The sequence below is a fragment of the Microchirus variegatus genome, assembly GCF_963457635.1.
Source record: "Microchirus variegatus genome assembly, chromosome: 19".
Taxonomy (NCBI): domain Eukaryota; kingdom Metazoa; phylum Chordata; class Actinopteri; order Pleuronectiformes; family Soleidae; genus Microchirus; species Microchirus variegatus.
Window position 1 is genome coordinate 16,604,911 of NC_139820.1, and position 576,716 is coordinate 17,181,626.

Consider the following 576,716-nt stretch of genomic DNA (forward strand, 5'->3'; position numbering starts at 1 on the left):
AGAATTTGTGGTTCAGTTTTGGAGAGTTTGGCATTTCTGACTACTGCAATGGCACAATGGTCACTCAGATCGTTCCCAAAAACACCAACATCAGTATATTTGTGGGGGCATTTGTTATTATTAGATCAAGGAGCGACGATCTAGAGGGGCATTTAACGTTAGGCTGAGTTGGGCTATCTATTAATTGACTTAGATTTATTGAGTCACATATAGATTTCAGGCTGAGGGGGGTCTATAACAGCCTATGACTGTAGGGGACTTGTCCTTGTTTAAATTGAAGTTTTAATGCCAGAAATTCAAACTGTTTGCTAATAGATAAAGAGCATAGGGGAGTAGCATGAAACTTGTTTTTGATATAAATGGCTACACCTCCACCTTTCCTGGGACAATCACAGCAAAAAACATTGTAACCATTAACAGAAATATCCTGATCTGAGACTGATTTACCCAACCAGGTTTGAGACAACACAAGAATATCAGTTGTCTGTACCCAAATCCTAACTGTATCCATTTTAGGGAGCAAACTCTGGACATTCAGATGTAAGATGCTAAGGCCTGATCTGGCTCTAAAAACATTAGGAGTGCCAATATTTTTCTGAAAGGGGCCAGGGTTAGGCTGAACATTGCCTGATAATAAAAAAAGAAGAAGGATGAAACATTTTACGTATACATTAGAATTTGACACCTTGTCATCAATATTGGGGTCTACCAGGTCAATAAGTGAAATTTCTGTGTGTATGAAACTGCCCTGTAAGACAGATAAACACATCAAATGAGAAAAAATGTACATGAATTTGTCCTGGCGTATAGTAGGACAGCAACGGATGCAGGGCCAGTTTATCAACAGCTGATGACCAGGTGCATGTTGCTGACCTGGAAAGACCCCAAGGTCGACAGGGGGGCGTGTCTGCGCACCCCACCACCACAGCTCGACAACACAGACCCACGGGAAACAAACGAAAACACAACAAACAGTGCGAAAATGAGCTTCATCGTTACTGACTCCAGATATATTGATAAGAGAATGGGGGGGGAAACAAAGCAACAAAAACAATAAGACGTCTTGGAATGCGACGAACGGCTTTGTTTCGGTGGCAAATAGGCTCTGGCAGTTAGCTTATGTTCTACCACCAATTCTACTTTTATTTATTTTCGGAATAACCAGTAGACCTGAGTTCAGGGAGCGCAGTGGTCTATTCGGTTGATATAAAGTGATTAAGTCACAAATATAAGAAGGTGCCTGATTATTCAGGGCCTTGTATGTAAGTAGAAGTATTTTAAAATCTATTCTACTTTTCACTGGGAGCCAGTGAAGAGAAGCCAAGACAGGAGTTATATGATCACGTCTTCTGGTTCCAGTCAGTATCCGTGCTGCTGCATTCTGGACAAGTTGAAGGCTTCTCAGGGACTTACTATGACATCCTGACAGTAAGGAGTTACAGTAATCCAGCCTAGCGGTTACAAAGGCGTGGATTAGTTTCACAGAGTCTTGTCGCGATATAATATTTCTAATTTTCTTAATGCTGCGAAGGTGGTAGAAGGCTGTTCGACATATATGCTTAATGTGTTCATCCAGTGATAAATCCTGGTCAAACAGGACTCCTAGGTTCCTTACTGTAGTGCAAGGGACTGGAGTGTTACTTTCTAGGTTTAGAGCTCCACTTGAAAGTGGTGCTCTTATATATTTTGGCCCGAGGACCATGACCTCAGTTTCTTCTGTGTTAAGCATCAGAAAGTTCCGAGTCATCCACGTCTGTATGTCTATGAGACAATCCTGGAGTTTAATTGAGGGGTTTGGGTCGTCTGGCCGTACAGATGCATATAGCTGGTTGTCGTCTGCATAACAATGGAAATGTATGTTGTGTTTCCTGATAATGTTGCCTAATGGCAGCATGTACAGGGTAAAAAGAATTGGGCCGAGCACGGAACCCTGAGGAACTCCGTGGAGTGACAGTTTTTTGTTTTCGTGTCTGTGGTGACATTGCTGTATTGCACACAGTGATGCATTTTACATCAAGACAGGTGAGGTAAAAGAAGCACACAGTGTGAGTAAAGTAGAACATGCTTTCTATCGTAGCAGTACTATGGCTGAAACCACAAAAATGGCCCTCAATTTTTTCACTTCTGAAAATAAACCTGGATGTTCACCATGAATGTCTTTTTTTCATGATCATAAGTTTAGCTTTTCACAAACGTGACCATCCAATGTTGAAAATACATGACCTTGGGGACCAAAACCTGGTTCTAATATCTAAGGAACTGGTTTACTTTAGGGATAAATGTTGAATTTTGGTTAAGTTTAAGGTTCGAGTGAAGCATTGGCTGGTTATGGATAAGGTTAGGCTGTCCTAATGTATGGAAATCAATGAGAGTCCTTAAAAGAATAGCTGTGCAAACATGTGCAAGTGTGCGTTCACAGAAAACAACAGAGAGCAAATGACTTTGGGGCAAGGAGGAGCTTTATAAGACAACAATAGTGAAAAAACACTATGTTGGGGATCTTGTGGGGAAGTGAAAATATATATTTGCCTCATTATGAAACTGTGGTGGTACAAATTAGACAACACAGCAACAGTTATGGTAATGGGAAACAGAGAATGTGTCGAGAGACTTGTTTCTTCGGTAAAACAATGGGAAAACACCATCACATTTACACAGAAATAAACTACTGTAGTTTGCCCGAGAGCGAGCTGTGCTGTTTATAATGGCCAAATAAGCAGCAGGTATATATTGCCATCATTAATTATCACCAATAGAAGTTTATTTTAGCAGACACTTGGACTTGAGATGCACATAATGGAAAATATGGTAGTGCTGGGCGGTAAACCGGTTCACACCGAATACCGGTTTATATTTTAAAATGGAGAATTTTCATAAATATGCACAGTAAAAGTTCTGTATTTTGACTGTAATTGTCTTTGCATTCTGATTCCTCACTTCATTAGAATCATGAGTAACTTTTCTTTGTAAACAGCATCATTTTCTGGGGCCATGCGAACCTGTACTAGTGTGGAGTTATTCTACAGTATTCATGACAGTAAAATAGACCATCCAAAGTTAATCTACTGCAGTAATTATGTTCTCTACCAGTAGAAAATGAACAGCTGATTATGCATGAAAAAAAAAATACCGTCATATACGTTGAAACTGTTAGAATTTTGAAAAATACTGTGATATATACTTTTGGTCATACCACCCAGCACTAAAATATGGTAACAGGAAATAACTAGCATAGATTGCCAGGGCTGTGTGGCAATGACATGTAATGTGTGTGTGTGTGTGTTTTGTGTGATATGTGATTTGAGCTTTTAGACTGATTCAGAGATCTGAAATTATGTAGGTGGGACACACTGCAAACTTTTGAAAGAAAGAAAATGCCCAAACACTACAAATTGGAGCATTTAAAATATCTGGCTTTGCTGAAAGGGAAAACTCTATTTCAAAGGTTCACTCACTTCTTGCGTAGGTGTTATGCATGTGTACACCAAAAATACAAGACACAATCTGATTGTGTTTGATCAATGTGATTTCACATGGCTTGCTCAGCAACTGTGTCCCCAAAGCCTCTGCAGCCTTTGTCTTCATGGCCTGTGGTCCAATCTAATTTGGTGGCAGGATTTTGATTCTAAGCATTTGAAAAACAAAACAAGCAGTTTTTTAAAACCACACCAGAACAGTGTTTCGGATCAATATTAATGATTTTTTCTCAGTGATTCTCGTTGCTGTAAGCCTTAGAAAGCATTTTGTTGTTTTACTTTTTGCAACAGATTGGCCCACACGTAACAAGATTTGGTGCTACACTATTCCCTTTTCATCTGTAGCTTGTGAAGTCTGATATACAAATAGAAATTTCGACAAACATTTACAATAATCAAATAACAAAAAGAACATCCCATAGTTGTATTCATGTTTCAGTATGGTGCAGTGGGAGAATACAATAAACCGTTTTCCCTCTAATTGAAACCACCCTCTTACCCTTTAACCTCTTTTTCAACAGTAATGCTGGTAAATAATGCATTTGTATTATAAGTGTTGCGGAGATTTGATTATTTAGTGAGTTGACCAAGGATGTGGCGTTTCCTGGAGTCAGAGATGACTTTAGTTGAAAAAGCTTTTTTTTAAATATGAACAGACTGGTGCCAGTGCTACACCAAGGCCGCTGTGATTAGATAGTTGCGGCAGGCACCATCCTGAATTGTATGGGCTTGTGCTTGGGAATTGGAGCTGATAACTTTAGAGAAGGCCAAATAATGTTTACCCTTACAATGCCCCTTTTTTATTGATTTTTACAATCAATAAACTATCTAGAAAGCACAGAGCCTCAATAATCTAATCAATTACATCTAACCATTTAATCACTAAAATGCATGTATAAAATACCCTTAAAGCTATACTTACCTTTCTTACATTTTTACACTTTTCTTTTGTAATCTTAAATTGCTCCTAATAAGCGTATGGCACTCTAAAACATAAGATAAACCCACCAGGTTTTGAAACTCATCATCTTTTAATTATCATATTATTATGATGAAAGTATGACCAATTAAAACATTTGGACCGAATAAAATAAGTCTGTCTTCTGTCGTGCGCCTCTCGATATCGAGATATGAACATTCAAGATATTAATATCGAAAAAGCGACGATATAAACGATATAGATTTTCCCCCGGCGCTCGCCCTGCATGTACAGCTCCGGCAGTCGAAATAAACAACATTTTTTACGATTGCCCTTGAATGCACCACTACGGCCAGCCAATCACAAACCTTATTTCATGCTTGCTGTGGATCGACAGCTGAAGCAAACCAATGACAAACATAGGAGGGCGGGAGGGAGACGGGGACTGAGACGCACATTCACACACACGACATACAGTGGGAAAATCAAAAAAAAAGAAAGAAAAGTGACATGAGTGCGGAAGATAATGAGGCCGGTGGCGATTTTGTGCCAAAACATAAATCATCGATCATTTCGCCACAACCACGGACCTGTGGTCAAGCCGGACAACCGAACCTTACATCAGTTTAACGATCCATTTTATTACAACAAACTCCGAACTCAAGAGCCGCTGTCTGCAGACGTCCTTCTTCCCCGGGAGCATACAGGTGATAATGTAGCGCAGGATGAGAGGTGCGTTAGCTGCTAACGGTTAGCTGCTAACGGTTAGCAGACTGGGACTTTGGTTTGCGCGATGACTGATAACGCATCGAACATTAAAGCGGAGCTGCAGTAAAACATGTGATGATGATGAAAAATTATTTTTTTATTTATTCTTTGGTAACTTTATGTTAATGTTGATGACTGGCAGCGAGTTCTCATCCATAAAACTGCACTTTCCATGTGGAAAGTTTCCACAGTCTTTTGTATAATGTTTTTATTTTTCTGAAAAATGCTTGGTTTTTCACCGAACCCGTAGTCGTATCGTATCGTATCGATATCGAGATATCTGGCATGAATATCGAGATATGAAATTTTGTCCATATCGTTCAGCCCTAGCATTCAGATGATTTTACAGCCCTTTCTCATTTTGAGCCTCATATAGGCCTGTCGCGATATTCAATAAATCAATTAATCGCACGATAATTAAAATTAGCTTTCTGGCCGCGATAAATGCCATTTGCATGCTTTTTTGTTTTCCCCGTCTCTCTCTCTCTCTCCCTCTCTCGGGTCCTAAAGTGTGTGAAATTTGATGTAGTATGCATGCCAGGTGGCTAGGTGGCGCTGTGAAGCACTGCCAAACAACAACACCAGGAGCACGCGCATGCGCTGAAACTTCCTTCTACTTCTTTCTAGTAGCGCTGAGTCGCCCACAGTCGAAAACCAAAACATTGACTCGGCGTAATTGCTGAAATGACTCCTGGATCGGTATCACCCACCCTCCAGAGTGGAAATCTTAAAAACGCTCCGCTGTCAACCCTTTAGACGGGAACGCGACAGCGCTGCTCACGCTGACACGACGCTGAAGTTGGCACCAGAACCTGGGGCGAATGTGGCGCAGCAGCGCTGTCGCGTTCCCGTCTAAAGGGTTGACAGCGGATCGTTTTTAAGATTTCCACTCTGGAGGGTGGGTTAATTTTTTTGCGTTTTTAAGCCCCAAAAACGCCGTCGACGTCTAAACGAAAGGCACATCTGATAAAATATGTTGTCGGTTTCACCCGGGAGCGTTGCCGTGTAAAGCCAGAGTAACGATGAGTGAACCCTCATGTCAGTCACTTGTCAGTCACTTGTCAGTCGCATGGTGTGTGTGGAGGCGGGACTCCTGGCGTAGCCTACCACAGCAGAGTGCAGCTAACCCATTTTATTTATTGCTTTTGCTTGTTTGTTAATTTAATGTGTTCTAGTGTTAAATATTCCTTAAAAATAAAAGTTTATTTCTCTTTGAAAAGGTGTACCTGCATTATTATACCATTATCATTGTATTAGATGAAAATCATCTCAGAACAACAATATTATCGATTATCGCAATAATTTCTGAGACAATTTATCGTCCAGCAAAATTTGTTATCGTGACAGGCCTACCCTAAACTCAATCTCTGACTTTATTTTACCTCTTCTCTGCTCTGAACGTCCAAATGTGCCACCAGTGGGTTTACATTGTCAACTGACATTCAGACATGGAAGGATACCTTAAGGCGACGCTTTGACAGAGCGTGGTTGTATATGATGCTTGCTCCCCACACTCAGCTCTTAGCCAACTCCTTGGCAATTGTTGCTAAGGAGGAGTTGAGGAGTTGAGGAGTTGTTATCAGAATAGGGGGTGCAGTTAAGTGATTTTCAATTGTCACTATGACAAACTGATCACACTGAGCCTTGGTAGATATTAATGTCCTCTGATTGCTTTCTCCAGTTGTTTTGTGTTATTGCTTGTTGACACATTTTTTTTTTTTAATTCCACCAACATCTGTCCTGTTTTCTCAAGGTGCCAATGGAGAAAAGAGAGATGAAGACTGTACCCCTCTTCTTCCTCCTCTTCCAACTCGCTCCAGGAGCCTGTGACGATGTCAAGTACATCTCCAAGAGAAACTCAGGTAGGATGAACAAGCCTCACTGTTTGTTGCCTCCACTTCTAGCCGTGCCAGTTTGCTGGAAACAAACCCCTCTCTTCTCAAAAGTTGCCCTGTGTTTTTTTTTCTATTTTCATTTGCAAACTCCTCATTCTTCTTTTGATAGTACCACCTCTTGTCTTTCCTCAAACTACTCCTCCTCACTTTTGTGTGCTCTCTTCACACTCTTCTGCTCTTTTTCTTTCTGTTTCTTTTAACTTGAAGCCGTGGATATGTGTACATATATTTCACTCCAGACATTTCTTTCTTCCACCACCTCTGTTTTTATCAGTCAACACTCCTCTCCAAACTCTATCTCGCAGCTCAGATAGCTGTCTGTAAGTTTCCATGCCTCTTTTATTTTCTGCTGAGTGTGCGTAATGATCAGCCTTGTCTGACTGCTGCTGTCATTGTTGCTGCTCTTGTGCTCATTTGTGTATCAGCCACCAGCTGGTGACAGATCTGCTGATGGTCTTTTATTCCTGATCGATTTGTTTTGTCTTGCTGATCAACAGGGCAGACACAGTTTGACTGGTTTATCAATGTTTGTCATGCTGTCTCAATAATGCTTTATACGTTTCTGTATGGATAAGTGTCTCTGACAGAGGTGAGCTATACACTCTGTTTACATAAAGACACTTTTATTAGATGTTTCTCCCTCTATGAGTTTGATTTACTGTTATGCCTGATCTGCATTTTTATGAGTAGACGTTATGGAATTACAAATATTGTGTTTTTATAGTGATAAAAACAGACAATTACTTACCGATTTTTAGCAAACTCGGGTCATCTGATTATAACAATCCAGTTAGAACCGATTCTACTGGAATCTAATCCTGTCTCACAATTTTGCTTGCTTGTAAGTGAGAGTGGAGGCCGTGGGAGTTTAATCAGGGGAATTTGGGCAACCATAACAGTCCTTTAGAGGATCCTCTGTAATTGCATAAACATACTCATCATCACGCATCAAAAAAGGCACATGTTGCATAGTTGAGATTTAAAATATCCGTTCACAGTGTTATTCTTCTCACAGTGAATAATACAAAAGTAGAGTAGCTTTGGTCACATTTTGAGATTCCAGAAACATATTGATAAGTGAAGCTCATTTGGAAAAACATGATGCCCAGTTTAGTTCAATTGATTGCCAGACTCAAGGTCCAAAAGGCTAAGAAGGGAATCGGGGGCTTGTAACAGAGGGGTCAAATCTCACAAAAGGTCAAGGGTTGGGGTGCCCCTGAGAAAGGTATCCAACCCTATATTGCTCCCTCTGCCTGGGTTGTATCACCCTGCTCCCACATATCTAAGGATTTAATTTGAATTACTAAATTAGGATTACATTTATAAATTGTTACTTAAAAAAAAAAAATGAAAACCATGACAGTTAATTAATTCGGGATCACTATTGTCCAAGCAAGTCCACTGATTAACATTCAAAGGTACATAAAGATGAGTTTGGGTGTAGAACTGCCACAGAGGAGAAAAAAAAAACTGTCTTGTAACAACAACATGTACAGTTTCTCGTATAACAAGAAAAGGCTCTCTCTGTAGCAGATTTTTTAAAGCTTTGGTTTGATATTGATGATGTTCATCACATTTACTCACTTTGTCTACTGGATCCCTTTCACACTTCCTCTACATTGTTTCTGACTGTGTGGGTGAGCTGGTGGGAGTTTTTGTTTGGTAGTTGCTGTGTGTGTCTGTGTGTGTGTGTGTATTCTCACCGGCATACCAGCATGGGCAAAAAGTTTGTCATGCTGTACCGAGCAGGGACTGGCTGTGTGTGTGGGTGCTGTATATATCCAGGTTCTATATCCAGGTATGAGTGTATGTGTCTTTGTGTGAACTCCCTGAGTGTGCTTCAGTGCATTTTCTCTGGATCTACACTCGTCTTCTGTGTGTGTGTGTGTGTGTCTGTGTGTGTGCGTGCGTGTGTGTGGGGGAGAGGTGTGCACAGAGCAATTATGTGATCAGAGTAGAGCCAAGCGGACATTTATGTGGGTGGCTGCTACAGTTGGCAAAAGATAAACTGTTAGATCTTTTCTATCTCTCTCACTCTCTGTGTATGTGTGTGTGTGTGTGTGTGTGTAAGAGGACACCATATGGATAGGATTTCCTCATGTCAGTCTCCTTGCTGCGCTTCGATTGCAGCACCCACTGCAACAAAAAGGGGACAAATTACCGTGGGGCACAGCAGAACGCAGGGTGATGATCAGTGGGGACATATAGTAATTTTTACAGACCAACAAATAACAATAGAAACGTGTAATTTTAAAGGGAAAAAAAAAACAGTGCTAAATGTCGATCCTCTCCTCTCTTATCAAAGGTCATCCCTGAGAGTGAACAGGATCGATGCCTTCTGTTCGGACAGAGGCACTTGCTGACATACAGTAAAAAAAAAAAAAGTAATATGAGAGAAATCAAATGGACATTTTAGATGCACTGACTTCTTTAAAAAAAATATACAAACGTGTAATAAAAACAGCTACTGCATTGAGCAGCTTATATAGGATACAGTGTAAAGCAATATTTACTTGCAGTTACAAATAAGAAAATGGGTAAGTGACATCTTCTGGTGTTTTCTCAAACATTTCAAACAACCAGTGTACTGATTATCTGATGACGACAAGTTTGTAAAGCATTTAAACACATTATTCTTTGTTGAGAGATAGAAGGATGAAAAGGCTCTTTCACTTGATGAAGTAAAACTAAAATGGCGTACTTAGAAAAATGTTAACCAACTGAGAGTTCAACTGTTTCTTCTTTCATTTATTTACTCCACTCTCTTTATCGCTCTCATTACCGTAGTCTTCTCTTTTTTCCCATTTCTCTGGATTAGAGAGGAAAATGAACTGGCAACTCGTTTCTTACTAAGAAGGGGTAGTAAATTAGTTGATAGTAGTGATATGTCAAGCAGACTGTTGCCTTAAAGTTGTATCCGTTTTCTTCAGTGTTCTAATTGGTCATTATATTGGAGAAACATGCTCATTGAGCAGTTTGGTGTAATTTTGTGCACCACGCTGAACATGGGCAAGAGGAAAAGGAGCTGTCCCAAGAGAGAAGAGATCAACCGACTGATAAGTATCAGCACAGTAAAGGCTAAAACAAACTTTCCACACAGCTTTTCATATTATTAGGAAGATTTAGGTCTAGAGACCACAGGAGGAAAATTTACTCCAGATTAAACAGGGTCATAATTTGAACGTTGGGAAAGAAACTCGAGAAAAAATACCAAGCGAACCAAAGATGCTGACGTCCAAGTTGACCTCCAAGGTCAAAACTGGCTCCATGAAAAATATTGGGCTGCCACACTTTTTTTGAAAAAGAGAGAGGGATAAAAGGAGAAAGAGCAAAGCCTGACTGGAGTTCACTTAAATGCGAGCTGACAAGCTACGCGTCTGGGAAAATGTCCTTTGGACAGATGGAACACAATTAGAGCCTTGTGGTCAGGCACATCGGTTCTTAGCTGGCCGGCTGTGAGTCCTGATCCTAATACAAGTGAACATCAATGGGAAGAGCTGATAGTTGAGATTTGAGTTGAGATAAGGTGCTTATGAAACCTGGGAAGTGGAGCAGTTTGCTCAGGAAGAGCGTGACAAACTGTAATGTAGAGCTGTCATGAAGATCTACAGAGCTTCAGTGAATTGATGTGTTATTGCTCCCAATATTCTGTGATCTTTGGTCTGAACAAAGCTTTGAGCATTTAAACCTCATGGAGTACGTCGAAGATGCCTTTAATTTATTTCTACCTTTCTGCATCTTGCTCTTCATCCCACTTCTTTCCTGATACCCGATGTCTTCATGTCTTTTTTGAGCTCCAAGGTCATATTAAAGATTCATACAATCTCTGGTTCTGCAGTCAAATATTGATAAAGGCTGATGCTGTTTTGACTCTTTTCACCTAAGGGTTTAATTCTACACGCACACACCCACCTATAGTACTTACAGATACCAATATGACTGTACTAATACAAGCATACACATCTTCCATCCAAAACATCTTCAGATGCACAACAATTTGCCAACAAAACCACTAAATAATAAAACTGCCATCTAGTAAGCATGGATGTAAATGAGATTGAAAATATTTAGAAAATAGCAAAATATCATTGCAGACACTTTGCACCCTTTCCTGTATGTCAGCAGTGTTGCCAAGTGCATTTACTGTATCTCACACTTGATGGATGTCCTCTAATGTCAAAAAACCTGTATCGTGCCTCCTTAAATGTTTCGATGCAGAGAAAGTAATTTTGTCTGCGTGGCTGTGATTATAGAGTTTGACATGTGCAGGAACAAGCACAAATCTGAGTTATGATTGTGTGTGCAAATTACATGGGCCTGATGGTGAAGCTCCACACACACACACAATGAAGAGACTCTTCTGTGCAGATTAAGATGGTTGGTGTTCATAGGTCACACTTATCACATTTGCATATTCATTCATCCTGGGATTTGAGATTTGAAGATTCACTTTTTGACAGGCCTGGTTGGGGGTTTATTAAACATAATCATTCCAAAGGCAAACTGTTACTATGTGTTTTTATGTGTATCTGAAGGGATACACTTTTGTTGTCACAATATAAAGCTTTCTGTTTTGCATGTGTGCACATGTTATGAGAGTCTTTCTAATAAAGCAGGATCAAGCAGATGTGAGGGCATATTTGTCCACTTGCATATATGTGTGTCTCATATGCTACCTCTGAGGATGAATTTCTGGAAGTAGCGACTAAGGTTCAACTGTGTAAGTCTCCGAAGGTGACCAATGACGCTATATGTGTATTTGACTGTTATGCATTTGGACAGCAGACCCTGGGGAAATAGAGAAAATGTGGACCTCTATTAATTACCTCTTTAACACACACACACTCATACACCCAGAATGTTCAGAAAGACAGGTGTGAAATAATCAGATAAGGGTATATAACAAACACACATTTATAATTCCTGGCTTCTAAAGTGTTTTGCCCTTCTGAAAATGGATTTCCCCATTTCCCTTTTTGGGCTTTAATGATATATTAAGTTCAGATCAATTGCTTACATTCTGTTTAAGACACAGACACACATTCACACACTTCTCCCTCCGTCAGTCCCCTAGTTTTTTCTACATCTTTAACACAATCTCTCTTTGCAGTGGAAGGGATGCATTCATTATAGCATGATACATTATATAAAACACAGCCTTGTAGCAGGACTCACAGCCGTCATACACATACACATGCACATGCAGATATGTACATTCACCCCACCCCCCAACACACACACACAGGCACATTTGCAGTGGCAGTACAAATAAATAAAACACAGAATGCAGTGCACAAATAGGCCTGTAAAGCAATTCATGTTGGAACACCTGCCTTATTCAGAGAAGAAACCACACATAGTGTAAGCTAAATAACCCCAGGCTCAGTATCTGAAAGCACATACTTAAAAATACCCATATACCCCAAACATACTACATGAAAGGTATGGTGGGATCTGCAGTTCATTTGAGTATACTGAATCACTTGAATCAGTTCATTAAAATGTTTCCTTCAAAAGATTTGTTCACCAATTCGTTCAGTGTTAAGCAGGAGCTTATATTGTGTATATATATTGTTCTGTGTTGCAGTGTAGCTCACAACAATAGTATCTGTGCCCATACAGAGCAGGGTGTGGTTTCACTGACAGCTTAGACCAGGAGGGGGTTGTGCGATGTAAATGTGATGATTCTGTCTCTGGGCTCTCAGAAGGTGTAAATCTTTGAGGCTAAAATTCTCCCTAAAGCAGTTTGAGGAGTGCCTACATTCAAATGGCCACATCTTCTTCAAAAATGATCAGATGGACATTGTCGGAAAGCTTAGAAATCACACTTTCGGAATCTGTAAATAACTCCAAATGTCCCGAAGTAGACTTGTGAACGCTTTTGCCATGGCTGGACACATATGGTCTCCCTCAGTTCAGTTGATGAACTAAACATAACTGCACTTTTTTCCCTTAGCTTTCATAGACTTGCAGTGTGGTTGCTAAATACACCAGACTCCTCTGTTAAATTTCCTTGCTAAATGTTGGAGGCATGTCTTCGGAATTTTAAGTCTTAAAAAGTCTTAAAATTCCGAAGTGATCTACAGTTTCCGAAGTGATCTACAGTTTCGTTTGATTTTTGTGTTGGACGTTGCGCTCATGACTCTTCCAGTGATGACACTCTGCCAATCACTGGCTAACAGTCTGTTGACATCACATAATAGTTTCGGCTCAGCTCGCTTGGAACCTCACCAGAGCAGGTACTAAAAAAAAGTATCAGGTACTATCGTTAATGGAAAAGCAAAAAAACAAACAAAAGCTGCAGAGTTGTGCCATGCCGAGTTGAGCCGTAACTGTGTAATGGAAAAGCACCATTTCAATCTCAATGACTCAACTGCATCTCAAGCAAACTGTGGACTTGACGGAATATGATTCTAAATCTTTCAGAGTTTGGCCCAAATCTGTCTCCATCTATTTCCATTTTGTGTGAAAAGGACTGATTCAAGATTGATTCAGAAAAAGGTGTACGTATTTAGACAATGATATGTCCAGAGGTGAAGATGCATGTGTCAAAGAGTTTTGGGGAAAACAATGTCCAATGAAATCCTAGTGGAGGCTTGTACCTATTTTACTCACAAAGAGACTTATGATGAGTTTATTTAGACCCCAGATCTCCAGAGTCAGCTGCTGATGGAGACTGATGGAGTAAATGCTTCAGTCACCACAGATTCAGAGGTCTCTGTGTAAAACAATGTAATTTTCAATAAGACAGGCATTAGTGGAACTAAATACTTACTGTGTCTGTACGGAGAGCCACTGACTAGTCAGAGACACGGTTAGTGACACTCAATTATGTCACTTTAGACTGCCGTTCTGTACCAGATCAACATGGTAGAGCACAGCAGGAGAATCTGTTCCTGAGAGGCTACAAATTCCTCAGCTCACTGGAAGGGGCAGGAGTTTTTGTTTTTCACATGCTGAAACTGTTTGTACAAAAATTTACCCAAACACACAACTTATATCATATCAACACACAAAGTTGACGTGTTGGCGAGGCTTATTGGTTCAATGGTAAGATGAACACCGTATAGTAAATAGGTTCTGAGCCAGTTTGTCTATAGTCCAAACTGATGGAAAAAAAGAGGACATATCTTTTTCGAGAATTGAGATTTGACAAATACATATAAAATATGCTTTGGCTTCCTCCAGCAGTCCAAAAACTTATCAGGGATTAGATTAATTGGACACTCTTAATTGCCTGTTGGTGTGAATGCGAGAGTGAATGCTCAGATGTCTGTATGTTGGCCCTGCAATGGACCCTGGGTGACCTGCCCAGGGTGTACACTGTCTTCTGCCTATGTCAAATGGGATTGGCACCAGCAGTCCTGCAACCCTCATGTGGAGGATAAAGCAATAGACAATGGATGGATAGATGGATGAATGGAGGTTTGACAAATATATTTTTGAAAATGCTCTGGCCTTCTCCCACAATCAAAAAACATGTAGATCAGGGATTAGGTTACTTTAGGACACTCTATTTTGACCACAGCATTGAATTGTTGTTTGTCTTTGTATGTTGGCCCCGTGATGAACTGGAGACCTGCCCTATCACTCGATGTCAGCTGGAACAGACTACATGCAGACGCATGTGAGCATTTTGTGACCATGCAGACTGTACGTGCCTACTGTGTGTGCTTCATATATCACAACACTTTCTCATCCAGTTGGTCGCACACTCATGTTTTGGTGAAAGCACACCAACAAAGAAGATTCTATAGGGCGCTTGCTTCATAGAGGTTATGCAAGGAGGTCAGCTGGTACTCGCAATCAAACAATATACAAGAACATACACACTGGAGTGAGCTCCTGGTGAGAAAATGCTAGTACTGGAATGGGAAATGAGATTGAGTATACATGCATGCGTGCATGGGTTTTTTCTGGGTTCTCCGGCTTCCTCCAACAATCCAAAAACATGCAATATGGGGATTAGGTAAATTGGACACTGTGACTGGATAGCCGATGGAGTCAGGGAAGATGCAAGTTTCAAAAAAAGTCTTCTGTTTATTTTTTTTATTTTTCATGTATATATTTTTTAATAGGTGCAAATATTTAGAGTGGCAAGATAAGTCAAAAATGCAAAACAAAAACTGTTCAAAATGAAAAATAAATAGGCATCAAGTTGCCAGGCTATGTCTCTCCAAAAGAAAAATCCTGCCCATTTTACCCTTTGACAGTTCTCTGTCTCAGTGCTCTCTCTCTCTGCACAGTCTCTTTGCACCAACCCCTCCAACTGATAAACAAATAAACAAACAGCAAAATATACAAAGGCCATCAAAAGGTTTCCCCCCACCCAAAACCACATATGTACACATAAAAAATCCTATATTAGTGATAAACACAGAAACACCCCTGCAACTATAGTTCCCCCCACCAATCACCCGCGAAAGCCCTCTATTTCCACCTAGTGGAACATTCCCTCTGTTTCCCCACGCAAACCCGGAAGAAATAAAATAAGAAGTTTGACAGCCTGTATGGACATTTTCATTACTTGGTACCAGAAGTTGTGAATACAGGTGGGAGATGAAAATGAAAATAGTTTGCGTAACATAGGAACGGAATCACGCACAAACATTTGCTACTTAAGAATGCCGGTAGGCCTTTCCCTGCACCCTAATCAGCAATGCACGCTAGCTGGCATCTATGGCAAACGGTGGTAAATTGTGAATATTGAACCAGGAATAAAACAGAGAAAACGGTGACAGTAATATGACACAGAGAACAGCGGCAGGACAGCTTGAATGTTAGCGCCGGCGTTTGGCTGGCTCACGGCTCAGTCCATGTGAGGTATGTGAGAGTCGATGGTTGTTTGTTAGTTGAGCTTCAAGTGGTTTTAATGCGGAGGCTGCTACGGGAATGTGAAAATCACGTAAGATGAACGAGACAGCACATTCTAATAATGTTCTATTATTTGACGACATTTTAGAGGAAGCTGAGCTTCCTTTTGAAAAAAACAAACAATGAATTAACATGTATAAATATGCTTTTTATATAGTAGTACATAACCTGAAGGAATAGATAGGGTGGTGGACCAAGTCCTTTGGGTAGAAATGTTTTCAAGGCAGACAATACTGTCTGCTGATTGTAAGTCGCTTTGGACTAAAGCATCTGCTAAATGCCCTAAATGTAAATGTAAATGTCTTAGCCTATGGTCTCTACTTATCATACTAAAAGAAAAACATGCAAACCCCCACTTACATCCACAACCCACATTCAGGAACATTTACACCTTTCCCAGAACTGAATTGTCTGTTGATATCCTCTTTGTGGACAAAGACATTTAGCTCAGTCTGATCAAATTAACTATATCTTTTTTTTAGAGATAAAACTTTTAAATCAGTCAAATTTGACCAGAACACAACACAAGGGTATAATGTATGTAATGTATACTGTTTATGTATAAAGAAAATACTCTGTTTAAGGCAGTGATGTTGTGGAGGGAATACAACCTGTTTGTGTCCACTGTAACAAGCCTGCTATTTTTGCTACCACCAAGACCCAGTGTTGTAAAATTACAACAAATATGTAACAAGCTCTAAATGAAATTTGATGCATCTATTCCACAATAACTAAATATGTACATGCTCTACACATTGTAATAACAACCAAAAAAATATATAAAAGACATTTTACTTACTTGAATCTGATGAATCCAGTTCAATGAAACTAAGAGATTTTGTTCGGAGTAAATCTTGAAAAGTTGTGTGCGTTCATGGCCATAAAGCGGGACTTATAAACAAATGTAACATCCACTAACATTGTTAGACTGAACAATAAGACCCAATGACTATGTACATCTGGTAAAGCAAGACTGAGACAACAAGGGTATGAAAGATGAGTGATAGAAAAACGTATGAAAGTGTGAGTGAATGGGTGTTAATGGGTGAATGGGAACTGTAGTGTAAAGCAGCTTTGAGTGGTCATCAAGACTGGAAAAGCGCTATATAAATACAAAACCATTTAATGTATGTGATGGAACATTAAAAGTAGGGAAGTGTGGAAATTAGCTTTAATACAGTCTTCCATATTTACTGTACATTGCACTAGTTGCTGACCAACACAGTCAGTCCACCTGCAAACATGAAGCCCAACCTAGACATCCCATCGGCACATTGAAACAACATGGAGCAGAGTGTCTTAACCAGCCATTAATAACTGGAGTAAAGACAAAGAGAAAGTGATGAAATATAAAGGAGGCAAGAGGGGGGTGGGAAACATTAGAAAAGAGAGAGGAAGAAGACATAAAGAGAAAATCTAACATGAAGTCTTTGCTGTCAGCCAGTGTGTAATTAAGTTCTGCACTCTGTCACCATCGCTCTGTACAACTGGTAATTTAACTGGGTCTGAGCCAGGAGAACAGATCAGAGGAGGGGGAGCAGGGATGGGAGGATTGTGGAGAGAGAGGGAAAGGGGGGACAGAAGCAGTCAAGAAGTTTGGAGAAGTTATTGGGAGAGAGAAAAAATTAAACATTTAAGAAAAGAGGAGAGGGGATAGCAGAATGGAGAGAGAAGAAGCAAATACTTCAGAAAAAAGTATGGGCGATGCAGACAAGGGAAAATGGAAATTAAAAATAAGTTGCTAGTGTGACAGCAGGAAGAGAAAAAAGAGAGGATAGTGGGGAGAAGAGGAGAGAGTACAAAGCAGCAGATAATTGAATAGAAAACTAGATTTTCCAGCAGGCTTGGAGGGAGTCTGTGAAATGTTAGTTTTGCTGTTCACATTCATATAATACCCAGACTTTATTTAGGGAGTGTCAGGTCAGTCTGTAGAGACTGTGAAATTAACAGATTTAATAATTTAAGTGGGGTGATGTGCAAAAAAATTGTCAACTAACACTTTCACTCTTCTGCGAAAATCTGCCTACCCTAAGATTGACAATCCTATACTACCGTGTAGCACCAACACGACATTAATTCAACAACATGAGGAATGAACGTTTCAAACACCAAATCGAGGTCAAATCAAAGAGATTCAAATGTAATTCATAAAATGTAGATGAAATGCTTCATGGTGCCTCCTAACCCAGTCTGAGACACTTAATACTGAAGTATATAGTCAAGTATGCAGAGCAAGTGGCGTTTCATTCTCACATCTCTGGGGACGAGACAGAGTAAACGAAGGCGAGTGACGGCTGTTAAAAAAAAGAGCATGTGAGATGTGACACTGATGAATCTGCCGCTGAGTTTATGACCTTGTGTGAGAGTGTGGCTATGTGCATGCATGTGTGTTTGTGTGCATAAAACGAACAGTAGGGGCTGGTGATAGGGTGGCAGATTTTCTCCATGGGGAGTCTGATTGGACAAATGCACAAGTGGGCTCTCTCGCTCTCGCTCTCTCTCTCTCTCTCTGTGTGTATGTGTACATGTTGTGTGTGTAAGGGAAAATAAGTGCTAAGGCATTTGACTGAACAGCAATTAAAGGATAGTGTGTGTTTGTGTGTCTGTGTTCAAACAATGGCCATGTGAAGCTGCACTGCAGTGTAGCTTTGTATTGACATTGTAATTACCAGTGAATAATGTAGGGCCATGTGTGTGTGCGTGAGTGCATGTGTGTGTGTGTGTGTGTGTGTGTGTGTGTGTGTGTGTGTGTGTGTGTGTGTGTAGGTATTGTGGCTCAGGGAGACGTGCTATTGGCATTCTAATTAGACTCAATGATAAACTCTCCCTATTAAAACCCAGAGGTAGCAGCTGGCCCCATACTGTCGCCCTGCTACATGGTTGCTTTTAAAGAAGTGATAGGGGATTTACCACTTTCCACAGCCTAGAGTATCAATGTGCTACCTGCAGAAGTGCTTGAATCAAGTTGCAGTCCAATTTGTCCATTAAATAGTAAAGAAACCATTTGGCTTTTTGGAAAAGCTTCTTTACTTAATTGCTGAGCGTTTCAGCATTAGATCAATGAAGCTCTTATGTCTGTGTTAAGTAAAGCTCCATGCAGTAACTCTCACGTCTTTTTATTATGCTAACTGAGCTACCATAAATCAAACACTCCCCAGTGGTTTCAGTCTTCTCACTTAACTTGGCAAGAATGCAAATATGTATATTTAAAATATTTCTACACTGAATTGTTCTGTCAGGGGACATTATTATTTTGAGAAACTAACTGCCATTCTTAATCTGTTAGTCTCTACGGAGCCCTGCTAGGGTCAGTTGTGGTTGAAGAGAGAGGGAGAGAGGTGCGCAGACAACATTGACAGTGTAGTACAGTGCAGACAGAACATACTTCACAGAACATAAACAACACTGAACAATTAAGGTTATACAAAACAGACAGAACATACTTCACAGAACATAAGCAACACTAAACAATTAAGGTGATACAAAACAGAACATACTTCACAGAACAAAGCATAAACAACACTAAACAATTAAGGTACTACAAAATAGACAGAACATGCTTCACAAGACAGAACATAAACAACAACAAATTAATGCGGCCCACCACCGGCGGGGGTAAAGCCCCCCCAGGCCGCCAACTGGGAAAGCGGGACAGAGCCCGCCACAACCACCCCCGCCACCCACCAGAGACCGACCTAACGACCCCCAGGTAGAGGCCCACACAGACCCTGTTGTCTATGGTGCGATAAAATTAGGGGGGAGAGTGGCAGATTGTCAGGGGCCGTGGAGAGTGGTCCCTCCATGTGGTGGTTCCAACTTCCCTCAGCCCCGCCATCCCAGTGCCCTTAATGTATGTGGGGAGGTGTATGCATCCTGGAGGGATATTGAGGTGGGCAAGAGCAACCCTCCCGCAGGGTGCCAGCTTCCTGACTGGCAGAGCCATGTGCCCGCGCCGACCCCGCCCAGGGGGCTTAACCCGCGAGATTGAGGGTTAAGCAAGGAATTGTAATTCACCCTTATTGTCCTGATAATCAAATCAAGAATGTGCTCTAACAGCTAATCTTACTTTTCCACTCAAAGATGCAACACTGTGATCCTGAAAAAGAAAGGTCATGTTTCTCTGCAGGCAATAAACAGATATTGATCAGCAAGCACAAACCATAAACCATGTGGAATAGTGATTCTGCAGTTTGTAGCTTAGTAAAGTGGAAAAAGTACTGAATGGTAAAGGAACATGCTAGAATAAGACATTCTGTATCTTCACACTGTATCTGTATTAAGAAATTCAATGCAACAGTGTAGCAATGTGTAGTCTGCTTGGTTGCAAAAGTAAACTCTGCCCTGTGACTTTGTTGGGAGCTTTAGGTACAGATGGTACCAAAACAGAAATCTGAATTTGTCCCTCAAACAGCTTTTATAGTGGAAATTTAATAGAAAAATTATATAACATGACATAAGAACTGGAAATGTAATATGACCATAAATACAGGCAAGTTGTCTCAAGTCCAAAAGACCTATAAGCTTTGTTTCCATGGTGGTACAGAATGGTATGGTTTGGAATGGTAAAGCCCTTGGTCAGACTTGCATTTCGACTGAGAACAATATCTTTACTTGGCGGGGTGTGCACTGTGCTCGATGCCCATGTCAGCAAGATAAGTGACATTGTACTGGTGCCACAACATTGAACAATGTCATTGAACGTAACAACAGGAAACGTAAATTTCCTGTTAAAATTTGGCAAAAATCAAATTAAAAATAATTATACAAAAAAATGTGCCCAGCCACGAGTAAACAAGCAACAATTCTGGGAATACCATGGATTGTATAGTAGAGGCAAAATATTAGGGGTGGGAATCTCTTTGCACCTCACGATTTGATTCGATTACGATTCAGAGGTCAACGATTTGATTCTAAACCGATTATCGATGCATCTAGATGCAACAATTTTTTACTTTAATACTTTGCTACTCATTTAAAAGTAAGACAACATAAATATACAAGTGGTAGTGCCCCCTCATCTGGTGCAGACAAACGGCCCTTTTATTTCTGTTCTCTTCTCCCTCTGCTGCGCCGTTCGTCGCTGCTCTGCATCTCCAAGCGCTGATTTCATATCTAAAGCAGACTGGATTATTTCTCTGCGTGTTTTATCCCCACAGAAAAATAATGATCTTTATGACGATGATGGAGTACAGTCGCGATGAAGTGCAGGTGATCTGAGTGAAACGTGGTGACAGACTCTGAAGAGCAGAGCGCACTTTTCATCGTTTTCACTCCGTGGTCTTAATCATTGTGAAAGAACACGCTTTAACGCTGCAATTACGGGAATAACAGATGCATCAGATGAGCTGATGTCTTTAGTTAACTGCTCAAAGAGAGAGAATGTTCTCTGATGAGAAGTGAATGTCACGGGGAGTTCATAATCTTTGCCGCACGCAGCCAAGTTTCACTTTTGCGCCGAGACTTTCCAGCGTCACCTTTATTGACAAGAACAATGTAATTGTAATAATGACGCACTTGATAGTGTGAGTTGGGTTTCAATCAGCACCTGGACAAGCGTGCACTGCGTGGATTACATGGGGGAACGTGCGATCTTGTTCCCCGGTATAGAAAAAGCCGATGTGTATAAAAAATCTATTTTAAATTAATAAACAAGCAACGCAAAGCCTGGCGGGGGGGGCAAGTAAAGCCTGGCGGCCCGCTAGGCTTATAATACACTGGGGGAAACCCTGGCTCTGCAGCGAGCGAAGCTAACAGAATGTTGCAGCAGGCGAAGTAATTACATTTTTTAAAATTCCGATTATTAACTTATCTGCATCGATTCGGAATCGTTCTAAAGAGAATCACGATGCATCGAAGAATCTATTATTTTTCCCACCCCTACAAAATATGGTATCATAACATATGATAATTGCCAATATGCTCTCTGTGGAGGTGATTTTAATGACCTTGTTTCATTTTTAGAAAATGTATATTCATATTTAATTTTATTGTTCTGTGGGAACCCCCTGGGACCTCTTCATAGAACCCTCTGGGTCCTTAGACCTGTTATTGATAACTATTGTTAAAATTGCGACAATAGTTTCTGTCCTGTGGGCTAACAGATATCAGATGTAACTGACAGCTAGACCATTTGGGCGTTGGGCAATGTAAATGTGACAATACTGTCTCTTGGCTACCAGAAGGTGTATATCTTTGAGGCTAAAATTCTGCCTAAAGCAGTCTGAGGAATGCCTACATTCAAATGACCACATCTTAATTTTTTTGTGTTTTGTGTTAGACATTGTTGGAATGCTTAGAAATGTAGAATCTGTCAATAACTCAAAATACCCCTCAGCCTACTGGTTCCTGTTTTTTTTGGCTGGGGACAAATAATACAATAAAATGTGTTATTTGTGATTTCTGAAAGCACATAATCTGTGCTTGAGTGTTGGTTTAATCCTTATCCACAAGTTATAAAACCTTTAAAAAAATAGTGTTGTGCACTGTAAAACATTGCAGTGACTTTGGGTGAAAGGGTTTAAGGGGAGGAATTCTTCCTTGAAACTCAAGTAATGCTCTTTTTAAATATCTTAGTTTCAAGTGAATAGTTCTGCTCCATCTGTGGGATGCTGTTTGGCTGTTTTTAAAATAATTTTTGTCCAAAATAAGAGGTGTAGTATGACCATGGGAAGGTTAACTTTGACTGAGGTGAGTTTGCTACTGTGCAGTAGCAAAGTAATTGAAAATTATTTCACATAAAAAATCACCAAATTTGCAAAAGGGCATATTTTGGGCAGGACGTGCAAGAGCGAGACAGACAGGTGGAAGAGATAAATGCGCCGAAGAAGACACTAGTGCGAAGAGCAACTTTTGCTCGAGTCTGCCAGTCTATCCTGACAGTGTGGGGAAGTGTGAAAAAAATCCAAGATCACCAGCAGGTTTGGAAAGGCTTGGACTGTTACGTGATGAAGAGAACGGCATGTGCACAAATAACAGTGAGAGTGACAACAAAAGAGAGACTGTGTCTGACTAAGTCTTTCTGAGGCTGTTCAAGTCTGACACTGAAGAAGACAACTTCAGTGGTTTTAGTGTGCAGGAGGAAGGTAAAGATAGATGAAGATTCGAGGAAGAAAGTACTTATATTACGTTAAAACATACGTACAGTATGTCGACTATTTTTTCCTTTCTAATTTACTCTAAAGAGTAAATCTATTCATTGTCATTTCATTTTTGGTACATTGCTTAACAAGCATAATTAAATTTTGCTTAGTTGTGGCCTGTTGAGGTGCAATAAGTAAGTTCAAAAGTTCCAAAACATATATTGTGTTATTTTTATCAATCCACTATATAAGCATAGTAATTATAATATCTACAATACTACTAGTCCATTTCATTTTAGTATTTCCATTTATCATAAATATTTGAACACGCACACAAGTTCCATCAAAGAGGGGTGGAGATGGGGACCAAATTATTTGACACATACAAGTAATTTAAAAATTACTTGAAAGTAACGCAATAGTTACTTTTAGAATTCGTAACTAGGTAACTACTTTAGTTACTTTATGGGAGAAGTAACTAGTACTGTAGCTAGTTACTTTTTAGAGTAACTTGCCCAACACTGGTAATGGGACACAAAAATGAAAAAATAACAAAACAAAAATAAATAAATAAATATAATAAATAAATATAATATTTAGAATAATATTTCACCCAAAAAATACGTTTTAAGACAAAGTGCTTATTAAAATGTCAATCAATCAATCAATCAATCTTTATTTGTATAGCCCACAGTTTACAAAACATAGTTTGTCTCACTGGACTTCACAGGGTTGGTAACATCCTCTGTCCTTAGACCTTTGACCAGGGTAAGGAAAAACTACCAGGGAAAAAACCCTTATAACAGGGAAAAAGGGTAGAAACCTTAGGGAGAACCACAGGTGAGGGATCCGCTCCCTGGACGGACAGACGTGCAGTAGATGTTACCCAAAACATACAATACACCAATGACAAAGAATAAAAAGTAAAAATCTTTAAAGGTGAAGTAAGTAGTTTATAGTGCCATCTAGAGGAGAGGCTGAAATTTACAACAAAGAACTTCCCTGAGCGCTACGGTATCCGCAGCTGGTCAAATGTCGTCCTCGTCGTCTTTCTCCGTGTCAGCAGATGAGGTCCGTGAGGCGAGGGAGAGGGCGAGCTACCGCGGCCGTAGCAGACGAAGCGGAGAGAGAGGAGGCGGGACTTCCGCTACTAGTAAAGAGACGCTTGATCTGTTCTCTCACGTTTGTCCTTACAGGCTCCGGTAGAAACATGGCGTCTCGCTGCTAACAGTGGCTATGCAACCGCGGCCCGCGACCGCCATGTTATTTTACATGACTTTTTGAAACACTATGAAAATGAAACAAAAACTATTATACAGCGACTAGATAATGCAGGAGCACATAATATGTATAAAAAAGTGGATTTTGGGTTATATAAACCCATAAATACTACACATTGTCCCTTTAAATGCCAGGATGCATCTGGATCACTGGGATTGTCACAGCCCGTAGCGAAGGCTGTTGTGGTCAGAGACTTGGGGATGACTGAGTCCTCTTTCCTGTCCTGACCTCATGTCGTTCACCTGTGTCAGCAGAATTGTAAGAGATTAAAAATCAGTTAGAGATGTGCTACGTCTCATGGGGGGACATCGGGTAAGTGGTGAAGGATGAGAAATCGAGGACGGGGTAGAGAAAGTGCGGCTCGTGCAAAGTCTGTGTGCTCATTCTAAGTGCATGATGGGAAATTCCCCCAGCAGTCTAAGCCTATGGCAGCATGAGATAGACTATTCTAATCAGGACATACCTGATCTAGCTTCGACTATATAGGTTATGTTAAAAAGGTAGGTTTTCAGTCTCACCTTAAAGGCGGAGACGGAGTCAGACTGTCTGACTGAAAGTGGGAGTAGGTTCCACAGGAGAGGAGCCTGGTAGCTAAATGTTCTACCACCGATTCTACTTCTAGTTATTTTCGGAATAAACAGAAGACCGGAGTTCAGGGAGCGCAGCGGTCTATTCGGTTGATATAAAGTGATTAAGTCACAAATATAAGAAGGTGCCTGATTATTCAGGGCCTTGTATGTAAGTAGAAGTATTTTAAAATCTATTCTACTTTTCACTGGGAGCCAGTGAAGACAAGCCAAGACAGGAGTTACATGATCACGTCTTCTGTGTATTCTAAATGTATTCTGTTAGCTACTGAAGTCCGGTACTAATATTTAAAAGTGTGTTCCTGGGTAGGTTTTGTTTTGCTTGCTCCCATGTTTTTCTCCTTTTCGAAACATTTGTTTCCCATGCAATGAATCCTGGGATAGTGATGGATTTTCGAAAGGATCCACCCACTGGATCCTTCATTGCTCAAGGTAGGCAGGACACATTTGTCTGCTGCTTTTAAAAGATCAGGTGGGTTGCAGTACTGTGATATAATCAGCCCTTGCAGTCTCTGATGTAGGCAGCTCCTAAATTAAGAAGCAACTCAAGTTTTCAGTCAAACTACTATGTAATTCCAAGTTTGGTCTTTTCCGTCAGTCACCACCTTGGTGCAGAAAGAAATGCATCAACAACTACAGGACTGTCATGGTCCACAACAGATGATTTTTTTTTTTTTTTTCAATTTCCCCCTTGATCTATGATACATTCTCTATCCAACTTTAAGCAAGCAACTTTAGCATGTATCCCTGACCTGAGCCCCCTATGAGACATACATGTGTATGACAGGTCGGGTCAGTATCAGGTTCAAAAAAGTGATACAATAAGTAGAAACTGAAACTGAATTGACCTAGTGTTTCTGTTTAGAACCATAATTTGCTATTTACGACAGGACAGTGAATGCAACACACAGTCTATTGAAGTCATTCGTGGTGGATGTGATCAATTTCCTCCACAACAACTTAAATAAAATAAATCACTATGGTTGGATTGAAAAAGGTTCAACAAGTTTATAAAGAAGAATTGAATTGTTGTCAATGGTGCGTCTAAAATATTATTATACTCATAAGTGCTGGTGATGACACACACACGATGAGTGCATGTTTGTGTGTGTTCATCATGGGGATAGTAGTTGCTTCCTCCTAATGTAACGATAACTTTTGTCATTTGTCATTGTGATGGAGGGACTCATGCCACTGACCGCAGACAATGCGCGCGCACAGACACACACTCCAATAGAGCGCACTGATGCACAGACAGGCAAGATACAACCAACTGTGTGAATGTGAGAGTATAGCTTCGTCTTACTCTAACTGTGTCTGACTTATCAGATGGGTTCGGTCAATATTCTTTGGTCCCAGTCGGGTTTGGACAGAACAATTTGGCCCAAGCTGCGCTGCATTAACTCAAGTAGCAATCAGAATAATTATTCCAATCTGTTGCTAATGGTTTAACTTATATGTGCATATGTGTGTTACTATCAAAGAATAAAAGACAGTTTCCATGGGGTGGATTTAAGTTGATTTTGAGATCTGGTCATCGTAAGGAAAGTCATTATTTGGTTTGGTTGGGGGTGACTCTCAAGGGAATTTACTCCACAGTGTGTAAGATTGAATATCTAATGTAAGGCCTTCATATACTATAAATGATGCAATCTCTCATTCACAACCCTTCTTCTCCTCCTTCTTCTTCTTCCAGGGTTTGCATTGAAAGATAAAATCACAAATCCACAGAAACAGACACAGTGTAATAACTCAATCACAAGTAGGTGGTTGCAGAGCTGTTAATTAAAATAATCCTTGTCCAGGCTAATTTTGAACAAGAGCTGCTTTAGGCAGCTGTCTCTCCCCCTCTCTGTGTTAAGGCCTGGATGTTGTCAACCAGAAAGATGTGAAGTGGGATGTAAAATGACATTTCATAAAAACTTGCGGTCTAGATAAGGAAAACAAAGTTGCACCGTGCGGCTGCATTGGATTACACCACTAGAGTGGAGCACTGTGTGATTATGTGTGCTAATGTTAACATCTGAAATCGTTTATCTATAATAATAATCATTTTATTTGTGTTTTAATGATAATAATAATAATGATCATAATAATAAAATACAAAGGTATTTAAGATTCACAGTTTAATTGTGTTTTCTTACTTTAAGACTAGTTGACTATTCAGATTGACAAGGCAATTTGTGTCTTGGAAAGCCCCTAAGTGTATCCCTTAAATTCTATTATAAACAGTAAATACAGTTGTATGCAAAAGTTTGGGCACCCCTGTAAATCTTCATGATTTTCCTTTATAAATCATTGGTTGTTTGGATAAGAAATGTTCAGTTAAATATATCATATAGGAGACAAACACAGTGATATTTGAAAAGTAAAGTTTATATAATTTACAGAAAGTGTGCAAGAATTATTTAAACAAAATTAGGCATGCGCCGAAATCAAAATTGGTTTAGTAACCTCAGTGACCCTTGACCTCCATACACAGGTGAGTCGAATCATGAGATTAAGGAGGCCGATTGTAAGTCTTTCTCCACCTTGCATTTTCTCTGTAGAGTGGCAACATGGGAGCCTCAAAACAACTCTCAAATGACCGGAAAACAATGATTGTTCAACATCATGGTTTAGGGGAATGATACAGAAAGCTTTCTCAGAGATTTAAGCTCTCAGTTCAACTGTGAGGAGCATTGTGAGGAATTGGAAGATCACAGACACAGTTCTAGTTGAGGCCCGAAGTGGCAGACCAAGAAATATCTCAGATAAGCGAAGGATGGTGAGAGGATTACTCACAAAGACTAACCAACAACAACAGTACAGCCAAAATATTTGCATTAAAAAATATATTTTGCAGACTGCAGACTCATGTCTTCCCTGAGGAGGTCGATCAGTTCACCGTCCCTGTCCCTCTTCCTCCTCTAAGGTTCTGGTCTGTTTGGGTCCTCCACATCATCATCATCATCCTCCTCCACCCCATCGTCCTCCTCTTCACCCACTGCTGCAGCGTTGCCTTGGTCGGTCTGTCCTCATGGATGAGGTGCTGGGACAGAAGCACTCCATCGCCTCCATCCCTGAGGACATCCCAGGGCAAAGTTGCAGCAGTGGACTTCCCCATTCTGACACTTGCAATCCTGAAACAGGGGATTCATCAAGTCAACAAAAACAACAATGAAAGAACATCTTAAAAGTCTATTATTAATGCCCATGATAAACCAAATATAATGTAAAACCCTGAACCCTGAAACTATATACATACTACATACCGTATCCTTACTTAATATTTCTTTGTTTAAGTTTTTTTTTGGCCTGCAAGGGAGTTACATTTTCCTGCAGGTCCATTCTTTGAAAAATACTACTATCGAGAGACAAAAGACAACAAGGGAAGATGTAGTTTTAGCACGGGGGTTTAAATGACATGTTTCTGCCCCCTTTTACAGTTAAAATTATCATGATAGGCATAATAACATCACACTTATCTTTTAGGACTGACAAAAGCAATATTTATGTCTTTGCCAGAGTGAATAGGTGAGCTCATCTCTGAGGAGACTACAGTGTTATAAATATTACATAAACCCACCATATATATGTTAATTAAAGTTTAACTTAAAACAAAAGTTTGAAAGTTATGCCATGACTTATGGTACGACTCTTAAAACAGAAGAAACGTTTTATTTTGTTTTGTTTCATTGATTTTTAATACTTACGTATGAAAAAAACGAACTTGCTTCTCCCAGCCACAACATGTCCGCCATGTTGGCTGCGAAGGATACCCCAGACCTATCCTTTAAAAAAAAGCTAACATCGGCCGCATATCTCAGCCGCATACGGAGCAGTCGAGGTGGACCGGAACCCGGGTGATGAACCATTCATTTCAGGTGTGTTGGAGCAAGGAAACACCTAAACCATGCAGGGCAGTGTGTCCAGGATCATGGCATCATGGAACTAGACAGGTCTTGGGATTTCTGTTTTTCTTCTCTCTTTCATGATTCTGCAGGTGGTAATACTCCTTACTTGCATACTTGAGACTCTGTGGGATGGTCCCATGACTTAATTAACTTGAAATAATCTGACGATTTTCTGTCCAGGTGACTGATAAACTAGACAGTAGAAAAAAAAGTACTTTCTTTCTCGATCTATCTCCACATTGCTCTCTGTCTTTCTCTGTAATGAGGTTCTCCTTAATTACATTTTAATTGGCTGGGAACAGCTGCTACCGGTTTATGGCTGCACCACCCCCCCCCCCCCCCCAATCTCACCCTCATCCCTTTGTTTAGCTGCTCTGCACCATTCTACCTTTTCCCGTAGGCACAGCTAATGATCAAATCATCTTTAAAAGGATGAATGTTAAAGGTGCATTATGTAATAAATCTAAAGAAACTGGCCATAAAACCCTCCTAATATGTCACAGAGACTCAGGAATAATATCCATATAACAAACTGAACTCACCAACAACAACAAAATTACAGCCGAAATATTTGCATAAAAAAAAAAATATTTTGCAGACTGCAAATCATGCTTATGTTTTGAAATCATGTTTCGGCATGTGGCGCCACCTACCGCCGTCTACCAATCATTGCAGTCAGTAGAGTCTCAGCTGCCGAGCAACCAAGGGTTGCAAGTTACGTCAGAAAACGAAACCTAAAAGACCTCTGTATTTTGAATTTGAATGTAGTAACCGTTTTTGGCCACATTCTTACATATGGCGCCTTGTTTTATAATGTATTATTCTTTTTAAATACAGAACTTATCCTGGATCTCTGAATGGGTAGACTTTTAATAAAAATACTTATCAGCATTTAACTACGTGATCCTAAGAAAAACACACATTTCTATTTGAAATGTACTTATTTGTTAAGCAGATTTGTCATCAACATCGACAGTGTATAGTTACGCAACATTAAAGAATTAAAGTGATATAAAAGGGACAGGACATAGATTACAACATAGAGATTTATTTTTTTTTAATTTCCTTCTGGACATTGTTAAGAGAGAAAAATTCATGCAACTTTTCTAAAACAGATTACAATTTAAAGGACATATTGGATTCACAGGGTCACATAGAGACAAACAAACATTTGTCGCCACACACAGTAATTGAACTAAACTTGTGAGTGGTTGATTATTCCTTTGTTGTAACAATGGTTCTTGAAATAATTGACCAAACATTACATGTCCTTACTTTTTGTGCTAAGCTCATTTTGTCTCCGTTTCTCCCTCGCCACCAGCCCTTTTTTCAGTGCATACAGATACAATTATTCACTTTTAATCTTTTCTCTTTTTAATAGATCCTGATCAATAATGCTTTATAGTGTGCGTGTGTGACCGTTCATCCATACAAAGGCCTCACAGACAAAGCTATAATCCATCACCAGAGATTTGATAACCTTTAATTGGCACTTTAAATTGACTAATCTCAAACTAAGATGCCAATCTTAAAACCTTGCCTGATAAACCAATATTAGGATTAACACTTCATGGCAATTCATTTGGAGGCCCAGGTCAAAGTGAACTGATAATGATGGTGTGTGTGTGTGTGTGTGTGAGTGAGAGACTGGTGTTTTAGACAAGGTCAGTGTGAGCGCATGTGAATAGGTCAATCTTCCACTTTCTGTCCACCTATTTGTACCAGCATGTGTGCTGTGTGGGTGTGTGAGTGTGCCAAGGTGACTGTCTGGGGGTTAAGAACTAGTGGCCCATGGAGAGAACCAGTATGGGGTTTCTTAAAACATGCACACATACTCGGGTTCCTTGTTTTTGTTCAGACCAAACCATTGATATCGATATGTCCACAGAACATTTAGGTTAAATCAATAATCAAACTAATCTCTACATTTTAAAGTCTGTGTGAAGTATAAATATTTTCTGACATTGTCGCCCCACAGGAACCTTTGTGGGGGGGCGACAATGCCAAATTTGAAGGATTAAAAAATGTAAAAAAATTAAGTTTTGAATCATATAACATTCTGCAACATGCTGTCATTAGTAATGCTGAGGGTGTTTCCACTGGAAGAGCTGAGTATATAGTTGAGCAGGCAGTGACACACTGGAGTCTATACTGGTTATCTGGTTAATCTTAGATGGATGACTTCAAGTTTGTTTATAGGCAAGTTATAAAATTATTTATTTTTGACCTTTCTCAGTGCTGTTGGCTTGACCTAAGAACAGTGTTTGCTAGCTTTTCTCGCTGTTTCTACTCTTTAAAATGTGCCATGTTTAAAATAATTGAACACTGCTCTCTCCCAGTAGTAAAGATGCAGACATACAGTAGGCGGTATTGATCGTTTTCTCCCTGAAATCAAATAAGTGTATCTCCCAAAATTTGGAACGACTCCTTCCTCATTGTCTGGTTTTTGTTGGTACTCATACTTGGTCTGGATTTTAGTCCAGAATATATACTGTATATCCCCTAAAGCAGGGGTCAGCAACTTTTACTATCAAAATGGACTCAATATTTTTGGCCCCTCTGCCCTAAATAAAATTCATCTGGAGCCGCAAAACCTATTTGACCCTTAAAATTAAGATAACACAGTGTATAGTTGTATGCTATATTCAGAGGGATTTGAATCTATCCAAAAGCTTATTCTAGTATGTTTGACAGAAGTTTTTAATGCAAAAGGTCATCCAAGTTTTTTTTGTCATCCACTGTAAACGAACTATAGTTTGTTGCATTTATGAAATTATAGAGCAACAAAAAGAAAACTGTTGACATTTTATTGCTGTTTTTACCTGTTATAACCAGTACTGCGGGAAGTAAGGGCCCTGCTGATGACCCCAAAATGTAAATTGTCGTGGAGACCTCTTCGGCGACTCGCTCCCTGTAACCATCAGAGAGAACATTTCCACTCTGCTCCGCATGGAGACATGGTTACGCACATCTTCAGAGGCTCGGAGACAGTGTGGTCTTGGTATTGCATGTTGGAGCCTTACACAGGAAAGGGCAGGGACATCACTTTTTTACTTCACTTGAGTTGGCAAAAACATAACAAGCCAAGAAAACAGGCCTGGTTGGTAGAGTCAGAAGAGAGCTTCTGCTGCAAAAAATTGAGGCAATCAATTGAGTTGTTTAACTTTTCCAGAACTTAAAGGTTTGGATAATTTGCTACTTACCTTTTGATAACAGTGTAATTAAAGTTCTCATTGAGCTCAACTCAAATATTCGCAGTTAATATGACTTAAATAAAAAAAAAATACAGGTTTTCAATTATCTCAATTATTTCTAGTAATTCTGACTTAAATTTTCTAGTTTTCAAACCACTGGAATTAGTTCACAGAACTTAAAATAACAAGTATGCAACCACATATTTTATGTTATCCAAACTCATGTTTATTAGTTTTTGTTGCCATTGCCAGGTATACGTTATTCAACTATGTTGTGTTTGTTTTTTAAGATGCGATTCGAAGCGTAACATTTTTCAGGCAACCGATTGCCGTTAATGTACTTAATATATCTGTAAGTCATGAACATCTGCTATTGAACAGTATTAGCTTGCACTCTCCCTTTAAGCACACTGCAATGTTAAAAAAAAAAATAATAATTTGAAAATATACTTTAATTTAGTAAATAAAAATAAACAATTGAGAAAGCAAAATTTTCACGGACCGCCCCCCTAACGCTCTCTGGTCGCTATGGTAACGCTTAAACGTGCCTTCAAAATAAGAGCCAACAGCTAATAACAGCTGTTAACGTCATACTTGGAACAAGAGTCGGGACCTTAAATTGCTTGCACAAAACTATTGATCCGCTCTTAGCATTTGTTTGTTCAAAATCAATGGTCTGCCAGCCTGACCAGCCTAAGCTGGGATGGTTTGCTGGTTTAGAGGGGTTATGGACACTTTAGCTGGTTTAGCTGGTTAAGCTGGTCACAATGGTCCAGCTTAGGCTGGTTAGGCTGGCAGACCAGGCGGGCCAGCACAGCCGCTGAGGATGCGCGGACGCACGTTTGAGCGAAAACAGAATCACATATAGGCTGCTATAGTAACTTGACAACAGCTGAGACGCTGTGATATAGATGTGTGTGTGTGTCTGTGTGTGTGTGTTTGTGTGTGCGTGCGTGTGTGTAACTGCTGTTTTGAATCAGCAGCTGCTACAGTCTGCAGCTTTTTTTCTCTCCCTCTTGCGCCACTCTTCCTCATCGCCACTGCAGGCCGCACTTACATTAAATTTTGATATCGTCCCGCAGGCCGCGAGACTACTGGTTTAAGTGATGTGTGTGCATGCGTGTTGCTTGTGTGTGGGCACTGTCATGGAGATCGATTTGAGTGACGTAGCTGGAGGAGGAGGGAAATGGAAATGGAAATGGAGATGGATATGGAGACGCCGGAGAACAGGCTTTTAGCCAGCAGGGTCTCCGGGCGCCCTGTACTGAAAATAATAAGAAATTAGACGCCCTAATTTTAGGCAGGACGTCCTAAAGACGCCCTATTTTTTCCTCCCATTTCCCCCGTTTACCACCGAAACGATGTTGTGATGACACACGCAAAAAAGTGCAGCCAGCACGTGCCTGTCTATACCAGCTTAGAGTCTGTCCAAGATCAGTTTGGAACACCAATAAAACGATTCCAACAAGATAAGAGTACACTGTGGAACAGCACCTATTAAATGCTGGAAAGTTTCTTTGTGCAAAAGGGAAACTTGGCTGCATACAGCGCAGATTATGAACTCCACGCGACAGAACTCTCTTCATTCCCCCTTTGAGCAATTAAAAGATGAGCTCATCTGATGCATCTATTCCCTTGATTACAGCGCTAAAGGTCTTCTACACAAAGATTGAAACCACGGAGTGAAAACATTGAAAAGTGCACTCTTGAGAATCCGTCAACACGGTTTACTAAGATCTACTCGGATCCCCTGTATTTCATCGCGACTGTACTCGATTCTTGTCATAAAAGTCATTATGTATGTGTCATATATGGATGTGGGGACATAACTGCGCATAGAGAAAATTATTCAGTCTGCATTGGATCATATGGTTTTACATGCCAGTATGTATACATTATACAATAAACACTATGTGGGCAGGCTAAGTGATGTTTGTCCATCCATCTACACGCTAAATTAAGAAACGGGAAAGTAAAGTAATAAGTAGTGAAGTTACTTTTCAAATCCAGTAAGTAGTAAAGTAATCTCATTACAATTTACAGAAGTAACTAGTAATTACTTTTTTTCTGCATCAGCACTGATGGGTGTTGTCAGATGTTCTTCTTTTCTTCCTCTTTAGAAAATATATGTTTTATAATCGTATAATTTTATAATCTGCCTTATAATATTAAATGTCGTATTATTTTTGAATTTAGAAATTTGAAGTGTAGAACAAAGTTTACCGAATGGACCATTTTTCTAAGCTGCATGAGGAGAAATATAAGGTGAACAAAATGTGTTGAATGTGTGTGTGGGAGCAGTGCTGTGTACCATTAAAAGCATACATGCACACAATACACTAACATAGTAATTAGTTTCTTGCCTCAGAGCAGGCTTTTTCGTCTGGGACCTCAGAGTCCATTTAACACTGGAAATAGCTGCAGGTTAGGAAGCTTAAATACTGGTGTGTGTGTGTGTGTGTGTCAATGTGTTTGTGAGCCAGTGCCACTGCGCACATCAGTGTGTGAGAGTAGTAGGTTTTGCCCCCCAGTCTAATTGAGTTTTCAAGGAGTTCTTATCCTTTAAGAGAACAGTGCAGTGGGTACATGTGGAAGGGCAGGAGGTTGACATGCAACTATATGCCTTTATAGTTTCTTTGTATCTGTACTTAGAAATAATGTGATTTTCTTTACGTCTTCTCCAAATACTAATTATACTGCACGGTAACAGCAACATTTAACAAAGTGCAATACATAAAACTGTCTATTAAAGATAAGTCACCATTACCAAATAGTCAAATCTCTGAAGATTCTGTGAAATGTGCCTTTATTGCATTTTCACAAATAGAATACAGGTTTCACAAATCAGAGGGTGTGTTTTTATGAATCTTCAGGATCTGTAGGATAATCTAGTCCACATTTGAGAAGTCTAGGTATAGTGGTTTTGGACCAGGACCTGGTCCAAAGTGGTATATATGCTGAAAAAACTGTGAAATGTGCCTTTATTGCATTTTCACAAATAGAATAAAGGTTTCACAAATCAGAGACTGTGTTTATATGAATCTTCAGAGTCTGTAGGATAATCTAGTCCACATTTGAGAAGTCTAGGTACAGTCGTTTTGGATCCAGACCTGTGATAATGAGGTCTGGGTATAAATCAAAAACGGGGAAATCGCCCCTTTAGCATTTTCACAAGAAAAGTTTCACAAACACAGCAGTGGATGACATGCAAGGTTAATGTTTTACCTAACATGTCTGAAATGTTTTCACATCAAGAAGTGTCACAAAAAACAGACAACCAGTGTACAAACAGTCACACTGCACATCAAGTTTATCTCCCCTTAAGTTTCCCCTTAAGTGCCGAATCGGAGGCTAACTTCAGCGTTGTGGCGCTGATCCAGTAGCTCCGAACGTGTTGTCGTTTTTAGTGTTTTTTAAAATTAAATTTTTTTTAACTACACTTGCTGTGTAGAAATGTATATATCCTATGGATACAATATCTTCTTACCGGGAACACAGCAGTGGACAACTTGTTTATTCAAGGGAGAAGCTGCTTGCACTCCAAACAATGGGACGAACCGGCATTTTTCACCACATACCTGAGGAGCTGAGGAGGAGGCGAGGTGGCATTTTTTGCGAACAAGGATCGCTGACTCAGACGAATGTCAGAGGAGCTGCATCTCCGTCAAACTCTGGTCTGCCTCATTCATGCTCTGAAGTAGAGCTAATGCCTCTTCGACATTCATTTTTCTTCTTGATGACATCATTATGTGTTGTATGTATGCTACTTTACAATCCTGGAGACGTCTTCAAGGGGCCGGGTAGGTATCCAAAAATAGACATGGTACATGATTTATAACACAGACAGCTATGATAATTAAAGGTGGACATTGTTGTTTAAATAATCTAACATTGTTAAAACAATAAATACACATAATTAGGAAAAGTCAGGGACTCATGGTCTCATATGTTTAAAGGGCCCATATTGTGCAAAATCAACTTTTTAATCATTTTAGTACTGATATTTGGGACTCAGGGGGCCATACCAGTCCCCAAAATGTGAAAAAACAAGACTCAGTCATGTTTTAGTGGTTCCACTTAGTGTAAGTATAGGCGATAAAACATGTGATGTTTAAACCTCTCTCAGAATGACGACATAGCAAGCATTTCACCGTGAATGTTGGCACCCCTCCAGGCAGAGTACTTCACAGCTCCACCGTAGCTTCCCCTTGTCACTGTGAAATACGAGAGTGCAGGCGAGGGAGGAAGAGTGGCTGCACAGCGGAGCACAGTGTTTTACACAAACTTCCAGCCTCAGAGGATTTTTGTGTCCAGTGGATATATTTTATTTATGAAAAAAATGTTTACATGCTTCACAAGCCCTTTGTTGTTGATCGTGTATTTAAATTCCTATGCTAGAAAAACACCTTGAACGCACCAGTTACGTGCCTGCAGTTAGCGAGTGACGTGTGGATCAATAATATGAAGAGCACGCGTTTGAAAGCACTGCAGAAAGATGTAGATGTTGTCCTACATTTCTTCTCAACCAAAGGCTGCCTTTCTGTCGTGTTTCCACGTTCTCTCCTCATATTATTGATCCACACACGTCACTTGCAGCCGTAGTAACACTGTTGCATTCAAGGTGTATTTCTAGCATAGGAATTTACATACACGCCGCACATTAATCGCTTTTCTTCGATTTTAATGTTTTTATGATCGCGAGAAGCCAAAATCGTGGCCACTCTATGCATTACGGTGAAACGCAGTAACAACGTGTAAACAGACATTACTATGGGGTATATGGAGCGGGGGTTGTGACGACGGTGCATGACAATAGGTGATAAGTAGTGACAGTATGGCTGTGGATAGTAAGTTAGATCGACACTCCCCTGGAAGCAGTGGGTGTGTGTTTACCTGGGTCTCATTCACATGTAAATGACCAGGCACAAAACCGAGCATTCTGAAAAGGGCTGTTTTGGCAGGGTTATTGAACTGCTATTGTGCTTCATCCTTATGATATTTTGACTAAAGCATGACACAGACATGTTCATTAGGGCATCAGGAACTAGTTTAACTTGGGGTAATAGGGTACAATATGGGCTCTTTAATTTCAACAATGTTATCACCCTACAAAAAAACGGTCGTTTGACAATAAATGGCTTCAGCCAACCACTAACCATGAGTGAAAGAAAAGATTTTGCGTTATCATTCATATTCTCTGAAAAATGGTTAAGAAATCATTAATTCTGCCAAATGTAAACTTATGAGCACAAATGCAACTACTCCGCCACTTACTGCAGATTAGAAGCAGGTTTCAAAATTTTTCCAGAAATGTTCTGGTCGTCATTGTTGTTTTCATAAGTATCTCCTTCAAGAACTTGCCATCAACTGCAGGCTGATGTCATGCAATTTTGCAAAGATATTCAGTATTAGGTATAAAACATTAATCATTTGGTATTAATATATGTCGGCAAAGAGGTCTTTGGCAGATTAACTATATTGTTTTTTGACACCAAACACTAAAACTATATAATTAGTAGTGACAATGACACAATGATATGTAACAATACTTAATGGAGTACCTCTCGAATGCTTATTAGGTGATAAATCATTTTGTGTGTGATGATAGTGAAGATATGCCTCTTTGTCATCTTACACCTTTTATACTTTACACCAGAATTAGTTAGTACTGACATTTTCCAGTGTGATTCATTTCCATCATTTCACTGTGTACCATTGTGTAATTTTATTTTGTTTGTTTTGTAAAAATATTTGCTAATATCTTATTTCAAACTTTTGCTCAAAGTAAAACAAACACACAAGCACACATTGTTGCTTGATGTGAACCAGTAAATAACCATTGTCTACACTCAATTAAAATGTGATTAATTAGGCTGCCATGGCAACACAGGGGGACAGTCAACAATTCATCTATATAAACACATATGCATGTAATTGACTATTAAGACTATTAGATACTGCTCAGTATGCAAATATCACACACTCACATGCACACATGATATTGAAACTGCCTGCTCTGCTAATAAAATGCAAATCAATCTCTAACCCACTGCCTGACTACGTGACTGCATGTGCCAGTTATAGCTGCTGCTGTTCCTGCACCTCACGGCTCCATGTTTCCTGGATGCAGTCGGGAAGAGGAACATTATGTTGGAAGATATAAAACTTACCTGAGTACGAGACACAAAAATGTAATATCTTGCTCATGAAGAGAAGCTGGTAATGTTTTGGTAATTGCTCATAATCCGTCAGGGGAACGGTGAAAGTTTTTGTACTGAATCTTTAGAGTCATTAAGTTATAGTATGTACAGGGGCATTTTCAAATAAAAAAAAAGTTTGCTACAATAACTGTATCACTTGGTTCGAAGTTTATCTCACTTGTATGTACAAGTGACACTGTACTAAAGTCACGAACAAGCAAAAGATAGCACTGTATGGAGGTTTGTGCAGCCAGGTGAAAGCAGTGGGAGAAGGAAGAGTCAGAATGTTGTGACGGAAGCAGCGGGCCCCACAGAGCACGCCAAGCGCAATATTTAAGATGCCCTCACTACATTGTTGTGTTTATTTGATAATGTGATGTTGAATCACATCAGGGACTACACTGTTGCAGAGGTGAAACAAAGCCATGGAGGACAGCTCATGGGACATGACAGTCACTGAGCTCAAAGCTTTCATAGATTTAGTCTATGTCCGTGGTCTGCTATGTGGAAAAAGCATGGAGTTGGCAAGCTTTTGGTCAGCTGACTGGGGCTGCACATTTTTCAAAGAGACCATGCCCTGCAACAGATTTCAGGAAATTATGCGGTTTCTGAGCTTTGACAAAAAGAGAGAGTACAATAACTTTGTTCTGGTGTCTGACATTTGGGCATGGACATAGCCTAACTTGTAGGTCTTTTGAGCAATCTTCGTCTCATAGTAAGCACGACCACATTCATGAAAATAGCGCGTCTCCTCTGCCTGAAATGACGCGCTATACGTCTCCAGCGCATCAGCTGATTGTTCTCCAGACGCAGCCGCGACTCATTCTCAAATTGGATATTTTGCCAAAAATGGCCAATACAGAGAATGTAATAAACGAAGATCAGAGCAAGTAGCAATGTGCAAACGTGTTGCTCCATAGTGAGTCAAAATTGGCGCTTTTCTACCGGAAGATATAAACACATTAATGAAACGTCAATCGGGCCAATTTTATTGCCTGGTGTGGATCAAATAATCGAACTAGTGGTGTGAAAGCGCCCTTAGTTATGGTCAATTATTTGTTAATGAGATCAGGATTATTAATTGTATGATGATTTAAAAAAAAAAAAAAGAAGCTGTGGTGTGTTCTAGCACATGTGCACATTCACTGTTTTCTTGTCTGTCCTTTTGTTCTTTAAAAGTCATCTCTTAAATAATTTTTCACACTATCAAATAGTGATGGGATCGGCAGTTCATTTGAGTATACTGAATCACTTGAATCAGTTCATTAAAATGATTCGTTCAAAAGATTTGTTCACCGAATGGTTCAGTGCTAAGCAGGAGCCCAGTGCCCTGCTACGTGACTCACCTCCTCCCTGAGTGCAGTACGTTCGCGCCGCGGGTCATAGGGTGAGTGAAACGAGATTCATGTCCTCAGCCACAGTTCTCCAGCTCTCTCTGAGTGTCAGTTCGTTCCTCAGCCACAATACACCAGCTCTCTGTGTGTCAGTTCGTTCCTCAGCCACAGTACACCAGCTCTCTGTGTGTCAGTTCGTTCCTCAGCCACAATACACCAGCTCTCTGTGTCAGTTCGTTCCTCAGCCACAGTACACCAGCTCTCTGTGTGTCAGTTCGTTCGCGAGATTCACGTCTACAGCCACAGTTCACCAGCTCTCAGTTCGTTCGCGAGATTCACGTCTACAGCCACAGTTCACCAGCTCTCAGTTCGTTCGCGAGATTCACGTCCACAGCCACAGAACACCAGCTCTCTGTGTGTCAGTTCGTTCCTCAGCCACAGTACACCAGCTCTCTGTGTGTCAGATCGTTCGCGAGATACACGTCTACAGCCACAGTTCACCAGCTCTCAGTTCGTTCGCGAGATTCACGTCCACAGCCACAGTACACCAGCTCTCTGTGTCAGTTCGTTTGCGAATCATGACTGAGTCAGTGTACTGACAGCGCGAACGAATCACAGCAGCACGGCAGACACAGTTCTTCTTACTAGTCACTCCCTTCCCCGCTCGGCGCACGTTGGCTGGCGTCGTTTGCCGAAGATTCACGAGTGAGTGACGGCGTCGGCGAAAGACTTCACGAGTGATTCACAGAACGCGGCAGTTCCACTCCCGGCAGTCATGATCGCTGCTGAGCTCAACTGAATTAAGAAAGGAACGAATCAGTTTGTGAAGTGATCCCAGTCAGTTTGTTCACTCAAATGATTTGTACTTTCGAACGAATCACTCCTGACCGACACAACACTACTATCAAACCACTTTTTTTTTTTTTTTTTTTTTTACAGTTTCCAATTTCACTCTCTGTGGCTCTCTACATTACTGTAACATCAATGCACAGTTTGTGCAGGGGAAACAAAAGAAAGAAAAGAGAATAGCAGTGATGTACAGGTACACCTTTAATGGATTTTGAAAGCCTTTTTTTTACCCTTTATGATTTCATTTTCAAGCCACAGAGGTAGCGGAGCGCAGCAAGATTTCTTGTTGCTGTAAAATGAAATGTCATACTGCGACATCAAAAGCGACTTTGGACATTGAAACCATCTACACAACTTCAGGAAGGTTCAGAAAACTGAGTGAAATACAGTGAGCTGTGTGACAGAGTCACGACTCAGGTATCAGAAGTCATTAAAAATAGTAATCTTGTTCCATGTCGAAAAACAAAGATTTTAAAACAAAAGAATGAAGACGAGATCATGTGTGTGAAACATGGAAAACAAAACAGTACACACATTTAAAACCCCAAACAAACACAAACTAATTTTATAACATGTCTCACATGTGCGTGCACCTACTGTTGGTTTCGCTTTCATTTGGCCTTTGTTGGCAATATGATTGAGTCAAATGACTCTGAAGTAGACACAGTTATTTATTGTCTCCCACTCTTGGCAGTAGTAGTTTCATGTAAATATGACACTCAATAAATGGTAAACGTGCTAATTTTATCTTTTACTACTTTTTGACAGTCTCGTCATGGAGTTTGAAACCTTTATAGGGTTGGGGGCCGGCTCACATGCAGTGCCTGCAAATGCATGAAAAATGCGTCTGAGAAGCTAGAGGTGTTTGAGGGTCACGCTCCTTCCCACATTCATCGTTACTAAGCAACCACGACCTGCTGAGATCACAAGCCTCACTGAATAAAACCACTAATAAAACTGAGAAAAATGGGCAATGGGAAAGGACTTTCTGCTTGTTACACCTGAGCAAAGTACCCAAACCCCATTGCTCATTGTTAATTGGACACTCTAAAATGGCCCCACCCACCAGGGAAGCTACATCCAGTGTACTCCTAAGGCCTGATATACTAAAGCTGTGCACGTGCAAAAACATGCGCAAACGGGATTGCACACGCAAATTTGCGTTGATGCTGATCTACTAACAGGGCGCAACGAGGAGTGCGTCCCTCAGACGGGCAAAATAGCACTCGCAACCCATTTAGCGTTCTTGCCTTAATGCATATGGGGCGTTTACACGCAATGTTGCGTGTGATGGGAGGAGACGATGTAAATATGTTACTTTAGCACGCGCAAAGTGATTTATCAAACCTGAAACTGATTGCGGTGCCTATTTTTGCATCTATATTTAGCACGTTCGAAAGGCAGGTCTTTACTGGCACAGCGGTGCGCGCACATGTCTGCGGTTACGCACATAATCATATGAGAAATACATAAACAAAAATACTATTTGTAAATCAGGAAATTACGCTTTTACCAGAGTATGTTCAACGCGTTCACAGATGACGCACATTCATTTCTTATTTGGTATATCTGAATAAATTAAATATAGATATCCAGAGGAGAAATGCGTGTTTGTACTGGTATGGGCTTACCTTGATCTGCAGTTTGTGGTTCAAGGAGGGGTCGTACCTATGTTCCCTGGTTAAGATCGGAGGAACGGGGAACCCCGCTTTACCTTAACGGGTCCAGCTCTAACCTGGTCTACTCTCGGTGCTCGTCGAAGCGCAGGCGGCACAGTGCGCAAAAGTCACCAAAACCTCACAGGCAGGTTTCCACAGTTCCAGGCACATTTAAATGCAATAAATAATCACAACAATCAGTATTTAATGTAACTATCTGAATCATCTATATCGATTGTCCCGTCGCCTCTGATGTCAGATCAAAGGCTGTTGGCACGCGTAATGGAAACTTGGCCTTTAATTAACACAGATGAAACCAACAGCAGAGCGCTCCCTGGCAGCTGTCAGTGAGCTGCAGGTGAGTCAGGAGGAGAGCGCAGCACCTTCTTTTTTTTACGGCAACATCCATAGTCCATAGTTTTCTTTGTTTGATACGTCAGGTAATGATGGAGCTGTCCAAAATATATAAATATAATAATAATAATAGCCAGACCAGTTTGACCAACTTCTTCGGCTCCATTATCAAAAGATACATTGTCAAATGATGCCCTATCAAAGGACACGTTCCAAATATCCGATATTTTCATCCCAGTTTGATGAAGACACACCCAGAAAACAAAGGGCACTGAAACGGATGCTACTGTGTTTGTCCACGTATCTGGCACGCAGCACCATAGGAAATGATGTATTGGTGGGCGCAAAACTGCAAAACTTGATTGATTGATTAAAATTTAAGTGTGACTACTTAAATTTTAATGGGGTTAAGAAAAAAAAGGAAAAAAAAAGAAAACTGCATATACCAGGTATAAAGGAGAACAAGACACACAGGTGATGGAACATGGCAGTGTTTTGAAATGCAGCCTCCAGCGATGACAGACATCACAAAAACTGTGAATTGATCTTCTCCAACAACAACAACAAAAGTCAGAGACCCGTGACTATTTCTCTTGCTGAGACATAGAGATGGAAGTTTGAGATGAGTAAATGGAAAGCAGGGGAGGATCAGAGACAGAGTGGCAGGGAAGGGGAGAGTGAAAGGTGTGAAAGCACTGATTGAGGGGAAACAAAAGGAAAGAAAGTGTGTGTGTGAGAGAGAGAGAGAGAAAGTGAAGGAGCCTTTGGTGCAAAGCTGTGCAATGAACACAAACACACACTCGTCCATTTAACAGTGCCTTTTCCTGCAAAACCTGAGGTCATTTTGACACCTGGTGAGGTGTGATTGTGGCATATGAATTTTGGGCAGAGAAAAAGAGATGGAAATATTAAGGTCACATTTATCTCTCCCTCGGGGGTTGCAGAGATACAGAGAGATGTGAGATAAGGACAGAGAGAGAGATCAGGGGAGACAAACCGTGTACGTCAGAAGAACATAACATGTTTCCTTGTCGTAATTCAAATTCTGTGTCAGATGTTCTTTGGTGACTGGTTGTGTGTTGCTCTGTGCTCCCTGTGTAAGCAAGCTGCTGTGGTTGTTTTGGCAGCGATAAAGCCCAATTTATACTCCTGTGTAAAGTGCTCTGCGTAAGGCTACGCAGAGTCCTCTGCGTCGACGCAGAACCTGTCGAAGAGCCTCTGCGTCGTCTCCGGGTGCACGGAATATTTTCTAAGTGTCCGTCACTCCGTCGAGGGACAACGGAGACGGCAAGAGCTGCGATTGGTCCTCAGGAACAGGCCGAGCGAAGCTGCTCTGTGCCGGCTCACAGTGAGCAGCGAGCGACCACAGAGGGCTGGGCTGAACACCGCCGACTTCGTCGCTGCCGAACTATAAATACGTCATATCTTAACACACACAGCACATGTTTAGACTCTGAATGGCCAATTTCTCGCCTCAAATTATCTTAAAACTGCGTTCCGGGACACAGAAAAGTGACAAACGGCCGCTGTTTCGACAACAACAGTCTTTCTCCCTCGGACGCCATTGCTCACTGTAGCCAAAAGCACAACAACCTTGCGCAGCGACCCCTACTGATCGGGCGGGAAATTGCAGCGCCTATCCGTCGCTGACGCAGACGGATAACGCATTACGCAGTCGGAGAAGTATAATGTGGTCTTTAGTGTCATCTCTCTCTGCTTATGGTTTGTGCTACTAGGCTTGGTGGCTAATGCGAGCGTGGTCACTGGTAAATGCTGGCGGCCTTTTTCCGTTCCTCCTCTCGTGAGTGTGAGTGTCAGTTGCTACTAAAAAGTTATGTAGGTATATTGTAAATTATTTTTTATTTTAGTGTACTATGCTGCTGCTAATGTTTTTCTTGATTAGGTGTTACTGTAACCACCTCATTGGGCCGCCGCTGCTTTGTCTTTGTTGAACCTAGATTTTTCTTGTGTTTCCATTTTGTTAATCCAGTTAATTCATTATATATATATAAAAAAAAAGTGTGATGACATGGAGAAACTTCATCGTGCGCCTCACAACTGAACTGCGCTGTGCACATGAGCGCAGTCTGAAACGTCATGGTGCGCGAGCCCCACCAGGAGTTGGCAAGAGATGGGGAAAGAGAAAGCAGTGCTTTTATATAAATAATTATTTTCTACTGAGCTATAAATGAAAAATAATGAAATAAAAGGGGCTTTTATCTGTTTTTTTTTTTTGTTTTTTTTTCAAAGCTCCAGTGAGCCACTGCAGAATGGCTTAAGAGCCGCGGGTTGCCAGCCCCCGCTCTTGAGTATAAAATCACAAGAGAATGTTATTCTGATTCCCTGCCATCTTCAAGAAAAACGTAGCAGTATGCAGATGCAAGCATCTCGCTAATGAACAGGTTAGTTAATTATTTTGCCCAAAGTAAATTATCCATCATGACCAGCTAGCAAAGCTCACATAGCAACATTTATGTATTTATTTGTATTTTTTTACCAAGCTCACTCCCTGGTCCGTAATTCCAAGAAATTGATTTTTTTCTTATTCGCATTGTCATTACAATGAGAAACATTCAAAAAGGCAGCCTCACCACCCACTACATCAGTTCGGCTTGTGTATCCCCCGAGGCTAAATGAAACTGTCAAACTGGAAGCAGATTGTGGCCACATATTGTTGGAGTTAAGAGGCCAACAGACATGGATGACGAGGGAGGTGGTGCGTGACAACAAGTGAGGAGGAGAAATCACAGGCAAAGGGGCTGAAAAAGCAATATTTCAATGTAGACAGATTCATTTCATAGAAAAAAAAATTAGGTGTACACCATAATGTAGACCAGTTGTTTTTTTTTAATCAGACTGACAACACCTTCCTTATGAACAGTGCTATTTCATGTCAGTTGTTACCACATTTTAATCTATATCATCCTCAGTTCTATTATATTATACTTTATTGAATGCTTTTAGTCATAATAAAGGTTTCCTTTCAGATTTCAGCTCATGTCATAAATAACCTCAACATACTTAACATAAACTTAATGTACTCATCGCACATGCTCAGTTTTAGTATTTAAAGTATTATCTTTCAGTTTTGCACTGAATACATTTGCACTGGTTCTTGTCACATTTTAATCATGTCACTGCATGTACAATTATCTGTGTAAAGATAATATATTATGTATTATCTGCTTTAAATAACAATAAGTGTGGGTGGCGAAGCACATGACATTGCTTTGTAAGAAATGTGCTCCATGTCACTTTTGATTGATTGATCGATCTTGTATCAGTGGCAGCTACTTATCACTCCAGGAATAGGCATGCTGTCACTAATAGCTAATTATATAATTTTAGCTGATACATTTGAGGAAAGATGTATGAGAGGAAATTGAACAGATATTTTTTTATTTTTTTGCAGCCATATCAAATGCAATGTTTCCTATTATGTGAAGGTGGAACATGCCTGTTCGATGTCATGTCATGTACATAAAGCATTAAAGCATCATGGAGGTATTAAGTTCTTTATTAATTAGCTAGGAAACAAGCATAAGTTTTTTTTAAAGTTACAAAACCAGATTTTTAGTTTTCGTAACTGTTCTGCCCTGAATATGTTGAATATGTTTAATATGTTTAAAAGACACTCAAAATGACATTGAAATGTTAGTTTACTTTTTCTATCGTTATATGTATTTGCAGCGCTTTTATTTTGAAAATCTCCCGAACCGGAAGTAGGAAGTAAAATGTAAACAGAAGGAAACACGTGTGTGTGCATCGTCTCACGGCCGCATCAACGCAGTTAATCGCTCAGAAAGCAATGGTCGTAAGTGTTACACATTGTTTATAGGTTTGATAAGGTGTGTTAATATCTTTTAAGGGTATTTTGTGTATAAAATTAAACAGTATGTCGTGACTTGTGTGACAGCAGTGTCAATACTTACCTGCTAATGTGCCTTGTTTTTCTAGCCTGCTGTGTTTACGCCTGTTGAGTTAATGTTAAGCAGTTAATACACTGATACTGATATTTACTGTTTATTAAGACGTTTTGTGTATCTTTCTTTTCTAGTTTTACACCGAATTCAGTGCAGTCAGAAATGCTGACTTATGTGTAAGAGGATATTAAAGGAGCAAGCCGCTCACTTCCTGGCTCTTGAATAAGGAGTTTGGCTGGCTGTTTAATCTGTGTTCACGCAAGAGCAAAACACATAGAGAGAACAGTACAGTAACACTAAAATAATGTTAATTTTCTTGGTTCATTTAGCCCTGAAAGAGAATGTGGCGCCTGAATGAGAAACACTGGCTTTCTGTCTCTTCTTATCAATATTTGTAGTGACCAAAGCCAGACTGGCAGACACATAGTTAAAAATGGAATCTGTTTACACCAGCGTGGTCACAGAAGGACACTGTGTGCATTTGTGTTATCTGTGCTATCAGTGTGAAGTGCTCTCTTAGTGCTCTCCACCCCTACAGCTCCATTAGAGCAATATGGAGCAATTTAATCTCTCTTACATACAGTAGGCTATGTAGTCAGTATTAAGAGCGTAACTAAATATACACTCATATGGGTCCATGCCAGATACATACACACACAACTTGTTTTTATACCTTCGTAAGGACACCTCATAGACCTAGCCCCTTACCCTAACTTTAACCATCACAACTAAGTGCCTTATCCTAACCCTTACAATAAAAACAGGTTTTAACCCTGAAAACAGCACCTTTAAAGTTGTGAGGCCCAGAAAAATGTGTAAATTTAAGTTGGACTAACTGCAATAACTATTATCAGTAACACCTATAAACTTTTGATATCAAAACAATGGAGTGTCACTCCAGGACTAGTTTATTGAGGCAGAATCCTCTGGCAAGGACACTGTTTTAACACTGAGTTGAGTTTGGAAATATTTTGCATAATCTATCATGTTTACATTTATTGCATTGAAACAAAAATGTGACACTTACTGCTCCAATGCAAGCCAATATTTGGATTTTGCTAGACCACAACATAGTCATTGAAACGTGTGGTCAAAGGGCACACATCCAATTTAAATCCCTACTTTATTTCACTTAGGGAAGCAAAATGTGGAGGTAGAACTCAATTCAACATACATATTCAACAACAGATTCAACCTACTTGTTCCAAGCATGCACACACACACACAAATGCAGGTCTTTGATGAATAGGCTGCACATGAATTTACAAGAGAGACAATATGTCTTTGTTCCGCAGTTTTTTTGGCACGGCTAGCACACTAACACAGACACACAAACACAATAATATGAAAGTATTAATGCCTGCCAACACACGCACATACAGAATGATTTGTCAACTGCCAGATTCACACTGAATGTTAATTTGTTACAGGAGGAATTGTGATCTTTCAAATTTTAGAACGGTGCATGTGGCTGTTAGTGTGTCCGATAATCGTATACCTGTGGTGTCACACAAACAAATCACACAAACTGACGACGGTGTTTTTAAGGAAACTACCTTAGAGATTGCGCTTTACACACACACAGCCCATTGTATGTATGCAACAGGCCTGATTGCAAATGCATTTGCATCAGCCTCTCATGCTGGGAAAGTTAGACGTCAAATGATATTTCCATATTAGTCAGACATGTCAGTATGACAATGTTATTTTATACTCTTTAGTAATTCCATGGAGAAGCAGGAAGATATGTATATGATTTATATGTTTATGGAAAGAAAGATAATCATCCAGACAGAGGATGTGCAACAGGAATAAGTGAGAAAGAAATGAATCTGCATGCTACAACCGAGCCACAATGCTAATCTCTTCTAATGACTGGAGCTACTTCTTCTTTTATGGATGTTCATGCAAACAGAAACACACACACACACATACTCTTACTGTAGGTAGAGAAAAACTTTTGATATGTACCCTAAGGTTGTGAGAAACACATTTATGCAGCAAATTGTTATTAACATGTACAATATATTGATTTGCCCCAAAGGCAGAATAGTAAATAATACAACCACTGTGGTGGGAGCGATGCACTTAGAGTGCCCTGCAGTCTGGGCTCTATATTCAAAGTGTACTGGAATTTAACAGCAGGATACTTTGGTAAAGGACTTTATTTCACATGCATTCTGCAAACTTATCTGCAAAAGCACTGTATGCTTCTTTTATCACAGTTCTTCAGTATCAAACGACCAAGAGCTTACCAAAAAATTGCCTTTTCTCAACTTTACACAGGTGCCAAGTAGGCTCAGGTGAATGGTTCAAACCAGTTTTTTTTTTCTTTTGAAAAGTAACTAATATCTGAAACAAGTGCTTTAAAGGTCAATGTTTGTTTCAACGCTAGTGTAATAAAACTCGCAAATGTGAAAACAACAATTTCTTCCGAGCTTTTTATGCCAAGGAGGTGCAGAATTTGCTGAAGCAAACAATGGCAGCCGAAGGCACTGTCGACGTTCTGTGTGTTTTCAGCTGCCAACTTTTGCTGTGAAAGCCTACAGAAGTACACTTTTGAATCCATGCACATCTGTTTGTGTGTGTTTGAATACTTGTTTGAAGCCTTTTGTGGCTGCATACCTGAGACGAATATGATTTCTGCCAATTCTGGTGTGCGTGTGTTCATAGTAGAAAAAGGAAAATTCTGATGAGGTGTATATAGATATGTATGCATGTGTGTATGTATGTACAGTATGTGTGTTTGATTTCTTGCCTGGTGTGAAATACAATGCTTGGCCTGCAGCCTAGCAGATTTTAGCCCTGGATCCAGATCACACTTGCACCGGAGTGAGAACAATTCTGTGAACACACACCCACACAAACACAAATGCAATACATGCATGCACACAAGCACATGTATCAGTGTGGGAGGAGAACTTTTTCCTTATCTCAACCTTTTCTACTCTGGTTGTACAACTAAACTAATACATTGTAAGGGATTCTTACATGACTCTCTTCACCGATGACATCACTGTTCGTTCAATAATGATGAGATTTACTCTTCTTCTTCTTTGACTTCTTCTTCCAAGTGGTTATGGCAGGCTGTATGTACAATGCTGCCCTCCACAGTTCAATGTCCCCCATCACATTTTGAAGTCCGCAATTACAGTTCGAACTTCTTTAACACAGATCAGATTTGTCCTTCTTGTTCGGAATGCTACATATTTTTTTCTGTTTCCATTGGAATAGTACCAAAATAACCAGATCCAACTGTTCCATTTCACAGTTCCCTTTCCTTGGGGTAGTAGAGTAATATGGGTGGAGTAGACCCACGACAGAGAGCTGACTGGGTGACAGAAAAGCTGGGGGGTGACAGACTCCTCTGTGATGGCTCTGACAGGGCGTCACACTGCACTCGACTGAACATCGGAGCTAAGCTATTAACTTAAAACGTTTATTTTTGAATACGAATGGCAAGAATTGGCTCTTGTTTGAACGCAGTGGCAGCGTTAAGCCTTGTTTATACTCGCACACAATACTGTGGCGCGAAGTGCATACAGAGGCGTTTATGCTCAGCGCGTTCAGCACCTTGTTCGTTGCAGTATTTGTCGGAACAGCAGGGGGCGTACAGCCAAAATATTAAACTTGTGCTGGCGGATAAATGTCTGCTGCCTAGCAAAAGGCCATTTGACTGTTTCGGTGCTCTCGGAGAGAAGAGTCATACAAATGCGTGTACAAGCGGACCTGCTTGGCCAGTCTTCTATTGAAAATGAAGAGTTGGCGCGCCCTAGCGCCAGGATACCTTTTTGGAGCGGCATATGATATGACATCATTTTTAGCATGCCATATTAGCCACATTGTCACATACAAGACACTATCTTTTCTTCTGGAATTTCAAAGGCATCAGTAACTTAAAGGGGAAGTAAGTAGTTTATAGTGCCATCTAGAGGAGAGGCTGAAATTTACAACAAAGACCTGCTGCTCTGTTCACCCCCTCCCTTCCCTGAGAGCTACGGTATCCGCAGCTGGTCAAATGTCGTCCTTGTCGTCTTTCTCCGTGTCAGCAGATGAGGTTCCTGAGGCGAGGGAGAGGGCGAGCTACCGCGGCTGTAGCAGACGAAGCGAGAGAGTGGAGGCGGGACTTCCGCTACAAGAAAATAGACGCTTGATTTGTTCTCTCGCGTTTGTCCTTCCAGGCTCCGGTAGAAACATGGCGTCTCGCTGCTAACAGTGGCTACGCGACCGCGGCCCACGACCATGTTATTTTAAAGCGGAACTAGACCGGAAGTTCCTATTATCGCTGTTTTTTTTGGTGTGTATCTGCGTCATTACCTTGTTTATGAAGCCTGACGGTTCGAAACAAACAGTTCAGCCATTGCTGAGAACGTTGTGTTTTATTGTAATCTCGGGGCTCAACGAGATCACTGAAAATCCCGTACTAGTTACGTAAGCAGCGGTTCTCCTGAACAACCGATCGTCCTGCTCCGGGCGGTAGTCCGGGCACATCCGGTTGCGTACATTGAACCGCAGAAGAAGAATAACGTCCGTTGTGGAGGTGTTTCACGAGCAACAGTGTCTTCTGACTCTGGGTCTGACTCCGGTTTAAAGTCATAAAGGGACTGCGGCGGGGAGTCGTGAAGAAGCTATTTTTAAACACTGTTAAAACAATGTTTTGATAATGAGTAGCAATGCATCCACCGCTCCAGAGAGGGAGCTGCGCTTCTGAGAGCTGACGTGATAGATTACGTCACTTCCAGATACCTGGCCAATCACAACACAGGTGGGAAGGCTCTACGCTGGCTGGCCAATCACAACACACTCTGTCTTCTCGGGCGAGATTTATGGCTAAAAATAGCGCGACTGACAAGTGCTTCGAAAAGGACAGATTTCAATCGGCTCGTTTACATCAACTAGGAGGATTTTGACCATAAAAACAACTTAATATATGTAAGTAGACCTCCATAACTCACATATATGTGCAACAGGACCACTCTATGTGACCTTTAAACGAGCGGCATTTATTCATAAACAAACTGTCAAATCTCTGAGCCAAAGAGAACCAAGTCACCAACCCAGTGCCATTCCTTGCAAATGTTAACTGCACAGCAGCTTTAAGTCATTGCCACTGTAGTCAAACAATTTCGGTTCCTGATTGTGTTTTAGTGCATTAGCCATATGCACTGAACAATTCTATTGTACACACCCCAAGAATACAATGTGTTACAGTGTGCCCTCACTCCTGCCTTCTGCTGGTGTCGACAAAGCTTTTACTGCACATTGTTCTTCAAAGACCTCCTTGTAATTTTCACATCAAAGAAAGAAGAATGAAACGATTCCAGTCGACTTCATACAATATCATTTCATAGCCTGTAAACCATTCAACCTTCCTGCTTCATGTTTTGTGAAGCAATGTATTATCAATTATTGAACACTTATCTTTTTTTTATTTGAATCTACGTTTTTATTTGAGGGAATTTAGAGAGGAGGAACATACAAAAAAACAACACATATATTGAAGTGTTTGAAGCAAAAGTTCAAGGACTGAGCCATTTTCACTGATGCTTCCTGAATGCAGTAATTTAAGACACATAGTTACCATCAAACACTAATATTGCTGGATTAGACAGACCACTTAATTAGGAGAAAACTCCCAGTGTCACCATATTAAATGAAACTCTAACAAAGTATTGAACAGTTCTTGACATTTGCAGACAAAAAACTGTTTTGAAAACTAAATTTGGCCTTCGGCTGTCACATTTGGCTGCCAAAGCCCAGAACTATTCAATAAATGTGCTGTGGGCACTCTCTTTCCATTTCCATTTCCATTCTCTCTCTCTCTCTCTCTCTCGCTCTCTGTTCCTCCCTCACACACGCACAGTGACATGTGTATAGAACCAGTGACATTTTTGCATGTACACTAAAAATGTAACACACAGTGACGCAAGAGTATGTGTGTGTGTCGAGCTGTCTTTTCCCTTGCCGACAGGTGCACCAATTACCTCTCTATTTCTTTTTCTATTTCTTTGCCTGTCTCACTCTACCTTTTCCCGCCTGCTAATTATCTCTTTCTGTGTGTGTGTGTGTGTGTGTGTGTGTGTGTGTGTGTGTGTGTGTGTGTGTGTGTGTGTGTGTGTGTGTGTGTGTGTGTGTGTGTGTGTGTGTGTGTGTGTGTGTGTGTGTGTGTGTGTGTGTGTGTGTGTGTGTGTGTGTGTGTGTGTGTGTGTGTGTGTGTGTGAGACATCCTGTCTCCAACAGTGAAGTGACCTTACTGGGTCCAGTAGCACACACACACACACACACACACACACACACACACACACACACACACACACACACACACACACACACACACACACACACACAAGACATTCCTCTGGTGTCACTGCAGGATCAATCCTAGATGCTAATTAGGAAAAGCTATTTTCACAACCACCAGTAGCTTGAAACTCACTACTGCAGGCTGCTGAATGCAACATGACACACTCACACATCAGCCCTATTCAAAATCTATCTATCTATCTATCTATCTATCTATCTATCTATCTATCTATCTATCTATCTATCTATCTATCTATCTATCTATCTATCTATCTATCTATCTATCTATCTATCTATCTATCTATCTATCTATCTATCTATCTATGTCGTTTTAAAATGAAATCAACAAAACAAACACAGCATGAAACCTCAAACCATCCCGTGTTTCAACTACAGCTGTAAATACTCACTTTCCAATAAGGATTTTGTGCCTTTATTACATCGTCACCCAACTCCACCTCCTTTGTTGTCGTCATAATTACTATATCCACAACAAAGCTTGTGTCACTCGTGCACAAACATTTTGTTCTGACGTCTAAGACGACTAAAATGACTGTGACCATAGGGGATTGGTTAATTGGTGATACATTCTGCAGCTGCCAGTGTTGATATTCTCCCACTTGTTAGGCTCGATTTCTATGTGAATCAGGTTAGATAGTCTATGAGATGAGTCTTTTTTTGACTTTCACTGGCTGCCTTCATGTCAACAACTACCAGGTCTAGGTAACAACACATCATTTCTGAATCACAAGCTCTCAGTTTGAGTTTGATTCAGTTCGCTAAAATATTTTACTGTCTCTTGGAATTATCCATTATCTCTTCAATCATCCATTATGTATTATGCATTACTATGTTTACTTTAGTAAAGGAAGCAGTCAGCCATATTGCACCACTGCAACATGATTGTCATTTGATCTGGCGAAAATATTCATCTGCAGGTTTGTGAGTAAACTAGTCCCATCCATCCATCCATCCATTATCTACCGCTTTTCCTCCACCAGAGGGTCACGGGGGGTGCTGTGCCTATCTCAGCAGACATTGGGCGATAGGCGGGGTACACCCTGGACAGTTCGCCAGTCCATCACAGGGCCACATAGAGACAAACAACCATTCACTCACACTCTCACACCTACGGTCGATTTAGAGTGACCAATTCACCTAATCCCCATATCGCATGTTTTTGGACTGTTGGAGGAAGCCGGAGAACCCGGAGAAAACCCACGCACACACAGGGAGAACATGCAAACTCCTTGCAGAAAGGCCCTTGTTCCGAAGTTGTCCAAACGGGGCTCGAACCCAGGAACCCGGGTCTTCTTGCTGCAGAAGACCCGGGTATAAGAGTGCTAACCACTACACCAACCGTGGGCCCTAAACTAGTCCCATTAGTCAAATATAACAAGATTGGTCTCTGAAGAAGCTGCAACAACGAAGAAGAGGTTAATCACAGAAGGACAGTCTGTGTTTGGCAGCTAAATGTCAGTGAGTGGGAAAATACTTAAACACTCGCTTACACACACACACAAGACTGAAATCATTCCATCTCCTCTCACCCTCTTAATCTTTTCCCTCCATCTCAAAGCTGCCACGTTGTCCTACTCAGTAGATCATCTCTCTCTTTTTCTCCCTTTAAAGGTCATAGTGAATAAGTGGTGGGTAAATATGCGCAGCATTAACCGATGTAGTGTATATATTTACTGCCAAAAGAACGTCTGAGGGAAGGATAGAGGCAGAGAGACAGATGGGTTTGGAGAGAGCAGAAGGAAAGTGAAAAAAGAATAAGAAATTGGCATTTTTATTTTCTCATAAACATACGTAAGAAAGAAAGGCACTGTTGTGGATGATCACCACATTTAACACGCATGCACAAGCTCAGTCACAAAGAGATATGGCATATAGCAGCCATTGTGTTTTATAAGTAGAATAAATCTAATTCATGGACCAGAGGGTGATGGCTTGCAAAGTTAGTTTGTCATCCAAATGTCAGCTGTTGTAATGTAACATGCAAATGGCAGAGATTGAGAAGGTGGACAGACAGACACACACTCTCTTTCAAAGTAAGTTGAATGGCTCTATATTGCAGGAACAAGTCATTCTTGACCCACAGCAGAGAATAAAAATGGAGATGCTTGGTTACTGCAGGACACTGAGGCACGGGTCTATGTCTGACCCCTCTCAACATGGTGTGGAGCAGTCGGGCCGGAGTACGCCACAAATCAAACGCGTAACAGTAGCGAGAGGGAGACGGGGGCACTCACAAATCAAACTCTATTGCAGGGAAAGAGGGTCAGTGCACGTTACAAATCAAGCCAGCCTCGGCAGCAGCATGGTGGGTGAAACAAATCACAGGGACCCCATCTCATCTGCCGCTTGTCTGAGTACAGAAGGGAAAAAAAAAGACTCATGGTTGATGCTGACATTAAAAAGACAGAATGAGAGAGAATGCATGACAATGAGGAATGAGTGTAGCATGACTGTTGACACTTACAGAGAGGCGGAGAATAGAATATGATGAGCTCTCACACATCTGCCATAAGTGTGTGTAGGAGTCTATACTGTGCACACACGTACATGTCATCTGCTCTTCATTAGGGCCACTGCAGATGTGCTTGTCATGCCGCGTATGAGTATGTGTATACCTGTGTAACTGCTTCTGTGCTTGTGTGTAGTCGGACTGTAATTTATTCCTATTGTTAAGCAACCATGCAGAAGTGGTGGATATCCGCATGGAGATTCTCAACTCAGCATGCCATGGATAACTGTGAGAAAAAGAAGGAAAGAGAGTGACTGGAATTGTTTCTACCCGGCTCACTTTCGCTCCCTCAACCTCCACAACCTCCTTGAACCACTGGCTGTGTATTCATCTCTGAAATGTCTAGCATTTATCCAACAGCATGCTTGACAAGTCTTAGTGATAAGTGAAGGCCATGGCTGCTGACCCTGTCCACCCACCCAAACCTGAACTTTACATGTGGCCTACAAAATCATTCAATCAAACAAAGTAGTATGGGGTCAAAAAGTAGAAATAAAACATGAAAGGCACACTTAGACCAAGTTATAATTTTTACCTGTACCCAGTGACATGCGGTCAGGGTAGGCAGTGCCCTGACCGCATGGTATAAGTTTTGGTAAAGGAGTGGTATAAGAAAAAGGACAGAGCAACTGTAAACTCTGTAGACTCTGTAAACTGAAGGCCAAGTCAGCAGACTTTAATAACTCTGTCATCGACAACTTTGTGAAGAAGGTACGGCGCATGATCTTCAAATGAGTGCAGTCCAAGTGCACTCCCTCTCTTTAACACGCAACACACACACACACAGTTTAAGTTTCTGTTATAGTACAATACTACAATCTTGATATTCTCAGATTGCATGGTGCAATTTATGAAATACTAATTTAGTGTGTGTACGTCTTGGGTCTGTGACTGCCTGCCTATCCTACCCTAGAGCTCACCACACGCCACTGCCTGTACCCCTTGCCCTTTGGCAAAAATCCATCCATCCATCGTCAACTGCTTACCCAAGGTTACTGGACTAGCAGCTCTACCAAACCTCCCTTTCCCTGGCCACATTGTCCAACTCTGACTGGTGCCCAGGTGCTCCCAGCTTAGCAAGGAGATATAATCTCTCCACGTAGTCCTTGGTCTAGCTTGATGTCTCCTCCTAGTGGAACATGCCAGACACCAGAGATACTGGTCCTCATCCCTGGTGAGCATTGATGGCATCATGACCACATCATCTGCAAAAAGCAGTGATGTGCCTCAAAATCAAGGTTTTGGTGGTGATCTTGATACAAATTCAAACAACTGTCTAAGGGAGTTTATTTTTTGTGTAGTTTTAGTACATTGAGCAGAGAACATGCAAACTCCATGTCTGTGAACCCGGGTCACTACACCAACCGTGTGGCCCATAATTAGAATTGGTTTTACCTAATTCACACTTTTTAATATACAAGTTCACTGCAAATCATCCAGTGTTGAACACAAGTGTGGACTTGTATACTTGCACTTAGGGATGGGGCTGATCCGATCCAGTATCGGTATCGGGTTCCGATACAGACGTAATTGACAGATCGGAAATATCGGATGCAAATGCCGAGATGTCCGATCCGATAAGTCTCCTTTAATGTTCCATTCCACAGTTTATAGCCAGCTAGCAGGTGAGCATTATTGACCAGGAGTTCGCCTGCAGGTCCTCTGCAGCCGACATAATCCCAGCCATTACCGTTTTAAAACGCCTGCTCGCTGAAGAGAACAATACTGACAGGGGCATGAAAACAACGCAAATCACAGTCCTCCAAGCCAGGGTTTACGTGAGCCATAATATGCCGGTTTTGGCTAAATAAATGTCACCAGACATTGCCAAATAATTAAATCAATGATTAAGGGGCCGTCCACGCGGAGACGGTGCATTAGGACCTGAAACTGTATTTTTTGTTGTGGTTTGGAGACTGAAAATCCACAGCTTGTCTGTAATGTTTATGTGTGTGTGTGTGTGTCTGTGACTCTCCGCCCGCAGTAAATAAAGTTAGATGGATCTCACTCCATTTATTTAGGTTATGACATAACGTCGCTAGATTTGTCACTGTTAAAAAAAAAAAAAAAAAAAAAATCTGTAAGCAATCTGTAAAGTCGTACACATCATACTTGCCTGTATAAGGGAGCTTATTTATTATTAAAGCCTTATATAAAATCAACAATAATGATTCTAATAATATTAAAGCAAACAGAGCATCCATATCGGAATTGTATAGGTATCAGCAGATATCCAAATTCAGGTATCGGATCGGAAGTGAAAAAAAGTGGATCGGTGCGTCCCATGCAGCTGAGGTTTACGTTGAACATATTTTTTTCCGATCAGCAGCTAATCTACTGTAAACTGCAGCAATGATGCCACTGCAATTGACTCAGTTTTATCATCTTTTAGGTTTTACTTATTGATTTTGGCTAAAATCCATCTTATTAGCATATAAACTCACAAACAGTGTAAATATTGTTGAGTTTGCTGTTCTGCCAGATTACTTACACATTCACTTCATTTTGTTAATTTCCCAGCAGAGCAGGTGCAGATGTTAAACAGAATCTAATGAATGTATCAAATCCTTAGCTGGAGACAAACATTATAACAATATATCCTTGTAGCAGTGCATCCACCGTTCCCAGACGGGGAGCTGCGCTTCTGAGAGCTGACTTCCAGGTATCTGGCCAATCACAAGACAATTTGGAAAGCTCTCGTCGGCTGGCCAATCACAACACAAGTCGGTCTTCTGGGGGTGAGATTTTGATCTGAAACAGCACGGCTGACAAGAGCTTCAGTGAGGAGGGATTTGGATTGGCTGGTTTGCAGCAACTAAGAGGTTTTTCACCATAAAAACAAGTAATGTATGTAAGTAGACCTCCATAACTCACATACAGCGTGTGCCATAGGACCACTCTATGGAAGCTTTAAGACGTTGCAGACTTGAGCAGGCGTAGGTTTTATAAAGTGAACCTTTTGTGAAGTGGCATGAATATTTTCCCTGTCCTTGCGCAGTCATGTTATCAATGAGAGTGAGTGTTTGTGTGCCCATGGTAGAGTCAGTGTTCATAATCAGTCAACAACTCATATAGCCACTCTTCAGAAATCCTGAAATACCCCTTTAAATTGTCTTAACTGAAAAAAATAAAACTGGCAGTATATGATTCAGGCATCAACAAGCAGTTCTACTTTATTTTTTTTCTGAATGACTCTTACATTTTATGTGTCAATAAAACCCACCAAAAATTATAAATAATGGATGAATATTAATGGAGATATTCACATCCTGTAATTTTTATCTCTAGGTTTCTTTGTTGAGGTGTTCTTGGCTTTAAAACCCTTTTACTCAGCCAAACCTTTAAGGAAGCAGTTAGTGCTCAGTTCAGAAGATATATACTGTATCAGGATGTTCACCCATGCACGGCCAAATGCAGCAAAATGAGGACAGAGGGTAAGAGGTTACATAAGATGAAAGTATTTTAAAGGGATACTTCACTGATTTGCATGTGGCTTTGTGTTGCTAGAATAGGGGTAGTATATATAAAATGTGCTTCCCTCCCGCAATTTTTCACCGAGCTGTAAAAAAATCCGTTCTCCCTTTTTCCAAGAGGACCCCTACACACGTGACAAACCGCGTCATTTCCGCCATCTTTGCTAAAAAAGTTACTACCAGCTCTCGCTCTCTTTAATTTGGCCTTGTAAACTGAGAAGATAATCACAGAATGTAGTTTTCAAACTGATATGGCTGCGAGGGGAAAATGCCTGCTTTTTGACGGTGCCCGCGGCCGTAAACCGGGTACCTGGAGAACTTTTTGTGCCGCCGCGGGCTCTGGCTAGCAACTCTGGCCGAGTGTAGCCAGAGCCAGGCCACAGCGGAGCCGAGCTGCACGCACTTCGGCCAACACAGTCGGAGAAGTATAATGTGGCCTTAAGGCTTTTCCCCTCGGGGATTTGTGTCCGTGTGTCACGCTGTGTGCTAATGGACGCGTCTGTGTCTCTCTGGAGCAACAATGGCGGTGTGTGAAATCTCGCTGCAAGTGAGCGCTGTGCATTCTGGGAGTTGTTGTCTTTCGTGTACATGAGCGATAAATACATTTTTCTGCCTTTCTCAGCCAAGAAGGCACTTGTTTCAAATATTATTTCACATTTATACTACATAGATGACCTAGTTTTAATAGATATCCATCTTCTCAACTGTGAAATATCCCTTTAATTCATAATGTATCGAAAATGGACAATAATGACAACAAGTAGATCAGAGGCTATTTTTCTGTACACACTTGTATATACAAGATTAAAAAGCTCTGACATAAATACTGTATTATATTACTCAAGTCCCAGTGATTTCTGACTTGTGCTACATGAATGAATAAATGTACACGCATGTGTACAAAGTGTCATATTCCATTTCCTTAGTGGCGATTCATCGCCCTCCTTGTATTCTTTAAGTGCAGAGTTGTAGATTTAAGGACCCGTTTACTTCCTTGCAGGCAAGTTTTTCATGCACCATCTTCTTCATTGTCCCGTTTGACTAAAATAAGCGCATGTCACCAATTAGACTGGAAGTTTTTATGCTAGAGGGAGCATACGTTTGGACAGTGATGTCCCCACATACTGAGTCTCGGGAGCGTATGCTTTTGTCTGCATATAAGATCTGCACAGGTCAAAATGTGCAGATGCTGAAATTTACATCCAAGCTCTGTGGACACTTAAACATACAGAGACCACACCACATCTGCTAATACCAGTACCATCTCCAAATGATGGTCGTGGGGCTGTAGGTGCCAATCCCAGCTGACACGAGTCGAATGATGGGGTGCACCTTGAACACGTCACAAGTCCATTGAAGGGGCAACATTTTGAATTTAGAATGTGGTACTCTGTCACAGAGCCCAGTTACATGTGGATAAAAAAATCCAAAGCTTACAGATCAGTAGTCTCTGTTATGCATAAAACATAATGTATAACACTCTGGATCATACTCAAGCTAATACCTTGACTTGACTTAGTAGCTGTTGTAAGTTAATCCAGTTAGTTTTCTCTAAAGGATTTGACACATCTTCTTTAACATGTTGATTACTTTGCACAAAGTGAGCAGTTTAAGCTCAGACAATATTTAGCTTTATATAACCATGTCCTATAAAAATTGTCTTCGAAGAAACAAGTCAATGTCATCCATTCTTAACGGTCAGGGTCACAGCGGTAAAGCAGCTCAGACATTCAGCCTATCAGCATCCTCTAGCTCATGGAGGTGTGCAGACGGACATGAGAGAAACAGCATCCAGCCTTCCATAGGTTTGGCCGAGGGTCTGCTCATTGATGTCAAACACAACAGCAGCAACGTCTCAGATTTCAGAAGCTGCCACAGGCAAATGTTTGCCTTGATGCTTCAATAAATGACACAAATTATTGATTTACCTTTCTCCGATGCGGAAATAATGGATATTATTTGTATAATTGATTTGGTTCCTCCATCGTGAACCAATTGGGACCGGAATATCGATAAAGCGTACATTTTATTTTCAGAGTTGATGTTGATGGATCAAGCGCATGTAGCAACAGTGCAAGGTAGATGTATTGGCCGCAATACACATTCAGCAGAATCCTGGGGTTAGATTTTGCCTTTTGTGAACTTCAGTCCTGCAATAGCTGGTTTCATTTCAATTAAGGTATCCTCCTCTTGAAGTGTCAGTCTTTAGCCTATTTTAATAAAAGCATACGCCATCTCTTTCATTTAACCAGATAACCACATTTTGAATTAACATAATTTCCTCCTACTTCCTGTTTTTGAGAACCCATTCACAGCGACCGCTCAACTTCAAAAGTATTAGGTGTTGCGTTCTTTGCTGAGTCTGCCTCATACTCTCCGTCAAAGCTCCTCTATGAAAAAATGCCGTCAGAGTTGCGAGGTTGAGGTTAAGGTTGAGTGTTTGTAACACGGACTAATGAAAGGTGCAGCACTGTACATTTTGCATTGGGAGCATCTCACTTTTCTTCACTTCAAGCATACGCACTTCAAGCCTGAGATATATTCTGCCAGTTTGCAGTTCGCTTGAAACCGCTGCTTCACCATGTTACAGTCATCTGAGGAGTCTGAGGAATAGCATGACACTGACGTGTTTGTTTTATAGTCCTTTTTCAGGTTTTTCCTCCCTGAACAAATTGTACTGCATGTATTACAGTTACAATTCTAGTATGTCTGTGTGCAGGTGAGAGATGATCCTGTATTCGTCACTTGATGATTGGATATGTGTGCAGGAATTTATTGCATCATATTGCTAGATTTAATTATTCAATACCTAAAAATCCTGCAGTGATATTCAAGCCCTAATAATGAATGTGCTGTACTTGTTTGTGTAAAATGACTAGCACAAAATAAATGTGGTCATTATTCCTCAAGACAAAGATGTGATAGTTGAATTAGAATGCTCATTTCTTTTCTGCGCATGTGCTCCATCTTCCACGTTTCTGTCCCTGTCTGTCTTTGTCCCACTCTACCTTCATCTGTTCCAATCTTCCTCAAGCCCCTCCCCTCTCTTTCGCTCGGCCATGCTCTCTCCCCCTCCCTGCTGCTTGGTAAAGATGACTGAGTGTGAATATATGATGGAATATTTCCTGTCATCGTTATGAATTAGTCTCTGCATGGACCCTCACGCACACACTGCTACACACACACACAGACACACACACATGCATACGCACACAGAGAGGCTCATGCATCATTCCAAGGTCTCTGGAGTCAGTCTATCAGTGATGTCATTGATCTCAGTTGTCTATCAATGGGTGCACTGCCACACACTGCAACAGTGCACATAGGCAGGACATTTCATGAGAGGAGGTGGTAGGTGTTACTATGTGGAAAAGAGACAACAGGAGGTGGAACTAAATGCTCATGATGCAATTGTATTTATGTTTAAAAAGAGGGTAATTGGGTCGGTTCCTCCGAGTCCATCATTAACAAAAACATACAATGAATCAATACACTCGAAGGTTTAACTGATGTAAAAGAAGCAATACAAACATTTGTGTGCATACATAATTAAATCCACCACCAAAAACAGTTTCTATCGCAGAACTCTGATCCCATGGCTGCATTTTGGCTGCAACTATCGATAACCTGATGGTCAAAAAGAGTGTAAAAACAACAGTAATTTGTTTAACAGTAATTTTTCCCTCCTTGGTTAATAGATTGCTTGAAACATAGGTGCAACTAGATTGTATTTGTTAGATGACAGCACCACCACTGTTAAAGCTTGGCGGTAAACGTCACAGCATAACATCTCATTCACTGCATGGTCAGTCAGCAACATTAATGTTATGCATTGAGCCATTTTGGACACAGCTAAACAGAACATCGGAGAGAAAACTTTTCCAGTCTTTACTCCATAATTCTTTACTTTGCAGTTGGAACTTTCTTTCACGTGTTATCGGCTACTATATTCCAACATATAATGTGTGAAGAAAGCAAATATCAAGTGTCTGTCACTGTGGACACCGATGGACAAACATTGTAATGGGAAAAAAATGTCAAATCTTTGAAGATGTTGAAACCAATCCATGCATCCATCTACCACTTTATCCCAGCTGACATATAGGGCAAAAGTCAGGGAGCACCCAGGTCACCAGCTCATCACAGGACCACATACATACAACCATCCACTCTCACACTCACACCTACGGACAACTCAGAGTGTCGAATTTACCTAATCCCCAAATCTGCATGTTTTGGACTGTGAGAGGAAACTGGAAAATCCACACACACACATGGGGGGGAACATGCAACCTGTTTACCCAGTTATGTTCACTCATCACAACTTTATTCCCTTCAAAATCACAAAGTTAAATCTAACTGTCTGTTATAATTGACTTAGAGAGTGAAAATATACCAACTTTCAGCTGTTGTAAGAAAAAGAAACCTGTGGCCATTCCCTTGCCGTAGGCTGTTCAATCATAACACATGCCATGACAATGAAAACTAGCAGTGGTTATGAGTTGTCCCACAAAAACCACAGAACCTGCAAAAAGTGTTCCATCATTTCCTTGCTGCTGCTAAGCGTGCTATTTTCAGAATGACCTGGCAACTGTCTTTCTTCACACCCACACGTGTCGTGCGTCACTCCAGCTGAGTTTTATGGTGTCAAATTTCCTCGCAGGATTTACTTGAGAAGGTTCCCTGACTCATGCACAGACTATTTGTCCATAGCCAGAAGGTCTGTCGGAGTTTCTGACTCTGTGGCATGCATTTCAGCAGTCACTGGCAAGTTTAGAAAACACACATAGCAGATAAACTGTGCTGACCAGCAGTTTCTCTTTTATAGACCACTGAAGCAAAAACTACTGTCTATGCACACATTCCTTAATAAATTATAGGTCTCTTAATCCATTTTCTTCCTGCATTGTTTGATGATGTCTGTCAGTTGACTGCTGATGAAATATTAATGACCACACTGTGTATTGCAAGCTTCATGTAAAACTGGCAACTTTCAAACAACATTTTTTTAAGCAGAACTCTGCAAAAGCGTGAGTTCACTTCATTATTATTTCACTCTCAGTAGATGATTAACCTCTGTGTGTGAAATGAAAATACAATGGCAACCAACATAAGATCAGATATATCAAGTTCTGCTCACTGCGTCTTGCAGTATTGGCTGGCTGTGATTAAAACACACTTTTCTCCACATATTGGATGCCCTTTGGGTCCAGTGCAATACCTTGCATTCATTAGTGGAATAAATTGTTATATTTTCCTGGGTCTGAAAATGTTATTTCTTTTGTTGAAAGGGGGACAGATGAGTCTCATCTGAATCTTGGAACATAACAAAAAGCATCACAACAGTCTTCCACATTTCCACTTGTTTTGCTTCACACTTAAAAGTCAGAAACGATTGGTGCTGATGTTTTTTTAGAGAAAGAGGAGACCCAGATCAGAAAATAGAAACACACCAGAGGTACAAAACTCTCAGGGTCAGTGGTTGTGTTAATGTCAGTTGTCAGAACAGATACACCACAGATACACCTGTTTGATAAACAGTGTGGTTGATGGAGGGTCAGTGATTTATGTGCCTCAACAGCAGAAATGAGGCGAACACCAAATCGGAAAATCAGAGCCGCCACAGATGTGTATCATATATTTAGAGGGAAGTTTAGAGAAAAACAAAAGGTTTAAAATATATGCTGCAGGTGGACAAACTGGAAAATGATAGATTCAATTCATAGAAATAAATTCTTGAGTAAAGACAAATGGAAATGTCGACAAGTGCCAAATTGCCACTTCTCTGTCTTAATCCATTGACGCCGGGAAAGCATTGCAGCATTTCTACCGGCTGCGCGTTTTATTCTACCATAGACGCCGGTAAAGCGGATACGTCGATTTTTGGGGGGGGGTATAAGGATTCCTCGCGACATTGTTTTGAAATGACTTCGAGCAAACATGGAGGACTTTGACAGCGGAGAGATTTCTGAAGGCAGTGGTTTTGAGGAGTTTCGTCTTCGATGACGTCGTCGCCGATAACGTCGAACGCATTGAACAAATCGACCGGGATTTATGGTAAAGACATAATTATGTTTGAAGACGGCGAGGTCGGCGATAATGACGATAAGTACCACCGTAATCGACGGAGTGTTTACAACCGCGCACCTGGGGTGACAGTGGATTTAAATTTGGCCCGCGGGCCAGAGTTTGACACCCATGGGTTAAAAGATCCTGTTTCAAAACTTTGGCTGAACAATTATGCTCCTCCAATGCTGACATTCTATAGTTGATTTCGAAAACAATAACATTTAATTGCAAATTCTATTAGATTTTGTATAATCAGGTGTTCCTTCATCTGCATAAGGGCCTCTCCATTCCTTACCTTTTTTGTGTCCACACAGTGACTAGGTGTTTGTGCCTACATATTCCATGCAACCCAAATTAAGTGTCTGTGTCAATCTACCTTTCCATGCATCTCATCTAGGGCGGTCACAATTTCAATTGTAAATTGAATATTTATCGAAATGACGTCACGATCTTTACCTTCGACCACGCCCCCCAGTAGGGATACCCAGAAGTGTTCTTGCTCCGCCCGTTTTACGTATGCTCCGCCCCCGTTTTATGTATTTGAAGTATGCATCGGGTGGTGACTTGAGCTGCAGATCACACTGTCCCTGGGTTTGCTGTGCTTTCCTTGACTGTGATCGGCACAGGAACAGGAGGTAAGGAGTTAAAAGCTGACACAATGAATGATTCAACAAAGGAAAAAAAGGGTTCAAGCTGAGAATATTTAATGTGTACTGGAAACAAATATTACTTGCCGTACATTTCCGTGTGGTGGCTAGGTCATGGTGGGTAATTCTAAATGTTTCTGTCAATGTCCATTTAAAGTGCCGTTACCTTTGCAGCAACAAACACTTGGGATCACGACCCGGTTGGAACAAAGGATGTATGGAGTTTGTATGTTCTCCCTGTGTGTGCGTGGGTTTTCCCCAGATAAAATAAAATAATGTAGAGGTTAATTGGACAATTAACCGTAGGTGTGAATGTTAGAGTGAGTGGTTGTTCGTCTCTCTGTGTGTTAGCGATGGACTGGCGTCCTGTCCAGGTGCAATGCCGCCTTTCACCCTGTGTCATCGGGGATTGTGCTCCAGTGACACGTTACCCTCATGTGGAGGATAAAGTGGTATACAATGGATGGATGGATGGATGTATCACCTTTACTGACCTCATCCCATGCCCAGTCACTGGATCACTGACTGTGAGTCAGGCCTGATCAGACATCAGTAGTTAATGTTACTACAGCTCTTGGGGTTTAATGGCAAAGATGTTCAAACATCTGGAGGAGAGCTCTTTTCTTAAAAGAGCAGACACTGTTAAAGACAGCAGCTTAATGACCATCACCAATTACACATGGTGTCCCACTGTTTTCTTTAGCTCAATTAGTGTGGCAGTTTCTACTGCAGCAGTTTGTAGGGATTCACAGTGTATTAACAGTGTCTTGTCAGGTGGAGCTCTCCAGGAGAAAAGTCAGTATCACCATTGGTGGTGTAAATTGTTAGCTGAATGAGAAGGTTTGGAAACTACTGAATGAAAAACACCCTTTAAAGGAAGGCTAGAAGCCCATTGCACTGGTCCATTTTGACACATGAAGTGAGCTTCTCACAAAAGGCCAACCAGCACAAATCGATAGCAAGACATTTCACCTTTTCATATGTCAAGCACATGGTGGCTCTGAGTGTCCATGGTAACAATCATGACAAAGGCATGGTATAAAGAAAACTCTGCAGAGGTTTAAAGGGACAATGTGTAGTATTTATGGGTTTATATAACCCAAAGTCCACTTTTTTATACATGCTCCTGCATTGTCTTGTCACTGTATTATAGTTTTTGTTTCACTTTCGTAGTGTTTCAAAAAGTCATGTAAAATAACATGGTCGCGGGCCGCGGTCGCATAGCCACTGTTAGCAGCGAGACACCATGTTTCTACCGAAGCCTGTAAGGACAAACGCGAGAGAACAAATCAAGCGTCTCTTTACTTGTAGCGGAAGTCCCGCCTCCTCTCTCTCCGCTTCGTCTGCTACGGCCGCGGTAGCTCGCCCTCTCCCTCGCCTCACGAACCTCATCTGCTGACACGGAGAAAGACGACGAGGACGACATTTGACCAGCTGCGGATACCGTAGCGCTCAGGGAAGGGAGGGGGTGAGCAGAGCAGCAGTTCTTTGTTGTAAATTTCAGCCTCTCCTCTAGATGGCACTATAAACTACTTACTTCACCTTTAAGCATAGTTTACCCAGGTTTGTCCATCCATGTTGCTGTAGAAACATGGCAGCACAAAATGCAGCCGCTAAAAACAATACATTTGCCTCAAGTGGGTCTACATAGATGAGGCTTAAAACTTTATATAAATAATACATTTATTTTTATTTTAAATTGATCATACAAACATATGGGTAGTATATATTAAAGGGTCCATATTATGCTAAATCAACTTTTTAATCATTTTAATAGTTATATTTGGGACTCTGGAGGCCATACCAGTCCCCAAAATGTGAAAAACTAAGACTCAGTCATGTTTTAGTGGTTCCCCCTAGTGTAAGTATAGGAGATAAAACACGCAATGTTTAAACCTCCCGCCTCGTGACGACACGAGTGCGCATTTCACCGCGAATGTTGCCACCCCACCAGGGAGTGTACTTCGAGAGCTCCACCGTAGCTCCTACTTGCCCCTATGAAATACGAGAGTGCAGGGGAGGGAGGAAGAGTGGATTCATGTCAAAGCTTAGTGGCTGCACAGCGGAGCACAGTGTTTTGCACAAACTTCCAGCCTCAGTGGATTTGTGTGTCCAGTGGATAAAGTCAATGTGTTTCCAGTTAGCTGATATTGTCCTACATTTCTTCTCAACCAAAGGGCTGCCTTTCTGCCGTGTTTTCACGTTTCGCTCCTCATATTATTGATCCACACACGTCACACACTTGCTGCGGCTGCAGGTAACACAGGTGCATTCAAAGTGTTTTTCTAGCATGGGAATTTACATACACGCCGCCCCGTGCGGCACATTAATAGTTTTTCTTTTGATTATAATGTTTTTATGATCGTGAGAAGCCAAAATCTAAATCATAACGAAAATTCTATTAATCGTCCAGCCATACTATCCGTGTTTTCATTTTCAATTAGGCAGGGTCAAATGAAAAAGCGGGACAGACGCTCAATTTGCGTGACGCGGGACAAAGGGTAAAATTGCTGTACAGTACAACGTAAAGCGGGACAGGGGTCTCTCTATGCATAACGGACATTACTATGGGGTATACGGAGCGGGGTTGGGGTGACGCTGCATGACAATGGGTGATAAGTGGCTACAGTATGGCTCTGGATAGTAACCAACATAACAATGATGCAACGTTATTACGGAGGAGCTGAGAATATAAAAAAGGGTGCTATTACATTCCCGCTGCTGTGGAGAACAGGGGAGTAGCGTGCTCGTTACTGAAACAAATCTAGAGTTTTATTAGCAGTGAGTTACACAAACAGCGGCCAGCGGTCGCAGTATTTAGTCCTGGACCGTTTTTAACTGACGTACAAACACAAAACTTCTTCCGTAGCTTCCTCTTCTTCAGGGTTGGACTCTTCAGCCATGTTGCTCCCACGGTTCGCGTTAAACTGTCGTCATGGTAGCATGAGCATGCCGGCATGAGTGTGCCGGTGTCGACACTCCCCCTGGAAGCAGTGGGTGTGTGTTTACATGTGTCTCATTTGCATGTGAAGGGACCCAGACACAAAACCGAGCGTTCTGAAAAGGGCTGTTTTGGCAGGGTTATTGAACTGCTATGGTGCTTCATCCTTATGGTATTTTGACTAAAGCATGTCACAGACATGTTCATTAGGGCATCAGGAACTAGTTTAATATAATATGTTATAATATGGGCACTTTAATGTAGAAAATAAAATGTTAATGTTAATGTCTCCTAAATGTTACACACAGGACTTTCAGTAAAGCAATCATGAGGAATACACTGTACTGTCCTGGGTTATAATTTTAGTCTTTTCATCAGGTTTTAAACATGTGTTCACCTGTAATGTCCTTTATTTGTCTGTTTGGCTGGTGGAGAAAGTTCATGAAAATACAGACTCCCTAGAGTGAAACTCTAAATAAAGGGACACAGGGAATGTTGATGTTTTCTCTGAGTTGCAGTTGACCTAAACCGAACTGGAGCTGTTGGATTTTAAAATTGGAGCAGGGAGAGGATGACATCTGGACTTTAAGCTAACATTTTGCTTGGTCTTGGACAACAGTATACCTTCTATAACTATGTACCTCCATAACTTTTTGAGGCACTGGATGCTCACCTTGGAAATTATTCATGGTGAGTCAGACGAGGCATGAGCGTCAAATCTTTACTGCAGAAATAGACTAACTGAAGCCTACGTCAATCTGCCCTGTCTTCAGTATGTCCCTGTGCTGTGTCACAATGGAGAGCTAATTTCAAATGTTTCAACCAAAATCTTTGTTTATTTCTGTCACTCAAGACTTTTATATTAAATTTATATATGTATATATTAGATTTATATTAAAGTCGCACTGGATGGACACTATACATACAGTGGTATACAAAAGTTTGAGCACCCCTGTAAATTGTCGTGATTTTCCTTTATAAATCATTGGTTGTTTGAATACAACATTTCAAAACCGTGATGCATACCGAACCGTGGGAAAACTGTACCGTTGCATCCCTAGTTCTCACCATCAACTTTGCGACTCTGCTTATCGGAGATGTTTCTTGGGCTGCCACTTGGTCTGCCTTAACTAGAACTGTGCCTGTGGTCTTCCAATTCCTCACAATGTTCCTCACAGTTAAAACTGAGAGCTTAAAGCCCAATTTGTACTGCTGCGTGAAGTGCTCTATGTCGGTTACAGAGACCCCTCTACGTGGCCGGAGAGCCTCTCCCTGGTCTCCAGCTGCACAAAATTTGGGTGTCCGTCACTCTGTCAAGGAGCAACAGAGACGGCATGGGCTGCGATTGCTCCTCAGGACAGGCGGAGATAATGCTGCTCTGTTTCCCGGCCACTGTGCGCACCAAGCATCCTGCCAGACTATAAATACGTCATATCTTAATACACAAACCACATGTTTAGACTCTAAATGGCTCTAATTTCTCACCTCAAATGATCTTAAAACTGCGTTCCCGGGACACAGAAAAGTGAGAAACGGCCACCGTTTCAATGTTATTCAGCTGCAACAATAACAACAAGTCTTTCTCTCTCGGACGCCATTGCTCACTGTAGCCAGAAGCACAACAACCTTCGTAACAATCCCTACTGATCGGGCGGAAAATTGCAGTGCGTATCCGGCACCACGACGGAGAACTATGAAGGCTCCAACAATCATTGTTTTTCATTGTTTTTCATTCAATCATTGTTTTGAGGTCATTTGAGACTTATTTTGAGGCTCCCATGTTGCCACTCTTCAGAGAATATGCAAAGAGGAGAAACACTTACAATTGGCCTCCTTAAATACCCTTTCTCATGATTGGATTCACCTGTGTATGGAGGTCAAGGGTCACTAAGGCTACAAAATCAATTTTTAGTTCCAATAAAATAGTGCTAAAGGTATTGAAATCTATAAAATAACAAGGGTGCCTAAATTTGTTTCAATAATTATTGCCCACTTTCTGTACATCACCACTCCGTTTGTCTCCTATATCATATATTTAAGTGAAATGTCTTATCCAAACAACCAATGATTTATAAAAGGAAAATCATGAAAATTTACAGGGGTGCCCAAACTTTTGCATACCACTGTATATAGTAAAAAAAAGGAAACACGAAGGTTTTCACGTTTTCAAATCAATTACTGTGTCAACACAAAATTTAGTTCTTGAAGAATACATAAAACATGGGGTAACAATGTCACTGATGTACCATGGGGAGAGAGAACATTGTGATTCGGTCTCATTTGCTGCCTCTCGGCTGTTAGACATAACGTTTTAGAACTTTGTGGCGCTTTTCCACTATACAGTTCCAGCACGGCTCGCTTCGGCTCGGAACGACTCAACCATACATGATTTGGTATGATTTTCCTATAGTACCTCCTCAACGTGGGTGGAGTCATCTTAGCACAGCTGCATGGAACTTCGTTTTATATCACGACACACAAACTAGTGACTTGTAAAGAAATTGTTTTCAGTGTACCAAATCATTAGACTCAGATAATGAAATTTGTTCACAGATCTACAGTTTGGCATTGCTTTTGGCATTGCTTCTGTCAGATGTTGCGGTCATGACTCTTCCAGTGACGACACCGATGTCACACAAATCCTCAGCTCAGCTTGCTTGAAACCTCGCAGAGCACGAGATGTGTTGGAACTGTGTAGTGGAAAAGTGCCATTAGAATGTTAGGGTGTCAGTTGAACCTCAGTAGAAGTTTTGTGATGCAGCAGGACAAGACCCCAGACATGAATGTAGATGTAATACACTGTTGCTTCAAACAAAAGAAACCCATTTTGTGAAGTGGCCCAGCCTTGAACCCAATATAGATGATGTGAAAAAGGCTGGGAGAAATACTCCTAAAAGGCATCATGAGAATATGACTGAGCTGAGGCAATTCTGTTGGAAGAAGGGCCATATATTACTCCTGAACTTTATGCAGGTCTGATGTATCAACTCTCCCACATTATGGCCTGGTTGATATTGTGTCTCATAAACAGGTGTTCTGTTGGCTGTGGTTTAATGGCTGGAGTCCAGAGGGTTTTCTGGGCTTTGAGTCTTATAGCATCGTGTCTCTTTCTCCAAATTGCACTTATGTCTTTTACCACATATGCAAATCTACAAAAAATACAGTATGTTGGTACAACTAGATGCATAACTTTATGAAATGTTAACAAAAAGTTATGTCAAAGTGCTTAGTTCCATGGTTTCTTTATTTTAGTTCCAAAAAATATTGAGTGATTGATAGAAACATAGACTGATTGAAACATAGACAGATTCCTCACATTACATCACATACATTTTTTTTTATCAACGCTTTGCTTGTGGAACAAACCTCTAACGAACCTCTCTCCTGAGTGATGACTTGTGTCAAAGTCTCATCCGCGCTGTCAGTTATGACGATGACTAGCTCTGACTGCTGTGTGTCTGTGGGTGACTCTTGTCCAGACTCATGATGTCCTCACTAATGGATCTCGATCAGCACATTGTGGCTTTGCATACAAACTTTTCCTCTCTCTCTCTTCGGAAAAAAGTTTGGCTCCATAAAGGACAAATACAGCCAAACACTTCATACTAGACATAATGTGCAATGCCAGTACAGTCACAACACTTTTTCACAATCTATGTTGTTCGTGATGCAGAATTTGATCAGAACCTGTAACCTTTTCATACATAATGGAAAGTTAATATAAGTTATAGCATAATGTATTATGACACATTCAAAACAGCAGTAAGAGTGATGCTTGAGAATACAATTCAAGTATGAAGTCAGTCTTTTTTTGTAGTGTGAAGTTAATGATTACACAGCTGTGCAGGGCCATGGGACTAGCTGAGGGAGGATCTGCAGAGGGACAACTCAATGGCATAATGGTTCAGAAGATAACAATGATGTCACCATCATACATTAACACATGAGAAACCAATCCTATATGGGCATAATCAGCCACATTTCTATCTAATAACATAAATTACACAAGAATGGGTTTAGGAGAATCTGCTAAAAAAACATTGTTTCAACTTTTTTATCCTCACAGAACAGGCATTTGGGGAGCACCAAAATGCTTTTATTTGGAAAAACATGTCCCAGAATCTCAAAATCGTAAAGTGTCACCCTTGTGTTTCCTTGTATACAATCAACGTTCAATATGCAACTTTGAGAAAGTGACGATGTCATAATCCCACCTCTCTGTTGCTCTTGCATTTGCTGGTGCTTTCTTTGCCGTCATCTTCTCCCTCTTTATGGAGGCAAATGTGTGCCATTATCCAAATTAAAATGCATTAACAGAAATGCTTTTTTCATTACAAAAATAAAATTAATACTCAATATTCGCGAGCGGCCAGTGAGGTCACTCTCCTGCGCCCCTTCGTATTGCGAACTCATTTTGAATTATGAAACACTTTTTGCGCTGCGAACATGAAAACAAAAAAGCATTTCTCTGTTTGCTTTGTCTTTTACTAAAGGCACAGAATAAGCAGTCTAGAAGTTGAAAATGAAAATATAGTTTGGAATATTGATTATAAATTTTATTTATGAGTCAAAAAATGCAGCTACATTTTGAAAATGAAAAAGCATTTCTGTTAATGCATTTTAATTTGGATAATGGCACACATTTGCTTCCATACCTTTTGTGTTTGGAGTTTGTTTACTAATAATATTAATAGTAATAACAATGCATGCCTTTACATTGGAAAAACAAACTAAACTCAAAGTGCTACATGGTAAGAACAATAAAAACGCAAAAGTACTTACACAAAAAAATAGATTATACAGATAAAAAGACTAGAAGCACATAATGACACACTTATAAAAGGACATAACTAATCCGTACATAAGGTATTTAGGCTTTATGCACATGCTGCACATCTTTCAGGTTAACTAAAATTAGTTAACCTGAAAGCATGTATGCATAGTTTAAATGCACCATTTTTTCGTTTTCATGGTCTACAAATAAATATCCAATACTATTTTGCAGTATAATCATTTTGACAGTCAAAGCATTTTACACTACATTTCTGCCATTCACCTATTCCTACTAGATAGTACATTTTCAATAACACATCATTTACACCCATTCACCCACTGAAGTGTGTCATCCAGACGGTGCAATTTACAACACATATTTTCATATATAAAATATAAGTGAAGGGTAAAAAGATGTGTAAAACAATGTTGTTGTTTTTTATACACGAACCAATTACACATCAAGCTGTGACCAGGAACGAAGCAGGAAGGAAAATGTTAGGAAAGGGAAGTGAGAGGAAGAATGGGATTGAGGGAGAGATTGAAGAAAGTAGACAGATGGCGAAACGGGTGAGGTATGAGAAAGATAAAGATGGATAGAGAAGGTGACACGCTGGAAAGATGGGGTGAGTCAATTAGTGACAGGGAATGATAAATGAAAAGAGGAATGTAAGAAGAATGGATGGAACAATAGGGGGTAGTGTAGGCAAAGGGGAAGTAAGGGAAGTAAGGGAAGTATGTAGTATCATATTCATTTTTGAATGATTGTGTTGAGACTTGAAAGACAGGCTCTCTGCGATAGCTTTCTATGAACCAACACACACTCACACATAGTGTGAGCGTTGTTGTTGGTGGGGGTGGGTGTGGGGGTCTGTGGGTCTGTGTGGGTATGACCCCAGAGGATGTGCTGGAGCAGAAAGAACGGGTCCCGCCTGTAGGTCAAACTGATCTCCATTGAGTGAATAAAACAGTGTCCTGTGTCAGCATTCATACAACACTGCACACACACATACATATATAAATATATAGAGAGAGACATGCAGAAAGAGGGGGAAGAGTTTTTATTGGTTGGTTTGACCTGCGCCAGCTACATCTTCCTAACTACACCCACTTCTCCCTTGTGCTGTGCTGCTACAACGAAGGGCTGTGATCGAAACATTTAGTGTTGCATGGTACTCTCGGTGCCAAAACGTCACGGTTCCTACACAACATTACTACCGTGGATTACTAAACTACCGCTGGCTCTAGCTCCCGGCGGCAGTCCGCGACACAGTGTTTCTGTATGCTTTTTCGCACGTAATTTTCGCCATAAAATGGCAAAGAAAAAGATGGTTTACATGTTGTGCCGTTTCTGTGTGGATGTAGCCTAAGTAATGTTCATAGCAACTTCACTGTGGTTGGTCTTGATTATTTACTGTGATATTCATGCAGAATGCATACTAATGCATCAAGATGAACATGCATATGATCTCATCATGAGGTAAAATACGACTTATGCTCCTATTATCCATGAAAACATGACTCAGCATTTGTTTTACAATAGAAATATTTGGTCAGAGCCAGTATCTCCTTAGTGTATTTCTTTTCTGTCAGTCTAAATCTTCAGGGAAGGTAGTGTCTGACTCCAAGATTGATAAAATCTGTTGTCCAAGTATACAGTATCTGTCTCTCCTCCATGTCAGTTTGGCTTTCTCCTAACACATACATTGGGATACACACAAACATATATATACATATATATATATATATATATATATATATATATATATATATATATATATATATATCCTCAACAAACCTCAAGGTTTTGGCAGTTTTGGCACTTGCCACGGACATGCAAGGGTTAGAAAGAGACATGCATTCACACTGAAACACAATTTTTGGTTGTCTCTGACACACAAAAAACAAACAGAGACACACAAGCACACGCACGGAGGTCTATTGGGAGGTTGGTTGACTGGTAGAGACTGTGTCAAGGCTGTCTTTGTCAATCAGGATCAAACTCCGCCTCCAAACCTCTGACCTCATCATTGTCTTGACAACCAAAGGCTGTCAGAGAAGTCTGCTGAGACGGCAACTTCACTGAAGAGCAGTGTGTGTTTGGGGGGGAGAATTTTTTTTTTTTTTTTTTTTTTTTTTATGAATGTGTGTGTGTGTGTGCGCGCGCTTGGTACATGATACTCACTTTGGCTACTTTGGTCCTGTGTAAAAGAGCAGTTCAAATTCAAATTAACTAACATTCATAGCAGCAGTGGCCCCATCAGCCCCCTCTGTCCTGTTATATAATACAATTTTGTTTTGCTTTTGTGTCCCTTGCTCATTCTGTGTGGTCATTGATGTAAAGATGCTGATGTAAAGGACAGAGGTACTTTTTACATGACATTTTTAGGGATTATTTTTCAATGAAAACCCACCCTGGTGGCAAAGAGGATGAACAAACATAACAGAGGAAAAAAAGTAACAATTGGATAGCTCTGTTATTATATTATCTCTGGCATGCTTTTGGTTTTTCAGGCACCGTTTTGGATTTGAAGTGCTTCTTACCACCACCATCCCACTGCTCTCTGCACTGATTAAAATACATGGTGCCACCATGCTAGATCACACTGTTCTCTCATCTCTGTTTGCAGTGAACACCCCAAGGCCGTGTTTAAACAAGCATCTGACCTATTTATAGCACTATCATGTTTTGAAATATGAATTGCTAATGGTTGGTATGCTGATCTATGTTCCTTGTTTGCCTTTTGGTGACTTAGCATACTAGCATGCTATCTATTTTCTGTTTGTATGGTGGGAGGCAAGCATGTATTTTTAATTTATTAATTGGCACGAAGCAAACACACTGGTGTTCTGTTCACCTTCTCCAGGCAACACTCTGACTCAGAGCTTCGTTTGTGCCTTTCTCCATGCATCAACGCCACGATTATCTGACAAAACCCTGCTCAGCCAGACACATTTGAATGAAAAAAAGAAAGGTAATTTATGTGGAGCTTGTATGCAGCTTTCATTAGCATTTTGTCTTACAGGTTAAATGAGAAACCTCATTTCGTAAACTGATACTCCAAAGGCCAATCTATGATCGACTAACTCGAGCAAGTGTTCTGAAAGCATCACAGCCCCTACAGGCCTTGTTATACTGGCAGTTTTATCATGCTGCAATGAAACTGCTCAGCTGCCACAAGCAGAAAAGTATGGTCTCTGCTGGTGCTATGATTAGCTAATATTAGACGACTAGCTGGTAGGTGTTTTAGCAGGGTGCCATGATTGTGATGTGTACACTTTATTGCTTGCAGTTGGAAGAGAGACAAATCAAGTTTGGATAACTTGGGTAATTATGAGATATATCAGTCATTGTTATTCATCAGGTGTTGTGTCACTCCAACTGTATTGGATGACGTTGACAATTCTTTGGATATAAACAAAGGTTTGGATTTAAAATCCGAAACATTTGATTAGCGCTGTTGCCTTTGCAGCAAAAAAGACCAGGGGACTCATGTATAAAAGAGTGCGCAGCTTTCTTACTGAAAGAGGGCGTACTCACAAAATTCAAAAAAGTACGTACGCAAAGAAATTCTCCGATTTATAAAACCGGGCATACGCCCGAGTCCTGCGCACCTTTTCTTTATACATCCCATCAAACGGGAAACTGAGCGGAGGTGAATGAGTAACACACCACGCCCCCGTTCCACCCACAAATGAATATACAAATGACTCTAAAACGCCCTCTCTGACGCCTCCTTCATGAAGGACAATGACAAATGCGGCAGCAAAGGAGGAAAATAAAATAAAAAGATGGAAAGTGTGCGATCGACGCGTCGATTTATGATGTATAAATTTGAAAAAGGTATATTCATATTTTTTGTTTGTTTGATCATTTGGAATTAGATATAAACACAAAGGAACTAAATGTGAGGGTCACCGCGGCTGGAGGATCTGCTGTTCAGGAGAACTGCTGTTTACGTAACCGGACCGGGTTTTTTCAGAGATCTCGCTGAGCCCGAGATTACAATAAAACACATCGTTCTCATGTGATGGACTGGCGACCTGTACAGCGTGTACCCCGCCTTTCCCCCTTTGTTAGCTGGGATTGGCACCAGTGGCCATGCGAGTGGCCATGATGAATGAACAGATGAATGAATTAATGACATTTGTTGAAGTCAGTGATGTCTATTGTAGTCAGTGATGAAGTTTATGATGCCGGAATATTATTGCATTATGCATTATATGAATGTCCTCTTGGCATTGCAGTCACAGCAGTTACACCCCACTGGAACTGAACTCTCACCAAATTAAGGCAACCTTTTACAGTTAGTTTTGTTTGTTTTGGTGAAGCTTATTGAACTACTGTTTCATTTAGTGAAAACTCAATACTACATTAAAAGTAAGACTACAAACTGAGCAGAGCCTACAGGAAAAAAGCTTATTGTGGGGTTAAATCAAATCACACACTGTAAACTTGAGAAAAGCAGTATTCCAACTCAGTGCTTCTGAATGGTTCTTGGGACTGTAGGCAACATCTAATAAAATGGCCTGTGTAGTCTGCTATTTGCGTGGGTACTTGAAGGTGAAAGGGTACCTGCACAATTTACAGGGAGTGGGAAAACTATGGGTTCGATCCGAGTCAGCTCTTTCCTGCCTCAAAGTGGCCTGCTGGGTTAATCTGTACATATGGTAGAAGATCTGGGCTGATGGATGCAGACTCTCCCAGAGCAGAAGGCCATACAGCATTGTGACCACACACTCATTACATGATTAGCTTCCATAGTGTGTAAGCAAGTAATCTAATTTTCATCATAATATTAAAATCAATATATATATCTTAAGATATTACATTCCCACTATTCATCTTAATATTCACTAAATGTAATGAAAGTGATGTGTGTGGTCCTGCATGTAATTAGGGTCAAGGATTTTTAAAGCAAATCTTGATGAAATATTTTTATCCCCACCATTGTTATCATTGACTTACAGTAGGGACGTAATCCGACGGATGCAGAATCCACCCACACATACAGACCCCGACACAGTTAGGGGCTGTATGAACCACACTGAACTGCTGATCTGATCTGAGTTTTATTATACATCACCTGTGATGATGGAGGTTCAAGGGCCTTTTCAATTTTTATAACATCCTTTGAGAGGCATAATGACTTAGTGTGCATAGTGACACCGGGCGCTGCTACTTGTTGGCAATGCACCTGAAATTAAAATTGTAGTGATGATACCAGAAACAGCTGTTTTTCCAGATGTGGCTCTTTCAGGCTTGAGTTGAACTTTGTAGTGTGGTTTTTGTACAAGTCAGAGTTATGTGGCTACCCTCCAGTTACACCACCGACAAAAGGCACATCCTCCGGACTGGTCGACAAAGTTGACACTTTTCACGTCAGCTATGTAATTGTGCCAGAGTGGAGCACTGGAGCCCATTTGCAAACTTGTCATACAGGTACGATGTCACGCTTATGTATCTTGCTTGCACACAGCCCACACCCTGCCTACAGTTCTCAGTCAAAATGCAAGCCTGACTCAGAACTTTACCATTCCAAACTGTAGCATACTCTACCAAACTGAACTGTACCGTAATGGAAACACAGAAATAGGGCCAATTCCAAATCCTATCTTAACCCTCAAGCTCAACCCTTAATCTTAACTGGCCCTCAAAACCAAGTGTTGAGGTTATTTTGTCACTTAGAAATGGGAAATGGGACACCCCGTTAAATGCAGATATGTCTTCAGAAAGCTGCGCCCAGTCTGTCAACTCCAAAAAAGAAGAAGAAGAACACATTTACATCACGATTATTTATTACAATCCATTTGTCAGTCAAGTTATTAGGTTGTCAGGTGGTTATAGTGCCATCTAGAGGAGAGGCTGAAATTTACAACAAAGAACTGCTCCTCTGCTCACCCCCTCCCTTCCCTGAGTGCTACGGTATCCTCAGCTGGTCAAATGTCGTCCTCGTCGTCTTTCTCCGTGTCAGCAGATGAGGTTCGTGAGGCGAGGGAGAGGGCGAGCTACCGTGGCCGTAGCAGACGAAGCGGAGAGAGTGGAGGCGGGACTTCCGCTACAAGTAAAGAGACGCTTGATTTGTTCTCTCGTGTTTGTCTATACAGGCTCCCGTAGAAACATGGCGTCGTGGCAATGCAGTAGCGGCCCGCGACCATGTTATTTAACGTGACTTTTTGAAACACTACGAAAATGAAACAAAGAATATTATACAGTGACTAGACAATGCAGGAGCACATAATATGTATACAAAAGAGGATTTCGGGTCATATAAACCCATAAATACTACACAGTGTCCCTTTAAGCAAGGAATTGGAGTTCACCCTTAGACTCAACCTTGATGACTTGCACTTGGACTTGGACTTGCAACATTGGGGACTTGGTGCGAGAACTGACTCTGGATTTTCTCTGGTGATTTTGACACACATTGAATCATTGGGGACTCGATAACATCACTGGCTACACTGATGCCACAGAAAGTGCCTTGTTTGTGTTTTTATAGGCTTCTGACCATCTTGATTTAACAGTTAAAGTGCTGTTGTGTATCTGTAAGTGCTTTTGAAAGTAATGTGATAATCATTGACCTTTCTCTCCACAATGAATTATACTTTAAAAAAAAACTTTAAAACCTCTGCTGTGTTCAAGTTCAGGTCATGTCAGCGTGTCCCCCCACTGTCTGTGAGAAAAATGCGTGACACTAACATGCGACTCCCCAGTGGCCAGCGGGCATATTACACGCTTTGGCATGATACTGGGTTGGTTGTATGGAGCAATGAGCTCTGTGTAATTCTGCATCCTACACACAGACATATACTGTACATATACACACAATTATGCGTGAAGCCTTGTCCACACTTCATCCCAATGTGTGTCTCCACAAAAGGCAGAGTCTAGTGGAACTGTCAAATCCCAGATACACACTGGTGTTCTGGGCTGGATGGTGAAGAACTCCAGGGACACAAACGCACACACACACACACACACACACACACACACACACACACACACACACACACACACACACAGACTCCCACGCACCAGCAGAGAGTGCAGAGGTAAGCGGCTATTTGACAGCAGACCTTCAGGGAGATAGAGGAGCTTTTACTGTCCAGAGAGAGCGAGGGATGGAGAGGGAGGATGGAATGGGGGTAAAGTAAATGACAGAGGAACATTACGTATAGCTTGGGGAAGGAGGGTTTGGACTGAGAGCCATTGTGATACACGTAATCAATATTAGTTTTTTTTCAAAAAAATACAGCTTTTTAATGCTTGGAGGCAGAAATGTGTTACATCATGGTGATTTTTTTTCTGTTCATACCAGAAATATGACCTACTCTCATATAAACACTGACCTCATGGAGACTCCATGAGTACTAGTTTTTTGTAAGGTTAGGATTAGGGTTAGGCACTAATGGGTTATAGTTATTGCCTGGTTCCAGTGTCTGACATATCTGTGTTGAATTAAATGACTAATAGACTTCAGGCAGAGGTAGGCAACATGTTTTAATGTTATTGATCACATTTCAGCATAAGAGCCACAGTGATGTGCCTGAACGTGTTCATTGAACGAAAGTTCATTAACTCGTTCATATTTCGGGCGAACGTGAACTGAACAAACGGTATCACTGTCTGATGAACGTTACTGTAAACTCGTTAATTCTGGTGTCTGTGAACGGCACGCTCAGATTAGTTCAATTTATTTCAATAGGTTGCCAGATTTTAACAGAGTCTTCCAGGCGAAAAAACCCGGCTAAAACACACAAACGGGCATAATATGTAGCGGAAAAAACACCCAATCTGGCAACACCAGCCATGTTAGTTTTACTTTACTTGGGTGAAAGCAAGCGCACCACTGTTTCTCCGCGGCCGCGGGAAACACTTTCTGTCTGGGATACTTACATTGGCACCTGTCAACTGCATCATCAAAACAAAAAGCAGCATGGAAGCAGCAAAGCAGCATGATGGCGTCCTATTAAAAGTTAAGCGAATTTTATGACAAGGTCGAGGAGAATGGAAACAACTTGACGTTTGTTTGCAAACTTTGCCCGCCGGATTAAAAAAAAAAAAAATCCAGACTTCAATTACGTCCACAGCAAACCTGAAACGGCACATCGAACTGAAACACCCGGCTAGCCTTTCAAGGTATGTGCTACTAAACAACAAAAAATCAAAAGACAGTCATGACCAATTCTCAACCCAAATGCCATTAACGCCGTACAGTAGCGGCTCGGCTGTCATCTCCCAGCCGCAGCTGGACAACCTGGTGGTGCAGTATATTGTCGGAGACCTGCAGCCTTTAAGTAAAGTTGAACACCCAGCTTTCATAAACTTAATTAATGGGTTGCAGCCATCCCAAAATGTGCCATCAAGAAAAAACAGGGTTCTGGTAAGCACTGTTGCCTAATGCTGTGTACACACCTGACATGGCGAAAATTTGTCGCGCGACAACTTTACATACAAAGTCAATACATAGAGGCGATATTCTTGTGGGCTGGACCAAGCTGCAGGATAGACATGATTGGTTGGCAGCAACATTGTGCCCATTGCAGCTATCACACAAATTGCATCTGTTTTCAACTTTTGTGAAGTATTGCAACGACGGGAGGACTCGATTGCCAATCAGCGTTGAGATTCTCCGAATGACGTCACGTATTTGCTAGACTACGCTCAGGGAAACATATTTTTTTGTGTGTGCGGAAAATCGGAGCTGTAGGACACGTTATCTCTCGTGGAAACGTCTGCTTGTGGAGACTGTGGTTTTATGTGGTTTCCCAACAGCAAGCGGAGCCTGACACAATGTGGCGAAGTTCACCGTTAAATTAGGGAGCTCTGTATGGATGAGAGCCACTTTCAGCAATACTTTAGAATGAATACTTTTTATCCGGCTCTGTATGGTGTTGTGAAACCACAAAGGACAACAGTTTCTTCGATTTGCGGCCAGCCCTCCCATTGTGTCCAACGTGTCACAAAATGTACAAAATGATCCTGTGGTGCGAGTGTTCGGTGTGAACACAGCATTAGAGCAAAAAGCCCAAGAGAGTTTGCATGTGTGTGCACATGGGTCTTCTCCAGGTTCTCTGGTCGGCCCAGCGCAAAAACAAGTAAGACATGAAAAAAAATTTTTTTTTCAAAATGTGGGATTTTCGTTTTTTTCAAAATTGTTCAACTTGAAGTTTGTAAGAATCCACTACATGCTCTTAAAACCATTAACTTTGTATTTGAATTAAGGTTGTTTGATCGCCAATCAGCTCACGATCACGGAGAATACACATTAATATGCACGTGAGGCAGCTGCTAGAGGGAGAGAGGGTATGGAACTTTCCAGCAGTTATTGAGCGTGTGCAGTATGTGTTTTTTAGAGTGACCACCTGTCCCGCTTTACGTTGTACTGTACAGCAATTTTACCCTTTGTCCTGCGTCACGCAAATTGAGCGTTTGTCCTGCTTTTTCATTCGACCCTGCCTACACGGATAGTACGGCTGTGTTTGTCTCCTATATGATATATTTAACTGAAAAACCCCTCTTTTTCAAACAACCAATGATTCTGTCTCTTGGCTCACAGAAGGTGTAAATCTTTGAGACTGAAATTCTCCCTAAAGCAGTTTGAGGAGTGCCTACATTCAAATGGCCATATCTTCTTCAAATATTATATGATTTGCATGTTGTGTTGGAAAGCTTAGAAATCACACTTTCAGAATCTGTAAATGTCCCTCGGTAGACTTGTGACCGGTTTTTGCCATGGCTGGACACAAATGCTTATGCTGCAAAATTAGCTTGAAAAAAGGACAAAATAGTTGGAAATATGAACTGGGCGCGCCAGCGGCGTGGAACATCAGCGCCACGGTTTTGCACTGTCCTCTACCCAGCGTCAATCCCCACGGGGCATGTTATTCAGCGAGCAGCTCCGGTGATCGCGGTGCTTATGTTACACGATGGTGACGTGCCCGGTGGAAATCGGGGGTTCGTCCAGTTTCGGTGCCGAATCCGATGGTCTTTGCGGTCTATTTTGGTTCGTTTAGAACTATGCATATGTGAAAGCAAACCGTACCCACGTCTGTTTTCTACATTGTAACTCTCACCTGCGTGACGTCCTGCGCATTAAAACCACTGTTTTTGAGCCAGAACTGGACTACGTACTGCAGTCAAGATCTCAGTATCACCCTTCACATTAGTGCAGACATGATTTGATTTTCATATAGTCTCCTGGCCATAATGGGAAAAAGGCAATGAAATTACAATTTAAAAAAGACGAAAAGAAAAGTAAAAGAGAAAGAAAAGAAAAAGCACACAATACATGCACAATATAATACAAAATACATATGCAAACACTTTTTATAAAATACAATACATAAAAAATACAATCACAACATAATAGTTTATCATAACATCAAAACATCACAACAGGCTTATCTTTTAGTGTTGGCAGCTGTAGGTGTTGATAAGCCACATTTAAATTTTTTTGTGAAGGAACAAATATGTTTTATGTATATTTATATGTTGTGAGCAGTTTAACCTCCTCAGGTACTGAGTTCCACACACTTGCACTCCTTACTGACCAGTCCGACTTACTGAAAGTGCTCCTGCGCAGAGGAATATAACAGTCACCTCTGACAGCCTTGAGTGACACGCTCAAGGCTGTTTCTTTGGCTGATGAACTCTGCCAGAGGATCTGGAGCCAATTTATGCAGTACTTTACAGGTCAGTTTTAAGTCTTTTTTGTTTTTTTTAACTCTGACCAGCCTGGGACCAGCTGGTTAGGCCGGGAATGCATCATTTAAAAACCAGGAAGCGTATCTTCGTTAAGCAGTCAGCTGCCCACCACCGCACCTTCAGGGAACTGTGTTGTGATGGACTGCAGCAATGCCCCCGGCCCCCCCCCAGGCCAAGTGAAGGCACCCAACTCGGCCGAGGAGTGAGCAGGGGTCTAACCTGGGAGAGTACTCACGGCCACCCCCAGCCCCTGCCTGCCAGGTGATGACTTGGTGGTGTGTGTGTATTTGTGTGTGATATGAGATGTATGTATTAGATATGAGGTATGTTGGAATCTAGTGAGTAATTAAAATGGAGGGGACGTCGACGTGCCTCCTCACCCACCAGACCCTGCTGTCAATGATGTGATAAAATTAGCGGGAGAGTGGCAGAAAGTCTGGGGCTGTAGAGAGTGATGAGCCCATACCCAGGCCACCACGGCATTGCCCATGACAGTGATCCTCAGACCCCGACCTCACCCGTCACCCAGGGGCAGTCCAGGCCCATGCTCCACCCCATCCCCACCCTCAAGGTCCCCCAGAGCAAGGCAGCCCCCCGCACGTCTGCCACCACGCCCCCCAGAGATAGAGGACGCACAAGCTTGCCCCCACAAGCTTGCCCCCGGGTGCAGCAGGGGTACCGCAGCGCACACTGCCCCGCCCCCCTGCTGCACAGACCCCGAGGGGAAACCACCAACTGCCAGGGTCCAACCCAATCCCCAGGACCCCCGGGCCCCAGCATGCAGCGACCCAGAGCCCCCCACCTGCAGCGGGAAAGGCAGCCTGGCCCAAGCCCACAGCCCAGGGTGGCCCACAGGCCCTCCACGCCAAGGCGGCAACCATCCCACAGACCCCCCCAATCCCCACAGGGCAGACCCACTGCCACAGAGGGGTAGCAGACACAGGGCACCCAAACCGCACATACCCACACACTTTGAACACATGCATTCATTCAAAAACAACACTGAGAAAAATCCAAGCTGAAAAGTACTTTGCAGTGAGCGGAAACACATTAAAATGACACTCAATGGAGTAGATGGACAAGCTTACATAAGGAGTGGATGGATGGATGAAGGGGCTTTTAACCTAAGTACAACAGGAACAAATACGGACACACACTCACGGAGAGAGAGAGAAAACCTTCATCCTTTCTGTCTTTGCCCTTTCCTCTTTTTTTCCTCTTTTTCTTTCCATTTGCTGTAAAACTCATAGGGCCTGATTTACTAAGATTCCCAAATAGAGAGCGCTAAATTGCTTGCGCAAGCAGAAAGACTGCGCCTGTTACTGGATTACGTTTTGCGGGTGAACTACTAAGATTGCAGCCGCAATTGACTACAGGCGCAGAAGTGGTTAAGACCGCCCTATTTAAATGTGGATTTTGCGTTAGTCAAGAGTTGTCCACAAGGAGAAAGAGCAGACTCAACAGGAGCGCAGAATTAAATTTGAAGCCACTGAACAGAAAGTGATGTTCTGCGATGAGCAGATAACTGGGATCGAGGCATATATGACATCTTTGTTCCCCGGGTCCATAGGACCTTTTTATATTATTATTATTTTAATCATGCGTCGGGATGTTGGACAGCTCCATCATTACCTGACGTATCAAACAAAGAAAACTATGGACTATGGATGTTGCTGTTAAAAAAAGAAAAAAAAGAAGGTGCTGCGCTCTCCTCCTGACTCACCTGCAGCTCACTGACAGCTGCCAGGGAGTGAGTTCTGCTGTTTCTATCAAGATTACACATAGGTCTAATTTCAATGGATGTGTGACTTTTTTGTCAATAAGTAAATAAGTAAATAAATAAAGCGGATCATCACAACGGCTTTTTAGTCCCAGTCCGTCCCTGGTTTCATCTGTGTTCATTAAAGGCGGAGTTTCCATTACGCGTGCCAACACGCCTTTGATCTGGCGTCAGAGGCGACGGGACAATCGATATAGATGACATATCTATCGCTGATTCAGATAGTTACATTAAATAGTGATTGTTGGAAGGGTTATATACCAAATAAGAAATAGATGTGCGTCATCTGTGAACATGCTCTGGAAAAGCGTAATTTCCTGATTTACAAATATAATATAACTATAAATAAACGCAGCCATGTGTGCGCCGCGCACCGCTCTGCCAGTTAAGACCTGCCTTTCAAACGTGCTAAATATAGACGCAAAAATAAGCACCGCAATCAGTTTCAGGTTTGATAAATCACTTTGCGCGTGCTAAAATAACATATTTACATTTTCTCCTCCCATCACACGCAAAATAGCGTGTAGATGCCCCACATTGCATATGCATTACGGCAAAAACGCTAAATTGGTTCCGAGTGCTATTTTGCCCGTCTGAGGGACGCACTCCTCGTTGCGCCCTGTTAGTAGATCAGCATCAACGCTAATCTGCGTGTGCAATCCAGTTTGCACACGTTTTTGCACGCACAAAGCTTTAGTAAATCAGGCCCAGTGTGTTGTGCGACTTTTATCCCTGAAGAAATTATAGGTTTATAAACTTTGTCCCACCACACCAAACCCACATCCACACACATCACAAACACGCACAGACACAGGTCTGGGCCACAAATCTCTCCGTCTTTATGGAGCTATCTATCGCTCTGTCCAATTCTCAGACTCCCTGCCATTCATCCCTGTGAGGAACAGAGGAGAAGTTAACTCTCAGTGGGTGGAGGTGTGAGAGAGGTCAGTCTACATGCCACGGTGTTATGATTCTCTGCTTCAACAAGCGTAACTCGCGGTGCTGGCCCTACGACTGTTTCCTTTAACATCTCTATACATCTCTGCACAGCTAAAACTTGCTGTTTATGTGCGACGATTGAAAAAGTGACATTTACTGTGAGCTGTTCGCACAACTGCCATATTTGCTGTCCTCTAAATGCCACATCTACCATTCATCATATAATAGAACGTACTTAGCTTGCAGTTCTTAAAACCTGCAATGGAGAGATTACATTTTTGTTCAAGTGTGACCTCCAGTCATTGTCAGTATCAGCCAAACCGCTATTAATGGCGGTGTACATCTATGACACTGCACCACTCCAGAATATATGGCATATAATAGGGATGCAACGGCACAGTTCTCCCACAGTTCGGTATGCATCACGGTTTTGGGGCCACGGTAAGGGTACGGATTAGATATCTTAATATAAAATATATACTACTATATAAATATAAACTACTCAGACTAGAAAAGGCAATATTGCATTGTAAAAATAATTAAAAGCGCATATATAATCAAACCACAAACTTTATTTAAACAATAGTGCACTATCAGATCAAATGAAACAGCAAACATAAAACCACACAAATTAAAAATAAATAAAGTTTAGTGCAATCCAATAAAAAATAAACTAGATTTTAACCCACTCACAGAAACTACCACTACAAATACACCATGCTGCTCCAAGTGAAAGAGACGGGTGCAGTGGCGGCTCCTGAAGAAAATTTCAGGGGGGGGCATTTTTTCTGATAATGATTTAGGTGACCCATTTAATAGGTGCATAAAGCAAGACAGTATTAATTTGATGTTAGGTGATTAACAGTCCTCCTTGTGTCCACTAGATGGCAACTTGGTAAACAAATATTATTTACATGAATCTAATGTATGATGTAAAATAGCTACACAGGACACAAGATGTGTCCACCAACCACATAAAGATAGGGGCAGCATATTAAGTCAAGTATTTATTAACATGTGTGACATGTGACAAAATGTGACAAGATAGTGCAGTCAAATTATTCATTAAGTGTAAAGGAAAGTGCAGAATTGGATCTTTAGACGTGTTGATAAATGCATCTTACAATACTCTCTTACACAAAACAGTCCGATTGTCTGATTTGCGTGAAGTTCAACCTGCAGTTAAACCCTGAGCGATACAAACATCAACAATGTTAGCAAACAAACGAACGTAGCTTCAAATGACTGAAAACGCGTATGAAAGTGTGAACTCCGTGGCACTGGTCAAACTACGTGTACTTATCAGTTAGTGCTGGGACCGATTAAACGAGCACAATCCTCCGTGTATTTTTAAAACGGTGAGCTTCGCTTCGCTCAGTGTGCCGCCACTCGAGGCGAACAACTTATCGAGAGAAGTGAAGTGAAGAGAAGTTATCCCCTCCTCTCTTCGGTCAATTTACATATGATGCAAGCACGTTAGTGCATGCACATAAATCCTCATTAAAAATGCATTGGTAGGTATGTTTTTCGGAAAAAAACATTTTTAACATGACAGTCAATGGGAGAATTTTCGGGCGATTCTCCACGTCAGTCAAATTGCCCCAGAAGAGGCGGAACCATAAAACGTGACTTGAATCTGACGATTCTGATTGGACAATGACAGATAATGGCCGCGTTTCCCAGATTCGATCTTTCTTAAGGACTTAAGAAGGCTCTTAAGAAGTAATGGCTAAGAAGGAGCGCTAAGATACGGGTGTTTCCCAGACACGTTCTTAACTGCCTTCTTAGGAGAACCGTAAGATCAAGCCAAAGAAGCTTCTTAAGAAGCTCTTAACGAGAGCTGTTCACCACGGTGGTGCTGAAACTGAATCAATCGATGCCAGGCAAATCGATCAGCAACGTAACCCATCCGCCACCTTGCTGAATTCATGCGCGCATCGCGTGCTCCCACTCCTGAGGATACAAATCCTGTCGGGGATAACTAACTTGGCACGACACTTGCAATGTCTGGCTTTGGAAAATATCTTTGTAACTCATTCCCAGCCTAAAATAAAACTCACACTATCTCTGTCCATCACAACGCTTCAGTTCTCACTTAACTTGTTCAGCTCTCCAGATAAATCATTAGAATGTTATTAATATAATTAATTTTGTGTGCATATTTTACCTAATTTTTAGCCAGAGTTTTTTTTTTTCCCATGTCATATCTGGGGCTCTGTGATGTAATACTTAAATGTTATTTACTTTAATCTACTTTAATAAAGAGTGGCAGCCCCACATTGCAACAAATAAAAAAATACTTCTTTTCAGAATGCACTGTGCCTTCAGAATCATCTATTATTAACATTTTCCTCAGTAGAGTGAGACTTTGGTGTTTTTTACCTCCATGGCAGTATAACGGGGGGGTAGTGGAATAGAAGATTTTCAACTTTTTTCTTTTGGAAAATTCTCATAGTCACCAATGTTTAATGAGATTGCCCGCATCTTTTTTTATGTTTTGTTTTGATAAAACAGAACAAAAATGTGCAGCGTTACGATAGCACAGACAGTAAATAAGATAAGCAATAAAAAGTCAAGTTGTATCAAAAATGTAAACAAATAAAAAGTAGTAAATATTTGAAATGTGTAAACAGTTTTTAACCCAAATTCATATAATATATGTTCTGTACATATAATCCCTTTTATTTTGTACTTTGAGTGACTGTATCCACTGTGAGGCGGTTACACTTTTATAGTCACAGGGCGCCGGATTTATCACATTTTGCCACATACAGTCATTTCTTTCATAGCAGTAATATTTTCAGCAGCACATGAGATGCGTGGTCAGTAAGTTGTCTCGTCCAGAGAGTATGTTTGTGCTGTGTGTGTTTTGTGTCAGCCATTAAACTACTCCAAAACCAGAGGAAGAACAAGCCCAAGGCTCTCTGGGTCTCTTTGTTTATCTTCTCTCTCTCTCTCTCTCTCTCTCTCTAACTCTCTGTCTTCTGTGTTTTATTTGCTTGTCCTGTCTCTTCCTATCTTTCTCCATATCTCATTCATTCATTCATCCATCCACTCTTTATCTGCCCACAGCCCCCACCCTTCAAGCTATTTCCAAGAGAATGACACAAGACAAAAGTGTTTCAATGACTTCATGGATTTTTAGTACACACACACACACACACACTATCATTTTGAGGACTTTCTACATCATTTAAAAAAAAAAAAAAAAAGAAAAGCTGAATGCGATATAGAATTCATCATAACTTTAACTCAAGAACACATATGAAGACATACAAATGCATTTTGTAAAGCCTGAAGATGTGACCTATAGACACACACCTCAGGATATCCATATAAGGAGTTGTTTATTATTCTTATTTTTATTTTTTTATTTTATTTGTATAGCCCACAGTTTACAAAACATAGGGTAAGGAAAAACTACCAGGGAAAAAACCCTTATAACAGGGAAAAAAAAGTAGAAACCTTAGGGAGAACCACAGGTGAGGGATCCACTCCCTGGACGGACAGACGTGCAGTAGATGTTACCCAAAAAACATACAATACACAATTACAAAGAATAGAAAGCAAAAAGTCTTTAAATGCCAGGATCCATCTGGATCACTTGGTTTATCGCAGTCTGTAGTGAAGGTTGTTGTGGTCAGCGACTTGGGTATGACTGAGTCCTCTTTTAGGTGTGGGGGGACCTCCCGGGTACCTGTGTCCCGCCCGCCTCCCGGCTGGGCTGGGGTCCGCGGTTTGGGCTGTGGGGCGGCTGTGGAGCTCCGGGGCGCTGGCGGCTGAGGGGGGTGGTTGGGTCGGCTGTCGGTAAGCCTATGTTTCTTGCGCCAGTGGTCCACAGCTATTAACGCATTTCAACATTGAACATTGTTTTATTATTTCAAAAAGTGGAGGATATAAATTTCCCTGATTTTCCCTGCGGCTTGATCACTAGCCTAGAAATATAGACGCCCCTAGCGGCAGGCTAATGATCACTGAACATTTGATCGCTAAGAAGGCTGTTAAGAGTGGGTCAGCTCGATCTTACGTTTCCTTCTTAGTGAAAGATCTTTTAAGCTCAGAGCAACTCTGGGAAACACGTTCTTCTTTCACAGCATTCTTAAGAGCGCTCCAAAGAAGATCTTAGCGTTAAGAGCTTCTTAACGAATCTGGGAAACGCTGGAGGGCAGACGGGTGCTTGTTCATTGAATTTTTCAACTGAACTGTCAGATAAACAGCGACTGTAATAATGCTGTTGTTTAGGGTCAGTAGCATTACTGATTATAACTTCAAATGAGATCAGACAGTGGTCTGATATCAAGGGATTCTCATTAATTACTACCAAGTTATGTATGTCAATACCATCTGTTAAAATAAGGTCAAGTGTGTGTCAATGACGGTGTGTTGGTTTGTTAACCTGCCGCTTGAAGCCAATTGAGTCAAGCAGAGCTTTAAAGGATGAGCCAAGACTGTCATTGGCTAGATCTACCTGAATATTAAAATCACCTACTATGATGATTTTGTCTGAACGGAGTACTAAATCTGATAAAAAATCTGCAAATTCACTTAGGAATTCAGGGTAGGGGTTGGGTGTCGCCCTATGTTAAAAGGAGGACAGATCGCCAGCCCATCACAGGGCCACATACTGTATAGAGACAAACAACCTAAATGATGATTTGTATAAGAATGTTCTGTCACATTTTAATAGTTGTAGCTGTTGGTTTGTTTCAACAGATAAAACAGATGCATACCTGTACATACACACATGCCATTTTGCAACTTCAAACCAAAGTCCATCACATTAAGCAGCAGTGTCACTGGTGGTTGCGACCCTTCAGGTGGGATCACGTCATGAGGCTTCTCAAATTATGTTTTATTAATTAGTGGTGTCTTTAGCTGTCAAGGAAACACAGACACACACCATACCTATACCACAACCTGCATTACCCTTTTTAAGTAATAAGCACAAAAAATCCTGAATGATTGACTGCACATCGCACATGTGTATACTGAGTAAGTAGAAGTTACTTCCAAAACTTGAAAGTTGACAAACCTTACGCCATAATAACACTCATATCCTGCATATGCATATTTTGATCTGGATAAAACAGAGGTATGGAGACGATGTAAACTAATTAGCCTTTGCATTACGAGGGGGAGTGAGTTTATATAGATGTTCTCGCTGTTCCCATGTTCTGTTGATGATTTCAAAACATCATCTCGGTGACAGAAAGCAGGTTTTGCTTCACACACATGCATGTTGTCAGACGCAGCAATTATAAACATGAACCCTGTGAAGAGGGTCTTGCACAGTACAGTCAACATCCTTAGCATGATAATGTAGATGACAGAGATAAAGAAACGTTTCAAGTCGCAGTGTTGAGCTCATTAGTCAAAGTATGAGAGAAAAAAAAGCAGGATGAGACTGTTGAGCTGCTGTAACATTACACTGTTAAGCTGTTGAGCTAATACACCGTGGCAAACAAGTCAGAGCCTATTTGTGTCTTTACTATATATAAACTTGCCACACGAAGTAAAGACATTTGTGTTTCGTCAATTTGTTGTAACAATGTTTCTTAGCAATACATTAATCCATTGGAAAACCCTGTTTATTTCCTCATTAAGTGTTGACACATTTGATGCACCCTGCCTCACCCAGACTCTATCTCATGTGGCCCCTAGGCAAATTGAGTTCGAGACCCCTGAGCTGATATGAGGGTTTCACTCATGACAAACCTGTGTTTCCTCCCACAGTCCAAAAACATGTAGAAGTTAACTAGAGGCTCTAAATGGACATTCGGTGTAAATGCGAGTAAACTCGCAACACTTGAGTGAACGTGGCCTCCTTCACTGCCACTCCGCACCTGAATCTCTGTCCTTGGAATATCCAACTTAACTATCTTAATTGTAAGTCTGTTGCATCATAGTCAGTGACTCAGAATCTGCCAGAATCAGGCCTTGTAAATTCAAGTGTAAGAGCTGTATTGTTTTGTCCAGCAAACTTTACAATGTTTCCTTTTAACGAAGTGGGATCAGCCTAAAAGTCTGAGTAGCAAACAATATACCGTAAGTAAAAATTCAGACGTTCACTTACACTTTTATATCCTCTTGTCTGACTATGATTGTATGAGATCTGACCCATGTCCCTCCCTATGCACAAGCCTGCCATGTGAAGGCCAAACGTTTCTGGCTGTCGGGGCCGTCAGGTCGTATTATATAGTGAGGCTTCGCACCTGATGTTTTATTCACTAAAGGTGTGTTTGGCTGTCAGGGAGAAACAGCCATAGAGTAGGGTCCACACTGCTGCAAGCCTTCACTTAAAACCACAAAGTTAGACAGGATGTTCTTACCCTTTTCAAATTATCAGTGCGCATGCAAGCTGCTCTTTCACTTTAAAATAATTTAAAATGCAAGCAGAGAGTGGACCTCTCATACATCCATCCATTTTCTATCGCTTTATGCTCCACATGAGAGGTGCAGGGGAGCTGGAGTCAATATGGCAGAACCTAATTTCTGAGGGTGCTGGTTAATTAAGAGCTAAGATTTGATTTGTGGTTAGGTTAAGCTTCCCAATCGCGTGTGCGTGCGTGTGTGTGTGTTTCTGTCTTTGACGCTTCTGGACATTATTGACAAATGCAACTTGCTGCATGTATTAAAATGTGGCCATGGGGATTGAGCTCAACGTGATTGAAAGCACATTATACTGTACTGTATATAGGTAGTATGAGCTCTGAGCAACACAAAGAGGACACAATGTATACATGTGGAATATGTGCATATGCACAGAATAATATGCAAGTGTAGACTTTCTTTGAGTTGAGTCAAGGTCAAACACACACACACGCAAACTTTTGCACAGCATTTGTAGTGAGGATACTCATAGACATAATGCATTCCCTAGCCCCTTATACCCTAACCCTAAAACCAACTCTTAACCCTCATAAAGACCTTAAATGTTTAAAGGACCAGACAAAATGCCCTCGCTTTCCCAAAATGTCCTGATGCTCTCTGTTTTTTTTGGTCCTCACAAAGATACCCATACAAGAAAACACACACACACACACACACACACACACACACACACAAAGCCTTGCAGCCCTTCGTGGAGTGTTTGAACTTGCAGAGCATTATGGGAAGCTGGTCTTTGCTGCTTTGCTTGGATTGGCAGCCTGGAGCCTTGCTTAAAGGCATTCCTGTGAACCAGTGTGAAACAGAGAAAATAGCATGTTGAGTGTGATGAGTGTGTGTGTATGTTTGTGTGTGCATGTGTGTGTGTGTGTGAGTGTGTGAGAGAGAGCACGGCTGCCATATTTCAGTTGAGCCACACATTTATGCCAGCCCGTTTATTTTGGAGCATCAAGGCTTATTTTTAGATAATTGGAGTGGCGTGCAGACCTCAGTGACAATTATTAGCATTGCAAATCTCTGAGCTTGTTTAGGAACACCAGCTCACTTTGCTGTTTTTAATTTAATGAGTTTTGCTTCCTGTTCCCTCTCTCTCCTCCTCTTCTCTTTGACTCGGTGTCCCAACTCAAATCATTTGGTTTGTTTAGATAATCGGATCATTTAGCTGTTTTAATTTCAAACCTCAAACTGAATTAACCCACTCATCTCTCTTTTCTTTTCTTCATGGCCCACTCTCCTCTTTCCAGTTCAATTCCCTACTCTCCTTCTCTCAAATGTACGTGTTTATTTATATACAATTAAATCCGATAGCAGGTTCTTTTTTTAGCATCTTTTGGAGACAGTTTGCCATGTTTCTCCTTTATACATGTTTCCTGTGTCTCATTCATGACTCAGTCTTGCTTTTTGTCATTTTTTTATTCTCTATTTCAGTCTACTTTGCTCTCTTTGCAGTGCTTCTCCTTTTTTGGCTCTATTTTCTCTGTTGTGTTGATGTACATATTTTAGACTGTGTGTTTAGCCTCAATCGAGGATTACATACGTTGATGTGAAACTCATCTCTGATTTCTCTCTTCAGATGTCAGATATGTTTTTGCAGCATCTGATATCTATATTTCATTTATTCATATATACCAAATAAGAAATGAATGTGCGTCATCTGTGAACGCGTAGTTGAACATGCTCTGGAAAAGCATAATTTCCTGATTTACAAATAGTATTTTTGTGTATGGATTTCTCAGAGGATATATGCGTAACCGCAGGCATGTGAGCGCACCGCTTAAGACCTGCCTTTCAAACGTGCTAAATATAGACGCAAAAATAAGCACCGCAATCAGTTTCAGGTTTGATAAATCACTTTGCACGTGCTAAAATAACATATTTACATTGTCTCCTCCAATCACACGCACACATTGCATATGCATTAAGGCAAGAACGCTAAATGGGTTGCGAGTGCTATTTTGCCCGTCTGAGGGACGCACTCCTCGTTGAGCCCTGTTAGTAGATCAGCATCAATGCAAATCTGCATGTGCAATCCAGTTTTCACACGTTTTTGCATGCGCAAAGCTTTAGTAAATCAGGCCCATAGTGCGGATGAAAAATATTGATAAACTAAACTATATAGAGTTTAACTGCCTTTCAAAACAAGTGTTTCTATTCTTTTTGTCTTCCCTCTTTTCTATCTTTCCCTGCATTGTTTCACTCCATGGGCTTATGCTTATGTCATAGAGACAATCCATCACTATTTTCTAGTCCAGTCAACACACCAGACCAGAAATGTAAAAGTGTGGAAGTTGATGGTAAACTCACAACCTGATATTACCTTTTAGGTTGTTATACAAGCCCGAGAAGAAAAATAAATAATTGTTACAATAGATATTCTTCATTAACATTAATAATTCAGGCCATCCGTTCACTGAGATGTGGACAGCGCCTCTGCATCTCATGCAGTCTAGATTTCAGCACCATGGACAGCAGCCTTACTCACTCATCAGTCAGATCCTTAAGCTTTGACTTGGCCTGCGGTCCAATCACGTCCCACAGTCAGATTTTGTATGGTCAGCTTCGGTTTTTATAATGTATTACTTATGGCCAGGGGCGGACTGGGACAGAAAATTTGCCCTAGTCACAAGTCAGCCCCATTAGCTCAGCTGTGCTTTGAGTCTGTGACAGACGGATACATACATGCATTCACCTCCTATTATGTATTATGTCATTTTATGTTATGATATCTGACTCAAGATGTGAAAGAAAGAGGTTATTTTTTATCATTTGTTCACTACTGCATGGCTTAGATGAGTTGTGACAATGAAAATAAAATAATTACAAAACAGTGCATATGTTTATAACCTGTACTGTTAAAAAAAGGTCTGAAAGGACCATTGGCCCCCGGGAATGTCCACATTATCAAATCAGGCCTTCATTAAAAATTGTTTGGACACTCCTGGTTTCAGCTATGGAATCAGTATGTTATTCATCATTTTTTTTAAATTTATTTAGTTTTGCAGAATATGAGCCACATTTTTATGACTGACTTTATTGTGTGAAGTAAAATCCTTCAAAATATGAAGCCAGACTGTGTTAATCATCCAACCAGAACTTTAGAATTACAACGTGAATGTAGTCTGTTTTGGTTTTGCTGCATCACAAGTGTTGCAGAATGCTTAACTAACACAATTAAGTGTTCATGTGTTAAGGTGTTTCTGTCTTAAAATGAACGGGTTTCACTGATGGTAGGTGATTTCCCAGTTTGTCTTCGATAATTTGTCCAACAGATGGTAACACAAAACGATGCTTTACTGGCACTGAGAATGTACTGTACATCAAATGAAAAATAAGAAGACGGGATAGAGCAGCAGTTTGCTATCATCTTAATCCAACCAATCTGTGAATATAACCAAGACTGCCAAGTCTGAATTTGGCTCAGAATGATTTTTACTGCTGCTCAGTGAATATCCCCTCAGCACATTAGCAATGAGTGTTTTCTTCATGGCATCTATCACTTAACGTCTCATTAAAGTACTTATACATCCTGCTGCACACTGATTCTGTTCACACGCACTCACACCACCGGGCCATAGTAACCTGCCCGCATACTGAGGTCATGCAAGAGGCTGAGGTCAGGGTCAAATATGGCTCTTGGACACTATGTCTCCATATGGCATTACACACACACTCAGAGACACACACAAACACACATGCACACCTATTGTCTGCATCTATTAGCTTTGCTTTGCTGCACTGACCTAGTATGGTCCAGATCCAATTTGTTGTTTTTGTGTGTTTGCCAGAGTGTGTTTGGTCTGCTTTCCATGTGGAGGATATCTGAGGATATGAGGTGCGGTTTCCTCCTGCATGTGCTGCTGAAGAACAGTTTTGAACTTCCTCTTCTGGTTAAATTGTTGTCTGTTACTATAAAGAACACATTGCACCTAAGGGGATTGCTGTGTGTGTGTGTGTGTGTCTGTCTGCCTGTGAGTGTGCCTGTTGCTGGAGGGAATGTGGCCCTGAGAATGGAGATGTTTGCTCTTGGGTGAAGCTTTTCTTAACCTCTATTAAACCCCGCTGTGTAACTGAGGACACTGTCTTCTCAGCAGACTGCAGCAGGTGACAAGAAGAAGAGCGTGTTCTCTCTTAATGAGGACAAGAATGAAAAGACACTGGCTGATTTAGGCATGTCTGCAGGTTTGATTAGCTTGTGCTTACAGTGAACTGGTCTCCACAATCTTCCTTATGGTGGCCTTGAGGTGCAAAGCACAAACACAAATCACATAAACGCAAATCACAAAACACAACGCAACTCAAAAACACAATGCAAAACACAAACGCAAATCAAAAAACACAAAAACCATTAACTCAAAATGGAAACACAAATCACACAACGCAAACACAAAAGCAGAAGATAGTGACTGTGCAATTTAGGTACTAAATTAAGTAATTCACTTCCACTTTGTGTGACATGTACCTGACTGTAAAGATAGACAGGCAGGCAGACAGATGGATGATTCAATTTTTACTTAGTAATACAGTATATACATATAACAATAACATTTCTTAGACATATATGTAAGAAAAGCATTATCTCACAAGTGAGAACATTAGGAAAATAATTCACGATTGGGGAGACATTGCTTTAATCCTTGTGTCACAACTGCTGCTCTGAGCACACATGCATTAATGATGTGATCACACGAGCTGCTCTTAAGGTTACTTCTCTAAATAAATCGGAACGAGCCGTTGAACTCTTACATATTATATTTCAAAACCTATTCTTTAGAGTAACATGCAATTCCCGAATCTTTGATTAATAGAATTAGAGAAGACCGCACTGATTTGTTTGATGTATTGATCCGATAATGATCAAAATTACTGAGTCAGATATTTAAAAAAAAAAACAAAGTCAAATGATATATTATCTGCAAATTTTTAATATGCTATATGCTGTTAAAGTGGAACTTTTCAAATTATTTGATCACTTTTTTTTCTCAATAGAGTTTGGAGTACATATTTTATACAACACCACTGTATCCACCCATTCATCCATCCACTGATTTATCCTCACTGTTATAAAAACTCGCCACTCACACTACCCCCTCCCTTTCCCTCTACTAGCCATGTGCATTTAAAGCCATGAGCCCTTTGGTTGACATCCATTTTGCATAATTGTGTTTTTAATTCTTGACATTTAAAAAAAAGCTGATATTTACTTATGTGTGGCCCCTCGCCCAGTCATTTCCTCTTCCTCACTTCCTCTGACTTTCTCTGCTTCTTTTTGGTCTAAAATAATGCTATCGCTGTCTTGACTATACAGTAGCTGGTACCTGGCTAGGGTGTGTGTGTGTAGTGCCCATGAAGCAATTTGAGACCCAAGACTTCACAAGGACCACCTGATTCTGAGGACTAAAGCCCAATTTATACTCCTGCGTAAAATGCTCTGCGTAGCCTCTACGTCGTCTCCGACTGCACAAAATATTTTTTAAGTGTCCGTCACTCCGTCAAGGGACAACGGAGACGGCAAGAGCTGCGATTGATCCTCTGGACAGGCCGTGCTAAGCTGCACATACACGGCACATGTTTAGACTCTAAATGGCCAATTTCTCGCCTCAAATTATCTTAAAACTGCGTTCCGTCACACAGAAAAGTGAGAAACAGCAACTGTTTCAACAACTACTGTCTTTCTCTCTCTTTCTTTCTCGGACGCCATTGCTCACTGTAGCCAGAAGCACAACAACCTTGCGCAGCGACCTCTACTGAACGGGCGGGAAATTGCAGCGCGTGTCCGTCACCACGACGCAGAAGTATAAAGGCTCGAGGCGTCTCCGTGGTGACGCAGACGGATACCGCATACGCAGTCGGAGAAGTATAATGTGGCCTTAAGCGTCTGCAGCCCTGATCCTGCTAAGCTGGTTTTCCAGACAATGGGGGGCAGTGGAGACAGCCTCCAATCTCCCACAAAGATGTTACATTTATACAAATCATCCATAGTTCTGCTTTAAGAGACAGTTTTGCGCAGATTTTGAAAGAGTCGTCACTCTGGAAAAGCATGAGTACAAATGTCACAAAACTTTTTTTTTTTTTTTAAAGTTTGTTACTCAGATTTATGATATTGGTATTTGATGCAGAAAATGGTATCAAGCCTTTTTTTAACATAAATGGCCGGTGAGATTTTCTGCACTCTAGACATCTATGTCTCCATATTATGACAGAGTGACACATGAGGAATGGAGTGATATTACATTGTGTGTCAGTGGCACAGTTAATGTGATGATGCTACAAGACCCATCTCCAGTGATCACACACTCGTTGATTGGAAAATTAATAGCATGATTCAGTTCATAGCTGTGATCTGAATGTGTTATTGATTCCGAAACAACTTTAATGGGAATGGCATTATTGATTTATTAATAACCATGACAGCTCCCAGTGGGAGGGATGTATTGATTGTGCATACATTGAAGGCAACACAGCACAGCAGCTTGGTCACCATACACACAGCAGGTTAAAGAATGAGTGTAACCGATCAACATTAAGAAAACACTCACATTGAAGGCTGGACGTTGACTAAAATAGCTTTCATTGGTCCTTGTTCTCCAGGAGCCAAACACAGTAAACTTGAGGTCCAGCATGAGAAATTAAACTCCTCACAGAGGAACCTACTATGTTGTAAAGTGTGTCATATTTTTCACATGAATTTATGGCCGATGTTCACACCGCCTCCGATTCACAGCTCCACTCAAGTGGGGAGCAGAGGACCGGGCCTCTGTGAATGCAATTAAAGTCAGAAAAGTTAAGGGCTGCTCCCCCTCTGAGAGCAAAACAACTATAAGTGGTGAACTGACAGAGGGAGAGAAATTCGTACACACTCCAAACACAATGAACACACATACACATTCAGAGTCCTATAAAACTGTTATTGTTCTAAGCTTTATTGTTACCTTGACATTTATCTCCTCACTTTCTTTCTTGACTTGCCTTTTATAGCTTGGTTTTCTTCGACTTCTCAGTGTGAATGGTGATTTCGCTGATGGTTTTTTACATCGTTGTTACAGTGCAGATGCATTTTCTTCACTAAAATCAAGGTCCGCAGGTCAGGTGCGGGCAGTGGTTTTAGTGCCTCTGCCACAAGTCTTCGTTTCGCTCACTGCATTTAAACTTTAAGTCTTTACATGCCTCCCGATTGTTAAAATTTGTTTTTCGTGCCACGGCACCGGAGTCCAGGCACCGTTTACCAGTTAGCTCCGTTAGCTCCTTGAGTGTCGTTTAGCGCGCCCACAGTCGAACTGGAGCGGTCTGTTTATTAAAGGAAAAGAGCAGCGCTACAAATAACCAGTGTACCTGTGTACTGCGTATGTGTGCCTCTGTTTTTAAAGTTTAACGACTCATTTTAACAATCGGGAGTTACGTAAACGTGACGTCACGTGCGTCTTTTTCCGGTCAGTTGACAAGGAATCATGTGTCATGCGTTAACGTCGTATAGTGCCTAGCACTATATATTATAAATAATTTTTTTGTTATCATATAATATTCGTGAAACATTTATGTCACCAGTAGGGCTGCAACGATGAACTAATCTACTTTATAGAGGTTTGTTTTTTTTAACAATTAATACAAGCTTTGTGATTTTTTAGCTTCTTAAATGTGAATATTGTCTGGTTTCTTTGTTCCATTTGACAAAAAATCATTAAAACTAGGTTCCAGGTTTGATAAACACTGATCAACATTTTAACTTTTATACTACACGATTATTTGAGAAAATAATTGACGGATTGATTCTAAAACTAAACAGTATATTTCATTAAACACTGAAAAGACATCACTAGCAGTGTTTCTTTGACAACCACTTTCACTTCAAGATGGGAATTGTGGCACCCAAGATGAAAGAGTAGTGAAAGAGCATTTACTTTAGCATTTATTTAGTTTTATAAAAAAAATTAATTTGGAGGTTAGGCAGAGCACATAGTGAACACAAGTGCAATTTTTGGTAGTGGACACTTTTCTTAGGTATATACTTAATCTAATAAACTGTTCACAACATTTATGGTCTGGATTTAAAGCAATTCAAACCCCATCTGTTCTATGTTGTACCTACCTTTTCCTATTATCCCCATGACATGCGTCATCCCTTATTTTCGATGACATTAACTGTCTTCTTTAGCTTTCCAGACTGTCCTTCCTGTTCCCCCCTCTAATAGAGAACAATGAGTTAATGCTGTTAATGCTGTGGAAAATAATACATATACAGTGTTTTGGCCAATTTGGATCTGTGCGTATGAATGAATGTGGGTGCGTCAGTGGTGAGGCACTATGGTTGCTATGGGTGCTTGCCTGTGAGCATGGGGTGGTTAATTAGTCACAGTAGGAGGGAAGCCACACAGGTTTTCCAACTATGTCTGTGTGTGTGTAACAGCTGAATGGTTTTGAGTCACAATATTAGTATTTTTTGTCCTTTTGCACAAGCTCGTTTTTGAGTCTTTTGGCACCCAGCTAAAGATTTGTAAGCTAAAAAAGTGTCAAACTCAATCATATCGAGGACATCATTGTTACACACCACCATGAGTTGGAAATCACTTCAGATTCCCTCAAGTGGCCTTTTTGTAGTTAGAATGCCACTACACTTTGTTGAAAAACTTTGTTGTGGCTTCCCCTAATTCCTTCCCACCCCTGAACTGTGTCTTCCCTATCTAACTTTTGTGTCACTAATTAACCACCCCATGCTCACAGGTATGCAAATACCCATAGTGCCTCACCACTGACACATCCACATTCATATTGGCCACAACGTACAGTTTAAAACTTAAAGGTGAAGTAAGTAGTTTATAGTGCCATCTAGAGGAGAGGCTGAAATTTACAACAAAGACCTGCTGCTCTGCTCACCCCCTCCCTTCCCTGAGTGCTACGGTATCCTCAGCCAGTCAAATGTCGTCCTCGTCGTCTTTCTCCGTGTCGGCAGATGAGGTTCGTGAGGCGAGGGAGAGGGCGAGCTACCGCGGCCGTAGCAGACGAAGCGGAGAGAGAGGAGGCGGGACTTCCGCTACAAGTAAAGAGACGCTTGATTTGTTCTCCCACGTTTGTCCTTACAGGCTCCGGTAGAAACATGGCGTCTCACTGCTAACAGTGGCTATGCAACCGCGGCCCGCGACCGTGTTATTTTACATGACTTTTTGAAACACTACGAAAATGAAACAAAAACTATTATACATCGACTAGACAATGCAGGAGCACATAATATGTATAAAAAAGTGGATTTTGGGTTATATAAACCCATAAATACTACATAGTGTCCCTTTAACCCTAGAACACTATCTCTCAAATTCAAAACACCATCACTAACGCCAGATGATTTTTACCCGATATGATAATAAAAACACCCAATAAAATGTACTTGTCATCAAAATATATCAAAACATTACAATACATGACAAATTTGAGTAGTGTTATTTTATTTTAAACTGTGTCATGTCTGAAAAAATGAAAGAAAACCATCATGAGGTTACCATATGAAAATGCTCCAAAATGAATTGGAAAATTAGGAACTTGGGAACACAAAATTAAAAAAAATCTAATAATGAAGATGAAAACTTGGTTTTCATGAAAATCACATACATTTATTTGCTCGGGTGAAAACCACCGGACAATGGTGTTCTAGGGTTAAAATAATTGTCCCTTTACCGACACAAAACCTTGGTGCTGAAATTCACACTGCGTCATACGCACACCCACAATCGTCTGGGATGTCAGCAGCACTTCTTCCATTGAGTAGAGAAAATGTTAACATGTTTTATTGTCTTTTTTTTTCTTTCCTTTCTGTGTTGTAACCAAATTAAATGTGAGGGAGGATTTAAATATATCTGATAGCGGGTTCACAGTCTGTCATCTGTGATTACTTTTGACATTTACAGCCATTTTGCAGTGACAGTGATGTTAAATCAAATACACTGGCACACTGGCAGAGGCTCAATAGACTTATTTTGACTTCAAACTACATTTTCAAGCAAAATAGGAACTCTACCAATCAAGGGTGATGTGGGTTTCAAACTGAGCTTCACTGATTTTGACAAGTTCCATTCTGTAATCCCTTGAATGTCTCAAATTCCCTCAAGCAAATTCAAAGTAAAAAATAAATAAATAAAAGTGGCTCCGCACGCTACAATTATGCCCCAATTACAATTTTCTGGTGCAAATTTATAGTTGATGCCTTGTCAGACTGCTGAAACATTTAACATTCCCATCGAGTCTGATGTGCTATATCACCCGAGTCTCCTACAAAATCACACATTCACACAACTAAACAGCATTTTTATTAAACTTTTGCAAGTACAATTTTACTTTTTCTGCATAAAAACTACGACGATTGTACATGTCTATACATATCAATGCGATAGCTGTTGCACTCTTGGTTGAAATTAGGAAATGAGAGGATAATAACCATTTTCTGGCTTTCTTAGTGAGTAACCCGTGATTAGATTAATGTTAAAGGATTCAGTAAATAAATAAATAATCATGGTTTTTCATTACAACATGAAAAAAAGAAGAAAAAAAAAACAATGTGTTGTGCACTCCAGCTCCATTAACGTTTAGGTGGTATTTCAGGCAAATTTGTCAAACCAAACATATTATGGAATAAACTTTGGATCTTGTTTTTTGGGAAATTAAATTAATCAATTAAAATAGAGTGCAGTTTAGTTGTTGAAACTCGACTTCTGTGGCCAAGTGTTCAGATATTTGAGTCAGTGAGTTGAGTGAGTAAATATTTCAGTTAGAATGCACCATTTAAAATAGACACCTTATTCAGACGGATCCATTGCTTTAAGTGGAAGAAATAAGTACGGTACTCCCCTTACACAACTGTTGCTAGGTAAATTAGGCGGTGGGCGATCGGTTCCAACAGATCATTAAGTGATATATTCAAATACTAGAACATGATGCTGATTTTTAAAAAAGAAAATTGTTTTATTGAACTTTCAACTTTCCAGACAAATTATGTTTGTTCACTTGCAAGTGGCCCAAGGGAGGTCTTCGGGGGGGGGTTAAATGGGTAACTACACGGATTTAGGAGGACCCACAACATTGATATTATTGATGAATAAGATCTTTATATACTTAGTATAATAACTTGCGATAGGCTTTATGTACTGTGTATTGTGTTTTATTTTGAAAGCGGGGCGGAAGTGTTTTACTTTGATTCTGTTTTGGACTTGCTGTCTGGTGCGATCTGCTCTGTTGAGCTTGACGGAATTTAGCAACGGCAAAAACTTGACTGCTACCTATCGATAGCGCTGCAGTTTGGCGAGCCGCTTCTGTGACGCTGCTGGTGGAAATGCTCACATTGATAAGAATGGAAGCGATCAGCAACGACCGCAACGACGTGCCTGGTGTCTGTCTGTTTGTATTTGAGCAGTTTACAGCCAGTTACAGCTGGCTAGCAGGCGAGCATTATTGACCAGGAGTTCGCCTGCAGGTCCAATGCAGCCGACATAATCCCAGCTGTCACCGTTTTAAAACGAGAACAGTACTAACAGCTGCAGGAAAAACAATGAAAATTATACTCCTGCAAGCCAGGGTTTACGTTTGCCGGGAATATGCCGGTTTTTGGCTGTTGTCATGTGAATCTGGCCGGCAAAACAAAACGTCACTGGCCAAAATGTCTGGTGGAAAAAATGCCACATAATTAAATCAATAATTAAGGGTCCATCCACACAGAGATGGTGCTTTAGGACCTGAAACTATATTTTTTTTTTCTCCCGTTGTGTTTGGAGATTGAACATCCACAGCTCGTCTGTGACTCCGTTTATGTGTGTGTCTGCGACTTTGTGTGTGCGCTGTGTTCTGCACTCACCCTGAGTGTGAGTGTGTGTGACTCTCCGTCCGCAGTATATAAAGTTAGATGGATCTCACTCGTGCAACAGAATTAAAAAAACATAAAGTTGCTAGATTTGTCACAGTTTAAATACAAAAAAGAAATCACCAGGGTCTGTAAAGTCGTGCATACCATACTTTATTAAAGCCTTATATAAAATCAACAATAATGATCAGGGCCGGATCATCCCTTGACCCCCCCACCCCCCCCCAAAAGAAAATTACCCTCAAACCCTGCCACCAACACGACAAAAATTATTCATATTATTTCATTATATATAATCTCAAATACAAAAAGGTAACAAGAACAGAGAAAAAACAAGATAAATAAAAGCAATACAGTACATAAACACCAAAGTAAATTGCACAAATCCACACAGGATCTAATGAACATGCTTGAAAATTCCCTGAAGAAAGCTAAAAATAATAATAATAATAATAATAATAAATAAATAAATAAAAGATTCCTGCAGTAAACTACCTCAAACTTGACTTTTCTCACCTTCTATCGCTCATAGAAATCTGCATACCTTTATCTTTTGCAAGATAACAGAGCATCCATATCGGAATGGTATCAATATCGGCAGATATCCAAATTCAGGTATCGGATCAGAAGTTAAAAAAAAAAGTGGATTGGTGTATCCTTAGCCTTTTTGCAAGGGGGTTTGCTTGTTCTCCCTGTGTGTGTATGTCCAAAAACATGCAGATTTTGGGATTATGTGAATTGGTCACTCAAAATTGATCGTGTGAGAGTGAGAGTAAATGGTTGTTTGTCTCTATGTGTGACCCTGCGATGGACTGGCGAACTGTCCAGGGTGTGCCCCGCCTATTGCCCTATGTTAGCCGGTGGAGGATAAAGTGGAAGTTCATATTTATTATTGTTTTATATATATATATATATATAAATGTGTAGGGAAGTCACAATAAATACTTTCTAATTGTCTTCTCAGAAAGACAACATATCCATATTTGTTGCTCTGTTTTTCAATGAATGTGTTGTAATAGGCATTGATAGGTGATATAAAAATAAAATTTGACTGATTAAGAAAAAAAAACAGTAAAGCCAGAGAGAAAACAAGAAGGAGCATTTGTTGTATGTGTATTTCAATTGATGAGGTGCTGACAATCTACCGCTGCTGCTCCCAAACTCAAGTGCACAGACATATTCCATCTCTCTCTCTCTCTCTATGGCTCATTATCCCTCTATGTCGCTCCGCTTCACTTTGAATAGAAACCGTGTGTCTTTTCCTGTCAATATGGTATCTACCCACGCTCACCGCTATATATAACCCGCTGTCTTCCCACAATCCCCCCATCTCCTCTACCTCCTCCTCCTCTTCCCAGTACTCCACCTCTTCTGTTTAGCTCCCCCATCAAACACATCATTTCACCTCAAAACAAAATTGGACTGCGAGGGAGCAATGCGAGAAGCAAAGAATGGGAGGAACTAGAGAAAATTAAGAGGAAAAAAAAAATCCTCTTAATTTTACATCATTGTAAATTTACGTCTTTTTCTGGCATTGTGCTCTAAAGATTGATCATTCCTTAGTCACCTCAGACCCTGTTGCTTTTGGCTGCCTTCAATGCTGCTGATCGGGGAGCTGAAGTCTTTTATTTGTTGGAACTGTATCTGCATGAGAGAGCCAGCTGAATGCATCCAGACAAGGACAGAGGAGAGTTGAGAGGTTCAAATGTAATTAAAGATGTTGGTTCAAGCCCCAGCATTGGCAAACACCCGTGCTGCCGAAGTGTCCTAAAGCAAGATATCAAAATATCCTTTTCGCTCCAGTTTGCTGTTCTGTGTATGACCCTGAGAAATGAGTAGAGAGAAGCTCCTGCTCTGCGGTGAGCAATAATATGACACATTACTCGAAATCATTTAATCAGAAACCCCTCTGCTTTTAATTAGTCTCCTCCCATAGATGTAATCATAAATCAGTTGCGACAGTAAATGTTTAAACCTAACCACTTGTGTCTCAGAAGTCTTATTAGCCAAGATCAAAAAACTCTGCACAGAAGCTTTTCACTACACACTTTTACATTTTGAAGTTGTTATAATGACTGTGAGAACACATGAGCAAAAAAAAGCCACATGTTCATGGTATGCTTATAAAACTATTGCTGTATTTCTGCTAATACTGTCAAAATGTAAATGTTGAATGTTGAAATTAGGTAAAAAAGGTGATGTGAATTCACTAAAAATATAATATTGAGTGGATCCACTTCAGAAGCCAAAGTAAATACACTTTGTGTGTGTTTGTAGTTCAGCACTGGTGAATGTTCATGGAGTAGTAATGGGAGGAAATCATTGTGTAACAAAAAAGGTGTGTGTTCTCAAAGCATGCTGGTCATTGCACTTTCTGTCAAAAATGGTTTCCACATCCTGAGAGAAATAGATTTTTTTAAAGCAAATGTTCATGATACAACGTTTGGATCCTTTTTCTTTTTAAGTCGTATTTTTGTGCAATTGTTACTCTCCATGTTCCTCAATAAGTAAAGTTTAGAAAATCATACAAAGGAGAGATCTGTAGATCTCCAGAGAATCATCACACAGTCCAGTGATGCATTTTAATGTCAAAGGGAGTGAATAAACAGTCAACCAACTCACTTATTGTGTTTTTGTTTCGATAATATAGGCACATTTATGGATTTGTGTACAGTATTTCATGTGGGAAAAACAATTTAATGCAGGAAAGATGAAGCTGAACAGTGACAACCATATGTTTGATTAACAGGGCTAATGCAGAGCTGCTGATACAGATTAACGTCCTTCATGCATCTTATTTGGCAGAACAGCGATATACACTGCCATATCATTGCAGAGCTTAAGCACAGTTATATTAACGAGATGTTTTTCTTTTTTTGTGCAGTTAATGTCGCAATAAACAGTATTCTTTATATCGACTTTTGTAGAACGCTCCCCTTTCATCTCCTCCTCTTTGTTGAGTGAGGAGGAAAACTATCTTTATTGATATGTTGTCCTGTATAAATACTGTTGTTTTAAAGCATGTTGACAGGAGATGTGAGAACATGCTGTGTAAAAAAAATGAAAACTAAAAGTCAACCGACAGAACATTAACTCCTATTGCTCTTGTAATTTATGAAGACATGGCCTGTGTGTGTTTAATCACTTTAACCCACGGAGTGGGAGTGAAGTATTGTTTTTAGTGGCTTTGTGTCTGTCTGTTTGTGCTTCCACACTTGCACTTGCCAAACATGATCAACAGAGGTCGACAAAGGCTTGTTGCGTGAATGGGGTCTGCCATCTCTGATTGCCTTGTTATTATTTGTGATAAGTAGATTCTGTGCCTTTGAAACAGTTCCATTCACAATTCAGGGCCTGAATCCAAATCAATTTTCTGCAAAAGTCTTTTTGCAAATGTTGCTGTATCAACTGTTGTGAATGTAGCGCTTCATCATATTCAACAATATAACTGCTCGCTCGCTGGATCGTTTTTGTAAATCAGGCAGAATTTCATGACATACAAAACAGGCTGCAGTGGTTCATATCCACTGTATTATATATGGTTAATGCATATTCCATGCTGGAAATGTCATTTAGATCAAGATCACACACTAATCTAACGTGTCTGGGTTGTGGATCAATGACAGATTTAGGGTAATTACATTTATGAGCCAGTGGGAAAAATGTTAACATTGTTAAAAGGGTCTTATATTTGTAAATCATAGTCCTCTGAGACATTTGAATATCCAGTGATAATACATTTTAGTGACTGAACGCTCAGTGGAGAGTCCCAATTTTTCTGTCTTCAAATTGCTAATTTGAGGTTGTTTTAACAACTTAAAAGTATTTTTCTGTGGGTTTTTAATGTGATTTTGTGCTCTGAGTAGAAAGTAGAATAAGTTATCGCTATCACTGCTATTCATGATATGTTGATTGTACTTAACAACCACATCACGATTAGGACCTTGCATATACCGGCACAAATACATGCACACACACGAACGTGCACACATACGCACACACACCTAGGCGCACACACACACACACACACACACACACACACACACACACACACACACACACACACACACACACACACACACACCAACAGACAATACACACAACTACATTACACAACTAGATAAGCTAGGATGACCACACTGAAGCTTGTCACTTGGAATGTACGAGGAATCGGCTCTAAAAATAAAAGACTCCTTAATCACCTTAATAAGTTGGAAGCAGACATTGTCTTATTACAAGAGACTCACCTGCCTAAGTCAGACTGCCAGTTAACTTCACTACAATTCCCTCACATGTACCTAGAAAACTATAACTCTAGACAGAGAGGAGTAGCTATTCAAAACCCCCAAAATGTGAAAAAACAAGACTCAGTCATGTTTTAGTGGTTCCAGTTTGTGTAAGTATAGGCGATAAAACACACAATGTTTACACCTGCCGACACCGTGACGACAGTGCGGACATTTCACCGTGAATGTTGGCACCCCTCCAGGCAGAGTACTTCACAGCTACACCGTAGCTCCCCCTTGTCCCTGTGAAATACGAGAGTGCAGGCAAGGAGGAAGAGTGGCTGCACAGCGGAGCACAGTGTTTTACACAAACTTCCATCCTCAGAGGATGTTTGTGTTCAGAGGATATATTTTATTTATGAAAAAAATGTTCACAAGCTTCACAAGCCCTTTGTTGTTGATCGTGTGTGTAAATTCCTATGCTGGAGGGACACCTTGAACGCACCAGTTACGTGCCTGCGGTTAGCGAGTGACGTGTGGATCAGTGATATGAGGAGCATGTGTTTGAAAGCACTGCAGAAAGATGTAGATGTTGTCCTACATTTCTTCTCAACCAAATGCTTCTTTTCTGTCGTGTTTCCACGTTCTCTCCTTGTGTTGTTGATCCACACACGTCACTTTCAGCCGATGTAACACAGGGTCTTTTTCTAGCATGGGAATTTACATACTCGCCGCGCCGCACTTTAATCGTTTTTTTACGATTTTAATGTTTTTATGATCGCGAGAAGCCAAAATCGTGGTCACTCTATGCATTACGGTGAAACTCAGTAACAACGGGTAAACGGACATTACTATGGGGTATATGGAGCGGGGGTTGTGATGACGGTGCATGACAATAGGTGATAAGTGGCGACACTCCCCTGGAAGCAGTGGATGTGTGTTAACCTGTGTCCCATTCACATGTAAATGACCAGGCACAAAACCGAGCGTTCTGAAAAAGGCTGTTTTGGCAGTGTTATTGAACTGCTATTGTGCTTCATCCTTATCATATTTTGACTAAAGCATGACACAGACATGTTCATTAGGGCACCAGGACCTAGTTTAACTTGGGTTAATAGGGTATAATATGGGACCTTTATAACCCCAGACTTACAACTCATACAATACAAAGTTCTACACAGAATACACTACACAGGACAAAGAATGTTCAGAATGGGGTATTTACAATCAAACACCTGCTTAAACTTTAATAAAGACAAAGCAGATAATTACATGCATGCTATATGGATGTGCACACCTGTACATACATTCTGGTATAAGATATGTGAGGACCTATTAGCATGCCTAGATCACACTATACCACCTACTCCTGCACTGTGTATACTGGGAGATTTAAGTCAAATAATCGTGGGGGACCTGGCTGTGGCTTGCCATGACTCCTGGGAAGGGTGATGTTGGGCGGCGAGCTGGTCGCTCGGCGGGGCCTGACTTTGGGCGCCTTGCCCTGGGTGGACGGTTGGTCCCTATGACGGGTGGGAGTGGGGTCCGCCATGACGGATCTTTCGGCCTCTGACCCATACCTGTGAGGGGGGCTTGCGCGGGGCGGATCCGGGATCCTGCTGTCTCCTGTTCCTTGGGGACCCCCGGCTGGGATCCCTACGAGAGCCTCTGCCTGCTCCCCTCTGGGGGAGCCGGCTCTGCGGCTCCCTGCCCTGGTCTCGTGCGGGGTTTCACCACGGATTCCTGACCACACCAAGTGACAATCTCCGCACATACATATACATGGATGCACGAATACACAGACATACAGATACACACTCAGACAAACTCTGGTTCATGATAGAACCAATATAAACTGATACAGCCGTTATAAACAAGATCACCTTTTCTATATGTGGTTGTTAACAAATTCTAATGGTACTGTACTTGTACAAATGCATATCAGTGTTGTTAATGTTGTAATGTTATCATTATTGCCTTAGTGTGTTATGCTACTAATTTCTATCTAGTGTCTCTCTCTCTCCCTCTCTCCCTCCCTCTCTCTCTCTCTTTCCCCCCATCTCTCTCACACCTCCCTTGTCTGCTAACTCGGACAGTTTACAGAGATACGTTTTGTATTGTCCAGAGAAAAAAAAAACATGTTAAATCTGATTCATATGATCTTATTCGTATAGTTCTTCTGGTGTTTCTCCTGAGAACACATCTGCATGAGACTTTTGGGCTCTGTACTTCAGTGATCTTGGGAAAAAACAACTGACACTAAAGAAGTTACTAGAATAAAAGCAAGCAAGTGAAAGTTGAGCACTTAAGGAGAAATCCCAGCCTCGGGGAGAGGGTTAGTGTTTGAGTCCGTGTCTCTCTGTAGTTACTTGTTTAAAATGAAAAGATTTGAAGTTGTACTTGGAAATCTGAAAGATTAGCATGTCAGCTGTCAAGAGCCTGGGGTGATAGACATTATATACAAAGTATTTTTCTCACAAGTGCCTCTAAGTGCCATAAAAGGAAAAAAAAAAAAAGGTAATGCATGGACTCTTGAATAACATGCTCTTAAGTGCTGCTGTATTCTCTGTAATGGGTCCTGCAGTGGCATTTGTTTTAAATGTAGCCTATGAAATGGGAGTGTGCTAATGGGAAAATGTCATCTGACTGAATGTGTGTTTTCACATACTGTGCATACATGTATGGACAAAATATGAGCAGATATAAATAAGCAATACCTTTGTGTGCATGTGACCTTGTTCAATATTGAATGTGTCCGGATCCATAGAACATGTACAGCAGCAGCTCAGACTGATATTAACAAAAAAAAAAAAAAAAAAAAAAAAAAGGCAGGGTCACAAAGGTGCACCCACATACATGGACTGAAATGCTACAGTAGATGCTCAAGTACTTCAACATCAGGAAGGAGCCATTAAAGAAAGGCTTGTTTCTCCACTTGAATCAAAGCTCAGCAGGTTTTATAGCTGTGTTGCTCACTCTCTCTCTCACTCTCTCTCTCTATATATATATATGTGTGTGTGTTGTGTGTGTGTGTATATATATATATATATACATGTATGCACAAATGGTGACAGACAAAAGACATGGAAACCCAGAAAGATGAGATCCTTTTTGATTAATCCTTACATCTAGAATTTAGTCTTTTTCAGCAAGGAATCACAATCTTGCAGTCTTTCTCTCTTGTTCCTTCTTGTATTAAAAACAACTTACCATCAGATCTTGGTGAGTTAAAAACCTTTTTTAAACAACAGCACACTGACTTTGATGATTATGGCTCTCGCAGTCAGTTTGATGTCTTTTAATGAAACAGCTGATTACAGTAGAAGAGAGAACAAATATTAAATATGGGGGAGCACATTTGACATTTAAACTCAAACAAGACGCTCCCTCTTCCTCATTACAGGATACTCTCTGGTATTTTAACTTTCACAAATGAGGCAGTGTTGTTTCTTCGTAGTACAGTTCTGTTCCTCCCTCAGGGTCACAGATGACCCAGATAACCTTGTGGTTGCAGGTCACATGGTCAGCTCCTCACATGCCTGGACACAAAAAGAAAAGATGACAATAAGGTTAAAAAAAAAAAACAAGGAGATATAAGCAGGGATATTAAAGCCAAATAGTCACTCATCATTTTCCATTAAGGTAATGTAGTCAAGTATAAGCTAACAGCAAAGCCACTGGTTATCAATTTCAATATTAGTAGTGAATATATTTAGTTATTTGGCCCAGGGACCTTGATCTTGAACACTGAGAACTGCAAGTTTTTTAAAATAAAGATAAAATGTTTTATTTTTTAGTTTGTATCAGTGTACCTGCTGTGATATTACATAATTTAATTACCAAATCAACACCAGCTAAATCCTCTTGTGATTTAACTTCTTATTCTCTTCATGTCCTAATAGCTATCAATAATAATAATAATAATAATAATAAAATGAATCAAACCTGTGCTTCTCGCCATTCCTGTCTGTGATGAAATGACCTACCTGCAGGCACCCTGCACATGCTCTGGTAGCATGTGACTGGATTCTTAACAAGCTGGAGAAGCGTACACCACTGAAGTCACGGAAAATGGACAAAGATCATCTTCCAGTGTTTAGGGGACAGAGCTCTGACATTAATGTTTAGGTGAGAGGCCATTTTGTCAATGTGCATCCTCTGAATATATATATTTTTTCTGACTAGATTTCAGGTAAAATGTTCAACAGACCAACCATGGTCAGAAGTTCACCATGTTTGAAATTGCAGCCTAAATGTCCACTGTGGTTTTGTTTTCCAGCCCAGTATTACGTTTGCTTGACGCAGACACAGCAGACATAATTCAACATTATTATTCATTTTAATTTAACATTTTTCTTACTTAAATTGAATTCATTAAAATATTGGAATAATATTGTGAATTGTTTGGGTCAGGAAAATAGCGATGGGATTGAACCCAGAGTACAATGACAATATGCTTAGTAAGTAAGACACAAGTGTCACACAAATGTATTTTTAAAAAAAAGTTTCCATTTCTGTCCAATAGACCTTGCCAGGAGCAAGCACAACTGCCAACCAAAAAACATCAATGTTCAACCCTCCACACACTGAAAGCAGTCATCCTATTTATTAGCATTTGTCCCCCAGTCAAACAACTGTGCCTCATTGCTCTTTAAACATTATTAGCTACAGCAACTGTAACACCCACATAAACACCCTAAAGTCCCACAGGACCTCAATAGAATGGATCTGTTTTGCTTTTCTCCAACAACGTGTTAACAATATTAATATTACATGTGATAATAAATCTCAGTTTAGTAATGTGTCCTCAAGCTGAAATCGTTCTCTTTGTCTCAGTACATATTTCAAAGCCTGGTTGAAAAGAGAGTAAATGTGACACTAATACATTAAACTCAGCTGGGAACCCAGTACTACTGTAACTTTATCATAGCACAATATTTGTTCTTATAATGAATACTCATTAGTAGTGGCCACACAGCCCCACAGCATGAGGGAACCGCCACCAAATTTTACTGTAGGTAACAAGTGTTTTTCTTGGAATGCTGTGTTCTTTTTCCATCATGCATAACGCCCCTTGTTTTGCCCCAAATAACTCTATTTTAGTTTCATCAGTCCCCAGCACCTTATTCCAAAATGAAGCTGGCTTGTCCAAATGTGCTTTAGCATACCTCAGGCGACTCTGTTTGTGGCGTGTGCAGAGAAAAGGCTTTTTCTGCATTACTCTTCCATACAGCATCTCCTTGTGTACTCATTTCATTTATGAATTCTCAAAACATTGATCTTTACAAACTAAAAATATTTGTTACTGCGTGCACACAAACATTGTCATCATATTCACGTCAAACATTGTTTGTGTTTATTCCAGTTTAAAAACACATTTAGAACATCCCTCCATTTTCTACTGCTTTATCCTCCACACAAGTGTCTCATGGGGGTGCTGTGCCAATCTCAGCTGACATAGGGCGATAGGCCCTGGATAGTTTGCCAGTACAGAACATATTGCATAAGAAAAGCTAATGTTAGTTATGCTAATGCTTTAAATCTATATGACATAATAGTGTTGAAGTGAGAGGTGACTGAATAAGTATGTTGCAAATGAAATTGTAGTCACAATCACAAAATTACAAAATCACAATTTGATTTTTATTTTATTTTATTTAACGGTTCATCTCATTCATGACGTATTAATCAGTGATGGTTGTACTTGTGATAATTAATAACTTTACAGTTAGTTTTTGGGGAGGTGTTTCTGCTAGAGGGGCAATAATGCACTGCTTTAGAGATATGTGTTGTTGAATTAGTGTAAAGCTACATTAATTGATGAACATATTGTACAATATTGACTGAGCCATTCTCCTTTATTCTCCCTTTTTTTCTCTCTTTCTTGTTATCTTTCAGTTTCAATCTTACACCCCCCCCCCCCCACACACACACACACACACAGGTTTAAGCAGCTATTCTTTTCAATTCCCATTCATCTGATTTGGGAATCAAACCCACAACCACTGATCCACCAAAAGTAATTTTGCAATTAAAATCTTAAGCCTTAAATTCAACCAGATTCAGATCCAGTAGGACCAGGTTTTGGTCTTAATGAGGACTACTGTCGCACACACACACACACACACACACACACACACACACACACACACACACACACACACACACACACACACACAGAGAGAGAGAGGCCCATTCTCTCCTCACAGTGTAATGTAATGAGGCAGAAATCGGAGTCAAGCTGTGAACTTATGAAACAAGATGCAGATGAATGGACACCTTGCCAGGACAAGAAGACCATCAAGCTGTTCTGTTTATTGCTGTCTCATCACAGCTGTACCGTCTGTGAAAAGGCCATGAACACTTATTTCATTGTAAAAAGCTATAGTACATTAGTGTGTGCTCATGATGGCACCCCTGTAATTTTTCATGATGTTCCTTTATAAATCATTGGTTGTTTAAAAAATTTTTTAAAGAAAATTTTGTAAAATATATCATATAGGAGACAAGCACAGTGATATTTGAGAAGTGAAATAACGTTTATATGATTTACATAGTGTGCAAGAATTATTTAAGCAAAATTAGGCATGTTCATAAGTTTAGGCACCACAAAAGAAAACAATTGTGCATCCTCCTTTTGCAGAAATAACAGCCTCTAAACGCTTCCTATAGCTTCCAATTTGAGTCTGGATTCTGGCGGAAGGTATTTTGGACCATTCTTCTTTACAAAACATCTCCAGTTTCGTCAGGTTTGATGGTTTCCGAGCATGGACATGATTTATAAAGGACAATCATGAACATTAACAGGGGTGCCCAAAATGTTGCATACCATTGTATATGGACTTGACAGAGAGTAAACCTGCTAACATCAGTTGTTGCACTGTCTTGGCTTATGGAGATGTTTTTTGTGTGTCTATGTACTCATTTTAAGTCATTAGTAGTTATTGTCAGCCGTCCAGTGCTGCATAAAGGAAGCTGGGCAAGTAATACATTTTATAGGTGGTTCTCCTAAGCACTCAACACAAATTCTACTTACAAAATGCATATGTAACTGAAAACACCCGCTGCACTTACAGCTGACACTATCATTATTCCATACACTGCCAGTGTACGTATGTGACATGCACCATGCTTAAGTAATTTGTACTCTGTATTGAACATTAAAACTATTCAATACTTAATCATTCATTAGTATACTATTGTTTTACCCCAAAAAAACATCACCCAAAATCTACTGTTATTCAGTAAGTTTATATCAAACAAATGACATGATGCTCAATCAGGCAACACGACAAATGTGCCACACCACTGCCTTTGATACCGAGTCACAGATCACTGACTGTTGCCTGCAGCTTGACTCATCGCTCATAAGTATTTTAATCAATCTGCTGTGATCAAACAGCAATCAGATCTTGATGTGCACATCGGAGATGCATGTTCATTATTATTAAATACATTATGGTGAAGCATTATCTGATTGCTCTGATTACATTCTATACAGAAGTATAGTTTACACCAGGGCTGCAACGATATTCTGTATTTTACCAAAGCGTTCGGTAAACACCATGTTTGGTTCAATACGCAACTACAAACAACGGTATTTAGGTATGAATTAGCCCGACAAAATGTATCACAAAGCTGTGTGACATTAGATCCACTCAGGCGGAGCAGAGACATCAGCGTAGACTACGATGAGAATGAGAAAATGAATGTCAACAAACAAACCACGGTGTGCAAGCATCTGTTATGCAGCGCAGTGAAGTTAGTTTGAAGTTGGATATTGGACAGACACTCGCTCTACAGCGCCACCCAGAGCAAGCGTCATCACTCGTCTCTTTCACTTGGAGCAGCATGGTGTATTTGTAGTTGTAGTTTCTGAGTCGGTGAAAATCTTGTTTATTTTCTATTGGATAGCACTAAAGTTTATTTATTTTTAATTTGTGTGGTTTTATGTTTGCTGTTTCATTTGATCTGATGATCTGAATTACTTTTACAATGTAATATTGCCTTTTCTAGTCCGAGTAGTTTCATATTAAGATATCGAAACCGTACCGTTACCTTACCGTAACCTTTTGATTACTGCTTTCATCCCCAAGAATCTCTCGTGCGTTTATAGTGACTCAGCTGTTATAAATTATTTAACATATTAAATAATGTTAAAGGGCTGATTGTTACAGATGGTGGCCCGTACGGGGAATGAAATGCAATTGTTTTTTACCTTGCTTTATTGTCACTATAGTGCTGTGAATATCGCCTGCTGTTGTTACCTTGCAATCATATCCAAATGCACTCATTGTACATACTCTACACAGTTTTCCATTATTATTTGAGCACTGTTCCATACTGAAAAAAAGAAAAGGGCAAACATGGCTGAAACAAGTGTCACACCACTAGTTGAGCTCGATGAATTCCAGGAGGAAATATCTGAGCATGACACCAGGGCTTCGACTCCTACATCAGGGAATCAGCCTCGCGAACAGCACCCTGAAATAAGGGGTGATGCATGGGTCACCAGAAGATATCCTGTGGGCGAGGTAACATCACTGATTAGTTCACTTTACATATCAGACCAAGAAGAGAATGAACAAAGCATTGGAGAGGAGGGAAACACTTCCCGCTCTCACTACCATTACCAATGACATAGGATCAGTCATGGACCGATTAAATACACTTGAGACTGATTTCCGCGATTCTGTTAATAGTGCATTGAACAGAGAAGGGGGCATAAGGAGCTATGTTGACAGAAGTGTTGAGGCGCTTGAGCAATGCATGATATCCACACTGAAACAGTTTTTGGAAAAATGAGTGGAGTGTTTACAGAGGCGTGATTAAAGGTGGAAAGCAGAACATGAACGGCTGAATTTCCTTTGGTGTTCCATTGGCACCCACTTCCTCCAGTGCTTTCACACAAACACATGCTCCTCTGAGCATGGAAGTACGTGTTATGAACCCGTCTATCAGTAGCATCACTCTTCCTCTGCTCACCAACATGACCATTCCTGACATGGCAGCTAGTTCTGACAATACTATTCAGTCCTCTATTCCTCATGATTAGGAGCTCATTCCAAGCTAAACAGCTCATAGTGTGGTAGGTGCCCAGCTTCAGACACCATTCACTGGAGCTCTGAATGGTGGTTGCTGGTTTATTCCAGGCCAGATGGAATTTCCTTCATTTAGTGGGTCCAGAGAAGTGGTCAATGTTTTTAATTTCGTTGATCGCTGTGAAACGTTTTTTGCAGTGCGGCCATTGTCTGATGCAGAGCTGATAGGCGCCCTCTCTAACACTCTTAAAGGGCCAGTACATAGCTGGTGGATGGTGGTGAAGAACAGTGTGCACAACTGGACTGAGTTTAAGAATGCCTTTGAGGATGCCTTTCTCCCTCCTGATTACCTCACCGAGGTAGAAGAAAAGCTCCAGGACAAGGTCCTTTTCCAGTGATCAGTGCCTAAGGGATTTTGCCTACGACTACCATGCTCCTTGTTTGGGGTAGAAGCCGGACATCACAGAGACCAAGTTGGGGCGCAAGATCCTTAATAACTGGAACCCTCGAATAGCTGGCTGTCTCCGGGGCACTGTCACCCACGTGGACCAGCTGGTCCAGATTGGCACCTTGGTGGAGAAAGACTGCACCTTGTCTAAAGAATACTGGGGAAAGGTGGACCAGTAAAAGGCCAAGGAGAAGGGCTTGAAGAAAGGGGCCATCTAAGGAGTCCAGGAAACCTGCTGATGTGGTGACAGTAATGCAGCTGGGACGGAAGTCTCCAGTTGTGCTCCTCCATGTCCCAATAGGTGTGAGGGGAATGCTCACGTTCCATTGCCAGCCTATATGTAGCTGTTCCATACCCAGGCTCTATGGGCTTCTTACCATCCCTGGGAGTGGTGCCTCCTGCTTTTCCCCACCACCCTCCGTCAGGTCAGGAAACTGTTCCAGGCCTGGCCAACGGTGTGCTCTGGGCATGACTCGAGTTGAGGGACACCAGGTCTTCACCGTGGATGAGGTGCCTGTCCGCTGCAGGGCATACAGAGTTTCGCCCTTCAAGCGGCGGATCATTGCTGACCATGTCGAGCAGATGCTCAAGGATGGCATTATTGAGCCGTCACAGTCCGCCTGGAGGGCTCCAGTTGTCTTAGTTAAGAAACCAGATGACTCCATTCGATTTTGTGTGGATTTCCGGCGTCTCAATGCCAAAACCCACCCCGGACGCCTGAAGACGTCCTTTGCTTGTGAGAGAACGGATGTTAATTAAACCTACGTTGATGTCGCAACAGTCATTGGATAAGCTAACGTTAGCCGCCGCTCAGGGAATGCAAGCTAACACACTGTGGTCCACTCACGTGCAGAGATTCTCGGTCGATGGCGTTTCGTTATCTTATCTAGTCCTTTATCTAGTTTCTGTATCAGATGTTAATTAATTCAGGAAATGCAGTATTAGAAACTGCTAATTACTGTACCTACAAAAGATTGGTTTGGATGTAGTTGTTGGTTTGACTGATAAAAGGCACTTGTAATGAGGTTAATAAACAGAGATTCAGTGACTGAATAGTAAAGAAGAAGAACAAAATAATGAAACCTGATTCAGACACTCAGGACAGACCCTTCACTGTAGCTGCCCTTGATTGATTCAAAGTATTTTCTCCTAGTTTGACCTTTGCTCTTTTACCTGTCTCTTCATCTGCAGTTGTTTAATGACATCTGACTGGAGAATTGGCAATACTGACTATTTCTGTGATTTAAAAACTTAAAGTTCCCTCAACCCGTTTCTCTAATGTCTCATATATTGTGTGTATTGTCACCTCTGTGACAGCTTCAAAATCTACAATAACAGATTTTCTTTACCCAAAGGAAATGTAGCTGTCTTATTGATAATTCTTAAACTGCACGTCACTGTAGCTGTTAAGGTTTTAAAAAGTACCAGAAAGTTGAGAAGTTTTCTCTTCTTAACAAAAGATGCTTAGGTTTGACTAAAGCCTCCCTTCTATTTTCTTGCTGTGAATAAAGTTGATAGTACATGTTATAAGGCTTTGGCTAAACCATATATAAGTGTCTCATGACCCTCAACAAGGCAGCACACACTTGATCAATACTCTGAGTGTGTGTGATCAATAACCAATCTGATTATAATTAATGCGGGATTGGGTGGAGTGCGAGTAGTATACACACACTCACAAATGGAATATCCAGGACAGTGTCATGGATTAATTGAGAGGAAAGAGGGGTATGTGAGCTATGACCAAATCATATTTTCCTTTTTTTTTTGCATCCCTCCTGCTGGCTGTGTGGCACATCACCACTCTTATTCATTCATTCTCTAGCTTTCATCTAGCATTAACACTTTCTCTATATACATTATATGTGTTCATGTCATTCCTAAAATCTGCTTTGTTCAGGCCTGCTCCTTTGTTCTTCAGTGCATGGAGAAAACTGGAGCTGGAGTCAGGAACAGGAACAGTCCCTAAATAGCTCCCCAATATTCAGTCATTTTATAATTATATTATATTTTCCAGTGTAGTTGAAATAACATATATATATTTTTTTTTTTTCTTTTTTAAATCTGGATAACCAGACTCCCTGTTCTTGGCCCATAAGCCTATGCTGTATTTTCCACTAAACCTACTGATTCAATAAAAGCGGCACATTGTCTGGATTCTCCTGTAATATCATGATAAGCATGATATCTGATGGTCCATATCTGGTTTAAATGGCTAATGTCCTTTAAACCCCAAAGAGAAGAGGAAAGGTCTTGAATGATTAAAGAATCATAGAACTGATCAATAAAGCATGGAAAGGACGTACATAATTATTAAAGAGCCGGAGTGGATGAGGGAGGGAGGTCAAAATGTAATCCTCGGGGAACTGTGACTTCCCTGATCTGTGTGTGTGTGTGTGTGTGTGTGTGTGTGTGTATTGCTCATCATGTGAGGACATAAATCTGTTCATACAGTCATATTATATAGATGTGACAGAGATCAACCCTCCGAGCATCAGTCATTACACTGTAGGGAAGAGTCCTGTATGATATAGGTGACTTACTAAGGGTAGAATTTTGGTAGAAATGCAACAGATGTATCGCTAAAAGAGCAGCATTTGCCAACAATACACATATGCCGCTGCACCAGGATATTCTGTTTATTTTGTGGAGGTTCAGTGAATCCGAAAGTTTACCGACGTGTGTAAGCAACTAAAACCTATCCTGTGCATCACTGTGTATCCTAGGACCTACACCACTTCACTCAAACCTAGACGAGTATGGATACTGCACTATTTGTGGCTGATTTTTTTTATTTTATCTGTGTGTGAATCAACATTCCTATGAGACTCTTTCATCTCTTTTGTTTGTGACATGTCACTGTTTCCATCTGAGAACAAACCGCCTGTGCCATTACCAGTGAATCACATCTGTCGGGCCTTTTATCTAACAGTGTGCACATGTGGTGTCCTCGTTTGTGATATTAAGATGACTTACAGTTGGCATTTTGTGTCTAAATGTCTTTAGAAATCCTCCCCCACAAAAAAAAACAAAGACAACATAAGCCTGAGATAACGAAACATGAAGCATCACGATTGGCCGATTTAGTTACACATATCCACGTGAGGCAGAAATCAGCCTCAGTGTGACTGCAGAGAGAGAGAGAGAGCGAGAGAGACTGAATACACATCTCCTCAACAAACACGAAGGATACATCCACCCACACTCATATATTCACACATACAAATGCAAACACACTCCCAATGATACTGAAAAAAGAACACACACTTGATGCCAGGTTAAAATAATTGAGTTGCTCTGGGTGCGATATACAATAATATGGAAACATGAAAACAGATAGATATATGTAAATATCTGTTTTCCATTCCAACTCGGATGCTTCCAAACGTCGGCTTCACTTTCAGCACGTATATATATATATAAAAAAAAAACATTCAGGGATTATGTGCATGTGTAAAGAGTTTGGCTGATTCTGAATATGTAAGTGTGTTTATATCATAGTACTATTTGCATTTGTTTACTCTTCCAATTCCCCGAAATCTCTCCCCTCTGATTATTTCCACAGCTCGTCTTCCACTAATCTCGAAGCACACACTTTTCCAAAATGAGAATTAAAGCCTTTGATGTACTTTCTCTTGTATTCACAAAACAATTTAGGACACATTATTACTAGTTTGTCTCCGGGTAATTAGTTCCCTTCTCTCTACAGGCTCCAACAAAAGACAAAATGAAAACATGTAACATGGTTGTATCAGGGAGAGGAATGGGTTCATTAAAATAGTAAATAAATGGAAAGAAAAAAGAAAAAAGATGAGGACAGGATGAAATGAATGAATATCAAACGTAATAAAATTGACTATTTTTTATAAAGAGTATAGGAATTTATTCCTCTTATGTGATTCAGGGTCAAGATGGCACTTTTTCCACCCCTTCTTGTGGGACCCACATGGGGATTTCTAGAAAGTTAAGTACAGTATGTTCTTGTTTAGTTTGTTTCTATCTTGAATAGACTTTTTTTTTTTCATTTTCACAGGAAACATTATGATGTGTTGCAGTGGGATAATAACCATGACTGTGTAAGATATCATGACAGTGTGACAGTGACCCAGCGTGAACAATATCCTGACCCAGACTGTGAAGCAGCTACATGGAATTCAGCCATCATTCATTTTATCATTAACACCTGGGCTTTTGTTGTAGTGATATGTCAAAATGTCTTTTGTGAAAATGGCTTGTGTGTCCTCTGAAGCCCTGTTCCAACATGCACCATTGTAAAGGTCCAGTGTGTAACATGTCTGAGGGGTTACTGGCAGAAATTGAATTTAATAAGGTTGTATAAGTCAATATTCACTCTTATACAAGCTCATTTGTACTTTGTAGCAATCGTTTTTTTTATATGTACTTTATATAACAGTCTTGTTGTGTCCATCTTGCACAGTCATGTTTTTACAAACAAAAAATGAGGATATCCTTTATGTGAAGGCCTGTACTTTCCTGATCAAACACCTTAATCGGCAAAATGAAATGTAAATGCAGGATTTCCCCCAGAAAACCTGCTAAATCTGGTGGTAGGACCTCTCGGGCAGCGCACCGGCGGCCCACAGCGTTTTTGTAAAAAAAAAAAAAAAAGTTCATAGGAAATTTTAAATGATGACTATTATGTGTTATTGTAAGACATTTATTAACAATAAATTTACACCGACTATAGAGTCAGTCGAAACAGCCAAGTTTCGCTTTTGCGCAAAGAGACTTTAGCCAGCGTTTAATAGGTGCTGTTCCACAGTGTACTCGCTGTGTTTCAGCCACCAAATTATCGCTGCATCCCTAAATATAACATCTTTATTGACCAGAACAATGTAACCCGTAATAATAACGCACTTGATAGTGTGACTTGGGTTTCAATCGACACCTGAACAAGCGTGCGCTGCACCGATTACATGGGGGGGCGCATGCTTCTTCCCCAGTATAGCAAAATCCGCAAGTGTACAAAAAAAATCTATTTAAAATAAATAAACAAGCAACGCTATGCCTGGCGGGGGTGCAAGTAAAGCCTTGACCTTGAAGAGGTAAAGACCTGATGTTGCAAAGAATGGTGTGTGTGTGAATGACAGTGTGGCAGATCAGGTACATAATAGTGCATTCGCGAAGCACACCAACACTCTTTTACTAAGAGCTTTGTAATTAAAATCCCTGTTGCCAAAATATTCCACATCATTCAGTCAAGTCAAGTCAAGTAAAACATAATAAACAAAATGTGGTGGCTTCACAGTCTGTACAGCAAGTGACACCCTCTATCCTTAGACCCTCACATGGGCTTAGTTAATTACAAATATGATTTCCTAAAGCAGAACAATGAAAAAAATATAATGAAAATAAAAATCCAGTCATGGTTTATTTACAATTGGTGGTCAGTTGGATGATAACTGAAAAGTACTATATAGTATAAGATCCCTTCAGGACAGTGGCCTTTCTTTTCTTGTTACACACTCAGCAGCAGCAGCAGCAGCCAGATTTTTGACTGCTGTTCACTGCAAAAGTGCTGCAGTTGTATAACCATGAGTGGAACTATCCAGCTTTCTGAGTATACAGTATATTTAATATGCATACACACTTGACTGTACCTTGCTGGGACTAACCGCATTCAAGGGCCTTCTTCATCATCCACCAGCGCCATTGTTTTCTCCACTCCTACTCCTTCGCACCAGTCTGTGATACTGAGCATGAGAGACAATAAGGGTCCTAAATGTAAGGTCTAGGGCCCCTCACATCAGTGTCACTTTTCAAGATGTTTATTATTTGCCCTCTCTTTGTTGAAGAACTTTTGGGCTAAAAATTCAAACTGCCATACTTTACTGTACTGAGGCACTAATGCACTTTACAGATCTCCAGCAGCTCCTGAACAACGGTTGACAGTGTTCCAAATGTGGAGTATAGCACTACAAGCTATATTTACATTATTTTCATGATTCTCTTTTCACGGAGGGATTTTATTTTCACCCGCATTAGACTTTATACAAAGAACCAACAGAATTTGTTAATAAAATGCTTCAAAATCATCCTATAGACTTAATGATACCTTGGTGGCAGCAAGCAAAACGATGTACCAGTGATGGACCTCTCACATCTTACTGTATTGCAGGGCTATTCAACTAAAAGTTGAAGCATTTCGGAAGGCTGTCCAGCCAGTGGGCCGTTCAACCCCTGTAATACTATTTTGTGTTGCATGTACATTAAACGGATACAAATAGATACAAAATGTTTTAAAGGTCACATAGAGTGGTCCTGTTGCACATAAATGTTGGTTATGGAGGTCTACTTACATATATTAACTTGTTTTTATGGTCAAAAACCTCCTAGTTTCTGAAAACTAGCCGATAGAAATCCTCTTTTCTGGCAGTGTTTTTCAGCCGCGATGTTTCAGAGTGAACTTTCACCCCCAGAAGACAGAGTCTTGTGATTTGCCAGTACTATCCAGCACATCCGTTCTCAGAAGCGCAGCGCCCCCCTCTGGAACGGTGGATGCACTGCTCCTCATTATCAAAACATTGTTTTAACAGTGTTTGAAAATAGCTTCTTCACGACTCCCCGCCGCAGTCCCTTTTATGACTTTAAACCGGAGTCAGACCCAGAGTCAGAAGACACTGTTGCTCCACAACGGACGTTATTCTTCTTCTGCGGTTCAATGTACGTAACCGGATGTGCCCGGACTACCGCCCGGAGGAGTACGATCGGTTGTTCAGGAGAACTGCTGCTTACGTAACTATTACGGGATTTTCAGTGATCTCGTTGAGCCCCGAGATTACAATAAAACACAACGTTCTCAGCAATGGCTGAACTGTTTGTTTCGAACCGTCAGGGCTTCATAAACAAGGTAATGACGCAGGTACACACCTAAAAAAACAGCGATAATAGGAACTTCCGGTCTAGTTCCGCTTTAAATATTTTAGCACTTATTTATTGAAATGGCTGCTAAACAGATAAGTAACAAAACTACCAACATTCCGGTACAATACAAATTTATAATTATATACAATTATAGAGCAAACAGGTTACAGTTACAGTACCACCAACATTTGGGTATAACAGTCACAATTGGCTCTTACAGAATTAGAGGTAAAAATATAAACAACATTAAGGTGCAATGGCCACAATAGGCTAAATTTGCAGAAATATAAGTAACAGTAACATTACTATCCAGGTACAATTGCTACAGTTGGCTCACAGTGCAAAATATTCTAGTACATACACAGGCTGCCTAAAATTACAGCTGTACTAGTAGTTGCCAAAAAGGGATGCAAAGTATCACAAAGTGTCAGAAATAGGCAAAGCTAAGGTTTTAGTGGCTTTTTAACATTACATTAATTATTTATGGTTTAATGGGCCGCGGGCCATTTCAAATTGCTTGAAGGGCCTGATCTGGCCACCCGGGCCTTAAGTTGAATAGCCTTGCTGTATTGCCTTGATGTCAATATACCATTTTTGCAAGTTTGCAGAAGCCCACAGCCCAAACATTTGCAACTGCATGTGTTAACTTTGCATGCTCAAGGTAGGACAGTACATTTGCATAAAATGGAATAAAGGTCACATGGTGGAGTAATGGCTAGCGCTATAGCCTTACACCAAAAATATCCAGGTACACAATACAGTACATCTGAGGGCCTTCCTTTGTTGAGTTTTCATGTTCTCCCTGTGTGTGCCTGGGTTATCACAGTCTACTGCACTTTCCTCTACTCCACAACGTGCCGAGGTTAATTGAACTCTCTAGGTGTGAATGTGATAGTCAATGGTTGTTCATTTGTGTGTTTGCCCTGCAAAAGGATGGGCAAACTGTCCTAGTTGTACCACACCTGACGCCCTCTGTCAGCTGGGATTCGCTCCAGAATTCACTTGCCATGTGCATGACTGAGGGGTCTTCACAGACCTATCCACATATCACTTAGCTACGGCCCTGCATCAAACGTGCAGTGCGCTGTTTCTCTGTTCTTTGTTGTAAATTTCAGCCTCTCCTCTAGACGTCACTATAAACTACTTACTTCACCTTTAAAGGGACACTATGTAGTATTTATGGGTTTATATAACCCAAAATCCACTTTTTTATACATATTATGTGCTCCTGCATTGTCTAGTCGATGTATAATAGTTTTTGTTTCATTTTCGTAGTGTTTCAAAAAGTCATGTTAAATAACATGACCGCGGACCGCGGTTGCATAGCCACTGTTAGCAGCGAGACGCCATGTTTCTACCGGAGCCTGTAAGGACAAACGCTAGAGAACAAAACAAGCGTCTCTTTACTTGTAGCGGAAGTCCCGCCTCCTCTCTCTCCGCTTCGTCTGCTACGGCCGCGGTAGCTCCGCCCTCTCCCTCGCCTCACGAACCTCATCTGCTGACACGGAGAAAGACGACGAGGACGACATTTGACCAGCTGCGGATACCGTAGCGCTCAGGGAAGGGAGGGGTTGAGCAGAGCAGCAGGTCTTTGTTGTAAATTTCAGCCTCTCCTCTAGATGGCACTATAAACTACTTATTTCCCCTTTAAGTTTGTTTTTATATATTTTTTGGTTATTGCACTTTTTATTATACTTTTACTTTTGAAGAGATGCACTGGGCTTGTTCCTGTTGTTCATGATACAACAGTGATTAGTTTTAAAGTATATTTATGTTTGTCATGTTAAATCCATTTATTACATTCCCCCGAAAATTCTCCCCTTGACTCTCATGTTAAAAAAGTTTTTTTTTTAAAAACTTACCCTCCAATGCATTTTTTAATGAGGATTTACATGCATGCACTAACATGCTTGCGTAATATGTAAATTGAGCAAACAGAGGAGGGGATATCTTCACATCAGCTAACGGACACCGGACACATCTTGTGTCCTGTTTAGCTATTTTACATCATACATTAGATTCATGTAAATCATTTTTGTTTATCAAGTTGCCATCTAGTAAACACCTGTACCTATTAAATGGGTCACCTTAATCATTATCAGAAAAAAAAATGATAATACTGAAAATATAAAACCAATACGACTGACCACCACACAGTGGAAACAATCCACAGTCACCTGCAGTGACTCTGTGTCCCTAGAAAGGCCAGAGTCCAGTCTCTGCAAAAAAGATGAGTCAAGAGTTTAAAGGGCAGACATTGAGAGTAAAGGAGGAAGAGAGGAGCCACAAAGTGAGTCAGAGAAGGATGATAAGTGGGTCATGACTTTGCGGTTTTTCTCTGAATCTCTCTCTTCCTTTACATTACTCACATGACCCGACCCGACTGGTTGCTTCAACCAGACTCAGCACTCACTGACTGGATGGATGTGTGACTAATCGGCCGGCTAACTGACAGATGGATGACTGATCTGCTGCCTGCATGACTTTTTTTCCTGGGTGTATGCTGATGATGATGGGTGATAGACTGATGAATAGAATCAGAAAATCAGTGATGCGTGGAATATATTGATGAATAAGGAAGTAGATGTTCTGGCAACAGCATCTTTTAATATAAAATGATCACAATTTTGTTGTTCCCATAGGGAAAATTGTCTTGGACGAAGGTGCTGTGTACATAAATGCCTCCACAGTTAAAGTAAAATGAAATACATTAAAAGAAAACAGCACCAGCTATGCCAAATCACAATGACACAAAAAAAACACAATGGCACATAACAAATACTGCAAACAGCCAGTGGTAAAAACAGTGTGAGACTATCGCACAATCTCTGCTGTCTCAAGCAGCATTGTTCCAAGCAAGCTTGATTGGAGAAAGTACAAATACATGTTCTCATTTGATAGATGGAATTGTTCTTGCAACTGCTGGTATTGAAGCTAATGATGTACTTAGCTCTTTCCTCACAGTCAGGTTAAATTGATGCATAGTTTCTAGATGTTTATATCTCTGTAAAGGACTGCCTGTGACTTAACACATTTAACTAACATCTAAGTCCATTAAAGTTAGATGCTCCTCCAAACTTCTCTCATTAATTTTCTCCAGCTCTAGCCGAACAAGCCTCCTTGTCAATTAAATTAGGGATGAAAGTGTTATTTTTCAAGTTAGCAGCTTCAGGACATTTGTCTGCGGCGTCGATGTGCGCCATCTCGATCAGCTGGATAGAGGAAAGGAGGGAAAGAAGGAAAGAGGGAGAGATCGAGGTGACAACTTGCCTCAGCAGCACAAGAGCAGCAGCTCTGCGTCGTCTGTCAGTTACTTACACACAACCCATTCAGGTACAGCATTGTGTTTCACAAACCACAGCACCCCAGTCACATTATAGTAAGTAACAAAAAGGACATAAAGAATGTAGACCTGAAAAAGACCTTAAGTATAAAAAGATGAGGCCGCAGATGTAAGCACATAAAATATGAAAAAAGACATCATGACCTATGACATATGTGTCCACCCATGGCAAAAGCGTTCACAAGTCTACTTCGGGACATTTGGAGTTATTTACAGAATCCGAACGTGTGATTTCTAAGCTTTCCAACAATGTCAAACACATCCGGTTGCATACATTGAACCGCAGAAGAAGAATAACGTCCGTTGTGGAGGTGTTTGACGAGCGACAGTGTCTTCTGACTCTGGGTCTGACTCCGGTTTAAAGTCATAAAAGGGACTGCGGCGGGGAGTCGTGACGAAGCTATTTTTAAACACTGTTAAAACAATGTTTTGATAATGTGGAGCAGTGCATCCACCGTTCCAGAGGGGGGCGCTGCGCTTCTGAGAACGGATGTGCTGGATAGTACTGGCCAATCACAAGACTCTGTCTTCTGGGGGTGAAAGTTCACTCTGAAATCTCGCAGCAGAAAAATACTGTCAGAAAAGAGGATTTCTATCGGCTCGTTTACAGAAACCAGGAGGTTTTTGACTATAAAAACAAGTTAATATATGTAAGTAGACCTCCATAACTAACATTTATGTGCAACAGGACCACTCTATGTGACCTTTAATTCAAACACAAAGTTCATGGTTTTAAGACCCACAATACTGTGATTTGAAGCATGTAGTGGCTTCTTCAAAACTTCAACTTGTGTAATTTTGAAAAAAACGGAAATCCCTGATTTTGAAAAAAAAACATTTTTCCTTTTCTTTCTCGTTTTGTGCTTTGCCGACTTGTTCCCGCTTGGTCCGTGGCGGGTCACATATAATACCATGAAAAGTAACAGTGGAGAGGATTTATATTGCAGTATATTCTATTGCAACCCCTTCTTTATCCAGTGCAACATTCCTTCACCTGGGTAACATTGGACTGGCCACAGAAATACTCATCTCATGACAGACAGTTTAAAAGACTAATTGAGATATGGTTTTGATCGTTGATTGTGACCCATATAAAGGATCGTCACTCGTGGAAATGTGGCAACTGTCTCAGTTTCCTGTCCGTTCCCTTAGAGGGTGGGAAGTTCAAGTGAATCTGCACTTGTGCAACATGATCAATTGTGCACAATGTAACATCGAGGAGGGATTACATTCTTTCACAGGTCTGCAATACGATAGCCAACCTTCAAGGCAACTTATTTAAGTTCTTCCAAAGAAATAGCCTCCTCTCCAGGCTACACTCACATAACAATTGGATTGAATGATTTTTATTTTATCTTACCGCCTATATTCCATATATAATCAATATGTCTCAATTTAAACACAATTCTTCTTCATTCATCTGCCTTCCTTCCTTCGTTTGTTTGTTCTAAATTCATAAATGAAAACTAATTTACACTGGTTTAACCCATTGGCACAGCAAAGTAGTGTTTTACCTGTTTTACTACTGTCATTCATGTTGAATGAACTAATTAAGATTTTGTCTCCTGTGCCAAAATTGTTGGTTCCAATTAGTGTGTTAGCCCTCCTGCTAAATAGCAACTCAATCGCTGCTGCATTTCTCAGCAGCTGATATGATACCATGCCATGCAGTCTGTTGATGTGAGTTGCACCACAACATTTCATTGTCTGAGTTTAAAAAAATCTGCCTGACAGCTGGACAGCTCTCTGTCAGTGTGCTCATCTGCCTGGAGGGTTAAGCGAAGATTAGAGGAGCGCTGTCCCAGACTGAGAGGCTCTGACCTGGATGAGGAGAGCAGCCAATGCCCGGTCTCTACCCTTTCTGTGGAGAGAAGAGAGAAAAACCTGAGAGATTGGAAGATAAAAACAAGGAGTGATCGCAAGCAAGGCTTTTGCATTCCATCACATCCAAACACCTTATTAGCTCCTTACTCTCAAATGCTGTCCTTTTCAGTCAGTGAATCTCGCTGGGCATCTCTTCACCCCTCTTTATTACAGTGTCTTTATTACAGACACCCAAAGTCAGGGAGTTCATCCAGAGAGACACACATAAGACTATCAGCTTCTCATCACAGGAATAAACACTTGGGTTTGTCATGAAATGGAACCTACAACTCACTTATACTGCCCGCTGAACTCTCTGTGAATGTCAAAGCCTTCTTAATCTGGCTGTATAATGAAATATTGCAAAAAAATAAAACACCCTGCCACAGTTACTAGATGTCAGTCAACTGCTGCAGTAAACTGCTTTCCAATTGCCTGAAGGTGATTTTGATGAACAAGGACAAGAAAAAGGACAAACTAATGGGGAATGCAAGGTGGACCACATGCACCACTAATGCAAGGTGGACCACATGCACCACTAATGCAAGGTGGACCACATTTCAGTATGATTATATTCTGTTCTGAGGATTAAAAGCATAAAATAGTTCCTGGTGATGGCGAACGGTTATTACATGTATATGCCTTAACAGCATGTTTGTGTGTGTGTGTGTTAAAATAATTCTGCGATAATTTAGAACTGGAGGAAGGAGATCGGAGTCAGCTCAAAGTCCAAAAGTTTTAACTTGTACGAGAGGAGAATTCAGGTCTGTTACAAAGTGAAGACACAATGTCTAATTGTCATTGTAATTGTAATTGTAATTTAATGCCTTCCACATTCATAAGGAAGGAAGTGATAATCTTGAGTGAATATTTGTTATCAATGTGTCATAAAACAACACAAAGTGTCACAGGTCACGTTAAACAGTTACATTGAACATTACTGTGTGAGGCAATTGAACTTTTAATAAAATTTAACCTCTTCCGATGTGATAACAACAATGTCGGAAATTTCAATACGTAATCGACAGCCCTCACGTAGCGTGGTCGATGAGGAAATGCGCCGGATCTTCAGATCTGGAGCAACAGGTGTATCAGGGCGGAGCGGATCCTCTCCTGAGGCTGCAGTACATCTGACAGCTGTCAGCCACGTGAAACACTCGGGGACTCCAGCGATTTCATCCGATCACGAGTGCAGAGTGCAGCGGCTCTTCGCGGAATGCGAGCGGGATGATGCCGCATTCAATACAACTAGGGAAGAACTAAAACGAAAAACGCTGATTAATCCTGGCAAATCGCTGGAGTTTGCTGTAAACTGTGTCTGAGACCGTGAGTGTTTCATGCGGCTGACGGCTGCCAGATGTACAGCAGACCTCAGGAGCGTATATCCACTCCGCCCTGATACACCTGTTGCTTGAGGTCTGAATGTCCCCCTGCATTTCCTCCTCGACCGTGTTCCAGAGGACGCAGCACAGAGATCAGGCTGGAGAGACACCCTGATAAGCCAGTTAGAAACTGGAAATTCAAGTTCAAGAGTACGATAATAAATGTATGTGACTATGATAGTGTTTGTGAGAGAGTATGTTGTAACGTGAGCACAAGACTGAATTATTTCTCAAACGGCCTCTCATGTGTTGTTTTGCTGTATCTGGGTAGGACAAATAATGGTCATGGACTTTGTTTTTGATTTGCACCTGTGTGTTGTTTATAGGACAGATGGTGCAGTTTTGAGAAGAGACTCAGGACCATATTTGGACTTTTTAAACTGTATGCTCATGTGTGCATGTTTCCTATGCATCTGCATTTTGAACATGACTTTCACACACATATTTAATGTGTCGTTCGTATATAGAAACTCGGGACAGTGACTGCAAGGATGGCAGGTTTGGTGTTTTGGTCAGTCCGTGATTCCATTGGCTACCCAATTTTGTCTCCACTTCAATAACTTAACAACTATTGGGACTATTGCCAGAAGCAGGCTGCGTGTGTAGCCAAGATTTTGGAACATGCCAGGTCAAGGCTCAGATGACTATCGGTGACTAATTTTTCTGTTTCAAAATGCAGGGCTTATATTCCACCTACCAGTGGAGCCAAAATCCAGTTTGCACATGCACTGTCTGCACGCAAACGACAGGTTGCCAGTCCATCACAGGGCCACATCGAGACAAGCAACGATTCACTCTCAAACCTACGGTCAATCTCTTGTGTCAAATTAACCTCTGCATGTTTCTGGACTGTGGGAGGAAACTGGAGAACATATTCAGATTAGTTATGGCCATTTTAAAGATCCTTTATTTTCTCTTGCACCATCACCAGCCCAAGCCTGTACCTTGTAATGTCTCCAGTGAACACTGCAAACATTAGTTTGGTTAGTCTTGTTGGAGTGTGAATGAATCAGCATCTCCAAACTTAACACAGTTTCACAGACTACTGTTGAAGAAAAAAATTATTCTGCACAGATGTTCATGTAAAGACTGGACTTCACATATGATTCAAATAATAAAAGCTCACATGCTGACAGCCTGGACAAAACTTTGGAGTACCAAAGGCAAATTACCAAAGTACCAAACTATGTGCTTTGTTGAATAGATGAAGACAAAGAGGCATCTGTTAGCACCTGTCATCCAGGCCTTTCAGCAAAATGCCAGTTTTTTTTTTTATTACGAATAAGCTAATCTCGACCAACTGCTATAATTGTTCAAACTGCATCATCAGAGCGCTTCATGAACTGAAGGTCAAGATTTCTCTGAAAAGTAAAATTAATTAATTTAATTTTTTTTAGTAATTTTAGATTTAGATTTAAAGGGGACATATTATGCAAAATCAACTTTTTTAATAGTTTAAAGCACACGTAGACAGGAAATTCCAATTAACACTGTTTTTTTGGTGTGTATCTGCACCATTATCTCGTTCATGAAGCCCTGAAGGTTCGAAACAAACCGTTCTGCCACTGCTGCTAAGGCTGTGTTGTTTTGTATTCTCGGGCGATGTCTGAAAAAACCTGTTCTCGTTGCTTAACCAGCATTTCTCCTGAAAAGCGGATCGTCCTGGTCTGGGCACTAGTCCGGGCACATCCGGTTGCATACATTGTACTGCAGAAGAAGAACAACAGTGTCTTCTGATTCCGACTCCGGGTCAAAGTCAATAAAAGGGACTGCGGCAGGGAGTCATGACAAAGCCATTTTTAAACATTGTTAAAACAATGTTTTGATAACGAGTAACAGTGCATCCACCGTTCCAGAGGGGGAGCTGCGCTTCTAAGAGCTGGTGTGTTGATTATGTCACTTCCAGGTATTGGCCAATCACAAGACAGTTGGGAAAGCTTTTGCTGGCTGGCCAATCACAACACAGTCTGTCTTCTGGGGGTGAGATTTCAGTCTGAAACAGCACGGCTGAGGAGAGCTTCAGTGAGGAGAGGTCTGGTAATTTCCAGCAACTTGGAGGTTTTTTTACCATAAAAACAAGTTATTGTATGCAAGTAGACCTCCATAACTCACATATATGTGCGATAGTACCACTCTATGGCCGCTTTAAATCCTCACTTATGTTTTTATGATCCTCCTCAGTCTAAGTACAGGCGATAAAACATGTTGACTTCCACACTCATTGGGACGTCACAATGCGCTAAATTCCTGGAATTGTTGTCGTGGAACTCCGCTTCGTCCGTAAAACACATGAGAGTGCTGGCGAGGGCAACAGTATCCGAAAACCAAAAGTCCATGAAAAGTTCTATTCTTGTCTCCACAGTGCAGCTCAGAGTCCTACACAAACTTCCAGCCTCAGAGGATTTATCTGTCCAGTGGATACATGTTATACAGTATATGACAGCAACGTGCCTGTTAGAGCCTGTAAATTATCACTTTTCCAAATGCTAACTGCTGTTAGCTCCCAGTAGCCTCTGTGGCTGATGTCATTTCCTGTCCCTTAAGTTTTGTTTTCCTTTTTTTAATTTTAGATAGAGGAGAAGAAGAGATACTACTAAACCGATCATTCTGCACATGGCTGTTTTGGCAGGGTGATTGAACTGCTGTGGTGCTTCATCCTTATTTTAACCAAAACATGATCTTGACCATCCAGCCTGCTTATAGCCTTTTCCTATTGGCATTAAGATCTTCCATAAAATAAAGCGCAACTCTCCACAAAAAAAACCTGAAATACGGGAAATACCAATAAAGACAGCAATCTCTAAATACCTGCCCCTTTTTATTTTTACTATGACAGGGCCTTTGATTTTTCCTCCCCTCATCCTGCCACTTTAAGCACCCCATCTCCTCTTCATCTACTAAAAGATGTCTCGTACATCATTTCATTAACAGAAATTGTTTCTTCCATCCATTGTTGTTGGCAAACCTCGCCAAGCCCTAGACACCCTGCCAAAGAAAGGTTTCTATTCTTGTGCCAGGGTCCATTGTATCCTTTCATGTGAATAACATTTTATCTCCTCCCGTGTGCAAGGCATCGGTAGAGGAGTGTGCATGTGTCCTTCAGATGTCTCACTGCACTGTGCATCACCAAACTGTAAATGGCTTTTTGTTAAGCAAGACACAAGAGTGTGCAAGCAAGAGTGGGCCTGTTGCTGCCAGTTGAAAGAAAAAGTCCTTTACTTGAAAAGCTGCATAGAATGGAACCATATTAGAGCACACACGTCTGTAATGACTGTTTACTTTGAGTGCAAGTGTGGAAATTCAAAGAAAGAAGTGTCAGAAAAGTGTGGGTTTTTTTAAAAAAAAATTATGCCAGGATTTGTTGTGTTGTACCTAGTTTTGCCTACTACTGTTGCGCTCGTTTAAAAAAAAATCACAATCAGAAATGCATAAATAACTGACTTTGTGTGTCATGTATTTTTTAAATAGACTACATTTACCATTCATTGTCACATTGACAATTATAGAACAGTTTTCAGCATGGAACCAGGAACTCAGACCTGCCAACCCATTTTGACATGAAAATACGCTGCTAAAATGTGTCACTTCAAACTATGCGATGCGCTTAAATCGCATGTTGAATAACAATTGCCTTTTCATTCAAAGAGTTGTTGTTTTCTTCGGTCTATTTTCACGTTGACCATCTGAAGTGATTAGTAAGCATGCGAGAGATGTAAATTAATTATGTATCAGCCAAATTGACAAACCAAAACGTCATCAAAAATGGGATAATTTTTGTGGTCCATATGTAAGAACAATAACATAAAATAAATAACAATAACAATAAATCCCTGGTAAGTTGCTACTCAAATTGTTTTTTCAAGGTTGGCAGGTCTGCACGTCCACGTCCGCATCCACAGCGTTTAGCCGTTAAATTTTCTTTTTTTTTTATGGGTCACATACCCCCCTGTAGATGATCCCTATTGATTTTGAGCTGTCTACCATTATTATTAATTAGTTAATTAATGATTGTGAAGGTAGCCGAGGGTGCGCTATCAAGTGGAAGTGGAAGCCAAAAATATCAGAGTCAGAGTGAATTGATGGACAATAAAATTTAATTTCTGGCTTGAAAGGTGAAAAACAAGCATTAGGTGTCCATGGCAAAACTCAAATAAGGCAATAGCAGAAAAATAACAAAAGGAACAAAAGAAATCAAAAAGGCACAAAAATTCAAATGTCGGCCAAATTGACAATCTGCTAGCCACATAGTACGCAGAGTCACAGTGCTTGACACGCAACATAGACAAGACTAACCACATAGACTGGACGAGCAAAGTTATATCAGGTGGCCAGCACCATTTCCAAATAGAGGGAACATGGAACAATCAATTAACAAATATTAGCTGTATGCACTTTCAGGGTGAAGTCAAGTAAATCTCGTTGTACAACTTGTATAATGACAATAAAGGCATTCTATTCTATTCTATTCTATTCTATATAACAGGACAGACTCTGAAACAACCGTACACGTTCTTAAATATACATATAGGCAAATTTACAATATAAACACAATACAGTTTGTTTTCCTAAGTTGTAGGAATGACACTGCACAGAGGGGGTTTGATCAAGACCCACCTTATTCCTCCCCATGGTCATAATCGCCGTGGACTAGGCCAATTAGGGTCGGAACCAAATAAATGCGAACTTGTTTCTGGACGGCTCCGTTTCGCTGCCGGACCGACGCGCCCAGACGGCGGACCACAACAAAACACTCGCGGCATACGGGGTAAGTTGTCTCCGGCTTAATGCTTGTTTTGTGCTCAAGCTTGCGCCCCTGCTTGAGCACATTACCGCGGCATCGCGGATAATCTCCGATGTCTCTTCGTTACTACGTGCTCACTGCACCTGCTCAAGCGGCAGCCCCGCATTCCCTTCCGGAGCGGGCTGTCAACGCCTTCCTTTTTGTGAATGAGTGTGTGCGTATGTGTTTGTGGGTCACCGTCCGCGGGGAGGGCTGCTCTGTGCGGTCATGCCATGACCGTCACAATGATATAAAAACCATATTTTCGCCTGTATCTTCCAAAGTATTGCAGGTATTGGCTTCAAATTTTGCATGGGCATCACATACCACCTGTAGATGATCCCTATCATTGTAGCTTCATTATTAATTAGCAAATTAATTAATTTATTATGCTAAAAACACATTTTCGGCTTTATCTTCCAGACTGATGGAGATATTGCCTTCAAATGTTGTACAATGATTCATGTAACAACTATCTACAAGTACAATCATTATTACTTTGGCTATGATTGGTAATAGTTACATAATAAGTTAACTAGTTAACTTATTAGTGAACACAGAAAAAATTGTTAAGGCATTTCTTCTTTATTATTGAGCTCATTTGGACACAATGAGGATATCATGGGTTTATTTAGCACTTATTCATAATATTTATTACGTTATAATATAAACGTATTAATTATCATATAAAAAATAGTTAAGCCTCCATTTCTTTATTAATGCATTGAATGGAAAGTTTGAACATATTGTATGCTTTTTCATGAAATTGAATAAACATAGTGTATGCGTTTTCACTACATTTGGACACTTTGAAGATATGGCAGGTGTGGTTAGCATTTTAATATTCATAATATTTAACAAGGTATAATAGGTTAACTATAGTTTTATTAAAAACTAGAGAGAAATGTATGCGTTCAGGTATTCTGTGTTCAATATCGAGTTTATATGGATACTTTCAACATGTATAAATTGTAGTCGGCATTATATCATAATATTTAACAGTTATTTTGTTGAATTTATTAATAATTAATTAAAACAGTTAGTGGCAGGTGCGAGTGCGTATACTTTGGGTATATTGGAAAGTTGAGGATTGGACAAGTTCGTGGATATACCCCCTATGTTATATAATAACTAGCATGTTATATGCTCGTTATTATAAGCATGAAGGAACAACACACCCAGTGAACTATTGTAAATGTTCCTTTTCCAACATCTTCCAGCACTTCTTAAACCGTGTTGTTAATATAGTGTTGCCGAACATTGTAGCCTGTAGTTGCATGTATGTTGTACATCTTGTCGGTGTTCATGCTAAATAAGGCCATAAAGAGTTAACAGATCCTCAGAAGCACACACAATTACATTTTGTTATATAATAATAAGGGTACCATAGAAATTAAATGGATGTGGGTTTTCTTTTATTGTTAAAAACTGAAATAACTTCACTTAAAATCACAAATGTTAAAAACAATAAAAGGTGTTTGTATAAAGGAGACAGTATGGCCTGCAACCACAATGTCTGGACAAAGGGCAACAGCCCAGCAATTTATGTAACTGCACTCACAAACATATCAGAGTGATGGGTGCTCAGGTATCAAGACGACAGCAAGCTGATGATCACGTTATGCAATGCAGGAGGTTTAAGGAGTGCAGATGTAATAACTTGAGCTTTGTGACCAGAGGAGTGTTCTTAAAAGTAAACTGAAAAGGTGAAGAGTGGCAGCAAGGGAAAACCACATCATCTGTCCATTCAAGTCCTGCGTGCTATCTGTTGCTGACCACCTCGGGGTGGTCACCTGACCTCCCCAACCGACAAATCCCATCACACCATTCCCTCGCTTCATGAAGTCTGGCTTTTTCATTTCGAGTAATTATGTGCATCCTTATGTCCCCACAGGGTCTTGCCCAAAAGCACAATGTAGAGTGTGTGTGTGTGTGTGTGTGTGTGTGTGTGTGTGTGTGTGTGTTTCACTATGTGGAGCAGTAATTGCACATAGAGAGGAAAAAGACAAAGGGGGAAGAGAGATGGAAAGTGAATCCACTGGAGAAAATGAGGAGGAATTACATGCAACAAAAGAGAAATAAGGGAAGAGCGAAAAATAAAGAGGAATTAAAAGAAGCAGATAATATTGTATCTTTTGCAACCCACATACACAGTGGTATGCAAAAGTGTGAGCACCCCTGTACATGTTAATTATTTTCCTTTTATAAATCATTGGTTTTTCAGTTAAATATATCATATAGGAGACAAGCACAGTGCCAGAATTATTTAAAGGTCACATAGAGTGGTCCTGTTGCACATAAATGTTAGTTATAGAGGTCTACTTGCATATATTAACTTGTTTTTATGGTCAAAAACCTCCTAGTTGCTGTAAACGAGCCGATTGAAATCCTCTTTTCTGACGCCGTTTATCAGCGGCGCTATTTCAGAGTGAACTCTGACCCCCAGAAGGCAGAGTCTTGTAATTGGCCAGTACTATTCAGCACACCCCCTCTCAGAAGCACAGCTCCCCCCTCTGGAACGGTGGATGCACTGCTCCTCATTATCAAAACATTGTTTTAACAATGTTTAAAAATAGCTTCGTCACGACTCCCCGCCGCAGTCCCTTTTATGACTTTGACCCGGAGTCAGACCCAGAGTCAGAAGACACTGTCGCTCGTGAAACACCTCCACAACGGACGTTATTCTTCTTCTGCAGTTCAATGTACCCAATAGGATATGCCCGGACTAGTGCCCGGAGCAGGAAGATCTGCTGTTCAGGAGAACCGATGTTTACGTAACTATTACGGGATTTTCAGAGATCTCGTTGAGCCCCGAGATTACAATAAACACAGCGTTCTCAGCTATGGCTGAACTGTTTGTTTGGAACCTTCAGGGCTTCATAAACAAGGTAATGACGCAGATGCACACCAAAAAAAACGCATAAATAGGAACAAAATTAGGCATGTGCATACATTTAGGCACCCTTTCTGCACTCTTGCAGAAATAACAGCTTCTAAACGCTTCCAATTAGAGTCTGGATTCTGGCGGACGGTATTTTGGACAAATCTTCTGTCCGAGCATGGACAGTCCGCTTTAAATCACACCACAAATTTTCAATAATATTCAGGTCTGGGGACTGAGATGGCCATTCCAGAACATTGTATTTGTTCCTCTGCATGAATGCCTTAGTAGATTTTGAGCAGTGTTTAGGGTCGTTGTCTTGTTGAAAGATCCAGCCCCGGCACAACTTCAGTTTTGTCACTGATTCCTGGACATTGTTCTCCAGAATCTGCTGATATTGAGTGGAATCCATGCGACCCTCAACTTTAACAACTGGCCCCACAGCCCCACAGCATGATGGAACGACCACCAAATTTTACTGTAGGTAGGAAGTGTTTTTCTTGGAATGCTGTGTTCGTTTTTCCACCATGCATAACGCCCCTTGTTTTGCCCAAATAACTCTATTTTAGTTTCGTCAGTCCACAGCACCTTGTTCCAAATGTGCTTTAGCATACCTCAAGCGACTCTGTTTGACGGGTGCAGAGAAAAGGCTTTTTCTGCATTACTCTTCCATACAGCATCTCCTTGTAAAGTGCGCTGAATAGTTGAACGATGCACAGTGACACCATCTGCAGCAAGATGATGTTGTAGGTCTTTGGAGCTGGTCTGTGGGTTTTTACACATACCAAGTGCCTTAGCCGACCTCATGTATAGACGCCACACTAAGGCCTTGGACACATGGGTTGGCAGCAACTTCACATGCCAATCCTTATGCCCAGGATTCAGAATTTTTTTTTTGGAAAATACTTGTTTCAGATCATGGTTCATGTTACGATCTAAACACAAACCGCAAAAGTGGCGTTGCGTTCCCACTTTTTTTATTTCTTCTCTGTTGTTTCATTTAGACAGATCTACCACAGCCACAAACCTCATGCAGGGCCAACGCCTCAAAGACACTGCATGTGTGTTTGTTTTTACCTTGCTAATGCTAACGGTGGCAGTGGGGGGGTTTTGGATTTAAATCTGTGTCTCCAGAGATAATGATGACTTTGAAGTGACACAAATTCACAAACACACAAACAGACACCAGAAAGGAAAACGTATATCCTCAAAGGAACCGGCCTTGATTAGAGAGAGGCTCTGTATTTGTTTGGTGAGTTTGTTTTAATTTGACAATAACCCTTCACACAGGGACAGTCTGCTTAACAAGCAAAGATAATCAACACAGCTTCCTCTCACATGTTTGCTTTTCACAGATATTTTTGTGTTGCCTAGTCCTTTGTTCGGTGAGGATTCTCAGTAACACTTGAGGTAAAAGAAGAAACTGCAAACAACAAATAACAGTTGAAGAAAGTATTCAGTGACAATGTGCTTTTCAAAACAAAAAAAAAAACTAATAAAATAATAATGAATGTCTTGTTACTGATTCTGAAGTGTAATTTTATTTGGCTGCATCTATGCTTTTCACACAAATAGTTCTGGAAATTAATTTGATTATCTATAGCAGGGATAATCAACTAAAATTCTAATAGGTCCACTTTAAGAAAATGTCCTCAAGCAAAGGTCCGGAACATCATAATGTCTAACTTGCGTTATTATTTAGAAGTGTGATATAAACTGAAGTAGCCTAGTAGTCTGCATGTAATCAACAACTGACTGTCAGATCAAATACAGAAAGAACAATTCAAAAAAATTTCGACAATATTTATTGTCACTTTTATACAATTATATAGATGCAACACTGAACATATGTATTATTTTCTTCTCTCTTAAAGGAAAAGAAGCTCCGAGAGTGCTTATTTTCTGTGACCTAAGTTCAGATTTGAGTGGGTGTTTGGGAAAAAAATTTGTGTTTGGTCTCATAGTGGCGTTTCATGTTGCCACTGTCTCTGAACATGTGCGACAGACTGGTTTTGTGGTTCCAGGGGGAAGATTGAACATGAATGAGTCTGTCCATTCTGGGTTGAAAACTCTATTTTCGCTGTACACTTTTCTCTTGTTATAGAGCACCATGTTAATTATTTTTCTCTGGCACACTCTTCTCTACCTGTATCGCTCACTCCTCTCTGTCTTCTCTCGCTGTAAACTCTCTTTTTATCTGTGTCTTCTCTCGCTGTAAACTCTCTTTTTTCTCTGTCTTCTCTCGCTGTAAACTCTCTTTTTTCTCTGTCTTCTCTCGCTGTAAACTCTCTTTTCTCTCTGTGTCTTCTCTCGCTGTAAACTCTCTCAATTGGTCAGTAGATTTCTGGATTCGTTCAACCAGTAGCGTAAAGTCTAGAGAAGCTGCGCCGGTCAAAATAGAAGCACCTCGTCAACATTTAAAATACTTAAATAATTTATTCACTGTAGGTCCAGGTCCGTACAGGACGGCGTCTGGGTCCGCACTCGGACCGCGGTCCACCGGTGATAAGCCAGAGCTGAAAGTTATGGCATATTAAACTAAATTTAAAAGTTTAAGGATTAGCATAATTACTCACAGTGGATGCTCCTGTTTATTTTTTTTAAACCAAAATCAATTTGAAAGATGTTGCTTTCTATCACTGATCTTATTCATTCAATATGTCCAGTATTGTATGCAGTGCATGACTAATGTATATTTGTCTGTTTATACTAAACTCAATGTCATTCAAATCATAAAAGATAGATAGATATTTAGTAAGTAAATGGTAATTCCACATTGTTGTAGTCGACCTTTGGGAACAATGTCCCGAAAGTATTAAAAAGGTCAGGTTGTTCATGTGATGTGCTATTGGGCCAGTATTTCAGGAGACACTCCAGAGTGAGTGTTTGGTATTTGCAGATCTGATACCTTGACCTGGAGATGAGCAGATAAGGTTTCTGAGGGAGCTGTGGGCAGTTTACTGACATGACCACATTAACCTCCTTTTGCTTTGGACTCATTTAATCTCCATCACCTCCTCTGTGGCTGCCACCATTCAAATTTACCCAGTGAATGTGGGAAATCGTTCAGCTAAGTGATGTACCAATAACTGCAGTCAGTGTAATTACCTTTAAAATCATTCATGCTTTCAGACCACAATTTTGGAAATGTGTGGGTCACTTAACACACTGATGTGCTCCAAAGAGGGTCTTTTGAATTGGTGTCTGAGGTCTGGCAAAGGAATGAATGAATTACTGAACCTGCACAGTCACCACTTACAGATGAGCACTCTTTGATTAAATAAAAGCCTTTTCCGTGTGTTTTTCTCAATGGCTGACTAAGTTCACTCTATGCGCTCCCTGCATGCACACACGCAGAGGTTTGTGCAGCTGTTCTTTCAAGGACACTACAATGACATCCATTCGTATGGACGGCTTAAACAACGTGTTATACCTAACCCTAACCCTTACCCCCAGTTAATGTCGAACCCTAGCTTTAACCTATTAAAATCTTAGCCCTTAACCGAAGCAGTTGCTCGGAAATTACGTTCAACATCATTAGGACCAGGTTTGGGGCTCGATGAGGACTCCTGACAAGGTCAGAGTTTATGCCAGAAAAGGTCTGAAGGACGTGTAGCAGTAGTGACACATTATTAGGTGGAAGACGAGAGCCTTTTGACGTGGCTGTGTGTGTGTGTGTGTGTGTGTGTGTGTGTGTGCGTGCGTGCGTGGGTGTGCAAGCATAAGTATGGGCTTTTCATTTGTTTGAGTTCCAGTGTTGCTTTACTGCAAGACTGCTGACACTTCATTAGGCTTCCACTGCTATCTCTCGCTCTCACTGTGTATATATATATATATATATGTGTGTGTGCATTTCACTGACAACTGCAGTTTATATAATCACAATGTAATGACAGTGTTACACAGAGTCAGTCCTGAGACATAATTAAATCAGACAAAATGGAGCAAGGGCAGGTGTGTACCTGTAAAGCAGTGTTTCTGAATTATTTTCTGTCATGCCCCCCTTAGGACGAAGAAAACATTTTGCGCCCTTCCACTCTCCCCCGCGGCTATGAATAGTATAATCTGTCTATAACATTGTTATAAGTACACCTCTGCATAACATTGTATGCTTATTAACATTAAAGAAAACAAAATATAGGTCAACTTACAACAACGAATAACTTTATTAACATTGTTTTTTAGTGCATCAATTTGTGGATGTGGCTGTGGAATTAAACTTTATTCTAGTACGGCAAAAACGGCATGTTAGCCAGGGTCATTAATAGGGCTGGACGATTATGGCAAACATATTGATATTGATATTGAAATCACGATTAATAAACATGATTATTCATTGATTTCATTGTTATCATTGATAACTTAAAAGAACAGCCAGAAATAAATTAGTAACAAGTAAAATAATAATAATGATAATAGTAAATTAAAATAATGATGGCAATAAAAACAATAAATAAAAATAAATAAATAACCAATCTACTTGCACTGCTGCACAACTTGCAAAAAACACTAATAACACAGGCAAAATCAAAACAAAATAGTTTTCTTTTTAAAAACAAAAACAAAACAGTGCTATACCCCCTCAGCCCATCTTTTGCAACTTCAGCACAACATTTATCATACAGGGCTGCAACTCTGCTGAAATATTTACGTGACGGCAACACGTGACGCTTGTCCAAAGTCTTAACAAGTGTCTTGAATCTTGATTTGCTTACAATACTGATGTCCTTCGCTACCATAAATGTCACAGCCTCCGTTATCTCTTGTGGTGGGATATTATGGGGCGGCATTGTAAAGAGTGTCCTGAATAGAGGACTGTGTTGCGGTGGCGCTGGCTGACGAGCTTTATCACCTGGTCATAGACCACTTTATGGCTGAACTTTAAGTGATTGAGTAAGTTGGTCGTGTTGCCTTGGGGAGCAGACACGACGGCGCGAAAAACTTTCCAAACAATTTCCTTTTGCTCGACGTCCGTCAAATTGAAGCCAAAATGTTGTCCTACCTTTCTTCGCAAACCAAAGGCTGCGTTTCTGCCATGTTTTCAATCGCTCGCTCCTCATATTGATCCACGCTTGCTGCTGCAAGTGACATGGGTGCATTCAAGTTGTTTTTCTAGCATAGGAAATTACATACATGCCTCGCCCTGCGGCGCATTAATCGTTTTTGGAATGGTTTTTTTATGATCGTGAGAAGTCAAAATGGTGATCGTGATCGTGATTAAACATTAAACTTTAATCGTCCAGCCCTATGCGACCCCCTGGCCCGCACCACTATTTGAGATGGACTGCTGTAAAGCAAGCACAGAGAAAAGAGAGTCCAAGAGACAATGGAGCGAGACAGAGTTCATGGATTCTGAGCCACTTCCACCTCCATAAATGTAAAGTACTGCTGTTAAAGTAGTGAGCCATCACCTATAATGATGTTAATGCTAAGTGCTTTAGTCATGCTAATTCAATTTCACTGACGGCTATGGCAGACATGTGGATGCAGAGGGCAATATCCATATGATAACTGGCTGAGCTGACACTCTGTGGGCTTATTAAAATCTCCTCTATATAATTAAAAGTGATGGACAGCAAATGTCGGGTTGATAACCAGAAATGCACGTTCAATATTGAGATTCAAGAATCAATTTCACATCTGTTGTCTGCATAGGCAGGCACTCATTTGGTTATCATGGCAAGAGTCATGTCAGCAGATGATGTTGGAACTGGAGATGATCCCTTGCTGCAAAAACAGCCGGGTTTGTGACCCGGTCGGAACAAAGGCCTTTCTACGTGTAGTTTGCATGATCTCCTTGTGTTCATCACACAGTCCAAAAACATGCAGAGGTTAACTGGACACTCTAAATTGCCCATAATGTGTAAATATGAGAGTGAATGCTTATTTGTCTCTGTGTTTCCCCTGCGATGGACACGGGACCTGTCCAGGGTGTACCTCATCCATGTCAGCTGGGATTGGCATGAGCAGCCCCACGACTCTCATGTGGACTACTAAATTATATTTTGGGTAAAAAAAAAAAAAATCAAACTCTTCAAATCCAACAACAGTATCATTTACAAGCTGATCACAACACCCAGTCACATTCACTGAGGTGTAAACGTAGGCTTTTATAACCTACAAGTCTGCTCTGCCAACTCAGTTTGCTGTGTCTGTGTTTGACTGACTTTCATGGAAGAAAAAGGCGAGATGATGCATTCACAGTGCTTTTTTTTATGTTTTATAGCAATATTATTGTTGATATAATATAATGCTTGTTGTCTATTTTATTGACATATAAAATAACAACCATGAAAATACTCAATGTATGTCCATTGGGATACGTTGGAGACCAGACTCCATGTACAAAGAGGGCTGGTTTTTATGTGAGACCTTTTCATATTTAATAACAACAATAGTACAAAAAAGTTTAACATACAAATAAACTTTCAAGATTGGGTGGGCACAGGATGTTTTGCTGCTGCTGCTGCTGCACTCAGGCATCAGCCTGAGGACACGGGGTCGTTCACAGGCGAGTGAACAGGTGTTTAATGTAGTCTGGACAAATAAAGACCTCTGCATTCACATCTATCAGCTACACACACACACACAGCATAAATGGGAGGGAGACCTGCTGTTGACATCTATCCATCATTTCTCGCTGATACACGCCACAGCTAGTGATGTTTGAAACACACATACACAAATACACGTGCACACCTGCTGGTCAATATACACGTTTGTGTGCTCATGGAGCTCGCAGAGGGAGCAGTAATGAACAACAATATGGTCAGTCCCAAATTATCACTCCCACTCCATTAAAATGTCAGAGGTCCAAATGTTAATATCTCCCACTGTGGTATAGCAGAGTGACATTTCACAATTTCAACTTAGTTTCTCACAGCTGAATAAAAAATATTTTTTCCTTGGTCATTTCCTTGACTTGCACTTATGTGTACATGGAGAAAGTTAATAATTACCTTTAAAAAAAAAAGTGTCCTTTATTTTATATACAGAAAGTATACAGAATACAGTATGTTGACATTTTGGATTAAAATTAGACAACAGAGTAGAATAAAATAGAGCAGGAAAAAAATATAATCACAATTATGTTCTTGAATGACAGCTGAACTGAATATATTTGACCATCATTACTTAAAATGCTTGCCAAAGAAAATGCTACTGAACTACATACACCTTACGTTACCTTTACCTAGTCCCATCCTCATGCCTAAGGGTCGGGGACTATGGTAGCTTCCAGTACCAGCCTCTTCCATTCCCTCCAGTGATATGCCCATCCAGTCTCGGACATCATCACCCCACCTCTTTTCGTGGTCCCCCTCACAGCTCCTCTTGCCGTTGATGGTCCCTTGTAATACTGTATGTGAGTGGTGATGTTACCAGCTCTTGTGACATCACCGAAGTATTGGAGTTTCTGCCTTTTTATGATGCTAAATAGTGTTCTTCCCACTTCCAGCTCTTCTAATACAGAGCCATTTGTGCAATGGTCAGTCCAGCTGATACAAAGAATCTTCCTGTAGCATTTCCATCTCCAGAGGCTGGATCCTACGGGTGTCACTGGCGGGTAGAGGCCAGGCCTCACAGCCGTAGGTTACCACAGGCCAGACAAGAGTCCTCAGCACTTTCAATTTAGTGGCTGTCTTGAGGGCTCCGTCCTTCCAGATTACATCTAGACTTCGGAGAGCTGCATGGGCTGTTCCTAGGCATACACTGATCTGGTGGCTAGAGCTGGCTGTTTGTTGCATTGTGGACCCCAGGTACTTAAATCTTAAGACCTGTTGTAGTTGTTCTCCTTGGCAGGTGGCTGTTACTTGGTAGGTTCTTTGGTTACAGCCATCACATTGGTCTTTTTGGTGCTTTCTGTGGTACTGTGAACGCAGAGAGAGGGTAGAAAGCTTTATGAGAATCTTTATTGTTCTTTTGTTGATGGACAAAGGAGTAAATAGAAGGACACCGGGGACCTGCTGTGTCTGACCAGCATTAACATGTTCATTGTAGCAACTTGGCAGTTAATCAACCATGTCAATGTAATCAAATCTTCAGCCAAAGAATCACTGATTTTGCAGTGTCTGATGTGACCGGGCCCTGAGGCATGAAATACATATTTACAGGCATTACTCCATAGCTGTGTACTGCAGATAAAGTAATAGAGTAGCAGTACTGTGTGAGCTGAAAAAAAAATAATAATAAGACACTTTTGTGGCAACTGAGGAGGCAGCAGCACTTCAAAAGAGTGACGTAAATATTATTAAGAGAGAGAGGATATTGTTTTGGACCAATTTGTTTTTCCTCAATAAAAACGTAGTCATAGCATTAGAGGACATACTTGTTTATTTATTTATGAGGGGAATGTCAGAGGTCTGAGCCAGAGACGACAGTGTGAATGTGCTCAGGGATTATTTTCAGATTAAGCGCTATGTTCTATCTCATTACACACAATATTTTAGATAAATAATCGGGTTAACAGAAAAAATATTGGATCAAATTAACAGAAGAAATGGAATACTATTTAATCAGACAAAACAAGTTCCAAATCAAACTGGAAACTAGATGGAAATGAAAATATAAACAGATGACATGATAGGAAAAAATAAAAAAATGACTAAGGCCCACTTTACATTACGCTTTTCGCTTGTCTTCAAATTTTTCTCCCAACAACTGCGAAGTGGTCGCCCGACAACTCAGCAGGAATCCCCGACAACTTCGAAGTGCGTATAAAGAGAATGTGTCGGGCTCGCGACAGCGGGAGGTCAGGGCCGTGGGTGTCCTGTCCTGCCAGATTTCCGGGCGGCGTGTCTAAAGACGTCACGACACTGGGAAATTTCGCCGACGTCACGAAAAAGCATTATGTAAAGTGGGCCTAAGAATCCAAAACTAAAATGTATACAATCCTGTTGAAAAGTTGAGGCATGAGTGGACCTTGGCTGGACGTAAGAGGAGGACTGATTTAAAGACTTTATAGTGGAGTGGACAGCAGCTAGAAGGCACGTCTTCTCACACTGTTGGAAGAAATGCTTTTATTCACAATGTCGGTTACGTGTTCATTGTCACAGTTGACTGCAGTGTGTTTACAAGCCCATCGGTGGGTCCAGATGGGTACAATCCAATCCACAGACACAGCAGGGAGCCTCATGAAAAAGGAGAGGTCATTGTTGTGTTGCTGTCCAGTTTATTTTTTCCATGGTAAAGTGGACTGTAAAAACTCACTTACATTGTGTAAACGCATGTTTGCTTTCTTGTTGGAGGTCATGTCCCTGCTTAGTTTTCAGAACCCTTTTTTTGTAGTTTGTGTCCTCCCCACTTGTACTGTACATTTGTATTGTTGTTAGTAAAATCTCTGTTCTTTTATCATCCAGCTACTGTTGACAGCCAACCAGGTCAAGGTCATTTTAAAACCCAGAAGTAGAGTTGGACATTTAGAACTGTTGAAAATGGAAAGGAATAAAGAGTTACTGGTCTTTGAAACAGGGGAAGCTCATTTCAGGCCCAGTTATTACATAAATTCTTACATCAATTCTGCAATAGAACAACTAGAACAAGGAAACGCAAGAACGTAAAACTGAAATGCTATAACAGTGCTTTTATTTACAGTGAATATGTACAAATGAAAATGATCTATATTGCAGAGCAAAAAACACTGAATGAGCAGCTATTTGTCTACAGACAATCACAATATCCACATAGGACTGAGGCATAAAAGGCACCCATTCTCGTGTATGTTTCTGTAACACTGTCAATCAAAAACTGGGTCCACCTTTCTGACAATTCCTCCAATCATCATGCAGACTCAGAGAGAAAATGAGGTTCCCTGGAAGCCAAATTTGTCCAATCATCATCGAGCTCACCGCAGTGAAAAAAACCTATCTTGTGGCGTCATATAGAGAACAGTTGAAGCTGAGCTTCAAGTGGTTTTACTGTAGAGGCTGCTACGGGAACATGAAAGTCACACAAGACGTTCCGTCATCCATGATAAAAAGCTGATTCTGAATAAACTAGTGACACGTTCTAATCGCGTTGTAGCGCATGTTAAGTATTGAAATGTAAATACAACACGGTACATATTTGACCACATTGACCAAAAGCTGAGCTTCACTTACTGTCTTAGAGCAATCACCACTGCTAACTTCATAATGCAAGAAATTGGGATCGGTTGCATCTGTTTAAATATAAGTCCATAAGAAAAGTCCTACTTAAATTGTAAATAAATAGAATAAATAAAGGGAGCGATAGAGAGAGAGCATAAATTAGAGCATGCTTTAGGTGTGGCGATTGACACAAAATGGATTTAAGTCCTGATGCTCTCTGTAAGATCATTGATAATTACATCATATATACATTTTGTTGCTCCACCCTTTTATTAGAGTGTTAGGCCTAGTTCACGCTGGACATGTGTCGCTGCTGTTTTATCATGTTTTTATCATAGTGATTTGAAGTGTTCTGCTAGAGGGCGTTACCTTGGTTGTGTGATGTTGATGTAGATCATAATAATGTAAAGAAAAGATTATCTCCCTCTCTGTACACCTGAGTAAAAAAAAAAAGGTATGATGTTGTTGTTTTAAAGTGTGGCGTTATGTAGGGAGATGCGCCACACATCAGTGACGCACACATCATGCGTCCAGTTAACCACAAGCTTTGTGTTTAATATAAATAAACTGTCCAAAGACAAAAAATATGTATTTTTTTCAATTGTCAATTTATGGAGAACAAATGACTCTGAAGAAAAGTCATTTAATGAATGAATAAAAACTCATAATATATCAAGACCTCGACACCAGCATTCACAGGGAATCTATACAGCCAGCTGCTACTGAAATCAATGAAATGGCTTTCGTAATAAATCATCATCAGAAGAAATGCTATTCTAAATGACCTGAGGTTAGCTGAAGAGATAAACATCACCAGCACATTAGTTTGTAATTTTCTCAATATTCAATATTATCTTCTTCATTCAAACATTGACAATGTTAAATAAACTAAACTCATTTGGACAGAGATTTGAGACTCATTTGTTTCTCGCTCTCTTCCTTTTGGGAGACAGGTGATTAAGGTAATAATACTTTGTAAATTGGTCTACGCTTGAAGTCAGTGAGGACAAAAACAGGGCTAAACACTTTGTCACGGCTGCAGACTGAAGCAACGGAAAAGCAAACCGCTCAGATAAGGAGCAATAAACTGCGATGAAGGTGCTGTACGAAACGATGTATCTTCAACATGCTCCCTGGTTCTTTTTTCTAATTATCATCCTGCATCAGGGGTTCGGAGGTAGAGCAAGTCGTCTTTCAACAGGAAGGTTCCAGGTTTGATTTGCAGCTCTGCTCGTCTGCATGCCAATGTAATGTGCAATAATGGATGTGAATGTGTGAGTGAAGGGGTTTGAATGGGTGAATGGCAAAACTGTAAAGCAGCTTTGAGTGGTCATCAAGAAAAACAAAAATCGCTATATAAATACTGACCATGTATCTGTAGCTACCAGTGTTTGGCACGTTATTTTATGAAAGTAATTATTTATAGTTAATTCTCCCCAAATGTTAGTAGGAGTTGCAGCATTATAACTAGTTACCAAGAAAAGTAAGTATTTTGTTATAGTTCAAATATATCCAAACATTTGGATGCCCCCATGAAACTTTAAATTCAACTGTAGCTTCAAGTATTTAGAATAAAACGGAATATTAAATGTGTTTAATGAATGAATTTGGACACTTAGAATAAATTGTGAATTTGTGTAATGTGTTAATCGGTCAACCCAGCGATTCAAATTTCCCCATGTGGATACTGAATGCAAAACTGGACCATCACACCAGCAACATGTTGACAGGACCTGTGGTTACACAGTAGCAATAACTTCATAGGCACATGAGTGCTCTGTAAACATGAGTAGTTCTTATGTGACCACCGCTGCATAACTATGACATGAATACTTGGTAGTTACAGAACTCTTTACTTTATTACATGACGACTCATGAGCTATTGCTTCATAATTAGTCAAAAACTCAGCAGTTGTATTTTAAGTTATTACTGAAGTATTCACGAGTATGACCACACTCATCTTCAACCTCAACCAATACTCGACAAAAATATAAACACACAAACTTAAAATTGTTAACAAAAATAGAATGTCATGACATTTGCTCATTCTTGATGCATTTGTTTATGGGATTATTTGTTTTGCTCAAACCCAGTAGTCCAGTGTCACTTGGCCACTCCTATTGACTACAATCTCAGGTTGAGTATTTCAACTCAAGCGAGTCATGGAACATGGCAGAGTGGTGGTCAATATGCGTGACCAGTACACAGACACTCCTTGGTCAATAAAAGGGCACACCAAAATGTGTACTTTTGTCACAACGCATGGACATCACAACCTGGTGATGTCCATGCGTCGCGGATGTACCGCTCTGCGTGAGGCTAATGGTGGACACACGTTATTGAAGTTTGTGATCATCGACCCTCCATTGTGTTCTTCCTGCCATTACTCCAGGGGCCCGTTTCACAAAAAAAGGATAAGGGATTAAGCCGGGATATGTTGCTTATCCATTTACACATTTTCACTCACAATTTCAACTCATTATCAGGGTACAACAACGTTTTCGGAGATGTTAATAACTTTTTGGATCGTAAATGTGACGGTTTCGGCGGAGGGATTAACGTGTATTCCCGCACTACTTATGGGTTAGGGTTAGGCTTCAGGCTATCGCTTTTTCTCGTTGGTTTATTATCGTGGCCATGTTTCATTTATTTTTGACTTGGTCTTTCACTTCCTCGTATGCCTCCATGAGGATTTCAGCCTCCAAGGATGAAAGGAACGCCGCAGTTGTCGTGGTGAATCTGAGAATCTGTGATCGACAGCGAGGTCTATTAAAAGAAGCTGTGTACACGTACTTATCCAAGATTGGTTTCACCTGGCTTGATGAATCCGTGTCCGATCATCCTGGCTTGGTCTTTGTGTAACCAACTGAGCCTGGACACCCTTGTTTTGGATTCGTTGAACCAGGCTCAGTCAATCATCCAGGCTATCTGAATCCTACTTTCGTGAAACGGGCCCCAGGAATTTTGTTTTGAAATTGATCCTATTGCTCGCAAATTAAAGCCACTTTATTGATAAAGTTGTTCGGTTATTTTTGGATAGTAACTCTGTTTTGTCGCATAACAGTAACTACACGTTTTTATTTGTGCATTTTTATTTTGTTGAGTGCACATTTTGATCTTAACGGCAGACAGACATATCAATAAATTCAAAGTATTCAACGCTAACTCTGTTGAAACACACACTCATACACCAACCCCACACAGCTGTTGCTGCAGGAATCAAATGAACGGAAGGTGAAAAAAAAACAAATCAGACATATGGTATAAAACACATTTTGCAAAATGTTTAGCTGTGATGTAATTTGCGTGCAATCTGTAGTAACTGAGCCAAATAGACCCAACAACAGCAAGTCTTTCAGAGGAGGTCACAAAGTCACCGAGTGGTTTATCAAGGCACGTCTTTGGTCAACAGTTGCTTTGGGATTCTCATTTCAAAGGACTTTGTCAGTCTGTTTGCATGCTAATCCACAGTGGACAATAAAAGGAAGACCTGTCCATTAAAACATTGCTGTCAACCATGCTGATAATATTGCCCGTCTGCCTTGTCTGTCGAGACATTTAAATCCAGCTGATAAATCTGAGCAGAACTAAAAGAAAGGTTTGATAGGCAAGCAGTCGAGGATGCTCCTCCTCCTCCACTGAATGTACTGTAGCTGTTAGAATGGACACATAATGAGTTGTGGATCTGTGTGTGTGTGTGTGTGTGTGCCTGCAGGGCTTTGGCGGTGTGAGCCAGGTTTTGAGCCTGTCAATGTCTCCATAGCCTTTAATCTGTGTGTGGAGTGAAGGGTGACCATCTCTGCCTTGCTTTCTCTCCCTCTCTCCCTCAGCTTCTCTAGCTCGACCTAAGCCTCTTTTCACCCCAATTTAACACCAATCGTCCTTTTCACAATGCTGCCCACAGCCCCAATGTGACCTCTGCACGCCTGCATGCACACCCCCACATGCTATCACCTCCTTATCATTCACTGCAATTGTAGTGGCGTCACCCGCCTCCATAGTAATCTCTTCTGTCCACCAATCTTTTTCAATGTTAATCTTTCCTCATGACTATCAATTTGATAAAAACATGATAAAAAAAGACACATAGTCTTTTCTTCATCCTCTATGTGCCTTTTTTTTATCACGGGATGACGGCAGGCTGAGTGGAATTAGATTTAATAAGAGAACGTGATTTGGGGAGACGCCATTTGAAAGTCTTTGTCAGAATTTAAGGGTTGAAGCGTCAATGTATCTTTATTATCCCCATTTGGTTTATAGCCAGCAGTGACACATATACGTCAAAAACAACATCCATCCCTCCATTGTCTACCAAGTTGCAGGTGCCAATCCCAGTTGATATAGGGTGAAAGTTGGGGTACACCCTGGACAGGTCACCAGTCCATCGCAGGGTCTACATCCACAACCATTGACTTACACACACACACACACACTATGGGCAGTTTAGAGTGTCCAATCAACCTCTTCTTTTGGGCATGTGGAAGGCAATCGGAGAACCCCGAGGAAACCCACGCACAGAAAGGCCCAGAACAGGACATGTGTTCCACGGTGTGGCCCCATCAAGTACCACAATAAAACAATACATAAATACAACACCAAGAGCTATTTAGAATCTGATCGCCACAGGAATAAATGTCCTTTTAACCTGACCCGATCGAGGTCATTGAGGTCAGGGTTGTTCCAGCAATTTTACTAGACACCTTAACGATACCCTGTAAGTGATTTTACGATACAATTTAAAAGGAACCCCGGCTATGAAGACTTGTAGGCCCTAATAAGCCACAATTGTTCTCTTGTACAAAAATATGTTGTTAGAAACACATAAAATATTGCCATTGATTCAAAAATCTATAATATTAAGTACATATTTTGACATACGTAGGATGCCATGCTTTCTGCGCGCATTGCCCTCTGGGGGCGATGACATATAATGGTTTCACTTGGTAGAATAGCTATTGACCTAGTGTTTGTTTATGTGTGCACAGTTAAAGTAATTATAAAGTAAAATGCCACATTGTGCTGCTTTCGGATGCAATTTCCAGTTAAAAGGCAACTAGGGGATGGATGTGAGTTGACACTGCTTTCCTACTGACAAGAAGAGGAGAAAGGAGTGGGAAGATGCCTGTGGACAGACACAACTTCCCAAAGATCCGCTGCTGTGTTCTCGACATTTTTCTCCTGATGCATTTGAGGCTTTTAGTCGACCACAAACAAAGTCACAGGAGCGGCTGGGTATAAATGAAGACTAAAACTAGATGCTTTTCTGACAATTTCACCACATAAGGAGCATAAACACCCTCGGGACAAATGCAATGCGCATTAAAAAGCGCCATAGACAAGAGATGCTGGATGCTGTCCTGAGCAGACAACCCCTTCCTGCAGTTGCTGCTTCTGTAACGTTAGGCGAACCATCGGACACGCCACTGGTCACAGAGGAAGCTGATAATTCACCTCTTCAGTCAGTTAAGCAATCAGTAAGTGTAACGTTACAGTGTTCTCTTTTACTATTGTGGTCAATGGGAAAATTGCTTTTTAGGCCCCATGGGATTTTCAGTTGCAGTACCCGCAGTGGCCCCCATGTAAACATTGTCTTCAAGGCACAGGGGCGGTGCTCTATCCAGATTTTAGTATACTGTTACAAAGCAGAAGAGGCAACTTTATCTTAACCTTTGGTTTTTGGTTTGGTAAATACCTTCCTCCGTTAAGCCCTTCTATCCAAATGCTGTCATTGAACCATTCACGCTGATCTGACCATTGGGGTGATTAAAAGCTCATTGCCTTGCACATACACACTTCAATATGTAGGCAAGAAAAGCTAGGAACTATGAATTTGCATGCATAGTAAACACCATTCATACTGTATGCGCAATGTAAATTGGTGCATTTAAAATCAGAAATACATAATATCACCCATGTGGTCTTCCTGCCACATGTTTCACTCATGTACACATTTCTTCTTCTGTACAACAAGACCAACTAATAATAAGCAAATATTATATTATCAAACAGGCTGATGAAATCGAAGGCACTGTAGGCTTCACCATTAGCTGAGGTTTTCCTCCCAAATCTCCAAGGGCACCCTTTGCATCCGATGTCAGCCATTTACCTACTCCTGCTCAAATCTCAATGGCTCAATGAAATGCACACACATGCAATGCAGTCTAAATGCAGCCAAGGCTCAGGGATGATTCAGTCATGCAAACCACTGTTCCAGAGGATTAGGAGACCTCACCTTATTTGGAAAACATTAAGATGAAAGCTGTATTTTTTTTCTGAAACACTTCAGGCAAAGGCTGTAGCTTTGTAACGTTGAAAGACCTCACATTCTGATGGGGTGAGTCATGTTTGAATTGCCAGTGTGCAGTTATGTAAAGGCTTGATGTAGGTTTGATAGGCAGGTTGATGCAATGTGAAAGGAAGCCTCATGAACACAGAGCAAGCAGCCTACCCTGAAGGCCCACTCATAAAAATACATTAAGGAGCAGCAGAATGTATGTCTTTCCAAGGCCTCACACATTTTAACTCTAGAAAGGGACTGGGAGTGCATATGGCCTGCACTCCCACATACACACATACAAATATATAAGGGAAATAAGGGGGAAAGGTCATTGCTGGCTATTATAGAAAAACAACATTTCTTCAATTTCCTGTTCTTTTTGCATTGTTGTCACCATCTTGTTCATGATGCAGGGAAGAAGCATCCATGGCACTTCAGAAGGGTGGTGTATTTAAAGAAAGAGAGCAGCAGCAGCACATAAAACAGAATATAGAGATGTACAGATTGAGAAGGCGAGACATGGGGGAGATAAACTTGGACACAAAAAGAAAAAGCGAGATGCTTTGTATTTCAAAGTTGCCCTCATTGGAAGCACCTCTTGATGCCTCCCACTCAGTTTGGCCTGAGGCCTCAGTGTCTGTGAATATCCTGGCATTCAAACCCAGCTAGAGTGGACTGCACCGTTTGGCTACCGATGATGTGTGTGAATATCTCTGTGCAGTTCCAGTATCAGTGAGACACTTATGAGCTGCTGTGGAAAGGTTTTTTTTTTCAGGCAATAGGCTCTGGATGGAGCCCAAATGAAACTCCACTGAGTTATAGAAACACTTTCATACGGTATAACCAAAACCTGCACAGATACACAAAGGAATTCTCGGGGCAAGGTCACACAGAAGGTGGCACTTTTGTAACTGCATGCCAGGTGCATTAACATACAAATGTAACTACAATGATGAAAATCCACCTTTCTTCATGAGTACGAACTCTGAAATTTGGATATGATATTTCACTCACTTATGCTGAAATATAACATTTAACATGGACATACGAAGGGTGAGAGGAAAGCCAGAGTGGTTTCTGCGCTTTTTAGGAGAAATCCAAATCCATTTGGTTAAAGACCTGAGCAGAACTGAAATTTTTTATGAAGGTACAATCCAAATAATGTTTGATATGCGACTTGGCTTATTAAATTTTAAACAAATTTGAAACATCTCCGTCTGCTCAATGGTCCATAACCCCAAACCCTCTTGAAAATCGGGCTGCAACAATTAGTACGATTACTACAAAAATTTTGTCGACGATCAAATTGAAGCCTCGTCACGTCGTGTTATTGTTGTTGTTGTAAATCACACACAGGCCGCGTCATGCTCAGCTGTAACTGCAGTGCAAACAAACACGACCAAAAATATTTTGAACTCATACATGTTTCGTTGGTGTCAGATTATTTGCAAGATAATGGTGATGAACACTGGTTGGAAGGGTCCCCTGGGAATTTTTGCCTAGGGCCCCTATAGACTCTAGAATCGCCTCTGATTACAGGCGAAGCTGCTTTGACATACTTAAATTCAGTCCCTGTCGTTACTAGCGTTTATAATGAACTGTAAACCTCTTTCACTTATCAACTGTGTGATTTGGAGCATATTAATTTGATATTCAAGCTGTAAGAAGTCTGTGATAATTCGTTTCAGGTATTTAACTGTGATAAATGTCGTGTTATTAAAGCACACGCGGGTCCACTGCAAGTAGGCTGAACAGAAGTCCAAAATGGCTTCTAACGAAGATAATTGTGATTACTCGACTAATCGGAAAAATAATTGATAGATTAGTCGACAACAAAAAATTTTTTGTTGCAGCCCTACTTGAAAATATATTTAACTCATAACAGATCCTTTTTAGCAGTTCATTCATCTTCTACCGCTTTATCCTCCACAGGAGGGTCACGGGTGGCCCTGTGCCAATCTCAGCTGACATAGGTCGGTACACCCTGGACAGTTAAGGTCCAATGTTATGACATCTAAGGTTGAGACTACAGATTATAGCAAACGTGATCCTCCTTGGCTCACCCCTCGCTTACCCAAGCATGTCAGGGAACTCGGAAAGCCTTCACATATCAGAAAGAAGGTTGTTCTTTGGTTGCTTTATGAGCTTCTACTACAAAATGGGAAGCACACAGTCTCCCTGTTGTGGAGAGGGAGCATACACACACAGGGCAAATGGCTGAGAGCATCACATTCACTTCGTCACATCCTGAACAACAGGACTGAGCCCAAATCATGGCTTTACAGTAGCACTATAAAGCCTGCATCCCCATTTTTAAAAGATCCCCCCGCACGCACGCACACACACACACACACATTTACAGTATTGCTGCCGATACAAGGAGATACCAGCATAATAATCTGTTTTCCATTCTTAAGGAGTTGTTTCAGTGTGTGTAGAGTCAATTGACACTCAAGAGTCACTCTAGGCCCCGCCTTGATCCAATATGGCAGCATGTTAGTCCTACAATTTTAAGTGCTTTATTACACTAAATTTTATTCTACAATCTTCTTTTTTTAAAATGTAATTTTTGTACTTTGAATATAACAGTATAAACTGACTTTAGGGTGATTTATAAAATACTAGTTTACATTTCACTCGGCTCATGAGGTCTGCTACCTGCTGGAGGCCTGCTTAAAGCTGTGGATATACTGAAGTTGGCTACCTGCTGGAGGCCCTGAGTGAGCTAATGCTAGCTACCCGCAGTCCTGAGGGCTAATATTCGGAGCTCAAGTTGCATACAGTGAAAATGAAGCAAATCTTAACCTTTCTTTGCATGATGAATTTCATTGACGGTGTGGATATTGGGCCTTGCAAGTGAGGCAGACTATGTAACTGGTTCCTCTAGACCAGGGGTCACCAACGTGGTGTCCGCGGGCACCTGGTAGCCCGCAGGCAGCCAATACGGTGCCCGCGGGCTCACCACTTCACCTCACTTGCATGTATCCGTATGATCGCTCAGTAAAATATCTTTGATATTGTTTATAAAAACTGATAATCGTTAGGAGTAAGCACTGGAATGAATGGTTATGCAGTTGAATGCATAATATTAATCATTTAAATGGTAAACAAACAAAAAAATATTATATGGTAGCCCTCCATATTATTTTTTACCCTTAAGGTAGCTCTCTGACTCAAAAAGGTTGGTGACCCCTGCTCTAGACTGTTCACACAGGGATACACTCTCTGTCCCACTCAAATTTAAAGTTATTATGCCTGTGCACATATCCCAATGCTCATATAATGCAGTGAATTTCATCCGTCTTAACTGCCTTTTCATTTTGAAAGACTGGTTTAATATCTATGTAAATTCACTTCCTGGTTTTGGAAGCTCTTTATTTAAAAAAAAAAAAAGAAAAAAAAAAGGCCTATGTCAGGCAGGTCTACTAGGCATATTTAGTTATTTATATTTGGAAATGTTCAGCCAATTCCTGGTCCTGATATGCCTCAGTAATGTGACACACCTGCAGACTTTAAATAAAGGCCTGGGTATCATACATCTTAATGTGCGGAGTTTAATCTCTAAATGGTAAGGATTTGTGTAAATTCAACTGATGCCGATATTGTTTTATCTGAAACTTGATTAACTAAATCTGTTCATGATAAGGATATGTGCATTGATGGATATAATGTTTTTCGAGCTGACCGCCCTAATAAGGGGGGTGGTGTTGCTGTTTACACCAAACGAAAATTAAATGTTAGTTTAGTGCTCACTGAATCCTTCATTAAACAATGTTAGCTCCTGGCCTTAAATTTTTGGTTAGGAAAGACCATCATATCATGATAGTTGGCTGTTACAGACCTCCATCTGCAATAGGTAACTCATTGTCCACACTGGTGAAAAGTCTGTCACAATTGCAGTAGCCTATAATGAAATTGTTGTGGTTGGTGATCTTAACTGGGATTGGTTGATGCCTGTGTCTGATGCATTTAAAGCACAGTGTGATTCTTTAAATCTGACACAAATAACAACCTCCTCCACCAGACCAAACCTAAAATGTCCTGAGAAGTCATCCCTTATTGATCTAATTTTGACTAATTTCCCTTTTAAATCTTCTACTACAGGTGTTTTCCCTAATGATGTAATTGATCACTGTGTGAGCAATAAGAGACACTAAGATTGCTAAGTGTAAACGTTGTTTTGTTTAAAGGTGTAATTTGAAGATGTTTGTTAAGCAAGGTTTTCTATATGATCTATATCTATTTGACTCGAGCAGAATAGCCCTTATTCACGATGTTGAAATGGCTTGGTCATTTTTCCATGAGACCTTTCATGAAATTCTTTATTGCTCTATCTCAGGGGTCTCAAACTCAATTTGCCTGGGGGTCGCATGAGTTAGAGAAGACGCGTTAGAAGACGCTTTAGCGCTGTAATTAAGGGAATAACAGATGCATCAGATGAGCTGATATTTAGTTAACTGCTCAAAGGGGGAGAGAAGAGAGTTCTGTCGCGGGGAGTTCATAATCTGTTCTGTATACAGCCAGGTTTTGCTTTTGCGGAAAGAGACGTTCCAGAATTTAATAGGTGCTGTTCCACCATGTCCTCACATCTTGTTGTAATCATTTTATCGATGTGCCAAACTGATCTTGGACAGACTAAGCGAGTATAGACAGGCGCGTGCTGGCCGCCGTTTTTGCATGTGTCAACACAACATAGTTTCAGTGGTTACCGGGGGAAACTGGAGGAAAAAATAGGGCGTTTTTAGGGCGTCCTGCCTAAATGTGGGGTGTCTAATTTGTTATCATTTTCAGTACAGTACAGACGCTCTGCTGGCTAAAAGCCTGTGATTGGCTCCTGTCTTCGTCACATTACAGCAATCCCACAGTGAGTCTTATCCTCGAACTTCCCACTAACGGGCCATTGACTCTGTTGAACACCGCGGTTATATCCTGGTTGCAGCGAGTGTTGACTGATATCTTCTCCCTGGCACCTGCGGGTTTGAGAGACTGCAGCTCTACGGGTATGGAGGGCCAGCGCAGCCGCTGAGCATGCGCGGACGCACCTTTAAGCGAAAACAGAATCACACATAGGCTGTTATAATAACTTGACAACAGCTGAGACGTTGTTATATAGATGTGTATGTGTGTAACTGCTGTTTTGAAACAGCGGTGCTACAGCTTGCAGCTTTTGTTCTCTCCCACCTGCGCCGCTCTTCCTTATCGCCACTGCGGGCCGCGCTTACATTAAACTTTGATATCAAGTTGTGGGCTTGACTGTGGGTGATGGGGACCTCTGCTGGTGCTCTTTATTTAGGCAGGTTAAAAGTTTTCAACAATATGCATTCACATACTTAGTTAAAATAATTATAGCCTACTTCTCCTTCTTCCAAACAACCAGCTGTTATAGCTTCACTAACCAAAAATAAATGTACTACATACCGGTGTATAACGAGAACGGTATAAAATGTATGAAAATAAGTTAGCGCGCTTTTATTTTGAAGTTTTTACGCCTCACTTCTGCTTCCGGTATCACCGCCGTGATATTGATAATTAAGAAACGAAAAAACCAAAATCAGGCCGTTTATTTGAATTTGGTTTTCTCGTTTTTCGTTTTTTCGTTTTGAATCAAAAACGAGAAAACGGCGAGAAAAACGTGTTTTTTTGTTTTTCGTTCAAAACGAAAAAAACGAAACAACCACGGTATATCCGTTTCTCGTTCATTGGTTTCAATGAAAAAACAAACGATCAAAACGTACACGGACCATCATGCCCCAGTAAGTTAATTTGCTAATTTATCACCTAAAATCATTTACCAAGTTAATTACTTCCAACAATAGATCCCAACATTCCTAAGCAAACATTTGTTTCTATTGTATTTTAACAAAGACCGCTACTCTGCGCTATAAGCATTAAAACGCTCAGTGGAGCTTAAATGGACCCTTTACTGTCTCTTGCTAATCCCACATACAGTCTTGTTTGCCACCAAAAAGAGCATGATGGATTGGTAATGCATCACACCTCAGAAGAACACAATAGCTTGTTGACAAATAACATAGCTGAGCGAGTTGGCAGTGTGTGGCGAAAGGATTGGTAGCAGTTTCATGAGTGACTGATGTGGCCTCTGTATTCTCATGCCCTTGGAGAGAAAAACACAAAGAAAAAAATATAGTTTTCCCTGGCTCTCATTCTTGCAATAAGACAAATGAATCTCATGTACATTAAGTTTAACGTTTTGTCTGCAGCATTTTTTATTCTGAGCAAACAAGGTCTCGTCTCATCTCACACTGCAGCCTCGTGTGTTTCTATCTCACCTCTCTGAAAACCATGGGAAGTGCTAGATACATTCAGTACAGAAATGAAAAAAAAAAAAAAAAATGTTGCATTTTGCTTCATTTACAACACTGACAATGTTGATATTACAATATCAACATTGTCAGTGTTGTAATGTAACACAGTACAAATACCTTGTTACTGTAATTGAATACGAAATTCACGTATTATGTAGTTTTCTGGCAACTTTTACTTCCCTATATTTCCATATTTATTATATTTATATATGTTTATATATATATATTTTTTCCAAACAGCAGACAACAATTCAGTCAAGATGAGGTGTTTGTGTGTCTTTTTGCTGCAACATGGGGATTGTAATTATGTGTCTCAAGCCTAGACCACGATGTGTTTTTGATGGAGAGGATGTTGATGCTATGAGGATAAAACATGGTCATTTTGTGCCTAAACATAATGTTTACTGTCATAACCATCAATGGGTTTCATTACCCTCATGTCCTCCAAAAGCACCCGAGGCAGTATTTGCATCTATAAACATGGAGACAACTTTTTCGTTTCAGAAACATGAGCTCACACATATCTATCATGAAGCGTGTGTGTGTGTGTGTTTTGACAGAGAGAGAGATAGACAGAGAGACACTATATCTATTTTTGAGACCTTTGACCGGTCAGCTCTTAGCCAACCAGCAGGAGACCACATGGAAAGAATTTGGATGGTAATTGGGTTTCCGTTGCCAGAAAACTAAAGAAGAGAGTCACAGACAAACCAGGCTGACAGGAAAAGCTAAATAAAATACAAAAAAGAAGAACTGCTTTTATTGCTGTGAGGATTGAACAATGTTTTGATTGTAAGATAATAGCTGTGTGTGTGTGTGTGTGTGTGTGTGTGTGTGTGTGTGTGTGTGTGTGTGTGTGTGTGTGTGTGTGTGTGTGTGTGTGTGTGTGTGTGTGTGTGTGTGTGTGTGTGTGTGTGTGTGTGTGTGTGTGTGTGTGTGTGTGTGTGTGTGTGTGTGTGTGTGTGTGTGTGTGTGTGTGTGTGTGTGTGTGTGTGTGTGTGTGTGTGTGTGTGTGTGTGTGTGTGTGTGTGTGTGTGTGTGTGTGTGTGTGTGTGTGTGTGTGTGTGTGTGTGTGTGTGTGTGTGTGTGTGTGTGTGTGTGTGTGTGTGTGTGTGTGTGTGTGTGTGTGTGTGTGTGTGTGTGTGTGTGTGTGTGTGTGTGTGTGTGTGTGTCTGGCATGGGTGGGTGGGCATGCAACTATGTGTGGCCTCTAATTGGCTACTGTAACTGAGTGTCCTGCAGGGAGGCGAGCTAACTGCAGGGACAGTGGACCATGCGCGCACAGACACACAGCAACCGTCGCAAACAAATCCCCAATTAATGATGGCAATAATGTCAACACAGTAGTGACACCAGTTAGAGGGAATAAGAGGAGCGCAAGATGAGATGGAGAGAAAAGAGAAAGGGGGAGAGAGAGAATTTAATGATTTGTTGTGTCTCTGCTGCAACAAGTTCAATGAATAAAAATGGCATACGGCAAAAGGCAAAAACACCAGAAGTGTATTATGTGAATGAGCCAGAAATAATCCCGGCAACAATCCTGTGCAAAATCCACATTCACTACAATAACTCATAATAATCTGATAATCACAGATTAAAGTGTTTCAATTCAAATGAATTCATTCAAATGTGTTGTAGTCAAGACCAGACGAACAAGACAAGAGTCTCGAGTGTGACCAAGACTTAATAGGGTCTTATGGCATGTTTGCACTCGCAAAGTACCTGGTACCAGGTACTTTGCGAGTACAAAGTAAAATTGGTCCTCCAATTTTAACACAGATTTTTAAAACCAATGAATCACTCGCGGACCACATAAAATGAGGTGGCGGGGCAAATCTGGCCCCCGGGCCTTGAGTTTGACACGTGAATTAGAGCCTGGATTCTGGCGGAAGGTATTTTGGACCATTATTCTTTGTAAAACATCTCCAGTTCAGTCAGGTTTGATGGTTTTCAAGCATGGACAGCCCGCAAATACACCACAGATTTTCAATAATATTCAGGTCTGGGGACTGAGATGGTCATTCCAGAGCATTGTATTTGTTCCTCTGCATGAATGCCTTAATAGATTTTGAGCAGTGTTTAGGGTTGTTGTCTTGTTGAAAGACCCAGCCAGACGCAGCTTCAACTTTGTCACTGATTCCTGGACATTGTTCTCCAGAATCTGTTGATATTGAGTGGAATTCATGTGACCCTCAACTTAAACAATATTCCCAGTCCCTGCACTGGCCACACAGCCCCACAGCATGATGGAACCGCCACCAAATTTTTCTGTAGGTAGCAAGTGTTTTTCTTGAAATTCCGTGTTCTATTTCCGCCATGCATAACGCCTCTTGTTTTGCCCAAATATCTCTATTTTAGTTTCATCAGTCCAAAATGAAGCTGGCTTGTCCAAATGTGCTTTAGCACAGTGTTTTTCAACCTTTTTTGTGCCAAGGTAAATTTTTTTCATTGAAAAAAATCACGAGGCACACCACCAAACAAAAATGTTTAAAAAATGATACTCTGTAGCCTATATTAACTATTAAGTTATTCTTATCAAAGTTTCTTGAATATTTATATCCATATTATTTGCAGATAATTAATTATTTGTTTTCAAAACATATTTTTAGACCAATTAGGTGAAATTGGATGGTTTCCCACGGCACACCTGACGATCTCTCACGGCACACTAGTGTGCCACGGCACACTGGTTGAAAAACACTGATTTAGCATACCTCAAGTGATTCTGTTTGTGGAGGGTGCAGAGAAAAGGTTTTTTCTGCATTGCTCTCCTATAAAGCATCTCCTTGTGTAAAGTGCGTTGAATGATGCATAGTGACACCATCTGCAGCAAGATGATGTTGTAGGTCTTTGGAGCTGGTCTGTGGGAGCATCATGCATCATGCAGACACAGGTCACTACAGACTTTGTGTATGAATCAGCGTTCATTTCTCAATTGAATGAACTTTTGTGATGGCAGTCTGTTTCTATAATAGAAAAAGTTCACAAAACTGTCACTCCATATTGTGGAGTGACAGTGTCAGCACCACGGACAGCTCCGTTTGTTGTGATTGTGGTGTTTGTTTTGTTCTTCCTGGACTTCCTGTGGTTGTAAACTGAACTTCCAGCCAAAATTAAATTTGCAATTGTATAGTCTCAATCATCACATAAAAATTTAAACTGGAGGAAAAGTGAAGGGACATTGACAGACATCAATCGATTGACAGGGAGGGACACATGTAGAGAGAGAGAGCTGTGAGCTGCAGACAGCTGTTTTAATTTGCTGTGGTTATAAAGTTAACTTATAATAATAATAAGTTCACATATTTTATTAAAAAGGGTTGTATGACTAGCTGATGTGTCCCTCCTCTTAGTTTTGTTTGCATCTGATTCAGTTATTAACCTCACTGGATTCTTATGTCCTCATTGTGCGTAAATTTGACAGATACATGACATGCCTGCAGTCATAATGGTGGAATGTTTTTTTTGTTGTTGCTGTAACTCTGTTAATGACTTTTTTGCTGTGCACCCTGAAAGTCAGTTTAATTTGAACCCTGCTTAACATTCCCCACTCTGTCTGTAGCTATATGTTTCTCTCAAACTCTCGCTAAGACTATCAAACTCCTCTTCTCTTCTGTTTATGTTCCTTTTACATTTTCATCCTTCTTCCCTGTTTCTTTCTAAAATCTGCTTGTCTCTCTTCACCAATTCTATTCTACTTGTGTCTGTCCTCCTCCTTCCTTTTCTTCCTACCCGCCCACCCCTTCTCCATGTTTTAGATCGCTCCTATCATCTCTATTACACTGCAGGCGTAGCGGGGAGAGAGTATGATAGTGATCTCAGTTGTCTGATCATATCTTGTTGCTCTGTTGTTGAACCATGAGATGCCTTATTGATATTTTTAAGGGAGGAAATATTCTAAAGACAAGTGTGTCTCGTCAAGGTTTTATCCCTCATCTAACAGGCAACGTGGGGATTAACAGCTCCGATAAAAATGTGCTTCAGGGCATTTGTTAAAAAAAAAGACACACACACTTCAGCTACAGTACAAATGGAAATGAATTGCCAAAATATTTGTAGGCCACATATACCCTAAAGGTCTCAAGATACAGTCAGTTGGAAGATGAAAAAGTGCAAAAAGTGAGCCAAAATCTATGTTGACCATCTGAGCTCCCATGGATAATTTGAATTTTGACTTACTTCGATATCATTGGCTTAGTATTTGTTCTCGTTTCTCGGTGGAAAGGTGTTCTCTCTTACTACCTGTGAAAAGAAACAAAAACCTCCTGCAGAATCCATTTGTATATTTTTTTTTTGAAGTGGAAGTGTATTAGGTACTGATGTGTCTCAGACAGTGGAGCTAAGTTGATAACAGTCATTTTGGAGAGTGAGACAATACAAACTAGAACAACATTAACACAGTGTTTTACTGTGAAGTGCGACAGCAGGAGTATCATTTTGTCCAGTAAAAGATATTTTACTGCTATATTTTTGTATATTTTTAGTAGGTTATCATTCTGTCAGACACTTCTTACATTTAGCACCATATTTTATTATTTCTAAAAGAAAACAAGCAAAATAATGAACTATTCTGTTAAAATGAAATAGCAGGAAAAGGTGATTCATTTGAACAGCGTCAACTACTTCCTGTCAACCATAAAGAAACGTTCCCACACATGGTGCTGTGTATTTCCAGGCAGTAACTTTATTATTTTTGTTGCTGCATTAAACTTTAATCTATGCTTCATTTCCTCTCTGATGTGCTGCCGTCGTACTTGTGTCAGTAAGTTACTTAAGGTACACTTGAGTGTGTTCTCCCTCCCACCACCTGGAACCAGTGTGTTTGTTCCCCAGGTGTCCTCCCGCCCACCTGGTGTGTAGGGGGAGTAAATGAGGCGCTCCCAAATGGAGAGAGAGTTTAGGAAAAACTTAACTTCTCATATTTTGACCTCAGACCTGCCGTCCTCCTAATACACACAACACTTTCCCTGGCCTCAGCCCGCAGTTTCAATCTGCTTCTTCTTAGATTCACATGCACACACTGGAGAATATGTCAGTCAAGATGGATGTTTAAGTTGGATCAACATCCCATATGGCAATTTGTCCTTTCTCTTTGTGTGTGTGTGGGGAGAGCTCATCCCATGGGCAGTGCCATAGAATTTGACTCTGTTCAGCTCTGCTACATCCTGTCTCCTGTCTTCTATTGAGATGGTTAAAATACACACACACGCATGCACACACGCAATTACACACACACGCGCGCGCGCACACACACACACAGCTCTGAATTGTTGAGATACTATAGAGATGTTTGGCCAAGCTACAGCTCAGAATAGAGATTGAGAATGTTTGCTCTCTGAAAAAGTGCCGTCATTATTCACAAACATTGCATATGAGGCCGTTTTGATTAAGGAGACGGTGCTAATTTAAGCCATGCTGCGTGAACTGTGTACTTGCTTATTGTATCGCTCATGTGCTCACATAAGACAAGGCTCTAGTTTACTCCCTTGTGAAGGAAATGAAAATACTAATTTGTTGATGGAAGGAGCAGACACCAAAACGAAAAGAAAGCCTTTAAAAAGTCATATCGCTGCTCTGATCAGCATAGTTTATAATGGTACATAGATTTAACACCTTCCACATATTGGTGTAACTTACTATTATAATATACTAACTATTATATACTATTATAATATAATAATATCCAGAATGTGTTTTAACCATGAGAGAGCATAAAGATCTTTGGAGAATAACTGAGATTAAAAAAATCTTCCCACGCTGACATCGTCTCAGAATTCAACGAGCCCGAGACCACTCCAGGTTTCTTCTCTAATTTTGCAGCAGAATCCATAAATGTGCTGGTCTGATCTTAAACATTCATACATTATTCAAAATATACTTGCTGTGTGTCAGCACTGATTTGACAGGCCCCCGCACTCCCATTCCATCCCTCCCTCTCTCTCTCTCAAAAAAAAAACATACACTACTGCTTCTATTTTTCATGGACATATAATATATATATAATATTTAGTTGTTGTTTGGCTATCTTTTTTCATTTAAATTCTCTCATATAAAACTTTAATACACATTAGAGACTTTTCATAAGAACATAATTGTATTAGCGCTTAATTTCCAATTTGTTTGTGTCGATTACTTTGATGGACAGCTCAATACGTAATTCATAATCTTCTCCTTTTGAACTCCGGGCCTTTCCGTGTGGAGATGCCATTTTCTCCCCGTATGTGCATGGGTTTTCTCTGGGTTGCCTGCTGAGTGGGTGTGTGTATGTGTGTGCATGTGTATGAGATGTTTGCAGGTGTGCGTGCTTGATTAAATGTGTGTGGGAGTGTCTAGATGGTTCATAGATGATAAATAGTGACTGAGAGAGGCAAACTTGTGTATGTGAGAGGTAAACTTGTGTATGTGAGAGCCAAAAATAGTGAATGTGAGAGGCAAAATTGTGTATGTGAGAGGCAAAATTGTGTATGTGAGAGGTAAAATTGTGTATGTGAGAGGTAAAATTGTGTATGTGAGAGGTAAACTTGTGTATGTGAGAGCCAAAAATAGTGAACGTGAGAGGCAAAATTGTGTCTGTGAGAGGTAAAATTGTATGTGTGAGGTAAAATAGGAATGATGGCCTACACGCCCCCCCATAAAAATGTCCTCCCACCAGTTGTTTAAAATGTAAAATGGTCGGCCCTCACAATGTATCGTCACACAAATATGATATGCTCCCCCTCGCTCTCTTTCATTCACATACTGCATTCTCTCTCAAACAGTTGTCTTTCCTTGAATCACACACACACACAGTATCTAAACCTTGATGACTGGCTCTTTTCCTATCTGATTGGAAGTGCAGTGTCTGCAAATCCTTCACTGTCCTTCAGAAGCAAAGCGAGACTCACTGCTCGTTTCCTTCTCTGTCTCGGTATATCTCCTCAGCCCTTTACTCCTCGTATTTTCCACTGCATTTTCCTCCGCTGACGACGACTTTCTCTAACTTCTGTCTGGCAAAGAAAGAAATAATCAAGAACAATGTGAAACGTCACACTGTGTCTTTAATAAAGGAGTTAGTAGCTGTAAGAACTTGTCATCTGAGAGACTTTGTTCCCCCGATGTCTCAGGCTGCAGCTTAATGATGCGAAGGAAATTCATGGGCTTTTTCTAAAATACCTTAACTCCCACTGAGTGCAGCAACAGAAATAGTTTCATATCCAAGATGGCATTAAACCAGAGAGGTTCAAATTCAGAGACTGAGACGCTTGAACGACGATGGCATATCTCTGGAATTCTAATCATACAGCGTAAAACTAGTCAGTGAGGCTGAATGGATTCACTAATAAACATGAGATCACATGAAACTTCAATTGGTGTATAATTATCAAACAGGTACTACATGTAATACAATGCTAATGCTGAACACCATTAGTAAGACCTGGCTTCTCCATAGTCCTCACAACTCTGCGATTAATGATGAATGATTTTGGCTGCTTTTTTTTCCATTATTATGTTTAAACATACAGTATATAGAGAGTGTCCTTTTTTCTCAGCACAACCTAGGCTATCTGATGGAAAAAAAATGGGCGGGGGGCGGCTGTGGAGCCTCCGGGCACTGGCGGCTGCGGTCGGTGGTTGGTTACCCACCCTCACCCCCAACCCCCTGTCCAGCATGGTCCTCCCACACCACCTAATAAAATTAGTCGGTGTTGTGGTATTTATATTTAATATATAAATCAATCAAAAAGATTATGGACAAAAAGAACAACTTCTGCAAATTATTGTGTAAATAATGTGATATAAAATGATTCATAACTTGGACTCAACAACACATAAGAAGACAAATAAAATAAAACTGAATATGAGACCTATAAACACACATCCCCAGGATGTCCATATAAGGAGTTCTGTATTATTCCCACAGCAATTTACCATGGGTGAGCTCTAAGGGTTAAAGATGATACAATACTGTACAAATTTTCTGACTATTTTGACTATTTAAACATTTTGAATAGGTAAACCAGACATTCCCAAGAGTTATGTTTCATACATGAATAACAATGTTTCTTTCCTTTGTTATTTAAATAAAATGAATATAATTCATGTGGAAAAAGGCTGGAAAAGAACCTGCATATTATTCACAATTTTTCTCAGTGTAGTAAAGAAAAACCCCAGTGGATCAACCGTCAGTGTGCGTTCCACTGCCCAAGTACAATTGTGTTTTGCCCAACGGCTCAATTGTCTAGGCACCGCTAAGACATTAACATCAAATCTACTCTTAATAAGGAAAATTCCTAATAGTAAAAGTGAGAAGTCTTCTTACATTACTCTCCCACATTTGTTTTGAAGCTGTAGTTTGGCGTTGAACATCTGTAAATTATTTAATGTGACTGTCCAGCACTGAGGTGGAAAAGTGATATAAAATATGGGATACAGGGCCCTGAAGAGAGGACAAACACCTCGGGTTCATGTCAACCTTCTACCTTACTGGTCTGAATTTGGACATTTGAACATACAACGAAATCATGGCAAGCATCTGAATGACAACATAAACTAGGTCTGCAGTCGATTTAGGTCATCCGATTAGCCCTTGTTAATGACAATACTGACCCTACAGCATTTCCTCTCACATAGGTGCAGAACATATCTGCTGGTTTCTTGTTGGCTGTACTTGATGCAGTGTGAGCAAGTGCAACTTTTTTTCACCAGTGGTCTTGCGGTCAGTTGTCGTTCTTTACCGACCACTGACCATCAGGGTGATGCGTACTGGGTGTTAAAGCCTCTGAGTTTCGAGTAATCTCTCAATGGAAGGGAAAGCCAAATGTTAAGAGCAAATATACTTTTTTTTTGTTATGCCTCACCAAGACCAAGAATACACATTTTTAATCAATGTGAGCCACATTTCAGGCATACAACTCCATGACCATCTGTCAGTGTAGTGCGATCCATCCACTTGACTGTAGTTGAGTTAAATTTAGAAGGAGAGTGAATGATACTGCCAATGAATCATCAGCTTAAAATAGTCATCAACACAAACCTTCATTGCTCTGTGTGCAAAAGCTGCTAAAATGTGGTAATGAAGTGAATTGGACTTTTGTCAGAAACAGTCACATGAGTTCGAGCTTTACATTTTTATCAAATTTTAATAAGATTCTTTTTTTTTTCTTCAAAGTAAACTTCTCCTGCCAATAGAAGTTATTTTGGTTTTGTACAAATCCTTTTGGACAAATATTTATTTTCACAGCTTTCCATTATGACAAGCTTTCTCTGCTCTACTCAGAACTCACTCTCTCCCTCTCAATCTATAATTTCTCTTGCCTTTATCTCTTCTGTCTCATCAAGGGAACAATGAAAAAAAACACACACAACTCTTTTCTGGGAGGTCAAACATCTCTCAACCTTCATTTACACTCATCAGTTTCCTTCTTCCACAGTGCCTTTTCATTTTTTCTGTACTTTTCCTGCTCTTCCTTAGTTTTTATGTTAATCAGGTGTGTGCTGGACACTCAGCCATGACACGAGTCTTTTACTGACCATTGTGACATGCAATATTTCTAACCACCCTCTGGCTTCACCTGCTACACCACATTGCATTATTCAGCCTGACAACACTGGGGATGGGAGTAGAGTCAGAGTTGGTGAAGGAACAGAAAATGCAAAAGAAATTCAACTGTAAAAAGAAAATGATGTTGCGTGTTGCTTGTGTTGTGATCAAGCAGTGCTCTGCTCTCACTGCAGAGCTATTTCTGTTGAGCCATTTTGGCCATATTCAGTCAGACCCGAGGGCCCCCAATGTACACTCTAACCACCAGTTTGCTGTTTGTTTGGTTCTCACTCCCTGAAAGTGCCAGACGTATAGCAAGTTAAAATAGAAGTTAAACAGCATAGAAATGTTGACTTGCCATTATTTGCCTCTTAAATATTGTGCACCACACATCACTTGCAACACACCCTCTAGTCTAAAAGAAAATTCTCACATAAAGCACACAATACTATATACTGTATGTGCTTATGTGCTATGCACAGAATAAAACAGACCATATATACATGCAACATATCTGCAATCTTTCATTAGTTTGGCCTCATCCAAGCCTTCAGGACATACCGTTGTGTAGATGCTAAAATGAGACACCTCTCGACAGCAGTGCATATCACAAATGCATCTTGTCACAGGTAAAAACCATGTTAGCTTTACATAAACCTGCTCAGTGTTCATTGGTGCATGAAAGACCTTTCATACAAATAAGTGTCTTGTTCCATAAACGGTGCATTAGAAAAGATGAGTTCCCTTCTGTGCAGGACGGTTATGAAATTTAAAGTCAACTCTATTTGGGTCATTTAACCCACGACACACATCTGTGTGTTCACTTTATCAGGTGTCGTTTGGTAGATTTTTTTTGGTCCATTATGTTAAGTGTTTTTCAATCAGGGCAATACTTTAGTTTGGCTGGGTACAGTATGTAACAATAGATTTTTGTGATGTGTGATTTACTTTTGTTTCTTACAGTTGTTACATTTGAAGGGACACATAATTCCCCAAAAGAACATCCGACAATAAATGTGAGAGAAAAAAAGGTGTTTTACCCACTGCTTTTGAACAATTGTTCAGGATATGTTGGACGCTTCTTTCACAAACCTGTCACTTTGCAGTCCTCACAGGATGGAGATACAGTATTTGCTGTTTAGTCAATGAGTCACATAGAAAACCAACTGCTTAATGATAGTTAATGTTGAGATGATGCTGTGCAGTGAGTTGTTTTTAATGCACGTTAGTTGACTAGTCCACTAGAATAAGCTAGTGACACAAGTAGAATTAGATATTGTGGTTACTTCAGATATCACTGCAGAACCCCGTTAAATCAGTTAAATCATGACAGTAGTGATACTACCTCTGTGCTGCCCCTACTGTTCATGTGGATATTGCATCTTGCTGATACATTGTGGTAAATTCTGACATTGGGCACAATAGACAGTTGAACTAAACCATGATGCATGTATATATGTGTGGTTAATTGGAAGCTCTTACTTTTTGACTGAGCATTTCGTTTGTTTGTTTATCACTTTTGCAACAATCACAACTATCACACACGGAGGAACTTAGTGCTATATTTAACACCTCCAGTGCCCCCTTCGCTAAAATACACCACCAGCAAGCACAGAAAGGGTTTTCACATTAACTGATTACATTAAGATTCCAATATCATGTCATAGAGTTTCCACAGATTTAATTGACTTTGACTGATAAGCAATTACATACCAGTAGGCCTATACTGGTTATATTAAAAAGATAAACACAACATTACTAATATAATAGTGCGCAATAATATTTTCATGTTTTGTACTATTTATTATAATGAAGCTGTAACTATGAGGACATTTCCCTGACACATATCTAAATAAAAAGACATCCAGTCCAGTTTTGTCACTGACTATAGAGCCCAGCTCATTTACATGGCTTTGCACTTTAATTTGAGTTGTTTGGAAGCCACAGCTACTCTCGGGGCTGCTATATAGCTCAGCAGCTCACATTAGTGAACTATTATAAAGTGTAATATTCATGGAAATGACACATGCTTAATGTTTTTATATATACCACTCGGCCAATGCACACGTCAATGCCCCCCACGTGTTGAAGTAATATATGTTTTACATCAATCACTGTGATCTCACTGTCAGAATGTGTTAGTAGGTGGGTGTGAAAGCAAACTTTCCAAAATAAAGACAGGTTTTATTTTGCATTGTTTTGCATACTTGACTGTAAAATGTATCCCAATGAAATTCCCCTTCATGCATACATAAAAACACATTATGAATAAAAGCTTAAACTACAGTGTGAAGACACTGACACGGACAGACAGTTGGACTCAGTGTGGCAACAGAGGGAGATGTGAGTGTAATTTACTGTGAGAAGTGTAAACTGGTCTGTTTATCCACTGGGAGACTTGAGTGACTGGAGCGGTGCTCCTTCATTCCATCGTGTTGAGAAAAAAAAAGTGGAGCACATGCACCACACAACTCTTTTTTGCAAACAATCATACGACATACAAATGCAGAGGGATATTATCCTCATTCTACAAGTGCAGCAACCTCACATTCAACATTCTCTCTTTTTGGCTCCATCTCACACTCCTCTAACTAATAATAAAAATGTAATTTTGTTGCTAATAATACTAATTTGCAAATGGCTAGCTTCTTCATATAATGTTTACAGTATAGTAAGTTTTTAGTACGTTTAAAATAAACCAAAAGGGATGACAGCTCTGCGAATGAACAGTTAATAATGAAGACAAAACAGTGAGTCAAAAGATGCGAAAACATTTGTTACGGAGAAGGTAATGTAGCCTGGGGGAAACCAAACCGAGTCAGCCAGTGACTTTGCCCTGCAGACACGTGGCTGTGTAGGCCAACTTTTGAATCTCCCAAAAAGGGGACCACTCACAAATGGGATTTTTCTCCCCTGTCAAGCAGGGTGTGATGACAACGGAGAAGTCACTCACGTCTAGCAGCTTTTGTATACATGGCAGCCTCCAGAGAACAGTAGTGTTTCGATTCAGCTGTTGCTTTGCCTGGACGAGATGCAGTCTGGTGCATTAAAGCGGAACTAGACCGGAAGTTCCTATTATCGCTGTTTTTTTTGGTGTGTATCTGCGTCATTACCTTGTTTATGAAGCCCTGACGGTTCGAAACAAACAGTTCAACCATTGCTGAGAACGTTGTGTTTTATTGTAATCTCGGGGCTCAATGAGATCACTGAAAATCCCGTAATAGTTACGTAAGCAGCGGTTCTCCTGAACAACCGATCGTCCTGCTCCGGGCGGTAGTCCGGGCACATCCGGTTGCGTACATTGAACCGCAGAAGAAGAATAACGTCCGTTGTGGAGGTGTTTCACGAGCGACAGTGTCTTCTGACTCTGGGTCTGACTCCGGTCTAAAGTCATAAATGGGACTGCGGCGGGGAGTCGTAATGAAGCTATTTTTAAACACTGTTAAAACAATATTTTGATAATGAGGAGCAGTGCATCCGCCGTTCCAGAGGGGGGCGCTGCGCTTCTGAGAACGGATGTGCTGGATAGTACTGGCCAATCACAAGACTCTATCTTCTGGGGGTGAAAGTTCACTCTGAAACATCGCGGCTGAAAAACACTGTCAGAAAAGAGGATTTCTATCGGCTAGTTCACAGCAACTAGGAAGTTTTTGACCATAAAAACAAGTAAATATATGTAAGATGACCTCCATAACTAACATATATGTGCAACAGGACCACTCTGTGTGACCTTTAACCAGGCTAGGCAAAAATCGTTAGACACCATAGATAGTTATTGCTAATTGAAAACTACACCAATCATGTTTGTTGACATGTTTTCCATCCAAATCAGTGGTCTGATTGGTTGTAGGTATATCCAATTGCATGCAAAGGCATTTTGATCTACATCTATTTGTCACATCTGTTGAAAGTGGAAGGTGATCACACCCTTTCTGCCAGGCTTAGGGTAATTGCTACATTCATTGTATTGAATTGCTACAATCATAACTATTTTTCAATTTGGTCTTTTGGCATTTGATCATAATATACACATGTAATGCTGCATATTGCACAGTTGCAAAAGTCTTGGTGACAAAATGCAATCCGAGTGTCCACATACTCGCTCTCTGGTGTGTACTGCTAAAAGGTAGTTGGATGGTCTTGTACTGGACTCCCATTGCAATAATCAAATACATTGAATCAAGTAAATGTCCTATGTTTAGCACTATAGGATTTTTTTTTTTTCAAAGTAGATGTTTTAAGCCCTAAAAGATGAACGAGTTTACCCTGAAGAAACAAAGTTTGCTCCACTCCTAACAATTGGATGATTTACAATGAACAGTGTGCTCAGGATTTTTTTTTTTTTTGCAATTTGAAATGCATCTCACACAAAAAAATATTTCAAGAAAAGAAAGGAGAGCTAAAGCATGTTTAAAAGGATGACGAGGATAAATACTGTGCATGTTTGGAATACTGGTCCTGTTTTCCTCCAAAGAAATCAGATAATCTGATTGAATACTATGTTCAACAAGTCAAAGGCACCCCCTGTTGCTGAACTCCAAACAGCATATACTGCTTTTATCAGACAATAGATACATTACTGAGCTCCTGTTTCTTCTCCCAGGCTCTTTAATTGGATCACTTGTCATATTAATTACATTAAGGACGTATGCGGGCAGACAAACACAGTCCATAATGAGTGCATGAGTTATTAAACATTTGTACTGTGAGTTACGTGCATCTCATTAAAAAACAATGATCATTTGTGCAGCACTTCACTAAACTAGCATTTAATGCTAGTGACAGTGTAAGTGCTATTTATGAAATAGTGCAATGATTTTATCTGCATCAAACACAGGGTAAATTGGCTGTCGAGTGTGGAGAATGAATTTTCCATTGTGGGGACGATAGACAATGACATGAGCAGTGGTTTCTAATGTGTTCATATGAGTTGTTCCAATTCCAATACCAGTATCAAAAAGGCTTCCGATACTGCCGAAAATGCTGGCATCGGTATCGGTGAGTCCTGGAGTCGAGGCACCGATCCGATACTATGTAATTTATTAGAAATAGGAATCTGTTAAAAATCTCTTTAGCTCTGTTAGATCTGACACTGTTCTTCTTCGCCTCTCTTGCCAGACATGGCAAAACTGGTCACAAGTATACAGAGGGACATTTTTTTGCTTTCCAACAATGTCCAACACATGCAAATCGGATAATATTTGAAGAAGATGTGGCCATTTGAATGTAGGCACTCCTCAAACTGCTTTAGGGAGGATTTTAGCCTCAAAGATTTACACCTTCTGGGAGCCAAGAGACAGAATCATCACATAGCACAACCCACTCCTGTTCTAAGCTGTCAGTGAAACCACACCTCTCTGTATGAGCACAGATACTATTGTTGTGAGCTACACAGAACAATACATATACAATACATTAAAACTGGACATAATAACCTCTTAAGATTTGAAATGAAATAACTTATAGGGGTGGCTTATTCTGTTATTTTCTTGTCCTTACACTTGTGTAGTCATACAGTGGCATGCAAAAGTTTGGACACCCCTGTAAACTTGATGGTTTCTGAGCATGGACAGCCCGCTTTAAATCACACCACAAATTTTCAATAATATTCAGGTCTGGGCACTGAATAGTGATGGGATTGGCAGTTCATTTGAGTGTACCAAGTCCCTAGAATCCGTTAATTAAAATGATTAGTTCAAAAGATGTGTTCACCAGATCGCTCAGTGCTTAGCAGGAGCTCGGTGCCCTGCTATGTGACTCACGTCCTCCCTGAGTGCAGTACATTCGCAGGTCAGTGAGTGAGTGACGTCCTCAGCCACAGTTCTCCAGTTCTCTGTGTGTCAGTTCGTTCGTGAACAAGATTCACGTCCTCGGCCACAGTTCAGTTTGTGTCAGTGGTGAACGGGATTCACCTCCTCCTCATTTGTTATTATTATTTCAAATCTTGTAGCTTGTGGTGTGTCTTTCTTCTGTCTCCTCTCCTCTAATTACTTCATGTGTACACAAGCCTGTTAATGGGGCGAGTGTGTGTGTGTGTGTGTGTGCTTGTTTTCAAGTGGCTTAGCTTGACTCAACATTAGCCGTTAGCTTGGAGAAAAAGGATGTCAAATTGGCACTGTTTCACTGAGGATGTGAATCCGTGACAGTTCTGTATTCCTGAACATTGTTCTCCAGAATCTGCTGTTATTGCAGACTTTCTGTAAATCATATATTTATTTATACATTTATTTCACTTCTCAAATATCACTGTGTTTGTCTCCGATATGTTTAACTGAAATTTCTTATCCAAACAACCAATGATTTATAAAAGAAAATCATGAAAATGTACATTGGTGCCCAAACTTTTGCATACCACTGTATTTCAAAATCAAATCAAACCTTGACGCCGCAGACACTAATGAAATACATTGAAGTGGCTTTGTGGTGTAGTATGGATGGATCGGTCTGTTACTGAATGAGCTGATGATGTGCTAACTCTCAGCTAGTTGCTAGATCATTAGCATCACAGTCAATACTTAATACACAAAGCTGTGTCATTCACACATGATTCAAGCACATCAGCACATGTGGAGCTAGTTAACAACAATGCAGCCACATAACGTTCTGAAACGCACTGTGGATTATTAAAAGAAAAAAATTTCCCTGTGTGTGACTGAACACTAGCAAACTCACCCCATAAGAAGATAGAGCAGAGCTGGCGTCACGTCATCATCTCAGACAACTGCTGCGTCTGTCCTGCTCTCTTTCGGCCGCTGAATAATCCATCCGTTTGTTGTTTTTGTGACGATGAAGTCTTCTAACGTTTATGCTAACACATTAGCATGAAGATTGCTAGCTAAATTATACGAGACAGTTAGGGAACACATTTTGTGTATGCTGAAAGACATGCAGGCAATCAGCTTTACCACGGACATCGGAGCTCTAAATGTCCGTGGTCTATGCTTGGCTTAACATCACACTGAGTCAACATTTACCCCTCGGAGTGCGGTGCTGCACGCCAATGAGTTCCAAGGGTCACATACTTTTAAATGCCTTTTTTATTTTGCAATATTGTGGCTGAACTTTAATTTTAAAAAAAATATATATATATATATATATATATAGTATTATTCATAGATTTACTCAGCCAAGTTGCTGTTGCACAACGTTTTTTTTGTAACGTTCTATTTGAAAAAATATTAATAAATAATTAAAAATATTGTGGCTTCACTTTTAAGTTTTATCAAAGGATTTTTTTTCTAGATTTATTCAGTTATTTCTTTTACACTACTCTATTTAAAACTGTAAATGTTGTTTTATATATATATATAGATATTTAATATTGTGACTGCATTTTATTTATGTATTTCTTTTTTCTTGTTAAAGAATTATTCCCAGATTTATTTAGTTAAGTTGCTGTTTTATACTGTTCAATTTAAAAAATACATTCAAATATAAATGGCTTCATTCATGTTTTTAAAAGGGTTTAATCTGAGCCAGGCCTTACCACAATGATAATCATAATCACAGTCATGCAGGCGTAGTATGTGTTGAAAAAAAAATAAAAAATAAATAACACACTGGTTTCGGTATCGCTGATATCCACAGCACAAGTATCAGAAGGGAAAAAATGGTATCGGAACATCTCTAGTATTCACATCCTGTAAGTGCCATAATATTAGCATTGAAATATATATACCAGGGTCTTAAAATACAATAGTAACAAATAAAATAATACATTCAAAACATTGGAAACACTTATACATGATATCCATTACAAGTACGAGTCTGAGCACAGGAGTCACATGTTGACAATATGGCACAGTTGAGAACATGGTACAGTTCGTGTTTTCAGAGAAAATTACAGAGGGAGGAAGCTGTGACACCTCAGTGTTTATGTCTAACCCTGGGATGTTGGAGACACTGGAATATTCCTGTGGTTTTAGAAGTAAATTAATTATCCCCATTGATGCTTCAGAAAATTCTCATTGACAAGTTTTAAACCTGTTACCAGGATGGCCAGCTGCCCACAAGATGAATGACTCATGACCCTAAAACAGTTATTTTGGAACAAAACAATTTTAGCGGAAGACAAGACAGTGTATTACTATTTTTTTCAGTTTCTGAAATCTGAGAAGTCAACATGTGGTCATTACAGTAATTTCACTCATGCTGCTGCAGGAAGCCGGAGAATCAGAGTCTTTGTGACTAGTTGTTTTATACTGTTACACGCAAAATCTGGTGTTCATGTATAACTACAATGTTTTTTTTTCTTAATTTTAGTAGTAAATTCTAAATAACTGCCAAATATTATATTTACATTATAGAAGTTATTCTCAAAAAATGGGCAAAAGCAATTACTCGCATTTCCTGGCCCTTTTATGGTTGAAATACACAAAAACAATAGTCCAGACGGACATTTTGAGGACAAGATGTTAAAGGGTTAATCAATTTAATACTTGACCAAAACAGTGTATCTTTATCAGGCAAAACCGTTTTTCTTCAAATCTAAACTATGACAAATGTCAAATTTAAGAGATGTCTTGGTTAAAAAAACATTTTTAATTTGTCACAGACTGTTACTATTACTATTACTATATTTGTTATATATTAAAAGCTTTTTTTTCCAGAATAAAAGGCACTGAACAAAATGCCTTTGTCATTTATGTGAAAATAAGTATATATAATAATAGGTAAAATAAAATAAAAAGATCTGATTTTTGAATTAGTATACTGGGCTGGATATTAATGCTTAACGCCAGTTTTGGCCCATGGGCTGTCAGTTGCTGACCACTGGCATTGCGTGATGTAGTGAAAGCCAACTGGCTCTAAGATGTTTCCAACATCCTGATGTTGGAGTGAGCAACATTAGGTGAAGGAGAGAGTTGGGCATAAAATGAGGAAGCTGAACTGTTACTTGGTCCAAGCAGTTATTCACACTGTTGTTGTTTTAGACGTTGTTTTGCACTATCAACAGTAACTAGATGTATTTAATTGTGTTACTCTTGCAAGTGAAGTTCTACACTCGACTGTTGTGGAACATGAACCAGTTTTTATTAATCAAATGTGATCATTTAACCAAATTACCAATTGTTTAAATTCAACATTACAGAAGCCATGGAAATGTGTGTGCAAAAACCTAGTTGTGATTGATTTGAAACATCATGTGAAAAAAAAAATAACTAAATGAAGTTGTTTGAGATGAAATGTTTCGTAAAAAGCTTTTGAGAAACATTTACTCAAATGAAGTGTCAGATTATCAACTCAAAATTCATTACTTAAATAAATGTGTTTCTGTTTAGAGTGGTGAACTTTACATAACCACCATGTCAGCAGGCTGTGGTTGTGTGTGTGGTTTTGTGGTGACTGTGGGGGAAGCAGCAGGTAATCAAGGTGACCGGACAGTAGTGCGGTTGCCAGATTTGGTGGCACAGTACTCCCCCCCCCCCCCCCATGTATGTCCAGACTTCAGAAGGATTGGCATGAAAACTGTCACTGTCAGCCAACATCTGCAAAATGTTGCATGTTTGATTTATGTACACACAAAATCTTCTTTGCTCCGAAACACTTGTTCTTGTATTCACCATATGTACATTAGCAGCTGCAGTACTTTACATAATAGTATTACAGTTTTCATATTTGTTTTGAAGCCTCTTTTTTTTTTTTTTTACTTTAATCTTGTCTGGTCACTCTGTGAAGGACACCAACAATTTGAACCAACTTCAGTTACTCAGGTGACCTTGATTTGTTCTGCCTGCTCTCTCATCACATGTCTCTTCCTGTCAGTATTTTTTCTATCCTCTTCTTTCAAATACCTTCTTGATCAGAAAAATAAAAAAACGAAGCTCACTAAGATTTAATCTTCAGGGTCTCAGACAGAGTCAATGACATGAAAGAGTAATGGAAGAGTCACAGAAATGTGACCTTGAAAGTGTTTGACTGGAGTTGTTTGTGATCACATGTTGTATAAAGTTAGACCTGTGTCTCCTCAGCATCATGTCTGTGCTGGGCAGAGAAGGTAATTTCCTTCTTCATCTTGATTTGATGGGACATTTGGACGTATGGAGAGCAGCACTTTCATAAATCCATTTCCACACAATGAAAACTTAAAGTAAATTTTAAAGTGAAAAATAATGATTGGAAAGATTTGTTTACTGCATGATTGCATAATTCAGGGCTTCTCCCTGTCTATGGTTTGGCACAGTAGATCATTCACACGCTTGATTTGCCAGAGATTTCCTTCCTTACCCTAATCCATCCATTCATCTGGGCCTGGGACTGACACCAGAAACACACTGAATGTAGACCCCGTGGCTGGGGTCAATTTAGAGTGTCCACTTAACAATGAGCTAACAGTGATAGGATACCGAGGGTAATCCCTATCCACTTGGCATTGATTTTCCCCCTGCCATGGCAAAATCGGTCACAAGTCTACCGAGAGACATTTAGAGTTCTTTTACAGATTCTGAAAGTGTGATTTACAAGCTTTCCGACAATGTCTACCACAATGGGGTACACAACAATGTAGGGTTGACGTTCTGACTGAACTCAGATATGTGGCCTGCCATGGCCAAAGAGGGAGCAAGTCGGCCAAGTGCAAAAAACGAGTAAAACGTGAGGGATTTTCCTTTTTTTTTTTTCAAAATTGTTCAAGTTGAAGTTTGGAAGAAGCCACTAAATGTTTCAAATCACAGTTTTGTGGGTCTTAAAACCATGAACTTTGTTTTTGAATTAAGGTTCTTTGATCGCTGTGAATCATTCCTAGTTTGGGTCTGATGATCTCACATTCCAGAGCTTTTGTTGTTTTTTCATCAAATCAGCTGATGGTCATGGAGAATACACATGGCTACTTAACATGCATGCTGAGCTGAGGCAGGAGCTGCTGCTGCTGCTGCTGCAGTGTGTGTGTGTGTGTGAGAGAGAGAGAGAGAGAGAGAGTGAGAGTGTGTGTATATGTGTGTTTACCATTGAATGAAGATGGAGAAGGAAAAAAACACAGAATAACTAAACTGTGGCTGTACTTCTTAACAAAGACAGATACAGTCACAGATCTCACTTCTGCTATGTGAGTGGACTCGTTAGCATTTTAAGCTAGTGATTTTTAGCAGACTTCATCGTCGCACATAGATGGATTATTCAGCGGCCAAAAGAGAGCAGGGCAGACACAGCAGTTGTCTGAGTTGTCCACAGTGCGTTTCAGAACGTTATGTGGCTGCATTGTTGTTAACTAGCTCCACATGTGCTGATGTGCTTGAATCATGTGTGAATGACACAGCTTTGTGTATGAAGTATTGACTGTGATGCTAATGATTTAGCAACTAGCTGAGAGTTAGCACATCATCAGCTCATTTAGTAACAGACTGATCCATCCACACTACACCACAGAGCTACTTCAATGTATTTCATTAGTGCCTGCGGCGGGAAGGCATTTTCACTAGTTTTGTTTTTCATTTTTATGAAACAACAAAAACAGAGGATGGAAATATGACTACATGAGTGTAAGGACAAGAAATGATAACAGCCACCCCCCCTAAATATTTTTAAGTTATTTCATTTCAAATCTTTAGAGGTTATTATTTCCAGTCTTTTATGTATTGTATATGTATTGTTCTGTGTAGCAGTGTAGCTCACAAGAATAGTTCAGTCCCTGACAAAATCTTGTCACTTATCCATTTTGTAGAAACAAAAGTTTATAGCCTGACTTTTAATTAATCCATTGGTTTAAGAAATGGCTCATATGAAAGCTAAAAACCCACCCATAATAGATTAGGGGAATGTGTAAATGGTTACAAGTGGAGAATGTTGAAAGAGCTCCTTAGCTACCATCTGCTGGCGGCTGTCTCCGCAAATCAGATCAACCATTTAAAGTCACTGAGGGCTTAAGTACATACACAGAAAGCAAAACAGCATCAGATGGAGTAGTCCCTGCTGCTGTTGAGCAGTCGTGCTGTGCATTTGCACTGGGGTTCGTTTAGAATATTCAGTCCACAGACAGGTGGAGAGAGTGATGGGTGGAGTGATGCAAAGCGACTATGGTGAATGAGGTGCAGTGGGCGGAGTGAGAGGAGGAAACGGAGAACAGAGTTGGAGATTGAAAGAGGAACAGAGAGACAGATTTGTGGAAAGTGAAGCTGTCAGGATTCCGTCAGCTGCTAGTGACAGGTGTAGGAGTTCATTATCCAGGCTTCCGATTCAGTGTCTTTCCACACAACTGTCATGAGAGCGAAGAGTTTGTTAGAAAGGTTAATACAAAAACGTGTTAAGTCTTTTAGGAGCACAGTAGCTCCCCATGACATACACGATGATTTGAAATGGCTTGATTCAGAATGTTGACACAATGCGCACATGAAATTTGGCATATTTTGAAAGATGAAACACTCTAGCAATGAATTATAGAGTTATGATGTTTAAAGGCGGGGAAAAGGTGAAGTATGGTTTCAAATCTTTGTAACCTTAAGTGTGTGTTGCGTCCATGCAGAATTGAATTAATGGAAATGTCTGACGAGAAGAAAAAAGAGAAACATTCATCATCTGTGGAAACTTTGGCTGGTTTCTAGCATTGCAAACCAGTAAGTTATAGATATTAGCAGTTGAAACAGTTCCAACAAGCTGTAAACCCAACATGACACAACGCTCTGCCCCTTTGTAAGGTTGTTAGAGCTACGCATGCAGATGAACGTTCATCTCCTCTGGCAACCAAACAAGAAAGTCAGTCTGTTTCATTTTCTTTGAGATCTGATTTTCTTCACCAACTCCTGATGGAAAAATCCATCAATTTAACCCCTCTGTGTTTCACAACTAGTTGTTAACTTTGCCTGTCTGGGATTTGGCACGCATCCTTTTTATTTTTTTTAATTTCTCCTGAGCATTTTTCATTTCCAACAGCTGCTTGCTGTGACTGTAAATGACTCCATCAGAGCAGTGATTGGGCTGTGAAAACTAAACATTGAACAGAAAGACACTTAAGTTGTTAAGGTGTTTAGGAAGTGTGATTACAGTGATGTCGCTTAAAATCCCTTGAACTCCATAACCGTGGTTGAAATCATTAAGTGAAGGAACTTCTACCCAACCCAGATCCCAATATTCTTCTTGGGAATGTGGAGGTTTATTCTCTAGCATTTAAACTTTTGTAACAGTAATATATTATTTTTGTAGGAACAAAGTAATATAACAAATTACAAATACTCTTCTGTAATATTATTACTTTTATGACAGACTGGAATGTGTCATCGTAAATTCATGTCACATCACAAACTGAAGTGTTAGAAAAATCAAGTGTTGTCTTGGTTGTGTGCAGCTGCAGATATGAGGCACTGATGGCTGTGAACCTCATCCAGACCATGTTTTAATGTAGAGTTTGGGATTAAAATCCCCCAAAACAGCCCTGTCATCTTACTGTTTTTTTTCTAGGTGATATACAGTGGTATGCAAAACCCTTAACTTCGTTCTCCGTGGTCTCACCAAACTCTTCCCGTTGCGCTTGCGCCTGCCGGTACCCATCAGCTGCCCACAAGAGTCCCACAAGTCCGATAGGACTCCTTCTTCAGCTTGACGGCATCCCTTACCGCCAGTGTCCACCAAAGTGTTTGGGGGTTGCTGCTACGACGGGCACCAACCACCTTACGACCACAGTTCCCTGCCTCAACAATGGAGGTGCGAAACATGGCCCATTCGGACTCAATGTCTCCCACCTCCCCTCAGGACGCGGTCGAAGTTCTGCCGGAGGTGGGAGTTGAAATTCTCTCTGACAGGGGCCAAACCAACACACCCTCGCTACACGTCACCAGTTGACAAGTCGTCAACTCGCATCAGTTGACAACTGCGCCCCGCTCTTCACCCGAGTGTCCAAGGCATATGGCCACAGGTCTGATGACACAACTACGACGTCGATCATTGACTCACGGCCAAGGGTATCCTGGACGCCAAGGGTATCCTGGACACCTGGACAAGTGCACATATGGACACCGTTATGCTTGAACATGGTGTTTGTTATGGACAATCCGTGATGGGCACAGAAGTCCAATTATAAAGAACCACTCGGGTTTAGATCGGGGGGGTGGGGCATTCCTCCCAATGACACCCCTCCTCCACCAGGACCAGGTCCGAAGCAGCCACTAAGTTTGCGTATGCCTCGGAAAAGCTCGAGCTAGCTCAGTATTGTTCTTTTAAAATGCAAATGTCACACACATCTATACTTGATCAGATGATCGTATTATAAGCTGTAACAGGAGCATGTGAGCAGTGTCTATTAATATGAATAACAAACCATCCTGATGTGCTTGAATAATGTGTTAATGACACAGCTTTGTGTATGTAGTGTTGACTGGGATGCTAATGATTTATCGATAATCTCCTCCTTAAAAGTGGCTTATTCAGAGTATTTTACGACTTTTTAAGATAATAAATATACGGTGCGTTCATGCTCATAAGAATGTAGAACACAACAAGTTATTTCTCTCTGTCTCTTCATTTAACCTTGTAGCACCGCTGCTGCCTCACATTCCGACGCGCGTCATGAAAAAGTCATTTGTTCTGAGTGAAATAATAATCATTAGTGGCAAAGTGACTCAAGCAATTCCGCATTCATGTAACAAGGTTCATGTATTCGTTTTAGTTGTTATTCAACCTCTATTGCTCTTTTTCACTGACAGTAATGCCATCCCCTTCCTTTTACCTTCATCAGATTTGTGTCATTCTTGCTCTTTTACCCAAATCGCTCTCCCTTTCCTCTCCCTGCTGTGCGCTGTCAGTGAACAGGTGTGCAGCTACTTCTCTTTATTAATGAGGGGCAAGAGGAAAGCAAAGGGGGCACTGTGTGCATGTGTGGTGTGTGTGTGTTCCTCATGCTTCATAGACACAGTGACAAATGAAGCAGACAGGAGATGCATATATATAAGTGCACATTCACACAGTGACATGGAGATGCAGCTTGACAGAGGACATTGATTTTTTTGCCTTGGACGTTGTTTGGTTATGCTTTCTTAAATATGTGGAATTCATTCAAAGACAAATAATGTTCCTTTAAAAAGAAAGACAAATGAAATATTATTTCATTTGTCTATCTTTTTAAAGGAACATTACCAACATTTTCACTTTGACAAATTGTTTTCATCAAGTTTTCTTTTATCAAGTAAAAAAAGTCATACATTGGAGGATTGTAGACTTGCTTGACTAATGCTAGTAAAAGACTTGACTTGACTTCGACTTCACACTCGACTTAAGCCCAATTTATACTCCTGCGTAAAGTCCTCTGCGTCGACGCAGAACCTGTTGAAGAGCCTCTGCGTCGTCTCCGGGTGCACAGAGTATTTTTTAAGTGTCCGTCACTCCGTCAAGGGACAAAAGGGGCGGCAAGAGCTGCGATTGGTCCTCAGGACAGGCCGAGCTAAGCTGCTCTTTGCCGGCTCACAGTGAGCACCGAGGGCTACAGAGGGCGGAGCTGATCCCCGCCGACTTCGTCGCTGCCAAACTATAAATACGTCATATCTTAACACACACAGCACATGTTTAGACTCTAAATGACCAATTTCTCGCCTCAAATTATCTTAAAACTGCGTTCCGGGACACAGAAAAGTGACAAACGGCCGCTGTTTCAACAACAACAGTCTTTCTCCCTCGGACGCCATTGCTCACTGTAGCCAAACGCACAACAACCTTGCGCAGCGACCCCTACTGATCGGGCGGGAAATTGCAGCGCCTATCCGTCACCACGACGCAGAAGTATAAAGGCTCGAGTGGTCTACGTGGTGACGCAGATGGATAACGCATTACGCAGTCGGAGAAGTATAATGTGGCCTTTAGACTTGAGTAAAATTACTTGGCCCTGTGAACAAACCCGGCAACAAGCGTCACATCAGCTACACGTGAAATTTCATTCACAAATTGCACATAGAAAGATAAGACAGAAAGTCAGTTCAGACGGCGAGTTAAAGGGCCCATATTGTGCAAAATCAACTTTTTAATCATTTTAGTACTGATATTTGGGACTCAGGGGGCCATACCAGTCCCCAAAATGTGAAAAAACAAGACTCAGTCATGTTTTAGTGGTTCCACTTAGTGTAAGCATAGGAGATAAAACACGTGATGTTTAAACCTCACGCGGAATTACGACATAGCGACACATTTCACAGCCAGGCAGAGTACTTCACAGCTCCACCGTAGCTCCTCCTTGTCCCTGTGAAATACAAGAGTGCAGGCGAGGGAGGAAGAGTGGCTGCACAGCGGAGCACAGTGTTTTACACAAACTTCCAGCCTCAGAAGACTTGTGTGTCCAGTGGATATATTTTATTTATGAAAAAAATGTTCACAAGCTTCACAAGCCCTTTGTTGTTGATCGTGTATGTAAATTCCTATGCTAGAAAAACACCTTGAACTCACCAGTTACGTGCGCTGCAGTTAGCGAGTGACATGTGTGGATCAATATTATGAAGAGCACGCGTTTGAAAGCACTGCAGAAAGATGTAGATGTCCTACATTTCTTCTCAACCAAATGCTGCCTTTCTGTCGTGTTTCCACGGTCGGGAAAACATAAAAACCTATAGTTTAGTTGACCGTTTCCTCTCAGTTTGAAGAATGAAACAACCATATGCAATCACTGCACTCACTGCCAGCGAAAGATAACAATCATGATAAAAGCACTTTCATCAGTCCTGAGACAGAGCAGAGAATGATGTGATTGATAAAAACAACTAATATGAATACACACACACAAGAAAAAAATCTGAATAAATATAAGACATTCGGTCCAGCAAGTCAAGCTTACATTCAGGTTTGATGATCGGTGGTTTGTTCCAGGCAAACGGCAAAAAAGATAGTTTAATATGAAACAAAGAAAACACACACACAGTAGAATGGAAATAATGGGCATTTACTGTATGCATCACAGTTGGGATGCAGGTAATTGATACAGTTCTCCATACATGTCGCCACATGTTTTTCTTTATTCTTTTGACATTTCTTGTCAATTTAAAACGTTTCTGTCAAATGCTTTGTTCATTTTTTTTCCATTCAATTCAAAATATTTGTCCCGGGGGGCAATTAAACCACAGTGCAGTTATACATAACAACACACAGATGAGCTAAAGATAAATCTATATGTATAGAGCTCTTCTTCGTCTCTATGAGATGTGAAATAACACACACACACACACGCACACACACACATATGTTGTAGTAATGTTGGAGGTAGATGGATGTTTGTGGTATTTGGCATTTTGGGAAATATGGTCCTAATGTTCAAAGACATTACCTCCACTGTGTGAGAGAGAGATCATCAGTCATCTCTGTCCTGATCTAATTTCGTAGTGTTCTAATACCTGTTTGTGTAGGATTTATTTTTATTTGTAACTGCTACAAACACTCCTATTTTTCTTGTCCTCCTTTTCCTCATCTCATCCTTTCTTAGTCGTTGTTCAGTAAAAAGTAAATTACTTCCTTATTTTCTTTCTACCTTGTACTGTATGGCACATTTTTGTTCATTCACATTTTCTCTCCCCCTCCCCCTATCTATCAATCCATCTGCCCATCTTCAGGAGTTATTATTATGGTTAATAGAAAAGCCAATGTGTTTTGCTTCCCATGGAAATTGAACTCATTTCTTCTCATTAGGCAGCTCCCACCTTCTCTACTTTTCCTCCATTTCTTTCTTTTCCTTCCCCTGCTTCACATATTTTTTTGTCTGCTTTGCTTTATCGGTTGCATGGCCTGATTTATTAACCCATCCACATTTTAAAGAACCTCTCTTTGGACTGATACCTTGAGCTTTAACCTCAAGAAGCAGCTCCACATTTCACAATCTCAGGGATTGTGTCAAGAGGTGCATGGCAGCTATGCAGTGGTGCTATAAATGTGATCATTTTAAAGATCACTTATTTGGTTCTAGGGAAAAGAAGCTCAACTCATAGTTCAATTAATAAACAAAGAACTCAACAGTATTTATATAAATGTTACACTATTGATCCTTTAAATGAGTAGCATAATAAAAAAAAATGGTTGCACTATGCCTTCAGGGTTTTGTTTCAATCCATAAAGCTGGAAAAGAAACAAGTGAAACGACTGTGTATGTTTGAGAGAGACAGCGAGTTGGCATCAATGTGGAAAGATGGTGAAAATAGCACAAAAATCACATGCACCTTGTGGCAATAACCTGTATGTGGTCCACCAAATGGCCTCACTGGCAGAGAATCCTGTGATAGAGGACACATTATAATGTGAAGGAAAAAAGTATGTATTTTTGCGTTTGCGTTTTTTTTTTTTGCGACACCAGAAAATATCAATAAAACTGCAGGAAACATTTCTGAAACATTAAAGCAGCGGCTGTTGCCTGGGTCAAGCATTCAGGATGGAGCACACTCCCGGTTAGGTGGAAAAACTTCTTAGATGCACAGGAGGTCTCAGTCGAAGCAGTGATATATAACGAGAGAACAAAATGCATCTCACACATAACGTAACACATTTTACTGCAGGAAGGACACCAGTTCAAATTGTGGTTAGACCAGCAAATTGACATTTTCACCGACTGATGACATTTCTGTGTTTGGTTGCTCTCCCTGTGTTTGTGTGTCCAGGTTCCTCACAAGCTCCAAAGACACCTGGATTGAGGATTAGGTTAATAAGGCCCTGTATTAGCGTTTGTCTTTAGTGATCCGATCTGGCTCAGTATGACACACCTGTCATTAAAATGTGTCCTGGCTGGATCTCCTGTGACGACATTATGATCATAATGATTTAGGCTTCCTCACCATTTATTCAGGTGCACACTGAGATCATGACTGTTTGCAAGAGCAAAATTATGTTTTTAACGAGTTTTATTGTACAAATGTCTCAAATGGTCTGTGTGTCTGTGTGTGTGTGTGTACGTGCACAAGTGACAGCGAGAGGAAAGAAAAAAAAGACAAGAGAAGCTTGAACACTCCAGAAAATATTTTAAACAAAAAATACATCTAAATAAGTCAGCGTTTTTTGTGTGGTGGTGGCAAAAAAATAAAGCAATGTATGAGCGCTGAATGGTGTAATAATGCTGTGCTACTACTTCTGGTCAGATGACATTCGCTGAGGAGGTGGTCACTAATCACAGACTACAGCTCAGGCATGAGCATGAATATGTCCTCAAATCACCACCCACCATTTGGGGTTTCTGTGATCTGATCAGAGGACAGATTCAGGGCTGACTGTGACCATTAAGACCATATGATCTGGCCATGATCAGATCACTGAGGATGGATGTTAATGCCAGGTCTGAATGGGGTCTGAATTGACTGTTGGTGGAAAAATATGACTGTGACTGGTTGTCTGTCTGTGTATGATGACCCTTTGATAAGCTGGCGATGTGTCCAGATTGTACCCTGCCTTTCACCTAATGTCAGCTGGGATTGGTCCAGCTCAAGACCTTAAGACAGGAGGGAAACGTCCAAAACATACACTGCAGGGCAATGGTCCCAAGGACCATGGATGTGAGAAACACTGCCTTAAGAGAATAAAGTAACTCTAACCCTAAAGTAATTAGCATCTTAGTTTGTATATCTATTTTCCTCTTGCGTGGTTTTCCTGATACCATAGAATGGCCTCAGTGTTAAATATGTTAAATATTAATGTTAAACTCATGTTAGAGAACAGCAGTGTAGGGTGGAGTAGCTCAGTGTAAGACCACTACTCCCATGGTTACAAGTTCAACTCCACCCCTGGCTGGTTATACTCAATTTTAAGTCGCTTTGGATAAAAGCGTCTGCCAATGACATGTAATGTAATGTAATGTAGAGTGATACAATTTATATTTGATCTTCCGTCAAAATCAGCAGAGGACTTCTCTATAGACGGATAGAGCAGATAGGTAAATGTTATTAAATCATTTTGAATGAATTTCCCATTAACATTAGCTGGTGGATGCACATACAGCTGACTTCTACAGTGCATCTCACCGTCTATAGTGCTCTATAGGGCTCACAGTGGGTGTAGTGGTTAGCACTCTCGCCTTTGCAGCAAGACCCTGGGTTGAGCCCCGGTTGGAACAAGGACCTTTCTGCAAGGAGTTTGCATGTTCTCCCCTTGTGTGGGTGGGTTTTTTTTTCCGGGTTCTCCGGCTTCCTCCGACAGTTCAAAAATGTATGTATGAATCATTGTGGTGGTCAGAGGGGTCGTTTGGCAGCCATGCTTCCATCAGTCTGCTCCAGAGCAGATGTGGCTACATGTAGCTTACCACCACCAGTGAGAATGTGTTCATTAATAATGGGTAATATGTTAAGCACATTGGGTGTCTCGAAAAGTGCTCTAGAAATGTAATGAATAATTATCATAATAATGATTATAGTCACACAATAATTTTTGCTGCTCTCACTATTTTTTTCTATAGATACATGAAGCTGGAAACAGAAAGAAAATACAACGGGAGAAAACCATGTAGATTGTGTGTGTGTGTGTGTGTTTGCTCGTGTGAGAGTGAATACATTTCAGTCTGTTTGGTATTATTGATACAGAGGGCAGATTGTGGTCAACTCCATTTATTCAGCCTTGACACTTGTGTGTAAATGTATGCGTGTGTTTGTGTTAGTATCAGATTGAGCTGTTTATTATGGCTGTTGGTTGCATTTGTGTGTGTATGAGTGTGTCAGTATATGCATACGTGTGTGTGTGTGTGTGTGTTTCAAGCCATGTATGCTGACAATTTATTTTATATCTCAATAGCAGTGAATGAAGGCCATAACCCACACATGTATTACCATGTTCTCATATCTGGCAAAATGGATTGTGCTTCGTGTACGCGTGTGTGTGTGTATGTATGTGTGTGTGTGTGTGTGTGTTTGTGTAAATATACACCATAGACTGGTTTGTGAAAAAGTGCAACACATTTTGAGGAGTCATTTTAACACTTTATCAGGCCTCTCTCCGTCTCTCTCTCTCTCACACGCACACATACTCAGACATATTATGTCAGGAAACACACACAGTATGTCACATGTTGTATTGTGGTCTATCAAGGCTAAAGTCTATTCCATAAAATTGTTTACAAAAAGAAAAAGATGTAACCATCAAGTCTTCATCTGAAATTGAACATCAACACGAACATTTAGGAAGGCTACTGTCTGTGAGATAACGTGCACCGCAAGGAAAGTGGAAAAATGGAAAAAGGAGAGAAAGGCAAGTGAGAGGAAATGGTGAAAACTAAAGCCGGCACCAGGTCGGATAATAGCGCCGAAGCTGACTCAATGTTGGACACTATGAACGAAGGCCTGGTGGCGATAAAAGAGGAGCTTAAGGGGCTTAAGGAAAGCATGACTGAAATCATGAAGAAGATGGAACCTCTCTAAGAGGTGATCGCTGAAATCAAACAGCTCAAGGAAGAGAATGGAAAAAAAAGACCAGCTCCTAAGGGAGTTGGGGAACAGAGTGGAAGAGTTGGAAAAGCATGGAAGACTCAATGAGGTGATTGTGACTGGCCTAAAGATTAAGCATCAGAGCCTGATGAATCGGATATCAAATCTGTGCAGAAGCAGGTGTCTGATTTACCTGATCGGCAAAGACATCGAGGTGGATTCCAACAATGTGGAAATATGTCACCTCTTACCCCAGAGGAAAGAGCCTGGAACACAAGCTGTCGTGCTGAGATTCACCAACAGAAAATACAAGACGGCAGTGCTGAAGCAGGTGCTGGAAACTCTACATAAACGAGAATCTCAGCAAAAAGAATGCTAACTTCGCCGGAAAGGCTCGCCAACTGAAGAAAGAAAGATTCAAAACTGGGTGATGTAAATATTGACTTACTCAACCCGAAACAAAATACGATGATTGATGACTTAATTAATGTGATGTATACAATGGGCTTACAACCTCTCATTACACAACCAAGCAGGATCACAACACACAGTGCTACCCTAATCGATAATATTTTCACGAGTATTCTAATACTCCAAAAAAGAGCTTTGAGAATTCTACATTAAGCCAAGATACAAATCAATTATTTATCAAATCAAAAATACTCGAATTATATGATTTAATACACTACCGCACAGTACAGATGATGTACAGGGCCGCCAACAAAAGCCTCCCTCACAACCTACAAATACTATTCCTAAACAGAGAGGAGGGACACAGTCTGAGAGAGGACATTATTTTCAGGCAGAGGTAAGAACTACATTTAAAATCCTTTACCATGTTGGTCACGGGTGTCAGACATGTGGAATAATCTAGATGAGGATACAGAATGACCCAGGAAGAGAGTTGATAAAGGTCAGAGACGGAAATCAGTTAACAATGTGTAAACTGTACCCAAACAATAGCTGACAGTGAAAAGCACAAATGTCAACATGCGTATAGCTGACTTCTGTAAATCGAGACACTACGGAGAACTAATTGTTCCATTATGGAACGGCTAAGCTTGGTCACTGAATGCGACTGACAAACTGTTCTCAACAAGGCGTGCGGCTTCAAGAAAACCCACATGCCCCGGATGGGACCTTCCTGGCCGGCTACATCATGGATGGATGGGAAAAGTGGAGAGTTGTGTGCCTTGCTGCACTAGATATAGAGGATGAGGATTTGTACATATTCACACTCATGACAATTGGAATGCTCTCCTTGGTATGTGGAATGTTCACGCAACATCGGAAAACTGAGAAAGATCGCCGCTGAGCAGATCAGTGTGAGGGTGTGGACAACGACACAGCTCGGAGTGCTGCGGTTGGGATGCGCTCTGACGTATCCGCAAACCGCGAGTACGTGGCGCGAATGCGAGCGGACGTAGCTAATCGAGATGACAAGGCGAAGCTAAGCTTCTGGAGTGATGGCGAAAGCTGCAGAAGAGATGGATGAATAAAAAAAACGGCCGAAACGGGCTCTCGCACACATCCAAGTTAATAATCACAACAACTGAAATGATCTCTGCCACATTGGCTCCTACAGGACCACTTTGTTGTTGACGTTGTAAACATGCCAGGCAACAAGTTGAGACTGTTGTCACTCATGACGGACTAATATGGACATATTGTATGTACGGAAATACACGTAGTCTGTTTGACTGTCTAGAGCTAGACTGCAGCTCTGATTGCTTGATGCTGCTGAAAGATGTTATGTCAAACAGAAAAAATTAGTATGATGATAATAATGTATTCTGTGGGTAACGGGGGCGGGACGAGATAAGATTTTGCTTCTCCCGATTTCCCTTTCGGCCGTGTGTGTGTGGGGGGGGGGTGTATATATATATATATATGACTCTATTACTCTGTCTTGTTGTGTGTGTGTGCATATGTGTTTGTGGCCATTTGTGAGTGTCAGGATCTGTGCCTGTGTGTGTGTGTGGGGTGTGTGTGTTTGTGTGTGCGTGTGTGTGTGTGTGTTTGGGTCAGGTCAAGCTATTATTATAGCAGCAGCTGTAGTGGTATTGCAGGGGATTGTGGGAGGTGTGCAGACAGGCTAGAGGCACTGAATGGTTTTTGCGTTTGAGTGACAGACCCAAACTAAATTCTGTATGCAGCACTCTGCACACACTGCACAAATCGCTTTGCTCCACATCTATTAAATATGAAAATATTATACTCTATGTACAGTGGTATGCAAAAGTTTGGGCAACCCTGTACATTTTCATGATTTTCCCTTATAATTCATTGGTTGTTTCGAGATTTGAGGTTAAGTTCATGTAAGGTTTGATTATTTTTTATTTTATTTTGTATTTTTAAATTTCAGATAACTTTGAATGTGTCTGCATTTGGCGATTTTTATAGTCTAATACAAGTGTTTTTTGGTCAGGCACAATGCTATGCTGACTATTGACGTGTACTATGTTTGTGATGCATTTATGTTCGCATTACTTTTGTGAATTGTCAACACACCGTCACGTCCTCTCGCTGTTTTACGTCCAGCAATTTAATACGCAATGCACATGCGCGCGCACACACACGCACAGTTTAAGGTTCTGTTATAGTACAATACTACAATCTTGATATTCTCACATTGCATGGTGCACTGTCTGCAACATATGAAATACTAATGTGTGTGTACGTCTTGGGTGACTGCCTGCCTACCCTACCCTAGAGCTCACCGCACGTCACTGGAAATAACAGCCTCTAAACGCTTCCTATAGCTTCCAATTAGAGTCTGGATTCTGGTGGAAGGTATTTTGGACCATTCTTATTAACAAAACATCTCCAGTTCAGTCAGGTTTGATGGTTTCCGAGCATGGACAGTCCGCTTTAAACCACACCACAAATGTTCAATAATATTCAGGTCTGGGGACTGAGATGTGCAGTGTTTAGGGTCTTTGTCTTGTTGAAAGATCCAGCCCTGGCACAACTACAACTTTGTCACCGATTCCTGGACATTATTCTCCAGAATCTGCTGATATTGTGTGGAATCAATGTGACCCTCAACTTTAACAAGATTCCCAGTCCCTGCACTGCAGTGGCGGATCTAGAAAATTCTACATGGGGTGGCAAAGCAGGGGTAAGAGGTCTTGGCAGGGTGGCAATGGGATGGCTCAAGAATCCCCAAATGTAAATGGATTTAACATCCATCCATAAAAATACTTTAAAACCAATTACTGTTTTATCATGAACAACAGGAACAAGCCCAGTGCATATCTTAAAAAGTAAAAGTATAATAGCAAAATTAAAATAATAAAATAAAAAGTGCAATAATCAAAAATATTAAAAAACAAACTTGAAAGTCTGAGGACCCTCTTCCTCCCTGTCACTCCCTGCCTCTGTCTCACTTTCTGAATCTGCAGCAGCCTCTTCCTCTTCATCCCTCACATCCTCTTCACCTTCACTTATTTGTTCAATACCTTCTGTGGTCTACTTCTGCTTTGAGCCTCCTGGTCTCTCCAGTTCACTACCTTCTCCTTCATTTCCCTCCTTCTCTTTCTGCTGTGCACATTTCTTACTAAAACCCCTTTCAGTGTCGTACAAATATGTACAACAAATCTAAAATCAGAAGATATTTATTACACACAACAGTTATGTTTAGACTACTTAATGCTATTGTATTTGTCATTTTCCCAGTTAGAAAAGTAAAGGATGTCACCTGGTTTAACTCATTGCTGTTATAGGTGACAGTAAGTGGTTTTATAGCAGGTCGACTGCTTAGCTAAATCAATATGATCCATCGAGCTACAACTGTGTAGTGTGTTGTGACGTATAACGCCCGCAAAACGGCGACCCTGTCTAAACGTTATGGATTAAAACATGACAGGTTTTAATATATTGTATGAAGCTGTTGGGCGAGAGCTTAAATCTCTGCAATAGATTTCTGTATCCTTCCCATAAACCATGATGTTGAACAATCATTGTTTTCAGGTCATTTGGGAGTTGTTTGAGGCTCCCATGTTACCACTCTTCAGAGAAGATGCAACGAGGAGAAACACTTACAAGTGACCTCCTTAAATATTCTTTCTCATGATTGGATTCACTCATGTATGGAGTTCAAGGGTCACTGAGGTTACCAAATCAATTTTGAGTTCCAATAATTAGAGCTAAAGCTATTGAAATCAATATGACAAGGGTGCTTTCACTTCTCAAATGTCACTCTGTTTGTCTCCTATATGATACATTTAACTGAAATTTCTTATCAAAGCAATCAATAATTTATAAAAGAAAATCATAAAAATTTACAGGGGTGCCCAGACTTTTGCATACGACTGTATGTATTCATTTTAGAATCAGGGTCATCATTGTTACTGACCTTCAGTATGAGCCAACAACAGTTTTCATCACTACTTACTGTATATGGAGTATGGTGGTGTGGATCTACGGTAGTATGATTATGGTTTACATACAGCAAAGTTCACATCCAGATGTTTGACTTTTTGTATAACAATTTCAGCACCATGGTCAGCAACACATATTTGGCAAGTTGGACTGGACTCACGACCAATGTCTGAGCAGTATATATTCACATTATATACACCTATCAGTGGTGGAAAATGGGAGCTCCTGCACATTCAGCTTTTTTTCCCCGGCCACTGTGCCTGTCGTGCAAACTAATGGAGCATTTTTGTCAGTCTGCAGGAGGTGATGTTAGAAAATGAGGCGAGACGCAGTTGACATAGAGGTAAAGTTTCTGACCACCACCACAGCGATGCAGTAGCTCATCTCCCAGCCTGGTCTTGCGTTTCAAATAAACTGGAAATACAAGCTGTGGTTTATAATGCCACGTCATGCACCTCCACCCACATGAAACATCATAAAAGCAACAGTGAAAAAGGAGGATGTGTTTGGATGTTCAGATGACATTTGAATTGCAATGAGTAGCTTTTAAATGAAAACAAATGTGTTGCTGTCAGAATAAAACAATTATGATCGGTTTGTTACATTCAATGCATTGTCAAATGCTTTCATACAAGACTGGTTTGTCACAACTCTTTCTGTGTTTTTAACCCAATCAGCAGCATGTGTAGCATGTGTGCGAAATGAAAGTTATTTTCATTCCACCGTATGCAGATAGAGCTGACGGGGATGATATATCTGCCCCATGCTTACATCTCGCCCACGCATTTAATATGTCTACAGACATAAGAATAGTGAGTCCACACACACGCACGCACACACACACACACACACGCGTGCATCTGTGCATTGTTATGTGTGTTTGTCAGACATTGGTTGTATTCAATGTTTTTGTGGTGTGTTCAACATTGTCTAAGACAAAAGGCATTAGTCCAGTCAACCAAACTAATGTGATTTTCTGTTAATGTGATGCCCTGGGTATATATCTCTCTCTCTCTCACACGCACGCACGCACACACACACAGACACACAAACACACACACAAACTCTCTCTCTCACACACACACTCACACACTGTGAGAGCGAGAGAGAGCAATGGAGAGAGGTTGAATGAAGTGGAACTGCATCCACACCTTCAATTTGTGTCTGCACATTAATTTACAACCACCACGTCAGGCCAACATATTCATTGGCCGATTCTTAACACACACACACACACACACACACACACACACACACACACACACACACACACACACACACACACACACATTATGCTCAAGCACATGCACACACACGCTTCCAATAACGTTGAAAACTGCAATTCTCTGCCTAATGCCAAGAAACACAAAGACTGTTTGATGACAGTGGTTCTCTGATTATCTGGCAGCCTTGTCTATATTTAAATGACTGACATTAAGTACTGTGTGTGTAATAATCTGCTCACACAGCCTATCACTCCCTCCCTCTCTCTCTCTCTCTCTCTCTTTCTCTCTCTCTCTCTCTCTTGCTGTCTGGCTGTGAGGACACATTTTAATTTAAACCTATTCTTGTGAGGACATTTTGGCTGGTGTGTGTGTACTGTATGTGTGGTCTTGTATGGGTATTTGTGTGATGACCAAAAAACGTACAAAACAATGTGGGAGTGACATTTTGAAAAAGTGAGTACATTAAATGTACTCACTCAACCATCACAACTAAAGTGAGGACCAGCCAAATTTTGGCTGGTCCTCACTTTAGTTGTGATGGTGACAGTTAAGGGGCTAGGGAATGCATGGTGTCCTCACTATGACGCACATTTGTGTGTGTGTGTGTGTGATGTACTGATCCTAAATCTCCCTCATATGACTCAATGCATAATGCTAAATCCATACATGTAACCAATTAAGCGTGTGGCTGTAAATTTGCACCACAAACTCGGGCAAATTATGTCTTTAAATTATAGTTTGTGATGTAACACAACTTGTCATTGACTGACTTCCGACTGCATAGTTTTACAAATATACACTGTAACTGTTTATTTTATTTTCCATACTGGGATGTATTGCAATAATATATTTAGATTTACCTCAGATTTTTATGGTTCTTGGTCCGATGTTCAAGTTTCTGTATTAACTTGTTCTTTAGTGCCATTTACAGTATATGCTGCCAAAAATACATCTATTTACTAAAATAAGATTTGAAAAAAAAAAAAAAAATAGTTCAACCAAATAACTAATTAAATTAAATTGCCTGTTTGAACTCCTGACTGCACCCTCATCATTATTGGAGTAGTTGTGAAATTCATAAATCAGCAAATCCTCAGTGTGAGATGGTAAAACTGCAGGAGGTTTCAACTTACGCTTCTGTCTTTTATTTAACAACCGGGGGCATAGATGAATATTAAGCTGCTCTGAAGCTTTTATCTTTGTAAAAAAAATAGATAATTTTCTGATAATTATGTAGACCTGCTGTTTTAGTCTCTGTGTTCTTGTTAACAGTGTGCGCAGAGCAATCACATGGAATCATATTAATGAAAAAGTATGAAACTCATCATAATTAACCAAGATCACAAATTATAAAGAGACTTTTCATAGAAGATTTGACATTTGGCCGGATGCTGATATCACAGTTAAGCTATAGTTGCAAATAAAATATGATTATTACAAATTCTACCTCTACTTATTATTCTAATTATAATAAGAATTAAGATAATTTCTCTTCAGAGCACTTTTTTTTTTTTTAATAAATCAAACAAACAAAAAAGCATTTGGAAAGGTCCTTGTCGTTTTTTTTCTCGCAATGACCTCCATGTCTCACTGCCTCCTGCTTGTATTTCATCTACAATGTGTTTTCTGTTTCAGTTGACCTGGTCTCACACTGATATTGTCACACACGTCCCCCTCATCTTTTCTCTCTTTCATTTGTCTGAATCCCTTCAGAGTGTTCATACTGTCACTCTTTTTCTCTTCACCCCTCTCCCCTCACGGGTGGCAGTTAGTTGTATTATGGCTCAAACGCCATAAATAGATGCAAGTACACACTGCTTGTCATGCTGGTGAAGTTTGTTTGCAATCAATTTAATTTGGGTGAGATGGACATTGGTGTTTGGGCAACTCGCTCCAAATGACTTCACCAGTGTAATATGGCAGCACTGGTATATATGGGATACTTTGGCTTTTTCCTAATTTATTTATTTTGTAGGGAGAGGACGTGGAGACAGATTGTACCCTGTTTGTCTCATAGAGAGTATATTTTTCAGAAAATGCTGTCTCTGTATCTCTGTATCACTTCAATCTTCTTTGTTCTTCCCAAAACACATGCACATACACTGAACAATGTATATTATTGTATTGCCTTTAAGGCAAAGACCAATATTTCTCAAGAAACAAGATGAATAATTATTTCTGTCACTCACATCCTTCCTCTTTCTGCCTCTTCCATGTCCTGTCAATTTTCTGTACAGTATAAAAAAAATCATTTTATATAAGTGTTGTATTAGGTCTTGTAAATGTGTTTTTGATGACTATTCATTTTTTACCTCCTAACCCAATGCAGCTCCTAATCTCATTCTGTTTCCATCAGTGTTTCTGCTGTCGGCTGTATTGTCTCTTCTCTGTGGTACCTTTTATCTGTGCACGCTCTCACCGATTATTTGTTTTCTCCTTCCTCTCCACAGTGGATGGGTGTATCGACTGGTCAGTGGATCTGAAGCAGTACCATGTCCTGGCAGGTGAACCCGTTCGAGTCAAATGTGCCTTGTTCTATAGTTACATCAGAACCAACTACACCATGGCCACCAACGCCAAGCTGCGCCTCATCTGGTACAAGAACAAAGGAGATGCAGAGGTGAGACACTTTGTACACAAGTGTTAACATTAAAACTGTAGTCAGTAACTTTTAAAAAATAAACAAATGTCTCTTGCATTCACATCATTGTTGAAAGAGTTCACACAGTGCTGATCAAGTCTATATGCTCCACACAACTCTCGCTGTGTTTCTCACTTTAGTGGTGTTGTGACAACATTCCTGCACTGCACACAGGAAGTGATTAATTTTATGTCAAGACAGCAACATTGCAGTCGTAAAGTGAGACGACTGCAAACAGGCTGGAGTCTGAAAACACAAAGAAGCAGCAACAAATCGTTTTAGTGAATTCTGCCGCCTTAAAATGGGATAATGTGTTGTTTCCACCCGCCTCTGTGCTGCCACTGCACACAAACTCTTGTTTTTTCTATTATACAGTTCTAGCACAACTCGACTCTACTCTTTGCTTTTCCATTAGAGATAGTACCTGTAACCTGGTGCTTTTTTAAGCCGATACTAAGATGTAAAACTGCCGGGCACTGATTGGTCAGAGATAGGGATGCACCGATCCACCTTTTTTCACTTCCGATCCGAACCCGATATCTGACTTTAGATAGCTGCCGATACTCCGATACTATTCCGATATGGATGCTCTGTTTGCTTTAATATTATTATCATTGTTTTTGTCATCATTTTGATTATAAGGCTTTAATAAACTCCTTTATACAGCCAAGTGTGATATGTACGACTTTTACAACATTTACAGCGACTTTACAGACCCCTGGCGACACACACACACACACACAGTGAGCGCATAGCAGCGCACACACACACACACACACACACACAGCAGCGCACACACGAACGGAGTCACAGACGAGCCGTGAATGTTCAATCTCCAAACACAACGCGATGCCGGCGTTTTAAATAAATAAATACCGTCTCCGTGTTAATCATTGATTTCACTGGACATTTTGGCCGGCGATATTTTTTTTCGCCAGCTAAATTCACATAACAGCCAAAAACCGGCATATATACCGGCTAACGTGAACCCTGGCTTGGAGGAGTGTGATTTTCATTGTTTTTATGCCGCTGTCAGAACTGTTCTCCTCAGCGAGCAGGCGTTTAAAACGGTGACGGCTGGGATTACGTCGGCTCGGCTGCAGGTTGTGGAGCTGAACTTCCTGGTTAACTCCTGGTCAATCATGCTCGCCTGCTAGCTGGCTGTAAACTGTGGAATGGATTTCCTGAACGGAGTCGTGCATCATTACTCCGCGTCTCATCGAAACACGCCTCAGTTCAGGAAACCCATTCCACTTTTTGCAGCCAGCTAACAGAGCATTCAGGGAATCACTTGTGGAGACATTTCAGCAGACACACACACACAGACGGATCGGAAATTTCCGATCCAACTGTACAGATTTCCGATCCGTCAATTACGTCTGTATCGGAACCCGATACCGATACTGGATCGGATCGGCCCCATCCCTAGTCAGAGAGTGTCGTCACTGGAACAGTCATGAGTGAGACGTCCGACACAAGCTCGAATCAAACCTGCTATTTATTGATTTATTTTTTTTATAATTTTTAACCGACAAGAGCATCACAACGAGCATAATGGCTGCTGTCTGCTCAAATACACTGTTGTCTGTCCACACACCGAGCAGCAAGTACACCATCGTCTCGATGTCCTCCATTGTTTGTGTGACTCCACCCCTAGAAATGTATTATGGAAAAGCGCCAATAGTATTGTTTGACAGAGCCTGTTGATGTTACATTGTTTCTGTTCACAAAGAACCAAACTGTGTCAAAATAATAACATCAACAAACTGTTGACCAAACACTCATGAAAAACTTGCAGTCAAAATAATAAATCAATTCTATAACAAAATTAAAACTTAATCAAAGCCAATTATTGCCATTTTTCAGGAGTCTGTGGTAGGGCTGAACGATATATCGTTATCGTATCAATATCGAGATATGAACATTCAAGATATTAATATCGTAAAAGCGACGATATAAACGATATAGAGTTTCCCCCGCGCTCGCCCTGCATGTAAAGCTCCGGCAGTCACAATAAACATCTTTTTTACGATTGCCCTTGAATGCACCACTACGGCCAGCCAATCACAAACCTTATTTCATGCTTGCTGTGGATCGACAGCTGAAGCAAACCAATGACAAACATAGGAGGGCGGGAGGGAGACGGAGACTGAGACGCACACTCACACACACGACATACAGTGGGAAAATCAAAAAAAAGAAAGAAAAGTGACATGAGTGCGGAAGATAATGAGGCCGGTGGCAATTTTGTGCCAAAACATAAATCATCGATCATTTCGCCGCAACCACGGACCTGTGGTCAAGCCGGACAACCGAACTTTACATCAGTTTAACGATCTTATTACAACAAACTCCGAACTGAAGAGCCGCTGTCTGCAGACGTCCTTCTTCCCCGGGGAGCATACAGGTGATAATATAGCGCAGGAGATGAGAGGTGCGTTAGCTGCTAACGGTTAGCTGCTATGTTAGCTGATGAAAAACGATTTTTTATTTAACCTTTGGTAACTTTATGTTAATGTTGATGACTGGCAGTGAGTTCTCATCAATAAAACTGCACTTTCCATGTGGAAAGTTTCCACAGTCTTTTGTATAATGTTTTTATTTTTCTGAAAAATGCTTGGTTTTCACCGAACCTGTAGTCATATCGTATCGTATCGATATCGAGATATCTGGCATGAATATCGAGATATGAAATTGTGTCCATATCGTTCAGCCCTAGTCTGTGGTATGAAAGTGAATTGATAGAAATATATTAAAACTTTCTTGTAGGAAGAATTTTAAACAGGAAAACCTTCCAGAAGATTTGGCAACCCTGGAACACATGTTCACACATCCACATTTATTCAAATCACTCTGGAATTATGTCAAAAATCTTTTACATTCTTGTTGTTTTACTTCACTGTTGCGTTGTGCACAACCTGCCTTTAGTCCTCGTTCTGTCTGCAACAACTGTTTTTATGAAACGTTAGACTTTTAGAAAAGATGAATTAACTTCTTTTCATTTTGTACATGAAATATCCCTTGTGTGGTAGGTAAGAGGAAATGTTTAAGATAAGGGGATTACTGTGTTGCATTATTCTGATTAGTGTCCTTTTTCCTGCTTTTCTTTTAGTTCATCCATTGGTTCCAATGTTTGAGCCTGGACGTAATGTGTACTGTGTTTCCTTTAGGGGAAAACGTCATGCAAGCCTGAAGGGACTTATCCGTACAATATACATGCATGTGTGATTTAATTTAAAAATCTGACATTTAATCTATATCTTTGTTGTCTTTTAGGAGCCGATAATTTTCTCAGGCCACAGGCTGAGTAAAGAAGATGATTCCATCTGGTTCAGATCTGCTGAAATGGAAGACAACGGATACTACACCTGTGTACTGAGGTAACCTATATGCACAAAAGTACAAACAGGGCATTTCTGGGTTTTCATCGACCACCAACCTAACAGAGTTATTTACAGTTCAACTCAAATTATTGATAACATAATTGTAATACCACATAAATACTGCCAGGTCAGAGTCGACAGAACAACAACAGACTTGCTGCACTTCCAGCACTGGCACACTGGGTTCATCAGACTTAATAAACACAACGACAATTTTAGCAGCATGCAAACAAAACATTTTTGCCCAACTTTGACCTGCAGCAGTTGTTGATTTTGTCACATTGGAGCAACCTTGGAATTGATTTCTCACTCAGCGTGTGTCGTCCCTCTGACCCAAGAGACCTGGTAATATTGTAACGACAAAAGGCACTACAGTTTTTTTATGATGTGATTCTAAGAAATGTGATGTTTCAGAAGTGGAAGAAAGAGAAATGTCTTCAGTGATCAATTGCGATGTCTTCATTCCGAATAGATTTGTTCCAATTGAATTTACAATTCCATCGATTACATGGATGCACAATTAAATGATCCGATTGGGGTGTGTACACGTGCATCAAGCATTCAGTCAGAAGTGACTATCTTGACATGCGCAATGTTGTCGAATTCTGTGGAAGAAGAAGCTTCACTGCTGCTTCTGTAGTAAAGAAACGCTGCACATGTCTGTTCATTATTCTTTTTTTGAATGAAAATACTGCATTTAAACCGGATACGCGTCACCAAACCAGGAAATCGTCATGATCCAATCAGTTAATATGAACACTGACCCAAATATTCGTTCAACATTAAATTTGTTTCCAAATGGGCTGTATCAGATCAGAGTTTTTGGCTTATCATTCAATATGCACTTAATACACCTTCCTAGTTCGCTCAATCACATGCCACATCCCTCACTATAGATGTGACCGTGCTGCAGGAAACTTCACTGTTCTGTATCGGTATCCTATGTCTGACAGTATAACTAAATAATGAAGCTACAAAACAACACATATCAAAACAATACTGTATTTGATGACAACCCAGCGAACTCCACGTGCTGATGAAGGTGGATTTGAAAGTGTTGGCTGTGTCTTGTGCAAGTCAGTTTAGACTGATGTACTTATGAGCAAATCAATCTCAAATGTGGCAATTATATATTTCGGAAAATCTGCTCGATAAAGAATATGCTGCGGCCAGCAGCTGCAAATTAATTTTATTCAGAGGCAGAGAATCACAGAGGCAAAATATGTAATTGTGTCCACATCAGCCACAATTATAGGCTGCTGTCCATTTATGAGGAAAGAAATCATCTACCAACCAATCAGATCAGGGAATTATTCAGTGACCATGAAATAGCATTGGACTGATGCTGCTGAGATCTGTAGTATCTGAATACTGTATTATAGTGACATTTTTGCAGCATGTACTCTTCTTTTTATTTCTAAATAGAAATTGTTTGCAACCTGAATCTTCCCATGTTTCCACATTCCTCGGGTTATTATGGTCAGCACTTGTATAATTTCATAGGAGACGGGAATTATGTGAGATCCAAGTTATAATAAACCCTAAATTGTTCTTGAACCAAGGAGAACAATGTGTTGCACCAGATGAACTTCTGCTCTCCTGCTTGGTGCCATGAACTACCATATCACCTCCCTCCACTTGATCCTGTTCACTCGCCTTCACTGGCACCTTCTCGGTCTCCTCTTACACCTTCCATCACCTTCTCACTCCTACTTCTTTCTTTGCCCATACTTAATTTGCCCTCTTCATCTCACCAGCTGCTGATAGCCTCTCCTCTCCTACCCCTCCTGTTGCAGCATTCTGCTCTGTTTCTCCCAGTCTCTCTCTCTTCCTCTTTTTCCTCTCCCTCTATCTCACACTTTCCGTTTCTCCCTGTCTGCATCCGACTCTTTGCCCCCACTTCATCAACCTCCCCCTCATCCACCCCCTTCTGCTCCCATACCACCTCCTTTTCCTGCCAGATCTTGACACCTATCCTCCTTAATAGGCTCTCTCTCTCCTTCTCTCTATCTATCTATCTTTCCCTCTCTCTATCTCAGCATGACAACCTAATTAGGACTCGGTGTCTGTCATTGTCTCAGGGTCTCTTATTAACACACACACACACACACACACACACACACATAGAGGAACAGCACCTCCCATCCTAGTGGGGAGCTACCAACTGGTTCTTGAAGGCTTTGTCACTGTGTTGCAATGCATAGTGTGAGGTGCAATGAGATGATACTGTTAAATGTATTCATGGAGCTTGTTTTTATGCATATTGTTGCTTTTGTCGTAAAACCGCCATGGTTCTCCTTATATAAGTCCACTGCCAGCACCATGCAATTACAATCACTTTTTCCTGGATTCATTTCAGATTCTGATACTGGCCTGAGGTGAAGTCAGTTAATTTTCTATGTAGCTAAAATGCAACTCGCAAACATACTTCTTAGGATACGTACATTTGACCATGATCTGTTTTCTATTATCTGTTGGCTTTGGCGCCATCTTTCTGTCATTTGCAGGATTAGCCGATTAAACTTTATGAACAGATGGGACATGACCACTGCAAAGACAGTTTAAGAGTTAGAGTTTGCTCTCAGATGTGTTTATGTACCTAGTAAACATCGACTGAACCTTGATTCTAATGCCATGTATAGGCCATAATAAAAACAAATGGAATTAAAAGTGAGGTGAAGTGTAGAAAGGATGGAAGTAGCAGTTAGCCACTAGGCGGCGACTATTCTTTTTGCATAACGTACATTTGAATGGAAATCTATAGGAAATTGAATTCAGTTGATTGGTAATGTGCATTACCAATGCATTGTTTTGCAACCAGACAATGACATTTTTTATGTACAATCTTTGATGTCAGTTTTGCCTTAACTTATTAACAAGCACCTGTTGACGCAGACGCATAATGTCCCATTACCTGCAAAAAGTCCAACTTAATGGACTATGAACTTTATGTTACTATGCATACACCACTAACAGCTGTCCCTCACTGGACGATGTACTATGTGTTGGCTCCTCAGAGTAAATGCTCTTTCATTAATGCCATGAAAACATTAACGTCACATATTTATATATTTTTTATATTATTTATAGAAGACGTTATTGGACTGTTTTCAAGGAGTATTCTTATTTTCTAGGCATAAGCTTTCTTTGGCTATTGGCAAAGAAAATCAGTCTCCATCCTTCCATCCATCACCTGTTCTTTCTGCACTCATATTACGGTGATAGATGTGTGTGTGAGTGATGGAATGTATGCGACAGACAGAGTCAAGGGGAAAGTGACGACCTTCTTTACAGACTTGTCTTTTATTTATTCCGTTCATAGTTTCACTTTTGACTTTTTATAACGTTGTTTGATTCCATGTAATGTTCACAGATCCATTTTATTTATTTTTTTTATTATTATTTGAAAATGGGTTCTGTCTAGCAAAACTATCGGACCTGACTGAGGGTGCGGTTGTGTGTACATGCAGTACAGGGGTGGGCGGAGACAAATCACATTTATCCTGGCGAATTGCTGAACGACCCAGTTTCTGAGCAGAGGAATTTACTTCTGAAACTGCTCATATATGCTTCTTCATGTTTTCTCTTCTATTCTCTTTGCAGCCATCCCACTTTACCAGCATAATGTTGACATTTCCTTCATCAGTCTTGACATCAAACAAATGTACTTCCTGTATGCAGAGTGGGAATGTTGCCTGTTGACATCTAAAAAAAAACACTATACTGAGAAACACGAAGAGAGACACGTGGAGTTTATAGACATAGTGAGCACTGTGTGAACAAATGATTTGACTTAAGCCCAATTTATACTTCTGCGTAAAGTGCTCTGCGTAGGTTACGCAGAGACTCTGCGTCGACGCAGAGCCTGTCGAAGAGCCTCTACGTCGTCTCCGACTGCACGAAATATTTTTTAAGTGTCCGTCACTCCGTCAAGGGACAACAGAGACGGCAAGAGCTGCGATTGGTCCTCAGGACAGGCCGAGCTAAGCTGCTCTGTGCCGGCTCACAGTGGCACCCAGCGTCCACAGACGCGGAGCTGATCCCCGCCGATAACACCGCTGCCAAACTATAAATACGTCATATCTTAACACACACAGCACATATTTAGACTCTAAATGGCCAATTTCTCGCCTCAAATTATCTTAAAACTGCGTTCCGTCACACAGAAAAGTGAGAAACGGCTACTGTTTCAACAACAACAGTCTTTCTCTCCCCTTCTTTCTCGGACGCCATTGCTCACTGTAGCCTGAAGCAGAACAACATTGCGCAGCGACCCCTACTGATCGGGCGGGAAATTGCAGCGCGTATCCGTCACCACGACGCAGAAGTATAAAGGCTCGAGGCGTCTCCGTGGTGACGCAGACGGATAACGCATACACAGTCGGAGAAGTATAATGTGGCCTTTAGACAGACTATAATTATATTTAAAAATTACCTCCTATTCTTAATGTTTTAGAATAGGCATAAGCTTACTGAATTGTTTCTACATACTTACATTCAGTAAGCTACTGTTTCTGCAGTACACATTTCAATCAGCCTATCATATGATTGATGACAGGGGCCTTAACAGGAACATTAGGTCATTACATTGCTGGCAAGGACAGGAGAAAATGCCACAAAACGCCAATAAACTTGGATAAAGACTTTTGTAAATGTTATAACATAAACAACAGCTTTTGTTTGTGCATTGTATCCTCATTGAGTGCTTTGTCCATCTCAACCTGGCAACAACTAAGAAAAAACAAAAACAAATTGCTTCTGAAATATGTTCTGTTTTTTTTTTTTTGACAATGAATTGAAACACTTTGGTTTGTGGATAGAATAACATCTCAGGAGATTTGAGGAACATCAAATGATATTTTACACTATTTCGGTACATTTTGAATCAAACAATTAATAACTAGTTGACAGAGAGAATATTTTCAACAGATGAGTTGATCATGAAAATCATGATTTTGAGGGTTAAACAACTTTTTTTCTCATTTGGTTTTTTGCAAACAATGCTCTTGGTTTTGGTTCCTCCTACTGGGTTTGGTTATGTAGCGCTTCATGTAAGAATACATGAGTGAAAGTGAATGTTAAAAATCTCTGGGGTACAATTAATATTCATCCACTCCTATATACAGTGTGCATGTCATGTACGAAGGGTCTCCATATTCTAATCATCAGAGATTTACTGAAGTGGAAAGAAGAGAAGAGGAAATTAAATAATTCAGCGCAGTCCAATAACAGCTTTAACAACAGACTTTTAAAATGTAATGATCCTGTGGGATGAGCCTCAAAAGAAAACGTGACGATATTGAATCAGTGAGGTTCATATTAGCTGTACAAAATTAGATTTCATCTACTTGAGTGTCATGAAAGGCTCCTCCAAATATAATGCATTATTATTGTTATTATTACTTTTAATGATTTTCTGTTAAATAAAAATGCTCCATAACTGTCAAACCAAACCACGTCACCCCCCAACCCACCCAACATGCAATATGTTTTATGCGATGCAGGGATCAGTCTGTTTCCTGCTGAGTTTCAAAATGCTGCATTTCCACTATCACAGTGTGGTGTGAATGTGTGTGGGCTATCAGTGCAACCTGCAGACACTGTTATATAAAAAAAGGTGAACAAGCATTCAAGGTGGAGTGACATTCCCTCTCAGGAGACAGTAACTGGAAAATAACATTGTCTGAGACCCGAGGTACACAACAAAAAGAGAGAGCACAGGGAGGAGGTGGAAGGAATGAAAGCACGAGAGAGGAGGAGAAAGTAGTTAAAACAGATTGAGGCTGTTACAGTAGAGGGTGAATGGTACATCGAGTATGATAGAGAAAGAGATGGAACAAGAGATGGAGGAGTGTGGAGAAAAGACAAGAAAAAACGAATTTTCTCTGCAGGTATAAGGACTTCAGTTTGGGGAGAGGGCATGCTGCGACTGCCCAACACCCAGACACCTGCTATGATTAAGATAGCACATGATAACAAACACACAAAACACACACACACTTAAATTTGTATGCAGTGAGAAGTCTTTGTTTGGTTTCAAAGTTGTAACAGTGTAAAAGAAAGACTTTGCAATGAACCTCTCTCCTGCAACACTTAACTTTTTGGGCAAGTGATGTAGAAAAAAGAATCACAAAATAGATGGAGACACGCACACACACATTTGAGACAGTTAGAGGATGAAGGATAACAAAGACAGAGGACATGGTGATGGAGAGAACAAAATAATGAGTGTTAGATAGTGAACACGGTAGCGTGAGATGAGAGATTTCATGCCTCTGGCTTCGTCCTCGCTTTAACACACTGCATTAGGTTGAAATGTAACACGTTTTCAGAAAAGAAAAATTGGTGACGAGTTGGGTGAAAAGCTTGATCGCCTCTGGTGTGCTGATTGTGAGAATTGGTGGGTTGGCAGGTGGCATGGGGAGGTGGTTGTTCCATTTGGCAGGTTTGCGGCAGGGTGATTGACTTGCGGTCGGTGGCTGCTTGGTTTTTTTGGCAGGGTTACAGGCTGATTTACAATTTGTAAGTGTAACGTGGCTAACATTAGCTGTGCTAGCACCAGCTTCCTTCCTTCGAGGCAAATTGTGTTTGTGATGTTGGGCTATATAAATAAAGTTGACTTAAATTGACTTGACTTTCCTCACAGGTTAATATCGACATGTCTGTGCTAAATGTGGATTTTGTTCTTTGTTTTATGTAACTTATGAATCATTCTTTAAAAAAAAACAAATCAAAGAAAGGGTGGGACACATTAGGTGCTGGGTTCAATTCCCAGTCTGCAACCTCTGTGTGTTGAGTTCTCCCTGTGTCAGAATGCCTGACACAGGATGGTGGGTTTTCCTCCCACCATCCAAAAACATTGTTCGTTCCATTGTGGTGGTGCTTTCGTTCCGTAATTTTGCTTGTATAATGACAGTAAAGATCCTTTGCTTTTCTTTTCCCTTCCTTTGTTGTTTATTAGTATACATACAAGCTGTTTGATGGATAATAAAGTGGTAGACAATGAATGAATGAAATATCTTTGAACTTGCAACACCAGAAACTAAAGGTAAATTGCTATCCCATTGAGCTACATAGGTGCTCTGGATTTGAAAATATGTCTTCATTTATTGGGCTATATTCGTTCTTGTGCATCAGATCTTCTTGAGATATGCTGTGGTCGGAAACATTCATGCCTGGAAAGCAAATCCAAAATTTTATAGGAAAGTACTTGGTGAATGGGGGGGGTCTCTTACCAAGAGTCAAGTTTCAAGTTTTTCAAGTTTTCAAGTTTTTTATTTGCCATTTATGCTTAAACAACAGTCCAGGCACATTGGAAATATTTTGCGGGTTCCACAAGTCAGTTTTTCTTTGTTTTTTTTCTTTTCTTTTCTTTTTTCCAAAAAGGAACACATTTTTATATATAAATAAATATATAGCTCAAATCTATATATGGTATAAAATTTATTTTTGTTTTTTTAAAATGTAAAGGAGATGTAGAAAAATGTAAATGCAAATAAAAAATATACAAATATTCAGTATATATATATATATATATATATATATATATATACACACACACATACACCTACATACATATGTATATATACATACATATACACATACATGCACATATACATACATACATACATATATAAATATATACATATGTGTATATATATACACACATACATACATACATGCACGCACGTACACATACATATACATCTAGGCATACACATACACACATATATATTGCAGTATTGCTCTGGGAGGTATTGCACATTTATCAGGGGAAGTGAAATTGCACAGAATATTGCACATGGTTAAGGTGAGGTAGTGACTGGTTATTTTCAGTATATTTCAGTATATTTCAGTATTGAGAAGTGTGGTTGACTTAACATGAAATGTTTAACCAGGAAGCTTATTGATCAGAGAAAATATACCGTGTTAGAATGAATATATTAAACAAAAATAATTATTTAGATATGACACCTTCTGTCAGATGTCTGGATAGAGAGTTGATGGCTTAAATATGGTTTACAGCACAACATTTAAAACACAAAGTTTCAACATCCCATCTCACTTTCCATGAAGTGGCCTCACCTATTAACCATTGTTAATGACTCCCTCCTTTTGTTCCTGTAGCTGTGCATACTTGCTGCTCTCTCAGCTATACCCTTGGGGTATTTCTAGCGAGCGGAACCACCTGTCTCCCTTTGCATTAGACAATAAATCACCTCTCTGTGGACACACACACACACAGAAAATACACACATACTTCTCCCTGGGATGTTTTCTGATGTCAGCCAAACATTTAACCTTTCTCTCCATCAGATTAAAGAGACAAAGACAGCAAGTGGAAAAGAGGAAGAGACAAAAAAAGATAGAGACCGTGGACCAGAAAGAGACAATGCCAGTAAGAGTGTGACATAAAGGAGAGAGCAAAGAAGGAGAGAGCGGTCATTTGAAGTTTCACTGGCAGTCCTCTACGACTTAGCCGTTGAATCAGTACCACCCTTTTGCCAGTTTGAGCCAACACGTGCCAATGCCTGCTGCCCTGGCCGGTCTTTAAAAGAAAAATCAGTATGCCCTGCTTAACTTTGGATACTTTGATGTTCAAAGGGTTTTAAGTTGTTCTGAAATGCAACCTGACTTGGTGGAGATATGGAGGGGAAGGCGTTTAGACAGAGAAGAGTGCAAAGGAGGAAGTATGACAAAAAGTGTGTTTTTTTTGTGAGAAGCACTGCTCTATGAAGTGAAAGTGATGGGTCCATCCTCACAACAAGCACTTGTCCAAGAGTCCTTCAAGAAGACATGGATGAGGATGCACACAACATTGAGCATGATTATGTCACATAAATGTGGTGTGATCCCTTAAAACCAACATCCTCAGGCAAAATAGCCATTCTTCTATTTGCATTTATTTAGTTGGTTGAAGCTTCTGTCCATGACAATGTACCAAAGAGGTGCTATTTCACCATTAGTGCAACAGCTTAGTGCTACAAGCGGTGTTTTCTTATATCAAGAAATATGGAGCGATAAAGTGTTTATGTATGATTATAGAAGAATTGTCTTTAATTTTATGACAGGCTCGCCAAATGAATAAGAAGAATAGCCTCTGTGTCTGTGTGTGTTTTTACCTTAAGTAATGTTAATCATCAAATGCAAGGCAATTATTTTTAATGAACTTCCAGGGCATTTCGAGGCTGTTTACATTTTATTGAAAACAATAATTAAAATGGCCTTTTTCCATTAGTCATTATACAATGACTCTCAGTTGTACCTACTGTTGTGATGAATGTGCTCACAGTGAATTATTACTTTCAATGGTGAATGCATCAAATAAGAACAACTCATATCAAATACACTATTTACTGATCAAAGCATATTTATTTCTGCCATCTGATTTCTTCATTCGTCAGAATTCATCTGAATTGCTCATCTTATCATGTATAACATACACAAATACATACAGTATAAGCATTTATGTTGTAAGATAAATGCAGCATAGGAGTGTGTGTAAAGGCATACGAAGGTGTCAGCTCTCTCTCCCTCTCTCTTCCCCTCACTCCCTCTCTTTCTCTGCCTGTTAGTTAGATTGATAGTCAAATTAATCTGCAGCTCCGTCCAGGTATAAACATGCTGCCTGCTGCCCAGGATACATCCCCCTCTATTAGCACCATAATTCAACACACCCTCCAGCAGCCTGCCCTGATCATAGGAGGGTAATTGCAGGGAGGGTGAGCATGATTTATTGACAGAGACGATTGCAGCGGATTATAAGTTCATTTGGAGACTAATTTGAGGCTGGTTTCGCATTTCAGATGAATGGAATTCATCTGTCGGATAAACACAAATAGTGCACAAGTTTTAATTGCGAGTGGTCAGCCAAAGTGCAGTGTGCTCAGTATTTACTGTGTGATGCAGCACTCTTTGAGGACACTTTGAAAGTGATTGTGTGTGCCAGTCGCCCTTAAACAGCACTTTCAAATTCAGAGACGAAGGCAACAAGAACAGAGAGCAATTAATCCAATTAGTAAGCGATTAGCTGAACAGTTGTATTGTAAGAACCTAAACTGTGACTCGTGGTCAAACTTAGTTTAGATAAGAGGTATAGTAAGGGTCAAGGCCAGTTGTCAGAGTGAGGAAATGTGTGATTGAATAAGAAGACTTGAGTTAACAAGCCTGCTGATAGAGGGTGACTGATGTCAACATCTCACATTTGACACATAATGGCAGCCACAAATCTTTCCTTTCACCCGTTAAATCTCCCTTTTTCACCTCAGTCATTTCCATGGGGACAGGATGCAGCTTTATTGGACACATTTTAGTGGCACTAAATTGTCAAGCTTACCCGTATCTGTGAGGCATGTTTATTACAAAACCCTCTGCACGGAGCAGCGAAGGACAAACGTGTAGGAAACCATAAGATAATGTGACACTTAAGTTAATTTGACAGCTGTAAATTAAGGGGCAAAACATGGTGTTTGGGCATTAAACCGTCAACATACCCGATGTATATGTGTGGTACATTCACTCGTCTAGTCGAGAGTGCATAATCGTTATGAACTCATTTAAAATCATACAAAAGTCACTGAATCGGCTGCGGCTGCACCGGAAATTGCTTTCTTTTCAGGAAAATCTAAGTCCATTCGCCACTGATTGACAGTGATTACTAGCTTAGCATTAAAAGCTGACTCGCATAAATGCAGTAGAGTATGTAGGACCAGATTAAATAGATCAAATAAATGGAGGCATCAGGTTCCCCATTCACCTTGAGCGGGGCATCGTCAAGCATGGACAAATTGCATTGTTGGTTCATTGCTTTGCTCATGTTGTGTATGACCTAAACTGTGAAACGTCATGACAAAATAATACCATATAATACAATACATTACACAGTTTTAACGCAGCTCTATACTCTACTCGGTTAAGTATCAGAAATGCCATTTCCCATCACTATCGCAACCTTCTCAACATGGGCGGGGTCATCATAGCACAGCCGCACAAAACTGCCGTGACAATTTATCTAGTGACGAGTAAACCAGTTATTTTTGGTGTGCTGAATCATTAGAATCAGTGAATTAAAAAAGATCAGTTCAGTACTTCCTGCATGACCGGAACACAGACTACATCTGACACAGTCACTGAACTAAAATACGGCTGAACAGAGTTGTGATTCATGTCACGATTGCCAGATTTTGGCAATGCTGTCACTAAATATGCCAGACTCCTCCGTTAAATATTGATATTGAAACGTCCTTGCTAAATGTTGGAGATGAATGCATGTTTTCATGGGTTTTTTTTTGAGATTTTTTTTAACTGATCTACAGTTTGGCATTGTTTGATTCATGCGTCTCGCCACAGCAGGTACTAAGAAAAGTACCAGGTACTATCATTAATTGAAAAGCAAAAAAATGAGTAGAGTCGTGCTAGTATAATAGTATAATAGAACAAGTATGATAACTTAAATTTGAGTACTTTCCAATACTGGGCTCTCAATACTACCATTACGGCAAAAACATTAGAAAACACATTTGATGTTGCCTCGTGAACAAAATACAACATGAGTTCTTTAAACATTTACAGTCGCCACTAAAAGTGTTGGAGGAGTGTTATAATAATAATAATAATAATAATAATAATAATGCATTACATTTGAAGACGCCTTTCAAGACACTCAAGGTCGCCATTTCCTTTATTTTTGCAGTACATTCCTTGTCTTAAAGTATTTCCAAACTGCGCGCACCTGCTAAGATCACTTGAAAATACATGAAGTTGTGTCAGTGCAGCTTTATCGGGACGTTATCGGACTGATTCTGAATACTGGTATCGGTTTTGGTTTTTACACTGCTCTGATAACATCTGATAGCTGCCTCTAGTGTGATATTAGGTTTGCCCAACGCCAAGTGTAAAAGAAATGCGTACCACCTTCAGTTGCCACGGTTTCTGCAAAGAGATTAGACTGTAAATAACATGGACACTTGTCCTGATCCTGATAAACACCAGTGCTGCTCATGCAGCGTTGTTGGCCTGTGCATATCTCACGAGAATGAAATAACTTGGAGCAATGAAATACAAACCTATCTCTGATGAGATCAAGATAAACCGCAATTACCATCCCACTGCAATCTAACATGTGGCATCATATTAACTCTTCTTTTTTTTCTCTCACTTTCATGATCTCTGCTCATTGCTCTGATTTGCAGCCTTTTTTCATGTCTGTTTAATAAAGCCCTCCTCTTTCCTCCTGACAGATATTCACATTAGCAGCTGTCTTCAGGGCTGATATGTTCCAATAATAGCTTTTACTTTCTTTGGGATTTCTTTTAATTTTTATGATAACTTGTACTGTTAGAATTCAAACGAACTTTTTTATTTTCCAACATAATCATGCATTGTGTTCCTAATACTATATTATGCTTACATTTTCTAAAAACAAATGTTTTGAACCTTTGGGAAATACACTCTTGTATTGTAGTATGAAGTGCAGTATTAAGATTGATACCAGTAACATGTCAGTATGCTAAAAAAGTGTAAACACTATACTAAGCAATTTGCTACCATTTAAGCACAACAACAGATGAATTAAACATCTTCCCTCAGTGAAGTCGACTGTGGCAGCCCACTAAAGTTCAATTTGCCCTGCTACAGTTGCATAATGAGCAAAAAAAAGGGGGCCTGGACAAATGATTAGATTTCTGTAGTTAACTGTAGCTGTTTGTGGTACAGACCAGTTAAAGGGAAGTTTCAAAAAACGGAGAGTCTGTGGAAATACACTGACGCTACTGTGATGTTTGGTTTTGAAATGAGCATGTCTTCTATTTTTTATTTATTTATTTTCATCTGTCACTTTGCTCCACCTCCTGCTTTTTCTTTCATATCTAATGTCAAACATCAAATCAACCTCAACAAACTTTCATTTTCCCTTTTGGCTTCTCACTCTCTCGGTGTCGCCACAACAGACAATCCACATATTTGATTTGGGCAGAGATTCTTACACCAGGAAAACCCTCCCATTTATATGGGCTTGCATAAAGCACGAGTAGTACACTGGCTGTGTACTAGTTAACAATGAGAAGTGAGGATTGGTACCTTGTTTTTCCAGCCCTTGACCTGGTTACTTGGCCATGCATTCATTTCTCTCCTTCAATACTAACAAACATTTTCAGTATATTCTATCTCTGGTTCGGCCTCAGTGGTAAATGCCATCTAATTTCCAACATGAAGGTCAATCATTATTATCGGAGCAAACGCCTTATGTCAATTAAGAAGAGTGCATAAGTAAAATGGAGATCTCTTTTCTATGCTGCAGCGATTTCCAAAAAGTGGACCATGACGGTACTGCAGGTGGGCAGTGAAAGATGACTAATTATGTTTTTAGTTTAGCAATTAAGATTTTAATTGATGTAAAATAAGTACTATAGATTTTAAGAACTACTTATAAGGAATAAGTGTCATGAAGTCATCAAACAGGCCTCACGTTACAGTATTTGCACTCAGAGTCCTGGTTGACTGTGAACCTCAGAGGATTTTCAGATTTCAGAAGTTGGCCCTGGCACTCGTCGCGTGTCTTTACCCTCTGGGGCATTCTTCGTAACTGAAACATTTATATGTAGTGAACACAGCTTCAAATATAAATACACCCACATGCATACACACAATTTGCCTTCATAGGTGCATAGCATATGCTAAATGCTTTTGTCACAGTGTTGGCACAACAGTCTAATTTAATTGTCATATTTATAGCGAGATGTGCATAATACTTCTTTTTGGTACATAGATAGTGTTTTTACTATTGTAATGTTCGGCACCTGGTGTCTGGGTTAGACAGATGGGGGGGGGGGGGGGAGATGAGACAAAGCCTGCTTCAGTTCTCATTTTAGGTCACCTCAGTTAATGTGTGTTGCTCGTGTGTATGTGTGTAGTGATGAAAGATACAAAAAGTGTTTTTGTATCAGAGCCATTCAACACCTGGATGTTTTTTTAAACCTTTATCACTGTGACAATGGTCAATATGTATCATGTACAGTCACCCATCAATGAAATTTAGTATCTTGACTACTAAGTCAACCCAACACGTTATCACTCAGTCTCACTCACTCAGACCATTTGGATAAGAGCTGGGGTGGAGCTTACTGAGAGAATGAGGAGGACCAGAAGGACATCATGTGTGACATCTGCTGTTAGGCACAACATAGTCAAGCTGTAAAGCATATATTCTCCTTTATTTGACGCTAAGCTGGGCTATAATTTATAAAATGGACATCATGGTTTATTGAAGAGGACGTTGCAAAGTTGACTAAAAATCTCATAGCTCATAGACATTCATGTCAAATGACTTATTTTAGCAGCCAGTGAAAGGCCATTCAAGACAATAAGGTTTAAGAAGCCTGAGAGGTCTGTGCAGTATGTTAGAACTGTACTCTTCTGGACAGAGATCTCAGATGTTTTTCCTCGAATCTGCTGATTCTCTCTTCCAGTTTGGGTGTTACAGGGGTTACAGGTATGGGCAGCTTAGGTAGTTCTGTCTTTTACCACACCTGTCTGTATCTCAGCTGGGTGGCTGACATCTTTGCCTTGAATTTTAAACTCAAGCCTTCTTTTCCATGAAGGATATTGCTTCTTATGGCTTGTGTTGTCCATCTTGTAGCCAATAAAGATGATGAGGTTGTGATAAAGTGAGGGATGGTTGATAAAAAAAAAAAAAGCTTTAGTCTTCTAGTTTAGTGCTCAGTGCTCTTTTTTGTACTTCAATAATTATAGAAACTCCCGTCACACACACACACACACACACACATACACACACACACACACAAACGAGAGAGAGGCAGAGAAACAGACAGGCAGACATTTGCAGCACTGAGGGAATAAGTGGTTTGGGGCCATGAGAGGTTGTAGGAGGGGACAGTTGGTGAGTCGTGTATATGATGCCTGGGTGAGAGAGAATGAGATCAGTGTGGTCTTTTGTGTCTGCAGGTGAACTTGGAAGAACACACATAAACAAGACCTGCACCATCAACAAGCAACAATAACCTTGAGCCATGTTTAGTGCTACAAAATAGGTAGTTTGAGCTTTTTTTCCGTCAAGTGCTAGAAACATCGTAATGACGTGATGCCTGTTGTGATATTACACTGACACTGGCAGCTCAAATCTCCCACATAGACAAACACTCACGTGTTTCTAGTGCAGTCGACAGAGAGCATCTGTCTTTTTTATAACTGTTAGTTATTATTTCAGCTCTGTCCTTGTGTCTATCATCCCAATCATGACTGAAATACAGATATATATCATGCAAGTGCAAAGCTGCTGTTTTAACAACACTTTTAATGTAATATGTTATTTTTTAAAGTAATATTTTTGAAAGCACTTGGGGCAGAGTGCAAATAAAGTAAACATGCATTTGTTTCCACATCCAGCAGACATGGAGCAACATTAGAATTCAGTTAGAAGTGGCTAGTCCTTGTGTATGACTCTTTAACCACTTTGAAAGTAATCTTATCATATCTTATGTCTTATCATCTAATCATTCATTTGACTATTGACCTTTTAGCCACTGCTATGTGCACAAGTTCCTCATTCCTCCATTTTCTGAAATTGTGGCTTTATATATGTGCTTTGGTTGTTTTCTTTGATGGTTGTACAAACTGTCATTTCTTTTGGATGTCAACTCCTTCTTCACTGTTTTCAGTTTAACACTCAGATGTTAAAGAGCCTATTATTTAACCTGAAAACACAGCACCAGACAGTCTTGTTTTGGATGATGGAATCACTTGTGACAATGTAAATATAGTAAATCTCACAGTGCTAAAATAACACCATCTAAGAAACAAATGCATTATTTATAATCTTTCCCATTGTTGTCATTTGTAATCTGTTCAGGAACTCAACATACTGCATGAAAGTGTCCATGTCCATGACAGTGGAGGAGAGTGATGAGGGCAAATGCTTCAGCAGCAAAATCCGCCATCTGGAGAAAGCTGAGATAACTCACAGCAAAATGATCATGTGTCCTGATATAGAAGACTATATGGCTCCATACAAACAGCCACAGATGACCTGGTATAAGGTAAGACACCTAATGTATTCTTACTCTCACCATTAGTTACTTGATCACTCATTGTGCTGCCCCTCTGTGATGTTTCCTCTGCTCCCTCAAAGGCTGGACCTAACAGCTAAGCTAAATTGTGACTTGGCAGATTTTTTTTTATATGCTGTCATACATTGTTGTCTGCTCAGAGAGACATGTTTACCTTACCTGTCGTTCCATTCACACATCAAGCAAACACTCAATCAATTTTTCTGATCGATTCAGCGTGGATCTTCAGCCAATCTGTGCACACAGCAAAATAACTTTCTCCCTCAACTTTAGACAGAAATCTGAATTTTGAATAAAAAAGTGACAGCCTTAACACAGACACACACACACCTACAGTACAGCATGTCCAGACAATTGTAAGAGAATAACTTTTTGTTTGTGTCTCCTGTCAGGAGTGTGAGCGCGTTGAGTGGAGAAGTTCCATCATGGTGAACACAACCCATCTCTGGATACCTGAGGTGGAGGAGGGTGACGGAGGAAACTACACCTGTGAGTTGCAGTATGGATCTAGAGTGGTGCGGCGGACTACACAGCTCAAAGTGACAGGTAAGACGTGACACACTGATGGATGAGTGGCCTTATGGAGGAGAATATGTAGATTACCTATTATATACAATAATTATGTGGAAGAAATATAATTTTTGACAGAGATGTTGCACTGATGAAAATATACTTTAGCCATATGCTAGTTCTTGCTGTGTCTGAGTTGCACAGCAAGAAGTGTGTTTATTTACAGTGTGTCAAGCAGCTGCCGCCACACTTCTTAGGATGTAAAATAAAGGACTAAAGTGAGGATGAATTCATGTGAGGCTGATCTAATAGAGCAATTGTCTTATTGAGATGTCAATTGTGGCTTTTTCATTGATGAAGCTGGTTGTTGGAGCATCAAAGTGCAGTCGGTGTGGTGTTTTGGTGATTTGAGATCACAATCTCGTACTTTTAATCTTAAAGGCTTCTGATGTCTATACTTTAGATCCTGTTTTAAATGTGGTTGACGGTAAAATCCTCTTACATGCACACATAAGTGCTCCACCACAGGTTTAACAACGACGTTTGCTTTCAACCAAGAGACGTCTCTCATAGGCTCAAAATGATCACTTGCTTGAACAAAGATTGAATAAAATAAAATAAATGAATGGATGAATGGAAAGGATATACAAAGTCAAAACTGCAGATACAGTATTTTATGGGAATATGGGGGGCCCATACAAAATGGTCCTGAGTGCATGACATCAAACTAAAGCAAAATTGAAAGCAAAATCCTATACATTTGATGCAGACGTCAGTCTACTTTCTGCCACTAGGGGTCTCTCAGTCAAAACAATAACAAAATACATAGTTTGATGATGTTGGGAAGCAGTAGTCATGATCCATTAGTGACAAATTCATACAATAAAATTGCAAAAGAAAACAAAAAAAACAACTCACTGGCTAAGGAATAATAACATACATTTCACTCTGATGTTTCATAGTTTGACCCGTAAGTTATAGCAGAGATGCTAAAGCAGATGACCTCATTAAAAGGCAACCAAAAGGAAACTGTTTCCTCAAATAGAAATATGGATGTCTATTCATTTAAAGAGTAGTGGTAACTCAGCAGTAATGTTTATACACATCATTATTGTTTTTTTTTTGTTTTAAGAAAGTGTACATTGTTTCTATCAAAAGGCTTTGATCAAAAAACGTTTTGTGGAAGAAAAAGTAATTTCCCAGCATGAACTTGGGGGTTAAATTAGGTGTTGACATTTTACAGAGTTGATGCCAGAAAAACAGTTTTATGGACGATATGAATCTGAAATTTCAGAAATTTTATTTGGTTGCTGGCATTAGAAATTTACTTTCCCTACATGTACAATTCTTGGGAGAATGTATGATTGAAAGCAGCTTAAGGCACTAATAAGCCTTTCGCAGGTCCCCCTCTCACCCTGGGGCCCCATACAGTCACATGCTTTGCTTACTTTGTTGCAACAACCCATTGGTAAGACTCAGGACAAGTAAGACTGACAGATAATGATAATTAATGACACATGAGAATCTATCTGATCTGTGTGATTTGGCACAACTGATGAATGACATGTGCATCAAACCACTCAGAGGGAATTTGTTGTTAGGTAAACTGGCTGCCATCAATGAAACAAAGTGGATATACAACCATGGCAGAAATATGGACTCTGCCTACTTTTAATATATGGCTGATTTTCCACTGAATCCATCCATTATTTTGACAGATGCCTCCAGTCAGCAATACATCATTCATCATTACTACAGCACTTTTAAAGGTTCCTTGAATGCACAATACAAAGCTGCCTGAAAACAATTGAATACATTTACATTCCTGGCACCATTGTGTGTATTTGTGTTGGGCCTATTTGTACCATTTGTCTTATTCCCAGATTTAAGAAAAAGAAAGATAGTTTAAGGCTTCAGTGGCTTTTAACTCAACCTCTGCACTTTGCTCTTATGAGTGTATGCATGGAAGAGAGTTATTTTCTAAATGTACAGCGGCAGTGACGTCACTCTCCTGCCCACTCATTTGAATTATTAGACACTTGTTGCACAAAATGCTTGGCATTCAGTGGAGAGGAAATACAGGAAGAAGAGGACAAATGGGGACAGAAGAGCAGATTGTTATATTTGATGACTGAAATTCGCAGTGATACCAGCAACATTTTTCTTGAGGTTAGATTTGACTGTATCAAGGGAAACAGAATACAAGGTAATAATAAATTAATACAAATACAATATTGGATTAGTACAACAGCTAAGTAAAAACAATCAATCAATCAATCATTGAAACATTTGGATATTAAAGACATGAGACAAAAGTGACACAAAACACTATCATCAACAAGGAAACGGGTTGTGTAGGTAACTAAGGGAAATACAAGTCAAAAAGGCAAGGGGCACTGAAAGACACAATATATATTAAAAGGACTAAAATAAAATAAAATAACATTTAAACAGATAAATGAGATAATATAAAATGAAAAAAAAAATGTAATTAGCCAGACTAAGAAGGTTTACTTTTACAAATTAATATGAACGTTATGTGCCCTGCTGTTTTCAGGGAGGCTGTTCCACAAAAAAAGACACCGTTATGCATTGAGAACATTCCAAAACATTTCAAATACAAGTGCAGTGGCAAAGAATAAAGATGTGATCAAACGTAGAGATGAGTGTTTTGACAGAGTTGAAGAAATATTTCAAAAATACAAGTGAGTGGTTGACATTGTTACAGTGTACGCCGGTGTTTTCTACTTTCTTCTACACTGTGCTGGAGAGATTGCGTCTGATACTAGTAGGAATGAAGGACTCACTACAACTCTGCTCACTTTGTCTTGTGTGTGTCATCCATGTGTTGTTTCTTGTTGTTATCAGATACGTTACAGAATTGAGCAGGGAAGCAAACTAACATATGGGGATATAATATAAGCTTGAATGAACTGAGCTGTGTGTGTGTGTGTGTGTGTGTGTGTGTGTGTGTGTGTGTGTGTGTGTGTGTGTGTGTGTGTGTGTGTGTGTGTGTGTGTGTGTGTGTGTGTGTGTGTGTGTGTGTGTGTGTGTGTGTGTGTGCGTGTGCGTGTGCGTGTGTGTGTGCGTGTGTGTGGATGCTACACACAAAATGCTGTGAGGCCAATTTATCTCGTTCTATTTAGGAAGCCAGACAACCTCTGTGACTCTTAATACTTTTTTTTTTCCCTATCTTTCAGTTTCTCCCTCTCTGTATTCACCCACATTAAGACCTTTGACTCTTCCTGTCAGCCTCTTTTCTTTCCTATTTCTGCAAACAGCAAACTTAGGGCCAACTCTGGCCATTCTAGATCCAACCCTCATTACCCACAGAAAGATTTGTGCGGCTACACGGGTGCATGAATGTATACGGTGTGTATTTGTGTGTGCATTGCTGACGTCTGACAAGCTACACGGGTTTTACTGTGTCATGGTACTTCAGCATTTTTGTCTCATCATTTGCTGGTGAAAAAAGCATGCATCCGTCTCACGTGGTCAAATCGAGGGATTTCTTCAACTTCGGCTCACTATCTCCAGCACCACGCCTTCGTTGTAAATAACTGTCAGTCAAAGGAGCCCCTGAGACATTTTGTAAGTGTGTGCCAGGCCTTGGAAAAAAAAAACGTCTCTGTCCTTGATGCTGTAGTTAGGTCTGTGTCTCTTGGCAGCTGGTTTTATCGCTGTGCTTTCACCATTAAATCGAGATTAAAGTAAAGACACAGGCGGAGCCTGCAGATCAGCTGTTGGCTATAGTGTTGATTCTAGCAAAATACACTTAGCTGAAAAGACATGCTGGAAATAGACTGAGACTTAGGGAAAACCCACAGTAGGGAAAATGTTGCAGTAAAGCCGCTCATTGTTGCTGTTTTAAACATTCACAGCTTTTAATTAACTGCAGTGCCTGAGGGAAGTGTACACTTTGAAAGGCTCGGTAATCTCTTGTGTTTACAATTCTGTTCAGTTTTAAGCCTTGGGATATCCTTGGATCTGAACTATAGGCTGGCTGTGTAATGTTTGAGCTTACTCTATGTATAACAGGGTCAGCCTGCTACGTAAAATGTGTAACAATTAAAATGATGTGCAGAAATACGGTGGGATTTGAATACATTTACTTCCATGGCTATGCATTCAGTTACTCTGGAATTTAAGGTAAAACAGAAGAGAAGAGAATAAAGGGATGTCAAGAGACCTCCCAGTCGTGATGTGATATAGAGTCAGCCATTACATTTTCTATGCAAATCACTAAATTTTGTCAAATTGTGCTTTTGGTTACAGTAAGTTCAACAAAAGCGTCAACACTCCTGTTGTTGTTAATGCATTTTAGTCTGGACCTAAGTGGTGGATTGACTAAAACAGGATTTAGAATCAGATAGATTGAAAATAGAAACAATAATATGGCAGCACTGTGTTTACACACAGTTTATCAAACAAAATTGAAGAGTTCTTTCCAAACCCTAACAGATAAGCACCACATTATGTGCTCCAGCTGTTGCTCAGTGAAGCCTTCAGCATCACAATCTGTCACAGATAATGCCGATCCTTGCAAAGTCAGAGTTTGACTGACCTGCATCAGGTTCTTAAAGCTGTAGTCCATAATATGCTTTTAAGTGTTTTGTTCTTGATGTGTTTTACATCACGACTGACGGAAAGGAAGGATAAAATATAGCAGCTACACAAGTAAAGAGAGGGCAGTGAACTTAACCCTTTTAACACCTAAGCCTCAAAATGTCTGAATTGTTTAACTTCTTCTTATTTTTCTTTTGGTTGTAACTATTGCTTAGGTTAGTGAAATACCGCCACCTATCAGAAAATCCTCCTGAGATTTAAATCTAATTTGCGTATTGTATTTCGAACTGCGTGTGCTTGCTGTACACTCCTGAGACGATGCTGCAGCCATCCCAGGCTCAGTTCGTCCCATCCTGTTTCATTTTTAAAAAAAATTTAAAACCAAGATTTCATGAGAACGTTATACCAATTTTACCAGCATTGCCGAAGTAGTAGATGATCATGAATGAATACCACGTCATCAATCTTGAAAGGGTTAGTCAAGGTGGTTGAATTTGAAGCATAAGCAGATCTTAAAGGCAATATGTTTTTTTTTTTTTCAGTACAGTGTGCATGTACAATAATCATTTACATAAAATGAAAATTTGGATGTCAGTACATTGACAGGCGCGTGCGCACAGACGTCCGCTGCATTCGCACGTGGCTTGACACTTATCACCCGTCACCCTTCATGATGTGGTCTACCACATCATGTGTACCCGCAATACGCGTGGTCTGTATGCACGTGTATCGGACGCGTGTTTTTCAGTCTTTATGCAGGCGTAGGCGACGTTAAGGTGTTTTAGTATAGTGTGCTGGCATAAAATGCCCCTGATTGTGTGTGTGTGTGTGTGTCTGTGTGTGTGTGTGTGTGTGTACTCATCAATGCAGTTCTTTGTAATTCTGTGTGATTTGTGATTCAGGGACAAATATTTGAGCAAACATGACATGATGAAACGAGACATGGTCTGCTGGGCAGGGGCAGCGCGGGATGAGAGAATCTGTTTTCAAATGCAATGTAACCATATATCACCAGTGAGACGCACCAAACACCTGCAAGTGTATCACACCAGTTTGCTTACTTAAATTAAAATACTCTGCTTTGAAAAATGTTAGCCTGACATCGCTGTTCCACAAAATAATCGGAACTTCCACTAATATGTATGTGCCTCGCTTTGTCAAACCATCAGTCCAAAACATACACACTCTTCTTTGAACAATCTATCTGGCCCAATGAAATAATATGTGTATATATTATAAAAATATTGTAAATTACAGAAATGTTCCAGACTATAACATCTAACATTTTTGAGTATTATTTTGAATTGGTAAACCAGAAATGTACAATATTTAATAAGTGAATCGAAATGTCACCTTATGGCACCTTTAACAAAGTCAGACATGATTTTACGTTGCAGGCTCCTCCGAACGTACAACCTTCTTTAAAAGCAGATAGATGTGTGTGTGTTTCAGGTCACATGCACTTGCACACCTCCATTTATACTGGAATGAGGATCTGCGTTGTATATAGAGTTTTATGCATACTTGATCACATGTTTTATTACATTTCAATATATTGTTCTACCTGGAGCATGGACAGTCCATATGGGCTGCACACAGACATCGGAATCATCATACGGGTCCTCACAGGACACAGAACATTTCGAAATCCTTTTGATGCACACGTAGACCTTTTTTGATGACCAACTCCTGCTTTTGCTCTTCTCGAGGAGCTCACATTATCTCTAATCTTTGTTTTGATATATATATATATATGTATATATTGTGTATGTGTGTTGTTGTATTTTTTTGGCTTTGTGGGGACCTAAAATCTTGGCTGGTCCTCATGAGCTTTTTAAAAGGGCTTTGTGATGTTAAGGTTGAGGAATACATTATGTCTATGGGTCCTCACTATGAATGAAGCGCAAACGTATGTGTTGTGTAATGTGGTATCTTTTGGAGAGAACACACCATTTACATGGTGCTCCGCAACTTACCTGACAGATCTATAATATATATCCCTCTCTGGTAAAGCTCAGAGCTAATCCAATTAGCATGTATTCTCCACTTTTACTGCAGGTGACATCATTATCATGTTCCTCTGCTTAGTCTCTCTCTCTCCCCCCACCCCCTCTCTCCCCATTTTACTTTTCTTTTCCTCAGTCCCCCCCCCCCCCCCCCCCCGTTAGCCATTTTCCAAAAAGTCTCATCCATATTTCAGAGGCATTTCAAAGTAAAATGTGTGTTGGCAAAGTGCACAACATTCAGGCTAAATTTAACCCTGCTGAGAGTTTGTACATGTGTTTGTGTACATTGGTGTGTGTGTGTGTGTGAGAGGGACAGGCAGAGTGAGGGAGAGAACAACAAAGAGAAGAAGAGAATGAACGAGAGGGGATTTACTCTGGAGCAAAATGTTAAACCTCACCTCTTTGGAACAATGTTAAGCCTCATGCAACTTTATATCCCCTGCACGACAGCAGTTTACCCCTCATAGACACACACACGAGCACACAGACACTGCAGGACATGGGAGGCATTAAAAGACGTTTTGTTTTCCTTCTCTGTCGACTGTGTTAAAGGTGCATTATGTAATAAATCTAAAGCAACTGGCCGTAAAATCCTAATCTAATATGTCACAGATGCTCAGGAATAATGTTCATAAAACATAATGAACTTACCAACAAAAACAGTACGGCCAAAATATTTGCATTAAAATAATATTTTGCGAAATTATGTCTTGGCTTGAGGCGCCTCCTACCGCCGTCTACCAATCATTGCAGTCAGTAGAGTCTCAGCTGCAGAGCAAACACTGGTTGCCAATTGCGTCTGAGCTACAATGGCGGATAAAACGAAAACCTAAAAGACCGCCACGTGCGCTGGACCAACACAATCCACACCGGGAGAGCACACGACTCACAGCGGTATTTTGAATTTGAGTGTAGTAACCATTTTTGGCCACATTGATGGTGATGGTGCCTTTAATATCGCTCTCACTGATTTATTTCCCTTTCTTTTCCCCAGTCTTTTCTCACTATCTTCCTACGTTCCTTTTTTGGGATTCAGGGATACACCGTGCCCCGCATCTTGACTATGATTTAACTCTTCTCTCTCTTCATCTCTTGCTTCTTTCTCAAGTTAACACACTGTATGTTGTGTGTGGTGTATGCATGTGTGTGTACATGTGTGGGGAAGTGTGTGTGTGTGTTCTTCTATGGTGAGGGCTCATGTCCTACTTAGAGACTCCCTTCTAATTCATTGTGAAATTGGCTCTGTTCTCCAAAGACAGAAGGACATGATGAGGTTACTACGCACACACACATAATCCCTGTTAACATGACCTTGCAACTTAAATCGTGAGCGAGATGAGGATAGTAGGAAAAGCCACAAACAGAATATTGCTCTGTTTTTTTTTGTTTGTTTTTTTTAAGGTGTTTGAGAGTAGGAAGAGGAAGGGTTCATTTATTTTGCTGCTCCATGATTATTCACTGCAGAATTTCAAAGATGTATGTACAGTTTTAGCCTTTTATCATCTGGGTTTGCGTCCCTCAAGCAATTCATGGCAATTTGGCTCAGAGCACAGTGGTAATTCTAAAAAAGGTCATGGCATGAAGCTCAAATCTTTTTTCTCAAACTGCAGGATGAGGCTGTAACCTATTTCCTATAAAAATCCAGCTTTGACCGAGACATTATACTGTTATTTACCTATCAACTGCAGTCCCACCTAAACCCTGTTAGCAATTTTAAAATGTACATTTTTAAAACATGTTATATTACAAGTTAGGGTTGATTCTCATATCAAAGCCTAACGCTTTGTTCACCAAATTGTTCTGACCACCTCTCTATGTAGAGTTTGGCTCAATAACAGCTTGATGGCATTTCCTCCTTTGCCACATTGACTTTGTATTTTGGTTAGAGAATAATGAACAGAGAGACAGTTCTTAGTGGGAAGCAGTTCAGGTGAGTTTTTCTCGAATCACAGTTTAACCGACTGAGCGGAAAAAGCAGCAGGAAGACAAGCGTCCAGAGCAGAGGAATCTGAGCTGGGGTTACTGAGCGTGTTGTCTCAGAGGCAGATGAACCGAGCGGCACGAGCAGGCAGATGTCATAAATTCAAACCTTGCAGAGTGCACAGACGAAGATGGAGGTTGTACTGTTATTGTAGTGTGATGATGAGATGATCCGGCAGAACTTTGTGCATTGCACTGGTCCATGTCGCACTGATGAGGTGGTTTGACTCTTGAGTGCAGGGGAATTCAGGGGAAAGAACAGGAAATCAGAAACCACATCCACACACACACAAATAACAATAATAATAATGCACACACATTATGGAAGGTGGAAATGTAATGGGGACAAAAGAACCAACATGTTACTTTACTCTGTTTTTCTTGTCGTAGCTGTCGTGGCTTGTCTCATATGTGCATTTAATCATAAAATGTTTGGTTAAAGGGACACTGTGTAGTATTTATGGGTTTATATAACCCCAAATCCACTTTTGTATACATATTATGTGCTCCTGCATTGTCTAGTCGCTGTATAATAGTTTTTGTTTCATTTTCGTAGTGTTTCAAAAAGTCATGCAAAATAACATGGTCGCGGGCCGCGGTTGCATAGCCACTGTTAGCAGCGAGACGCCATGTTTCTACCGGAGACTGTAAGGACAAACGCGAGAGAACAAATCAAGCTGTACTTGTAGCGGAAGTCCCGCCTCCTCTCTCTCCGCTTCGTCTGCTACGGCCCGCGGTAGCTTGCCCTCTCCCTCACCTCACGAACCTCATCTGCTGACACGGAGAAAGACAACGAGGACGACATTTGACCGGCTGCGGATACCGTAGCGCTCAGGGAAGGGAGGGGGTGAGCAGAGGAGCAGTTCTTTGTTGTAAATTTCAGCCTCTCCTCTAGATGGCGCTATAAACTACTTACTTCACCTTTAAACAAAATTGCTCTGTGCCCTGCAGAAGGCCAGGTTTTTAAAACTGCAGACCTGAGGTTGCACCTGTAACTTCCCCTGGACAAGTATCTCACAGTCCAGAATAGAATGAAATCACCCATGATCAATGTGACAGAGAATCTGACAATGTTTACTTATCCACATTCAAACAGGTTGTTGTTTTGTTTTGTTTTTTTGAAAGCACTGTATCATCTGTTTTGGTAAGTTAAATTGACAGTAACACAATGTCACACTGATAAATGGAAACCTTTGTTTGACAATACTCCTCAAAAACACTCATTAATCCACAATGATACAGATGAAACAACATTAAAATTGGACTGACCTAAGTTCTTTTCTGTTTTCTCTGTATTGGATACTTCAGTGAAATAATACAAAAGAGCCACAGTCAGTTCAGAAAGTGACTTTCAACTCACAATATCATTGAACGTGTACGCCATGGCAACACAATTGTGGTTGTATAGTGTCACTTTTTTTCGATTATTATTTTCTATAACATCAACTCCACTATATTGATACATACATTTTGTTTGCATGTATTGTCATCCTGTTAGTGTGTTACATAATTGCATGCATTGTGTTTTTTGTTTTTTTGCCTGCATACAGGGACATTTTTGTAAGAAATTAGTCATTTAGTACAGAAGTGTTTCTGAAGAATCACAATTAATCAGACATTATTGTAGGAAAAAAGCACGCAGTCACCAAAGTTCATATAAAGACTGTAAACACTATTTTCGCAGTGTGACATGCAATAATATAATTCATCCAACAGACCTGAGTCATTTCACTTAAAATTAAACTGAACTAAATTAACCACCTGAGGCATGAACATATGCAGCCCGCGGGACCAAACTTTGGTGTTCCCTTGCAATATTTTTCCCTACCTGGCTCTCCGTGTGTCCTAGGTGGCCCTGCCCACTCGTGCATGGCACTTGCTCCACCGCCCCAGTCCAGCACTCATCCTCCAGCCCAAAGCTCCACGGCGCCAATAAATGGAGCTACAAATAAGGGATAGTTGGAATAATTTTTCCGCCCAGTGTTCCCCGACTCGCCCTGTCGCTTGCTCCCTGCTTCATTTATTGGAGTTGTGGAGCTCCGGCTCGAGGATGAGTGCTGGCCTGTGGCAGGGGGCTGTGGAGCTCTGGGAGCTCTTGCAGGGAGCAAGTGCCATGCACGGGCGGACAGGGCCACCTGAGGCATGGGGAGAGCTGGGGAGCTTTTCGGCAGTACCGAGGAGGGAAAGCTATTATGAGGGAACACACAAATATTGCGAAGGGGACGCAAACGTTTGGTCTAAAAATATTTCCTACCATGACCCTACCCGGGCTCCATAAGAACCTAATGATGGCAGGAGATGAAAAGTCTAGTATCACCAACATAATTCTGCATTATCATCAAACTATTTCAGACTCCTCAATCTGCAGTCATAGCATCATACGAAATCACATCATGGCAACAGAGCCATGGTGCTAAAAACGTTTTATCAGTTGTTTCCTGGGAGTTTAAAGAGGAGGATAATCTGTTCTTCTATCAGAAGACTGGAGGTCAATGACATGTCTCTAGTCTGGCAGATGTCCATGTTGCTGCTGATGGCCTAAAAAATGTGGTTGCCATTACTTGTATTGGTCATGGTTGTGTTTTTAGAGAAAGACGCAATGAACAGTGTGCTGAGCAGTGTGACTCAGAACAGAGCTGGTAGGTGTGTGTCAGATGGTTTCTTCAAAATCAGGTTACATTGGTATAAATAAAATAACCACCCATTGTTCATGTGTTTTCATACAGAAACAAGCTTTCAGCTGTTTTGTCATAATTATATTTTCATTTTTGCCATACTGTGAATAGAGTTCATAATGTTGTATGGATATTATTTGTTGAAATTGTGCGTCTGGATGAAGTTTAACTCTGAAGAATCAGGGAAAAACACAGCATTGGAAGAACACAATATGCCACTTCCTCTTTTGTGTCTGTATTGGCAGACAGACAACAGCCATGGGCCATTTTACATGATTTTACATACACGTATATGTTTTAAGAGCAGGGATGCCAGGGTTACGGCCCGACTGTATGTCACATCCGTTCATGCCAATGCAATTTTCTTATTGATGTGTGGGCCTTCATGAATAATTTCAAATTGCCTACATATCCATTTGTTGAGTCAGTGTTTGGCCTTTTCAGTCCAAAAGTGTAATCCGGCCCCCTGAGGTCTCACTTTCACCAATTTCACCCTGGCATCCCTGTTTTAGAGGAACTGAATTATAGTGCATGAGCTAACCTGTGTCATTGTGTGTGTGTGTGTGTGTGTGTGTGTGTGTGTGTGTGTGTGTGTGTGTGTGTGTGTGTGTGTGTGTGTGTGTGTGTGTGTGTGTGTGTGTGTGTGTGTGTGTGTGTGTGTGTGTGTGTTGGTTGAACTGACTTGATGCCCTTTGTTTTCTTCCACTTGAAACATGATTCAACATGATTCAGTCACTGGTCTGGAAAATAAGGGAGTCAAGAGGTTCATTATGGATATCCTCTCTCTCTCACGCACACACATACACACGCATTTAAGAAGGGCACAAACTGTTTCACCCTAAAACACACATGACTTGCTCAAAGTGTTGACTTTCTATCTTCAGCTCTCACACACACACACACACACACACACACACACACACACACAGAGACTCATGCACAGAAAACCCAGTGGTCAAGTTAATTGCATTAGACAACCTTAACATGCAGACACCTCTGTCTCTCACACATCGATACCTCTTACAGCGAGGCAAGCAAAGAAAAACAAGTAAAAGTACAAAACAAAGGGGGGCAAAACAAGCTGAGGGGAGACAAAAGTGGAGTGATTATGCAAATTGATTTATGCCAGGTTAGCAATAGCAAACAAACTTCGTTTACTCGGGGAGACTTTTACAGACTTAACCTGAGCATTGTTATCTGTGGCCTGTAGAGAATAAGACATTTCATCATCCGTTTCTGCCATTTCACTGAGAAATTCAATATTCAGAGAACAAATAAGTTTTACCATGCAGAGCTCACTCACTATAATCAACTATACTTAACAAGAACAAAACAAAAGAGAAAATAGGAGTTTTCATCAGCCGGTTTTTAAGAACAATTCTGTTTTGCACATAAAAACACCTCAATGAGAAACAGAAAATTCCAAAAAGTTGTGAAATATCACATTTAACTTTTCACGCTTAAGGGATATATCAATAAAACATAGATGCAAATGAGTGCATGGGAACATTTTTAGAGAATAAAATAGGACATTTAGAAATCACATAATTGAAAGTTTTTTATTTTTTTTACAAATGGGATTTTTTTATACAACGTCAGAGATGCAGGACACTTGAACATAATATAAAGAATGAGAAGTCATTTATGTGTGTGAAAACATCATTATGTTGAGGATAAAACAACTGTACAATCAAACAGCCACTTCATATTTAGATTATACCGAGGTCTTACCTGTTTGAACAATGTTTTTATGTTTCATCTTAAACTGCTGCCAAGTGCTCTTCTCCCCCCCCGGATTACACCTAATTGAAATAAATTAATAGTCTACCACTCAAGCAGTTTCCTCCTGTAATATTATTGTGATTGTGCAAAGGACGACATTTGAACTTCCGCATCAGCAGCAGTGTTCTCCGACGCCGTCTCCCTCTCTTTTGCTGCTGTTACACTTCCTTCTAAAAACATGCTCAAACTCACCGTATGAGTACATTAATATTTTCAACTCCAGTGGGTGAAGAACGTCACCCTCCACTTCCCCGTTGCCATGGTGACTCGTTGAAATGGGGCTCCATTAATGCTGTCTTTTTATACTTGTGGTGCACGCTCTTAACTCGTGGTGAAACTACTCCGAGTTGAACAAACTCACTCAAATCGGCTGTTCTGGAACCGAAAACTCAGTTTCCTTTCTCAGAGTAGATCAACTCAGAGTTCAGGGTTAGACTCAGAGTTTGTTGAACCTACTTTGTGAAACGGACCCCAGGTCATGTTGAACAGGATAAAAGTTCTCCGTTTTTATGCTTAGTGTTATTATTCACCGGTAGTTTGCTCTGGGCTTAGTGAGTGGTAAAGCGGTCGTCACGTGGCCTGTGATTTGTATGTTTTTTTCAGTTTTGCATTGTTTTGTTTTTGCAGCGTTTCTCCTTCTGCTTCGGCGCTTGCCCCTGTTGGCCACCGTAGTTTCTTTCCTGAAGCCATTATCATGCATGAGCAATAAAACTCCTAAGTGCAGCTTCTTCTTTCAATATTTCACAAACTTATTTTTGCAGCCAATGTGAATAATTCTCCTTATCGGTTTGAAAGAAAATCATGTCCCCGTTTTGTATTATTTTTCTATGTTTTCTCCTGTCTTGTCCATATTTCCACTCACGTATCATACTGTATTTATTTATTTTGTCTTATTTTTTCCACTCTTTCTCTTATGTTGCAATTAAAATAGTTTTAACCCAGGATACCTCTCCCTTTTTCTTTCAAATTGCCACGAAAATGCATGTAATCACTTTTTTTTCCGACTTGTCTGATGTAGAAAACCCTAAGTATCAATTACAAGTAAAATGTGACAATGTGCAATGAAAACCGACTCAGTGAAGAAATCATGACAAATGTGCCGTCACTGAAGAGATAAGACTCGCAGGAGACTGTGACATTCCTAAATTTGTACATGAAAATATTAGTGATGTAATAGCTCATCTTTACCATGATACACCAACTCCATCAAGGCTGGATTTTGTTTATGTTTCCTTTTTCTAAACCAGAATAGATCCCTTACTATTGTTGACTTTGAGGCTGAGCTGTGTCTAATACTATTCACTCTTTGTGCCTGTGTAATGTGTTCTGCTTTAATTAAGTGTTGTTGATACACACTACTAATCTGAGTTGGTGTGATTTATGCCTTCACATACAAGGCCAAGATTACCACCTGGGCCAACACCAGGTCACTGAGTGTGTGTGTGTGCCATTTATTTTTTTTTATTGTGTAATGGTAATTAGTTTTTATTTTCTGCCGACACACAGGGTTACGGTTTCTCTTCCTCGTAGTGATTCTTTCAGAACAAGTAACAGCCACTGAGCAGGTAATAATTGAATGATTTGGTTAATTAAGTGTTGCCTTACCTTTTTGTTCCTGATTAACAATCAGTTAAACACCAACACTTTTTCTTCTGTTAATTAATAAGCAGCAATAGAAGCAGTTAGAGGTTCAGCACTTTGTTTAAGAACATTCAAACAAAAGTTGGGGACTCAGGAAGATTGTCACTGTTAATGTGAAATAGCAGAGACGAATGAGAACATGAGAGAGTAAAGAAACGAAAATAAGCAGTTTTAAGTTTTTTTGGGGGGACAAATGAATACAAATGGGCGAGAGGAATGGAAATAGCGTCACAAAAGTAAAACTAAATGCATTATAAAGCATGCAAGAGTAACCTTAATATCTTTAGTGTGATACATAATCTGAGTCACAGTAATTTATATCTCTGTAACAAGTGAGTGGAGATGGGGGAATTTCTCTGGGAAGGTTATTTTAGCTGCAGCCAGACAAATTCATCATGTTTTGTGTGTGTGTGTAACAGTCTTTGGCAGTATGATCTGACCGATTGTGACTTCCCTTCGGCCTTTGCTTTGAAATTAAATTTTGCAATCCACTCACTCCTTGTGTGATTTACTATAATAGTTGACCCAAGCCCTTGCTAAATAAGGATCCTTCACTTGCAGGTATACGGTACCCGCTCCACTTCCAAGAAAGTATGGTTCATGCTCATTTTTTAAAAGTTTAAACAGCCCCTTTTCCACTTACATATCCAGGAAACCTTTATGACCTGGGGGAAATAATTATTGGTAATGCCTTGATGATGCCAGAGGTTAGAGTTGGCTGGAGTGGTTCATTGTGGTTTTTACATTAATGATGTGGCTTTTGCATTTCCGTTGTGGATCTTTCCCAGCCAGCATGTCCATGTGGGCGCCATAAGGGTCTGACAATATGGATCATGTTTGCACACTTCAAGTGTGTGCCAACATTTTAGCCTTCCCAGGCTACCTGGGTACTAAGTGGGCATGGACTTGAAGTGGACAAAGGATATGGAGGATGTGGACCAACATGGGTGGGACCACCATAACCATGGACAAACATACTTGGGACCCATATTGTCAGCCCAAATATAACCCTTATGGGGCCCACATTGACATGCTGTTTGGGTTGTAGATCTTTATACAGAGATGAGTACTGGTACAGCTCACATAAAGACAGACTGACCAATAACCTGCTAATACGATAGCAGAAATAGTGTTTTTATACCATCAGGGGAACAAAAGATAACAGTCAGCTTAAGTTATCTCTGGATGAGTTGGGACTCCATCTTATCCCAGAGCTGCGACAGAACAGTTCTTCCTGAGCGTAAACTTGAAACATTCGGAATGTAGACTATTCTAAAACCTTAGTAATTCACATTTTATTTTAAAACACAATATTATAGTGCAGTACAAAATTCACAACAGTGCAGTGCATATTCCCTAAGCGTAATATTTCTTCATCATTATTTTTTTATCCAGGAGAGCTTTGCTGAAAGCAGCCCACTCTTCTTAATGAGAGCTGCTCAATGATACCACAGTCTGAGCTGCTGGTGACAGAGCAACTCCACTAAAAATGACTGGGAGCTATGGATCTTTGCTTAATGACACCTCAGTGGTGATTGTTTGAATCGCGGCATACAATGCTCTTTTCTTCTCCTACATTTATTCCGCTGGTCCAGGGATCACACTGACGACAGCCCAGTCACAGGTTCACCTCTTTGAGCTTTAGGGTCATGTAATGAATTCTTCTGAGCACAGAGATGGGGGGGGAAAAAAACACATTTTATTTTAATGACCCCAAGATCCGTCCTGTCGTGTCACTCTGAGGACAGACTAGACATTTCTAGCCCCAGTACAGGACAGTACCAATGTCATTATGTTGCTTTATCCTGTCTTCCTCTTTTGTGTCCTGGTGACAAACTCCTGCTGTGAGACAGAACTTTTTTTTCTTACTGTCTTTGGCAGAGACAAAAGGACCACCAGCCCTATATAATGTCTAATGCCACATACTGCAAGTCATATACAGTGGAAATTGTGAAGGGTCTCACTGATTATGCTGATAATGATAAATAATTATCCTCAGCGGTTAGCTTTTATTTGCAGAAAAAACTAAATCAACACAATATAAAAGCACCAACCTACCAGCGTCACATAAACAGGACCTGGCGCCATATGTAAGAATGTGGCCAAAACTGTTACTGCACTCAAATTCAAAATACCAAGGTCTTTTAGGTTTCGTTTTCTCCGCCATTGTAACTCAGACGTAACTGGCAACCCGTGGGTTGCTCGGCAGCTCAGACTCTACTGACTGCAAGGATTGATAAACGGCGGTAGGTGGCGCCACATGCCAAAACATGATTTCAATACATAAACATGATTTGCAGTCCGCAAAAGATTTTTTTTAATGTGAATATTGTGTCTATACTGTTGTTGTTGTTGGTGAGTTCAGTATGTTATATGAACAGTAATACTGAGTCTCTGTGACATAATTAGGAGGATTTATGGCCAGTTGCTTTAGATTTATCACATAATGCACCTTTAAAGGGAACAGGCGGAGAGAATGGGGGGTGGCCCAGACAGAGACGGAGACAGAGAGAGAATGCGATGAAATGTGACACAGGTCATTATACTGGACTTAATGAAGCCTGTTTGCCTTGATATACACACATTTCATTAACTGCTGCTACATAACACCCTGTTTGCTTGTGACACATATGCATACACACCACCCTCTGACTATTGTCTGGGACCATGGAGTGAGACGTTAGGTTAGAGGAGAATGTGATTAATGAGATGGCAATTAATTACAGGCAATTACAAGTACCCCTCACTACCTTTGTCTCATTTTTCTTCCTGAGTCTCTTGCAAGTCTGACTGGTGTTCACCATTTTTACAATTGGATCACATTATGTTTGGGTTTACAGGTGCATCTGGGGTCCGTTTCACAAAGCAGGTTCAACAAACTCTGAGTCTAACCCTGAACGCTGAGTTGATCTACTCTGAGAAAGGAAAATCTGAGTTTTCGGTTCCACAACAGCTGATTTGAGTTAGTTTGTTCAACTCGGAGTAGTTTCACCTCGAGTTAAGCGCGTGCACCACAAGTATAAAGAGACAGCATGAATGGAGCCCCGTTTTCTACGAGTCACCATGGCAACGGGGAAGCGGAGGGTGTATTAATGCATGAGTTTGAGCATGTTTTTAGAATGAAGTGTAACACAGCAGCAAAAGAGAGGGAGACGGCGTCGGAGAACACTGCTGCTGATGCGGAAGTTTAAATGTCGTCCTTTGCACAATCACAATAATATTACGGGGGAAACTGCTTGAGTTGGAGACTATTAATTTATTTCATTTAGGTGTAATCCCGGGGGGGGAGAAGAGCACTTGGCAGCAGTTTAAGATGAAACATAAAAACATGGTTCACACAGGACCTCGGTATAATCTCATGGGATTAACCTCATTTTGATCATGTTTTACATAAAGTAAATATGAAGTGGCTGTTTGACTGTAGTAGTATCCAGTATTTTGATTAAACTGCTGCCAGGGTCCCTGACACAGGGGTGGGCAGCAGCCGGCCAGTCGTCACACCCCTCTTCCATGCAGCTCTGTCCAGGGGGTTCACGCTGGTCAGGCCGCACACCTTCATGTCCTTCCTGACACACTCCATCCACGATTTCCTAGGTCTACCACGACCTCTGCTGCCTGGCAACTGCATTTTGGTGATGGTGTTGATGCAGCCACTGGCACGTTCAACATGTCCATACCACCGGAGTCGGCGAGACCGCAGCACAGAGGCAATGTCCCCAAGACCAAGTTTAGCGTGTAGAGTTTCTGACGGTGTTTCATCCTGAGGTTTGGCACCGCAGATCCATCTAATCATAGCTCGGTCGTTGCGACGCAAGCGCTGCAGATCCGCGGCAGTAGGGGCCCAAGATTCACTCCCATGGAGCATGGCTGCTCGTACGCAGGAGTCAAACACCTTGCCACGGCTTTTGAAGGGTAGGTGCCTGGAAGTAAGGATGGGCAGGAGCTTCTTAAATCTTCCCCAGCCAACGCTGCATCTGGTAGTGATAGCAAGATCACATCCACCCCCCGCACAGAGCATGTCCCCAAGGTAACAGAAGCTGGCTTCCACATCCAGCACCACCTCGCCCACTGTGACTTGTGATGTTGGGCGACCGACTGTACAGTTGTTTTATCCCCAACATAATGCTGTTTTCACACACATACATGACTTCTCATTCTTTATATCACGTTCAAGTGCTCTGCATCTCTGACGTTGTATAAAAGTAAAAAAAATCATTAAGAAATACCGCAGCGCAACACACAATTTATGCTGGGATGTGAGACCATGACTCCAGTTGTTAATGTGGAATTTAAGGTCACGCTGAAGTCCCAAAGCACATGATTGTATTTCTCCATAGCTCAATAATAAATAATATTTGCAGCTAACTTTCTGAATAATGGCAAATAGGACAACATTATCGTAGTATATCTAAAAGGTCAAAATGTCAACCTGACTGTCACTATGTAAAAGTGCACAAAAATACATTTCTGGCAGTAAGTGCTATGAATGGAAACAAAGGGAAGGTAGCAAATATATTTATTGACAGCTAATTTTACACAATTAAAAGCATTTTTTTTTCCTGGCATGAAAAAACATTATGTGAAAAAAAGGAATATAACACGGTTTCATGTCCACTTCTTTTGCAGTGTTGTGTGAAAAAAAACCTGAGACATTAAGGAATGAGTATAGATGTAATTCTCTGCTGGCATTACTTGTCTGACCGACCTCCTCTTGTGCCACTTGGTTGGCTGACTGCAGGGTCATAAGCTGTGTACCACCATTCGTCAACGTTTCAGTCTCCCTACCGCTCCCTGCAGCCAGCCTTGGCGTGATACTCGCGTGAATAAAGCGAGTAAATATAAGTGCCTGTTTGCCCGAGGCTAATATGTAGATCAAGGTTGAATTCAACAGCTTGAATCGAGTAAAGCACCATTTTAAGTCCTGAAAAGATTTGACAAATTTCTCCCTCAAGCCCTTGCCTACTTTGCCCAGTCTCACTAGCTTACTCACTTTGTTTTAACTTGTGTTGCACACTTGCAGACTCGTTGCTTTAGCGCTTGATGGTGGGGGCTGATGCTTTGGAGGTAGCAAGAGTTGCTAATAAGTTGATAAGGTGATTTGACATATCTGGCATTGTTGGGTTCACTTGATCCGATAAAAACATAGGCGATGGGGAGAAAAAAAATCTGGTGCAAGAGCTCCATTTGGGCTGTGAATTGTTTGTGTTAAATACATTACGATTGGCAGTATTTGTATAAAGTGATTTGATTGATGGGCCACATTGGCTGGATGGAATGTTTGCATGTTCTGCCTGTGCGTGTGTGGGTTCTCTCTGAGTTCTCTGGTTTCCTCCCACATGTCGAAAAACAGAGGTTAATTGGACACTCTAAATTGTTTGTAGGACTGAGTGAATGGCCATTTGTCATGGTTTCGATTGGCACGCTTTTCCATTATACAGTTCTAGCTCGACTCTACTCAGCTTGGTATCAGTCACATAGTTTTCCAGTACTACCTCCTCAACTTGGGCGGGTTTGTCATAGCACTACTGCACAAAACTGCTGTGATGTTGTTTTCTACGTGACATTAACACACAAACTAGTGAACTAGCAAAGATAGTTTGTTTTTTCGATGTACTGAATCATTAGAATCAGTTAATTAACCCATTTAGGCCAGGAAAGCATTGCCACATTTCTACCATTAAAGCCGGGGTGCTGTTGCGTAATTCTACCATTGACGACAGGAAAGTGGAGACGTCAATTTGTTCTTGTTTTGGAGGACTAACTCATGGAGGACTTTGACAGCGAAGAGATCTCGAGAGGCAGAGATTTTGAGGAGTTTCTCGGCTTCAATGGACATTGCTGATGACTCTGATGACTTGCTGAACCAATCGACTGGGATTTATGGTTGAGACATAATGCTTGAGGTCGACGATAACGATGATGAGCTTGAGGGTTTTGAAAGTGACTGAAAGACAGAGAATAACTATCGTAATCAACGTATCGTTTTCAAATGCACACCAGGGGTGAAAGTGGATTTACCTGCAGATGCCACACGGCTGCAAACACTATCACCGTCACGTCATGTGAAGCAGACTGTTAGAGTCATCACATGCTGTTCTTGTTCTTCCCAGTCCATCAGGGCAAAGCAAAGGCACTGACACAAGTTGATATCGCTGACGCAAGTTGATTTACTTACTATTTTCTTGCTGTGTTTTTAATTGAAAAGAGTACAGTTCACTTTACTTTTACATTCTTTTTGTGAAAGTGTATCTAAATAAACTCAATTTCACAGGAAAGCCACAGGTGTAAGCTCTCACATACTTTCAGAATTCTAACACTCTCTGACCAAGCCAACTGCTGATATCACATTTTAGTATCAGCTCAGCACCAGGTATGATCCCTAATGAAAAAGTAGTGCTGCAGTTTTGCAGCATTTGACGCCATTCCATTAAAAGTGAATGAGAAGTGTTCAGATGACTCCTCCACCATTTAAGTGTGAGTCTACCATTAAACAGCATGCTGTCCTTTATTTCATTTCTGGTACAACATGTCTGGAGACATTGGAAGAATCTCAGTGCCAATTGATGCCATCTTATTTCAGACAACACCGGCCGTGAGAATTATGAAGATATACCAATATAGTCGATGTGCGAAAAATATAACATTCAATTATTTTCCTGCTTAAGGAACCCAAACTCCTTCACTGTGCATATCAAAGATTGAATTTTGATAAGGTGTATTAGTCATGAAGACCTGCATATATATTTATTTGACGTCAAATTTATTAATTTGTTCTTGCTTTGATCCTTTATAACCATAGTACTAGCACATCAGTATTATTCGGTTGATCAGTGCATGACTCAGACCATGTTGCCTCAGTCGAACTCTCTCTATTTCTCTCTGTGTCCCAGTATTTTCTATCTACCTTTCCACCTCCCTGCTGCTTGTTATTAAAACAGGCTGTTGCATGACTCAGAATACATTGTTAAAAAAGGTGGGAGCTATTTATTTTTACCAGGATGAGGCTGCTCACCAATATAAATCATCAAACCAAGACGGAAACAGGGTATCTGCCTCTCTTTTCTCTCTCTTTCTCTCGCTTGTCCTCCTCCTCACTTGCCTCCACTTGCTACATCCATTCATCTTTTCCCCTATCACTCCATCCACCTCTCTTCCTGGTCTAGACATAGAAAAGTTAATGAAGGGTGGACAGGCAGAGGTCGGATTTGGATTTTTGGGGATTTTTGGGATGTAAATGGAGCTTCTGACTGGATGAGAGCAAACTAAAATGATGTACATTACATAAATGTTTAGTAGGAAATGTAGCTAATGACTGATTTGCACATTTGGAGGAAAGGGATGGAAATAAAACACAGGTGATGGTTAATTTCTTCAGATTGCACAACTCTACAAGACACTGTTCAGTGTTACAGTTACAGTGCCCCATGACCTAATTAGTGTAAATCTACAGTAATTCTATTCTTATCTATTCTATGCTTTGGTTGAAGTGTGCCTTTTTAGGTGTGTGGAATGGATTATAATGAAACTTGTTTGTTGTCAGTGGAACAGTAGTAACAGTAGCACCTGTTTAGCCATAACACATTCCCATTAGTAACCTTGAAAAACAAACAAAACAAAAACAAAACATAGTTCTTTTTTTTTTTTTTTTACTCGAGTTTTTATGAAATTATGAAAATAGCCGTTAGTTGCAGCCCCAATGTATTAGGTTTTTCACACATGTACTCACTGTCAATAAATAACACTACTGTTTGTGACTATTAACAAGCCTGCGTTTGTAACACTAAGAAAAGCTACTGAAGTGTAAATCACAAAATAAATGAGTCCTGACATGACAGACTGAATGTTGGACTCTATCACTTTAGCCTTTCATGCCATTTTGTTGAAATTCCGCCGAAATTAATTTGACAATGTGTCTGAGGTCTGACCAGTGAGTAATAACATAATAATAGGATGATTTTATACCAGTCACAATGTCGCTGCTCCTTTTTTCTGTTTCCATTGCAGATTTGAAAACTCTTCTGGCTGCAGATATTACTTCCCTCGTGCAAAGCATGAGGCACAAAAATATTATTGGTGTTGCTGGTTGGTTTAGTGTTTGCCTCCAGACAAGTCATCAAAAGATATTAGAGTCTGATACCAGACTGAATCACTGCATTATGCAAAAAAAATAAAATGTTTCTTTTTAGTTGTCACTGTCGTTGAGTTGTCTATATGTTAAATAAAAAATAAACATTTAATTTTGTAATTTTCCATAAAAACAAAACAATTTATTGTGTGCAATTGATTGATTGCATGTTTGTTTGTTTTTTATGTGGATGTTCTTCTACCTGCATTCATCCAGGTGTTGTTTTCATTTGTTGTCCCAGACAGGAGACAGTGAGAAATTCTGACATCTGCTCCATAAACCGTCAGCATAATCAAGCTTGGTACGTTCAGACTTTGACAAGCAACACAACAAATCAGCCACTGAAACATTCAGTTGTAGTCCAGCCCAAAGTCACAGTGCAGCAGATTGAATTGACAGCAACTTTGCAGTCAGTGCACAAGGTTTTACTGTTCAATGATTCAATCATTCGGTTTTTCTTTTACTTTTTATTCCCCCAGTGTTTGAGTCCAAGTCACTAAAGAAGAGTCCGTGTCAGATCCAAATAATATCCCAAGAGTCCTAAATTCCAAGATGGGCTCCAGTGCTTAGTTCGAGCTCAAACACAAATAAGAAAAAAGGTCAACATTAAACATAAATGTCACAACTGTCACTTGCTCAAAAAGTTAAAGGGGAAGTAAGTAGTTTATAGTGACATCTAGAGGAGAGGCTGAAATTTACAACAAAGACCTGCTGCTCTGCTCACCCCCTCCCTTCCCTGAGCGCTACGGTATCCGCAGCTGGTCAAATGTCGTCCTCGTCGTCTTTCTCCGTGTCAGCAGATGAGGTTCGTGAGGTGAGGGAGAGGGCGAGCTACCGCGGCCGTAGCAGACGAAGCGGAGAGAGTGGAGGCGGGACTTCCGCTACAAGTAAAGAGACGCTTGATTTGTTCTCTCGCGTTTGTCCTTACAGGCTCCAGCAGAAACATGGCGTCTCGCTGCTAACAGTGGCTATGCGACCGCGGCCCGCGACCATATTATTTTAAATGACTTTTTGAAACACTACGAAAATGAAACAAAGAATATTATACAGCGACTAGACAATGCAGGAGCACATAATATGTATACAAAAGTGGATTTTGGGTTATATAAACCCATAAATACTACATATTGTCCCTTTAATTAACTGGAGTTCAATATAGAAGAGAAAATTGGAATATGGGAAGTATGTGATTCTGGGCGTCTCGATGGGGTTCCTACGGTAGGAGTGAGTAGTGTGATAACATTGATGTGTTGTAAGTATTAGGGCACTTTCACACCTATAGTTTGAATGCACGGGTACGGTTTGCTTTCACATATACATAGTTCTTTCGATTAAACGATCTAAACCCCAAACAATTAATTTCGAACATGATTCGCGGCTGCGACTCCAAACAAACTCAAATGCAGTGTTCATTAGGATCAATAAAAAAAAAAAAAAAAAGTCCTGTAGTAATGGCAGGAAGAACACAATGGGGGTCGATGATCCAAGTTCACAATCTTCAATAACGTATGTCCACCATTAGCCTCACGCAGAGCGGTACACCAGCGGCGCATGGACATCACCAGGTTATCGATCGTGGCCTGGGGGATGTTGTCCCATTCCCTCCTGTAGAGCCACTTGAAGTTGGGGGCCGTTCTTGGGGGGTGCCTCACGGTCAGCCTATGAACTTTTCAGCTCACCCTTGTTACTCAGAAATAAAACTTCAGAATGCATCCAGTGGCCAGCTGAGTTAAGAATGTGCTGTATCTGTATCAGTTATTATTCTTGATATTTGCACTCCCTCACACACTGATTATTAAATCCAGTGCTTGTTATAGATCACTCACTTACATCACAGAATATATTACTGCCTTCAAACAGACGAGCATTGATAACACTCACTTGATGTTCAGTACCGTATATATATAAACAGTACTGTGCAGAAGTCTTCGGCCACCATTAGATATGTTGTTTTAGCAATGCTGTAACGTCAATAGAGGATAATTATTTCTATTTCTCTTTACTGGAACACATCCAGAAAACATGTATGCAGTTTTTTTGTTGAAAAAAAAAAGTATTTAGTGTGATTTCCCCTTACACTTGAACATTAACACAGCTCTGTTAATACTGGAGTGGAACCTGTGTGTGTCCTACTATTTAATTTAAAGAAATATCTGCTGGTCATTTATCTAAGTGTAAAAACTCAGAGATTAACGGTTGACTTTTACCCATCGAACACATTTACAACATTCACTCATAAAATATTAAATAACATACAAAAGAGGAGGGCATTGCAATCAAACACCGAAAAAAACAAACAGGCTGTGATTTGTGCACATTTCAGAAACTGGCCTTTCAGATTGTGAATATACAAAGTGACATGTGTTTAACAGTGTGCTAAATCTGAGTTGTAATATGTTGCATTAATGAGTGTCTGTAAAGAGCTAGCACAGCCTGTGGCTTGGTTTTTACTGTTTATTCTGAATGAAAAAAACAGTCTTCAAAGGTTACAGCCAGACAGGGGAGGACATATCAGTTTTTATTATGCATTTGCAGCCACATTAATGACTTTTTCCGTAAATGTGAGCAGACACCATCTGAGTTTCTTAGCTTTGTAGTCTAGTGGAGCCATAATATGGCTCCACTAGACTAGATTTGACTAGACTAGATTTGTTTTGGCTCCAAAACAAATCACACATTTGCCTCAAATGGGTTTGATAAAACAATCAACACATGTCTTTAACATACAATACATCAAATGTAATGTTGAAAGGGAAACTTGAATAGAAACCAGGTCCCCTCAGCTATAGATAGATAGATCTCCCCTCTGCCCCCTCCTAACGAGTATGATGTTGTCACAGTTTGATGCCACGGGGGATGATGTTAGGAAGCAGCATGGGATTATTGGGAATTGTTGTCTTTTTTTGTTTGGTTCCTCTGTGAGTTTATTTGTGCTTCATGGGGAGAGCTTCAGTGGCAGAACGCACAGCAAACCGCAATTAGTAGTCGGGATCCATTAGTGACACATGGCAACACGAAAAAGCATGCTGGCTAACTAGTAGTACCACATATTTCCTCTAAAGACGATGAGACTAGTCTGGATCGTTTTTAGATATTTTATTGCAAAAAACATATTGTATCTTGTATCCATCCATCCATCCATTTTCTACCGCTTATCCGGGCCGGGTCGCGGGGGCAGCAGTCTGAGAAGGGACGCCCAGACCTCTCGCAGGACACTTCCTCCAGCTCTTCCGGGGGGACCCCAAGGCGTTCCCAGGCCAGCCGGGTGACGTAGTCACTCCAGCGTGTCCTGGGTCTTCCTCTGGGTCTCCTCCCGGTGGGACATGCCCGGAACACCTCCCGAGGGAGGCGTCCAGGGGGCATCCGATACAGATGCCCGAGCCACCTCAGCTGGCTCCTCTCGATGTGGAGGAGCAGCGGCTCTACTCCGAGCTCCTCCCGGGTGACAGAGCTCCTCACCCTATCTCTAAGGGAGCGCTCTGCCACCCTGCGGAGAAAACTCATTTCAGCCGCTTGTATCCGGGATCTTGTTCTTTCGGTCATAACCCAAAGTTCATGACCATAGGTGAGGGTAGGAACGTAGATTGACCGGTAAATCGAGAGCTTTGCCTTTCAGCTCAACTCCTTCTTCACCACAACGGACCGATACAACGACCGCATTACTGCGGCCTCTGCACCGATCCGCCTGTAAATCTCACACTCCATCCTTCCTTCACTCGTGAACAAGACCCCAAGATACTTAAACTCCTCCACCTGAGGCAGGATCTCTCCACTGACCCGGAGGGAGCAACCCACCTTTTTCCGGTCGAGAACCATGGCCTCGGACTAAGAGGTGCTGATTCTCATCCCAGCCGCTTCACACTCGGCTGCAAACCGCCCCAGCGCATTCTGGAGTTCCTTGTTCGTAGGAGCCATCAAGACCACATCATCTGCAAAGAGCAGAGATGGAATCCAGCTGCTCCCGTATCTTGTAACATGTAAATAATGAGCCAGAAATGGCTTTAACCCTAGAACACGATCGCTCAAATTCAAAACACCATCCCTAAGGTCGGGTGATTTTTACCCCGAGATTATAAATACACCCAATAAAAAGTACTTATTAATATATATCAAAACATGACAATACATGACACATTTGAGTAGTGTTCTTTTATTTTAAACTGTGTCATGTCTAACAAAATGAAAGAAAATCATCATGAGGGGACCATATAGAAATGCTCCAAAATTACTGGAAAATTAGGAATTAGGGAACAAAAAAAAATAATGAAGATGAAAACTTGGTTTTCATGAAAATCACATAAATGTATTTGCTTGGGTGAAAACCACCCGGAAATGGTGTTCTAGGGTTAACCCCTTACTGCTGTTGTTGTAGATTTTTTAACCTTACACATGGCAGATGTATCGGCAGTACTTTTGAGTGAATGTTAAGAAAATGACCTATGTGATTGTGACCTTGGCACAGCTGCCTTGGTATAGCTCTGGTGCTTCACAGCGAGATGGTTCTCTGTTGGATCCCAGTTTGTGTCTGTGTGGGTTTTTATGCCACTGCTCCAGCTTCCTCTCACTGTGTGGAGTCAGGTTAATTGGACATTCAAAATTGACTGTGGGTGTGAATGGTTTTTTTGTCACTGTATGTTGTCCTGTGATGGGTTGATGATTTGTCTAGGATGTAACCCGCCTCCTCCTCAATGGGACTGGCTCCAGCTTATGACCCTCAATGAATGGATGGATGTGACAAAAACACCCTCGAGCAGACATATTCATCTTATAATTGTGAAAACTCGCTGTGATATATTTCAGCCAGTCAGTGCAGCTGCCCTCCCTTCTGAGTCAGTCCTCCAATCCCTCTGTCAAACAAACTGTGCACCGTGCAGCAAGTTAGTGGGAGACTTTGCTGTTGATTCTGTTTCTGCACCACAGACAAGGAAACTAGATTCTAATTACATTTTACAGTTTCCATCTAAACTCTCCAACACTCTAAAAAGAAATGTTTAGACTCAACAACAACAAAAAATCAACGCAACAGTTTCCATTCGTCTTTTAAAGTCTTTTCAAGTTAATTTGAAATTAATTTGAACCAACAAACTATATTACTTATAGTTTGTTGGCGAATTAGCTTTTCCTTTTCAGTCAAAGATTCTATTAAGTACTGCTTACTTAATAATGGTTAGCCTAATGGCATGTTTTTAAGTTGATAACTCATACAAATTAAGTTACTCCAACTGGCTTTACCATATTATAAAGTACTTTTATTTGTTGTCTAGCTAATTATAGTAATAATACACACAACTTTTTAAGTACCAACAAAATGAAACAATCCTATTTTAGGTTTTTTGGTAATGTAGTAGCTTTCAAGAAAGACAGTTCAACCACTGCCTTAACTTATTTTTTATTATTTTGAGTTAAATTTTGCAAAATAAGAAAACAAACTAAAACCACAAACGACCACAACAAATCAAACCACAATTTGGAACAACACGTGAATGAACAATTTTTTTTATTTTTTTATTTTTTATTTAATTATTGTGGCTGTGACAGTGGGTAACATTAGCATGTAGCTGGCGGCCGCATGCAACAAGCTAAATGTGAATTATCCTTTTCCCAACAGCTCTCTCTTGCTCGGCACACAGGCTAATATCTGAAATGAAAGTCACTGAAACAAATGTAAACCCTTTACTTCACTAGAACGATTATAATTAAATTTTACTCACCATGAAATCTTGCTTTTATCAAGGTTGTTCACTGTCTCTTCGCAGAACTAGTCCAGGCACGTTGCGTGGGTAGGAGAGGGTAACTTAAACTTCTTAAAGGAACACTGCGTAGTATTTATGGGCTTATGAATATATACGCTTTACTTGTAGCGGAAGTCCCGGGAGGGGGTGAGGTTTATCTAAATTAACTAATTACAATTTTTAACTTGCGTCCATGTATTCAATTAAGTTTCTCCTATTAAAACTATTGTAGTAAAGAGACACATCAGACAACTAGAAAGTGAAAAAGTCAGTTTCTTGGAATTTATGCTGGATAATTTGTCCATTGGACTCACAGAAGAAGATATTCATTATTTGAATAAAGAACCCTCTTCATCTGGCAGCGTCACCAACACTTTGTTTTCCATATTCCCGTCTCTGTCTTTTTCAAAATGTCACCTTCTTGCTTGTGCTTAGTGTTACTGTTTTCCCTCCTTTCCTGCACTTCCATCCTCCATTTTGTCATCATTTTCACATGCCTTATATTTATTGTCATCTCCCTTACCTCTACTGCATCGCTCCCTTTTCACAGCTTCCTCCCCATGTGTCTCCTTGTCTTCATCTTTTTTCTCTGTCCTTCTTTCCTCCCTTATCCTTCCCCTCTGACTCCTCCTCCATCTCATCTGTGTCTTGCTGAGCATCTGTGTCAGGGCAGATAAATGTTGGACAGATGTTATGTAGAAGTCTCGCCCTGGGTGGGGAAGTTAAATAAGACTGTGTATTTGTCTATGTGTGCACGTCGCCTTGGGTGGCTACTACTAAATAAGAGAAGAAAAAACCGCTTCAAGTTGTTTTTCAGTATATGCCTCCTGCTGCCCTCAGCAGTGCGTGTGTTTTACAGTAGTTAGTTGCTGCTCTTTAGCAGTGTGGTGCTCAGATTAAGGAATGCATTACCATCTGTTTTCATGTGGTGTATGCATTTCATTCATTCTCATTTTTCACTTCTAATTACACTGCAGATTTTTTGCTAAAATCATTGTTCTTGATAACACTTTAATGAATAAGTCCATTTTATTTATGCCATTTATGCCATTTATGCCATTTAGACCATACTCAGTATTTAGTTTATGCACCTTTAACAGTGATTTCTGCTCCAGCTTTACTGGGGTTTGATGGGACAAAGTTTGCACAGCTTTTTTTTTTTCTGTTCCTCTCTGCAGATTCTCTCAGTTTCTTTAAGGTTAAATGGAGACAGCTGATACACAGTTGTTGATTTGATAAGGTTTATAGAGCTATTGATTAGTTTATTTGGTGTTGTCTTGACTGTGGGCTGTATTGTCCTGTGAGAAGTTGAGCATTTGGTTCAGTCTTAGGTTAAGAACTCTCCAGGTTTTCACTAAGGAAACACTTAACCTAATTAAGTTTTCCCTCACCTCTGAACAGTGTGTTCTTGCTGCTGAATCCCTCCCTACTGCACAGTGCTGCCATCATTGTGTTTCACTGTTCAATTGATACTGAGTAGGTGATGTGTGTTGCCTGGTTCGCTCCAGACATTACACATAGAACTGCGGTCAACCAATCAAGTGTTTGTTTCATCAGACCAGAGAATCTTGCAGTAATGATTCTCTCTCTGGAAGTTTCTTTCATCTCTCACACAGGTGCTCTTGAGCTCAGCAGTCACCATCAGGTCAGTCACTACTGTTGCAGAAGTGCTTCTCCTCTGATAATTCCGTCTGCTTCCATTTTAATAATTATAGAGGTCAAAGGGTCTGTGCAAACTTAACTGCAGCTGAACTCTTTAAAGATGTAGACATGTCTCAAAGATGGTCCAGAGAACTGTGGTGTCTGAGATAGATGTGGAGTGACAATTAAGGATATAAATACATATGTCAATTTGATTATTCCGCTCTCGTGGTTAAATCGTCCGAAACAATTTGACTAATTCAACCAAACATGGAAGTGGTATAACAAATGTTTTTTTTTTAATTATTATTATTTATTTAATTATCTCCGTTCATCTGTACAGTTCCTAATTCTTAGTAAGTCAGGTAGAAGTAAACATATATCTATATATATTGGTGTGTTTGGTCATTTATTTCCATCTCTCAGTCTCTCATCTCAGGAGATGAACATGGTAAATCATCTATATTTATATGGCACTTGCACACAAAGTGAACCCATCCATTCACTCGCACATTCATACAGCGCATCTGTGTGCAAAGCATTTTTTGATCACACATCTTTCACAGCCATTTCACAGCCACACACACTGCCAGAACAGCCTGCAGGAGCAATGTGGGGTTAAGTGTCTTGCCCAAGGACACAATGGCATGTTTAAGTTGAAAGACGACTTGCTCTACCACTGAGCTACTGTCGCCCCTGTCACATTAACAGCACTAGAGAGGAATCATTTGTGTACAGTAATGAAAATGAAACTACTTTGGGAACTTGACATTAATGCTCAGGTCAACTGACTGTTGATGCAGGTTTTTATCGGCACAGGATCTCCTCACCTGTAAACATGACACCTGAGGGAATGCAATGATTTCACTATTTGACTTTTTGATTCTCGCAGTCTACTTTCTGCACCCGGTGAGAATTGATCAAGTAGAGATGTAAAATCATTCAATCACAGTTCAATCGAGTTTTTAAGATGCATTCAATTGAAAGAACACCATGACATTGTCCCTCCGTGGTGCTTTCTTCTATACTGTGTGTGGTGCGTGTTGGTTGTTTATAGTGTGTTTCTGATGCTGACCACAACTGACTGGCGGGAAATAAGCAGAAATACACCTGGGAAAGAAGTCACTCACTTTATTAGTATTTTTTTTCCACTCCAGTTTCGACAAATAAACCAAATGTTTGTTTTTATTTATATATATATACATACATATATATATGCCCCTACTTAGTGTGTTTGTGTTTATTAGGGCCCAAACACGAAATGAAGAGCGAGGAACCTATTGTTAGTCTTTTTTCGCTGAAAGTTGCGCTAATTTTTGAAGGGGCATAAAAACTCTTGAAATTTGGTATGGAGCTCTATAGCGCCCCCAGAAGTCGGGCTACAGGTTATTCCAATTCAAAACTTGGTACAGTTATTGCCCTCATGATTCCAAACACATTTCTAATCTACTTCCATAAGTTCCGCCCACCCAGAAGTCGGCCGTTTTGAAAAATTTAAAATGACTAGTCTTTACATTTGAAGGATATATCCTCAAGAAAATTTGGACTTAGCCTAGCACAATCACCGAATTTCGTTCCGATCAGACTACTCTTGTCTGACCATATTATATTCCAAATTTTCTTGAGGATTTTTCGGGGAGTTCTGACCAAGCCGGGCACCAGAGCCCGGCTTAAGGGATAACTCTGTGCGAGTGAGGGAGACGGTGAGGTCGGGGGACTGCTGCGCTGCCCGAGTTGTGCAGGGCGAGGGTCCTTTCATGACTGCAAGTCCTACGAGCGGTCCTAGTTTGTATTTGTTACTCTTTTGGACATTTTCTGGCATAAACACTGATCTTGTCAGGACCAGTTGTTGTCCTCATTGAGACCAAATCCTGGTGCTAATGAGGCAGAGCCTCATTTCCCCGCTGCGCCACTGGCCCCACACCCTGCTGCTGCTGCTTTGGCGCACCAGTTCTTTGGTTTCTGAACATGCGGTATGGCATTGGAAGCCAGCAGAGGGCAGTATGAGACCACACACGCTGCGAAGATTGTGTTTACGTGCACAAGCCCGTTCTCTCGTTCTCAATACACTCTCATTATCTCCCCACCTGCTGTGACACTGTGTTAGTCTAGGTCGATAGTCTGTCTGTTATTTGTTGTCCGTGAAATGAAAGACCAAGGAGACGAAGGCAAGTACTGCCTGTAGCTATGGGAGACCTTAGAGATGAGGAAAAGCATTGTTGGGTTTAGTTCTACCTCCGGTCGGGGGTATCTCAAATTTTGGGGGGCATTGTCACTAGCATAGACTTCGGATTCCCCTGTTTGTCCTGTTGTTTTTTTTTATTCTTCACACACTATAGTGCATCATGCACCCCTCACGTAGGCGTATGTGCAACAATGCGTGTGCAGCGTCTGCGTGACACATACGTGACGCCTGTCTGTCCATTGAAAGTGAATGGAATTTACACTTTAGACGTTTGATGTCATCGCATAGGCGATGTATGAGCATTTTTACTATAATGTACTGGCATAAAATGCCCCTGATACTGTGTGTGTGTGTGTGTGCGTGTGTGCCTGCGTGCGTGTGTGTGTCTAAAGCGATGGGGCTCCACTGAGCTTCAAAAACTATGAAAAACAAATCAGTGTGTTGCATGGATACACAGGGTGACGTGTGCCTTTATCACAATTAACATGGGGAATGTATTTTATTTTGATCCAATCCCCTATTCACTGTCCTGCTGCTAAAAATAATGACTTAATCCAACACTGGAAAAAGTCCAAATCAAAAGCACTATTTACTTTTTTTAAAAGTAATGTTTATTAAAAGGCTTACAATTCTTCAGTGGGAAGCAAAGGGCTGAGCCAGAGTCAAGCACTAGGTATATTTTGAATGTCTGACTAACATCGTTAACACTGGTCTTTGCATGGCCTTTGCTAGAATGCATTTATTCTAGTTTTGAAGCATTGGGTCACCGAGCATCGAAGACAATGGAATAATTGTTAAAAAAGTAATCATAAAAGAGGATATTAGCAAGCTGAAGATTCCCATTGTGCAGACCCTTCCTCTGGTTGAGATATCTTTGAAACATTTGGTAACAGTTGGCATATATGACCCATAGCTGCAACTGCTATGTTCAATTAACATGTCAACATGGCACCAGCTGCTTCAGTGGATGTGTGTGTCAAACAGGAACTGTTTTTGTGGCCCTAAATTAAAATGTATTCTGTAAATACTTTATAATGGCTGCACCAATGTTATCATTGAATTCAGCATTTCAATTGAACTTATTTCATTAATCTCTGGTGACATATCATTGGTCATTTTATGACTTAATACAATACATGTCTAACATAGATCCTTTAAGTCTTTACAGTGTAGTTTTAACTATATAGGAGGCCAGTGAATGAAGAAAAGGCTTCTTGTTGATTGTTGCATATTGATATTCTGTGTTTTTTTTCATCTGACCTTAAAGATAATTTCTCTGCTCTCAGACCTCTTGATTTACAAATCAATCATAGTATACAAGAACTGTCAAAGGAAAATAACAAAATATAGGTAATCATTTGGGCACTTAACATAAAAATATGCAACATTTTGATCTACCTTTTTCAGCTTCAGGTAGAGTGAGATTCATTAAATCTTTTTCATACCTTATTAGTGCCAGGAAGTGGCTAATATTCTTGTGAAATGTTGCTCAACTCTATCAATACCTGTTTGAAATTCACTACAGGAGCGTTTGAAGATACAGCCTTCACACAGCCTTGAGTTCCAGCCAGTAACTCAAAACACTGCTGATTGATTGAATGCTGGACAGTGTCGTATAGCCCACCTCTCTTTCCTGTCTCTGTGTCTGCCATCACTGCAGTGTACAGAAAAATAAGCTGTTGTGTTTGGGGGAAAGTGACTGACAGCAGGAAGCAAACAGCCAGACGGCAGCTGAGATCTGATTCAGTGAGATCAACAAAGTCTGCCTCTGCTGCAGTAATGCGCTTCCATCCTCACTGTCATAAAGTGACAGCTATGCTGAGTGACTGGCTGAATGACTGACTGACATATTATCTCATCCAATAACCACTTCACTTTCCTTTCTTCCTTTCTTCCTTTCTTCCTTTCTCGGAGCTACACTTAGTCTTTCTGCCCCATGTAAAATCCGATCCATCAGGGTGTCCACACCGAAAAGTGTTAAGTATTAATGGAAAAAGCCTTTGGGGCAATCACACTTCATTTTGTGACAAATATCTCACAAGGCACAGATGGAGAAAAAAAAAAAATTAATTAAGCCCCACACACACACACACACACGCACGCACGCATACACACCAAGAAGGAGCCACATAGACATGGTCACATGGCCTCACTCAATTAAGCAGTATTATGTGCTTTCCATTTCAACCAGTAGCTGTTTAGAGAAGCACAATAACTAATGTGCGCACAAGAAACACACATACATCATGTTAATTGACAGTGTGGTCGAGGCAATTATAAGTTAATCACTTTCTTTAACCTGATTCAGTCTCTACAAAAAGGAAAATTAACCACATACTTCAGTGTGTGTGTGTGTGTGTGAGAGACAGAGAGAGAGAGAGAGAGAGAAAGAAACGGTCGCCATTTGCCATCTATGTGTGTATTTTCCCTTGACACAGAAACATTGACCCCTATTAAAGTGTATTAATAGGGAAGCTAAATGTTCAGCATGGAAATCTTAGAGCTTATCGCCAGATAATACTCTATTAGGACTGTGTGTGGTTTTTCTGTGTGCATGTGCATGTCTCTACTATGCTGTCAAGGTCAATTTGCATTCAAACCTATCATTGTGAGACATTTGACCTTGTGGGGACATTTTGGCCAGTCCTCAAAGGTTTTTTTTTTAGGGTTTTAGGGTTAACCTGGCATGGCAGGTTAATGCACAGACTAGATATAGTGTAGAGTAGAAGAGTACAGACACAAGAGTAAAACAAAAAGGTGAGAGCGTGGGAAATGGTCTGAGTCTAATACGCTCAAGTTTAAGATGTTATTGATTGTCTTCTCTGGGCTCGCTCTTGTATTGGCTTAGCATGCTGCTTGTCCAATCCAGGGAGTCCAACTGCATTTCCATTCGTTGTGACAAATGATTCAACAGTGAAGAGTTTGGTCCTGGCTGAACCTGCTTTTTCCATTTTTCCTTCTAACTGAAACAAGTCAAACACCTTGACTGAGCCTGCAATAATCACATCCACCATCTTATATGTCTTTTAAATGTCTCCAATATCTTGCAGCACTGGGACGTGCATTACATTATTTGAGTGTTACAAATAGCAAATCTGTCCAAAGGAGAAGCCAGCATTGCAAAAATGCTCTTCAGTAATTGGCAACCAGGTATTAAGACCACTTTTCTGTAAATCATGTGGTGCTTTTTAATAGTTTTTTAGATTAGCTTTTTGTCTTTTATTTGCCTTTTTCTTATCTATGGGTGGCAATATCAACCAAGTCAGTCTGGTTCACAGTGATGATCGAAAATAACTGTGGTGAAGTAATCTCCTGTGCTGTGATTAAGAGTGGTTTTATAGCATGGCAAGCAGTAATATTGTTGGCACAATATGTGCAATAATTATGTCCAAATATCAGCTCATCCAATACATCCACTAAATGCCAGCAAACTAATGCCATTTCCACTTGCCTCATGTTTTGTTCTCAGTTGCTAATGAATGCTAACATACTAAACAAACATGGGGAGTACTATATAAAATATAGATATTAAACATTATCATGTCAGAAAATATGAAACAGTGTCATGCACACCTTCACTCCAATCATGAATTCAGTTGACTGAAATGGGGAACATGCAAGTGCACTTAGGTCACTTTCATATGAAACATAGCCAAAGTGTCAGGTACAAAGACAAACGCATGACAATAGACTTTCTAACCCACATATGGTTATAACTTGATTGACGATAGTGTGAGCACACATCAGGATGATAGCACATGCTCAAGTGAACATGAGGTGAACAGCACCACAACTAGTGCTGCACACAGCAATGGTTTGGTTTGGTACAGTACGGAACATTTTTTATTTGTTTTGCATTTCCATTTGGAATGGTATCAAAATAATCAGCCCCAACCTTTCCATTTTATGGTACCCTTCCCCGTGGGAACCAGAGTAATGGTACGGTACAGGTGGTGCTAGTGTAACGGAGTTAAGTAATGTGATTCCACTTGCCATATAAGAAAAAACGCATCTCACAACACGGGAGCTTGTTCGTCCTATGGCAATTAAATGCAGCACCCCTGTAGATCAGGGTCGTGCAACCTGGGGGATAACAGCTTGCTGTTTCCCTGGTAGGTGCATGAGTTATGAGCTCCGCCATTGTTTTATATTAATTACTTTTATTTTAATACTAAGTGGGGGTTTAAGTGTGAATTGTTTACGCATAAAACTTCCGAACGTTCGAACATGCCCTTTTTCTATAAAAAGTTGACGGTGTTTTCTCTTATTATTGTTTACAATATGGCTAGTGCTACACATGTTAGCTAACCTGCACTTTCCTTTCATTTAACATTTTTCAGGCATGTATGTGTGTGTGTGAGAGGAGCCGGGACTGACTGTACTATTAATGTCTCTACCAGGTACGCTTTTGTATGTTATTTTATGTTAGTTTTGAAACTAAAGAGCAGTCGGAACCTTGCTGTTTCCCTGGTATGTATGTGTGTGTGTGAGAGTAGCCGGGACTGACTGTACTATTATTGTCTCTACCAGATACGCTTTGTGTACATATTGCCTCAAATAAACGCAATGATAGAGTACAACGCCGCTACACTAGACCCACGACAGTCAGCTGATTGGTCGAAACAAAGCGTCACTCCCTTGTGACTGGTGTTTCTTTAACACACAGCACACACGCATAAAAAAATAGGTGAGGCCTCTAATCCCAAAAAGTGTTGCAAGTGTTGTTTTATTAACTTGCATGAGGAACAGTACCAGAATGCTATAAACTATAAAAAAGAAATACAATAACAGTTTTGGGCACCCTTCCTTTGAGCTACCAGAGTAAAATGGTACAGTCAGGTACAGCTATACCAGCTCCACCCAAGTCTAATTGGGCAACAGAAAAATGTCAGTCCCTTGCCTTTCTCCCTGTTTTTCTTCAATGTCCACAGTCTGTTCTCATACAGAGGACCGCAACAACCCAAACAGAAAAAAAAGATCTGCTAAATGTCCTCCATTGTAGTCTGTTGTGTCGCGTTAGATGCCATTGTTTGTTTTTTATCACACTGTTATGACGTCACGCTACGTATCTCGTTGAGTCGGCCATTGGACACAGCCCGCATCCTGTCTACCTTATTAAGGTACTGTTCTCAGTTAAAAGCCTTGCCCATGGCTTTGCCATTCCAAACCATACTGTACTGTACTGGACCAAACTGAAAAGTACCATGATGGAAACACAGCATATGTTTAATCTATCATCCATCCATCCATCCATCTCCTACCGCTTTATCCTCCATGAGGGTCACAGGGGGTGCTGGTTGCCAGTCCATCACAGGGCCAACAACCCTCCACTCTCACACTCTACACCTGCAGCCCATTTAGAGTGTCCAATTTGACTAATCCCCATATTGCATGCATTGCATGTGACATTAAAACAATATAATAGATAATATGAATCATTTTCTCCTTCTGTACATGTGGCCATCTTGGTCTATCGTTGGAAATCATGAAATCATGAAAATCTATACAGACATTCACAATGTTGGACCTTTTCACTGCAAACCTGGCTGTTAGCTTGAAAAAGTAAGAAAATACAGTATGATATCGGGGGTTCACTGGTGACTCATGTCACTGTGCCAAGCTTTTGTGTGTTTTCTGTCACTTCAATAATTAGAGATTGTTACTCGCGTCTGGTGAAATGTCACTCACTTTTGAAGAGAATAATTGTGTTCTCATTCAGTCAAAAAGCTTTGCATGATGTGAAAGCAACACTGACACAAGAACCATGTTAGTTGTGGTGTGACTACAATAACCTTCATCAGAGTATGAGGAGTATTTGTACCTAATTAGTCTTACATTATTCTTGCATCACTCCTTTGTCTTCTTTAGACAGAATAGATTGTGTCTGTTGTTACCACCTAATCTGCAAGATAAATATATATATTTTACTTGTACATCAGAAAGTCTAATTTCTCTATTGCCTCTGTGAAAAAATGTTTCCAGTCAAAACAGTTTTCACAATGATTTCAGCAGTGCAATCATTTAAATTATCTCTTTCATTCAGAGAAATAACTAAAAGATAAAAGGACAATGTTGTCTGCCACTGGGTAAGAATGAAGACATCCCTTGCTCCTGCTTTGCACCTTCATATTGTAAATGTAATGTTTGTTGTTTTATATTATTAACTCATGAAAATACATGAGGATTTCTCATTTTAAATACATTCCATGTATCTAAACATTAGTGACGGCAGAGGTTATTTTCTCAAGGCCTCCCGACGTGAAAGGCCAATGATTTTCTCTTGATGATTCATTAATATTTTTTCCTTCTTGGTCTTCTCATCTTATGCCGCTACAGAGCAAAACTAGGATTAGCTTAAAAATATAAAAAGTTTTTTTTTTTTTGTGTGTGTGTGTGTGCTTTCTCTCCTTGCGAGCTGAACATCTTTGTTATCAGTTCCCCTGGTGGTGACGGAGACACATAGTTGCCAAGTGATCACTCAGCCCGCTCCACCTCCCTAATCTGCAATATGTTCAGTTTGGCATTTGAGCTAATATTTGATACCCTTGGGCCACCTCAAACACACACACACACACACACACACACACACACACACACACACACACACACACACACACACACACACACACACACTCACACACACAAAGGGAGAGAGAGAGAGAGAGAGATTTGCAATATGCTCTACTTGGCAGATTTCTCCCTTTTATACTTTTAAATATTTAAAAGACTCCTCAACCAAAAAAAAATCACTCTACCTTTAAATTTCCTAAACCTAACCTTGATAACCTTTTACGCTCAAAATAATCTAGTACACCACTTTTATTTTGCAATTTGTTTTAATTTGTTAATCATTATGAGGACACACACACACAGTTTGTGCAGCTATCCTCTGCACTGACATCACCAGCCTTAACCACAACAAGTTAATGCCCAACCCTAACTTTAAACCTCAAGTCTCCATGCGGACTACTGGTCCTTACAAGGTCAGTGTTCATGCCAGAACAGGTCCGTAACAAATACAAGCACACACACAAACACACTGACAGTTTGCAGTGATCTCGAGCCAGGCAGAGACAGACGGGTGTAGTATGCCATATGTTGTCATGGTTAAAAGGTCAGCCCTCTTGTGGTCTCATTATAATATCCAGGTCAGTTTTCAAGTATTTGTGTTGCAGGTTGAAAAGTGTCTCACACTGTCATCTGTCACTTCACTCCAACACACTCTTGTTTTGAAAAGACAGAGACAGCACTACAGCAAGCATGGGAGGGATAGATTTAAAAGTGTGCGATCGCATGCCTGCTTCCATGCCTTTATGCATCCTGCGTACTTCGGTGACAGGACCTATAAAGTGTGCTCTTCCAGCTGAGTCAGCATTTCTGAACAAACACATAAACACACGCTCCCTGTCAATAGAGTGAGGAGACAATCATACACACACACACACAACTACACAGAGCCTAGTTTGTCTTGAGTGTACGTTGTATTAAGATGAGTTGAGGGTTTTATCCCTGCTCCAATAATATTTATTCCTGCAATAATACTATTCTCATCAGCAGGAAGTGAAGTGCGAAAAACAAATCCATTCATGTGTTAGACAGGAACTGTCTGGATCCTGCTCGCATCTGGCATTGGTTAACTGTGGTGTGGTCTGAGTCTTCAATAATCAGCCAAAATAAAAACAGCAGGATTTGGGGATGACAACCATGTGTTGTACAGAAGTGGCATTTTGCCATTATTTGATTTTCTTTTCTCATGACACACATTTTGCAATAGTAAAACACTCGGTATGTCTCGATGTCAAGCTAAAATTGTAGCTCACCTACTCTGTAATTTGACGACTGTCCTTGTCTTATGCTGTATACAAGGACAAAAGTGCAGTTTCATTTTAGTGGGGTTTCAGTTGGACTATTTTAAAAAGTCCGATTTTAGTCAGACGCAATATTTCTTTATTTTGAACACATGTGCAATGTTATGACAGATAATTATAACCAGAAAATTGATTCATTTAAAATCTGGGATGAGAAAAAAGCAGAAAATGAGCATTTATCTGATGAGGCTGTGCTTGGCACTGGACATCTTGTGGATGAGCTCTGCTTGTTTACGCTCCAGACAGGTTTGGCTTCACTGGAAAGACAAAAGAGACACTGGTCACGAGCCAGTCGCTCAAAAGTCCATGTCTCTGTGCCAATGGTATTTTTGGGCCATGGTGAAGTTTTACTTTCTCTCTCAGCCAGTGAAGTCAACTCAAACTCTGAGTGACAGTAGTATTTTTTGGAGATCCTCAGTATCTAGTGTAGAAGGAGACACATTGCAACTGCAGATTTTTACACAAATGTATGTATATGAAGAACATTTTATTAAAAAAAAAAAAAAAAATGCAATAATTTGACCATGCAAATGTTCGCATGCAAATGTTGAACTGAAAAAAGGAAGTTTGAAGCGGCACAGTCTTCGTTTAAGTCCGCTGTGTGAGATAATTTAGGATTCAGTGTAGACTACGATGAGAATGAGAAAATGAATGTCAACAAACAAACCACGGTGTGCAAGCATCCGTTATGCAGCGCAGTGAAGTTGGTTTGAAGTTGGATATTCGCCACCCAGAGCAAGCGTCATCACCCGTCGCTTTTACTTGGCGCAGCATGGTGTATTTGTAGTTGTAGTTTCTGTGAGTAGGTTAAAATCTTGTTTATTCTTCTTGGATATGTGTGTGTGTGTGTGTGTGTGCGTGCGTGCGTGTGTGTGTGTGTTTATTGTATATATATAAACACATAAGGATGCTGTTTAAGGTAGTTGTCTTTGTTTTGTTTTGTTTTTTAAATGGTGGTAATTCATGCCAGTGTTAATGGCACCATCGCCTGAAAACTGTGAAATGTAACTTGGTTTCACCGTACTGTAAGTTCCATTCTATACTTGGGCTGGGCGATATTGCCTCAAATCAATATCACGATATATTGAGCAGCTCACCTCGATAACAATAAATGAACAATAAGTTCGAAGGCGCTAGATGACGGCAATCGTCTAATTTGCATAATTGACATAATTTGATTTGTATTTGATTCCTGGTAAAACATTGCATATGGAGTCAGTGATGTCTTACCTGAAGTGTGCTGGCTGTGAAAATGACTGCAGCAGCCTGAGGAGAGACACAGATCGTGATCACACCGTTCTGCCTCTGTTGCTGCATACCTGTCTCGCCTCGCTCTACAACATCAGGACTGTCTTCATAGGTGTCTCACTGTGAGGCCTCGAAGGTGAGGCTGAATTCGGAGCCGATCCAGTGGGGATGCTGGAATGATCAATGTCGAGCTGTCACTTCATTTCCTCAACATTGTCATCACCACTGTTCACCAGAGCGTGCTGAAAATGGGCACCTCAGAGGGAGGACGGGGGGACAGTCTCTCTCTCTAAAGTCATTTTCAGAGGTGGTGCCTTATGTAACATGTAGGAGGGTTGATTAGCAGAACGCTATATTGCCCTACATATGTTTGTTTGTTATTTAAAATGTGTGTAGTTAATTGCCTAGTTGTTCTATATGATTGTTTGAATATATCTTTGTTGTGTTATATTGAGCCATATGATAAAAAAAAAAACACTAGAAAATTTCTTAATTTGTATAACAATGATATAATTCATCTCTTATCTCTTAAAATATTTATTTTTAGATTAAGCCTTGTATATGTACTTAAGGCAAGGAACTTGCTTCGGAGACTGCCATTTTGTGCCACCACGTTTATGCAACAGTTACAACAGAAGAAAGAGAAAATTGCTGAAAGTGTGTAGCCTGTCTGACACTAGAGGATTTTCAAATCTGACTTGGTTTTAAAAACATGGGAGACCACACAGACACAACTGAGTTTGTAAGATCTTAAACGTTTTAATCTTGAGAAAACACAGACAAGACAATCAATCGCATCAAGATACAGGACCACACAATCAAACTATTTCAGGGATTTGGGATCTGACAAACTCCCATGATCTAACGCAACTTCAGAATATAAACAGAAATGGGGACGGACTGTCAGTGTCATCAGTTAGCTGTTGCATTTGTGATGTGCTGTGCTGGGAAACGCAAAAAAAACTATGTATGAAGTCATGGCTGAGAAGACAGAATCAGCTTGTAAATGTTAGGATTCTAAACAAAACTGCAAAACATTATGTTTCCTTGTCAACTCCCATCACACTACAGGATAATGGCCAGATAATTTGTTCAAATCAGCCTAAAATCAGAATGCACCCATGATTGTCAGGAGGACCAGATTCGAGAGAGAATCTGGTCAGTTATCCTCTAGTGTCAGGCAGGATTCACATCCTTATAGGCCTGCAAGGCCACTGTAGTTCCCTGACACATTTGTCTCTGTTGATTGCCCTCTGCAGTTTAACCAATAGATTCTTACACTTGTCTGATATCGTCTTACCCACAGTCCATGTTAAACTGATATCTGGAATCTGTTCTCTAGAATTTTAAATGAATCAGAAAAAAGAAAACTGTTGCTATCTCAAATTATATTATTGGGAATCAATCTGCCTCCTGTGAAAAGCGTGTTGCTGACTTTGCTCGGTCTATTTACACCACTCACTGTAAATAATTTCTCTGTAAACTAACAGTAAATTACTGGCAGCAGAGACGCCAGTGATTTACTGTTAGTTTACAGTGCATCTACTGTAATTTATTTTAACAGTATAGTACCGTATTTTGGATAACAGTACACGACTGTAGGATAACGGTAGGTATTATGGTAGTTTTACTGTGCACCTACTGTAATTTTCAACAGTATATTACTGTATTTTGGATTACAGTACATGATAGTAGGATAACTAGTTTGTGGCAATTTAACAGAGCATCTACCGTAATTTAAATTAACAGTATATTGCTGTATTTTGGATTACAGTCCATTACAGTAGTATAAATGTGGGTTATGATACTTTTACAATATATGCCAATGTGTTACTGTTTTATTCACATAGGGTAATGAAATCTGCTCTTTATTGCATTTAATTCCTATAAATCCCCATAAAAAAAGTGCAATTAATCAAGTGTTGATTAAATGTTATTCTATTATAACAAATCATTCCTGACCTCTTACCAAATGAACAAAAAACAGATGCAGACTTTTTTCAGAAGTTTGAGAACCTTTGTTATAGAACACAAGAGAATATACATTCTATAACATTGTTGTAGTTTATTACAAACCCTCATTTGTACAGCAGACTTGTAACATACATTTGAATTACAAAAATGACAAGGTGTAGCATTGCCATATTTGGAATAAACTGTCTCCAATAAAATCATTGATGACAGGATTTACTAAACTTAATTAGAATTAAAATAGCTTCAAGAACAGTGTAACAGAACAGTGTAGTTTGGTAACAAGTATTTAACACATGAAAATGTGAGCAGTGAGTATTTTAACGTTTGTGATAATGATGTTAGCTCAATATTTTCTCAGGTGGTTCTTGGTATAAAAGGTTTGAGAACCACTGCTTCAGAGCCTTCTGTTGACATTGTCAAAATGTCTCTCTGACATTAATTAATGTCTGTATTTTTTTTTTTGTATAAATAACTACTCGTCCTGCAGCTTCTTCTCTCTGTCAGCATGCAGAGAAGTGAATATTAAACAGACATCATTATGTTTTCCATCGCTTTTGCAAAGACAAAGTTTACACCCCTCGGCTCAGTGATGAATATTTCCTCTATTTCTTTTCCACTCCCTTCATAGGACGCATACACACTTTGTCTGCAAGCGAATACATTTATAACAAACACACACTCAGGTTTTTTCAGTTTTTTTTTTCAGGCAACTATTCTTCTTTGGACACTGCCCCATTCATTTCAGCTGTGAACAGTAATATTCACATAGTCATACTTTACAAAACATTTCCTAGTCTCAGACTCAGCTCCTCCTTGACTCTGGTCTAAAAATATTATATAATTTATATATGTGTGCTTATATTTATATATAATTTCTAATTTATATCATCTATAATTATGTAAAATATATGAAATATACTATTTAGCACATTTCGACAGTAGTAGTTCAGTAATTAGTTAGTTACATAATTAGTTCAGTCTCCAGATTGATTCAGAATAAAAACATTTATTTTGATATGGATCAATGCATATAAAAAAAAAACAGCAAACAAATCTAATGAATGACATTATAAAATAATCTGCACGTATGGACATCTGAAATCAAAACATTTGAACATAATTAACACAGAGTGTAATGATTGTGGTCGGTGGAGCTGAGTTAAAATCTCTTATTTACCGTAACCAAACCATTAGGCAGTGTATGTGACAACTGCTGCCATCATTAATGAATGAATTTATTATAAATCAAAAGAAAGATAATGTAGTAATTTATAGTAGTACTATAGTAGTGGTACTGGCTGCAGAGAGGAATTCTTCAGCATTCATACCTTCACATAATGAACGTCATACTTGACAGCTAACTTTCACTGAAGCGCAGGCCTCTTCTGCTCAGGTGCAAAGATCAGTTTGTTGCTCATTGAAAATCATTTACCAACAAATTAGCCTGTCACTTCTGGTCAGAAACATGGACTCCCATGACTCTGCGCTCACAGGAACTGGCATGTAAAATGAGAAATTGTGAGCTCCTGTCATCATAAGGTAGATTCTGCCACATACAGTATCGTCTTTTACGTTTGGGGTTTTACATCCTCTCACCTTTTCCTGCTTTTTAGTGAGAATTGAAGATGACAACCCTTTATACAGACAATGCATTTTTTGCACATCAGTCACAGCAGACAAGTTGGTTCGCTGGTGGCACAGTGAGTGTGGTATTTGACTGTGTTATAGTGTGGTTCTTAACTCCATCATTCAGTTCTGCTCAAATGTGACTGTTTTTTGTGTGTTCTCTCTTGAGTCTTAAAAGGAACCCCGGCTATAAGACTTGTAGTTCTTAAAAGATAAATGTTAGTATCAGTTATAATAAATTGATATAAAAAACCTTCTTGATGTCTTCGTTTTTATAAAATTTGTAAAAATAGTTTAACTCGTAGGTCGCCATTGATGTAAACGTCGCAATGCACTCTGGGTAGTGACGTATAAAGGTTGTACTGGGGGCTTCGAGACCCTGTTGTGACTGTTCAGCATAAACATGTCATCTGTTCAGCCTTTTCAATTTGAACCCGAGCGAAACATACAGGAGGAGGACAGCACTGACAATGTTTCACAAAACGGGCATCAAAATGAAGACCAAGAAAGACGGGATGAGGCGAGAGTGGGACAAAACCGGTGGTGTTTGTGCGGCAACTGCGTCTCCTTATATGGATATACAGTGAAGCGACGACTGCAGACGCGGGTTGTCTGCTCAGGAGAGCATTCAGCATCTCTTGTCTCTGGCGCTTTTTAACGCGAATTTCACTCGCTTCACGCGGGCGTTTAGGCTCCTTATGTGGGAGAATTGTCGGACAGGCATTTGGTTTAAGTCTCCATTTGTATCCACCCGCTCCGGTGAGGTCTTTTAGCAGCTGTGGGCGACTTTCGATTGGCTTTTATCGAAAGGCAACTAGGGAAGTGCTGTGAGTTTACACAGCTTTCCCACTGACAAGAAGAGGAGAAAGGAGTGGGAAGATGCCTGTGGAAGGACGCAAGTTCCTAAAGATCCGCGGCTGTGTTCTCGACATTTTTCGCCAGAAGCATTTGAGGCTTTTAGTCGACCACAGCTGCTAAAAGACCTCACCGGAGCGGGTGGATACAAACGGAGACTTAAACCAAATGCCTGTCCGACAATTCTCCCACAAAAGGAGCCTAAACGCCCGCGTGAAGCGAGTGAAATTCGCGTTAAAAAGCGGCAGAGACAAGAGACGCTGGATGCTCTCCTGAGCAGACAACCCGCGTCTGCAGTCGTCGCTTCACTGTATATCCATATAAGGAGACGCAGTTGCCGCACAAACACCACCGGTTTTGTCCCACTCTCGCCTCATCCCGTCTTTCTTGGTCTTCATTTTGACGCTCGTTTTGTGAAACATTGTCAGTGCTGTCCTCCTCCTTTATGTTTCGCTCGGGTTCAAATTGAAAAGGCTGAACAGATGACATGTTTATGTTGAACAGTCACAACAGGGTCCCGAAGCCCCCAGTACAACCTTTATACGTCACTACCCAGAGTGCATTGCCACGTTAACAACAATGGCGACCTACGAGTTAAACTATTTTTACAAATTGAATAAAAACAAAGACATCAAGAAGGTTTTTTATATCAATTTATTATAACTGATACTAACATTTATCTTTTAAGAACTACAAGTCTTATAGCCGAGGTTCCTTTTAAGGAGGATGATGCTAAGAGTAACATTTCCTCTTTTCCCTGTGCTGCAGCTATGGATGTATATGAGACAGGTCCAACTATAAAGAGGGCCCTATGGTGGAGTAGTGGCTAAAGCTATTTTATATAACGTACAGCAAAAAGACCACGGTCTGTGATCCTGGTTTGACTGAGTGTCTTTCTGTTTAGTTTACACACGTTTGCTCCATGTGCACATGGGTTTACTCTGGGTTCTCCACAGTCCAAAAACATGTAGAGGTTGATAGGACACTTTAACTGTTCGTAGGTGTGAATGTGAGAGTGAATGGTTGTTCGTCTCTGTGTTGGCCCTGTGGCCCCCTTGAATAAGTTTTCTGCAATCGTATTGAAATATAAGTGTAAATACACCCAAGACACATTGAGGACGGATTGTTTTGATCACATCAAACCCATTTTGATCACATTGAACAGAAGTGTAAATGTGATGTGTCTCTGCTCCACCCACACCCATTTATTTGCAGAAGAAGAGGGGAAGGTCAAGTCAGGGGGGTGACCGTGATTGGATAGCAATCTGTTTGGTGTGGACACTGGAGATGCATGTACAGTAAATGCATGCAGTGAACATAATTCTAATGCCATTTGAAAAGGGGACCTGTGATGGACTGACGGCCTGTCCAGGGTGTACCCTACCTTTCATCCTGTGTCAGCTGGGATTGGTTCAGCCCCGAATATGGAGGATAAAGCAGCAGACAATGATTGAATGAATGAATGAATGAATGAAAATATAAAGAAAAACATGACAGTGATTTTAATATCATGCCTCTGGCTCTGTAATAGAGGTCTCGCTCTCTCTTCTCCTCTCTTTGTGCTCCACTCTCATGTTTATAATCAGTCTGGACAATTTAAATCTCATTCAAAAAGTATTTGAAAACAAAGTCATTTCAATTATACGCACAAACATACTGCTTAACCAAATGCGATTTCAAGTGCACACGCACTAATGAAAGACGGCACTTGTCCTGTTTGTTCAGATGAACATAGCTGCCATATTGGATCAATAAAAGCCAAACAGTTTGAGATGAAAGAAAAGCAGCTACAAAGCCGTTGGTTTAATGTTATAACAAGAAATAAAGCTTCTGACATGGTATCTACTCATTGAGGAGTCTATGCACATCATGGCTCTTAATATTTCATAGAGCTCTCATTGACAGCTGATGCTATTTTCCATTTGTAAAGATGTTGTTCACTCAGATCATGGGTCTGAGCCAAGCAACTGGCAACACCAGGGAAAATCAGGTCCATTGAATTTTGCCTGACTTGCCAGTTTGGAACATGTGCACACACGGATTTGAGAAGATATTCTTGCAAGGACACAGCATTGACTTCTATTCATTTGGACTATAACCTTGGACTATAAATACATTTACCACCCAACTTCATGGGCAAAAGAGTAACAGATCATTAAATCCAGACGAAGGCAGTACAACCACATTTTAGATGCTCTGCTTCTGTGAAACACAACAAACAATAACAAACCAGTTTAATGTCTAATCCATTATATAAAAACTTTGTCAATGAATACCTTATTTCTAAGCTTAACCACAGCCTCAGAAATGAGCCTGCCTTGTTTGGACCAGATTTTGGTCTCCATTAGGACCTGTAAAGATCTCTGTGACACACACACACACACACACACACAACAACCATAACAACATATCCCTCCCTCCAGTGTCATATAAGCAAAATCCCAAGGTAGCATCCAAACACAGCAGTGCAAAAATAAAAGCTTTACATCATTTCCCAACATTTTGCCATGAAGCTGTGACACAATGACTGATGAAACAACACCAGTCATTGTGTTGTCAATTCCCACATCTCACAGCGCACGATTAAAGGGGAACTGTTTTTTTTTCTCTACTTTTTGAGTTGGGCAGCATTGTTTTTTCTGTCTTTTTTGAGCATTCCTCCTCATTATAGGCATCATCGGAGCATTTAAGCCCTAAGATTGGACCTCTTTATCTGACAGTATGCTGAGTTGGTCCTAATTCGCTCTCCTGATAAGACAGATTCCCTTTATTAGCTTCTCATATTTATACTAAAAGCAGCTTGTTGGCCCTGCAACATTGGTGCATATCTGTACACACACTTAGCTTTAATGAAAAAGTGCCCAGACATCAACAGTAGTAAACACAGCAAGTGCCACTTGGATAGAATTCAAACTCCTGCTGTACAGACACAGTCTGTGTGCGTGTCTAGTTTCAGCAGATGGGGACAACAGCAGGGTGTAAGTGAGCACATGTGCATGTGTGTGTGTGTGTGTGTGTGTGTGTGTGTGTGTGTGTGTGTGTGTGTGTGTGTGTGTGTGTGTGTGTGTGTGTGTGTGTGTGTGTGTGTGTGTGTGTGTGTGTGTGTGTGTGTGTGTGTGTGTGTGTGTGTGTGTGTGTGTGTGTGTGTGTGTGTGTGTGTGTGTGTGTGTGTCTTTTTAAAATTGCCCTGACTTGTAGATGCAGCTACTGTATATCATCTCAAATTCCATCCTGACATCTTAAACCCTTACTGTGACCATCAATCACCAGGTCAAATTGAAAATCTCACATTTTACTACTACTACTACTACTACTACTACTACTGTACTACTAACTATTTTAAGAAACCTTTAAAAGCTCAAATCTAGGGATCACTAAGTAAGTTTGCCTTGAGTCCGACAAAACCATATTTATTTTCCGCTAAACCTTTTTTTCTTCTAATCTAAACTGTCTAATCTTGTACAAAAAGTATAATTTGGCATTGTTGCTAGTGTCTAAATTCTGTAAATTTTTTAAAATTATTTTCTGTGAAGATATGCAAAGCATTTAAAAAAACATTACAAAAATATGATTTTTAAACCATCTGCCAGGCCAAATGCATCAGTATTTGGCCTGGCAGATGGTTTAAAAATCATATGTCCCCAGTTGCTGACCACTGCTGTACTATATACAGTATGTCGTCTGAATAATGCCAAATTATGTGTAAAATGAATAACTAATTTATATAAAATATAATATATGTATAGTATTTATATGGCTTTATTAATAAACTTAACATAACTTAACATTTACATAAATACATTTCAAATAAAAAAGACCCATTTTAATTTGTGTAAAAAACACAAAATCAACTAAACATCACTCAACAAAATATAAATTAGAGCTCTGGGATGTAGGTCTATTAGGGGCTGTGGTGGTGATATACTGGCTGATGCTACAGACATAGGAGCAGCAACAGTTGCAGGAGTTGACACACCTTCATTAGCAGAGTCCTTTGTTGGTCTTTTCTCCAACTCCATCCACACTGTTGGATGATTAGTTTGCATTTGCCTGTGCAGGTTGTTTGTGGAGCCTGCTCTATATGACGTTTTTATTTTACAAAGTGTACACTCTGCCTTTCCGGAGTCTATAACTTTAAAATGTGTCCAAACTTTACTCCTTTTCCTGCTGTCACACATCTTCGGTAAATGGTAAAATCCTCTTGAGCTTTTCTCGCTCTTGTCTCTCTCCCTCCTGTGTGTGTGCGCTGCTGTGTGTGTGCTGCATGCGAGTGTCTGTAACCCCTCCCCTCCCCTCTCCTGCTCAGTGTCGTCACACAGCCACAGCCATACATGTTGACCAATGCGGCTTTTAAAGACAGTTTAAATCTAATCCGTCTCTAGTGCGCGACCAACCCATTACTAATGTATTATGCATTTGCATATTAAACACTTAATGCCTGAATGTTTCTAAAGTAAGTGGAGATGGTTCATTTTAATATTGCACATACAATATTAAGTAAGTAAGTAAGTAAGAAAGTACGTTTTATAGAGCACAATTAAACACAGCATACACTGACCAAAGTGCTGTATAATAAGGTACAATAAGGCAAATAGCAAAGATAAAACAAAATTAATAATCCAGGGTGGGGTGGACAAACGGAGGGTGACATCTGGTGTAGGGAAAAGGAGACTCACTAGGTATGGGTCACCAGTGCATTTCTGAGAAATAGCAGCGTCTGATGATCATAGGTCTAGGTAGTGGCAACAGAGCAGTGCCAGCATAGCATGAGTGCCAACATAGACAAACATGGAACAAATCGGACAGCTAGGAGCTGACAGAGCTGACCGCAAGCCGACAAACACACTGGCGCCATCTTGCACACATCACGCTGACCTTGTCAATAGATAGAAATGTAGGTAGGATGCAAAGTCACTCCTCTGCCAGACACTAGTGCCCTGTGTAGTTTAGAGGTTACAAAGTTACATACTTCAGTTTTAATGTTGGTTAACAAAGGCCTGAGTACCACTAACACTGTGCAACTGATGACAATTCAAAAGGGCGTCATTTTGCCTGCAGCACTAATCATATCTAATAGTGTTTATTGCCTATTACGAACAGGTGGCTTCAGTGTTGAATAACAAAGTCCTTTTACATTTCAGGTCAATACAGCCTCATCACCATTATTGATTGTCTTCATGAATATATATGGTGTTGGACTGTGCCCTTATCTTATTATTCAAAATGTATTTATGGGTGTGTGCATGTGTGTATGTTTCTTAATGTAGTATTAACATACTGTATGTCAGGATAATTGATGACCAGCAGCAGTGTTTAATAAAAACGAATGTAGGAGACATGTTCCTTGTTAAAAAGTAAAGCTGTGAATAATCACCCCTCTGGTATCAAGGTTGATACAGCACCAGGGGACATCAATTGATCAGTGTGTGTGTGTGTGTTTGTCACTATGTGCATGTTTGTGTAGTTGATATGCTTACCTTGTGTCTTGGCAGCCACCTCCATCCTCATTAAGTGTGTGTGTATGTGTGTGAGAGGCTTAAGGAATATGGATTCCATTGTTATCTCCCAATTTGCCACAGTGCAGCCACTGGAAACAATGCAATGAAAATGTGTGAGGCAAACTTCAGGAAGAGGTCATTGTAATGACATCCTCTTTGTTAAATCCACAAATTGCAGCAGATTGCAGCGGCACACTTAACGCTCCAAAACACTGAGCACTCACACAATAGGCATCAAGTTTATTTTAATTTGTACAAAATTGAATTAATTGAGAAGTGTGGTAGAGAGAGGAAAAGCTTTTTCCTATAATTCACCCAGTGACAGGATTTCCTCTAAGGAAATGAAGTGATATTTAAGTCAGTTAATCCGCCATCTAATGTTGGGACATTTTGGGTGTGTACATGATGAGGGAATGTAAGTGCACAGTGTACCCTATGGCCTTAAGTACTGACAGAAAGTGCATGTGTGTTTGTGTGAGAGAGAGAAACATTGTGCTTCTGCCTCGTTCTGCCCCTGCTAATGTCCGTGTGTTTAAATAAAAAATGTATTCATGATTGAATATGTGCTAGAGAGTGAGTGTGCACTGACTGATGACACATTGTACAAGCTCATTATTAAAGGTCTTATCACCTCTTGGCAGATACAGTTACTCGCACACACATTAACACACATACTGTATAAACTTATTTTCCGGTTCAATGTCATAAATGCATCTCATAATCAAAATGCTTGGCTCAACTTACCTTTTCAAAAGCTGTTTTAGAAGGTTATGAAAGTATACTCTGTAAAATACTGTATGATATCAACAGAAACTCAAAGTGAAGGCATAAAAAAAGATACACATTTCATAGTATAGGAACTAATCACTTAAAATGATCTGGTTAAGCCTTAAAGTAGTTTAGAAGCAGCTCATTAAACTCTCTACCAAATGTATTTCACTTATCACATATTTTCTAATCTGCACTTATCATGCGGCAATAGTTCTGTTTAACTACATATCGTATTTTGTTCTAATGTTTTGAAGAGATATGGGAGAACAGGGTTTCCCCCGGAATACCTGCTAAGCCCGGTGGTAAGGCCTCTAAGGCAGCCCACTGTGTTTTTGTAAAAGAAATGTTAAAAGTTGACAGAAAATGTGAAATTATGACTATTATGTGTTAACTATAGAGTACACACTCTTGAAATGAAAATAAATAATAATCACTTAAGTTAAATCCTAATTAAGTAATCAGCCAATGAATCTTAAAACAAGCCATGCAATGCTGGTCCCATTTAAAAGTAAAATAAATCAACGTAAATAAAAAAGTGGTAGTGCCCGTTCATCTGGTGCAGAGTACTGTTCACCGCTCCTGTGCTGTGTGCTTCTCCTTCTCCAAAGCGGGCTTTCCGTGTCCAACGCAGCCTGGACAATTTCTTGATAAGCAGTTTTATCCCCACATCTTTATGACGAGGATGGAGTCCAGTCCCGATGAAGTGCAGGGGATCCGAGTAGATCTTAGTAAAAAGTGGTGATAGATTCTTAAGAGCAGAGCACACTTTGTTTGTTTTCTTAATCTTTGTGTTGAAGACGCTTTAGCGCTGCAATCAAGGGAATAACAGATGCATCAGAGAGAATCAAAGAGAGAATGTTCTCTGGTGTGAAGTGAATGTCACGGGGAGTTCATAATCTACGTCTTTTGAGCAAAAGAAGCCAGCAATTGTTCCACAGTGTACTCGCTGTGTTTCGGCTGCCAAATGTTCGGTATATCCTTAAGTATAACGTATTTATTGACAAGAACAATACAACCACAATAATGACGTATTTGCGCTTGCCAATTACATGGGGGCGCAGCGCCCTTGTCCCCAAGTTTAGAAAAATCTGTGCTGTATGAAAAAATCTATTTAAAATAAATAAAAAAGCAACACTTAGCCTGACGAGGGGGCAAGTAAATATAATGCACTGGGGGAAACCCTGGGAGTAGCATTATTGCTAAAAAGAGATGTATTTGATCAGACAGTTTGTAAACATGACAAGAGTGAAGCTACATTTTCTGACATTCTTTGTTTAGAGCAGGGATTCTCAAAGTTTTGATACCTGAGGGCCAATTTAGGAAACGAACATTGAACGGAGGGCCGCCAAAGGGGAAAAAAAGAAAGAAATCCCATTTGTAATAATTTTAATGACCAGATTACAGTTCTACAGTTTACACTTAGTGGTCTGTATCCAGTAATATCCAATAAACATTTAACAAGCTTAGTAGCTCCTGGATTAAAACGATCAACTGTAATTCATTGCAGGCTGCCAGAAATCTTTGACAACCAATGGTTTAGAGGTATATAAAAACATTATGTCCCCAGATGGGCCACAATGTGGATTAACACTGTTGCCTCATACCCAGGTCCAATTGAGGGCCGTTCTGTATGGAGTTTGCATGTTTTCCCTGTGTGTCCATGTGCTTTCTCCAGGTTCTCCAGTTTCCTTCCACAATCCATAAACATGCAGAGGTTAATTGGACACTCTTAAGGTGCGAATTGGAGAGTAGATCTTTTTTGTCTCTTTGTGGCCCTGTGATGGACTGGTGACCTGGTCAAGGTGTACCCTGCCTTTTGCCTTAAGTCAGCTGAGATTGGCACTAGTGACCCCTGCGACCCTTATGTGGAGGATAAAGCGGTGGCAGATGAACGAGTGAGTGAATGTTTGTTTGTCTCTATATATACCCCGCCTTTTGCCCTGTGTCACCTGGGATTGGCTGCAGCACCCTGTGACCCTCATGTGGAGGATTAAGTGGTCGACAATGAATGAATGAATGTCCCCTGATATCAGCAATTATCTTAAATGCCATGTTTGGAAGAGAAAAACAAGACAAGACCTAAGCTACTATGACATGATGAGAATTAAATGATGCAGATAATCACTTCAGCTTGTACTTGTTTATTTATTATCTGCATTTTTGCATTTCAGTCATGTTCCCCGCAAACACTTCTTAAGGCAAGTGTTCAGTGAGTGTATATGTATGCACAAGGCGCCAGTAATTACACGAATAAAGAATCTGAAAAGTTATTTTACCTGCTTAGGGCATGTCTTTGTAATAAACGAGGGAGAGAGGATGGTAGGAAGAGAGAGTGAGAGCGTATAATAGCCTACAGATAGTAGGGAGATAATTAGCTAAATCTCTTTGGGTGGTTGAGCCACCCTCAGCCCCTACTTTGGAAATAGCGTGCATTCCCATCCATGCTGTTGGTACTGACAGCAGTCAGGTATGAGTCCCTAAACTGATTTAAATCATCTAATTAGAGGCACTAACAATACAGTCGCATACTCATGACAGAGTAGCAGCAATTGCCAGCTGTTGGCTTCACACTCATTCCTTGTCTGTGTCTTACAGACTCCAAGCATTTTCCCTGAAAAACTCCCTTTCATTTTGTTAATTTTTTTTCTCCCTGATCTCACAGTTTCCTGGTGTGGTGTTACATCTGCCTGGGGGGAGTAGTTAGGAAGATGTCTGGTGTCAGAGGAAGAAGGATTTTTCACTGTTATACTCTAAAGAGCGTTTTACTTTCTAATGAGACTCATCAGAGAGCTTGGCACTTTATGCATTTCCCTCCGATGAAACTAGATTTTAAATGTGTGTGTGTGTTCCAGGTGTTACTCATGTTGTGGGGACTTGTTTTTCTTATGGGGACAAAAAGTGAGTGAAGTTGTTAAGGTGACATTAGGGTTAGGCCAGTAGTTATGCTTAAGGTTTACAGAGTAAGTCCCCAGGGAATTAATGTAAGTCAATATAATTAACTGTGTGTGTGTTTATATCTCTGTGAGCTCCAAAAGATGCAAAAACCTATGTTTGTGAGGACATTACTTGCCTGCATCCCACAACTTTAAAGTGATTTTTCAGGGTTAAGACCTTGTTTTAAGGTTAGTGTTAGTGTAAGAACTAAGGTTAGGCACTGTTTTTCCACAACATAGGCCTAGGCACGACTCGACTTGCCTAGGCACGTTTTGTTTTGCTATTTCCTTTTGCAATATTACCTGGTACCAGGTACTTTTTTAGTACCTGGTACGGAAAATACATTTCCATTTTCCAAGAGTTTGTTTTTGTTAATTAAACAAATAATTTACCTCTAATACAAAATTATGTTGCATAACATTAGTGATTTAAGTAGTGGTGCTGTGAGATCCATATTTAATATCTTGTATGACTTCCATGAGCTTGAAGGACTGCATCCATGCGGTTCGACAATGATTCATACAATTTATTGATGGAGTACACAAAGTTGGAAGCAGAGAATTGTCCAAAATGTCTTGGTATGCTGAAGCTCTATGATTGCCCTTCGTTGGAGATAAGAGGCCTAGCCCAAAGCCTGATTGAAACATCTCCATTCAAAACTTAATAGGCGTGGACAAATATATATATATATGTGCATTATTATGTAAACCCGTTTCCGCCAGTGTAAAAAAAAAAAGACCCCACTATCTCAAAATAATGAGATAGTATCTCAATATATTGACTTAATATCTCGATATATTGACTTAGTAACTCAAAATAATGAGATAGTATATCAATATATTGACTTAGTAGTAGAAACACTGTGTCTACACACTGTGTGCGTACTGTACTCTGGCGCTCTTGTTATTTATTATTCCTATTTAGCCGTGATTCCTCCTCTCGCGACCGGAGTTTGCAAGTACGAGTCCCGGTCTGACTCATAATCTTTGACTGAAAACAAATGACATGCTGCCTCTACTTACTATTGTTTACATCTTTTTACAGCTGTGTTCCAGCATATTATGTTTCGATTGGTCCAGTATTATTATTATTATCATAGGAGCCGGACTGTGGACAGCTGTCAACAACAAACTAACCCCATTAATGTTATATCAATGGATAAAGAATGACAAATCAAAACATCAGCCTAAAAGGGGGGGGGGGGGTAAACAACAACAACATTTTTAAATTGAGTTAATAGTGATCCTGACCAAACTATACTTACATTACAGTCAATATATTGAGATACTATCTCATTATTTTGAAATATTATTTCATTATTTTGAGATACTAAGTCAATATATTGAGATAGTTTCTCATTATTTTGAAATACTAAGTCAAAATATTGAGATACTATCTCATTATTTTGAGATAGTATGACACGAGTAACAGTCGCTGTCAAATTCTTTTCACTTTTTTTAAAACGAAAAAAACGAAATGAAAAAAATAAATCAAAAAAGATACCTGCTGACCCCTTGAGTACACTGTCCTGTTCTTTAGATAACAGTAATTCATATTTGTGGTTGGCATCAAAGCTCAGTGCTAACATATCTTAATCTAGTGACTGCGAGTGGCTAACTCTTACTGTGTTCAGTTATGAGCATACTCTGTTTGGCTGCAGCCATATAATCAATGACATGGATCATTTTGTGTCGATGTCTTGTCTTCACGATGCAAAAAGCGCAGCTGCTCACAGAGCAAAATGAAACACGATGTGCTTGTTGTAGCTGAACTGAGTGATACTAATTCCCTGTTGTGAAGAAATAGACCTTTGTTTGTTTAGTTGTTTGTATATGATGCAGATTTAAATCACAAACTGATGATCTCCTCTCCCATGTGAGTGTGCTCACACTTCCAAACACAGACAAGTACTAACAAGCTATGATGGGTGAAAAATCTTCAGGCTGAATTTTATATTTGCGAGATTTTACAGAGGCTTTAAAATGTCAAGTCTTTGAACAACTCTAATCTATTTAACATCCCACTGTATATTCATTAATTTATTCAATTCAAACCAATGAAATGGTTTCATTTTCCTCTTTGAAATCCACCATCAGAGACAGAAAAGTCAAATCAGAGTGTGTTCGGACAGGAATCGATGAGTCTTTTATGGGCATGGCATACAAGTCAAAATGTATCAGGGCTAACCATAAATGTCTCCTGCTTCTCTGTGCTGCCATTGACACTGAACATCACAACTTAGACAATATCACTTAGAAGCATAGCAATTATTCTCTTTATTACTTTATTTCCATATGGCTACATCCAATTATTATTTTGGTGGTTGATTAATCTGAAGATTATTTTCGATTAGTTATGACAAACTCACCAGAACAAGAATAATAACTGATTCATTATCACAAGTTGTGATAGATAGTTTACTGTCTAATGTCAAGTAAACATTTATTCACACATGAGGGCTGCGAAAGGCGGGGTGAAACATGGACAGGTCACCAGTCCATCACAGAACCACATAGAGATGAACAATCATCCACTCTCACAATCACACCTATGGTCAATTTAGACTAATTCTCAAATCTGCATGTTTTTGGACTGTGCGAGAAAACCGGAGAACACAGAGAAAACCACGCACACACGGGGAGAACATGCAAACTCCCTTGTTCCAACTGGTCACAAACCCAGGTCTTCTTGCTACAAAGGCATCAAAGTAAACAATTTAACTGAATATCTAACAACTTAATTATCGAGAACCTCTAACCCACAGACAGTAACAACAGTAAGTGGAGTGTAAGTGTTCTGTGCCAAGTCTGTTCCTTCAAGGAGGTTGCATTTTGGGTAGTTCAGTGAGGAATTTGGGGAAATTAAGTGTGCAAAAGTTGTTGCTCAGACACAGCCCCACAAACTAAGGTTCGCAGCTCGGAACTTTCAGAGAATACTTTTGAAGGTTTTGGGCTTGCTTTTTTTCCTCTTTTAATCATGTTCTATGATGAAAAAACAAAACATACAGCAAATTACACCAGAGCATTTTATTTACACTTGCTACTTTTATTTTTGGTATCCTGAATAGTGACTGCCCTCTGCCTCCAATCTCCAGTATATCATTCTGACTTTAAGTACTCACATCCTCTTTGCCGTTGCCTATGAGCAAAGCTTTTCTGTTGCTGAATTTTGCAATGTCTCCAAAATGAGGAGGTAGGAAGTATTTACTCTCAAACAAAACAAAAATATCCTCTCTGTCAAAGATAATGTGTTTCAATGGCCACATGGCTGACCATTAAAATGTTGAGGTCAGGCCATGTTGCGGGAATAATGAACATCGTTCTGAGTAAATGTTGATATACAGTAACTGAGAATTGTGTTAAATGTTGTGTCCTTTAGATTTCTGTTGTTGTGGACCAGGTCCTGTTTTGTGAATCTTAACTCTTGAGATTTCAGCATAAATTCACAAAAGCCTGCATTTTGCTCTGACACTAATGTATTCATCGCGTCTCTGGAGATAGACGGCCCTATAGTAAATGGTCTGAAGTGCATGGCAAAAGTGCTTGTCCAACCACTTTTGCTTGTTTGACGGCATTTAATCTTGGCACAGAGTGAGGCACAAGGCACAAAGGAGTTGTATTAAGTGTCTGAATAATTTGGTAGGTGTGTTTTGGGCATAGAATTAATTAAGCCAATCAGAATGTGTAACTTGCCATTCACTTTAAACAGCAGGTGTGCTTGTGCCTGGCACATTGCTATTTAAGGAGTGAATGATTCCCCTGCTGAGAACACAAATCTGCATGTGTGCCTTCCTGGTGGGATAGGCTATTTGGTTAGCCTGCATTGTACACAGGAGAGACAGGATGGATAATTAAAAGATGCAGCATAAAATAATCAGAGCTGAATAAGCAGTGTTTAAAGGAAAACAACTCAAATTATTGAATCACGTGCTGAAGACTTAGCTTAAGCAGCAGTTTAGTAGTTAAAGTGAATGAGAGACAACCATAGCAGCAGATGAGTCTTTTAACCTCGCTGTTGAGATCTGAATGATGCACCTGCATGTCACAGTTCCGGCAGCAAACCCCTTCTACGCACTAATGGGTACATGGTCCTTGTCCAACGAACCCTCTGCATCTGCCAATCCTTGTCCTATCAACAACTCAGGTAGTCTGCACAGGATAAGGAATTACACCAACATTCAACCTGCATATAACTGATGAGGAAGGGGGAGGAAGCAAGTCCCTGTGTGTTCATAAAGCACAAGACCAGTGTGTGTAACAATGCTGCTTGGCAATCAATCTTATACCGTTGGAAAGCCTGTTTATTTCCCTTTCAAATGGTGCCACATTGTGGGTTGAGCAGCAGAGTTGAGTATGTGGGTTTCTTCTCTGCCGATGCCAAACAGCTTATTCTACTATTGACTCTTGTGCAGCATCTCCCTCACTGAAAAAAAAAAAGGCATTCTGCAAACAGTGGCAATCCCATATCTCCACAGTCTGGGACAAAACTCTATCCTCCATGATGACAATGCCTGCCCCCACAGAGTGGGGTTTATCAGAGACTAGCTCCAGAATTTAGGAGTGCAGAGGACGGAATTGGCCTGCCTGCAGTTCTGACCTCAACCATGTGAAACACTTGTGGGATCAGCTTGGGCATGATGTTCATACCAGAGTGACCAACACAACCACATTGCCGGACTTGCGACAAATGCTGGTTGAAGAATGGGAGGTCATTCCACAGCAGTGTGCGACCAAGCTGGTGACCAGCATGAGGAGGAGGAGGTGGTGCCAGGCTGTGGCTGTGTATGGTTCTTCCACATGCAACTGAGGCCCCTGTTTGTTAAATGAAAAGTGTTTAATTGTCAATTTGTCTTGTTTCTTCTGACTTCAATCACCTACATACACTACGCTGCTGCTCAACCCACACATGCATTTACCTTACACATCCAGAACCATTTAACAAGGAAATAAACAGGCTTTCTAATGGTATAAGAGTTATTGCCAATAAGCATTGTTACAAGAAATAAATAATCGATTATTATCAAGAAGTTGATAATCAACAATTTGAGTCTGTTTTTTTCAAAAACAATTGAAGCCATTCTCTGGATCCAGCTCCTCAAAAGGGAGGGTTTTCTGTTTCTCATAGTTTCACCTTTAACTTATTCTTGCTAGGTTTTAGACTGCCATCTGAGCAAAACAACCAAGAAAATAGAACAAATGTATTCAGCCAATTTTGTGCATTGGCTAAAAGGGAAAGGAAACCTAACCTTGAAACTGCCTTGAGGTCCACAGAGCTTTGTGTTGCAGCCAGGAACACAATCTAATCAATCCATTTTTAGCAGGCGGCTGTTTTTATTTCAATAACCATATCCAGCACTAAACACGGTGACCAGGTGGTGAACAAAGATGTGTGCCTAGCAGCCAAAGAGCCAGCAGGAGTTCCCAAAATGAAGTCATGACCAAAAATACAGAGGACAGGAAAGTGATCATTCAACTAGTCTCTGCAGTCTATATTTAATGCCTGCTGGATGTTTCAACAGACAAATTATTTTCTTAAGTGTTCATAAGAAAAACATAATATCAGCATAATTATTTATTCAACCAGACTGTACCTCAGAAGTGAGGTAATCAGCACACCAGCTCTCAGAAGAGCAGCTCCCCCTCTGGAACGGTGGATGCACTGCTACTCATTATCAAAACATTGTTTTAACAGTGTTTAAAAATGGCTTTGTTATGACTCCCCGCCGCAGTACCTTTTACGACTTTGACCCGGAGTCAGACCCAGAGTCAGAAGACACTTTCACAAGCGAAAAAACCTCCACAATGGATGTTGTTCTTCTTCTGCGATACAATGTACACAACCGGATGTGCCCGGACTAGTGTCTGGACCAGGAGGATCCGCTGTTCAGGAGAAATGCTGTTTACGTAACCGAACCAGGTTTTTTCAGAAATCTCGCTGAGCCTGAGATTGCAATACAACACAGCGTTCTCTGCAGTGGACGGACTGTTTGTTTAGAACCTTCAGGGCTTCTTAAACAAGGTAATGATACAGATACACACTAAAAAACAGCGTGAATTGGAACTTTCGGTCTAGGTCCACTTTAACTATACTATGAACTCCTACTGACTGTACACGTAGCACGTAATAAAAGAAACCAATAGGAACTAACTTAGTAGCCTATTACATCGTGAATCAAACTTCGTAAATAACAAATAATGAACTGTAATTGTACCTAAAGGTATATAATGATAAACCATACCGATGCTCTGTATAGCATAAAATGTGAACAGATGTTTGCTGATTTAAACAGGTTTTCCGTGCCTCTAACATGGATGTATTATATGAACTGGATAGAGCACCGCCCCTTCGCTTCCGTTCATTCCTATGAAGCTGCTCACCCAGCGCATATGCCAAAGAAGTTTTTGTGTGAACAAGCCCTCCGCGTTATCGACTTGCATGGCGCGTACATGAACAGCGAAAGGCATGATGGGAGTACGCTAATGACGTGTGCTAGCGGATTTCATGAATACCGTCGTCACGTTAACTTCGGCTTTAAACCATGGATTTGTAAATAAATGCAAAACCAACGATAGTGAAGTGAATACAGTAAACTGAAAAGTACAATGACGTAGTTAAAGATTAAAACGATCAATAAAAATGGTTTATTTGGTTTAGGACCGTGACTATTACTTTATATACTTTATATGCTTTTTATGGCCTTTAGGAATGTTTTTCAAATATGAAACTCCACGAATTAAAAAATATAGAATATAAAGATTTATAAAATCCTGTGTCCATGTCTCGAGGTGTCCTGTGGACACTTTTACAGACGTCTCTTTTACTATTGCGGTCAATGGGAAAATTGCTTTTTGGGCCCCATGGGATTTTTTGTTGCAGTACCCACAGTGGCCACCATGTAAAAATTGTCTTCAAGGCAGAGGGGGCGGTGCTCTATCCAGTTCATATTATACATCCATGGCCTCTATATGCCTCCTGCAGATCTCAAACATGGCTTCCTGTTGCCACTTTATGTGGCTCTTAAAGAGACCACTGCCCCCTAGTGGTAGTGCTATGAACTTACTCCTAGAACTATTTAACTAAACTGTGGTAACAGAACAGCACCTGTGTACACCCAACAATATTCAACCTAAAGTCATAAAAACTACACTGTATTTACTTGCATAATTTACAATGTAGTTTTAAAATCAGGCCGCAAACACAAGAACTAGAAAGGAATGGTGGAAATAGAGAACAGAGGCAGAGATTAGTAGGTCCAGGTGAAGTGTTTTCTCATTAATCTTAATGCTGCAGAACTGTCAGAATGCAAATGAAACTATCAGTCTTATCAGAGACAGAGTGACAGATACGATGATAGGGAGATCGTCAGTGTGATTGGAGTAAAAAGATGAAAAGCAACACAGTGAAGAAGGAGGTTTTTTGTTGATTTTTTAAAATTGAGCTGCAAGTGTGAGTGAGCTAACATGCTTAAAATTATAATACTGATGTTATGTAGTGGTGGAGATTTCACAAAATGTGACCTGATGGCCCTAGAAGAAAGATCGAGGGGCCACACAGTGGTGAGATGGTTGGCATCAAAGCAAGAAGGTTGTTTGAATCCCGGTTTGAGTTCTCAGTTATGTCCAGTGTTAGGGTTAGTAGTATGGAGAGTCATATCAGGTAGTCAACAATGCAGTAATTGCAACTTACTAACTTATGGTTCTTCACCAGAAACCGTCATTGCCCGTTATGTTGTCTTCTACGTTATCTTTACGTTTTACAGCATTCTCCTTTCTGTTTTCTGCATGTACGACTCCACTCGCTTTCGATCCTGCTTTTTTTACTTTGAGTTTTCTGGACACCTTTGACTTTGCGACTTTGAAGTATATCGAACCTGTTTGAAAATGCACAGATACAGTACTGCATGTACCCGGAACATCATCTCCACTATGTGATCCAAATACCAAGACACTGGTCAAGTCTCATGTACTCTGCTCTGAACCAAGGAAACATGAAAGTACTGGCAATGCATCAGAATTAGACACTTGAAGGTAGAGAGGTGAAAGGTGTTGGACAGCAAGAAGCATTGGTGATTGGAGACCACTGAGGTGAAAATGCTTTGGTTGGAGGCAAATAGTGTCTGCTGGTTTACAGAGAAAAAACATTTATTTTTTTGTCCGCATGGAGACAGAAATCATGAGGTCAGACAAGCTATACAATGAGCTGCTTCACTGGCTGGGGCAATGCCTGCTAAGCGTGGCACTTACGCTGTATATTTGGCTTTGTGATGCTGTAGGGCAGTCATCAGTTGATGGGGCAAAGGTTAGTTTTGTACTCGGGCTTTTCTCTACTAAACAGTGTAGCTGTATAGTCTAGAAAAAGGAGTTTTCTTTCAACCTAAAACAACTCGACTAGACTTGCACATTCAATCTCTGCTGTATTACTTTTTAATGGAGTGTTTCTGTGGCTCTTGCAGGATCACATTGAACAAATCCTGCACGCGAGTTAAAGCATGAGTGAGTAAAGTGAATGATTTTCATGAGATCTGTGTTGCTCAATGCAGTGGCACAAAATTCATCTCATCTAGCATTTACTTACTTTCATCTCACTGTTATCTCATCACACAAAGACTCAGGCAGACTTGGCATTTGGTGTGAATGCGCCATAACGCTAATACCCTTTTTTTACGTTTGCCTTTATTCAAGAGACACTGCTACGCACGTTAATTGGCCCAGTTTTGATAAAGAAGAGCAAGACATTTTGAAATTCAAAGATGTCGCTTGCAGCAGTGAATGAATAAAAGACCTAATGTGATATTCCTCTTCTCTCGGCTTCTGATAAAGTAACTATTCTCTTTTGAAAATTAAGACATGCTTTCTTTTTTCTATTCGAGTTCGTCTTTCATATGAATAGTTGATGAATGTTGCTGTTGGTTGTGGAACAGTGAGCCCAAATAACGTGTGGTATATTCACCAAAGCTGCTGAATTTGAAACTCTTACTTCTGACCATTAACCCTCCTCCCTGTATCTTTCTCGCTCTGTTTCTCTTACAGCACTCCAAACCACTCAGCCTCCCAAGGTCCTTTTTCCCCCAGAGAGGCAAGACACGGTGATAGAAATCACACCTGGTAAGAAGTGCTCTTATCTTTTTATTTATGTTGGATCAATGTGGTCCTCATTTTTTTTAAATGCCTGTATATTTTGCCATGATTAGTTTTATGCTGTTATGACATTTCTGTGCCTCAGTGGAACCTTGCCATGGACAAGTACTATACTCACTTGACCAAACCAGAATTGATGGTAATTGATCGAAGGATTAAACGAGATATTTTTTTTTAATTTGCTTCAGCTCACTACACCTCATCTGAAAAGGCATCAGAAACTTGTCAGAGTAAACAAAATCTTTGTTTTCAAATGCTTCACAGATTTGGCTGATATTAAATTCTGCTCAACAATATCTCGCAGGAGGGGCTTTTTCCTTTTCTCTCTGTCCCCTCAGCATTAATACTGCTGCAGTTATGGCATCTGTGATGTTGCATTACTGCCTTCTTCTCTCTGCTTTTCTCTTATGTGCCTCCTCGATCTGACATGAATTCCCGTAGCTATGGATTCAATATGCAATATATCCAATATCCAGAAAAAAGTAGGGCTGTAAAAAGATTACATTTTTTAATCAGATTAATCACAGGGTAGCTGTGGATTAATCACGAGTAATCACGATTAATTACCATTTGTAAATATGCCAGAAAAATTCAAATTTTGTCTTTATATTGTTGTAGAAACGGAGAGATAGATAAAGTATGTGAATATATAACATATACGAACTTAGTAAAAAATAAACATTACATTGTAAAGAACCCACATTATAAGACAATATAAATATATAGAAAAAATAAAATACTGTAAATAACTTTAAAAAAAAAATTATACATTGCACTGTAAATAACTCACATTTTAAACAAAATATAAAGTATAGAAGTTAAATAGTTTTCTTGGGGGTACTAAACCTACAGCAGGAAATTCCTCATCAGCACCTTTGAAGCACTGCTTCTACTACTTAGTGTTAGCGTCAGCTAGCATTCTGACGCTAATGTTAGCTGCTGTTCAAGTCCCCGTTAGTTAGACAAAGACTGTTAATAATGTTATGATTATATCATTATCTGCGCCAGTAGCACCACTTACAACTGTGTCTTTCTTTTTTCTTCATCCTCTTTTTTTTCTTCCTCTTCTAACTACCTGATTGATAACTCCTCTTCATTTTCCTTCAGCTTCATTTACACCTTGCAGAACGATAACTTCACACAGGTTAACGTGAGGTGACGTGGGGCCCCTTTAGGGAGGTTTCCTATTGAGATGTCATTGCAAATCAACCATTGATGTTTAAGGGGGACGGGGATGCGGGTTAGGGTTCATTAACTGCACGTCTCCCCGTAGAGCGATGAAAGTGAGAAAAGTGCGTTAATGTTATTTCCACAAATTAATCATCCTGCATTAATGCGTTCATTTTGACAGCCCTGGAAAAGAAATTGATAAAAAGTGAGTCAAGCAAACCATTGATTACACTGAATGACAATATTATTGATTTGGAAGAATAATGTACACTTTATGTTCTAAATCAGATTCATTTTTCTGTCAGAAACCCCGGCCTGGTGGATAAGAGATGAAAGCTTGGCTTATTTTTGGACCAATAGAAATGCAGATGGTGTAATTTTTTTTCCTATCACCATTACATTGTGCAATTGGTTTCAATATCATAATGACAGGTTTTTGCCAAAAAGTTGTTTATTTTAGTTTTGGTGGCTTGTTCCAGAATTCTTAAAAATGTTTTTCCTAACATCGACGCTTCATCTCTCAGCCAGGGACTTGGTGCGTTTCACACTTATCTTCCACCAAATGTCTACTTTCACACTCATTGCTGAGTATAGTCATCAAGGGGAGAAAAAAACAAAAACATTTTGTTTCATTAGTTTGGGCGGTGATGATCATAGGGTTTGGCAACTGAAAATAGAAAATAATCACTTAGTGATTATTAGTGATTAGTGATCACTAATCACCGATCATCAATAAAACTACTCAGACATACAGTTCACTCTTACCTTTACTGTATGTCTTTACATCTCACCTTGACAAATAGGGCCTGATTTACTTAAGATTTGCGCATGCAAAAACGTGCGCAAACTGGAATGTACACGAAAATTTGCAGTGATGCTGATCTACTAACAGGGTGCAAATATTCGTATCTCAGATGGGCAAAATAGCACTCGCAACCCATTTAGTGGTCTTGCCTTAATGCATATGTAATGTGGGGCGTTTACACGCAATTTTGCTTGTGCTGGGAGGAGGAAATGTAAATATGTTGTTTTAACACACGCAAAGTGATTTAGCAAACCTGAATCTGATTGCAGTGCTTATTTGTGTGTCTATAATTAGCACAGCCGTGCGCACAAATGGCTGTGGTGACGCTGAAGCATAATCCTCTGAGAAATCCATAAACGAAATACTCTTTGTAAATCAGGAAATTACGTTGTTTTTCCAGAGCATGTTGAACTACGCGTTCAAAGATGACGCACATTCATTTCTTATTTGGTATATCTGAATAAATTAAATAAAGATATCCAGAGGAGAAATGCATGTTTGTACTGGTATGGGCTTAACTTCAGCAGCAGTTTGTGGTTCAAGGAGGGGTCGTAACTGTGTTCCCCCCTTTTTTTTTTTTTTTTTTTTAAAGAAATAGAAAAAGGGTCCTATGTTCCCCGTTTTTCCTTAAAGGGTCCAGCTCCAAACCTGGTCAACTCTCGGTGCACTGCGAAGCGCAGACGGCGCAGTGGTGCACCAAAACCTCACAGGCAGGTTTCCACAGTTCCAGGCACATTTAAATGCAATAAATAATCACAACAATCACTATTTAACTATTTGTAACTATCTGAATCAGCACATAGATTTATATCTATATCGATTGTCCCGTCGTATCTGATGTCAGATCAAAGGCTGTTGTCACGCGTAATGGAAACTAGGCCTGACTGAATGAACACAGATGAAACCAGGGACGGACTGGGACTAAAAAGCAGCCGCGGCTGCCGTTGTGATGATCCGCTTTATTTATTTATTTATTTAGTATTATTAGATTTATTTTATTAAGTGTGTTTTCTAATTTAATGTGTTTTTATTAACTTATTAAACCTATGTGTAATCTTGAGAGAAACAGCAGAGCGCTCCCTGGCAGCTCTCAGTGATCTGCATGTGAGTCAGGAGGAGAGAGCGGGACCTTTTTTACGGAAACATCCATAGTCCATAGTTTCCTTTGTTTGATATGTCAGGTAATGATGGAGCTGTCCGTCACCTATGGACCCGGGGAACAGGTACGGCCCCTTCAAGGATGTCATATCCCTTGATCTCAGTTATCTGCTCATCGCGGAACGTCAGCTGTACTTTCTGTTCAGTGGCTTCAAATTCTTGGTAAATCAGGCCCATAATGAGCAAACTGCTCCCTACATTGGCACTGAATTGAAAATCACTTTGAGGTGCCTATTACAAATGTAATTCCACAGTGTAGTAGACCAGCAGCTGAAGAAGATTTTTCAGTTATGGTAATGCATGATAAAGAACGTAAAGACTAACATAATACAAACACTGTGCAACCTCCTTAGGCACAACGCAAATGTTTTCATTTTCGATTAGCATTAGCCTAGCTAGCTGTTGTGACTGTCAGCCACGCCGCAGTAGCCTCGCTAGCTTACCTTTGGAAACAAGTTCGCCAAGTTAACCGCAAAGTAGTAGCATGCTACTGCAAAGTAAATATGAATATGAAAGTGAATGGACACCGACTTGGTCGTTTCAGTATAACACCATGTTCTGCGGTGAACCGTGTGAAAATGTCTCACCCACCGTGAGGACAGCCTCCTCACCTCCCTGCTCCAGACAGTGCAGCTGATGCTGATGAGCTGCTGCCTGCCTGGTGTAGCGTGATAAATCAGCAAAGGTGCAGCATGATACATGAGCGAAAAATAAAATTCCTCCAAAAAATGTGAAAATCAAGGATGCACACCATCAGGCCATGCTCGAAACCCATATCCAAAGTCTAACCCCGGATTTCCACTGGACGCGTTACAGATGCGGAACGTCAGCGGCGCGGTTCTGCTTCGTCCTCTGCCCAGCGTCAATCCCCACCGGGCGTGTTACGGCAGCGGTGCGCGGTGCCTTGGGAGCCAGCGGTATTCACGGAAGATCGCACGATAATCTTGAACGGGAGATCCTGCGATAGACTGTGTGCATAAAGGAAACAACAACAACACAGCTTCTTTTCATTCTCCGACGTGGAAGAACTGTTGATCTGGTGTCATAAATGATTTTATGTTTCTCCACTTCAACAATCATTCTCTCGTCGTACATTATGACTCTCCGAGACGCTCTGATTAATTGACTGTTTACCTGGCGGCACCGGTCACGACGTAATGTTGATGTGAAGTTGTGACAGGCTATATGACCTGCGTATTGTGTTTTATTTATTTTGAAAGGGGGGCGGAAATGTTTAACTTTGATTCTGTGTCTCTTTTCCTGTCTGGTGCGAACTTTAACGGTCAGCGAGATATGCCTATCACAGACAAACAGACAGATACACAAACACAACTTGCTTTATAGATAGATATTCACCTTGGTTGACTTTCCAGGACAAATTCCCCTCAAAGTTGGGAGTCAGTGTTTGTTAGCGCTTCACCCATGAAGTCAACTTTTATTGATTTGCAGCACACTCTGCATCTGTCCTTGGGATCTTGGGCAAGCCACTCTTGAGATGTTAGAATTTGCATTTTCCAGGCTTCACTTAATTTGCTCTCTTTTGCTTAACGTTACAAAATTCTTTACTCCAAAATTGACATTGTTTTCTTTAACTTTGACATATTTTACCATGATTTCTTTAGTGATAATTGTTTCAGGGGCATGTGGGTGGTACACGATGCACAGTCCTATGGCCGCTCTGTTTTTCCTGCAGGATTGATAAAGTGATGCTTTACCAAATCCCTGGGGGACATTGCCTCTGTCAGTGGGGAAGTGGTCAGGTTTATCTGCAGCACAGCAGCCATTGGGGCTGGGTGGGGATTGGCGTTTCGGGTTAGATAGCTGAAAGAAGTTGCTTCTGTGAACTCTCCTGCAGCCTGTGTGCACTCTACCCCACTCCAGTCCTGCTGTGTTTCTGTACTTTTATCTCCCACAGTCGGCGATAAACAGTGAGTCATGTGCAGATCTGTATGCAGTCCTATTGTGCTAATCACTCGCTGTAGCTCTGTCTCGTCGACTGTCAAAACCGTGACATTTTCAAATTCAGTCTTTCCCTCTGATTCATCGTGACTCGCTGATTTTCAGATAGAGAGAAAAAAGATGTTTGGACTGGTGACTGACATCAGCATCAGAAATGTAAAATGTACCGTTCAGTAGTAGAACAAAACCCATGAGCTGTTTTGACAACGATAAAGATCTGGTGAATAAATTTGAATTAAAAAAAACACTTGTTTTTTATTATGCCACAGTAAAGACGGTTATATGCTATAAAAGAACAATATGTTAATGTAAACTACACTGAGTTTCCCTGATACACTGTTGAATGGCCACTGCTCATTCGTCTCAAGTGCAATCCTGGTTTACACTGCAAATATTCTGGTTACTTAAAGGTGCATTATGTAATAAATCTACAGCAACTGGCCATAAAATCCTTCTAATATGTCACAGATGCTCAGGAACATACTGAACTCACCAACAAAAACAGTACAGCCAAAATATTTTGCATTAAAATAATATATTGCCGACCGAAAAGTTATGTTTATGTTTTGAAATTGTGTTTTGGCATGAGGCGCCACCTACCGTCTACCAATCATCGCAGTCAGTAGAGTCTCAGCTGCCGAGCAACCACTGGTTGCCAGGTTCTGTCTGAGCTACAATGGCAGAGAAAACGAAACCTAAAAGACCTCGGTATGAATGTCAAAAACCCCAAGATAAAGTTTGCGGCAAAGCAAGGGTCTATAGAGGACATGCTATTGAACGGTGGAGAGAGTTTAGAGCTGATAGGAATTTCAAAACGGATGCAGAATTGGCTAATCTTCTTCTAGACAGGTAAGTTCAGCTTGGCTAACTAAGTTAGCATCATAGCTCGACGGGGATGGACATTTCTTATATTTTGAACTGTTACCTCGGTTTTGGAGGTCCGTGCTCTCGGATTTTTGGGACTGTTTGGCTGGCACGGACCACCACCGCAGCAGCCACCGTGTCCCGTCCTTCCCAAACGAACTGTGTTTGAACCCAGCCTATACTGCAAGCGATCAGAACCAGGTTACGAACGTGCTTATGTAGCCGACTGATTACCTGATTCTTATCACCGGCTGAGCCTCTCCTCCAGCAGCCGCTGCCTTCACTGCCACAACGGATTTCCAAAACCGAGGGAACAGTTTAGAAATCTGAGGGAACTGAGGGAGACTTAGCCAAATTCAAGTCCTCTTTATGTCTTTGCATGTATATCGTCATAAACTATATAACGTTATAGAAGGGGAGACAAATATTAAGGACAGTTCTGTATCATGCATAACGTTATTCCATCTGATATGTCCATCCCTAGTCAACAGCTAACGTTACCATAAATTATAATACATCTTTATCTTTACTGAAAACCACTCATTTATGATAAAACGCTTGCCCTAGTCACTCCTCACTCGTTGCTGACGTAGGATACGCCAACACTCTGGCAAGCTCGAGTCTGGAGTGGAGGGGGAGGCGGATACGACTCGCAGCAGTGATTTGAATGACTGTAGTAACCGTTTTTGGCCACATTGTTACAGATGGCGCCTTTAATGTTTATACTGTATAGTCTATACTATTTCTTATTAATAGACAATATTCTACATTCATCCATCCCTTATCCTCCACGCCGGGGGTGCTGTGCCTATCTCAGCTGACATAGGGCAATAGACGGGGTACATGCTGGATAGTTCGCCAGTTATTCTACATTCACAGATGTGGAAATGCTTGTTTATTACTTGTTACCTTATTATCTTATTTTAGTTTCAATGATAACAGACAATACATAATAAATGTAAAATATAAAACTCAGCCACTGTAACGGAATCCGTCTCAGAATCAGAATGTCGTCCATCTCTGATCAGCTGTTCTTGTGAATACATAATGTGTGTCTGTGTGTGTGTGTGCGTGCATGCATGCATGCGTGCGTGTGTGTGTGCGTTAAGGGGCTGCATCCTCTCAAGAGATTTCATTTTTTGTTTAGTTTTTTGCAGCGAGGCGAAAGTGACTTTGACTCACTTGTTTGTTTCACTTGTTTATTTCAGTCCACCTCATGTCTTTCTTTCTCGCTTTCTCTGTTTTGGTTTAAACTTGATGTAGTTATAAATCGGGCCCTCAGGCCTCTGTGCACTGATTACAGCAGGGACACATTTTAATGTGCACCTCAAACCCAACCACTGTTATACACCCCCACCATACATGCGCAAACTCTCCTTCACTAATACAACACACACACAGTCAGTGTCACCCTGCAGTACATGTTTAATTATCATCTTGTTTTACCCTGAGGGAGATTCATATCAGCAAACACAGTTGTGTTGTTCATTTTCATCTTTCCCTCTCTCATCTGCCCTCTTGTACCTCTTTCCTCCTCTCACTTTTCTTCCTCCTCCTCTTCATCACCATTCTTTGTTTTCACCCTTAAACGTTTGGCTCTTTCGCCTTCATTTCCATTTTGTTTTCTATTCCCCTTTATTTTATTACAAAATGTTCCCGTCTTCATCTCTATATTCCCCATATTTCCCCCCATATATTGCGATACAAATTAAGTATTTTCTTTGTTAATAGTGATATAAAAAATATGAAAACCATTGTATTATCTTAGTTTAGACCCATATTATGGATTACCGACGTCATTGTTGCGTAACATTTATTTTTATTTTACGATCTTTTGTCAATAGCCGGCCGGTGCGCACACACGATCGTTCGATATCGTTTACCCTTCAATAAGGCGTGGTGTGTGGTAACTGTCAGCTGAATATGTCCGTGGTTGTGGTATTTGTATGAGTATCATCTTATAAATAAAACTGACAACCTAATAACTTGACTGAAATAAAATAATAAATAAGTAATCGTGACGTGAATGTGTTCTTCTTCTTCTTTTTTGGATTTGACAGACTGGACGCAGCGTTCACGTTATTCTGCCCCCCACAGTCTGAAGACGTATCTGCATTTAAGGGGTGTCCCATTTCTAAGTGACAAAATAACCCTCAAGTTAAGATAAGGGTTGAGCTTGAGGGTTAAGATTGAGGGTTAAGATTAGGATTGAAGATTAAGAATTGGAATTGGCCCTTAGAGTGGGCGGGCCCTAGGAAGCTCTCTGCTGAGTTTTGAGTGACAGCTCGGAGTCGCAGATTCACGACATTAAAAGTGTCAAATATACGGGAAAATAAAGTTGCATATTTATGAGATTAAAAGTACATTTCCATTTTATTAAATATATAGACTCACGCCCACCATTTCTCCCGCTGTTTATGTGTTTTATACATATGAACCGTATCTATATCAGTTCAGTCTGTGGGCTGCCGGCAACTTTCAACTTCAACTTTACGGTTACACATTTGTGACTTTAGTTTGCGCATGTGAAATCTGCAGTTACGTGTGCTTGTGACTTTTGCACCAAATATACCTTCATAGTACTGATACTGCATGGGCTAAAAGAGCTCTCAATTAAAAATCATGTTATGATTATACAGATATAAAATGTAAAAAATCATGTTAAATTAAGGATTGTGGTAATTATTCTGTTTTCTGAAGAGATTTAAAGTGACTTAAAATTGTAGTTTGTTTGTTGGTTTAAAATATTCATCACATACATTTTTTTTCTTGTGTGAATCAGATAGATTGAGTTATGTAACCCACACAATTCTGACTGGGGAATGTAACTTAAAAATGGAAGTCAATATATAACCAATATCTAGAACATGCACATGAACACGTGCAGGTCACTGTATGCTGTGGTATCCTGCAAGCTCTGGTGCAGGGGATTGATAATACATCATTCATCATGATAATTAGGCCACATGGATTAAAAAAAAAGTCAAAAAATGAGTGAGTGCTTCTGTCCCTTTTTCCAAGATGACTTTTACTTTGGATATCTGACAGTTATTCAACCGTTTAGGAATGTGAGAAGCTGACGTCACAAACTTGTGACGCCCTGGTGAATCTTGTCTGTCATTGGACGGTCGTTATGCGGAAGTCCCAAAGGGGCTACCGTAATGACAAGTATATGGGTGGAAAGCTGTATGTCTCTGCTTTCCGGTTTCCATCCATCCGTCTTCTACTGCTTTATCCCCCACATGAGGGTTTGCGGGGGCGATGTGTCAATCTCAGCTGACATAGGATGAAAGGCAGGGTACATCCTGGGTTTTTGAATTTTTATAGATGTCACAAACAGTCTCGGAGTTATGGCAATGAGTTTGCATGCCAAATCCCGTTGGCGATCACAAGAAAAGTTTAAGAGTTAACTGAGCCTTTTGTAAGGCTGTAGTAACTGTTTTTGGCCACATGTGAGGACACAAACACACATACAAACACAGGAGTATTACGTGTCAGTGTGGGGTTTTCTGTGAGATGAGAAGGAGGCAGGCTTTTTGTCTTTTTTCTTCCCTCTCCTCCCTTTCTCTGTCTGTCTCCGTCGTCTTCTTCGTCCCATTGCATTTATCAATCTATGTCAGTCTTCTTCTGTCCCTGCGAGATGTCTGCCTCTATCTCGCTTCCCCTCCACCTGTCTTCCTTCCCTCCGCTGCTTCCGATATTTCTAACTGTCCCCTTTGTCTTTCCCTTTCAGCTCACTGAGTCTTTTCATTCATGTGCTCTAAGATGGTGGTGTGTCACGTCATTTATTCCCTTTCAAACTGTCACACAGAGATAACGTGAGGTGGGAAGGGTACAGCGTGAAAATGAATGCAAGCAAAGTCTTTATATTTCTGATTTTCTCATTCTTGAGTTTGCAGTTGTTCGTCATCTTTACCCACGTCACTCAGAACAGAACAATGGAGCATGATAGCGTCAGAGTGTCAAATTATCTGCAACAAAAATCGATTCACTTATTTTTTTCCTTTAGCTGAGAAGGAAAAACCACATCCTTGGTATTAAACCTTAATAATTGTTGTTTAGAAATGAATGGATTAAGGGGGATAAAGAAACTTTTAAGAGGACCATTGTGAAAAGGGGGGGGGCAAAAGGAGAAGAAATGTATATGTTAAGTGTGTTAAGTGGGAAAGATAGTGAGACCAAGAAAAAAAACAGGCTAGGAAATAGAAGTACAAGGGAGGAAGGGAAAGAGCTAAGAAATATTAAAAGATTGTAGAGGACAGAGCGGATGAGGGAAGGATTAAAGGGGGAAAGGGCAAAATAAAAAAGTTTAGAAAAGATTGTCAGGAGCTACAAATATAGAGGAAAATTTAAATTATCAAAGAAAGAAACTTTGTAAAATGGTGAATAAAGGAAGGATAAGACCATAGAAGACTTTATTCTATTGATTCAAGATTATATTTGCCATTTTCACAAACAGTTACAGTAGTGTCTAGTAATTTGTGTGCAACTCTTTTTGAGTAAGCAATATTTATTAAATCAAAAAAGTAGTAATATACAGAATAAATATTTAAGAAATCTGTGAGATTTACAGCAGGTGCCCAAAGACTAAGTATGCAATCATTATCACACTATCTACAACAGAAAGCATACAATAGTAAAAATAAAAATTATTATTATTATTCATTACAATTATATCATAAAGGTAGTAGTACTAACAACTGCATCAACCCAACTTTTTGCACATTTATATTTCTCTTTTTTAAATAAATAGTTTAAATATTATAGTTTAAATTAGGGCATAGATTAAATCAGATCAATGAAGACTTAAAGAAAACAATATTTTATAAGTATAATTACAATATCTTGGATAAAAAAAGAAACATTACAGTGCATTCTGTGTGCATAATAAACATCTCCATCCAAAATCTGCAGAACTTTCGAGGTAGACACAATTACTGAAATGGAAAATCCAACCAATATTTGGGACCAATCAAGACAATAGATCCACGTGGTTACAAAGTAAAGAGAAGAAAGGGTGAGGGAAATGATTAGCAGAAAGGATTATAAAGGGGGGAATATGGCAGGGAAGAAATGGCTGGAAGACCATGTAAGGGGACAAACCAGCCACCTAGGAAAGTGAAGAAGGGAATTAGTAGAAATGGGGCAAGAAGGAGGACAGAATGTCAAGGGGGGGGTGAGAGGTGAGAAGGAATAAACTAAGCCAAGATGAAATTTAAAGGTAGCCCGAGAGAGGAGGAAAAGGAAAAAAAAAATGGACCAAAGGAATGAAGTTGGAAAGACAAAATGGAAGGAGGGAAAGGGAGAAATATACTGGGTCTTGACACACACACACACACATAGACTGGTTTCCTTCACTTCAGAGGACATTACATTTACTTTACCCTAACCATAAGACATGCCTTCACCTTAAAATGTCAAGTCCCCACAACATGAGGAATACCTGGAACACACACACACACACACACACACACACACACACACACACACAGTATTGTTTTTGTTGTGAGAGTATCTGAGTTGCCTCTTTATCACTGTCAGTACATGTACACATCCTCTTCATCTCTGTCACTCACAACACCCACACACACACACACCCACACACACACACACACACACACACACACACACACACACACACACACACACACACACACACACACACACACACACACACACACACACACACACACACACACACACACACCAGACTACATAATTGAGTGCAAGGTGTTTAGCCTTTTTATCAGTGTCATAATGTGAAAACACAGAGACACATGAACACAGACAAATCTCTCCGTGCCTTGAAATAAATAGGCTGTTGACAGACAGGAAAGAAAGCCAGAGGAAAAGAGATAGAGGGACAGTGGAAGTTTAGAGAAAGGAGTGCATCAAAGGAATCAAGAGAATAATTGCAGGTAAAAGGAGGGGATCTATATGAGATGAAAGTATGGTGAAGAATGGATTTTTGTTCATTCTCTTGCTCTGCCTCTTGTTTGTCATCTGGCAGCCTCATGAATATGCTTTTGTTTGCAACCTTGGTGGAGAAGGTGTGAGTGATGGAGGAGGGCGGGGATGAAGAGAAAGAGTTAGAAAGGTATCTGACAAAAAGTGAGGACGGTCACAGAAACATCTGTGTCGATGTGTTTTCACGGGCAAGAACAACAAGCAGGAAGAGAAAAGGTTTGTGAAAACAGGCCCCGAGGCGGCAAGGTCGACAGTTTTAGTGTCTGTATAGGGCAAAAACATATCAGCAGACCATGGGTGTTACTGCCCTCAGGTCAAGTTACACACCATAAATTGTAGGGGACAGTATTTGCTTTGTTTCCATCATGGTACAGTTTGGTTTGGTACAGTAAGGTACTGTTTAGAATGGTAAAGCCCTCAGTCAGGCTGATGTTTTCGACTGAAAACAGTACCTTTACTTGCGCTGCGATGGCTGCGTCAGTGAGATATGACATTGTACCGGTGTGATGACCAAGGGTGTCAGTTTGTTTTTTTAAAAGTGCCAGGGACAATAACCATACGCTTGAGTGTGGTTTAAAAAATGCTGGGTACAAGTATTCATCCGTTTGATGTTTCATGACAATATGCACTGCATTAGGGAAAAGGAAAAATAACACACAAATACAAAAAAAACTAAGAATGTGCAGGAGGATCCGCTTGTGGGACCTCTCCCCAGCCACCGTGGTGGCTCTGAGAACAAAAAGAACAAAAATGCATTCACCTTTATATTAAATATTTATATTATTCTTAGGGATGATTATTATCGATTCATTTTAATAAAATGTTGGCCCTTGCTTTATAAAGGCTGTCAGCAAAGATTACATATCGGTGCTCATCACTTCACTTCACATAAGTCAACATCAAACATTTAATGACAGCCCCGTTGTAATCTCTAGTGCTGCCATATTTTATGAGTGATTTTCACAATATAAGTCAGACTTTTGTTGTACATCTTACTTTGACTCCAGGAATCTAAATAGTTTGAGGAAATGTCCTGTTCATCAAATGATAAAAAAGATAAAGATTATGTCTCTTGCGCATACTAAACCAAAAATACAATATTGTTGTGCAATGTTAGTTGTGACTTAAAACCAGATTTGAATAATTCCGTAATAATGATAGGAGACAGAGACAATATTTGAAATCATTTGAGCATGTTTATCAAACATCTTTATTCCATTTGCTGAAGAAGTGACTGTCCCTAAAAGAAAAATAAATAAATTAATATAAAAGTCCTTGCTGTTTGGTCGACTGTGATCTCAGTGTCTCCATCCCTGTCTAATTATTTCCCCTGTTGTCTTTCCTCTCTTCTTCAAACTCTCGCTCTCTGTGGGATCAGAATCCTGTGGAGCTAGAAATTGATTTTTATTAAATAGAAATCCCCTTTGAAAATCTAACTAACTGAGAACAGTGAGAGCAGTGTGTGTGTGTGTGAGAGACAGAGAGAGAGAGCGAGCAAGAGACAGAGAGAGACAGAGTATTTCCATCTACTAGCACTCATATATTCTGCTGTACATGAATGTCATGTATAACATTTTAGGTCTAAACTGTATTTTTCTTTCACCTATGTTCCTTTTAACATTATTATTAACATTAATATGTATATGAAAAACTAATGGCAAAGAAAGACTTTATACATGTGACATAATGCTTTGCCCTCTGTGTAATAAAGGTGGCTGAATGTGTATGAGTGTGTGCGAGTGTGTCTGTGTCTGGGTTCTTGTATGGGTATCTCTGAGGACCAAAAACCTTATAAACCACAGGGAGTGAAGACATTGGCTGGTCCTCATGTTCCGTCAGCCCTTAAAAGAGAGACATGGTTTTAGGGTTAGGATTAGAATTGAGTTAAGGTAAGGGTTAAGGTAAGGGTTAAGGTAAGGGTTAAGGTAAGGGTGAGGCATTTAGCAGTGAAGGTTAAGGGTAGGGTAAGGTGCTAGGAAAGGCATAACTATGGTTCTCCTCACTACAAATGATATGCAAAGGTGTAGTTTGTACATTTTAAGTTAAATGGTTATAAAAATGTTATTGAAGGACCAATCGCGGCTCTTGCCGTCTCCGTTGTCCCTTGACGGAGTGACGGACACTTAAAAAATATTTTGTGCAGTCGGAGACGACGTAGAGGCTCTTCGACAGGCTCTAATTTCCCAGTATTTTGGCCATTGTTTCATTGTTCTTACCTTCTTATTACAGGCTAATACTGTACTTAGTAACACATTTTTGTTACTGTATATTTACTGGGTAAATAGCTAGTAATTAGGGGACTGTAGCTACCTGCTTATTACCAGGGAAATACCCAATATTTTGGCCATAGTTTCATTGTATTGTGTTTTGTGTTACCACTAATGAAATACCAGTTAATTGATTGTTCTCAGCAGATACCACACCTGGTGGAACTATAGATATATTTTGTTATGCTTAACAATGCTTATTAATTACAAGGGGAAAAAACATTGTATGAGGATAAAATAAGATCTATGTATTGAATTCTGTAAAACTATAATTCCCACTGTCTTGTGTTTCCATTTGTCTGTCCCTTGTCTTGAAAAGTACGACTGTGCATTTGTTTTCATGTCTGTTTGGTCTCCAAGGGAGGAACTTATTTTAACCCCACTTAACATGTTCACACCTTTAACTGCTGTGAGAGCAGGAGAGGAGAGGAGAGAAACCAACGAGGAGCCTAAAGTGGAATGGTTTGTTTCTGTCACTTTGGGATATGTAATTGAGGTGAAGAAAAAGAAATCACTCACTCTGCGACAATAGGTAACACTGCTCATCTTGGTTGACTTAAAAAGTGGGTTTATGACCTCAGGACAGTGATACACAGCAAGTCTTTGTACAACTTTGAAGGGCAATTAGGCTTGTGGAGTTTCTTAGAAAAAAAAAGTGTTTTCTCGACCTATGGGTCTCATTTGTTGATGTGGACCAGGGTATTTTATACTGATTTATAAATGATCTTCCAGACGTGTGCTTAAGTGTAAATATCCAAATGTATGCAGACGATTGCTGTTATTTTCACACATGCCAAAAATCCACAGGAAGCCTCCCAACTGTTGACAGCAACTATGACCAATGTACAGAACTGGGTCAAGGAATCTCATTTGCAACTTAATGCAAAGAAGACTGTCTGTATGATGTTCACCAAAAGGCCAACTGAACTCGAAAGATCAAACAATTTCTTGAAGGAGCTGAACTTGACTTGGTCAAAGAGTTTAAATACCTTGGTCTAACTCTGGACTCAACATTATCTTTTATCTTCTTAAAAACCATATCAAACGACTCAAAAAAACTGTAAGCTAAGTAAAACGTTAAAAAGTAAGACCTTTTTTGTCCCTCTATGCTGCAAAAATGTTTCTGGCCCCTCCTCCCCTGACCAATTTTATCAAATCCTGGTTTGTCAATGAAATGGCCACCAGGGCCGTAGCTCGCGGAGACTGTGAGGTGCCACGCTGGTGCACTACTTAAGGATGATCCACATTTTCAGTCATTGGAACGACATATATTGTAATGCTTTATCGCTCGACATAAGACACTCACAATCATGTCTCCTTCAAATTGCTTCTGTCCACATAGTGTTGTTTCTGCCTTTTGTTTTTGTTTTATCTTCTGTTAAATTTGTCACCTGATTAGGGACTACAGACGTAAATTAGCATTGTTGCTATAATCTGGCATATTTACATCCTCAATTGTTGAAGATGGTCATTAATATGCATTGTCCCTATCAAATAAAAATGAAATAAATAATAGTATAGTGCTGGTTTGAGGTTCAGGAACTGCAAATTTAGGCAGCTAAGCTTTACCAGTTCTCTACATAACATTATTTTGACCCTTAGGGATGATGTCCTGTATTCCTGTCCATAACATTATGTTAACCAGCCAGCGTCCTTAGACTGCGTCTTGTCCCATTAAATATAATGCACTATATAGTAAGTATCTAATGACTTCAAACTCTTTTTAATCTCCCTTGAGCTGTTACTTAGCTATTACCCACTGATTTCACAGTAAACTGCAGTGAAAATGTAGAATCAGAGTCACTTGGCGGCAAGTGCATTGGGTCTGCCTGTCATTTTGAATCTCAACAAACACCTCTGCAAATGCACTGTTAGTATGAGAAATAGACACAATGGCTATAATTGACCTCAGCCAGGAAGTATACGTTTTTGCCGGAGTTTGTTTGTCTGTCTGTCTGTTATTGACCAACATAACTGGAAAAGTCAGATTTGGATGCAATTTTCAGGAAATGTCCGCAATGGGACCAGTGTTGTTTTTGACAACCATCTTAGATTTAGTCTTAGTATTAGTCTTTTGGACTAAAATTAGTTTTAGTCACTTCAGTCTTGCTGTAAACTCTCTTTTTTTCTCCATCTCCTCTTGCTGTATCGCTCACTCATCTCCCTGTCTGTCACTCGCTATTTAGCTGGATGCACAGATTTGATTGGCTTTTAGTGGCATCACGTGGGATGGCTCAAGTCGAATGCAATTGGTCAGTGGATTTCTGGATTCGCTCAACCAGTACCGTAAAGTCTAGAGAAGCTGCGACGGTCAAAATAGAAGCACCTCGTCAACATTTAAAATACTTAAATCATTTATTCACTGTAGGTCCAGGTCCGTACAGGACGGCATCTGGGCCCGGACTCGGACCGCGGTCCGCCTGTTAGTGACCTCTGCACTAAAGGATACCTGCTCCTCCTCCTATACATCACCCTATGCCCTTATGACCTTTATTCAACCCTCAGTCTCCCTTAGAGAACACATCAAAGGACAAATGCTTAATCTAAACATCCACTTTATGGTCAGCTGATGATCCATCTGAGCAGGCAATGGTCAGATAAAATCTGCAGGCTTCCGTCATAAACTTATGTGTAGGCCATTTTAAACCCAGTTACATTGTATGTGAACACAGACTTAAACATATTTGCTGTGTTAAGGTGTGTAATACACTTCACCCTCAGCTGGAGAAGTAGAACAACCTCCGGTGTTTGGGACCCTTGAGTAACTGCTGTCACTCAGCCATCACCTGCCACCCAGTTCTGTCATGAAACCCTCCAATGTACCATCACCACCACTGAGACCAAAGCTATTAACACTCCTAACCTCCTGAGGGCTCGCTTGAATTTCTTTAATTCAACTTTTTTTCAACTAGTACCCCTGGTTATTGTTTCTTGATTTAGTTTACAGCCCAACCAGCTAAAATAAGTTTGTTAATGCTATTTTATAGACCTTATATCCATTAGTAGCTGACTGTGCCCCAGTGCACAAAGCAAGGACTATAAAGACATGGTTTAAAGCGGAACTAGACCGGATGTTCCTATTATCGCTGTTTTTTTGGTGTGTATCTGCGTCATTACCTTGTTTATGAAGCCCTGACGGTTCGAAACAAACAGTTCAGCCATTGCTGAGAAGGCTGTGTTTTATTGTAATCTCGGGGCTCAACGAGATCACTGAAAATCCCGTAATAGTTACGTAAACAGCGGTTCTCCTGAACAACCGATCGTCCTGCTCCGGGCGGTAGTCCGGGCACATCCGGTTACGTACATTGAACCGCAGAAGAAGAATAACGTCCGTTGTGGAGGTGTTTCACGAGCAACAGTGTCTTCAGACTCTGGATCTGACTCCGGTTTAAAGTCATAAAAGGGACTGCGGCGGGGAGACGTGACGAAGCTATTTTTAAACACTGTTAAAACAATGTTTTGATAATGAGGAGCAGTGCATCCGCCTTTCCAGAGGGGGGCGCTGCGCTTCTGAGAACGGATGTGCTGGATAGTACTGGCCAATCACAAGACTCTGTCTTCTGGGGGTGAAAGTTCACTCTGAAATCTCGCAGCAGAAAAATACTGTCAGAAAAGAGGATTTCTATCGGCTAGTTCACAGCAACTAGAAGGTTTTTTACCATAAAAACAAGTTAATATATGTAAGTAGACCTCCATAACTAACATATATGTGCAACAGGACCACTCTATGTGACCTTTAAATAGTTTGGTGTGGAAGAACTTGACTGAACCACACAGAGCCCTGACCCCTCAACTGGGATGAACTGGAATAGATTGTAAACCAGGCCTTGTCGTCCAACATCAGTGCCTGACCTCATCAATGCTCTACAGAATGAATGGGCACAAATTCCCATAGAAACACTTCACAAAATCTTGAGGAAAGACTTCCAAGAAGTGTGGACGCTGTTATAGCTGCAAAAGGAGGAGGACAGACTCTATATTAAAATACTGTATATGTATACAGTTACCCTCTGTATACATACCCTCCCAACTCCAGACAAAGTTAGTGACGAATGAAAGCCAAAACACAGTTTTCCTTGGTTTTCTGACTAGGATTAGCTGTAACACGGTGTTTTGAATGCAGTGTTGACTCTTGCAGTATGGATGATGCAAGCACCTTGGGTCTAACTGTGTATGTGCAGTAGAAATGTGACTCCCAACTGCATTATGTGGGTGCAGTAGTCTAACATTTAGTACAATTTCAGTTGTTTACATGTATGTATTAACACAATAATTACAACTATTATCTCATGTAAGTGTACTGTGTTTTCCCGACTGTGGAATCAGACAGGAACAATCAGCTCTAAATCTGTCTTTGTCTGGAACTGAAAACAAGCCCCTCGTGACTGGTCATTTAATTAACCTCGTCAAGCATATCTGCTGTAATCTCCAATCTGATTTCATCTGTTAATTTAAAACATTTCTTAACGAGGCCAGCCCCCCAGCCAATCAAATGTCAGGTAGAGAAGCATAAAGGACTTGGTTAATTAGAACTGTCATTAAATGGTCATGTATGGACGGAGCGGGAAGCTGGATTTCCTTTTATTACTTTTCCTGGGAAAAGTAAAAAAAAGTGTGTGTGCGTGTATGCATGTGCGTGTGCGTGTGTGATAAGAAGTCAGATATAGTATAGACAAAAATAAGACAGTCAGTAAAAGAAGAAAACATATTTAATTTATTCATAATAATAAAATGTGTCTCTTTCAAACTTTGTGGCAGCTTCATTTCCTGTCTGACAGGAAATGAGCGTCAACATTTCAAGTTATTCTCCAGCTCATATTTATCTGATAATATTCAGTCTCCCATGCAGGATTGCAATGTCAAATTATATTGAAGATCTGCACAGGGCTCACAGAATTTCATATTACTGCAAACATGTTAAATATGAAAAAAAAAAAAAAAAAAAGATTAATTATGATACCAATTCAAACCAGGAGTTTCTGTTAAACTTTAATTGTGTTTACTTTTTCATCTTTTTCTCATGATTTCCCAAAAGTAATCAAATAATGCAGTTACTATTATGGTTCAAGGCAAAAGCAGACTGTTTTTTTTGTTGTGGACAGATGAGATGTGGTGTGTGTGCATGTGTGTGTGTGTGCGTGGGTGTGTGTGTGTGTGCATGCGTGCGTGCGTGTTTGTGTGTGTGTTTGTGGGTGGTTGGTTGGGTGGATATTTCAGTCAATCCTTCAATAAAATTCAGTAATCTTGATTAAACATAAAGGATCACATTTGAAAATGAGCAGCATCGTCGTCACCCCAGCTTTTTCTCTGTGACATTATTACATTTTTAATATTGAGAATATTTTCACTGTTGTTCTTGATCTAACCAATATCGAGCAAGTTTTCATGAAGTAGGTCGGCCAAGTAGTTCCCACTTTAAGTACTGGGCCACTTTACAGGGTCATAAGATAAACCTGAGGGGGTGGTGCAGTAAATACTTGGGTAGAAAGGAGGAAATAAAGGTTTATATATGTATATTTATTTCTGAGCTCATATTCTTGGCATAAAGCAACAAATTACATGTGAAATCTGAGAAAATTAAAAGGGCACATACTGGTCCCAATAACATAGTTTCAACAATAACAAGTCATTAGGGTTTAGTGTCACCCTAAATGCTAAAGGGTTAAGTTTACCTAATCTAGCATGACGTAGTTCACTTTACCTTCAAGACTAGAAGTAAGGGCCAAAGAGCTTCATAGATTCTCTAACAAACTTTGAAGAGAAAGGTGAGGTTAGGGATATTCAGCAGTGTAACTAGTTTTTACACACTTTACCTATAAAGATCTAAAGTGATATACACAGTATATATTTATAGTTCAAATGTCTCCCTCTAACAGAAACTCGTTATTTTCTCACAAGTGAAAATGAAATCACAGCTCTATAGGCCCAGCAGTTGGCAGCAAGGACGGGATTATGGAGAAGCGTCATCATCCCATTTTCAGCTTCTCTAATAATAACAAGGATTCATAGTTTGAAAAAGGCAGGATGTGAGCAAATAGAGGAAATTAAAATGAACAGCCTCCCAGGTTACAGCTGGGCTGCCTACTTATACTCTGTGTGTGTGCATGCATGTGTGTGCGTGTGTGCACGCATGTGTGTGCGTGTGTGCACTATACACATGTGTAAGGCACCATCTGTTTCTCCCTGTGCAGATGCTCTCCCTTGGAGTCAAAGACCAAAAACTCAGCTGTTACCAAGACAACCCCTGTACATCCCATACCTGGTTCTAGTGCTTATGAGAGACAGAAACAGGAAGAGACAAGCAGATGGACGCAGTCTTTCAGTTTTGTCTAGTCTCTACTGAGCCTGTTCCAGTCAGTAGATGTTATCAGCCTCACCTTTAAGTCAGAAAATCCACTTGGTTTATGTGTTTATGATGAAACAAAGTGACATATTGTTGGTGTTCGTGGTCCAAGTAAAACCTTAGTTTCTGCATATATCCCTGAGTACTTTTTATAACCTGGTTAGACATAAAATACATATCACTTTTCCTACAATATGTTAGTATGTTATATATTTATTTAGTTTTATTCATTCTACAGGCTACTTTATTTCTTTATTGATGTCTCTCTTTGTATTCCCATGCTGCTGACGATGTGTAGGATTTCCTGGTGGAGAGTTAAGCGCACCATCATAAAAGCTCTAGACCACTAATAGATGATTGATGTTAATGTGTTTCTTTTGGGGATGTATGGTGATTCATTCTGATGTCATCCTATTCCCTCATACTGTAAATCTATCACCAATCGTGGGCCTGAAAATTCATATGGCTGTTTAACAAACAAGCAAGGAACTGTGTGGCAGTTAAAAGTTATTTGTGTCACCTTACTGTATTCTCCACCTGCCACATGTATCTCATAACAGACCTAGGATTCTAGACCTGTAAGACTGAAAACCACCATTATGTGACAAGAGTTTTAAGCAAAAATCGCATAATTGGGACTTTAAATTAAAGCCTGGTAAGTGGTTACACTCTGACTCTGGAGAAGCTGTCTTGACTTATTTGGACCACTTGTCTTTTTTCAGCCACGTGCAGCTCTTGCAGTGTTTTAAAGTAAGTGGAAAGGACCACTTGGTTAAGTCCATGTCACTGGAGCACACTGCTGTTGTCACAATTAAACAGTGTGCTTATGCAAGCCCGGACCGGCTGCAGCTGGCTGTCAGGAGGAAGTAGCTGCGGCAAAAAGAGAAGCACACAACGTGTAACCTGTAACATGATGAAAGCATATAAACCCTTACATCAGTGTCCCCCTGTGGTGCTGATTGTCTGTTAAGGTCTGTGCCCATCAGATGCATACACTGGTTGTGTGCTTCATATTCACAGTTGAGTTGAGTCAGCGCTTAAACGTTTGCAGACAAAAATGGGGCTGGAGCAGATAAGCAAGCCTCCTTCCAAGAAGATAGATTTTTTTTTAGCACAGGGTATACAGGCTGAACAGAATTGCAAAAGAAAGGTGGCATGTTATCTGCTGTTTAAGCCATCATTGGTGCTGACAGAGATGCAAACACATACAAGTCTGCCGAGAAGAGATTATCTGAAATCCATGTACACATCATGTCTTATGATGTGCAGAAACTCCAGCATTATGTCAACATCCTCAGGCATATTAGCAGCTCTCAGGGTGAACTGCCATGGCCAACCAAAACGATGGACCCACTAAATGACAAACCTTCAGTGTCTTTCCCGCAGCTTTGATTGTCTAGTCAACGTCTGTTTCAGCTCTATTAGATGAACTTATGCTATGTTTCCATCATGGCATGGTTTAAATTGGTACGGTATGGTGGAGTTTGGAATGGTAAAGCCCTGGGTCAGGCTTGCGTTTCGACTGAAAGCATTACCTTTACTTGAAAGGCAGGGTGTGGGCTGTGTGAGATGACATCAAATGCGACACAACAGAAAACAACACAACCGACAACAATGTAGGACATCCAGCAGCTCTTTTTTCCTGCTTGTTGTGTGGCTGTTTGTCTCAACAAGACGTCAAGCTTTGTATGAGACTGTGGGCATTGCAGAAACACCAGTCGCAAGGGAGTAATGTTTTTTTCCTGTTGACTGTTGTGGGTGGAGCCAGTCTAGCTTGACCCTTACCCTACGGTGCCATTTTACTCTGGTACTCCAAGGGATTTAATTTTTTTCAATGACAATCAACTGACAGATAATAACAGATAAAATAGTTTTTTCTGTAAATCTTTTCGGTTTTGTGCAATTTTGTGTATCCTACTGTATTTTTCAAAATACATGAGACATGAGAATGTCTTCACTAGAAGAGTCATTTGCACAACTTCCGACACAGGAATCAAACTGAACAACTGTAGATCACTTAAGACTTAAAAAAAATACTGGAAATGCATTAATCTCCAACATTTAGCACAGGAAATGGCTAAAATCTCAATATTTAACAGAGGAGTCTGGTGTATTTAGTGACAGCAAAGCTGGTGATTCTGAGCCGAATCACAACCTGTTCAGCTGTATTTCTGATCTTTTTAACTGATTCTAATGATTCAGTACATCAAAAAGAACTGCTTTCCTTGTCACTTGTTTGTGTTTGTGTTGCGTATAAAATGACATCATGGCAGTTTCATGCAGCCGTGATATGACGACAATGTCCACGTTGAGGATGTACTATACTCTGGAAAACGACGTGCCTGATACCAAACCGTGTAGAGCCGAGTAGTGCAGAACTGTATAATGGAAAAGCACCATAAGTGTCTCAGTATTTTTTATTTATCTAGAAATTCTTCGTCTCTATATTTTTACAAGCCGACTACGGCTCACACGTTCTCAACACTATAACCGTTATCCTTCCCCAGGACAAATCAATTACTTCATATTGTATAAATTGTGAAATTAATATCCCTTGTCAGTCTTTAACTACTTTGAATTAAATTGGTATGTAACAATGATTTTATAGATGATCTAGTACGCTAATTAAAACTTTTTCATCTCTACTGGAACATTGCACCCCTGCGACCACATGATTTCCAGGGGAAAATGAGGATTCAATTCAATCACCCTTGTTTAACGTTCATCTGGTAATAAGTAGGTCATGGTTTAATGAAGGGGCTGAATCACAGATGACATGAAATGTAAAAATATATCACATGTAAGTCTGTAATACCAAGTTTATTAAATAAGGTCCTCTTCTGGTCTACGTACTTGTCAAGTGATCTGATGCAGGATTCAGTGTGTGTGTGTGTGTGCGCGCACGTGTGTGTGTTTAACACCAGATTTTCTGTGATTCATTTCCCTCATTAAGGTCTGTCCTACTTTTTCCCTACAATCCTTCACCTGACTCTTATCTGCTCTTGCTGCTTGTCATTTCCTCTCTGCATACACACATATACTGTAACACGTTTACTCCAAAAAAATATATTAAGAGTAAAAATATTATTCTATTTTTAGGGAAGACTGGACAAGAATCAAAGATGTGGAATAGAATTTGTGAATTAGAATTTTATGTTGTCGTTCAGCTCAGGCTTCAGTTATCTTCAATGTTTCAATCACGTTATGGTTCGGTTTGGTACAGTACAGTATATAATAGATAGGTAAAGCTGTGAGTCAAGGTTTCGTATAACAGTACCTTTACACGGTAGGGTGGGTGTGGGCTGTGCCCGATGGCTGTGTAGTGTGACTTGACTAGTGCAACGACAATGGCATTGAACGTAACAAAACAGACAACAATGGAGGACAACCAGCAGCGATTTTTTTTCTGATTGGTTTGTGGATGGAGCTGGCTCCTTTCGATGTGGAGGAGCAGCGGCTCTACTCCGAGCTCATCCCGGGTGACAGAGCTCTTCACCCTATCTCTAAGGGAGCGCTCCACCACCCTGCGGAGAAAACTCATTTCAGCCGCTTGTATCCGGGATCTTGTTTTTTCGGTCATAACCCAAAGTTCATGACCGTAGGTGAGGGTAGGAACGTAGATTGACCGGTAAATCGAGAGCTTTGCCTTTCGGCTCAGCTCCTTCTTCACCACAACAGAAAGCCTTCTCCGAGTCCACAAAACACATGTGGACTGGTTGAACTCCCATGAACCCTTGAGCACCCTGCGAAGGGTATAGAGCTGATCCTGTGTTCCGACAAAAATACTTCAAAACTAATTACTGTTTTATCATGAACAGGAACAAGCCCAGTTCATCTCTTAAAAAGTAAAAGTATTAATAGCAAAATTAAAATCTAAAATAAAAAGAGCAATAACCAAAAATATTAAAAAACAAACTTAAAGCGGACCTAGACCGGAAGTTCCAATTGTTTTTCGTCATTTAACGTCATTCAAAACAGTTCAGCCATTGCTGAGAACGCTGTGTTTTATTGTATTCTGTAAAAGTCATAAAAGGGACTGCGGCGGGGAGTCGTGACAAAGCTATTTTTAAACACTGTTAAAACAATGTTTTGATAATGAGTGGCAGTGCATCCACCGTTCCAGAGGGGGGAGCTGCACTTCTGAGAGCGGGTGTGCTGAATATGTCACTTCCGGGTATCGGCCAATCACAACACAGTCTGTCTTCTGGGTGTGAGAGTTCATTCTGAAACACCGCAGCTGAGGAACTGCATGAGAAAAGAGGGATCGGCTCGTTTACAGCAACTAGGAGGTTTTGTAAGTAGACCTCCATAACTAACATATATGTGCAACAGGACCACTCTATGTGAGCTTTAAAAGGAGGACCCTCTTCCTCCCTGTCACTCCCTACCTCTGTCTGACTTTCTGAATCTGCAGCAGCCTCCTCCTCTTCTCCCTCACTTATTTGTTCATCTCCTTCTGTGGTCTTCTTCTGCTTTGAGCCTCCTGGTCTCTCCAGTTCACTACCTTCTCCTTCATTTCCCTCCTTCTCTTTCTGCTGTGCACTTTTCTTACTAAAAACAATTTCAATGTCCCCATTTTCTGCTCTGGTTATCCTTGTATCACTACACTGTAGGGCCATGTAGCTAATACGTATAACAAATTTAAATATAGCAACTTTCTCAACTCAACTTTATTTATAGAGCGCTTTAGACAGCCATAGCTGGGACAAAGTGCTGAACAATACAATAAATAAAAACATGGCTCATAAAACATAGGGTTAGAGACGAAATAAAAACAATAAAACAACATATATATTAAAACAATAAAAATATTTAAGCAATAAAACTGTAAAACAATAGAAATGTTCAAACAATAAAAAACAATAACACTGTAAAACAATATCAATGTTTAAACAATGAAAACAATAAAACACTAAAACAAGAGCAGAGTCTCATGCTGATTAAAAAAATCCACTATCATGAATTGGTGCATGTGCAAATAAGAAACAAATTGAATCATTGTAATTCTATAAAACTAGAGGCTCATGAGGTGAGCAACAAACTCACTTTTTCTATTAAATCTGTTAAATCTATTTCCTGGAAATGACTCTTCGTGGAAGGTGAGACAAAAGGGTGAAACATTCTGTAATCTGTGGAAGAAAAAACAGTGATGTATTTTATCTTAATCTGAATGTCACAGCTGTCAAAATCTGTTGGACGAAAACTTTCCCCCCCTAAATTGCAGCGTGGTTTAGGTATGGAGTAGCGTAAATCAGAAAATGTTCAGATGAAGAAGATGGTGAATAAGAGCGGGGAGAAAAAGAAAGCTCTGTTTTAGTGAGGAGAAATTGAAATCGAGGCGAGAACGGGGGAAATCAAAAGATTGACAAGTGGAGAAGACTAATGACGTGATTAACATGCTTCAGTACTTATGGACAAAGACATGATTTCCCATCACCCTTTCTTCCTTCCTTTCACAGTACATGACTCAGAAATATCTCAGATTATTTTCCACAGCAGTTCTGGGAACTTTTCATCATCAGGATTGATATCAATCACAACAGGATGCTCTTTTCAATTTCTTTTAACTTTTAAGAAAAGTCTCGGGAGACTAAACAACCTCACAATCAAGATTTGAATCCAATGCTGTGCCCTTTGTGGGAAAAAATGCAGCCTCTTAGTGTTGTGTCTCAGAAAATATTCCCTTAATAATAATAAATAATTCAATTTTTTTTATTATTATTTTTAATGAGGGCTTTCATAAAATCACATAAACTGTGATGGCTGCAGAATTGACACTTGACAGAACACTGGCCCATGATGAAATGCTTCAAATAGTTAGAGTCACTGATATTCATGAATGTCTGGTATTTGATTTGTAAATAGCCTTTTTCTCATCGAGAAGACAAGATGGACATGGTAAATGTGTGTGTTTATGTGTGATTTCTGGGAGTTCTTAGAGTCTAGATTCCCTATAGTCCCACAAGTTTTCACATGAGTATATATTGAGTGTTTTTAAAAGCACTTTACAAATAAAAATGTATGATTATTATTATTATTATTGTCAGTTCTCTTAACCAACTTTCCATCGCATATTGGTATGAATGTATTTTTAAGTCTCCCCTGTGATTAGTTTGCTGATTGATTGGATGATTGGATGCAGGAAGTATATGAGAAAAGTTTATCATACCTCAGATTGAAAAAAGAAGAAAGAAAGAAAGAACGCAAGGGCAAAGCTTTAATATTACACATTACGGATCCATCCATCATTTCTACCGCTTATCCTTTAACGGTCACAAAGGGAGCTGGATCCATTCCCAGCTGATTTCAGACAAAAGGCAGGGTTCACCCTGGACAAGTAACCAGTCCATCAGTGAACCTGAGCCCAATCTGCATGTCCTTGGACTCTGGGAGTAAACCACAGTACCTGAGGGGAAAATGCATTCTCCACAAAGGCCCTGAAGGAAGCATCACCACACTGCGCTAGATTATACATTACAATGTGATTAACTCTTACTATAAGGAGAGCTGATTTAGCACTAACTCTTGATCGCATTTGAACTGTATGTCTGCGTAAGACAAACATTTACCTCCACAATCAATGGTGTGACTTAATATAAACCTCCATGTTTAGCGCAAATAATTGTTTCCTTATTTTATTTTATTTTTTTAATGTATTAATTTGTATCAGTTTGAATATGGTCTGCATCATAGACAGGAAACAGAATGTGGCCACATGAGTCCCCACAACACCTCTGAACGCGATTGTGTGATTGGAAGATGCATTCCAGAACACAGATCACACGTTTCCATTAGGAAAACTATCAATCTTGTACCATTTGAGAACCGTACCAGAGTAAAAATGGTACAGTAAGGTCAGCGCTCGACAGTCAGCTGATTGTGTGACAGACTTTCTTGTTGTTTTGCAGGAAATGAGCGCTGCTGCATGTCCTCTGTTGTGTTGTGTTGTGTTGTTGTCTGTCACATGCAATGTCGCTGTTTGTTGTCTTCACACTGGTACGACATCCATACCTCGACACCTGACCTAGGTCTTTACCATTCCAAACCGTACCATACTGTACCAAACTGAACTGTACTGTGACACATATATGTCCACCCTGTTAAATATTAGAAGGAGAAATGGAAATGTTTTTTTATGATAAAAGATTTAACTAATGTTAACATTCAACTGATTTTGTTTAATTGATTTTACATATAGCTATATATAGTATATTATATATAGTAATATTAATGTCATAACATTCCATAGTATCAAATAAAGAAAATTCCCTGTGATCTTATTTGAAAAGTGCAGTGATGAGCCTGGAGCAGCAGAAGAGTAAAAGGCATCCCTCTCACTGTCAATTCCACATGCACATTCTTGCTATCTTGCTATAATGTATATATGGTACATGGTCTGGAATCAGCTCAATTTGTGTCATGTGACTTATTTATCACATAGTATTATGCAGTGTGAGTTCCTCCACTTCTGTTCGCACCAAGGAAAACATTGTCTAGGTGCGATCGCACTCAGCAGCAGCGTGAAGTGATGATGCACCAGCTTGAGAAAGCTCCCATCAATCACTTGTACAAAGTCTTTCTTTTCGATACAGAGGGCAACAGCACAGCAATTCAGCCCTTCAGAGGTGTTGGTCCTGCTGCTTTAGACACAAGTATGCTGCAGTGAACCTGCTGCAATGAATTTGAGACTGGATATCAGGACGAGTGTGTCGTGATTGCTCAAGATTGTCTCAAACAGAGAGACGTGTACAACCACCGACTCCACACGCTCGCTTGTGCCGCGCTAGTACAAGGAAAAACTGATGAATATAATCACGATAACATGCGGTGAACACAAACACAGCCTCAGGGTGCTAATCAATTTTTGTGAAGCACACACACACACACACACACACACTCAGGCTAAACTAATTTCACTCTAATCTAGGTTATTTTGTATCTGTTTACAGTGCGTGCATATATACATGTGTGTGCATGTGTGACAGGATGGTGCCTGCAAAGAAAAAACACTTCCAGGATAGTTTAGGCTTTTTTGACTTTGGAGACAAACACAGATCAAAGCCCCCTGTCTTCCCTCTTTCCACCAGTCACAATAAATGATGCAATTGAAGCAAACAACCAAAATATAAGACATTTGCACATGAAACAGCTGGATTTTTCTCTTGGCTGAGACAAAACCCAGTGTTCACTCAATCTAACCAGTTTATGAAATGTTTTACCCCCAATTGATCTAAAACATTTTTTTTCTATTTTTTAATAAAAAACAGGTAATTTATGCATGGGTCACCTTACAAAAGAACAAGCCCAGCATATAACTGCACATACGTTTCTTACTCGCACTGAATGGAGGTAACCGTAAAATTTTAATCTGTGTTTTGGTGTTTGTAATTTTTAACCACCTGTCTGACAATAAATATAAACACAATTTTAAAGTGTAAAATTCACTGATGGTGCTTGACTGTGCTGATAGAGCTATCATTATGATAATACCGCAGTCTATGATAATTATCTGCTAATTGACTGCATGGTGAAGTAGTGCTAATTTGAATGCTCATTAATACTCCATCATCACCACTGATAGCTGTAATCACAGTGGGGTGCTTTCAAGGTCTTAGTAGGGTGTGTGAGAACGTGTGGATGGCCCACACACAAATGTGAATAAGAGTGTGTGCGAGTGCTGGTATTATTTTTGCCAGCAGTGGTGCATTATTCCCTCCAGCAGTAATTTAATACATGTATTTAGACACTGTAGACAATGTTTTGTTTTCATCCCATTTCATCCCAAGAACTATTCCAGTCTGCTGTACATCCTGGGGCTTTGTGTTAGCTAAAGATCTGCCACGTGATCCAACATAACTGATCTGTAATCCAAGAACTGGTCTCCATTACAATTAGGTCCTTCCCTACACATTACAATGAGTTGACTACCAACTTGCAGAAAGAATATTATTTTGAAAAGTCACAGGGTCAATCATGCACCCTGAGGTACACCTATACCCTATACAATGAGGACATGGTTTTCCAGTTTGCTTGATGAGGCCAAGCAGGGAATAAGAATATATTAAATAGCTACCAAGAGGTGACTCAGCTGCCATTGAATTGAAGTCTATGGGACAATTACTTAAGTTCTCACATGATTTTTAACATCTGAAAACATTTTCCTGGGGAGTTGATGGCTTCAATCCCAAGTTTGGGGTCTTCTCCAGCAGCACATCTGTTTGGTAAACTATGTTCAGATTCAGAGAATTATAGACAATCTATAGGTCCAATCTTAGTCAGCTCATCATCAAGCTCTGCAACAGCCTCATAATAACCCATTCCTTTGAATCAGGTGTGTTGGAGCAGGGCAACATGTAAAACATGCAGGGTGTCATGGTCGTCTCTGAGGACCAGGATTGAGAAATACTGCCAGTGGAGAATGGTTGCAGGTGACATCTTTGAATTTCCAGATGTGAAACTTTACCATGGCACTGGTCAAATCATAAATCTTGAGACTCCAAAACAAGAGTTCAGATACTTGGGTGATGTCACAACCGGTTGCAATTTGGGCAAACACTAAGAAGACATCTACAGTGGTTCCTAGGCAGCAGGCTCTGTGTCTGTGCTTCTTTATTTAAAGTTTGTTTTGTTGTAACTATGTTTTTTCCTTAGCTCGGAGGAATTTGACAGCTTAGTTTGTCATTTTGTAACAGTGTTGTTTTGTGTGTTGCAGGTATGCCCCTCAGTCTGGACTGTAAGGCTTTCTTTGGCTATAGTGGTGAAAACAGAAGGCCCATCATCTACTGGATGAAAGGGGAGAAGTTTGTTGAAGAACTAGCAGGACACATTAAAGAAAGTGAAGTCAGGTAAACACACACACACACACACACACACACACATGCAGCATTAGCAGTAAATGTATGTCCCTGTCTTTCATGAAAACTAACCAAAACGATGTCAATGACATGGTTTATAGTACACACATGATGGTACATGTGGCCAGTTCTGTCAAGGTTTTTTTTTTGGAATCACTTTCGTGAAAACACTGCAAGAGAGCATCAATTACACCCACTCAAGTTTACAGGTCTCTAATGTTAATTAATTTGTGAAAGGACTCGACTCCGGCTGCACTCTTCACACTGTCAGCATCTAATTCATTTACTCTCTTGTGATTTATGACTCACTGAGGCCTCTCTGACACATTTCTTCCCAACTTTCCAAAAGAATTATGAATACTATTAATAATGTCAAATTGAATTCATTTTCTCCCCTACTGTGACCAATTACACCGGTCTCTATTGGGACACACCTTGATTGTCTGGTAGGGATCAAATATCTTTAGTGGTAACCTGGTGGATCACCTTGGAAACTAGAACTCTCGTGTTGTCACACTGGGAAAATATGTGAATGATGTTGCTCTTTTTATGCTGAACAAGCTGAATTTTTTTTCCAAGGTTTTCAATGCTCCCGAGTGTGAGCTGTGCAGTGCCAAATGTGCTCACTACCTTTAGAAAAACAGCTGAAAAAAACACATTTTGTAGACAAACATATTTGAGAAATGAATTGGGCTAAAGTGATTCCACTGCTTTCAAATGTATTTCATATCTAAGGCATTCACAGCATTAGCAATTCAAATAAACGGCATGTACGGTGAATAAATCATGATGGCCAGGAAAAAAAAAAATGATGAGGAGAAACAGGTGGACTCAGCATGTAGTGATGATGATGAGCTGTCAGTTCACTTAATTAAATGGAAAGGAAAAGAAATTCCAACACACTGAAGGAGAGAGGAGAGCAAATGTCATGACTGAATATATCACGTCTGTGAGACAGTTTGAAGATTTGAACTTGAAATTTAAATCTCTTCACATTTTAAAGGAAGCCCCAGTCGGCTGCTGATGTGAAAGCTGCATTGACTGGAAAAAGTATTGTCAACATACAAAAACACATCTGGTGTGCAACTTAAAGACCTATGTATATATCAAGAATGACTAAAAAGAGTAATTTTATAGTTTTATAATTTTTAGAATTATCACATGATGTCTCAGCAGCACCAAGACACAGATTTAGTACAACAGTTCTTGGAAAAATCGTTTTATCATAGTCATAGCTGTGATAATTTAAGTGTTGTGGGTGTGAGAGACAGAGCTGTGCAAAGAGGATTAAGAGCAAATAAATGTGGGTTAACTTGAAAAGTCCTTTGCTGTGCTGCGATTACTCCAATTGCAAAATCACTGAGCAACAACATTGTACCGTGTAATATCTGCTGTACAATGTAGGATTAAACATTACACTGTGGTTTAATACAAACCTGGGTTTTTATTTTCTTAGATAAGTGTTGTAAGAAAGTTAACATTTTGGAAAGATTGGTTGCCATTTTGTGGCATTTAGTTAATCTAAAACATGATTACATCCATAATGCTATACTGGTTACCCTTCATTACATATTAAAACCACAATTGGTACAACCAAGTACTGTAGATCAAAGCTGAACCACCAAACCATGCTGTATGCTCCAATACTTTACAGCAGGTATTTTTTGTGTTGTAATTTTACTGTTTACTGGCTTTTACTTTTAGTACCATGTTTTAGTAGTTACACACAGACAGCAGCAGTTTAGATCTTCCTCTAGATGTTTTTTTATTTCATTTCATTGCTTTTTCTGTTTTCATATTACTGTTCCAAATGCACTCCTCGACGGTGAATTCACTTCTGATATGACATCCGGTAAAAAGATATTGTGTCATAACCTAGGAAAGATACTTTTACAGAAATTGTGTCATTGCACATGAAGCTCGCAATTTTAACCACAATGCATTATCTGCTAGAAAACATTTTAAAAAATAAGCTCGAAGCAAAGTCCTGTCCTCAGCTCACCAATGATAATGTGAATGTTTATTCCTCCCTAAAGGAACATTCATGTGCATCTCTATCCTCTTACTCGCCTCACAGAGAGGTCAGAAGTCAGTGTCATCCAGGCAGAGGCAGGCAGAGGTTATTTTAGTGACACTCCAGCAGGACGGCCTCCCGCTGAAACCAAGGTTGTCTACTTGAGAAATGGTTTCTGTCACTGCCAAGCCACTTACTGGCCTCTGAACATGTTCACTCCCTGGAAAATAGTGTCGTAAGATAAAGAGAGCGGGACTGTGCATGAGTGTTAGTGTTTAAACTTGAAACGAATCGTGCCCCGTGGTATTAAATTAACCTTTGCTTGATGAGTTCTCAGTCTTACTGTGCAGTCCTCTGGCCAGCTCTGATCAAATCTCATCATGATCCCAAATTTCGACAATCACAGTACAGCAGACACCTGCTGGGATACACATTAATCTGTCCATGTTTAGCACCCTCCACTCAGACTGCTGCTGCTGCTGCACCGGCTTGTGAACTGTGTGCAGAGGTGTTTGCTTGCGTAATGTGATTACCTTCAATTAACATTGCATGTTTCCCTGCAGTATGTGAGAAACCTGTTCACAGTTTTGTGAATTGCAGATTCACCCACAGAGAACCTTTTTCTTTTGAGATGATTCCACATGAATGTCCAAACAAAGCTCAGTCACAGTACATATGAGCAGTGTCATCGCTTTTACTGCACCTTTCTGCAAATCCGAGATGACATTTTACACTGCTTTTCATGTGCACTGTATTTGCACAGTTTGCTGTGGGGGTATTAGTTGAACAAATGCTCACAGCTGGTTTCACCATGGCAGCAGGGTTAGTTCAAGGCTAGAATGCCTTCATTAAAAGAAAATTATGATTATAATAATTACATTCAAAGGCATACAAAAACAACAAATTAACAATTACAAAGAAACTGAGCCACTCAAAGCAGCAAAAAAGGAAATGAAACAAAAAAGTAAAAGACCAGTCTTGTATAGCTAAAAGGGATACTTCAGTAAAAGTGCAGTGATCTTATTACCAGAGGATAACTTTGGTAGAAGTTGAAGTCAGATTTTAAAATATTACTTCAGTAAAAGTCTTAAAGTATATGCCATTTCCTGTACTTAAGTATCAAAAGTAATGTTCTGATATAAAATATAGTCAAGTTTTAGAAGTAAAAGTATTTTAAAAAGTGAGGAGTAAAAAAAATGAAAAAGACATACTAATATAAACCCTTGAGTGGCTAAAGTGAATGTTACCTGAAAGTTACTTATTTTTTATATATATATAATTGAGTTTTGAGTTATGGGGAGAAAGTTCCAGAAAATGGAGGCAGATATGGAAAAGGTTCCGCCGCCTCAGGTTTGGTGTCCCCCTGTGAGGGAGGAAGGAGCTCAGCTCCGGTCTCAAGGTTTCAAGCAGGGGTGCAATGATCGAGGAGATCAGCGAGAAAGCAGGAGGCAATGATTTTGAAGGCTCTGAGAAGATTGGGTAGAAGGAGGGTGGTAAAGTCACAAGAGCAAGACTAAGTCACAACGTAGTTAGATAAACATTTATCTTGGATAAACCCTAACCCATAAATGTCATTTTTAAAACATGCCAACCCATTTTTGGCATTTGGCCCAGTATGAGACACTTACACACTGGTGGCTTTATTATTTATCTTTTTATTTGTGCATTGTTTTACCTATTCTTTATGAGGTGTTTGTTTGTTTGTTTTAAATAAAATGTATTTTTTTTATTATTAAGTTGGAGGATGTTACATTAGCACTTCAGTTGACCTTATACAGTGGTTATATCTAAATCTGACCTTAAATCAAGCTTAAAGGTGCAAGGACTGACCCACACATCAGTTCATTCTCCTCTTCCTTGCAGGCTTTTAGAGTCTGACCCCACCATAAGGAGAAAGCTGTCACAAGTACTTTAACATATGCCTCCTTGCTCCCTCTGTCCTCCCTTTTTCATCTGCTTTCTCCTCTGCTCCACACTACATGTGGACTCCTGTTCACTTCTCACTTCACTTCTTCCTCCTCACAGGAATTTTAGAGGAGTCATTTGGGAGACAAATTTGCTTTGCTCCTCGTCTCTCATACTTTTGCCCTCTATCTCTCCGTATCTCTCTTTTTCGCCTTTCTGTTGATTTCTACTAAGTTAAAGCGGACCTAGAACAGAAGTACCGATTAACGCTGTTTTTTTTGGTGTGTATCTGCGCCATTACTTCGTTTATGAAGCCCTGAAGGTTGGAAACAAACAGTTCAGCAATTGCCTGAGAATGCTGTGTTGTATTGTAATCTCAGGCTCAGCGAGATTTCCGGTTACATAAACAGCATTTCTCCTGAACAGTGGATCCTCCTGCTCCGGGCACTAGTCTGGGCACATCCAGTTGACCATAAAAACAAGTTAATGTATGTAAGTGGACCTGATAGGACCACACTATGGGAGCTTTAAGAGAGAGGGAGAAAAAGAGCCAGAGGAAACACAAATTTCCCCTAATTGTTTATATGTGTTTTTCACTGCTTCTTTTTACTTAAAGGTTTTTTTTTTGTTTGTTTGTTTTTTTAAATGAGTAGATGTAAATACAAATTAGTTTTTTGCTCTCAGTGACTACTCTTCACTTCTCTTTGTTTGTCTAGGATCTTGAGGGAGCATTTGGGGGAGAAGGAAGTGCAACTATCCTTAACGTTTGATGCAGTGGAGGAGGCAGACCTGGCCAACTACACCTGTTACGTGGAGAACCATATAGGGAGGCGCGGTGGGAGTGCTATACTACAGAGGAAAGGTAGATTATTCTCTCCATTCCCTCTGCTTCCTCAGGATTTCCCATATTTTCCCCCATTAGTTAAAGTCCCACAAAGTTTGTAACAACTTTCCAACACATAATCATCTTATTATTGTTCCTTTGTGACAGTGGAAATCACAAAAAACCTACAGGTTTATTTTGCTCTGCTTATCTGTACAAGATACCAACACCATTAATTCTGATCGAACAAGTATATAGTGACACAGTGAAAGAAATCCAGGGCTTGTGCATTAATGCATGGGGCCTAGATTGGAGCCCTGTTGTACCCCATTCCTGTTTTTTATCAACTTAAAAGAAGATTAAGAAAGACAAATAAACAATTCTAAACAGAGGAAGAGCAAATGCTTTGTACCTTTGCTAATCCTGAAACATACAAAGCAAAGACATTTTGAAAAACAAACTCAAAATCTGAGTTATGAGTTATTTCGCCCAACCCTTCCAATGTCATTCATTGCAGCAGAGTCTGAAACCATGTTACATGTCAGGACAGTCAAAAAATATAGCTTAGCTAAGCATAGCTCAGTTAAAATACCCATCAATACAAATACAACTGGCACATTGTATATTCTCTCTTCATCGTGGACACAATGTAAATACATCAGTTGCCTGCATCAAATTATACATGTAACTTTGAAAGGCTTGTCGCATCATAAACCAGTTTTAATCTGTATTCAAAGCTTCTATAGTGTGTTCTCCCAGAAGAAGTGGTTTATTTGTTAATCTGGCTCACTAAACATAAAACTACGTCTGCTCTGGTTACCTGGGACATATTCCATCTCTTTAAATGGCTCTGTTAACAAGGAATACCCCTACAGCTCTGGAATTTATGCCACTTTTTATGGCCCAGTAAATATTTGTGGATGTGAACAGCTTCCAGGATAATTAAGATGTTAACTGTGCTTTCATTGTGAAATGTTGAAGATGTACATAAAGGGTCTTCTGAAAGCTTAATTTCAATCATTAGCTTCCTGCTCCCAAACAGCTATGTGTCATTTATATAATGTTATAAGTTCTATTCCCTTTCACGAAACACCTGTAACATTGATTTTCTCTTCACTTTCACACCCCATCTTGAAAGACATCGCTTTAAACTGGCAAATTCACATTGATTTGTTATAATCATGGTCTCAAATCCTTGTTGAGACCAGAAGGTTTTACACACTGGTAACTTGTTTTTTTTATTTATTTAATCTCTTTGTGAGGTGTCTTTGAGTGTTTTGAAAGGTGCCTCAAATAAAATGTATTGTTATTATTATTATGTTGGAGGATATTACACTGGGCCACATGGTTGATTTAGCACTCTTGCCTTTGCTGCAAGAGTTGAGTTTGCATGTTCTCTTCGTGTGTGTGGGGGGGTTTTCATTGGGTTCTCTGGCTTCCTCCCACAGTCCAAAAACAGTGCTGCTCATAACATGTGGGGATTATCCAAATTGGACAATTGTGTGGGTGAAAATCACCCAACGTTAGTGCTCTAGGTTTAAGGGGAATCTGGGATTTTTTAAAGCAGAACTAGACCGGAAGTTCCTATTAACGCTGTTTTTTTTGGTGTGTATCTGCGTCATTACCTTGTTTATGAAGCCCTGACGGTTCGAAACAAACAGTTCAGCCATTGCTGAGAACGCTGTGTTTATTGTAATCTCGGGGCTCAACGAGATCACTGAAAATCCCGTAATAGTTACGTAAACAGCGGTTCTCCTGAACAACCGATCGTCCTGCTCCGGGCAGTAGTCCGGGCACATCCGGTTGCGTACATTGAACCGCAGAAGAAGAATAACGTCCGTTGTGGAGGTGTTTCACGAGCGGCAGTGTCTTCTGACTCTGGGTCTGACTCCGGTTTAAAGTCATAAAAGGGACTGCGGCGGGGAGTCGTGACGAAGCTATTTTTAAACACTGTTAAAACAGTGTTTTGATAATGAGGAGCAGTGCATCCACCGTTCCAGAGGGGGGCGCTGCGCTTCTGAGAACGGATGTGCTGGATAGTACTGGCCAATCACAAGACTCTGTCTTCTGGGGGTGAAAGTTCACTCTGAAATCTCGCATTAGAAATACAGCGGCAGAAAAGAGGATTTCTATCGGCTCGTTTATAGCAACTAGCAGGTTTTTGACCATAAAAACAAGTTAATACATGTAAGTAGACCTCCATAACTAACATTTATGCGCAACAGGACCACTCTATGTCACATTTAAGGAAACATTAGCAATAATCAATACTGATCAATGCAGCAAATGTTTACATTATCTTTTAGTCGTCATTTTAGAAGTCGGCTCTGAGGGTCAAGAATGAAAAAGGCGTCATGGGGGAACAACAGCAGAACACTTCTGCATCTCTCTGTGCACAAATTCCATCGCTGCATCGTTGGCTGAAAGCTTACTGGAAATAGTCAGACTGGCTTATTGAAAACCAGAAAATGACCGTCATTGTTGGGCACATTACTTTTAAGTAATTATCTATAGTTACTAGTTACTTGTAAGAGTAACAAGTTACCAGGGATAGTAACTATTGCATTACTTACTACTTACTACGCCAGTCTGAAAACGCTACATTAGAATTTGCTGGGCTCGCCATTGGTGCGTTTGAGTCTTGTGTGTCGGTCTGCTTGTGTGTGAATGCCCGACCAACTCTGCTCCTAATTTGCTTAGCAGGAAATTTCCCTCTACTCTTCTCTAGAGGAGAAAAAGTTCCAATGATCTTAATATAGTAACGCACCACATTTTAGTGTCAGTAACGGTAGCAGAGTTGAAACGACTGAAACAGTAATGAGATTACGTCGCTCGTTTATTTTAGCGCCGTTATTCCCATCACATTTCCAAAACATTTATTGCAGTCCTGTTGTATCTTGCTTTGTATCTTATGATCGGAGAAAACTGTCTTTTTTAGTCAGAGGCCGTGGCTCAGAGAAAGACAGAACCGAGCATGACTATAAGAAAGAGACTGGAAAAACAGAATTGGAAGAGGACAACAATTGTCCCTGTCACTTCAAATCCCATTGGAAAAGAGAGTCACTTGACTATCCACTATATGAAATAAGTGTATGTAATGCAGAAAAGCGAGGGTGAAAAGTGGAAAGAAATAATGGAGATGAAAACGGCGAAGTAGAGTAGATGCAGGTAGAGAAATAAAGACTGGGAGGGTGAGGGGTGTGTGAGAGAATTGGGAGAGACAAAGTGAAGAAGAAATAAAGGAGAAAGAGAGAGGGGGACTAAAAACAGGTATTTTTTCCCTCTCCATCTAACTCCTGCTGAGTGCCTTGGGTGTCAAATCCATCTCACTATACTTAACTAGCACCCCAGGGACTCACACACAGGAACAAACGCACATTCAAAGAATCACGCAGAGACACATTCATAGGCCGTCAGGATGAGAATCCTTGGTTTGCCAGTCTTAATACATTAATGGCCAGGACGAATTCATGAATCGGTGTGCCTACAAGTGCTTATGTGTGTATCTGCATACAATGCTTTACATTAAAGCAGAAATATGCAGGATTTTGACCATCATTTAACACAGCTTCAAAGTTGTTGTGATGGTTAAATTACTTGTTGCAGGGAGTTTGGGGGCTGTCCCCGCTCCCCCTACTGTCTATTAGTGGAAAAACAGCCTTGCAAGTTCAGGGCCAATGACCCAGAATCCTCAGAATCAGTAGGACTCACGAGAAACACAACATTGCTTCAAGGCACTACACACACACACCCTAGCCAGGTACCGGCTATAAGATCAAGGCAATAGCTTTTTTCTAGACGCACATTATAGCAGAGCCGGCTAAAAAAGAAGCAGAGAAAACGGTTGTCGGAAGAAGTGAGGAAGAGGAAACAACTGTCTGACCAAGCAACTCATTTCCTCTTAAATTAATTTTTTTAAATGGCTAGAAAAGAAAAACTCAGAAACGTGCAAAACGGCCGCTGACCGGCACGGACGTTGCTCTACTGCTTGTAATTTGGCGGCTCTGTTGAAAACGAATGTGCGTGTCCAGGAGAGTAGAAGGGAGGGGGGAGCTTCAACATTAGTTCATAGGCAGGATACAGCCTGGACAGGTCGCAGTCCATCACAGGACCAACATAAGACACACCTACATGCATGGACATGTCAGAGAAAACCAGAGAAAACCCACGCACACCGAACTGGCCACCTTCTTGTTGTGAGGCAACAGTGCTGTGTAGCCCTTGCACTCCCATTGTATAAAGACAAAATATTCACAATTCATGGTGAGTGAGCACATAGTTTTGACTTTAGGGGGCCTTTTAGGATTATTGGTGGCTATATGGGACTTGTCCAGATTTGATTTGATTTTTGAGGCCTGATCTTGAGGCAGCAGAGAAGTGTGGCTGTGTATAAGTGGGTTATCAGGTCAGTGAGTCATCTTCCAACTTCCAATGTTTTGTCTTAGTCATGCCAATGTATCTACGGGCACTTACCCCCAAATTGCCCCTGGTGGTTGCGTTGGCAGTATGTGGAAAAAACTGCTGCAGCAGAAAAAAACTGCATACAGTACATATACACCCAAAATACAGAATTAGAACCTTTTTGTTTCTGCCACTGCAGTTGTTTTTTCCACCATTAAACCAGCAAAAGTCTATTTGGAAATGAGTTAACATGTTCCATGTGCTTAGAAATAACAGAGATCTTAATCTTAATCGCTGCAGTGTTGTTGTTGTTGTTTTGAATATGAATGTTTGTCTATTCCCTACAAGCCATTGCCAATATGACATGTCTCACAGTATAGCAGTATTTTGAATCTTGTGTTGTCCTACAACACTCCCTCACTGCATTCAGACAGAGATTCATTTTATGTCAAAACTGATGGAGTCGAAGCAGAAGCATAATAGTGGCCTTGCACTAGTAAAGTTAAAACAGCTGCATCAGGTTGGCGTATGACTGAAAATGCTAAGTGGATTCTACTCCTACTAGAACTGAAAGGTCAGCAGTTTGATAGGATGAATGCTTTTTAATACAGTTTGATGGTGATGCTAGAGCAGATCACTAGGAATTACTGAGTAATAATTGCCCAAGAAAGGAAGTGTATGTGTAGGACTGAACAATTCATCAACATTTTTTATTAGAATTGTAATACAGCCTTCTGCAATTTTCAAATAGCAGGGGGCGCAATATTTCTTAAAGCCAAAACTTGTCAAATGACTGTTTTAGATGGTAATATTGTTCTGACTGACACACATGGGAATGAAGAAAACATATTTGTTTCTCACAAATCTGCACAGATACCTCACAGTAATCATTTGCAATATGTGATTCAAATAAAAATTTGAATAATTATCTAATCAGTGGCATTTTCTGTTGCCCAATCAGCTGATTGTTGTGAGTGGAGCCAGTCTAGCTCCACCCTGACCTTTCCGTACCATGTACTCAGGTACTCCAAGGGAATGGTGCCAAAAAAATGGAACTGTAGGAACTGGTTAGTTTGGTACTATTCCGAATGGAAACGTAAAAAAACTCCACTCGATGGAAACATGGCTTAATCGAGTCAGCTTAAGGTTTGTGAACACAACACGAGCGTGTAAGCGAAGCACAAGTTAGCACAAGTTATCCAAGCTTGAGTTCATGCACTGAGTGTGTGTGATTGAATTAGGGTGTGCTCTCGCCCTGCACTGACCCAAGGTAATAGGTTAATGCATCATTGCTGCACAGATGCACAAACACACACACACACAAACACACAAACACATACATCCACTTATTGTGACTGACAGAGCAGAAAGCACTACTCTCAGCCACCACGATGAGAGTCTTATAAGAATGGAAAATGGAGGGAAAGAGCTGACAGGAGAAAGAAGGGCTTGAGCAAAAATGACAAGCAGAAGGTGCGACTTTCGCTCACGAGCTTTTGAGTCACCATTGGCTGTCATGAGTTTATGAGCTATGTATTTGGAAGGAAAAACATTTGTGCAATACAGTGTGGACTGATATGGGTTCAGAACTGTAGACAAACCAACAAATATTCCCTTTCACTGATGATTATTTCCCAATACAATTGAAAATGAACCACAAGATTTACTTTAGAAAAAATCAAAACAGGCTCTTTTGTCTGGTTCATTGTGAATAAAAATCTATTTACTCCATCTCTTTCTCGGCTACTGCCTCGCATAATTTTGTGTGTTTGCATTCACTGCTGTTTTGTGAATATTTGGTTTGTTATAGTTTACCACAATTAGCAGTAGGTGGCACTGAAGTCCAGGTCACGGGATTAGGGACAACTTTACAAACAAAAGCAGAGCACCTAGCTGTGTGTGAAGAAAAAGCATTGTGTTGCTGTCTCTCATGTATCATTGTAGAGCAGTAAATGTAGAAGTTTAACACAACCAACCTTTATTCATTGAATCTGTTGCTGTTACACTTCATCACATTTATCTTTGTACTGATACACTCGCCTCCCTCAAGCCTATAGAATGCCATATAAATGTATGCCATATTTCTTGCTCTACATTCAGCTTTTTTTTCATGCACAACTTGAAAATGCACATGGAACAGGCCCACCCTTGCCTTTTGGGGGGAAGATTCCAAAAATGTGAAACATTTAATAGCTAATTATGTCAATAGGGTTGTTTCAGTTTGGACTAAAGAAAGAAATGCCTGTAATGCAAACCTATTGGACTATAGGTACGCTTCAAACTTGTATTAATGTCAGGATCTCCAGGTCATTATTTGTCAAATATGTCTCTTTTCAGTCCCCCTTTCAAGGAAGTGCAACACAAAACAACTGCAGTGTTTTTTTTTGTTTTTTTTAAACTGAAAATTGTGTACTTACGTTTAGTTTAGGTACAAAATAGTTATGGTGATTTAAAATGAAGAGTTGATAGTGCAAGTGAGATTGAACTAAACTCATTAATGTTTTAAAAGAAACTGTCATGAGATTCTTTAAACAACCAAGATAAAAAACTTGCAAAACTTGTCATGTTTTCTTTTGGATAAAACAATCTCATCAGCATGATGAAGACTTGCTTCCACTTCAGTGTTGACTGGTGGCTTTTAGAGGAGCTACAAGTTTAAGTATTTCATTATCCCATCGTGAGGTTTTTGATTTACTCTAAGTTAATATTATTTTGACATGCTGCACTGGCAAAATATTCTGATTAAGAATAAAAGAACAAAAGGAAATAAGAAGATAAGACTGTGGATATTTAACAAAGAGTCATTGATACTCAATGTTGTGAAGAAAGGGGGGAAAATGAACATGACAGGAAGAAAAGTTTTGGACATTAATTAGATTTCTCTCCACGCAAAGCCATCACCATTCATGTCTAATAAGTAAAATTCAACCCATTTTTATCTAAAATTCTGCTCCCTGTTTTACTGCGCACTGATATGAAGAAATGGCAGCAAGTGACTCATTACTGGTGGGAAAATATCTGAGGAAGAAAGATGAAGTGATGATGGAGCAAAGGAAGAGAACTGAGAGAAGAAAATACAGGTGGAGAAAGGGATGGATGAGTCAAGTACATGGTGAGGAGGCCTCTAAATGTGTCTCATTACAAATGGAAGTCATCAAAATGTATTGATTTATGTATGTTATTAATTATACCTTATAACTTTTGGACCATCATCTCTTACCACTCCTGTCCATAACACTTGCTCTGTCACTGTATCACCTCCTTCCACCACATACAGTCATGAATCTGTGTGTACATGGAGAGTAGAGCTGGAGAGACGTCTACTGGTGAAATGTGGTAACTGCAGTTATATCACAACTAGGTAACTGTACATAACGATGAATGCAAAGAAAAGAAGAACGAACGCATTTCAACTATATCCTCATATAAGCCACACATTTTAGCCTTTAAATCTATCTTCACTATGTAGTTTCTTTACTTCAGCAAAAAATATTTTAAAGAGCTCTTTCTCCTCCTGACATGGTGTTTAATGCTACCATTCAGAAGGTTTGTTACTGAAAAAAGATGGCAACATTAAAAAAAAATCAAATTATTGCAATTCAGCCGTAATCTCATTATAGAATATGGGAAAAAGAAGAAAGTTTGTTGCTTGAAAAGATTTAAATATGATTGCGTTAAATTTTCAAACACATGTAGTTTTGCATATATGTTTACATATAGAATGTAAAACTTTTCAAATGCCCTTACTGTCATGATTCACAATGAAGTACTTTAAATAGATCTCACGTTGACCAGCTACAAAAAGAAGCATTTACATTTTAATGCATGAATAATAAAATATATTGACACAGTCTATTCTGATGCACAAGGTGTAGCTTTACTCTTGCTACTTTAAGAACACTCTGCTTAAAGCGGAACTAGACCGGAAGTTCCTATTATCGCTGTTTTTTTTGGTGTGTATCTGCGTCATTACCTTGTTTATGAAGCCCTGACGGTTCGAAACAAACAGTTCAGCCATTGCTGAGAACGTTGTGTTTTATTGTAATCTCGGGGCTCAACGAGATCACTGAAAATCCCGTAATAGTTACGTAAGCAGCGGTTCTCCTGAACAACCGATCGTCCTGCTCTGGGCACTAGTCCGGGCACATCCGGTTGCGTACATTGAACCGCAGAAGAAGAATAACGTCCATTGTGGAGGTGTTTCATGAGCGACAGTGTCTTCTGACTCTGGGTCTGACTCCGGTTTAAAGTCATAAAAGGGACTGCGGCGGGGAGTCGTGACGAAGCTATTTTTAAACACTGTTAAAACAATGTTTTGATAATGAGGAGCAGTGCATCCGCTGTTCCAGAGGGGGGCGCTGCGCTTCTGAGAACGGATGTGCTGGATAGTACTGGCCAATCACAAGACTCTGTCTTCTGGGGGTGAAAGTTCACTCTGAAACATCGCGGCTGAAAAACACTGTCAGAAAAGAGGATTTCTATCGGCTAGTTTACAGCAACTAGGATGTTTTTGACCATAAAAACAAGTTAATATATGTAAGAAGACCTCCATAACTAACATTTATGTGCAACAGGACCACTCTATGTGACCTTTAACAGGCTTTAACGGTTTAAATTGTTCTTAATAAGTCGTACACTCCCTGTATCAAGGTTCCCAAACAGACTGAACAGACCCTTTTCAATATTGTACTTATTCACAGTTCATAATTGAAAGTGGTTAAAAAATGTCAGACACTTTCACTGAATAAGAGTTCTGTGAAAGAGCAAAAAAAAAAGCAACAGTAACAAATAAGAATGAACTGACAAGAGAACAAAGAAAAGAACTGATTCTAATGTACCTCAAGTTTTGTTCCAGTTTATTGTTTTACAGGGAAATAAAAAGCCAAGCCTTTATGGGTCAGAAATTTATTTGACCACCACCACCTTGGAGAGCCTGTGCTTGACAGTTATTGACGACTATAACTTACATTAATTGTAGTTGTGTTATTTACTCTAGTTTGTTTGTTTTTAACCTTAGAGGGCAGTAAAATCACGGAAGTGTCCTCGTATTGATTTGTAAAGTAAGAAAGTAAACCAGTTTACATGAAATAGCTTTAAATCTTGTGTTGTTCATCTAATGTTCCTGTTAAGCAGCCGTTTAGTAGGCTGCTTTTCATGTTTAAGACTGAAATGTGACATGTCTTTCTGCATTCTCTGTAACAAACTGACATCCTCAATGCATCTTCTCCAATTTCTTCCTCTCATGTTCTTCTTGATGCACATAATGCGTTAAAAAAAAAAAAGTAAATCTCACCGGGTAATTACAGAATTCTCAGCACCTTGCATAATAACCCCTGACAGTTCAGAGCAGATGACTATAGGCGCTGCTTTGCTCCCAGGTGGCAACACAAAGTTGCTGAGTGCTGATTTCCAGGTTTGATGACACACTGGTTACAGTCTGACCTCGGGGTCAGTGAGAACTCTGCGAAAAAATGATTCCAGAGGAGAACGTGACAACTCATACTCTAAAATGTTAATCATGGTAGGAGCTATTGCACTGTTTTTAGACTGCTGTTCTCTCTGTTTTTATGAGGACCTACAGTAAATTTGTATGGTGTTCAGTATGTAAATTAAAACATTTTAGTTGAGTGCTTGATTTTTACAAGCTAAAAAAAATAGCTTTTTGTGTGTTTGTGTCCTACTAAAATGCCTGGGGTTTATGAAGCTTGGATTCCTACTGAAGATCAAATATGGGATCTTTGCTATTTTTAATTCATTGGCAAGCAGCCCTGGACTCATATTCCATCATTATGCAAATATATATTTTGCATGTGAGCCACATGGCAATGCAGTGTCGAGCATTGTTGCCTCACAGTAAGAACCGGTTTGGATTCCGGTGTGCGATCAAGGGCCTTTCTGTGCGGAGTTTGCATGTTCTTGCTGTGTGCACGTGGTTTTCTGTCTCTGGATACTGTGGCTTCCTCCGACAGTCTGATCGGGGATTAGGTTAATTAGATACACTAAATTGACTGTTGGTGTGAATGTGACAGTTGTTTGTCTCTGTGTTGGACATGTGATGGACTGATGACCTGTCCAGGGTGTACCTCAGAGGATAAAGCTGTGGAAGATGGATGAATGTCTTGCAGGCATCACCATACACATGTGCAGTGCCAAAACTACACTCATGCATGACAATATTACTCCAACAGTCTTTTCCTTTAAGAGGCGAAGCAGGTTAATGTACAAATGGCTGTGATTTTATCAAGTTGAAGAGCTAAGTAAAGCAGACATACACTGCACTTTATTGTACGTGGCAGAGTTTGAGCCTTGTCTTGAATCAAAGAAAAATAAAGCCTTGTCATCTACGGGGAAAAAGGTGAGTTCCTTGTTTGTATTAATGTAAACCTAATTCTCCTTTTTTTCCCAACTGTAGACATGTATCGCCTGGAGCTGGCTGGTGGTCTCGGCGTCATATTGCTGCTGCTGGGCATCCTGACGGCACTTTATAAATGCTACAACCTGGAGATTATGCTGTGCTACAGGAGACACTTTGGAAGTGATGAAACTGAAGATGGTATGTCTCTTTAAGGGACAAAAAATCATGAAAATGTGTTTATAAAAAGCACAAAAGATACTCAGCAGTTACAGTACATTTAATGAAGTTCCACACTGATGTGGTGAATCTTTATTTCTAAAGCTCCAACAAAAATCAATGTAACTGTATATTTTACTCCAACATAAAAATGTCAACATACTTTTATTGACTTTAACTTAAAGTACTAGGTGTTTTTTTGAATTAAATAGTTTAGTATATGAGTGTATTATTTGTTGTTTCTACATTTTTGCCCTGGCACTCTCTCAACAAAAAAGAAAAATATTACCATTTAGTTTCAAGGCATCTTCATTGTATTTTGTCATACACTCAATACTAGCATCATAACATGTGAGCAAAAGTATTTTCAAATATATTTGCCCAAATTTAAATGGTCTAAGCTCTGTCAAGTCCAACCCTGTGGAACTCAAACAACCACTGATGTGATAGAGGTGCTTCAAGTTAATTTAACAATGTATTATTTCATTTTCCATCTATATAACCCATAATTGTATTACCTCTCCCTCTGTCTTGGTATCTCCCTCCTGACAGATAATAAGGAATATGATGCCTACCTGTCCTACACTAAAGTGGACCTGGACTCTGTGGGCAGGTGAGATACAGAGTCTCTCTGTGTACGTCTTCAACTAGGTTGTTTCTAATCAGTGGCTCTGACATTTGCAGAGAACTTGCTGCTCTTCACTGCTCTGCCAGCTTTTCCTTTTATGGACTCGGTCACAGTCTGTGACTGATTTCTCTACCAGGTCTCTACCATATAGGTTGTATGAAGGTTGTAGAAAAGTAACATTAGGGGAATGTTCTGGGAAACAAAAAAAATAAAGTTCTCTAAAAGTTGTATGAAGGTTGTGACAAAGTAACATTCTGGGAACCAAATGTGCAACCAAACACTAACGTTAGCGGAACATTAGGAAAACTTTCCCAGAACGTGGGAACCACAAATTGTTAGCTGGGAACTAACTGAAGACAGACAGGATTGTGGTTTAAAGCTAAGCTTTGCTGATTTCCCTTTGGACAGATTTAGGTTGAGTGCTGCCAAGGAGTTCCCCATTCTGGCAAACACAGCTGTTGACATTGGGCTTGCATTTTACACAACATACATATCTATGTGAGCTGAGCTTTTTTAAGCATGAGAGACTGAGAGGAAGAGCTTTGTGTGTGCTTTTCTTCAATACCTGCCAGGATATTAGTTTTCTGTTCATCTAAACAGTAGCAGGTTTCACACTGAGTGAGTATAAACTAGGGCTGTCTTAATTAACGCGTTAACGCAGGATGATTAATTTGTGTAATTAACGCGTTAATTTTTTTTAACGCATTAACGCACTTTCATCGCGCTACGGGTAGACGTGCAGTTTATGAACAGGCAAGGCGGCGGGCAACTGCTTGGGGCCCTGAGCCGATAGGGGGGCTCCCGATACTCGGAGCCTAAATGCATCAGTGACCAGCTGCATCCCCGTCTCCCTTAAACAACAAGGGTTGATTTGCAATGACATCTCAGTAGGAAACCTCCCTAAAGGGGCCCCACGTCTCCTCACGCTAACCTGTGTGAAGCTGAAGGAAAATGAAGAGGAGTTATCAATCAGGAAGTTAGAAGAGGAAGAAAAAAGAAAGAAAGACACACAGTTGTAAGTGGCGCTACTCGCCCAGATAATGATATAATCATAACATTAACAGTCACTGTCTAACTAACGGGGACACAGAGCGTCAACATTAGCGTCAGAATGCTAGCTGACGCTAACGCTAACTAGTAGAAGCAGTGCTTCAAAGGTGCTGATGAGGAATATCCTGCTGTGGGTTTAGTACCCCCAAGAAAACTATTTAACTTCTATACTTTATTTTTTGTTTATAATGTGAGTTATTTACAGTGCAATGTTTAGTTTTTCTTTTAAAGTTATTTACAGCATATTATTTTTTCTATTTATTTATATTGTCTTATAATGTGGGTTCTTTACAATGTAATGCTTATTTTTTACTATGTTTGTATAGGTTTTTACAAGTTATTTACAGTATTTTATTGTTCTTTACCTTTATATTTTCACATACTTTATTTATCTCTCCGTTCCAACAACAATATAAAGAGAAAATTCGATTTTTTTTGGCATATTTACGAATGGTAATTAATCGTGATTAATCGTGATTAATCCACAGCTACCCTTTGATTAATCTGATTAAAATGTTTTATCTTTTGACAGCCCTATTATAAACACATTGAGAGACTAAATTATTATTATATACGTTGTATTAGGCTAACTTGTCATTCTACCCACCTACCCCACACCCAACCACTCTTTCACATGATTACACACAGAGTGAGTGAGAGGAAAGAAAGACGCAATGGAGTATAGCCTTCTGATGTGTGTTTCTACAGTTCTTGAGAAGTCACGTCATGTATATCTGTCTTTTAACGAAGTGTTACTTGTCCAAATTGCATCCAGGAAACTGAAATGGAGCTGCATGGTGAAGGAAACAGCAACAGTAGTGATTGAACATACAGTAGCACGTAATAATAATAATGATAACTTCAATTTATAAAGCGCCTTTCATGAGACCCAAGGTCACACGTAGTCAGGCAGCTGTTCAGAGAGTGTTGGAACACACATTTTCAAATATCACATTACATTCAGGAGAATACGGTGATTGTGATTAGGATCCAATTGTGACGTCTGACTGTATGTTGAGGTTTTTTTAGCTGTTAAATCTACTTCTGAAACTTTTCTTATGCACTTCTTGGTGTTTGCGGCCATAGTGCTGCTGTATGAAGCTGTCTCGCTTTACTCGCACTGTTTTTCTCTGCGTCAATATGTGTGCGGCGCGGAAATGTGACCAAAGACATGAAAACATACACAAATGAAACACTTTACTTAGAAAACATAGATATAGAGTTAATACGAGCTGATAGGGGTAATCAGCATTGCGTGAACTCATTGGTTCACATTCAGTTTAAAACCACAATGACTAAAACCAGATTCCTTCTGTGGTTGCTTCACCTGTAGAATAATAAATGATATTGATCCATTTGATTTTAAACTCGGAGACACATTTTTTTTCTCTCTCTCTTCACTGGCAGGTTGAGCAGCGATGAGGAAATGTTAGCTTTGGAGATCCTGCCAGATGTTCTGGAGAAACATTATGGCTACAAGCTGTTTCTACCAGACAGAGATCTAATACCCAGCAGTAGTGAGTATCAATCTATGTACTTTATCTATCTACCTCAAACACTCCTCTGTCACCGCACAAACACTCAGCTCATGCACACTTTTTGCACACAATTCATCACTTTGTCAGAAGAAATAAGAATGAATGTGGGTCTTCATTATAACACGCTCACAAACTTGAGTAATCAAACCATACACACACTGATGCACAACCCTATACCACATTCTTTTATTTAAACCTGTGAGTTGTGTTTGGACCTGTGATTTCTTGTGATTTTCTCTTTTTACCTCACTTTGACAACTAATGAAGCCCCCATTTAATGTACAGGTGGCACACACACAAACTAAGGACATATAGACCTGATTCATACCCTAGCCCCTTACCCAAACCCTAAAACCAGGTTTTAACCCTCAACAAGCCCTTTAAATTTCTGGGGCCCAGATAAAATGTCCTGACAAGGTCAAAATATACCCACAAAGATAATATCTTCCAATCTAAAATTGGAAAGGTATCTTTCCTTATCAAGATGAAAACATGGTGGTGTATGTCCATCTCTCAGGAGACTAACGGAGGACAGTAAAAGAGAGTATACAGTATTTACAAGGTGACAAACACGTACATTCACAACGCTGCGAAATTGTTTAATGATCAAATTTCATAACAGCATTCAGGGCAGTGGGGCCTGAATATTCTCATATTGACATGTCTATGTGAATGAGGGACATTGAATGAAGCAATCATGTGTTAACTTGACCTCAGGGTTAATGTGTCTAGATAAAGCATTGTCAAAGATTGTAGATTTACTGGCCTTAAACTTCCCAGAGGCCTCTGCACAGTTTAGCACAAGCGGCAAGTCTTCTTAAACATGTTTGTTTAAGGCCCGTTTAAACTCCATTTGTGCCTGTTGTACGTCCGTTCGCCTTTTGCATAGAGTATAAATGGGCCTTTAGACAGCTTCAGAGGAGAGTATTAGTGACAAAACCAAGTTGTGAACAACTACTTTTGATGTTTTATTCCAGTAAATCACAAATGTTTGCTAGCACTGCAGTGGCTAACAAGCTTTGTTCGAAAAAAATAATCAGTTTATTATCACTCTATTCTTGAAATACAATGACTTTCTTCATACTTATAACCATTTCCACAGAACCTCCCCCCAAAAAATGTTTTTCTATATCTTTGACGTGTTAATCAGCAGTGGAGCAGATCTTTGCCCAGAGTTCCATGACGTTAAGCTTTGTGTGAGAATAGACTCTGGGCGCTGAAGAGAAAGACAACAAAAAATAAGACAAAAGTCTGTTGCCCAATCAGCTGACTGTCGTCGGTGGAAACTATGACAGTGCATACCATTCCCCCAAGGGGGGGTTATACTATTCCTAATTGAAATTCTTAATGGAATGCAAAAAAACAAACAAAAAACATACCATACTGTATTAAAGTTAATAATTTCATTTGATGGAAAGACAATGTGGGCTTCTCGAAGCATTTACCATTTATCCATTAGTTCTGTTGGCTTTAGCTACAAATATATTCCAAATCAGTTTGTGGTTACTGTGAGAGCCATTTGTATTTATTATTTATTTGCTATAGTGCCTGTGGGCTCCAGAGGATTGCAGTTGCTTTAAAAAGAAACCACTGTAAAACATATCAATAGTCTGTGAGTTTGCAGGTTAATCCCTCCAAACTATCAAAATAATGCACAAAAAAGAAAGTATTGAGCCATTATCCCAGTTATATTAGCATTTTCTTGACAAAATGTTTCTCAACATGCCCTTAAAACTTCAGAAGAATGCAGTAACTATATGTAACTTCATAATGTGGCTACAAAATAATGAACTACTGTGTGTTTTCTGTATTATTTAACAGTGTCTCCTAAAATACATTGTAAAACATAACAATAATATAGCAAATGTACTTAAACATGCTTCACAGTGAATCAGTCTGCTCTACTTCTTCTGTCCTTTACCAAAAATAAAGCCACAAGCAAACACAACACCACATCCTTAAAACAGATGAACAGTCACAGTTCCGCTCACACTGAGGCTTTCTCTCTGCGCCCCGGAAAAAACAAATATCTACTGTGCATAACGACACACATTACTTTGTCCAAGCTCCATGTGAAGTAAAGGTTACAAAGTGTGAACAACAGACTCAGCGAGGAGCCTGTCTACTGCTCTTCAAAGCCATTGACACAGCGACGTGGCCTAAAATACACCGTTCAATTATCTACTCCATTAACCCAATGAAATGAACAAAAGAGCAAGATATAAACAACAGGAAGAGAGAGGGCTGACTGATGAGATCATCGTTTTGTGTTGTTTCCTATGAGGTGATTTAGGTAATCCTTAAAAATAGAGAGTGGGAAGAAGAAGAACTGATGAAGAGTTGAGGTTAACTGTGAGGAGAGAAGACAGCAGAGGATCAAGATAGAAAACCAAACCACAGAGGAGAAAGAAAGGGACTGAATTTGTGGATGTGCAAACTATTTGTGCGTCTTATATTGAGCGTGAAATTGCAATGTGTTGTTGTGGAGAGCCTGCCATTAATTTAGTTAGCAAGTGAAGAGATTGTGAAGCAGGGAGACGTGCAGGCGAGAACATGTGTTGTTCGCACAACACAGTTTTCAGAGATTAAAAAAAAAAAATAACAATAATGAGCTATTTCCATTTTTCACACGGCAGAAAATATGAAAAATGTCACATTTAACTAAATGGAAATGGGGCCTTGCGCGAGTATTCTAGTGAACTCTTAAGTCCCGTGTTTTATGGAGGGCTGTGTAGACCATAATTCCTTTTCTACCTCACACATACACAATTTGACCTCTCACATACACAATTGTGCCTCCCACATTCACTATTTTTGGCTCTCACATACACAATTTTACCTCTCACATAAAAAATTTTTTACCTCTCACATACTCTCTTTTACTTTGCACATACACAAAATAAACCTCTCACACACTCTTTTTTACTTTGCACATACACAATTTTACCTCTCATATACAATTTTTTTGTGTGTGTGTGTGTGTGAATACATTTTTTTTACCTCTCACATACTCTCTTTTACTTTGCACATACACAAAATAAACCTCTCACACACTCTTTTTTACTTTGCACATACACAATTTTACCTCTCATATACAATTTTTTTTTGTGTGTGTGTGTGAAGCATTTTTATATGAATGTGTCAGGTACACAAAAAAGGGAATGTGAGAGGGCCAAAACAAGTGACTGTGCGAGCGGAAGGCCTTCCAGTCATGTGACGTAAAGCAGGAACTGTGAACAGGTGGCGTGTAGAAAAATTGTATGTGAGGTAGAAAAAAATTGTATATGAGAGGTAAAATTGTGTATGTGCAAAGTAAAAGAGTATGTGAGAGGTTTATTTTGTGTACGTGCAAAGAAAAAAGAGAGTATGAGTTAGGTAACATTGTGTAAGTGAGAGGGAAAATTGTGTATGCGAGAGCCAAAAAAAGTGAATGTGCGAGGCAAAATTGCGTATGTGAGAGATAAAATTGTGTATGTGTGAGGTAAAAAAGGAATTATGGCCGACACGGCCCCCCACAGTTGACTCATCTTTTTATTGACAAATAGCTCCAGCTCACATCTGCTGTTTTCCAGCATGATCTCTTGCTCACTCCCTCTTCCAGCTCTTCCTCCCTGAGTTTTCAGTAAAAGCTAAAGTATTAGCACAATGCCGCACCCTAATGTAAGGACTGACTTCACTGTGCAGTGTCAGGGCCAAAAATCTTACACAGGCATTTCTGTCACTCTTCCTTACACTCCTGTCAATCTCTCTTGTCATTTATGGTCAAGATTACTGAAAGGAATATTTCACCATTGGAAAGTTGAATGCCTATTAAAACTGTGTAGTCGAAATGTGAAATGTGCCTTCTTGCAGCCAGCAGGATTCACAGTCAAGGAGATACTACATCAGGATATTAATGTTGAATTCCCTTTTCTTTTTTGTTCTTTTTTTAATTGTAGCCTTTCTTCAAATAACTGTAAAACCTTTCCGTCTCTAATATTCAGTGTCATATTTGCAAAGAAATCATTATTATAGCAACGGGTTGTAGATCCTGGAAAATCTGTTTGAGCAGGTGACATTTTCAATTCAAAAGGCCAAGCCACTTTCTTCAGATTTCTCTCCGAAGCTAAGCCTCCAGAGCCTCCGGGGGGGGTGCAGATGGCTGTTTTATTGATGCATCACAATCAGAGGCGAACATAGTACACAGCTTCATTACTTGAGTAAATGTACAGATACCTCTTGCTAAAGTTTACTCATGTACAAGTAAAAGTACTACAGTCAGATGTCTACTTAAGTACTTTTAAAAACAAGTACATCAGTACTTTTACTTGAGTATCAAGAGTACATTTTCTAAATATTGCATTACTACTGCCACAGTTCTTACATTTACATAAAGAAACATCCTACTTGGAGTTTTGAAAAATGTTAATGTTAATACCTTGAAAAATGTAAAAGGAATTGAAAGTATAATTAAGTCATTTTCATCTTTTTACCATGTTGCTTTATTTAACTTTTCTCACTTGCCCACAAGGCAATAGCACAATGGCAACGCTCTCGCTTAGAAATTTAAGGAAGTTTATTTCAATGTACGCACCTTGACATGCTTCCTCAAGTTGGAAGATTAAAGGCGCCATATGTAAGAATGTGGCCAAAAACAGCTACTACACTCAAATTTAAAATACCAAGGTATTTTAGGTTTCGTTCTTCACCGCCATTGTAGCTCAGACGTAACTGGCACCCCTGGTTGCTCGGCAGCTGAGACTCTACTGACTGCAATGATTGGTAGACGGCGGTAGGTGGCGCCACATGCCAAAACATGATGTCAAAACATAAACATGATTAACGGTGTGCAAAAGATTCTTTTAATGCAAATATTTTGGCTGTACTGTTCTTGTTGGTGAGTTCAGTTTGTTATATGAACATTATTCCTGAGTCTCTGTGACATATTAGGAGGATTTTATGGCCAGATGCTTTAGATATATTACATAATGCACCTTTAATTTTTATACGTGGTGATGAAGTTTTCAAACACTTGAAGTGAACACTATCATTAACTTGTTCAGAAAATTTTAATAGTCTGGTGAGGTGGGGCCACAGGTTGGCACATTCCCGGGATGGACCTACTGTGTCTTCATCCATTGTTTCGTCCATGGTTTCGTCTCACTAACTAAATCTGACCATGGAGTTGTTGTTTTTTTTGTACAAGAAGTAACAGGTACTCACAGTTATGGATAGAAATGTATTGGCATCTCAAATATACTTGAGTAAAGTCATGAGTACTCCCCAAAAATGATTCTCAAGTAAAGTACAGATCCCTCAAAATTGTACTTAAGTACTGTACTCAAGTAAATGTACTCCGTTACTGTCCGGCTCTGATCACAATCCGATTAATCCAAGCCTGCCATTCATTTCATTCATCGGGGTGTGAAGGGATTTTAGGCAATACCATTTATATTTCCATGATGTAACAAACTAGGAAAGCAATACAGTTCACTGCAGCCAACTGTTTTTCGTTTACTATATGGGACTCCAATGGGGACATGGGACAACCATGTTAGGAAAGGTTTTCGAGCAATAAATATCACATGGTTTCTAAGACAACATGTAGCTGATCTTTATAATTCATCTGCTATGTTTTGGAAACAGTCGGAGCATGTAAGCACTATCCCAACATCTTAAACTTTCTGATAAACTTTGCTTCATCCAGCTCTGAATGCTTAAAACGCACAATAAAAGCAAGTAAAATAAACAAAAAAAAGTGATCAGAACACGAGCAGAATCTGTAGCCTGTTGGTTGTCATCACTCCTTGTTCTCTGCTTCCTTCAAGCGCGTTTTATGGCACTGATCCAACTCTGCTGTCTCTCGGGATCTTTGATGATCCATTAAAATGCTTTGCCCTTTGCTTGTCCCTGACCGCTTTGGTTTACCGCGGGATGACAAGTTGTCCACCATCTTCACTCTTTTCTCTTCATTGAATCTTCATTCAATCCAATGTATTTATGAAGAACATTTAAGAAGTAACAACATTAAAATTGAATGAGTAAATAAAAAGAAAAGTTTGAGACATAAAGCACATGCCAAGACAACAACATCGCCCATACAAAATGCAGAACAACTCAAAGTGTGTCGAAAGAGCAGCCTGTAAAGAGACTCAAGAGACAGATTTCCTGCCAAATGGCATTGTTTTGGGTGTGGACAAAGCCATGCTAGCATTTCCTGTTTTGTGGTAATCTAGGTTAAAAACATGCTGATTCCAGTTCAGCATGTAATGTTTGAATTTTGTAATAAAAACTGGCAATGATGGTTACAGTCAGTTTCCACTGGTTGTGGCAGGAACTCTAAATATAAATTGGTATTTGGTACATCTTGCTTCTCTGTGAAATGCTTGAGAGGTGAGAAAATGTTGCAAGTGCTTTTTAAAGGCTGTTCCATTTAGTTTGTGTTCGATAAAAACATTTTTACATTCTCCTCACTCATATTCAGTGTTGGGGAAGTTATTAGAAATTAGTGTACTAGTTACTTGTTACTTCTTAAAAAAGTAATCTGTTACTTTACTTAGTTACACTCTATGAGAAGTAACCTTGTACGTTACGTTACTTTTCTGTTGCTCGACTTTGGGCAGAACCCCGTATTTGTTCCTAAATGTGCAGGCCTACATCACAATGTGTGATTATACCTCATCGAGAGTAGTCTTTCAAAATGTTTGTCTGAAAGTCTCTTTCTTCTGGGGGTAAAAACAAGACCTCCCAGGCTGAGCAGCCTCTCCACCTCTGGATGGTGTGGCAGTGTTGTATTTCATGAACACAGCTTTCACACGGGGGAAACGGTTCAGGACTTCTAACTCTGAGCCTGATCTCATCTACACAAGTACCTAGAGTATGCACGAAAGGACATTGCGTCTTCTCGGTTTTTATTCTCAGCCGGCTCTGCATCATGGGGTAGAGTGCAACACGCCACGATGAGCAGCACACACGCCGCTTCTCTCCGCTCCACTCCCCCAATCCATCAAATCTGTCCCTGGGAAAGGTAGCGATGCACCGAATTGAGAAGTGAACTGAAAAAGGGAACCAAATTTATAGCACTTTGCACAATACTTTTAATCTGAAAAAAGTAGTTTGTTACATATTTTGTAAGGCCTTACACACAACACTGCTCGTATTATACTAATCTATATTGATGTAGCTTGCCTGTATGAAACAGTTAAACATAAACCTTATTTACTGTAAACTGCAAGCAGGAGATTTGCACATATTTAAGTTCATTATATTTTATTCTATTTCTTATTTGTATTATTATTTAATGCATACACTGAGCGAGACGAACCAAAGTCAAATTTGTTGCAGTGTAACAAGTAAAAACAAAAAAAGGTGATTTTGATACTGAACACTTTAAAAAAAAACAAAAAAAACTCAAAATTGTGAAAGACAAACAAACGAAAAAGAAAACAAATATAAAACAAAAAGGACTAGAAAGAAGCCAAAAGCATATTTAATCTGACCCCTTCTCCACTATTTAAGGAAGAAATACAACAATTGACATACAGAAAGGATATGAATACAAAAAGTGTAGATCTTCCTCCCTGTACCTGGTGAAAATTATATTTTTGTACGTCTTTTTGAACTGAGACATGCTCGGACATTGGGCTACTCCACAATGGTGGTGGGGGGCCTCTAAATTAAATACATTTTGGCGAACAGCATGTAATACAGGTAAACCGTGCAGAGCAATGTTTTTCGCTAACAATTACTGGGATTTATCCTGAGCCACAAAACTCACAACTCACAGTCATCTTAGTCAATGTTTGCGCTTCACCTCTTTTTTTTTTCTTTTTTTTTTAAATGCTATGCTTCTCTCTTCTCTACCTCTTCTACCTTGTCTCCACTCCTCTCTTTCGTAGCCTATATCGAGGACTTGGCTCGCAGTGTTGAGCAGAGCAGACGACTCATCATTGTTTTGACTCCAGAGTTCGTCGCCAAAAGAGGGTGGAGTATCTTCCAGATAGAGACACGCCTCCATTCTATGCTGGTTACTGGGGAAATCAAGGTGAGGAGCGCAAAGTGAACGGGAACTCTGAAATCTTATAAAGTACAACCAGATGAGTGTCGTTTTCTCTTCCTGAATGTTGTGTTGTACTTTGAGAGACCTACATGTGGAGTTGATTCAGTTGAAGATGATCATATGCATTCCCTCTCACTCCTGCATCTGTTTCTGTGTGTCCAGGTGATCATGATAGAGTGTGCCGACCTGAAGAATGTCATCAACTACCAGGAGGTTGAGGCACTTAAACACACTATCAAGGTAAACAGGGAGGGACAAGAATGGAGTGGAAGGGGATGCCGTTCGTGATTCCAAACAAAATAATGAAAAATTAAAATTCTCTGACCTCCCTTTCATTCTTTTCAGGTTTTATCCATCATCAAGTGGAGGGGACCTAAATGCAATGAGCTCTCCTCGAAGTTTTGGAAACAGGTGGTGTACGAAATGCCTGCTAAACGCAGAGAGACACTTTCCAGGCGCCAGGTATACTGACTTTAACAATCTACACCTAAAGTATAAAATCTGTACATATGTACATATATGCCACAAAAGGGTCAACACCATCAGTAATTTGTATGTGGTAAAAGGGAAAATGTATCTTTTCTAAACCATTCTACCACACCCTCTTTTTTAGTGATCCTCTCCTTATTATTTCAGGTCCTAAGTTTTTTGTTGATTTAACTTTTTGGTAGATTTAGTGAGTGGCAGTAAGAATTAATAATTAAAGAACCAATGCCTGTTTTATTTTGAATCCTTTTTGTTGAAATGTGTAGTTTTTATAACTTTCCTAATTTGCAACCCAGAAATGTGTTTACTGGGAAAACAATTGGGGGCTGGTCCAGGATATGGCATGAAGCAAACCTGTTTAAAAGGTGTTGGTCGCATTTTAGTTAACAAAGTTTTATACTGCACATCATGGAGTATCAGTTGGACTCATTTACTGAAAATCTTATTTGGAAAACAGTCAACTCTTGGAAAAAGCCAAATTTATTGCAAATTGCTTGCTGGATAAGCATAATAGTGACAGCAGGCAGCAGAAAAGATGCTATCAGACAAGCTGTGCTCATGGTTTGCTGGAAAAGCAGGTTCTACCTGACAATTCTGAGGCTAAATCAGAAAAGTGTGGGTGAAGACTGGGACACTGAAAACAGTGTCGCTGAATCATTTTTGTTGAAAAGTGTAGTTTTTGTTAGTTTCCAAATATGAAGATATGTGTTTTCTGTGGAAACGTAACAGTGTCACACCCTGGAATCAGGGGAAAATAATCACATTGCTTAAGTCAGTCTCAAAGGGAGTAAATCGAGCCACAATTATATTCACAATTCAACAAAGGTGAAGGTGTAAATCAGAGTACTGGCCTTCTTACTTTGTCACATTATGCAGGCACACAGATTGCACAGCTGGACTCTGCTGCTGCGTCCATACAGACTCTAGAAGAAGGCTCTGTCCCTTCTTCTCTTCTGCAGGAAAGCTCTAAAACTCTGGTGGCATCGTATGGTGTTTGCATGTTCTCCCTGTGTGTGCATGGGTTTTTGGGGGGTTCTCTGGTTTCCTCCCACAATTCAAAACCATGGTGTTAACTGGACACTCTAAATTGACCATAGGTGTGTGTGAATGGTTGTTTGTCTCTATGTGGCCCTGTGATGGACAGTGTGTACCCTGACTTTCCCCCTGTGTCAGCTGGGATTGGCACCAGCTGCCCCTGGACCCGATCATCATCAACTCTTTTATTTTGCTTCTTTAAACCTTTAGAGGACGATGCCATTCATATCTAATAACTCCTCAAGATATAACAACCTCGGATTCAAGGATCTTTTCTTGTTCAATTTCATATTTGACATCTGGGTGGTTTGTAGTGACTCATGCATGAAAAATCCTGATAATCCACAGTGAAGTGCCTCTGCTTACTCTAACTTATGGGTCAGGAAAACATATTTACTTTTTGATTGCACAAACACACTGACACAGTCAGGCGATCCATCACACTCAGCAAAACACAAAGACTCTGAAACTGGTGTGTTTGGCCTCTCACTACCTTTTTAAGATGGCATTTTATGAACTGTCTGAATCCTTTTTGTTTCACACTTTTGTTTACCTGGCATATGTTGCTTGGATAATAAAAAGTGTCAGCAAGAATCAAATACCTAAAAGCACCCAAGGTAAAGACAGAAACTATGGCTATGGTTTTACCTCTTTCACATTCTCTGAAACCCAACATACATCTCCTATTTAACCCTTTAACACGGAGCGTATCACAGACGACATATTTGTGCAAGTGCAACTTGCATTACCACAATTACACTGCGGTTTGTGCCTGAAAATGCCCTTTTTGCCCTGTTTTTGACAGAAACTCAAACAAAATGCTACTTTTTAAATTGTTAGTACACTAATTTATCATGCAGTAGATTGTAAACAACTGCCAGATATTGAGATTGTTCTGGAAAAATCAGCAAATCAGCCTTTTTATGGTTCAAACAATTTCCAAACTGACATTTTGATGCTTAGGTGTTAAAGGGTTAAGGTGTAGCAAATGTATCAAAAAAAAGTTGCTGTTACCAGATTTGTTGCATGTATTCATACAAAAAAATAATATGACCACACAAAATGAACAGTGGCTTTGTACAGAAACATTAAATATCAATAAGCTACTCTTTTAAATTACCTCAATTATTTTCCTCTTATAGTGTTATAAATCTGTGTCTCTGTGTTTACAGGTGATGGATTCTGGGGAACAGGGCCTCTTTGGTGACCTACAGACTACTGTCTCCACAATTGCCATGACAACCACCTCTGCCTCTCTGATGCCGCCAAACGACAGTCGCCATGGACATCATCAGGTCACATAATCTTATTTCCTCACAGGATGTTGCATGCGTTAGATAACATATTTAGACGTCTCCACAAAGACAAAGAACCGTAGCTGTAGCAAAACGAGAGTTACGGATGTAACTAAGGTTCTATGAATTCTGGATGACCGACAGAGACGGTATGAAATACCTGGATATCCATCACGCGCATGCGCAGATCGAGACATAATATCAACAAAGTCACGTGACCTGGGTGACATAAGCGACCTGTATAAAGGAGGCTGGCACCCAGAGATCGTCTCCTACAGAATCTTCTCGTCAAGATTCCGAGTGACAGCAAACTCTGGCGGTCATCCAGAATGGTAAATATCCGAGGAGCAAGTGAGAGCCCGAAAGGGAGCACACAAAACTGGTATGCCCGACCCCCGAAGGCAAAACGAAGAAACTGCCTGTGGTGGGGTGCTATTGCCACATGAAAATAAGCATCTTTGAGACGATCTCTGGGTGCCAGCCTCCTTTATACAGGTCGCTTGTGTCACCCAGGTCACGTGACTTTGTTGATATTATGTCTCGATCTGCGCATGCGCGTGATGGATGTCCAGGTATTTCATACCGTCTCTGGCGGTCAGTAAGAATGAAATAGAACTGTTTTTTTATATATATCAAAAATAAATTAATATATCTCAAAATAAAAATATATTGGAATTTCTGCTGGCATCATTAAAAATGTACACTTGAGCTAGCTTTTTCAAAAGTGCTTACAAATTGTAACAGTAATGTGTCTCCATCCATTAGGGTTGGGTTAAAATATGAAAATATAGTATCTAAAAATAACAACACTATCAGTTTAATTACCATCATAAAGAATAATCTGCACAGTGTGCATGTATTGGGGGCCTTTTACTGTACAATATTAATATAAATAAAGAGTGTTGTCTTTGTGGGTGAGAGTACAGTTTTATATTAGTATTATATTTGCTTTATTGTTGTTTTGGGAGGTGACATTAGACGTGATGGCATCATGTAATCATTTCCCCTTGAGAAGAGAAAAAGAATCAATCAAGTCTGAAAACACAATAATGGGGGCTTTCAGTTTACAAAGTCAATAAAAGCTGGAATGCTTACCAGGCTGGCGCCAACTGTGAAAGGAAGTCGCTGCGTACGTTGATGTGCAAATGATTCACAGTCCTCGACCCCTCGATACCACAGACAATACGAAGATGGAGTTAAAGGCACAGATGTGAGACTGGAGGGGGACATGATGACGATGAGCAGTAGCTGGTCCCCATCAGTGGCTCAATAGCACTTTTTACACATATGCAGCCTTCATTCGAGATTCGCGATAGACTGTGTATAAAGGAAACAACAACAACACAGCTTCTTTCATTCTCCGACGTGGAAGAACTGTTAATCTGGTGTCATAAATTATTTTATGTTTCTCCACTTCAACAATCAGTCAAGTCAGCATCCAAAACTTTTGAGGTTCAACTGGCTCCTGGAATAATGTTGAGCTGCAGCTGATAAAACATTATTGTTTACTGCAGGTTTCCTTAGCAACAGAGATTCCGGACTACAACCAGATGACCTTGCCACTGGGTGGAGGTCAAATGAGGCATTTCTGCCGCAGTTACGAGTTCCAGCTTCCCCCACAGCCTTCACCTCCTCTCCCACCTCCTCCCACCGTCCAGTTCTCCACTCTGGGACCTGGGGGGCGTCACGTCTACTGCAACATCCCTATGACACTGCTGAATGGACAGGTGGGCAGAAAAGTCAGTGTGGTTTTGTTGTTCATAGTTTCTTGCATCCAACTTCTGCACAGTGTTTGCTTTTGTGTTGCTTGTGTGCATGTTCTCGTGAGTTTAAGCTCATTAAAAATGAAACCACTCTTTTCTCCCCAGGGGTTCAGAGCAGCTCACTGGGGAACAAGAGGTCTGTTTGGATAACAAAAAATGTAGAAAGGAAATGTTCACTTTTATATGATTCAACCTCAATTGTTTGTTTATTCTAACAGACTGGAAGATAGCTCTCATAGCTGTACAGATGTCATGTATGAGATATGGTGCTATACTTGCATGCAATAGTTCAGTATATAATTAAATAAATACAGCACCTGTTTTTTTCTTCTTTCATTCTTTAATTTAATTGTATATTTTGTCTTAGACTTGACGCTTGAGGGGAGATTCCTGTTCATCACTGTTGTGCTTTGTGTTTTCAGGTTTCTCAGAGCAGTACACTTGGGAAAAAGCCAGAGCTTCACCTAAACAGCACCTTCGTACCTCTCACCAGCAGAGAACTAAGCTCTGACATCTGGTAGATGTGCTCAACTAGTACTGGATGCAGACTGCGTTACAGACTGCTTTTTCACTGGCTTGGTCTACTGGTTTTCATCTGTTTTTTGGACTTTGTACAGGCTTGGTGTTGGGAGAAACTGGTTGTGAACAGATGGAGAACTCATCTTTGGGCATTTCATCCAACGTTGTGAGCAAAAGACTGAAATTACATCAGGACATAGTTCACAGTGGCTGGATGTAATGGCTGCAGATTCTGTACCAGTGAACAGATTCAGATGGTAAACCGGTTTAAACTGCCGACAAATTGATACAAACTGGTGTGTACGAAAGGGTATCTAAGACCCAATGCTGCTGGTGGAACATAGATGTCGGCAGATATGGATATTCCGTGAGCTGCAAAAGTCAATGAAAAGATCCAGGATACTGCAGTCATGACTATGGATTCACAGGCAATAGAACTCTACTATGACTTGGGACTCTAGGAACAACCACGTTGGACCTCAGAGCACAAAAAAGGAAGCCACCTGCGGTAACTGTCTGCACACACACACACACACACCAGTTCATTTCTTGGAAATATCAGTCAAATGAAAAGCAAAACCGTGACTTGAATAGCAGTCAGTCTTCTACCTAGCGTTCTCTGAATAATGATCTACCTGTTGACTTGGTGGCCTGACGGGAAACAAAGCAGAGTTCAGGTCCACTTTAATACAAGTCAACCTCTTGAAATACAAGTCCATGCTAGCTAGCTAAGTAGCTACCTTGGCTCTCAGAAGCTGAGATGGTTGCGTTTCTGAAATGGTCGAGCGGACGAAACCCAGACAAGTATATCGCAGTATATCACAGTAAAGCAACGGCGAAACCTTGCTTTACTAAGAAAGCACAGTTAGTGGGAACCAGCTAGTTATAAACTAGTTGAATACGGCTACTTAGTTGATGAACTAAGACGAAGAATACCAGCCAGTTTACCACCTTGTTTCCCAGTTAACAGCAACTGGTCCTTACAACGAGGGAACGACGAACTAAAGGCTTAATGGACTTGGCTTTTTCTATTTGCATGACCACTCATTTAGATCAAAAATAATCAAATTAACATAGATAAAAGAGTGAATGACACAGTTATTTTTCACAGCCTCTTTTAATATGGAGGAGAATAAACGTCTTATGTTGGTATATTTGTTTTCTGTCTGAGGTAAAGATAAAAACAGATAAAAGGGAAAAAAGGAGGTGTACCTCCAGAAGCATTTTTATTATTTATTTGGTTGGGTTTTATTTGAAATGTTCTGTCCTTTTAGACGGTTGTTGAGAATTTTTTTTAACCAGGCCTTGTTTTTAATATCTGTTTGTTATAATAATCTCTGTACAGTTGCTATAAGTTATGCATAGACCTATACATGGCAGTGATACTGTCTCCTGCATTTTGTTAACACTCACTCAAGTTTGTGACCCAGAGACTCGTTTTGGTTTCATTCATTCTTCTTATTCTTTTTATGGCTGGACAGAATTTCATGACAGTGCAACACTACGATGGGACTGATGTTTTTTACACCTGTCACTCTGGAGTCCAGACCACCAGCGGTCAGCTGAAGTAGGGCTTCACTGCGTAAAAAGTCAGACTCTGAGAGGAAAACAGACCACATTCTTCTTTGTGCGCTTTAAAAAAACAAAAAAACAACGATTCAAGTTTATAATATAATATTAAGCAAAGTGAACACATGTTTTGAATTTACCAATAGGTACTGTCACTGTCTTATTAGAACCAATGAATTCTGGATATTTGAGGTTGTTTGACACAATAATTAATTATTTGAGTTGTTATATTCAATGGCAATATACAGTATAGTGGTTGTCTTTTGATTTCTGCTCATTTCTTTCACTATTCATTGGATATATTGGTTGAAATAATTTAACAGAGCAAATAAAAGTATATGAGTTGTTTTATACATTTTGATGTCTTTAATGTGACACTTGGCTATTATGCTTTCTTTTACATACTCCTCTATGCCTTCTCTCTTCTTTTGCCTCCTCTATTATGCCTTCTTTGTCCTCTACTATGCCGTCTTCTCTCTTCCTATTCTATTACACCTTCTCTCTTCTTCTGCCTCCTCTTTTATTCCCCTTTCCCTCTTCTACCTCCTATATTATGCATTGTTTCTCCTCCTATACTATGCCTACTTCCTTCTTCATATTCTATTACACTTTATTTCTTCTTCTACCTCCTCTTTTATGCCTTCTTCCCTCTTCTGCTTCCTCTATTATGCCTTCTTTCTCTTCCGCTAGGTGTGTCTCTTTTCTTCTTTTACTCTCCACTGTCCTTACCTTGTGGTTTATGCTTTGCCAGCTGTTTCCTTACTTTTCCTCCAGTCTCCCGTGTGAAGCTCCTTCCCACACCGCGTCTCTTTGATAATTACTCCTCACTAATTGCTCACTTCCTCTTCTCCTGCAGTCATTTGGATTTCCTAATAGCTCTGCTGGCTGCACTGATGGCTCAGTTAGACCTACTTTTCTGCTTAGGGGGAAAAAAAACTCCAGCTCATAGACAATTAAAGCAGTTTCACACTCTGCCAGGCTAATCAGAGCTGAACTGAAGGAAGTTACAGTGAGTTTAAAACAGTCTGGGGTTGTGCTGACCTATACAGAGGAATTAAAGGTCAAATATGTCGGATTTAAGGGCACCATCTGTAACAATGTGGCCAAAAACCGTTACTACACTCAAAATCAAAACACTGCCGGCGAGTCGTATCCGCCTCCCACTCCACCCCCTCCCTTCCAGAGTCGTGGTTGCCAGAGCGGTCGGCATTATCCTCCGTCAGCAACGAGCGAGGAGCGAGCGATGGTTGTTCTGCCTGGAGCCACAACCACCACCGGGGAAGCTGCCATACCCGGTTCAGTGCTACAGGACGGCGGCATCCAAAACCGAGGGAACAGTTAAAAACAGAACTCGACAGTCGAGCTATGATGCTAAATTAGTTAGCCAAGCTTAACTTACCTGTCTAGGAGAAGAGTAGCCCATTCTGTATTCGTTTTGAAATTCTTCTCAGCTGTCAACTCTCTTCACCGTTCAAAAGCATGTCCTCTATTGACCCTCGCTTTGCCGCTAACTTTATCTTGGCGTTTTTGACATTCCAACGTAGGTCTTTTAGGTTTAAATTTTTTTCATTTCCATTGTAACTCAGACGTAACTGGAAACCCATGGTCGCTCAGCAGCTGAGACTCTGCTGACAGCAGTGACTGGTAGACGGCAGTAGGTGGCGCCTCATGCCAAAACATAATTTCAAAACATAAATTTGCGGTCTGAAAAAAAAATTTTATGCGAATATTTTGGCTGTACTGTTTTTGTTGGTGAGTTCAGTATGATATATGAACATTATTCCTGAGCATCTGTGACATATTAGGAGGATTTTATGGCCATTATTACATAATGTACCTTTAAAGGTGAAGTAAGTCATTTATAGTGACATCTAGAGGAGAGGCTGAAATTTACAACAACGAGCTGCTCCTCTGCTCACCCCCTCCCTTCCCTGAGCGATACGGTATCCTCAGCAGGTCAAATGTCGTCCTCTGTTGGCATGTTAGCACTGGTCTAAGACATGTAAGATAGCGAAATTAATAGATTTTTTTTTTCATACTGTGTTAGCATTCTAATGGCTAATAGCGAGCTAGGTGCATGTTCACACAAACTGTCACCGCAATAACTGGTAATGATAGTTATTTCACATAGCCGTTTGGAGATGGGGTTAGCAGGGAACTGTTTACATTTGCAGAGCCAAGATACGTCCGGTGCCACTGAGGGCGAACAGTAATACTCACACACACACTAACCTGTGTTTAGTGACTGCCATCGCGCAAAAAGTAACATTTAGATAAGTATGTGAAATTACCTGTCCAGCAGAAAAGCGAGGTCGGCGTCAGTGCGTAACCCTCTGTCCCTCATCAGCGCTCTCCACTCCTCATAGGCAGAAGTCAGAGCATTTTAGCGCCATTTACTAATTCCAATAACATGGTTAAATTGTCAATATCTTGAAAATATAAAGTGATACACAGGAGACCAGGTAAAGGCTGTGGAATTTAAGGCAGAGACAAGTTGAGACTTTTTGGAGTTCCAAGTGGATGACTTGTTGCCTTTAGGGCAGAGTTGTGTGTGTCCCAGCACGATGTAACACGCTGCCTTCAATCACAGCAGCACCAACTTTGCACAAACAAGCCCTGGAGCGCGCACAGGCAAATACACAGTTGACTGCACAGCAGTGCAGAAACTCACCCTCACAAAACACCACCATTCCTCCTGTAAATGCAGACTCTCACTCACTATTATGTGCCATTTGCAGGACTGCCTGCTGTGCAAATGACACAGCATGTGTAAGGGACAGGATAGAAACTTCAACATGTAGCTAAGGAATCAAAGCCTTAATAATCATTGATGTATAGGTTACTATGTAAATCGCTGGCTCCTGGTGCATAGAGCCAATGCCCTAAATACTAAATCTTAAAAAGATCAAAATTGTCGCCAATCCTCCTCCTCAATTTTTTGGGGATTAATTTTGATTTGCTCTTGTTTAATCTCATAAAAGATGTTCTCAAAACAGATACATACATAAATAATAAGTCCAGATATAAGAGTGGCAGTGACTCAGTAGTTCCAACAAAAAGGCTGGGATTTGATCCCTGACTCTAGTAGCCTACATGCCAATGTGTCCCTGGGCAAGACACCTGCAGTGTGTGAATGGGTTTGATAGAACTGTTTTTTAGGAATAGTAGCAAATCATAGGCACCAATCATTCCATTTTCGGTCCTCTCCCTTGAGGCACCAGTGTAAAATTGTACGACACAGTCTGGCCTAGATTGGCTCCACTCACAACAGTCAAATAACTGGGCAACAGAAAAACGTAATTCTCTTGCAACTGGTGTTTCTTCAATGCCCGCAGTCACTTCTCATATAAAGCTTGACGTCCTATGTTGTTGTCACATTCAATGTCACAAGCCTGGCCCGGGGCTGTACCATTCCAAACTGTACAATGTTGTACTAATCTAAACTGTACCACGATGGAAACACGGGCTCTACTGTCTAATTTGACACATAGACCAGGGGCCTCGTTTCACAAAGCAGGTTTAGTGAAAACCAGGGGCGGCCGGTGTATAGGGCCGATTTGGGCCGACGCCCTCCCAACTAGGAGGAGAAAGAAATTTTTTTTCCTCAGCAATTCCAAGATCCTTAGTAATAATATTCCATTCAGTCGTCTCTGCCAGCAAAGGTAGTTATTATCAGTGTTCTAGACATATTATCTTAAGTCTACTGTATGGAGTACATCATTTAATGAAAAAAAAAGTTTACTCTGATTTTTACTCCTGCGTGGCCCCCTCGCTTGGACGTTCCTCCTCCTCGCTTCCTCCAACAACGGTTTTCTCTGCTTCTCTTTTGCTGGCTCTGCAATGAATGCAATCTGTGCTTCTTACAAGACCCGAGAGTTCGCAGGACCTCCTATTTCTGAGGACTTGTGGGTCGGCGGTTACAGCTAACAGATAGGGGGAGTGGAAACAGCCCCAAACATCCCCACAACGAGACATGTAACTATCACAGTGATTCAGAAGACTTTTTTGCATTGATGGAAAAACACTGTGTTGCTGCACTAAGCATTGGTTAGGGTTGAAAAAAAAAATGGTGGTTTCAGATATGTGGTTAAAAACCATGTCCTACATTGCACATCAAGTCACAGGGCTTTTTCCACAGTTAAAAATAAAGAACCAGAACGTTCACAGACAAGAAATTGTACAGCATTGAATGAATTATTACCAATATTCATTCTGAAAGTATTTCAAATCAATTATTAATCAACCAAAAACCAACCAAAAAGTAATGTTTGACATTCCAATGCAAAAAAATGTTTTCTTTTTTTTTTTTTTTTTTTTTTTTTTTTTTTTTTTTTTTAACCTGTCCTGTCCAGTACCTTGGGCATGCACTATGGTTGACTGCATGTCTGTTGGTGTTGAACAGATTTTGCTGTTTGCAGGGCGAGTGATTACAGCGCTGTAATGCCCGTCCTGCTATTTATGTTTTTATTTATTAGGTTGTGTGGGAGGACCGGGCCAGACAGGGGGGGTGGGGGTGAGGGTGGGTAGACAGACAAGGGAGGTGTGAGAGAGATGGGGAGAAAGAGGGAGAGATAAGAGAGGGGGAGGGAGGGAGGGAGGGAGGGAGGGAGAGAGGGAGGGAAAGAGAGACACTAGATAGAAATTAGTAGCATAACACACTAAGGCAGTAATGACAACATTACAACATTAGTAACACTGATATGCATTTGTATTACAGTACCATTAGAATTTGTTAACAACCACATATAGATAAGGTGATCTTGTCTATAACGGTTGTATCAGTTTATATTGGTTTTATCATGAACCAGAGTTTGTCTGTGTGTGTATCTGTATGTCTGTGTATTCGCGCATCCATATATATGTATGTGCGGAGGTTGTCACTTGGTGTGGTCGGGAATCGGTGGTGAAACCGTGTCGCCGCCCCCCGGCCCCCCGGAAGGAGACCGGCGGTAACCCAGGCACACGGGGCGTCCACCAGCCCCCCGGGCCCGGAGATACCCGCCACCGCCCGACCCAGGGCCAGCCGCGAGTCCACCCCGCACAGGACCAGGGCAGGGCGCCGCAGATCCGGCGCCCCCCACGCGCAGAGCACGCCCCGAGGGGGCAGGAGACGACGGCACCACAAGCACAGACCAGCCCACCACACGCCGAGGCAGGTCCTGAGGCCCCAGGTCCCCACACCCGGGACCCACCCAGGCCCCCAGGGCAGCCCAGCCCATCACCAGGGACAGTAGAGCCTCCCCCAGAACGCCCCCCCAGGAGGCAGGCCGGAGCCCGCCACAGCTATCCCCGACGCCTACCCCGGAGCCAACCACATGACTTCCCCCCCAGAGGGGAGCCGGCAGAGGCTCATGTAGGGATCCCAGCCGGGGGCCCCCAAGGAACAGGAGGCAGCAGGGTCCCAGATCCGCCCCGGGCAAGCCCCCTCACGCAGGTATGGGTCAGAGGCCGTAAGACCTGTCACAGCGGACCCCACGCCCACCCGGCACAGGGACCCACCGTCCACCCAGGGCAGGGCGCCCAAAGTCAGCCCCCGCCGAGCGACCAGCCCGCCGCCCACCATCACCCTTCCCAGGAGTCATGGAGAGCCACGGCCAGGTCCCCCGGGGCTCCCCCCGACAGACCGACAGCCGACCCAACTACCCGCCGCAGCCGCCAGCGCCCCGGAGCCCCACAACCGCCCCCCAGCCCAAACCACCGACCCCAGCCCAGCCGGGAGGCGGGCGGGACACAGGTACCCGGGAGGCCCCCCCCACCCATCCCCCACCCCCCCCCACCAGGATGTGGTGTGGTGTGTATGTATGTGTGCTGTGGGATGTGTGTATGGCGGATGTTGGTATCTAGTATGCATTAAAAATGTGGGGGGGAGGATGAGGTGACAACACCCCGCTGCTTGCTGACAGCGGGGTAGTCGATATGCCCCACCCCACCCCCAGGCCCTAGTGTCTAATATGCCATAAAATATTGGGGGAGAGCGGAGACCCCTGGAGGGGAAGATGGGGGATAGGCCCACTACTTGGTGGGCCCGCCCCCCAACCCCCCCAATGGTCTTCCTGTATCTCCCCCAATACCCTAGTTGTGTGTGTGAGAGTGATATACCAGATCTGGTGGGGGAGTACGGAGGGCAGGCAAGGTTGGCCACCCGGGCCGGCTGCTAGCTTCCTGACTAGCAGACCGTGTATCCCCGCCCACCCAGCCCCCCAGCCCAGCAGAGGCCAGTACGCTCAGACCGGGCGACGCCGCAGCTCTCCACAGGCACCACCGGTGTGGCAGGGCCAGGTCCGCCCCCGCTCCCCCGGGGGGGGAAGCCAACAGTGAGCGCCGCACCCCGGACGCCGGCAGGACCCGTAGCCAGGTCAGCACGGCATCCGCCATGACAGTCCAGGCCCCCGCCCCACCCACCGCTCGGAGACAGCCCAGGCCGGGCCAGGCCCCCCCCCCCCCCAGTCCCCGGGACCCCCCATGCCAGGAAGCCCACCCGCCTCTACCACCTTACCCGCCCAGGGGAAAAGAGACGCGTCGGTCCACCCCAGGGCAACGCCGGGGCGCCGCAGCGAGCGCCCCCCCCACCTCACTGGGGAGCGATTCCAGCGGGGCCCCCCCGCCACCTGCAGGGGCCAAGCCCACCCATAGGGGCCCAGCGAGCCCCAGCATACGGAGGCCTAGGGCCCCCCCCCACCCACGACGCAGGACAGTCCAGCCCACACCCGCAGCCCCGCCGGCCCCAACCCCCCCCCAGCGCCCCCCGCGCGAGGGCGGCAGCCGCGCAGCCACCCCCCCCCCAGTCCCCACGGGCCAGGCCCATAGCCACCGAGAGACAGCCGGAAAGCGGGACCACCAGACGCCAAAGGCCACCAAACAGCCCCAGTACCCCGGACCCCCGGCCCCCACCCCAGGAGGCCGGCCAGCAGAGACGCCAGCCCCCCACTGCCCTAAGTAATATAGTTAATTAAAGGTGCCCAGGTAGAATTGAAGTCGGCCAACTGTTTTTTAAGTGAGGCAGACATTCTCTCCATAGAGATGTGGTCAAGCAGAAGATTTCTATATTGGCTTATACTTATTGTTTGTTTGTTTTTCCAGTTTAAGAGGATTGTTTTCTTGGCGATGCTTAGGCTAGTAATTAGCATGCGTTCTTTTCCTGTTTCTATATTTATTTGACTTAAATCTCCCAGTATACACAGTGCAGGAGAAGGTGGTATAGTGTGGTCTAGGCATGCTGATAGGTCCTCACATATCTTATACCAGAATGTATGTACAGGTGTGCACATCCATATAGCATGCATGTAATTATCGGCTTTGTCTTCATTACAGTTTAAGCAGGTGTTTGATTGTGAATACCCCATTCTGAACATTCTTTGTCCTGTGTAGTGTATTCTGTGTAGAACTTTGTATTGTATGAGTTGTAAGTCTGGGGTTTTAATCATTTTGAACATGTTAGCTGATATTTGTCTCCAAAAAGTTTCGTCTGGGCTGATGCCTAGGTCTGTTTCCCATTTTTTAGTTGGTAAGGAGATTATTGTGTCATTTTCTGTCAGTAGAGCATACGTTTTTGATAATCTTCTGGGAGATGTGAGGTTTAGAAATTGATTTATTATTGGAGGTAGTTCTAGTTCCCATTTACTAGTTCTAAACCTTGTTCTAATTACAGATTTAATTTGCAGGTACTCGAGAAACTTACTACTGTGGAGGTTATATTGCTCCATCAGGTTCTGGAACGGGATGAATGTATTATGTTCGAGTATTTGTTCCAGGTGCCTTATTCCTTTTTCGTGCCATGTTGAGAAGTTTAACATAACTTTATTTCGCAGGATGTCAGGATTGTTCCAGATTGGGGTAAGTTTACAGGGTATATGTGAGGACTTAGTGATTTTAATAAATTCCCACCAGGCTGAGAGGGAGCTACTTATAGTTATGCTTTTAAAACATTGGTGCTGTTTAATGGTTGTACTGATGAAAGGTAGATCACAGATTTGGATATCTTTGCAGAATGTTTTTTCTATGTCTAACCATTGATTGTCCAGTGGGTCAGGTTTCATCCATTTATGGACATACTGTAGTTTATTAGCCAGGAAGTAATTATGAAAGTTTGGAAGTTCTAATCCTCCACAGGTTTTTACTTTTTGAAGGGTTTTTAGACTTATACGTGCTGGTTTATTTTTCCACAGGAATTTTGTGGTAGCTGAATCTAATGATTTAAACCAGGTTGGTGAAGGTTTGGTAGGGATCATAGAGAAGAGGTAATTAATTTTTGGTAAGATCATCATTTTTATAGTGGCGACTCTACCCATAAGTGATATGGGTAGAGAGGTCCATCGTTGGAGGTCATTTTCAATTGTTTTAAGTAGCGGTGTATAATTTAGTTGAGTTAGATCTGAGATCCTAGAGGATAAACTAATTCCTAGGTATTTAATGTTGCCTGATTTCAAAGGAGTCGGTAAAGATGTTTTGAAGTCGGAGTTGATCGGTAGAATAGTCGATTTTGTCCAATTTATTGAGTAATCTGAGACTGCTGAGAATTTATTGATGAGTGAGATAGTACCAGAGAGAGTGTTTTGTGAGTTTTGAAGGAAGAGTAATACATCATCCGCATATAGGCTTATCTTGTGGTGCAGATTTTCTGTTTGAATACCTTTGATATTTCCATTTTCTCGAATTGCAGCTGCAAGCGGTTCGATAAATATGGCAAACAGTGAGGGGGAGAGTGGACAACCTTGTCTGGTGCCTCTCTGGAGCTTGAAGCTTGGAGATGTTTGAGCGTTTGTCCTGACCGAGGCACTGGGTGAACTATAAAGAATTTTGATCCAGGAGACAAAGTTTTGTTTGAATCCGAATTTATCCATTGTCGCAAGAAGGAATTTCCAGTTTACTCTATCAAATGCTTTTTCTGCGTCTAGTGACATAATTGCTGATTTAAGTTTATTGATTGTGCAATAGTCTACTATATTGATTAACCTGCGCGTATTATTTGTTGAATGTCTGCCCTTGATAAATCCTGTCTGGTCTGGGTGAATTATGAAGGGGGTGATTTTTTCCAGTCTCCTCGCTAAGGCTTTGCAGATGATTTTAAGATCTGCATTTATGAGTGAGATTGGTCGGTAGCTGGATGGGAGTGAGGGGTCTTTATCTGGTTTAAGGTGGAGACAGATATGTGCTGTGTTTATGTGTGGGGGGAGAGTGCCACTTTCCTTAATTTCCATTACCATTTTATGAAATATGGGTGCCAGTATGGGCCAAAATGTTTTGTAGAATTCCGCTGGGAATCCGTCTGGTCCTGGGGCTTTCCTGTTTGGCATGTGGTGGAGGGCATCATAGAGTTCTACCATTGAAATGGGAGATTCTATGGTGCTGATCTGTTCATTGTTAAGTGTTGGCAGATTTATAGAGTTTAGAAATGTGTCTATCTCTGTACTAGATGAGGTATTATTGGAAGAATATAAGTTTTTGTAGAAATCTCTGAAGACGTTATTTATTTCCTCCGGTGTGTGGGTTAAGTTCCCGTCAGGACCTTTTATGGAATGGATAGTTGTTTTTTCCTTATTTATTTTAAGTTGGTTAGCTAAAAACCTACTGGATTTGTTACTATGTTCGAAGTTTTCTAAGCGTAGCCTTTCCAGTTGGAACTGTGTTTTCCTTTCAATTATTTTATTTAATTCAAGTTTTAATTGTCGTATATTGTTCAAAAGGTGTTCGTCTTGTGAGGTGGTGTAAGCAGTCTCCAGTGTTTTAATTTTCTGTTCTAATTCTATTTCTAGTGAATTGTCTTTCTTTTTTTTAAATGAGGAGAAGGAGATTATTCTACCCCTTATTACTGCTTTAGCTGTTTCCCACAGGATACATTGCGAAGTTCCTGGTAGGTTATTGAACTCCAGAAAGGTTGCCCACTCGTCCTCGATGTATTTGATGAAGTTTGGGTCATTTAGCAAAGATGTATTAAGTCTCCAGTTTCTGTTTGGTGGGGTAACTGCCTTTATAGTTATGTTTAGTGAGACTGGTGCATGGTCACTGATAGTGATAGGGTGGATATCGGTGTCTGCAATATTTGCTAAAGTTGAGCTGCTGGTCAGGAAGAAGTCAAGTCGTGAGTATGAGTTGTGTACCGGTGAGAAGAAGGTGTATTTTTTCGTAGCTGGGTTCCGGGAGCGCCAAGCATCACAGAGACCACAATCCTCCATATATTTTTTAAGAATCCCCGTCGACTGCCAGTTTCGTGTTGTTTCTGTCATACTGAGCCTGTCTAATTCTGGGTTGAGTGTCATGTTGAAGTCCCCTCCCAATATGACTGTTGTGTCCAGGTGAGTGGATAGTGAGGAGAAGAAGGAGTGAAAAAAGGAAGGGTCATCAACATTTGGTCCATATATGTTGGCAATGCAGAAGTCTGTACTATTGATTAGTAGGGTAATTATTATAAACCTGCCTTCTGGATCTGTAATAGTGTTTTTATGTGTGAAATGTAACTTCTTATTGATCAGAATAGCTACTCCTCTCTGTCTAGAGTTATAGTTTGCTAGGTACATGTGAGGGAATTGTAGTGAAGTTAACTGGCAGTCTGACTTAGGCAGGTGAGTCTCTTGTAGTAAGACAATGTCTGCTTCCAACTTATTAAGGTGATTAAGAACTTTAAGTCTTTTATTTTTAGAGCCGATTCCTCGTACATTCCAAGTGACAAGCTTCAGTGTGGTCATCCTGGCTTATCTAATTGTGTAATGTAGTTGTGTGTATTGTCTGTTTGTGTGTGTGTGTGTGTGTGTGTGTGTGTGTGTGTGTATCTGTGTAATCAGTATTATAATCCTATATATGGGTGTAGGTGTAAGTCCTGGTGTGCATGTATGTATGTGGGGTGTGTGTCTGTGAGTGTATGTGTAGTTGCCCGACTATCTGTGTGTGTGTGTGTGTGTGTGTGTGTGTGTGTGTGTGTGTGTGTGTGTGTGTGTGTGTGTGTGTGTGTGCGCGCGCGTGCGTGCGTGTGTGCGTGTATGTGTGCGCGTATGTGTGTGTGCGCGTTCGTGTGTGTGCATGTATTTGTACCGGTATATGCAAGGTCCTTATCGTGATGTGGTTGCTAAGTACAATCAACATATCATGAATAACAGTGATAGCTAAGTTATACGTCTCAATAGTGAACAAGTGTGTAACAATACAATATGAATAAGATACAAGTATACATTCAGGGACGGGGAGACACAACAGACAAAATACACAAACAAATAGAAAAAAGTAACACAGAAAGTAAGACATTTTAACAACAGTGGTGGCGGTGGGGGGGGGGGGGGGGGGTGCTGTGCTGAGGTGTGCGACTATAAGATTGGCCTATTATTATTAAACTCTGGATAAATGATGGTGATAATTCGAATTTATATTATGCATATTGTACACATACATACAGACCTGTTTAGAAGAGCCAGGGGGTTACCTCTTTATCCCGGTATAGCTGCCCGTTGACGTACAGTTTATCCACTGCAACAACTGCCCGGGATCCTTCTGCCATGAGCTTCTTTCTCAGTGGAAACAGCCTCTTGCGTCGCTCCAGGATTTCCTTGGGAAACTGGTCGTTGACGCTGAAGTCCGTTCCTCTGAGCTCTCTTCCCCGGCTCTTCACCAGCTCCTTCTGTTTGAAGTGTTCGAATTTTACGATGATGGGACGCGGGCGCTGGCCGTCCTGCCGCCTTCCTCCTATGCGGTGTGCCCGGTGGAAGGTGATGTTCCTGACGGTGTCAGCCGGGACCTTGAGCTGTTTCTGTAAAAAGTCTCTCACCGTCACTTCTGGATCCTCTTCGGTTTTTTCCGGAATCCCAGAGAAAACCAGATTGTCTCTCATACTCCTCGCTTGGAGATCAATGATTGTTTCTTTAATGTTTTTATTTTCATTTGAGAGACGGCTGGTTTGTTCCGTGAGCGACGCCACTGAGTTTTTTAAATAAACATTCTCCGCCGCGAGTTCGACCACCTGTTGCTGGCTGAATTCCAGTGACTCCCGTAGCGCCTGGAACTCTTTGTGGAGTAACTCCATCAACGAGAGTCGAGCATCAAAGCTCGACAGCTTCCCGTTAATGGAGTTAAGGATCTCCAAAAAGTCATGGTCCGACGCAGCACTTGTTTCGGGAGGAGAAGCCGCTCCGGGTGAGTCCTTCTGGCGGCTTCTTTTGGACGAGGGTGTTTTCGGTGTTTTATCCATGACAAATCGGTGAAAACACTCGTCGATGTATTCCTCCAGGTTATCCAGTCTTCTGTTTGTCTCACTGTTTTTTTATTACGGCTGTTATTGCTATTTTGGCCTCGGATTAGTTGGCGATGTGCAGAGGAAATGCTAGTATTAGATGCGCGCCGCCATGTTGGATTTCGCACTGATCTCACTGAATCTCGCGATACTACAGCATTACCCCCTCTCAGAGCCCTCCCCCCCTCTCAGAGGGGCCCCAAACATCCCCACAACGAGACATGTAACTATCACAGTGATTCAGAAGACTTTTTTGCATTGATGGAAAAACACTGTGTTGCTGCACTAAGCATTGGTTAGGGTTGAAAAAAAAAATGGTGGTTTCAGATATGTGGTTAAAAACCATGTCCTACATTGCACATCAAGTCACAGGGCTTTTTCCACAGTTAAAAATAAAGAACCAGAACGTTCACAGACAAGAAATTGTACAGCATTGAATGAATTATTACCAATATTCATTCTGAAAGTATTTCAAATCAATTATTAATCAACCAAAAACCAACCAAAAAGTAATGTTTGACATTCCAATGCAAAAAAATGTTTTCGATTAAAACAAAATAAAAATGTAATGCATTAATCAATCAGTAAATAGGTTAATTTTTTTTGTTTAGTACATACGTAAGCACACTAATAAACAACATGAGTTATACCCCTGATACATGAAGATAAGATGAGGCAGGTTTCACAGTCATGTGACAGGGGTGTTAAACTCAGTGTGAAAAAAGTGTGAAAACAACTGTTCAGTGGGCAATATGAGCTTCAAATTATAACACTATCTTCCATCATAATATCACAATAAAGATATTCATGATGATATTTCACAGAATTTCAAGTGCTTGTTTTGATATGGAATGATGTATATTTCACAATAAAAGCATATTTATGATGCACAAATCTATTACAAACACACAGCTAAACTCCTGGTAGATAGCGTGTTCTAAATTAAATGAATATAGTCACCATGTTTTTTTGTAGTGTTTTTCAAGTAAAGTGTATGCTGACCACATTTGATCTTATTAGCAACACTAACACTGCCCAGAATGCTAACATCACTCAAGAGCTTTAAAGGCTATTTCTTTATAATGTGTGTCGTGGAAAAAGTTTTTGTTTTTTTTTTTTTTTTTTTTTAATAATGAGACATTTCCGAGCATCTACTCCGGAGGGAACTTTAATGAACATGGTCGGGTGGGGCTGGACATAGTTGTACATTGCTGCTTCTACAGATATGAGATAAGAAGGTGGCCTCGCTCTTGACTTTGTTGCTATCAAACCACCATAGACGAACTGAAATGTTCAATGTGCTGATAAAGAAAGTGGGAGGAACATAAGCAGAGAGAAAGTGCCCTGCCAAATGGTTCAGTTATACCACCTGATCATTTTGTTTCCAGCTGGACAACAGGTATTTTCTGCACTGAGTAGAATATAATCTGTTAGTTAAAGCTCACATAGAGTGGTCCTGTTGCACTCTACTTACATACATTTACTTGTTTTTTTGGTCAAAAACCTCCTAGTTTGCTGTAAACGAGCCGATAGAAATCTGTCTTTTCTGACGCTGTTCTCCAGCCGCGATATTTCAGACTCAACTCTCACCCCCAGAAGACAGAGTGTGTTGTGATTGGCCAGCCAGCGTAGAGCCTTCCTAACTGTCTTGTGATTGGCCAGTACCTGGAAGTGACATATTCAGCACACCCGCTCTCAGAAGCGCAGCTCCTCCCTCTGGAATGGTGGATGCACTGCTACTCATTATCAAAACATTGTTTTAAAGCGGAACTAGACCGGAAGTTCCTATTAGCGCTGTTTTTTTGGTGTGTATCTGCGTCATTACCTTGTTTATGAAGCCCTGACGGTTCGAAACAAACAGTTCAGTCATTGATGAGAACGCTGTGTTTTATTGTAATCTCGGGGCTCAACGAGATCACTGAAAATCTCGTAATAGTTACGTAAGCAGCGGTTCTCCTGAACAACCGATCGTCCTGCTCCGGGCGGTAGTCCGGGCACATCCGGTTACGTACATTGAACCGCAGTAGAAGAATAACGTCCGTTGTGGAGGTGTTTCACGAGCAACAGTGTCTTCTGACTCTCGGTCTGACTCCGGTTTAAAGTCATAAAAGGGACTGCGGCGGGGAGTCGTGACGAAGCTATTTTTAAACACTGTTAAAACAATGTTTTGATAATGAGGAGCAGTGCATCCGCCGTTCCAGAGGGGGGCGCTGCGCTTCTGAGAACGGATGTGCTGGATAGTACTGGCCAATCACAAGACTCTGTCTTCTGGGGATTAAAGTTCACTCTGAAATCTCGCAGCAGAAAAATACTGTCAGAAAAGAGGATTTCTATCAGCTAGTTCACAGCAACTAGGAGGTTTTTGACCATAAACAACAACAAGTTAATATATGTAAGTAGACTTCCATAACTAACATATATATGCAACAGGACCACTCTATGTGACCTTTAATAATGTTTAAAAATAGCTTCTTCATGACTCCCCGCCGCAGTCCCTTTTATGATTTTGACCCAGAGTCAGACACTGTCACTCGTGAAACACCTCCACAACGGACGTTCTGCTTCTTCTGCGGTTCAATGTACGCTACCGGATGTGCCCGGAGCAGGGGGATCTGCTGTTCAGGAGAACCGTTGTTTACGTAACCGGACCGGGGTTTTTTCAGAGATCTCGCTGAGCCCGAGATTACAATAAAACACAGCGTTCTCAGCAGTGGCTGAACTGTTTGTTTTGAACCTTCAGGGCTTCTTAAACAAGGTAATGACGCAGATGCACACTAAAAAAAAAACACCGGTCTAGGTCTGCTTTAAGTTTTAGCTTTGTAGTTTTGGCTACAACAAATGCATATGTTGAAAATAGTGGTGAGTGGTTAATGTATAACTGTGTTGCAATAATCATTAAAGGAGTCAAAATGAATGAATGGTGACCCTAACCCATATGCTCTCAGCACACAAACATCAGGCTTCATTGTGTGTGTGTGTGTGCGTGCGTGCGTGCGTGCGTGCGTGCGTGCGTGCGTCAGAGCCAATCCAATGTGTGTATTCATATTTAACTTTGTTAACATTGATCTGGTCATTCTGTAATGTAATGTTTTCTTGGCAGAGCAGTCGACTGTCGGGAAAGAGGCGGGTGTGCGTGTCTTGGATATTCCACCACAAACAGTGCAGTCGGACGGTTAGACAGTCACATCCTCATTATTTCCTGTGTGAGAGAGAGAGCGAGAGAGAGAGAGAGAGAGAGAGAGAGAGCTTGCTGCTAGCTGTCAGCTCTGCAAACAAGCTCTGCCTCTTGGAAAACCTGGAGAGTTCTGCTTCCAAATGGTAAGTTTGGATTTTGAATTTGGTTTATTTAATATGCAGTGACTCAGGGCTCAGTGTGAGTGTGGGTGTGTGTTTCATGTGGAAACTTTGTAATAGGAGATGCTGTCTGACTGTTGTCGAAATGGTTCAGGGACAGTTGAGTTTGTACTCCACGCAAACACTGTAGATAATGTTGGCATTCGTGTATGAATGTATTCCGACCTCAAGGAAACAAAATAGATTTCACACCATACAGCCACACTTGTAGATTTTACACCCAATTCAGGAACTCTTGTTTATCTCCCTCTAAACTCCCCTGACCAGTTGTTCTGAGAAGTCTAAAGAGCACGGTGGCGAATTGCATTCCCATAATAAAAAAAAAAAATCTGTTTATCTCGTAATTATGATGTAAAGCTCTCGTAATTATGAGAAAGATAAAGATCTCGTAATTATGAGATAATTATCTCGTAAATTATGACATAACGTTCTTTGTGTCATAATTACGAGATAACCCGATTTTTTTATATATATTATGTGAATGCAATCGGCTTATGTGACACAAATGTTTTTTTTAGTGCATTCACACATGAATCACAGTATGTATCATTTATGTTCTATGGATATTTATTACCGGGGGTTTCCTCTTAACACTGTAAATTCATATTGCATGTGCATTCAGGGCAAATACAGTGCAGAGCTGTTATTATTATTATTATTAGTTTAATGGCAGAAAATATGAGGTTGCTGCATTAGGCACATTTTAAAAGAGTTCACTGAATTATACATGCGTTTGTTCAGTTGTTCAGTTCTGTCAAAGTGGATCTTATAGTGCGAGACACAGCGTCATGGAAAGGTTTGTTGATAATGACTGGTGTAGATGCACTTTTATGGTGCTCATAAAACATGTCCAGTCATCACAAGCTTAAAAAGCAATATAAACTCAATGACAACATATATCACACTTGTCATAATGAATATTTTAGTGCCCAGCATGGGATGTGGTCATTTCTGATGGATGCAGATCCTAATGGAACCTTTTCCTGTCTCGAAACATTTACAAATAAATCAATACTAATTAATAACACTGACATTGTTAGCAAAGTGCTTCCTGGTTCCATTTCTGTCCTGTGGTTGCAGTCATTAAACATGTTCATTTTCATTTTTTTTCCCAGCAGTGAAATGACTCCATGGACAAGAGGTAGGAGGTGTTTGCTTTTTTGGATGCTGTTCCTCCTGACGGGAACTTTAATGTTTATTTTTCACACTTCAAGCACCGAATTATCATGGCCCAACTTTTGGAGGACTTACAACAATGTGACTACTGAAGGCTGCAGTGTGAGTATTATTATTTGCTGGCTCCTGTGTCCATGTTATTTTACAAATCTTATTTGTGGAAAAACCTCTTCACATTCTCACAAATAATGTTGTCTAGGTTAAATAAACAAAGAGGAAAGGAATTGGGCTACTAATTGGAGGGTCATTGGTTCAAATCCCTGGACGGGGCTTTGAATCCCATTGCTCCGTGTGTTCACTGCTGGTTTGTAATGTCTAATTAGCGTACGTGCGGAAAAATAACAAATTGTAATTCAAATCCATTAGCATCATAATCATAAGCATAAATAATGTCAGATAAGTGTAGAGCGTTCCATCCACGTGACATAAATTTCGTTATCCACCTATTTCCACCTTCTCGTCTAAGTAGGCTCTGTGTGGACAGCACACATCCATTTTGAGCCCGTCCAGACCATACTTGTGCCCTGTAGCACAACACATTCTGTTCCAGATGGTTCCCTCCTTTTTGTGAGGAAGTCTCCACCCATGTAGAACTGAGCGCTTAAACAATACAAGGAAAAGAGACAGATTTGCTGCTACTGGCATCGAGTGGTATGCAAAACTTTGGGCACCCCTGTAAATGTTCATGATTTTCCTTTATAAATCATTGGTTGTTTGTAGAAGAAATTTCAGTTAAACATATTGAAAGGGAAATACATTATTCAGCCTTCTCTAAAGTTATCACGCTCCCATTCCTAAGCACAAGCCTAAACAATTCAGGACAGCGCCTGCCGCGACAGCGACCTCGGTATAGCGCTGGCTCCAGTCCTGTTGTTTACAGAATTCTTCTCTTCATATTTTTCGCTGAGCCTGACCCAAGGTCAGCTCCATGTATCATCAAGAGAAAGCACCTTTAAGTATCCGAACTCTGGGACTCACAGGCTGACAGAGGATGCCCGACTGTTGACGTACTTGTTTATGTTCGGCATTTGTCTCAGTTCTCCTCAGATCTGAGCTGCTTTCAATAAAGCTTTTCAACTTAACTCATCTCTGACTCCAGAAAACTCTGTCCTGGGTTGACTCATCAAATAATCGAATCTCTGCAACATATATTATAGGAGACAAACACAGTGATAGTTGAGAAGTGAAATAAAGTTTATATGATCTACAGAAAGTGTGCAGGAATTATATATACACATATATATATATATATATATATACATAAAATTAGGCATGTGCATACATTTAGGCACCCTTGTCATTTTATTGATTTCAGTACCTTTAGCACTAATTATTGGAACACAAAATTGCTTTGGTAACCTCAGTGACCCTTGACCTTCATACACATCTCATGAATCCAATCATGAGAAAGGGTATTTAATTGTGTTTCTCCTCTTTGCCTCCATCTTCTCTGAAGACAAATTTGAAGTTCCGCCGGGGCTGGATATTTCAACAAGACAATGACCCACTGTTCAAAATGTACTAAGGCATTCATGCAGAGGAACAACTACAATGTTCTGGAAAGGCCATCTTAGTGAATATTATATAATATTATTGAAAATTTGTGGTGTGGTTTAAAGCGGACTGTCCATGCCCGGAAAACATCAAACCTGACTGAACTGGAGATGTTTTGTAAAGAAGAATGGTCCAAAATACCTTCCGCCAGAATCCAGACTCTAATTGGAAGCTATAGGAAGCGTTTAGAGGCTGTTATGCAAAAGGAGGATGCACAAAATGTTTCTTTTGCACATGCCTAATTTTGTTTAAATAATTCTTGCACACTTTCTGTAAATCATATAAACTTTATTTATTGTTTGTTTGTCTCCTATATTATATATATATATATTTAATATGAAATTTCTTATCCAAACAACCAATGATTTATAAAGGAAAATCATGAACATTTACAGGGGTGCCCAGACTGATACAAACCCTAGTGAGGTGGTAATCATTTTAAAAACAAGTATATAAAACTTCAGAATTGTATTTAATGTATGTCAAAAAATGCAGAATGCTAATACCATCATGTAGCATCTAAACAAAACAATGCAGTGTGACTGCTAGCAGCGACACATAATTGGATTTGTATTTATTATTATATTTATATTTCCATTGGACATACCCCCATGCGTATCTGTTTCCACAGGCGGGGTTTGTAAAGCAATGCAAAACTTGTTTGGACCCTTATGAAAATATTCATTGTTATCTGGAAGAATATTATTCAATAAATATCAATGTCGGCCCATGACTTTGTCCAAGTTTTACATTTTGGCCCACTGTGTATTTGAGTTTGACAACCCTATTTCCCACAACATCCAATGCTTTAATACGCTGACTGTAAAGCTGCAACAAATACAATGACTTAATGAATTAACACCAGCAACTTTGATATTCAGTTTACAGGTTTGAGTATTTATCTTTTATGCTTCTATTTTTCATATCTGATATTTTTTGGAACCAATAAATAATAAATTAACCAAGAAAATAACATACTCATTATTAAAAATAAGTGTTAGTCGCAGCTACTTGGTTGTATGTCTAGTTTTTATAAACCTGGGAAGTTCTCACCACTTTATCACAATCACTATATTTTTCAAAATCAAATAAGAAATGCAGTCATACAATTTGACATCAACCTGATAACATATATCAGGCATTAGTAAGTGGTACTTCTGCTTAACCTTTGCATTTAGTATAAATCCAGCTCTGTCACTGTTTCTCCTTGTTTACTGTTTCACACTGCTGTTATAAACAAGACAGTAAATAAAACAGTCAAACAGCAACCTCCTCTGCTTGCAGGTCTCAACTGACCAGTGCTTTGTGGCATACCCGCACCAGTACCACTTCATAGTGGACGAACCAGACAGATGCTCGAAAGAAAACCCATTCTTGGTTCTTATTATACCAGTTGCACCTCACGACAAAGTGGCCCGTGATGTCATTCGCAACACGTGGAGCAAAGAAACCACAGTGCTGGGCCGCGTAGTGAGCCACTACTTCCTGCTGGGACTTTCCAGAGATGGAGATGAGTCAGAGATCCTCAAAGAGCAAGTGAGTATATTCTAATTTATGAAATATACTGGTGTCCTTTTCAATTTTATAAATCAACGCGATGTCCCAGGCCCAGAAGAGAAGAACAAATGTTTCAAGGGTTAATTGGGAGAAGAATCAAAGCGCATTAACTTTCTTACAGTTACAGAACAATACAGAAAAAGGGAATGAGCTGCAGCAGATGCTTCAGACGATACAACAACCACATATGTATTTAGAGCAGAGACAGGAAGGAAGGTAGTGAGGCACTGTCTAGTTCTGTTTCATTCACAGTCAAAGACCAAGTAAACATCTTCAGAATGATACACTGGAGAAGTGCAGTTGCTTGTTTGGAAGTGACGAAAAACACAATTTTGCACTCTCAGCCGTACAGAGTTTTTCTCCACATTTTACTGTTGTTTTCCAGCCAGCTAAACTTTTAGTCTCACCTCTCTAATCAAAGCTGTTCATAGCAGCAGCAGGCAGCTGTTTGTAGCCCAAAAAAAAACCTCTCTGATAAACACATGGTGCACTACCTGCACCAAGCAGCAGACAGTTAGCTACTGGATGGTGAACAAAGTAGAGCATTTAGCTCTAATGAGCTGCATATTTCCCTGAGGAGGCCAGGAAACCAGACCTAAAAGGGTTGTGAGTATATGTGCCCAGAAACATGACTCCACATGAGCACTATATTTTCCGGGGTTTGTATAGATAAACAACTGGTTGCTCTCTTGTTTCTACAAAAACACTTAACACAAAATGTCCATCTCTCTTTATCGAGGTCCTGCAGGAGAGCCAGAGACATCATGACATTCTCCAGAGTGACTTTGTGGACAGCTACGGTAACCTCACCATCAAAACCATGGTCATGTTTGAATGGCTCAGATCCCACTGCTCCAAAACCTCCTACGCCATGAAGATTGATTCAGACATCTTCCTCAATGTCCACAACCTTGTTGACATGCTCAATAAAGCTCCCAGGCATCTCTACATGACAGGAATGGTGGCAAGGAAAGCTGTGGTTCTCCGAGACCCTAACTCAAAGTGGTTTCTGCCCGTGTCTGCCTTCGCTGAGCCAGTTTACCCACCGTATGCTTTGGGCCTGGGCTATGTGTTCTCCATGGATTTACCCCAAAAGATACAGGAGGCATCATTGCACGTCCCAGCTCTTTACATTGAAGATGTGTATGTGGGGCTGTGCATGAGACACCTAGGAATATCAGTGACAGATCCTCCTGAACATGGTTTATTTAAGCAAGGGATGCCTTATTTTAAATTTGGCTGTTACTGGACCTATGGCATTGCAACAATTCTACTGAATTCTGATCAGGTTCAGGATGTGTGGGGAATGTATCAGACCGAACTACAAAAAGGCTGTTAAACACCTCTGCCTGTGCCTTACTCACTCTGCAGCCGTATTTGTCGTTTTAGTCAGGCTTCCTTCTTGTTCAGAACACCAGGTGATGAGATGATGATGTAGAATGAGACTGACCGTGACACAAGACTTTTCACCAAACAAAGAGATCTTTATTCTGTTACAAGTCAAGTGTCAATTCCAGGCGCTGCAGATCACCTGGGAGAGCATCGGGCCAGATTCCCAAAAAGCTCTAACTTCTCCTGAGCAAAAAACACACTTAATAAAGGTTACCTGCTCCTCTTCCTACATCATCCTATGCCTTCGGTTAGCCATTCAGCCTCCAGTCTCCCCTAGGGCGCACATCAAAGGACAAATGCCAGGACCAATGCCTTAACTTAATATCCACTTTATGGTCAACCGATGATTCATCTGCTCAGATAAAATCTACAGTCTTCTGTTGTAAAACTTAATTGTAGGGCATTGTAAACCCCAGTCACAGAGTATGTGAACCCACAGACTTATAGTGAAATATTTGCTGTGTTAAAGTGTCTAAAACACTTCATCTTACAGTGGCTGAATTCCACTGTTTATAGGTGAAGCAGCTACAAACCTGCCTTTATGCTATTTTTGGCATCCACTCTTTTCACAGATTGTGAAGCAGATATGCAGATTTGCATATTTTTGGTGTGACATTTTGATAATTTCAATATTTTATGGGGGTGAAAATGTTGTGTTCTTGTGGCAATGCAGCTAACACACACCCGGGATTTCTGGGGGCGCTTTCGGAACCTATAGTTCGGTTGGTTTGGTCCGCACCAGTCAGAAAAATGTTACAATGTAGCGAAACGAACCAAAACAGACCGCAAAGACCATCGGGCACCGGAACCAGACTAACACACCACTTCTGATAAACATGGAGGAACAGCTTTGTGTTGTGCTCATGGCGCTGATCCTCACGCATTACATTGTACGTGTAGGTCATTTTCCCCAAACAATTCAGTTCGAACATGATTCACGGCTGCGACTCAAAACAAACTTGATTTATTCAACTCGCCAATAGTGATGGGATCGGCAGTTCATTTGAGTGTACTGAATCCCTAGAATCCATTCATGAAAATGATTTGTTCACCGAATCATTCAGTGCTTAGCAGGAGCCCAGTGCCCTGCTACATGACTCACGTCCTCCCTGAGTGCAGTACGTTCGCAGGTCAGTGAGTGAGTGACAGCGCGAACAGGATTCACCTCCTCGGCCCACAGTTCTCCTGTGTCAGTATGTTCGCGAAGGAGATTCACGTCCTCAGCCACAGTTCTCCTGTGTCAGTACTTTTGCGAAGGAGATTCACGTCCTCAGCCACAGTTCTCCTGTGTCAGTACTTTTGCGAAGGAGATTCACGTCCTCAGCCACAGTTCTCCTGTGTCAGTACGTTCGCAAACGATATTCTCGTCTTCAGCCACAGTTCTCTGTGTGTCAGTACGTTCGTGGGTCAGTGAGTGATTGACTGCACTCGCCTGTCCTGACAGACTCCTCCTCCCTCCCAAGTTTTGATATAAAAGTACAGTTTAATTGCAAAACATCATTATAATGATAATAATGATAATAATGATGATGATAATACAAAATAATAATACTTAAATAAAAAGTAAAAGTATCATTATTATTATTATTTTTAGTATTAGTATTATTATAGAGGCACAAAGAGGATAATACTAATATGCACATATACATTTGTTATTATTTTAAATCTTGCAGCTATTGGTGAGTCTCTCTTCTGTCTCCTCTCCTCTCATTACTATGTGTTAATGGTGTTAAAGGACGCAAAGTTTGCACCAGTTTCTGTAAAAGTCTTCTACAATAGACACACAGCAGCGCCGCCACAGCGACTGTTTCGCTGAGGATATGAATCCGTAACAGTTCTGTGTTCGCAAATCAAGATGATTCAGTGATTCACGTCCTCCTCCATGACAGTTCTCTGTGTCAGTACGTTCGAGATTCATGAGTGAGTCAGTGAGTGACAGCGCAAACGAATCACATCCTCCAGGAGTGAGTGAGAGCGGCAGACAGTTCTTCTTACTAGTCCCTCCCTCCCCGCTCGGCGCACGTTGGCTGGCGTCGTTCACTGGCGCCGTTTGCCAAAGATTCACGAGTGAGTGACGGCGCCGGGCGAACGACTTCACGAGTGATTCACAGAACACGGCAGTTCCACTCCCGGGCCGCCACGCTCGCTGCTGAGCTCAACTGACCTAAGAGAGGAACAAATCAGTTCATGAAGTGATCCCAGTTTGTTCACTCAAAAGATCAGGTCTTTCGAACGAATCGTTCATGACCGACAAAACAATACTTCATCTTCAATCTCCATACGACTCAACTTGACTCGATTGACTTTGGACTTTCTTGAGACTTCAAGGTTAAGACTTGAGACTTACTTACTCTGCAAAATACCCATTGAATGTAAAGTAGCATATTGCCTTATTTTTTAACCAAAAATGCTGTTTTTTAACGCCTGTTGTGCAACAAACTGCTTTGAGTCATTTGTGTTCAACTAAAAACATGATGTGTTAAATTGAGGTTTCATATCAGCAAGTGAACAGTGTAAGGATGTTAATCATTCATTTGGCAAAATGTTACGTTGTGTTAAGTGTGATTTGATGTATGATAAATGGCCTTTATCTGGGACAGTGGCTATCCTCTGATGGCACCTCACCTGTGTCAGGTTCTTTATTGACCTTCGCCAAGGAGGTTTATGTTTTCGCCAGAGTGTGTTTGTCTGTCTGTTAGTTAGCAACATAACTCGAAAAGTCAGGAAATGTCGGCAATGGAACCAGGAACAAGTGATTACATTTTGGGCATGATCCGTAAAGGCTATCACTGGTTACAACACTCGCTGTCTGACCATAATGTAATCGTTGTTAAACAGTTTTCTGTTATATAAATAAAGTATTATGTGTTGAAGTTTTGACAAAAAATGCTGTGTTGCCTTTATTAGGGCCCGGGCACTAATGTGCCAGGGCCAATGGCCCAAACTATTGTAACTTTGCAATGAAGGGTCTGATCTGAACCAAACTGAGATAACTGATGATGGACCATTGCTGAAGACGCCTTTGCAAAAACAAGCAACTTTAAAAACATCGCCTCCTGGTGGTGACAGAAAATATACCAAAAAAAACATTTCTTTACGATTTCAGGAATAACTTTTACAGAGATGTTTGTATCCAACTCAAAATTGGTGAAAATACTCAAAACACATGGTCGATGATGCGTGTTGAATATGATAACCCATTGTTTAACGGTGTTCCAATGGCCAGGGTGCAGAGTCGGATTTTTGCCACGAAAAAACCCAAACTGTTATAACTTTGCAAATCCGATTTCGGAAACAAGGCCCCCTGGTGACAGCAGACAGAATTACATTTGGTATTTGAACGACCTTGTCGTAGAGCTTTTGTGCTATCACCTTCAAACTTGGTGAGGTCAATGTGTACGAGATAGGGGGCGCCAAAGTTGGCGAACATTCTGATTTTGAACAAAACTCTTATAACTTTGCAGCAAGAAGACCCGGGTTCCTGGTTTTGAGCCCCGTTTGGAACAAGGAGTTTGCATGTTCTCCCCGTGTGTGCGTGGGTTTTCTCCAGGTTCTCCGGCTTCCTCCCACAGTCCAAAAACATGCAATATGGGGATTAGGTGTGAGGAGTGAGGGCCCTTTGATGACTGCGAGTCCACGAGCGGTCCTAGTTTTGACACTTAGAACATTGGAGATGTTCTTCTAGTCTGTGATTGGTCACTTTCTACCTGGGCAGGTCGTTTATAAAATACCCCCTGTTTACGCCTGCCTCCTTCAGTCTTCTGTTTACCAGTTAGACTTCTCGTTGTCATTGACGTTTGAGGAGCTATTATCAGTGAATATTATCTCTACCAGTGACTATAAACGGATTTAAAGACCTTCTTCATCGTGTGGATCGGACTTCAGCAGCAAGGTAAAACTCTTTCTCTCCTGAGCACTAGTCTTCAGATGGAAAGTTAGCGTGCTATTAGCATAGGCATAGCTTCCCTTGTACACATGAAAGAAACATTTTTAATCGTTAATCTCTTCTTTACTGATGTCCCCGCTACCGGGGGCAGCGTCAGACGCAGCGACAAAAGCGTCATAAAACCATGTCTAACTTTAACAAAAACAGACATGCTGCATACCCACAGAAAGATCAGAATCTTTATAAATGTAAACAGCGGAGAATTCACAGATTCTAACGGTACCATTTTTATCACTGCGAACAAGATTCACCGACCCAGCCCCAAAATAAGAGCAAAATAACAACTGACTTTCAAGAAATACAAGCGGAAATGTTGTCTTACCTTTGCTGTTTATCAAAACAAGTTGTTTCCACTGGAACAAAACTGCTTCTAATGAAGAACTACACTTCCCAGCATGCTTTGGGGACTAATCCCAGTCTGTGTGTTCCAAAATATGTGTTATTAAATGTTACATTAAGTTGCTATATAATTAAATGTTGTTTAAATAAAATGTTTTTTAAAATTAAACAATCATGGAATGTATCAAATTGTGGTTCAAAAATCGTGATACAAATCGAATTGTGAGTTTGTGTATCGTTACAGCCCTAATGTTGAACACAGATAACATTGAAGCATTGTCATTTTAAAACACAGCTCCAGCTTCTAGAAATATATGTATGAATATGTATATGTATATATACATATGCATATATATCTATATATATATATATTGAAAATTCCACCACTCATTTACATAAAAGAAGATGGGAAAATAGAGTCCAGGGTGCTAAAAACAATACTTCCCCTTTAGGTCTTGAAATGTTCTTGAAATTCCCATTGCTTGAAATTCAGGCTGTGACTAAAATATTTGTGTCTCTTTTTTCTATTCCTCTCCAGGGAAAAACAAAAGACTCTCAGCACTTGAAGTAAACTGCTATCCCTGCAGACCCTCAACTTCATTTCCCTCCAGAGATGCTGGAAGGTTCTTTTGGTGGGGTCGTGGTGCTTGTTTTAGTGCTGTCGTGCTATCTACACCCCACTTCCTTTGTCCCTGCCTCCCTCCCATATGGGTCTGTTTATATTTGTTCAGTATGTTTTAACTTCGGTCTTGATGGTTCATGTTCTGAAAGAAATGTAATTAAAATCACAAACTGTAATGAGTTGTCACACCCCATATGACCTGTTCCCAATTTAGAGGGGAAAATATCAGAATACATACACAATTACACTTATGTATAGACATGTCTCTGGTGCCCAGTGTTAGGACTGCTATCATTTCTGTTGCATCAGTAGGTTTCTCAGTTTGTTTTTTGAATAGTTTTAGATACTAATTGGACCAGTAGCTTTCTAATGATAATACATTCTAATGGGACCATTAGTTTCCTAATAGGTTTACATCCTAATGGGACCCGTAGATTCCTCATAGGGTTCCCAATTCCTATTAGACCATTAGTTTTTTTTTCTAATGTATTCTACTGGATTTTTCAGCAGGGATTAAACAATCAGCGCAATAAAAGGCACCTCATATCCACACTGTATCTATGTGAGTTGAACATGATTACAGATGTACAGTTGGTCAATCTGGAAAAGCTAGCAGTAACAGATTATACTTGAAAATCGAGCTGATTCAGACCATTGACCCTCTCGTCACATTTTTCACTAACTAACTGTAAGGAGCTAAACTGGGTCACATGCAGTTCTCTCCTCCTTGAGTGTGTATCTGCGTGTGATGGTGTGGGTGTGTCTTTGCCAACAGCTACTGCCTATAGCTGCCTTTAACTGCTGCTTATGGCTGTTGACTTCACTGCTGCCTATAGCTGACTACAGTTACATATGCTGCCAGCTGCCTACAGCTGCTGTCTACAACTGCTGTCTGCGGCATACAGCTGCTTACTGTTGCCAACTGCCTATAATTGCTGTCGACAGCTGCTGCCTATAGCTGACTACGGCTCCCTATGTTGCCAGCTGCCTATAGCTGCTGCCTATAGTAGGGCCCTATGATTTCCGCGGAATCGTGGAATTGGCTAATACAAATGGCATTGAATGTAAAACGTGGAATATTGCGGAAATTGACATAATGTGACTGAAATGCTGTCATCGTGAGGAGAAGGAACGTTTGTCTGGGGAAAGGTTCATTGTTCATTCGTGGCATCTCCTCATCTCCTGCTGTGGAACAGCACCTATTAAACTGTGAAAAGTCTCTTTGCGCAAAAGCAAAACTTAAACTCCCGGCCACATTCACTTCACACCAGAGAACATTCTCTCTTTGATCAGTTAACTAAAGAGATCAGCTCATCTGATGAATCGGTCATTCCCTTAATTGCAGCATTAAAGCATCTTCTACACAAAGATTGAGACCATGGAGTGAAGACAATGATTAGTGCGCTCTGCTCTTAAGAGTCTGTCACCACTTTTTACTAAGATCTTCACGGATCCACCGCACTTCATCGCGACTGTACTCTTTCCGGGTCATAAAGATCATCGATCACTGGCCACTGGTAAAAAAAAAAAAAAAAAAGATTCACTGGCCGATTAATTAATCAGGATTAAAGCAGACCTAGACCAGAAGTTCCTATTAACTCTGTTTCTTTGGCGTGTATCTGCACCATTACCTCGTTTATGAAGCCCTGGGGGGTGAGATTTCAGTCTGAAACACCACAGCTTCAGTGAGTTGCTTGTTTCCAGCAACTAGGAGGTTTTTGACCATAAAATCAAGTTAATTTATGTAGACCTGCATAACTCACATATATGAACTATAGGACCACTCTATGGGAGTTTTAACTAAAGTGAAAACAGTTGAACAATTGATAAGTCAGCCGATTCAAGAAGAATGTTGCGTTTCATTAATGGACATTTCATTCAGTGACACACAAAGCACACAGAAAGTAAAGTAAGTGTATAAGGTAAAAACGGAATTCTAAAAAAAAATAATACGGATTTCATAGGACCCTACCATAGCTGCCTAAAGCTGCTGCTAGTGTGCTAGTGTGGAGGATGTCACCCAAAACAATCAAATTGCAAATATTTCATTCACAAGTTAGATAATAACACCTTCCAGTAGCTCCTTTAAGCTCTCCTTTATGGAGTGAAGAGTAATCCTTCTATCAAACTATAACTTCCCACTGGGGTGGAAAAGGGGACACTAAACAAACAGTGAGAACTGAACAACTGTCCATTTATCACAATTCACAGAACATGCAATAACCACAACCAAAACTCACAAAACATGTGCAATAAACACTTGGACAATATGGGGTACCTGTGTGTATGCACTGTATGGAAATGTGTATGTGTATATATGTATATGTATGAATGTATATGTGTATGTACAGTATATACAGTGTGTGTGTGTGTGTGTGTGTACAATATGTGTGTGTATTATGTGTGTATGTATGCACATTTATATTTTTTATCTTAAATTTTATTTATATTTTATGGTGTCATGTACCTGGGGTGTTTTTCTTTCCTGTCTCCTGTAAAATATTCTAATTAAACAGTGCTGTGTGTGAATGCTGGAGCTTTTAATTTCCCTGCGGAAACCTCCCAAAGGGTTTAATAAAGTTGTCTGTCTGTCTGTTTAACTGTGTGCTTTCAAGGCTGGTGGAAGAAAAGCCATTTAATTTGGGTTGTGTATCTTCAGTAAAAATGGTGAGCATAAAAGTGTTTTCAGTGTGTGCTTATATGCCTTCTAAATCATTGTTTCCCCAATTATGTGAGATATATTGTTTGTCTGGCATAATTATCCTTTTCAGTCTTTCTTCAATGAGACGTAGTGCAAAACATGACTTCTTTAAAAGTCTTACACAAAGACATGCGTATTGCACATTAAGACCACTTTCCAATAGGAAGCAGCCACTTCTGGTGTTTGTTTTTTTTCTCACTTAATGTCTGTACAGTCTTAAGTGAGAAGTGATCTAAGTAAGATGCAAATGTAAGCAACAGCGCTCCCATGTGGTAAGCAGGCAAATGAGAGAAAAGAAGGTGAATGAAAGAAGAAGAGGAAAGTGTGCTGGGACACACTGGGGCATCAGAGCATATTAATCAAATAATGCCACTTTTAAAGGTGTGAATGCAAATTCTTTTTTAACTTTTTTTTTTTTACAACTTGTCATACAGAAATTACCAATTTCTGTTTCAATTATTATATAACCTTACACTTAGAGTCCAAAAAATACTTAAAAAAAAACCTTTTTTAAATGTCATTGTATTTTGTGTCTATAAAAGTTTGAACCGCACGCTCTGTGGCTCCTCCATGATTAAAACAGATAAGGAGACACCGAGGGTGATGAGGTGAAGTGCTCAGCCAGCCTATTAAAACAACTTCACTATGTCTCTCTGCTCGATCTTTCTCTTCCAGATAGAATTCAATACATTATTTTCCTTCTTAATACATTATTAAAACTTGAAGAAGAATCATCCAGTGTGAAGATAAGTTGCTCTAGCAACTAACTTAGTGGTGACAGTGACTGGTCCAAGGTTAAAAAGTTATGGTTCTGGGGCAATCTCAGCTAACTTAATCTGCATCATTAATCCATGGAGCAAGCAAGACCTGGGGCCTCATGTACGAAGGTTGCGTACGCACAAAAACGTGGCGTACGTCCTTTTTCCACGCTCACGTTCAGATGTATGAAACGTGAAATGACCGTGGAAATGTGCGGTGCCCACGCCAACTTCATGGCTGGCGTACGCACATTTCTCCAGCTATTGTTCCTTTGGCGACACTTAGTGGTGATGCTGGGAAACTGTTAATAATGTGAAAACATGTAGTCATCAGAGTGATGCGCACATCAGAGACACATTTATGAACAATCTGACGTGAGCGAGTATTTAGGGAACGCGAGGATTCACTTGCAAACAATGATAATTGGCTCATAAGCCGATGCGGTCAGGAGTGAGCCAGTCAACCCTGAGCCGAGCCATGCCAGCTGTGTGGGATGGAATCATCCGAATGTCATCCAGGTACATCACACTCCCATACAATGCTGTTGAACAGGCCAACATTAAAGCGCAATTTTCAGCGAGAGCCGGTTTCCCTCATGTAATCGGAGCTATTGACTGCACACACATCGCTATAAAAGCGCCGTCACAGAATGTGTTTACGTTAATAGGAAACATTTTCATTCCATCAATGTTCAAATCGTATGTGATGCGCAAATTGAACAGGCTGGAGGCTGGAACAGTGCGCGATGGGTGGCTTCTGGGTGAGTAAATAGTTTATTATTTTAATTGTCCCGTATGATGAAAACCAGCGCCATGCACATTTGGGCACGTGCGCATTCACATATCATGTTTTTGGTTTACTTTGCTTTTTTCTGCTGGTGAAATTAGAGCTACAGAGCTTTCTAACAAGCCCCTGAATGTCTCTCTGTGTTCAGTATTCATGTCAGTAAAAGCGGGCGTAAAGTTGCAAATGTCAGCGGCGGCGCACTTCTGCATTCTTTAATTGTGAGAAATAATAAAAAAAATTTTTAACATGAGTCAAAGTGTTTAATGTCCTGCCATCTTTACGCACGAGCGATGTGTATTGTGAGTGTATTGTGTGTGTGTGTGTGTGTGTGTGTGTGTGTGCGTGCGTGCGTGTGTTTGTGTGTGTGCGCTGCTCTGATCCCACAGACTCACACACACGCTCCCACTCACGTCTTTTTTGTCATATTTAAACCTGTTGACAGGGTGTCAAACAAAATCTCCCTGCGCGTTTTCATTCACTTTTTTCATTCACTCTTGAATCTCTTGCTCAGACTGTGTGAAATTCCTTTACTTTTATCTGTTCAGTGCGTTATTTGTTCAAAGAGGTGAATCGCAGGGCCTATTTAAATTGATTTGCATATGTAAATGGGGCGTGGACAGGGAGGAGTTTGGCACCTCTGCATGTGCGCTCAATTCCACGTTGATTTGGGATGTACAAAGGAAACGTGCTTGGATCCATGCGTACGCACACTTTGATACATCTGAATTTATTTGTGCGTACGACAGTTTCTGGGTTTTGGCGTACGCCAAGATTTAGTAGGAAATCCACGCAAGTCTTTGTACATGAGGCCCCTGGTCTTCTTAAAGCTTAAATTTCATAGTCCATGATTTTTAGAGTCGTGGAATTCGTGCACATCCCACCATGTGTTGTCATGTGATCCGGTGTCTTTGCAGTCAGCGTGCGTTCCTTCTTCATCAGGGTCACACATTACACAGTCGAGCACCAGGAGGATCCACTGACTCTGTAAGTCTTGTTCTCTCTGTTTCTCTCTGTCATGGTGAGTTTCTCTGTTTATTGCTCCTTTTTCTTTTCAGATGAACCACTGTTGTTTTCTTGCTGGGGTATGAGCAGCTGTCATGCCGTCCTGGTCTCTGATTGGCTGGGGGTGGCCGGAGCCGTTACTCAGATCAAATTTCTATTATGCTGAAGATGAGACTGTGGTCTGTGAAATGTTGAGGAGGCATCAGCAAGTCTCATCAGTCTGACCAGAGCATTGGCCTGAAAGTCTAAATTCTAGTTCATCATACATCCGTGGTTTTCAAACATCTTATACCAAGTACCACCTGAGAAATATTGAGCTCTCAAAGTACCACCATGATCACCAACGTTAAAATACAGTGGTGTAAAAAAGTCGAGCAAAGTCAGCTACAGACTTTTCATAGGAGGACGTTTTATTCACAATAAGATGATTAGCATCATCCTCTTCCTCACATATACTTCACACACTGGTATAGTGATATCCGATTAAGATGGAGTGAGAGATAAGGTGAAGTTGATTATTATTATTTATTTTCATTTTCATTTAGCACAGTTTGAGAACCAGAATTTTCATTCCCATTTCCCAATCAAATCCAGCAGAACCTGATGAACTCCCCAATGAGCCAATCACTCTTGCTCTGTCACATGTTCTCTCTTAAAAATGTTCTCTCTCCCACATCAAACAGTCTAATTAGAAAAACTTCATGGTACAAGTTTGTGCTCCATTTCTCATCACCCCCCCACCAGTGTCTAGGCCTCTTGAGGAAGTCTCCTTCAAATAGGAAACACTTAAAGCACAGGAACCTCTTCCCTGGAGTTCCACTTCCTGCCAGAGTATATAAGTGGCAAAGATTGTATTCTAATTCTAATGCACTCTCTCTAATAAAGTCTCTCTTGACTGAAATGTTTACAAAAAAATAAAAATAAATAAGAAACTTTGGCCCAGTCAGTCCACAGAGTCTGAACAATGAACTTTCCCTGCAGGTTCTGGTATACTGTATCATGTCATAGTACAGAGTGATTCCGACTTACCCGAAGTCATTGTGTTTTTGCCTCATGTCCCTCTCGCCTATAAAACTGCAAGTCCTCTTTCCTCACTCATCTCTTGTTATGCTCTATAGGCTACCCATTTCTCAAACTGACATTTTTGCAAATGCAAAGTTTGTACAACTGAGAGAGAGCTTTTGCAGGATGACAATAAGCAGCTCTAAGGAGTTTAATGTGATTAATTTCACCGTGCATTGAATATTACATACCTATGTACCAAAGGATGTATTGGTACTGTATGTGTCAATTGTAAACAAACATGCTTTTTGTGTGTCATTTTTGTTGAGTTGTTCTTTTTATATTTTGAATATGACAGCTCCTTCCCCTTTGTTTAATTATGTATTCTATGAATTGGAATAGTTATAATATAATATATATGATATAACGTTAGGTTTCTAAATCACCTTCGCTTCTCTTCTTTCATAGGAACTGACATTGATTCAACCTTTATCCCTGATGTTCAGAGATAAGTAAAGTAAAAAGATGCGGTAAGTAGAATGTGAACTTCCCCCTGATATCATGTTGCCTGAATACAAATACACACACACACACTTGAGGTTTTCATGACTTCAGGAGACATTGCATTGACTTACATTCATTTCCTGGAGACTTACTCTAACCCCTGGCCATAATTACTACTGGCCTAATCCTAACCCTCCCTAACCTCACCCTAACCCTACCCTCAACCTAACCTTAAAACTTATCTTCACCTTAAAATATAGTCAGTACATTATGGGGACTTGCTTTTTGCAAAGCGTCGTTAAAGGTCCCATATTATACCCTATTAACCCAAGTTAAACTAGGTCCTGGTGCCGTAATGAACATGTATGTGTCATGCTTTAGTCAAAATATCATAAGGATGAAGCACAATAGCAGTTCAATAACTCTGCCAAAACAGCCTTTTTCAGAACGCTCGGTTTTGTGCCTGGTCATTTACATGTGAATGGGACCCAGGTAAACACACATCCACTGCTTCCAGGGGAGTGTCGCCACTTATCACCTATTGTCATGCACCGTCGTCACAACCCCCGCTCCATATACCCCATAGTAATGTCCGTTTACCCGTTGTTTCACCCTAATGCATAGAGTGACCACGATTTTGGCTTCTCGCGATCATAAAAACATTAAAATCGAAGAAAAACGATTAATGCGCCGCGCGGCGTGTATGTAAATTCCCATGCTCGAAAAAGACCCCGAACGCACCAGTGCAACTGCGGCTGCATCTGATGTGTGCGGATCAACAACACGAGGAGCGAACGTGGAAACACGACAGAAAGGCAGCCTTTGGTTGAGAAGAAATGTAGGACAACATTTACATCTTTCAAACGCATGCTCCTCATATCACCGATCCACACACGCCACTCGCTAACCGCAGGCACGTTAAGCCCAATTTATACTTCTGCGTAAAGTGCTCTGCGTAGGCTATGTAGAGACTCTGCGTCAACGCAGAGACTGTCGAAGAGCCTCTGTGTCGTCTCCGGGTGCACAAAATATTTTTTAAGTGTCCGTCACTCCGTCGAGGGACAACGGAGACGGCAAGAGCTGCGATTGGTCCTCAGGACAGGCCGAGCGAAGCTGCTCTGTGCCGGCTCTCAGTGCGCTCCGGGCGTCCTGACAGAGGCGGAGCTGATCCCCGCCGATAACACCGCTGCCGAACTATAAATACGTCATATCTATACACACACAGCACATGTTTAGACCCTAAATGGCCAATTTCTCGCCTCAAATTATCTTAAAACTGCGTTCCGTCACACAGAAAAGTGAGAAACGGCCACTGTTTCAACAACAACAGTCTTTCTCTCTCTTTCTTTCGCCATTGCTCACTGTAGCCAGAAGCACAACAACCTTGCGCAGCGACCCCTACTGATCGGGCGGGAAATTGCAGCGAGTGTCCGTCACCACGACGCAGAAGTATAAATGCTAGAGGCGTCTCCGTGGTGACGCAGACGGATAACGCATACGCAGTCGGAGAAGTATAATGTGGCCTTAACTGGTGCGCTCAAGGTGTCCCTCCAGCATAGGAATCTACACACACGATCAACAACAAAGGGCTTTTGAAGCTTGTGGGGAGCTACGGTGGAGCTGTGAAGTACTCTGCCTGGCGGGGTGCCAACATTCACGGTGAAATTCTCGCTATGTCGTCATTCCAAGGGAGGTTAAAACATTGCGTGTTTTATCGCCTATACTTACACAAAGTGGAACCACTAAAACTATAAGAAAATAATTAAAGAAAGAGAGAGAGATGACATCTGTCACCCTGGAATTTTTTTATTCTGCTGTTTCACAGAATGTTGTTTGTTTAGGTTGGATACAAGTGTGTGTGTGTGTGTGTGTGTGTGTGTGTGTGTGTGTGTGTGTGTGTGTGTGTGTGTGTGTTTGCGAAGGCAGCTGACCCTGGTGTGAACAGGGCCACTGTGTGAGGCCACAGAGAGGCCATTATCCATTGCACGCACACACGCACGCACTCACGCACATTGCCTTCCTCTCTCTCTCTCCCTCACTCTCTCCCCCTTCTCTTTAATTTGTCACATTCACTTACACTCAAACTGACATACATGGGTTGAGACACACGCACACACGCGCACACACACGCGCGCACACACACACACACATACACGGTGTCTGTAATGACCCTTACTCCACTGTGCTTACTGTGACTCACTGGCTCGGTCAGGTGACTGGAATGTCCAGCTCTATCTCTCCAATGAATTCTACACTTAAAAAAAAAATGTAATTACAATCCATACATTCCTATCAACAAACATGGAAACCAAACTTTTATTTTACACATTGCACATGTGGTGTGGGCTATTTCCTGGAGAATCTGTGCTGAACAGCATCCTCATAATAGCCTTAAGTCAAATTGTCAGGACAATACAGGACAATACAGCAAGATGGCACACAGCAGGTGCTGTTTTAGTTATATATAAGCGGACAAATGTTACGTTTTAAAGTGCTCTGATATGAAGACACAGCTTTCAAACATTCATCATCTCTAATCTGGAACAGCATGTGAGTTCACAAAGTAGCAACAATCTACATTTTAATGGCTATCACAAGTCAAAGTGTGGGAAAAGGAATTGTTGTACAGTGAAAACTGCTCAACAATGATGTTTGCTGTTGTAAAAGCATGAATTGAACGTCCTCCCCAGAGATTTCTGACTGAGATAGCGGGAAAGAGAGTTGAACCTGTTTTAAGATGAAGCATTCTGGGGACCCTTCTTTATTCATGTGCTACTGCTTATCCTCTTGAGGGCACCAGGGGGAGCTGGAGCCAGTCCCAGCTGACAGGGGCCTGCACACACAGGTCTCCAGTCTGTCACAGGGCCAACATCAATGATTCTGGAAGCTGGTTTAGTTCAGTATAGTTTTAATTTGTTTATTTGAACATGATAATAACAAAATAAAATATGAAGGCAAAAATTTCAAATTTTGCAAAAAAGTTACATTTGTTCATTCAATGTCTGTAAAGGGAAAAGGACGAAGTTTTGTACACTGGTGTGATGCTCTCTTTAAAGACCAAGAAGATAGTGAGCACAACCTTGTGATTAGACATAACACTGAGATGTATCAGGATTCAGGTCAGCTCATGTCAATATCATGGGGTCCACATTGATAACATGCTCACCTGGCAAGTTCATGCTTGACAGCCTATGCACCAAACTCCAGCCAAGGATGTACTTAGATGTTTACAAATAATGTACTTTATAAATATGAAACCCATTGGCTTCATATGTGATCGTTTAGAAGAAGACTATTGTTCCGGGGAGAAAAAGAAAACAAATATGTTTAAAGTCAATGTCACTGTGACCTCAGCCACACACCTGTAGATGAAACATATTCTGTATTCATACAAGTCCAAGTAAATATTTGTACTATTATGAAAATAATTTTCTATCAAGGTGTTTTAAAGGGAATTTTTAAGTGTGGTTGTTTGAGGGATTGAAACATTATCAACACATTTTTTCCAATTTCTGTGAAATTACCCAATACCTGTACAAACAGCTCACATAAGAAAATCTATGCCTGCATCGGTCTAAGATATCTTAAGAATATGAAAAATTCTTTATCTCATTGTTTGACAACATTTTCCACTCGAGTCTCTTGCACAAAAGTCCATTGAGAAAATCTGCATTTTTAGCTTGCACACACACAGGAGCTGCTATAGTCTCTGCTGCTTTTGTTTGGTTAGTTTGTGTCACTTAGGAATAATCTGAAAAAGGATTTCAAACAGAGTCGACACACAATTAACACGTGTTGAATTTACAGATGGAGGCAACAGTAGATTAGCACCTCCTGTGTGCTGTGATGTAAAATTGCTGATTTTCCCTATGAACTTTGGTGCAGGGGTAGTCAGGAGGTTATCAAGATTTTGACTGACAGTTGCTGCTGTCTAACTGTACACAAAAGCAGAGAATACATTCTTAAAGCTGCAGTGGAATCTGACTTCTACCAGACCTGACTAAGGGAGTGTTTGTGGGTATACACTGATGGCAAAAACATGCAGTATGCATGGTGTTTTCGAGCAGTCAAATTAACTTCTGAACGCGTTCATGTGATTTGTTTTCAGTCATACTCCCACCTGTTTGCTGCCGCCTCACTTGACTAGTGCGATGTTGCTGTTTCTGTTGTCTTCACGTAAAAACAAATCACATGACAAGAATTTCAACTGGCAACAAAAGATTTAAATATGGCTATACTGAGAAACACAGGGACAGAGAGTCATGTAGAGCAAATAGACTTAAACATCACTGTGTGAACTTAAGTGACAATGGTCTGGTATGTAATGGGCATTTCCTTTTTCGCAACATTTATTGGTGAGGTTGCAGATGAATGACTCACCTTACCTCACCACTTCACAGTCACTCCCAAGTGATTCATTGAAGGCTACTGTAAAAAACACAGTGGTCTGAAATGTCAGCCTCTATAACGATGACCCAGCTCCTGATATTTTCTTCTTGTTCAGAAAGAAAGAAAGATATAACAAGTACCGCAAGTGGTCTTAACATGTTCAAGTTTGAAGCGTTGCGAGTCGTCGTGCGCCCACCTCGACACGTGTGCCTTAAGCTCGTCTAACATTCATTCACTCTTTCAAACTTGACGGTTTTTGCATAGCGTCTTCAGCAATAGCCCATCATCAATCATCCCAAGATAGGTTCAGATCGGACCTTTCATTGCAAAGTTATAAGAGTTTTGTTGAGTGTTGCAATAAATCAGAATTTTCGCCAACTTTGGCGCCCCCCATCTTGTACGCCATGTGACATTTAAAAAAACCTTCGATCACTTTCGATCCTCAACTGGTCCACAGTGACCACACCAAAATAACTCAGTTTTCCAAAATAACTTTGTGCACACAACCCACGTTTTCAAAACGCATAAATATGCTGTCGAGAGCCATCATAACTATGCCAAGCCTGTGGGCTGCAGTGTAGGAAGAAGAAGAAGAAAGCCATACAAGCCAATCAGAATCCTCATCGACAACTACAACGACTGACCTCTCACCTTCGATGTATGGACGTAACTATTCAAGTGACAGAGTGACAGCAGCGATGATCGCAACATCCTAAAATTCTCACGCCACTCCTCCGGGACAATAACTGAATTCTCAAAGTTCTCCCACCAGACAGCAGTCCGCCCAGGTCGGACCCAAAACCGGCGATGCTGGCAGTGACGCGATCTGGCTCATGATCAGGTTCTGAAATTGCTAATCTCTGAGCCCTAATACGTCTCTGCTCCTCTGTGTAATATAGGAGCTGTATTTACAAATGCAAAAATGTAAAAATAATCATAACCAAATGTAAAAAGGTGTTTTAGGAGTTTTTAGAAAGAATCGTTTTCAGAGGAGAAATCGCCGTTTGTGAGTAAACGAAATGCACAAACGCAGGGGTAAGTCTCCGTTTTTAAAAATACCCGTGCTAGTGTAAACGTAGCCTGAAGGTGATCGCACAAAAGCTCTAGGTCAAGTACGTACAAATGCCATTGGTGTGAAATGGCCAAAAACTCCTCCGATTTGGCGTGCAATCCAATATGTAGTAGTCCTGTAGGATTCACGTGAAAGTCGTCATCGACTTTTATGACCGTCCCAACCTAATGAACGCGTGTACCAACTTTCGTTCATGTGCGTTTAACCTGACATCAGATGACCTCATAGAAGTTTTCTGCGTCAAATCTTTAGCCCCGCCTTAAAGGTACAATATGTAGTATTTATGGGTTTATATAACCCAAAATCCACTTTTTTATACATATTATGTGCTCCTGCATTGTCTAGTCGCTGTATAATAGTTTTTGTTTCATTTTCGTAGTGTTTCAAAAAGTCATGTTAAATAACATGACCGCGGTACGCGGTTGCATAGCCACTGTTAGCAGCGAGACGCCATGTTTCTACAGGAGCCTGTAAGGACAAACGCGAGAGAACAAATCAAGCGTCTCTTTACTTGTAGCAGAAGTCCCGCCTCCTCTCTCTCCGCTTCGTCTGCTACGGCCGCGGTAGCTCGCCCTCTCCCTCGCCTCACGAACCTCATCTGCTGACACGGAGAAAGACGACGAGGACGACATTTGACCAGCTGCGGATACCGTAGCGCTCAGGGAAGGGAGGGGGTGAGGAGAGCAGCAGGTCTTTGTTGTAAATTTCAGCCTCTCCTCTAGATGGCACTATAAACTACTTACTTCACCGTTAAGTAGTGAAAGGTCCACATGATACTTTGGAATGATTTAATAAACTTTACTACTGGCTCTGGAAACTAGCACAGTCACACATGAGCAGGTAATGACAGGTAAGTGGAAATAGCAACATGCTGAGCCTGAGTCTGAAGTAAAAATCTGTGAGTTTTCGGGCATCTTCAGGCCCTCAAAAATGCGATTTATTTTGAGGAAGAAGAAAAAGAAGAACTCCTTCTTGCACGGTCGTGCTCGAACCCTAATAATGATTTTATCTTTCAATTTCTGTCTGGGTTCTGGTACTGGTTCTGGCGTTAACAATGTGTCAAACTCAAACAACCACACGAAAAACTTGAACTGTCCCTTTACGACGACAATTATTGTGAAAGGTCTTTCCGGATGTGGTTAGTTTGGCGCCGCCTAGCTTGACGCGGCTAGCCAAAACTCAGAATGGTGTGGAGCTGAGGGAAAAGCCGTTAGTTTAGAGGAGAAACTAAAGAGCGTCCATGTCTCGTCCACTCATGACAACACGCTGACAAAGTTTGTTGGCAGCAATGTCGAGAGAAAACACCACCCGGAGTCTGGACAGTATAGACCTCGCTGCGCTGAGAGTAAGGAATCAACTGTTGTCTTCTCTTTTAAAAGAACCCCCTGAGTAAACAGTAGGATGTGGTGGAGGGTGTTCCTTGAAAACTTAACGGTGACTTGAAGCACAGCCGCTGAGATTTGTTTTTCCTTTTAAACTCATTGTCTACAGGTCGACGTGAACTTTTCTCTCTGTCGGAGAAACTTTCACCGTGTGTTAAGTAGTTGTATGAAAAGTGTCGAGCGCTTAATCCTGTCACATCGTATGTTTCTGTGTTGTTTTTTTCCTCTGTCCCGTTTGTTGTCAGTTCACCAGCTCTGCATTGTTTACACACTGCTGTTCTTTTCCTTTGGCAGAATTGTTGAAAAGTTGACTTGCAACAAGTGGACGTGTATTTTAGTGATAGAAACGCTAACAAAAATCACTGTAATGTAGTGATTTTGAACCCAATTCACTTTTTTGTTATTTCTACTGCATTTCTGTAACAGTCATTTGAGAATGGTGTTCATTACCAATCATGTCTCAGTCATGTAATTGCATTATATATATATTTCCTAATGTCAACACATTTGTATAGTCAGTGATGTCAGGGCCTGTAAAATGACACCCTGAAGAAAAATGTCAGTGATTTTCAAGCCTTATTTTCACAACCTGTAGCTCACAATGTTATCCATGCTGGCAGTACCACTTCCTCAGTCCACATCCTACTCAAACACTGCATTGTTCTTCATTTGCCCTCAACACTCACTACAAAACTGTTTGTTATTACTTGTTGGCATGAAGCTGTTGCATAATGGCCTTGTTAAATGTAGAGGGAGACTGGTGAATCAGTGAACAATTCACTGTAGAAACCTTTGCTCTTATTAATGCCTATGCATTGGCTAAGTCACTTCTCAGAGACTTGATACATGCTACTTTATTCAGTGCGGTGCAGATGCAAATGCAAACTGAAGAGACAGACCTTAAGTGTTTTTTTAAGTTATGCTATTCTGTGTATTATTGTTAAACTGTTAAAAGCAGGGGGGAAAAGAACAACAGCCATAAGCTGCCCTGATTTTTGATGTTCTATTTTCATATGTGAGTAAGTAAGTAAGTAATCGTCCATAAAATGTCAGAAAATGTTGCAAAATGTAAAAGTCAATTTAGTGTTGCAAGCTAGAGTTAACACTCTTTCTGTTTGACTCAGTTCTTCCCATTTCACTTTTTTATTGTCTATAATAAGGTCTTTTCTCTCACTATAGGACCCAGCAGGTATCTTTGAGTTGGTGGAGGTGGTCGGGAATGGAACCTACGGTCAAGTGTACAAGGTAGATGCTCTCATGATGCTTCTCTGACCCTCCCCTCCTGAAACACTGCTCTACTGCTTTTATACTAATAATCATGTGATTGTATTGTCCTGTCTCCAGCTAAACACAATCGCGTCTATGTACATTAACGTTGGCTATAAATTAGACTGTTAAAAAAAAAAAGAAAAAAAAAAAAGGCTAAACCATCTGTGATCCATCAGCTGCCGTGTCACATGCAGATGCGGCGCTTTACAGTAACTGACGTGTCACTTGTGGGAAAACACTACAGTTTACTTCCATTTACTTGGCAAGAAAAAACGTTGCAATTCTCAGTTGACTGATATATCCTGTACACACACACATACAAAAACATCAGTATGTGCATCATTTTTTAAAAGGCTCAGGGTGGGGCTCACTTCCTTATCGCAATATCTGTTTGTATGTGTACTAGTGGTTTGTGGTTACGGGAGGTGTTTAGTCTTATTTAGGCCTGTGCAGATGGTTGTGCACTGTGTTCACAGGCTTTTGCTCTCAATCTAACTGTGCCACTGTGACTATATGGACAAGTATCACTTCATGATAACTGATGATTCTGTAAACAAGGCTTTACACCCCTCAGAATTGTAACCTCATTGTTTTACATATTAAGTTTTAGAAAAGTGCTAATACCTGCCATTTTGCAAATAAACTGCATGTAGAAAAATTATAATGCTGTTTATTCACAGTAAAATATTAAAGATAAGTTAGGTTTTCTGCTGAAACTGTGACTCTGCCCAGATCACATGATCTATTAACAGTAAGTTGTTGCTCATTTAAATATTTGTTGTACACGACGTGAACACATCAGTAAACTGCAAAAATAATTGTTACCTTTATACAAAAACATCTGATCTTGCAGAATGATGTCCACTTGGAGTGACTACAGAGTTTTTACACTCCTCTGTGTTTGTGTTTAAACTTGGAACCTAATCAGAGAAGGGATTGTGGATGTGATCCCTAATGTCTGATGAGTCTGTCAGAGCAATTTCAGCAGTTTTTCATCAATTATCTAGACTGGCAGGACACCATAGACTAATTTGTCCCACCACACATTCATAATCAGCCATTTTTTTTCCCCCCTAACTAAGGCTACGTTCAGATTACAAGGCACATTGTTCAAAATCAGATTTGTTCAAATCAGATTTGTATGTCCTCTCGAACAGCATGCACATGGACAAATACCTAGTTTGCATGTTTCATGAGCAACAAGAGAAAATGTTATATTTGTGAGTCCACTCCATATAGAAGCGGTCAATCAGTATGATTAAAGTAAGTTTTATTGATCCCTCATAGAGGAAATAAAGAAGCAAATGCTTTCTCAGCGAATTTGTGGGGGATATTTAGCTCTAGATGGTTGACACTCTGCTCTATTATTGTTTGACAGCTGTGAGAAATCTCAAAATGCATGAGCGTCGGGAAAAAAAGCCACATGGATTCTGATATGACTGTTCTCATTCATGTTGCATGGCTACTAGAGCTGTATAGATAATGACATGAGACAAGATATTGTCTTGTGATAAGGTATCTGTGATGGCTTTTCATGGTTTTAAAGGCTGATGCATTGATCATTATACATTAAATAATATATATATATTGATGAAAACACTTATTTATGTTTTTGTACATTTGTTTCTAACACGTGTTTCATTTGCCTCTTGCTCAAACTTTTCAATTCAGTTATTAATCCACGCAGGCAGTCAGGACTTATTATTTCAGCTGCAGCTGTGCATGTTACCTGTGAGTGACCTGTGTGTGTGTGTGTGTGTGTGTGTGTGACTGACTGACAGAAAGTGGGTGTGAGCCTTGATTGCCACTTGATTTCCTGAAAGAGGAAATGTTGCAAGAGAGGCACAGGACAGCCAAAGGCCTGTGTTGGCCTTTGCACAAGGTTCTGTTACACAGCAGTAGAAAAATCAAACATTTCATACTGTGACTCCCATTCATTGATGTTTTAACAAATGGAAAAGTCCATATTGGGCAGTTCCATTCAGAGGGACTTGGGCAATAATTTTTGTGTTTGTCATGATGATGACAAACCACAACCAGTCGTTTTTAGTTTTTTTATGAACCTTTTACTTTTGCTGTGTTTCCGTCGTGGTACGGTATGGTTTTGAGTGGTAAAAAACCTGGGTCAGGCTTGCCTTTTGACTGAGAATAGTATACTTGGTAGGTGGTGTGGGCTTTGCCACACCAGCGTGACGTCGTAACAGTGTGACGACAACAAATGACATCGAATGCGAAGACGTCAAGTCTTGTATGAGAAAAGACAGCAGGCATTGAAGAAACACCGGTTGCAAGGGAGTGATGTTTCTCTATTACCCAATCCGCTGACTGTCATGAGTGGTACCTACTGTTCTCCTTTGGTATCCCAAGGGAAGCGTGCAAAAGAATGGTTGGGGCTGGTTATGTTTGTACTATTCTGAATGTTAATGCAAAAAAAATTACCAAACTGAACTTTTCCACTCCACTGGATTGTTTTGTAACAGTAATTATGATAATGCTACTAATTATTTTTGCTGTGAATAGCTCAAATTGTCACTGACCTTCACCAATAATATCATATATTATATTATTATATATTATATATATATATTAGGGCTGTCAAAATTAACGCGTTAACGCAGGATGATTAATTTGTGGAATTAACGCATTAACGCACTTTCTCACTTTAATCGTGATACGGGTAGACGTGCAGTTTATGAACAGGCAAGGCAGTCAACTGCTTAGGGGCCCGAGCCGATAGGGGGGCACCCGACACTCGGAGCCTGAGGGCTGTTGCTTAAATGCATCAGTGACCAGCCTCATCCCCGTCCCCCTTAAACAACAATGACATCTCAGTAGGAAACCCCACTAAAGGGGCCCCACGTCACCTCACGTTAACCTGTGTGAAGTTATCGTTCTGCATGTTGTAAATGAAGCTGAAGGAAAATGAAGAGGAGTTATCAGGTATCAGGTAGTTAGAAGAGGAAGAAAAAAAAGAGGATGAAGAAAAAAGAAAGAAAGACACACAGTTGTAAGTGGAGCTACTGGTGCAGATAAGGATATAATCATAACATTAACAGTCATTTTCTAACTAACGGGGACACAGACAGCAGCTAACATTAGCGTCAGAATGCTAGCTGACGTCTGTATCGGAACCAGATACCGATACTGGATCGGATCGGCCCCATCCCTATTTATAATGTGAGTTATTTACAGTGCAATGTGTATGTGTAATGTTTTTTCAAAGTTATTTACAGTATTTTATTGTTCTTTACATTTATATTTTTATATACTTTATTTATCTCTCCGTTCCTACAACAATATAAAGAGAACATTTGATTGAACATTTTTTCTGGCAAATTTACGAATGGTAATTAATCGTGATTAATCGTGATTAATCCACAGCTACCCTGTGATTAATCTGATTAAAAAATGTAATCTTTTGACAACCCTAATATATATATATATATATATATATATATATATATATATATATATATATATATATATGTTGATTATTCAAATCATGTTTTTGTCAAATATTCTTCTTTTCACTGAAGCACAGTGGGAAACCCAAGCAGGAACTGAACTGGACTGATAGAACAATGACTTCCACTACACTAACACACACATACAAACACACACATGGCCCCCAAAGAAAACACTTGGTTGTTGATTGATGTGTGTGCTGGAGTTGCTGACGTAGCATCTGGGCTTTTCCCTCTGTTTATTTATATGTGTGTTTTACTTTCATTACAGTGCAGTTTAAGCAATTCATAAGAGCGACCCTGTTGGCACAAGCTAAAAACTCCGAGCGTAGATCAATTGAAAGCTAGTTTCGAATCCGTGTTTCCCATTAATTATATACGCTGTGGCAGCCCTCCATAGTCTCATTTGACCTGCCACAGTTCCATAATGAAACAAAAATGTTTCTAACAGATGCCATAATAACACGAGAGATCATAACTGACTGTGTACAGTGTAGCGTTGGGCAGATGAGCAGTGTCATTATCCATCATTGCTGGCTGGTCTACATCAAAATGTGGAGTCACCTCACTTCCCTTACACACACAGACACACACACCACACACACACACTCAGGTTTGCACAGCTAACAGCTATAGATCTACACAGAACAAACATTGAATCGTAATAACTAGCGGTATTGTGGTCACTGTACAATAGGGATGCAACGGTACAGTTTTCCCACGGTTGGTATGCATCACGGTTTTTGGGCCACGGTATCGGGGCAGGTTCGATATCTTAATATGAAACTACTCAGACTAGCAAAGGCAATATTGCACTGTAAAAATAATTAAAAGCACAGATATAATCAAACCTCAAACGTTATTTTAACAATAGTACACTATCAGATCAAATGAAACGGCAAACATAAAACCACACAAATTAAAAATAAAGTTTAGTGCTATCCAATAAAAATAAACAACATTTTAACCCACTCTCAGGAACTACAACTACAAATACACCATGCTGCTGCAAGTGAAAGAGACGGGTGATGACGCTTGCTCACGGTGGCGCTGTAGAGCGAGTGTCGAATATCCAACTTCAAACCAACTTCAGTGCGCTGCATAACAGACACTTTCACACCGTGGTTTGTTTGTTGACATTCATTTTCTCATTCCACTTTTACGAAGACGGTGCCGCTTCAAACTTCCTTTTTTCAGAGTCTCGTTCACTCGCGCTGATTGACGCTGAAAGGGGCATGAGCAGAGGCTGCGCTCATGTCTCTGCTCCTGAGCTCCCAATGAGTAACATTAAGCGAGAGAGCAAATTACTTGATGCCTGGGAAATGCTAATTCCAAGATCTCTGGCTCACCAAAGAAAATTATGGAAAAAGGCTGACTTGTCCAAGATCTCAAGGACAATGACTTGGCCAAACGCAGAGCGTGCTGCACATCAGTAAAAGTGGACAGCACATTCGGTCCTTGAATTTGAGGGAATTGTCAACCAAGGCGTGGGAACCCTGACTACTGGTCCTGACAGGGTTAGTCTTAATGTCAGATAAAGCTCCTAAAGAGCTAACAAATACAAGCGCACACAATGCTCTGCAACATGAGTCAGTTAATTAGTTATTAATTCAAGAACACACACAGTTAATTTGAAAATTAGAAAGTTTGAAATCAAAAATTCCATTCTGACTACCTTCATATGCACACAGTAACATGCATAAATGCTGCTTTCATTCAAAAGTTTATTTGACAGTGATTGGGTTTTTATGATCTGTTTTGTGAATTTGATATTTTGTTTTATGCGTTATTTTTATTCAAAATACACAAGTGTGCTGAAGTGCAGACACAAAACCAGAGAGAAAGGCAATTAGTGTTACATTTTTTTGTATCATACTGTATATCGGCCATTGGCTGCACTGATTTTTAAAGATTGTTATTGGCCATAGAAATGTCCATATCAGTTGACCTCTACACCAAACCATAATTATCCACTGTCTGTTTTTTGGAAAATCGTTTGTGGTCCAAATTCTTCATGTTGTCGTACTCAGGTGATATGAAATTCCATGTACCCTCATCATGTTTCAAAATCATGTCTAATGTGAACGCCCCTTTACAGCTGATATACATTCAACCTCAGGGTTGTAGTAATTACTAATTACTTTGGCTCATCTTGCAACATACCATGGGTCAATTTTGCCAGTCAGTGAAACCCCTGTGTCAGTGGGTATGAAGTGAGGCTGGAGCAAAGCCTCAAGAGCCTGTTAGCCTCATTTCCATTTAAATTCAGTGGAACAGTCTCCTCGTCAGCAGACTAGCAGTCCTGACATGCTAGGATGGATACAGTTAGAGGAGGTGGAGAGGCAGATGGGGAGGAGTGAGGGCCTCAGAAAACAATTAGACCTTTTTATCCAAATAGCCCCAGAGACTGAAAAATCACTTGCTACTTAGGAACTCAAAGAATATTCAGTTCATTTTTCAAGAGCTGTAATGATTAGAGACACGACAGCAATAACACATCAACAACAAAAAAAACCTGTGAAATTTTAGGACATAAACGCTGCACGAAAGAAGAAAACAAGTCACACTGTTGTTGTGAAAGACCTGTTTGAATTAATGTTAGAAAAAAGTGCACATGTGGTAAATGATGGAGAATTTTAGGATGATCTAATAGGATGTTTGTTGGCTGCTTTAGTTGGTGTCAGTAATGAAGCGTGAGCTTGACCAATGTGACATTCAATGCTGCAAACTCCACCCATATGTTCTTCGGCAGATCAGAGAGTGATGCTTTAGGAGCTGCTTTTAGCTGATTTTAAGGGGGAAGAGCAAAAAGTGGACTCGGATCTTTGCATTCCTTACAAGTTCATTAAACTCCCTTTTTCCATTTGCAAAAAAAATCCACATATTCATGACTTAGGTCTTCAATGGGAATGGATACAATCAACTTTGATTTCTGGGTTTAATGACTCTGGGGAAAAAAACTTATCACGATATGCTTTTTTATATAATTCGATCTTGTTATAAATCATGATATAAATTAAAACAATAAATAATCTGGATATCTACAGGCTATAGCAGGCTTTAAAGCTCTGCATGCCCGGCAATTTTTTTTGGGGGGGGGACACCCTCAAAAAATCCTAGCTAAAAGCCGGCATACAATTGACTATAAATATGGGCAAATTTAGATATGATGATATCCAAAATCTATGACCTAATCTTGTCTCCTGTCACGATACAGATATATAGTGGTACCTGTAAATGTTCATGATTTTCCTATATAAATCATTGTTTGTTTGAATAAGAAATTTCAGTTAAATATATCATATAGGAGACAAACACAGTGATGTTTGAGAAGAAATAAAGTTCATATGATTTACAGATCATCATGGTCATCTCAGTGATCCTTGACCTCCATACACAGGTGAATCCAATCATGAGAAAGGGTATTTAATTGTAATTGTTTCTCCTCTTTGCCTCTTCGCTGAGGAGTGGCAACATGGGAGCATGAAAACAATGATTGTTTGACATCATGGTTTAGGGGAAGGATACAGAAAGCTATCTCAGAGATTTAAGCTCTCAGTTTCAACTGTAAGAAACACTGTGAGGAATTGGAAGACCAGTTCTAGTTAAGGCCTGAAGTGGCAGACCAAGAAAAATCTCAGATAAGCAGAGGTGAAGGATGGTGAGAACAGTCACAGTCAACTCACAGACCAGCTCCAAAGACCTACAACATCATGGTGTTGCAGATGGTGTCACTGTGCATCGTTCAACTATTCAGCGCACTTTACACAAGGAGATGCTGTATGGAAGAGTAATGCAGAAAAAGCCTTTTCTCTGCACCCGACCAAAAACAGAGTCGCTTGAGGTATGCTGAAGCACATTTGGACAAGCCAGCTTCATTTTGGAATAAGGTGCTGTGGACTGATGAAACTAAAATAGAGTTATTTGGGCAAAACAGGGGCGTTATGCATGGCGGAAAAAGAACACGGTTTTCAAGAAAAACACTTGCTACCTACAGTAAAATTAGGTGGCGTTTCCATCATGCCATGGGGTTGTGTGGCCAGTGCAGGGACTGGGAATATTTTTTAAGTTGAGGGTCACATGGATTCCACTCAATATCAGCAGATTCTGGAGAACAATGTCCAGGAATCAGTGACAAAGTTGAAGTTCTGCCGGGGCTGGATCTTTCAACAAGATAACAACCCTAAACACTGCTCAAAATCTACTAAGGTGTTCATGCAGAGGAACAAATACAACGTTCCGGAATGGCCATCTCAGTCCCCAGACCTGAATATTATTGAAAATGTGTGGTGTGATTAAAAGCGGACTGTCCATGGTCGGAAACCATCAAACATGAATGAACTGGAGATGTTTTGTAAAGAAGAATGGTCCAAAATACATTCCGCCAGAATCCAGACTCTAATTGGAAGCTATAGGAAGCGTTTACAGTCTGTTATTTCTGCAAAAGAATGATGCACACATTTTTGTGGTGCATAAACTTATGAACATGCCTAATTTTGTTTCAAAAATTCTTGCACACTATGTAAATCATATAAATGTGTTTCACCTCTCAAATATCACTGTGTTTGTCTCCTGTATGATATATTTAACTGAAATTTCTTATTCAAACAACCAATGAATTATAAAAGAAAATCATGAACATTTACAGGGGTGCCCAAACTTTTGCATACCACTGTAATATCAATATATTGCCCACTGCAGTGGTCCAAACATGTTTTTTTTCTCTTCTTCTTCTTTGTTTTGGCTGTCTATATGCTGAGTCGACACCTTTTCCAGTACAATATAGTGGTCTAAATTTGTTCAGTTGCTGGCATGTTGCTGAGTTTGAAACAGGGGACTGAAGTGAACGATATAAAAGAGTACCATTGTAACACTGTCACTGGTCTCCATGGTGCTTTCGCTTGTGTTTCCTGCTTCTGTTTGTGACATCGTACATGTTCTGACCTGATATAAACGTCAATCCTCAGTGATCCTATGACAAGAGTTCATACCAAGTCTGAATGAAATCTTTGTGATCTGATCTGAAGACACATTCAAGTGCATTGTGTCCATTCAGGCCTGTTTGATCAGATCATTCAGTCTGGAACTCTGGATACTGATACCAAGTCTCCTTGAAAAGGTCCAGAAAAGTTCCTGCAGTCAAAAAAGGAAATGTCCAGCCTCAAGACCAAAAACAATTACCTCTTTCTCTTCTCTTCTCTTCTCTCACATGGACAATGTATGTTTTTTCCAACTCTCTCTCTCTCTCACACACACGCACACACACACACACACACACACACACACACACACACACACACACACACACACCCCCACACACACACACACCCCGACAGACAGACACACTCACACACATGCACACATTAGTATTAAAAGATGTATTATGTTCAGTAGTAATCACATGGCAGTAGTAAGCTCATGGTGGTTGTGTGGCCCCAAGACAAAGAAATACAACCCTTACATGTGGGTTAAACAGTTTCACAGGAATTTCTTGTATTTTTTGATTTGCTGTGAATTACCAACAGTCCAATCCTGGGGTTCTGAAGAATTATTGACATATTTAAAGAAATATTCCTCAGAACTGTTCACAGTCTAACCCTTTTCAAATAAGCATGAAGTTGCTGAGCTGCTTTATTGGGCTTTTGGTGCAATACCGTGATGAGACATAATGTGCAGGCTTTTGTCACACACACACACACACACACACACACACACACACACACACACACACACACACACACACACACACACACACACACACACACACACACACACACACACACACACACACAGTCAGGGCGTTTCCCTGTTTGCAAAAGGAACTTCCCTTCCCTGGCTCTGCAAGCCAATGCTTTATCCGTGTGTGCGTCTGTGTGTTTTTGCGTGTCACAATATGAAAATGCTACTCTGGCCAAAAACTTAAAGATTCCATTTTTTTTATTCATCACTTTGAAAAGGGGTGGGGTAGCTCAGTGATTAAGACCGGTACCCCGTGTGCAGAGACATCATAGTCACAAGTTTAATTCCACCCCTGGCAGGTTGTACTCACTACCCTTGTAAGTCGCTTTGGATAAAAGCATCTGCTAAACGACATGTAATGTAATGTAATGTAGAGTGATTGTGGTCAAGTCATGTTTAAAACATATATCACACAAATCTGTCATTTTAATCAGGCATTCGGTAAAACATGGTGACCAGTAAACCATGTGGACACAGTGTGGACTATGTGTGGCAATAAAACAGCTGGCTGCTATGCAGTTCCTAGACTGTGTCACTTCCTCAAATGTTTCTAGTTTCAGTATCGTCACTTCTCTTTCTGTTGCCCACATATCATTCTCATCTTAATCATAAGAGCTAATGTGCTGACCACAGTATGAAAAACGCTGCTACTACACTGGAAATCAAACTCTGAAAGGCTTCATTTTGAAAGAACATTGCCAAAGAAGTTGGTGTTGAAATATTTTTTCTTCATACAATAGCACATTTAAGCAATGAGTTCTCCTTTTTCACTGTACATATGATTTGAAATCTCCACATATTCAGTTTGTATTTTAAAATGAATCTTTTGCACAGCCGAGGTGGGTGGAGGGATGAGCTGAGGGAAAATAGAAGAGAGACAGGAAACATCCTCCATCATCGCCAAGATTTGCTTCATCTGTGTGTTAGAGGGGGAGAGAGAGAGGGAGACAAAAGAATGTCATGGAGAGAAAAGAGAGAGGAAAGTGAGTGAGGGTATAGGAAGGAAGGCAGAGGTGAAAGGCAGGGATCCAGAGAGGAGGAGAGGAAGGAAGAGGGAGAGAGACAAATGAAAACTGGAATAGAGAGAGGAAGGCAGTTTTCCCATGAGGCTTGGTGCCATTGATAGCACTGATTGCCCCAAAGAGAGAGAGTATGTTTGTGTGTGTTAGGGGGAGATCACGAGAAGAAGAACAAGTGAAACTCCACTGATATTCTTGGAGGAGCTGCCCTCCTTACTGTACTTGAAATATCAAAACTATAATTAAAAGTCCACCTGTGTTTCCTGCTGACCTTCCACAGAGTTACCACAAATCAGACACTGAACAAAAGAATAAATCTAATTTAATGAAGGCTGAAATATTCAAGCTTTTCATCATTATCGCTGAATCTTTCACTTCCTTGAATGCAATGTATGTCATTTTGCTTCAGGCTCATAAATACATTAATACCTTCTTAAAGTGCACAGCCAAAGTTTGTAGCAAAGGCTTTCTGATAAACTGATACTGTAACAGCAATGACATAGTCAGGCCTGTTGTCTACCCTACTGTATGATTAAAAAGTAACATAATCATTTTCTACTAGATGGCTGGGCTGAATGGCCTCTATCAGAAGGTCTCTTCCATCATTTCACCTTAAAAGGAAGTGTTCAAATGAAGACACTGAGAGCCCTCCACTATATCTCATGGGGTCCCAAAATAAATCAATGCTCAAAATGCTCATTATGTTAATACTATTCAGTGTTTATGCTCTTCATTTACAGCTAATCGCAACATTTTGTTTAATCATAAGAATCAGGTTTTTATTCATATTTAATATTTATCCATTGTAAAACCTGTATCTTTAATGCAACCCTGTGTTTAAATGGTACAGATAGATGTGTTCAAGACTAGTTTGAATCATATCAGAATTTGGATTTCAGAAAGCCTGACTGTGTGATGCAAAGTTTGAATGACTGCCTGAACCTTTACTCCCCATCATGATAGAACAAAACATATGCAGCCATGTGCAGAACCCAGCACTGGACCACATAATTTCTATGGATTACCCAGTCTATAGGGCGGAGAACAAAACTTGGTACTTCTAATGACATAGACAGAGTTATGTTGAAACTACTACTGATCGCTTGGTGCCAAATTGTGGTACCCAAAGACACATTTATGGGTGTGTTCACACCTGCCTGGTTTAATGTGGTTAAATCAAACCTGTTTCCCCCCATTAGTACGGTTTGTTTGGATCAGTGTGATGCAGATCAACAACCAAACTTGGGTCCGCTTGAAAGAGGTGGTGTCAGACTGCTTGCAAATGAACTCCGGTGCAGTTCATAACTGGTGTGAACTCTATCTGCACCTTTCACTGGAAGTATAGTATTAACAGCTACAGCCTCAGTGTTCTCATTCACATCTACAAGTGGGGAGAAGGGAGGATGTGAAGGAGAGTCTGGCAGTTCCCAATTCTTCCTCCTCTACAGGCAAACTAGCACAGTTTGCCACGCATCATCATCCTATAGCGCCCTAAAGCTGCAGACTCGCCACTGTTTCTCACCCACGGATTTCTATTGTTGTAGCTTACCTGAACCAGAGCCTGATGCAGTTATGTTAAGCTGCTCTGGATGCAAGTGAGAGTTAATATTATAATATAATATTTGCACTGCACAATTTTTTTTATTTAATATCTTTATTATAGATATTAAATAAAAAGCCTGTTTGTCCTTCTACTGTGATCTGGCAACACAAATCTGGTGGCCCAGGGATCAAATCATAAGGTTAAAAACTATGTAAACTATAGACATCTCAGCTTCACAGAGCCAACAATAGCTGACTGGAGGATTGTTTTTGTCTTCATAAATGACAGAGTGCTATCTGCAGAAAAGGCGAGAAACAAAGATATTATTCACTGTGGCTGCTCCCTCTGTCCTGTGTGTATGTGTGTGTGTGTGCAATGGAGGTGGTTTTTGAGAAGTGTATAAAGTGCTGAAAAGGGGTACCAGTATTGGAACCTTACATACAGTACCAGTACCCAAATCTTGCTCATCAGCAGCATTTACAGTGATGATAAGCGAACAAATTGATAGATTGACCAGATTATCTCTCATCCCCACAATCATCAGCATTTTAACCAATAATTAAAGTGATGTCACACAGTAACAATGATGTTTTCTCACTGGGTCAATAGCTGTACTCATCGAGAAGAGTCACAAGACACATGCACACTGCACTCACATTAACAGAGTATTTTGTTCTGCAGCATTATTCTCAATATAATAGAAACCAGTGTAAACCTCTCAACCATGTAGTGCCAGCCAGTGGAAGTTCCATGTGAATGGAAAGGGGGGTAAAACTGTGTTGCTTCTCTGTGATTTATACTGCGCACACACACAAATGTACATGCACACAGTATTTTGTAGCGCTGTTTTTACATGCAGTTTATAGAGGGGAGATGTCGCTAACAGGCTCTGTAGCGGACAGCAAGAAAGACTCAGAGGAGGGAGGGAGTGTGAGATTAAAACAACTTGAGAGAGGAGCAGAGCGATTCAACATGAGTGCTTCATTTATCTCCCCGCTGTCTGCATTATAAATGTCTCTCTCCTCTCTAATTTGCATTTGTATGAATATATTGTTGTAACCTTTTCACTGACACAACATTTGTAGTGTTTCCTTTATCCTGTTATATTGTGTGTTAGTGACAGACTGTTTTGGAGATGACATTGGTGTGTCTGGCTTTATTTTTGTGTTTGATTGCATGCACTTTGTCATATGATGTGCGTTCAATTCTCTCAACAACAAGTTTACTGTACCTCAACATCCATAGAGCCCCGTGGGTGAGGGTGTGTGTGTGTGTACGTAGGTGTGAGGACAGATTCCTATCTTTGTGAGGGCATTTTGATTGGTTCTCACAACTTTTACAGGTAAACTTGGGCTTAGATTGGGGTTAAGGTTAGGTATTTAATTGTGAATGGAAGTCAATGCAGTGTCCTAAGAAGACTAGCTGTGCAAACCTGTGTGTGTGTGTGTGTCTGTGCAGATTGTTAATAGCACAGTTGTGAGAAGAGCATTTCACAATTGGAAGTTGTGGTGGCAGTACTGCCGGCAGACACCGTTAAGTCTAAAGGAACAGGAAGGCCATTTCCTTATTTATCACAGTCAAGCCCGAGGCTGCATGAATGTCACTGTTCTTTGTAATTATGGAGACAATGTCCTTTACTTGGGGAACAGAATCAAGTCCAGACTGGACAGGCCCTGTGAGTCAGATGCAGTAGATCTCGCATCCAAAATGAAAGAGAGAAATATGTGTGGGGAAAAAAAATATCAGCAAGGTAACTGTAAGTAATCAGATAAGGAGTCTGCTTCACAGCTATTTGTTCAGCAACATGTTCAGTTCATGTTTGTATCAGTGTTCTTTGCGCTAAAACATTAACATGCACTTGGCTTGAGGATGAATTGTTCTACTTTTTTTTTTTTTTTTTTTCAATTGAAACAAACACGTTATATTTGTAAATGTAGTGATTCCAATGATTCTGTATTTCTTGTGCTCCCAAAAAGGCCTACATAGTGTTATGGATGTACAGTATTTCAGGTATTCATGTTAAGACCTTATCTACAACTACAGTGATAATCATGAGCAGACCAATAATACATAACAGAGGTTTAAAGCTGAAGACCATCAAATCTGTTGAAATCCTCTTCATTTACTGATAGCCATCAGTAAATACATTTATTTGGAAAAAAGGAGAAAAACATTTTTTTCTCTCAAAAAGAAGACATAAAAAGCCCATACATTGCTGCAAAGGGGTCACCGTCTCTTCTGCTATGGAACTGTTAGGACATTTTTACAGATTTAGCAAAGTTCCCCTTTGCTTTAATGTGGATGAAACATAAAGTATTTACTATCCGCTATTCCACTGAGATTTCCTTCATTTATGGTCATTTCGTGATTGCTGACCTGGACAATTGCACACTTTTCACACTATTAATGCATAAACACATTTGGAATGCATCCAGACATTATTCTACACATGTAACCCATGCTGACCTGACGTCACACAGCGACATTTGCAGACCCTCGTGATGAGGTGGAGACGACAAGTCATTTTGGTTTTTTTATAAAGCATGATATATTTCACTGGATACTGGAAGTGATTGATTTACTTGCAGTTAGAAAAATAACATTGCTGAGTTTAGGTCTTTGAAACTGGAGAAGACTGCAGATGAGGAAATAGTTGATTTAGACACAGGTTTCAACACAGTGCTATCACATTATACAGGGCTGACGGTATTATGGAGAAATACGTGTTCTGAGCAATATTTCTCTGAAGAGCAATAATCTGAAAAGCATTTGTTTCGTAATTAAAGTACTATTCTAAAGCTCCTCTTTTGTTTTATCTGCAACTTTCTGTCTTGGACTGAATATTGATTCATGAAGTGTAGCTTGATTTGTCATACCCTCCCTCTCGCTCTCTCTCTCACACACACACACACGCACAAGCACACACACACACGCACGCACAGTTTAAAGGTCTATGGACCAGCTCCCCTCGTATCTTGTCAATTTTCTGGCTCATGACAAGGTTTTCAATTTTCCTCTTCGCACCTGACTGCACTGTAGAGATCAGCCTCAGTGTGCGGGTTTGCTACCTCTTCTCATCTCACGTCTTGTCTTGTTCTTTCTGTCTGTGCCTCTGATGAGAAAATGAAAGTGTGTAGACATAGCTGAGTCCACAAGTATTGAAAAAAATAATCTCACAATCCAGGTATTAATTCCAAAGTTGTATTATTTTTTGTACATGTTAGATCAGGATTGTTGGGTTGATTGCCTACTATACATCAGTGCACAGTTTGTGTTGCAAGTTCGAAAACATATGAACTATGAAAGAGATTTTGTTGCCAGAATTGACAATTTAGTGACATATGTTTGGTTTGAAATGGATAGCCAAGTTTACAGAGTAAATGCCTGTAAAATATCAATTAGCATATGTTAGGCTCAAAGAAGAAGCAGTAATTCTCAAAACTGAAATGATGCACATTATTAACAGTATGGAAAGACGAAAATATAGTTTGTTAAGAGCATTTTTTACATTTTATTCCCAGCATCTCACACACATTTGCATCGTGAAAGTCTTTTGTAACAAGTTAGTGATTAAAGACAATGTTGACACTATTACCAGACAGCTTTTGTTAGCTTGAGGCAGCTCACAAATCTGTTTTTTTTCTCTGACTGAAGATGTTTTAAGACAAGAAGTAACACATTTTTTTTAACTCTAGAACACCATTGTCAGGTGGTTTTCACCCAAGCAAATAAATGTATGTGATTTTCATGAAAACCAAGTTTTCATCTTCATTATTTTTATTATTATTTAATTGTTTTTGTTCCAAAATTCCTAATTTCCCAGTAATTTTGGAGCATTTTTTTATGGTCCCCTCTTGATGCTTTTCTTTCATTTTGTTAGACATGACACAGTTTAAAATAAAAGAACAATACTCAAATTTGTCATGTATTGTCATGTTTTGATATATTTTGATGACAGGTAAGTAAAAATCACCCGGCGTTAGTGATGGTGTTTTGAATTTGAGCGATAGTATTCTAGGGTTAAAAAAAACAAAAAACAAAGATATTCTTTTACTGAATTAGTCATTTGTGTACCATATTGGATAGAAGATAAAGACACATTTTTTTGTCCTGATATGCATTTGCTTAGATGAAAATTGGTCCTAGGCCAAACTAACTTCCTGACCCCATCTGTATTCTGCCTCTATTCACATCAGACCAAAAATGAGTGCACCTCAATTTTTTGTCGTACTGCAGCGTCTAACATTTCTTGGACTGATCTTCCCTAATGTCTATCTGCAAAACCTGTGTTCTCCATCTATATTCAATTGGATTATTTGTTGACTATTCAAATGCTGAGCGGAGCAGCATTCGAGATGCATTATTTGCATACGTTGGGCTGAGAGGACCAATTTTAAGATCCATTAAGTAAACTATTACATTTAGTCAGTTCTGCAAAAACATACACAATCAACTAACTACATGTTTATTGCTTAACTAATGAACTTTCTATAATCAAATCTATAATAGAAAATTCATCCCTAACTCATAGACGCTCTGTTTAATTTTTCGCTGTCATTTAAATGCCTATGATTGATATTCTTGTCAAACGTAGGATCATCCCACTGACTCTGTTGTTAAAAGTGCTACTGAATGCACCTGGCCATGGTTTCATTTTGTGGTGTGCTATCTAAAACTGTCCACGTTGAGGGAAGTTATTGTTTAAGGTGGGATGTTCATTCTTCTGTATCTACTGTGATCTTAAGCCTGTTCCTCATGTGTCCCACCAGGGTCGTCATGTCAAGACAGGCCAGCTGGCAGCTATCAAAGTCATGGAAGTCACAGAGGTAAAAAACGAACACATTTCACACATACTGTACCTTCACCTCTACTTTCAGCTTCTCTGTTCTGTTGGTTTCCTTTGATGAATATTACAGTGAAATGTCAAGTCCCTTGTGTCTCATCATGATCAGCAATGGTCGAGTGGTATAAAAAATGCATGACATACATCTTTCATGACTCACACATGATATTACACTGATGTACAGTATTTCTATGTGTAATTAAGTCTATCTCCTTGGTTAGAGTTGGGGTTCGGAATTAGAAATATTTTCATGAAAGCTTCACAATTAGGTTAAAAAGGCAGTGGACTGTTCTATCTAGTTATTTTATGTTTCATGAGAGAAATATTATCAGGTATCAGGTATTCAGGTAAATATGATGGCACAAATTGATCTGCTCTATTTTTTTTATTGTGGTTGCCACTGCGGATGATCCACATATTTGATATTTCTAAGCCACATGCCTTCCCTGATGCAACCCTCCCATTTATCCAGGCTTGGGACCGGCACAATGAATACACTGGATGTGGCCACCTTGTGGCTGGGATCAATTTAGAGTTTATTAACTGTGACATGGCAGGAACTCGAACCCGCAACCCCTCACAAGCCAAGATCCCTTTCCGCTTGGCTCTGGGCTGTCCCGTTTTTACTGTAAATATAGATATTCTTAGGTATTGCGATAATGTCAGTTAAAATTTGAAGTTTGAAAGTTGAATTAAATGTGTAATGCAATAATATGTTTTATATCTCAAAGTGTGTTGCAATGCATACAAATTTTGCAAATATATCTAAATGTTGTTCTATTTCATCCTTACTGACCGCCAGAGGCCGTGCTTTAGCACTTAATGTCTCCATCTCGCGCATGGGCAGGTCGAATGTTTATACCAACAAAGTCACCCTTAACCCCTGATGATTCCGGCAAGCCTATATCTTCCGGTGACATCAGAGGATCTGTTCCTTTTCATCTTCTTGCCTTTAGGTAGACGCACATCAGTGAATTCTAGCTTAATTAAAAGAGTTCATTGCCGCTTCGTTGCTAGAAGCCTTGTGACAATCTGTCGGAGCTGTGAGCCCTCAGAGGGCTGCAACGAACGGGGACAGGAGGTTTGTCGCGGTTCACCGTGGACACCCCTTTGGATCAGCCGACGCTACATCTGGCTTGCGTATGTCTTTCTCTTGTTGAATAACGTCGGTGAAGGCGTTGTACTGGATCCTTCTCCTGACATTTTGTGTTATCTTTTAGGGGTGCTAGTGGTTAGCATTGCCCATCTTGACCTAACATCTGATATTGAGTGGTGTTTCATCAGTTTGTATGATAGAAGAGAAGAAACAGGTTTAAAGTCAACTTTAATGAAACAAAGAAATAAATAAAGACATAAGCAGATAAATCAGAAGAATAAGTAATAGGGAGGAGAGGAGGGAAAAGAACAAATTCTACTTTTAGGGGTCACCACATCAGATCATCTGTCCCCAACTTCCTATCCCCTGTGTCCTCTTCTGTCACTCCTGCTGTCTTTAGACCCCGGAAACCTCTACCTCTGAAACTGTATTCAGCGTGTCAGTGGTGGGGTTGGACTTGTGGTTATGTGGAATCCAGATTAGACCTCATAGACTTGGTGTGGGAGGTGATTTTGACTGTGAGAGAGTTCTGCCCTGTGGTCTCACTGATGTACATCTCAGTAAACGGCTGAGGTGTGGAGTTTTTATTAAATGTTTTCTGTGGTGAACAAATGCAGTGCCAGCAGAACAGGGGAGGAAAGAGAAGAAGGCAGTAATGCAACATCATAGATGCCAGCTGCCATAAAACACCTAACACTGGGTGAAATATGGGCAAACGGGAGCAAAAAAATAAATAACTGCTAGTTACCAAACTTGAATTAAATAGATTATCTGTAGAGAATAAAATAGACTGCCACAAATCTTATTATTACACAAATAGACCACATTTGCTGTTGACGAGTCTCCTCTATTTATTGCAGACAAACTATTCAGCAGGAAAAACTTCTCTCCCACACAGACGCAAACACACACATACACACACAGACTGCAGTTTCAGGCAGGAGACTATGTGTTTCAGATGGAGGTGAAAGTTCAAATTCTGTCATGTCATTTTCTCCCCTCCTGTCCTGTGGAGATTTAAAGGAGGTCAGTGACTGAGAAGAGCTCTCTGTTGTTTCCTCTTTTCTGATTCAGAGCCACATCCAGCTCCCCCAGCTCCACTCCACTCTTTGTCCCAGCTTACCTCCTCTTCTCCACCTCTCCTCTTTCTCCTCTAGCCCAGTGTAGATTTAGAGGCTCAGTGAATTGGAGAAGTCACATGTCATTTCTGGGATTTATAGTGAGAAAAAAAAATAGGGCCGCAATCTTGTTTCCTCGACCCGTTCTATCTGATCTGTCCGTGCGTCTGACTCACTGACTGACCAAACTTGGTAGAGAACTGGGAGAAGTATTAAGGTCCAATACTTGGGTGAAAAGTCATATGGGGTTACACCACAGTTTGATTGGAGATGCTCTCTGTCTGGAGGAGTACGTGTTTGTGAAGTGTGGACTGTAAAAAACCTTAGCTTTTCTTCTTGCTTCCTTCTTTCAGCTTTGATAAGATCAGCTTCATAATAGAAATAGCGAGAAATGTAAAGAAAGTGCATATTCTGTGTGTTGAAAGTTAATGATGCATTTTTATTTAAGCTGTCTCTCTTCTAATACGCACTTCCACTTCACAGTTTGCCTTAATGCAGAATAATCCTACTGAAAAGTGGTGTTTTTAATCATGTGAATAAGAACAAACGTTCTATCTGTCGTTGTGTTTAGGAGGAAGAAGAGGAGATAAAGCTGGAGATCAACATGTTAAAGAGCTACTCTCACCACAGAAACATTGCCACGTATTATGGAGCTTTTATTAGGAAAAGTCCTGCTGGACAGGACCACCAACTCTGGGTTTGTCAACGACTCCTAACTTTTCTAAGTTTCTTTTCTCACTTATTTTAAGTGAAATGTCAGAAAGTACTCATTTTCCCAAACAACTGATACCACTGGAGGTTTGTTCAGTGTGAAATGGTAACATTATTCTGGTTCAGAAGACAGAAATATCATTAGTTATTTTGGCAGGCACAATACCTGATGGCGTGACATCTCTCCACGTGTCCATCTAGTTGGTGATGGAGTACTGTGGAGCCGGCTCAGTAACCGACTTGGTGAAGAAGACTAAGGGAAACTGTCTGAAGGAGGACTGGATAGCTTATATCTGCAGAGAGGTGCTCAGGGTAAGCTGAAAATAACACATAACACAGCATGTATGGTACACTCATACCAGAGCCTCACCCACACTGGATGTCTATGGTTGACAAATGAATCCTGGGATTTCAAAACTCAAATAATTGGCCAGTATTTGTGTATAAAAAAATGATTTTCATATCTGGTAAAGAACAGTGACCCAGATATGGACTGAGTGGCATATTCCGCAACTTGAAAAAAATGAACTCTTATATTATTGGGGCTTTGTTTCGTCTTGTCCTCGCAGTCTATTTGCCACATTAATAACAAACAGACCCAGATCTCAAATGAACAATGCTGCTGAATATATTTGCAGTTTGCTATAAATACTGTACAATGTTTACAATTCAGTTTGAGTTTTTTACTAATGTTCAATGGTTTATACCTCCGACTTTCATTTCAACAAGAATATGTATCTTCTTTTATGATGGTTTGTTATGGTGGTAATTGAGCTGAGAAAGTTTCATAAATGCAAACCCTGGAAGTGCTTCTACTTCATATCTAATATTGTCTGTGCAGAAAATAAATGCCGCTCTGTGCACACACAAAACAAATTCCTGTTGCTTTATTGTGTTAGTGATGTCATATTGGTGCTGCTGTTGTACACCAGTCAGCCCCAACATTCAAACCAGTAACTGGAGCTGGAGATAGACTAAATATCTGTGACCTGGTTAAAAAAATGAAGATGCAAATATTGTGTTGTTCACTTGAGTTTAAATAATAGAACTCCAAAAATATGACTGACATGATGTTGCTGAGATTGTCTGATCACAAATGGAGGACAGTTGCTGCATGTTCATACCCCTCATAACTATGCTATGGCGTGGGGCTGGGTTTTAAAAATACATTTATATTGATTTGTATTTAAAGCTCACATAGAGTGGTCCTGTTGCACATATGCTATGGAGGTCTACTTACATACATTAACTTGTGTTTATGGTCAAAAACCTCCTAGTTGCTGTAAATGAGCCGATAGAAATCTCTCTTTTCTGACGCTGTGCTCAGCCGCGATATTGCAGACTGAAATCTCACACCCAGAAGACAGAGTGTGTTGTGATTGGCCAGCCAGCGTAGAGGCTTCCCAACTGTCTTGTGATTGGCCAGTACCTGGACGTGACATTATCAGCACACCCACTCTCAGAAGCGCAGCTCCCCCCTCTTGAACGGTTGATGCACTGCTACTCATTCTCAAAACATTGTTTTAACAATGTTTAAAAATAGCTTCGTCGACTGGATTATCTTTTGATAGTCTTGTGTGACCACAGTAGTCTTGTGCGACTACAGGTTGTTGACTCCAGTGAAGCTGATATCTAATCTAAGAGTTGTCAGCAGATTAGTTGTAGAACCAGAAATACTTCCACACACCACTTTTTGGACTTTTTTTATGTGGTTTTTGTTCTCAACTGTCACCTCAAAACAACATAACATCACTGTTGTAGTCATCTGATGATAGGTGTAGGCCAAGCTATGGTCATAGCACCCACTGCTGGACAAAATGCCTGATGGTGTTTTTAGGCTGGATATTTTGAACTTTTATTTATTTCAAAGTTTGAATTGTCAACTACGACTGTCGACCGTACTGTTGACTTACTCTGTGATCATATTAAATAAAAAGTTAATTCATCTAATGACTTTGGGATCAATTTTATATTTAAACAGCAACAAACAACATTTTTAATGATGCACCAGCTTAGAGCAATCATTGATTCTATGAAAATCCATCCAACCAAGCATAGAAACTGAAATATGACTGAATTAAGTCAGACCAAATCGAAAATTCGAAAATGGAATCGGGAATCAAATCAATTCAGGAAATCAGCAGTGATATCCAGCCCTACTGAAGACAAGGCTTTGTAAAAAGTCGAGACTACTTTGTAAGTTCTATAAATATGTGTCTCACTTGATTCAATCTGTTGGTTGCATTGTTGATTATCTTTAACAGGAGCCCCAGGCAAGTAGTCGGCAGTTGTGTTTACTCCCATTACTCACAAAAAAATATGCTCCGTGTTGAGTGTGAACGCACCATAAGAATCACCATCCAAACATCTAAGAGAAGAATATCCGTTTTAATGTTCAGGGATCATCATGTTTCCCCACTGGGACCAGGAGGGAATAATTTATTTATTTTTTCATTCATATACTTAAAAGGCCAGTTTAAAACACATGTCTGTAAGATGTTATGGTTGTCATTATAGGAGATCACAAGGTCCTGAGAAAGGCTCCAGGATGTTTGTGCTGCTTTCTGTTGTGTTTGTGTTTGTGGCTCTGCTAAAAGACCTGCACACACACATACAGTATATGTGAAAGGCTCCAAATTATTTTGTCCTTGATGCTGACATTATCAGTGCCAAAATGGAACTGAGATTATTTTTTGGGTAGTGAAAAACCTGTGAAACAAAGGGCCCTGGAATGACGCCAGTGTTTTCTCTGCTGCTGTCGGCCATGCCGTCTCCCCATTGTTTCAGCATACTCACAAACTCGCACAGACGCTCGGCATAGCTTGATGAAGTCATTCTCACATCCTTTGTTTATTTAAGCTCCTTTGAAGAAGCAAGAGTGCAAACACGCGTTGACCTACACAGACACATATTCAAACGGTTCCACTGCTACTAGGTCACTCTGCCAACTTAAGAAAAATTATAAGAAAAATTCCCTTGCCTTGCAAGGGAAAAGCAGCAGAGCAAGCTGGAAATAACCTCACACTTTATTCAGCTTTCTTTCAAAATAGACACTGAAGCCAATGTTTGTGACCTGATTTATGTTGATAGTCATCTGACGTGTATGTGAGTGTTTATGTGTCTATGTTTTTCTTCCAGGGTCTTTCCCATCTTCACTCCCATCATGTGATTCACAGAGACATTAAGGGGCAAAATGTTTTGCTCACTGAGAATGCTGAAGTCAAACTGGGTATGACACATCTGCACATGCATTGTGGTTTCACAGACTCATGCGCATTCCTCCTGCGAAAACTGCAGAACAATTGCTGTCATACATGAATTAATTACACAACCATAAAAGCACATAACAAAGCAAGTTTCTTTTCAGGCATGAGATTTTGCTGCTTATTTTGTTTTTACGTTTCAGTTGATTTTGGAGTGTCGGCTCAGCTGGACAAAACCATTGGACGAAGGAACACCTTCATTGGTACTCCTTACTGGATGGCTCCTGAGGTCATCGCTTGTGACGAGAACCCTGATGCCACATATGACTACAGGGTATTTGATCACACAGATCTTTTTTGTGACATTTCTAGTGACCCTTTTAAGATGTGGCAATCAGACAAAAACTTTTACATTTTAAATCTTTATGCAGCTTGTATGCAGAGATGCACATTTTTTTAGAATTTTCCTTAATCATTACTTGAATAAGTTAATCAACGATCAGTTTCATCATTTCAGGGAGAATAGTTGCTACAGAGAATATCTGTCTGATGATGCAGAGATCAGTGTGATAAACAGATACGTTTAGCGTTTAGACACACAAAAGTGCAGCTAAGGAACGTCTTCATCTCGTTTAGATTCACATTTGTTTCCATGCGTTCTGACTTCTTCGCCTGCTAAATTTGGTGAAGCTTTGGTTGCTGTGCACCCTCTTTTGGTAAAAGACATGACTGCATGGTATGCGAGGCCCAGAGAAATGATGTTGGCTAATTGATTAAAAAGATGTCTTAATGACAATTTATCAACTAACAGTAAATCATTAGCCGTTAGCATGAAGAATATATTGAATGACCACAAGGGAGCGACTCTACTGGTTGCAAATAGAACTCAAGTTGAGTGAAAATCTGGTAAAATGAGCCTACTCGGCACATTTTCCTAAGGAGTGATGATCTCAATCACTAGTTTCAGGTCTTTAGTCGAACATGATTTCAGTTTTGTAAATTACGCTCCACTTTTGAGGAAAATAAACAATAAATCAAGGCACATATCAATGGACACCAGATTGACAGTGGGTATTATGCAACAGGTGCCTGATTGCTGATGCCACTGAGCTTCCATTTGTAAATTCAGTTCAGATTCTCATGGGTGATGTGACAATCAGTTGCCACTTGATTGTATATGACATTCAAAGATGAATGCTGAATGTTTATGGTTATATATTAATAGAAACAATAACCAACCACATTGCAGAGGAGACACATGTCACACTATCTTTGTAACGGGGCATGTAATCAGAAGAAAATGGACTTTAAGTGAAAAAATGGGAAGATTATCTCTTTCATCTGATGCATTTGAGATGAGTGAGTGGAACACATGATTAAATGCCTTCTTTGTAGATCTTTGTAGATTGATTTATCCGAATCCAACTCCTCGTGGTTAGTCGAGGCTACATGCAAACCATGCTCTGCGCTAATTCAGACCAGGCTTTATGAACTTACGTGTTTGATTCACTGCAGCTGTTTTCTTTCAGTCACTTTAATGAGGCAGGGCGACAGGCAGCTGATTTAGGTGTAACTTCAGCTGCCATTGTCACTGGAGGAGAGACTTTAGCTACTTACAGATACATTTACTCATGAGAGAAGTAAAGCTCACAATTTGCCTTTACATCCATCTAAAGTACATCTCCCATAAATTATTTTTGTCCAGACAAAAGTTGTCTGTGGAGGATTGTTAGTAACCATGTTAGTATCATTTAATGATAAAACAATTTCATTACCTTTTTTTATTTTATTTCTATCTTTATCTTTATTTCTAACACATTCATTACTGAGAAAAACATCTTTCGAGCAGGCATTTTCATAATATGACCTTTGGAATGAAATGGAATTCAATGAATTTGGAATTAATCCAAACTGATTATATACTGAACTATGATATACTGTATATTATACAGTATATCATAGTTCCCATAAACATGTTTCAATGAAATTCATCAAATTATTTCCATTTCTGGAAGTAATTACACAGCAGATTTTGAATCCACCGATTCATGCAAATATTCTCGTCTGGGGACGAGCAAAGGATCATCTTATCTTTTGTAAAATGCCAGGATTTAGCTCAAAGTCTTGGAACTAGTTTTTGTTTTGCCTGGATCTATTCTCACACTTTATTCGAACTCATTTACTGTTTAAATTAAAACAGGACATCCAAAGTTTACAGGAAATTATAAAAGCTCAGGATGAGCTTTTTTAACCATTTCCCCTGTCTGTCATTTTCAGAGTGACCTCTGGTCTTTAGGCATCACTGCATTAGAGATGGCTGAAGGAGCCCCTCGTAAGTGACAAATACACACGTATTTAATACAATCTTTATCAATATTCCAATCTCCAGTGTGAAGTAATGTTGATGTGAGTCTGTCCCTCTTTGACACTTTGCCTCTCCCCACAGCTCTGTGTGACATGCATCCAATGAGAGCACTGTTTCTAATTCCAAGAAACCCTCCACCCAAACTTAAATCAAAGAAATGGTAAGTCACACACACACACACAACAGGATGTAGAGGGCAGTGTTTAGGTTTTCTCCTCTGAAAACAGGAGTTGAAAGTGGTCTTTGTGGGTTTTATACCTCAGACAATCAGCCAAGCGTTTTCCAACACCAACACTTTCTTCTCCCAGCAAACCAAAACAAATGTCTAAGTCGTGTCCATATCCAAACTTGCAAATGTTTTTCACCTGAGGCTGACTGCATGAACAAGATGATTACATTTTTTTTTTAAATAAATAATAATAATAACAAAACTTGTGATCAAAATAGTTTCCTCACTTATCTGGATTGTGGTTGTGAAGCACTGAAACAGCTGACTCACAGTCGCAGTAGTGGTTAGGACAGAAGGAGCCACACAACCAGTACAAAGTTGCACCATGCAAATGCTCTTTATGTAACCGTGCATTGGAATGTGAGTGTTTCTGACCTGATGCAAGGATGCGACAGGACATAAAACATTTCAATTAATTAACACTTCCTCTGAATCCTGCCTCAAAACTCATCTTTTCCGACAGGCATATTCCCTTTAATCCTGGGTCTGGAATGACCTGGAATGACATTGTGGTAGAGTCTAATGAACTACCACTATGTCTGTATAGTACCGACAATAACTGGGTAAAACACTAATCATTTTGTGGAAATGAGCACAAGAAAAGAGCTCAAACAAATACTAAATGAAGAGGCGATTGCCTCTCAAGATGCTAAGAAGAATAATAGTGGAAGAATAGAAGTAGATTTCAATGACTCGTGTGATCTGTCCAAGTACATTCCATGACTTCAGTTGGAATCCAGCTGGACTTTCTTTTTTTTTGGATAATTTTATTTGGAAGGTAGAACAACAAAACTCTTCCAGCAAAGCATCACCTGCAATATTTTATTGGATGTCACTTCACAGACTGGAATCCTCCATGGCCAGCAGGACTGACATTTAAATTATGAAAAATAAAGAAAGTTGCAGTGACTTTTCTGTAGCTGGTTCTTAAATATAGACTTTCTATTACTGAGAGTTATTGTAAGTAAAGCAATTGTTGTCAGTTCTCTTGAGCTTTATCTAGTGTCCCCATTTTAATCATGTTTAAATCCCTAATCATTATTTAGCCCTCTATTTCATTTTGCTTTTCTTTCCTTTCTTTCATACTATATATAAATAAAGATGTATTGAATGAACTCGTAGTTGAACTCTTTCCTTCTATTCTGTATTCATTTTCAGTTTTTATTCATATTAATTTTGAAGGACAGATTTTAATAGCTACAAAGGTCTGGGGTATGCATTGATTTTTAGTTCTTCTTCCTCCATGCAAATGGGAACCCAAATACTTGTTTTATAAAATGTTTAATATAATGTTTAATAAAATATGTATGTTTAAATAATTAATTTTTAGGTTTTTTTATATATATATACATTTAGTGCCCTCTTTCTCCATTGTTTATTTTTTCTCAGGTCAAAACGCTTCCTGTCATTTGTTGATAACTGTCTTGTCAAGAGCCACCTGCATCGACCCACCACTGAGGCCCTGCTGAGACACGCCTTCATCCGAGACCTGGCTAATGAGAGACAAGTTCGCATCATGCTCAAAGATCACCTGGACAGAACCAGGAAGAAGAGAGAGAAAGGTCAGAAGAGATTAAAGCATTAAATACTCCAGTCAAAGGTTCACTTAATGGACAAATGCACTAACGATGAAAAGGTTTCTTTTCCTGATTTCACTGCAGCAACTGCATTTAAACCTTTGAAAAATTTCAAAGAAAGCATTATATATTATATAGATGTATACACACAAGCTCAAAATGTTACATGCACACCAATAAGAAACAGACAGAGGAAACGAAAAGATCTTCTTTAATACGCCAAAGTCTGCTCTTTTTTTTCAGATTGAGCTATTCATCTCTGCTCCATGTTGTTAGAATTCTATTTTTCAGAGGTTAAATTCAGATGAGGTCAATGGATTTAATCAAATATAGTTTTACAAATTGGCCACTTCAGTGGATAGATGGCTCAGTTCCATTGTTGAGGTGGGTTCAGCTGTTTTGCTCAGACTGTCACAACTGCATTTCAGATACAGCTTCATAAATTACTCCGCTTTATCTTTATGTTTTAACAAGTCTTAAAGTCTTAAACCTGGCCACTGTTATTGCACTGAATCAAACCATGCAGTATGTGCGTAAAATAACATTTCTAAAAATACATTAATGAAACACTGGTTGCCAATAAAGTTTTTTTTTTTTAAATTTAATTTAATACATTTAAAGTTTTAACTGTTATTTAACCACAGTGAATTTGGAGAGAAAGTGAGGGCGTGGGACAGTAATACGGTGAGACAACTTGAACAAGAGTGAGGGGGGAAGGTGTGGGCCAACAGGCTGCTCTTCCCTGACCATCCCTCTTCTTTTCCTTCTTTTCTGTGCTCATGTTCACTCTGCCGAGCAGACATAAATAAACGAGAGAGAAAAGATAAAGAAACCAGGCAAATTAGGAATATGGAGAGGGAGCGAGAAAAGTCAGAGGGGCGTGCAGTTTGAGAATGATTTATCCTCATCCTGTTGTAAAGATTCACCCAGCTGTGGATGAGTGGTGTGTGCTGAATGTGTGATGCCGATATGTACAGGCGAACAGTGAGAAACAGTGATATTTATGATCTTTCATTCTCTCGTGTAGATGTTAGAACTATGTGCGGAAAGCTTTGTTTTGTCTTTTAGGTATCGTCATCCTCGTTTTTTTTAAACTGAAAGACAGAAGAGAGAGTGATAACAGGCAGACAGAGAGAGTGAGAGAGCAAGAGGGGGAGAGAGAGTGTGCAGAGAAGGGTTGAGGGGAAGGAAAGAGGAAACAGAATGGCCATCTGGTTCTAATCTTCTGTTAACTTATAAAAACACACTAATGACTAGTAGACTATGCATGCTGCATGTATTGTATGTATGGGTGAGAGAGTATGCATATGATGTGTTCAAGAACAGATTTGTTTGTTTGTGTATAATGTGTTTTGTTGTATGCGTGTTTTTGTAAGGACCAAAAACTTATAAACCATAGGGAGTAAGGACATTTTGTCTGGTCCTAACATTTTGTCATTCCTTAAAATGGCTTTCTGAAGGTTAGACTTGGTTTTAGGGTCAGTATTGAGATTAGGTTGAGGTAAGGGTTAGGTTTGGTTTAGACATGTAGTTATGATGGTTAAGGTTAGTGTAAGGGGCTCAGGAAAACAGTGAGTGTCCTCACTACGAATGCTGAGCAAATGTGTGTGTATTTATATCTGGGTGAGTTCCAAAACAACTTACAAACCTATATTTGTGAGGACATTTTGACCTTATGGGAACATTTTGGGTTGGGGTTAACCCCTAACCCTTTCAGCGTGCCGAGTGAACGTTGAGATTTGAGCCTGAACTGCTTCCAGACCACATGCTGGGCAAATGTTATGTATAGCCAAGAGTCAAACTGCAAATCAGAAAGATCAAGATGTGAATTAAAACATAGGGTTGTTGAAAATGATCTGAGTAATATTAATACAACAATTGAAATAGTAAATAACACAGTTGTGCAATGATATTATTTTCAGCTGTTTGAATTCAACACTTCAGTACATGTGTTATGGCTCCCACAGTAGGAGATGCATGTGGAAAGCAGAGACACTTTTCTTTTTTATTGTATGAGGTTGGTTGAGGATTGAGATGATTCAGCATTGCTGCTCTGAAATCATGCTACAGTATAACAACTCTGTCCCACATGTGTTGAACTAAAGATTTGCTTTCTTATTGCACCAAGTTTGCCCTCATTATTCTCTTGTGTGGCTTTGATAATGACAAAATTGCTAGTGGCGGTAGATGACTTTGAAAGGAGACGGCGGGCATGGAGGAATTTTTAATCAAACAGTGGCTGGTTCAAAAGGCCAGAGAAAAGTACCCACACTTACTGCTTCTTACACATCAGATGTTTTCACCCAGAGAACCACCCTGAAACCGCACATAATTTCTGACAAACATTGAATGCATCATTTTACAGCCGACATCCTGCTGCTCTCACATGCAGCTGGTATTAACATGGACACCATAGTGAAGTGGGGCACATTCCACAAGTGTTATGCAGCTGGTTACATGTTCACATATGAACAAAAATAAAAAAAATAAAAAACACTCTGATACAGAGGAAGAGCCACGGTCAAAGTCAATCAGGTAATCGATAAATTGATTAATCACACGGCATGCAATTTCCGGCACTAGGGGCACTCTCAAGCAAAAAACTATCGTGTTTTTTTTAGATATTTAAATGCTGTTGAATGTCTATTTTATCTTTGGATCAGACTAAAAGATAAGTGTGATAGTTTAATTAGCATGCTTTGTGATACAAATGTAGTCACTATAAGTATGTTTCTCCATTGTCGGGATAGTCATTAATGGGATAAATCATTAATCTTTACCAACTTGCCAACATAAAATCTTAAAGTACTTTATACTGAAGAGCCACAAAGCGGGATCCTGCATCTTTCTAGTCTTTCCAAGACTATATGATTTATAGTGATCTATTTTAACAGTCTTGTGTTTTACCTTTTAATTAGAATTGTTTCTATTATTTGTTATTTATTAAAAAGTATGTATCCTATCTGCATTCATGCTTCCCTAAATTAAATTTAGAGGGACTTTAATGTGTTTTAAAGCCATTTGAACCACTTCTTCCCTGACCCTCTTTTTGGAGTCCCTGCTCGAAAATGACATATGAAACTAAATAGAGTAAATCTTTGCAGTTACAAGCTCTATGTGGATTATCTTGGTATCAAAGCTAACACTTTTGAGATTCCACCAGAGGTGTAAGTTTCACTGTAGATGCCACTGTGTCAGAGTAAATGTACATGGAACACAGCATAACTGAAGGATTTTTTTCTCTCGCCTAAAAAAACATTACATTTTAAAGCAAATATCACCTTTAAAATATGCAGTAGGAGCTTAAAAACACATGCAGGTCATGTAACAACATGTGGACATGAGCTGTGCAAAGTCTGATGCTGCTGAAATAAAGCAGGGTGAAATTACAGAGGTTTTGGTAAAGAGATGTCTATGCGTTCTCCCTTTTGAGATTTCTTAGGTACCAAATTATTGAAAACCCATTTAATTTTATTTATATGTCACTACAGGTCTAAAAATAACTAGCTGTGGGTTCTCCGCTGTCCAGGCGACACATGTTTTTTTTGTTTACATAATCACGCTGATGCTCCGGTGCCACTTTTCAATGTGTGCGCTGTAACGTTTTCTTTTCTAACGCTCCTGCTGGTTTGATCTGTCGGTGTTTTAACTGTGTTTCGTGAACATAAGAATGGTCTATATAAGCTTTTATCTGAGTTTCTGACCTTTCTGTGGGTATGCAGCATGTCTGTGTTTGTTAAAGTTAGATATGGTTTTATGACGCTTTTGTCGCTGCGTCTGACGCTGCCCCCAGTACAGGGGCCAACCGTGAAGAAGAGGTTAAGCGTTTATAGTAGCTTTTTACAATTGGTGCAATAACCTTTGTCAGGATTATCATCATCAACAGCAAAATTATTATGACATTTTGATGTTGTCACATTCCTCATGAGTTCCATGTACCCAAATTATTTTTTGTTATTTATTGTTAGTGCTTAATTTGACTGATTGACCGAAGAGACATTGATTTTGCAGCCAGAGCTATGATGCTTTTTTGTTTGAAAGACCTTCATGACGAATCCTTTTTCAAGAAAGACTGAAAAATATTTACTGTCAATCAGCTAATTTATTGATTTTATAGCAATTTATTATTTTAAAATGAATAATAAATGGTCTAAGTTTCAATTTAGATTGAAATGATATAACCCTTTTATTAACCCATTAAATCAAAACTGCTTGTCTTCTCCCTCTGTGTCTGTGTCTCATTCAGAGGGTCCAGAGTATGAGTACAGTGGCAGTGAAGAGGAGGATGACGAGGTAACAGAGGAGGAAGGAGAACCCAGGTAAAAGCTTTTCACACTTGCCATGAATATTGTTTCACTTTGTTGCCCTTAGTTATCTGGAACCATTGTAGTTGAGGAGTGTTGATTGCAGGGTTTTAGCATGAGATTTCTTACACTGCAGTGGAGATTTAATTTAAGACCCCAACAGTTGGTTCAGATATTAAAATGCAGAAAGAAATGTGAGTTTTACAAACCTGTTCAGATTGAGTTATAACAGTATGCAAGCATATGGTTAAAGCATCCATACGCACATAATGTCATCATCTGTGTTTTGCTTATATGCGTATTCACAGCCTTGTCACTGTGAGTTTTACTCTGATTCATGTCTTGGTACAGTCTTTGCTAATGAATCACTCTGGGGCTTGTGTGTGTGCGTGTGCGTGTGCGTGTGCGTGTGCGTGTGCGTGTGCGTGTGCGTGTGCGTGTGCGTGTGTTTTATGTTAGTGGACAGATGCACTAGCCTCGCTCTTGCTGTCTCCGGACAGCAAACAGCAGATGGCACTCCGAGCTGGCCACTTTCTCCTAGGATGAGCTTAAGTGTGTAGAAGTGTAACTGTGCCCATTTTCGTTGTCCATATCTGTCTCCATAAATATCACACACTTTCTCTGCCCCCTTCTCTCTCAGCTCCATAGTGAATGTCCCTGGTGAATGGACGTTGAGACGGGAGTTTCTTCGTTTACAGACTGAAGATCATGAAGGAGGCAGAGAGAGAGGTCATGAAGGAAGTGCAGGTCAACAAAGACAACAGGTAGGCGTCAAGTTCGCAGCTTGGTACACTTTCATGCCTATTGTATTGATATACAGTAATCAGGGCATCACAACTGACAGCCTTTGTTTTATATTTGCAAAGTTGGAATTGTTGATCAATCATTTATCATGTATTAAAATAGTCAGCAACTATTTCATTTTCAAGGAATGTATTTTAATTATATTTCAAGACAAAAGAAAAATCAGTTTTACCGTTTCAGATGTGACTCTTTCCAAACATTGTAAAAAACCACAACAACAAAAAAACACATAGGACACATTTCACACATTCTGTATTTCAAAAATCGCTAAACTCCATAAACATTATTCAACAGCAGGTGCTTAAGTCACAGTACAGTAAGTCAAGTGAGAAATTCTGTTAAAGTGTTCATGTTAAAGTGGAGAAAGTGCAAGAAAACTATTATCTTAATGAAGAGTTGGTTGTGGTTCAGGAAGATGAGGAGGTTGTTCACTTAATATTATGGTAAGTGGTTCAATCTCTAGCTCTTCCAGGCTTCCAGAATGCCTGATTTTGAAAATCTACAAAAAGTGGACAGGGAGTTATCAGTGAGTGGGGAGGTGAAGGAGGGGTTAGTGAGCACCGCTGGGGGCGTGATCATCAATGACAGCAAGCGCAAATTGCAGCAGCGGCAGCAGCTTGCTGTGGTATTTCCAGTGGCAGCTTAGAGCTTCATTCTGGGTGAGACACGCATTTCAATACTCAAATGCCACACATGACATTTCTCACGCTGATAAATGATAAAAGTCACTGCACATAATTAGTTATCTATGAATCGATGACGCAAAGGCAGTTTGCTCTGCGTCGTTCATTCATACAGCTGTCTTGAATTAACGACCGGTCAGCCAATCAGAAAATAGTATTCTCTGTTGCTGGGCAGAATGGACACACTGTGCTCTGGTTCAGAGCTCCACAGCCCACTTCCACACAGCTCCACAGCTGGAGTCGCGAGGCGATGTTTTTTAGGGGTTCTTCTTGCACAGAAATATACTGTAAATGTTGTAACAAACGGAGCAGTTTTCCTACCGACCAATTAAACAGGAGCACGCTGAACTCACGAGGACTCTTTCTATGATGTAGTAAAGTGAAATACGATGTGGCGTCAATGTGGAGCTTTTATTCTGAAAAGTAAAACCGGATATTTTATTTTCCTACTTCCTCTCCCACTCGTGCTGAATTTCGCTGAATTTATGCGGCGCTGCATCAGCCTGAAATAGAAGTGCTGCGTACACACTCCATCCCCCCCCACCCCCCTCTGCTGTGTCTCTTGGGGGGTGGCTAGAGGACCGGGTCAACCGTAGAACTGGGAAAGTGACGATAGCCCGGTAAGAGCCAGCTAATAGGAAAATTCAAATGGGGAGGTGTTTATCCAGGGAAGGCAGTGCATACACCCATTTTTACACAAAATACCCAATACAACAAAATACTTTACACAAAACTACCAAGAGTTGGACCTGGATCAGTTAATAATAACTATAACCATATACACTTGTTTTAACCTGAAAATGGTTTAGGGGTTTAGTTACTCTTAAAAGCACAAAAGGGGCTGGCGGTGATTTGTTGACAGAAGTTACACACTGAACACTCAAATCAAGTTTAAAAAGCATACTCTATCATATCATTTTTAAATTGATTTAATTCTATTAAAGCTCTTATTTTCATTCTTGTCTCAGGCGTTGCAGCAGCACAGACAGCAGTTGGCAGAGCAGGAACGATACAAGCAGCAGTTGGTTGCTGACAGGCAGAAGAGGATCCAGCAGCAACATGAGCAACGGCAGAAGTTAGAGGATGTAAGTACTGTTCTCTTCTCACACTCACTCTTGTTCTTTGGACACTGAGGAGTTAGTGGACAGTCAGTGTTGTCAGGAGAAGAGTTAATCCTTTGAGTGACACCTGCTGAGTCACATCCTTCCTCTACCCACTATAACCGCTCTTAAAACACCTTCAACCTTGGAAATAGATTGTAACAGTTCCAGCTGTGTGTAATGTTAATGATCTGAAGAATCAGTTTTCAGTGAAGGCTGTTTTATCTTTATGCCAATAAAACCCTATTGTTGTTGAAGGTCATTTAAATGAACGTTAACATCAGGGTTTGTTTTCTGCTCCCAGAAGCAGAGGCAGCAGCTGACAGACTGTGCCTTTCAGTGGGCAGAACTTCAGGAAATATTGCTTGGGGAGGAGTCCAATCTCCATGACAACAGAATCTTATTGGATGAGAGAAACAGGAGGAGCGACAGGAGGCCGGTAAAGATGAACTTTTGACTTTGAATTTGTTGTGAATAGACAGGACCGTTGTGTTGTTGACAGGACAATTATGATGTTGAATTAAGATTGTTTTAGGTTTTCATACATCAGAAACCAAAGGTTGCCTCAACAGCGTGTTAGTATGAGCGTGTTCCTTTTAATCCATATTTGAGGCTGCATTGAATAAATTAATTTGAAAGCCTTATAACTGAAGTACAGTGTAAAAACACTGAACTCTGGGTAAAGATTCAGATGCCCTGCTATAAGGTAAGTTGTGCGACATACAAGTAAGATACAAACAACCCGTTTCAAAGACTTAGTTGTTGGGCACTGGTGTCATGTGACACTGAATCCTGCCCACGTGATAAGTTTTTACAAAGTCATTTTAATACTTGATAATGTCAGTTTGCGTAAGATATTATCTTAGACGATATATCTTTTGTTTTGAAGAAACTGTTCAAAACAAAAATGTATCAAATGGAAAGTGACATGACATTTCTATGTAATTTTCTTCCTTTTTGAAACAAGCACAACTTCCTATATGCAGGTTCACTTGAAAAAAGATTGTACAAATGGAGAGGTCGATGTATAAAAGACAATGAATTGCACTTTTTTACAGTAGCTGAGGATTGCTTAGTCTCATAAATCCTTTGTTGTGCTTCTGTGCTACAGTTTCTGTTCTAGATTTTCATTTTAAAAAACATTACCTTAAACTATCTTTACACCTTGTTAAAACTTAAATTAGAATATCAAACAATTGAGTGGGACCTTTTTGTGAAACCAGTAGAGATTTAGAGTAGCTTTCAGCATGTTTGGACAGGATGAAATGTCTCTGCCAGTTGTAATCATTTCAAACAGAGGTACGTAGCTCTCTCCTCGGGTACGCTCATTTTTGGTCATTAATTTTAACACATGCTTGATGAATCCGTCCCACGCTCGGGTGATTTTTGAAAAGATAAAGCAAGTTAGTGGCTGTGATTTCTTCATGTAGAAGACTCTACATTCCAGCACTATTAATATCTGTCTAGTTACATTATATCTCTGTTATATTTGGTGTAGTGGTAACTGTACGTGTTAGATTCTGATGACACTGATTGCCTCTGACTCATTATGTTCAGCTTGTGTAATGGATCTTGCTGATGCTTCATTAAGCTTTAATTCTGTTGCATTTAATCTTTTCATGGGTTCATTGAGTATGTGCTGTGAAGTCTCCTACTTTGTCACATGAAGAGCTTGTCTGGGTCCAGGCTCTGAACTTGTGTTCAGGACACGTGTGTCTGTGGTTTGTTAGTGGCTGAAATATTACAGAAGTGGCCACTTGACTGTCAGGTTTGAAACTGGACAACACTGGTTGGGGAAAGTGAATGATCACGTGTGCCTTAATACACAGGCCTGCTTTGTGAAACCACTGTGAAAACCACTCATTTAACCACTTAATTAACACTTGAGAGAGCAGTAGTGTGACTTCTCTTTATACGCTGGAAACATGTCCACCCTGCCTCAGTACATGCTGGGATAGCCTTTAACCCACTGTGACCTTTCACTGAGCACAGAAAAAAAGATGGATGATGGTTTACAATTTGTATTTGCTTTGTTGTTACAGTCACACCAAAATTGGTTATATTTGGTGACGACAGGAGAATAATTACATTTTTATTCTCTTCTTATTTTTGTGATTATGTTGAAGGAAGTCATTGCCTAAAACACCTTTTAGCCTCTTTAGCAATAACAATGTTAGTGATACGTCATTTCCACTGTTCAACCAGTGTGAATGTATGAACATTCAACCTGAGGTCAAATGACTCTGAGATAACCCAGGTTAACAGACTAGCTTCTTTTTTCTGTCTTCATTTTTGGCCTGTCAGCCATTCATATTAGTAGTGGTCCTTGCTTTTTCCAAATTGGGACAGTGCTAAGTGTTTTTATATTTAATCATTCAAATCAATTGAAAGATCGACCGAAGACAAAGATACAAAATATCACCCACCGTAACATTGTCACTCAAGGGTATTGATGTTTTCTTCTTCCTCCAACTCATTTTCTTGGACAAAGGATTTTGTTGTTCCATGTCTGGCTCATGGAAATACCACAGGATGGACTGCGTACAATTTCTTTGCTCTCAGTGTCTCACCTACAGTGTCACAGATATCCCCTGATCTTTTATCATTTACCCCCAGCAGGTCATTTAATGGTTTTCAGTGTATTGTCTCAAACACGAAGAACATTGCATTGTGACACTCCATTTAAATAATTGCATTGCACATAAACCTCATAAGTTAAATGAAAATGCCTGCTTCTCTACAAATCAGATACATAATAAAATATACATAATGCTTTCATGAAAAGTTTATTTTGTTGAATTAAACCTGTTGTAAATGCAGTACTCACAGACCACATTTCCCACAAACTGTATGCTAAGTTTGATAGTGTTTGTAAAATGGATCCCATAGGCATATTGCCTTTTCTGTCATTCTTTTCGATGCTGCACTTCACTTGTATTTGTTATCAAATGACCTTGATGAAGGTTTGTCATCCACTTATCCTGTCGTATCAGCTCAAGCACTGTTGAATGTGACCCCTCCTCCTGATCCAAGCTGAATAAATACGATTTAAAGGCAATGGTGCATCCACTGCAAATATTTAAATGCCGCAGATTCAATTAAACATTGTAAATTTAAAAATAATCCAGTTTGGACACGCAAAAGGATTTTCCAGAAGAAATTGGAAAGGAGGTCATAATGAAATATTTAGAGTTGAGGGCGTTGGCTAAAAGCTCCATGCCATATTTCACTCTCTGAATATTTTAGTTCCCACCTCCCAGACTTCTGCTCAGGACTTCAGTCTCGCCTAATTAATGTAAGACTGTGTATCTGTGTGTCTGTGTGGTGTGAGTGAATATTTGTTTGTGGGCTTTGTTAGAGTTCATTGGTTTGGTAGAGGGGGATGTCTCAGTTTTAATAGGAGTGAAATTTACTTTCAAAGGCATGATATTTAATTTAACCACCTGCTTACCTGCTTTGACCACCCCCCCCCCCCCCACGTCCTCTGAAGGATCAGGCGGGCAGAAAGCGAAGTGCCGATGTGTCAGTAAGGCCTATGGACTATACAGGAGAGCAGGTAAGAGACCCATCACGCCATCTTTTCACCTACCTTTTTCTTCCTACAACTTCTCTGTTGTTGCTGATGGATTTGGTCAGTGGTGAACCAGAACTGTGGTTTTGGACCTATTTGATGTGTTACGTGGTTTTGTGCATGTGTGTCACTGTTACAGAAGAAGATAAATATTTCTTTCTTTCTTACTTTGTTTTTATCTTTCTTTCTTTCTCCTTCTCATTTGGCAAAAAGTAAATTTTCTTTAGGTCCATCTACTATGTAGTCATCGGTGAAAGTCTTTAGATAAGGATTTGGACAACTGGACACTGAAACACATGTCATGACACTGTGGATCTGAATGATTAGGGATGAGTAAAAATATTAGATTTTCAATTAATCATTTTTTTTTTTTTTTTTTTTAAAAGCTCAATTAGTTAATGCGAACATTCATATACAATTTCTACTCCAATGACTGCCTAACTTGTAGTGCATCTCTAACCACAATGTGACATCAGCAGCAAGCATTTAGTTTCTGGATGCAGTTTCTTGAATATATCTTGAGGCCGCTCCTCTTTCCTCAACATGCTTTAAACCCTGCATTACATTCACTTGCTCTCATGCGCTGGGGTTTGTTGCTACTTTCTCCCTTCTCTAAAGCTGAAGAGACAGTATGCTACAGAGTTATTTAACAAATTAATGTTATACTTTTGAAGTTCTCGTTCAAGGAGGCATTCACAGATCACAGCCTTTCATTGAGCATTTGTGTTGGACTCTATTAAAGATTCAGAGAAAACAGTGAAACACACTGCACTATACCAGGATTGTCAGATTTTTTAGGCCAATGTTTATCACAGCATGCCATCGTATTTGTTTCAAAGCCTCCCTCTCCATCTCTCCACCTCTCCTCTGCTGTCTCTGCTAATCCCAGCATGCTTCCTCCATGCTTTCCTCACTTGTTTCCTCTCCTCATCCCTCTCTCCATTGCTCACAGCATGGAACTGCTTTCATTTCTTGTATCTCTCTTTCGCATCTTTCTATTTCCCCTCTAAAGTGTCACTATCATATCTCAGTTGGGGTTTGCAGACTCACAAATTCACCGTGTCTCCTTTTGCTTTAGCTGTTTCCTGAAAACACTTTCTCTGTTTCTGCCTCCAAAGTGGTTCCCCTCTCTGCCCTGATGTTGTTATGATCCTGTGGTATAATGAGAGGACCTCTTGACTTTTGCTTAATAGTCTGTAGCTGTGGGAAATTAAAGTAGATAGATACTAACATTTAGTTTTGTGGAGGTTTTATAATCACAAAGTTTTAAAATATTTTTTTTTGCTGTCAAATTTATATCTTCAACATGCAGTCTTGCTGTTCAGCTCCTTTTATTTTAAAGCAGAACTTTGCAAGTCCTTTTCGTCTGGCCATGCGCATTTGTATTCAATGGAGCCTCCAAACACAAGCCCTGGAGCCATGTCCATGCTCGACGGTATCCGTTATGCATGCGTCTGTGTTTTTCAATTCTTGCCATTCAAAAACGCTGGTCCAATGTTTACTCGTGTGTGGCCCCTCGCTTGTTCAGACAGTTGTCTCCTCTTCCTTGCTTCCTCTGACAAGAACAATTTTCGCCGGCTCTGCCATGATGAATATAAAATAACACTACAGCTGCCTCGATCTTATAGCCAGTACCTGGCTTATGTGTGTAGTGCCGTGAAACAATTTGTGTTTCTTGTGAGACCCGAGTTGTGTACAGTTACACAGTACACATTAAATTACAGTCTCTTGGTGAACTGTAGTTGTTGAGATGTGTGAAAAATAGATGAAAGTATTGCGACTTACAGTTGGAGATAGGGCTGGGCGATATGGCCTCAAATCAATATCACGATATATTGAGCAGCTCACCTCGATAACGATAAATGAACGATAAGTTCGAAGACGCTAGATGACATAATCGCTTAATTTGCATAATTGACCATGTATATGTGTGCGTGTGTGTGTTTTATGCCTGACATGTATCAAATGCAGTGATTTATTTTGTGTGAGACTGAGTAAAAGAAACATTTACACCGCTCTGACTCACTGCCTGAGCCCTTGATCAAGCATTTGTGTTTTTTTCTCCCTCGTCTTGTTCGCGTGGTATGTTATAGCACGTCGTATTGTGTGAAAGTGTAAAAACCTGCGGCCGTCAACAACGCATCATTTAAAAACCCGGAACTGTATCGTCATTAGCAACATATGCGGATCTCAGCGGCTCTGTTATTGTTGTAAATTAGACTGTGGCAGCAGGTACAACAAGCTCCCACTGTGGGGTGGATGTATGTGTACTTTTACGGCTCACGTATTAAAAAATTGTCGGGTTTAAATCGGGCTCGGACAGCACCTGCTGCTTGTTGAGAGGGATACGTGATTTCACGTGAGAGTTTCCAAACACCACAAAAGTCTCCAATAACACCAAAAGTCTGGAGATAAGTCACGAGTCGCTTTAGACAAAAAAGTCGCAAGGAGGAGTCAGAATGTCACCAGATTTAGCTACAAAGTCGGCAAGTTGGCAAAACTGCTACCGCACCCGCCGCGGTTGCCGCTTCGTCTTTCCTCAACGTCTCTTTCGCTGGTTACAGAGGGCGTGGAGTCACGTGACTTCACACGATGTACACAGCTGAGTGTCTTAAAGGGACATGAACATGCCGGTAGCCTGCCTACATACACACACAGCCAAAAAAATGACTTTTCTTTTCTTTTCTTTTTTTAAATGATCGAATATTTCGACATGGACAAAATTACGTTGAATATCGTCGTAAATTTCGATAACGATAAATTTTCGATAAATTGCCCAGCCCTAGTTGGAGACATCCGTATGCAGTCAGGTTCTGAACTGATATTCTAAATCAATTTTAATTGCATTATGGTTTAGTAGCTTTAATTTTCGGAATCTCAAGTAAACAAATGGCAGTTCAATAAAGCTTTGCTCCTCTAATCAACTGACAAAATATATGATAAAACCTAAGATGGGCTTATTTGGGTGTTAATATTGGGTCATAGCCTACATTTTTCTATTTTTCCTTGTGTTAGTCACCAAATAGAGCAACTGGGCATTCTTGTCGAGTTACCATTCTTCAGTAGTAATTATGGTGAATTGCAGAGGGCTGACATGACTTGTTTCCTATTGTTGCTATGAAAAACAGATCTAGCTCTGAGAAAACGGATGTGTTACAATGGCATGTTGAGTATTTCAGTTCTGTGTGTGTCCTCTGTTGTCCTCTCATTCCTAAGAAAATGGCATTAAATCTCAGGGCGTTTTTTTGTTGTTTTTTTTGCTCGGGCAGTATTCACTTGAATCTAACCTCAACCACTTGTCATGTGTCAGCCATGTTCACATTTTGGAAAGTGTGCACACCCAATTCTTCATTTCTCTCTCTCTTTTGCTGAATTGGAATGCACTTGTTGGCTTATAACAGTAAACAAGAAAGAATCTTAGACAGTTACTTTCCTCACACACTCAGTGTTTCTGTTCTCCTGTTAAAGTACAGCATGTGGTACAAGCCTGTATAGTTTGTTTACGTGCATCTTAGCTGCACTGTTAGGACAAGCCTGGAGCTCAGTCTTGTCCTGATCGCCACAAACTTCAGCTAGTAGTATGCTTTACTTATGCTTTACTGAATGAAATTATATCTTGGTAATGTGTTGACCTGTTTTTAAACAAAGAAGGGAAACACATCAGCTTCTGTCTCACTGTGGGTTTGTGGCACAAGCTTGACGATGCAGTTTATGCTTTATGTGTTTTTTTCATGCATTTGTTGACAGACTTTTCACAGAACCTGGGAGTAGCCACTTTTTAACGCATGCAGTCACAACATCCAACTGATTTGCACTGAAAACAAATAATTTTTGTGTGAATTTAATTAAACTAGATAAAGTAAGTGTTGACGGGACCTGTCAAAGTAAACATCAAACATCCATTTCTCTACCCTGCACAGCTTTAAAGTTATTGCTGTTGCAATATTTTGACTCTGACTGGAAGCTGTAATATCCTAATAAACAGCTGAACTGATTTTATTTCCTCTGATGTAACATTTGATTAGCTTATTTTTGTATGTATGCTAATTATGTAATACCGATGTCCTTCAGCTAGAAATATGAAAACATTATTATACCTAATTTTGGAAAAAAATGTAACTCTTAGTTGATAATGGGACATAATTAAAGTTGATTTGATTTGTTCACATAAAAATAGCTAATAAGCGAATTGAGAATGGGACAAAGACCTTGTATGAATAATAATAGCTAATCAAATTTTACTTCAGAGGAAACTAATCAGTTCATTTAGTTACCATGAGGAAAAATGTACAGAATGTTCTACTTTTGATGATGATTGACACCTTTCTGTGTCACATTTATTTGTGCATACTATATCCTCAAAATACAAAATATTGGTTATTACATGTAGATACTCCCAGGTCCAGCTTGTTTCTATGTGCTTTTCATGTTTGCTGCATAGAGAGCTGTGGCTCCAAACCAACTGCTTCAGACTAAGTCCCAGCCTCAGCTACAGCCACAGTCCAAGCCCCAGACTGTGGCCCAGCATCAGCCCTCAGCGGCCAGAAGATCCCACCGCACCCTGCCCAAGGACCAAACCCAGCTCCTGTCGCTGCAGCACGACCACAGACACAGGGAGAGAGAGAGAGAAAGAGAGAGGCAGAGGCAGAGAGAAAAGCCTGTGGCAGCTGTCCAGAAGCTAACAGCTAAAAGTGGGAGCACAGCAGCTGCTGTTGCTGCTGCTGCTGCTGCTGCTTCCTCGCCCAGCCGCCCTGCAAACAGCCAGCGCTCAGCGGTAAATCCCTGCCTTCCTCAGCCATCCAGCATTTAGTCACCTCGACATCCCACTTTTTCCACTCTGTCAGTTTCTCCTGCACAGTCCTTGTTTTTTTCCTTGTGTGTCCTTTTTTCCTCATCCAGATTGTATGTGTTTTGTCCATCTTTACCTCCTCCCCCTATATATCCCTTTTCATCCTTTCATCCTCTTACTTGGTTTGTCCACTCTCTCATTCTTATCCAAGCTGACAGACCTTTTGAACCTAACAGTCATAGAAGCCTAGATAATTTAAGCAATATCTTAGACAGACACTATTCAAATCAAGAGAAGTGAGGGCAGAGTTGAGAACTGGTGCTCTACAGTGAAGATATTTTCCCACCTGTGCCTTTTCTCATTGTTATTCATTGAATCTTAATTCAACATTCAAATTTACTTTGAATTTGTGACAAATGCATCAGGTTCATGTTTGTTTTTCTCCATGTAAATGTATTATGGCATATGCTGACTACATGTGGTTCACACTGTCTATGCTCTGCACAGTACCTAAACTCAAAGTGTAATTTCCAGAAGGTATTGTCAAACTGCCATTTGGAAGGATGTTGGAAGTGTCTGCCTAAGGCTTTGTAAGGTTTATAAGAACAAAGTTTATTTTTGTTTCTGTTTTGATTCCAGATGTTTTTCAAAAGATGTGTACAGTAAGACATTGTATGTGTAAAAAAAATCCTAGAACCTGACAAAAGATTTGAAGCATTCTTTTACAAAAGTTGGACTTTTAAAAGTAGAAAGTTACAGTTTTTGAATAATTGAATGCATTCTGCAGGGACTGCAAGTGTAGTACAAAAGACTATATCATTAAATAACTCCGTATTTTATTTTAATTGTCGTCTAAGTCAATCAAGATTCTAAATCTAAATCAAATTCTAAATCATGGACATGATGCATTCCTTACCCTAACCTTCACCATCACAACTAAATGCCCAATATTCTTAACCTAACCCTGACATACTTCACTTCAAAATGCCCCTGCTTCCTACGGTTCATACTATTTTTGGTTCTCACAAAGATACACATACAAGTACACACACACTCACACACAGCTGTATGTATGTTTTATGTGTGTTCTGTTTCAGATGGACGTCCAAGAATCAAACTTGGCCAGGCTGCTTTTGGCTGCTGGTCTTCCCAGCCAGGTGCACTCGAGGCTGGGCTCTGGGAGCAGCTCTAGTCCTTGTACACCAGCCATGCAGAGAGCTCATCTGAGCCAGGTAAACCAATTTTATCAAATAACACATGCTCACTGATTCCTTTGAATGTACTCTAGAGTACTGGGAACTATTTTGAGCTATTTTTCTTTATATATTCAAGGGGTTTAACATACAATAGTTTCATTTACAGTATAATAGGTTAACCATGTATTTACGTTTTATTTCCCCAGAATGCCAATCTGCGGTCGAGTCGTGACGCCCCTCACAGCAGCTCTATGTCAAATATGGCTCTTTCCCCCCTGTCCCCATTTTCTCCCATGTCCCTCAGTGATGATGTTTTCTGTGACCCGTCTGGTGCACCTCCTAAAGTGAGTAACAACTCTCCTTTTTGCGCCTTAGCAAAGTTTTGGGGTCACAGGCATTGATGACTAGCACCAGTGAGACATGAACTGATTGATGTCTGTTTTGTTCTCCTAAAAAAGGGAACTTGTTGTTATTGCACAGGATGTAGTGTGCGTCATATGATGTTGGCAAATTTTCTTTGCGTGTGAAGCCATTGAAGTGGTGAGCATGTCACGGGGTTGGCATAAAGTTAATGTGGGTCTGTGTTTTGTGCTGTAGGACAGTGGTTATTTTTTTTAAATAACATTTGTTTGTTTAAATGATGTTGCTTGAAATGTCAATTACATGCTTGTATGTAACTTTATAATATCAGAAGTAGGGATGAGTGCTATAATGCTGTTTGAACGTTGGTATTATCCGACAAATATTCTTAACTCCAGCGCATGAGATCAAGTGAAATAATACAGGAATCAAATCGTGCTGAGCTGACTGAAGCAGCTAACAAGATGCATTCAAGACCCTGGTAAATTTCATCACATCTGAGCGATCTACAGCATGTTACACTTAACAAACACACATGAACACTGCTGTTCATGTGCAATTAACTCAATGCTTACTGCTGCGGGCACCCTGTGATAAAAGATGCACCACAGAGAAGGTATTCATCTTTTAAATATATTATGATTAGTCACAGTAACTTTATAATCAAGCAGATAATCGAATACTCATGCCCATACCTTAATAAAAAATCTGCTTTGACATGTTTGGTATCTTGTGTTATCACAAGTTACACATCATTTTTATTCATCTTGTACTTTGGGAAGTGTATAGAATTGCAGCGCTACCCTGGATTTCCACTGGACGCGGAACGGCCGCGGAACGGCCGCGGCGCGGTCGCCGTTGCAAATCGCTTCCATTCTAATCAATGAGAGCATTCCCACCAGACGCGCTGCGGAGCGTCTCAGCAGCGGCCCAGATGCGGCCCGCCGCGCCGCAGCGCTATCGATAGGAATCAGTTCTATTTTTTCCGTTGCCGCTGCTGAACCTCGTAAATTTCAACGAAGCAGATCGCACCAGACAGGAAAAGCGACACAGAATCAAAGTAAAACATTTCCGCCCCCCTTTCAAAATAAAACACAATACGCAGGTAATATCGCCTGTCACAACTACACATCAACATTACGTCGTCACCGCTGCTGTCAGGTAAACAGTCAATTAATCAGAGCGTCTCTGAGAGTCATAATGAACGACGAGAGACTGATTGTTGAAGTGGAGAAACATAAAATCATTTATGACACCAGATCAACAGTTCTTCCACGTCGGAGAATGAAAAGAAGCTGTGTTGTTGTTGTTTACTTTATACACACAGTCTATCGCTGGATCTCGCGAACTCCCGTCCGTTCGAGATTATCGCGCGATCTTCCGTGAATACCGCCGGCTCCCAAGGCTCCGCGCCGCTGCCGTAACGCGCCCGGTGGGGATTGACGCCGGGCAGAGGACGAAGCAGAACCGCGCCGCTGCCGTTCCGCGGCCGTTCCGCGGCCGTTCCGCGGCCGTTCCGCGGCCGTTCCGCGTCCAGTGGAAATCCAGGGTTAAGCCCTGAATGATTCTTTTGATGCCCTGTCCCAACCATTCGTACAATTTAGGTCCATCCACGACATAAGTAGGCTGAAGGCTCCATGTGTCGCTTATTGTCGTGCTGTTTCATAGCTGTTATGCCCTTTCAGGCTCTTGTCTACTCTAAAGCTGTTTTGCCATCATGGTTCAGTTTGGTAGCATATGATGGTTTGAAAGCCCTGGGTGAGACTTGCGTTTCAACTGAGAACAGTAGCTTTGGCTTGGTAGGCGTGGTGTGGGCTGGGCCCGATGGCTACGTCAGCGAGATACATAGCGTGACGTCATACCTAACTAACTTATTCTAACTAAAACCATCATCTCAATAAGCACACCTTACTTTCTCCAAAATATATCCTTTACATTCTCTCCCACTGCTCCTTCACTAGGTGTTTTACTAAGTGAATGTGCTATTAGGTCTATTTACTAACCCAACACCATATGGAGTTGATAAAGCAACTAATAACCACTTCAGAGAGGGGAGGGGAGCCCTATAAAGCTGTCTGTTTTGCTATGTTATGCTGCTGAGCTACAGGAGGCCATATGGAGTCGATAGAGCACTTAATAACTCACTACTCTCTCCTGTGACCTCAGTGTGGTGTCTGGAGCTGCTGTAATAGACTGGAGTGGCCTTATAAAATGTTTAAAAGCAACAACAAAATGCATTTTAGAATTTAAACAGCTGTTTGAATCAACTCAGTATACTGGAAGCTTTGCTGAGTTATTTGATGAAACAAAACTTTACCATCTCTGATTCCTAAACAAACACTGATTTAAAACAAACAGATTGTTTTTCTTTCTTTTTTTTTTTTTTTTAATAATCATCAAACGCTTCATGCATGTGCCACAATAGGAGACCGGAAACACTGCTTGGCGTGAGTGTGTTCAGGGAAGACAGATGCAGGATGTGGGCAACTTGTCAGAGGGTGATGGGTAGTCCCACAGCTCTCTTCCTGCTCTGCTGGGTGTGTCTTCCTCTGTATTTGGCTCATGTGGCCTAGAAGATGATAAAAGGTCACCAGCTGGTTGGTAGCACAGAGTTTTAGAAAAATCATATGTTGAAACATGAGCACTTGAATAGACTGATGTAGTATGGGTTTCACAATGCTATCTCTGTCGTTCACCAATGCAGTGTTGTCAAAGACGGTTGAGACATTTTGATGACTCAGGTGATGTTTCCACACCATATGTAGCGTTTGAACACAATTTACAGCAAGCGTAGCTTAAAAAACAACGCAAAAGCCAAATGTTCTCAATAGATTCCCTGTCATAAAAGTTTCCCACTTTTTAATTACAGTATATCCACATCATAACTGCAGCAAACTCCCTCTAATTAGCAGAGCCCCCTTTGGGCAAGACTTGAAATCCTTGTTAAGAGTTGTAGTGAAGACCACCAGGAGGCTGCCATCTTTGTCTGTTCATTAACTACATGTTGCTATAATAAGTCTGGTAAACCCACTGTTGTCCTGGTTTCTGTCATGTGTTACTACAGGTGCCAGAACGCACTACCTCCAAGTTCTACTGTAGAGAGCTGGTAATGGGACACAAGAGGACGACTTCAAGGTACAGTAGACTGCACTGTATTCACTCTGCACACACAACAAAGAGACACTCGGTACAAAGAGACGTGTGACTCTAACGAGAGCTGAGTTTTCTTTTTCTCTGTTTTCACAAAGCTTGATTGTTGCTGCGTGTCAAGAATGATCAAACCTACAGGGAAACATCCTCCAACATTATTTAGCAGCGTAGATTATGTTTTTCTTCCATTTTAATTGAACTTGTGTGATTGTACAGTATAGAAAAGTTACAGTCTTTATCGTAGATTGAGAATACATGTTTTATACATGTTTTACTGAACACTGTTGAGCATCAATCTATTATAAACAAACCCATTTGTATTTGTCCACCAGCTGCTCTGCTAATAACACATCAAAGGATATCAAATGTTATTTTTACTGCACCATTTCACAACATACAGTACATTATCCCGAGGCACTTTCCAGATTATAGAAAGTAGAGAAGAGAAACCCAGCTGTTCACACAACAATTCACATGTCACAGTGATGTTCGCATTACTTTCCCTTGCATGTAATTAGCTACAAAACACTGTCTTATTACAGTGCGGTACTTCTTCTTCACTCACAGGCTGATATAAAAAGTGATCATTAGCTAAGCTGGTTGCCTAAAGCTTCAAATATATAGGTATAGTTTGTATAGTTAAATATAATGGCACCAGTATTAAGAGATGCCCCAGATACATTGGTATTTTTCATCTTTGGTATTGTAACACTAACTTTTTATCAAGATGGTGGTTTGTGTCACATTATTACTTAGCATACTGGCATATAGCATTAGAGGACAATCTGTCACGGATAAATTAGATTAGTTGAGCTTGGATGATCTCTTTTGATCATGTAAAAATAATGGTGAGAAATGTGGGTCATTGAGCAGCATGAAGGATTTAGTTATTAACATGTATAGATCACATTTCAACTCCTTTATTGTACTTTTGTTTCGTCACACTGTGTGTGTGTGTATGCGTGTGTGTCTCCATCTAGTGGTGGTCCAGTGTCTGGCGTGGATAAAGGAGGAAGGTCTGTATTCCAGGGAGACTCCTCCAGCAGCAGCAGCAGCAACCACCCAGGTCTGTGAAGCTTTGACTCGGCATCTTTCAATGTTTTTTTGAAAGAAAGTAAAAGTCAGACCTCATTTTCTTTCATCTTGGTTATGCAAGTTAAGTCATTGGTTTCCAGCTCAGCCGACACACCCCAAACACACATTTTTGGAGCCAGTACACACACACACACACACACACCGCACACCCTACACTATATTTTCATGAATACACACATACACACAGTGCACAACATGCAAGCAGTCACACCCAACCCTCCACAAACATCAAGCACACCGTATACACTAGCTCTAAACACTGAGAGCACACAACAGAGTAATACGTTCCTGTGTCTACAGAAAGAAAGAGATGTTTCATTTATTTCCTCCTGTGCTGAGAATCAAGGAAACTGCTGTTATAGCAATGGGGAGCGATAGAGAGTAGAGAGGAGGACCAGGGAAAATGTGTTTGCAAAGTCGGTCTCTGTGTGTGTTTAGGAGGAAACAAGATTTGAAGTCGCCCACACAGTTTGGCCTCTGGCCTCAGCCATCTTTGTTTAGAGCGAATGATGAGAGATTCTCCTGGAGACTCATGCAGCTTGACTGTTATGAATAGCCTTCTGTCTGCTATTTCTGTAACTGAGAAAAAGCATGTTTTGGCCATCAAATCAATAAATGTGACCAACATTATGGCTTGTTTAATCAATATATTTTAACTAATGGATCAAATTATGGCAAAGAAGTATTACAAAGATCATCTCACCATAAACGTGAAACTGATCTGGTTCATTGTTTTGCTTTACAACATCCTGTTGCTTTTGTCTTACTTGTAACTGCTACTAATAATATTAGTAGCATATATTATATGTGAATGCATGTGTGTGTGATAGGTTACTTCAAGCTGGAGAGTCCTCTTCTTCATCACCGCCTACAGCAGCACAGAAACACACAAGAAAACATAACCAGTGGACATACACAAGTAAGTGATCCTGCTGTTGGCTGACAGATAATACAAACCCCATTTCTATAAAAAATAATGCAATAAAATCTAGAATCTGTCATTTGTTGAATGACTTGACTTTTATTTTAGAGCAGATAACCAATAAGGGAAATAAATGGTTTTCACCAAGAAACCTACTGGTATATTGTAAAGTTTAAAGAAATAGAATGTGATGCTTGCAACTCACTCAAAAACTTTGGGACAATTTGCTAGACTGAAAGGTTATACAATGAACGCTGTTCTGGAAGGTTCCACAATTGCAGGGTAACATGGAACATGGAAATTTGCTTTTAAACTAAATGGGGACATATATCTTTTCCTTTTACATCCTTACTCAAAATCACAATCAACGGTGCCTGCTCATCATTTTTACATGCATTCATTGTGATTCTCAAATTGTCCTTTATATTGTCACCTGTCAGTACACGTACACAGGTCACTGTAATCCCCCTCTGACAATGATTGTAAAATAACCATAACATTTTTTCCCATCACTTTATCTGTAGAAGCTTACAGTTTATATCTAATCATCTTTATCTGTACATGACACAATTATTGATAATTTCCTACTCTTCCTGACCTCACCTCATGTACTCACACTGTCCCTCACTTCAATCACACAGGCTGTCAAATCTGGTCTCGGCCGACTGAACAAAGCCACAGAATACTCCTCTTCCAGTGATGAGATCAGTAGCAGTGATGAGGACGAGAGGAGCAGGTGAGATCTTCATCAGTATAATATTTGCTAATATTTGTATTGTTTCAAGCTTTTTTGATGCAAGACAATCAAATAATTGTGACTGATTTTGCCTTTTATTTAAAAAAAAACAAAAAAAACAAAACATACTTTGAGTGGTGAGTGTTGAGCCATTCTTCCAGAAAAGCATAATTTGTTACATGCTGCAGATGAGACAGCATATTGTGAAACCAGTTTTTTTTTTTTTTTACAAGTGGAGAATTGGTGCGAGGAGTCGCTCAGAATTCTGCTGAGCAAGCCTACTGTATGAGTGGAAACAGTTTCTGCAGACCACTTAACTCCAGCTACACCTACATAACTCTTTTGACAGCTTTAAAATACAGTAATTGCCAAAAGGTAGCTTCATGTGTCTATGAAGGGTTTACTGGGCCATTCACAGCCGAATATTAAAAATAGGACAAGCTAAATCTGTCACTGAATTACATTTTATAGACAAATGTGGGGGAAAAGGCAAATCATATTCTTACCATAATATATTGTATTTATATTTCTGCTTATGTTGAGGATAAAAACATTAGCGTCTTAATTATTTTTGACATTAATTAAATCTCTGCTGGTTCTGCTGCCAACTCCAGGAAGTAAAGATGCCTTGTTTGTATGTTATATCCAGTGTTGTTAATGAACGCGTTCAAAAAAGCGCGTTCATTGAACACGTTCATTTTTCTGTGAACTTTGAACTGAACGAAACACATTTGTAAATAAAGAACTTGAACGTGGATTAGTTCAAATTGTGTGAAATAAACGACGAACGTCAATGTTGAGGTCAAATTAAAAGTTACGGAATTTTTTTTCTCCTGATGAGTCAAGTGACATGACCTGCTCGCACTTTAGAAACAGCGTGCTGTTGTCACTCACTGCCCCACGGGCGCGACTCCTAAACTTCACAGCTTCACACTACGTTGCCTGTGCATTGCGCACACAAGCCATAACAACGAGCATAGCAACGCCGGACTCCCATTGTGAGGTAAGGGACTACAGCTGATTCGTTTCAGGGAATATAGGCGAAATTCACACACATCAATATAAACACGGAGCACATAATTTAACACCGCCCTCCATTGACTAAGTGGGCATTGAAAATGAGCGTTCACCACAGACGGCACACATGTCGACTCTCAGCGAGCAATTAAGTACCAGAATACTACTAACCTTCATAAACAACGCACAGCTACACATAAACAGCTTTAAAGTTGCAGGAAAGCACACTGTACACATTAAACAAGGTGAGACACGACAGTGAAAATACACATATTACTGCCAACGGCGTCAACAAGTTAACAAGGCAATTCAATACTATGATAGGAACAGCACTCGCATTCCTTCATTTACTTATACCCGGAGTGTCAAACAAAGCACACCTCCAGATCGCAAGTCAAAACACAGGTAAATAAATCCCAGATCTCTGATCTCTCAGGTAAAACTTTGATTAACAGGAAAAAAGTAGAGTCCCTTAATGACTGCCGCTGCTGTTTTTTGTTTGTTTTTTACTTACGCATAGTGATTGAAGTCATAGTTTGAAAAACAAGTTCAGTCTTTCATTTTCATTTGTCACCTAAAAAAATTAACTGAACTTTAAGCTAGTTCAAAATTGAAATGGTGAACTATGAACGTGAACAGTTCACTTTGAACATGTGTGAACTGAACTTTGAACTAGTTCCTGAAAAGTGTGAACTTGCACAACACTGGTTATATCTTATTCGTAACTAATAATTGCAACATTTGAGGTCAGACTCCATTCTTCTGCCTGTGCTTCAAGGTCTGGTCTGTGCAACGGAAAAGGGAAACACTTCAGAGGAATCCCTGATGGTATCGTCCTGCAACCTCACCACAATCTTCACCAGGTACCCTGCTCATGCACGCACACACACACACACACACACACACACACACACACACACACACACACACACACACACACACACACACACACACACACACACAGGGAGAGAGAGAGCATACGGATTCATATTTCTGGTTATTATATGTCTATTGTTGAAGAATAGGAAAAAATAATAATCAGGTAACTATGGTGGCCTTTGCGTTCCATAAAGGATGTTCGTCTTTTCGTAAGCTAGTACTTAACTTATTATGCATAATGCACGCTATAGCTGGTTTGTCCATCAAGGCTGAATCAGCAACATGGCAGCGCTAGACAGTGGCCTCAGCAAAGCAAAGCCCTTGCCAGAAGTCCATATAAAAACTACAGTGATTTAATTTAAAAGCTTTTATACACTTGAAGGAACATACCTCTAGGTACTGTATTAAATTTCCGCCGCAAATCCTCCTAAATGTTACACACTGGACCTTTAAATCAAAAACAAAATAAGGAAGACCGGGGCACAAGAGACTGTTATGACTTCACAAGCCTTCGGCTATTCTGTCCCCCTTACTAAAATTATGTATGTGTGCCTGTGTGGTTGTGTTATACAGACCTCACGGATGGGTGCAGATGATAACTACCTGCTGCCAGACCTCCTGCAGAAAACCTCTCCCTCCAGTCCGACCCGTAATGCACTGGGGCAACAGCAACAAACGCATGAACTCAGCTACTCGCAGTTGCCCACAGCCCCTCGATGCCCCACACATCAGGAGATCAATGCAAATCTGGTAGGAATCATTTACACCAAGGACAGGCACAAGGAGAGAGACATACTTGTCGTAACACACATATACTTATGCACACACAACATATTGAATTTTGTCAGTAATTTTTTTCATGCCTTATTTCACCCAGTTATCATTTAGTTCACACTACTGCAGAGGCTGTGTTCAGAAATTATATATTCAATCAATACATTCATTGCCAAAGTCCATGGTCAACAACTACTGATTCTCCTTTGGAACTTCAGGAATTTTGACCTTATGAAGACATATAATGTTCATGATTGACCAAAGGAGTTGAGAGACAATTCATCCATTCAAGTTCAAAAATCATTTGAGATCACTGTGTTTTGTCAAAGCAATTTAAATGTCAGAAGGAATAACTCAGCAGCAGTTGCACCAGCTACATTTTTACACTAGAGGGAGATGGCAGCACAGTTTAGGTGCATTTGGAATGACATAATAAGTGTTTCCTTTGTTCTCAAAAATAAAGGTTTTTAAACTTTTAATATGCAATAAAAACAACAATCCACAATGTAATATGAAATAAATGTCTGTTTTGTTTTTGTTGTTTTTATTCATCAGGCTGTTGGCAGTCCTCATGGCAAAAACACCTCCTCATCTTCCTCTTCCTCCTTCTTGTCCTTCATTGATCCAAGATTGATCCCCATATCTTCACCACCACAGAGCCCCAGTGAGTACATTTACATGCATCCACAACAATAGATGGAACATTTCCCAGATGTTGTTGTGTGATGTGAGGTAGTCATGAGACAGAGAGGGAGATGTTTATTTAGTTCTTGTTTATTGTGTGTCCTTGTGTAGCAGGCGGTAAGGATGAGCCAGTCAAGCGAGAGAACCACAGGAAAGGCTCTGTGGTGAACGTGAACCCGACCAACATTCGACCACAGAGTGACTCTCCAGAGATCCGCAAGTACAAGAAGAAATTCAACACAGAGGTTCTCTGTGCTGGACTATGGGGTTTGTAGTTCATACTGGCTTCTTTTTTTTACCTTGAGATATGTACATGTTGTATAATTGACAATCCTACATGGGCTGGCGTCAATGTGGGACTGTTGCATGGCACAGCCTGCTTTTTTATTGGTTAAATTGTGTGTAGGTGTGAATTTGTTGGTGGGGACAGAGAATGGTCTGTGGCTACTGGACCGAAGTGGTCAAGGGAAAGTCTACTCTCTCATCAGCAGACGAAGGTTTCAGCAGATGGACGTGCTGGAGGGTCTTAATGTTCTCATCACTATATCAGGTAAATGTTATGTAGGACACACTGACATAAATCAAAATACCACACGGTCTACAATTGTATGCCTTCTTGTTTGATGTGGATTCTTCTGAAGTCTGAACTTTGTCTGACGCTACAAAACCTAACATATCATTTGACTATGCCATCTAAATTTATCAGAAATCTTACCCCAAGATGTGACTCACAGTAAGGAGTGAAGTTAAACAAATCACAAATCACAAGTCATATATTTGCCTCACTTTAAAGGATGGAATCCTTCCCTTTTACCAGCACTTGTTGTCCTTGAGCAGAGTTTCAGCACAGGAATGCACAACAAAACAAGTCCAATCTTTCCCCAATCAATACAAGTGATTAATTCCTGGTTTATTTTATTTTACTATTGTTTAATTGAGTACAAATCCGTGTGTGTCTTTACATAATTACTACACAGATATTAATCATTACCTAAACAACTCCACCCCTCTCTGTTTGTGTGCAGGTAAAAAGAACAAACTCCGCCTGTACTACCTGTCCTGGTTGAGGAACAAAATCCTCCGTAATGACCCAGAGGTGGAGAAGAGACTAGGTTGGACTTCAGTAGGTGACCTGGAGGGTTGTGTCCATTATAAAGTGGGTAAGTGCACATTGGTTCACTGGTTAAGTGCCGTCGACTGTGAAGGAGAAAACACAAGTCACTTCTATTAAGGCACATCCATGCACCTCAGATTGTATAACTTTCAAAAATGATCACAATGTCTTTGTTTTTCAGTGCGTTACGAGAAAATAAAGTTTCTAGTGATTGCTCTGAAGAACGCTGTGGAAGTGTACGCCTGGGCCCCGAAACCCTACCACAAGTTCATGGCCTTCAAGGTTAGTTACTTTTTGGAGTATTTCACTTATTGATCTTTGTTCTGGTCAAAGAGATTATTGTGTGTATTGTGTATGCACACTACATATGAATGTTACAAGTTATACAAAGATTTTTCTGTATCAAAACGTACAACAATGTTCTGTTTGTCCATGTAACTCTTTTGTGACCAATGAAACAATTTAAGAAATATTGCGAGAATAGTTGAAATTTCTTCTTAAAAGTAATGTAATGTAAAAGTGATGACTTAGTTAACTATCAGCATTCAAACGCCATTTACATATACATTTACTAGTGCTGTCAGTTAAACGTGTTATTAACGCTGTTAACGCGAATCCATTTTAATGGCGTACATTTTTTTATCGCGCGATTATAGCGATGTGCGCTTCTCCATGTGTGGACCACTAGCTCCTTCAGCTCGGATTAGCTCGTTACGGCAGCAACACATTAAACCACGGGACTTCGTCTGCGTTGAAGAACGGCTCTTTATTCACAACACTGCGGGGTGATACACAGCCTCTCCTGATCTCAATATCATTGAGCCACTCTGGAGAGACCTCAGAAGAATGGGCAGCTTTGCCATCTGAGAAAAAAAAGAACCTCATCCACAACTACCACAAAAGACTTCAAGCTGTCATTGATGTTAAAGGGGGAAATACACAGTATTAAGAACTGTGGTATGCAAACTTTTGATCATTTGGGTACTTTCTTTTGTCGTTTTGATTTAAAAAGAGTAAACACAGTTGTTTGCCAATAAACTGTATTTATTATTTATTTTAAAGGTTTTTGTATCATTCATATTCTCTGAAGAATGGCCAAGAAATCATAAATTCTCCCAGGGTATGTAAACTTAAGAGCACAACTGTACGTGCATGCGGGAAATGCAAGGCATCTTTCTGTGGGAACATAAGGGTGCATCATTTGCCCACCTTTTTGAAAAAATTTGAAAATCAAGTTGTACCTAGTATAATTTTTTTTACACTTGCCAAAGTAAACTTCCATGAGAAATTTCATGAAATTCTATTGATGTCTACTGGGTCCACCGAGCCTCTGACGTTAAGTGCCTGCGGCGGCCTTAAATCTGGGCTGAAAAATAATTTTTTCTTCAAACAACACAACAATACCTGATATTGTGAATTACAATTTAGGACCAATTTCTTATTCAAGGTCCTTGTTAAGGCCACCACAGGCACTTAAATTCAGAGGCTCGGTGGACCCAGTAGATACTATTCAATCAAGTTACCGTATAAGGCGCACTTAAAAGCCTTTAATTTTCTCAAAAAACAACTGTGCGCTTTATAATCCGAGCGCCTTATATATGGATCAATTGGTAAAGTTTGACTTTATCTGTTTTGTTGACATTCCCTTTAGCACTGCTCTATCTAGTGGATGAATAACGCAACCCCAGTCAAACGTTTGACTGCAATATCTTCTATTCTCTGCGCCTTATAATCCGGGGGGCCCTATATATGAAAACAGTTCTAAAATAGGACATTCATTGAAGGTGTGCCTTATAATCCGGTGCGGAAAATACGGTAATATTCCACAGATTTTCTTTTATTTGCTAATGTCACATTTTAAAATTGGGTACAAGTTGAATTTCTGACATTGGGGCAAATGATGTACCCTAAGGAACATGGTAAATATAACCCTAGCCTAACAGGCTTACAATGCTGTCTTCTGTCATTATGTCTGTCCTGACCATGTTCACATATCTAGGACACTGATAGACCGAGACAACAATCTATTAGGGTCATTTTCACAAAGACACATTTCCACATACATATACACATACACACACACACACCATGACACATCCCAGCTGAGCAGAGCAGTGTCCCATTTGTGCTTGTCCCTCGTGGTGTGGGCTACTTTGTTGCTTCTGGGTCAATGAATAATAAACCTTCTAAAAAGGTATTTTAAAAAGTATTTTCAATATAGATGAAATGCATATGTTTGAGTCCAGAACAATGTGTTTGAACATGTCTCATATACTGAATAACTATTGTACTGTTTCACCCAGTGTGACGAGTGTCCTGGACTGAGATTCACAGCCAGCTAAACTCTTTCTGACATGTTTATCCAAGGAACAGGCTGAAGTTGTGACTGGATTGCATGTAATGCCAGAAATTGTGAAACTGAAACGAATACAAAAAGGATCATGTACCACAAGGTCAATAATACAAGTTTACATGTAGTCTGCTACATGTAAACGGAGGTAGCGGATCTAACACATACAGATCTACGGCAGAGTCCGCGATCACATCTCACTCGTTCATTAACAAATTACGATAAGGTTGTGCTTTGATACGAACTGCGCATGCTCCAAGGACTTAATCATAGCATCTGATACATACAGTTTGACCTGCTGGAAAGTTCTACAACTGTAAAATTCCCAGTTGTGTCCAGATGTCTTACCTCTCTTCTTTTTGCAAGATATGCTTCCCTTGCAGCTGGATCATTGTTAATGCTCGCTCTGTGTCATGCTAATTTTGATAGTGATAGGGGCCTCTAAAATGTTCAAATGATCATGCTAAAGTGTGTAATATCTTTAAATGTAAAACTAATTAACATTCTAGAAGTGTCATGGATAACCTGAGAGCTTTGAATAGCATTATATAGTGACATTCCTTACAGCTGTGCCACCTGATTAAAATGGTTGAACCACCTGACAATTTCAACTAAACTCAAATTAAACAGCTTCTGTTTGGATGCAAGCATTATTTTCTACCCTTGTCACACTTAAAAAAAAAAAAAAAAAGATTAAAATATTTTTTTTCTAGTTTTACATTGGTTGGATTACCTGAAATGGAAAGTATACCTACCTAAATATGAGTTGAAAGTAGTTATTTTTATCAGTATTTGACTTTTGAGAGATCTGCAAACCTTTTTGCTTAGTCCCAAGGGTCTCTGGGGTTCCTCTGGCTGATGCAACATTCAGTTTACAGCTATTGTCTCTTGATTTCAAAATAAAGTCCAGTGTTTATGGTTGCACCACCCAGATATTTAGGAAATGTAAATTGCTGGACAAAAGTTTTGCAGTTATTTTGCAGCTTTAAAACTATTGGCATTAGGGGAAAAAACATTATTCGAAAGACTTCAAACATAACATAATACCAGAGTACTTTATTTTGAATTTATCATTATTAAAATAAAATGTTTAATAGTTTTCTTAGTCTGCTCACTTGCTCGGACAGCTGCATAGCCTGATATCTTAGAGGTTTGGGAAGCCAAAACATAAAAGAATATAATTATTTGAATTTACTTAAAAAGTATATGAAAATTAATAGGTTTTATAGAATAAAGTGATATATGTCATGAAAAGATTAAATTGTGTTTTTTTTTTTAAATAATGGACTTGGACACAATATGCACGTCATGTCATTGGACCCTTCTACACTACATAGTTTAAGCGTCTCTCTTCAGGAAAGACTAGATATATACTTGAGATGAGATGACATCATGTCCATCTTCTGAAAGATGCTCTTCAGACTCTCACAAGGTGTCCACATTCTCCCCATCTTCACAAGTCACATTCTGAACACTGTGTCTGTTTGTTTATCCAGTCATTCAGATCTTTGCCTCAAAAACCACTGTCTGTTGACCTGACTGTGGAGGAAGGTCAGCGGTTGAAGGTCATCTACGGCTCCCTGTCCGGTTTCCACGCCATTGATGTCGACTCTGGAACACCATACGACCTGTACCTGCCTACACATGTGAGACTGTACCCTTTCTCTCTCTCTCTCTCTCTCAGGATGAATCGATTAGGCCTGATTGGAATTTGTTTGCCAAATTGACAAAGGTCAAGTCAAACGCTTGTTTTTTTTTTTGTTGGTTTATTTGCTCCACAAATGCTTTGAGCAAATTGAGTACAGAATAACCAATATCCAGGTCTCTCACAGCACACGTAATTTGCCACTACACTTCAACTTCACAAGTTATTTGAGCCTTGAAAGCAATGTATTTAAACGAAAACTACAGAATTTGTACAAATACTGATCTGTGTCACCTATATTTTAATAGCGAATGGAAAGGGGGGGCACAGGATTTATACAGTGTGTACTGCAATGTAAGGTTTTATAAATAACTCGGCCTGAAATGAGCTTATCCTCTTTCAAAGACAAGCAACCACCACTGCAGTAAATGCAGTATAGTGATTTGTCAATGTCTTTGACTTTTTCATAAAAATACCCCATCTGTTACATATTATTTAATATTATACATTAAGATGATATGAGAATATTTTCTTCAACACCAGCTGTTTTCTCTCTACTCATCCATCTCATCTCTCTCTCTCTCTTCCCTCAGTCCCTCAGGTTGTTCTTCACTTCCTTTTTCCTCACCCTCCTCCCACCCATTTCTCTAATGTGTTCTTCCTGTTTTCCTTTATACACATTGCTCCACTCTCATCCCACTCAATCTCTCATTATGTTTCCTGTTGCTACATCTCTCTCTCTCTCTCTCTCTCTCTCTCTCTCTCTCTCTCTCTCTCTCTCTCTCTCTCTCTCTCTCTCTCTCTCTCTCTCTCTCTCTCTCTCTCTCTCTCTCTCTCTCTCCATCTCCCTTGTCTGGGCAGGATGTTGTGACTCATGTCTAATTGTTTCTTTCATCCCTTGTGTGTTTTTTGATCTGTTGGTTTAAAAACTGATTGGGTGAAGCCTCAGTCAAAGGTTGGCTTCTGTGTGTTTCAGTCATTAGTACGGTTTTGTTGTCCAGTCACAGTTGACCATGCCTCTTGTTGGTGCACTGGCATTATGTTTTGTTTTGTTCTGTTTCGTTCCGTTCTTTTTGTGAATTTGTGAATGCAATATCTCAAGACTGTCCCGTGGTAATCCTTATACACAAGCATCCACTTGGAATAGAGTAGAATGGACTAGAAAACAGACAGTGATAATGTTCCACTCAGCTGCGTTGTTGCACAGTTCCAGTTACATTCACTTCCACAAACTCACGAGAGTGCAGTTCTTTAAAGACACATGGATGACGTAAACACCCACCTTTACATACGTCAACCATGTGCACCACATGAACCAATGGCCCACTGCTGGTACAGTTAGAGACGGTGCAGGTGATAATGTCTTTCTCCTGCTGTATGTGGGCATGCCAAGCTATCCACGAGTCATGTTTAGCTCTAGAAACATCTTGGTAATTATGTTTTTAACTTGAAGCTCAGGAAATCACACATTTCAACATTATTGGAATTGTTTTCAAGCCTGTCTTCATAGCTAAGCGTTTTTACATTCATGCCATTGGATATTTGTGTTGTGTCCAGTAGTATATTACATCCTTTGAGTGGGTGTTGAAATGTTTTATACCTGATCAGCGTGGAAATAATTATTTTTTTCCACTTTCTCATTTCCTGTAGCAGCTAATGTGTCCACTTTGAAAACCACAGGCTAGCCAGTTTCCCACTTGTGAGACTGACTTGCTTGGTTACAAGGCTTGTCATGGGTCACGTCTTTTGAAACCGTGAAAGATTAAATCAGCAATATGAAGAGTTGTGGCCAGTGAACTCTCCTTCATATCGTCTTTCATAAATGATCTCCTGTAATGGCGCCACTCGTCACCCCCGTGCAGCCAGACTGGTTATCACCTCAGCTGCTCTCAGTTTGCCTCCAAATGCAGGGGCCACTGGTCTCGGTCAAGAGCCTCCCTCCCCCTCCTGCTTCACAAGGGTCAGCTACTCATGTTGCCTGCCGACTCTCCTCCAACACTGCCAGTTACTCCCTGTGCCTGAAATCATAGTGTTCAGTGACTCCATTGTAAGATTTGTTAAACTACTGTCAGCTGTCACATGCCTGTCGCAGCGCTGTAAAATGACATGAATAATACAGTTTCCAGCTTCTCAAATGTGAATAGTTTCTGTTTTCCTTGCTTCATATGACAACAAATTCATTCAAAATAAGACATATGAGAACATTTTTTATTTTATGGTTCAGGAAACGCCAATCTTTTTTTTTCCTTTCTTTTTTTTTTTTTACATTTTCTGACATTTTGTGAAAAAGTACAATTAATCATGAAAATAATCATTAGTTGCAGCCCGAAATAACATTAATTCTCTGTGCTGGGAAAATATCCAGTTGCATCACCTTATATACATAGACATGATTTCACTTTCTGCACATGCACACACAGATCAGTTTCCTCTGCAGAGAAACTCTGTGCAATTTTACTAACAATCTATGTCACTTTGATTGTTTTATTATGTATCACAACCAAAACTCAGAGACTAAGTAAGACCCTTTGGAGCTGTGCGTTTTTGCACTATTTATCTTGCTTTTCAAGGGATACGTTGTCTTTCACACACACATGCACACACTCATTTGCTGTTGCAGCTAAAATTAACTCTGTGCGTGCGTGCGTGCGTGCGTGCGTGCGTCCTGACCGAGTCTTGCCCCTGTTTAATTTTTTCTCTTCACTTCCACATCCTCTGGTATATTAACCGAGTCTGCACACATCTGCTACACTGGTGCCTTATGCTGCTACTGCTGCACATATCATTGCTTCTCTTTCTCTCCCACATATACATTCAAGCTTTCAACACTCTCTCTTACACACATACACACACACACACACACCAGCTGGTCAACCCACTCATTTATACCTCAACATGCTCATGGTTCACTTTCCTTGAGAACTCTGGTGGACATTTCTCACTCCCAGGATTCTTCACAGCCATTCACACACATACATTCTCTTTTTTACATTGCACACATACACTTACCACATACACACACACACTCACTTTCATACACACAATGCAGCACTCACCCACATAAAGCAGCGCACACACACACACACACAGTATCTTCCCTTGTCGCCTGCTAACTATGTAACAATGCTGATTCCGAGGCAAAGGATAAAGATTGCGTTGCGTCTGTGGATGCCTGTTCTGATGCTCAGGATCGTAGTGGCTCACACTCTGGTAACGTACGAAACATGATTGACAAGGATCTATATTTGTCTCCTGTTAATAACTTGGCACAGGACACTGCCGAACTCCCCTATTTTCTGGTGACGCTTTGTTGTTGCACACTTGTTGAATGGGAATTCTCTGTTATGATTCATTCTGTGCAGTTTTCTTTTTTCTGTCTAGTAGTAATATTGCTGGTTTGACAGAGGCTGATATGAAACTACATTTTTTCCATATATTTACTCATTTTTGTGCTGATTAAATTTCTTCATTTCAAAACGTTTATGTACATGTACCTATATTATATATGAATAAATATGATAATTTAATTGTACTGTTTTTCAACTGATAAGACAGATTTTTATATAAACTATGTTGTTTGTTAGATATAGTTTGTTGAGCAGAATATTTGCCTAGACTATGACTATGAGACTATGTTGAGGCTTTTGTCACTTTCCACAATTATTCTAAAACGTATGATGAAAACAAACTTTGTTTAGGTAAAAAGCTCCTATTTCTCACTTAAATCTGTTTTTTTACACAGTTTAAAGAACATTTCCCTAATGTTGTTAATGTTTTTCTTTGCCTCCATAGTCGTGTACATTCTACTTTTCACTTTTGTTGTAGTTTTTTTTATAGTACTGTCATAAGAAATCCTTCTTCTTTGGTTTCTACAACCACAGACATTAAACAACCCCCAACTGTTTGAATGAACTCACTGTTTGAACTAATTTTGTTTCTGTTTGTTTATTTATTTTATTTATTGTTTAATAGATCCAGGGTTCCATTCGTCCCCATGCCATCATTATTTTGCCAAACAGCGCAGGAACAGAGGTTCTGGTTTGCTATGAAGACGAGGGCGTCTACATTGACACCTACGGACGCATCATCAAGGATACGGTGCTGCAGTGGGGGGAGATGCCTGCATCAGTTGGTAAATTTCATTCATGCAAATACGTAGGGCTTTACCAACCGACTCAAATACTAAATAAAACATGGAAAAAACAATCAGCGTACACAATTTTTATCTGTGTGGTTTTGCTTATTTTAGATTATCATTTCAGTCTGCAAACAGTGACCATCACTGTAAAGACTCTGTCTCTACAGCACAGATCTGGAACTTTCCTTTGCACCAAGGACTTAACCTGAACCAGATTCTATGAAGACAGATTTAGGACAGGGTTTGCTAAATATATCATGGCAGTGATGTTGCATGTGTGTTGGATTCAGTAAATGGGTCTTTCTTCTAGGATAAAGATCTCTTTTTTTTTTTCTCTCTCTCTGTCTTTAGCCTACCTTCAGTCTAACCAGGTGATGGGTTGGGGAGAAAAGGCCATTGAATTGAGGTCTGCCAACACAGGAAACCTGGAGGGAGTTTTCATGCACAAAAAGGCCCAAAAACTCAAGTTTCTATGCGAGAGGAATGACAAGGTAGGAGTTTAGAACTTTTCTAAATTTCAGATATTCATAGTATTAAAATCGTATCCAGTAGACACTTTAAATTATGATAAAGTTTTAACAAACAACTTGCAAAATTTCAATGGACCGTGTATAATATATATATAATAATATATTAACAATATACTATTTTTCCGAAATGATCATTTAATGCATACTTAATGAAAGAGATTGAATTATCAGCAATGCTCGACTTTTGAACTCTGTGGTAAGACAAATGGTTGAAATGAAAGTTGTAAACATGTTTTATTGTTCATAAACCTGAACCTCTCTCTTGCTGCAGATATTCTTCGCCTCGGTGCAGTCAGGAGGTAGCAGTCAGATTTACTTCATGACTCTTGGACAGAACTCGCTGTTCAACTGGTAATGACTGGACTGGTGAACTCTGGAATCAACTGTTGATGTCTGCCATCTTCATGCTTGGTTCTCCCAGTGATGCCTTCTTTGCATATTTGTGTGGCTGGACATTGATCTCCATGGAAGGATCAGCTAAATACTCCTGGATCCATAACTCCTGTTGTCTTTTCATCTCACCGGCTGCAGAAAATAATGCTTGAGCCAGAAACTCTGCTTCTTCTTCAGCTCAAACAGCACAAAAATCGACATCTTGGTGTCACACCCTCTGTCCGTGAAGAGTCAGATCAATGTCAAAAGCACTGTTGGCTTTGCCTTGGATCTGTCTCGCGCAGATATTTGGGTCCTGTTTTATCAAAATCAAACTGATGGATTAATTCAATTGATTGTGTGGTGGTCATCAAATAACAACTAATAACAGTAAGTCATTCCACCTTTTTGTTGTAATTGCTTTTTTTTTGTCAAAGGTTTTACTGAGTGTCAACGTGCCATCACGACCGTGTTATAACAGATCCAATGTCCAAGATCTTTTGGGATTCCTTGGTACCATTTCTCTTAGGTCCATGTGTCAGCACTCACAGATCTGCTTTATTGTATTTTAGTATTTGTACAATATAAGGACCTGTAGAGCTGTTCACTTAACTGTAAGGGCCTCAATTCTGTATAAATGTTGTAAATGAACAGGGATACAAATGAACTCCATATAAACATGCGGTGGGTGATGGAGTTTTTGTTTTCTCGGACCTACTCCTAAGCCTATAGGATGTACTGTATAGTATATAATATTGTAAAAAGCACTGTTTTCTAAATAATGTATAATTGACAAGTCATTTTATGTACAGTATGTTTACACAACTGTAGGCTTATGAATGTGGAATTCTATCCCAAAACAGAGTTGTTTGTTTTTTAATGATCATAATAGTTGTAAGCATGGACATGAGCTATACCGAGAACTTGAAGGCCCCGTGTCCAGGTTTACACACCTGGCTGACATGTTCAAGATCAAATCATGTGAATTCTGTTTGGTGGTTGATTTTCCTCCTAACATGTTTATTTCAGGCTCTTTGCACACTTGCCACCTTGTACATGACTTTCTGTAATGTATCATAGCCTGAAATGATTTTTATTTTTCAACATAGGAAACGTCTAAAGCCATCTTGCAGTGCAGTCGGTATTTTAGAGATTACTTAAGCTTCCAACTTGTTTCCTACACAACCCAATGTGAGACACACACTTCAAATTTGTATTTTATTTGTTCACCTGGATATGAAGAGTTGTAGTGAAGGGGTTGTTGTAATGTGTAGATTGATTTAGTTATTTACACAATGATCTTCAAAACAAGAAACCAAAGATGAAGGCTCCCCTTGAATCTGTGAGGAAAAAGTTCAACATTTAGATATCTACAGATATCTTCTACAGAGGAGGGAAAGATGAAGAATCGGGTATAGCACCTTAAAAGGAAATCTGTATATCATGAGGAAATATCTGACACTGTCAGACACATGAGAGAGTACAGCACTTATTGGCTGTAAAATATGAATATGAGTCGGAGAGAAAGGACATGATGGAGGTACTGCGACATGCAGGGATGATAGGAAGTAATGTTAAGTCTGTGTTTGAGTGTGGTGGGAATGAGCAGGGTAGAAAGTCACAGAAAGAATATGATGAAGTTGTTAGAGTATGTGTTTTGAAGATGGCAGTGGTGCAACATCATAGATGCAAGCTGCCATGAAACCCCATAGAAGAAGAGGAAAGTGTAAAATGGACAAATAACAATTTGATTTAACACCTTAGCAATGTTGAAATGTTAGAGCCTTGACAAAATATAAAGGGTATATTACTTTGTTATAAATGGACAGAAGACTCCAAACACCAGGGCTGATGCTAATTCTCAACAAATATGCAAATTATTGTTGCTAATGCCAGCAGTGTTGTTTTTTTTTTGTTTTTTTTTAATCGCATCCATGTGTGTCTAGACTTAGACTGTATAAGTTCTGGTGAAAGTGAAGAAATCATAATTTTTTACCTTCAAATGTGAATTTTCTATTAAGTTTCTCATTATTTTATATTTTAATCCAATTTAGCTTAAAAAGCTAAGTTAGCCATGCGTTATTCTCTATATGGTATTTACTCTTGACTATCAACAACAGCAGTAAATGTTTTACTTGCAGTGATGCTTAAAGTTTGATTTTCAATGTACAGCTGGTTCTGTCAGACTAATTTAAACTGGAAACTGTCTTATTGCTGAGTCGCTACATACAGGAACGTAAATTAATGTTAGCACATCTGTTAGCTAACATGGGCCAGGATTTCAGAACTATTTAAGCTAGCCAGCTTAAAGTGTTACATTAGCATGTGGTTAAAATCGTGGCAAGTCAAAATCTAGCAAGCTAACTCTTGCTTTGCCATGTGACCTTTGAACCAAACAAGACTTTTGTGCCCAGTGGCAACAATTTTTTTTTTTTTTTTTTTTTAATCTTGATAGAAATGCATTCAGATGTACTGTATGAATTGGAATAGTCTGTTTGGTACATGACATGTCACGTGTTTAGCACTGTGCTAGTTTGTGGTCAGCTTTGGTTTGCATGGTCTGACCAGTGTCCAGGATCCTGAGCAAGACTCTGGCCGTTTGAGAGTCCACACAAGACAAAAGACTTGATCAAAATGTGTCCACAATTAACACAGTGACTACACTAACAGGTAGCCCTTATTTAAAATCCTCATTGTATGTTTTACACAGTTTTCCATTAATCACATGATCAAGATTTGTACGTTTTCTTTAGACAAATAACAACAACTGTTTGTTTATTTTAGAGGAACAATGTTAAATTTCCTGTACAATTGCAATTTATCAAATAGTTTTATGATCATTTTTAATGGTCAGTGTGATTCGTATCTTTCTTCCTGCTGTTTTCAAGACACAGCAGAAATCAGCCATTGTCATACGTATATTTTGTGAGTTTAGATACAAAATCATTGAGAAGAATTTCAAAGTGAGAGATATCACTTCCTCCTACACCTTCCACTTTATGAGATAATGATGGATTCTGTTTCAGTCTTGCTGTGACTCACTTCTCCAACTCTCCCACCAACTCTTTTTCTCCCACTTTGTCAACACAGCCCATTGCTCTGCGGATTTTTTTTCTCCATTCCTTCAGCTCTGTCCTCTGCACATCTGCATTACATCTCACCATTCTCCACATCTTTGCTCTGAAGCCTGATGTTGTCACCTTCTCCTGCTTCTAGTCTCTCGTGCAGTGATTCCCAAAGTCTGGCTTGGGGCCCACATATGGGTTAGAGGAGTATTTTTTGGGGTCCACAAGCAAATTTGCTTAAGATTTGTAGGTATTTCTTAAATAACATGCATAAAATCATGTTTACCAAACAGGATATGGCTACATTATGCACAAGCTTTGCTCTGATCATGATAGATTATCACCCTTTAAAAATTGTTATTAGAAGTGTAAATGTTATTTCACATCTTCACAGAGTTGTACATCAGATTCTCTCCTTTGAAGCACAACATTATCCATCAAATACTTTTTGCAGAATCCACAGTGTATCAAGAAAACCATACAAGTGATTTAGCTGTTTTTGAAGTAGCATGAAGTGTAATACGGGTGGGAAATGAACACAACTGATCCTAAATTTTAAGTGTTTAAATGTTTAAGTAACTTGTGGCTGTTACAGTAGGAAAAAGTGACTCAATTAGTTCTCACAATTATCAATATCTGTCCTAAGCTTGCAAACATTAGCCACTACATTAGCTCCTGGTCATAAAAGACTGAGTACGTGTAGTGAAATGATTAAGAGCACATTTTTACTTACTTACTTATTATTATTTTGTATGGGTAGGAATGGGATGTATCCTCTCAAATGTACATTAGCTTTAGGTGTTTCAGCTGTTATTTTTCAAAAAGCAAGTACAAAACCAATAGTGAAGCCATTTACAGAAAGTGTTCTTGATGAGATGTAGATTGTGAACATGTGTCCTGAAAACGGGAGGGAAGGAAGTGTAGACTTAGAGGAGGAAGCTTGTGGGAGTCAAATGTCTGATAGAAGGAACTCGTACGTTGCTGTTAAATCCAAATCATTAATTTTAATCATTAAAACTAAATGTGTACTTTAAATTGAAATATCTTACATATAACGACTTGTTTAATGTGTGGATGGAGCCTTTAAAGAGGAGGAAGTGAGGATGTTCAAGGGAGCCTCAGTTATGGTGATGCATAGCGTTTCTAGGTTTGGATCTTAACACCATCACTTATCATTGGTGAGGTGGACGAATTTTCCTGCTTTAACACATAGACTCGGCTTATGGGTGAGATTTTCAACAGTTTACAACTACTGTCAGTATTATGAAGTTATTTTTCAGTGTAAACACACACAACAATTGTGTTAAACACTGAGAATATAAAAGACCAAATGTTATATATTATATATTCAGGAATATACTGTATAGTTCCATTTGTTTTATTTTCTGTGGCGTTGTAAAGATGATTGTTACTTTTTTTTGCACTGGATCTACAGTATGATTGATGCATTATTTACTGTATCCCTCCGACTTTGAGATGAACTCAAACTTTAGTTGCCATGTAAAGATGCAAAAGACAATGAGGCAGCAATAAAAAAAATTAAAGAAAAAGTGTTGAATGGAGTCACATGCCACTGAGTTTCTATTGTCACTGAGTATCTATGTCCCCACGTTTTTTTTAACACTCATCACAGGCCTTTAATCCTATTGACTTCACACTGCACAGGTATTATCTGTTCATCAGGCTGCATCATTGTTATAAAAGATGTTACAATCGGCAGGAACATTTGCTATTGGGATTTCCTTATGTGATCACAATGCTTTTGTCATTCAAAGTCAAAACATAAATTCAAGGCAACTGCAAAGCCCCCGTTACCACTCTGTCAAAGGGGACAGCGCTTCGTGACAACATTGCTCTTGTCTAAATTTAGCCCAATTTATACTCCTGCGTGCTCTGCGTAGGCTACGCAGGGTCCTCTGCGTCGACGCAGAACCTGTCGAAGAGCCTCTGCGTCGTCTCCGGGTGCACGGAATATTTTTTAAGTGTCCGTCACTCCGTCAAGGGACAACGGAGACGGCAAGAGCTGCGATTGGTCCTCAGGACAGGCCGAGCGAAGCTGCTCTGTGCCGGCTCACAATGAGCACCGCGCGTCCACAGAAGGCGGAGCTAAACACCGCCGACTTCGTCGCTGCCGAACTATAAATACGTCATATCTTAACACACACAGCACATGTTTAGACTCTAAATGGCCAATTTCTCGCCTCAAATTATCTTAAAACTGCGTTCCGGGACACAGAAAAGTGACAAACGGCCGCTGTTTCAACAACAACAGTCTTTCTCCCTCGGACGCCATTGCTCACTGTAGCCAAAAGCACAACAACCTTGCGCAGTGACCCCTACTGATCGGGCGGGAAATTGCAGCGCCTATCCGTCACCACGACGCAGAAGTATGGTCTACGTGGTGACGCAGACGGATAACGCATTTTACGCAGTCGGAGAAGTATAATGTGGCCTTTACTCTGGATGCCTTAGATCCTTCCTTATGCTTTTAATCCTCTGTGGATGGTTGATCGTCCTTCAGGGACATTTTATCGCCTGTGAATAGAGGTCATTATGTTGAGAGATTTTAAATTTAAACATAACGGACCAAGAAACCCGACTTGTCGTCTCTGTCAGGGCTCAAGCCCTTTAATTAGGCCTTAACTGGCCTTAGATGGCCTTAAGTGCAGGCTTCCACATGCATGTTACTTACTGTACTTTACTTAGGCCCTTTGGTCGGAGCATAGGCCACTGAGGATATTCCTCCTTTGGACTCGTATCTGGGCCTTTCACTGCCTTTCGTCATAAGCCTTCCTTTCAAAAGACGGGTTTTTCTCGGATTCGTTTCATCGGTGCTTCTGTAACTTGTTTTTTTTTTCTAGGTACGGTAGCTCGCCGAACACTAACCCTTTTTTTTGCCTCAGGGGTGAGGCGGCCCACATTTTGTCTGGCCTCTACCCCTTGACCTGTCCAGTATGGGTGACCCTGCCAGGAGTGCAATAAGAGCAGTGACTTACAAAACAACAGGCATGCTGCACTCACTTGTCTGGGGAAGTGAGTGCAGAGTGTCTGTTGCAAGCCACCTGTCACTGTCCCCGGAGCAGGTCGTGCCGGGCACTTGACACCAGAACCGAGAGCCACTCGGGGGTCGCCTCCCTGCCTCACCGGGTAAGTGAAATTGAATTTCTTCACTTTGACATTCAGAGCACTGGGCACAAATCACATCGTTAGCACATCTGTTAGCTAACATGGGCCAGGATGTCAGAACTATTTAAGCTAGCCAGATTCGTTCACCTGTATGGCGTCACACTTCATATCTCAGGTCAAGGGCAGGTCTGATTGTGTCCTCCAGCAAAGATTTAGAGAAAAAACATCACATCACTGTCTTATATTCAGTTCAACACAGTTCTCTTTATTTTGGCTCTATACACCACTACAATGGATTTGAAATGAAACATAATTTGAGGGCATTTACATCCAAATCAAGTGAACGGTGTAGGAATTACAACACTTTCTATATGTGCCTCCCACTATTTAGGGGACCAAAAGTAATGGGACAATTGACTGTGCAGTTAAAGCACATCTTGTTTGTCTCATTTCAAATCCATTGTAGTGGTGCATGGAGCCAAAAAAAAGAGAACTGTGTCAATGTCCAAATATTTATGGACCTAACTGTAGCTGATGGTTTCAAAGTGGATCTTAGGCCAAACACAGCTCACTGCACCCCCTGCTGGACCATGCAGTAATTACTTCAGAGGGTGTGGTGGGCTTCTTGGCTGTCAAACAGGTTTTTAAGGTTCAAGGTTGCACTTTCTCCCCAAGTTCAAACAGATAATCAAATTTCTGATTTAAAAAGTCACTATAGCTGTGTCCAAGTGGAACTCATGATTCACATCATGTTCAGGGCACAGCATGATGAGAGCGTTTCTTCATCCAACCACTGTCACAGTGGACAAAGTGAGCAACTGCTGTCCAATCACACACCAGAAGAGGCGCAAGATGTCTGTGCACACACTTTACAGTCCATTTTCCAGAGAAGGACTTATTTCGAGGGAGCTGGGTCTTAGTGGTTGTTTAAAATGTCTCTGTCCCTCTGTCTCTGTCCCCTCTCTGAATCTCTCTTCTTTCCAATTGGCTCATGTTTCCACTGAAAACTCCACCAGTTGCAGGTTTCCTGGCCCCTATACTCACACTCCCAGATGAAGTCAGGTCATGAAGTCTTTATCTGTGACACCCCAGCCAACTTTTCATCGTTTGAAATGTAGCGAGCTCTGGATTTGACATTAACTGTGAACCCACGCCAACACAGAGACAGGTAAAGCATTTTTATTAGAGGCCGTTTGAGAAATAATTCAGTCTTGCACTCACATGTTACATCATACTCTCTCACAAACGCTATACTATAGTCACATACATCAGTATCAGGGTGTATCTCCACCCTGATACACCTGTTGCTCCAGGTGTGAAGATCCGACGCATTTCCTCATCAACTGCGTTCCAGAGGAGGCGGGACATTGTCCTTGAGATCCGGCTGGAGAGACATCCTGATAAGCCAATTAGAAACTGGAAATTCAAGTTGACTTCCGTTTCAATCAAACTCTCTCACACACTCCTATACTCGCATACACTGCATATCATTGTCTCATACATTCACTATCATGTTGTTGCATCCATAATAGCGTGAAAGAGAGTATGATAGTAAATGTACATGACTATAGTAGTGTTTGTGAGAGAGTATGATAGTAAATGTACGTGACTATAGTACTGTTTGTGAGAGAGTATGATAGTAAATGTATGTGACTATAGTAGTGTTTGTGAGAGAGTATGATAGTAAATGTACATGACTATAGTACTGTTTGTGAGAGAGTATAATAGTAAATACTATTCGCACATGGAGCAACAGGTGTATCAGGGTGGAGATACACCCTGCTACACCCTGATACTGATGTATGTGACTATAGTACTGTTTGTGAGCGCAAGACTGAATTATTTCTCAAACGGCCTCTCATACATTTTGTTTCATGCTTTCACTCCAGACTTTGCTGGGCAATGCGTTTGTCACTGTTGACCAATATTTTACTCCGCTCTAAATTTGCCTCTTCAACCACCCACCCCCCACATCCACCACCTACAGCAGCCTCAGATTCCCTGCTAACCCCATTCCACCACCGCAACTTCCCCAAACACACACACACACACACTCTCTTGCGCCTGCCTGTGTGTTTGTGTGTAAATGTGTGTGTCAGCTCACCCAGAGCAGGGAGCGTCCAGCATCCAAGCCATGACCGGCAGCCACATGGTCACACAGTCACAGTTTTGTGTTTAGCATTTGGATCATTCCTGTTGGATCATTACACTTGCTGCAGCTGTTGTTTTGGAGAAGGCCGGACAGGTAAGGAAGAGGACATTTCTGTTGAAGTTCTTCACAGCATAGATTAAAGCAGCATAGGTGCTGTGAAGGAACTGGTCAGATCCAGTTTAGACACCAGATTTGAACTTCTGACTGCATTTATCCAGAATTCAAACATTTAACGAGAGTGGAAATTCAAGCATGCAAGGATTCTGAGTCAGAGTGCATGCGTACAGTAGCTCTGTGACTTTGTATTGTTTGGATTGTTATCAGATAATCCAACGCTGTAATTCACTTGGTCGAGGGCTACAAGATTCCTGATACTGCATGTTATTGATACTACGGGGTTCACAGTCACAGAACAGCTCAGATGATCAGCCTGGAACTAAATATATGCTGTGTCATGTGTCCATGTCTGTCTGTCTGTCTGTGTCTGTCTATCGACACTCATCTGCCACTTTATTAAGGCACATACTTTACCTAATAAAGTGGCAACTTTTGCTGCTGTTCGTTCGGCTTGGTTATTTGAGTTCCTGTTGCGGAACTCCCAGGAGATCAGCAGTTTTTCCTCAGCTGAACCTTTCCTTCAAAGCATGTATGACAGTGGTCAGGTCCTGGAGCCAGCATTAATACCCGGCTCAGTATGGGGATGAATTAAAAAATCTGTTTATTGTTTTTCTACAAAAACCGCAAGGTCATAGATAATCCACAGCCCTATATTCCTGAAAAGAAAATAGGTCAAAGAGCGGTTTAAAGTCACTAGTAACATTATGTAGCAAATTCACATTATGCCTGATGAAGAAAAATGTGTTTAGTTTGTGATCCAACATGGTGGCCTCTTTGAACATTAACAGCTCATCTTCACCATGTCTGCATGTGTAAGTTGCTGCTATGTGATTGGTTAATTAATTATTGTATTCCTACAGGGTGCTAATTGCCTGATGGGGCAATCTACCTATCTATACGTCTATGTATATGCATGAAACGTTTGTTACGTCCGCTTGCTTGCTTTAAAGGGCTGAAGTAAAAAAAAGTGTGTCAGTTATAAAGCCTTCGGGGTGAGGCAACATCAAACACACCAGCCAAAGCTGTGCATATGCGAGAGAGAGTGAGTGAGTGACGCTGTGTTCAGCCACTCAGCTCTGTGGTTGGTGGACAGAGAGAGATCAGGTGACCATGTCAGAGCTAAATTGGTCGCCCAAAGCTGAGAAACAAGCTGAGAATGATGCAAGTGATTCCTCTTGAAATCACCTGCAGTTATGTTGGTTTGTGATCCATGTTGGATCACAAACTAAACACCTTTTTCAGCTTGGCTACTATATATTTGTATATGTATATGTATATGTATATGTATATGTATATGTATATGTATATGTATATGTATATGTATATGTTCTGTCTCCTACCTCAGGTGTTGGCAAGTCAATTTGGCCAAACCATCATGCCTTCATCAGGCAAAACCTGTTTATGTTTCAACTAACCCTGTCATCCTTCTAATCTAAACTACTTGCCAAAAAATGGCAAACCTGCTCTTTGACCGAGTTCCTATTTTTTCAGGAATATAGGGCTGTGTAAATCTCCATGACTTTGTTGTTTTTGTAGAAAAACAATAAAAGAAAAACAGATGTTTGGCAGTCATACAACATTTCTCACTTACCATGTGTCCATCTCTGAGTCAGGTCACTCAACCACATATCCAATACTTAAAACTGAAATCACACATACTCCTGTTTTGAGCCCTTGGTTCGAGGATTTTGGTCAGTGCCATCTTGTTTTTTTGAAACACTAGAAATTGAATTTGTCAAAGTGGGAGTGGGCTTGATTTAGAGCTTGTCCACTACAAGTTCACCTACACCTACTACTAGTGTTGCTGATCCTTGTCGTTCTTCCGCCATAACCTGTGAAAGTTTAGTTTAGCTTTCTATTCAATCCAATATTATTGGATTGAAAAGAAAGCTAAACTAAACTTTCACAGGTCACAAATTGTGTCCGATCTTCACGAAAACTTGACGTACATGACAATTGGACCAAGCCTCACCAAAGTTACCAGAATGATTTTTGATTTTCGGAAGCATTTGCCTGTCACAACCAGACAAAATCGGAGGCGTAGCCGCCAAACAGGAAGTTAGGTCATCAGGAACGCTTTCACACAGCGAAACCAAACTTTGTACATTAACTCGGGACTCCAATATGACGAAGTACAAGATCTAAAAAATGAAAATTTATGAAATTCTCAGCTGAAGCATCAACACACCCAATTCCACTACCACGTTAGTGAAATGCACCCAAGCAAGCACACTCTGCAGTTCCCCCGGAAATGCATTCTAGTTGTTCATTTTACTCTAAATGGGACCATAATTGAAGAGCACACTAAGGGCCTTTCTGCATGGAGTTTGCATGTTCTCCTCGTGTGTGCGTTGTTTTTTTTCCGGTCCAAAAACATGCAAATTTGGGTATTAGGCCAATAGGACACTCTAAATTGACCGTAGGCGTGAGTGTGACAGTGGAAGGTTGTTTGTCTCCATGTGGCTCTGTGATGGGCTGGTGACCTGTCCAGGGTGTACCCCTGCCTTTCACCCTATGTCAGCTGAGATTTCCGCTCAAAGATGAGTGAATAGGACCATAATTGACTAAATGGACATCATGGTGTTTTGAAGAAGATCTGAAACTAATAACTGAGACAGGTTTTAAATTTGGTTAGAAATGGGCTGACTATCTAATGGACTTGTTTTTGCCAACCAATAGATTTGCCTTCATGTAACAATGGACACAGTCTTCCCATTTTAAAGTTCTTGGCACCTGCAGTCAGGCTCCTATTGGACTCATTGGACACATGTGTCATGCTCTATCATCTATTTTGCTCCAAATGAAAACATCATTTACAAAATTGACATCATGTGCGATTGTAGACGACCTGCAACTAGTGATTGAGAACATTAACTCCTCAGGAAATTGATGACTCATAAATCAAGTGAGAAGTAGATTGACTTCCATTCAAACATACTTATTTTTGTGACCATCAGAGACTTTTGGCCCACTTTTAACCAGAAGACTTCAGTCCGTAGTCGTACACTGATGGTTATGCAAGCACAGGTTTTGGGCACTTGAACATAGTTTCTTTCATTCATGACCCGGAGATTATATCCTTAATTTATATACATTGTTTGGCTGAATTTGCTGTAATAATTTCACCATGTGATGGCAACAGAAAAACAGCCTCTTCCATGTTTATGCTGGTAATTGATAAGCTTTGTTTCCACTATGACATGAAGTTTTGGTGGGAAAATGCTGCCACTATTTAGTAACTGCTGTATCTGTTTATGCAAAGCAATAACACTGTGTAACACTAAATTTGTCTTCCTGCAGCAATGTTGTGGTGTCAACTGCCCAACTAACGGGCCATTGACTCTGTTGAACACCGCGGTTATATCCTGGTTGCAGCAAGTGTTGACTGATATCTTCTCCATGGCACCTGCGGGTGGAGAGACTGCAGCGCCAGCGCAGCCGCTGAGGATGCGCGGACGCACGTTTGAGCGAAAACAGAATCACATATAGGCTGCTATAGTAACAACAGCTGAGACGTTGTGATATAGATGTGTATAGTGTGTGTGTGTGTGTGTGTGTGTGCTCACAACTGCTGTTTTGAATCAGCAGCTGCTACAGTCTGCATCTTTTTTTCTCTCCCTCTTGCGCTGTTCTTCCTCATCGTCACTGCGGGCCGCACTTAAACTTTAAACTTTGATATCAAGTGGGGGGCCACAAAATATCGTCCGCGTGTCTGAGACTACTGATCTACGGTAATCCATCACATTTTATTGGATGCTCGTCTCTTTCCCACAGCAACGTTAAAATAGTTTAGATTTGTGCACTGTGGATTTCTGCTTGCATTGTATTGAGTGTCCATTTTATTATAGTATTCAGATTTATCATAAATGTTTGAACATGCACACAAGTTCCATCAAAGACTTGGGTTCCTCAGGGGACCGTATCTATGTTCCCCGGGTCCTATGTTCCCCACTTTGTATGTGACCGGGGAACATACAAAGTGGAAGCTTTTTTGGGAAAAACGGGGAACATAGGACCCGGGGGAACATAGGTACGACCCCATGAGGGCTGCTCTCTCACTCTGGTGTTTCATGGACTTTATCCCGGTCGCTAATATCTGCCTGGGCTGTAGCATCCAGATGCTTGGTCCATTTGGTCTGCCTTTCTTTTCTCCCTTCTGGTCGGGATCGACAAGCCTTGGCGATGTGTCCTTTCTTCTTACATGCCCGGCATTCCGCCTCTTTAAAACGGCATTCTTCGGGCACATGTCCGCAGCCAGAGCATCTGTAACACGTACGGCTTCGTGTTCTCTTCTCTTTTTGGACGCTGGCGTCTTGGAAATAGCATTAGCTCTGACTGACTTGTGTGACCACTGTTGTGCATTCTGTTTTGTCACTTCATGTGCCAGTCCAATCTCATAAGCTTCAGCCAGCGTCAAGTCCGTTAGTATTGGCGGCATTCAACATGTGGTCGCGGAGCTCTCTGAACGCATCATCGAGAAATGTCCCAAACTTGCAAGTAGCCGCTAGCCTCCTTAAACAAGCCATATAGTCACTTATGGACTCATCTTCTCTCTGGTTTCTGGAGTTAAACTTGTATCTTTCTGCAATAAACTTCGTCTTTGGCACAAAATGTGTCCGCAATAACTCAATAAGCTCCGCCAACTTGAGCTCGGACAGTTTTAACGTTGCACACAAGTCCATCAGCAAAGTGTGATTCTTTCTTCCCACAACTGTCAGGAACACGGCTTTTGACTTATCATCCCCGTAAGTCAGGCCATTTGCGATGAAGCCAACCTTTCCAAATAGGCCTGAAAACCTTCTTCGTTTTCGTCGAAGTGGAGAAAATGCCATAGCCATTTTCCTCTTGTCTCAACGGAGTTTTCACTTGGCAAAACTCTTTTCACCGTTAGTAAAATCTCACTTAAAATAAGCACTTATGTGCCTCGAAAAAACAGCAGGAAGGTTTATTTTATGTGATGTAAAATTAAAACCGGAGCAGTCAGAATACATGGCAGTAGTTCAAGATCCTTCATAAGCAGTTGCTTCTTTCTCTACTTCCGTTTTCAGTCTACACAATAACACAGCGACACCTAGTGGTTGCAAACCAGAATGAATTGCAAACACAACAGACACTACAAGACCTTTTTACTTTTGTGACATTTTAAAAATATTACATTTTTATGTATAAAATCATGGTTCTGTCTGAAACCTTTACTATGAAAAGAGCCATTGTTGTCCCCTCTCCACCCAAATAAAATTAATCTGGAGCCGCAAAACCATTTGACCCATAAAATTAAGATAATATCACATAAAAGCTGCTTTTTTACAGATGCACTATCTGAAAATAATGACAGTTTGTTGCATGAAGAACTACAAAAAGAAAACTGTTGCATTGCTGTTTAAAGCCAAAACTATTTTGAAATAAATCACAAAATTATGTAGGTTTGCATGTAGTTCATGCTTGAGAAAACCTGCCTGGCATAAATGGTACATAATTATATCATAATAATTATGTGGATCCAAAGATAAGAAAATAAGAGGTGTTCACTTTGAAAGAAGAAAATGACAATAAAAGAATTATTAATTGTATTATATCCTAAGTATGTGACTGCCTAACGGTTCCTCTGGCATTAAACGCTGTATGTGATGGATCATCAGTTCATTGATTTGCAGTTGCTTCCATTTGTACTTAATTTACTAGAAATAATAGTCAGTGTTCACATAATTGACGGTTTTACATGATGAACTGGGGTTTGTGTGTAGTGCTGTGAAACAATTCATGTTTGTTGCACGAACCGAGATTTCGCAAGATCTCCTGATTCCGAGGACTGATCTTGCAAGACTGGTTTTCTGCTAACAGACAGTAGGGGGCAGTAGAGACAGCCCCCAATCTCCCTGCAACAAGACATTTAATCATCACAATGACTCTCTCCTACGCTGTTGAATTAGGGTAATAAATCCTGCATGGTTGCTTTAAGGTTTTTCGGACAACACAGCTGCACAAACGCGTGTGCTTTTATATTTCCACTTCCCGTACGTCTTCATACACGCACAGCATTGTTTGCCAAGTAACAGATAGGTTGTGCTGTGTGAAAGCTGCCCGCTGTTGCTGCTGTAAATCCTTTGGTTATGTAACACAGACAATTGATGTGAAGGAATCTGCAGCAGCTGTTGTCGTATAAACGTCACGCTTCAGCCGAGGTTCATACATACAGACAAAGCTGTCAGTAGAGATTATCTGAGGGGAAGAGTGGATGTGGATATGATATATATGCTGCTGTGGTTTTGGCTATTTTTTTTTTTTTTATTATAGCTGGGATCCTGACACAGCTTAAACGAAATAAGCCAGTGTTTAGGTTGATGATAGTGATGCTGCTGTACAAGCTGCCACAGACAAACAGACATGAAAACCCACGTTTCAAGCGTTGAACCAGCAGCTGCAGTGAATCCTCTCTGTTTGTGTGTGTTACTAGTGGAGTCAGTAAGGTTTGGTCACTGCTCAGTGAGTCACTGTTGTGCTCAGGAGGCAACAGAGTTTAATTTAGCCTGGAAACCTGAACCTTGGCCTCCTCTGTCAGCTCCTTCTCTGGGCTCAGTGCAGGTCAGGACCAGAGGAGGCAGCAGAGCTTTGTCATGGTGAAATTCTCCACACGCATTCAATTTACTGTTACCTTTAACGATGGAGAAGTGATGGTTTGTGTTTTTGCCGGTGCATGTTGATGTTTAAATGAACCCAGTTTCTAGTTCTTAAAAACCCACTACACATTTTGAGGCAGCTTTTGATGCCCATCATATTTCAGACTTAAAATTGCTGCAGCCAGTCATCCTCCAGCCTCCAGATCCTGATCCACAGTATCAGCAGTTAACACATGCTCAATACACAGCTGAAAAACTGTCAACAAATCAACTGTTAGAGTCCTGTAATAACTCAGTAACTCAACATACTGTTGTAGGTGTGGTGTTATGCGTGCTGACCTGAACTGGAAAATACATTGTTTATTTCTTCTCCATAAAACTTAAAAAAAGATTATATTTTCACTTGTGAGTGTCATGACTCCTGCATGTATCCAGATGCTTTTTGTTTTTCTTTGTTTATTCTGATCTGTTTTCTTTTTCTTAGTTTTTCAGTTATATTTCTGGTTTCCTGTTTTATTTTGTAATTCCTCGTGTGTGTGTGTGTGTGTGTGTGTACATTGTTAAATTTGACTTCCTGTCCTCTCTTCCCTGTTGATTGTCTGCCTCGCCCTGATGTGATTCACCTGTGTCATGTTTGTCTCACCGGTGTCACATGTTGCAACATCTGTCTCCGTGCTCCCCAGTGTCCATGTGAGTTCATATTATTGGTTTCAGTTGAGTATGTTGTTGTTTGCATGTTCTCTGTGTTCTCTGGTTTCCACCCACATGTCTAAAACCATGGACACTCTAAACTACATGTAGGTGTGAGTGTGAGAGTGTATGGTTGTCTGTCTATGTGGCCTTTTGATGGACTGGCGATCTGTCCAGGGTGTACCCCACCTTTACCTTTCACTGTATATTGGCTGAGATTGGCACCAGCGACTCCTACGCAGAGCAGTAGAATATGAGTTAGTGAGTGAGTGAGTGAATGAGTGCTGCTGTTCTAGTTCTGACCCATCTGCAGTAAAATGTATCCTAGGAAGGATCTCGCTGGCTATGCATGAAATCAAAATGTTACCCACAATTCCTGCTGCGGGTGTAAGATGAATGACACTCTGCTTCTGTCTTTGTAGAGAGTAAAACAAACCTCTGTCACTGCCTCCTGGAGAGCCTGAAACATGGCACAGTAAGTCCAAACCCTAACCTTGACCTAACCACAGTTCAAATCTTAACCAGTAAGACCAGGTGACCCATGTGATAAAGCAAAAACATCAGCTGATATAATCATTTGACTGTGTGTGTGTGTGTGTGTGTGTAGCATCCAGAGGGTGCAGAAGAAGACCAGCACCATGTCTCTGACCATCTCCTCCTCATCCACCTCTTCCTCCTCTGCATCTTCTTCCTCTCGCGAGCTCTTCTCCCGCTCCTCTTCGTCCTCCTCTTCCTCCAACCTCCTCGCTCAGAGACACTCCAGCCTGGTGCAGCCGCTGTGTGTCAGTCCTCAGAGGGTACACACAGTTCCTGTCATGATGCAGCAGCTCATTTTAATCAACATGTTCGTTCACATTGTGTAGAAATAAATGTCATTTAAATGAAATGAAATAATGTTTTTTTATGCGTTTAGACTCAGAGTCCAAACTACAATCAGCAGTATTCAGGAAACGGAGTGGCTCCTACGTTTGTCAAGGTAAAAGAGACTTTACACTATTTTTTAATTTGGTCAGAGCAGAATCATGGATAAATAATCTGTATCTTTATCTGTTCACATGTTCAAACACCATCATCATTATCCTCATCACGGTCTAGTGTCTCCATGACATGTCCACAGTGAAGGGTCAGCTTGTGGTGCTGGAGTGCAGACTCAGAGGAACTCCGCCCCTGCAGGTCATGTGGTACAGAGAGGACGACAAAATACTGGACTCTGATGATTTTAGGATCTTGCGTAAGAGTACGTTTGTCATGATGTCAGATTCAGAGTGATGAATCTCATCGTGCTAAAGTTGCAAACAGTATGAATGAATGATTCTTGAGTTAACACACTGACCTTCTAAGTTAACAGAAAACAAAATCATCATCACATTTGAGTTGATAAAAGTCAAACTCATTCATCTTATATTCATAGCACTACACTTTCCTGTTGTTCACAATTTCATATCTTCATAACATTTATAGATGTTAATGTCTGGAAGAAATAACTTTCCTTTGTTGTCTTTGTTTTCCCAGAGGCCAGTTCTGCATCAGTGCCAGGTAAAGTCATAATACTTTTATACTGCTGGTTTTAACATATAAAGCATTTATTTTTATTACAGTACAGTAATTATAGGGTGATAGTATGTTAAACATTCTGTAATAGGTATTATGATAATACCCTCGTAATTGTATGGCAATCGCCAAGTAATAGTTTGATAATAACAATGGAAAAGAATTAAGTGAGGATGAGTTTCAACTTCTTATATAATATTCTCATTATAAAATATATAATATGGTCATTATAAAATATAATATGGTCATTATCAAGTATGATTCACAACAGTTTTCATGTTTTGCTGGTTGTAGCCTATTGTGGTTCACTATATGAAACTATTACCTGAATATTACTTTGCAAAATAACACAGTATTATTGCAACATTATCTCCTTGGTACCACACTATTACCACTGTTATTGCCGCCCTTTATTTTATTTTATGAAATACTGCTCATCCCTTCGTGGCATTTACATACCTTTTGTACCATATTTTACCTTTACTACCACAACCTGCACATCCAAATTAAGGCCATGACTATTTTTGTTTGATATTGCTTCAATTAACCAAATAGAAGATGAACCACTTATAATAAAAAGCCTTTTTTGCAGCAACAGTTTGATATTAATGTCCTAAAGGACACTGATAGTTAGAATGTTAGTGTCCCAATGTGGAAACGAGTGAGATTCAAGGAATAAGGATCAGAATATGTTATCATTTATTTCATTAGATGTATCTGTATCTGCCTCCAGTGGGTCTGTATAGTCAGTGTCGGTGTGTAAATTAATGCTGGTGTGTTGATCTCTGCAGAGGAATTGTGTACACTGGTGATCACTGAGGCTTTTCCTGAAGACTCAGGTCTGTTTAAATGTATGGCTCTCAACCCCTTTGGATCCGTCTCCTGCTCCGCCATACTGGAGGTTTACAATGGTGAGGACGACCACCACAGTTATTTGAATATTACTCATTGACTTGTTGAACGGGGCCCACGGTTGGTGTAGTGGTTAGCACTCTTGCCTTTGCAGCAAGAAGACCCGGGTTCCTGGGTCGAGCCCTGTTTGGAACAACTTCGGAACAAGGGCCTTTCTGCAAGGAGTTTGCATGTTCTCCCCGTGTGTGTGTGGGTTTTCTCCGGGTTCTCCGGCTTCCTTCCACAGTCCAAAAACATGCGATATGGGGATTAGGGTGAATTGGACACTCTAAATTGACCATAGGTGTGAGAGTGAGAGTGAATGGTTGTTTGTCTCTATATGTGGCCCTGTGATGGACTGGCGAACTGTGCAGGGTGTACCCCACCTATTGCCCAATGTCAGCTGAGATAGGCACAGCACCCCCCGCGACCCCCTGGTGGAGGATAAAGCAGTAGATAATGGATGGATGGACTTGTTGAACTTAAAGCAACACTATGCTGTAGCAAGCACGCCATAATGAAAGAAGATTTTTGATAACACTGAACTCTTGAACTTGAAGGGCCTACTACCTTCCTCAAAATATTTGGCAAAATATCTTTTAATATGAAGTTTAGTTATGTTTTAAATTCTAGTTGCAAACCTCACATAAAGTCCCTTTAAGTCATAAAATCACCAATCATAAGTCATCAGAGCCTTTATGGGGCTCTAGGTTAAATTTGATTTGGGGCCATCACCTTGGAGCAGCCGGTGCTCCTATTGATACAAATGGAACGCTATGCATTAATTATAATTATTTTATTTTATTTTATTTTATTTAATTTAGCCAAACCAGTGTCAGGCCTGCAGTAAAAGCATAAAAGTGGCCTGGTATTAATTTGCAATTTGGTATCCAAAGCAAATCATTAAGGCCTTGTTAAGACTGCAGTCCAAATAATATTTTTAAGAATATCCAGATTGTAGCTCGCTTCTGTTGTTCATGCCTGTAACTATAGAAACAAGTAAAAGAAGACTAGATTAGAGCATGTCAATTTGAACACACACATGGGATCTGATCATATATAATGTCAACCGTTGGTCCGGAAGATCAGATTATGATTGGATATGCTTACAAATCTGATTTGCTCTGTAGTCTATAAACACGGCCTTTGTGTGGTGATACTGAATTGGAAGTAAACCAGTTTAATGCCTTTGATTTTCAAAACTTAGAACATGTGCAAATGTGCACAAAATGAGCAAATGTTCAACTCCAAAATAAAAGCAAATAATATGAGCTCATATCTTAATACTGTATATCTGAATATGTCCATAATGTGTTTCTTCTCCACACACTCCAGTGGAGCCCCTTGGTGATCAGGGTCCCCCACACAGCCATTTAGTTGGCTTGTGGCTCGGGTCAGCTCTGCATCAAAGATTAAGGAATCGTGTTGAATTGAAATACTGGCTTCACTGATAACTATGGTACAGCCTGAATATTCAGAATTATACTTTTATTTTATGGCTCATGAGTTGTGTTTATGTTTTGAGTTTGTGTTTTGGTCTGTTGAGCCATCCATCCCATAACTAAGCTCATAGCCCTTCAACACACAAGTTGCCAGAAGAATTACTCAGCGAGCCAAAGGTTCTCAATACACTTCTCAAAAACATCTCAACCAGAAGAGAAGTAAAACAAAGGTCTGCACTGGAGATATGTGAAAAATGTATCAATGAAGCTTTTTTAAAGATCCATGAGAGATCCTCAAACTATCTGGAAAAGCACGAGAGCCTCAAGTCTGGAGTCAAAGTTGGATTTTTGTATTTTGTGTCTGCAGCTTTACATGTAGCTCATGCAGAGTGTTGCTTTTATGATTTACAGCAGAGATAATGCTGAGTCTCTTTCATTAGAGGTGGCTCATCTCAAACTTCTTCTCTGTGCAGACCTGGAGGAGCAGCTGGAGATTGAGGCCATTCATCAGCAGGAAAGTGTTTCTGTCAAACAAGAAGATGAGTCCATGTTCCAACAGGACACTTTCACCAGACAGAGCAGCAATAATTTCCCGCCTCCGCTGCCCGACTCCATGCACCTGCCCCCTCCTGAGTGGCCCGACAGTCCTCTCCCTGCTGATATCCCTGCTGCAGAGTGAGTACACGATGACTCACACACACATGTAAATATCTATAAACATTACATAACACTGGCCTTGTGTTAAATACCTCATTATGCCACACAAATCAAACCATTATTTAAACCTGTGATCATCACTGTGGTGCTATTTTTTTCAATCCAGACCCAGGAGCAAAACCTGAACATGAATAAAGAGACTTCCTCTTTTCAAATCTCACTAAATCACATTTATTTTAATCTTCTTTATTGCCCACAAATAGGAACAGTGTACAGGATGTGTTGTTATGTGGTTTCCTGGAGTATATAAATAAAGGAGCAATAATGTATTAGTACATTATAGGTAATAGTGAACTGTGAACTAAGCACACAAATGGTACTAAGGTATACATGAAATACAGTGAGAAAGATGAATGGAAATAATATTCTCTATTGGCCACACGGGGGCGCCTCAGACCGCATCATGACAATGTATCACAAGCAACTGTAATAGATGTAAATATTGTCCGATGTAGAGCCCATCCGCGGTATAAAACACACAATCAAAACAGTGTTATATGTCAAGGACACATGTATAACATAATTGGAACATATTAACCAGCTTGTGTTAATACATCTCACATTACAATATCGTGTACGAGAGTAATAATTATAACATGGCGGCAAAAAAGTCATACTATACTATTGTGTCCAAAATTTGATTTTTTTTCTTCCAAAAAGTGATTTCCATGAAAACAAAGTGAGGACCGGCCAAAATGTCCTTACTCCGTAAAAATGACCTCACTTTGTTGGTTAAAAACCCTCACTGGTCCTCAGTATGCCGCAAGTACAAGAACACACACACACACACACACACACACACACACACACACACACACACACACACACACACACACACCATTGCATCAATCTGTGGCCCTAATCTAATATATGATTACATTTAGTTTTCATTATTTATATAATTTTATGATTGTTATATTTAGTTTATGGAATAATGTTTTAATTCATTCATTTATTCATTCAGTTACACGTCATTTGTATTATTTGGATGTGGTGGTATTTCCTTGAGGAAAACTTCAAGGAACGTAGGACCTGTAGTACTTCTCTATATCCAGACGAGGTCGCTGCTGTACTATTGTAATAGTTAATGGCATATAAACGTTCTTTTTTTCTTTATTCTTGTTAAAATAAAAATACATACAAATACAGAGAGCGTGGGAGAAAACGTGGGTGAGCAAAACTCTGTAATCGTTAGTAGCTGTGATGATGATGAGCAAATGAGCTGTGCCCCTGCGCGCACACGCGTCCTGGTATTCTCCGGACGGGCGCGCGCGAGCTGCCTGTCACCTGTGGCACGGACTCCTCGCTCCCGCCGCCGTGCTGAGTTCATGTTCGCTTGGAGCAGCAGGGAAAGTGCAGCTTCGGTGAGAGGCTGTGGTGGAGAAGTGTGAGGACAGCGGTGTCCTGTGAGGTAAGAGCGCTTTATCCCTCGGGTGTCTCCACAGTTGACCGTTATTTGTCTCCGACCTGCGGGGAACTGCCTCACGTCCACTGCCTCTACATTTGGTCTTTACTTTGACGTTAATATTTGAACTTTTTCTTCCTTGTTTATATCATGGAAACTCAATATGCTCTGTCGTCCTTAAAAGGCCAAACTATGTTTAGAGCACTTGGAAAGTGGACTTTAATCTATTTTGGGGGTTTGTGCCATCTGCCTGGTTCTGTTTCAAACAACCTGCTCGTCATTTAGTTCTCGTGTCGCTCGTCTTTTCCTCGACATGTAAAGACTACCGGTCCAAACTAAGTTGACACAAGGTGTAGATAGATTTTTGTAATTTCAGTTTTACATGTAAGATCTACATACATAATACACTTTGCATGCTTTCTTATCCTTTTCAACCAGACAAAATGTCAATTATTTTATGTCTAATTGTGTATTTTTAATGTTTCAATTATTTGCTTTACAAATGGCACTGTGGAAAAAGCCCACATCTGACAGGAAAATAGCCAATACTGCAGCGTGGCACCTATTGGTGAAACAGTTTTGTGCAACAAATGGGAGATGGGAACCCCCCGATTGTTAATGGGTATTTAGCACACTGATAGTTCTACTTTGGTCGGAAACAGAAATGTGTCTATTGTGATTCTTAGTTTGCTGTTTGCTACATGACACACACACACAGTTGTGTTGTGTGTCTTTGGCAGTCATGTTACTTTTTTATAAAAAAGGGGTTTATTATTTGTCTGATTTCTCTGATGCTTGTATTCATGTGAATGGAGTTTGATGTAATCTGCTACAATGATGCGTTCGATTCTTCATGACCTCAATTTTGCCTCAATACTTTGGTTCATATGGAAAAACCAGTGGGTGCCTGATGTAAAATATGTCTGGTGGTAATGTGTCCACTCTGTCAGTGAGTCCAGGACCATGATCTCATGTAATGTGAACTGCAGACATGGCGTCTGTGTCCTTCAGAGAACCCCCCTCCCCCCTCCTCCCAGTCTGTCTCTCCTCACAACAACAGTTGTTCTTAAAACCTTTGGCAGCAGTCTGGCTTTTAAGGTCATGTTGAGGTTCTCCGACCAACTTGAAGTTTATCTGGATATTTCATTGTTTGGTGAGAGTTGTTTTTAGGAGGGACAGGAACTTGATTTTGTGTAGATTTCGTGCCGATGTAACCTGTTTGTTCATTCACCAATCTGCTTTCTATGACCAGGTAAAGAGTGTTTTCAGCTGTGTCAGTGCTGAGCACCTTTGCTTCTTGATATTGTATAACTTCGTACATCTAAGAATGATTTTAGAATGTCGTTTTAAAGGTGCATTATGTAATAAATCTAAAGCAACTGGTCATAAAATCCTCCTAATATGTCACAGAGACTCAGGAATAATGTTCATATAACAAACTGAACTCACCAACAACAACAGTACAGCCAAAATATTTGGATTAAAAAAAATGATTTGCAGACTGTAAATCATGTTTATGTTTTGATATCATGTTTTGGCATGTGGCCCCACCTACAGTTGTCTACCAATCATTGCAGTCAGTAGAGTCTTAGCTGCCGAGCAACCAAGGGTTGCAAGTTACGTCAGAAAACAAAACCTAAAAGACCTCGGTATTTTGAATTTGAATGTAGTAACCATTTTTGGCCACATATTTACATATGGCACCTTAAAGCCAGTCTTTCTAGTTCATTTATTAGAATTCCTTTGTCCTCGTACACAGTTGTCTTCTCCTCATTCATCTCCCTTGTTGTCCTGGTAGTCATCCTGTAACACAGTGGTGAGATGCTTCATCTTCACAACTGTCATTAGAATAAATTCAGTTTATTAAGGAATAAATGAAAAAGGTTTAATGACTTTGCTTTTTAAAACTTAGAAGAGATGTCCACTAAATGAGCAATCTTCAACTCCAAAATGAAAGTAAATAACTTCAGCTCAACACTATTCAGATATCTAAATCTTTCAAAAAATATCTAGATTTCTTTAATATTTACTTTTTTTTTTTAAGAATTCACTGTTTTCACACACTATTTGGGCCCCTCTGGTGATTATGAGGCTCATTCATAATTTAAAAAAAAAATGCATTTCATCCTTCCCTACTATGAATAATCTCAGTGAACAAAGACACTTTTATTTTCCAAACATTTATCAGATTTTATAATAACCATCCATATTGTCATCCCCCTGTTGTTGCCGGTCAGAGCTTAGTTTGCTGCTACCCATGATGCCATGCAGGTCGTGTGCATGTGCATGTGCGTTTTAGAAGGGTTGGATCACCAGTTTAGCGTCTGCACCTGCCGGCCGATGTCCGAATTCCAAGACGAATATAGCTTTGCCCACTTAATCACACAAACACAGCGAGCCGCATGCCATCACTGTAATAATTCACACACGCTTGACTTTCACATAGTAGCATTTAAAGCTGCCACAGCACATAGTGTATGGTGTTGCTGGATGAGCTTGTTTTTTTTTACTGCAGAATGTGAACATTGTGTCTGTGATAGTTGCCTGGAGCCAATCATGAGCAGATGCATATGCTGTCTGTTATAGTGAAAAGAAAGTTCTGTGCAGGTATGTTGAGGATAATGTTCAATTAAGATCACTGAGCTCATCCTGGTCACACAATACAACTAACTTTGAAAGATTCCCATCGACATGATAAATCCTGTATAGATATGTTTGTGAACGTACAGAAATTAGGTGGTAGGTTTGGTGTGGGATCAGTTAAGAACCAGTTGATGAGTCCTCTCATAAAGCACGTGAGATTTTGCTCATAGTTTGTGAACTCTGAGGTACAGAAACCAAGACGTTTGTGTTGCACACCATGGTCATGGTCTGGTCATTTCAATATTTTTAGTACCAGCACTTGTCACGAGATGACGGTAGTTTGTTATTTGTCCAATTCATCATTAGAATAATAACTTCCCAGGGTCTTGCAAGAGTCTAATGTTTGTTTCTAGTGTCTACAGTTTTTATATTTATTGTTAAACAAGAATGAACAATGACATTTTTCACTTCTTATAGAAAGTATACGTTATTTATATTCACTGAATTCTTGTCACACTTGTGTCCTGGAGGACAACATAATAACAGGACATCAAATAAAATGGACTGTGTTCTTGAATTTAAAAATCGAATCATTGTGGAAATGTTAAGGACAATGTAAATATAAAAGTGAGCAAAATGTGAAATAGAAATCCAGTTTTTATGTATATTTAATATTTAAATAAATCGGTGTTCTGAACATCACTAAGATCTTCCAGCATCTTTTATTTACTTAGTGGAAATAGTAATACTGACAGATATGCCTCATATGGTAAAGGGAAGTACTGGCACTTTATTATATTTATTATTTACTACTTGCACATTATCCTACAAACCACACTGAATCTTCATGACACCACACACATTGGATTACCCTGAGATGCAAATAGTTATTGTATCCCGTAGCCTTGCAATGATTTGTCAAATCTACATCATTTAGATCATTCATAGACCCCTTGGCACCCCAAACCCTTCATAGACCCCTTGGCAGCCGACGTCACGTGTGCGTCACCTTCTCTCTACTGCGCATGTCGGGTGCAGCAAGCGCTTAAACTTCTTAAAGACACTCACGTTGTCCGCCGTACTTGTTCTGCTCGACCTTCCCAGGGTAGTTTAGTGAGCTGTAGGAAGCAGCCCGTAAAAATCTGGACATGTTGTGTTCCTAATACTGTAACCGTTCACTTTCGTAAGCATCCAGAGTCGGACTTTAAATCCTCCTTGGAATAAAGACTCAGAGTGTCGATCAGGTATCGGGCCACTGCAGACAGAGCCACTACGTCTCGTCATTAATCCACTCACCGGCGCCTAAAGCATATTATGTGTCATCAAGCTGTGTCCCATTCACCAAGGTGAATTTCCAAGCATAACTTGCTTTAACACTAGGCGACAAGCTGCCGTAGTAACATCTCCCCTTTTTTTTGCCGTCTGAATTCGTACATGAGAGCCGACTAACTTCACGACAACACTGCTACTTAAACGCTGAGTGCCGTCCTTCTGCACCCGTGCTGCGTGCGCATCCGCAGTGTTTGTAAACAACCAAGAGCCCTATATGGGGAAGACAAACTATTATGACCCAATTCCTAAATATACACGTCATGTTATAGTGTTACAGCTGTTTTTTCTGCAACACCTAATAGCATTTTTAGTAGGTAAAGCAGACAAATGTTTGATAAATGAACTGCAACTTCAGTTTATATAAAGTATTATCTTGATATTTACAGTATACTAGTTTGAACATTCTACGTATGTGTATATTGCACTTAAAAAGGTGTAAAATTACAGTATATTGTATGTGGAATGAATAACCTGTTGTAGTGTGGTCTACTGCGAGCAGTGCTTGTTGTACAGTCTAACAGCTGCATGGAGAAACGACCTGCGATAACGCTCCTTCAGACTTTTAGGATGGCTCCCTACAAAGGAAAGACTGAGTTTATACTCAAAATTCAATTTCTTCTGAAATGTACCATCAGTCAAAGACGACGGTGGACTGTGGTAAATAAGGTGACATTTAGGGCTGCAATGATTATCCGATTAATTAATTACTAAATTATTCTTTGCACAGTTCATCCTCGTACAACGTTTGGTAGTAGGAGTTCAGTGCTGAGAGATGTTTTCAAACATGATTGTCTGGAGAATTGTGTTCTGAAATTCTGTAGAGTTTTCCTTTCAGGTATGTTGAACACAGCTGGAGATGGTCTGGGTGAATTGTATTTATCCAGCTGAGGGGGTTTGAAGTTTGTTTATTTAGGGCAGGGGCAGCATATATCAATGAAAATTAAAAATGTAAATATACAAGATATAGCCAAAGGTTAATTTTCATCGTCTGTCCCTGTCACTGATAATTTGATGGTCCCTTATAAATAAGAATGTTAGATAAATAAAACAAAACACCAATAAAGAGCATTGTGATAGCAGCTTTGATTTTCCAGTAACCATGTTTTTAAGTGTAGTGAAGTGTAGTTTAAGTGAGTTTAGAGTTGACAGTTCACGTTTTGCACTTGGTATTGTGTTCCAGGTTTGAGATACTGGAAAGGAAAGTACAGTTTTCCAAATGCACTTTTCCTCAGTGCAATTCCATTTGAAGTCTGCTCTGGTTGACCTGTTTGACTTCCTTTTAATAAATTCTACGCTTTGGGTTTTTTAATCTAAAACTTTCAGATAATTTGTTTGTCTGCTGTTTAAATGGGCTTTCATTCAGTAGGTGGCACCTGGCTTTATCATACAGGAGGCAGGACACTCGCTCAGTCAAGGAAGAAGTCAAGAAGTCTAGGTTTTTCCTGCTGCACATGAGCTCGCTCGGAGATTGCAGGAGAATCTCCACAGAATCTCTGCACAAACATTTGCATTCACACATACGGCCCCTCTGGACGATCTCCAGAGAATCTGTGGAGCTCAGTGTCTGAAAGCAGCTGAGCTTTCAGAGAGCAGGTCAGATGTTGCTGGCCACTGAACATTCTCCTGTGCCCTTATCGGACATGAAGAAAAAATGCAGTGAACAATTACATAATTGATTGTGTGAGAGAGAGTATGTCATTATAGTCGCGTGTATCTCAGACTACGTGGTCACCATGGAATCAAAATTCTTTCCTAGTAGAGGAGGGCCAGGCAGACTTGGTATCACAGGAACAAAACTACTGCGTAGGCGGAAATGGGATCTGTTACTCTCATTAGACAGTCTCACTGCTGCCATGGCAGCAGCCATACTGGAACACATCATCTATATTTTGCGTTGGTTTAAAAAAAAAAGAAGATTTTGATGATAGTGACGAGCGGTGGAAGTTGTCATATGTCCGTGTGAATATGGTAAACGTGTGAGTCATTCATGTGTGCACAGACTGGATGGCATCATTCATCATCATGTGGGGAACAGTGTCATGAATGTCAGCTACAGTGTGTGATGCTGATGGCCAACACCAAAATAACAGCACTGTTTGTTTGCACTTTCTTCTCTTTTAGCCGATAATGTTATTATAATAACAACCCAACCTATGGTATATTTGAGAAAATGAACATGACGTAATTATTAATGTGATACATTTTTTTAATTGTGTTAATGTTTATACATATTGTCCAGCCCTTGTTGGATGAGTCCATGGACTTGGCCTGTCCGTTAACTGTTTTGCCAAATTTAACTGTGTACCTGGTTTGTCCACATAATTGGCTTTCATTTGTCTCATACACATTAACCTCTGTGTCTCAACTCGGGAAATGATGAGAACACTGTCATTCTTTAAAAACATAGGATATTATTGTACAGTATTTAATGGCTGGAGAAGAGGTCGGATACCTAAAACTGGCCTGTAAATATTTATGACATGGAGCTCAGTAGCTAAAATGACCCATCAAACGTTTGGGGGTGACATGAGCTTAAATGATATCAAGATATTCCTCCATGACATCATAATAACAATATTTGTCATGCTATTACACAGAATTTCAAAATAAAAGTGTGTTGATATGGAACAATATATTGTTCACGATAAAATTGCATAAATACCTCATTATAAATCAAAACTAAGTGGTGGGCCACATGGAATCGCTTGAAGGTCCAATGCTTTATATTTCTATGGATTTTAATATTTAAGCTGGTGTCACTCCAAAAAAGTTTTAGGACCTGCAAGATTTGTGGAAAGCAGTGACATTCAACCTTGGCAGTACTTAAATAATACATATTAATGATAATTAGCACAATATTAACAATCATTATAAAAACAATTATCTATATTGATATGATGTTTATCGATTGCACAAACACACTTTGAGTTATAACTCTTAAACATGTTTCCAGACTTCTCACACTAAGTAACCTTCTCAGGGAACATATTTCCTCCCTGATTACATTTGTTTTTGATACGGTATCACCAATACTGACATGCTGTAGTTCACAAGTGACTAAAGCTAAATTCTCACCCAGAGGAGGGAGGGTTGGTGGTGACGTGTAACAAAGTAAAATGTGTGCTGAGCAGCAGACTACAGTTCAAGACTAACTGGGCATCATATATTAGGAGATAAGTTGTGGATTGTTTGCAGTGTCATGAAACCAAGTGCATTTTTGTGGCCAAACCTAATCACAGGTTAGTCACTGTCTTTAACCTTAAACATGTCTTACCTCCAGGAAATGGTTATCATCACGCTCATTTCTCCCAAAAGTGCTGTCACATTGATGTATAATGGTACTAAATAAAGTTATTTTGGCTTTCTTTTTTCTCTCCATAAAGTACTTGACTTCATCTCAGGATAACAAATTTACCTGCATGTCAATTATTAGTTATTTAGTGATTTTAATGTTTTTTTTTATTTATTGACAAGACAAGGCTCTTTCTTGACATTACTTTTAAAGGCTACACTAGTTCGAAAAGTGTGGAGACAGTCAAGGATAAAATCCCCTTTGCTTCAGGAAGTCGATTATTTTCACAACAGCTGTTTCTCACCCATCAGCCTCACTCTCAAGTTTGCTTCCTGTCCCAACATTTTCTATGAATATATTCAAATCTCCCCGCTAATATCTCTCTGTGTGTTTCTGTCAGATTTCCAGAGCATCAGCCGTCCAGCCTTTCCTCTGAAGGAGCCTTTGGTCGTAGTGAGGAGGAGAGTGTCTTCAGCTCAGAGAGCCTAAGGTCACCAGAGGTCACAATCTCAGCCTGTACACCCAGTCCTCCCCCTCCACCCTCACCTACGCCACCACCAGCTCAAGAGAAGGACAAAACACCCAAGCTGTTCTCCCCAAGCAAGCTCAATTTCACTGTAAGAACAACTGTCTGAGATGTTTCTCCTACTTTTGTAAAAGTGATAGTACAGACTGTGTCACGTTGTGAAACATAGTGAAACTGCTATTGAGAACTTGAGGAAAAACTGATCGTATTCACTGAACAAAAGGCTCAACAAATAAAGCTTGCTTCAGTGTTAACTTCATCTTTATGTTAGATAGCCTTTTCTAACTGGACAGTGAAGTTTGTGTCACTTAGGGCTGCACCTTATTTATTTATTTTGATTGTTCTTTTATTACTCTAATGATATAACAATTAATTTGCCCAAAATAAATATCATCATTAATATTGAAATATTTTATTCAATCATCTTCTCTTGCACCCCTCAGAGGAGCCGCCACCTTAATGTGGTGGAGGGGTTTGCGTGTCCCAATGATCCTTGGAGCTCACAGTTGTTGGGGATTTATGACCCCGGTTGGGTCACCCAAGCAAAACAACACTGTGTACAGTGGAGATGGGGTGCTGCTGACCTCGACTCGGACGTCCTGGGTCGGTGGTGGGATTACTTCGAAGACCTCCTCAATCCCACTGACATGCCTTCCAACGAGGAACCAGAGTCTGGGGACTTGGGGGTGGGCTGTCCTATCTCTGGGGCTGAGGTTGCTGAAGTGGTGAAAAAGCTTCTCGTGGCAGGGCCCCGGGTGTGGATGATCCGTCCAGAGTTCCAGAGCTCTGGATGTTGTAGGACTGTCTTGTTGATGCGTCTCTGCAACATCGCATGGACATTGGGGACAGTGCCTCTGGATTGGCAGATCGGGGTGGTGGTCCCTCTCTTTAAGATGGGAGACTGGAGGGTGTGTGCCAACTACAGGGGTATCACACTCCTCAGCCTCCCAGGCAAGGCTGAGGACACAACCAGGGCGTTGAGGGAGTCTGGTTTGGTTAGCTCAGGATTGGGTCTCTGCTTTTTGCGGGTGATGTAGTCCTGTTTGCTTCATCGGGCCGTGATCTCTGGGTGTGAAGCTGCTGGGATGCACCTCCAAATCCGAGACCATGGTCCTCAATCGGAAAAGGGTGGAGTGCTCTCTCCGGCGTTAGATCCTGCCCCAAGTGGAGGAGTTTAAGTATCTTGGGGTCTTGTTTTTTTTAAAATGGAGCGAGATATAGACAGACAGATTGGTGCGGCATCTGCAGTAATGCGAGCTCTGCATCGGTCTCTCTTGGTGAAGAATTTTAATTTACCGGTCGATCTACACTCCTATCCTCACCTATGGTCATGATCTGTGGGTAGTGACTGAAAGAACAAGATAGCCAATACAAGTTGCCAAAATGGGTTTCCTCCGCAGGGTGTCTGGGCTCCCCTTAGAGATAGGGTGAGAAGCTCGGTCGGGAGAGGCTCAGAGTAGAACCACTGCTCCTCTGCATTGAGAGAAGCCAGATGAGGTGGCTTAGACACCTGGTTAGGATGCCTCCTGGACACCTCCCTGGTGTGGTGTTCCGGGCACGTCCCACTGGGAGGAGGCTCCGGGGAAGACCTAGGACTCACTGGAGAGAACACCTCAGTATTCCCCCGGAAGAGCTGGACGAAGTGGCCGGGGAGAGGGAAGTCTGGGCTTCTCTGCTCAAGCTGCTACCCCCGCGACCCAACCTCGAATAAGCGGTAGAACAGAGATGGATGGATGGATCTTCTCTTGCAAAAAGAATGAAACAATTTTAGACAACGTATGCACTGCAGGGCATTATTCTGCAACAAAGAAATACCCCAGACTTAACTGGTAATCTTTGCTTTAATAAAATACAACATTAAAGCAAAAGCTTGTTAGATTCAAGTATGTGTCAAGATATGGCATAGTTAGTTTGGCAGCGAACCCTGTCAGAAGTGAAGAGCTCTGCTCACAGTGCCCAGCACAGAGCAGCATTACCTCGGCCTGTCCTATTGAAATTATCTACTGGCTCAGAACTTAAATTAAAACTCTGTCTGTCTGCTCCAGGATGCTTTCACTTCAGGTGTTCCATAGCAGCTGAACTGCTGTGATAAGCCATTTCCAACTTGCAGAACTTACAAACCACCAGATTGATACTCCCACAGCTTAGATGATCATGAGTTTATTAACTTCAGCTTGATCGGTATCCATCCTTTTTTACGTCGACCAATTGCCCCAGCCCTAGTGTCACTCAAACACTGTATGCTGTAATGTAAGAATTGCTGATTTTGCACGTTGGTGTGGTAGAGTGAGCACATTACAAAGTGACACAAACTTCACTGTCCAATCAGAAAAGGTTGTCTAATCAGGCATATTTTAGTAAGTGGCGAAAATCTGTTTTTCCTCGCTATCCAAATGGCAACCATTTTTTCAGTGAGCTACCAAACTGGTACTAATCAAGGACAGTACTGGTGTTGCTGTCAGTGCTGACTACAGCCGTGTTTGGTTTGTTTTGGTACAGTAAGTACACCTTTTTTTAGTACCAAATAGTACCAAAATATCCAGCCCAAACCATTCCATTCTTTGGCACCCTTCCCTTGGGGACATACTGTACTAAACCAAGCTTATAAATGCATCCTCTGTGTATCCTGTGTTGTCTATGCTTGGTATTCATGAAGTTATAGTCATTAGGTCTTTCATTTGAATTTTAATATCTCCTAGATCTTGTTGACATTAGTTGACAAGAACTATCTGTTGGTGACCCTTTTCACCCCATGTTGAATATTCTGATGTATATTCATCATGTGTTGTTTGGGAGATTTTCTTAAGTTGTGTGTCTTGTCACTTCCAGTCCTCCCAGACTGGAGGCAACAACATGAACCTCTCAGACCTGCCGACCTTCAAGCCCAGCACCTTCCCTCCCAGTGCCTTCAACTATGAGCGACCAAGGCATTTTATTCAGTCACAGGCAGCCTTCCAGGCACCCAGCTATGAAAGTGTGCTGCGGGAGGCTCAGGAGAACCAGAACAACTCCCAACAGAACCTCAACACTTTCCAGAATAGTGTTAGTGTTACAGAGGCACAGAGTCAAGCTAAAACCAGATCAACCCAAAGTCAGTCATTTTCTCAAACTCAGTCCGTGTCAAAGTCCTTGTCACAGACTCAGTCACAGTTTCAGTCTCTCAGCCTCAGTCACAACCAAACCCAGTCCACTGCTCAGACACACGTTCAGAACCAGGCCAACGGAATGAGCAAATCCTCTCCCTCCTCTTCCAGTCTCAGCTCCCCTGTTTCCACCTCAGCCTCTTCTGCTGTGCCTCTGTTTTCTTCCACTGCTCCCTTGCTTCCTCCCCCTGCTGCCTCCTCCTCCTCTTCCTCCCCCTCACTGTTTCCAGCCTCATCCTCTGTCCCCCGCACAACCATGCGTTCCACCATCACCCTCACCCCCAGTGTCCCCAGTGCCACCGGCCTGGGCAGTGCCACTCTGCCAGCTAACCAGGACACCTTGTCAGCGTCAGCTGCGTTCCTCTGCTCTGTACTTCCCTCTCAGTCCACCTCCCCCTTCTCCTCATCTAAACTGTGCCCCAACTCCAACCTTTCACACCCCTCCACCTCCCCCTCCCTCTCCCCACTGGCCCCCTCCAGCCCTCTGCTCCCCATCAGAGTCTCCTCTTCACCTTCGTCCCATCCTCAGCAGCCTTTGCCTTTGTCTCCCTCCAGTCCTCGCTCCCCTACCTCTCCCTCCTCTTCGTCTTCCTTTCTCCAACAGCCCAACAGTCCGAACAGAGTACAGCCTACAGTGGTGTCGCTGCCCGCCAGCTACAAAGAGGCGCCTACCATGTGAGTCACATCAGATTTAACTACATCTTAACAAGTCAACAAAAAAAGCAAGATCTATGAAATTATACAGAGAGCAGATCATGTCAGGAGGAATGAGGAGGCTGTGACTGTATAACTACAGAAACACTCCATAAACAGACAAGGTAGGTCTGTCTGTGAGAGTCCAGTGTTTGATTGATTTATATCTACTTTCTATAACCTTCAAATGTTTAAAACAAAACTAGTGCGGTACCTGCTCCAGTTCTTGTGTGTGGACGGACAGAAGCAGCTCTTTTAGCAACTTGTATTTATGTTCCAAACACCATCAAATTTGACACAGCACTGGTGCCCTTAGTAAGTCACCTGCTGCGTTTGAAGCCTGTCAATCAAACCGTTGGGCAGTAATGTGATTAACAGACAGACAGATGTTCCTTGCATTAATAGATAGATCCCTCACAAATGTGTCATCGGTAAAGAACTGGTATATTTTTTAGTGATTTGTGTTATAATTACAGTTGAAAAGCAACACTAAAGGCCATAGCACAGAAGTGGCGTGAAAAAATGGCACAAAATTGAGAATGTCTCAGAGATTTTGCAAATTCATTATAAATAAATATAATAATAAAATACATTGCTGAGTTAAAAATGCTGATATGTAGCTTATTTTGCTAAAGAAAAGAAAAAGAAAAACTATACTAAATTGTCAGTTTCACTGTTTGTCTCTGCAGCTGAAGCTGTACCATAGCTGCTGCCTGATAGGTTTCAGCATGTTCATTAATCAGTTTCAAGACCACATTTCGACAACATTGCACTGAAGCTCTTTGGTTCTTTCTCTTCAAATGTGACTTTTTGACTTTTACATAAAGAAAATTGTTATCAATCAATCAAGCAACCTTGCATGTTGAATATTCCGAATGAAACATAGCCAACAACACACATTCTGATTGATTAGATATCAACTTGTAAACAAAACAAATGCAAATTTGACTTTGAGCGAAATTCTGCTGATGTGTGAAGCAAATGTACAAATCACATTGAAAGTTTCACTGCCATCGGCATGCACTTTATTTATCTTTTCCTCCCTCTCTTCTTTCTATCTTCCAGCCTTCCCAAACCCATCCTGAAGAAGTCTGTAACTCCTCGGCCTTCTTCCTCTCGCTCCACAGATGAAGACATCCAAGGCTCCAAAGATGCCCTCATCCAGGATCTGGAGAAGAAGCTGCGCTCAAAGGAAGCCAGAAGAAGTCGCAGCCAGGTGTGTGTATGACATGTAGTGTGTGTGTGTGTGTGTGTGTGTATACAGTATGTATGTGTGTGTGTACATGTGTGTCCTCCAAAGTGTCCTGTGCACAAATACCCTAGTTCCCATTCGCACATAACCCAGTGTGTTTAAAAAAAAAAAAAATAACATAACAGAAAACATTTAGTTTCACTGAAACATATCAGTCCACACTCTCTCTGTGTGTGGAAATAAAAGATTTCAATTCAACAGTATAAAGCTTCGTTTTTGACAGAAACTGTCCTATGAGGAGCGTATGGCTCGTAGGCTGCTGGGTCCAGACAACGCCACCTACATGTTTGACCAAGACAATCTTTCAGACTCGCAACTCGACCAGGTACGACATCAAACTCTCCTGTTGTCAGTGGACGTGGATGATTTTTGCTGCAGTCCCTCTGAACATTTCTAACACTGTGTCAGACTTCACTCATGTGTTACAGTACTCACCGTGCTGCTCGTAGATTCATGTTGGCTCTTGTCCGAAACATTAGTTTTTCGTTTTGTTATCAAGTAAAGCAAACACACGATTACAGTCATTTTGGTTTGAATGGCTATACACGGAGACTGTGTCCCTCTCTGGGCCTCCTGATGGGCTCCTGACCCTAAGCTGAAAAAGCCAGGCACTAAAATCAGCAGCCCAAGTGAGCTGTCAGTGTGTGTGTGTTTGTGTGTATGTGTGAGATTGTTCTGTCAAAAAGGTCCCCCTTGTGGGGCTTTGCACAATCTATTCTGTCTGTCTTTCACAACACACATACATTGGACACACACACACACACTACCTCTCAAGCCAACAAAGTTTGTCAGCAGCTATTTCTGGCCTTCATTCTGAGAACGAGCCCCCTTCACTGGTGACAACAGGAGTATTGTGTCAGAACACACACACACGTTTGTACAGCATTTACAAGTGAGGACGCTCAATAAATTCCTGAGTCCCATACCCTAGCCTTAACCATCACAACTAAATGCCTAAACCTTACCCTAACCCTAAAACCAAGCTTGGCTGGCCCCAGACAGAACATGAGGACCAGCCAAAATGTCCTCGCTTTCCCAAAATGTCCTCATTCCCTGTGGCTTATAGGTTTTTAGGTCCTCACAAAGATACCCACACATACACACAAAACACACACGGGGTATGATTAGATTACAAAGATGAAACCTGTTCATTCTTCTGCTCATCTGTTTTCTGTTACAGCCAGAATCACCAGAGGGAAGACACACAGGTGGACTATGGTAAATACAATTCATATCTCAATATTTCTTATGATTATTTTTAATCTCGTTATTATTCCAGTTGGTGTTACAATATAATAATAGGAAACGGGATTTCCCGCGTTAGAATACTGTCCAGCAAACTGTGCTGCTGGAAGACTGAACTGGTCTTTCTAACCCAGTACTTGACCTTTTGACGCTTTTTGTTTTTGTCCAGTTGGTGTGGCAGCTGAACCTCGAGCTGCTCTGTCATGCAGAATAGATTACAGCCTGAGCCTGGTTAATACTCAGCAGTGCATCCGGCGTCTGGCTGCGTTTGCCAGAAATTACATCAGGTTTCCAAACAGTTGTTGCAGCACTTTATCAAGCACCGCTGAATTCTTCTAACTAGTCTTTGGACGGGAGGTTTTAATGGTGTAATAAACAGAGCAACAAAGGAAAGGAAGTTACGTGTAGACTGCGTCCCACATTGATCACAACTCTTTCTGGGTCTTAATGTAGCTCATTAGATGTAATTTGAGTTCAAACAAAACTCAAATGTGTAAATAAAAGGTTACAATGTTTGAAAAATATATTATTGACTGTATTGTAACCACTATAGGCACTGGCTGACTCATTGACTTCCTGTTTATCCAGACAATTTGCTTGTTCACCGCCACTTGATTCAAAGCATACTGACACACACTGCATCGTCTGGGGAGGTCAACGCCATCATGCCTCGTGCAAATATAAGGCTCTTTGCTCCTTTTTTTTCTACATTAAAAAGATAGTTCACACTTTTTGGAGAGTGTTGGTTTAAGATACCTTACACTCATTCAATGTTGCCTAAACTCTGCGTGCCCCTGGTGCTAAGAACCAGCCTGGCACATGGACACTCGCTCATCATGGCTGAGGATAGGATAAGCAGATTTTAGCCTCTTTACAATTGCATACATCGTAAAATCAACGGTAAAGTCGTTAAAGTCTACAAGTATGTGTTGGAAACTGTAACTTTTAAAACCACTTATTCCTAAGAGAAATTAAGCATATTTAGCTGATACAAAAATTCTCTCTCTCTTTGGATATTGCTGCAAAGGGGTGAGAAAAACATTTTTTTTTGTCAAAAAAGGCTGTCAAACATATTTGTGAAGGGAGCATAGATTTTATAAGGCGAGCCTTTTGTTAAGTGGCTAAAATCTCGCAGCCATGTTTTCAACGAAAGCGACTGTTCTATAATATTTTCATGACGGCTATTACATTTTTGACTTATAAAACTGACCTTTTTTTAATGCTTTGTGTAGTTTTACATGGATAAACGGAGAGATGGATCCCTTTGCAAATACATCACATAAGTGCTTTGAATGTTTGCCTTGGATTCATAAAGAGTTTCTTTGTTTCACTATTTTGTCATTTTCTGTTCATAAAAGTCAAAGAAAAGCACAATAATAATTCCTTGAATTACAATAAGGTCCTCGCACCCTGTACGCTCGGTCCCTAATTAAAGGTGCATTATGTAATAAATCTAATGCAAGTGGCTGTAAAATCCTCCTAATATGTCACAGAGACACCAACAACAACAGTACAGCCAAATTATTCGCATTAAAAAAAATCTTTTGCAAACCGCAAATCATGTTTATGTTTTGAAATCATGTTTTGGAATGTGGCGCCACCTACCACCGTCTACAAATCATTGCAGTCAGTAGAGTCTCAGCTGCCGAGCAACCACGGGTTGCCAGTTACGTCTGAGCTACAACAATGGCGGAGAAAACGAAACCTAAAAGACCTCTGTATTTTGAATTTGAGTGTAGTAACTGTTTTTGGCCACATTCTAACATATGGCGCCTTTAACAGGTCGTATCCAACATTTACTCAGCGACTAAAAGCAATCTTTCATTATCTGACATTTACTATGACAATAAACAATACATTCTGGCATGAATATTTTTAATCAGGATAACCTTCTGGCCATAACACCCCAGCGTTGTGGCCAGACCTTTGTGGGAATCACCACATTAATCATTTATTAATACATTTGCAACAATGTATGTATGTAAGTATGTAAAGAATACAGCCTGTGTTAACTTAATCTCAGGATAAATGTTCATAAATCTACCAAGTGTCATACAATTGAACCTGTCTTGTCAGGGGAGCTAATACTGTAGCTGTGCTGTCACAGGACACAAACAGAACACAGTCAGTATCTGTGTTTATGGTTGCCTAAGTGTGTATCTGCTGTCACTAGTGAACTCACTGAAAGTGAAGTAGAGTTATGAATAAATAATCTTTCTCTTTCTCTGCTGACAGGGGGAGGCACCACTCGGGGACGGATGAGCGAGGTAATGAGGGTTCAGCTATCCAGGAGAAATGTTACGCTCCTCGCTTCCTGCAGATCCCCCCGGACCTCACTGTGGAGGAGGGACGCTTCTGCAGGATTGACTTCAAGGTGAATTACACAAACACATGCAGGCCTGCATTAACACAAAGGTCTTAACAGTGTGAAGTTTATTAATAGACTCAATTCTATATTTCTACAAGGCCAGGCTTCTTTACCTCTATAACTGGGTGTGTGATCATGTGAAGGGTCAATAAAGGACGACTAAAGGGTCGCACACATGAAAATGAGTACAGGCAAATATTTGGTATCGGTTTAATCAACACAAAACATTTGGGGAGCACAGAAATCCTAGTTTTTGAACTGAAAAATCTCAAAACGCCACCCTTGCATTTTTGTGTTTACAACCAATATGCTACTTAGGAAAAATGGTGATGGCATGTCTCTCCATCTGCATCATCATCTTCTTTGTTTGTTCGCTTTATGATAACGTTTATTTTATTTCCTTTGGCTTTGCCTGGTATTGACTGTAATATATATAAAAAAGGTTTGTACACGGCGCACATGCTCAACATCTCCTTCTCCATTTATGGTGTATTTCCTTAGAAGCACTACATTATAGGCCCGGGTGTATGTAATCATTATGGGTTGTTTTTCTTGAAGGACATGTTCTTCAAATATTTTTCTGGAAAAAAATGTTTTAAATGAAAAAGATGGTAGAGGGAACCCTCTGTTTCCATGTGTATAAGGACTGAAATCTACCTTCCTGTCTTCAGGTCGGGGGCCTCCCCACACCAGACCTCTGCTGGTACCTTGACGGCAAAGCCATTCGTCCAGACGACTACCATAAGATGTTAGTGTGTGAGAAAGGAATGCACTCCTTCATCATAGAGATTGTCACAGTGCACCACGCTGGTGTGTATGAATGTGTGGCCAGGAACCGAGCTGGGGAGAGCAGATTTTCCATGAAACTCGATGTCATAGGTAATCGATGAAACGCTGCAATCTTCCTTTTAGGCTGAAATAAAACTTTTTTTTATTGATGAATTTCAGTCTGAAGCAGATTAATAACGTTAGTGGTTGAATTAAAGAATATTTTCAGTATGAGCTTTTTGTTGGGTGGTGTTCAATGAGCTTTCTTCAGTGCATTGATAAGTTCAGTCCACCTCCTCTACTCCTGTAGCCCAGGAAGTTCTCCGTCCTCCCACCTTTCTCCTGAAGATGCTGAACTCCAGAGCTCTAGAAGGCGACACTGTGAGGTTAGAATGTAAAGTGGACGCTTCCCCTCCACCACAGCTTTTCTGGAAAAAAGATAAGGACATGCTGCGCATTGATCCCCACAGAATGAGGTGAGGTCAGCTCCATCACACCAAAAGCTCACACACACAAAAACTTGTAAATATAGTAGATAAATAAAGTTTTATTTAGTTTGTTTGCATTTTTTTTATTTTTTTTTTTTATTATTGTGTCCAGTAGTAGTACAGTATAGTAGTAATATAAATTATGTTAATTATGTTTGTAGCTTTCTAAAACTTACACAAATTATTAAATAAACAAAATTAAAACCTATGTTGAAGAATTGTTGAAGCAGTTGCAGACAGTCTGACATCTGGTAGCTATTATGGGTTAAATTCTACAAACCATGTGTCTGACATTGTGGAAGGAGGTTTTCATGAGACTTCCCCTCCATGAACAATCTATCTATACTGTTATCTTTCCTCATTTAATTCATTATTCACCGTTTTATTTAAATAATCTGAAGAATTGTGTTTTTAGTGTTTTGTCTTAGCCTTTATCAGGACACTGTGTGTGAACTCGATGGTCACTATAACGTTCTAATCTTTGTTTCAGTCTGTACCAGGACGGTTCAGGACGACAGTGCTTGTTGATAGAGAGGGTGATGAAGTCGGATGCTGGCTGGTACACCCTCTCTGCCATTAATGAAGCTGGCATGTCCACATGCAACGCCAGGCTGGACGTAGGCTGTAAGTCCACTTACCCACTGTTTATCTTTCTATGCATAAATGCAAAATAGCTGCAGTGAAGGGCTCATCTCACCTATCTCCATGTATGAGATAACCTGGCTGTTACCATAGCAGCCCAGGCCTATAATCAAACAACAGATGGAGAGCGTGGTGCGCTCTGTGCTACGCTACATCCACTGCTGAAGCCGGAGCACGTTGAACAAATGTTGTTATGTGATCAAGAGGAGACTTGATGACAATATGAGGCATTCAGGAACACTTACCTCACCACACACACACATATACCTACAAAAAGGAAACAATTTACTGCATTTGATATTTACTCATTATATGTTTTTCTACAATAATAGTTTATGAGCAATTAGTTTTTCAATAAACCGTAATGAACTCATACTCTATACTTTATTGTGTCCTATAATTCCATAAAATATGTATTTCAGCAATACTTTTTGGTATTTATTAATTAATATTTCTTTTAATGTTAACAACATGATGAGTCATCTGTACTTTACAAAGATAAATGATTACACCCTTAAAATCAAATGAGCTTCATGAACTCCCCAGGTGTTTTGGTGCCACCCAGTGGAGACCAGGCTCACCTGGTTGGGAACTTCTGACCTAGCGAGTACTACATAATCTCCAAGTATAGATTCCGTCAAGCAATGAGGTGGAAAATATTGCAGGTATCTGGTTTCCGCTCATCACGTAACACACCATCTGCTGTGTGTGAGACGGAGACAAAGCATTGACAAAGGCTGGAAACACATGAGCTCCACGGCTCAGCTGATTAGAAAACCTGAAAGTGAGTTTAGACTCAACATTAATGTAGTGAAACGGGATCTGACGAGGACGAGGTTTGACCAGCAGATGTGGTGGCTCACAGTTTGCATCTCTCTGACGTCTTCAGCTTAGAGTGTAGGGCTGCAATTAATTATTGTTTTTGCTGTAGACTAATCTATCAATTATTTTTTCCGTTAGTCGACTAATCACGATTATCTTACCTATTTTGGACTTATGTTTAGCCTACATACAGTGGACTCGTGTGTGCTTTAATAACACAACATTATTACAGTTTAAATATCGATTTAATATGCTCCAAATCACACAGTTGAAAAAGGTGAAAGAGGTTTCCAATTCATTATAAACGCTAGTAACGACAGGGGCTGAAATTAAGAATGTCAAAGCAGCTTCGCCAGTATGGAGGTAGATTTGTGTCATTATTCAATCAAAAAAATATTTGCTGCAATCAAAATGTATATTTTCAATCAAAAAAACCTTAACTTTAATTTTAAAAAACAAAAAACTTTTCAATAAAAGAAAAAAAGTGTTTGAACGCAAAAAAAATATTTGACACTCAAAAAATTGCATTTGAACACTTTGTTTTCGTTTGAAAATCCCTTTGACATAAATATCCCGCAGTGGGCGGGTGCTTCCCCATTGGTCAGACATGTTTGAGTGACGTGTCTACTCCAACGACATCTTTCTACAATAAAAAATATACAAAAAAATGTGTGTTTGGAGAAGGAAGTGAGAAACCATTTTTCCGGCTGTTGTGTGTCGGTCACATATCTGACCGCGCTGCCCTGCCGTGTGCAGGAGTCGAGGGTTATTTTCAGACACCTGGCATGAAGAGAATGTTTAGCATGACTCCAGTAACCACCGCCAGTAAAATGTGTCGCTGCTGCTGATCACAACCCGATTCACTAAAGAAATAGTGACAAAAGCAAAATTAGCATTTCCAAAGACATATATGTAAATATATATATATATGTATATATATTCGTTTGATGTATGTTTCATCTTATACATTTAAAGGGCTAGAAAAAAAATTGCACAAATCTATGTGGCATAAAAAATGCATTCTCTGGAAATGATTAGTTTGTAGAGTGTTATTCACATAAATTAACAAGTAATTGATTCAGATGTCCTGCTGGGGGACATACGATGCAGCATAGCTTCAGTATGCGCACAATTGTATGTCCGTTCAATAGGTGAAAGCCATCTATCACATTATTTACAACCAATGGTTAAACTGCAGTGTGTAACTCTTAAATATATAAACAAGTCTGTGTTAGATTAAAACCATTCTCACATGATTTCATTTCATTTTAATTAAATCACACAACTCACTCTCTGTTTCTCAGTTGATCTCTTGTCGCCGGGAGACATTCCTGCACACAGGAAGTGATTTGTTTTATTGATAGAGGGAGGCGACAGCAACACTGAGCTAGTAAAGCAAAATGACTGCAAACACAGAGAAGCACCCATACATGTGTGTTTGGAATATTATATTATCATATTTTAATCTCCCTCTACTCTGTATATTTTAATTATTAGCAAATCATCATTACCAAAGAAATAATGTTCCAGAGCCATTGTACTCAAACTGTGAGTACTTGTTCCATTTTAATATTATATTACTATAACAGTGTGTGAAGTATATGTGAGGAAGAGGATGATGATAAGAGAGCAAATTATCTTATTGGGAATAAATCTGCCTCTTGTGAAAAGTCCTTAGCTGACTTTGCTCAACCTATTTACACCACTGTTTTAATACTGGAGATAATGGAGTTACTCCAAGAGCTCAATATATTCTCAGGTGGTACTGGTTAAACTTGTCTTATTGTTTCATGTCTATCTAGAACACAATCTAGAACCACTGTTTTAGATTGTGATGTCTTAGTTAAGGAACAACTGAACTCACCTCTGTTGCAGAGATTTGATTATCAGGTGAGACGACCAAGGATGGAGTTTCTGGAGTCAGTGATGAGTTAAGTTGAAAAGCTGTATTGGAAACAGCTCAGCTCTGAGGAGAACTGAGACACGCCAAACGAGAACAAGAACAAGGACAAGGAGATGTGAACAGTTGGGCATCCTCTGTCAGTCTGCCTGTGAATTCTGGGAAAAGTGGGAGAGGGGAGAAAACGTCAGGTCAAGATGTCTGGCATCTTCCTCTGCTGATATAATATATATAAAGATATAATGAAGCACATTCTGTAGACAAATTATAGGTGCCAGGGCTACACAGTGTTGCAGCTGGCCGTCCTGAGTTTGTTAGGTTTGTGCTTTTAGGAATGGGAGTTGCAAATTTAAAGAAGGCTGAATAACGTGTTTTTCTCTTACAACCTCTCTCCTCCCTGTGTCCCTCCCAGCTCGCACAACCCAGCCCATAAAAACAGCGCCCCCTGGCTCAAAAACCCTGAAGCTGCTGTCGTCTCTGAGCCACGTGCCTGCTCTGACTGTGGAGAGCCCCGCGCAGCACACTGCGCCGCTCTACGAGAGCGCAGAGCTGTAGACCACGACGTGTCTAAATTGTATTGTAGAACTGTTATGTCTGTTATATCCAAACAAAGCTTTGGGTCAGAGTGTTAACATAAACAGCGTCAAAGCAAATGGGTACATTTCTCAGTTATTTGAAGCCAATACACATCAGGTTGAATGAGTACATCCAAACAAACAAGCAACACTTTAGTATTACACAATTATTCTCTATTATTAGAAATTGTGGATCGAATAGAATTGATATATAGTTATATTCTGAATTGGCCCTATATAAATTGTTTTAAATACCTCACGAAACTGCCCTAACCTTGAAGACCATTTGGTTTCCTCTTTGAGATAAAAGTTCCTACAGGTCAGTGTGGCCGAGTGCCTTCTGAGATAAAGTAATCCCTCCTTATATTGTTTATCTGCTGATCTTTGTTTTCCTCTGTCCTCTCGTTTTCATCCAATGCGTGTCTTCCTTGTTAAGGCTCATGTTTGATAGTTTTGTCTGACAGTCTCTTTCTTCATCTGCCGTCCTGTTCATCCAAGTCATGGATGTATCAGTCCACGTAAAGGCATCTCTGCTGCTAGTTTTACACCAGTGGCCAACTTCAGTACTACAACATACTGTACCATTACCAGTAGAAAAATAGTGACATCTCAATGTTACGTTATGTTACATGTATAGGCCTGTTTTTAAATTACACTACCCACAATCCCACACTGTCAGCATCTGTCTCTGCACTTTAATCATGACAACCTGTCCTCCTTTTCTTCAGCTTTTACCAGAAAACGGATGATTTATGTATGTTTGAGCTTCAGATTTGTGTATGTTTGTTTCTGGATTACTATGAAGCTATTTATTTAAACTGAAAATATTATTTATCAGTGCTGAGACTTGTCTGAGCTGCCCCTCTCTTGGCCTGGCTGTAGGCAGAGTATACAGTGGTGTACAATATTACAATAAAAGAGTTGGACAAAGAGCAACTGGCTGCCAGCCTCATACCCAGCCTTTTGGACTGAATTCATAACCAAACCTGAAAACAAATGGAAATTCCGAACTGAATCACTGAGCAAAGTTAACATTTCAAAACATCTGCAGTGGAGATGAGATGCTTTTCCAAATTGTCCATGGAGGAGTCCCCTTCTTCCCCTGCATCATTAATGTTCAGTTGAAAATGGGTATTAGTTTGTCAGCCTATGTCCAGAATTCTAACTTAGATTTCCTGACCAGCGCCTCAGACAAAAACATCTCACAGAGGCTCGATTTGCCTGCTTGAAACCACAAAACTGCTTGCTGTTATTGCCAGAAGGTTACTTCACCAAAACCCTGTGTTTTAGCTGAAGATGCATGTAAACTACTAAAAAAAACAAAAAAAAACAGCATTTAACCCTGTATGGCCCCAACTCAGTGGCAATAATTTATTTAAAGAGCAGCCAGGAAACCTTACTTTAGACTCTTACCTCAGATCTAATGCTTTTGGATGCAATATTTTTACACTTTATTTAAAATATGTGGATCAAGCAGGGTTAAAAATTGTATTTGCTTAAAGCACTGGTTTTGGTGAGTTCAGCCCATTCTGTTGAGATTTATTTTAAACGCAGTAGTAGTGTGTAACTCTCTTAAGTACTGTTTGTTGTGTAAGAAAGAAGTTCTGCATATCACTGGATGAATGAATAATAAAGTCTGTGTGATCTCGGCTTTGCCTCCTGATATTTATTTTTAAATCACTGGCATAATAATAATTATGTAACTTAAGTCGATGTTACCAGAACAAAATGTAAAATACACAAAAGTTCATATGGAGTAATTAAAACGTTACTGATAACAATATCAGATATCACAATATGGAATACAACTGACATGGTGGTTTTAATTTAATAAAATGTGCTTTTATTCAAAATGTGAACATATCAGAATTGTAAAGCAGCACAGTAAGACTAATATCAGACATTAGTTTTTGAAAAAGTCATACAATATGAACACAATGTCTGCAGTTAGACCTACGTGTGTTTGCGCTGGGTCAAGAGAGGATTAAATACACTAGACTTTGAATCAATGACAGGAATTTTCAGAATAAATTGGATAAAAGCCTTTCTATCACAAGCTGAATCCATTTGGTTTCATATCCCCACAAATATATAATAATAATAATAATAATAATACTGATACAGACAATATATAAAAAAAATGTTTTTCAATAAAATGTTAACATTATTATTTTTTACATATTATTATTATTATAATATAATATGACATAGTTGTTTTGACATACTTTTAACATTTTCTTTTCAGTACATTGTGATCGCTTTCGATAGGACTATCATGTAGAACCGGAAATAGGACTGCTTGGTTTTGGCCGTTAGATTGGCCGTTAATTAGAATTGACGTAAGGAATTGACGTAAATGAGCGAACAATGGCGCACTTCACACATGGATGTATTTCACATTTAGGAGCGGCATCATTGTCAGTAAGGTAAGAGAGAGAGACGGAGTTTAAGCGGTTACAGTTCCAAAGTTCGCGAGTGGCCGGGAAGCGCATTACATCCGTAGCGGTTTAGCACTACCATAGAGAATGAATGGGAAACGTTTTAGGGCCGTTTAGGACACTCACATTTAGGAGCGGTCGATTTGACCACGGAAAGCCAGGTGTCGACGACCTTAATGCCGATTGATGACATACGGGGCTCCATCAAGCATTGGTGGTTCAGTGGTAGAATTCTCGCCTGCCACGCGGGAGGCCCGGGTTCGATTCCCGGCCAATGCAACAGTCTTTTTCTTTTTCTTCCCCCATATGTATCTGCCAAATGGATGTCTCTTTAAGTGTTATTAGGTTAACTAACAAGCTTTCTCACTGTGCTGACCCACAGAGCTGTAGCCAATAGTACTTCTCCACACGTCTACTTTGGGAGATTCTTCGTGTTTGTTTGTGCAACTCGTGAAATATAACATTTACCTAATATCACGTAATATTTATTGAGTTCTGAGTGTTACGGGAGCACTGCTTAGTATTGTACTCACCATGTTAAGAGGTCCCTCTTCCTCTGTACTGCGGTCAAGCCAGTCGTGGTTCGCGTTTACCTGGTTAAATCAGCCGCACGTTTTTTTCTAGTGCGCGAATCTACTAACGTTTACGGTAAGCGTAATGAAAGGGCACTGAAGAGGCATCCATCCAAGGACCGCTTGATCCTTTCGATTGTGGATGGATGGAATAAACAAGGGCCAAAATAAACTCTAGGTAAGTTAAACATAAAAGGGCAAATTGTACACAATAGGGCAAAAAAATATTCCAGATGTAACCGGATGGGTTATAGTGGTTGCGCATTTCAGTTCTCTGGCATCTTTGTAGTCAGTCTAGTTTGCAGCAGGTATGGCGATCGCAGCAGGAGGGTGACACGCCCCTTACCGGCACCTGTAGAATGAATGTAGAACTAATGCGGGGTGCTTCATATACCCCCCAGTTGTTCAGTCTCCCTCTTTCCCTCTGCCAAAGCGAGTGCTGCAGGTGTGCAGCTGCGCCGAGTCGCAGTGTTCCGGCATCTGGCTTTGTGTTCTGCAGGTATGTAGCGCAGTTTTAATACGTGAAGAGTTAATACGATGCCGTGCTGACAATCTTCTGTTGTAGGTTGGTGCGTTGGTCTGAGGTGTGTGTGTGTGTCCCCTTCCGCTTAGCTGCCGCTATTAGCAGATGCGAGCGCTGATGCATTCAGGAAACAGGTAACCAGTGCTCCTCTAAATGCCTCTATAATTTAGGTGTTGTCACTAACAGCTGACTCTGTTCTTTTTAAAGTTTGTCTGGTGTTGGGCTGCCGTTTGCCCTGCCTTGCCTCTACCGCTAGTCGTTTTCTTTTATTTTTGCCTTGCTCTGTGTGTAGTTCGTGAATTGTAAAACACTTCTCGTTGTATATATAATCTATTTGTAGAATCAGAGTTCACTCGTGGTACGCTTAAATCCGACCACAAATCGTCAGTGGGGTTGGAGAGAAAGTTATTGTAGTGGAGGAACTGCCAAAATTATAAATATTGCATGGTTTGTTTTTGTTTTTCTTTTGTGTTGAATTTGCAGTTAATTTGTAAATAAATATTTTGTTTTGTGTATAATTTGAGTGCAGTGACCCCTGCTGGAGCTAGCGGGAAAATCACTTTTCTCTTCTTAACTGAACCCACTGCAGGTTGCTGCAGTTAAAATACCATACGTGTCAGAGATTAAAGAAAAAGAACTACATGAATGTTTTAGAGATATAACTTGAAGTGAAATCGTTTTATTGTAAGAAATAAAGATTGTTAAATTGTAATACATCGTGCCTGTATTCATTTGTGTATAGACCTGTGTATGGGTTGTTTTGGGAAACCCCTCTCAGAGAAATTAAAGTTAAACAAATTCACTCTTTAGGTGCAAGTCCTAAGGTGGCGTTGTCGGTGTTATATAAATTCTCTAGATCTGCCACTCGCAGTTCAACTGGTATCACCATGCTACACAGAGATAATAATGAAATAGAAAATGAGTTACACTTGTAACACACGTATTTTATTGTCCTCTGTATCATGAGTTACGTCAGTAATTAGGTGTAAGAAATCTGATTTGATGTAGTTCAATGATGCAGAGAGACTGCCCTGTAGGATATATTTAAAGAGGGCTAGTGGAAAAACTGTCTTTAAAGTCGGGGACAAAGTTTGGAGACAAAATATTAGGAGCCAACAGAGGAAGGTGGGAAGCCTTCCCCAAAATTAACTGTGATCATTTTAAGCTCTACACAGCTGACACACTAAGAAGTGCCACACCTGGAGGGTAAAAAGCAGGAAAAAGCTTCAGTGGTTGCTCCATCATCCCCATCACCTGCAGCCCCATCCGCTGCAGCCCCATCCGCTGCAGCCCCATCCGCTGCAGCCCCATCACCTGCAGCCCCATCAGCTGCAGCCTCATCCCCTGCAGCCTCATCCCCTGCAGCCTCATCCCCTGCAGCCTCATCCCCTGCAGCCCCATCCGCTGCAGCCTCATCCGCTGCAGCCTCATCCGCTGCAGCCTCATCCGCTGCAGCCTCATCCGCTGCAGCCTCATCCGCTGCAGCCTCATCCCCTGCAGCCTCATCCCCTGCAGCCTCATCCCCTGCGGCCTCATCCCCTGCAGCCCCATCAGCTGCAGCCCCATCACCTGCCGCAGCTGTGTACTTCATCATTAAGTAGATTTGCTGATTGATTTTACCACTTCCATTTACTAGATTCTTTTATCATTACTTTATTGTTTCTTGCAGATGTGCAAGATGCCTGGGCGGGAAAAAATGTCCATGTCCCTCTCTCAAAAGTAGGGGCCTACAAAATATTTGACTGCGACATTTACCAAGTGTGTCCCAACATGGAGATGGAAAGTGAGGTACAATGTTCTTATTTTAACATGATTTACATTTGCATGTATAGGTTTGACTATTTTGTAAGACTGCTATAGAGCTAGCTATGTTTTTCTGGAAAATAATATATTATATTTAATTTTTCTTAAGGCAATCAATGCATACCTCTCTGTCATGGTCCAGGAATGCAATGACCTGAATACAGGAAAGGCAGCATTCATAGATTTGTATTCCATGACCAAAATGTGGAACAGATGCACTCAAAGACTCAAGGTATGTTGAATCTGAATCTAAGGATTTTTATTTATTTGAATTGAAATATTGATATTTTGAGTGAGCTATTTCTTTGAGCAACTGTTTGAGCAATCTTTTTACATGTACTGTAGACATTGACATTCTCCACCTGCTTCCTGATTGTTCCTGCTTCCTGATTGTTCCTGCGCACCTGCATGCACTTGTCCACTAATCAGCCCTGCTCTTAAACCCCCTCTGTGTCTTGTCTCGTTGCCAGTTCGTTTGTAGCCTTGTCTCACGTTCCAGCGCTTTATTCCCACGTACCTTGCCTTAGCTTTTGTCGTCCCTTGTTTCGACCCTGCCTGTTTGTCCGACCTTGTCTTCTGCCTAGCGCTTCTGATACCTCTGCCTGTTTGGACTGAATTCCTGTGTTTTTTTGACCTGGACTGAATAAATGTTTTTTTGTACCTGCCTGAACCTTGAGTCTCAGCGCTTGTGTCCTATCCTGGGTCGTCAAGGTTTTGTTCCTGAAACTACCCCAGAGAAAAGAAGACCCTCTTCCTGGATCCACTGGGGGAGTCCACAGGTGACATGAAGACATGTTTGCAAATAACAAGGTATGGACAGCTGTTAAAAATAAACCGTTCAAAGTGTAAGTATGTTCACTGTCAATTGAAAATAGACGTAAAGTGTTTTCTGCAGTTCATTTCAAAACATGTTAACTTTTAAAGTAACTTAATTTTTTTATTGCAGATTTCTGAACTATATATTTCTTCATTTGAGGAGACATGCGATTCCTTAGTCATTCTAAATGGCATCAGCGTTTGTCAGTGAATATCAGCTAAAGTTAAAGTAAACCTTAAATACTTACATCCATTCCTTGTTGCTTGTTCTTGCTAATTTCAGTGCATGTCAAATGGCTTTGATAGAATAAAAACAATCCCTTAACGTCTGTGTCTCTTTGTGTGTTTCTCCTGATTATTTGTAGGAATTCGCAATAATTCCATAGAACAAAGACAATTGTATAAGTTTTAATTTTTGTAATAAAGAGGGTATGCAAAATACTTATAGGTTAATTAAAAATGATAGTATTAGTAACAATTAGATAATACTATATAGATAATAAACAGATACAATAAACCATGGACAAGGACAAGAAGAAGCATAGAGAATTGCACACACGTCTATTACAGATCGACCGATATGTTTTTTTTCAGGGCCGATACCGATACTGATTATTATTAGTCAAGGAGGCCAATATCCAATATTTGGAGCCAATATTCATTTGTGGTAAAAGTAAAAATATTGGCATCAAAATGTTGAATAATACAAACAACACTTAACTTCATTTAAATGCTCTCAAGCATATGTTTATTGAACATATCTTTTAGGATCTTTATTTTAAAACTGTAACAAAAAGTACAGGAAGCTCCCAGGCTCAGCAGCATCTCTTATGGATTTAACTGAAATGTTAATAAATTAAATGAATAAATAAAATAGCTTCCTGAAATTTTTATAAAGTAAATAAAAAACATTTGCACAGAAATGTGAGTCTCAAATCAATTAGTAGTCCCAATTAAGCAGTGTCAGATTGTGGTGCAAAAGCAGAGTTGTTCATCATGCTCTCCAGTGAGACGGCTTCTCTTGCTTTCATAAATTGCAGAGACTTCACTGAAGAAGTGCTCACTTGGGACTGATGTTGTATCTGCTGATTATGTTTAAAGGGACACTGTGTAGTATTTCTGGGTTTATATAACCCAAAATCCACTTTTTTATACATATGTGCTCCTGAATTGTCTAGTCGCTGGTTAATAGATTTTGTTTCATTTTTTCGTAGTGTTTCAAAAAGTCATGGAAAATAACATGGTCGGGGGCCGCGGTTGCATAGCCACTGTTAGCAGCAAGACGCCATGTTTCTACCGGAGCCTGTAAGGACAAATGCGAGGGTACAAATGAAGTACTCTCGCGGAAGTCCCGCCTCCACTCTCTCCGCTTCGTCTGCTACGGCCACGGTAGCTCGCCCTCTCCCTCACCTCACGAACCTCATCTGCTGACACGGAAAAAGACAACGAGGACGACATTTGACCAGCTGCGGATACCGTAGCGCTCAGGGAAGGGAGGGGGTGAGCAGATTTTGTAAATTTTCAGCCTCTCCTCTAGATGGCACTATAAACTACTTACTTCACCTTTAAGTTTTGGTCTCACAGTAACGCTACTAGTAGCGCTGCGTTGTAGAGAACTGTGATTTTTATTACAATTTCGGGAGAGTCTGCTGCCTTAACTTACCTTCGAAACATATATCTGGTCTGCGCAGTATGAAGGTATATTTGGTGCAAAAGTCACAAGCACATTTAACTGCAGATTTCGCACACTAAAGTCACAAATGTGGAACCATAAATTTGAAGTTGTACATTCTTTTTAATACCTTGTTAACACAAAATAGGGGCTGCAGGTTCACAAATCCTTGTTACAGATACACAAATCACAAAGTGCACTCGACACTGTTGTTTTCCGGACAGATACTTTTTCACCTCGCTAGGTGGTATAAGTGGTGCAAAAGGATTTTTAACTTGTGCACGCCGAGCAAACCGATTGACAAGAAAACAAGGCTTAGAGTGGGCGGGCCTTAGGATTTTTGAGTGACAGCTCAGAGTCGCAGATTTACGAGATTAAGTGTCAAATATACGAGAAAATAAAGTCACAGATTTATGAGATTAAAAGTACATTTCCATTTTATAAAAAAAAAAAAAAAATCCCGTCCGTTAAACCACTGTTTTCACACCAGGGTGTTGGTCTAAGGAGCTGCAGCTGCGCTACCAGCGTGGCAACCAGCAACACAGACTGAACTGATACAGATTCATATGTCTAAAACACATAGCGGGAGAAATCGCGGGTGTGAGTCTATATAATTAATAAAATGGAAATGTACTTTTAATCTCATAAATCTGCGACTTTATTTTCTCGTATATTTGACACTTTTAATGTTGACTCCGAGCTGTCACTCAAAAATCAGCAGAGAGCTTCCTAAGGCCCGCCCACTCCAAGCCTTTTTTTCTAGTTCACATTTGGGTTTCCAAATGCACAAATGTTGTGCATGTTCTCAGATTATGAGACATGGATTTGCGAATCGGTTTTGCACCAACTGCACCGCAATGATTGGAGGAAAGTGTCGAATGCATGACTATTGGAAGTCGTGATACACAGGATAGGATTTGTGAACCCGTAGCCCCTATTTTGTGGTAACAAGGTATAAAAAAGTGCAACTTCAAATTTACGGTTTACAAATACACAAATGTTGTGCATGTTCTCAGATTATGAAACACGGATGTGCAAATGTGTTTCACACCAACTGCACCTCAACGGTTGGAGCAAAAGTGTGATGGAGCAGAGTGCATGACTGTTGTGAAGCACAGGATAGGATTTGTGTAACTGTAGAAAAGGATTTGTGAACCCATAGCCCCTATTTTGTGTTAACAAGGTATTAAAAAAACATGTATAGCTACAAATTTACAGTAGTTTTAGTTTGCGCATGTGAAATCTGCAGTTAAATGTGCTTGTGACTTTGGCTCATGCTGGGTACAGTGCGACTATGGCCATAATGTTCTGTATGTGGATCCATCCATCCATACCGATACAACAGTAAAACAAAGGAGAAAGTCATGTATTTCTATCATTTATTGTTAACAATTAAGTGACTATTGTTAATCAACTCATTCGACGAATGGTTAAGGAAAATGCATGACAGTTGCAAGCCTTGTAACCATTGTTCTACAGGCAGCTTGGTCAGGAGGGGCATTTACAACCATTTGCATAATATTTTTGCTTTAGTTTGCAGAAAACTTTGCAGATTGTGAATGGCAAAAAAGAGTGTCTTCAAACGTATTCCCATTCCTTCCTAGGTTTTCTAACAAGAAAAAAGTAGGCAAACAGCCAGTTTTTAAGTAGAATGGTTATAACAATGGGTGACAAGCTATGTTGTGCCAAACATCCAGTGGTTATGTTTCTGCTTGTTCCACTCTTCAGCCTTGGCTTGCCCTGCCTTGGTTCTACTCCTGGAGTGCAGATCGGACTGACTTCACTTTCTTTCGTAACTCAGTGAGGACTACTATTCTCTGGTCAAGGATCTGCTCCAGTTGAGAGGCGTAAGACTCCATATTATAATCGGCCTCCTCTGTCAACTTCAGCAGCTCTTTTTCATCCTCCATCCACCGCATTGACTCCTGGAAAACAGCACGGTGGTCCTCCAAAACCTGCTCCATCTCCTCTAAGTGAGACACGGCTTCATGGAAGGTAAACAGTTGGGGAGATGTTTCCTCCTCATTCTGCTCACAAAACAGTTTGAAGTTGTCTCCCACCGGCAAGATTTTCAGGCACCCCTTATCTAGAAGATCCAGCTGATTGACAGCTTGGATGTTCGTCACTTGGTTTTGATCCACTGTCAGTTCCTTGACCCTGTTTGCGTAGTGTAGTGTATTGAGTGTGGTCTCGCAGGATGGCATACCTGGAGAGATTGTTGCAATCATGCATGTACGAGAATTCTCTCCAATGAAGGAGTCTCTCAGCACCTGGGTCAGCTTACTGGCTCTAAATGGAATGTGGTGTTTGTTACGACCAAGGGCTCTGATACACTCTTTTAGTGCCAAAAGGCTTTTGTTGATCTCAGCTCCCTCCAGACGTGTCTGCCGGTCTGCACTCGCTGCGTCAGCTCCTCTTTCATTTCCTGCAAGGTCAACTAAGGAGAACTTTCCATGCAACTCACCTTTCCTCCGAAGAATGATCTGAAATATAGCATGGCTACGAGATGAGAGAGAATTGGCTGATGTCTTGCCCGATGTTCTGTGGCTGTTGCCCTCTTCTATAAGTTTGAGGACATCCTCTGTGCACTTAGCCTCCTTCTCCTGAAGCCCCACAATCTGAACTTGCTTTTTCGTTCCCTCGAGCACCCTCAGCTCAGCTCTACGATTCAGCAAGTCGAACACCTTTCCGATGTAGATTTCAAAAAAGGTAGCATACACTTGGAGATCTAATGTTTTGTAGCTGGGTTTCTCCAACATGAGAAATACATCCTGAGCAGATAGTGCATATATCCCCTTAGAGCAGACTTGGTTTTTTCCATTGAAATCTCCACCCATAGTATGTGTTTTTCCACTGCCTGTCTGGCCGTAGGCAAAGCAGGTGGCCATGCCTTTCTCAAAAATCGTCTCCACTAAAGGTTTGGCAGTGAACATGTAGACCATCTCATTGTCAGTACTGTCATCAAAGGCATAGTCAAAGCAGAAGGTATGGTTCTCCAGGTAGCGGCTTTGGTCCACCTTTTGTTTAGGTTCATGAACCAACACTACATCCTTAGTAGGGATGGTGATCACATCCAAATCTTTCATGGCCAACTCTTTCTTATTAAGTGGACGTTTCCTCACACATACACATATTCTGTGCGCCTCAATCAATTCTGATGTAGTCAGGGGACGGAAGTCTATACTGCCTCGAAAATCTCGAATCATGCACATGATCTCATAGTTAGGGATGGTGGCATCCATCTCTTGTGCTCTCTTTTCCCTGAGCTCCTGTTGTTGAAGCCGGCGCCGCTCTCTTCCCTCCTGTATTAACTCTACCTCCTTCACGCAATTTGACTTCATGTTATGAAGGATAACTGACTACTGATTATCTGTCACTTCAAACAAATTTGGTTAACTTGTCCAAAAGTGGAGTTATACACTTAGAGTTGCATAACAACTGCCAATTTGTTGCTTCTTTCCCTTTGCCTCTCTATTCTCCTCTGCTCCTTGATCTGAATTCTAAAGCTGTAAAAAGGTGGCTTTTATTGTCAAGAAGTTTAAATTGATCAAAGTCACAGATGACATCACAGGTGACACTGCATCTCCCTTCCTTCTAATAATTTCTGGCAGTGTATCTCTGCTAGAAGATAGAACAAGATAAAATGTAAAAAGTATACAAATTCAAAAATATATAAATCTCAGTCAGACAGAATATTTTCAGATTCATACAGATGGGTCCAACAGTACTGTCAGCATCATTTCAACATCCCTCTGTGTCTCTCAGCTGACGCCAGCAAGTGAAAGCAGGAATAATATTCACCCTTGGCATCATTAAGGATCCAGTTTCTGGAAGGGCCAGCTTAGCATGTTTGTTACTAATTTTCGGATCAGACAGAAGGTTTGCATAGTGCGATCTTGTGGGCAATGGGTTGAGGAAGTCAGATCTGCTAACTGTATAATCTGCTCTGACTCTGCAGCTGCTGTGATGGCATTGAGGGATGGGAATTTGAGGGCCCACATCACCCCCTGGTTGTTGGAATTAGGGCTGCAGCTATCAAATATTTTTGTAATCGCGTATTCTACCAATTCCTCGATTAATTGAGTAATCGGATAACCCCCCCCCCCCCAATAATAATAATAATAATAATTATTATTATTATTATTAATATTATTATTAATAATAATATTAATAATATTTTGGCGTTATCAAGTCAAATAATGCACAATGGAAATGACACAGCCTTGGTGTGGTAACCTGCCACATGGGTGGGTATGTGTGTTTGCGTTTGCACGTGTGAGAGAGATGAGATGAGTGTGTGTTCTTGCGTGTAGGCAACGATACTCTTGCAATTTACCAAGAATAAGTTTATTAATTTAACACTCAAAGCTTAACATCATATTCAAATCGCATCACGACTCACAACATCGCTACAAATACAGTACGGTCCGATAAACTACATTAAATCAGCAAACATCAACGTTCGTGTGAAAGTCTTTGAGCTTACCGGTGCCATCAAACAGCTCAGTGTGGCTGTTCACAAGCTCATCTGCCACTGTGAGCCTCATTGGGGGAGGGCTAATAGAGTGAACAATTTTGATCAACCCTAGTTCATCAGCTGTCTGGTAGCAGCCATCACCTTTGATTTCCTTGAATAAACTTAAAATCATAAAAAAACAAAAAACATCCCCCTTCTGGTATTCGACAAATTTTTATTTCGCCAACACCACTTACATGCTGCATGGAGAGCTGGCTCCGTTCTTGATGCCACTCTTCCATGACAGCAACCATGACGACATCCGAGTGGCCAACCAAAAGACAAACTATAAAGTAAAATAAAGCCAACTAATTCAAACCTAAAAACTTCATACAACTATAACTATCAGTCCAACAAAAATAAATAATATAGTATAGTCTAATTTGGGTAATAATTTCATTATTTGTCAGAATTGCTGTTTGTATGCAAAGGTCACCATTCAACAATGACAATGGTCTATACTGTATGACTATCATTCAGCAGCTGCCACACACATTCTATGTATATAATGGAACTCAAATATATAGAAACAGAAGCAGGGATAGTACAAGAGGATGATTCAGAAATGATGCATGAATATGTAGAAACCTGAAGTAAAGAGATGGTGCAGGGAAAGAAGGAAATAGAAAGGTTGCCAGGCAGGTATGAAGAGAAAGAGATAATAGAAGTACAGCATAAAGCGGCCCTGATTGAGAAACAGGCATGGCTTGATAAGGGGGCCCCAAAATGTAAAGAAACAAGACTATGGAGGAGCCATGATGGTCGCATTGTAGCTCCAGCTGAACTTCTGATTTTATTGTGTCAAGAAGCACATAGCAGAGGCCACACTTCGGCACAGAGGGTGTAGTCATTGATTATACAACAATGGTGGCATCCACACTTAACTGATATTTGTAACTATTTGTGACAGTGGCAGTGAAACCTGCCAATTTTACAACCCTGAAAGCAGGAATTGGAGAACCTAAGATTATTGTATGAAGAATTAATTACTCCAGTAATGTGACTGATTTATAATTAATTGAGTAACTGTTAATAAATACTTGGCAAAGAGATTGCTGATTCCTCAATTTTCTTTCTTAAATGAAAGTGGTGCCCCATTAATAATTAAAATGTAGCCTTAACCTGTTGTGTAGTTGCTTATAATGTTTTTCGACTATTCCTGCACTTCATTAATATGCACCAAATGTCAGAGAAGTATAGTAGGTCTGTGAAAATGTTTATTTTGAACATTCTTAAATCTCTCAAATACAAATCCAGTCAAATTTCTGACAAAGTCGACATGGTGTTTAGTAACAGATGTTTCTGTGGGCTGTCAAAGTCAGAGGAGATATTTTTATTATTTTACTCAGACTTTAAGACTACTCCAGTTCTGCGCTGACTTGTGGCTTGGGAGACTTTTGCAGCAGCCTCCGCATCTCTGTGTTCTGCTCTCTCAGACTGTCCATCTCAGGGACAAGCTCAGCAATGTCCTTGAGGACTGTAAGGTATTGCATTAGTGTCCTCTCCACTTCTTCCCACAGTTTGACTTTTTCTTCAGGGATAATATTGCCCAAATTTTCCCAATAGGCTTTGTCCCGGGCTTGTAGACGTAAGACCTCCCTGAACCTCGCATCTTGCTTGATGAAACTTTTAAGAGCAGGCAGAACATGGTTGGGATGAATAAGGTCAGCAGTCACATGAAATGTAGGGCTGGTTCCCGACGCTGCTGCATGGTCACTGTGTTCACTGGGCTCTTCACAGTCTTCTGTCTGCTGTGTCTCCTGTTGGCTGTACTTTACAACATAATTAGCCAGTTTGGGCAAATCATTCTCGCTGATGCCAAAAGTGGAAAGGAGGCAGTTCCACTTTTCATCCTCCTCCATGCCTTCCTCTGCCAGGATGCCCACTTCATCCATCAGCAGCTCTTTGATTTTTGTCAAAGTCTCATCACAGAGTTCTGTAAAGGCTAGTGGAGGGTTTTCTCCCAGTACGCCGTGGTACCGCTTAGAGATCAGAGAGTCAGTTTCTAAAGCCCTCTCAACTAATTGCTTCACTTCCTCTTCAACTGTTTCAACCATCTCCTCAAATGTCTTTGCATCAGCGACTGCAATGTTTTTGCTCTTCCCCTGTAGATGTTCATATTGATGGACATTGTACTTATAGTTTTTGGACAAATGCTGGATCTTCCTTTTTGTCTGATTAATATTCTTGGGGACTGGATTTTTCTGATCATTCTCTGCCGAGAGACCAGGGATCCTGATATTCTTAAGTGCTTCTAGATCATGCTTTTCTTTAACTTTCTTTAGATATGTCATAGTGTAGACAGCACGGATTTTTTGATGCTCTCTCACCATGACTTGCAATTTGGCGTCCTGCTCTATTTTATCCAGGGCTTGCATTTTCATATTCTCCAGTATCAGACTCTGAATTTTAGCTTCATAATCTGCAACTTTCTCCCTTCTCTGTGTCACCATCTCTAACTCTGTTTCATAGACTTCCTTCTGATAATGCTCCCAGTGACACTTATCTTTTACAAGTAAGGCTTCATTTTCCTGGTGATTAACGCTTTCAGACTCAGTCAGCTCCTTCCTGTATGTTTTGATCAAAGTTCTGATCTGGTCCTCCATCCTCTCCATCATCAAGTCCCGCTCCTTTGCCTGCTTCCTCAAGTCTTTGACAAAGTGATCGCCTGCAACCATAAGCTCCCATCGCAGCTCATTTATGATTTTCTTCTTCTCTGCTAATAGACCCAGTACTGCCTGCTGCTGGCTGTTCATAGCTTCTTGCAGCTCCACAGGGCTGCTCACATTCTCCTTAGCAAGTGACCACCCTCTCATTAGCGCTTCAATTTTTTCTTGACTGGACTCTACATAATTTCCCAGCAACTCCAATCTGATTTTGCGAACTTCATCCAACTCCTGTCTCCGCATTGACTCTCTCGTATCAACATCAGTTTGAATGTTGGCCAAAAAAATTGTTAATGAATTTTGCAGAGTAGATATCCTCTGAGACATGCTCCCTGAGGCCAATTCATTGAACTCCTCTAATGTGGAGACCCCGCTATCATCCCGGTTTTCCGGTAACTCAGAGGGTTCACAGGACTCTTCTTCATCTTTATCATCCATCCATCCATGTTCTACAGCTTTGTCCTCATGAGAAAGCTGGGAGCTGGAGTCTCCTTCCATATTGAGTGTATAATATAAAATCTCTAACAGAGATGGTTAAATGTTATGGTTGCGATTACAAAAAATCAGTGGTGCTATATAATGTTTTGTCCTTTTTTTTTTTTTTAAGAATACCAGAACAAAGTAGGGTAAATGTATTCTCTGTAGAAAATTCAGCATGAATGATGAGGTTTTTACCTTAATTCCTTTAATCTGTGCGCAAGAATGGTATTTTTATTAATCTAGATGTTTACTGCATTTGGTAATATTGCATTACTGATGACACCAAAATGATGTCATGTCTTCAGTGGCTTTGATTGATTGGCTTAGCAGAATTCTAAGGTTGGAATCTAGGGAAGTTACCGTGGTGTTTGTTGTGGTGTTCAAAGGCAGTTAGCATCACTAATGTTGCATTGCTGCCTTCTTCTGGATGCAATCACCCAATCACGGTGATTGGGTGATTGCATGGAAATCCTTTCCATCATCTCTCTGCATTTGTCACACCACGGCTGACATCTGTATTCAATCATCTATGATAGTTCAAAAACTTAAATACACACTATCTTGCCTCGATCACACCTCCACACTCAGCCACATTGTTCATCCTTGTCTCGATCAAAATCTCTCAAGTTCAGTCCTTCTTGGCATGGTGTCGGGTTTGATTTTCATGTTCTCCCTGTGATTCTCCCTGTTTTCCTCCAGGCTCTCCAGTTTCCTACCACCATCAAAACATGTTAGAATGTTCCCTTGAATGTCCCTTGTGTTGCAGAAGCTCTTATCAACCATCTGACATCGCAATTTTAGTTGTATAATGACAATGAAGAGCCTTTCCTTTTCTAACCGGCGTTTCACCTTATGTCAGCTGGGATGGGCATCAGCAGCCCCATGACCCTCATGTAGAGGATAACGTGGTAGACAATGGATGGATGGAGCACAGAAACAAAATACAGTTGTAGACTAGATGCACCTATCTAGTCTCTTGTTTTTGTTTTTTTCTTGTTCTTGTGCAAGGCATCTAAAAATCAAGACCGTGGTCATTTCCATCATTGCAGGACAGAAAACTGGAGTTGACGCAGATTCAAAAAAACCTACAAAATAAACTGGGAAAATAAGATAATCAAAGAAAATCTTAAGTAAAAACATGCGCAACCAAACGTGCATCTACTAGCCAGAAATTATTCTATAATATATAATATATTATTATTAAAATCCTCTTGTCACTTGAAGGCTGTGAACATTTAATGGCACATTTTACAAACTTACGTTTAAACGCTATTGTGGAACTTGTTTCGCCTCCCTGAGTAATTTGGAGTAATTATAAAAACAAGCGTTTGTCTGGCTCTCCGATTTGACAATCATGCTGTTGACTGAGGTTAGGACCTCCTACCTCATTGACATATGGACACAGAAATGTAGAAATAAATGAAAAGCATTTATTATTTTATGTATTATGCTTTTTCAAGGTCTTGGCGGCTTAAAAACGTTTTAACCTTGGCCAGCAGACGTAACTGGAAAAAACTAGTCTTGACAACGTTGCTTATGTGTTTGTCAAACCTCAGATGGCTGTCAAAGGTCACTCCCATGTGTTACAGGTCTCAGATTGGTAGAGCCTGTAGACAGGTGTGTGTGTGCCTGAGAAAACAGGTCAAATGATGAGACAGGCGTGGCTTCTCATTCAAAGTCTCCACAAGTTATATTTATTTAACATAGCCAAAATGCAATCGGTTGTCTTTTCATGTGCACTGTATTCAGTTACCACTTTTCATGCATTCAACATGTCACCGAAAATGTAACAAAACATACTTAATAGTCAAATAATCAAAAATCAGACTACATTCTTTAGTCACCTTAACGTTCTGTAATAAATCACATTGAAAATAAAACATTTAATTGAAAAATAAAAGTAATCAATTTATGCAACGCTTTAACTTGTTATCTTAACCACAGCAGTAGATTTACACTCATGTAACTTTAAATGCACAGACACTGTGGCGTACGTGCAGACTAAACTACGACACTGAAGTTGGCACCACATTTGCCTCCGGTTCTCTTTAAGTTTCCGTTCCACCTTAAAAAGTGCAAGTTTCAGCCACTGGGTGGCGAGCTATTCTGCAGAGCAGTGCTGATCAAACAGCTGTTGATATGGGGGTGTTTTTTGTTTTTTTTTGGTTAAAAAAACTTGCCAGCACATACAGGTGCATATACATACAATAGATAAAAATATGCTGGTGCATACTTGTATTTATTAAACAACACAAAAATTAAACACTTTAGAAGAACAACATTCAATAATATTTAGTAATTTTAATATTTAAAAAAAGTCCACAGTAAATGTGGCTATATGGAGCATCACTGGAAAGTTGAGAAGCTGTAGTTTGTGAATCAGGTGAAACATTCAACGGGAAACCTTATTTGTCCATTGGGTGGCAGTGCAAAGTCAGCAATTGTTGCAATAAAAGTATCAAAATTATTTTTGAAGTGGATTTTCTCCAAAATTCCACAGTAAATTTGGCTATATGGAGCATCACTGGAAAGTTGAGAAGCTGTAGTATGTGAATCAGGTGAAACATTCAACGGGAAACCTTATTTGTACATTAGGTGGCACTGCAAAGTCAGCAATTGTTGCAATAAAAGAGTCAAAATTATGGTTTTTTTAAATGGATTTTCTCCAAAATTCCACAGTAAATGTGGCTATATGGAGCATCACTGGAAAGTTGAGAAGCTTTAGTATGTGAATCAGGTGAGACATTCAACGGGACACCTTATTTGTCCATTAGGTGGCAGTGCAAAGTCAGCAACCGTTGCAATAAAAGTGTCAAAATTATGATTTTTGAAGTGGATTTTCTCCAAAATTCTCCAGTAAATATGGACATATGGGGCATCACTGGAAAGGTGAGAAGCTGTAGTATGTGAATCAGGTGAGACATTCAACGGGAAACCTTATTTGGCCATTAGGTGGCACTGCAAAGTCAGCAACTGTTGCAATAAAAGAGTCAAAATTATGATTTTTTAAAATGGATTTTCTCCAAAATTCCACAGTAAATGTGGCTATATGGAGCATCACTGGAAAGTTGAGAAGCTGTAGTATGTGAATCAGGTGAGACATTCAACGGGAAACCTTATTTGTCCATTAGGTGGCAGTGCAAATTCAGCAATTGTTGCAATAAAAGTATCAAAATGATGATTTTTGAAGTGGATTTTCTCCAAAATTCCACAGTATATGTGGCTATATGGAGCATCACTGGAAAGTTGAGAAGCTGTAGTATGTGAATCAGGTGAGACATTCAACGGGACACGTTATTTGTCCATTGGGTGGCAGTGCAAAGTCAGCAATTGTTGCAATAAAAGTATCAAAATTATGATTTTTGAAGTGGATTTTCTCCAAAATTCCACAGTATATGTGGCTATATGGAGCATCACTGGAAAGTTGAGAAGCTGTAGTATGTGAATCAGGTGAGACATTCAACGGGACACGTTATTTGTCCATTAGGTGGCACTGCAAAGTCAGCAATTGTTGCAATAAAAGTATCAAAATTATGATTTTTGAAGTGGATTTTCTCCAAAATTCTCCAGTAAATATGGACATATGGGGCATCACTGGAAAGGTGAGAAGCTGTAGTATGTGAATCAGGTGAAACATTCAACGGGACACGTTATTTGGCCATTAGGTGGCACTGCAAAGTCAGCAACTGTTGCAATAAAAGAGTCAAAATTATGATTTTTTTAAATGGATTTTCTCCAAAATTCCACAGTAAATGTGGCTATATGGAGCATCACTGGAACGTTGAGAAGCTGTAGTATGTGAATCAGGTGAGACATTCAACGGGACACGTTATTTGTCCATTAGGTGGCAGTGCAAAGTCAGCAATTGTTGCAATAAAAGTATCAAAATGATGATTTTTGAAGTGGATTTTCTCCAAAATTCCACAGTATATGTGGCTATATGGAGCATCACTGGAAAGTTGAGAAGCTGTAGTATGTGAATCAGGTGAGACATTCAACGGGACACGTTATTTGTCCATTGGGTGGCAGTGCAAAGTCAGCAACTGTTGCAATAAAAGTGTCAAAATTATGATTTTTTAAGTGGATTTTCTCCAAAATTCTCCAGTAAATATGGACATATGGGGCATCACTGGAAAGGTGAGAAGCTGTAGTATGTGAATCAGGTGAGACATTCAACGGGAAACCTTATTTGACCATTAGGTGGCACTGCAAAGTCAGCAACTGTTGCAATAAAAGAGTCAAAATTATGATTTTTTTAAATGGATTTTCTCCAAAATTCCACAGTAAATGTGGCTATATGGAGCATCACTGGAAAGTTGAGAAGCTGTAGTATGTGAATCAGGTGAGACATTCAACGGGAAACCTTATTTGTCCATTAGGTGGCACTGCAAAGTCAGCAACTGTTGCAATAAAAGAGTCAAAATCATGATTTTTTTAAATGGATTTTCTCCAAAATTCTCCAGTAAATATGGACATATGGGGCATCACTGGAAAGGTGAGAAGCTGTAGTATGTGAATCAGGTGAGACATTCAACGGGAAACCTGTGATGCGACCCAGCCTCACCCAGACTCTAACTCATGCAGCCCCCAGGCAAATTGAGTTTGAGACCCCTGATCTATATGTAATATCACGTGTGTCCACCGGGGGGCAGGTTTAACATCTGAGCAGCCGTGAATCAATTCATCTACACGTAATATCATGTGTGTCCACCGGAGGGCAGTTTTAAGAGTTGAGCAACTGTGAATTAATTATCCCTCGACTTGGAATCAATCTACTTGTAAGATTGAAGAGTTGAGCAGCAGTAATATTACGTTTGTCCACCGGAGGGCAGTGTCAACTTTTGAGTAGCAATACTATCACATTGGTCCACCGGATGGCAGTTTAGATACAACTATTTTTGGAATCTTCCACTTCCTGTTTGTCATTCAGAACATCCGCGCACGCAGGTGCAGGAGGAGACACGCGGAAGGATGAGGAGCAGCGGTGACAAACATGTGGTGGTAACTGCTGCTGAAAAATGATCGTTTTTAATGTTGAAGACATACTTTATACTATGACGCTGACCGTGACCGTTTTGTTTAGGAAGCTGTCGTTTCGTGTCGGCCAAAGCCAAGAGTTCCCGGATGTTCTGCTGGAGAAGCCACGCTGGATGAAGAAGACGAGCCGCCATGAAGACTCGGTGAGCGGCTTCTTCTACCACGCTGAGACATCATATCAATGTAGTTTCTACCCATTTATATTGATTAATTCTATTTTTGAAAAAAACAAAAAACAGACTGTATTACGTAGACATATTCTGATAATTCTGAAAATTAACTCGATTCAAATGTAATGTAAGTCTATGAGAAAATTAGCTACTTCTCACTTGATTAAAATGTAATTTAAGCTCTTAAATATAACGTGATGATAATTTTAATCCATTTTAGTAAGATAACAGATCAGTGTCTTCTCATATGAATCCTGATTTGTCTAAATAACAGCTAATATTGTCCACTTTTAAAATAAACCTTCTGTGGGGAAAAAAAACCAACAAATGTCTTTTAATATTTACTTGCTCTAATTTTATCAGTGACCTGTCAATAGAATGACTAGAATTATTAAGTCTTAAACTTTTAACTGCATTAAAGATATTGCTCTCACAATCTCCTCAAATAAACTTAAAATTCCTGTTTTTATTAATAGCTAAAACTAATTGATCGTCTTTGTCACTAGAGACTTTGAATTCTCCTGCTCAACCTGCCAAATAAAATGATTAAACTAATCTTTCTGTATAGTATCTTTATATTTTAAATAACTGAATTGTCACTTTGTACAATGTGTGTCCAAATAAAAAAAATCTTAATTGTACTATGTTTCTATATATATAATTTTACAACAATCAAACATAATAATGTCGTCTTTTGAAAACCGTGCTGCTTTTTTCGTGCAGTTTCTATAATATAAATAAACCCAGTGTTCACAAAATAAATGTAAAACGAATATAATATTGGGTTGTTAAAGGAGTACAATTTTGGAAATGCATCAAATCATTACGTAATTATACAATCTTGCATACAAAAATAATCAAAAATTTGTTTAAAAAATAATGCTACTTTACCTGATTATTAGACCAAAACTAAATATTATCATTTCCTTCTCTACTGAACATGAACTATTATCATTTCTTCAGTGACTTATGTTAAGATTTCAATCAATAATCACTGAGTAATTTAACAGTAAACTGTAAATGTAAAGAGTGAAAATAAAGTTACAGCATTAAATAAAGTGTACTGTCTATTTATTAAACGATCTAATCAAGTCCCTTTAGGATCTATTTTTAGACCAATTTATTTTTCCAACTCAGATTAATTCAAAATAACCACACAATTACATTGCCCATCCAGTCTAAACCATAATGTCAGTGTGTCTCAGCAGGTGAAGACCACCTCTCTCTCTCAGCCAAAGAAAATACTCAAAGTTAACTGCAAACTAACACTTTGCTAACTAACACAAAATGCTAAGTTAACAGCTAACAATTGTCACAGAAACATGTTCAACAGCTCTGTCAGTGATCAGTGACACAACTGCAGAGACAGTGTTTGAGTCTTAAACGATAAGTGCAAGTCTCCACTGTCTCTGCAGTTGTCACTGATTACTGACAGAGCTGTTGAACATGTTTCTGTGACAATTGTTAGCTGTTAACTTAGCATTTTATTTTGGCTGTTAGGTGTTTTTTTTTGTTATATTGTTTATACTTAGTCATATTATTTGACTTTAACTCTAGATTTAATCTTGTTAATGTCTAACTTAGTTCAGCAGCTCCTCTGATAGTCTTGTTTGTTATAATTATTCTCTGTGCAGCTTGTGTCACTCTACATTTATACTTAGTAATATTTTCTCCATGTTTTAATGTGTTTAACTTTACTTCATTCAGCAGCTTCTCTGGTTGTTGTACTTTGTTATAATTTTTTGTCCTTACCTCCAGTGTTAACTGGTTCATTGAATGTACTTAGTAAATTTGTTTTACTTCTTCTGTTCCTTATAATAAAGATACACATGAAAAAAAGTCTGCTTGAAACATTTTTGAAAAGATGTATAGTTTTAGTTTTTATTTTGAAACACAACAATCCCTGCATTGCACTATCTAAACGCATGTTTCTCTCTGGACTTTGAATGCTCAAGGGATTCTTGAACACTCTTCTTCCAAATGGCAGCAAATAGACAAAACTGAAGTTCTTGCAAGAGTCCATCTTCATTCTGGAAGACAAAGCACAACAACTTCAACACAAACAACACAGAAGTGGTGACATGCTGCAAGACAACATACTCACATGATGGTGCAGTTGTCTCTTCAAGGAGCTTCTGGTTTCTCAGCCAAGTGGAGCATCATCTCAACAGCATCCTGCAGAACACAAGACACCAAGTTACACATAGAAGACAAATGGACCCTTGTTTAGCAGAAGACTAATAAAGATTGTCCATGTGAGACACAATGACAGTCAACATAAGGCTGGGTATTCACAATAATTTGGATTGTGGCTAACAGGAAGGACACACGGACTATAGCAGTGAAGATGCAACATAAGTCACTAACACATCTAGGTAATTTAAACCAAACTTTTAGTCAGATACTCCCAATTTAGTAAGGGCACAATGGAAGACCTTTAAAAATTACATCTTCAGGTGTTAGCCTACAGCATTAGCACAAGTATTTAAAGATCAAGGTCTTGCAGATTAGCAGCTTGCATGAATTACTCAAATCTAACAGCCCTTTTGGATTGTGGGTAACAGGAAGGACACGACTATAGTGGTTAAAAGACGCAACATAAGTCACTCTAACTTGGGGACATGGGCAATTTCTAAATCAGTTAAAGTTAGACATGAGTCAAGGAGCTGTGACACTAAAGCAATGTAAACCCAACTTTTAGTCAGTTACTCCAAATTAAGCAAGGGGACATAGAAGGAAGTTTATAAATGACATCTTCAGATGTTAGCATCTTCCAAATTAGCAGCTTGTATGAATTGCATTTGTGGCCAACAGGAAGGACTATGTGAGTGAAAAAACCAATGCCAGATTGAATAAAAGCAAAATGCTTGACCTCAAATCAAACACCAACAAGTAACTTTGTTTAAATGCCTTTGAGCATGTTTATTAAACACAACTGCAAACAGTTTCTGTGAAGTGTACCTGAGGTGGTTCACATCCTGCATTACACCTTCAAACATTCCCAGAGTCTGAAGTAAAGACAAGAAAAAAGGGTCAAGGACATTTGTACGAGGTCAATAAAGGAAAACTGCAGATTATAATCCGTCCTCTGGCGCCATCTTGTGGTCAAACTGACGCTGGAGATTTACCTGCTTCTCTAGCAGAAGCTTTCACTGCTGCAGGAAGTCAGGAATCCTGAAAAAAAAAAAAAACAAGTTTATAAGAATAAAGAGCAAGAGGAGAATGTGAAATTTAAAGAACATTAAATGGTTAATTTGGTTAAGGGAATCACAAACATTTAAGTCACTAGTCAAGGCAGCACTGGCTTAATGCATGTGTGCCATGATGTTAAAAACAACATTTCTCTATAGAAAATGGTGCAGGGACTAAGTTTAAGATGCCATTATCCCCATTTGCTACAATTGCTGTGAGCAAGTGAGCACATTTGAGGATGTGGTTACAAAAAAAAAAAAATTACCTGATGTAAGTCTGCTGCAGGGACTCAGGATGGAGCTTCTGTTCCATGTCAGAGTGACTCTGAACAGGAAGTGATGTTGACTCCGGGCAGAAGCGGAATAAGAAGAACCGGAAGTGAAGAGGCTGGATTCAGGCCGTGTGTGATGGCTTTTTCCTTCACCTGGTGATGAATAATGATGCAAGTTAATGGCAAAACGCACAAATGGAATTCCACTAGTTTTCTTTTTCTAAAAGTCATCATCTACTGAAGACAATATATATCCTGCAGAAGACAAGACACCAAGTTTGACATAAATGACAAATGGACCCTTGCTTAGCAGTACACCAATAAATATTAGGGTAATTTAAACCCAATTCATGACAAATTTGACATTAGCACAAGTATTTAAAGATCAAGGTCTTCCAAATTAGCAGCTTGTTACATGAATGTGGCCAACAGGAAGCACTATGGTAGTGAGTGGGAAAAACAGAGTCCAGATTAAATAAAACCAAAATGCTTCACCTCAAATCAAACAAGTAACTTTGTTTAAATGCCTTTGAGCATATGTTTATTCAACACAACTGCAAACAGTTTCCATGAAATGTACCTGTGCAGATTACTTGAAGGGGTTGACTTCCTGCATGACTCCTTCAGACATCCCCAGAGTCTGAAATAAAGACGAAAGGGTCAAGCACATTTGTAAAAGTCCAATAAAAGGAAATCACAAGATTAAAGTCCACCCTCTGGCGCCATCTTGTGGCGAAACAGAACAGATAGTGGATGGGGATTAACCTGCTTCTCTGGCAGATTGTGGACAAAAGCTTCCACTGCTGCAGGAAGTCGCACACAGGCCAGAATCCTGAAAAAGAAATGCACGTGTAACCGGATGGGTTATAGTGGTTGCGCATTTCAGTTCTCTGGCACCTTTGTATTCTGTCTAGTTTGCAGCAGGTATGGCGATCGCAGCAGGGGGGTGACACGCCCCTTACCGGCACCTGTAGTGCAGCCTCGGCCGCTAATGCGGGGTGCTTCATATACCCCCCCCAGTTGTTCAGTCTCCCTCTTTCCCTCTGCCAAAGCGAGTGCTGCAGGTTTGCCGCTGTGCCGAGTCGCAGTGTTCCGGCGTCTGGCTTTGTGTTCTGCAGGTTGGTGCGTTGGTCTGAGGTGTGTGTGTGTGTGTGTGTGTGTGTGTGTGTGTGTGTGTGTGTGTGTGTGTGTGTGTGTGTGTGTGTGTGTGTGTGTGTGTGTGTGTGTGTGTGTGTGTGTGTGTGTGTGTGTGTGTGTCCCCTTCCGCTTAGCTGCCGCTATTAGCAGATGCGAGCGCTGATGCATTCAGGAAACAGTTTGTCTGGTGTTGGGCTGCCTTGCCTCTACCTCTAGTCGTTTTCTTTTATTTTTGCCTTGCTCTATGTGTAGTTTGAATTGTAAGCACTTCTCGTTGTGTATATATAATCTATTTGTAGAATCAGAGTTCAATCGTGGTCCGCTTAAATCCGACCACAAGTCGTCAGTGGGGTTGGAGAGAAAGTTATTGTAGTGGAGGGACTGCCAAAATTATAAATATTGCATGGTTTGTTTTTCTTTTGTGTTGAATTTGCAAATAAATATTTTGTTTATAATTTGAGAGAAAAAGAACTACATGAATGTTTTAGAGATATAACTTGAAGTGAAATCGTTTTATTGTAAGAAATAAAGATTGTTAAATTGTAATACATCGTGCCTGTATTCTTTTGTGTATGGGTTGTTTTGGGAAACCCTCTCAGAGAAATTAAAGTTAAACAAATTCACTCTTTAGGTGCAAGTCCTAAGGTGGCGTTGTCGGTGTTATATAAATTCTCTAGATCTGCCACCCGCAGTTCAACTGGTATCGCCATGGTACACACGTAAAAAAAAACCGAGCAAGGGGAATATAACATTTAAAAAAAAACACACAGTCTTGCAGCTCGTACCTCTGGCTGCATGGACTTCAATGGATGTACTTTCTAAGAACCGGCCGGTCTGCAGGCCGTAAGTCATGGCGTCTTCTTTCACCTGGTGATGAATAATGATGCAAGTTAACGAAAAAAGAACCACACGTACACAAAAGGAATTCCACTAGTTTTCTATCAAAGTCATTATCTACACACCTCCTTCGTGTGTCTCGGTGTTACCGCTGGAACCTACACATTGATGAAAACAAAAGTTTAGTGAAAGGTGGGAATCTTTCGCAAATGTCAATGAGACGAATTGTTCAGCTTGATCCAACGGAGCCGGAACAAGTCCTAGATACAAGGGTTTTGGAAAGAGAGTCACTTATTAAAGCGTTAGTTCACAAAAATGGCAGAAAGTTGAACGGGGTTTGGTTTCTGGCACTCACCGAACAGACATCACGGCGGGTGGATGAGCAGTATTTCAGCCGCAGAGTCTGTTAAAAAAAAAAAAGGGAGAAAAAAAACAAAGACACGTTAGAAAGAAACAACGCGTTCAAATGTGAACAAGATTAAAGACAAAAGGATCGACTGAGCGTTTTTACTTCACCTTCAGTTCAGGCTCAGCTGCTCAGGTGATGATTCACTGAGGTTCAGCGGAGAATGAAGCATTTGAAGGAGTTGGCTTATATATACACACACACACACACACACACACACACACACACACACACACACACACACACACACACACACACACACACACACACACACACACACACACACACACACACACACACACACACACACACACACAGGTGTCAGTGGTTGGCCTAATCACCTGCTCATTGACGTGTGTTTAGGTACTGAAGTGTGATGGGTGTGTAGCAGCATGAATGAGTTTCATCGCATGCATTATAGTCAATTTGAATTTACGTATAAATATGGTAGATCGCCCCCGGTTTCACTCTTTGCACTCCTTCCCGACGCGTCACTTCCGGTCGGAGTGTTTGGCTCTTGGTGAGTAGGATTGTGTGCTGCTCCGCGTTTCTCCCGTTCATCTACCTGTATGCTTATGGAGTTTCTTTTGTGTACTGCAGAGCAACTGGGTTTGCACGCCTTGCTCAAGGTGCGCTGTTTGTTCCGCTTGCGGTGGTAAGTGTCCTTTTCTCTCTCCGCATCATTCTGCCTGGTGCCTCACGGCTAACGCTGAGGTGGTTGCAGGTGAATGCCGGTAGCAGCGCGACTCTCTCTCTTTCTCTCTTCCCCCGATTTGTTGTGCGGGCATCATACTCTGCAACAAGGTTTGTGATTTGTTTTTATTCCAGCGCTTAAAAATATTATTTTAGCTTAATAATGAGTGTTAATTTTGTATTTTTTTAGATAAATGTTGGCAACCTGGCTTAAAAAAGGAAATGTGATCTGGATGACGTCACAATCAGCTGTTGATCAGCTGTCCGCTGCTGTTTTGTTTCTCCATGAAATTCTGCCGCGTCTCAGTGTGACTCCTGCTCCTTTTGTTTGTTCACTTGTCCTTTTGTTTTGATTCCCAATATTGATTTTGGTTGGATTGATCTGATTTATTTCTTATTTTTTTGTTACAGATATTTGTTTAGGTCATATGTTTAAGATTTAGGTATTATATTGGTTATTTCTTTTCTTTAATTATTGTTTAATTAATTTGGGCAATCTTATGTAGTTCAGTTGGTATAATTTGCCCAGTCGTTATTGTAATTATTTTGTTTAATTTGTTTATTAATTTTCTTTATATCGCTTGAGTTATTTGTTTGATTTGTTCTTATTTCTGTGCAATTTATATTTTGTATAATTTGCCCAGTCTTTGTGAGAATCTTGAGTTTGTTTTCTGTGTGATTAATTTCTTTATCTTGTTTTAGTTGCCGAGGCCGGTGGTGGTGGTGCTGGTGACCTGGGTGGCGGTGTTCGTTTTCCCTGTGTGCTGTGGTCCCTTGGGATTTGGGTATTCACTGTGTGTGTGTGTGTCTGTCACATATCTGGGTGATTGAGTTAAATTTAATTAGGACTCCTCCCCTCACTAGCCCCATTTCACCCCAAGCCTCAGTTTAAAACATGTTCCTTTTTCTGGTGTGAATGGTTAAATTGTGTTTTTAAAAAAAGAGGAGTTAAACAATAAATTGTATTTTTCTTACATTTCTGAGCCACGTCTCTTGCATCCTGAGTAGAATTTACTTGCGTGTCCTTTATTGGGGTAAATCTTTGGGTGAAAGTCCCAAGGTGGCGTTGTCAGTCTCTAGTAGGCTAAAAACAGGACCTTTTTAGTCCTAATAACTTTAGCTTTAGCAATATTACGTTACTTTGTTTGGTTCCCTCCTTACACTCGCCACAGGTGCATCACAGCAGAGTTGGTACAAGACAACCCCATTATAACCAAGACCTTTAATGTTTTCATATCAAGTGTGTATTAGGTACATATTGGGTAAGATGTATAACCATGCATCAGATGAAAGAAACAGTAAGGCCTCAGATGAAAGAGACTGACCACAGGTGCAACTGCACGGCCAAGCATAGCAAGAACGCGGTAAGAGCACATGATAGCCTCATGCTCACATGTGTGACGCACGCAAAAACGTTTGGTCACATTTTTTTGGGGTTATTTGTATGATCTAATAGTTTGTCTTGCTTAAAGAAAATTAGACTAAGAACACAGAAGGGTCTGTGATACTACAATCCTGAGCAGAATTTTAGCCTCCAGCCAGTAGGTGGCAGTGCAACACTGTGGTTACACCCTGAACCTTGAACTGCCGTACATCGGCTACAGCTCCTCATAACTTGAGGAGACTTTGAATGAGAAGCCACGTGTTTGCCTGTCTCATCATTTTACCTGTTATCTCAGGCTAGTAACATCTTAAAGTGTACAATACACGTCACGATATACGACGCTGAAGTTGGCACCACATTCGCCTCCGGTTCTCTTTCCGTTCCACCTTAAAAAGTGCAAGTTTCAGCCACTGGGTGGCGAGCTATTCTGCAGAGCAGTGCTGATCACACAGCTGTTGCTATGGGGGTGTTTTTTGTTTTTTCTTGGTTAAAAAAACTTGCCAGCACATACAGGTGCATATACATACAATAGATAAAAATATGCTGGAGCATACTTGTATTTATTAAACAACACAAAAATTAAACACTTTAGAAGAACAACATTCAATAATATTTAGTAATTTTAATATTTAATCATTACTAATATTGATATGTTTTTAGTTCTGTGAGGGGGAGATTGTTGATATAAATTGTTATAATGTTATTGATATAACACTGTGGAAATTTGGAGAAAATCCATTTCAAAAATCAACATTTTGATGTTTTTGTTGCAACAATTGCTGACTTTGCAGTGCCACCTAATGGACAAATAAGGTTTCCCGTTGAAGGTCTCACCTGATTCACATACTACACCTTCGCACCTTTCCAGCCCCATATGTTACATTTACTGTGGAATTTTGGAGAAAATCCACTTCAAAAATCATCATTTTGATACTTTTATCGCAACAATTGCATGATCTAGGGCAGGGGTCTGCAACGTGCGGCTCTAGAGCCACATGTGGCTCTTCAGCCACTCTGCAGTGGCTCCTTGTAGCTTTAGAGATCAAGGCGACAAATAAAAGTGTTTTAATATCTTGTTGTTACCAATGTCGACGTAAAATGCAATATTCAGTACATGTTTGGATGTGTCCTGTCCATCTTTGGAGCCACATACCGTTTTTCTTGAGCACGAACAACATACATTCCAAATATTTGCTTCATTTATTTCAAAGTGGGGTCATTTTAATTTCTTTAATTTGCCACAAACAATGAAACAATGGAAGAACCAGGTCTACGGGGTATAGAGGTTGGATATAAACTGTTGTTTTAGTTCTTAAATGTCATAAATGAAAGAGACTATTACTATTGTATATAGTTTGTCTGTATAAAAAACCTTTATATGTGTTATCTTCATCTTGTGGGTTTTTTTGTGGCTCCAAGTGAATTTTTGGGTGGAGAGACGACAAAAATGGCTCTTTTCATCCTAAAGGTTGCAGACCCCTGATCTAGGGGGTGGATTGTCCTCATGTTGGTCACTGCCTGATGTGCCACACTTAAGCAAATCTACTGGCTTAACATGATCTTGTATGGGCCATTTCTAGACTTTTCCTCACCGATGTTGTACTGTGACAAATTTGAGGGCACCTTTCCCACTTATATTGGCCTAACATCCAATGCTTGACCTCTTTAGAAGGCTTCTTAAGTGATGTGCTGGCACAGAGTTACAACGGCCATAACATTTTTTATATAAAATAAAAACTTATTTTGAAACATAAAACGTATTAATGGGGTGGTCATTTTATTATTAAATGTAATTGAGACAATTAAGATTAGTTTGACAATGTAAATCACTGGACATATTGTAAAAAATTGTCATGCATGGATTTCCAAGACTCCAAGCTGTCCAATCGTGTATAATATCACTATGCTCCATAACAATATGCTGTATACAACTGACCATGTTGGACAGAGATGGGAGAGGGCGTTAGGCGTGCTGTGGGGGGCACAATGTCCTTCTCGGCAAGTCCTTCCACTCGGGAGCTATATTGCAAAGCACTTTGGACACTTATCGGGCATCTATTTCGGGCAGAAATGTGCATGTGCAGTGCATCATTTTTGAAATGGATTTTCTCCAAAATTCCCAAGTAAATGTGGATATATGGAGCATCACTGGAAAGGTGAGAAGCTGTAGTATGTGAATCAGGTGAGACATTCTACGGGAAACCTTATTTGGCCATTAGGTGGCAGTGCAAAGTCAGCAACTGTTGCAATAAAAGAGTCAAAATTATGATTTTTTAAAATGGATTTTCTCCAAAATTCCACAGTAAATGTGGCTATATGGAGCATCACTGGAAAGTTGAGAAGCTGTAGTATGTGAATAAGGTGAAACATTCAACGGGAAACCTTATTTGTCCACTAGGTGGCAGTGCAAAGTCAGCAACTGTTGCAATAAAAGTGTCAAAATTATGATTTTTGAAGTGGATTTTCTCCAAAATTCTCCAGTAAATATGGACATATAGGGTATCACTGGAAAGGTGAGAAGCTGGCTGTAGTATGTGAATCAGGTGAGACATTCAACGGGAAACCTTATTTGGCCATTAGGTGGCACTGCAAAGTCAGCAGTTGTTGCAATAAAAGAGTCAAAATTATGATTGTTTTAAATGGATTTTCTCCAAAATTCCACAGTAAATGTGGCTATATGGAGCATCACTGGAAAGTTGAGAAGCTGTAGTTTGTGAATCAGGTGAAACATTCAACGGGAAACCTTATTTGTCCATTAGGTGGCACTGCAAACTCAGCAAATGTTGCAATAAAAGAGTCAAAATTATGATTTTTTTAAATGGATTTTCTCCAAAATTCCACAGTAAATGTGGCTATATGGAGCATCACTGGAAAGTTGAGAAGCTGTAGTATGTGAATCAGGTGAGACATTCAACGGGACACCTTATTTGTCCATGAGGTGGCAGTGCAAAGTCAGCAAATGTTGCAATAAAAGTATCAAAATGATGATTTTTGAAGTGGATTTTCTCCAAAATTCCACAGTAAATGTGGCTATATGGAGCATCACTGGAAAGTTGAGAAGCTGTAGTATGTGAATCACGTGAGACATTCAACTGGACACCTTATTTGTCCATTAGGTGGCAGTGCAAATTCAGCAATTGTTGCAATAAAAGTATCAAAATGATGATTTTTGAAGTGGATTTTCTCCAAAATTCCACAGTAAATGTGGCTATATGGAGCATCACTGGAAAGTTGAGAAGCTGTAGTTTGTGAATCAGGTGAAACATTCAACGGGAAACCTTATTTGGCCATTAGGTGGCACTGCAAACTCAGCAAATGTTGCAATAAAAGAGTCAAAATTATGATTTTTTTAAATGGAATTTCTCCAAAATTCCACAGTAAATGTGGCTGTATGGAGCATCACTGGAAAGGTGAGAAGCTGTAGTATGTGAATCAGGTGAGACATTCAACGGGAAACCTTATTTGGCCATTAGGTGGCACTGCAAAGTCAGCAATTGTTGCAATAAAAGAGTCAAAATTATGATTGTTTTAAATGGATTTTCTCCAAAATTCCACAGTAAATGTGGCTATATGGAGCATCACTGGAAAGTTGAGAAGCTGTAGTATGTGAATCAGGTGAGACATTCAACGAGAAACCTTATTTGTCCATTAGGTGGCAGTGCAAAGTCAGCAATTGTTGCAATGAAAGTATCAAAATGATGATTTTTGAAGTGGATTTTCTCCAAAATTCCACAGTAAATGTGGCTATATGGAGCATCACTGAAAGTTGAGAAGCTGTAGTTTGTGAATCAGGTGAAACATTCAACGGGACACCTTATTTGTCCATTAGGTGGCACTGCAAACTCAGCAAATGTTGCAATAAAAGAGTCAAAATTATGATTTTTAAAAATGGATTTTCTCCAAAATTCCACAGTAAATGTGGCTATATGGAGCATCACTGGAAAGTTGAGAAGCTGTAGTATGTGAATCAGGTGAGACATTCAACTGGACACCTTATTTGTCCATTAGGTGGCAGTGCAAAGTCAGCAATTGTTGCAATAAAAGTATCAAAATGATGATTTTTGAAGTAGATTTTCTCCAAAATTCCACAGTAAATGTGGCTATATGGAGCATCACTGGAAAGTTGAGAAGCTGTAGTTTGTGAATCAGGTGAAACATTCAACGGGAAACCTTATTTGGCCATTAGGTGGCACTGCAAACTCAGCAAATGTTGCAATAAAAGAGTCAAAATTATGATTTTTTTAAATGGATTTTCTCCAAAATTCCACAGTAAATGTGGCTATATGGAGCATCACTGGAAAGTTGAGAAGCTGTAGTATGTGAATCAGGTGAGACATTCAACGGGACACCTTATTTGTCCATTAGGTGGCACTGCAAAGTCAGCAATTGTTGCAATAAAAGTATCAAAATGATGATTTTTGAAGTGGATTTTCTCCAAAATTCCACTGTAAATGTGGCTATATGGAACATCACTGGAAAGTTGAGAAGCTGTAGTTTGTGAATCAGGTGAAACATTCAACGGGAAACCTTATTTGGCCATTAGGTGGCACTGCAAAGTCAGCAACTGTTGCAATAAAAGTGTCAAAATTATGATTTTGAAGTGGATTTTCTCCAAAATTCTCCAGTAAATATGGACATATGGGGCATCACTGGAAAGGTGAGAAGCTGTAGTTTGTGAATCAGGTGAAACATTCAACGGGACACCTTATTTGTCCATTAGGTGGCACTGCAAACTCAGCAAATGTTGCAATAAAAGAGTCAAAATTATGATTTTTTTAAATGGATTTTCTCCAAAATTCCACAGTAAATGTGGCTATATGGAGGATCACTGGAAAGTTGAGAAGCTGTAGTATGTGAATCAGGTGAAACATTCAACGGGAAACCTTATTTGGCCATTAGGTGGCACTGCAAAGTCAGCAACTGTTGCAATAAAAGTATCAAAATGATGATTTTTGAAGTGGATTTTCTCCAAAATTCCACAGTAAATGTGGCTATATGGAGCATCACTGGAAAGTTGAGAAGCTGTAGTTTGTGAATCAGGTGAAACATTCAACGGGACACCTTATTTGTCCATTAGGTGGCACTGCAAACTCAGCAAATGTTGCAATAAAAGAGTCAAAATTATGATTTTTTTAAATGGATTTTCTCCAAAATTCCACAGTAAATGTGGCTATATGGAGCATCACTGGAAAGTTGAGAAGCTGTAGTATGTGAATCAGGTGAGACATTCAACGGGACACCTTATTTGTCCATTAGGTGGCAGTGCAAAGTCAGCAATTGTTGCAATAAAAGTATCAAAATGATGATTTTTGAAGTGGATTTTCTCCAAAATTCCACAGTAAATGTGGCTATATGGAGCATCACTGGAAAGTTGAGAAGCTGTAGTTTGTGAATCAGGTGAAACATTCAACGGGAAACCTTATTTGGCCATTAGGTGGCACTGCAAAGTCAGCAACTGTTGCAATAAAAGTGTCAAAATTATGATTTTTGAAGTGGATTTTCTCCAAAATTCTCCAGTAAATATGGACATATGGGGCATCACTGGAAAGTTGAGAAGCTGTAGTTTGTGAATCAGGTGAAACATTCAACAGGACACCTTATTTGTCCATTAGGTGACACTGCAAACTCAGCAAATGTTGCAATAAAAGAGTCAAAATTATGATTTTGAAATGCATTTTCTCCAAAATTCCACAGTAAATGTAGATATATGGAGCATCACTGGAAAGTTGAGAAGCTGTAGTATGTGAATCAGGTGAGACATTCAACGGGACACCTTATTTGTCCATTAGGTGGCAGTGCAAAGTCAGTAATTGTTGCAATAAAAGTATCAAAATTATGATTTTTTAAGTGGATTTTCTCCAAAATTCTACAGTAAATATGGACATATGGGGCATCACTGGAAAGGTGAGAAGCTGTAGTATGTGAATCAGGTGAGACATTCAACGGGACACCTTATTTGTCCATTAGGTGGCACTGCAAACTCAGCAAATGTTGCAATAAAAGAGTCAAAATTATGATTTTTTAAAATGGATTTTCTCCAAAATTCCACAGTAAATGTGGCTATATGGAGCATCACTGGAAAGTTGAGAAGCTGTAGTTTGTGAATCAGGTGAAACATTCAACGGGACACCTTATTTGTCCATTAGGTGGCACTGCAAACTCAGCAAATGTTGCAATAAAAGAGTCAAAATTATGATTTTTTTAAATGGATTTTCTCCAAAATTCCACAGTAAATGTGGCTATATGGAGCATCACTGGAAAGTTGAGAAGCTGTCGTATGTGAATCAGGTGAGACATTTAACGAGAAACCTTATTTGTCCATTAGGTGGCAGTGCAAAGTCAGCAATTGTTGCAATAAAAGTATCAAAATGATGATTTTTGAAGTGGATTTTCTCCAAAATTCCACAGTAAATGTGGCTATATGGAGCATCACTGGAAAGTTGAGAAGCTGTAGTATGTGAATCAGGTGAGACATTCAACGGGACACCTTATTTGTCCATTAGGTGGCACTGCAAACTCAGCAAATGTTGCAATAAAAGAGTCAAAATTATGATTTTTTAAAATGGATTTTCTCCAAAATTCCACAGTAAATGTGGCTATATGGAGCATCACTGGAAAGTTGAGAAGCTGTAGTTTGTGAATCAGGTGAAACATTCAACGGGACACCTTATTTGTCCATTAGGTGGCACTGCAAACTCAGCAAATGTTGCAATAAAAGAGTCAAAATTATGATTTTTTTAAATGGATTTTCTCCAAAATTCCACAGTAAATGTGGCTATATGGAGCATCACTGGAAAGTTGAGAAGCTGTCGTATGTGAATCAGGTGAGACATTTAACGAGAAACCTTATTTGTCCATTAGGTGGCAGTGCAAAGTCAGCAATTGTTGCAATAAAAGTATCAAAATGATGATTTTTGAAGTGGATTTTCTCCAAAATTCCACAGTAAATGTGGCTATATGGAGCATCACTGGAAAGTTGAGAAGCTGTAGTATGTGAATCAGGTGAAACATTCAACGGGAAACCTTATTTGTCCATTAGGTGGCACTGCAAAGTCAGCAACTGTTGCAATAAAAGTATCAAAATGATGATTTTTGAAGTGGATTTTCTCCAAAATTCCACAGTAAATGTGGCTATATGGAGCATCACTGGAAAGTTGAGAAGCTGTAGTTTGTGAATCAGGTGAAACATTCAACGGGAAACCTTATTTGGCCATTAGGTGGCACTGCAAAGTCAGCAACTGTTGCAATAAAAGTGTCAAAATTATGATTTTTGAAGTGGATTTTCTCCAAAATTCTCCAGTAAATATGGACATATGGGGCATCACTGGAAAGGTGAGAAGCTGTAGTATGTGAATCAGGTGAGACATTCAACGGGACACCTTATGTGTCCATTAGGTGGCAGTGCAAAGTCAGCAATTGTTGCAATAAAAGTATCAAAATGATGATTTTTGAAGTGGATTTTCTCCAAAATTCCACAGTAAATGTGGCTATATGGAGCATCACTGGAAAGTTGAGAAGCTGTAGTTTGTGAATCAGGTGAGACATTCAACTGGACACCTTATTTGTCCATTAGGTGACACTGCAAACTCAGCAAATGTTGCAATAAAAGAGTCAAAATTATGATTTTTGAAATGCATTTTCTCCAAAATTCCACAGTAAATGTAGATATATGGAGCATCACTGGAAAGTTGAGAAGCTGTAGTATGTGAATCAGGTGAGACATTCAACGGGACACCTTATTTGTCCATTAGGTGGCAGTGCAAAGTCAGTAATTGTTGCAATAAAAGTATCAAAATTATGATTTTTGAAATGCATTTTCTCCAAAATTTCCACAGTAAATGTGGCTATATGGAGCATCACTGGAAAGGTGAGAAGCTGTAGTATGTGAATCAGGTGAGACATTGAACAGGACACCTTATTTGTCCATTAGGTGGCACTGCAAAGTCAGCAACTGTTGCAATAAAAGTGTCAAAATTATGATTTTTTAAGTGGATTTTCTCCAAAATTCTCCAGTAAATATGGACATATGGGGCATCACTGGAAAGGTGAGAAGCTGTAGTATGTGAATCAGGTGAGACATTAAACGGGACACCTTATTTGTCCATTAGGTGGCAGTGCAAAGTCAGCAATTGTTGAAATAAAAGTATAAAAATGATGATTTTTGAAGTGGATTTTCTCCAAAATTCCACAGTAAATGTGGCTATATGGAGCATCACTGGAAATTTGAGAAGCTGTAGTTTGTGAATCAGGTGAAACATTCAACGGGAAACTTTATTTGGCCATTAGGTGGCACTGCAAAGTCAGCAACTGTTGCAATAAAAGTGTCAAAATTATGATTTTTGAAGTGGATTTTCTCCAAAATTCTCCAGTACAGTAAGGGAAACCTTATTTGGCCATTAGGTGGCACTGCAAAGTCAGCAACTGTTGCAATAAAAGTGTCAAAATGATGATTTTTGAAGTGGATTTTCTCCAAAATTCTCCAGTAAATATGGACATATGGGGCATCACTGGAAAGTTGAGAAGCTGTAGTATGTGAATCAGGTGAGACATTCAACGGGACACCTTATTTGTCCATTAAGTGGCAGTGCAAAGTCAGCAATTGTTGCAATAAAAGTATCAAAATGATGATTTTGAAGTGGATTTTCACCAAAATTCTCCAGTAAATATGGACATATGGGGCATCACTGGAAAGTTGAGAAGCTGTAGTATGTGAATCAGGTGAGACATTCAAAGGGAAACCTTATTTGGCCATTAGGTGGCAGTGCAAATTCAGCAACTGTTGCAATAAAAGTGTCAAAATTATGATTTTTTAAGTGGATTTTCTCCAAAATTCTCCAGGAAATATGGACATATGGGGTATCACTTGAAAGGTGAGAAGCTGTAGTATGTGAATCAGGTGAAACATTCAACGGGAAACCTTATTTGTCCATTAGGTGGCAGTGCAAAGTCAGCAATTGTTGCAATAAAAGTATCAAAATGATGATTTTTGAAGTGGATTTTCTCCAAAATTCCACAGTAAATGTGGCTATATGGAGCATCACTGGAAAGTTGAGAAGCTGTAGTTTGTGAATCAGGTGAGACATTCAACTGGACACCTTATTTGTCCATTAGGTGACACTGCAAACTCAGCAAATGTTGCAATAAAAGAGTCAAAATTATGATTTTTGAAATGCATTTTCTCCAAAATTCCACAGTAAATGTAGATATATGGAGCATCACTGGAAAGTTGAGAAGCTGTAGTATGTGAATCAGGTGAGACATTCAACGGGACACCTTATTTGTCCATTAGGTGGCAGTGCAAAGTCAGTAATTGTTGCAATAAAAGTATCAAAATTATGATTTTTGAAATGCATTTTCTCCAAAATTTCCACAGTAAATGTGGCTATATGGAGCATCACTGGAAAGGTGAGAAGCTGTAGTATGTGAATCAGGTGAGACATTGAACAGGACACCTTATTTGTCCATTAGGTGGCACTGCAAAGTCAGCAACTGTTGCAATAAAAGTGTCAAAATTATGATTTTTTAAGTGGATTTTCTCCAAAATTCTCCAGTAAATATGGACATATGGGGCATCACTGGAAAGGTGAGAAGCTGTAGTATGTGAATCAGGTGAGACATTAAACGGGACACCTTATTTGTCCATTAGGTGGCAGTGCAAAGTCAGCAATTGTTGAAATAAAAGTATAAAAATGATGATTTTTGAAGTGGATTTTCTCCAAAATTCCACAGTAAATGTGGCTATATGGAGCATCACTGGAAATTTGAGAAGCTGTAGTTTGTGAATCAGGTGAAACATTCAACGGGAAACTTTATTTGGCCATTAGGTGGCACTGCAAAGTCAGCAACTGTTGCAATAAAAGTGTCAAAATTATGATTTTTGAAGTGGATTTTCTCCAAAATTCTCCAGTACAGTAAGGGAAACCTTATTTGGCCATTAGGTGGCACTGCAAAGTCAGCAACTGTTGCAATAAAAGTGTCAAAATGATGATTTTTGAAGTGGATTTTCTCCAAAATTCTCCAGTAAATATGGACATATGGGGCATCACTGGAAAGTTGAGAAGCTGTAGTATGTGAATCAGGTGAGACATTCAACGGGACACCTTATTTGTCCATTAAGTGGCAGTGCAAAGTCAGCAATTGTTGCAATAAAAGTATCAAAATGATGATTTTGAAGTGGATTTTCACCAAAATTCTCCAGTAAATATGGACATATGGGGCATCACTGGAAAGTTGAGAAGCTGTAGTATGTGAATCAGGTGAGACATTCAAAGGGAAACCTTATTTGGCCATTAGGTGGCAGTGCAAATTCAGCAACTGTTGCAATAAAAGTGTCAAAATTATGATTTTTTAAGTGGATTTTCTCCAAAATTCTCCAGGAAATATGGACATATGGGGTATCACTTGAAAGGTGAGAAGCTGTAGTATGTGAATCAGGTGAAACATTCAACGGGAAACCTTATTTGTCCATTAGGTGGCAGTGCAAAGTCAGCAATTGTTGCAATAAAAGAGTCAAAATTATGATTTTTTCAAATGGATTTTCTCCAAAATTCCACAGTAAATGTGGCTATATGGAGCATCACTGGAAAGTTGAGAAGCTGTAGTATGTGAATCAGGTGAGACATTCAACGGGACACCTTATGTGTCCATTAGGTGGCAGTGCAAAGTCAGCAATTGTTGCAATAAAAGTATCAAAATGATGATTTTTGAAGTGGATTTTCTCCAAAATTCCACAGTAAATGTTGCTATATGGAGCATCACTGGAAAGTTGAGAAGCTGTAGTTTGTGAATCAGGTGAGACATTCAACTGGACACCTTATTTGTCCATTAGGTGACGCTGCAAACTCAGCAAATGTTGCAATAAAAGAGTCAAAATTATGATTTTTGAAATGCATTTTCTCCAAAATTCCACAGTAAATGTAGATATATGGAGCATCACTGGAAAGTTGAGAAGCTGTAGTATGTGAATCAGGTGAGACATTCAACGGGACACCTTATTTGTCCATTAGGTGGCAGTGCAAAGTCAGTAATTGTTGCAATAAAAGTATCAAAATTATGATTTTTGAAATGCATTTTCTCCAAAATTTCCACAGTAAATGTGGCTATATGGAGCATCACTGGAAAGGTGAGAAGCTGTAGTATGTGAATCAGGTGAGACATTGAACAGGACACCTTATTTGTCCATTAGGTGGCACTGCAAAGTCAGCAACTGTTGCAATAAAAGTGTCAAAATTATGATTTTTTAAGTGGATTTTCTCCAAAATTCTCCAGTAAATATGGACATATGGGGCATCACTGGAAAGGTGAAAAGCTGTAGTATGTGAATCAGGTGAGACATTCAAAGGGAAACCTTATTTGGCCATTAGGTGGCACTGCAAATTCAGCAAGTGTTGCAATAAAAGTGTCAAAATTATGATTTTTTAAGTGGATTTTCTCCAAAATTCTCCAGGAAATATGGACATATGGGGTATCACTTGAAAGGTGAGAAGCTGTAGTATGTGAATCAGGTGAAACATTCAACGGGAAACCTTATTTGTCCATTAGGTTGCAGTGCAAAGTCAGCAATTGTTGCAATAAAAGAGTCAAAATTATGATTTTTTTAAATGGATTTTCTCCAAAATTCCACAGTAAATGTGGCTATATGGAGCATCACTGGAAAGTTGAGAAGCTGTAGTATGTGAATCAGGTGAGACATTCAACGGGACACCTTATGTGTCCATTAGGTGGCAGTGCAAAGTCAGCAATTGTTGCAATAAAAGTATCAAAATGATGATTTTTGAAGTGGATTTTCTCCAAAATTCCACAGTAAATGTGGCTATATGGAGCATCACTGGAAAGTTGAGAAGCTGTAGTTTGTGAATCAGGTGAGACATTCAACTGGACACCTTATTTGTCCATTAGGTGACACTGCAAACTCAGCAAATGTTGCAATAAAAGAGTCAAAATTATGATTTTTGAAATGCATTTTCTCCAAAATTCCACAGTAAATGTAGATATATGGAGCATCACTGGAAAGTTGAGAAGCTGTAGTATGTGAATCAGGTGAGACATTCAACGGGACACCTTATTTGTCCATTAGGTGGCAGTGCAAAGTCAGTAATTGTTGCAATAAAAGTATCAAAATTATGATTTTTGAAATGCATTTTCTCCAAAATTTCCACAGTAAATGTGGCTATATGGAGCATCACTGGAAAGGTGAGAAGCTGTAGTATGTGAATCAGGTGAGACATTGAACAGGACACCTTATTTGTCCATTAGGTGGCACTGCAAATTCAGCAACTGTTGCACTAAAAGTGTCAAAATTATGATTTTTTAAGTGGATTTTCTCCAAAATTCTCCAGTAAATATGGACATATGGGGCATCACTGGAAAGGTGAGAAGCTGTAGTATTTGAATCAGGTGAGACATTAAACGGGACACCTTATTTGTCCATTAGGTGGCAGTGCAAAGTCAGCAATTGTTGAAATAAAAGTATCAAAATGATGATTTTTGAAGTGGATTTTCTCCAAAATTCCACAGTAAATGTGGCTATATGGAGCATCACTGGAAATTTGAGAAGCTGTAGTTTGTGAATCAGGTGAAACATTCAACGGGAAACTTTATTTGGCCATTAGGTGGCACTGCAAAGTCAGCAACTGTTGCAATAAAAGTGTCAAAATTATGATTTTTGAAGTGGATTTTCTCCAAAATTCTCCAGTACAGTAAGGGAAACCTTATTTGGCCATTAGGTGGCACTGCAAAGTCAGCAACTGTTGCAATAAAAGTGTCAAAATGATGATTTTTGAAGTGGATTTTCTCCAAAATTCTCCAGTAAATATGGACATATGGGGCATCACTGGAAAGTTGAGAAGCTGTAGTTTGTGAATCAGGTGAGACATTCAACTGGACACCTTATTTGTCCATTAGGTGACACTGCAAACTCAGCAAATGTTGCAATAAAAGAGTCAAAATTATGATTTTTGAAATGCATTTTCTCCAAAATTCCACAGTAAATGTAGATATATGGAGCATCACTGGAAAGTTGAGAAGCTGTAGTATGTGAATCAGGTGAGACATTAAACGGGACACCTTATTTGTCCATTAGGTGGCAGTGCAAAGTCAGCAATTGTTGAAATAAAAGTATCAAAATGATGATTTTTGAAGTGGATTTTCTCCAAAATTCCACAGTAAATGTGGCTATATGGAGCATCACTGGAAATTTGAGAAGCTGTAGTTTGTGAATCAGGTGAAACATTCAACGGGAAACTTTATTTGGCCATTAGGTGGCACTGCAAAGTCAGCAACTGTTGCAATAAAAGTGTCAAAATTATGATTTTTGAAGTGGATTTTCTCCAAAATTCTCCAGTACAGTAAGGGAAACCTTATTTGGCCATTAGGTGGCACTGCAAAGTCAGCAACTGTTGCAATAAAAGTGTCAAAATGATGATTTTTGAAGTGGATTTTCTCCAAAATTCTCCAGTAAATATGGACATATGGGGCATCACTGGAAAGTTGAGAAGCTGTAGTATGTGAATCAGGTGAGACATTCAACGGGACACCTTATTTGTCCATTAGGTGGCAGTGCAAAGTCAGCAATTGTTGCAATAAAAGTATCAAAATGATGATTTTGAAGTGGATTTTCACCAAAATTCTCCAGTAAATATGGACATATGGGGCATCACTGGAAAGTTGAGAAGCTGTAGTATGTGAATCAGGTGAGACATTCAAAGGGAAACCTTATTTGGCCATTAGGTGGCACTGCAAATTCAGCAACTGTTGCAATAAAAGTGTCAAAATTATGATTTTTTAAGTGGATTTTCTCCAAAATTCTCCAGGAAATATGGACATATGGGGTATCACTTGAAAGGTGAGAAGCTGTAGTATGTGAATCAGGTGAAACATTCAACGGGAAACCTTATTTGTCCATTAGGTGGCAGTGCAAAGTCAGCAATAGTAAAAGAGTCAAAATTATGATTTTTTTAAATGGATTTTCTCCAAAATTCCACAGTAAATGTGGCTATATGGAGCATCACTGGAAAGTTGAGAAGCTGTAGTATGTGATTCAGGTGAGACATTCAACGGGACACCTTATTTGTCCATTAGGTGGCAGTGCAAAGTCAGCAATTGTTGCAATAAAAGTATCAAAATGATGATTTTGAAGTGGATTTTCACCAAAATTCTCCAGTAAATATGGACATATGGGGCATCACTGGAAAGTTGAGAAGCTGTAGTATGTGAATCAGGTGAGACATTCAAAGGGAAACCTTATTTGTCCATTAGGTGGCAGTGCAAAGTCAGCAACTGTTGCAATAAAAGTGTCAAAATTATGATTTTTTAAGTGGATTTTCTCCAAAATTCTCCAGTAAATATGGACATATGGGGTATCACTTGAAAGGTGAGAAGCTGTAGTATGTGAATCAGGTGAAACATTCAACGGGAAACCTTATTTGTCCATTAGGTGGCAGTGCAAATTCAGCAACTGTTGCAATAAAAGTGTCAAAATTATGATTTTTTAAGTGGATTTTCTCCAAAATTCTCCAGTAAATATGGACATATGGGGCATCACTGGAAAGGTGAGAAGCTGTAGTATGTGATTCAGGTGAGACATTCAACGGGACACCTTATTTGTCCATTAGGTGGCAGTGCAAAGTCAGCAATTGTTGAAATAAAAGTATCAAAATGATGATTTTTGAAGTGGATTTTCTCCAAAATTCCACAGTAAATGTGGCTATATGGAGCATCACTGGAAATTTGAGAAGCTGTAGTTTGTGAATCAGGTGAAACATTCAACGGGAAACTTTATTTGGCCATTAGGTGGCACTGCAAAGTCAGCAACTGTTGCAATAAAAGTGTCAAAATTATGATTTTTGAAGTGGATTTTCTCCAAAATTCTCCAGTACAGTAAGGGAAACCTTATTTGGCCATTAGGTGGCACTGCAAAGTCAGCAACTGTTGCAATAAAAGTGTCAAAATGATGATTTTGAAGTGGATTTTCTCCAAAATTCTCCAGTAAATATGGACATATGGGGCATCACTGGAAAGTTGAGAAGCTGTAGTATGTGAATCAGGTGAGACATTCAACGGGACACCTTATTTGTCCATTAGGTGGCAGTGCAAAGTCAGCAATTGTTGCAATAAAAGTATCAAAATGATGATTTTGAAGTGGATTTTCACCAAAATTCTCCAGTAAATATGGACATATGGGGCATCACTGGAAAGTTGAGAAGCTGTAGTATGTGAATCAGGTGAGACATTCAAAGGGAAACCTTATTTGGCCATTAGGTGGCACTGCAAATTCAGCAACTGTTGCAATAAAAGTGTCAAAATTATGATTTTTTAAGTGGATTTTCTCCAAAATTCTCCAGGAAATATGGACATATGGGGTATCACTTGAAAGGTGAGAAGCTGTAGTATGTGAATCAGGTGAAACATTCAACGGGAAACCTTATTTGTCCATTAGGTGGCAGTGCAAAGTCAGCAATTGTTGCAATAAAAGAGTCAAAATTATGATTTTTTTAAATGGATTTTCTCCATTTTAAATGGATTTTCTCCATTAGGTGGCAGTGCAAAGTCAGCAATTGTTAAAATAAAAGTATCAAAATGATGATTTTTGAAGTGGATTTTCTCCAAAATTCCACAGTAAATATGGACATATGGGGCATCACTGGAAAGTTGAGAAGCTGTAGTATGTGAATCAGGTGAGACATTCAAAGGGAAACCTTATTTGGCCATTAGGTGGCACTGCAAAGTCAGCAACTGTTGCAATAAAAGTGTCAAAATTATGATTTTTTAAGTGGATTTTCTCCAAAATTCTCCAGTAAATATGGACATATGGGGTATCACTTGAAAGGTGAGAAGCTGTAGTATGTGAATCAGGTGAAACATTCAACGGGAAACCTTATTTGTCCATTAGGTGGCAGTGCAAAGTCAGCAATTGTTGCAATAAAAGAGTCAAAATTATGATTTTTTTAAATGGATTTTCTCCAAAATTCCACAGTAAATGTGGCTATATGGAGCATCACTGGAAAGTTGAGAAGCTGTAGTATGTGATTCAGGTGAGACATTCAACGGGACACCTTATTTGTCCATTAGGTGGCAGTGCAAAGTCAGCAATTGTTGCAATAAAAGTATCAAAATGATGATTTTGAAGTGGATTTTCACCAAAATTCTCCAGTAAATATGGACATATGGGGTATCACTTGAAAGGTGAGAAGCTGTAGTATGTGAATCAGGTGAGGCATTCAACGGGAAACCTTATTTGGCCATTAGGTGGCACTGCAAAGTAAGCAACTGTTGCAATAAAAGTGTCAAAATTATGATTTTTTAAGTGGATTTTCTCCAAAATTCTCCAGTAAATATGGACATATGGGGTATCACTTGAAAGGTGAGAGGCTGTAGTATGTGAATCAGGTGAAACATTCAACGGGAAACCTTATTTGTCCATTAGGTGGCAGTGCAAAGTCAGCAATTGTTGCAATAAAAGAGTCAAAATTATGATTTTTTTAAATGGATTTTCTCCAAAATTCCACAGTAAATGTGGCTATATGGAGCATCACTGGAAAGTTGAGAAGCTGTAGTATGTGATTCAGGTGAGACATTCAACGGGACACCTTATTTGTCCATTAGGTGGCAGTGCAAAGTCAGCAATTGTTGCAATAAAAGTATCAAAATGATGATTTTGAAGTGGATTTTCACCAAAATTCTCCAGTAAATATGGACATATGGGGCATCACTGGAAAGTTGAGAAGCTGTAGTATGTGAATCAGGTGAGACATTCAAAGGGAAACCTTATTTGGCCATTAGGTGGCACTGCAAATTCAGCAACTGTTGCAATAAAAGTGTCAAAATTATGATTTTTTAAGTGGATTTTCTCCAAAATTCTCCAGGAAATATGGACATATGGGGTATCACTTGAAAGGTGAGAAGCTGTAGTATGTGAATCAGGTGAAACATTCAACGGGAAACCTTATTTGTCCATTAGGTGGCAGTGCAAAGTCAGCAATTGTTGCAATAAAAGAGTCAAAATTATGATTTTTTTAAATGGATTTTCTCCATTTTTAAATGGATTTTCTCCATTAGGTGGCAGTGCAAAGTCAGCAATTGTTAAAATAAAAGTATCAAAATGATGATTTTTGAAGTGGATTTTCTCCAAAATTCCACAGTAAATATGGACATATGGGGCATCACTGGAAAGTTGAGAAGCTGTAGTATGTGAATCAGGTGAGACATTCAAAGGGAAACCTTATTTGGCCATTAGGTGGCACTGCAAAGTCAGCAACTGTTGCAATAAAAGTGTCAAAATTATGATTTTTTAAGTGGATTTTCTCCAAAATTCTCCAGTACAGTAAGGGAAACCTTATTTGGCCATTAGGTGGCACTGCAAAGTCAGCAACTGTTGCAATAAAAGTGTCAAAATGATGATTTTTGAAGTGGATTTTCTCCAAAATTCTCCAGTAAATATGGACATATGGGGCATCACTGGAAAGTTGAGAAGCTGTAGTATGTGAATCAGGTGAGACATTCAACGGGACACCTTATTTGTCCATTAGGTGGCAGTGCAAAGTCAGCAATTGTTAAAATAAAAGTATCAAAATGATGATTTTTGAAGTGGATTTTCTCCAAAATTCCACAGTAAATATGGACATATGGGGTATCACTTGAAAGGTGAGAGGCTGTAGTATGTGAATCAGGTGAAACATTCAACGGGAAACCTTATTTGTCCATTAGGTGGCAGTGCAAAGTCAGCAATTGTTGCAATAAAAGAGTCAAAATTATGATTTTTTTAAATGGATTTTCTCCAAAATTCCACAGTAAATGTGGCTATATGGAGCATCACTGGAAAGTTGAGAAGCTGTAGTATGTGATTCAGGTGAGACATTCAACGGGACACCTTATTTGTCCATTAGGTGGCAGTGCAAAGTCAGCAATTGTTGCAATAAAAGTATCAAAATGATGATTTTGAAGTGGATTTTCACCAAAATTCTCCAGTAAATATGGACATATGGGGCATCACTGGAAAGTTGAGAAGCTGTAGTATGTGAATCAGGTGAGACATTCAAAGGGAAACCTTATTTGGCCATTAGGTGGCACTGCAAATTCAGCAACTGTTGCAATAAAAGTGTCAAAATTATGATTTTTTAAGTGGATTTTCTCCAAAATTCTCCAGGAAATATGGACATATGGGGTATCACTTGAAAGGTGAGAAGCTGTAGTATGTGAATCAGGTGAAACATTCAACGGGAAACCTTATTTGTCCATTAGGTGGCAGTGCAAAGTCAGCAATTGTTGCAATAAAAGAGTCAAAATTATGATTTTTTTAAATGGATTTTCTCCATTTTTAAATGGATTTTCTCCATTAGGTGGCAGTGCAAAGTCAGCAATTGTTAAAATAAAAGTATCAAAATGATGATTTTTGAAGTGGATTTTCTCCAAAATTCCACAGTAAATATGGACATATGGGGCATCACTGGAAAGTTGAGAAGCTGTAGTATGTGAATCAGGTGAGACATTCAAAGGGAAACCTTATTTGGCCATTAGGTGGCACTGCAAAGTCAGCAACTGTTGCAATAAAAGTGTCAAAATTATGATTTTTTAAGTGGATTTTCTCCAAAATTCTCCAGTACAGTAAGGGAAACCTTATTTGGCCATTAGGTGGCACTGCAAAGTCAGCAACTGTTGCAATAAAAGTGTCAAAATGATGATTTTTGAAGTGGATTTTCTCCAAAATTCTCCAGTAAATATGGACATATGGGGCATCACTGGAAAGTTGAGAAGCTGTAGTATGTGAATCAGGTGAGACATTCAACGGGACACCTTATTTGTCCATTAGGTGGCAGTGCAAAGTCAGCAATTGTTAAAATAAAAGTATCAAAATGATGATTTTTGAAGTGGATTTTCTCCAAAATTCCACAGTAAATATGGACATATGGGGCATCACTGGAAAGTTGAGAAGCTGTAGTATGTGAATCAGGTGAGACATTCAAAGGGAAACCTTATTTGGCCATTAGGTGGCACTGCAAAGTCAGCAACTGTTGCAATAAAAGTGTCAAAATTATGATTTTTTAAGTGGATTTTCTCCAAAATTCTCCAGTAAATATGGACATATGGGGTATCACTTGAAAGGTGAGAAGCTGTAGTATGTGAATCAGGTGAAACATTCAACGGGAAACCTTATTTGTCCATTAGGTGGCAGTGCAAAGTCAGCAATTGTTGCAATAAAAGAGTCAAAATTATGATTTTTTTAAATGGATTTTCTCCAAAATTCCACAGTAAATGTGGCTATATGGAGCATCACTGGAAAGTTGAGAAGCTGTAGTATGTGATTCAGGTGAGACATTCAACGGGACACCTTATTTGTCCATTAGGTGGCAGTGCAAAGTCAGCAATTGTTGCAATAAAAGTATCAAAATGATGATTTTGAAGTGGATTTTCACCAAAATTCTCCAGTAAATATGGACATATGGGGTATCACTTGAAAGGTGAGAAGCTGTAGTATGTGAATCAGGTGAGGCATTCAACGGGAAACCTTATTTGGCCATTAGGTGGCACTGCAAAGTAAGCAACTGTTGCAATAAAAGTGTCAAAATTATGATTTTTTAAGTGGATTTTCTCCAAAATTCTCCAGTAAATATGGACATATGGGGTATCACTTGAAAGGTGAGAGGCTGTAGTATGTGAATCAGGTGAAACATTCAACGGGAAACCTTATTTGTCCATTAGGTGGCAGTGCAAAGTCAGCAATTGTTGCAATAAAAGAGTCAAAATTATGATTTTTTTAAATGGATTTTCTCCAAAATTCCACAGTAAATGTGGCTATATGGAGCATCACTGGAAAGTTGAGAAGCTGTAGTATGTGATTCAGGTGAGACATTCAACGGGACACCTTATTTGTCCATTAGGTGGCAGTGCAAAGTCAGCAATTGTTGCAATAAAAGTATCAAAATGATGATTTTGAAGTGGATTTTCACCAAAATTCTCCAGTAAATATGGACATATGGGGCATCACTGGAAAGTTGAGAAGCTGTAGTATGTGAATCAGGTGAGACATTCAAAGGGAAACCTTATTTGGCCATTAGGTGGCACTGCAAATTCAGCAACTGTTGCAATAAAAGTGTCAAAATTATGATTTTTTAAGTGGATTTTCTCCAAAATTCTCCAGGAAATATGGACATATGGGGTATCACTTGAAAGGTGAGAAGCTGTAGTATGTGAATCAGGTGAAACATTCAACGGGAAACCTTATTTGTCCATTAGGTGGCAGTGCAAAGTCAGCAATTGTTGCAATAAAAGAGTCAAAATTATGATTTTTTTAAATGGATTTTCTCCATTTTTAAATGGATTTTCTCCATTAGGTGGCAGTGCAAAGTCAGCAATTGTTAAAATAAAAGTATCAAAATGATGATTTTTGAAGTGGATTTTCTCCAAAATTCCACAGTAAATATGGACATATGGGGCATCACTGGAAAGTTGAGAAGCTGTAGTATGTGAATCAGGTGAGACATTCAAAGGGAAACCTTATTTGGCCATTAGGTGGCACTGCAAAGTCAGCAACTGTTGCAATAAAAGTGTCAAAATTATGATTTTTTAAGTGGATTTTCTCCAAAATTCTCCAGTAAATATGGACATATGGGGTATCACTTGAAAGGTGAGAAGCTGTAGTATGTGAATCAGGTGAAACATTCAACGGGAAACCTTATTTGTCCATTAGGTGGCAGTGCAAAGTCAGCAATTGTTGCAATAAAAGAGTCAAAATTATGATTTTTTTAAATGGATTTTCTCCAAAATTCCACAGTAAATGTGGCTATATGGAGCATCACTGGAAAGTTGAGAAGCTGTAGTATGTGATTCAGGTGAGACATTAAACGGGACACCTTATTTGTCCATTAGGTGGCAGTGCAAAGTCAGCAATTGTTGCAATAAAAGTATCAAAATGATGATTTTGAAGTGGATTTTCACCAAAATTCTCCAGTAAATATGGACATATGGGGTATCACTTGAAAGGTGAGAAGCTGTAGTATGTGAATCAGGTGAGGCATTCAACGGGAAACCTTATTTGGCCATTAGGTGGCACTGCAAAGTAAGCAACTGTTGCAATAAAAGTGTCAAAATTATGATTTTTTAAGTGGATTTTCTCCAAAATTCCACAGTAAATGTGGCTATATGGAGCATCACTTGAAAGGTGAGAAGCTGTAGTATGTGAATCAGGTGAAACATTCAACGGGAAACCTTATTTGTCCATTAGGTGGCAGTGCAAAGTCAGCAATTGTTGCAATAAAAGAGTCAAAATTATGATTTTTTTAAATGGATTTTCTCCAAAATTCCACAGTAAATGTGGCTATATGGAGCATCACTGGAAAGTTGAGAAGCTGTAGTATGTGATTCAGGTGAGACATTCAACGGGACACCTTATTTGTCCATTAGGTGGCAGTGCAAAGTCAGCAATTGTTGCAATAAAAGTATCAAAATGATGATTTTGAAGTGGATTTTCACCAAAATTCTCCAGTAAATATGGACATATGGGGTATCACTTGAAAGGTGAGAAGCTGTAGTATGTGAATCAGGTGAGGCATTCAACGGGAAACCTTATTTGGCCATTAGATGGCACTGCAAAGTAAGCAACTGTTGCAATAAAAGAGTCAAAATTATTTTTTTTTTTAATGGATTTTCTCCAAAATTCTCCAGTAAATATGGACATATGGGGCATCACTGGAAAGTTGAGAAGCTGTAGTATGTGAATCAGGTGAGACATTCAAAGGGAAACCTTATTTGGCCATTAGGTGGCACTGCAAAGTCAGCAACTGTTGCAATAAAAGTGTCAAAATTATGGGCCGCATCAGGTGGCAGATCTTCAACAGGAAACCTGTGATGCGGCCCAGCCTCACCCAGACTCTAACTCATGCAGCCCCCAGGCAAATTGAGTTTGAGACCCCTGATCTATATGTAATATCACGTGTGTCCACCGGGGGGCAGGTTTAACAGTTGAACAGCCGTGAATTAATTCATCTACACGTAATATCACGTTTGTCCACCGGAGAGCAGCTTTAACATCTGAGCAGCCGTGAATCAATTCATCTACACGTAATATCACGTGTGTCCACCGGAGGGCAGTTTTAAGAGTTGAGCAACTGTGAATTAATTATCCCTCGACTTGGAATCAATCTACTTGTATATGTAAGATTGAAGAGTTGAGCAGCAGTAATATTACGTTTGTCCACCGGAGGGCAGTGTCAACTTTTGAGTAGCAATACTATCACATTTGTCCACCGGATGGCAGTTTCGATACAACTATTTTTGGAATCTTCCACTTCCTGTTTGTCATTCAGAACTTCCGCGCACGCAGGTGCAGGAGGAGACACCCGGAAGGACGAGGAGCAGCGGTGACAAACATGTGGTGGTAACTGCTGCTGAAAAATGATTGTTTTTAATGTTGAAGACATACTTTATACTATGACGCTGACCGTGACCGTTTTGTTTAGGAAGCTGTCGTTTCGTGTCGGCCAAAGCCAAGAGTTCCCGGATGTTCTGCTGAAGAAGCCACGCTGGATGAAGAAGACGAGCCGCCATGAAGACTCGGTGAGCGGCTTCTTCTACCACGCTGAGACATCATATCAATGTAGTTTCTACCCATTTATATTGATTAATTCTATTTTTAAAAAAAACAAAAAACAGACTGTATTACGTAGACATATTCTGATAATTCTGAAAATTAACTCGATTCAAATGTAATGTAAGTCTATGAGAAAATTAGCTACTTCTCACTTGATTAAAATGTAATTTAAGCTCTTAAATATAACGTGATGATAATTTTAATCCATTTTAGTAAGATAACAGATCAGTGTCTTCTCATATGAATCCTGATTTGTCTAAATAACAGCTAATATTGTCCACTTTTAAAATAAACCTTCTGTGGGGAAAAAAAACAACAAATGTCTTTTAATATTTACTTGATTTAATTTTATCAGTGACCTGTCAATAGAATGACTAGAATTATTAAATCTTAAACTTTTAACTGCATTAAAGATATTGCTCTCACAATCTCCTCAAATAAACTTTAAATTCCTGTTTTTATTAATAGCTAAAACTAATTGATCGTCTTTGTCACTAGAGACTTTGAATTCTCCTGCTCAACCTGCCAAATAAAATGATTAAACTAATCTTTCTGTATAGTATCTTTATATTTTAAATAACTGAATTGTCACTTTGTACAATGTGTGTCCAAATAAAAAAAATCTTAATTGTACTATGTTTCTATATATATAATTTTACAACAATCAAACATAATAATGTCGTCTTTTGAAAACCGTGCTGTTTTTTTCGTGCAGTTTCTATAATATAAACCCAGTGTTCACAAAATAAATGTAAAACGAATATAATATTGGGTTGTTAAAGGAGTACAATTTTGGAAATGCATCAAATCATTATGTAATTATACAATCTTGCATACAAAAATAATCAAAAATTCGTTAAAAAAAATAATGCTACTTTAATCCCATGCTCACCATAAAAATAGATTTACTTTAACTGATTATTAGACCAAAACTAAATATTATCATTTCTTCAGTGACTTATGTTAAGATTTCAATCAATAATCATTGAGTAATTTAACAGTAAACTGTAAATGTAAAGAGTGAAAATAAAGTTGCAGCATTAAATAAAGTGTACTGTCTATTTATTAAACGATCTAATCAAGTACCTTTAGGATCTATTTTTAGACCAATTTATTTTTCCAACTCAGATTAATTCAAAATAACCACACAATTACATTGCCCATCCAGTCTAAACCATAATGTCAGTGTGTCTCAGCAGGTGAAGACCACCTCTCTCTCTCAGCCAAAGAAAATACTCAAAGTTAACTGCAAACTAACACTTGTACATTTTCACAGAGACATGTTCAGCAGCTCTGTCAGTGATCAGTGACACAACTGCAGAGACAGTGTTTGAGTCTTAAACTTATCACTGAAGAGAACTTCTTTAATGATAAGTGCAAGTCTCCACTGTCTCTGCAGTTGTGTCACTGATTACTGACAGAGCTGTTGAACATGTTTCTGTGACAATTGTTAGCTGTTAACTTAGCATTTTATTTTGGCTGTTAGGTGTTTTTTTTGTTATATTGTTTATACTTAGTCAGATTATTTGACTTTAACTCTAGATTTAATCTTGTTAATGTTTAACTTAGTTCAGCAGCTCCTCTGATAGTCTTGTTTGTTATAATTATTCTCTGTGCAGATTGTGTCACTCTACATTTAAACTTAGTAATCTTTTTGCCATGTTTTAATGTGTTTAACTTTACTTCATTCAGCAGCTTCTCTGGTTGTTTTACTTTGTTATAATTTTTTGTCCTTAGCTCCAGTGTTAACTGGTTCATTGAATGTACTTAGTAAATTTGTTTTACTTCTTCTGTTCCTTATAATAAAGATACACATGAAAAAAAAGTATGCTTGAAACATTTTTGAAAACATGTATTGTTCAAGTTTTTATTTTGAAACACAACAATCCCTGCATTGCACTATCTAAACGCATGTTTCTCTCTGGACTTTGAGTGCTCAAGGGATTCTTGAACACTCTTCTTCCAAATGGCAGCAAATAGACAAAACTGAAGTTCTTGCAAGAGTCCATCTTCATTCTGGAAGACAAAGCACAACAACAACACAAACACCACAGAAGTGGTGACATGCTGCAAGACAACATACTCACATGATGGTGCAGTTGTCTCTTCAAGGAGCTTCTGGTTTCTCAGCCAAGTGGAGCATCATCTCAACATCATCCTGCAGAACACAAGACACCAAGTTACACAGAAGACAAATTGACCCTTGTTTAGCAGAACACTAATAAAGATTGTCCATGTGAGACACAATGACAGTCAACATAAGGCTGGGTATTCACAATAATTTGGATTGTGGCTAACAGGAAGGACACGTGGACTATAGCAGTGAAGACGCAACATAAGTCACTGACACTACAAAACACATCTAGGTAATTTAAACCAAACTTTTAGTCAGATACTCCCAATTTAGTAAGGGCACAATGGAAGACCTTTAAAAATTACATCTTCAGGTGTTAGCCTACAGCATTAGCACAAGTATTTAAAGATCAAGGTCTTGCAGATTAGCAGCTTGTTGCATGAATGACTCAAATTTAACAGCCCTTTTGGATTGTGGGTAATAGGAAGGACATGACTATAGTGGTTAAAAGACGCAACATAAGTCACTCTAACTTGGGGACATGGGCAATTTCTAAATCAGTTAAAGTTAGACATGAGTCAAGGAGCTGTGACACTAAAGCAATGTAAACCCAACTTTTAGTCAGTTACTCCAAATTAAGCAAGGGGACAAAGAAGGATGTTTATAAATGACATCTTCAGATGTTAGCATCTTCCAAATTAGCAGCTTGTATGAATTGCATTTGTGGCCAACAGGAAGGACTATGCGAGTGAAAAAACCAATGCCAGATTGAATAAAATCAAACACCAACAAGTAACTTTGTTTAAATGCCTTTGAGCATGTTTATTAAACACAACTGCAAACAGTTTCTGTGAAGTGTACCTGAGGTGGTTCACATCCTGCATTACACCTTCAAACATTCCCAGAGTCTGAAGTAAAGACAAGAAAAAAGGGTCAAGCACATTTGTAAGAGGTCAATAAAGGAAAATTGCAGATTATAATCTGTCCTCTGGCGCCATCTTGTGGTCAAACAGTGACGCTGGAGATTTACCTGCTTCTCGAGCTGATTGTCCAAGCTTCCACTGCTGCAGGAAGTCAGGAATCCTGAAAAAAAAATACAAGTTTATAAGAATAAAGAGCAAGAGGAGAATGTGAAATTTAAAGAACATTAAATGGTTAAGGGAATCAAACATTTAAGTCAGTAGTCAAGGCAGCACTGGCTTAATGCATGTGTGCCATGATGTTAAAAATAATATTTCTCTATAGAAAATGGTGCAGGGACTAAGTTTAAGATGACATTATCCCCATTTGCTGTGAGCAAGTGAGTACATTTGAGGATGTGGTTACAAAAAAAAAAATTACCTGATGTAAGTCTGCTGCAGGGACTCAGGATGGAGCTTCTGTTCCATGTCAGAGTGACTCTGAACAGGAAGTGATGCTGACTCCGGGCAGAAGTGGAATAAGAAGAACCGGAAGTGAAGAGGCTGATTCAGGCCGTGTGTGATGGCTTTTTCCTTCACCTGGTGATGAATAATGATGCAAGTTAATGGCAAAATGCACAAATGGAATTCCACTAGTTTTCTTTTTCTAAAAGTCATTATCTACTGAAGACAATAGATATCCTGCAGAAGACAAGACACCAAGTTGGACATAAATGACAAATGGACCCTTGCTTAGCAGTACACCAATAAATATTAGGGTAATTTAAACCCAATTCATGACACAATGCATCTGCATTCAAACAAATTTGACATTAGCACAAGTATTTAAAGATCAAGGTCTTCCAAATTAGCAGCTTGTTGCATGAATGTGGCCAACAGGAAGCACTATGGTAGTGAGTGGAAAAAACAGAGTCCAGATTAAATAAAAGCAAAATGCTTCACCTCAAATCAAACAAGTAACTTTGTTTAAATGCCTTTGAGCATATGTTTATTCCACACAACTGCAAACAGTTCCCATGAAATGTACCTGTGCAGATTACTTGAAGGGGTTGACTTCCTGCATGACTCCTTCAGACATCCCCAGAGTCTGAAATAAAGACGAAAGGGTCAAGCACATTTTGTAAAAGTCCAATAAAAGGAAATCACAAGATTAAAGTCCACCCTCTGGCGCCATCTTGTGGCGAAACAGAACAGATAGTGGATGGGATTAACCTGCTTCTCTGGCAGATTGTGGACAAAAGCTTCCAATGCTGCAGGAAGCCGCACACAGGCCAGAATCCTGAAAAAGAAATGCACGTGTAACCGGATGGGTTATAGTGGTTGCGCATTTCAGTTCTCTGGCACCTTTGTATTCTGTCTAGTTTGCAGCAGGTATGGCGATCGCAGCAGGAGGATGACACGCCCCAAACCGGCACCTGTAGTGCAGCCTCGGCCGCTAATGCGGGGTGCTTCATATACCCCCCCCAGTTGTTCAGTCGCCCTCTTTCCCTCTGCCAAAGCGAGTGCTGCAGGTTTGCCGCAGTGCCGAGTCGCAGTGTTCCGGCGTCTGGCTTTGTGTTCTGCAGGTTGGTGCGTTGGTCTGAGGTGTGTGTGTGTGCGTGTGTCCCCTTCCGCTTAGCTGCCGCTATTAGCAGATGCGAGCGCTGATGCATTCAGGAAACAGTTTGTCTGGTGTTGGGCTGCTGTTTGCCCTGCCTTGCCTCTACCTCTAGTCGTTTTCTTTTATTTTTGCCTTGCTCTATGTGTAGTTTGAATTGTAAACACTTCTCGTTGTGTATATATAATCTATTTGTAGAATCAGAGTTCAATCGTGGTCCGCTTAAATCCGACCACAAGTCGTCAGTGGGGTTGGAGAGAAAGTTATTGTAGTGGAGGGACTGCCAAAATTATAAATATTGCATGGTTTTTCTTTTGTGTTGAATTTGCAGTTAATTTGTAAATAAATATTTTGTTGTGTATAATTTGAGAGAAAATAACTACATGAATGTTTTAGAGATATAACTTGAAGTGAAATCGTTTTATTGTAAGAAATAAAGATTGTTAAATTGTAATACATCGTGCCTGTATTCATTTGTGTATGGGTTGTTTTGGGAAACCCTCTCAGAGAAATTAAAGTTAAACAAATTCACTCTTTAGGTGCAAGTCCTAAGGTGGCGTTGTCGTTGTTATATAAATTCTCTAGGTCTGCCACCCGCAGTTCAACTGGTATCGCCATGGTACACACGTAAAAAAACCGAGCAAGGGGAATATAACATTTAAAAAAACAAAAAAAAATATAAACACAGTCTTGCAGCTCGTACCTCTGGCTGCATGGACTTCAATGGATGTACTTTCCAAGAACCGGCCGGTCTGCAGGCCGTGAGTCATGGCGTCTTCTTTCACCTGGTGATGAATAATGATGCAAGTTAACGAAAAAGAACCACACGTACACAAAAGGAATTCCACTAGTTTTCTATCAAAAGTCATTATCTACACACCTCCTTCGTGTGTCTCGGTGTTACCGCTGGAACCTACAAATGGATGAAAACAAAAGTTTAGTGAAAGGTGGGAATCTTTCGCAAATGTCAATGAGACGAATTGTTCAGCTTGATCCAACGGAGCCGGAACAAGAGATACAAGGGTTTTGGAAAGAGAGTCACTTATTAAAGCGTTAGTTCACAAAAATGGCAGAAAGTTGAACGGGGTTTGGTTTCTGGCACTCACCGAACAGACATCACGGCGGGTGGATGAGCAGTATTTCAGCCGCAGAGTCTGTTAAAAAAAAAAAAGGGAGAAAAAAAACAAAGACACGTTAGAAAGAAACAACGCGTTCAAATGTGAACAAGATTAAAGACAAAAGGATCGACTGAGCGTTTTTACTTCACCTTCAGTTCAGGCTCAGCTGCTCAGGTGATGATTCACTGAGGTTCAGCGGAGAATGAAGCATTTGAAGGAGTTGGCTTATATACACACACACACACACACACACACACACACACACACACACACACACACACACACACACACACACACACACACACACACACACACACACACACAGGTGTCAGTGGTTGGCCTAATCACCTGCTCATTGACGTGTGTTTAGGTACTGAAGTGTGATGGGTGTGTAGCAGCATGAATGAGTTTCATCGCATGCATTATAGTCAATTTGAATTTACGTATAAATATGGTAGATCGCCCCCGGTTTCACTCTTTGCACTCCTTCCCGACGCGTCACTTCCGGTCGGAGTGTTTGGCTCTTGGTGAGTAGGATTGTGTGCTGCTCCGCGTTTCTCCCGTTCATCTACCTGTATGCTTATGGAGTTTCTTTTGTGTACTGCAGAGCAACTGGGTTTGCACGCCTTGCTCAAGGTGCGCTGTTTGTTCCGCTTGCGGTGGTAAGTGTCCTTTTCTCTCTCCGCATCATTCTGCCTGGTGCCTCACGGCTAACGCTGAGGTGGTTGCAGGTGAATGCCGGTAGCAGCGCGACTCTCTCTCTTTCTCTCTTCCCCCGATTTGTTGTGCGGGCATCATACTCTGCAACAAGGTTTGTGATTTGTTTTTATTGCGGCGCTTAAAAATATTATTTTAGCTTAATAATAAGTGTTAATTTTGTATTTTTTTAGATAAATGCTGGCAACCTGGCTTAAAAAAGGAAATGTGATCTGGATGACGTCACAATCAGCTGTTGATCAGCTGTCCGCTGCTGTTTTGTCTCTCCATGAAATTCTGCCGCGTCTCAGTGTGACTCCTGCTCCTTTTGTTTGTTCACTTGTCCTTTTGTTTTGATTCCCAATATTGATTTTGGTTGGATTGATCTGATTTATTTCTTATTTTTTTGTTACAGATATTTGTTTAGGTCATATGTTTAAGATTTAGGTATTATATTGGTTATTTCTTTTCTTTAATTATTGTTTAATTAATTTGGGCAGTCTTATGTAGTTCAGTTGGTATAATTTGCCCAGTCGTTATTGTAATTATTTTGTTTAATTTGTTTATTAATTTTCTTTATATCGCTTGAGTTATTTGTTTGATTTGTTCTTATTTCTGTGCAATTTATATTTTGTATAATTTGCCCAGTCTTTGTGAGAATCTTGAGTTTGTTTTCTGTGTGATTAATTTCTTTATCTTGTTTTAGTTGCCGAGGCCGGTGGTGCTGGTGCTGGTGACCTGGGTGGCGGTGTTCGTTTTCCCTGTGGTCCCTTGGGATTTGGGTATTCACTGTGTGTGTGTGCGTGTGTGTCTGTCACATATCTGGGTGATTGAGTTAAATTTAATTAGGACTCCTCCCCTCACTAGCCCCATTTCACCCCAAGCCTCAGTTTAAAACATGTTCCTTTTTCTGGTGTGAATGGTTAAATTGTGTTTTTAAAAAAAGAGGATTTAAACAATAAATTGTATTTTTCTTACATTTCTGAGCCACGTCTCTTGCATCCTGAGTAGAATTTACTTGCGTGTCCTTTATTGGGGTAAATCTTTGGGTGAAAGTCCCAAGGTGGCGTTGTCAGTCTCTAGTAGGCTAAAAACAGGACCTTTTTAGTCCTAATAACTTTAGCTTTAGCAATATTACGTTACTTTGTTTGGTTCCCTCCTTACACTCGCCACAGGTGCATCACAGCAGAGTTGGTACAAGACAACCCCATTATAACCAAGACCTTTAATGTTTTCATATCAAGTGTGTATTAGGTACATATTGGGTAAGATGTATAACCATGCATCAGATGAAAGAAACAGTAAGGCCTCAGATGAAAGAGACTGACCACAGGTGCAACTGCACGGCCAAGCATAGCAAGAACGCGGTAAGAGCACATGATAGCCTCATGCTCACATGTGTGACGCACACAAAAATGTATGGTCACAATTTTTTTGGGGTTATTTGTATGAACTTATAGTTTGTCTTGCTTAAAGAAAAATAGACTAAGAACACAGAAGGGTCTGTGATACTACAATCCTGAGCAGAATTTTAGCCTCCAGCCAGTAGGTGGCAGTGCAACACTGTGGTTTCACCCTGAACCTTGAACTGCCGTACATCGGCTACAGCTCCTCATAACTTGAGGAGACTTTGAATGAGAAGCCACGTGTTTGCCTGTCTCATCATTTTACCTGTTATCTCAGGTTAGTAACATCTTAAAGTGTACAATACACGTCACGATATACGACGCTGAAGTTGGCACCACATTCGCCTCCGGTTCTCTTTAAGTTTCCGTTCCACCTTAAAAAGTGCAAGTTTCAGCCACTGGGTGGCGAGCTATTCTGCAGAGCAGTGCTGATCACACAGCTGTTGATATGGGGGTGTTTTTTGTTTTTTCTTTCTTTCAAGTTTAAAAAAACTTGCCAGCACATACAGGTGCATATACATACAATAGATAAAAATATGCTGGTGCATACTTGTATTTATTAAACAACACAAAAATTAAACACTTTAGAAGAACAACATTCAATAATATTTAGTAATTTTAATATTTAATCATTACTAATATTGATATGTTTTTAGTTCTGTGAGGGGGAGATTGTTGATATAAATTGTTATAATGTTACTGATATAACACTGTGGAAATTTGGAGAAAATCCATTTCAAAAATCAACATTTTGATGTTTTTGTTGCAACAATTGCTGACTTTGCAGTGCCACCTAATGGACAAATAAGGTTTCCCGTTGGAGGTCTCACCTGATTCACATACTACACCTTCTCACCTTTCCAGTGATGCCCCATATGTCCACATTTACTGTAGAATTTTGGAGAAAATCCACTTCAAAAATCATCATTTTGATACTTTTATTGCAACAATTGCATGATCTAGGGCAGGGGTCTGCAACCTGCGGCTCTAGAGCCACAAGTGGCTCTTCAGCCACTCTGCAGTGGCTCCTTGTAGCTTTAAGGCGACAAATAAAAGTGTTTTAATATCTTGTGTAACATCCAATGTCGACGTAAAATGCAATATTCAGTACATGTTTGGATGTGTCCTGTCCATCTTTGGATCCACATACCGTTTTTCTTGAGCACGAACAGCATACAATCCAAATATTTGCTTCATTTATTTCAAAGTGGGGTCATTTTAATTTCTTTAATTTGCCTGAAACAATGGAAGAACCAGGTCTACGGGGTATAGAGGTTGGATATAAACTGAACATGTTGTAGTTCTTAAATGTCATAAATGAAAGGGACTATTACTATTGTATATAGTTTGTCTGTATAAAAAACCTTTATGTGTTATTATCTTCATCTTGTGGGTTTTTTTGCAGCTCCAAATGAATTTTTGGGTGGAGAGACGACAAAAATGGTTCTTTTCATCCTAAAAGTTGCAGACCGCTGATCTAGGGGGTGGATTGTCCTCATGTTGGTCACTGCCTGATGTGCCACACTTAAGCAAATCTACTGGCTTAACATGATCTTGTATGGGCCATTTCTAGACTTTTCCTCACCGATGTTGTACTGTGACAAATTTGAGGGCACCTTTCCCACTTATATTGGCCTTACATCCAATGCTTGACCTCTTTAGAAGGCTTCTTAGGTGATGTGCTGGCACAGAGTTACAACGGCCATAACATTTTTTATATAAAAGAAAAACTTATTTTGAAACATAAAACATATTAATGGGGTGGTCATTTTATTATTAAATGTAATTGAGACAACTAAGATTAATTTGACAATGTAAATCACTGGACATATTGTAAAAAATTGTCATGCATGGATTTCCAAGACTCCAAGCTGTCCAATCGTGTATAATATCGCTATGCTCCATAACAATATGCTGTATACATCTGACCATGTTGGACAGAGATGGGAGAGGGCGTTAGGCGTGCTGTGGGGGGCACAATGTCCTTCTCGGCAAGTCCTTCCACTCGGGAGCTATATTGCAAAGCACTTTGGACACTTATCGGGCATCTATTTCGGGCAGAACTGTGCATGTGCAGTGCATCATTTTTGAAATGGATTTTCTCCAAAATTCCACAGTAAATGTGGATATATGGAGCATCACTGGAAAGTTGAGAAGGTCTAGTATGTGAATCAGGTGAGACATTCAACGGGACACCTGATTTGTCCATTAGGTGGCACTGCAAAGTAAGCAACTGTTGCAATAAAAGTGTCAAAATTATGATTTTTTTGAAGTGGATTTTCTCCAAAATTCTCAAGTAAATATGGACATATGGGGCATCACTGAAAAGGTGAGAAGCTGTAGTATGTGAATCAGGTGAGACATTCAACAGGAAACCTTTTTTGGCCGTTAGGTGGCACTGCAAAGTCAGCAATTGTTGCAATAAACGAGTCAAAATTCTGATTTTTTTAAATGGATTTTCTCCAAAATTCCACAGTAAATGTGGCTATATGGAGCATCACTGGAAAGTTGAGAAGCTGTAGTATGTGAATCAGGTGAGACATTCAACGGGACACCTTATTTGTCCATTAGGTGGCAGTGCAAAGTCAGCAATTGTTGCAATAAAAGTATCAAAATGATGATTTTTGAAGTGGATTTTCTCCAAAATTCCACAGTAAAGGTGGCTATATGGAGCATCACTGGAAAGTTGAGAAGCTGTAGTATGTGAATCAGGTGAGACATTCAACGGGAAACCTTTTTTGGCCATTAGGTGGCACTGCAAAGTCAGCAATTGTTGCAATAAAAGTATCAAAATGATGATTTTTGAAGTGGATTTTCTCCAAAATTCCACAGTAAATGTGGCTATATGGAGCATCACTGGAAAGTTGAGAAGCTGTAGTATGTGAATCAGGTGAGACATTCAACAGGAAACCTTTTTTGGCCATTAGGTGGCACTGCAAAGTCAGCAATTGTTGCAATAAAAGTATCAAAATGATGATTTTGAAGTGGACTTTCTCCAAAATTCCACAGTAAATGTGGCTATATGGAGCATCACTGGAAAGTTGAGAAGCTGTAGTATGTGAATCAGGTGAGACATTCAACGGGACACCTTATTTGTCCATTAGGTGGCAGTGCAAAGTCAGCAATTGTTGCAATAAAAGTATCACAATTATGATTTTTGAAGTGGATTTTCTCCAAAATTCCACAGTAAATGTGACTATATGGAGCATCACTGGAAAGTTGAGAAGCTGTAGTATGTGAATCAGGTGAGACATTCAACGGGACACCTGATTTGTCCATTAGGTGGCACTGCAAAGTAAGCAACTGTTGCAATAAACGAGTCAAAATGATGATTTTTGAAGTGGATTTTCTCCAAAATTCCACAGTAAATGTGGCTATATGGAGCATCACTGGAAAGTTGAGAAGCTGTAGTATGTGAATCAGGTGAGACATTCAACGGGAAACCTTTTTTGGCCATTAGGTGGCACTGCAAAGTCAGCAATTGTTGCAATAAAAGTATCAAAATGATGATTTTTGAAGTGGATTTTCTCCAAAATTCCACAGTAAATGTGGCTATATGGAGCATCACTGGAAAGTTGAGAAGCTGTAGTATGTGAATCAGGTGAGACATTCAACGGGAAACCTTTTTTGGCCATTAGGTGGCACTGCAAAGTCAGCAATTGTTGCAATAAAAGTGTCAAAATTATGATTTTTTTTAAATGGATTTTCTCCAAAATTCTCCAGTAAATGTGGCTATATGGAGCATCACTGGAAAGTTGAGAAGCTGTAGTATGTGAATCAGGTGAGACATTCAACGGGACACCTTATTTGTCCATTAGGTGGCAGTGCAAAGTCAGCAACTGTTGCAATAAAAGTATCAAAATGATGATTTTTGAAGTGGATTTTCTCCAAAATCCCACAGTAAATGTGGCTATATGGAGCATCACTGGAAAGGTGAGAAGCTGTAGTATGTGAATCAGGTGAAACATTCAACGGGAAACTTTATTTGGCCATGAGGTGGCACTGCAAAGTCAGCAATTGTTGCAATAAAAGTGTCAAAATTATGATTTTTTTTAATGGATTTTCTCCAAAATTCTCCAGTAAATGTGGCTATATGGAGCATCACTGGAAAGTTGAGAAGCTGTAGTATGTGAATCAGGTGAAACATTCAAAGGGAAACCTTATATGGCCATTAGGTGGCAGTGCAAAATCAGCAATTGTTGCAATAAAAGTATCAAAATGATGATTTTTGAAGTGGATTTTCTACAAAATTCCACAGTAAATGTAGCTATATGGAGCATCACTGGAAAGTTGAGAAGCTGTAGTATGTGAATCAGGTGAAACATTCAACGGGAAACCTTATTTGGCCATTAGGTGGCACTGCAAAATCAGCAATTGTTGCAATAAAAGAGTCAAAATTATGATTTTTTTTAATGGATTTTCTCCAAAATTCCAAAGTAAATGTGGCTATATGGAGCATCACTGGAAAGTTGAGAAGCTGTAGTATGTGAATCAGGTGAGACATTCAACGGGAAACCTTATTTGGCCATTTGGTGGCAGTGCAAAGTCAGCAATTGTTGCAATAAAAGAGTCAAAATTATAATTCTTTTAAATGGATTTTCTCCAAAATTCCACAGTAAATGTGGCTATATGGAGCATCACTGGAAAGTTGAGAAGCTGTAGTATGTAAATCAGGTGAGACATTCAACGGGACACCTTATTTGTCCATTAGGTGGCAGTGCAAAATCAGCAATTGTTGCAATAAAAGTATCAAAATGATGATTTTTGAAGTGGATTTTCTCCAAAATTCCACAGTAAATGTGGCTATATGGAGCATCACTGGTAATTTGAGAAGCTGTAGTATGTGACTCAGGTGAAACATTCAACGGGAAACCTTATTTGGCCATTATGTGGCACTGCAAAGTCAGCAATTGTTGCAATAAAAGAGTCAAAATTATGATTTTTTTAAATGGATTTTCTCCAAAATTCTCCAGTAAATGTGGCTATATGGAGCATCACTGGAAAGTTGAGAAGCTGTAGTATGTGAATCAGGTGAGACATTCAACGGGAAACCTTTTTTGGCCATTAGGTGGCACTGCAAAGTCAGCAATTGTTGCAATAAAAGAGTCAAAATTATGATTTTTTTTAATGGATTTTCTCCAAAATTCCAAAGTAAATGTGGCTATATGGAGCATCACTGGAAAGTTGAGAAGCTGTAGTATGTGAATCAGGTGAAACATTCAACGGGAAACCTTATTTGGCCATTTGGTGGCAGTGCAAAGTCAGCAATTGTTGCAATAAAAGAGTCAAAATTATAATTCTTTTAAATGGATTTTCTCCAAAATTCCACAGTAAATGTGGCTATATGGAGCATCACTGGAAAGTTGAGAAGCTGTAGTATGTAAATCAGGTGAGACATTCAACGGGACACCTTATTTGTCCATTAGGTGGCAGTGCAAAATCAGCAATTGTTGCAATAAAAGTATCAAAATGATGATTTTTGAAGTGGATTTTCTCCAAAATTCCACAGTAAATGTGGCTATATGGAGCATCACTGGAAATTTGAGAAGCTGTAGTATGTGACTCAGGTGAAACATTCAACGGGAAACCTTATTTGGCCATTAGGTGGCACTGCAAAGTCAGCAATTGTTGCAATAAAAGAGTCAAAATTATGATTTTTTTAAATGGATTTTCTCCAAAATTCTCCAGTAAATGTGGCTATATGGAGCATCACTGGAAAGTTGAGAAGCTGTAGTATGTGAATCAGGTGAGACATTCAACGGGACACCTTATTTGTCCATTAGGTGGCAGTGCAAAGTCAGCAACTGTTGCAATAAAAGTATCAAAATGATGATTTTTGAAGTGGATTTTCTCCAAAATCCCACAGTAAATGTGGCTATATGGAGCATCACTGGAAAGGTGAGAAGCTGTAGTATGTGAATCAGGTGAAACATTCAACGGGAAACTTTATTTGGCCATGAGGTGGCACTGCAAAGTCAGCAATTGTTGCAATAAAAGTGTCAAAATTATGATTTTTTTTAATGGATTTTCTCCAAAATTCTCCAGTAAATGTGGCTATATGGAGCATCACTGGAAAGTTGAGAAGCTGTAGTATGTGAATCAGGTGAAACATTCAAAGGGAAACCTTATTTGGCCATGAGGTGGCACTGCAAAGTCAGCAATTGTTGCAATAAAAGTATCAAAATGATGATTTTTGAAGTGGATTTTCTACAAAATTCCACAGTAAATGTAGCTATATGGAGCATCACTGGAAAGTTGAGAAGCTGTAGTATGTGAATCAGGTGAAACATTCAACGGGAAACCTTATTTGTCCATTAGGTGGCAGTGCAAAGTCAGCAACTGTTGCAATAAAAGTGTCAAAATTATGATTTTTTAAGTGGATTTTCTCCAAAATTCCACAGTAAATGTGGCTATATGGAGCATCACTGGAAAGTTGAGAAGCTGTAGTATGTGAATCAGGTGAGACATTCAACGGGACACCTTATTTGTCCATTAGGTGGCAGTGCAAAGTCAGCAATTGTTGCAATAAAAGTATCAAAATGATGATTTTTGAAGTGGATTTTCTCCAAAATTATATATGGAGCATTTGAAGTGGATTTTCTACAAAATTATATATGGAGCATCACTGGAAAGTTGAGAAGCTGTAGTTTGTGAATCAGGTGAAACATTCAACGGGAAACCTTATTTGGCCATTGGGTGGCACTGCAAAGTCAGCAACTGTTGCAATAAAAGTGTCAAAATTATGATTTTTGAAGTGGATTTTCTCCAAAATTCTCCAGTAAATATGGACATATGTGGCATCACTGGAAAGTTGAGAAGCTGTAGTATGTGAATCAGGTGAGACATTCAACGGGAAACCTTATTTGGCCATTAGGTGGCAGTGCAAATTCAGCAACTGTTGCAATAAAAGTGTCAAAATTATAATTTTTTTAAATGGATTTTCTCCAAAATTCCACAGTAAATGTGGCTATATGGAGCATCACTGGAAAGTTGAGAAGCTGCAGTATGTGAATCAGGTGAGACATTCAACGGGAAACCTTATTTGGCCATTAGGTGGCACTGCAAAGTCAGCAACTGTTGCAATAAAAGTGTCAAAATTATGATTTTTGAAGTGAATTTTCTCCAAAATTCTCCAGTAAATATGGACATATGGGGCATCACTGGAAAGTTGAGAAGCTGTAGTATGTGAATCAGGTGAGACATTCAACGGGACACCTTATTTGTCCATTAGGTGGCAGTGCAAAGTCAGCAGTTGTTGCAATAAAAGTATCAAAATGATGATTTTTGAAGTGGATTTTCTCCAAAATTATATATGGAGCATTTGAAGTGGATTTTCTCCAAAATTATATATGGAGCATCACTGGAAAGTTGAGAAGCTGTAGTTTGTGAATCAGGTGAAACATTCAATGGGAAACCTTATTTGGCCATTAGGTGGCACTGCAAAGTCAGCAACTGTTGCAATAAAAGTGTCAAAATGATGATTTTTGAAGTGGATTTTCTCCAAAATCCCACAGTAAATGTGGCTATATGGAGCATCACTGGAAAGTTGAGAAGCTTTAGTTTGTGAATCAGGTGAAACATTCAAAGGGAAACCTTATTTGGCCATTAGGTGGCACTGCAAAGTCAGCAACTGTTGCAATAAAAGTGTCAAAATGATGATTTTTGAAGTGGATTTTCTCCAAAATCCCACAGTAAATGTGGCTATATGGAGCATCACTGGAAAGTTGAGAAGCTGTAGTTTGTGAATCAGGTGAAACATTCAAAGGGAAACCTTATTTGGCCATTCGGTGGCACTGCAAAGTCAGCAACTGTTGCAATAAAAGTGTCAAAATTATGATTTTTGAAGTGAATTTTCTCCAAAATTCTCCAGTAAATATGGACATATGGGGCATCACTGGAAAGGTGAGAAGCTGTAGTATGTGAATCAGGTGAGACATTCAACGGGACACCTTATTTGTCCATTAGGTGGCAGTGCAAAGTCAGCAATTGTTGCAATAAAAGTATCAAAATGATGATTTTTGAAGTGGATTTTCTCCAAAATTATATATGGAGCATTTGAAGTGGATTTTCTACAAAATTATATATGGAGCATCACTGGAAAGTTGAGAAGCTGTAGTTTGTGAATCAGGTGAAACATTCAACGGGAAACTTTATTTGGCCATGAGGTGGCACTGCAAAGTCAGCAATTGTTGCAATAAAAGTGTCAAAATTATGATTTTTTTTAATGGATTTTCTCCAAAATTCTCCAGTAAATGTGGCTATATGGAGCATCACTGGAAAGTTGAGAAGCTGTAGTATGTGAATCAGGTGAAACATTCAAAGGGAAACCTTATTTGGCCATTAGGTGGCAGTGCAAAATCAGCAATTGTTGCAATAAAAGTATCAAAATGATGATTTTTGAAGTGGATTTTCTCCAAAATCCCACAGTAAATGTGGCTATATGGAGCATCACTGGAAAGTTGAGAAGCTTTAGTTTGTGAATCAGGTGAAACATTCAAAGGGAAACCTTATTTGGCCATTAGGTGGCACTGCAAAGTCAGCAACTGTTGCAATAAAAGTGTCAAAATTATGATTTTTGAAGTGAATTTTCTCCAAAATCCCACAGTAAATGTGGCTATATGGAGCATCACTGGAAAGTTGAGAAGCTTTAGTTTGTGAATCAGGTGAAACATTCAAAGGGAAACCTTATTTGGCCATTAGGTGGCACTGCAAAGTCAGCAACTGTTGCAATAAAAGTGTCAAAATTATGATTTTTGAAGTGAATTTTCTCCAAAATTCTCCAGTAAATATGGACATATGGGGCATCACTGGAAAGGTGAGAAGCTGTAGTATGTGAATCAGGTGAGACATTCAACGGGACACCTTATTTGTCCATTAGGTGGCAGTGCAAAGTCAGCAATTGTTGCAATAAAAGTATCAAAATGATGATTTTTGAAGTGGATTTTCTCCAAAATTATATATGGAGCATTTGAAGTGGATTTTCTACAAAATTATATATGGAGCATCACTGGAAAGTTGAGAAGCTGTAGTTTGTGAATCAGGTGAAACATTCAACGGGAAACTTTATTTGGCCATGAGGTGGCACTGCAAAGTCAGCAATTGTTGCAATAAAAGTGTCAAAATTATGATTTTTTTTAATGGATTTTCTCCAAAATTCTCCAGTAAATGTGGCTATATGGAGCATCACTGGAAAGTTGAGAAGCTGTAGTATGTGAATCAGGTGAAACATTCAAAGGGAAACCTTATTTGGCCATTAGGTGGCAGTGCAAAATCAGCAATTGTTGCAATAAAAGTATCAAAATGATGATTTTTGAAGTGGATTTTCTCCAAAATTCCACAGTAAATGTAGCTATATGGAGCATCACTGGAAAGTTGAGAAGCTGTAGTATGTGAATCAGGTGAAACATTCAACGGGAAACCTTATTTGTCCATTAGGTGGCAGTGCAAAGTCAGCAACTGTTGCAATAAAAGTGTCAAAATTATGATTTTTTAAGTGGATTTTCTCCAAAATTCTCCAGTAAATATGGACATATGGGGCATCACTGGAAAGTTGAGAAGCTGTAGTATGTGAATCAGGTGAGACATTCAACGGGACACCTTATTTGTCCATTAGGTGGCAGTGCAAAGTCAGCAGTTGTTGCAATAAAAGTATCAAAATGATGATTTTTGAAGTGGATTTTCTCCAAAATTATATATGGAGCATTTGAAGTGGATTTTCTCCAAAATTATATATGGAGCATCACTGGAAAGTTGAGAAGCTGTAGTTTGTGAATCAGGTGAAACATTCAACGGGAAACCTTATTTGGCCATTAGGTGGCACTGCAAAGTCAGCAACTGTTGCAATGAAAGTGTCAAAATGATGATTTTTGAAGTGGATTTTCTCCAAAATCCCACAGTAAATGTGGCTATATGGAGCATCACTGGAAAGTTGAGAAGCTTTAGTTTGTGAATCAGGTGAAACATTCAAAGGGAAACCTTATTTGGCCATTAGGTGGCACTGCAAAGTCAGCAACTGTTGCAATAAAAGTGTCAAAATTATGATTTTTGAAGTGAATTTTCTCCAAAATTCTCCAGTAAATATGGACATATGAGGCATCACTGGAAAGGTGAGAAGCTGTAGTATGTGAATCAGGTGAGACATTCAACGGGACACCTTATTTGTCCATTAGGTGGCAGTGCAAAGTCAGCAACTGTTGCAATAAAAGTATCAAAATTATGATTTTTTAAGTGGATTTTCTCCAAAATTCCACAGTAAATGTGGCTATATGGAGCATCACTGGAAAGTTGAGAAGCTGTAGTATGTGAATCAGGTGAAACATTCAACGGGAAACCTTATTTGGCCATTAGGTGGCAGTGCAAAGTCAGCAACTGTTGCAATAAAAGAGTCAAAATTATAATTTTTTTAAAGGGATTTTCTCCAAAATTCCACAGTAAATGTGGCTATATGGAGCATCACTGGAAAGTTGAGAAGCTGTAGTATGTGAATCAGGTGAGACATTCAACGGGACACCTTATTTGTCCATTAGGTGGCAGTGCAAAGTCAGCAATTGTTGCAATAAAACTATCAAAATGATGATTTTTGAAGTGGATTTTCTCCAAAATTATATATGGAGCATTTGAAGTGGATTTTCTCCAAAATTATATATGGAGCATCACTGGAAAGTTGAGAAGCTGTAGTATGTGAATCAGGTGAGACATTCAACGGGACACCTTATTTGTCCATTAGGTGGCAGTGCAAAGTCAGCAATTATTGCAATAAAAGTATCAAAATGATGATTTTTGAAGTGGATTTTCTCCAAAATTATATATGGAGCATTTGAAGTGGATTTTCTACAAAATTATATATGGAGCATCACTGGAAAGTTGAGAAGCTGTAGTTTGTGAATCAGGTGAAACATTCAACGGGAAACCTTATTTGGCCATTAGGTGGCACTGCAAAGTCAGCAACTGTTGCAATAAAAGTGTCAAAATTATGATTTTTGAAGTGGATTTTCTCCAAAATTCTCCAGTAAATATGGACATATGTGGCATCACTGGAAAGTTGAGAAGCTGTAGTATGTGAATCAGGTGAGACATTCAACGGGAAACCTTATTTGGCCATTAGGTGGCAGTGCAAATTCAGCAACTGTTGCAATAAAAGTGTCAAAATTATAATTTTTTTAAATGGATTTTCTCCAAAATTCCACAGTAAATGTGGCTATATGGAGCATCACTGGAAAGTTGAGAAGCTGCAGTATGTGAATCAGGTGAGACATTCAACGGGAAACCTTATTTGGCCATTAGGTGGCACTGCAAAGTCAGCAACTGTTGCAATAAAAGTGTCAAAATTATGATTTTTGAAGTGGATTTTCTCCAAAATTCTCCAGTAAATATGGACATATGGGGCATCACTGGAAAGTTGAGAAGCTGTAGTATGTGAATCAGGTGAGACATTCAACGGGACACCTTATTTGTCCATTAGGTGGCAGTGCAAAGTCAGCAGTTGTTGCAATAAAAGTATCAAAATGATGATTTTTGAAGTGGATTTTCTCCAAAATTATATATGGAGCATTTGAAGTGGATTTTCTCCAAAATTATATATGGAGCATCACTGGAAAGTTGAGAAGCTGTAGTTTGTGAATCAGGTGAAACATTCAACGGGAAACCTTATTTGGCCATTAGGTGGCACTGCAAAGTCAGCAACTGTTGCAATGAAAGTGTCAAAATGATGATTTTTGAAGTGGATTTTCTCCAAAATCCCACAGTAAATGTGGCTATATGGAGCATCACTGGAAAGTTGAGAAGCTTTAGTTTGTGAATCAGGTGAAACATTCAAAGGGAAACCTTATTTGGCCATTAGGTGGCACTGCAAAGTCAGCAACTGTTGCAATAAAAGTGTCAAAATTATGATTTTTGAAGTGAATTTTCTCCAAAATTCTCCAGTAAATATGGACATATGAGGCATCACTGGAAAGGTGAGAAGCTGTAGTATGTGAATCAGGTGAGACATTCAACGGGACACCTTATTTGTCCATTAGGTGGCAGTGCAAAGTCAGCAACTGTTGCAATAAAAGTATCAAAATTATGATTTTTTAAGTGGATTTTCTCCAAAATTCCACAGTAAATGTGGCTATATGGAGCATCACTGGAAAGTTGAGAAGCTGTAGTATGTGAATCAGGTGAAACATTCAACGGGAAACCTTATTTGGCCATTAGGTGGCAGTGCAAAGTCAGCAACTGTTGCAATAAAAGAGTCAAAATTATAATTTTTTTTAAGGGATTTTCTCCAAAATTCCACAGTAAATGTGGCTATATGGAGCATCACTGGAAAGTTGAGAAGCTGTAGTATGTGAATCAGGTGAGACATTCAACGGGACACCTTATTTGTCCATTAGGTGGCAGTGCAAAGTCAGCAATTGTTGCAATAAAACTATCAAAATGATGATTTTTGAAGTGGATTTTCTCCAAAATTATATATGGAGCATTTGAAGTGGATTTTCTCCAAAATTATATATGGAGCATCACTGGAAAGTTGAGAAGCTGTAGTATGTGAATCAGGTGAGACATTCAACGGGACACCTTATTTGTCCATTAGGTGGCAGTGCAAAGTCAGCAATTATTGCAATAAAAGTATCAAAATGATGATTTTTGAAGTGGATTTTCTCCAAAATTCCACAGTAAATGTGGCTATATGGAGCATCACTGGAAAGTTGAGAAGCTGTAGTTTGTGAATCAGGTGAAACATTCAACGGGAAACCTTATTTGGCCATTAGGTGGCAGTGCAAAGTCAGCAACTGTTGCAATAAAAGAGTCAAAATTATAATTTTTTTAAATGGATTTTCTCCAAAATTCCACAGTAAATGTGGCTATATGGAGCATCACTGGAAAGTTGAGAAGCTGTAGTATGTGAATCAGGTGAGACATTCAACAGGACACCTTATTTGTCCATTAGGTGGCAGTGCAAAGTCAGCAATTGTTGCAATAAAAGTATCAAAATGATGATTTTTGAAGTGGATTTTCTCCAAAATTCTCAAGTAAATATGGACATATGGGGCATCACTGGAAAGTTGAGAAGCTGTAGTATGTGAATCAGGTGAAACATTCAACGGGAAACCTTATTTGGCCATTAGGTGGCAGTGCAAAGTCAGCAACTGTTGCAATAAAAGTGTCAAAATTATAATTTTTTTAAAGGGATTTTCTCCAAAATTCCACAGTAAATGTGGCTATATGGAGCATCACTGGAAAGTTGTGAAGCTTTAGTTTGTGAATCAGGTGAAACATTCAACGGGAAACCTTATTTGTCCATTAGGTGGCAGTGCAAAGTCAGCAATTGTTGCAATAAAAGTATCAAAATGATGATTTTTGTAGTGGATTTTCTCCAAAATTCCACAGTAAATGTGGCTATATGGAGCATCACTGGAAGGTTGAGAAGCTGTAGTATGTGAATCAGGTGAAACATTCAACGGGAAACCTTATTTGGCCATTAGGTGGCACTGCAAATTCAGCAATTGTTGCAATAAAAGAGTCAAAATTATGATTTTTGAAGTGGATTTTCTCCAAAATTCCACAGTAAATGTGGCTATATGGAGCATCACTGGAAAGTTGAGAAGCTGTAGTATGTGAATCAGGTGAAACATTCAACGGGAAACCTTATTTGTACATTAGGTGGCAGTGCAAAGTCAGCAACTGTTGCAATAAAAGTGTCAAAATTATGATTTTTTAAGTGGATTTTCTCCAAAATTCTCCAGTTAATATGGACATATGGGGCATCACTGGAAAGGTGAGAAGCTGTAGTACGTGAATCAGGTGAGACATTCAACGGGAAACCTTTTTTGGCCATTAGGTGGCACTGCAAAGTCAGCAATTGTTGCAATAAAAGAGTCAAAATTATGATTTTTTTAAATGGATTTTCTCCAAAATTCCACAGTAAATGTGGCTATATGGAGCATCACTGAAAAGTTGAGAAGCTGTAGTATGTGAATCAGGTGAGACATTCAACGGGACACCTTATTCGTCCATTAGGTGGCAGTGCAAAGTCAGTAATTGTTGCAATAAAAGTATCAAAATGATGATTTTTGAAGTGGATTTTCTCCAAAATTCCACAGTAAATGTGGCTATATGGAGCATCACTGGAAAGTTGAGAAGCTGTAGTATGTGAATCAGGTGAGACATTCAACGGGACACCTTATTTGTCCATTAGGTGGCAGTGCAAAGTCAGCAGTTGTTGCAATAAAAGTATCAAAATGATGATTTTTGAAGTGGATTTTCTCCAAAATTATATATGGAGCATTTGAAGTGGATTTTCTCCAAAATTATATATGGAGCATCACTGGAAAGTTGAGAAGCTGTAGTTTGTGAATCAGGTGAAACATTCAACGGGAAACCTTATTTGGCCATTAGGTGGCACTGCAAAGTCAGCAACTGTTGCAATAAAAGTGTCAAAATGATGATTTTTGAAGTGGATTTTCTCCAAAATCCCACAGTAAATGTGGCTATATGGAGCATCACTGGAAAGTTGAGAAGCTTTAGTTTGTGAATCAGGTGAAACATTCAAAGGGAAACCTTATTTGGCCATTAGGTGGCACTGCAAAGTCAGCAACTGTTGCAATAAAAGTGTCAAAATGATGATTTTTGAAGTGGATTTTCTCCAAAATCCCACAGTAAATGTGGCTATATGGAGCATCACTGGAAAGTTGAGAAGCTTTAGTTTGTGAATCAGGTGAAACATTCAAAGGGAAACCTTATTTGGCCATTAGGTGGCACTGCAAAGTCAGCAACTGTTGCAATAAAAGTGTCAAAATTATGATTTTTGAAGTGAATTTTCTCCAAAATTCTCCAGTAAATATGGACATATGGGGCATCACTGGAAAGGTGAGAAGCTGTAGTATGTGAATCAGGTGAGACATTCAACGGGACACCTTATTTGTCCATTAGGTGGCAGTGCAAAGTCAGCAATTGTTGCAATAAAAGTATCAAAATGATGATTTTTGAAGTGGATTTTCTCCAAAATTATATATGGAGCATTTGAAGTGGATTTTCTACAAAATTATATATGGAGCATCACTGGAAAGTTGAGAAGCTGTAGTTTGTGAATCAGGTGAAACATTCAACGGGAAACTTTATTTGGCCATTAGGTGGCACTGCAAAGTCAGCAATTGTTGCAATAAAAGTGTCAAAATTATGATTTTTTTTAATGGATTTTCTCCAAAATTCTCCAGTAAATGTGGCTATATGGAGCATCACTGGAAAGTTGAGAAGCTGTAGTATGTGAATCAGGTGAAACATTCAAAGGGAAACCTTATTTGGCCATTAGGTGGCAGTGCAAAATCAGCAATTGTTGCAATAAAAGTATCAAAATGATGATTTTTGAAGTGGATTTTCTCCAAAATCCCACAGTAAATGTGGCTATATGGAGCATCACTGGAAAGTTGAGAAGCTTTAGTTTGTGAATCAGGTGAAACATTCAAAGGGAAACCTTATTTGGCCATTAGGTGGCACTGCAAAGTCAGCAACTGTTGCAATAAAAGTGTCAAAATTATGATTTTTGAAGTGAATTTTCTCCAAAATCCCACAGTAAATGTGGCTATATGGAGCATCACTGGAAAGTTGAGAAGCTTTAGTTTGTGAATCAGGTGAAACATTCAAAGGGAAACCTTATTTGGCCATTAGGTGGCACTGCAAAGTCAGCAACTGTTGCAATAAAAGTGTCAAAATTATGATTTTTGAAGTGAATTTTCTCCAAAATTCTCCAGTAAATATGGACATATGGGGCATCACTGGAAAGGTGAGAAGCTGTAGTATGTGAATCAGGTGAGACATTCAACGGGACACCTTATTTGTCCATTAGGTGGCAGTGCAAAGTCAGCAATTGTTGCAATAAAAGTATCAAAATGATGATTTTTGAAGTGGATTTTCTCCAAAATTATATATGGAGCATTTGAAGTGGATTTTCTACAAAATTATATATGGAGCATCACTGGAAAGTTGAGAAGCTGTAGTTTGTGAATCAGGTGAAACATTCAACGGGAAACTTTATTTGGCCATGAGGTGGCACTGCAAAGTCAGCAATTGTTGCAATAAAAGTGTCAAAATTATGATTTTTTTTAATGGATTTTCTCCAAAATTCTCCAGTAAATGTGGCTATATGGAGCATCACTGGAAAGTTGAGAAGCTGTAGTATGTGAATCAGGTGAAACATTCAAAGGGAAACCTTATTTGGCCATTAGGTGGCAGTGCAAAATCAGCAATTGTTGCAATAAAAGTATCAAAATGATGATTTTTGAAGTGGATTTTCTCCAAAATTCCACAGTAAATGTAGCTATATGGAGCATCACTGGAAAGTTGAGAAGCTGTAGTATGTGAATCAGGTGAAACATTCAACGGGAAACCTTATTTGTCCATTAGGTGGCAGTGCAAAGTCAGCAACTGTTGCAATAAAAGTGTCAAAATTATGATTTTTTAAGTGGATTTTCTCCAAAATTCCACAGTAAATGTGGCTATATGGAGCATCACTGGAAAGTTGAGAAGCTGTAGTATGTGAATCAGGTGAGACATTCAACGGGACACCTTATTTGTCCATTAGGTGGCAGTGCAAAGTCAGCAGTTGTTGCAATAAAAGTATCAAAATGATGATTTTTGAAGTGGATTTTCTCCAAAATTATATATGGAGCATTTGAAGTGGATTTTCTCCAAAATTATATATGGAGCATCACTGGAAAGTTGAGAAGCTGTAGTTTGTGAATCAGGTGAAACATTCAACGGGAAACCTTATTTGGCCATTAGGTGGCACTGCAAAGTCAGCAACTGTTGCAATGAAAGTGTCAAAATGATGATTTTTGAAGTGAATTTTCTCCAAAATTCTCCAGTAAATATGGACATATGGGGCATCACTGGAAAGTTGAGAAGCTTTAGTTTGTGAATCAGGTGAAACATTCAAAGGGAAACCTTATTTGGCCATTAGGTGGCACTGCAAAGTCAGCAACTGTTGCAATAAAAGTGTCAAAATTATGATTTTTGAAGTGAATTTTCTCCAAAATTCTCCAGTAAATATGGACATATGAGGCATCACTGGAAAGGTGAGAAGCTGTAGTATGTGAATCAGGTGAGACATTCAACGGGACACCTTATTTGTCCATTAGGTGGCAGTGCAAAGTCAGCAACTGTTGCAATAAAAGTATCAAAATTATGATTTTTTAAGTGGATTTTCTCCAAAATTCCACAGTAAATGTGGCTATATGGAGCATCACTGGAAAGTTGAGAAGCTGTAGTATGTGAATCAGGTGAAACATTCAACGGGAAACCTTATTTGGCCATTAGGTGGCAGTGCAAAGTCAGCAACTGTTGCAATAAAAGAGTCAAAATTATAATTTTTTTAAAGGGATTTTCTCCAAAATTCCACAGTAAATGTGGCTATATGGAGCATCACTGGAAAGTTGAGAAGCTGTAGTATGTGAATCAGGTGAGACATTCAACGGGACACCTTATTTGTCCATTAGGTGGCAGTGCAAAGTCAGCAATTGTTGCAATAAAACTATCAAAATGATGATTTTTGAAGTGGATTTTCTCCAAAATTATATATGGAGCATTTGAAGTGGATTTTCTCCAAAATTATATATGGAGCATCACTGGAAAGTTGAGAAGCTGTAGTATGTGAATCAGGTGAGACATTCAACGGGACACCTTATTTGTCCATTAGGTGGCAGTGCAAAGTCAGCAATTATTGCAATAAAAGTATCAAAATGATGATTTTTGAAGTGGATTTTCTCCAAAATTCCACAGTAAATGTGGCTATATGGAGCATCACTGGAAAGTTGAGAAGCTGTAGTTTGTGAATCAGGTGAAACATTCAACGGGAAACCTTATTTGGCCATTAGGTGGCAGTGCAAAGTCAGCAACTGTTGCAATAAAAGAGTCAAAATTATAATTTTTTTAAATGGATTTTCTCCAAAATTCCACAGTAAATGTGGCTATATGGAGCATCACTGGAAAGTTGAGAAGCTGTAGTATGTGAATCAGGTGAGACATTCAACAGGACACCTTATTTGTCCATTAGGTGGCAGTGCAAAGTCAGCAATTGTTGCAATAAAAGTATCAAAATGATGATTTTTGAAGTGGATTTTCTCCAAAATTCTCAAGTAAATATGGACATATGGGGCATCACTGGAAAGTTGAGAAGCTGTAGTATGTGAATCAGGTGAAACATTCAACGGGAAACCTTATTTGGCCATTAGGTGGCAGTGCAAAGTCAGCAACTGTTGCAATAAAAGTGTCAAAATTATAATTTTTTTAAAGGGATTTTCTCCAAAATTCCACAGTAAATGTGGCTATATGGAGCATCACTGGAAAGTTGTGAAGCTTTAGTTTGTGAATCAGGTGAAACATTCAACGGGAAACCTTATTTGTCCATTAGGTGGCAGTGCAAAGTCAGCAATTGTTGCAATAAAAGTATCAAAATGATGATTTTTGTAGTGGATTTTCTCCAAAATTCCACAGTAAATGTGGCTATATGGAGCATCACTGGAAGGTTGAGAAGCTGTAGTATGTGAATCAGGTGAAACATTCAACGGGAAACCTTATTTGGCCATTAGGTGGCACTGCAAATTCAGCAATTGTTGCAATAAAAGAGTCAAAATTATGATTTTTGAAGTGGATTTTCTCCAAAATTCCACAGTAAATGTGGCTATATGGAGCATCACTGGAAAGTTGAGAAGCTGTAGTATGTGAATCAGGTGAAACATTCAACGGGAAACCTTATTTGTACATTAGGTGGCAGTGCAAAGTCAGCAACTGTTGCAATAAAAGTGTCAAAATTATGATTTTTTAAGTGGATTTTCTCCAAAATTCTCCAGTAAATATGGACATATGGGGCATCACTGGAAAGGTGAGAAGCTGTAGTACGTGAATCAGGTGAGACATTCAACGGGAAACCTTTTTTGGCCATTAGGTGGCACTGCAAAGTCAGCAATTGTTGCAATAAAAGAGTCAAAATTATGATTTTTTTAAATGGATTTTCTCCAAAATTCCACAGTAAATGTGGCTATATGGAGCATCACTGAAAAGTTGAGAAGCTGTAGTATGTGAATCAGGTGAGACATTCAACGGGACACCTTATTCGTCCATTAGGTGGCAGTGCAAAGTCAGTAATTGTTGCAATAAAAGTATCAAAATGATGATTTTTGAAGTGGATTTTCTCCAAAATTCCACAGTAAATGTGGCTATATGGAGCATCACTGGAAAGTTGAGAAGCTGTAGTATGTGAATCAGGTGAGACATTCAACGGGACACCTTATTTGTCCATTAGGTGGCAGTGCAAAGTCAGCAGTTGTTGCAATAAAAGTATCAAAATGATGATTTTTGAAGTGGATTTTCTCCAAAATTATATATGGAGCATTTGAAGTGGATTTTCTCCAAAATTATATATGGAGCATCACTGGAAAGTTGAGAAGCTGTAGTTTGTGAATCAGGTGAAACATTCAACGGGAAACCTTATTTGGCCATTAGGTGGCACTGCAAAGTCAGCAACTGTTGCAATAAAAGTGTCAAAATGATGATTTTTGAAGTGGATTTTCTCCAAAATCCCACAGTAAATGTGGCTATATGGAGCATCACTGGAAAGTTGAGAAGCTTTAGTTTGTGAATCAGGTGAAACATTCAAAGGGAAACCTTATTTGGCCATTAGGTGGCACTGCAAAGTCAGCAACTGTTGCAATAAAAGTGTCAAAATGATGATTTTTGAAGTGGATTTTCTCCAAAATCCCACAGTAAATGTGGCTATATGGAGCATCACTGGAAAGTTGAGAAGCTTTAGTTTGTGAATCAGGTGAAACATTCAAAGGGAAACCTTATTTGGCCATTAGGTGGCACTGCAAAGTCAGCAACTGTTGCAATAAAAGTGTCAAAATTATGATTTTTGAAGTGAATTTTCTCCAAAATTCTCCAGTAAATATGGACATATGGGGCATCACTGGAAAGGTGAGAAGCTGTAGTATGTGAATCAGGTGAGACATTCAACGGGACACCTTATTTGTCCATTAGGTGGCAGTGCAAAGTCAGCAATTGTTGCAATAAAAGTATCAAAATGATGATTTTTGAAGTGGATTTTCTCCAAAATTATATATGGAGCATTTGAAGTGGATTTTCTACAAAATTATATATGGAGCATCACTGGAAAGTTGAGAAGCTGTAGTTTGTGAATCAGGTGAAACATTCAACGGGAAACTTTATTTGGCCATGAGGTGGCACTGCAAAGTCAGCAATTGTTGCAATAAAAGTGTCAAAATTATGATTTTTTTTAATGGATTTTCTCCAAAATTCTCCAGTAAATGTGGCTATATGGAGCATCACTGGAAAGTTGAGAAGCTGTAGTATGTGAATCAGGTGAAACATTCAAAGGGAAACCTTATTTGGCCATTAGGTGGCAGTGCAAAATCAGCAATTGTTGCAATAAAAGTATCAAAATGATGATTTTTGAAGTGGATTTTCTCCAAAATCCCACAGTAAATGTGGCTATATGGAGCATCACTGGAAAGTTGAGAAGCTTTAGTTTGTGAATCAGGTGAAACATTCAAAGGGAAACCTTATTTGGCCATTAGGTGGCACTGCAAAGTCAGCAACTGTTGCAATAAAAGTGTCAAAATTATGATTTTTGAAGTGAATTTTCTCCAAAATCCCACAGTAA

General features: G+C 40.0%; 6 protein-coding genes across 11 annotated transcripts; 4 read left to right on the forward strand and 2 right to left on the reverse strand.

Annotated features, from left to right (window-relative positions):
- Positions 1–6,937: 6,937 nt before the first annotated feature.
- On the forward strand, positions 6,938–347,935 carry il1rapl2 (interleukin 1 receptor accessory protein-like 2; the record flags this gene model as incomplete). Its single annotated transcript, XM_083905913.1, has 18 exons — positions 6,938–7,025; positions 201,081–201,250; positions 204,548–204,651; positions 220,520–220,706; positions 221,129–221,282; positions 285,383–285,457; positions 315,736–315,868; positions 320,513–320,658; positions 331,433–331,573; positions 332,144–332,204; positions 334,677–334,786; positions 342,685–342,830; positions 343,008–343,085; positions 343,191–343,307; positions 345,539–345,661; positions 347,176–347,388; positions 347,530–347,560; positions 347,847–347,935. 18 exons carry the CDS (start codon positions 6,938–6,940, stop codon positions 347,933–347,935), a joined length of 2,166 nt encoding a protein of 721 aa, XP_083762039.1.
- A 16,336-nt stretch (positions 347,936–364,271) lies between these two features.
- On the forward strand, positions 364,272–373,577 carry LOC310941057 (beta-1,3-galactosyltransferase 1-like). 3 transcript variants are annotated; one of them, XM_083906132.1, is made up of 6 exons: positions 364,272–364,481; positions 364,827–365,044; positions 366,196–366,221; positions 366,295–366,358; positions 369,095–369,346; positions 370,107–373,577. In XM_083906132.1, exons 3-6 carry the CDS (start codon positions 366,211–366,213, stop codon positions 370,704–370,706), a joined length of 927 nt encoding a protein of 308 aa, XP_083762258.1. In that variant the 5' UTR covers positions 364,272–364,481; positions 364,827–365,044; positions 366,196–366,210; the 3' UTR covers positions 370,707–373,577. The 3 variants fall into 3 exon arrangements, with proteins under 3 accessions (XP_083762258.1, XP_083762256.1, XP_083762257.1); XM_083906130.1 differs by having other exon boundaries at positions 366,196–366,358; XM_083906131.1 differs by having other exon boundaries at positions 364,832–365,044; positions 366,196–366,358.
- A 15,531-nt stretch (positions 373,578–389,108) lies between these two features.
- LOC310940874 (mitogen-activated protein kinase kinase kinase kinase 4) lies at positions 389,109–453,635 on the forward strand (the record flags this gene model as incomplete). Of its 3 annotated transcripts, none has more annotated exons than XM_083905910.1 (33): positions 389,109–389,226; positions 390,443–390,508; positions 407,067–407,123; positions 409,926–410,051; positions 410,267–410,377; positions 413,204–413,294; positions 413,472–413,602; positions 415,546–415,600; positions 415,715–415,793; positions 417,252–417,424; positions 421,686–421,758; positions 422,384–422,507; positions 424,199–424,315; positions 424,635–424,769; positions 427,821–427,886; positions 432,343–432,675; positions 433,788–433,922; positions 434,093–434,230; positions 437,311–437,381; positions 438,377–438,462; positions 439,322–439,410; positions 440,055–440,149; positions 441,945–442,029; positions 442,619–442,795; positions 443,375–443,483; positions 443,615–443,770; positions 443,910–444,053; positions 444,529–444,663; positions 444,799–444,899; positions 448,464–448,613; positions 452,585–452,744; positions 453,102–453,241; positions 453,552–453,635. In XM_083905910.1, the coding sequence occupies exons 1-33, from the start codon at positions 389,170–389,172 to the stop codon at positions 453,633–453,635; spliced, it is 3,849 nt and encodes a 1,282-aa protein (XP_083762036.1). In that variant the 5' UTR covers positions 389,109–389,169. The 3 variants fall into 3 exon arrangements, with proteins under 3 accessions (XP_083762036.1, XP_083762038.1, XP_083762037.1); XM_083905912.1 differs by having other exon boundaries at positions 442,619–442,786; XM_083905911.1 differs by having other exon boundaries at positions 424,638–424,769.
- Positions 453,636–461,923: 8,288 nt separating this feature from the next.
- On the forward strand, positions 461,924–498,697 carry myot (myotilin). 2 transcript variants are annotated; one of them, XM_083905978.1, is made up of 18 exons: positions 461,924–462,088; positions 469,842–469,894; positions 470,027–470,216; positions 470,333–470,395; positions 470,515–470,656; positions 470,932–470,955; positions 471,762–471,881; positions 473,777–473,978; positions 483,033–483,249; positions 485,988–486,976; positions 488,060–488,210; positions 488,470–488,571; positions 489,427–489,464; positions 491,727–491,865; positions 492,531–492,738; positions 492,938–493,103; positions 493,606–493,739; positions 496,892–498,697. In XM_083905978.1, exons 2-18 carry the CDS (start codon positions 469,887–469,889, stop codon positions 497,032–497,034), a joined length of 3,036 nt encoding a protein of 1,011 aa, XP_083762104.1. In that variant the 5' UTR covers positions 461,924–462,088; positions 469,842–469,886; the 3' UTR covers positions 497,035–498,697. The 2 variants fall into 2 exon arrangements, with proteins under 2 accessions (XP_083762104.1, XP_083762105.1); XM_083905979.1 differs by lacking the exon at positions 488,470–488,571 and having other exon boundaries at positions 461,925–462,088.
- A 7,932-nt stretch (positions 498,698–506,629) lies between these two features.
- LOC310941013 (kinesin-like protein KIF2A) lies at positions 506,630–508,219 on the reverse strand (the record flags this gene model as incomplete). Its single annotated transcript, XM_083906084.1, has 1 exon — positions 506,630–508,219. The coding sequence occupies one exon, from the start codon at positions 508,217–508,219 to the stop codon at positions 506,630–506,632; it is 1,590 nt and encodes a 529-aa protein (XP_083762210.1).
- Positions 508,220–510,752: 2,533 nt separating this feature from the next.
- On the reverse strand, positions 510,753–512,558 carry LOC310941014 (dynein regulatory complex protein 1-like; the record flags this gene model as incomplete). Its single annotated transcript, XM_083906085.1, has 1 exon — positions 510,753–512,558. One exon carries the CDS (start codon positions 512,556–512,558, stop codon positions 510,753–510,755), a length of 1,806 nt encoding a protein of 601 aa, XP_083762211.1.
- Positions 512,559–576,716: the final 64,158 nt, after the last annotated feature.

What these genes read in the sequence shown, in the direction of transcription:
- LOC310941057 (XM_083906130.1), top strand. Translation starts at nt 366,203, where the DNA reads ATGACTCCATGGACAAGAGGTAGGAGGTGTTTGCTTTTTTGGATGCTG. An exon ending in TGACTACTGAAGGCTGCAGT is followed by an intron (nt 366,359 to 369,094) that starts GTGAGTATTATT and finishes CTCTGCTTGCAG; the next exon opens with GTCTCAACTGACCAGTGCTT. An exon ending in CAGAGATCCTCAAAGAGCAA is followed by an intron (nt 369,347 to 370,106) that starts GTGAGTATATTC and finishes CTCTTTATCGAG; the next exon opens with GTCCTGCAGGAGAGCCAGAG.
- myot (XM_083905978.1), top strand. An exon ending in CAAGCAAGCTCAATTTCACT is followed by an intron (nt 483,250 to 485,987) that starts GTAAGAACAACT and finishes TGTCACTTCCAG; the next exon opens with TCCTCCCAGACTGGAGGCAA. An exon ending in TACAAAGAGGCGCCTACCAT is followed by an intron (nt 486,977 to 488,059) that starts GTGAGTCACATC and finishes TCTATCTTCCAG; the next exon opens with CCTTCCCAAACCCATCCTGA.